The 576716-nt window shown below is 38.9% G+C and overlaps 5 protein-coding genes and 2 long non-coding RNA genes across 13 annotated transcripts in view; 2 read left to right on the forward strand and 5 right to left on the reverse strand.

Annotated features, from left to right (window-relative positions):
- SSBP2 (single stranded DNA binding protein 2) lies at positions 64599 to 373553 on the forward strand. Of its 4 annotated transcripts, none has more exons than XM_018050056.1 (17): positions 64599 to 64719; positions 153536 to 153608; positions 165025 to 165086; positions 171024 to 171108; positions 281418 to 281507; positions 302442 to 302501; positions 315135 to 315201; positions 315939 to 316009; positions 323402 to 323469; positions 328963 to 329011; positions 344904 to 344939; positions 346718 to 346772; positions 350161 to 350231; positions 353020 to 353098; positions 355529 to 355557; positions 361059 to 361157; positions 370181 to 370782. In XM_018050056.1, the coding sequence occupies exons 1-17, from the start codon at positions 64658 to 64660 to the stop codon at positions 370208 to 370210; spliced, it is 1086 nt and encodes a 361-aa protein (XP_017905545.1). In that variant the 5' UTR covers positions 64599 to 64657; the 3' UTR covers positions 370211 to 370782. The 4 variants fall into 4 exon arrangements, with proteins under 4 accessions (XP_017905545.1, XP_017905547.1, XP_017905546.1 ...); XM_018050055.1 differs by having other exon boundaries at positions 64658 to 64719; positions 323378 to 323469; positions 370181 to 373553; XM_018050058.1 differs by lacking the exon at positions 281418 to 281507 and having other exon boundaries at positions 64602 to 64719.
- Positions 410401 to 452984, forward strand: ACOT12 (acyl-CoA thioesterase 12). The gene is made up of 15 exons (XM_013965761.2): positions 410401 to 410648; positions 418379 to 418448; positions 422946 to 423006; positions 426218 to 426319; positions 429184 to 429319; positions 434645 to 434801; positions 436342 to 436461; positions 437408 to 437558; positions 438069 to 438124; positions 438404 to 438467; positions 439116 to 439199; positions 446641 to 446774; positions 448528 to 448656; positions 450593 to 450719; positions 450986 to 452984. Exons 1-15 carry the CDS (start codon positions 410516 to 410518, stop codon positions 451133 to 451135), a joined length of 1674 nt encoding a protein of 557 aa, XP_013821215.2. The 5' UTR covers positions 410401 to 410515; the 3' UTR covers positions 451136 to 452984.
- On the reverse strand, positions 428114 to 429354 carry LOC108636340. The gene is made up of 2 exons (XR_001918282.1): positions 429282 to 429354; positions 428114 to 428301 (listed from the first exon to the last, which is right to left on the reverse strand). It is a non-coding gene; the product is annotated as an uncharacterized LOC108636340 (long non-coding RNA).
- LOC102189670 lies at positions 441776 to 454470 on the reverse strand. 3 transcript variants are annotated; one of them, XR_001918280.1, is made up of 7 exons: positions 454105 to 454468; positions 453766 to 453915; positions 453367 to 453504; positions 450995 to 451080; positions 450603 to 450753; positions 445757 to 446344; positions 441776 to 442972 (listed from the first exon to the last, which is right to left on the reverse strand). It is a non-coding gene; the product is annotated as an uncharacterized LOC102189670 (long non-coding RNA). The 3 variants fall into 3 exon arrangements; XR_001918281.1 differs by having other exon boundaries at positions 454359 to 454417; XR_001918279.1 differs by having other exon boundaries at positions 453766 to 454470.
- Positions 461844 to 470638, reverse strand: ZCCHC9 (zinc finger CCHC-type containing 9). The gene is made up of 6 exons (XM_005683384.3): positions 470527 to 470638; positions 468385 to 468791; positions 466304 to 466454; positions 465902 to 465994; positions 463716 to 463784; positions 461844 to 462440 (listed from the first exon to the last, which is right to left on the reverse strand). The coding sequence occupies exons 2-6, from the start codon at positions 468766 to 468768 to the stop codon at positions 462322 to 462324; spliced, it is 816 nt and encodes a 271-aa protein (XP_005683441.2). The 5' UTR covers positions 468769 to 468791; positions 470527 to 470638; the 3' UTR covers positions 461844 to 462321.
- CKMT2 (creatine kinase, mitochondrial 2) lies at positions 489301 to 514692 on the reverse strand. Its single transcript, XM_018050059.1, has 10 exons — positions 514591 to 514692; positions 504146 to 504317; positions 502632 to 502830; positions 500705 to 500800; positions 500031 to 500252; positions 498343 to 498428; positions 497282 to 497405; positions 494492 to 494626; positions 492974 to 493099; positions 489301 to 489568 (listed from the first exon to the last, which is right to left on the reverse strand). The coding sequence occupies exons 2-10, from the start codon at positions 504295 to 504297 to the stop codon at positions 489449 to 489451; spliced, it is 1260 nt and encodes a 419-aa protein (XP_017905548.1). The 5' UTR covers positions 504298 to 504317; positions 514591 to 514692; the 3' UTR covers positions 489301 to 489448.
- RASGRF2 (Ras protein specific guanine nucleotide releasing factor 2) overlaps positions 517998 to 576716 on the reverse strand; it is a 253030-nt gene continuing 194311 nt past the window's right edge. For both annotated transcript variants that reach the window (XM_018050061.1, XM_018050060.1), the window contains exons 18-27: positions 569567 to 569673; positions 547951 to 548063; positions 539831 to 539891; positions 539409 to 539512; positions 536647 to 536731; positions 532783 to 532980; positions 527550 to 527629; positions 526178 to 526295; positions 525542 to 525610; positions 517998 to 522599 (exon numbers count right to left, since the gene is read on the reverse strand). In XM_018050061.1, the coding sequence (XP_017905550.1) occupies positions 522507 to 522599; positions 525542 to 525610; positions 526178 to 526295; positions 527550 to 527629; positions 532783 to 532980; positions 536647 to 536731; positions 539409 to 539512; positions 539831 to 539891; positions 547951 to 548063; positions 569567 to 569673 (1028 nt within the window). In that variant the 3' untranslated portion in view covers positions 517998 to 522506. The remainder of the gene's footprint in view (positions 522600 to 525541; positions 525611 to 526177; positions 526296 to 527549; positions 527630 to 532782; positions 532981 to 536646; positions 536732 to 539408; positions 539513 to 539830; positions 539892 to 547950; positions 548064 to 569566; positions 569674 to 576716) is intronic.

Below are 576716 nucleotides of genomic sequence, written 5' to 3' on the forward strand. Positions count from 1 at the left end.
TGTGATCACAAGTCAAGGAATGCCAGCAGAAGCTGTGATCCCAGTGATACTGATTTCAGACCAGGCATTCAGAACTGTAAGGGGATAAATTTCTATTTTTGAGTTCCCAAGTTTGTGGTGACTTGTTAGAGCAGCCATGGGAAACTACTACAGATTCCTGACTTTTAGATTAGAAAAGGAAAGATATACCCATCTGCATGCAGAGTTCCACCAAATAGCAAGGAGAGATGAGAAAGCCTTTTTAAGTGAACAATGAAAAAAATTGAGGAAAACAATAGAATGGGAAATACTAGAGATCTCTTCAAGAAAATTAGAGATACCAAGGGAATATTTCATGCAAAGATAGGCTTAATAAAGGACAGAAGTGGTATGGACCTAACAGAAGCAGAAGATATTAAGAAGAGATGGCAAGGTTTAGATTTCTATCTTGGGTTAACCTATGAATGAAATTTTCTTTCCCAATAGAGACACCTCGTGTCAAAAATGACTCAATTCCTTTAATTTTTTAAGCTTTTCAAGATAATTGTAGCTTCACATGCAGCAGTGAGTACATAGGGGAGCATCTGCCCTGATGCTAGTCCTGGCTCCTTATTTGCCTTCTCACATCCCACCGGAAAGCGTCTTACTTATTTCAGCCTCCTGAGGGTAAAACTCTAGGGTTCCACTTGGCTTTTGCTGGTGCGACTATCACCGGAGCCCCAGTTCTTTGGTGTTTCACTAGAATAGAGAAGTTATTGTCTACAAGTTTTCTTTCTTTCCTGGTGGCCCCTCTCCTTGCCCTTTTTCTAGAGAATGCAAACTTTTTTTGTGTGTATGTCTGTGTTTTCTTCACCTGTACTCATTTGGCATTTCCGGGTTGCAGACCTCTTCAGTTCTAAGTGTGAGATAGATGAGCCAAATGGCAACCCAGGGCATTAACCACTGCATCACTTCTCAGATCCTGAGGGCCCTGTTAAGCTCGCCTTTTCTCTCTGTCTTTCAGAGTCATCTTATGTTTATTTTATATATATAATGCCCGGGATTTTTTTTTCCCTGTATTTAGGAAATAAGAGAGGAATAAGGGAAAGTATGTCTGCTCCATCTTCCCAGAAGCGGAAATTTCTCAATGTTTTTAAGCATATACACAATCTATTTTATCTAGGGTTTTCTACCTACGGGAAGGGGCTTACCTGGTCAGCGGTAAGAATCTCCCTGCCAGTGCAGGAGACTTGAGTTTGATCCCTGGGTCAGGAAGATCCCCTGGAGAAGGAAATGGCATTCCACTCCAGTATCCTTGCCTGGGGAATCCTGTGGACAGACGGGCCTAGTGGGCTACAGTCCATAGGGTTGCAAAAGGGTTGTCCTCTACTTAATGACTAAACAACAACCACCACCACCTAGAAGAACGAAGGAATAGACTATTTGGAAAGCTCCAAAAAGCAGAGGAAGCTACTCTTCTTAAGGCTTCCAGTTCTAAAGTCATGCTGACCCTTTCTTAATCCTTAGATGCCTAGTTTCCTTATGCTTCACACATGTTTTTAGCTATTTCTTGTAAGCTCAGTTCCACTCTGAAGTCTTCGGTCTAGACAACATCTTATACTTTTTTTTCCTAACTGGTTAACCATTGAGGTATCTAATAATTGTTGATTGAATACATAGAAAGAATATCTACTACAGATCAAGCTGTATGGGAATCTTAGAGAAGTGTGCAGGAAAAAAAAAAAAACAAAAACTCACATGTTCTCAAAGGCCTTAAAGTTAGCACAGAATGAATTACCCTGGCATACCTTTTATGTCAAGTCCGCCAGCTTGATTGCATATGACAGAAATGAAAAGATTGCTCACTCTGTGGGATATAGAACCTAACTCCTCGTTTTAGCATATGGTATTCTGGACTCTTGTAAGTTTACTGGTGCTTGAGGGAGATGAAAGCTGGCAGATCCTATAGGGTCATTTGCTCACATATTTCTTTTCAGATTTTTTTTCTAGAAAAGGCTAAATAGTCTATGATATCTGGAATCGGCAACTTTTAAAAGTAAGCTCTTGGCCACACAGTGAGGCATGTAGGCTCACCCATACCTTAGTCCCATAGAGTACTTCTGAATAGGCCTGGGAAAACCAGGCCAAAGGAACCTATATACAAGCCTTGTATCTGTATCTTATCTTGCAGACTGAATTCTTTCAAGCAGTAACTGACGGCTGTCAGCAGTGGACAGAGGTGGTCAATGGGTGGGAAACCAGTATTACTCCCGAAATAATATAGCAGCCTCTTTCTGAATACCAGTACCCTATGGACATCTTTCTTACTCTGATTCTTTGAGGCTGAACTGTCTTATCTGCTTAGGCTTTAATGCAAATGGACAGAGGGACGAAATTATCTTTTCATCTGGAATGCAAGACAGTGCCAGGGCCAGGGACATTTTGTTCTAATTTCGACTCTCCCTGGACTTTTCTATAAAATGTTTAGCCTCCTTGCATCTTCTCATTGGGATGTCATAAAAATTACCTCTTCACTTGAATGTTGTAAATGAGACATAGATATCAGTAGAGATTTTTTTTTTGATGTGAGGTACACTCATGAGAAGAGTATTGTCCTTGGGTTTCTAAACTATAAAGTTTAATCTTCACTCCCCAGTGTCTGAGCCCTTGGTTGATTAATTCACATAAAATCTTCACACTTTCAATGGTTTTCTCCTTTTCATTCCCAATCCAAATCTCAAGGACAATATACAGAAATTAATTTTTGAGTTAGAATGGGAGAAGTTGTGTTAAATTCATTCAGAGAATTCATGTGGAGTTAAACGTATTATTTGCTGGCTCTACCATGCTTTTGCTAGCAGTTGTCCTTGCCATCTTTATTTCAATCCTTTAGTCTGCTTTTGCAGCAGCTATTTTCATTTAGATTTTCAAGTATTTTACAATAATGTTTAGCAGAAGCGGAACATGGCCAGTGTACAGAGGTAGTTTACCTAGTTTGATAAACATTGTTGAGTGGGTTGAATTTTCACCATTGATGCCTGAAATGTGGCGTTTCTACCTGACTGATGTTAAGGGACCTATTTGTTAAGGGACAGTAATTCATATAATTGACCTTTCTTTTTGAGAGCAGGACCTTTTGGAACTTCCCTGGCAGTCCAGTGGTTAAGACTGCACTTACAGTGCAAAGGGTGCAGCTTCAGTCCCTGGCTGGGAAACTAAGATCCCATATGCTGTGCAACCAAAAATTAAAGTAAATAAATAAGTTTAATAGCAAAATCTTTGGTTCCTCAGACTGAAGAGCACATTTAAAGTTGTGATGAATCTGAAAGACAATCTTCCCTTGTTTTTGTTTTGAAAGTTTGATTTACATCACTTCTCCTTTACGAAAGACCTATTTTAGTACCTGTTTTCATGAACCAAAAGAGAATTTTCATTTTTATTTAAAAAGGTAATTGCTTCTTTGCTTCACGTCATTCCAGCTTAGGAAAGCTTTCTTAGGAATGCTCTACTTTCACAAAGAGGAGAAACCTGTATGTAAAAACTTGGTAATTTTACATCCCTTCTCCCCAAATTCTGATCTTGATATTTTTTTGGATGAATTCTGACTTGTACATCTCTATGTACCCCCAGGGCATTATGAGGGAAAAATGAAAAGATGAGTATGAAAGTAATTTGGTATCTCTAAGGGTAGAGTCTGAGTGAACTCCGGGAGTTGGTGATGGACAGAGAGGCCTGGCATGCTGCGATTCATGGGGTCGCAGAGTCGGACACGACTGAGCGACTGAACTGAACTGAAGTGAAGGGTAGTTTCATGTTGTACTCTTAAACTCTCTGAAATTATTGTCATCACCATCACCACACCACCTTCCCCAGTGTCATGGTACTTTCAACTATTGCAAACTCATTTTCTTTCCTCTCTGATTCAGTCAGTTCAAAATTCTCTCGGAGTAATCTTTCTCTCCCATCACTCCAGTCTTCTTCAAACTTCTCCTCTGTCTTCCAGATTAAGCAACCTCACATCTTCTAAAAGATTCATTTTCTCCTGTAAGGTTCTTCCTTAACCATCAACAATCTCAGAAACACCCAGTGTCGGTCATGACTAATGACAGGAGCTAATCTCTCTCCCTGTCGTCTGTTGGCCTCTGCCTTTCATATCTTCCATTCTTCTCAGCATAAATGCCCTCTGTTTGAATTGAGAGTTCCTGAAGGGAACTGGCTTCCCTCATCTAATTTGTTATCGGTACCATCATTGCTATTTATGGGTGAAGCAGGTAGACATTAACACCATGTTCTTGTTCCAGAAAGATGGCACTGGGGACCAACCCTCCTAGGCTGGCCACTGGCGTTGTTTTCTGAGTTAAGGAGAATGGTAGTGAGCCATCACCCACACTTGCCTGGATCCGCTTGTCCCTAGGCATACAGTTGAGAAACAGGCATTGTAGTTTCTTCTGTCACCCCAGAATAGTGTTTTCCTGCAGCTTCTTTCTACAGCCCTTTCTGTACCTTGCAGCTTCTGGTGTGTCCAGGTACCCCATTTTCAGAAAGTGGCTGGTTCCAACTTTTGATGTCCGAATGTCAGTCTAACCAGTAGGTGCTTAAATAAAAGTGTCTGTTTTTTATAGAGTTGAAGCTTATTTAAATGTATCAGTTCAGAGAGTTTCCCACAAGACTTTTTGACTATCCCTTCTTTCTGTCCAAATTGTAGCTGCCATTTATTGCATAGTCTCTATGTACCAGGCTCTATGCCAGGTCCCATGTTCATATATATGTCCACACACACACACACACACATATAGATGTCTTACAATGACCTTGCTTTTTATACAAGCTCTATTTTATGGTAGAGGAAATTTGGCATTGAAGAAGTTAAGAAATTTGCCCTAGGAAGCAATACTAGCAAATGACAAAGCCCAGATTCACATCAAGGCTACCTTTTCCACCAAACCGCTGTGGGGGCCTTTCTCTCTACCCAAATTTAGTGCCCCATACTACAAAAAACTTCTCTCCTTTTCTCTAATTTTTTGACTCCTTAAGTTTTTGTTGTAAAGAAAAAAAAGACATTTGCCTAACTAAATTAATTTATGTTATGATATTGATGAGTCTTGTCCTTAAAAGAATTTGTCAGATTAAGATAATTATTAATTTGTGGAACATGTGGGAAAATGATCTTGGCTGGGTCCCTTTCTATTCTTTCTTACTTAGCTCAACTCACCAAAAAGCACTCTCACCAACACATGCATATATTCATGCATACAACACCCCCACCCACCCCACACCCACCCCACCCACCCCCACACCCACCCCACCCCCCTTGAAGACTAAAAGGTTGACAACTTGAAGCTTGCTTTGGGCTGACCCCATGTTTAACCAATTTAGCTAAGTGGCTCACTGCTGCTGCTGCTGCTGCTGCTAAGTCGCTTTAGTCGTGTCCGACTCTGTGCGACCCCATGGACGGCAGCCCACCAGGCTCCCCTGTCCCTGGGATTCTCCAGGCAAGAACACTGGAGTGGGGTGCCATTTCCTTCTCCAATGCATGAAACTGAAAAGTGAAAGTGAAGTCGCTCAGTCCTGTCCGACTCTTCGCGGACCCCATGGACTGCAGCCTACCAGGCTCCTCCGCCCATGGGATTTTCCAGGCAAGAGTACTGGAGTGGGGTGCCATTGCCTTCTCCGAGTGGCTCACTAAGTATTGACAAACTAAGATCTGAGCTCTGGCTTATATATGGGATTCAAGGTTTATTTTAGTATTAGTCTACTCAAAAAAGCTACTGGCCTTTCTAATTAGCCAGATAATATAAGACATTTTATGTTAAATACTTCAAGTATAACCACCAGAGAGAAATTATTTGAAAAGAGAATTGCCAAGGCACCTGACAGAGGAGGCACTACATCAATATATAGTCTTTTTCTGTCTCTGAATTTCTTTCTCTTTCTCTGAAGTCCTCTATTGAAAATTTTGAATCATTTTTGTTAACTCTATATAATTAAATATCTAATCATATCCCTAAGTCTCTTTGAAAAATGTTTTATTTTAGATTCTAGGAACACATAATTACAGGCTCACTTACATTAAAAAAACAAAAACCCTAAAACAATACAGAAATATAAAGAGTAGAAAAATAAAAATTCTTTATCATCTTCATGCCTGTGTCATTTCTTTCCCCCAAATAAATCAGTGTGTATAATTTGTTGTATAGATGTCTGGACCTTTTTCTATCATTTATGTACAGTTAATTTATGTGCATATGCATTTAAAAAAATTATTATGTGTCTGAGTTCATACTTACTATAATCTGAGGTTTACTTTGTTTCATGTACCAGGGATGCTTGCATGTTCTCAGTCCATTCCTTTAATCCCTTCAACCTCAGTTTCTCATTTTTACTATATGAAGCATAGGCTCACATTGGACTGGCTTTTGAAAATCAATTGCGCCCAGCTTTTTGCAACTCCTTTTTCAAATGTCAGGTTGGTAGCGTAAAGTTGGCCATGGTGGACATATTTATACATGAAAATTGGCAAATACTACAAGCCAAGGCTCCTCTAGGCCAGTAAGCTAACCCTAACCCCCTGACCTTCGCAGCGTGTCTTGCTGGAGCCCCTCCCTTTCACTTCTGGCACACCCTACATCATTACTCAAATTTAATTTTGGTTCTTCCCTTCCACTGCATCTCTCCCCCTTCCTCACCATCCTTCCTGAGAAAGAAGTAATCAGGGTGTACATTGGTCTATACAGGCAGTAGATTAAACTGGAAAATGGGGCTCAGTGTCCCATTAAACAATGTAAGTCACGTCCATGTGAGCATCTTGGACTGATTATCCTCCCGCATAGTTAAGCATTTACCACCACACCACTGCTTACATGGTAAGTTGTGAAGATTCAGTTAAATGAATTGTGCCTGGCACATAATAGGTGTTCAGTAATATGTTAATTCCTTTCCTTGTTTACATAAGGAAGCTTCAGTTCAGAATGGTTTAGTGAGTTGCTTCAGGTTGCACAGCTGGTTACTGGCAGAGCAGGAACCTGGGACCTCTGACTCACAGCAAGGTTAGTTTTCTGAGACAAGTGATTCTCAAAGTGTGGTCCGAGTAGTCCTGGGCAAGTCTTCCCTTTTTCAGTTACATATTCATATGCGGCTAGATATTCTTCATATATTTTAATTAAAACAGCATAGCAAGGTTAAATGCAGACAGGTATGAGAATCCTACCATATTCTATTAAGCCAGGCATTAAAGAGAAATGCAGAGATTTAAATGAGTGATACATATCTCACCAATTATTTTATTTTGAAAACCAGTTTTTTTTAATTAAAAATATATTATGCTAACATTTGTTTGCCTTATTATTTTGAATGAAACTCATAAATATATATTTAACTATCTCATCTTTATTTCTAATATGATGCATATATTTCTCTAAAGCATAGTATCTAGAGATATTACCAACATAAACATTACATTCTTAATTCTTAAGAGTATAAAAGAATCCTGAAACAAAAGAATCTGAGAACTGTATGTATATATGAAAGCATCTTGGCCTCTAATACTTTACAATGTTTCTGTGTGTCAAATAGGAAGAAGGAATTATAACCATGAGCAATCTTTAAATTCTTGAATAACTTAAAGTGTGCTAGAATAAAGCATTTTGAATCTGGGAATTTTTAAAGAGTGCCTGAGTTGAAAAGCAGTTGGATTAAAGTTGATGTGTTGAGGAAGGCTCACTCTGGCCTTAGCAGTTGTCATGGTTAATTTTACGGGTAAACTTGGCTAGATCAACAGGTGGCTGGGTCAAACATTCTGGATATTTCTGTGAGGGTGTAAATTGCTGGGTGAAATTTACATTTTTGTTTTTGGCCATGCTGTGCAGCAGGTGAGATCTTAGTTCCCCAACCAGGGGGGAAACCCATACCCATACCCCCTGCAGTGGAAGCCTAGAGTCTTAACCACTGAATTGCCAGGGAAGTCCTCCTGAAATTTACATTTAAATTGCTGGACATTGAGTAAAGCAGGTGGCCCTCCATAATGTGGGTGGGCTTCATCCAATTAGTTGAAGGCTTGTAGCTCAGATGGTAAAGCGTCTGCCTACAAGGCAGGAGACCCGGCTTCAATCCCTGGGTCGGGAAAATCCCCTGGAGAAGGAAATGGCAACCCACTCCAGTACTCTTGCCTGGAAAGTCCCATGGACACAGTCCACAGGGTCGCAAAGAGTCGGACACGACTGAGCAACTTCACTTCACTTCACTTAATGGAACAAAAGACTAACCTCCCTGAACAAGAAGGAATTCTGCCCACAGACAGCCTTCAACTGTAGCATCAGCTATTTTCTGGATCTCTAGCTTGTCGAACCACTCTACAGATTTTGGACTTGCCAGCTTTCATTATCCTGTGAAACAACTATTTAAAATAAATCTCAATTCACTATCTCCCTCCCACCCTCCTTCTTTGGATCTGTTTTTCCTCTGGAGAATCATGATCATCATAGCAGTAAAGTTGGGGGCAGACCTGGGGTGGGGGGTGTTTGAGGCCTTTTAGTTTCTATTAGGTGAGTAGTAGAAAATCACTGCAGACGGTGACTGCAGCCATGAAATTAAAACATGCTTGTTCCTTGGAAGAAAAGCTGTGACAAAGCTGTTGTTGTTCAGTCGCTCAGTCGTGTCTCTTTGTGACCCTATGGACTGCGGCACACCAGGCTTCTTTGTCCTTCACCATCTCCCAGAGTTTGCTCAAACTCATGTCCATTGAGTCAACTATGCCATCCAGCTATCTCATCCTCTGTCGTCCCCTTCTCCTACTGCCCTCAATCTTTCCCAGCATCAGAGTTTTTTTCAATAAGTCAGCTCTTCACATCAGGTGGCCAAAGTATTGAAGCTTCAGCTTCAGCATCTGTCCTTCCAATGAATATTCAGGGTTGATTTCCTTTAGGATTGACTGTTTTGATCCCCTTGCTGTTCAAAGGACTCTCAAGAGTCTTCTCCCTCACCATAATTTGGAAGCATCAATTCTTCAGTGCTCAGCCTTCTGTATGGTCCAACTCTCACATCTGTACATGACTGCCAGAAAAACCATAGCTTTAAGACTATATGGACCTTTATCAGTAAAGTAATGTCTTTGCTTTTTAATACACAGTCTAGGTTGGTCACAGCTTTTCTTCCAAGGAGCAAGTATCTTTTAATTTTATGGCTGCAGTCAAGAGCATATTAGGAAGCAAAGACATCACTTTTCTGACAAAGATCCATATATTGAAAGCTATGGTTTTTCCAGTAGTCATGTATGGATGTGAGACTTGGATCATAAAGAAAGCTGGGCACTGAAGAACTGATGTTTTTGAACTGTGATGCTGGTGAAGCCTGTTGAGAGTCCACTGGACTTCAAGCAGATCCAACCAGTCAATCCTAAAGTAATCAATTCTGAATACTCATTGGAAGGACTGATGCTGAAGCTGATGTACTTTGGCCACCTGATGAGAAGAGCTGACTCATTGGAAAAGACCCTGATGCTGGGAAAGATTGAGGTCAGGAGGATAAGAGTACAGCAGAGGATGAGGTGGTTAAATGGCATCACTGACTCAATGGTGCAAACTCCAGGAGACAGTGAAAGACAGAGGAGCCAAGAATGCTGTAGTCTTTGGGTTCGCAGAGTCAGACATGACTTAGTGACTGAACAACAGCAAGTGAGTAAGCTTCCATCCATGGAAGGTGGAGGCATCTTTCTCTACCTCATTTGCTTCAGGGCTAGGTCGGGTCTTTAGCTGAGGATGGCATGCTCTATGGGCAGGCCAGACTATAGGCCCTGTTCCCCTTTCTGTTCCTTACCTGCCATGCCACACTCAGGGGCTAAATTAAGATTCCTTCAGGCCCCTTGATTCTATTGGAAATTTCTTTAGGGGAAAAATATGTGTGTGTGTGTTTGTGTATATGTTTCCACAGAAACATTTCAGTGAGAAAAGGTTGGAGTGTCAATTATGTTACATGCTATCAGAATCTTCTGAGGGTAGTTGAGGATCGGGTTGTGAAAGGAGCATATGGGCAACCACATGTTCAGTGAGAAGATCAGGCTTTGAATGAGGGAGCAGGGCAGACAGACAGAGGGCTCAGGTCCAGACATTTCACCGCTCTCATGTTTGCTTAGGGTTGTCTGTGTCCATGCAGTTGTAATTCAGTATTTGTTTATCTTTAAAGCTGGGCATGTTGGAACTAGTTTCCTGGGGGATTCATCAGTTGAGGTATCTTAGACCTTTGGCCATGGGCCATAAAATGCACTTGACCTGAGTATGGTATAAATACCTTCCACTCCATTGATGTATTGATTTGTTTTCGTTTTGCTGTCTCTATGTACCATAGCATCCATATCACAGCCCAAGTTCCCAGAGGACTAGGGCTGGCTTAGAGAAACTCTCTCAGCAAATAAGTGCCCGAAGAGGGAAGACCTTCATGTTTATCCGTACCTAAAATGTGATAGGCATTTAAATGTTAAACTTATCTGATCTTCACCACCCTTAATAGATAAAGGAACTGAGCCTTGAATTAATTCTACATGTAGTGGGGAATGTTATTTTAAAAGCATTTTCTGCTGTCTTCCCCCATCTTGGTAAGTTAGGGGTTTATTGTTGGTCTCTTTGAAGCTCTAACTCCATCAAAACAATGCACTGAGATGGAGACTCACAGCCTAAGGAAGCAGGGTGGAACATGAGTGAGAGACGAAGGAAGTAAATGGGGAGGGGAGAATGGACATAAAACATCTTCAAACTGGAAAGTGAAAAATGCTGAGTAGTGTTGAATGTGCAATTTCCACCTTTTTTCCTACTTCTGAGTAGGAATAGGAGGTGGAAAATAAGTTGTCAGTATTTTTCAAACTTCTTTGATCACCACATACAATAAGCAATGCATCTAACATTGCAACCAGTAAACCCAGGAGTGTGTATACTCCACTCCCCACATACACATACGCACACACCCCCATCACATACACATCACACACATATAAAACAAGCTTCATGGAAAATACTTATACTCTGTTCTATTACTGTTTCAAAAACATATTTGTTGGACCTATAAATTGATTTCATGACCTATTAATGGTTGGCAATCTTAGAAAAACACAGAGCTATAGAAAACTTCTTTTTTGACCCACCTAAGTAATTTTCTCAAGATCAGGTAGTATAAAGAGATGGTTGGATGGCATCACTGACTCGATGGACATGAGTTTGAGCAAGTTCCAGGAGTTGGTAAAGGACAGGGAAGCCTGGTATGCTGCAGTCCATGGGGTTGCAAAGAGTCAGACACAACTGAGCGACTGAACTGAACTGATGTAGTTTAAATGGTGGATCTGGGGTTTACCCCACACTTATTATGCTGAGCATGAAGGAGCCCCAGGAAGGAGAAGCCCCACCCATCAATCAGAGGTACCCAAGATACAACCAGTCTTCATCTCTCAGACTTTCCCAGTTCATGTGGGATACACACTTTCTCCCCCTTTGTTTTCAACTACAAAATGTTTTTCCTAGACAACTTGTGGAACCACGGGGCTGCAGGCAAAAATCTGAAGAACTCTGGGGAATTATCAAAGAGAATAAAAGAAAAGGCCTTTTCCCCCACTGTAAGGAAACTTCCTATGCAGGTGTAGCTTGTTCAGGAGAAAACTACACCATAGTCATGCACCATGTTCAGGGTGGACAGAAGGTAAACAATCCTCTTCCCTCTGGGTCTGTTCTATTCTAATCGTTCCCCTGGCCAGGCCAGAGTCCATCAGGAGGAGGAGGATGAGCGCTCTGAGGCAGAGCCAAAGAGGGCCATTCTCCCTCTGCTGACTTGCCAGCGCCCCACTACCCACCCAGTCTGCTTTATCTCCTTGGTTCTTTCTTTCATATCTTTCCCCTCATCAGTTTTACTTTGGTGTTACTTAAAATATTGAAGGAAAAACAAAAAACCCAAAGCCTCTCTTTCCAAGCGGCAGGTTAGTGATAATTTTCCTTTGGAGCAAGACTGGTTGTCCAGGAATCTGGCTTCCTAAGCATCTCCTTTGATGGAGTTGAAGTCTTTTATCTTTAATACAAGCTCTCCTTTCCTTTTGGAGTGTTTCTAGAATGTGATGATCCCTTTGGGGAAGACCTAGAATAAAACTGGCCTGACATTCCCCTCATTCTTCCACTCGTTTGTCTGCTCCACTAGCTCTCTTTGATTCCTTCCATTCCTCCTGCTGGACCAGGGAAGGGGGTTGGCGGGATGAAGCTGTCAGCTCCTGATCACCCAGGCCTGGGGGACCTGGCCTCTGCCTCAGTTATTTCCTCTTTCAGGCTCTCAGCTCTAGTCACTCTAGTCACTTCTTGCCATTCTGGGAACAAAACCAATTCCTTCCTGCCTCTGAGCCATTACATAAACTATTTCTCTTCCTGTAAAGCTCTTTCCTTGATTTTTCCCGGAGTTCGTTCTGTCTCTTCCTTTGGGGCTCAGCTTAGAGACCATATTCATAGGGAGACTTTCTTCAGGCATATCCTTTAGAGTAGGTCCCCTTTGGTCTTTTCTATCTTGGCCCTTGGTTTCTCTCATGATACCAACCACAATTTGTTAATAGTTTACTCAACTGTCGTTGTTTCTGCTTCCTCTACCATAATGAAAGTGTCCAAAAGGCATCATCAATCCTACATAGTAGACAGTGTGCCCCATCCCCCTTGTACATTAAGAAATCTCATTTGTCTTATGATTAAGACACTGTTGGCAACCTTCAACAAAGTAAGTTCTTTGCCAGGCCCTTCTTGCTTCTCCCCACTAAAATTATTCATTCATTCATTCATTCATTCATTCATCCACTCATCCAGTCAACAGATAACGTATGGAGCATCCATGGAGTTATTTTGCCCTAGATACTGTGACACAGTGATGAACAAGGCAGTACCTGCTCACTTCACTCTGTATAACAGCAGGCAGGAGAGATCATTCTCAAGTGCATTTCTGTGCTAAAAATCGTCATTGGTTTCCAAATGCCCTCTGGATGAAATCTGAGCCCTTCAGTATGGAGAGCAGCATGTGCCCTCCATGACCTGGCCCCTCCTTCCTCCCCATATCTTTTGGTGCTCGACTCCTGCCCTAGGCTCTGTTGGGTAACTAACTACAGAAGGTCCTCTGGAGGGCAGGCAGGTAGCAACAACAAAAATCCCTTGGGTTTTCACACACACACACACACACACACACACACACACACACACACACACACACACAGCAGCAGCAGCCTGGAACAATCACAACCATGGCTTCTGGGTTCTCATAGAGAATCTCAGTAGGTGTATTTCTCTGCTGGTTGGTCAGACCGGTTTTGCCCCTACCTGCTGGGCTGTGGGCTTTTACTAATTGATATCTTAGCCCCAGTGCAGCAGGTCAGGGGTTGTGCTGGCCCTATGACTTGAGGATATATCTCCATAGAGAAGCCCTATTTTTCCAGGTTATGCTGTGGCTGGTAGTGTCAACAATGGCATGAACTGTGCCTGCTCAAGGATGTTAAATGTCTGACAAGTGCTACAAAAGAGGTTGTCAGGAGGTACAAAGCTAAGAGCTTCGTATCAAGGAGCTTTTCCTTGATACAAAGGCAGTACCTTGGGTTCCTACCTTATTAGAAGGGCCAGAAGGAGGGAATTGCAGTCTTCGCGATTTGTAAATATTTATTTCTCACTTTCAGGTTCATCTCTCTTCTGGATTGCTGCTATAGACCCTTATAAAACTTTCCCTTTTTCATTTTTGTGCTACTTAGGGCTTGTTTTTAGTTTTCTTCCCGTGGGGGAGTACCATGAACAAAAGGAATTTTTTTCAGTTTTTCTGGAAACTTTCAGTGGCTTGTCTTCTAAATGCTTTATGCTTCAGCTTCTTCATCTATAAAACTGAGAATTAGGAAAATTAATGAACCTTTGTCTCTTACAAAATGTCTTATAGGATAGGTGCTGTGCGAGTAATATGCTATGGAATGATAGCATTTTGTTAGTGTTTATGGTGATAAACATAATTTGAATTTTCCATTAATTGGAACTAATCCTTTTTACAAGGAAAAATCTTTCCAATTAAATCACTTGTGTGTGACCTTTGGGTGGCTGAACCCTTCTTTTGCTTTACTTCTAATAAAATGGGTTCCTACTCTATTTTGGGGCTTCCCTCATAGCTCAGTCGGTAAAGAATCTGCCTGCAATGCAGGAGACCTGGGTTTGATTCCTGGGTCAGGAAGATCCCCTGGAGAAGGAAATGGCAATTCACTCCAGTATTCTTGCCTGGAAAATCCCATGGACAGAGGAGACTGGCAGGCTACAGTTTATGGGGTCGCAAGAGTCAGACACGAATTAGCATCTAAACCACTCTAATTTTGGTAAATTCTTAATTTGCAGTTTCCTTTGGCCAGTTTCAGTGAAGAAGTCTCACCTTATATGTAGTCTCTCTAAACATTGTTATTTGTATTAGGAACTGTATTATACCTCTTCTGATTATTGAAAGTCACTTTACAGCTGAAGGTTAATAACAATGTTTATTCAAGGTAAGGCTACTATGTGCTTTAAGATTTTAAAGCAAAGGCAAATAAGCTTTCATTAAACTACTATTTTAATAGATCATATCTTATTTTTATCTTGGATTCATAATGTTCCTTCTCTTTAGGAATTAAAACTATTTTGAACACTACGAGCCCCAAATGGTAATGTACAAAGCTATTTATACTTTTAGTTTTGTCCTCAGTAAATGTCCGCCTGGTTCTAACACTGACTGATATTTTAATGCTATTTTCCCACTTATAATAAGCCTTTTAACCCTTGTATAATCTTTTCATTCCTTGAAAGGATTTCCAGCATTCCTAGATATGCCTTGTATCTAAATCTCAGTTGCTTCTAAACAGCATTCATCACTGAAGTCATATACGTGATATTATATAAGTGGGAATGTCACCTTGTCCCTAAGTGGTACCAATACAATTAGCAGCCACAGAGGGCCAGAGTATGGCCTCACCTCCTGCGATCTGTTTACTAACTTAGGGTTTGGGGATGTTTTGAATTTGAACCCATTTGGCTTTGGATCTAGACAATTCTTTGCAGTCAGAATCACCCTCGCTCATTTCTTCTGACTCAAGAAGACAAAAAGAACTCTAGATTATCCTTCCCCCATCCTAAACCGCAGGGTTCCAAATAAAGCAGGGAGAGGTGCTGTTCTGTGAAACCCTTTCTGCTCTGTAGATACCTTGCTGGTGGTGGTTTACTCTCCTAAGTTGTGTCCAACTCTTGTGACCCCATGGACTGTAGCCTGCCAGGCTCCATTGTTCATGGGATTTTCCAGGCAAGAATACTGGAGTGGGTTGCCATTTCCTTCTCCAGAGAAGAAGGATATCTTGCTGAATAGATTAAAACCCTGTGGGTGGGTTTCAAGATGACTCTTAAGATACAGAGTCTGTAAATGTCAATTAGAAAGTCTTAATTAAAAAAAAAAAAAAAAGCAACCTATCCTGTGAATCTCTGGGCCTGGTGCAAACTTGAACTGGGTCCTCCAGAATGTCTCTAAATTAATATGGCTGTTTAAACACCCTAAACGAAATCAGTCTTCATGCCTCAAATAATCTGCCTACAAATCTTTATGGCTGGAATGCTGTAGAATCAGGCAATGCTCTAAATGGCTCATAATCAGATAAAGTTCCTTGTCTCCTTGATGGATACTTTTGGAAATATGTGGGCCTGGGGTTAACTCATATGAAGTGTTTATCCTGATAGCTGACTTGTAAATGTCTAACATATTAGTATCTACTTTCTTTCCTCCACAGGGATTTGGAGTATGAGAAAGCTAGGGAAAATATGGCAGGAACATGACCAATAGATTCCAGGTCAGGCCATAGTATTCAACATCATTTTCCTCTTCAAGAGTAGCATCCTAGACCACACAACTCTTCTGCCTAAAGGGACCTCAATATCAAATCTGCTAGCTGACACCCCGCTGTGCTGCATTAGATGGGGGAGGAAGAACAGTACTGATTCTGAAACTGCCCCAGTGCAAAGTCTGAGTGATGATGATCAAAGTTCTTGCAAAAAAAAAAATCCTTAAGGATCATTGAAAAGTGGGAAATTTTGAGCAGTAAGCTATCTGAGAAGCAAAAAAATTGTGTAAATTGTTACAGTTGTCCACTAACAAAGCTTTCTGTGTAGTCCTGTCACCCTCAAGTCACTTATAAATACTGATGGTGTGAGCTAAACTGAAAGTTGCTCAGTCATGTCTGTCTCTTTGTGACCCCATGGACCATAGCCCGCTCCCTAGTTCCTCTGTCCATGGGATTTTCCAAGCAAGAATACTGGAGTGGGTTGCCATTCCCTTCTCCAGGGGATCTTCCCGACCCAGGCATGAAACCCAGGTCTACTGTATTGCAGGCAGATTCTTTACCATCTGAGCCCCCAGGGCTATAATCTATTTAAAACCAAAACAGTAGTCAGTCTTGTAAAATTTACTGAAGTTTTTAGTAAAGAAGATCAAGGAAGGTTTTACCCTGCACATGATACACTCTCATAAACCCTCTTTTTATTCAGCAGTGCGTCTCTGCCCAAGTCTCTCTGGCATGCCACTTAGACCCACACCACAGTAGACCTTCTTTTATTTTCTGCCCTTCCCCCCACTACAATGTATTACTGTGATGCAATACTCAGCCTTCCAAATCCCACCCCTCCTTCCTCAGTCTCTTAAAACTGCTTTATGCATAGCCATTTCAACAGACTTCTCCACTTTCTCCAAACTTGCCTAGTCACACGCAGGAAAATAAACTCTTTCAAAGTAACCTTGAGTTATGTATGTTTATGTGATAGGCTGGGATTGGTTTATCTCAAGATGTAACCAAGTGAGTAGGATAATTTTTGCAGAATCCTCTCTCTCAAGAAAGAAAGACAGATCTACGGACAATTCAGGGTTACTGGTACCTTCACATTATAGGCTCTTAGGAGCCCAGCTTCTTTAAAAGTGCAAAGAAAGATGCAGGAAGATGTATACTTTAAAAAAAACATGTGTAATAAGTGTTCCCCTTGTTGTCTTTGAGCTTCCGAATCACAAAACTTTTTACACAAAAGCATCATCAAAGTAGACCTAATGAAGATTTAATAGTGTAGATGGAAAGTTTTTAATCACACACCACAGAGGAAACAACTTAATAATGCCCCCATTTGTGCATTTTTCTTCAAAGTCCCTTTGTAGGTGAGCAGACTGTTGGAATCTTCTCTGACCCCTTCCTCCAAGAAGCCCTTGGTTTTGCACCTGCCTGCTCCCCTTTCCCTTATTAGGCACAAAGCCTGGACCCCAGCACAAGCCTTCCTCTCACACCACAGCAGGCTTATCAGAGTGTTCACAGCAGAGCGAGCCTCTTCCTACAAAGGAATTCTCACACCAGCAGGCAAGAAGATAGTGTTTTCTTCATTTGTTACCTCCTTCTATTATTTTAAAGGTAATATTTGTTGAGTTTCTTCATATGGATTCAGATTCATCTCTTTAATAGATAATTACTAAGACTTTTTATCCGCCAGGCAATGGACCAGAAGCTGGAGCTACAGCAATGAGCAAGACCCAGTACCTACCCTCAAAGAGCTTACTGTCTAGTAGGAAAGAAGGACTAGAAAACACACATTTCAACTCAAAAGTGCCAAGTGTGTATTAAGGGATGTATTGGTTGTTAGGGGAATATTTTCAAGAGTTACCCCACCCCTTCTTGAGAAAGGAAAGTCCAAGGAAGCTTTGCAGAGAAAGTGCTAGGGAGGAAGCGGAGGGTAGAGACAGCTTTCCAGTAAAGAAACAATGGGTCCAAGACCCAGAGGGGAGAAAGAACATAGTCCACCCCAGGCTGGGACAGGGCAGTGCGGTTGCAGGGTTGCAGCGTACAGTACAAGGAGTGAGGAGGGGAACAGAGGAAAAAGGTGAAGCTGGAGAATGAAGCGTGGCTGATCATATACAACTTGTCATGCCACACTGAGGAGTTTGTTTGGTCCTTTTGCCTGAAGTTAGTGGGAGAGAGTTTGAGCAGGCAGGCTGCATATTTCGATTTCAATTCTTTAGGGAAAAAAAAACCCATTGGATGAAATATAAGCCAAACCAAAGCATAGGTGTGATAACTGCTGTTTGAATTGTGTACAAAGTGCTGTGAGGGGCTGGGTAACTCCCATGGCTGACGTGGGCTCTAGAACAGGTGGTTGGGGCGGGGGAGGGGGGTGAGGAGACACTTCAGCAATGCAAATACCCCACCTCCTAAACATATTGGTTTTATTCCAATGTACATCCTTTAATTCTGGAGAACTTTGAAGACAGTATTGCTCAAATATCTTTAAGGTTATAGTCCCATTTATTATTTATCTGAAGCTCCTGGTGGCTTTTTTTGTCAGGGATATGAATCTGGAGGAATATTAGAGCCCGGATGATAATGTCCTTAAATAAATTATTATAAAATTTTCAACTTTGAGGAAAATCTCCAACTACAATAATAATGTTAGTAGTTGTAATCAAATTTTAGTGTTATTTCCTAAATAATCTACAAAATCCCCAAATCCTACAAAAATGTTGAAAAATGCATAATCATTTATTTCTTTTTTTTGAAAGACAATAGCGTCTCTTCTCTAATGACAGCAATATAACAAAAAAGTTTGAATCTAGTAAGAGATTTGAGCCTGTAGAAAGAGAAAATACTTTTGATAGATGTCAGATTTTAACTTGTCAACAAAAAACTATTAGAAATAAAAACTAAATAATGTTGAACACTTGCTATGTGCCAAATGTGACTTTTGCATTTAGTGATTTAATACTCAAAATAGTTCTATGAACTATATACTAGTAGTACCACCATCCCCATTTCACTAATCAGGAAGCAGAGGCTCAGAAAAGCCATGCAACTTGCCTAAAGCCATATAGTTATTAAGTAGGACAGCTGGGATTTGAACTGTCTGAGGTTATGTTTTCAGAGAAGGCAATGGCACCCCACTCCAGTACTCTTGCCTGCAAAATCCCATGGATGGAGAAGCCTGGTGGGCTGCAGTCCATGGGGTCGCTAAGAGTCGGACTCGACTGAGTGACTTCACTTTCACTTTTCACTTTCCTGCATTGGAGAAGGAAATGGCAACCCACTCCAGTGTTCTTGCCTGGAGAATCCTGGGTACGGGGGAGCCTGGTGGGCTGCCGCCTATGGGGTCGCACAGAGTCGGATACGACTGAAGTGATTTAGCAGTAACAGCAGCAGGTTATGTTTTATTTATTGTTCCCATAATCGCTCTTGTTAGAGATCTTGGGGTATCTTAGCTCCTCCTTTTGGGCTGGATATTGGATACCAGTTTGACAAAAGGCTAGAGTATAAACATGTATAAACAAAGACTAGTACAGAAAGCATAACTTGTATTTGATAATCCAATAATTCCTTCAGCAATTCAAGATTTTAATTTTAATGTTAACCTCTAGAGTCTTCCATCCTCTCAAGATCCCATCATCTTTATCAAAACCTGTGAGGTATGGCCCGAAATTATTTATCTTTCCTAGATTTATCATTCCATCCTATTGAATTATTTTCAATTCTCATCAACCTGTGGGCCATTACTAATTAAGCAGAACTGAATACTTCTCCCAACATGAATTGCTTTCAGTTGTTGGGAAGATAACTTCTCGTAATGCAAGGAGTATAGAGTGTGTGGTGAAAAGAGGCTCTTATTTTGCATTCTAGCCCTATCATTTACTAGCTGTTTATGCTTATAGAAATTAAACTTCCAGGAGCTCCTGTTTACTCATCTGTAAAATGGGGATCATTAGACCTACCTTGCAGTGTTCTTGAGGATTTGACTAGTTAACCTCTGCTGGTACCTGTCAAGCATTTGACAAGAGCAGCTTTATTTGTAGTGAAATCTACTTTCTCTAATGCTATACACGTTAAACTAATACAATAGGTTTCTCTTCTCTGGCAGAGTTTGTTCACAGATATTTCCTCTTTCATACATAGTATTCATATATTCATATGTATTCATATATTCATATGTAATACATTCATTGTATATATATTCATATATGAATATATGAAACCTTTCTGAATAAATGTCTGATTAAAAGAATGACTAGTGATTCTGGTCATGATGATTAGAGGGTAAGGTTTACTGGCTCCAACTGCCATCTATAAAATGTGTCTATCAGAATCAGATGCCCACTTGGCTCTATATCACGTTCAGAACTGGGTGGTTTTTTAGTAGGATGTCATTCGCTGGAATCCTGGCGGCCTCAGTCAGTTCACTGTTGGCTTGAACTCATGCCACAGACTTAACAGTGGTATCTGCCTATACAGCTCAGGAAACGGGTTGGTTTTTAGGCACAATGCCAACAGTCTGAATATAACACACATTTGAACTCAGACAAATGACAAGTTTATCCCCTTGTTTGTTGGTTTATGGGTTGATTGATTTTTACAACACAAGGCTTCTCTCAGGATCAGCCAGACCTCCCTCCCTGGCAATCTGGGGAACTAGTGAATATTCCCGCCCAGGCACAGTGGGACCCGGAAGACCTAAAAGACTTGGTGAGTCCCTCTCCTTTAGATATAGTTCACATTCCATAAAGTGAATAATTTCAAGGACACAATTTCATGGTTATTAGTATATTCTCAAGGTTGAACAACTATCATCCTAGACCTAGTGATTCTTACTTTTCCAAATACATATACCTGATGGAGAAATGAAATTTTTTCTTAATAGCTATTTACCTTTAAATAAGTTGCTGGTGCAAAAAAAAAAAAAAAGTCCAGAATTCTGTTTTCTGTGTTCTGCTCTTCAGGTCACTTTATTTTGCATATTAATATGAGTTCATTAACATGAATTACAAACATATTCCATTTTATTTAGATGTTTTTTCCACTTCCAGTGATGAAAGAAATGATTGTGAAATACATAGAGCCTGCATGTTTAATTCTTTTCGTCATGAGTATGCACAGCATATACCCAGAAAAATATCCTTCCAGAGTGTAACACTCAAGCTCTCCCCGATTCCATTACCTTCTAATATTGTCTTTTCTCGTCAGATAGAAGTACAGGTACTCATGTTGCTCCCTTATTTTAGTGATCTCACTCACATTTGGTAGAAACCGTTTTTTGCTTCTCTTATTAATCTTTTCACATTTAAAATTTTTTATTTTCAGTGTAGGCACTATGGCACTACCTTTTTCAAATGTAGATATTTGAAAGAATAGACAAAATATGCTGATGGTTTGCATATAAAAATAATACTATAGTCGAACCATATTCAAGTAGAATTGTTTTCTACTAGTAATAAAGGATGTATGTCAATAGTACGATCACAAATTTAGGGAAATATAAATATCCCAGGCCAGATGATTACCAGCCAGTTAATGCCACTGTAAACAGCACTGTGATGACACAACTAGCCCTTCTGTTATTGGATGATAATAAGTTGATTACTTTTTGAAGGAGGCATCAAGGATGAAAAAAGAGTCTAAAAGATTTCATATGACCAGCTACAGTTTCACACTCAGTTCCTTCAAATAGTGATGAAAATGGTGATGAAAAATGAAGGCCATGTGAATTTTAGTCCAGCCATTCTAGCAGCGCCGCTGCTGAAGACCAGGGAGATCAGTCTGATCCCCTACATAGCCAATAATGGCTCTCGCATTTCACTGTAAGTTGGACACTCGTTCTAGTGTTTCTTAAGCATCTTCTATGTATGGAACTTTGTGTTGGGGACTATTTGTTAAGGACCTTGTGATCCAGTAGAAGAGCCCAAGTACTTTCATACGACAAAGTTATAGTTACAAGGTCAAATTCCATTATAACTGAATTGACATAACATCCAAACTCTTATTTCTCTAGAATTTTATGGTAGTGAATATGCTTGAATAAGTAAGTTGCTGGCTCAGGCTGAGAATTTTTGATAATAGTGAAGTATTCATTATGGTGATATTTATTGTAAGGAGATCTGAACTGTAATATAATACAATTACAAGCATAAATATAATTATGAGTGTGTAAGTGCTGAGGGAATATAGGAGAGGAGATTAATTAGAGACAGGTGGTTCTAGGACTCCTCCAAGGGTTTCTGATTGATGCATGGGGAGATCCTGGTCCTCTCTAGACCTCTCTTTGCTCTCAAGGGACTCTCCTCCACTGAGGGCTTATGATGGAGAAGTTAGGGTCTTGGCATCTGCCCCCAAATCAGAAGGATCTTTTGGCTCCAGCTCTTAAAATCTCACCTTATTCCTTTAAAATAACTAACATTACTAGAAAATACTGTATTATCCATTAAAGAACTTACCTTGAGACCTCTGATGATGGAAGTTTTCCCAATTTTGAAAAATAGCTTTTCAAGATGAAGTCACATGCAGATGACTGGGGTCAAACCCCCAAACTCTGTTAAGGTGAGGTACGCTTAATGACGGACTCCATAAGCTATAAACATTATTGCGTCCTGATTTAGCCCTCACTGGGGCACCATGGTCACCCTCACCTGAAAGGTCATGCATGAGATCTTATATCCAGTAGATCATCTCCTTGTCCTCCCACACACCTACACATTTCACAGTCTTCTATAGTTGATGAGAGACTTTCCTAACACTGATCAATGGGTGAACCGCTGGATGTAAGATCTGTTTTACAGTAAGTTATTTGAATAGATACAAACATTTTGACCATCACTGACTACAGATACTTTAACAACTAACTCTGAAACAATGATAGCAGGAGGTTTTTGCTGCCTACTCTTAGCACTGTTTGCCTCAGGGAGTAACAATTAGATGTTCCTGCATGACCTTATCTAGACTGTCCTTGGTCTTGGGGTTATTTTAATGTATCAATACAACCATGAATAAGAAGCTGAAACAAAACTAGTCAAAACCCAAGAAAGGAGAATTTTGTGGAGCTTTAATTCCAGAAGCACTGTAATCAAATATATCATGCTGACCATCAACTGTCAGGAATATTGAGTCCCAACTTCGGCTTGGTGACGACTCACTCTGCAATCCCAGGTGAGTCCCTTAAACCCTCTGCTCCTCAGTTTCCCCACTTGTTTTCTCTCCCTTTAACATGTATGTGAAGATCTTGCCGAAGAAGACTTTTTTAAATGATCCATTTTCAAGCATCTGAGTGGGAAATCATTTCATAGGCTCAAAAAAAGAAACTTTTTAGGAAAGCAAACTTCAAGTTTGGGTTGACTGCACAGCAGTACCAAATTACAGTCTGTTACCATACAGGGTTAGGAATCAGCAGTTAAGCAGAAGTTAAGTTCCAAGAATCTACATTGTTAAAGTGCCAGCAAGCAAAAGGTAGTTTGTCATGTTTCTAAACCACTGGTAAGATGGGAGCAGGCTGAAGCAGGCAGCTAGGAAAACTGTAGGCAAGATGTAACAGAGCCCGGAGGTTAAAAAGAGGAGGTAAGGGTGAAGTGGGATCTCTGGCTCAACAAAGTGGTTAATTGTCATCACATGATTCATGTTTATTTCTTAAATCTTCACCCTGGATTGAGGTGGATAAGGGGCCTCTTTTTTAGCTACAGAGGACTATTAACAGCAAGTAAGGGGAAAGAAAGAAAAAGAAAAAAATGAATGAAAGAGAAGGATTGTGAGTATTTGCATTATCAAAAGTGATCAACAATCGATTCTTTCAAGGCTGCCAGAACCACATTTCACCATTATTTTCCAGCTCCAGCTACCAGCACAAACTCCCTATCCAAGGAGGCTCAGAGCAGCTATCCAGAGGACAGAGAAGGAAGCTGCTGGCTACAGCCGGCACACCTTCCGGACGCAGACAGCTAACAGGGCATCTCACCCTGAAGGTGTCTGTGTGATTACACAAAACCTTCACTTGGTCATTTTTTAGGTGTTTTAATAATGCTGATGCAAAATAAGAGTAAAATTACAGGTGCCAGTTCCCAGCGTAGAATGCTGATAAACAACTTACCATTTTGCAGTGGCTGGTCACATCTGGAGCCTTTTGGGATGCAAAAGTACTGGAAGGATTATTGCAAAACTTAAAGACACTTTTGCTGCCATTACTTTGTTTTTAACCTAAATTAGTGAGGGGTTTGGTGGGGGTTGGAGGGGGAGTGCTCTTTTAGAGAGTCATGATGCTCTTATATCATAAACTTATTTAAACACTAATCAGATAGCAAATGGAAAAGGGAGTTAGGTTTAGAGTAGTTGCTTGAAAACTTTTCTAAATTGACTTTAAATAGTCAGAGACTGGTAGAAAATCTATGGACTAGTGGATTATGATTTATTAATTTTGGTATGCTATCATATTTCCCAATTTAAATAACCTGTTTAAACTTGATTTGTCATTGTTGATACCTCTCCTTTGGATGTTGAATTAGCATTAAATGAATAAGAATAATAAGCATAAGAATAATAATATAAATAGAAGTGCTTTGTTCCTATTCTTTATGAAAGTATGGTTTTCCACAACCACAAAGAATATTAATGTCAGAATATAGTTAGAATATTAGGATATAGCTGATATTGTAACTCACATTTAATAAAGCTTTTATAATATCAATATTTTTCTATATTTTCTATCCACTTTCAGGTTATTTGGGCCTGGCACCAAGGCTAGACATAGATGGATGGAGAGAAGCTAGAGACAGTACCTTTAGAAAAGTATTTGGGATTCTTGCATGTTTTCTTGTCAGGTTACTTAAGGAATAATTATTCGCGTATGAAACTAATAGTGCATGGTCCTCTTGCTCTCTTTTTGTGCTCCTCCTTTGAAAACATGCAATTTAAATCTTAGACTGTCAACTGATCATAGTCACCGAAGTCTGGTTTCAGGATATTATTTGCTGTATCTATTACATGCAGAATCAGACCCTTTTATGAATGCATATGGTCTTCTACTATATTACATGGACTGACAGGGCTAGAGTGATCTGAGATGATTTGGTTAGACTCATCACCATCCCCTAGAAATTATTTCCTATGATATCATGTACTACATTTCTCACAGGACTTCCTTGTCAAGAATATTCCTCTCCTAAGCTAAATAATGACTTATGGGCTTAATAGATTTTATTGCTGAATATTGAAGCAGTGTGCCCAGTGGGTGAAGCTTTCTAGCTTTCTTCATGCAAATGAGCAGATATGCTTAACAAGTCAATCTTGGGTTTATGTGATGAACTAAACCACTCTGTTGGCTGGGTCCTGCTAGTACATGTAGACACATGCACACACTGTCTGGGACATGTATTAGCATCACATGTTACTACACGGAAAAGCTAATTTGTTGACCGAAATATGCATATCTGAATTAAAATCCCTTCTGCTTGAAGTCTGATTTTAAGCACTATGTGTTTTTTCTTTTTAAAAATAATGTAAGAAACTTTCTAGCTGACTGGACCAAGAAATCAAACAGAGCTTATTTGCCTTCTAATTTCCACACTCTGATTATTAATCTGGAGTTATATTATGTGGTTTGTTATTAAAAAAAAGTAGGAGTTACATGGTGAGTGAGGGGAAGGAGGAGACGAACATTTGTTGAGTAACTGATACTTACTCTTCCCATAAATTACCTAATTTATTCCTTACAACAGACGGAAAGGGAAATATTGTTACTCTTAATGTATAGATGAGGAAACTGAGGCTAAGAGAAGTTAAATAACTTAACCAAATTTATAGATCTCAGATTTAGAGGAGCCAGAACTTCCATCTGAGACTACCTTTTAAATTTATGCTATTTTTATTATCCTGTGGTGCCGTCTGTGAATTCTGAAGTTTCATTTAGGGAGGACTAAAAGGGACAGAATTCATTTGGAGGGTTACACCTCATATTGTTGAATTGCATTTTCAAATCTAGTTAGTAAATTTATGTGCTGCAAATTGAACCTGTTCTTGAATCTTCCATGTTGTAGTCTGCATTTTATAGCTGGAAAAACATACCTGGAAAGAGTTTCATCTTGGTAGCTACAAAGGACAATTGGAAACTTTTGCTTTTGGTACAATAAAATCTTCACATTTTTTGGTGTTCTTGGTAATGACCTTTCAATTGCAGTATTAATGTCTTAGCTAAAGTTCTACTCGATGCCAGGAAGAGAAAGCCACTCAAGGCGACTCTTTTGTGATGTTAAAATGGGCCATCTTCTGGTCATCCTAGGGGAAAAAAATCAATGTTCAGCCCATATGCTGGATTAAGAATGAGATCAGGTACTTCCTTTGTCACCCCTGTGAGCATGCAATTACTGTTTTTGCTTCTTTCTGTATATCTACTTCATTCTCCAGCATTCTCTGCCTATGCATCGGCATGCTCATGGCTGAAAATGGTCACCATAGATCTGTTTCTAATGATCCTGGATTGCCATCTAAGGACACTCTTGAGTCTCTTTAATTTTGAGGGATCTGATTCCTCACCACCATTTGTGTCCTTGATCAGGCGTCCACCAGTGTCACCAGGAAGGGAGGCACAAATGTGATTGCTATGCCTACCTCCTTAGGAAGGGTTAGCATATGGGCAATTGGGCAGTTTCTAGAGAAAATGGCCCTGAGTGAAGCAAGTATTACTAACACATCTCCAATCATAAATGAAAAGTATGTGAATATGACTTTATAGTTTGGGGAATGTTTTCATATAGTCTCCTTTGAGCTTGAATTATCTATTTCCACTTTACACCTAAGGAAGCTGTGGCCAACTGGCTGAATGATTTGGTGACGGTCATCTGACAAAGAAAATGGAGGACCCAAGACTAGATACCAAAGCCCCTTGGCCTTTCTACCATATATAGGCTGTCTCTTTGTCCACGGAACTGGACACAAGTTTTGGAAGAAGGTTGCTGTGGTGGTGAGTTTATATCTACAGTTTAATTCACAATTAGCACTCATGGATGAATTTGCTAATTTGAAACCACAGCCGTTTTTAGCTTCCTCTCATAATACCACATTTTAATGTTGTACCTAACAGTCAGTACTATACTCCCCTGGAAGCTTGTGAATACATTTTCTCATATTTATATGGTACAAACTCGTAGGAATTATGGATATCATGAAAAGAATAAGTTTAGAATAATAATAGATTATTTTGGGTTATTCAATAACTGTAGTTCAATTTTATACAAGTAATAGAATATGCCTTTGAAATGTCATGTGATGCTTTTGTGGAGTTGGAATTTTGGCTAAGGGTTTTGTGAAGCTGGAATTTTGGCTAAGGGAGGCACAGGTTCCCTAAAGGTGGGGGATGTCCTTAAAATGCATGGAAAAATGAGCCCTTAGTCAGATCTACACCCAGGCACATTTGTGCCAGTTTTTTTCAATGACTCCTGAGCCTCAAACCAAAAATCAAGGGGAAAAAATTAAATAAAAATGCTTGGAGTTATCCTGTTTGCCCACAGATAGTTTCCCTGTGCTAAATACTATTAATTTTTTCCAAAATCTAGAGCGATAACATTTTCAAGATGAAAGGATGTCAAGATATCTATCCTCAAAAACACACTAGTACTGTGGACAAATTGAAATGCATCAAAATATAAAATATTTCTTTATTTCATCCCTAATGAACATATCTTCTAGCAGTGGCCACCATGGCAAGAAATGAATGGCAACTTTTCATGCAAGAGCATTACAAATAAATTCCTGTAGGGCTTTCAATATCTGGAAAAGTCTCTAGAAATGGACCTTAAATGGTTACCCAGTTCACATTCAGATATCAAAGAATTCAGCAAAATAGAAACTGTTTAAATATTAAACATCAAATTTTCCTTCTTTCAAAGGACTAATAACTTAGCAATAAAAATTGTCTTTGAATCTTGCCATCACAAGGTCTCAGTCAGGCAGTGAATTTTGAATAAAAATTTTCAAGCAGGTCCTATTTAAGCAAAATTCACAGCTGAGCAAAGAGAAACGAATTAGTCGCCTGCCCCAAACTCACCTTGAACAGACAATAGTCCACCTCCTTTGCAGTCCAAGCTCCTCCTCTGTGGAGCTGCCTGCAAAGCGAAAGCACCCAGGATCGATGCTGTCAGGGAAATGCATCTGCTCAGAGGCAAGGCACTAATCAAGTTCTGCTGCAGCTGCCGACCTATCCCGCAACACTGTAAGAAGATGCAGCCATGAAAGAGGAGCTGAGGGTGGGAAAGGAATGAGAGGGAAGGGAAACAAGAAAGGAGGAATCCCTGAGCTTGAAAATACTGGGATACCCCAACAATAAAAATTCCTTTGTCCACAGTGATGAGGGAATATTTCGTTAAGATGTTCTCAAAGAGACTCACCCATGTAGAGTGAGAAGCTGAGGGTAAAATGACTTGCTGGGGCTGTTCCTGGGGAGGACTTGGAGCCCGAGTGTCAGTTCCCAGATGGCAGCCCTGTTGCTGGACCAAAGAAGGAAGGTAGAGCCCAGTCAAAGGTAACAGGTGTCTTAACCTGGGAGGGGGAGAACTTGGCAATGCAACATATTTTTTCTGTACTTGTGTTCCCCTGAAAAATATTGATTCTACTTTGTTCTCAAGAGAATACTCATAGAGAAGGAACCATGATGTCATAGAATCTTGAAGCTAAAAATAACCTAAGGGTTTCTAATCAAATTAGAGACAAGGCATGGGAGATTCAGGAAGATCCAAGAGCTTCCCCAAGGTCACATACAGATTAGGGGTAGAAAGCTAGAAAGAACCAGTCAATTTCTCTTCGATCTCAGGACAGTGCTTTTGGAGTTCCAGTAAATTTTCCACACTTCTGAAGCCCTATTAGCAATAGGGACACTTCACTTCAATAAGTAGGCTAAAATGAAACACTATGGGGGAGGTGTGTGTGTGTGTTAGTCCCTCAGTTGTGTCTGACTCTTTGTGACCCCATGGACTGTAGCCTGCCAGGGTCCTCTGTCCGTGGGATTCTCCAGGTAAGAATACTGGCTTGGGTTGCCATTCCCTCCTCCGGGGTGTCTTCCAGACCCAGGAATTGAACCTAGGTGTCCTGCATTGCAGGAAGATTCTTTATCTGAGCCACCAGGGAAACCCACTAAAACTGGCTTTTATAACTAATAACTTCCATAGGAAATATGACATCTACCAACCTATGAAATACATTGTGGTTCTGCAAATAATGAGGCAGATGTGTCCCAGTGGAAATCTGGGATAATTTTCCAGATATTGTCACCAACTGGATTAGTGTTATATAGCATGGATTGACATTTGAACTAGTAGATGTCTACAACAAAAACAAGGAATTTAGAGAATCTAAGTAGCATTGTAGACTGTGCTATTTCTTCCAAAGCACTCACTTTATTCCCCTTGATTAATGCATACAGAAATTATAGGCATTGTAAAGAATCAAGAAAGGAGTGATTTGTCTTGAGTAGTTTGCATTTTGAAAACCTCTCCTCTCGAAGGTTTTTAGGTAAGTGTCTCATGTTTTCATCTCCTAAAGAATGAGTGAATCACAGTAAAAGCAATCACCCCTTTTTTCTTTTAACACATGTCAAAGGTTTCATTTAATTTGTTACTTAAAAAAATAATCTTAGTAAAAAACTAAGATGTTACAGTGGATTCAAAGAAAATTCACAAAACCACACATAAGTGTGTGTGTGTGTGTGTGTGTGTGTGTGTGTGTGTGTGTGTGTGTATGCTCAGTCACTCAGTAGTGTCTGCCTCTATGACCCCATGGTCTGTAGCCTGCCAGGCTCCTCTGTCCATGGGATTTCCCAAGCAAGAATAATAGAGTGGGTTGCCGTTTCCTCCTCCAAGGGATCTTCCTGACCCAGGGATGGAACCCACGTCTCCTGCATTGGCAGGCCAATTTTTCACTACTGCACTACCTCAGAAACCCACCACACATAATGTGGTCAAATAATGTATGTTGAAGTAAATTTTAAAACAAATGCAAAAACAGGACAAATGGGCTAATAGCCACAGGTAAATATTGTAACTGATCACACTGCCAGATACACTATGGGCTTTTATCATCAAGAATTACATTTTTATTAATTTTCTAAAAGTCATACTTTGAAAGTGAAAGCTGCTCTGTCATGTCTGAGTCTCTGTGACCCCAGGGACTATACAGCCCATGGAATTCTCCAGGCCAGAATACTGGAGTGGGTAGTCTTTCCCTTCTCCAGGGGATCTTGCCAACCCAGGGATCAAACTCAGGTCTCCCGCATTGCGGGCAGATTCTTTACCAGCTGAGCCACAAGGGAAGCCCAAGAATACTGGCGTGGGTAGCCTAGCCCTTCTCCAGAAGGAAAAGGGAAGCCCAAATCATAGTTTACAGTAGCTCAAAGACAAAAAAAAGTGAGAGATTCCAGAGAATCAGATAACTGAGAAGGATATGTCAGATGCATATGACTTATTTTCAATTAAAGACACCCAGTAATCGTTTGGTCCATTAAATTTCTTTCATGACTTTACCTACAATTCACGTTTTATAGATTAAGAAATTTAGAGTGGTAATAGCCTAACCTGGATCCCTCGGCAATAGAGATTAAATGCCAATCAAGGTCTGCCTAATTCCAGGGACACTTCTCTTAAACTAAAGGGCTGTAGGTCTCAACTAGAGGTGAGGGTATGTCTCAAGGAATATTTGGTAATGCCTGGAGACAATTTTGGTAGCTAGAATTTGGCGGTGCTGGCTTCCAGTGAGTAGAAGCTATGGATGTTACTAAATATCATGCAATACATTGCACAGCCCTCTACAACAAAGAAACCATCTCTAGGAAAGTATCTACTATTAAAAGGTAATATTTCCTCTGTATATATGTAGGTTATAAGTGACTAAGCACCTACATGCCAAGGCCACTATTAAAAAGTAAAAAGCACTCTTTTCAGAGGATCATCTACTTAAGAATCCTCCACTAGTGTATAAATCATCAAAGAATTGAAAGGGCTAAGAGCAACAGGTAAAATTCAATGAGAACTTGTAGTAACTGGCACAGTACAAACACTGACTAATGTTCCTACAGGCACTGCTTAGTACAGAGGGTCATACCAGAGAAAGTATTCAATTGGCAATCCTCATTATGAAACTTACTTGCATTTGAAAAGAAAGGTAAATGACAAGTGTATGTTTCAGCATTTAATGCAGCATAAGTTAGATTCTATCATATACTTAAATGTTCTTTTAATATGTACTGTATGCTAGGTGCAATACTAGGTGCAAGAGATACATGAAGATAGAAGTTTATGAAGCAGTAGGGAAGATGAACATGCACAAAAAATTGTCATGCAGCACGATCATTCCAGGTTCCTAAGAGAAAGCAAGCAAGATTACAGAGGAGTAAAGGAAGGCAACTCAGAGAATACGCTGATCCTATATTAGGAGAACAGGAGTAGAGGAAGAGGGGAATCTGGGTAGACTGTTGTTGCTATTTAGCTGCTAAGTCATACCCAACTCTTTGCAACTCCATGGACTGCAGCACACCAGGCTTCCCTGTCCATTTTAGAGGCATGAACAGGGGAGGGAGTGTTGTGTTCTGAGAGCATAAATGAAAGGGTGGGAGGGGCAAGATGATTCATATAAGATGACAACAGACAGGTAGGTAGGGGTCTGACAAGGAAGAGCCTCCTAACTGAGATGTTTCCAGATTTTTGGCTATCATGAATAAAGCTGCTATGAATATGGCACAAGTCTTTTCTGAACACATTAAAAAATTTTTCTCTTGGATAAATGCTTATGAGTGGGACTGCTGGATCATAGAGTACATATACATTTAACTTTATAAGAAGTAATGCAAATTTTCAGAGAGATTGTCCCATTCCATCTACTATAGAAAGTGAAGTTGCTCAGTCGTGTCTGACTCTTTGTGACTCCATGGACTGCAGCCCACCAGGCTCCTCCGTCCATGGGGTTCTCCAGGCAAGAATACTGGAATGGGTTGCCATTTCCTTCTCCAGGAGATCTTCCCAACCCAGGGATCGAACCCAGGTCTCCCGCATTATAGGCAGACGCTTTAACCTCTGAGCCACCAGGGAAGCCCTCCATATACTATACTATATTCACCAGCAATTATGAGAATTCTTGCTACTTCACACCCTTGCCAGTATTGGATGTTATCAATCTTTTAGATTTTTAAGTCTTTTTAGTGGATGCATGGTGGCATATCAGTGATTTAATTGGCATTTCCCTGATGATTAATGAATTAAACATTTTAATATACTTATTGGCTATTTGTAAGTCATCCTTCATGGCATCTCCAAGTCTTTTGCCCATTTTTAAAGTATGCTTGTCTTTTAATCATTAAGTTACAGACATATTTTGTGTATTTTGGATGTAAGTGTTTTGCCTAATCTATGTGTTATGAATATTTTCTCCCACTCTGCAGACTGCTTACTTATTTTCTTAACAGTGTCTTTTGATAAGCAGAATGTTTTGACTTTGATAAAAGTCCAATTTATCAATATTCTCATTTATGATTAGGACTTTGTCTGGTCGAAAAAAATCATTGCCTACTCTTCATCATAAAAAATGTCTCCTAGTCCTTCTTAAATGATTTATAGTTTTAGTTTTTGTATTTAAGTCTATGGATACATCTGAAGCTAATGTTTTGTGTTTACACTTTTTTTTGCACAGACAGTTATCCAGTTCTCACAGAACCGATTACTGAATAAAACCATCCTTCCAACCCCATTGAATTTCTCTGTCCCCTTTGTTGAAAGTCTTTTTACCCTACAAATGAGCGTCTATTTCCAGACTTCTCAATTTTGTTTCATTGATTTATCTGCCTGCCTTTTTGTCAATACTACTTCATTTTGATTATTGCTTTATATTTTGAAATCAGGTAGATTAGAAAGTCTTCCAACTTTGTTCTTTTTCTTTTTTTCCCCCAAAAATTGCTTTTGCTATTCTAGTTGCTTTGTTTTTCCTCATGTATTATTGGAATCAGTTTCTACTAAAACACCTCTCAAGATTTTGATTTAGTTAGTGATGACTTTATACCACACTTTGGAGAGAATTGACTTTTTGACAATATTGAGTATATCAACCCATGGTCATGTTTATCTCTATTTAGGTGTTTTGGTTTTTTTTCTTCAAACCTCTCAGCAATACTGTATATTTTTTCAGCACAGAAATCTTGTAATTCTTTTATTATGAAATTATACCTAAATATTTACAAAGTTTTTAAATCTTATATTAAGTTTCATTTCTCAATCCTATTTGCTCTATTAAAAAATGAAAAATCCTCATAGTTTTCTCATTTTGGAAAATATGTAGAGAAGAAAGTATCAATTATAATATTACCATCTATAGATAATTATTATTAGCATCTTGGTGAATATTCAATATCTTGTTTATATGCATACCTACATATACATATTTTAAAAATATAAATGGGGACTCTGTCCTTTAAAAATTAACTAACACCAGTGTAACTCAAGAAGCATTAAAAGGGAACCTTGCACTGAACTGTCTTTCTAAAATCCCTATGTACTTTCATTGTTTGGAAATCAGAACACATTTCCCCCATATTCAAATGACAGGTTATCAATTCAGGCCCACAGAGAAAAACCCTACTTAACCCATAATGGTTTTTAGCCCTCTGACCTGTACCTTTTTCTAAACCTATTTCTTTAAGGGAGCATTGTCTCCACATATTTATTCCCTACATAAGCTTTGGATCTCTTAAAACCTTAAAGGAGAGAGACGCAAGATGGAGATGGTCCAATAGGATGTAGTAGCCTTATCACAAGGCTGGGGTCCTTCAGGGAGTCTATACCAGTGTTGACTCTGAGGTTCTTTTCTGTGAACTTCAGAAGTCAGGTGGGCTCTAGGGCTTGGATGGAAACTAGTTTTAGTCTTCAGTTCTATTCACCCATTTGAGAGTTGAGGCTGTCTGACTGTTGACTTTATAAAAGGTCATACAGTGGAAGTGAGAAATAGATTTAAGGGACTAGATCTGACAGAGTGCCTGAAGAACTATAGATGGAGGTTCATGACATTGTGCAGGAGACAGGGATCAAGATCATCAAGACCAAGGACAGGGATCAAGATGAAGACCAAGAAGAAGAAATGCAAAAAAGCAAAATGGCTGTCTGAGGAGGACTTACAAATAGTTGTGAAAAGAAGAGAAGCCAAAAAACAAAGGAGAAAAGGAAAGATAGATCCATTTGAAAGAGAGTTTGAAAGAATAGCCAGGAGAGATAAGAAAGCCTTGCTCAGTGATCAGTGAAAGAAATAGAGGAAAACAATAGAATGGGAAAGACTAGGGATCTCTTCAAGAAAATGAGAGATACTAAGGGAACATTTCATGCAAAGGTGGGCTCGATAAAGGACAGAAATGGTATGGACCTAACGGAAGCAGAAGATATTAAGAAGAGGTGGCAAGAATACACAGAAGAACTGTACAAAAAAGATCTTCACAACTGAGATAATCACGATGGTGTGATCACTCACCTAGAGCCAGACATCCTGGAATGTGAAGTCAAACGGGCCTTCGGAAGCATCAATATGGACAAAGCTAGTGGAGGTGATGGAATTGTAGTTGAGCTATTTCATATCCTAAAAGATGATGCTGTGAAAGTGCTGCACTCAATATGTCAGCAAATTTGGAAAACTCAGCAGTGGCCGCAGGACTGGAAGAGGTCAGTTTTCATTCCAATCCCAAAGAAAGGCAATGCCAAAGAATGCTCAAACTACCGCACAATTGCACTCATCTCACACGCTAGTTAAATAATGCTCAAAATTCTCCAAGCCAGGCTTCAACAATATGTGGACTATGAACTTCTAAATGTTCAAGCTAGATTTAGAAAAGGCAGAGGAACCAGAGATCAAAGTGACAACATCCGCTGGATCATCAAGAAAGCAAGAAAGTTCCAGAAAAACATCTATTTCTGCTTTATTGACTATGCCAAAGCCTTTGAGTGTGTGGATCACAACAAACTGTGGAAAATCCTGAAAGAGATGGGACTACCAGACCACCTGACCTGCCTTTTGAGAAACCTGTATGCAGGTCAGGAAGCAACAATTAGAACTGGACATAGAACAACAAACTGGTTCCAAATAGGAAAAGGAGTACATCAAGGCTGTATATTGTCATCCTCCTTATTTAACTTATATGCAGAGTACATCATGAGAAATGCTTGGCTGGAAGAAGCACAAGCTGGAATCAAGATTGCTGGGAGAAATATCAATAACTTCAGATATGCAGATGTTCAGTTCAGTTCAGTCACTCAGTGGTGTCCAACTCTTTGTGACCCCATGAACTGCAGCACGCCAGGCCTCCCTGTCCATCACCAACTCCCGGAGTCCACCCAAACCAATGTCCATTGAGTTGGTGATGCCATCCAACCATCTCATCCTCTATCATCCCCTTCTCCTCCTGCCCTCAATCCTTCCCAGCATCAAGGTCTTTTCAAATGAGTCAGCTCTTCGCATCAGGTGGCCAAAGTATTGGAGTTTCAGCTTCAACATCAGTCCTACCAATGAACACCCAGGACTGATCTCCTTGCAGCCCAAGGGACTCTCAAAAGTCTTCTCCAACACCACAGTTCAAAACATCAATTCTTCAGTGCTCAGCTTTCTTTATAGTCCAACTCTCACATCCATACATGACCACTGGAAAAACCATAGCCTTGACTAGACAGACCTTTGTTAACAAAGTAATGTCTCTGCTTTTAAATATTCTGTCTAGGTTGGTCATAACTTTCCTTCCAAGGAGTAAACGTCTTTTAATTTCATGGCTGTAGTCACCATCTGCAGTGATTTTGGAGCCCAGAAAAATAAAGTCAGCCAATGTTTCCCCATCTATTTGCCATGAAGTGAGGGGACCAGATGCATGATCTTAGTTTTCTGAATGTTGAGCTTTAAGCCAACTTTTTCACTCTCCTTTTCCACTTTTATCAAGAGGCTCTTTAGTTCTTCTTCACTTTCTGCCATAGGGTGGTGTCATATGCATATCTGAGGTTATTGATATTTCTCCCAGCATCTTGATTCCAGCTTGTGCTTCCTCCAACCCAGCATTTCTCATGATGTACTCTCTATATAAGTTAATGACACCACCATTATGGCAGAAAGTGAAGAACTAAAGAGCCTCTTGATGAAAGTGAAAGAGGAGAGTGAAAAAGTTGGCTTAAAGCTCAACATTCAGAAAATGAAGATCATGGCACCAGTCCCATCACTTCATGACAAATAGATGGGGAAACAGTGGAAACAGTGCCAGCTTTATTTTGGGGGGCTCCAAAATCACTGCAAATGTTGACTGCAGCCTTGAAATTAAAAGACACTTACTCCTTAGAAGGAAAGTTATGACCATTCTGGACACCATATTAAAAAGCAGAAACATTACTTTGCCAACAAAGGTCTATCTAGTCAAGGCAATGGTTTTTCCAGTAGTCATGTATGGGTGTGAGAGTTGGACTATAAGGAAAGCTGAGCGCAGAAGAATTGATGCTTTTGAACTGTGGTGTTGGAGAAGACTCTTGAGAGTCCCTTGGGCTGCAAGGAGATCCAACCAGTCTGTCCTAAAGGAGATCGGTCTGAAATATTCATTGGAAGGACTGATGTTGAAGCTGAAACTCCAATACTTTGGCCACCTGATGCAAAGAACTGACTCATTTGAAAAGACCCTGATGCTGGGAAAGATTGAAGGCGGGAGGAGAAGGGGATGACAGAGGATGAGATGGTTGGATGGCATCACCAACTCAATGGACATGAGTTTGAGTAAACTCCGGGAGTTGGTGATGGACAGGGAGGCCTGGCGTCCTGCAGTCCATGGGGTCACAAAGAGCTGGACACCACTGAGTGACTGAACTGAACTGAGTAGTAGCATCAGTTTACCTGTATTAACATTCATTAAAGCTGCATTACTACCTCAAAGAAATTCTACGAGGTTGAAATTCAGGAAATCCAATCTCATGGTCACCACGTTACCCAAGAAACATGGCCCACCAACGAAAAGGTCATCTCAAAATAATTTAAATATTTGCCTCTCTCGAACACTGTGGTGTCAATACATAATCCATGAAGTATTTGTTTTAATCTCCTTTTGCTTTCCTGTTGGCTTCATCCCCTGGAGGAGGGCATGGCAACTCAATCCAATGTTCTTGCCTGGAGAATTCCATGGACAGAGGAGCCTGGCAGGCTATAGTCTATGGGGTAGAAGAGAGTCAAATAACAGCTGAGCAACTCACACACTGGCTTCATCCTACAGTTTTTTGAGAATTTCCTTCTCTAAACCTCTAGATCATTTTTCCTAGCCATATCCCATGCACATTTTTTTTCTTCTCCTCCCATCCCCTTTCTCCTAATTCTGCATTCCCTAAGCTCAAAGAAGCACCCTCACAATGGCAGAACCCTTTCTGAGTAGATGGGGGTTTGAGGGGATAGGAAGGGGTTAAGGGAAATGCTAAGAAGGCCTCCACATATCGACTTCCATCACATCCCCTTAAGCTAAGTTTCCTAAGTCAGGAAGAACCGGTGTGGCTGGAAAGAGGCCAGTGAGTTCCTAGAGGCCAGGGAAAGATAAGACTGGATTTTAATTCTTACATGTAAAGATAGGAGATACATGAGAAGGTGCTCTAGCAGCAAGTCATTTTCAGGAACTTTTCTTCCTATTTCCTTTGACCCGCCAGACAAACTGTCAGACAAATTGGCTCAGTCCTGTGCTCAACAGGGACCCACATTTGGACATTCTGGGGAGCCGCAGGTCAGGAAAGAGCTGTTGGGCAGTGCAAAATAGGGAAGCTGGACCAGTGGCCATCCATGCTGTGTTGATTGGTCTGATACTTGTTTTTAGTTTCACTTTCTTTTAATTATAGTCTCTCCATATCTGACCTGAACAGCACCATTCTTCTGGTTTGTTAGTTCGTTTTAATGATAGCAGCATATTATCATTAGAGTGCCTTCTCAGGTCACAGTGTATTAGAGAGCAGATTGTTAATTAAATGGTAATGTTTTCTGAGTTTGGAAGTAATTCCTAAAGTTAATAGTTATTAGTTACCTTGAAATTTACAAAAAAAAATCATCTGTATATAAAATGAGTGCATAATTAGCAAGCTGCCCTCCAGGAAGCAGATCACATCACTTTCTGTCCAAAAGGAGCAGCTCTGCTGATGAGGCACTGACATAGTTAAGAGAAACCATGAATCACAAGGGGCCGGGAAAATGGTGCTGCCCGGCTCACACTCAGAAGCAGCATAATTTATGAAGCACTGAGGACAGTGGGAGGTAGGCTGTCAGAAATGCTAAGTTCTCTGCGGAATTATTACATTCCCGTTGAAAGATTGGATGTCATTGAAACGAGGTAATCTGGAGAAGCTTGGAGGTTCTGTGCAACTGGGAAAAGCGCAAAGACACTTGGAAAGGAAGCCAAATTTCTTCAGCCTTGTTCCCACTGGAAATCACACCCAAGGTCTTATGAAAACAGACTTTCTTTTCAAGCATCAGGAGGAAATACTTCAAGAAGGACACCCATGGTACATGCAAACTTCTGGATCCACCAGTCCCAGAGTGGTCAGAGCTATGCAGAGATTGCATTGATTCTGCCTTTAAGATCTATGTTTTCTTTATTCCTCGGCACACTTTTCAATTATTTAAGATCAGGTACTGTCCATGGGTTCAAGGGAAAGGCAGAATGTAAAAACCAACAGTATGTGTCGATGACTTCAGAAAACTTATTATCAGTTTATTACTTTTATTATTCCTTATGACAAACAGTCATTTCTAACATTTATTACTGGCTGCTCACTAAAGTGCTGAAGACAGTGCTGAGTCCTTTGTGCGGATCATTTTAGTTAATTCTGCTATTAGTAAAGCACCACCTTCAATTTAGAGATGGAGAAGGCTTAGAGAGGCCAAGCAACTTGCCCAAGATTACACAATTTATCACAATTTATTAGAGGTGGGGCCTTATATTCCAGTCATTTCCTTTAGCTATTATAAAGGTATCAAGTTTTAATCCAATAAAAAGATTAAAATGACTAAATCTACTTGACATTTTGGAAGGGAATATGATTCACCTTGAAGAAGAATGCTTTGAATTTTGGCATAGCAGACTGACTATTTCTTTTTGTCAAGTCATTTTTATACAACGCCTGTCTGGTCTATAATGACTCCATGGCATGTACTCCCTGAATATAGAAGAAATCAGTCTACTGTTAACCCCTCATTGGAATGTTTCCTCAACAAGTGAGAAATTCATTCAACTTTGGAAAGTGGTATCTGCAAACTCTTCCAAAACCACCTCATACTACTTTCAGATCCTTTTTTCTTCTACTTGTTCATACACTCAGCTTGTCCATTAGAGTTTGGATCATAGATTCCTTTTAATGTGCTGTATTATTTTCTGTCAAGCAGTCATTTATTTCCTTGCAGGTCCATTGCATTTACTATCCATCTCTATAAGGGTAGGTAGTCCTAGTTCTGAGGTATTTATGAGAAATTTTATAATGGTTTCTATGGCAACAGATGGTTAGCTTATTGCTTCAAGCCATTTAAAATGATAATCTGCCAAAACAAAGGTAAATAATTTTGTTTACTACCTGGCCATTGAAAGGTCTAGGGTAACTTGGTTGGCTCTTTGAAGTAACCTTTCACTCCTTACTTTTTGCATCAGGCAGCCACCTAGTCAGAAAATTGATTTCCAGAAACAGGAATGGCCACAGAGCAATTTTAGCTGAATCTTTGGGGTAAACAATGCCATTTCCTGAGTGCAAAGTGATTGGACTTCAAAATGAACCATCAAGCCCACAGGCAAGCTTAGTACAGCAAGCAGGCCTGGTTTCCAGGCTAGGAGTTAAGCTTTTCTCCTCTGATTCAAATATCAGAAATAAGCCTTTCCCATTTATGTGTGATACTAGAATAAATAGAGGTCCCTCACAAAGGAAGCCCTTTGATTCAGCACAGCTCAACAGATGGTGATGGGGACGTATTGTGGCATTCTGGAAAGAGAGCAGGCTTCAGGCCCACCAGAGCTGGATTCAAATCCTAGCCTTAGTTGTACTGCCTGAGAGAATGGTTTATCTGCCTCAAGGCTGTTTCTTTGCCTGGAAATTAAAGATATTGATATCTCCTTGGGCAGGGTGTTTTAAGGACTAGAAATAATACACATGTGATCTGAGCCCCCATGTTCCTATCCTGGAGAAGAAATAGCAACTAGGAGCAGTCAGAAGCAAATAATGTCCTTTACTTGGGTTTCTCAGAGCACAATGAAGGAGGTCCTGTTTGTCATCTATGATGGCATTCCCTAAAATAAACTCCCCACTCTCCTGCCCAGAGTCTAGCCTTCATAGGGCTATCCTTTCTTTTTCTCCCTCTTCCTCCCACCTCATTAGCTCTGTTTCTCTGGCTCCTAGTCTGTTAATTCAGTATCACAAGTGTCCTGGAATCAGGCAAAAGTCATTGATTCCTCTCAGAGTGCAGAGACTAGAAGCTGTGGGCAAAAGCCAGTATTCTCTTTAGAGAGCAGCAGGGACGTAGCTAGGGTTGTGAACACACACAATGAAGAGGTTTGCTCTGTCTCACACGTGTAGCGCTCACTTCAGTGCCTGAAATCTAGTAGGTGCTCAATAAAAAGATTCTCCGTTAAGGAATATCTACACTGTGCCAGATACTTATCTCTTGAATTTGAGGTTGAGAGTAAGACAAGATCCCTGCTTCAAGGAGTGCAGAGTATCGAAGTCATTATTGAATTCTGGTGACTGTTTCAGCAGCTACATCATCACTAAACCAATGAACATGCACTAGATTATTTCCATCAAGTATCCTAAGCTAGTAAAACATCTCCATGGTATAAATGACTAATTAATATATTGGTTGTATTCCAGAGAACTAATTTCAAAATGACCAGGCAACACTTCTGTTCTTTGTTAAACAACAAAATGAAACCCACCCAAAACAAGTTATTTAAAGTATAATTTTATCCTTAACAACAAATGCTGAATATCTGTGGGCTGTATGATAACTGGAGTACTATCAATGGACAAAAATTTTATCATGGCTTTTTATCAATTATGTCATCAATTCTTGGATTAGAATAATAAACAGATTATTTTATTCATTCCTTGCTGAATTCTTTCATCTTCTATAACTGTCACCCTATTCTAGCCTTAAATTAGCCATGGAGTCTAAAGTCAGCTACTTATTAACTGCATTTTGCAGCATATTCTTAACCTCTCAAAGTTTCACTGTTAACATCCGTTACATGGGGCTAATTTTGAGGGTGTCTACCTCTTGAGATCTGTTGTAAGGATTCAATGAAATAATGTATTTTTAGCATCTAAGGCAGTCAGGCACACTGTATCCAATACTAAACAAATAGTTGTTATTATTGTTGCCACTCTGGTCATGATTGTTTATTATTATTGTCATACCAGTGAATTATAGGATCTGGGCTATATGAGGTACAAACAGGAAATAGCTTCATTTTTAAATTTCATTGCCTTTAAACATGTTCTGTCTTATCTCCCTTTCCTGCCCCTGGGTGACACTTCGGACAGATTCTGTGTACTTTCCTGTTACTTTAGGATATTAGACAACAGTCTCATTTTCAAAATGTAAAAAGTCTCAGTTCAATTCAGTTGCTCAGTCATGTCCCACTCTTTGCGACCCCATGAATCGCAGCATGCCAGGCCTCCTTGTCCATCACCAACTCCCGGAGTTCACTCAGACTCACATCCGAGTCCGTGATGCCATCCAGCCATCTCATCCTCTGTCGTCCCCTTCTCCTCCTGCCCTCAATCCCTCCCAGCATCAGAGTCTTTTCCAATGAGTCAACTCTTTGCATGAGGTGGCCAAAGTACTGGAGTTTCAGCTTTAGCATCATTCCTTCCAAAGAAATCCCAGGGCTAATCTCCTTCAGAATGGACTAGCCCAATCTAAAGCAAAACTGTTGTTTGCCATCTAGTTTAAAGCTTCTTCCCTCCTCCCAGCTCAGGCCTGCCAGGGGGCCCACAGATCCGTGGAGGGGGCCTCACAGAGTCTGTTCCTTGGCTCTCTTTGCTTCTGTCACCCATGTGTGGCTCCTTCATGCTGGTGGGGGTGGAAGGGCTGGAGGCAACCAGAAGGGCTGGTAGCTGCTCCTCCTTGTACTTCTTCCTTGATTCTCTCATGACAGTTCTCTCAAATGGCTTCGGTCACAGTAACTGTCCAAAGCTGGCCCTTTACTTTAAGGAAAGTTTTCACGGGTGTTTCTGGGTTCTCATCCCTCCAGCCCTGTGCTGTCAAGAATGCCAAACTCTGCTGTCAGGAATGTCAGACACTGTTCTGGTCTCCCAAGAAAGTGATGCTTGGGCTCAGTATGCTGCCATGGACCCCAGCTACCTCCCATGCTATTTAGCTTATGCGAAATTTACCCCTCTTTCCCATCACATTTTAGAAGCCAGGCTCTCCCATGGCTAGTCTTTCTGCCCCTGTCCACCTCTAGGTGAGAAGCAGGCATCAGCCTCTCTTTCCCCCAGACTCCAGCAAATATGCAATTTGAGAAGAAAGACAAATGGTAGGCCTTTCCACTTCTACCCCAGATTCTTCCCACAATGATTCACTAACTTCTCTTATGTAGGAGAGGAGCATAATTGAATGGACACTCAAAGAACCAGTTAGCAAGTCTAGGCTGGATGAGTTTAGCAACTGTCTTTATAACATGTGGCTTCCCGCTGACCATTGTCCTTGGCCAGGGTGCTTTGGCAGAAACTCTGAGACAACAGGAAAGGTCCCATCTAGTATCCTGTTACATTTTTATTACGCCTGTACTTTTACAACTGTCTCCTAATTGGTTTTCCTGCCGCCTAGTGCCCACTGTTTCATTTCATCCCATACCTAACTGCTAGATTAATCTTTCTCAAAAGACATTGGTCTTGTCATGTTTTTCTTTATAGTCCATCACTGTGGCTTCTGCAGGTTGGCTACCATCCCAATAGCCCTTTCAAAGAGAAAAGAAAAAGCCCAGGATCCCCAAATTGAATGTAATCCCAGGAGAGTAAGCCAGCTAGGCCAGTAGCAGAGTTTCTGGGAGTCCCCAAAGCTCCTGTGACACTGGTTTGCTTCTAACTGCTTATTATGTCAAATAAACCCCCTAGGCTACAAACATAAACTCCACTAATTCAATGAGGTATTTACACTGTGATCAGTGACCCCTGAGGCACTAGAAAGAATGTTTTTAATATACAATTCCAGCTTCATCATTTTATCAAAATCCTCTAAATTTTGAGGAGTGACCCACTGGCTGAACATTACCGAATCATGTAGAGTTGATTTCTCCAAGAGCCACATGCTCTGTCTACACCAAAAAAGTGCCAAGTATTTTGGAATTTTGGAGCCCAGAGAAAATCTTATTCAATGTTTCTGTTTTACACGTGACAAAGTGGTGACTCAGAGAGACAGTGGCTTTGCCCAAAATCACCAGGCCATTTAAGCACAACCAGAATCGGTTAGCCAGGCCTCCTGAGCCCCAGAGTCAGGTCGGTTTCACCATCCCATGGGACAGCATGCCAGTTGGTTTCAGCTCTTTGTAAACCACTGTCCAATTAGTCCCTGCATTGTAGAAGGTCACCCACCTGTAATGGAAAGGGAATGTTCTTTCTAAAATTGGCATTAATGCCTTCTCTGATAGTGTGTAGGGAGAAGAAAATGATTACTATTAAAAAGAAATAAAATGAACATTGGACTCAGAATTTGTCTCTGAAGACGCTGATGGATCTTTTGGTAATGAAAAGGAAGGCCCAGGACACATCCCAGATGGAGAAGACTGAGACAAAACAAGCTGATTTGCTTTAAATAATAAAGTAAGGGGAATTTTCCATTTCTAGTGAGAATTGGGAGGACGAGGTTTTGAGAGGCTAAGCACTTGGAAAAGAGAGAATAAGGGGAAAGAAAGATACTTGGAGATGGGGAGAATGAGCAGACAAAGAGGGGGAAGTGGCTAAAAAGAAACTCCTGGTAGCCAAAACTTTAGAAGCAAAGGAGTTTGGTATTTGATTTTAAGTACTTTTCTATACTATACTGTACTATGATCACCCTTCATGATCCACAAATCTTCAGTAAAATTTCATTATACACAACAATGAGGGTCAGGGGTGCCTGGAACGAAGTGAAGTGGGGCGAGGAACAAAATCATGGAAGAGCCTGACTGCGAGGATGCTGTGGTGAGCAGAATAATAGCCCCCCAAAGTGTTCTAATCCCACCTGTGAGTGCGTTAATCAGCACGGCCAAAGAGAATTAAGGTTACTAATCAATAGATAAGGAGAGCCTCTAATGCTTGGGTCTACCCCTTTTTCTCTCAGCTTTATCCCTACTTCCTGCTCTTGGTTTGTTTGGCTACAGGAGTGTCTACAGTAACAGAATTTGAGGAATAACACAGAGGAAGGCAGGAAAAATCCCCAAGTTAGCTGCTCTCTTATTATATGTATCATTCTCGTGCCCCCAGGCCCATCGTCCTGGTCTCATCTCAGTGTTCCCAGGGATCATTCCCATCCTTGACTGTTCCATTCCTTATCCTTCAATGTCGGACTCTGCTCTGTGTCCCAACATCCATCACTGATTTTAGGCCCAGACTGATTTCACAGGAATCATCACCAGTATCTGCCTTAATTTCAGGGTAACACCCAATCTTAGAGCAGTAAAGATGCTCTTAACATTGCACATAGCAACTCAACATCTTTTCCTACAGCAGTAATTTTCAGAATGTGTTTTGGGGAGCTCTAGTTTTGGGTGTTAATATCTGTTACTCAATAAAAGGGTTTCAAAGTCAAAGAAGGTTGATGAATTCTCAATGGAACAATTTTAAGCAGTTTTCTTTCCTGCAGAACTTCTTAAAGCCTTTAATATGCAAATGTACATTATGAACTCTCTGAGTGGGATATGATATAATATGCAGGGTTTCCCAAACTTATATGACCTTGGAATTTATTCTTGAAACTTTCTTGAGAGAATATTCTTCTGTGAAAAGTATTTTGTCTAAAAGTAATATATTTAGCTTTTGTGGCTCAGGCATAGGTTCTTGTGAGTTGACACAGAGATAAAGGCATTGTTTTTCTGCTAGGACAGTACATTCTAGGTTCTACAATTACATTTTTGGAACCCAGTAGTTAATGAAGTGGAAAACTGTATGTAAGACCCTTCCAGCTAAGAACTAGGTGATTACCCAGGAAACAGAGTTGATGACCACATAGAAAGCACCTTGGATCATAAGTCAGAAAAGCTGGTATCTAGTCTCAGTTTTAGGCTGCAGTCCATAGGGTCGCTAAGAGTCAAATAGGACTGAGCGACTTCACTTTCACTTTTCAGTTTCATGCATTGGAGAAGGAAATGGCAACCCACTCCAGTGTTCTTGCCTGGAGAATCCCAGGTAGGAGACCGTCTATGGGGTCACACAGAGTCGGACACGACTGAAGTGACTTAGCAGCAGCAGCAGTCTCAATTTTACCACTGTTAGCGGGAGATTCCTGGGCAACCCTCAACATTTCATCCTCAGTTTCTGCAAAATAGAGTGTTTAATTGGTTATATGTCTTCCCTGGTGCCTCAGATGATAAAGAATCCACCTGTAATGCAGGAGACCAGGATTCGATCTCTGGACTGGGAAGATCCCCTGGAAGAGGGCATGGCAACCCACTCTGGTATCCTTGCCTGGAGAATCCCATGGACAGAGGAGCCTGGAAGGCTACAGACAGAGCATGACAGAGCAACTAACACTTAATGGTAATATTAAAAATAACACCTGCTTAAAATATTTCACAAGAATTTCAGGAGTTTCTAATGAGATGATGACATGAAATCACTTTAGAAACAATAAGGCTTTTCTTCATAATTGTATGTAAAAATACCATATTATTTCTTAATTAACTTGGTTTTATAATAGGAACAAGGATTCAAACCCATAGATAACCTTCAAACTTTATTTACTTATTTTTTTGCAAAACATTTAAACCCAAATTATTTTACCAAATACTGGTAATAAGGAATAACTCACAAATTACAATTTTAGTTTTCTCTTTACAGATGTTCTCTCTGGTGGAAGAACAGCGTAGTGGCCAAGACAAAGATGCAATCAAGAGAGCAGAGTGGAAGCTGGACATTTAATAAACTGGATAAGATAGGTCATTGTCACATCTGAACTTCCACTGGGGTCTGTTTGATTTGGAAACAGTGCCATTGGGGGCAAATTCCCTCCTCAGATTTTCAGGCAAGTTTGGATCCAGTTGTTAGCTGACAGTTAATATTCCCATTGTCAAAAGCTGAGATAATAACTCTGATTGAAAGGGAGAGGGAAAGTCACTCAGTCATGTCTGATGCTTTGCAACCCCATGGAATTCTCCAGGCCAGAATATTGAAGAGGGTAGCCTTTCTCCTCTCCAGGGGATGTTCCCAACCCAGGGATCGAACTCAGGTCTCCCACATTTGGAGGCGGATTCTTTACCAGCTGAGCCACAAAGGAAGCTCAAGAATATGGAGTGGGTAGCCTATCCTTCGGAGAAGGCAATGGCACCCCACTCCAGTACTCTTGCCTGGAAAATCCCATGGACAGCAGAGCCTGGTAGGCTGTAGTCCATGGGGTCACGAAGAGTCGGACATGACTGAGCGACTTCCCTTTCACTTTTCACTTTCCTGCATTGGAGAAGGAAATGGCAACCCACTCCAGTGTTCTTGCCTGGAGAATCCCAGGGACGGGGGAGCCTGGTGGGCTTCTGTCTATGGGCTCGCACAGAGTCAGACACGACTGACGCGACTTAGCACCACCAGCAGCAGCAGCCTATCCTTCTCCAGGGGATCTTCCTGACCTAGGAATGGAACTGAGGTCTCCTGCATTGCAGGCGGATTCTTTACCAATTGAGCTATGAGGGAAGCCCATAACTCTGGTTCACAAAGCCTAAAATGTCATCTGTGACACCAGACACCAGATCGGCAGAAAATATCAGTCACCACACTTCTCCATTGTCCATCTCATGTGATGGACATATGGGAACATGCCAGTGCACCATGGGCAACAGCAATGTGAATCTGTCTCTGCGCCCTTTCAGCTCCAGGATGGTAGTAATCTATTAAGCTATGACGCAGCATTCTGAATATTTACCCTTGTACAGTATTCAACTTCTTTGGTTTAGGAACTGACTTAGAAGAGGGGGACAGTAGGTAACCTGCTAAAAAGTATCACTTATCTGGTAGATTCTGGTATGTTGAGCTTGGGTAAGCAGTTGAATTTAATTCCTTGGTTTATTTGTTTGAAAATGGAACATTTACCAGAAGTGGATGTGTCATACTGACAAGAGTATTTTTAAAGAAATCTCCATTGTTTATTATTTTAATGGTAGAAGTCATGGATGATTCCAGGACGGTGAATTATACAGATAAGTATGGGTAAGGAAGGGCACTGCCTTATAGTCATATATGTATTTGAATTGAGTGGCTACTTAAAGAAGGGGGATTTCTCTGTGGTTATCACATATTAGCATCTAATTTAGAGACATTTTCTTTAGACAATTTGGTTGCTTTCTCTTGCCAGAAACTGTACTTTGAATATTCCTTTCTTTTGTTACTTTTATCATATGATGTGAAGACAGTAACATCTTATGAATAAGTATGGTTTACACAAGACTTTTTCCAAATTGTTTCATTTAATATATTATCATCTTTATTTGTTACCTGTCTTATTTAAACATGTCACACAAATTCAATAATCTTAATATATGGTGAACCACTTGTTTGCCATTTTACAGGCACAATTATTCTTGATTTTACCCAAAGTAATTCAGTGTTAAAAACAGTACCTGGTACCCCTTATTTCTCTGCTGTAGGTTCTACTTTGACTCTTAGCACACGGCACCCATTTTAGGCATTAGATTGACTTTTTCAACAGTGGTTTAATTAGCACATGTTGTTTGTTGCGGTTGAGAAAGGGGGTGTTAATAAAACAGAAACAAGATACAGAAGAGCTGAGGGAAACAGGTGATTTCATCTTTCAAAGATAACATTCTGTAGAAGGAAGCTTCTGGGTACTCATTAAGATCACAAGCTTCCATACATGCGTGGAAGGACGGGGAGCAAGAGGAATTTCAATGACTTTTTCATGAAATCTGACCCAGAGTTGAACAAAGAGAATTCTAAAACTTTTGCATATGCCATTTTTAGGAGGGGGTGGGGCAGACATCCATCTTTTCCACCTTTCTCTGGTATTGCTTGAACAAAAAGAATTATTGAAACTGGACTTGTTCAGGTTTTTATAAATCAAGATGTCAGCAAACACAAGCACTAGTCTAGTTACAACAAGAAACTGTAGTTTACAGAATGAAATGAACCCTGTTTTTTTTAAGCTCTACAAAGAACACATTGTTTATTCTTGTGTAAAAAAAAACATCATGTAAAGAAGCTTTCTGTCAGGTACTCTTATTTGTATTTAGTTGTTTCATAACTCAATTATACTGTTCCCCTCTGTCTAATAATTAGCATATGCATAATAACAAGCCTTGAAAACCTGTTCTTTTCCCCACTGTGTGTCAGTTAAATTTCCAAATTGTTCCAGAGAACAGTCTGTGCCTGAGTAGGTGAACCTCCCTGCTGGTCTGGCAGCTTGCCCCTGTGCAGGAGTTGAGGGTCAGCTCTTGGAGAAAGGCCCAGCCAGAGGCCTGAGCAGGGACTTCCTGCCATCTGGAACAGTCTGGAGCACCAGGAATGATGTCAACAAGAAGCACTCAAGTGTCTCCTCTCCAGCTTCCCCTCGGAAGACTGGTATGTCACCCAGTTCCTTGACTGGGGAAACTTCCCAGGCACTCCCAGGCATTTGAGCTCTGTATTTTTGTTGCCTTTCATGCTGAGGTTTTTGTGGCCACTTACCACCTGTGAACACCCTTTCTATATTTGAGGAATTCCCCACAGTCTGAGTCCTACTTCCCCATTTTATAAGCCCCAGTTGCACTTTCCCAGCTTCTCTTGTAGCAAGAGGCCAAATCTGGGACTCAGGCTCAATCAGTCCCACTTGCTGGAGGAGAGGTGCTTGGGGAAGAGAACAGTGAGAGAGGGGGTAGGTGCCTCACAGAATCCATTTTCTGGAAAAAGTGGCAGTGGAGGCTGAGGCTTTGGCTTTGGAGGAGGACACGCGGAAGTTCTAGCACGTGGTGTCCAGTGCTAATAGTTCACTGAGATGAAGGGCTTAGGCAGCATGGGTCTTCCTGTGGCAGTTGTGGTGGATGCAGTGCCTTAAACCACGATCCTCTTTGCAATAATGATACAAAAAAAAAAAAAAAAAACTAATGTAATTGTTCATTAGATACATACACTCTGAAAATCAAAGCATCAAAGTGTTTAACTTGATTTGTTGAAACTTTTAAAAGTTATTAAGATGATTACTTTTTAAAAATTTTTATTGAAATATAGTTGACTTACAGTGTAGTTTTAATTTCTGAATAGCAAAGTGGTTTGGTTATACATATATATGTGTTCATTTTTGTATTCTTTTCCATTATGGTTTAATCACAGGGTATTGAATATGGTTTCCTGTGCCCTACAGTAGGACCTTGTAGTTATCCATTCTCTATGTAATAGTTTACATCTGCCAATCCCCAATCCCAGTCCTTTCCTCCCCCACCCCCTTCCTCCTTGGCAACCACAGTCTCTTCTCCATGTCTGTGAGTCTGTTTCTGTTTCATAAATGTGTTCATTTGTGTCACATTTTAGATTCCACATATAAGTGACATCGTATAGTATTTTAGTATGATCATATCTAGGTCTGTCTATGTTGTGGCAAATGGTATGATTTCACACTTTTTATGGCTGAGTAATAGTCCATTGTATATATATGCTTCATCTTCTTTATCCATTCATAAGATATACTTTAAAGTGCATTATTTTATGTAGGTAATAATATAGCTTGTGATAAATAAATTTAAAGACCAAAGCGTTTGTGGGAAACTGTTGTGACATGATTACTCTTCAGATATTTTAGGGGTACCTGTAAGTTTATATTTACTTTGGATATTATCCTTTACCCATTTTTGAGCTAACTTTTCCCTCTTTCTCCACTCTCTTCCCACATCTATATTATTGCACTAATCTGATTTTGAGGGGTAAAAAGAAGTTCTTTGGTACATGCAAGGCATCTAGGTAGGAATGTAAAACTCCATTAGTTGGATTGGGGAAAAGGGTTACAATAAGACTATACTAAACCTATGTGAAAAAAGGAGCAGAACACCCAATCCAAATCAGTGAAAAATAATCTTTTGTTTGTTTGTTTGTTTTTATTTTTATTAATTTATTAATTTTTATTTTTACTTTATTTTGCTTTACAATACTGTATTGGTTTTGCCATACATTGACATGAATCAGCCACGGGTGCACATGAGTTCCCAATCCTGAACCCCCCTCCCGCCTCCCACCCCATATCATCTCTCTGGATCATCCCCGTGCACCAGCCCCAAGTATCCTGTATCCTGTATCGAACATGGACTGGCGATTCATTTCTTACATGATAGTATACATGTTTCAATGCCATTCTCCCAAATCATCCCACCCTCTATCTCTCCCACAGAGTCTAAAAGTCCGTTCTAGACATCTGTGTCTCTTTTGCTGTCTTGCATAGAGGGTTATCATTACCATCTGTCTAAATTCCGTATATATGAGTTAGTATGCTGTATTGGTGTTTTTCTTTCTGCTTTACTTCACTCTGTATAATCGGCTCCAGTTTCATCCATCTCATTAGAACTGATTTAAATGTATTCTTTTTAATGGTTGGGAATACTCCATTGTGTATATGTACCACAGCTTTCTTTTTTTTTTTTAATATAAGCAAGGTGAAAAGACAGCCTTCTGAATGGGAGAAAATAATAGCAAATGAAACAACTGACAAACAACTAATCTCAAAAATATACAAGCAACTTCTGCAGCTCAATTCCAGAAAAATAAACGACCCAATCAAAAAATGGGCCAAAGAACTAAATAGACATTTCTCCAAAGAAGACATACGGGTGGCTAACAAACACATGAAAAGATGCTCAACATCACTCATTATTAGAGAAATGCAAATCAAAACCACAATGAGGTACCACTTCACACCAGTCAGAATGGCTGCGATCCAAAAATCTACAAGCAATAAATGCTGGAGAGGGTGTGGAGAAAAGGGAACCCTCCTACACTGTTGGTGGGAATGCAAACTAGTACAGCCACTATGGAGAACAGTGTGGAGATTCCTTAAAAAATTGCAAATAGAACTACCTTATGACCCAGCAATCCCACTTCTGGGCATACACACGGAGGAAACCAGAATTGAAAGAGACACATGTACCCCAATGTTCATCGCAGCACTGTTTATAATAGCCAGGACACGGAAACAACCTAGATGTCCATCAGCAGATGAATGGATAAGAAAGCTGTGGTACATATACACAAGGGAGTACTACTCAGCCGTTAAAAAGAATTCATTTGAATCAGTTCTGATGAGATGGATGAAACTGGAGCCAATTATACAGAGTGAAGGAAGCCAGAAAGAAAAACACCAATACAGTATACTAACACATATATATGGAATTTAGGAAGATGGCAATGACGACCCTGTATGCAAGACAGGAAAAAAGACACAGATGTGTATACCGGACTTTTGGACTCAGAGGGAGAGGGAGAGGGTGGGATGATTTGCGAGAATGGGAATTCTAACATGTATACTGTCATGTAAGAATTGAATCGCCAGTCCATGTCTGACGTAGGGTGCAGCTTGCTTGGGGATGGTGCATGGGGATGACCCAGAGAGATGCTGTGGGGAGGGAGGTGGGAGGCGGGTTCATGTTTGGGAACGCATGTAAGAATTAAAGATTTTAAAATTTAAAAAAAATAAAAAAAAAAAAAAAAAAAGAATTCCATGGAAAAAATAATCTTTTTAAGTAAATGCTATTTTATTATTTTACAAATAATTTGCATAGTATGAGAAAAAATGGTATTAAGTGAATTTGTTTAAAAATTACAAGTCATTATTGGTGCATGATAGTGGACCACCCGTGATGTTATGGTGGTGGATCATGACCGCCCGTGACGTTATGGAAATAATAGCTGGTCCCAAAATTTGAAGGTATGCCTGGAGAATATTATAGGCCCTTTCTTTTCAGAGGAAAAAAAAAATCATCAGATGTTTTCTTAGACATAATGACATACTGTATTACTGTAACATTACAAATTTATGGAATCTTAATCAATGAGTTTTAGCCATAGTGATAAATTCTGAGGGATGAGGATTTATGAACTCGGTATATAGTACTAAGTTACAGAAATGACAGTTAAAGATCTTCACTATTTTCTGTGCCTTGCTCTGCCATGATATTGAAAAAGACTGATATTTTGAGCTTTGATGAGCCATTCTTTCTTTAATCATTCTATTGAGTTTTCAATTTCCCTGATTCCATAGTGTACCTCATTGCATGATTTCCACATGATAGTATACCTGTTATGAGTACTATCCAATTATCAGTGATTCAAGCAAAGAGAATTTAAATGTTTTGGAAGAGGCCCCTCAGATGAGACTGTAGCTGACTGGATGGAGAAAGGAAAACACAGTTTTTTCCTATGTTCCAAAATCCTCTACGTTACTTTCCTCTATTCCTTTGAGTTCTATGGAGCTTAATTGTTTGTGTGTTGTCTTATTTCTGTGATTTTCACCATACATGTGGAAAGAAAAGAACAATCAATACCTTTTAACTTCCTGCTTTTCTTCTAATTCCCACTGCTATTTTATTATTCATAACTGATTTTAAACTTAATTTTAAATTATTTTCTGAACACCATTTTGGTATTTCTATAATTCTGAATATAGCACTTCTAAGGGTAAGAGATCTAAGCATGCAACTGGAGTGGTGTGGATTTGGTTCTGCTGAAGCCAGGAAGGCAGTCTGGACACTCTGATGGATAATATTTGCTCCAGAGAACTCCACCAGACTGGTTGAAGCATGATCAGGCCTACACTGGGCTTGACTTCTTCATAGGAGAGTGGGTTTGCTTGCCTAGACTATGATAGCAGCTATGCAAATAAATATTTTGATTATTCATTTGGGAGAAGAGGATTATTTGATGACTCTCTTGAAGTATATGTAAGCTTATTATAAGGAGGAGGTAATTTTTTTCCCCACTGTTATTGCTGATTCAATGAGAGAAAGTACATTGTATCAATAGTTAAAAATAAGAAAGACTTTCCTCAGTGGAATTAAGGTATACTGTGGGGATTCCCGCTTTGCGGAGGTGACTCAATGACATCAAAATCCCTGTTTTCACCTTTGAATCTATGAAATTTGAAATGATGTCATTGCAGTGACCAACTGCCACCCAAGAAGAGGCTGTTGAATTGGGCATTACATTCTGCAGTCACTGCCATCAGGTAGAGTCAGAGGGTACCTGCTGTGAGTGTAGGACTGTCTTAGGCTTTGCTGAAGAACCACAGCATTATCCTTGTGCATGTATCTCACTGGGGAGACGACAGGAAAAGTTAAGTTCTAGTAAAAGGTAGCTTTTTCTTATACATGATACAGATTACAAGCACAGAGAATGGCTTTCAAAGGAATTAGGAACCAGAGTAAGTAAGGCCATTCAAGATACAGAGAACAGCATGTAAAGCGATGGAGTACTGACAGAGATGCCAGGTCGTTTTGTGTTGGTTTCAAACAATGTAGGGCATAGACAAGCTCTACTAAGGAATAAAACATTCATAAACATTTCACTAAGCACCAAGCCCTATGCAGACCCCTGTGCATTTGCTCATTCAGTCCTCATAATAACTCTAACATATGGTTAGAAGCATCATCTCAATTTGCTGTTGATAAAATGAAGGCATAGAGTGGTTAAGTGAGTTGCCTAAGATGACACAGCGAGCAATTGATGGAGCAGGGAATTCAAACTCAGGTTGTCAGAATTCAGCTACTGGGACTAAAATTTAATTCCAGAAACATTAGTTATCACTTCCTAAAGGCAAAGCACAAACTGAGGTAGGAATTGTAGAGTTTGAGAGTAGCAAAATGTCTTCAAAAGTATATTCTCCCTAATCAAGCTCAACATGTAGGTCTTCTATAAATGTCTGTGAATTCAAAGTCTATTTTCAAGGTGTATATACTCTGGTAGGGAAGACAGACATATATACATAACTACAATGCACAGAAGGCCACAGGTACTGATGGATCAGACTGGATAAATCTGAGGGGGAGAGAAAGTTATTCTATAAAAGGAATTGAGTTTTTGAGCAGGAGAGTGATGTGATGAAAACTTATTACTGAAAACTTAATCTGCTGACTTGTGCTCCTTGTTTCCTTATTGTCAGCAACATTAAGCCACTTGGAACTCCAAGCAAGTTAGATACATGGTATAGAAAAGAGGAGGAAATATTTCTCTCTCTCATGTCCTGCTCACCAAAATTCTGCTAAATTGGCTTAGATGCTGGAATAATAAATTGGAGTAAAAGCTGAAGCATAAAATCTGAAGACATGCTGATGCTTTTTGTTCAATCACTATTGTTCCTAAGAATATAAGGAGCCCCCCCACCCCTGCCTCCAGGCTATAAGGAACTAAAGAGCCTCTTGATGAAAGTGAAAGAGAGTGAAAAAGCTGGCTTAAAACTCAACATTCAAAAAACAAAGATCATGGCATCTGGTCCCATCACTTCATGGCAAATAGATGGGGAAACAATGGAAACAGTGGCAGACTTTCTTTTCTTGGGCTCCAAAATCACTGCAGATGGTGACTGCAGCCATGAAATTAAAAGACGCTTGCTCCCTGGAAGAAAAACTATAACCAACCTGTCATATTAAAAACCAGAGACCTTTTTTTTTTTTTTTTGCCGACATAGGTCTGTCTAGTCAAAGCTATGGTTTTTCCAGTAGTCATGTATGAATGTGAGAGTTGGATTATAAAGAAGGCTGAGCACTGAAGAACTGATGCTTTTGAACTGTGGTGTTGGAGAAGACTCTTGAGAGTCCCTTAGACTACAAGGAGATCCAACCAGTCCATCCTAAAGGAAATCAGTCTGAATATTCATTGGAAGGACTGATGCTGAAGCAGAAGCCCCAATACTTTGGCCACCTGATGCGAAGAACTGACTCATTGGAAAAGACCCTGTTGCTGGGAAGGATTGAGGGCAGAAGGAGAAGGCAACAACAGAAGGTGAAATGGTTGGATGGCATCACCAGATCAATGGACATGAGTTTGATTAAGCTCTGGGAGTTGGTGATGGACAGGGAAGCCTGGCATGCTGCAGTCCATGGGGTCACACAGTCGAACACGACTGAGTGACTGAACTGAACTGAGGATATATGTTCATTCATGTTTGGTCATTTTAGTTATCCATTCATGCAGTGGGTCTGTCATTCGATGACTACAGTTGACCCTTGAACAACATGGATATGAACGGTGTGGGTCTCCTCATACAGTACTACCTAATTCAAGGCTGGTTGAATTCATGGATGTGGATCCACAGATATGGAGGAGCCAAGTGTATGGAGGAACCAAGTATGTGGAGGTTATATGCAAATTTTTGACTGTCTGGAGGGCCAGTACCCCTAACACACCTATTGTTCAGGTTCAACTGTATTTGTTCATTGAGTGCCACTGGGTACCTGGTACTGTTGTAAGTCTTGGAACATAGCAGAGTCTAGTATAAGTACAGTAAGACAGCTGTCCTTATGGAGTATGCAAGCCAACAGGGTTATTTATACCATAAACCTTTAGATAGTGACATGTGACACTGAAGAAACCAAAACAGAGCAACAGGATGAAGAGTGAGAGGATGGAGGAGTAAGCACTTTAAAAAGGACTCTCAGTAAACCTCTCTGACATTCCTGCAGACGTGAGTAATGAAGAGCCAGCCATACAAAGATCAGAGGGAAGAGCATTCCAGGCAGAGGAAACAGCCAGGACAGAGGCCCTGAGGTTGGAAGTTAGAGGAAGAGGCAGCAAGATCCTGGGCTTTTGCTATTAGCCACATTCAGAACTTTGAAAAGCATATCTGAAATACTTCTTCATGTACTATGTCAATGAAATATTTTAACAATCAGCAATTCAGCGATTCTCATTATTAACATTGTTCTTAATAACCATTTAAAATACTCCATCTGAAAAAATGGATATTTAAAAAAATTGGGTACAAACTGACAAATAGCAGAAAAAGAAATAAAAATCATAGATAATGGGGGAATCCAAAATATGGATGAAAGGTTTCAGATCACCTTGAGCTTGAGAAGGAGGAGAGGTGGTAGTGAGGATTGGAAATTAAAGGCTGAAAATCATGTACTATTTATTAATTTAATAAATCTGTCTTGATGTCAATGTAATCGAATGCTGCCACAAAATAATGGTCTCCTGCTGCTACATAAATGTTGAGACCAAGCTCTGATGTTTATTTTCAAGACAGGAGACATTGATCCTTCACTAATAGAATATTACAAGTTTATTTCTATTATGCTAAGTAACTGAAGTTGATTTCATTGTTGGATTTGATGGATGTTGGTGCTGTCATAGTTCAGAATGGTCTGGGGCTAGGAGGCCAAGAGGATGAGTATTTTTTCTTACCTAATTAGGCATCCTTGGATTTCATTTTAATATAAGATCAATAAAAGAAAACTTTAGGGATAGCCTCTAAGATCTTTCTTCTGATGCCCCAGAGATTGAGACTATTTGGCACAAGATTATTCTGTCCTGAAACGAAAAGTCTCTAGAGCCAGACAGTGAGTGAGTTGGATGGGGGCCCCACCCAACTGGAAAGGCAACAGGAAAAGTGATGAGGGGAAAAGACAGCGACAACAATAGGAGGAGGAAGTGAAGCCAAAAAACAAGGGAAGAAGGAAAAGTAACAGTGAACTCCAACAATTCACCAGGAAAGGAAAACCACACAGGGGGGAAAAAAAAACCAGACCCAAAGGGAACTGCAATCGGCTGATTTAGATGCGGGGGACAAGTTTTTGACCATTTCCAGAGGTAGGGCACTTATTTACAGTGATCAATGAATGGATGTCAGTGGAATCCAGTGATTCAGGTTTCCCTTTTCCTAAGCAGAATGTGAGTTAAAATGAAGACCTTGGTTTTGGATTTCATCTTCCATAGATCATACAGCCACCTAGTTCTGGGAAATGTGGTTGATATTTCTCAGAGGAATGAACAAAGTGAAGATTGGAAATTAGACATGAACTGACCAATTTAGTCAGAGTAAGGAGAATACTCATCTCTTTTAAACATAAAAACATAGATTCATGCCACATCATTTTTCCTTTTAATAACCTACAGTGAGCCAAGGGATTTACTTTGCAACAGTCAAAATGGGAGGAAATGATGTATTTGATAAAAGACAAGGCTGTAATAAAGCAGGGTGTGGCTTGGTGTTTTTGATTTTACCTAATCAGGGGGTTAGCTGTAAGAACAGAATTCAGTGCTGCTTACCATGCTGAAGCAAGGTCCTGTAAGCCCTGCTCCAGTGGCCCCGCCTATATTTAATCCAACCTGAATTCATAGAGAAGCTTGCCCTTCTAGAATCACGGTGCATGAAAGAGTAAATGCTTTGAGGTAGAGCATTGCATGAGATATTCTATGTAAAGCACTTAGATAGTACCTGGCAAGAGCTTGATAAATATTAGCGTTGTTAATACATAAGAAGCCTGTAGTGTGGTCTGTGAGAACTGAAATTCTTGCATGGTGAACCATATAACATTGCCAAATCAACCATATTTGACTTGCAAATGTAGCAGTTTCACGTATTTCAATCTAATGTGTTCCCATGAAACTAGCCAATCGCTCACATTTTGTGCTTTTGTCAGGGGTTAAGGGGTGAAGAGAGGGAAGAGGGAAGAGAGGAAGAATGGGGAGAAGAAGGAATGGGAAGGTGGGAGTTTACATGGGAGAGCTTTTTGAAGCTCTTGAAGCTTTTTGAAGCTTTTTGAAGAACCTGCACTGACAAGAAGCTGAAGTGATGAAATATAGCCCTGTTCCCCGCAACCCCTCTCACAGCCCTTTAGTGAACTCGCCAGGTTTTTAGAAAATTCCTGAGACATGGATGTGTCCCCTCATTCCACAAATGATAAATGCTCCTTTAAAATAAAACACCCAAACCATAGAGTAGAACTGACAGCTCCTAAAAGGACATAGTGCCGAAGCGAAAACAAGCGAAGCAGCACAAGAACGCTTCAGTACGTGGGTAGCTCTTCCAGAGGAGCGGCAGAAAGCGCCCAGAGCCGGGTTCTTCCATGACCACCCTTCTCCACAGACTACCCACATCCATCACCAGAGTGACCTCTTCGACTGCCTTCCTCCTAGAAATGGGACCAGGCTGAAAAGCCAGGCAAACAGACACAGTGCTTGTGAAGCCTCTAATTTCCGGGCACCTTGGCACCAAATATTGTATTAAAGAAAAACATTCCAGTGGTCAGTATCCTTGGTCAAAACTCTCCTTAACAAAGCAACATAGCCCTAAGAAGTGTCCACAGGCCTGTGGACCCTGATAAAGTTTCTCCGCAAAGAACTAAAATCCCGTGAGTGTTACAGGGTAGGAGGCACACTCAGAGGAGCAGTAACAGACCGTAAGACAAAAATGTCTTCTTCCTTAAATTTCTTAACACTGGCCCTCCAGTCCAGACAGCGTGAGTCTGAGAAGTTGGGTGAGGCTAATGGGGGTTGCCTCGTAGTAGTCAATAGCTCAGCACCATGTGGCGGGGACCCGTCTCTCTTCTGCATCAAATATTTAGGTCCAGAGAAAAAGGCCTGAGGAGTTTTGAAAGATGCTAATGGGATTATAACATTATTTATCTGTTGAGGAATTTGGTTTGTACAGGTATAATGTAATGATGATGCTAGCAGACAGCAGTTACTACCACAGAGTACATGTAAATCTTCAGAACTTACTGCAATATATAGGATGGAGTCCAACTGCTGGCAAATACTTTTTGAATACCCCCAAAATAAAATATTAAAGTGTCCTCTATATCTCTGGGAGTATACATGACCCTGAAAAGATTGTTTATTCCTTATGACTGACTGTTGGCAATGACAATACTCAGCATTTATCTTAAGCAGATTTTTAACACTTACACCGTTTCAAGGTAAATAAAATACCATAGTGATATATTTGTCATCTTCCTTTTTTTTTGCCACACTTGGTCGAGGAGATCCAGTTATGTTGGAAAATTATGAAAAGCAAATGTAGTGCTATTTTTTTCTCCTATGTTTCCACTCCCAACAGAAGGAAATGACACTGCCTGAAATGTTGTATAGCTTCCCTCTTGAGACTGGGGCTTTTGTCAACTCCAAGAGTGCAAAGACATCACATTGGCACAACCTTAGTAGGTGAAAAATCATTGTGAAGATTTAGGAATGCACTAAAAAAATATAGTAATACTTTTGAATAAGGAACACTCTTTGGCACACTTCCTATTACATAACTTTCAACATTTAATGACAAAAATCCAGCCAGTGAACACTGCAACACTTGGAATTTGTTTTGCAAAATGTGCTAAAGTGTAAGAAATTGCCATACATGGTAGCCCTGTTTTTTTTTTTTTTTAATTTTATTCGTCTTTAGCTTATGCACAGTTCTTTGAATCAGAATTATTCCAAGTTCCTAAACTGCAAATTCTTGACAGTGTTAGAAAAACTAGGCACTCTAGAGAAGGAACTATTTAGAAGTGGTAGCTTTTCACATTGTCTCTCCTAAGTCATTGGTAAGTGTTTATATCTAAATTGGGATTTTAAAAATCTAGGGCAATAGGTTAAGAAAACAGTCTTGCCTCAGGTTAACTAATGTTAAACCAACAGCAGTGTGTCAAATGATGTTAATATGAGTCCCCATTTTACTTATTATTCTGGTATGAGAGACCATGTTGCATAGTATATTATAGTTGTAATGACTCCATTCATTCCATTACTTTGGTACATGGCATGTGAACAGTTTGTGAATATGAGCATGCTGGTCTCTTCTGCTTAGGAGTGAAGTTTCAAACAGTAGTCTGAGTGACAAACATCTCAGAGCTTGCTCACATTCCTCTGTGGAATAGTCACTTCGGAGAGAAAGAGGTGCGGCTTCGTGGTCTGGGAACAGGACTGTCAGCCAGGAACACAGAGTTCTCATCTTGGAACTAGTATTGTTTTCTCTATGGAGCAGATAATACTAATGAATTTTTCTTTGGACTCAGTTTACCAGGTTTAGAAAGCTGGTCGGGAAAATCTAATTAACTGGCATATATTCTGATAAGTGACTTCATATGAAAAGTGATATAAATGTAAGTAGGGAGATGTTATTTTCATAAACGAATGAGTTCTATAAAACAAACAATAGAACAGTTTTGTCCTTCAGAAAAATTATCCCCTCAACAAGAAAATCCATCTTTATGTATAAATAGTTTAAATTTTCTAAATAAATATTTTCTACAAGTGTTTTTCTTTTTTTAACATCCCAAGTATTTTATGTGATGGAAACAATTAAATTCATGATTAGCTTCCATTTAAACATAAAGTGATAGTCTCTTTGCTCTGTGTATTAATAGCAAAGGGAAATCTTTTCTAAAGTTCCATGCACTGTAAGAATACAGACATTATTAAACCTCAATGTTTTAGAGAAAAATTAGAATCTAAGAAATGTATAGTCAATCTAGAGCTTCAATAGGGTGGTATAATAAACTGCCTGTTTTAAAATGATAAAGACTTCCAAGAATAAGATACAGGTTCCAGAAAGAGAAAATTGTGCATATGTGCCCAAACTAAACCGGAAGGAAAAAGGACCTAATGATTGAATAACTCTGGTGTTCTATATCTGACAGAAAAAAGTTTTTTAAAACAATCAACCTCAAATGCAAATACTCCATTCTGATGGCTCAGCTGATCAGCATTCCCCTACTCTAAATCTAATCAGCCTTATAGGCGAGGTAAAAAACCTTCAAACTTCTTAAAAAAAAAAAAAATGAGATTCTTTACAGTAGGAATCTTTAAGTGTCCTAAGTCTTCACCCTTGTAAAAAATGAAAACAAACAAAACATGGGTCTTCAATTCTGTGTCTGGGATCTCAAATTTGGCTCTGAATATGTGTTTCAAATCTCATTAATTAGAATATCGGCCCCGTGAGATACAGTTGCTGATGCAAAAAACACTCTTTGTACTCAAAATAATTTGAACAAGGGCAAAGAAGCATTTTATTTATGTGTGTAAACATTAAGAGAAAAATAAAACAGAGATGATGGTTCAAGTAGCTGCTTAGATATTTTAAAGATAATTGATTTGATTACTTAAGCTGTCAGGTTATGAGATAGAGTAACAATCATGTTTTCACTTTGTGTATTTGTTGCATGATAACATTCTTGTAAAGGTAACTCTGACATTAAGTTGGCAAGTTCTGAACTAAGACCTTTTGGCATTTTATTATTTCCAGATACTAAGACCAAATTGCTTTGAATCCCATACCTCACTGTGCAGATCTAGAATTTATTTATTTTTTAAATATCAGAAAACATACCATTATTCAAAAGACTCTTCCTTGTAACAAATCTGGGTAAAGTCCAATCAAATGAATAACTTACAGCAATAAACAGCAAACAGTCCTTCTTGTTTTCTTTCTTCATTTTCCTTTCTCTGTAGGCAATAGCAAATTAAACCATGGCTATTTGTGGTCTTGCACTATAAGAACACAGGTAGTCATATATTTTCATCCTATTAACAAACCTATTAGCTCAATGGAGAAAAAGTAAAGTCCACTGTAAAGATGTCTTAGTGTCTTACATGGGGAGGGTCATCTGCTTTGTAGAGCCACAGCCTAAAAATCTTTCTCTGAAAGATGGTGCCCATTGGCTGTCTGTAAATGGGTACTGAAAGCAGCGTTCAACAGCCCTGGGGCTTACAAAAATATACAGACACCTGGGTCCATCCCCAAAGTTTCTGATTTTATTTAGTCTGGGCTGGGGTTCCAGATCTGGTATTTAAAAACAAATGAACAACAACAAGAAAAAAGTTCTAAGGCAATTCTAATGTGTCGTGACTGAGAATTAGAGAGGATCCCCAGACCAGTGCAAAGATAATATAGAACTTAGGTAATAGTACAAAGCCCACTCTTGGTTTTAAACAGAAACCTTACCTTATTCCAGGTGTGGGCAGCAGCTGACAGTTTTCTCCTTGACAGCATTCTCTAACCAGTATCTAATAGGGAATGTTCTATGGGTGATGGAGCCTGGGGATGCTAATAATTTTTTGAGTTAAAGCTAATGGAAGCAGATTAAACTGAACAGCAAATTACATAGCACCAAACTTGAAGGTAGAGTTTGTAAACAGTGACAGCCTGATAGACATTTGGGCATTTCGAACTTCGTTAAAAGAGGGAGGTTATTACTCCTTCTGTTAGGGGAAGCACACTGATTGAAACCGCCCACCCTGGCCAGGCACCATAGTAACTATTTGCATGAGTTGTTTTACGACATGAGGTCCTGGTAAGGAACACGGAACTAATAAGCCACTACCAACTGGAAGAGTTCAGGAAAGGTCAAAAGGAGACACCACATGTCCGACCACCTCCCAGAATCCTTCTCTCTGGCATCCATCTTGGCTGAATAAGGCGTGCACCACCAGGAAGGACTCCGAGTCAGAATGATTGGCTAAAGACAACCTGGAAACTAATCCTATCACCATAAAACCCGAGACTGTGAGCCACGTGGCAGAGCTGTTCTCCTGGGTTCCCTTACCCTACTGCTCTCCACCCTGGTGCCCTTTCCCAATAAAATCTCTTGCTTTGTCAGCACACATGTCTCCTCAGACAATTCATTTCTGAGTGTTAGACAAGAGCCCAGTTTCAGGCCCTGCAAGGGGTTGCCCCTTCCTACAGCACTTCCAAGTACCTCAGAGTCCAAGAATGTCCTGTCCCCACCACACAGGTTATTGTAAACAGAGAGGATAATTTTAAATAAGAAAAGGTAAATTACCTCTCAAAAATCAACTTAAGCCAATGTGACTTTTTTGACTTTATCTTCACTTCTATTGGCTGAATTTTTGTCCTTTCAATAAAAGCATGTTTATTTTTCTTGTATCCTTTTGTATTAGTCAATCCTCTTCTGTTAATTGTCATCTTTTGCTATCACATTCTACGGCTACTTAATTTAATCTTGGTTGTTATTCTTATTTTTCTTTTTACACTTTACCTTTTCCATTTTTTGTTTTTGTTTTCCTTAACATAGCAAGTCCCTTCTCTTCATTTTCCCCAGTGTTTGATTTATGTTTGGTTGCCAGCACCTTTTCTGATTCTTTCATTTTTACTAACTGCCCTTCCTTAACCTTCTGTTGATGTTATATTCCTATCACTTGCTGTCAATGCCCACACAAGCCCATTTCTTTCCATTCCATCTATCTCAGAATCTCCATATACATTTTTATGACCCTACTACTAAAAGTTTAAAGCTGCATGTGAGGAAAAGAAAGGTACCTTTCTCCATTTGAATGTTATTTCCTCTCCCCTCCCATAGCTGTTCCGGGTCTTTTTATCCTTTCTTGATGTTTTCCCCTATCTGACCCCCAGCTGCACCCCACTCCCCCTGTCACTCCCTATTTGATGCCCATCTCTTCTTTTTAAACGTGTTTGCACTCTGTCTCATTTTACATCCAAGGATCTCCACAAGATAAAGGATGGAGTTCAGTTGGGAGCCAGGTTGTGTGTGTTTTCAGAAACTTTTTTGCCTTTACTGAAATGGGATTGGGGCCTGGGATCCATGAATATTCTTGGGCAGCGTTTCAGCTCTGGCAAAAGCTTTGTACACCTTGGAGCACGGCTGGGGCCTATTCTGACGGACAAAGACAGGGATGTTTTTAAAAGCCTTCTACGGTCCTTTCCACTCCAAAGGTCAGGATGAGTTGGCATCAACGCCCCAGGCTAGAGAGGCAGGCCAGGTGGGGATACCCGGGACCCTTTTCTGCAGTAGGTCTGGCATGTCGCGGGGCTCTGATCTTAGGAGGACAAGGTGGGGGCCACTGAGGCCCCAGGAGTCACTTGGCCACCTTTTGGAGGCAGGCTCACCTCTAAAGAGAGGAGCCAGGCCCGAGGCCGAGTGCTCCCCCGCGCTGCAGGGCGCGGCCCCAGGAGCCAGGCGACGCCACCCCAGCGGCGCCAAGGGCCGCAGGCACAGTCCCTCCAAGGAGGGAAGGCGAGTCGCTCAGCCAGAAGGTCGAGGGAACAGTGCGCGTGTCCCCCGCCAGCCGGCCCTCTGGGAGCTGGGCGGGGGCGACACCGCAGGGAGTAGGGCCGAGGACTGCAGAGATCAATCCTGGGTACCGGCGCGGGGTCACAGACAGGAGAGGAGCGGGAGAAAGGGGCTGGTGGGGGAGGCTCCCCAGGGCGGCTGGGGCCGTAGATCTGCCTGTGTACTCGGCGGGCGCCCTGAAGTCTGGGGCCGCGGCCACTCCGGCTCCGCCGGCTCCTGCCAGAGACTCCAGGCCGCACTTTCCCCTCCTCCCGGCGCCTTCTCTCCAGTGAGGAGCCGAGCGCGGGCGGTGCGGGGGGAGGGGCGGCGGCAGAGGGAACAGCCAGTTGTTTAAAATCCTTCTAGAGCAGTTTCTAATTCCCCGCTTGCGCCGGGGTTCGGAGGGGGGAGGGAGGGAGAGGAGCGGGAGGAGGGAGGAGAGCGGAGAGGGAAGGAGGGAGGGAACCCGGGAGGGAGGGAAGGAGGGAGGAGACTGCCGCTTAGGCTGTAGCCGCCGCCGCGCGCTTCGGCAGGCCGGAGGGAGTCGAGGTGGGGGGAAGGCCTGTCAGTCTCGTGCGTTGCCTGGGCGAAGGGGGCGGAGCTTTGGCGTGGGGCGGCCAATAGTGGGGGTGGCTGCGTGGGTCGCCATGGGGACGGGGCTGTTCCCGGGGAGGCTGTGATGGGTTGACAGGTGCGTGACAGTGGGAGCTGCTCTCGGCACAAGCATGTACGGCAAAGGCAAGAGTAACAGCAGCGCCGTCCCGTCCGACAGCCAGGCCCGGGAGAAGTAAGTGTCTCCGCTTCTCACCCACCTCCGCCTTCTCACGCGCGCACACACACACACACGCACGCACTCGCACACTCTCTCTGAGACACCCAGACACACAGACACTCTCTGCCGGGGGAGAGCCGGGGGGTGGGCTGGCAGGGGGAGGGGTGCGCGAGGTGGGGGGCGTGCGGTGCTGGGAGCGGCTGTTTCCCAGGAGGGGCTCGCGCGGGGCTGGCGGCCGTGGGGTCTGGCGGGAGGGAGGGAGCGAGTGTGTCGGGGGGCGGCGGCGGTGCCGGTGGCGGGGATGGAAACTTGTTTGGGTGATTGAGGGAAATAACCCGCGGGTTCAACCTTCTCGCAAAGTAACTTTGGAGCTGGGGTCCGGGGCTGCGGGGAGCGGAGAGCCTCCGGGGGTAGAGGTTGGGCGAGAGGGGGCAGCTGCGTGGAGGAGGGCACGCGGAGGGAATGTGGGTGTTCGGTGGGGGCGGGCCGGGATCGGGGCGGGCTGCTCGAGGGGCGCCGCGGCGGGGGGCTCGGGCGCCGGGGCCGGTTGCGCCTGGCGAGGCGAAGGCAGCGGGGCCGGGCGCGCGGCGGGCGGAAGCCGGGCGTGGAGCGGCCGAGCGGGGCCCCGCTGGGCGCGGAGACGCGCGCGGGGCGCGGAGGGCGTGTGCGGGGCGTGGGCTGGGTGGGCGTCGGGGCTTTCCTGGTCCGGAGGAGGGACGCCGCGTTCGCAGCCCTGTGTGCCTCGCAAGCCTGGGGCAGGGGGCGTCAGGGGCGCCGCTGAAGTTTGGGAGTCAAAGGACGGAGTTCCCGGGGAGGAAAAGTGTGCTGGCGAGAAGCGGGAGCTGTTGGGGTAGGCTGGCGTTTCTGCCGCTCGCAGTCGACCCAACTCGGCGGCGGCGGCGGCGGCTGGAGAACTTTTTTTTTTTGGAGACTTGCAGCCTCCCAAACGTAGAGGGCCGTGGCGGTCCGGGCGGCGAGCGGGGGTCGCGGGGCGCAGAGGAGTGGCGGTGGGGGCCGCGGCCGCTGGCGCGTGGAGGGCTGTCTGCGGTGGGGAGGGGGCAGTGGTCCGAACCCGGACTTGCAGGAAGGGTCGAAGCGTGGAGACGGGGAGGAGTTGGTTGTTTGGTCGGTGTGGCGAGGAGATACAGGTGTTAACTCCGGTGGGAGCCCAGGGGAGGCTGGCGAGAAAAGAGCCCCTCCCGGTCTGGGATGCCACCGTCACGGCACGCTGCGAAGCAGGGTTGTTTGCTTCTATTCTTATGTGCTTGTAACGGTGATTTGGTTGTTACTAAAAATGAGAGCGCATAGTGACTGTGACCACTGAGGAAGAACCCCTCTTTTCTGTGCAGCAGTTCTTATGGTGATTCCCACTAACCACCTCCATTCTGAGGATGAGGCGTATCCCTGTCATTGGACACGCTCTGCCCTTCCGAGGACTTCAGACTGGAGAAAAGTCTGAGAGCATCTCTCAAAAGCTACTTTAGTCACCTTGCACAAGGAAATAGCTGAGTAAATAAAAACCCAATGTGCAGAAACTACCGGGTTTGCCTCCTAGTTTTAGGCAGTTAGTAGTCTTCTGAAAGTTTCTTGTGCCCTAGGGTTGGGAACATTTCCTAATCTTTGTGTTGGCAGCAATAACCGCAATTCCTATAGGATTTAGGGGCGGCCTTGGCGTATCAAAACAAACCAAAAAAAGATACTACCCCCTACACCTCCAAGGTATTTTCTGAGCTGTATTCAGGATCTTGTTGCTGTGACAAGGAGTATGTAAAAGATTTAGCATTATAGGTTGGTTAAGAGATAGCAAGTTACTGGAATTGAAGTTTTGAGATAGCGTAATTTGTGTGCGTTTATCATTTAGTGGCAATATATCTGAGAAAATAGAAACATTTAGGGAAGATGTTTTAATGATTACAGAGTATTTGGATTTCATATGTTTGGGAGTGAAGGAATTGAAATGTGTATTGAGGTATATCTTAAACGTATTTTCAGGGTGGTTGAATTTGAGAATCCAAATTTTGGGTTTTACTTGAACTTCCAGGGATGGCTGAATTTAATCTATGTTATGATAACTTTGGTAAAAAAATTTTTGAAAGCATCTAGCATAATAATGAGGAAGTTGAACCTGGTGTGTCTTAAGTCCTTTCTAGCTCTAATTCTGTGGTTATGTCATGAAAACAAATAATTGCCATTTTGCTGTCAAGTCTACCAAACTGAACACCAAGTAACATCTACACTTGTAAGCCAGGTGGTGAGAGTTCTGCTAGATGGTGCTATTTGATTTAAATAAATTTCTTCCATTCATTATAATTGGCAGCAGGAATCCTGGATTGCTTTGCCTTACGGACTAAATATAGGTAAAGAGGCCACTTTTGGAGAATTGACAATGACCATTCTGAGTTAACTGTTGTTGCATTAATTTCTAGGCGAATGTTGTTTGAATCTAAGACAAACATTGAGGTAGACTCTGTTTGATGCAATAAGTTTCATTTTGCTAGAAGAGTTGATCTGATTACTCATTTTTTGCCCTTTCTGTGTACTTGGGACTTTAATGGCCCTGTTCCACAATAACCTACTGACTTCTGAAGATAGGTGTCTTGAAGTTGTCTTTAAAATGGTATCACCAGATTAAAAAAAATTTTTTTTAAGGAGGCAGACCTCAAAAAGTGCCTGAATGAAGAATGTTCTTTTATATAGCAAATTAGAATTCTACTGACCTTAAAAGTCACAGAAATAATGTTTTTCAGTAATGAATATGTGAACATTTTACAATAAAAACACTCTGAAAAATGAGTCATCATTAAAAATAATGGCATGTACATAAAATAAAAATACTGGTTTTATAATCCATCAAGAAATACCATTTTCTTATAAGTTCATAGAGGAGAGCAGACAGGCCCTTATCTATATTATATCTTTGCTTTCTCTTTCATTAAGTCACTATATGGGATACTTCAAATTAATTTGTAGATTTTATGCAGGTTCTATATTTTCAGTATACACTTCTGAACATAAAAATGACTGGAGTCAGGTTAATTACTGATTTCATTGTTTTAAAAGCCAGACGGATCAAGTCTATACAGAAGTTTGGATTAGGTTTAATTATAGACAGGGTGATTGAAAACCGTTGGAGGGAGGAGGGATGTTTGCGTAGAAATATAAATTCTGATCCTGTTAGGTCATTTCCCCCTTTAGCAGGCTTTCTTTGTAACATTGTACTGCAGTCTCAATTGCAATTAAGTAACTATGCAATTGGATGGTTAATATCTGCCTTCCTCTAAAATGTAAGTTTCTTGAGGGCAAGAGATAATACTTCTATTTCTTCTCTGAGGTGTCCTTGACATTGAATAGTTGCAAATGTCAAAAGCACCAACTAAATACTGTTGAATAGATGAAGATGTTAGATTCAAGGGCATTTTTTCAATGTGAAAAAAAATTTTTCAGTGACCTTCAAAATAAGGACTTTGGAAGTTTGAATTCCATATTTTCTAGCTTAAAAATAACTGATAATAAAAGAGTAATCATTATTTAAATTGTCGTTCTGTCTGTAAGTCACTGTGTTCTGCACTTTATTTTTTCTAATTCTCCCATCAATTCTGCAAGATACTGATTTGTTTTTTCTCCATTAAAGAAATGAGAACTCTTGGCTAGTTGAGTAACTTTGCCCAGAGGTACACTACTAGCTGGGTTTCTAACAAAGATATCTCTGCTTAAAATCTGTAGTTGAAGATGAAAGATACATTTTTTTCACTATCCTAGTTTGCCTTCTTGATTTAGGGTAGATTGCTACAGATTTAGGGAACAGCTTTACATAATCAGATATAACAGACTTTAAATATTTGATCAGATATGTAGTCTTTACCACTGGTGCACCTTATGCTGATACCTCCATTTTGACAGATTGCAGACATGTGTGTGGTGTGGGGAAGACAAATTTTAGGAGGGAAAGTTGAAAGCCTAAAATAATGAAACATTCTTGTTTCTTGAGATTTTTTCCTTCTGGAACTTTTGTGTGATCATTTAAGTTTTAAAATTAGACATTGTAGTGAACAAGTTATATATGAAATGTTGCTGAATTTTAGACCACTGTGTATGCCACCACTGCCACAGAAAGAGTACCTAGCACCTGCAAATTGATGAGATACTACTTTTTGTTAAACTAATTTCATCTTTAAAATTATGTAATAGCACAGAAAGATGAATGTGTTATAAAACAACATTGAACAAAGATACTAAATAGTGACATTAAGTTAAACTTGTCAGAAATTATAGGAATCTGTACCTTTGACCCTGGTGCTCTGAGAAGTAACTTTGGTTTTTAAACTATGAAGACAACATAAACTCATTTTTAAGTGGTTAAAAATCTAATGATCATTTAAGTATGATTTCATATAGACTGCCATGATTATGCAGAAATAGACTTTAGTCAAATGAATTTTGGAAATTCGGAAAAAACAATAAGTACTACTCCATATGAGAGAGTTTGTAGATATTAGCATCAGCATGACCTCTTTTTTGTTATTAAATTTCCCCCCTAAAAATGGTAAACTTTTCTTCTTCCTTCCTTCCTTTTTTTCCTGAAGGAAATAAGGCAAGTGAAATAATACAGATCTTGTCAGAAACTTGATTGAGAAGCAGTTAATTCATTTAACACAATTCAAGATTTCTAAAACCAATGAAGGACTACCTTTATGGGGATTAAATTTTCTGTATGATATTCGATTGACTCTTCCCTTCTCAATCCCCAGGATGTTTCCTCCAGAATAACTTGTATCTGATATGTCAGCTCTGGGAGCCTTACTTATGATTGATCTCCTTTCCATTATTTAAGAAGTATCCAAAAAATGATTTTTTTTGAAGGAACAAATCTAAAGAAAAAAGTGTAAGATGTTGAGAGTTAACTTTTAGTATTGTTTATTTGAAGGTTTATTGCTCTTAGAAATAGTAATAATGTTGAAGTATTTTTTCAGAGCTGTGAAAGAGAAAAAAAATAGGTTTATTTCCACACCCTACAGCCAGTTTGCCATATAAATCCAATTTAGGGTGAAAAAAATTAAGTTTTAGTTACTTTGCAGTAGTGAACTAAATCCATCTTACATCTTCAGTTACTACCAGAAAATAGAATTATTTTGTTTTAAAATTGAAACATACGCTGTAGACAAGGATTGGAATACGGAGGTTGCTGTTTATTAGCACTCCACCCCAATAGTTTAGAATTAGAAGTAAAATTTGGGGAATTTAGAATGTTCTCCCTTCCATAGAGATCACAACTGTTACATTAATGTTGGGACATAGGGTTGAGGCTTAATGTACTAGACTTTAAAGACGGGAAACTACTAAGAATGTTTAATTTAAAATATATATTGAAGATAATTTTATTCTGTAATATGTGGGACTGCTCCCTACTATTGTGTGTACTTTATTGCTTTGACGTTGGTGTGGGAAGGATAGAATATATTTGTGTACTAGTGATGTATTGTTGGTTAGTAAGCCTCTTTAAACATGCTAAAATATTACTTTATTAATAACTTACTGCTAATCAAAGGAAGGCCTTAAAATAGCACTGGAGCAATAGAATAAGATATATTTTGAAATCTGAAAAGAGTTTGGAATTAAAAGTAAGTGGTTATATTTGGATTTTAAAATTTGCTTGTCAGATTTTATATATGTTTTACATATGTAACATCTATTAATGTAATTCATATATACAACTTAACGTGAGTTGGACTGTGAGTTATTTGACTATACTACCAAAACCCTGTGTATATGCTAAAGAGTGATCCGAAGGTGGTCTGCCAAGATTTATATCCTACTTGTTTTCAGTAGTACAGAAATAGTAGAGGCTATTCTTCCCTGAACTATATATCTTAGTCACTGTGTGAGATGTTGAAAAACGGGTAGAAAAACAGGTAGAAAAACCAGGGAAGAATAGTGTTTTTCCAGATAACTTTTAATAGCTGTACAAGTTGCTCAAATTTTTATTGGTCATAATGGGTAACTGGTAATTTTTGTCAGAGTGGGTTAGTAAAGATTTTTGAGAAGTAGTGCTAATAATGTTTTTGTAATATTGACAGAACCAGAAATTTATCTGAGCTCACAAGAGCCTGGGCATTTCCAGGCAGTGAAGGAATTAATATTTGTTCTTTGTTCCTCTTTAAAAGAGACACTTTGGTTGGTGTCACTTCTTTAGTAGTGACAAAACCATCTTCATATTTTACTTTAAGAATTTTGATTGTTCTGTTTCATGTAGGACCCATACACCTTTCCAATAGTAATGAGCCATCAACATTTTAGATCACAGTTCAGTGGGAGTGAGCTTAAACCAATGACCTGGAAATCTGTTTTTGATCTTCTATGTTAATTTTGCTTCATGGCATATCAAACAAGTAGTTGAGCACAGAAAAAAATTGTAGAAACTGATAACACTTTTTTTAAAAAAGAATTTTTTGTAATTGTGTATATAACACAGATTTAGTTACTAACATATTATACATTTGTAGTTAGTGTAATCTACTTCCCTGGTGGCTCATATGGTAAAGAATCTGCCGTGGTGCAGGAGACCTGGGTTCAATTCCTAGGTCAGGAAAATCCCCTGGAGATGGGAATGGCTACCCACTCCTATATTCTTATCTGGAGAATTTCATGGACAGAGGAGCCTGGCAAGCTGTAGTCAGTGGGGTTGCATAGAGTTGGACACAACTGAGCAACTAACACAACACAAGCCATCTCAAAATACTAATGAAATATTTGTGAAGATAAGAAGAGTAGATGAAAATTTTTATTTAGTTCTGTGTAAGTTAAGGGAGGAGTTGATGCCAAAAACAGAGTCTCACCTGAAATTAATATGATTATTTTTCTTTAGTGATCTGATATTTACCTTGATTAATCTTGTTTTTACCTACTTCAAACTTGAGGGAAAAAACCAAATCTTCTTTACTAATATAAAAAAGTAAAGAAAGTGAATGAGTAATCCTGTTAAAAATGATTTTATTTAAACAGGATTAAAATGATTTTTTTTTCTGTAAAATAACACAATCCCAAATACTACATAAAGAGTTTGTGGAGTTTTGTCATAGAAAGTTAAATGTTTAATAGCAACAGTAACAGCAGATGCTGTCGTTTGAGTATTTGTTTATATTTGCCACATTACTTGGGACTTTCCAGGTGGTACAGTGGTAGAGAATCTGGCTACCAAGTGTGAGTCGTGGGTTTGACCCCTGGATGGGGAAGATCCCCTGGAGAAGGAAATTGCCTGGAGCATTTCATGGACAGAAGAGCCTGGCAAGCTTCAGTCCACGGGATCCCAAAGAGTTGGACGTGACTTAGTGGCTGTGCACTTTAGTTGCATTGTCTCATTTAATCTCAAGAATCCGCTAGACTGTAGGTGCTGCTTTCTGTTAATGTTACAGGAGAAACGAGAGACTTAGGAGATTATTGTGTTTTGGGTAAGGAAAGAAAGTGAAAGTGAAGTCGCTCAGTCGTGTCTGACTCTTCGCGATCCTGTGGGCTGTAGCCCACCAGGCTCCTCCGTCCATGGGATTCTCCAGGCAAGAATACTGGAGTGGCATGCCATTTCCTTCTCCAGGGGATCTTCCCAACCCAGGGATTGAACCCAGTCTCCCGCATTGCAGGCAGACGCTTTAACCTCTGAGCCACCAGGGAAGCTTTTGGTGGCGGGTATCAAAACGAGAGATAGAAAATGGCTTAACTGGTCAGGGCTTAAGAAATTCTCATATAACAGGATGTCTAGAAGAGGTAGTTTCTGCGCTGATTTAGACTCAAGAACACCAAGAGATCAGCTTCTCTGCCATCTTCATTTTTTCCCTTCCATGAATGCAGTGTCCCTGCATCAGGTTCCTAGAGTCACTTCCTCATACAACCAAGTATAAACGTAGGAGAAGGGGTAAGGTTTTTCCTTTATGTCTCATTAATCTGAGAGAAAAGCTTCTTCTTAAGGTACTTAGCAGATGTCTTCTTATGCCTTATTGAAGAAACTATTAGGTTCCCTCCGCTAAACCAGTTACTGGGGACGGTAATGGGATAACCATAACTGACTGAAATTGGTCATCCGCCAGGCTGGGAACATTCCTCCCTTGTATCTGAACTACCTAAACACAACTGGAGGTCTTTGGCAAGGAAGATGTGTCTTGAAGATATGGAGAGAATGAAATGGGTCCTTGCCTTACGGAACTTACTTTCAAGTTTGAAAGAGAAGCACGTAATAATAAACAAGTAAATATTGGAACATCTTATGGAATAATCTGAATGAATCTTTTGGCTAACCCAATATATACAGTAGGCAATTTTAGATAGAAGTGCTAAAAAGGTAATAAGGTAGTGTAATTGTAATATAGAGAATGACTGGGAGGCTGCGTTAGATTGGGTGGTTCAGGGGAGACCTGAGTAAGTAGAGACCTGAGTAATACTGAGAGTCAGTAATAAGAAGATTTGGGGTTAGAGCATTTTAAACAGGCTAAACTACCATTGAGGTAACCTCTCAGCATCAGCATAATTGCTCAAGGATATATAAAATATGAGTCAAAATTGGGATAAGAAGCTATGCTTCCTAGAGTCTGGTTTTAGTTCTTATTGAGCAATTGGGTGGTGAGTTTAGTTTGTATGTCTTCCTAAATAATAAGGTTGCCTATCTTTTATCTTCTGAACCCCAGGGATATAGTTGTTCCTAATGAAGGAACATTTGGCTTTTATAATATTATTGATGGAAGAAATATTTAAGATTTATTGAACACTTAAGGCTGGTTGGTTTGAGAAAGGATGGTACAACTGGATAATTATTTCTCATCAGTTTCCTGTATTGGATAAGACCCCCTTACTGTGCTTCATAGCAACCTCTACTTTTCGTTTTTCGTGTTGTCACAAATTTACGGATCATTTGTGTGATGTTTTGTTTAATGTCTCATCTGGTTAGGTTGGAAGTTTCCTGATGAGAAAGAACCATGGGCATTGTCTTCACCACTGTAGTCTTACTGCTTAACACAGTGCTTGGAGTTCTGATTAGCTATTTGTGGAATTAATGGATCAAGGATGTAACTGGTTATAAATATATCACAACAGGATGTCACTATATTTAGCTCATTTTCTCCCCAATATTTCTAACATTTAGAATCAGGATTAGTATGTAGTTCCTAAAGAAGAGTCTTCTCTAATATAGGCGTTTAGTGCCTTCTGTGGCTTTCAGAACTACAGGAGATTACCCAGTTGTATCAGTGTGAAATACATGTACATTTTTAATAAGAATTTTTGATAGAATAGTCTTTTTGTGTTTCAGCAAATTAATAGTATAAATGGAATTATGCTTTAGAGTTTCAAGGCATTTTAATGTGCTTTATTTAAATCTCTCAATAATTCTATGAGTTAGGTGGTAATTCCCATTGACTGTAGAGCTTTGTACATGGAAATTGACCTACCCAACTGTGGTAATATAGGTAATACACGGCAGAGTTTAGTCATATTTAGATTTTTTTGGTTCCTAGGTCAGTGTTTGTTTCATTATACTACAGCTGCCTCTTTTAAAATAAGAGATTCATATATATTTTAAGAAAGCTTAAGTATGGATTTGATTGAATGGAGAATTGTGGACTAGAGATAGGTAAAAGTTTATGTCAGTACCTTAAGTGAATATATCAATACTTTAAGGGAAAAATATTGTTACAACGTGGGTTATACAGAATCCTATATAATTACTTAACTCCAAAAGTGCTACACCATAAGTAAAATCTGTTATTTATTTGAACTTCATATGCTTTTGTTATATAAATTGATTGGTTTGAGATTTGGAGGTAGTTTGGATTTCTAGTCTGTGAAGATTTATGCTAATTTAGGTTGACGAACTCTATTCTTTTGCCAGTTAGGTTCAATTTGGAGAGCTGAGTTAGTGTTTTTTTTCCTTCTGTGCCTCTCTCCAATAAGGGAGAGAACTTTTTTTGATATGGATTATTGATAGAATATTCTTTTCTTATTTTTCTGTTTATGGTTGTAAATACATATATATAAATATATATATAACATTTACCACTTTAACCATTTTTAGGTGTACATTTCATTTTTTCACAATGTTACGTGCTATTTGTCATTTATAATTGGATTAAAGTTATGTGATGATTACCCTCTATCAGTGCATTTAAGCAATAGCTATTTATTAGGAAGCTATTAAAGGTTTTTTAATAAGCATTTTTTCCCCTGGAATCAAACTGAGGGACTGATGATAATATTCTTTCTTTTAGACATGTTGTAATGAATAAAAAAACACCAGGCTTCCCTGGTGGCTCAGACGGTAAAGAATCCGACTGCAGTGTGGGAGACCTGAGTTCCATCCCTGGGTTGGGAAGATCCTCTGGAGAAGGGAATGGCAACCCACTCCAGTACTCTGGCCTGGAAAATTCCATGGACAGAGGAGCCTGGTGGGCTACAGTCCATGGGGTTACAAAGAGTCAGACACAACTGAGCTACTTTCACACAATGAAAAAATTTCAGTGAGGCTTTTTTTTTTTTTGCCATAAAATACTTTTACACAATATATGTATGTGTATGTATATAGTGGTTATTAAGCACATTCACATTGTTGTGCAGGATCATCACCAGCCCTCTCTAGAACTTTTTCATCTTCCGAAACTGAAACATTGTATAACTCCCCATTTCTCCTTCCCCCCAGCCCCTGGCAGTCACCCTTCTGCCACAATGATTTGACTCTTCTGGATACTTTGGTGGTGATTTAGTCACTAAGTTGTGTCCGACTCTGGTGGTTTAGTCGGCAGGTAGTGTCAGACTCTTGCAACCCCATGGACTGTAGCCTGCCAGGCTCCTCTGTCCATGGGATTTCCCAGGCAAGAATACTTGTGTATGTATGCGTGAAAGTCGCTCAGTCGTGGGATTTCCCAGGCAAGAATACTTTGTGTGTGTGTGTTTGTAAGTTGCTCAGTCGTGTCCGACTCTGTGACCCCATGGACTGTAGCGCCCCAGGCTCCTCTGTCCATGGGGATTCTCCAGGCAAGGATACTGGAGTGGGTTGCCATGCCCTCCTCCAGGGGATCTTTCCAACCCAGGGATTGAACCCAGGTCTCCCATGTTGCAGGCAGATTCCTTACCAACTGAGCCAAAGTATAATTATGCAATGTTTGTCTTTTTTTATCTGGCTTTTTTATTTGCTCACTTAATCCATTCACTAGCTTCATAAAGTTTATATAAAGCCCCATTTTACATAGGGGGAAACTGAGTCTCACTGAGGTTATATACTTTGTCCAAGGCCAGGTAGTAAATTGTATAGTATGAATTCAGACCCAGGTTTCTGATAGTAAATTGTATAGTATGAATTCAGACCCAGGTTTCTGAGTCCACTGCTGATTTTAAACATCTTGCTTCAGTGTGTTTTATTGCCTCATATGGGGAAAAAAAAATGGAAGTCACGAGGGTAGTGAGGGGGAGGGGATTGCTTGGATAGTTCTCTTTACACATATCCATTTTTACCTGGGGTTGGATGCATTGAAGAAGAAAGAGGTTAAGGAAGAAGGTTAAAGAAAACATTTTACGGCTGCTAAAAAGGTGGGCAGAATTATAGCTACCCAAAGTGGTCCCTCCACACATAGCTCCAAATTTGTTAGCTGGTATCTGAGATTTAACAATTTGGATACAATGCTTCTCAGAGAGGACGATGCCAATTAAGAGTTCAGATTATAATTTCAGGTAGAGCTGTTTCTCCATTCTTTCTGTATCTAGAGGCAAAGTAATCTGGAATGAATTACTTGACTTGGTAAATTTTAGAGACAGAAATAAATAGAATATGTAATGTGTAGAAAAAAATGCTTTCTCCTCTAATTATGAGTTTCCTTTCATTCTCTCTTCTACCCAACATATGGCCTGTTGGTTTCTTTTTTTTTGTTTTTGACTAGGGCATCTGGAAGGTTCCATGTGGTCTAGGAGCAATAGTTCAACCATATTGAGTCTATTACATAGTAATTTCTATAGTACTGACTATTGGAGAAAATAGAAACAATTCCTTTGTTTCACTTTTCACAGTGTCATGTGCTATTTGTCATTAAAATGGGATTAAAATTATGTGATTATTATACTCTATCAGTGCATTTAAGCAATAGCTGTTATTAGGAAGCTATTAAAGGTATTTCAATAAGCATTTTTTCCCCTCAAATTAAACTGAGGGACTGATACTGTTATTCTTTCATTTAGAAATATTGTAATGAAAAAAACTTCAGTGAGGATTTTTTGTTTTTACCATAAAATGCATACATTTACACAATATATATGTTTGTGTGTATATACTGGGAATAGTATTCAGGTAGAAGTTCATCTTGGGAAGTGACTTACTAATTCATTTTTAATTCAGATTGTTACTCAGTCAGTAAATTGGATTCAGGGCCAAAAAGATTACAGTATAGGCAAGTTTTTAACTAAAACTTTAAATGATGTTTCCATTTCTTGTCTTTGTGTTTTTTCCCCAACCAGCACCTTGGATTTTTGCTATGATAGGCTAAATAATGGCAACTCAAAGATGGCCACATCCTAACCCTTAGAACATGTGACTGTGTTACCTAGGAGATGAGCTTTGCAGATATGACTAAGTCAAGGATGTTGGATGAAGGATCTTGAGATGGGTTACTTCCTCCCTAGATGATCTGCATGAGCTCAGTGTAATCACGTGGGTCCTTGTAAGAGAGAGACTAGAGGTCAGGCAAGGCCATGTGGTGACAGAAGCAGAGAAGGGGATTGGGAATGCTGCCGGTTTTGAAGGGAAAGGGTAAGATCAGCGGCCAAGGAACGCAGTCATCCTTAACAAGCTAGACAAGGCAGAAAATGGATTCTAGACCCTTGAGAAGAAACAGAGCCCTGCCAGCACCTTGATTTTAGTACTTCTGATCTCCCATATAGAAGATAATAAATTTGTGTTGTTTCAAGCCATTAAATTTATAGGAATCTGTTACACACATTCTCTCTCTTAGTCGCTAAGTTGTGTCCGACTCTTGTGACCCCATGTACTGTAGCCCGCCAGGCTGCTCTGTCCATGGGATTCTCCAGGCAGGAATACTGGAATGGGTTGCCATTTCCTTCTCCAGGGGATCTTCCCAACCCAGGAATTGAACCAGGTCTCCTGCATTGCAGGCAGATTCTTTACTGACTGAGCTATGAGGGAAGCTAGCCATAGGAAACTAATATACAATTTTTGCACCCACAGAAGAATCTGCTGTGACCATATTAAGCTGGAAGTACCAAGCTATATCCAGGGTGAGGCACAGGCAGTTGTTTTTCTTTTGGTTTTGGATTGAGAAATAGTTAATATAAAATTTCAGTTTTTTGTTTTGTTTTCCAGTTTTTGAGATGTTGTTGACATACAGTATGGATAAGTTTAAGATGTGTATTGTGGTTATTGGATATATGTATATTAGTTTGGAGAAGGAAATGGCAACCCACTCCAGTGTTCTTGCCTGGAGAATCCCAGGGATGGGGGAGCCTGGTGGGCTGCCGTCTATGGGGTCGCACAGAGTCGGACACGACTGAAGTGACTTAGCAGCAGCAGCAGCAGTATATTAGTTAATGCCAAAAAATGATGTTGATGCTTTTCTGTAAGATGGGAAATCATTAACAAGTGAGTCCATGATACAGCAATCACTGTCTAAAGTGCTGCTAGTTAGTAATATTTCTGTATTTGTGTTAGATCCCCAGTAGGATAGCTCCCTTAAAAGAACATGTGAAGAGAGTTTATTGAAGGTATGTGCACGATTAAAACTCACTAGGGATGGATTAACACCCAGGGGTTAGGAACAAGAGACGCTTTTCCCCTCTCCAGTCTGAGGGGAAAAGAGAGAGAGCAGTTACCAGAATCCGGTGAACATTGTGGTCATTGTTGAAGGGCTCCCCTTCTGGAGGTGTGGTTTTATGATGGGGACCACAGCCACGTCAAGCCCACTGTCAACAGAGGCTGGGGGCCTGGCGGGGAGGGGCGCTTCTTTCTTCTCCTGCTCTCTGATTGGTCAGTGCCGCCTCTCTGTAGAGCTCAGCCTGGAGCCATCGGGTAAGGGAGCTGAGGTGATGAACTCGGTAGAGATCTGCCCTGTGTTCAGGTTCTGAATTTTTATAGATTTGAAGTAAGTCTTTCAGTTCTTCGTATACAATGCCCTGACAAAACAGAGCTCTTTAAAAAATTGGGTTTGGTCAAAATAGCACTTAAAATTAGTTTTTAGAACCTGTTTAAGGACTTTATGGGAATAAGCAGTGGCTCAGACGATAAAGCGTCTGTCTACAATGTGGGAGACCTGGGTTCAATCCCTGGGTCAGGAAGATTCCCTGGAGAAGGAAATGGCAACCCACTCCAGTACTCTTGCCTGGAAAATCCCATGGACGGAGGAGCTTGGTGTGGGCTACGTCCATGGGGTCACAAAGAGTCGGGCACGACTGAGCGTCTTCACTTTCACAACTTTATGATACTGTAAATTTGTATACTTTTTATGAGATAGGGATAATATTCCTTCTGCTTTCTGCTATCTCTAATGCCTTTATTCACTTAAATGCTCACTGTCTCCCATAGGTCAGTCTCTGTTGAGCCCTCTTCTGTCAGATCTGAATAACAGCAGTCTCTGCCCACTGGGACTCACTGTCAGGGGAGGCTCGCTACCAGTGCTCACCGCTCTGGGTAACACACACTGTCATGGCTCTGCAGAGTGTCTGTGGAAGTTCTGCAAAAGGACATTGCATCCAGCCAGAAGTTGCGGCACACCCAGGAGATATTTTCAAGAGGATGTTTATTAAATGAGAAATAAGCATTAGCCAAATTGGGAGAGGGGACAAATAAAAGAGTATTTTAGGGAGAGAGAGAAATATGTACAGAAACATGGAGGCATTACAGAATATGGTGAACTGCAGCAAGTTGCAGTTGTGGAATATGGGCTTAGTTGTTTCACAGCACGTGGGATCTTCCCAGACCAGGGACCCATGCGTCCTGCATTGGCAGGCAGATTCTTTACCACTGAGCCACCTGGATGTGCTGTTGAGGAATACTCTAAACAGAAACTGTTTCATTTGCTTAATTTTATTTTTTATGTAATTTGAATGGAGAAGGTGATGGCACCCCACTCCAGTACTCTTGCCTGGAAAATCCCATGAGTGGAGGAGTCTGGTAGGCAGTAGTCCATGGGGTCGCAAAGATTTGGACACGACTGAGCGACTTCACTTTCAGTTTTCACTTTCATGCATTGGAGAAGGAAATGACAACCCACTCCAGTGTTCTTGCCTGGAGAATCCCAGGGACGCGGGAGCCTGGTGGGCTGCCGTCTATGGGGTCGCACAGAGTCGGACACGACTGAAGCGACTTGGCAGCAGCAGCATGTAATTTGAAAGGTTACTTTTCATTTTAAGTTATTACTAAGCATTGGCTATATTCCCTGTGTTATACAATACATCCTTGTAGCCTTACACCCAGGAGTCTGTACCTCTCACTCCCCAGCCCCTATATGCCCTTCCCACATCCTCCCCACTGGCAATCACTAGTGCATTCTCTATATCCAACAGGAACTATTTCCAGAACAAAATTCAATGACAACTTGATCAGGGAAATGAGCAATTATATATATATATATATATATATATATTTTTTTTTTTTTTTAAATTTTACTTGTTTACTTTGGCTGTGCCGGGTCTTCATTGCTACATGGACTTTGTCTGGATGCAACAAGCGGGGCTCCTCTCTGATTGTGGTTCACAGGCTCCTCATTCCGGGGCTTCTCTTGCTGTGGAGTGTGGGCACTAGGTGCTTCGGTAGTTATGGGGGACATGCTCAGTTGTTGCAAGTGGGATCTTCCCAGACCAAGGATCAAACCTGTGTTTCCTGCATCGGCAGGCAGATTCTTTACCCCTGAGCCACTAGAGAAGCCCTAAGATAAGCAATTTTAAAGCAGAAAAGTTACATCATCTGAGGTACATTTTAGAATAATTATTCTGGAAGTAGTATGGAGGCTGGGATAAAGGGGGAGACGATATTGGGAAGCTATTGTAACAAATTAACTGCTGTAATAATACACCATATTCTACACTACTGGCAGTCCAATGGATGTCTTAAAATGTAGAATACATAGGACTTGGTAGCTTAAATGTGAAAAATGAGGGTTTCTAAGGCTGTAATTTTGTATAGAAATTTCAGTCAGACTTCAGGGGACTACAGGAGGAAGAGGAGATAGATTTATTAAGAAGGAAGATGATATGTTCAATTTGAGATGCCTTTCAGACCTAGAAATGGAGTGCTTTAGGGGGAATTTAGATATGTAGTTCTTGAGCTGGTTGGGCATTGAGGGGACAGATGTCTAGGCTAGAGATACGGAATTGAGAAAGTATGGGGAAAGAGCAGGAACATTTGTAAGCATAAGCTACCTGTGTTTCAAGCGGTGGGCCCGGCAACTTATTTATATTTTATTTCATTCTCTACAATGCTGTGAAGTAGGTGTTATCATCTCGTCATCTCCATTTTAATGATGCAGAAACTAAGGCTTTAATAGGATACGTGAGTTAGCTAAGTTACACGTGGCTGACCTGGAATCTAAACTTTTTCTCTTTATCAAAGTAAGACAGTCAGTCATACAGAAAAGCGTACGTATCGTAAGTGTATATAGCACGATGGATTTTTACTAAACACAGCAGTGTTAACCAAGCACCCATATCAAGACAAAGAACATTACCAGCACTCTGGAAGTTTGACGCATTGTACCCTCCTGCCCCAACCTGCCCCGCTCCCCGACTTTTCACACCATAGGTTCATTCTGCCTCTTTCACCCCTTATATATGGTCCACTTCTGTGTGTTGAAGCTGTAAGTTGGGTGGGAATGAAGTAATTTTGCATGGAAATGTCCAAGGAGAAAGTGGGAAGAGATCAAAGCTGGAACTTGAGGGACAATTTAAAGGATAGGTTGAAGAACAAGCTTTGAGATTGGAACTGAAAGAGCAGTAGAGGGTTATGAGGGGAAACTCCTAAGGAACTGGCATCACAGAAGTCAAGGAAGGGGACTTTTGAGAACAGAAGCATAAGATACTGTGATAGAGGATAGAGAAGAATGAGGAGGTTAGACAGGGTGAATATTTAGAATAAAAGATCCGCTGTGACCTTGTGGGGAGCAGCTTCATTGGAGTGGAGGTTGCTCATTTCCGTCCGACTCTTTGCGACCCCATGGACCGTATAGTTCGTGGGATTCTCTAGGCCAGAATACTGGAGTGGGTCACCTTTCCCTTCTCCAGGGGATCTTCCCAACTGAGTCTCCTGCATTACAGGCTAATTCTTTACCAGCTGAGCCACCAGGGAATACACCCAAGCAAACAGGCAGTGTTTTAATGGCTTGGGTGTGAGGCAAGAAGGGGCTTCCCTGGTGGCTCAGTGGTAAAGAATGCACGTGCCAACACAGGGCATGCAGGTTTGATCCCTGGGTCGGAAAGATCTCCTGGAGAAGGAAATAGCAACCCACTCCAGTAATTTTGTCTGGGAAATCCCATGGACAGAGAAGCCTGGTGAAAAGCTACAGTCCACGGGGTCACAAAAGAGTTGGACACGATGTCGCCACTAAACAACAATCAGGCAAGAAAGTAGAGACATTACATGTGGATAGCCTTCATTTGAGAAAGGAAGCTTAGAGAAGTCTGATAGAAGAGGATATTGATTTTCTAACTGGGTAATTTTGCATGGCGGGTGGGGGGAAGTATTATTTGGGAAACACTATTTGGTTTTATTATCTTATAAAGAAGTTTTATCAGTTGCTTTGAACTACTTTTTTTATTAAAAGATGACAAAACTAGATTTCTCTAGGGGATATGGAAGGGTAAGAAGAAAGTAGGTAAAGTGAGTGTAGTTTTAGTGGATGGGCTTAGAAAGTGAATTTTTAAAAATAATTTTTAGGATGCGGTGAGATTCTTTGATGGGGTTACATTGCTGCTGCTAAGTCGCTTCAGTCATGTCCGACTCTGTGCGACCCCATAGACGGCAGCCCACCAGGCTTCCCCGTCCCTGGGATTCCCCAGGGAAGAACACTGGAGTGGGTTGCCATTTCCTTCTCCAGTGCATGAAAGTGGAAAGTGAAAGTGAAGTCGCTCAGTCGTGTTCGACTCTTAGTGACCCCATGGACTGTAGCCCACCAGGCTCCTCTGTCCATGGGATTTTCCAGGCAAGAGTACTGGAGTGGGGTGCCATTGCCTTCTCTGACATTGCTAGCTTTTTTCAGCTGATTTTTAACAGCCTTTTTAAATCTTAGGAGATTGGCATGAAAGGAACATTTTCAAGTGATGCTTGGGAAATGACTGTGGAATAGTTTAAGAATTTAATAGCTGCCTGTAAGGCTACCGGTCAGTTCACTGTTAGCCTTAAAGCAAAAGTTTGATGGGAAAGTATTTTTTAAAATCTCTGGTTAGCATATTCTAACTCCTCCCTGTAGAGTATCTCTACATGGCCTTTCTGGATTCCCAAGTGGCTCAGTGGTAAAGAATCTGTCTGCCCAGCAAGAGGCAAAGGTTCTATCCATGAGTGGGGAAGATCCCCTAGAGAAGGAAATGACAACCCACTCCATTATTTTGGCCTGGGAAATCCCATGGACAGAGGAGCCTGGCAGGCTATGGTCCACAGGGGTCGCAAAGAATTGGACATGACTTAGTGACATTGCCTTTCTACTTTTAAAATTGGTAAAAGGGACAAATGAGAATACTTGAGTAAAACTCCTAAATAATTTTCAGTATTTAAGTAATATTCAATGTTAAAAATGCAGATAAGCATAATGAAGAAAATAAAAATAATCATATAACGTTCCTGATTTTTCTCTACATACATACATATAAAATTTTAATATTATCTAATAAGAAAAGCATCAAAGTTACTTAACTAAAACATACTCTTTTAAATAAGAGGGTACGTGTGTGTGTGTACGTGTGTACAGAGTTGCTTTATTCGTGTCCTACTCTGTGACCCTGTGGACTGTAGCCTGCCAGGCTCCTCTGTCGATGGGATTCTCCTGGCAAGAATACTGGAGTGGGTTGCTGTTTCCTTCTCCAGGGGATCTTCTCCACCCAGGGATTGAACCTGTGTTGCTGGCATCTAACCGCATTGACAAGTGGGTTCTTTACCACTAGCACCACCTGGGAAGCCCCATTTGTGGGCATTTATCATTTTCCAGCCCTCAGTAAATTCCTTCTTCAAAACCAGAAGGTTAAAATAAAGCTTTTAAAATTATTTACTGTATTCACTTACTGAATTCACTTATTCAAAGTTCTGCTCTGTGCCACGTATGTGCTAGACGATGGGGATACACCAAGGGGTAAGATACACCCTGCCAGAGAAGTTAGCAGGGCTTTTGGCATAGGGAGCAGGTTGTGCTTTGGAGAAGTGTAGAAGTGAGAGGGACTCTCATCCTTTCTAGAAACAGAAAGTTCAGCAGCGCTTTAGTTGTGTGTTTGAGGGGAGGGGTGATTTTTGAAAAGGTTGTGGAGGCTACAGAGATTAAAAAAAGCCTAGTTTTTTTCTTTCTTTTTACTAATTTTATTTCCTAAAAATCTTTTAATCTTGATTCTGGAGCATTATCTTCCTCCTATATTCCCCATAAAATTGAAGTGTTGAAAAGTCCAGTCCTTGTCCTATAGAATGACTCAAATTCACTTTGTTTGGTTGTTTCTTTAAGGTGTTTTCCTGTTCTCCATATCGCCTGTAAACTGAATGTTGGATTTAGAGAGTTGTATAGATTCTGAAAGCCATACTAAGTTCTGAATTCACCCTGAGGCTACTTGGGGTTCAAGCCAGGAAGTACCTTGGTTAGAATTTACTTTCTACCATCTTAAAAATGGGAAACAGGTCATCTGAGATGTTTAAAAAGAAATGTCCATTCAGTTTTACCCAGATGTAATACAAAAGCACAAATGGATTGATAAATGTGTTTTATTATTTGTAACAGGATCAGCTTAAGCACAGAGGAAAACAAATGGATATGTAAAAATGATATAAAGTACAGTTTGTTACTGGTGTTCTGTTTATGTATATTACTATTTCATGATAAAAATTGTAACATCTTTGCCTTGTCAGTAGAGAAGTTTACAAAATAGGTTGTTAATTACTGTTTGTAGAATAGTAACATCAATTATTTAGCTATTTAAGAGTATATTTGGATTTTTAAAATTTAGAGTATAAGAATTAGTTCTATATAACATCGTTAATAACATATTTGCCTTTTACATAAATCTTGTGACTGTTTCATTTGTGCTTTGAAATGTATTTAACATGTTTGTTATTTTTGGTTATATAGTTATAAAAGATACAACAAATTAAGGTTTGTCAGTGTATATTTAATATAATTGGAGATCCACATGAAATGAGTTAAAGTTTACAACCACTGCTGTTGTAAGCAAAATTCTTAAATACTTTCATTTGATCACTAATTTAGTATGCTTATATTCATTTAAAATCAACGGTGAGGAGCATGTATAAGTCAGTTTGATTTTTCTCTTGGGAACTTGAAGAAAGTGGCATTTATTTGAAAAATCTTCCAGTCAGGGCAATGGTCTTGATACCAGTTGTAAGACAACCCGTTACTGATTGGAGAGGCAGTGATGGTACTGGCTTAAGAGTGTAGCATACCACCTTTAAATGTCTTCCTTATAAATACTTCTTAAACATAGATAAATCTTTCTATTTAATAGATTCATGCGGCCCTTTCTAAGTCCATTTCCTGTGCTGGTTGGTTGTCTGAATGGTGTGTACTGGAAATTTGTTGAGGCGGTGGTTGTACTTCTCATCTGTTTGGCTTGTTCTCCTGGCAAGGCTAGGAACTTTAAGAATTGTATATGTGTTGTATTGATAGTAGCCTCCTGTCATTTAAAGTAGAGGGAAGGAGATATTTTTGTCAGACTGCAACCGGAAACCAAGATGAAAAATACCTTATAGTTGGTTTACCAGCCCTTTAAAATATAAAGTCTTGCTTAGAGATATCTTGCTATGTTTTCTGTTTTACCACATTTTTTTCTTACTGTTAATATGTAAATAATATAACAAATTAAACAATGACCTTTTTATCCATATATTTAAAAAATTGTAGAAGGCGGAGGATCAGATAACAGGTTGGTGTTACTTTTCCACATCACCTACCAATTCATTTAAGTGGCTTTAATTAAAATAAAGGATTTAACTCTCTATTCTAATCAGAAAATGTCATCCTTTTGGCCATTTACTTTGAATGAATAGGTATTTATGATACGACATGCACATTTCCCATAGTCTCGTTAGCTAATACATTTGCTTTTTTTCCTCCAGATAATTGCAAGACTCATGATGTTTATAATTTTTTGGACTTCCTTTACAGGGCAGAGAACAAGTTTTAAATGCGTAGAAATTCAGCTAGATGAAACAAGTACTGTTTAGTATTCAGGACTCTATGTAGACAAAAATAGCCAGGCTTATGGGAGATCTTTCAGTTTCCTAAATTATATTGCTATAGGCAAATACTGTCTAGTGTATGATGTTTGGTCAGATCAAGGTGAGTTATATAGAAAGAAAAAAGGAATCAGTAAAATCTAGGTTAATAATTTCTTACATTGCCTAATAGATATGATCTGTCAGCAAAGTTGGGGTATTGAAGGACAATTCTTGAGCCTGTTTAATTTTGAGTAATCCAATTTAGGTAGATTATAACAAATTCACATTATGTGTTACATATCACTTATCAGTGCAGATACTTCCGTTTGAAGTCTAATGAGCTTCCACCCGTGTGGCCGTAATGGCTGTCTCTGATCCTTCTCTTCCAGCTGTTGATGTGTGATGAGAATTCCTACAATCGTAATTTAGTGTGACTAAGGGAGACTCATTTTTCTGATGCTTGAAAGTCATGGGCACTCTCTCTATTTCTTCTGTTTATTACCATATGACTAATTCTCTTCTCTGGCTGACTTCCAAGTTATATTTTTCGTTCAGTGGAATCCTGAGATTATTGGGGCCTTCATATTTTTTTCTATTGACTGATAGCATTTGATCTTGCTGATTGACATTAAAAGAAGCTTAATAAGACCTTGATTATTGGGGGATTCTGGGCATATTTATTTTGTCTGACAAAGTCTACAGTTTTAACAATCAATTAAAATATTTCAGATATTTAAATCTTTTGAAATTATCCTAGTTGGAGAATTTTAAATTTAGAATTGCTTTCTCAGATCTCTTTCCTTCCAATGATGAATTATTCATTTAAAATGTATAAAGGTAGAAGTTGAATGTTTCTTGAGTGTGCTGTTTTTCTAATTGTTTAAAATGTTAAGGTACCGCTTAACCAGCAATGGATCAGGCTACTGAAATAGTGAAGTGGAGAGGGGGAATGATTGTGGATGTCTGGCTTTTTTTTTTTTTTTTAATGTTTATTAGAAAGAGCATAAGATACTTTATTGTAGTGATAGGTGCACCTATACAAAACTCAATTTCACCTGTAGTCAAGATTTCTTTCCTCTATGTGAAACACTCAAAGTAACCAAGCTACAAAAAGTTTCATATCACAGATAAAAGCTGCATTCAGACTGCTTGTTTTACGTATTTGCATATGTGATTTATTGTATCTGTAAAAAGGGAAGTTCTTATAAAAAGCAACAAAACAGGAAAAACAAGCAAATAGTCATTTCTTCTGGTAGATTATCATTCAGAACTTAGTTTAAAAAATTAAGTAGGAGGTTCTATTCAATCTTGGTGGAATTTTGATAGAATTTGATAGAAAGTTGAACATGTGAAAGCAAAACTGTTTAAAACATTTAAAATGTTATTTGCAAGATGTTTAGAGTAAATTTGCCGAGTGCATTGGCATTACTCTTATTGCATGTGTTGCAGTCTAGGCTGCAAATTATTATTATTTTCTTCCATAAAGACCAGTGGTTTTTAATATATGTTTAAAGAAAAACACCAATACAGTATACTAACACACATATATGGAGTTTAGAAAGATGGTAGCGATGACCCTATATGTGAGACAGCGTAAGAGACACATATGTATAGAACAGTCTTTTGGACTCTGGAAGAAGGCGAGGGTGGGATGATTTGAGAGAATAGCATTGAAACATGTATATTATCATATGTGAAACAGATCGCCAGTCCAGGTTCGATCCATGAGACAGGGTGCTCAGGGCTGGTGCACTGGGAGGACCCTGAGGGATGGGATGGGGAAGGAGGAGGGAGGGAGGTTCAGGATGGGGAACACATGTACACCCATGGCTGATTCATGTAAATGTATGGCAAAAACCACCACAATATTGTAAAGTAATTAGCCTTCAATTAAAATAAATAAAATAAAAAAATAAGTAACTCCAATCCTGCTAATGGACTTATAGCATTGATTGCTAAACTGGAGTAGGGGTATAAAACAATAAAGGTATTTCTTGGAGATGAAAAAATAAAAAAGTTCTCCAGCCTTGATACAGATTACCAAGAGCCACATTTTTGTCTTTTTTCTTTATGATTTTTATTTATAGAAAGTATGTTTTAAATTTTAATTATTATTTTATATCTTTCTTCAAATAAATGTTAATATTTACTTAAACAAATAAACTTCAGATTTTAATTTTTATACTTTTAAAGTGACCTGACATTTTATTTGATCTCTTTTTTTTCAGGGATAATAAATTTCTGATTTTTATATATCATATTGTATTTAAAAAATAAATAATTTATCCATACTATGGATCATGGATTACAACATTATTTTGGAAAAAAGAGAATGATAGTTTTCATATTTAGAAACTAAGATAGAAGATTTAGGGCAACAGTTGAAGAACCTGATGGTTTAACATCATATGACATTTCTGAAATCCATTTATATTATGTTTCTGATTGAGTAGGTTCTTCTACTTTTGATATAACATTTTAAGTATTACTATAAAGATTTTCTAATTTACAGAAGTGAATGATATCACAGACAACCTTGATTTGAGGTAAGACATTAAATCAAAAATCATCTTTTGAATCCAGTTTTAAGACCTTAAAATATGATGCTCCAACACATTGCAGTGTTAAAAAGGCAAAAGATTTTGTTTTCCTGACATAATTGAAATGAAGATAGAACTTTTCATTTCTCCATGTAAATTAATTTTATAATAAAAGTTCCAATTTGGGTTTTATCTTAGCACTTTCGCAAGTTATACAGAGCCAACAGGGAGAAGAGAAGCCCTGGGAATTAGCCCTCCCAAATAATCTACAAATAAATGGTTCTTTGTTCTTACGGAAAAAGAAAGGGAATCCTTTTAACTTGGATGACATCTCTCCTGTAGATATGTTGAAATCTGAAGTTGAAAAAAAATCATATTAATTGAACTCTATTTGGATAAAGTAATTGACTTTCTGTTTTTTAAGGTTCCTTACTGGAATGGTTACTGGAACACTTGAAATGGATAAGCACTTTTTGCCTGAAGCTTATTTAGGCAGCCAGGAAATCTTTCTCCCTTAGTTGGCATAAGCTAAGATACTTTTCCATAGGATATTGCCAAAGATACATTTGGCTTGGCAGTCACATGGATTTGTGATTACTTCTTGAGAGCAATAATTCTGCTCCGTGAAAATATTAGTTGTTAGTCTTTAAATCCCTGGTCATCTAAAAAAGGTAAAGCGTTTATATATTGTTTCTTAATCAACTATTAACATATTTGAACCAGCTAAGGAACAACCTAAGCAACACAGGATATTAAATTAGTGGTTTCATTCATTGTCTTGCAGTACCAACACGTGGACATTATCTTCTTTTGTGGACAAAGAATCTAAGACAAAAGTAATTCGAAACCTAAGGTCATACATTTTAGTGTTTATAGAATCCGTATTTGAACCTGTTGTTTTCCATTGAACATTTATTTTCAAATGATTTTCTGTTTTGCCAGATGAAAATTTCTGGAGATCTGTTGCACAGCAATGTGAATATACTTGACCCCACTGACCTTCACAGTTAAAACAGATTAAGATAGTAAATTTTATGTTATGTGGTTTTTACTACAGTAACAATACTATTAGAAATGATTTTGGGGGGGATTTGCTTATTAAATAGATTTTTTAGTGATGATAACAGGTAAGATGTTCATCATTTTGGTTCATTTCTTGTCTAAAATGAATCTGCTGAAATTTTACCACTTAGGAGGAACCTCAGTTTCTACTTAGATTTGGATTGAGCTATATAAAAAGTCTAGTTTTTTTTAATTAGCAGAAGGTTATATTCCTTGAAAAAATCAATGATGTAAAGTTAAATGATAGATATAAATCAGAATTATGTACCATCAGTTCAGTTCAGTTCAGTCGCTCAGTCATGTCCGACTCTTTGCGACCCCATGAATTGCAGCACGCCAGGCCTCCCTGTCTATCACCATCTCCCGGAGTTCTCTCAGACTCACGTCCATTGAGTCCGTGATGCCATCCAGCCATCTCATCCTCGGTCATCCCCTTCTCCTGCGCCCAGTCCCTCCCAGCATCAGAGTCTTTTCCAATGAGTCAGCTCTTCGCATGAGGTGGCCAAAGTACTGGAGCTTCAGCTTTAGCATCATTCCTTCCAGAATAAGTGTATTTCAGTGTATCACTCTATATGAGCAGTCTGCATTTCAATCGAGATAAAACTCAAGCCTGCAGATTTTTAGTTACAGATGTTTTTGACTATGTAAAATTTTTTTAAAAAATACAATGTCTTTTATAAAGAAAATAATTTATTTAAAAATTCTTTCAAAAATAATGTTTATTTTTAAAAACACAACATCTCTGGAAATTCCCTCATGGTCCAGTGGTTAGGACTCTGGACTTTTTACTGCTGAGGGCCCACAGTTAATCCCTGATCAGGAGCTGAGATCCTGCAAGCTGCACAGCATGGACAGAAAAAAAATAAAACCAACAACATCTCAATTAAAACAATAACCAACTACTGGAGAAAGATAGTGTTTTTCCTGTGTCTCTCACATGTCTGTGAGAAATTTTATTTTATGCAAATATATTTTGTTAAATTGTTACTTTTTATGTTGTCTTTTAGATTAAAAAGATTAATAATATGAGCAAATTGTTTAGAATTAGGTTTTTTAAATTATGAGATTTAGTTTTTTTCTCCATCAATATACAGTAAATATAGAGGATTGAGTAAATAATACTCCCCAGTTCATGGTGTAATATCATCTTTGGTTCATGTCAGGCCTCTCTATTGTTTAATTCACAATCATTTATTCTTTCACTCATTCATGGATGCCAATCTACTTGCATTCCCCATTTCTGCAACTCCCAGCCCAAAGGAAACCATCTATCTTAGATAAATTCAGGTCTTTCTATCTTACTGTATGTATAAATATATCTCTCTATAGATGTATATGTAGATATACACACACAAGAACAAATATAACCTAATTCAGTGATTTGTAAAAAGTAAATAAGTTTAACGTGTTGAAACCATTGAGAAATCTGAGAGTATGTTATTTACTTTTAACTCATTGACTTTTTAAACTCAATAAGTAATTAAAAGATAAACTTCATTTTCCATTAAGCACCAAATTTAGTTATTGTTTGCAATTGGTTGTAGCATTGCGTAGGGCCTCAAATGTAGTAGGGATTCAATAAATGTGTTTATTCCATTTGATGCCACAGTTACCAGTTTGTAAATTGGCTTGATCATTTGCAAAAGTTAATTCATTCTTGGGGCCCTTAATATTTCAATATGACTTGGACATCAGACAAGCAATCTGAATTTATTACAAAATCAGTAAAAGATGTATTGTTAGTTTACAATCTAATAGGTGACAATATTCCCCTCAATATTAGTGCTTTTGATTCACACTGTTGTGTGTGGTAAGTACATCAGGTTTATCTTTGTTTTAATAAAGGAGAGGTTGCAACTGAAGACATTAACTTGCATAGGTGACTTTGTTACCAAGTCACCCTCAGGACAAGGACTGGGATCCTTGGAGTTCTAGGCCAATGTTCTTAATAGTGTTGTTGTTGTTCAGACGCTAAGTCATGTCTGACTCCTTGTGACCCCGTGGACTGCAGCATGCCACACTCCTCTGTCCATTACTGTCTCCTGGAGTTTCTCAAATTCGTGTCCACTGAGTTGATTCCATCCAACTATCTCATCCTCTGTTGCCCCTTTCTCCTCTTGCCTCAGTCTTTCCCAGATCAGGGTCTTTTCCAATGAGTCAGCTCTTCACACCAGGTGGCCAAAATATTGGAGCTTCAGCATCAGTCCTTCCAATGAATATTTAGGGTGATTTCCTTTAGGATTGACTGGTTTGATCTCCTTGCAGTCCAGTGGACTCTCAAGAGTCTTCTCCAGCACCACAGTTAGAAAGCATCAATTCTTCAGTGCTCAGCTTTCTTCATGTATATCTTCTTAATTGTATATCCATGTTTTCTAACACTTCCAGAAAGAACTGAAGGAGGTAGTGTCATATTAAATGAGACCCCACTAGAGTAGCTCCAGTATTTATGTTTCTAGGTAGTGGAGTAACAAGAAATATTTTATTTTTTTTAGTTGCTATTCCTTTTATTAAAATTTAGAAAATCATTGCTCTGTATCGTTGCTGCTGCTCTTCTTTTGGGATACAGACTCTAGGTCAAATTTACTCCACAAAAGAATGAGAAAAAGAGTGGGTATCATAGTGTGGACATTTTAACAGTCTTAATGTTTCTGATCCATGAACATGGAATGTCTTTCCATTTATTGTGTTTTCAATCTTTTTTTCATCACTATATTTCAGTTTACAGATCTTTTACTTCATTAAATTTATTCCTAAATATTTTATTCTTCTGATGCTATTATAAATGGGATGTAAAAATGTTGCTGTTCATTATTAGTAGACAGAAGTGATTTTTGTATATTGATTTGGTATCCCGCAGCTTTGCTGAATTGAATGAGTAAATGTTGAATACATAATAAGTTATCAAGAGTCAATTTACATTCACTGTTCTCTGGGAAGAGTCTCAAAATATATACATTTGATGAATATTTCCATAAGAATGATTTTGTCTTGGTGTATACTATTAGTTGGGGTTACACAGCCATGATTTAAGGGATGTTGTACCAGATTTTGCATGTGATTTCTTTAATACCCACAGCAGTGTTGTGAAGACAGTAGTATGTCCCCACTTTATAGATGATGAAACAGACAGTTGTCACCTACTCATAGCTAGTTAGTAGTGAGATTTGAGCCTAAGTCTTTCTGTGGCTAAGTCAGCAAGACTCTGCTGCTTCCCCAATTAATTTCACTCTATTTTGCTGCTTGCTAAATGAATGCTTAAGTTGTCTGGAAAATGCACTTCTGATGAACACTTACCCTTCCCAATGATGCTGGATAAATGAGGTGTTACTGTAATAGGGGCTAATTGAGTGGCTCAGAGAATAAGTGCAAAAGACATTAAAGAAGGAAAAGGTGTGTGCTGACGTCATGAGGGAGACTTCTTGGAATATCTGTGGAACTTCGTTCAGTTAGTGCTGCACAATGTTCAGAATACTGGACCCTGTAGGACACACGGGAAGCGAGTAAGTACTGTCAAGGAGAGGAGGGGTATTTCAGTTTGGAGAAAGTGCTTAGAGGTGTTCTCTGTATCTTGAAAGAAATAAGGGCTAGTGTGACTGGAAGAGAGGATTTAGAATTTTTTTTTTTTAAGGATATTTTTGAAACAGTGGATGAAGGTAATTGGGGGCAGTATATAGTCTATAAAGAAGTTAATTCTTTTCTGAGGTTGCCAAGAACAATTGCACTGTGGCATGAAGTAGGACTTCAGGAAGTTGAATTTGGTAGCAATGTGTAGTTTTTATGTTAGAATAGTGCAGGAGAAGGCAATGGCACCCCACTCCAGTACTCTTGCCTGGAAAATCCCTTGGATAGAGGATCCTGGTGGGCTGCAGTCCATGGGGTTGCTAAGAGTCGGACACAACTGAGCGACTTCACTTTCACTTTTCACTTTCATGCATTAGAGAAGGAAATGGCAAGCCACTCCAGTGTTCTTGCCTGGAGAATCCCAGGGGCGGGGGAGCCTGGTAGGCTGCCGTGTATGGGGTCGCACAGAGTCGGACACGACTGAAGCGACTTAGCAGCAGCAGTGCAGCATTGGGAGCGCAGTGAGTAGGTGTGGCATTTCTGGCCCTGGGCTTGAATTTCACCTCTTCTGCTTGCTGGGTTATGAGCATGAAATGTTATTTCACTTCTTTCCTTCAGTTTCTTGTCTGTGAAATGGAAATTGAACAGTAGTACCTTTTGTTGAATTCTTGAGTCTGATTCAATGGGTCCAAGGTGTGGGTGGGAATACCCCTTCCCCAAGTTAGATCCTCTGATCCTAGAGAACTTTGTGTTTGCTTCACGTTCCCTTTCTTGACCTCAGGCAAAAAAAGTTGAATTGAACTCTTAAGATAATGGCACACTGTCAGCTTTGAGAAGTATGCCCTTCTTCTCTTATTTTATTTGAAACAACTCTCATATAGTCCCAATTTCGATTTCATTGTTTCCCTCCAAAGACATCCATGCTAATGTTTTTGAATATGTTCAGTCAGTTGAGTTCAGTTACTCAGTCCTGTCCAACTCTGCAGCCCCATGGACTACAGCATGCGGGGCTTCCCTGTCCATCACCAACTCCCAGAGCTTGCACAAACTCATGTCCATCAAGTCGGTGATGCCATCCAGCCATCTCATCCTCTGTTGTCCCCTTCTCCTCCTGCTTTCAGTATTTCCCAGCATCAGGGTCTTTTCCATTGAGTTACCTCTTTGCATCAGGTGCAAGGTATTGGAGCTTCAGCTTCAGCATCAGTCCTTCCAATGAATATTCAGGACTGATTTCCCTCAGGATTGACTGGTTTGATCTCCTTGCAGTCCAAGCGACTCTCAAGAGTCTTTTCCAACATCACAGTTCAAAAGCATTAGTTCTTTAGCACTTGGCTTATGGTCCAACTCTCACATCCATACATGACTACTGGAAAAACTAGAGCTTAGACTGGATGGACTTTTGTCGGCAAAGTAATCTGTCTGCTTTTTAATATGCTGTCTAGGGTAGTCATAGCTTTTCTTCCAAAGAGCAAGCATCTTTTAATTTCATAGCTGTAGTCACCATCTGCAGTGATTTTCAGTTCAGTTCAGTTGCTCAGTCGTGTCCAACTCTTTGCAACCCCATGAACTGCAGCATGCCAGGCCTCCCTGTCCATCACCAACTCCCGGAGTTTACCCAAACTAATGTCCATTGAGTCAGTGATGCCATCTAACCATCTCATCCTCTGTCATCCCCTTCTCCTCCTGCCCTCGATCTTTCCCAACATCAGGGTCTTTTCAAATGAGTCAGCTCTTCGCATCAGGTGGCCAAAATATTGGAGTTTCAGCTTCAACATCAGTCCTTCCAATGAACATCCAGGACTGATTTCCTTTAGGATGGACTGGTTGGATCTCCTTGCAGTCCAAGGGACTCTCAAGAGTCTTCTCCAACACCACAGTTCAAAAGCATCAATTCTTTGGCACTCAGCTTTCTTTAGGTCCAAGTCTCACATCCATACGTAACTACTGGAAAAACCATAGCCTTGACTAGACGGACCTTTGTTGACAAATGTCTCTGCTTTTTAATACGCTGTCTAGGTTGGTCATAACTTTCCTTCCAAGGAGTAAGCTTCTTTTAATTTCATGGCTGCAATCACCATCTGCAATGATTTTGGAGCCCCCAAAATAAAGTCAGCCACTGTTTCCCCATCTATTTCCTATGAAGTGATGGGACCAGATGCCATGCTCTTAGCTTTCTGAATGGTGAGCTTTAAGCCAACTTTTTCACTCTCCTCTTTCACTTTCATCAAGAGGTTCTTTAGTTCTTCACTTTCTGCCATAAGGGTGGTGTCATCTGCATATCTGAAGTTATTGATATTTCTCCTGGCAATCCTGATTCCAGCTTGTGCTTCTTCCAGCCGAGCATTTCTCATGATGTACTCTGCGTATAAGTTACATAAGCAGGGTGACAATATACAGCCCTGATAAGCTCCTTTACCAATTTGGAACTAGTGCATATTCCACGTCCAGTTCTAACTGTTGCTTCTTGACCTGCATACAGATTTCTCAGGAGACAGGTAAGGTGGTTTGGTATTTACATCTCTTTAAGAATTTTCCACAGTTTGTTGTGATCCACACAGTCAAAGGCTTTGGTATAGTCAATAAAGCAGAAATAGATGTTTTTCTGGAATTTTCTTGCTTTTTCTGTGATCCAACAGATGTTGGCAATTTGATCTCTGGTTCCTCTGCCTTTTCTAAATCCAGCTTGAACATCTGGAGATTCTTGGTTCACATCCTGTTGAAGCCTTACTTGGAGCATTTTGAGCATTACTTTGCTAGCGTGTGAGATGAGTGCAATTGTGCAGTAGTTTGAGCATTCTTTGGCATTGCCTTTCTTTGGGAAAGGAATGAAAACTGACCTTTTCCAGTCCTATGGCCACTGCTGAGTTTTCCAAATTTGCTGGCATATTGAGTGCAGCACTTTCACAGCATCATCTTTCAGGATTTGAAATAGCTCAGCTGAAATTCTATCACCTCCACTAGCTTTGTTCGTAGTGATGCTTCCTAAGGCCCACTTGACTTCACATTCCAGGATGTCTGGCTCTAGGTGAGTGATCACACCATCATAGTTATCTGGATCATGAAGATGTTTTTTGTACAGTTCTGTGTATTCTTGCCACCTCTTCTTAATATCTTCTGCTTCTGTTAGGTCCATACCATTTCTGTCCTTTATCGAGCACATCTTTGCATGAAATGTTCCCTTGGTATCTCTAATTTTCTTTAAGAGATCACTAGTCTTTCCCATTCTGTTGTTTTCTTCTATTTCTTTGCATTGATCACTAAGGAAGGCTTTCTTATCTCTCCTTGCTATTCTTTGGAATTCTGCATTCAGACGGGTATCTTTCCTTTTCTCCTTTGCCTTTCACTTCTCTTCTTTCCTCAGCTATTTGTAAGGCCTCCTCAGGAAACCATTTTGCCTGTTTGTATTTCTCTTTCTTGGGGATGTTCTCGATCCCTGCCTCCTATACAGTGTCATGAACCTCCGTCCATAGTTCTTCAGGCACTGTGTCTATCAGATCTAATCCCTTGAATCTATTTATCACTTCCACTGTATAATTGTAAGGGATCTGATTTAGGTCATGCCTGAATGGTCTAGTGGTTCACTCTACTTTCTTCAATTTAAGTCTGAATTTGGCAATAAGGAGTTCATGATCTGAGCCACAGTCAGCTCCCAGTCTTGTTTTTGCTGACTGTATAGAGCTTCTCCATCTTTGGCTGCAAAGAATACAATGAATCTGACTTTGGTATTGACCGTCTGGTGATGTCCACGTGTAGAATTGTCTGTTGTGTTGTTGGAAGAGGGTGTTTGCTATGACTGGTGTGTTCTCTTGGCAAAACTCTTGTTAACCTTTGCCCTGCTTCATTTTTTTTTTTTTTTTTTTGCTTTTCTTGTGTGTTTATTTTTTTTTATTTTTTTAATTAATTTTATTTATTTTTTTTATTTTTAAAATTTTAAAATCTTTAATTCTTACATGCGTTCCCAAACATGAACCCCCCTCCCACCTCCCTCCCCATGCCCTGCTTCATTTTGTACTCCAAGGCCAAACTTACCTGTTACTCTAGGTATCTCTTGACTTCCTACTTTTACTTTCCAGTCCCCTATGATGAAAATGACAGCTTTTTTTTTTTTTTTTTTTTGGTATTGGTTCTAGACAATCTTATAGGTCATCATAGAACCGTTCAACTTCAGCTTCTTTGGCATTAGTGATTAGGGGATAGACTTGGATTACTGTGGTACTGAATGGGTGCCTTGGACACGAACAGAGATCATTCTGTCATTTTTGAGATTGCACCCAAGTACTGATTTCAGACTCATCATTTCAGAGAAAAGATGACTTTTCTCTCATCTTCTCCTGCAAGAACTCCAAAATTGCAACTTGATGCTGAACAACCATTGACAGGAGAGTGTTTGATCCCACCAAGAAAAGTTACCCCATGGGCAAAGGAGAAGCCCCAACAAGATGGTTGGAGGGGTGAAAACGCATGTAGAATCAAACCGCATACCAGCCAGAGATGCTCGGATGGCTGAAACAAACCCTTATGTGCACCAGGACCCAGAGATCTCACAGAGATTGAGCCAGACCTGCTTTTGAGTTTTTTGAACATGTGTGTATCTTTTAAAAATATATTGGTGTTTTATGCACATGTATGTTTTTCATTTATATAAATGGTATTCTGCTGCAGTGGTGGTAGTTTTAGATCTTTTCACTCAACACTCTAACCATACCTTTTATGCAACTCTGATTTCCATTTTCATACATGTCTTTTTTTTAAATTTTATTTTTAATGTATTTAAACACATTTTGAGCATACCTTCTTTGTACAATTTTTAAAAGAATTAAAGTGGAATACCTTTTTTTTTTTTTTTACTTTTTATGCTGTATTGGAGTACAGTTGCTTAACACTGTTGTGTTAGTTTCAAGTGTACAGCAGAGTGACTCAGTTATACATTTATCTGTTCCTTTTCAAACTCTTTTCACATTTAGGTTATTGCATAATATTGAGCCTTGTCAGTTATCCATTTTAAATATAGCAGTGTGTAATGTACATGTCAGTCCCAAACTCCTAACTGTCCTTCCCCTCTCTCCTTCCCCTAACCATAAGTTCAGTTTTTCAGTCTGTGAATCTGTTTCTGTCTTGTAAATAAGTTCATTTTATCATTTTTTTAGATTCCGCATATAAGCTATATCATACCATATTTCTTTTCTGTGTCTGACTTCACCCGGTATGGTGATCTCTAGGTTCATCCATGTCTTCTTGAGGGCTTTTAGGAGAGCTCTGATGTTCCAGGGCAAGATCTGTTGATCTTGGAGTGTACACACTCATCATTTCACTGGGTACTGCCCGCTGGCTTTCCAGAGTGGCTTACCTCTGCAGTCTAGCCCACAGTGCACGAGGGCTCCCTCTCCCTCCGCTTCTGCTGACACTTGGTGTTCTCTCACATTGTATTTTTGTGGGTCTGATATTTGTAAAGTGGTATGCTGCTGCTGCTGCTAAGTCGCTTCAGTCATGTCTGACTCTGTGCAACCCCATAGATGGCAGCCCACCAGGCTCCCCCGTCCCTGGGATTCTCCAGGCAAGCACACTGGAGTGGGTTGCCATTTCCTTCTCCAATGCAGGAAAGTGAAACTGAAGTTGCTCAGTCGTCTCCGACTCTTTGTGACCCCATGGACTACAGCCTACCAGGCTTCTCCGTCTATGGGATTTTCCAGGCAAGAGTACTGGAGTAGGGTGCCATTGCCTTCTCCGGTAAAGTGGTGTATAGCATTACTTAAATTTTCCTTTCTGTAATTATTAGTGAGGTTGGTTATCTTTTCATGTACTTGTTATCCAATATCCTTAGAGTCTTCTGTTCTTGCTGTTTCTTCTGCCTAGAAAACTCTTTCTTACTTGCTTGGCTCACCCGCTTCATTCAGATCTCTGCTTAAATATCAAACCCTTGACCATCTTATCGAAAAGAGCACTCTTCATCACCCTGTGTCTTTGTTATGTTTTATCTTTCTTCCTAGTGTTTATCACAAGACATAACTATGTTAAATTTATTATTCATTTATTTGTTTATTTCTCCTGCTCAAGTTCCTTGAAGGCAGGTGTGTTTATCTGTGCTGTACACACCTATAATCCTAGCACTTAAAAAAGTAGGTACTCATAAATATGTGCTGAGTGAATAATGTCAATTTGCTATTTATATCATTTGCCCATTTCCCCTTCTCAGCAAGGATTCCTTGAATATTCTAGACACTAATACTTGTTGACTTTAGACACTGTAATATAATCCATTCCACTGTTTGCTTGTTGTCTGGGTTGGGAGAGTTCTCCAGAAGTTAAGAAAAATATTTGGAAATATTTTTAGATCTTGTGATTCTTAAGTCTGATCTAGAAGGATTAAATAGCTGACTTATTTTGTTTCTGTGACCAACCATCCCATCAAGTAGTAGTCTTAATATTTGTTGTGGTATCCATCCAGACTAGTAGCTCGAAGATTTTAGGTCTTCTACAATTGTGACTATTTTCTGAAGTTTCTGAAAATGGTATTAAGCTGGGTGGTTGATAAATATACTAGAGAATGTGGAACTGAACCTGTCTGTGTATCTGGGCTACTTTTTCTCACTTAGTTTTGTTTTAAAACCACTGTTCTACCCAATATTTTGTTTTGTGATGATTAGGTTAATTAGCAGGCATGCCTGTGACTGTGAAAACAGTATAGCAAAAAGAAACCCCCTGGTTACAGATGTTATTTGTGTGTGTTTTACACAGATCTAGTTTTACTTTTGCATGAAATAATCAAGCAGCATGTGTAACAAATAGTTCAACAGTGAAATGCATTAAAAAAAACGAGTGTAGAGATTTAAGTTTTTCCTATGGCTAAACATCTACTGGACTGAACTATGGTTATACCCAAATTGTAAATTCGAAGAGTGCATTACTGATGGCTTTGTAAAGTAGAGCAAAAATTTTGTTCAAAAGCTTAGCAACAGAGGAGAGGGGGAGATGCCTTGGTATTTATCTAGTCAGCTTTCTTGCCTTTTTTCTAGACGATGATAATCACTAGTGATGTCTTTGAAATCCTGAGGCATTATTTTTGTGTTCTTTTTGTTGAAATTTTATGCAACCATCTGAACAGTAGCTAACAGTTGAGCTTGTAAAGCTTAGTGTGTATGCTTTTATAGCACCTGAAGCTTACTGTTCTGAATGATTCTGACAGCAGTAGTGTGCCTTCTTCAGAAGTTATAACAAAGGCCAGCCATCATTTGGATGGGTTGTGTTACAGGTTTCAAATTGTGATGTGAAAAATAATCAACATGAGACTAAGGGAAGACCATTTGAAGTGACTGCTCTGATATATTTTCCACCAACACGTGGTTGTGGTGATACAAGGTGGAGATGGGCTTGATAGCGCTTCAAGGAGGGCTCTTACTTTAGGAAAACTCTTTAGCTAAGAACATGCCATGCGACCAGAGATTATGAAACAGCAGCCTAGATGAACTCTGAGCCCAGAAATACAATCTGGCTGTATTAATCATATTTTTTATTTTCTGTGTTTTATGATACCTTGATATCTTGGAACCTTGCTGATTGGGGTCAGATTGCCCCTCCCAGCACTAGTTGATTCCTAGAGATAGCTAGAATTCCTCAAGATAGCAGTCCTCTGGGAATGTGCCTTGCATTTACAAACCCACCAACCGAGAGCCCTTACTCAGCACCTTTATTGAGCTCTTTCAGGCTAACCTGCCATGCCTTGGCCCTAATAGCACCCAAGGGCCAGGTTGCAGCCAAACAGTCGTAGCCCCTGTGGCCTAGAGGCTGCTGAAATGATTCAGACTTGCCAATCCCGAGTGAAGTACCCTGCCCTACCTTGACTTTCCTGGGACAACCACAGTAGAGGCTTGTGCCCATGTCTTCCCCTTGTTCCTTCTGCCTCCTGCCCCATCTGGTGTTTCCCCTGTAGCCCTGTGTGGTGCAGCCTGCCCGCCTGCCCACTTGCCCTCTTGAGGAACTGAGAGTAATAAACTCTTCTTTGAAAGGCAGTTGTATCCATTCCTGTCATCTTACTAAACCTGATGAAAACCAGTTCTGCGTACCTTTTAAAACATGGGCCCAGCTCTCTTCTAGAGTCCCCTTAGCTGCTCTGGTCGAGCCTCAATTCAGTTTCATGATCAGGATGAGTAGAAAGATCCTGGGTGCTTGTGGTGTCCCCTCTGTTAGTGCGAGGAGTCTGTTCTTCACCTTTCCTCTCTGTCTCCCTTCATCGTGGACAATGAGAAGACATGTCTTTTGAGAAGTAATGAGCTCGGTTGGATGAGGGGGGTAATCTGTCCTTTGGGATGGGCCTTAGCTTTTCTGGGGGAGTTGGGGGATGTATGGACGAGAGAGGAGGAGCGTGGTGGCTGTAAGTCCTGGAGAAGGGAGCTGGGTAACCTCAGAGGGCAGCCACCAGCAGCTGTCACCGCTGCAGAAGGCAGAGGGCCAGATCTTCTATACTGCTGCTGCTCCTGACCTGAAGGCAGCCTGTGGGCTTCTGTAGCAGGAAGTTATCATCATACTCTGTTTGGAAACCTGTGGTGACCTCATCTGGATCCTAATGGATAAACATGGATGCCTCAGTGGGAACACTGTAGGAGTAAACATAACAAATGTTTACTGAAGAAAAGATGAATTATGTGATTCTGGCAAAAGTATCTTTCATGTTTTTTATTAGAAACGTAAGTGGAGGAAAAGTAGAGAAAAATCACAGATTTAGTGTTCACTAAATATCAATTGTATTTTAAGTGAGAGATTTATTTTAAGGGGTTATAGCAATTTCTAGATTAGAAATGGCCTTAGAAGTTTACGTTAGAGTTTCTGTGGCCCAAAGTGCTTTTGTGTGATAATGAAGCTCCAGTCTTATTTGTGATGCAACTAGTAGTGGCTGCGTATTAGGGAAGACCCTAATCAGTGCATTTTTTAGGTAGGTCCCCCTAAGGATTCAGTCTCATTGAATATTGACAGATTCTCTTTCCATGTGCAGCACTCCTGGGAATATGTGAAGTGCAAATTTTATATTCTTTCTTGCCACAGTTGTGTTAATAAATTTAACTAATGTAGAGCCTCAGTTCCGTGAAGCTGTGCAACCTTCAGCTTCCACCGACTTCGTGATTTCTGAAGTCTCACTTGCTTTCCTCTGAATGTAGAGACTATTTCCACTTGGGTTTCCTAGCAGAGCCTGAGCTCTGCTGATGGTGTGAGGCTGAATGGTAGTTACTGGATGACCTGGTGAGAGCTAGCCTACTTTACCTGCTTTCAAAGCTAATCCATGTCTGTTCCCTTTTCTTTTTTTTTTTCTCACTGCTATCTTTTATTTTTCTCAGTTTTTGTGTAGTTTTTCTTTGCTAGTCTGCCACTTTAGATCTGCTAGTCCTCTGACCTCTGTCTCTGTACATTACTTAAATTATTGCCACAATGAAAAACCCTGGTAGTTTCTTCCGCCATCTACTATTCTTACGTAAATTCCTAAAAAATATTTCTGTCTGATAATCTGTCACTATGAGCTTTCCTTGTCTCCTTTCCCTGCCTTTTTCAGAAGTGTAGTTTCTTCGTTATTTGATTAATGCCTGGGAAGGTGTGAAAAGTGTTATCAAAAAGAAAAACTTTAAAATAATGGAAAAGCCTACTTAACTTCCACAGGGTGGTACAAAAGAGTTCTCAGGGGCCTATAAGACTAGAATTCAATCTAGAATTCTCTGTGACTCATTTATGACTCAGAATAGGTACCAGGATGCTTTAGCTGTGTGTTGATGACTTTTTTAACGTGGCGAGACCACAACAACATATGCTCCAGGGATTGGTTCTGGTACCTTTTAGGTAGGTTTTGTGAATTATTTGGGTGTGGGTTTTAGATCTTATTATTGGAGAGCTAATATACTGGAAAATTCTTCCATTTAAGGATAAGAATAAAAAAGTTAAATAGAATCATGAAGTTTTGTTGGGGACAAAATAGTTGAACCAGTAAAATTGTATAAATAAGCAGGCAGAAAATATTGACATGTATAATAAGTTGAGTTCTGTGGGGAATGTAGATTTTCATGTATTATACTTGTTTTAAATAAGTTGGTGTTCAGCCGCTAAGTCATGTTCGACTCTTTGTGACCCCATGGACTGCAGCATGCCAGGCTTCCCTGTCCTTCACTATCTCCCGGAGTTTGCTCAAGTCCATTGAGTCAGTGATGCCGTGGGTGGTAAAGAAGAAATGGCAGTGTCATTCCATGGTTTAAATGTCATGTTTAAACCATTTGGTCCCAGAGGTTGGTGAATTGCTGTGACATGGGTTGGTAGGTCTGGGATTTGATTTCACTCTGCTTATAAGTGGCTTGTTACTGTTTCATGACTGCTGGTAGAAAAGACTCCTTGCCCCAGGTCCCTGGAGGTGATACAGTGTGGCACACTTGGGTGCTGTATATGTAGTGAGTTGCTGCTAAGGACCATGGATGGGGACTTTGCTGTCATAGTAACCAAGACTGCTCTTTATCCTGGAGGGTGATATTACCTCATCCCTCAAGGTTGCTCACTGCAGACATACTCCTGAGAAATGACTATGGTACAGAGTGGTCAGGATCTCGCATTTCTGGCGTTCCCAGCAAGACATATAGGGCTGTGAGAGATCCACTGAGAAGTGTCTCCAACAGGTTGTATTGAGTCAATAAGTACAATCTATTTTCTTAAGTTTTAGAATCACGAATATAGTATTTAAAGGATAATTAACTAAAGGACATTTTAAAATGGAAAATTCTTCTACTGAGAGTCAAACCATATATTTATTTAATTATGCAGAAGTTAGAAAAATTTATACCAAACTTTATATTACCGATGATATTAAGCAGTCATGCTGCAGATTTTTTGGGGGAGGGGCTTACTGTTTAACAAACTCAAGAAGTTCAAAGATTAAACAACATGTAGCACTTTTGTGCACTGAGGATAGAATGGAGGGGCAGACAGGTAAATTCTGTTATAGGGCAGTAAATGCTGTGATGCCTAGGATGCTGTGGAAACAAGAAGAAGGGCTCCCAGCTCTGCCTGGGATGAGGCAGTCAGGAAAAGCATATCTTTAAGTCAAGTCTTAAAAAAAAATGACAAAATGGGTAAGAAAGGATGATCATACAGGCAGAGGGATTAGAAAAGACAAAAGCACAAGATTAAGGGAGATTACTACATTCAGGGACTTGCCAGTAGTAGAAATATTGCACATGTGGGGAAAAGGTCATGGAAAAACCCTAAGCATGGGAGTGATAGTATCAAGTTTTTGTTTTTAGTTAAAAAAATCATTATGTTGACAATGAGGTTGGAAGACGGGTGAGGTTGATGTGAAGGTATGGAGATGCCTTATTAAGCTAGTGTGGTAAGTAAGGTAAGATTTGGTAAGGTTCTGAGCTTGAAAGCTTTTGACAAAATAGGTAGAGAAGAGGGGCCTGATTCAAGAAAGACTTGAGCAGAATTAACAGGGCACCATTAATGGGAAAATAAGCATGAGGAAAAGGTTGTTGAGGAGATACTATCTGACGGATGAGTTCAGGCCTGAGTATGTTGACTTTGAGGTGCTTATAGGGCATCTAGGTGGAGATTTTGGTTGATTATATGGATTTAGAATTTAGAGTTTTGAACAACAGAATATACATTTGGGGGTCACTTATTCATTCAACAAACGGCTTATTGTACAGTCACTGTTGTATCTGACTCTGAGAACCCATGGACTGCAGCACGCCAGGCTTCCCTGTCCTTCACCATCTCCCAGAATTTGCTCCAACTCAGTTCCATTGAGTCAGTGATGCCATCCAACAGACTCATCTGCCGTCGTCCCCTTCTTCTCCTGCCTTCAATCTTTCCCAGCATCAGGGGCTTTTCAGTGTGTCTGCTCTTTACATCAGGTGGCCAAAGTATTGGAGCTTCAGCTTCGGCATCAGGCCTTCCAATGAGTAGTCAGGGTTGATTTCCTTTAGGATTGACTGGTTTGATCTCCTTGCAGTCCAAAGGACTCTCAAGACTTTTCTCTAGCCCCATGATTAGAAAGCATCAGTTCTTGGGTGCTCAGCCTTCTTTATGGTTCAACTCTCACATCCGTACATGACCACTGGAAAAATAAATCTGACTGTACGTACCTTTGTCAGCAAGGTCATGCTATCTAAGTTTGTCATAACTTTTCTTCCAAGGAGCAAGCATCTTTTAATTTCATGGCTGCAGTCACCATCTGCAATAATTTTGGAGCCCAAGAAAATAAAGTCTGTTGTTTTTTCCATTTTTACCCTACCTATTTGCCATGAGGTGATGGGACCAGATGCCATGATCTTAGTTTTTTGAAAGTTGACTTTTAAGCCAGCTTTTTCACTGTCTTCTTTCACCTTCATCAAAAGGCTCTTTAGTTTCTCTTTACTTTCTGTCATTAGAGTGGTATCATTTGCATATCTGAGGTTATTTACATTTCTCCTGGCAATCTTGATTCCAGCTTGTGATTTATCCAGCCCAGCATGTCGCATGGTGTACTCTGCATATAAGTTAAATAAATGGGGTGACAAAATACAGCCTTTCCCAGTTTTGAACCAGTTTGTTGTTCCATGGTCTAGTTCTAACTGTTGCTTCTTGACCTGCCTACTGAAAGTTTTTCAGTGGCTATCTCCTGTTTATAAAGCACTATGGTAGGCCCTGAGGAACCAGCATTGCACAGAAGTTGCTCCTATGGAGTTTACATTTTCATGGGACACAGACTTTTAACAGAAAAAATACAAATTATTTTATTTAAGTGCTGCCTTAGGTTTCAGAGCTCCCGTGTTGCCCAACTGCAGGAGATATTGTTTACATAGAATAAAATGAGCAGCTTTAAGGTCTTGTTCAGAGTCAGTGGGGGTCAGCCAAGGTAGGAGCTGGGGAGATGTGGAGAGAATTGTTTCAGGCAGAGGAAACAGCATGTGCCAAGCCCTCCAGGCAAGAGACTTATTGGTAAATTCAAAGAACAGAAAGACTAGTGTGGTCAGACCATAGTGAAGCAGAGGGAGAGTAGTATGAAATGAAGCTGGAGAAATTGGCAGGGGCCTGATTATTCAGGACATCGTAGGCAGGAAAGCACTTTGGAGTTTATTCTGCTACAGTAAGCTATTGAAAACTTTCAAGGAGGGTGCTGTGAGATTAGATTTGTGTTTTTAAAAGGTTCTAATTGTTATGTTAGAGAATGTGTGAAAGCGAGGAGAAATAGAGTCTGGGAGATCAACTAGGATTCTAGGCTGGTGGGTAATGATGGTTTAGACTGGGTTGTAGTAGTGGAGATCGATGGAAATGGATACATTCAAGTTATTTTAAAAGTTGAATTAAGGAAACTGTGATTGTCATTTATCTTGGTATTGTGTTGTTAGTGAGTTATCCAGAGTGAGGAGAGGAAATGGAGGGTGAAATCCTGCAGGACACTAATGTTTACGGGGGAGACTGGGGAGAGGAGAGACCCAAGGGTCTAGAGAGAGGAAGGAAGTCAGGAAAGATACCACAATTCAAGTGATGGAAGTTTGAGAAAGGAGACCTTTGTTAACCATTTGTTTGCTGAAGAGTAAATAGGAAAATGGTTAAATATGTGATGCTGGAGGATAACGTGGAATAGTATAGGGTTTTAAAGGAGTATTTAAGGACATAAAAGTGTTAATGATATAATTTTAAAAATTAGGTACATTTGCATATCCTGCATGAACCCGCAATTTAGAAAAAGTCTACTTACCTAAGTGTGGAGAAGGAAATGGTAAACCACGCCAGTATTCTTTCCTGTAGAATCCCATAAACAGAGGAGCCTGGCAAGCTACAGTTCAGACATGACTGAGCACGCACACCACACTTCACGTGTGTGTTTGTGTAGCACAGTATTCAAAGGCAGTTGTTGTTCAGTCAAGAAGTCATGTCTGACTGTGCCACTCCATGGACTACTGGACGTCAGGCTTCCCTGTCCTTCACTATTTCCTGAAGTTTGCTCAGATTCATGCCCATTGAGTTGGTGATGCTATCTAACATCTCATCCCCTTGGTCCTCTTTTCTTTTTGTTTTCAATCTCTCCCAGCATCAGGGTCTTTTCTAATGAGTCAGCTCTTCACATCAGGCGGCCAAAGTATTGGAGCATGAGCTTTAGCATCAGTCCTTCCGATGAACATTCAGGGTTAGTTTCTTTTAGGATTGACTGGTTTGATCTCCTTGCAGTCCAAGGGACTCTCAAGAGTCTTCTCCAACACCACAATTTAAAAGCATCAGTTCTTTAGCACTCCGCCTTCTTTATGGTCCAACTCTCGCATCCATACATGACTACTGGCAAGACGATAGCTTTGACTCTATGGACCTTTGTCAGAAAGGTGATGTCTCTGCTTTTTAATATGCTGTCTAGATGTGTCAATAGCTTTCTTTCCGAGGAACAAGTGTCTTTTAATTTCATGGCTATAATTGCTGTCTGCAGTGATTTGGGAGCCCAAAGGCAGTACAGCAGTATGTTAATGATAGTTTTATTTGGATGGGAAGATTACTTTATTCTTAGTCTCTGCAGTTTTCATATTGTATGAACATGTATTAAAATTATGATTAGGAAAATTATTTTTATTTTGATCTAATAAAATTTTTATCAGTGTTTTATAAACGCAGTGTTTAATGAGTGCCAAATAGTTCTGTGAGGCTTGTAATGGCAGACTACATTGTCTGCCGTCACGCTATTCGCATATTCTCTTTCTGAGGGATAACTACCTTCAACAATTTTTAACTGATTCTTTTGCTACGTATTGTTCTGTCTCTAACAAACTTACATTGCTGTTACTTGATTTTTTTAGATGCTGTTTGACTTCCCACAGTTGAAGGTGAAAATTTTGTTCTCTTGCTTGTCTTCTTTGCACATCCGTATATACATTTCTTTCCTTCTCATCCTCCCAGGACAGTTATTCTAATTTTGGTTAGAACCTTATTATGATGATATAGATGCTCTTCATAGCTCTGTCATGTAGTAGTATTCTATGATTATTTTTTCTTTCTTATACATAGTTTTATTCCTGGAATACACTTATTTGTTAAAAGGTAGCGTCATTTTCTGTATACTTACCCTCAAATTTTACCCTATTGTATAATTATCCTCTTATTTTTATTAATTTTATTTTCTTGAAGATAATCTTTTAGTCTCTTTGGACTTGTTCTCATCTATACTGGGTATTCTTCTGGTCTTTTTCATAGTTTGTTATCCTAGACCCTTCCTTTCCCATCCTGTCCATCATCCTAGAGATTCCTTCTGCTTCTTTATTGTAATGGATCCCCTGTTACCTGATACTGTACTTTGTTGGGTCCTCCTCTGGCGGAGCACATTCTCCAGCAGCATCCTAAGTATTTGGTGGCTTCTTTTGATATAGGAAATCAGACCCAGTTCTGGGGAAGTTTTATTGAGTTAGTTCTTAATTTCCTTCCCTTAATCCCCTCATTAGAATACCTGTTTTCTTCAGATGCTATAAGAACTTGGATTGGTCTCCAATTATTTTAGCTTTTCTCTTCAGTTGTTTTCCACATCTTTCTCTTTGGTTTTATTTTATTGGGAGATTTCCTCAGTTTTATCTTCCATAAAGTTTTGTCTTTAATCATCTATAGATTAAACGTTTTTTCATCTTACAGGACCTCTTTCTCTTTTTTAGTATTGTCTTGTTCTTGTTTCATGGATGCTTGTTTTCTTTTGTTTCTTTGAAGATTATTAATGACAGTTTTAGGAAATTTTCTTCTCTTTGTTATCTGTTCCTTCCAAGTTATGATTTTTCATTTGCTTGCTTTGATCTCTGCGTTTCTTGCCTCAGGAGTCCTTAAATGTGTGGTGGCCTTTGGCTCATCTATTCAGTTAAAGAAAGAAGCCACTCAGTCATGTCCAACTCTTTGTGACCCCATGGATGGTAGCGTACCAGGCTTCTCCGTCCATGGGATTTTCCACCAGTGGGTTGCCATTTCCTTCTCCAGGAGATCTTCCCGACCCAGGGATAAGAGTTCTAAAAAGTTGACCAGTAGTTCTGTGTCTCTGGGTGAGGCTTGTAAATTTACAAATATCAGTTTTGTAATCTACTTTTCGGGGAAAATGGGCTGCGCTGTTCAGCTGGGGAATCTCTGATGTCCATATTTTTAAATGATTTATTTGAGGCTGCTTAGATCCCCCTGAGAAGACTCTTGATTACCTGGCTGGAAGGTATAAGCCTGTCTAGTGTTTTGGAAGCCAGGTTTAGGAAGCAGTACATAAACTTTGTTTAGTCCTCTCTTTCTTTTAGTGTTATGCGTCTGTTCTAAACTTGCCTTATTTCATTCAGTAATGATACAGCCATTTTTAAAAAGATCTCCTCCAGAAAAGAAACCTTTAGTCTTCTTCAGGGGTGGGGGAGGAGCATTAAGCTATCTGAAGTTTCGGAGAAATGGAGTGAGGAATTAGGAATATAACAGCTCTTCAGGCAGATATTTAACCAGTCCTCCTGTTTATAATCTTTTGTCTTTCGGGTGTTCTGTCATGCTTATTGAGTTGGTTTTACTTTCCATTTTTGTCTGTTAAGTATTCACATTTCTAGGTTCTGAAAAGACATTTACTGTAATTTTGTTATTGTTAACCTCATCTCCTAAATGCTTTGTCCTTGTGCATTTAAGCCTTAAAACAAAACAGCAAACCCCCAAAACCCTTTACTCTCATTTTGGTGGGAGAGTGTGCTTGTCAGTATAAGTTCAGTCTACCACTGTAAAGCATAAATCTTAATTTTTTAATTGATAGTACTGTCTCCCCCCCACCCCCTGCTTTTTAGAAAACCTGGTAAATATCCCTCTGTCTATTCACAAGTTCTGTCTCAGCTAAACTCTCATATGACTTATTCAGGTCATAATTTGGTATTTTGCATGTAGAGCTAGTGGTTAATGATAGCTACAATAGGTCATGTCTATGATATCAACAGTGATAATAAAAATAGCTTAAATAGCTTACAGTTGCATACTAAGCGCCAAGGACTGTCTAAGTTCTCCACTGAACGCATTTACACCCCACACCAACTTTTTGGAAAAGGTACTCTTATACCTCCCTTTTATAGATGAAGAAATTGAGGTATAGAAAGGTTATGTAATTTTGCCATAGTGCATCACAACTAACCTAAGAAGTGGCAGAGTAAGAATATGAATTTAGATAATCTGACTTCAGAACCCACACACCTGACGGTTGTGCTGTACTGCCTCCATATGCTGTTGTGATTATTATCTCTTTTGTTTGAGATAAAGATTTAAATTTTCTCCTATCAGGCAGAATGATCAATTTATTTGTTTGCCATAATTCATATATCTGTTTAGGCATCATTTATCACAAAGAGGCTATAGAAATAAAAATATTTTCCTTTTGATGATTTATCTGAAGATAAGTTGTTACTTAGATTTTTCTGGTATATGCTCAAAGGCTTTGGCTTCTCTGGTGGCTCAGACGGTAAAGAATCTGCCTGCGGTGTGGGAGACCTGGATTCTATCCCCAGGTTGGGAAGATCCCCTGGAGAAGGAAACAGCTACCCACTCAAGTATTCTTGCCTGGAGAATTCCACAGACAGAGGAGCCTGGCAGGCTACAGGACTGGGGTCGCCAGAGAGTCAGACATGACTGAGTGACTTTCACTTCACTTCACTTCAGAGGCTTTACTTTTTCCCTCATTATACAAATGGATATATTTCTGATGATCCTCCTTTATTGAACTTTCATTGATTCATACTTTCCAAAGACTACCTCTTGCTTCATTATACTTTTATTTAAACATATGGTGAATTTCTGGTAAAGGGCTGAGCTATAGGAAACTGTCTCCCTTTTCGGATTTCACAAAGTAATTATCTCAAAGGGGAATTATCCATATTTGAGAGTATTTGGAACAGATATTTCATTGAGAATTTATTGGACAGAATCAGTCAGTTGGCTGAGTTTAGTTGTTTAAAAACAGACTGGCTTTTTATTTCCTTTGTTTAAGTAGGCGCTGGAAGAAAGATGTTCTTAAAGATAAGCACCTAATTATTTAATTCCCTTCCTGCATCAAGTTGTGAATAAACAATTAACTTTGTAGAATTAAACTTTCTCTGTTTAGGCTTTTGCACCCTCTTAACTATTTCAGTTTATGCCTGAAAGAAAGAATAAAAGGTTTTATTTTTATAAGAGCATTAGATGTAGTCATATTCAAGTGTACATTCAAAAATATATCTCCTTGCCTTTGTTCTTTAGGATTTATTGTAATTTGTTAAAGATATTAAAAATAATTATTTATTTATATAAACAAATCCTAATCACATTTAATTTTTTTACCTGATTAACAGATTTCTATTCTAGTTTTCATGACTGTAATGTTCTTTCTTCCCTGAATATTTTTCCTTCTTTCTTATATTCAAACATGGCTCACTTATTTGTTTTTAGAATTCATCTATCACTATTCCAACTCACTCTGTGAGAGTGATGCTTGGAATTTCCTTAGTACTTATGTATTCATATTATATTTGAAACACTGTTTTGTTTCTATGGAAATGTGCTTTTTAGTTTCCTTTTGGTATTATTAAGCATGAGAGGTTATTTTCTAATTTAAGTCTTCAGTTCTGTTTCCATCTGTTAGCCTCTCATAATATACTTTGGCTTCTAGAAAATGACCAATTTCTAGAAATTCACAGAATTTCACAGAAATTTCTCAGGAATTTCACAGAAAATTTTGACTTAATTTCATAATTATGTAGGTATTTATCATGTAATTTAAAAGCTCATTGTCATCGTTTCAGTTCTGTTTGAGAGTAACACTAGCCAGTGCTAGTCTTGATCACGAAGTTTCTTGTTTGGGATTCATTTAGGAAGGAAAAATGATGTGTGATGTGAAACGCTGAAATTACAGTCAAACATTAGGAAGCACTGTGTTTGTGAAGAAGCTACATTTTTCTCCCAGAGTATCTACTAGACAATCTTCATTCATTCCCATCTCCATTATTTAATTTACCTTTTACATCCCATTATAGTTGGGCTGCTAGTTACCATTGTATCATACAACCTTTTCTACTCATGGCAGTTAGGATCAAAAGGGAGGTTTTTTTTTTTTTTTTTTTTTTTTTTACCCCCAACAAATCATTACTGAATTATTGTAGTAGAGTTGGAATTATTGTGCCAGAGTTCATTCTCATGAAATTTTTTTTCTCTTCTAATTAAATTAGCTAAATTTGAGGGTACTCTGTAAGAGCTGCCTGTTCAGTTGAGTATTTGGATTGACAGTGTAAAATTAAAAGCACAAATAAAAAGTATTGGTAAGAATTTTTATCTGCTTTTCTTCTGATGAATTTTTAAGTTTTTAAATTAAAATACTAAATTAAAGAGAACCTCTGCCTCCCAGACAGACTTACTCCTAACATATACAAAAGAATAATTCTCTAAGTGTTACACATCTGGCTATGGTGAGTTTTTAATGTTTCTTTTCATCTTACTATTTTTATAAGTTTTTTTTTTCTTTCTAAAAGAATAATGGTATATAAAGAAACTAAAATGGACATATTTTTAAATTTTCAGAAAGGTGAAAAATCTATCTTAAATTCTTAGAAACCACATATCATTTAGAAGTCTCTATTTTTTCTTTTTCCATTTATGATTTAATTCCTTAAGCTCTTGGAGATCAAATTGGACATAAATATGTCAAGTTTCTAGGGTTTCTCTTTTTCCTTTTTCACATTTTCATATGTCTGTATTTTGTATATCATGAGCTAGGTTAAGATTTGTTAATAATTGTGAGTTGTAATTCAGATATTATTAAGGGGAACTGTGCACACAGTGGTAGAGAAAATGAAGGAAACTATGTATTGGAGAGGTTATTTTCTTAATTGCTGTAGAAGAGAAAGCAGGAAAGAGGAAGGGGGTACAACTTAGAAAAGAAAGATCAGGAGAAAAAATTCAGAGAGACTTATTTGTATAGTTGAATATGTATTTGCTTCTGTTTCTATTTATTTAATTTACTTGTTCTCTGCTCATTGAATTTTAAACTTCCAGAAAATGGGGTCCATTGCTTCTGCTGCCTTTGCAACTCCCAGATCCTAGCAGTGTCAACTCAGTTATCCATCGAGAGATTATCTGCTTTGTGTTTTAGCCTTTGCAAATATAGCTTTCAAGTTCTTATTGACATAAGTAAACAAAGAGGGTGATAAAGACTTTTTGAGTCATTTCACTATTTCATGCTTACTTTTACACTCCTGTGTAGTTTGGCTCTTAGATCAGACTATTCATAGTCAACCTTTAACTTTGATTCAGAATGAATTCGTTGTCTTACTTTTTTTCCCCCTTAAAAAAAACAAAAGCAATTTACGGTAAAAGTGTTTTTCTAGTAGATTTAATTGTCTTTAAATTGACTTTTAGTCCCTGCCTCTCCCAGTTATCCTCCACCTAGGGGTAAAGATCAACCCAGAATACTGTTCTTTTGTATTAAGTTAAAAGACCATGCTTGGATCATTGGTACTCAGCTGACTCCTAAGGACCTGGGAGATCTTTAGCCATCAAAGACAGCTTTAATTGGGAAACACAGGCCACATATACAAAGTTGATAAGAAAGGTATTTTAGTAGAATTTTCAGTGTGGACTAGAACATTAATTTTCTGGTGTTCTCTTATGAAAATAAATATCCAGTTACCTAACTTCAACTATAATTCTCTTCCCCAGCAAAAGAGAATGATAAAATACAAGTGTAGCAAATTAAAGAAAAAAAAAACAACAATCAATCAACCGGCTTTTAAGGCTGCTCTAAAAAATATGAGGGATAAAGTTCTCTATCTCTAACATTAAGCAATGATTCACAGTTAAGAAAAAACATTGACTAGCTTTTCAATTAACTCATTAAAGTGTTGCTATATGTGCTATGTAAAACATTGTTAATTCCAGAAAATTAAGCCCTATTGTATTCAGTATACATACAAATAATTGTATCTGCTCTATTGTGCTATGTGCATAACTGTGTCATAGTTTATATGAATCTTTGTTTAATCACTTCCTATTTCCTTTGCTGTAGAGGGAGCGCCTCGAAATTAGTACTCATGTCTCTGAGCTCTGGTATCCAGTTCCTGGAATATAGCAGACATAGAACAAGATCAGAAAAATTAATCATTATATAGTTATGAATGTTTCTGGGTGGTTTTTGTTTATTTGTTTTTTAGTGGGGATTGCTATTGTAAAAATTAATAGATAAGGAAATATTGACCATGATATGCTTTAATTTGCACTGTGTATTTAAATTCGTTTTTGATTAACATCTGAAGTCATTAGTGTCATACAGTCTGAGCCAGCAAACTGTAAAGATTCTACTTGCAATGCTGAAGGCCCAGGTTTGATCTCTGGGTCCGGAAAATCCCTGGAGGTGGGAATGGCTACCCATTCCAGTACTCTTGCCCTGGAAATCCCACGGACAGAGGAGCCTGGCGGGCTAAAGTCCATGGGATTGCCAAAAGTTGGACACGACTGAGTGGCTAGTACTTTAATTTTGTTTCTGAGGTAAAAAATGTAGGGATCATATATACCTTTTTTGTACCTTTGCTTTTTTTCTTGAGTGAATTTTAAATGCTGGGAAATAACATTTTCTGTTTAATACTTTGTACTTTTTAAGAACTATCATACATGTTATTAAGCCTTATCTTCACAACAGCCTAAAAGAGGTTTAGGTAAGGAACTGAAGCAGAGATTTATGCCAGAAGTAACCAGTTTGAAACCTAGGATTTAGGACTTTTAAATTTCTAGCTTATTGCTATTTTACATTTACCTTACAGATACCTTTGTATTGGTTTGATAACGCTGCTGGAACAAAGTGTCATACAGTGAGTGGCTTAAACAACAGAAATTTCTGGTCTCACAGTTCAAGAGGCTAAAAGTCCAAAATCATACTGTTGGCAGGATTAGTTTCTTCTGGGGGCTATGAGGGAGTAGCCTGGCCAAACCTCTTTCCATCCTCTCCCTGTGGTTCTTTACATCATCTTCCCTCTAAGCAGGTCTTTCTCCAAATTTCTTCTTTTTATGAGGACACCAGTCATATTGGATTAGGGGCCCACCCTATTCCACTATGACCTCATCCTAACAAATTGCATCTATAATACCCATGTTTCCAAATAAGGTCACATTGAGGTACTGGGGGCTAGTATTCTAACAAATCTCTTTTGGGTGGGGACTGTTTAACCAATAACACTTAAACCTTTTAGTAAAAGAAGCCTAACTGGAGGTCAGGACTCTTTTTTTTTTTTTTTTTTTTTTTCTTCCCCAGTAGCTTAAGCTTAATAGAAACTCATTAGATCTTCACTACACTGTTAACTCTCAGATGAAATTAATTTAATGCCAATGGAAGGCACTTTTGACAGAACTCTCCCTGTTCTGGTTCTTAGAGCTATAAAGTTATCTAATGAGTAGTTTGTGGAAATACCCCTATATATAATTTTATTTCCCTGGTATTTTCTTATGTTAGAATACACAAAGTTAACTGAGAACCAAGCACTTCTCTTGGGGCAAATCTCTAAAGTAAATCTATCTGTCACTTCATGCTCCAGCTGTTCTCTTTGCATCTAAATGGCCCTACTTCCCTGGAGGACTTAGGCAGATGATAGAAGAGTCTCTGAAGGAAATCAGGTTAATCAGACTATCAAGCAGCTAGTTTTTGGTTTTTTTTAATTATTCCATAAATAAATGGTGAGAAGACTTCTTGAACAGTAAGATTTAGAGGGAGACAAGTAGCTCGTTAGTGTTATTTAGATAAAACCCCAATTAACTAAACCTGGTAACCGACCTGTTTAGTTTGTTAACACCCTCAGCCCTACCATCACCACTGTATCATGCTTTAAAGGGAAGAAGTAACACTGCTCTGGGCCACTAGACATTTTACTGGATTGCCTTCATCTTACATGTATCATCATCATCACTCTTAGGATTGCCAGTGATTAATATTGAAGAAAATTTTGAGGCAGTGCAAAGTTTTTGGTTACACACAGGTTGGCTTTTTGTGCTTATTAAAGCTGCAAAGTAAACAAGTATCTGTTAGCACAATTTCTTTATTTTAACTTAGGCTAAACCAAAAAAATGCTAGATTAGATCTACGCACTTGAGTTCTTGCCCTGATTCAGTTCCCAACTGACTGAATAACCTTGGGCAAGTTACTTCACCTTTCTCGACTTCCTTTCATATTTGCAAAATGAGAGATCTGCACATTCAGATGTGAAACTTTATTATTCTGTGAAGTAATTTGTGTACTTATTTATTTAAGGTTTACTACAGGATGTAAAGAAGGGTAAGAAATGTTCCTTGTCTTCAGAGAGGTTACAGTATAGATAGATAGAAAACTATGATACATGAAAGGCTAATGGCAGTATAAAGTAATAATATAAGCTGAAACATAATAGGTGTTATGAGTGATAATAGATCATAAGTACTGTGATTTCTGAGATGGGTAAGATAGATACCGGTAGGATGGAAACATTGAAAATAACTGCACAGGATTAGGGGTTGAACTAATTTCAGGAAGCTATGTTGACCTTGCATAAGTGAAAGGAAAAGCACAGAGCTTATTGCTGTTGCTTAGTTGCCCAGTCACGTCCGACTCTTGTCCCCTTGGACTATAGCACGCCAGGCCTTCCTGTCCCTCACTATCATCCAGAGTTTGCCCAGGTTCATGTCCATTGCATCAGTGATGCCATCCAGCCATCTTATCTTCTGACGCTGTTTTCTCCTTCTGCCTTCAATCTTTCCCAGCATCAGGATCTTTTCCAATGAGTTGACTGTTGACATGAGGTGACCAAAATATTGGAGCTTCAGCATTAGTCCTTCCGATGAATTTTCAGGGTAGATTTACTGGTTTGATCTCCTTGCTGTCCAGGGGACTCTCAAGAGTCTTCTCCAGAACCACAGTTCGAAGGCATCTGTTCTCCGGTGCTATGCCTTCTTCACGGTCTAGCTCTCGCAACCATACATGACTATGATGTTTAGGTTAATCATAGCTTTCCTGCCGAGAGATCGTCTAGTTTCATGGCTGCATTCACCATCTGCAGTGATTTTTAGAGCCTAAAAAGAGGAAATCTTTCACTACTTCCACCTTTTCCCCTTCTATTACAAATCCTAAAAGATGATGCTGTGAAAGTGCTGCATTCAGTATACCAGCAAATTTGGAAAACTCACCAGTGGCCACAGGACTGGAAAACGTGTTTTCACGTCAGTCCCAAAGAAAGGCAATGCCAAAGAATGCTCAAACTACTGTACAGTTGCACTCATCTCACACACTGGCAAAGTAATGCTCAAACTTCTCCAAGCGAGACTTCAACAGTACATGAACTGTGAACTTTCAGACGTTCAAGCTGCATTTAGAAAAGGCAGAGGAACCAGAGATCAAATTTCCAACATCCCGTTGGATCATCGAAAGAGCAAGAGAGTTCCAGAAAAGCATCTACTTCTGCTTTATTGACTATACCAAATCGTTTGACTGTGTGGATCACAATAAACTGTGGAAAACTCTGAAAGAGATGGGAATACCTTACCTGTCTCCTGAGAAATCTGTATGCAGGTCAAGAACAACAGTTAAAACTGGACATGGAGGAACAAACCAGTTCCAAATAGGGAAAGGAGTACGTCAAGGCTGTATATTGTCACCCTGCTTATTTAACTTATATGCAGAATACACCATGCGAGATGCTGGGCTGGATGAATCCCAAGCTGGAATCAAGATTGCCAGGAGAAATGTAATAACCTCAGATAAGCAGATGATACCACCGTTATGGCAGAAAGTGAAGAACTAGAGAGCCTCTTGATGAAAGTGAAAGAGGAGAGTGAAAAAGTTGGCTTAAAGCTCAACATTCAGAAAACTAAGATCATGGCATCTGGTCACATCACTCCATGGCAAATAGATGGGGAAACAATGGAAACAGTGAGAGACTTTATTTTTCTGGGCTCCAAAATCACTGCAGACGGTGACTGCAGCCACGGAATTAAAAGACACTTACTCCTTGGAAGAAAAGCTATGACCAACCTAGACAGAATATTAAAAAGCAGAGACATTACTTTGTCAACAAAGGTCCGTCTAGTCAAGGCTATGGTTTTTCCAGTGGTCATGTATGGATGTGAGAGTTGGACTGTAAAGAAAGCTGAGCGCCGAAGAATTGATGCTTTTGAATTGTGGTGTTGGAGAAGACTCTTGAGAGTCCCTTGGACTGCAAGGAGATTAAACCAGTCAATCCTAAAATAAATCAGTCCTGAATATTCATTGGAAGGATTGATGCTGAAGCTCCAATACTTTGGCCACCTGCTGTGAAGGACTGACTCATTGGAAAAGACCCTGATGCTGGGAGAGATTGAAGGTGGGAGGAGAAGGGGATGACAGAGGATGAGATGGTTGGATGGCATCACCAACTTAATGGACATGAGTTTGAGTAAGCTCCAGGAGTTGGTGATGAACAGGGAGGCCTGGAATGTTGCAGTCCATGGGGTCACAAAGAGTCAGACACTGAGCGACTGAACTGAACTGATAGGGTTGGATGCCATGATCTTTTACTTTTTTTTTAATATTCAATTTAAGCTGGCTTTTTCACTCTCCACCTTCACCCTCATCAATAGGTTCTTTAGTTTCTCTTTGCTTTCTGGCATTAGAGTGGTATCATCTGCATATCTCAGGTTGTTGATATTCCTCCCGCCAATCTTGATTCTAGCTTGTAACTTATCCAGCCTGGAATTTCTCATGATGTGCTCAGAGTATAAGTTAATTAAACATCGAGACAGTAAATAGCCAGTCCTTTCTCAATCCTGAACCGTTCAGTTGTTCCATACAGGGTTCTAACTGTTGCTTCTTGACCCACATAGAGGTTTCTCAGGAGACAGTTAAGATGGTCTGGTATTCCCATCTCTTTAAGAGTTTTCCACACTTGTTATGATCCACACAGTCAAAAGGCTTTAGCATAGTCGATGAAACAGAGGTTGATGTTTTTCTGGAATTCCCTTGCTTTCTCTGTGATGCGATGAATGTTGGCAATTTGATCTCTGGTTCCTCTGCCATTTCTAAACTCAACTTGGATGTCTAGAGGTTCTTGGTTCATGTAATGGGGAAGCCTGGCATGCAAGATTTTAAAGCATGATCTTACTAGCATCAGAGATGAATGCAATTGTCCAGTGGTTTGAACATCTTTAGTACTGCCCTTCTTGGGAATTGGGATGAGGATTGACCTTTTCCAGTCCTGTGTCCACTGCTGGGTCTTCTAGATTTGTTGACATGTTGACTGCAGTACTTCGATAGCATCATCTTTTAAAGTTTTAAATAACTTTACTGGAATTCCATTGCATCCACTAGCTTTATTGACAGCAGTGCTTCCTAAGGCCCACTTGACTTCACACTCCAGAATGTCTGGCTTTGGGCAACTGACCACACCATCGTGGTTATCTGGTTCATTAAGGTCTTTTTTGTACAGTTCTGTGTATTCTTTCCATCTCTTCTTGATGTCTTCTGCCCCTTCGCCATGACAAGGCAGTGAAATGTGAAAGGGAACGGTCAGAGGAGTACCCAGCAAAGCTGTAGAGACAGGAGCCATGAGTAGTCTTTGTTTAAATTAAGGAAGGTTGCTTATAAAGTACAGCACATACTAATCATGGGTGTATTTGGTTGCCTACTTGTCCAGATTGGAATGTCCTACCACTTTTTAAAAATTTTATTTTTAATTGGAGGATAATTGCTTTAAAATATTGTGATGGTTTCTGCCTTACAACAGTGTGACTCAGCCATAAGTATATGTGTTCCCTCCCTCTTGAACCTCCCTCCCACCCCCAGTCCATCCCATCCCGCTAGGTCATCACAGAACACCTGGCTGCTGGTGTTATACGGCAACTTCTCACATGGTAATATATACGTCTCAATGCTATTTTCTCAGTTCGTCACACCCTCTCCTTCCCCTGCTGTGTCCAGAAATCTGTCCTCTACATCTGCATCTTGGTTCCTTAAGTTTTACTTGATAAAAAGTATTTATGGTCAAATAATCTAAAGATTTTTCTGGTAGTTTTTCAGTATAAAAGTCAGGAATAAAATGAGAGAACTGAAAGAAGGCTTGGCTTAGAAGAATTCAGGGCAAACATTCTAAGTAATTGGTATTACACAGTGGTTGATTCAGTTCAGTGGCTCAATTGTGTCCAACTCTTTGCGACCCCACGGACTGCAGCACGCCAGGCCTCCCTGTTCATCACCAACTCCTGGAGTTTACTCAAACCCATGTCCATTGAGTCGGTGATGCCTCCAACCATCTTATCCTCTGTCGTCCCCTTCTCCTCCCATCTTCAATCTTTCCCAGCATCAGGGTCTTTTCAAATGAGTCAGTCCTTCACAGCAGGTGGCCAAAGTATTGGAGCTTCAGCTTCAGCATCAGTCCTTCCAATGAGTATTCAGGACTGATCTCCTTTAGGACTGACTAGTTTGATCTCCTTGCAGTCCAAGGGATTCTCAAGAGTCTTCTCCAACACCACAGTTCAAGACCATCAGTTCTTCTGTGCTCAGCTTTCTTTATGGTCCTCTCGCATCCATACATGACTACTGGAAAAACCATAGCTTTGACTCAGTGGACCTTTGTCAGTTGATTAGTTGAATCTAATTAAGATACATTTAACTGTCTTAGTGTGTTTATGGCTTTTAAAACCTAAAGTAGATATGTAAGCACATTTAAAATTTTTGCTTAGAAAATCAGTTGATTATTTTAACTTTAGTTGTTTCTGGAAAATTGTGTAACATAAATATTTATGTTATACTTGTGACATTTAGTATTTTAAAGCACTTTTGTGAAGTAGATCTTTTTTTTACTTTGCCACTTATAATTTCTTTAGGAACATCAGTTATTGTTATCTTTTCTTTTAATAGATTCTTCAGGAATTTTAACATATTAACTCTCTTTTAAAAGCACCATTGTTTTATGTGGAGATTAGTAAGAAAATAATAGAAAGTGTGTTAAACATATTTCCAAATTTCTTTATCTCCCAGAGCACCAAGCACAGAAATGTTTACATTTTTATATATTCTGTGTTATTTGTTGGATGACTGGTGGAATGGGTGTGTAAATGGATGAGTGGATAAATTGATATATTTAAATTTGTTTTATATACATATGTGTATGAATATACACTTTTTCCATATAGATATATACATATTTGCTGCTACATATACATATTTGTTTTATATGTAATAGATAATATATATCTACATATAAAATATTTTGTTCTGAGTAATTTGGATGAGAGTTTTTCAAGGTGTGTACCATTGAAAATGTTCTTTAAGAAAAGGTCTCTATAGCCAAATAGACTTAGAAATGTGGCATATTATGTTTGTGTCAAGAAATTGAGATTAGCACATTAAAGGTTCTAAGTGGTCCAGCAATAAAGAACCTTACTCAAGTTTAGCCCAACATTTCCAAAATTGTGTGTGTCTGTTTATGTGTATGTATTTATGCATGCAAAATTTGGAAAACAGTGGGTTTATAATATAATGTAAGTGACAGAACTAACCAGATGCTGATGTGGCAGGGAAATGGGAGCTGGTGATGGGATTTCTAAAGACTGGTAGGTAACTGAGAGCATATGTAAGCTTACAGTTTTTATAGAAGTTAGTGAATAGGATAGTGAAAACCTGCCACACCCTTCACAAATTCTAATCATGCCATCATTAATTATATGCCACAGTGCGAGGACTGAGAAAGGAGAACAAAAGAGTACCAGGTGACTAAGGAGAATCACCAGCCCGCCACCTCATTGCTTAGGTAGGACAAATACCAGTGCTGCTTTGTGACCACAATGATCATGTGACCACTTAACAGGGCTTGGATAGCCTGGCTTTTTGCCTGCCTTAGGTATTCACTCAGCACCTCAGCTTCCAGGTTTCTGCTCACGTGTCGAAGAAACTAAAGCAACAGGAAAGCTCCATTTGCATTTATTCTGATATTTTAGGTAGTAGATATTTTCAGCTCTATCTCAGTGCATTTATTATACATGAAAATAGAATAAATATAATAAGGAAACAAAATGTAGAATTTGCCTGTGGGTACAAGGGAAACCTTAGCACTCAATTCTGGATCTGTAAATTTTTTTAAAAAGTGTTTAAAATAAGCTGAAAGGTAATCTGAAGTAAGCTGACTTTATTAAACTCCTTTTTGAGGAGAAAGCATTAATAAGCATTAATAAATCCAGTGTTTTCTATTACAAGGAAAATAAACATGAAGACTTAGGCTCAATGCTTAATAATGAAGTGAGAGAAGAATTGAATTTAAATAACAGAGTTTTAAAGTAATTTATTTTGACTTTTTTCCCCTGGAAATATGTGTTGCATTTCCCTCTGGGCCTCTTCAAATAATGTGATCTGCTTCTCTCATCCGACAGAATCACTAAATGAATGCTGAATTTTGTGTGTCCATCTGATGGACAAATGCAGATAATGGTGGAGGATGCTAGTGCTTTGGGAGTCCTCCTGGGCTGAAAACACTGCATATGTCTTCTGAAGTCATGACTGTGCATGTGTTTTGTCATGGCTTAATATCTTCAAAATAATTTGTGTTCTCAAAGCTCACGTTTAAATCTAATTTTGAAACTTCTATTAAGTTATTTAATTAATTTTTAAAAAGCTATGTAAACACTGAAGGTTCTTATAATTTAATGGGCAAACTGCTTTACCATTTAATCCTTAATTAAATATTGAACCATTTTAATAAAGTAGCCACCACACGAAGAATACAGAATAAGATATGTGGGGAGAAAAAGGAGGGGGAAAGACAAAGATCCCTCATTAAAATGACCAGTTTGTCTTTTGTAGTAAACAGTGGAGACTGTGTATAAATATCTGCTCTTATTCCTAGCTACTGGAGCTTGAGAATGTTAAGGTTTAGACGTAGCATGAGAAGTCACATTTCTTACACTGTCCAGTAGTTCAATTGAGATTTTAATGGCAGCTTGGAGTGGGTCACAGATCTCTTAGCAGGCTAAAGGCTATGAAGATATTATGTAGCTGTTTAAGGGTACATAATGGAAAGAGGCAAAAACTAGTTCTGATCTACCTTCCTATATTGTTGCTGTTCAGTTGCTACATCATATTGGACTCTTTGCAACCCTATGGACTATAGCACACCAGGCTACCCTTCTTTCACCCTCTCCCAGAGTTTGCTTAAACTCATGTCCATTGAGTCAGTGATGCCATCCAACCATCTCATCCTCTACTGCCCACTTCTCTTCCTGCCCTCAATCGTGCCTGGCATCAGGGTCTTTTCTAATGAGTCAGCTCTTAGTATCACGTGGCCAAAGTGTTGAAACATCAGCTTCAACATTAGTCCTTCCAATGAATATTCAGGATTGATTTCCTTTAGGGTTGACTGGTTTGATATCCTTGCAGTCCAAGGGACTCTCCAGAATCTTCTCTAGCACTACAATTCAAAAACATCCATTCTTCAGTGCTCAGCCTGCTTTATGGTCCACCTTGTACATCTGTATATAACTACTGGAAAAACCATAGCTTTGACTATAAGGATCTTTGGTGGCTAAGTGATGTCTCTGCTTTTTAATACACTGTCTAGGTTTGTCATAGTTTTTTTTCCAAGGAGCAAGCATCTTTTAATTTCACAGCTAAAGTCACTATCCACAGTGATTTTGAAATCCAAGAAAATAAAACCTGTTACAGTTTCCATTTTTCCCCATCTGTTTGCCATGAAGTCATGGGACCGAATGCCATGATCTTTTGGAATGTTTTTTGAATGTTGAGTTTTCAGCCACCTTTTTCACTCTCCTCTTTCACTTTCATCACGAGGCTTTTTAGTTCCTCTTCACTTTCTAACATAAGGGTGGTGTCATCTGCATATCTGAGGTTATTGATATTTCTCCCGGCAATCTGGATTCCAGCTTGTGCTGCATCCAGTCCTGCATTTCACATGATGTACTCTGCATTTAAGTTAAATAAGTAGGGTGACAATATACAGCTTTCCCTTATTCCTTTGCCAATTTTGAACACTGTTGTTGTTCCATGTCTGGTTCTAACTGTTGGCTTCTTGACCTGCATACAGGTTTCCCAGGAGGCAGGTAATGTGGTCTGGTATTCCCATCTCTTTGAGAATTTTCCAGTTTGTTGTGATCCACACAGTCAAAAGTAAAACAATAAAAGTAGTGACACCGTTTGAATTGGCGTTGGGTTGTGTGACATATGGGTTCTCCCTACTGGGTTGGAGCACTGGCAGAGAATTCATTCTCAAATGTCTGGATAAAAGAGTAAATTGATAAGTTTGGTTGAAAAATAGCATTCCTGCATTTGTTCAGAACTTACTGGCATTGCGTTTCATATACTTTGTATCTTCAGAATCTTGTTTTGGGGCATCCGCTACTTTCCTTCCATTGCTTTGTATAAAAGCCCTGTGTATGAGTGACACTGAGTAGTAGGAAGAATCTATATTTTTTGTCCCTTCTAAATACTACAGAGTCTTTTTTCTATGAAAAAATAAATTTGACATTTATTTACTTCAAGGTTTGACTTACTAGTCTCATGTATCTTTGTTTGTAATCATCCTTATTAATGATGCAGTTAAACTTAAGTTTTAATCCTCTGTGAAAGCATCAATTACTATGTAAATTGGCATTCTAAGAAAAAGGGGTTCAGAGGTAAGGTGGGTTTATGGAATGGTACATACTGTGTATAAAGGCTCTGAGTTGCTAAGGAAGTAATCATTTTAGTCCAGGGTTTCTTTGGAGGCTAGTGATAGAATAAAATGATGAGAATATCTGTTGCATTACTGGTTTTGTATTTTGCTGGGCTTGTTTTGATAGGACTAAAATAAAAGACCTTATGAGATTAACCTAATCTCACAGTTCTTTTCATTTGAGACATCTTTAGTGGAATCATTTAGCAGAGTGTTTGACACTTAGATGCTTAATAAAGAAAAGAATTTGTTCAGATTGATCGAGGATGGACAGTGAAATACAAAGACTTGAGGATTAGATGGGCCTAGGAAAAGGCAATGGCAACCCACTCCAGTATTCTTGCCTGGAGAATCCCCATGGACAGAGGAGCCTGGCGGGCTACAGTCCACAGGGTCACAAAGAGTCAAACACGACTGAGCGATTAAGCACATTATCCCTCTGGCTTTTTCTGGCTTCACAGTTGGAGTTAGGAGGTGGAGGATGGAGAGACTCAGGACCTGGGAGACCCAGGATATGAGCTTTAGGAATCCTGGAATCCTGAACCTAGCTACCCCAGGTACTGTAATAGGGTTTCATTTAGGACTTCTTTTTCTTTTCTTTTATACTCATGATAGTCTGTCTTTACAGGGTCTCAGCTGAAGTTGCTGCTGGATTGGAGCTAATCAGGCCAATTGAATTTATGACCATACTATTCTTCTGTTTCACTTTAGAAATCTTGAAGTCTTACACAACTTGGAGGATTACATTTCTGGCTGTTAAAGTCCTGCTTGAAGGAAAAAGGATTTTAGTACTTTCATAATGTGGTCAAGTTCATCTGTTTATCAGTATGTTCTGACTGTTTACCGTAATAATAATAGCTACTGTTTTAACTATAACATGCTAGGCATTGGGCTAGACACTTTACATAGCTGATCTCTAACTGTCACAACCACCCCAAATGGTAATTTATTGGGCAGTTCAATTTTGCAGGCAAGATAGGATCTCTGAGAGATTTATGTTTGTTTTGTTGTAGTTCTCCTCATATGATAGTCTGTAATTTATCTTTTAAAACTTGTTTTTAAAGCCTTCAGTTAGGATTCGGTATAATATTGGAGAGTAACAATAGGGGAAAAGTCCACTTATTTCTCGTCTTTTAAAACTCATGCTTATTTTTACTCATTTACATATTTTTATTTTTTTATGCATCCATCATACTAATAATTTTTGGCTTCCTTTTTTGTATCTTGTTTAGAAATAACCCAGTGGAACAGAAAGATGCTTGCTAAGACCAAGGACTTAATCTGTTTCCTTCATCTCCACTTTTCCCCCCACTGCTTTTCATTCCTGTGAGTTAGGCATAGGCAGGGCATGGCAGTTATTGCAGAGATCAGGATTATTGAGGGAGGGTAAAGGATGTGATGCTAAGATAATCACTTTAACTCCCTGTCCTGCTGCCATCTTGGGCAAAGTGGCACCAGAGAGCTGCCTGGAAGTTCTTAATGATTTTTTCAGTGGATTTTTTTTTTCTCTTCATGATGTGGGAATTGAAGAATGGCTACCCAGAGTAGATGCAATGAGCATTTAGTAATTATGACCAACACTCTACCTTACATTACACCTAGCAGTTATTGGTTCAGACTGTTGCGGTATTTTTCCTGTTTTGATCTTGAATCTTTCTCAGTCTCAAACTAATACTTTACAATGTTTGATGAATAAGGACTTTGTAACTAACAAAAAGTTATATTAGTTTAGTTAAACTAGTGAATACCAATGTCATTCAGAGTACTTGTTAAATCAGAATTCTTTTGCTCAGTAAGCTTAAATTATGCACTTCTTTTGCTTTATTAGGGGCTTCCCTCATAGCTCAGTTGGTAAATAATCTGCCTGCAATGCAGAAGACCCCGGTTCAATTCCTGGGTCGGGAAGATCTGGTGGGAAGGGATAGGCTACCCACTCCAGTATTCTTGGGCTTCCCTTGTGGCTCAGCCTGCAATGCAGGAGACCTTGGGAAGATCCCCTGAAGAAGGGAAAGGCTACCCATTCCATTATTCTGGTCTGGAGAATTCCATGGACTGTATAGTCCATGGGGTTGCAAACAGTCGGACACAACTGAGAGACTTTCACTTTTGCTTTATTTCTTAAACTTACTCCTGACAGACTAAAATTGTAAAAATTTGTTGGACTCTACTGTCAACCATTGGCTAATTCGTTTTTTTTTTTTCAAGTTGCACAGTGGAGATTGGTGTTTATTATTTTATCTGAACTTGGCGAAAGCATGCACAGTTGAAATAAATGCCTTTTCTCTTTCCACTCCTCTTGCTATCCATCAATCCTTCCTTACTGTTGAAAATGAGTTATTTGTTTATAGGGTAATTCTTGGTGTGTACTGTCTTACCTTTTTATTTTGAGCTGTTTTGTGCCATTTATAAAAAATAAACTAGTATAAATTAAGAATTGTGGAAATAGGTAGAACATTAGACAAAGGTGTTTATTAAATACCTGTAGTATAGATGGCATCATGTAGTATATTAGGCCACCTGTTTTACCATTTACATATGAAGTGGAATAATTAAGTTTAATATACTAAAAACTTTTAAAATTAATTTTGATGATATGCTTTTTAGGTTGGTATTTTATATGTAAAATATTTTACTTGCTGTATATTTTCTTTGTAGTTCATTCATATTCTGTGTTAGTCATAGTTGAGTATTTTATTAAAAAAATTTTATTGGTGTATAATTGATTTGCAATGTTGGGTTAGTTTCAGATATACATCAAAGTGAACTTGTTATACAAGTACATGTATACACTCTTTTTAAGATTCTTTTCCCATATAGACCATTACAGAGTACTGAGTAGAGTTCCCTGTGCTATACTCTAGGTCGTTATTAGTTATCTGTTTTATATATAGTAGTATGTGTATGTCAAACCCTGTCTTAAAATTTATACACCCTGTTTTCCCCCTGGTAACCACAAGTTTATTTCCTACATCTGTAACTTTTCAGTTTTATAGATAAGTTAGTTCATTTGTAGCCTTTGTTAGATTCTGCATATAAGTGATATCATGATATTTGTCTTTGTATGACTTACTTTAGTCTATTTTAAATAGTCACATAAATTTCTCAATATCATTTTTAGCCTTTGAGGAGATAGTGTCTTGAGAAAGAAATTGAATATAAGAATTAATTAGGATATAAAACACCTGTAAAGGATTTATTTTTCAAAAGGATGTATAGATGAGATCTTAGATAAATTTTTTTAGAAAATTTTACTTGAGGGGCAGATAATTTTGTCTTTATTTTTATAATGTCAGTGTTTTTTCATTTGACACATTTATCATCTTACTGTATCTTTTGGGTGTGTGAGTAATTATTAGTGGATTTAAGGGATTTATACTTAATGGAATGTAATATTTTAATTCAGTGTTTTGCCTTGCCTATTTTAAGAACTGACTTTTTTTCTTAAGCGATTTTAGTCATCTCCAGAACATTAGACTAGAACTGGAACCTCAGGTCTTGCTTCACTTTATTCTTCAAAATTTTCTACTAAATAGTTAAAGAAACAGTAATATTAAAAATGTTAAAGCTAGTGATCATAGTTGTTAACTATTACATTTACCTTTTTGTGCTTTAGTCCTGAATCAATTGTTTCATTTCAAATGATATTAATCTAATTAAAACAGAAGATCAGGCAAGTGATATTAATGAAGCATTCTATGTAAATAAATGCCAGGTTGTAAATTCCAATAAAAGCTGTCATAGACTGTTGTCATAAAAACATACCTCAGAGTATAACTATTTTAATGAATGAAAGAAGAAGTGGAACCAAACCCAGCCAATCTGGATAATTCAGTCTGAGAGAGTTTTCAACTGTGACTAGTCTTTTTTTCTTCTGCTTCTTAGCTTTATGTAGAAAAATGTTCTCAGTCCTCCATTTAATTTTTCTGGCCAGTTAAAATCGAATGTCAACTTGCAGTGTTACCAGTTAATGATGACTTAATGTCTCATTTTTCAACTGTACAGACCTAATTTTTGATAGCTTGTTCTGGATAGGTAAGATTTTGGGTATGAATAAATTAAGGTTATTCAAAAATGAAATCCCCGCTCATCTCAGGTAACCTGAAAGATTAAAGAGGACTCCTTTCTTCTCTCAAATGCGCTGTGAAAATGAAAGAAAGTGAAGTCGCTCACTCGTGTCCGACTCTTTGGGACCCCATGGACTGCAGCCTACCAGGCTCCTCTGTCCGTGGGATTTTCCAGGCAAGAGTATTGGAGTGGGTTGCCATTTCCTTCTCCAGAGGATCTTCCCAACCCAAGGATCAAACCTGGGTCTCCCACATTGTAGGCAGACGTTTTACCATCTGAGCCACCAGGGAAATGCACTGTAGTCTTCCTTAACTAATCATGGACACAAGTTCATCATGGAACAGTACTCTTGTGGATGTTGGGTTTCTTCCTGTCCTCAGTCTCCTCCCACCATTTTTCCCCCCAGATAGTTGTTGAGAGATTAAAGTGTATCAGATGCTGGGTGCAAGATAAAATGCTGAACAAGACAGTCAAGGCTCTTGCTCTTCAGCAGCTTAGTTTTATCTCCTCATACTTTTAATTTCTTACTCTAGGATAATATGAAAGAATAACTCTACGTGCTGTCACCAGTGTTTAGGTAGGTTGTCTTTCAAAAGGTGGTATGTATATTGTCTTGTTTGATACAAGGGAACATATCCCCAAAGAGGAAGTATTATAAATTGTAATTATATTCCCAAATGGTACCCATAATATAGCTGAATTCCAGAACTAACAATATTATGGTCTCATCTTTGGGGATATAGATTCCAGCTGTAACTTTAAAATTCAGAGACTGTATTTTGCTTTCCAGAAATTTTAATAACTGAAGAATGTTCTTTCCTTCCCCACCCCCAATTTCCGTATGCCTTAAACAGCAGCGGTGTTTCCATTTTTTCCCCCACCCACTGGCAGTCAGAGATTTCTTCACCAACTGTGGTAGTGATGATGGCAATAGGAGAATGAGTGTCCCCTGCAGCTGTGACAGGAAGGAGGTATGGGCTTTGGGCAGTTAGGGGGATGGGTGAAGTAGTTATGCAGGGGGCCAGATGTATGAAAGATCATTCAGGAGGTAGAGAAGCTTTTGCACCTAGAAGAGGAAGAATGGGAGTTCAGGGTAGATGGAGTAGTAATGGGATGGATTCAAGATGGTGTTAAAGGGGAGTAGAGTAATGTAAGTTGGATGAGTAGAACAGGAAACTGGAGGGGAATATTTAATAATAGTTGCCCAAAAGGGAACTGGAATCTTGGCAGGCAGCCTGCCCAAGGACTTGAATTTCTCAGATGTGGCAGATTTACAGAATTAATATTTGCAAGTCAGGTTCTGCCTGTGTGCTGTTTCTTTTTATTGACACTTCCTTTTTTCTGTAATATCATTAAGAAATATTTACTTTCAAGCCAGTTTTTTTTTAAAACATTTTTATTTATTTATTGATTTTGGCCTTGCTAAATGGTGTGAGGAATCCTAGCTCCCCACCCGGAGATCAAACCTGTGCCCCATGCAATGGAAGCGTGGGTTCTTTTTTTTTCTTTCTGCAATCCCATCTTCCCTCTATTTATTAGTTAAAACTTATAGTAGTTTTTAAATTTTTTAATTTTATTTTTAATCATCCATAGGTATACCTATGTCCCTTCCCTCTTAAACCTCCCTCCCCATCCCACCTCTCTAGGCTGTCACAGAACATTGGCTTTGGTTTCCCTGCATCATACGGCAAAGTGCCACTGGCTGTCTGTTTTACATATGGTAATGTATGTGTTTCAGTACTACACTCTTAAGTCATCCCATCCTCTCCCTCCCTCACTGTGACCCTAAGTTTGTTCCTTATGTCTGTATCTCCTTTGCTACCCTGCAAATAGCATCATCAGTACCATCTTTCTAGATTGCGTGTATATGCATTAATATATGATACTGTCTTTCTCTTTCTGACTTACTTCACTCTTGATAGTAGGCTCTAGGATCATCCACCTTATTAGAACTGATGCATTTTTTATAGCTGAGTAATACTTCAATGTGTATATGTACCACAGTTTCTTTATCCATTCATCTGTCGATGGAAATCTAGATTGGGAAGTGTGGACTCTTAACCACTGGACCACTAGGGAAGTCCTTCATTATGAAATATTTAAATGGCCATAGATCACATGGATCAGTTTAAAACCATTTTTTAAAAAATTATTCATTTATTTTAATTGGAGGCTAATTACAATATTGTGGTGGTTTTTGCCATACATTTACATGAATCAGCCATGGGTGTACATGTGTTCCCCATCCTGAACCTCCCTCCCACCTCCCTCCCCACCCCATCTCTCAGGGTCCTCCCAGTGCACCAGCCCTGAGCACCCTGCCTCATGCATCAAACCTGGACTGGCGATCTCTTTCACATATGATAATATACATGTTTCAATGCTGTTATCTCAAATCATCCCACCCCTCGCCTTCTCCCACAGAGTCCAAAAGTCTATTCTTTACATCTGTGTCTCTTTCGGTGTCTTGCATATAGGGTCATTGTAACCGTCTTTCTAAATTCCATATATATGCATTAATATACTGTACTGGTGTTTTTCTTTCTGACTTATTTCGCTCTGTATAATAGGCTCCAGTTTCATCCACCTCATTAGAACTGATTCAAATGCATTCTTTTTAATAGCTAAGTAATATTCCATTGTGTATATGTACCACAGCCTTCTTATCCATTCGTCTGCTGATGGACATCTTGGTTGCTTCCATGTCCTGGCTATTGTAAACAGTGCTACGATGAACACTGGGGTACATGTGTCTCTTTCAATTCTGGTTTCCTCAGGGTGTATGCCCAGTAGTGGGATTGCTGGGTCATATGGCAGTTCTATTTCTAGTTTTTTAAGGAATCTCCACACTGTTCTCCATAGTGGCTGTACTAGTTTACATTCCCTCCAACAGTGTAAGAGGGTTCCCTTTTCTCCACACCCTCTCCAGCATTTATTGTCTGTAGACTTTTGGATAGCAGTCATTCTGACTGGCGTGAGATGGTACCTCGTTGTGGTTTTTATTTGCGTTTCTCTTATAATGAGTGAAGTTGAGCATTTTTTCATGTGTTTGTTAGCCATCTTTATGTCTTCTTTGGAGAAATGTCTGTTTTAGTTCTTTGGCCCATTTTTTTTATTAGGTTGCTTATATTTCTGGAATTGAGCTGCAGGAGTTGCTTGTATATTTTTGAGATTAATTCTTTGTCAGTTGCTTCATTTGCTATTATTTTCTCCCATTCTGAAGGCTGTCTTTTCACCTTGCTTATAGTTCCCTTTGTTGTACAAAAGTTCTTAAGTTTAATTATGTCCCATTTGTTTATTTTTGCTTTTATTTCCATTACTCCGGGAGGTGGGTCATGGAAGATCCTGCTGTGATTTATGTCAGAGAGTGTTTTGCCTATGTTTTCCTCTAGGAGTTGTATAGTTTCCAGTCTTACATTTAGATCTTTAATTTATTTTGAGTTTATTTTTGTGAATGGTGTTAGAAAGTGTTCTAGTTTCATTCTTTTACAAGTGGTTGACCAGTTTCCCCAGCACCACTTGTTAAAGAGATTGTCTTTTCTCCATTGTATATTCTTGCCTCCTTTGTCAAAGATAAGGTGTCCATAGGTGCGTGGATTTATCTCTGGGCTATCTATTTTGTTTGATTGATCTATGTTTCTGTTTTTGGGCCAGTACCATACTGTCTTGATGACTGTGGCTTTGTAGTATAGCCTGAAGTCAAGCAGGTTGATTCCTCCAGTTCCATTCTTCTTTCTCAAGATTGCTTTGGCTATTCAAGGTTTTTTGTATTTCCATACAAATTGTGAAATTATTTGTTATAGTTCTCTGAAAAATACCATTGGTAGCTTGATAGGGATTGCTTTGAATCTATAGATTGCTTTGGGTAGTATACTCTTTTCACTATATTGATTCTTCCAATCCATGAGCACGGTGTATTTCTCCATCTGTTAGTGTCCTCTTTGATTTCTTTCACCAGTGTTTTATAGTTTTCTATATATAGGTCTTTTGTTTCTTTAAGGCTTCCCTGATGGCTTAGAAGTTAAAGTGTCTGCCTGCAATGCGGGAGACCTGGGTTCTATCCCTGGGTCAGGAAGATCCCCTGGAGACGGAAATGGCAACCCACTCCAGTATTCTTGCCTGGAGAATCCAATGGACAGAGGAGCCTGGTGGGCTACAGTCCACAGGGTTGCAAACAGTTGAACACGACTTAGTGACTTCACTTTGTTTCTTTAGGTAGATTTATTCTGAAGTATTTAATTCTTTTCGTTGCAATGCTGAATCAAATTGTTTCCTTAATTTCTCTGTTTTCTCATTGTTAGTGTATAGGAATGCAAGGTATTTCTGTGTGTTAATTTTATATCCTTCAACTTTACTATATTCATTGATTAGCTCTAGTAGTTTTTTGATGGAGTCTTTAGGATTTTCTATGTAGAGGATCATGTCATGTGCAGATAGTGAGAGTTTTACGTCTTCTTTTCCAATCTGGATTCCTTTTATTTCTTTTTCTTCTCTGATTGCTGTGGCTAAAACTTCCAAAACTATGTTGAATAGTAATGGTAAGAGTGGGCATCCTTGTCTTGTTCCTGACTTTAGGGGAAATGCTTTCAATTTTTCACCATTGAGGATAATGTTAAAACCACTATTTTTATGCATTTGAAAGTCTTTATTAAAATCATCTTTAAGTTACCTAATCTTTGTGATCGTTTCAAGATAAATATTATATCATTTAGCATAAATAAGAACTTAAATCCATTAAAAGAAGAGAGCACTGTTACAGTCACGTTAAGGGAGAAGTTTCTAGTAATAATAATCTAGTTAGCTTACATTAACCATATGTTTTTCATGTTGCCTAATTTTTACATTAAAGTCCTCAGCATATTCATCATAATTTAAAAGATTCTTGGTCTGATAATTCCAAAACTCTTGCCATATCAAACTCTGGTTCCAGTGTTTGTTCAATCTTTTTGAACTGTGTTTTTGTCGTTTTGGGTACCTTGTAACTTTTTGTTGAAAGTTGGACATGATGTCCTGGGTAAAAGGAGGTGTAGTAACGCAGGCCTTTAGCTATACAGTGGAGAGGTGGGGTGTGTATTCCACGGTCCTAGGACTGGGTCTTAGTCTTTGGTGACCCTGTGTTCCCGGACCGTGAATTTCACCAGTGCTTCTCAGTTTTTTGTTTTGTTTGTTTCTTGTTTTCATTTTTTACTTTCTTAGGTGGGACAGGATGTATGTTATGTTGTGTATGTTACTTACTCCAGTAGGTTAGGCTCCGATGGAAACCCAACAGTTTGGGCTGTAAACTGGTTTCTCTTGAGGGCAGACCTTTTTAAGAACAGAATGCTCTAGTGCATTTCAGGAGAAAGCAATGGCCGCCTATGGGGTCGCGGAGAGTCGGACACGACTGAAGTGACTTAGCAGCAGCAGCAGCAGCAGCAGCAGCGCATTTCACGTGGAGCTGAGCCGTGAAGAAAGCTGAGCATCAAAGAATCGAAGCTTTTGTACTGTGGTGTTGGAGTAGACTCTTGAGAGTTCCTTGGACTGCAGGGAGATCAAACCAGTCAATCCTAAAGGAAATCAGTCCTGAATATTCATTGGAAGTGCTAATGTTGAAGCTGAAGCTCCAATACTTTGGCCACCTGATGCAAAGAACTGACTCACTGGGAAAGACTGTGATGCTGGGGAAGATTGAAGTCAGGAGGAGAAGGGGACGACAGAGGATAAGATGGTTGGATGGCATCACCAACTCGATGGTCATGAGTCTGAGCAAGCTCTGGGAGTTGGTGATGGACCCTGTGCTGCAGTCCACAGGGTCACAAAGAGTTGGATGCGACTGAATGACTGAACTGAACTGAAGTGCGTTTCAGAATGGTTTTTTTCCCCAACCCCTAGCTAGAAGCATGAGGAGACTTTTCTCTCACATTCACTGTAAGAACCAAGTGGGCTCTTGGAGATAAAATTCATGATTGTATCGAGGCCCTCCATGACTGGTTTCCCCTGAAGATTTTCTCTCTCAAACTTGTGTATACAGAGTCTCTAGCACTTTGCCAATTATCAGGTTTTCTTACTCAGGCACTGGTTTCTGGGGAGATTCCTTTTGCAGGGGTTTCCTCTGTGGTTGGTTGTATTCTCTGTATCTGCCTACCTGCCTCTCCAGTGTTGAGGGCAGTGGTTTGCTCAGTGACCTCACCTCTCTTACAGATCTAAGGTTTGTTGATTTTGCAGTTTGTTCAGCTTTTAACTGTATGATGAAGCCATTGCCAAATCTGGGCAAGCTGTGTTTGCCATGTTTAGGTATCTGGCCCTTATCCTATTGGTATGAGGGTCTACTGATGACCAAGGAAGCAACTCTAAGAGATTGATTTTTTTTTTTAATGATCTTTTGATTTCGCAATGGAGAGAAGCGAGGATAAGAGAAAGGAAGACTAGTTCAAATACTATCACAGTAATCTGGGAAAGTGACAGTGAGGACATTCCCAGAGAAGATAGATATGAGCCATAGACTCTAGACTCTAGAATACTTAGTGACTGAATTTGTATCAGGCAAGAGTAAGGAATTGAGGATGACTACCAGGTTTTTGGTTTGGACAACTAAATGGACATGTGTTATTAACTAGAGGAGGAACAGAGAGGACTGTGGCATTTAAGTTGCCTGGGGGATGTTCGGGTGGTTGTGCCCAGAATACATTTGAATTAATTGAGCTGGAACTTTTAGCAGCTCTGAGTTAGAGATAGAGGTTTGGTGGTGTCAACATGGACTGTTTTCTGTTGACTGGCATAGTAGGTCTCAGGAAAATGTGTAGAATTGAGAACAGGACCATGAAGTAACCTTGGGGAATGCCAACATTTTAGGGATAGAAAGGAGAAGATAAGATATGGAAGAGAATGAATAAAGAGTGATTTGATGTTTTAAGTCTGAGGGAGTTGTCACGAGAGTTACCAAATATACTAACAGGATAAGCTAAGACAAGGAATAACCAGTGACCACATTTGATTGCATAGCAAGAGCAGTTCAGGTAGAGTTGTGTGGAAATCATACAGTGGGAAGGGTGGAGAATAAGCCTGACTTACTCAGCACGTGTACTTAGGAATTGGTTAGGTTGCATATAATTGGAAACCCTAAAAAAGATTAAGGTTTATTTCCTTTTAAGTAAAAGAAGTCTGAAGGTTGAGAATCCACGACTGAAATGGCAGTTCCATGAAGCTGTCATGGGTCTATATCTCTTCTGTCTTTTTATTCTAGTGTTTTAGTAAGCTTGGGCTGCTATAATAAAGTACTGTAGGCAGAGTGTCTTACGAAGAACACTAGAGGCTAGAAGTCCCAAGATCAAAGTGCCATCATGGTGTGTTTGGAGGGAGGTGCTTTTCCTTGTTGTAGACTTCCTCTTGTGTCCTTCTATGGTGGAAAGTTAGCTAGCTCCCTAGTCTCTGCCTGTCAGGTACTAATCCCATTATGAATACTACTCTCATGACCTAATTACGTCTCAAAGGCTCCACCTCTCAATACCATCACACTGGAATTAGAGTTTTAACAAATCAAATTAGAGTTTTAACCAAAATCAATTTTGGGAGGACACAAACATTCAGTTCATTGTATTTGACATTCCTAAAGTGGTCTTATGGGCCAAGAGGCAGGCTGGAACTCTAGCAGTCATACCAGCCTTATAGGCTGAATGTAGGATACGGGAATGTAGAACAACACCCCTTTGTGTAAGTCTTCCAACTTAAATCTCCATCTCCTTGGCTGAACTTGAGGCAGGTGAATACACCCAAATTCAAGGGAAATAGGGGAATATTACCTTTTAGCTGGGGCTTCCCTGGTGGCTCAGATGGCAAATAATCCGCCTGCAATGCAGGAGACCTGGGTTTGATCCCTGGGTCAGGAAGATCCCCTGGAGAAGGGAATGGCAACCCATTCCAGTATTCTGCCCTGGAGAATTCCATAGACAGAGGAGCCTGGCGGGCTACCGTCCATGAGGTCTCAAAGAGTCGGACACGACTGAGCGACTCACATACACTTTTTAGCTGAGGCGTAATATTGAGACAGACTGGGACCTGCAACCCTTTGCTGTGAGTGCTCCAACACTTGCACCTGGACAAACCTCTCCTAAAACAGCAAAATACAAAGAACTATTTAACTAAAAACAACTGCATGCATAAATAGTTGGGTCAAATTTTGGACCAAAAGATACAGAAGACCAAAAAACTCATCTGTCACCTCTGAAGAACCAGAAGCAATAGAGTGCTGAGCATGCCCCCTGCACTCACCATCACCAGAGGGTTGGGCAAAACACCCAAGTCACCCCTCCACCCAATGCCTGGACACACCCCTACCCTCACCCCATAAAAAGGACAAGCTCGTCCCCACTCAGGGAGCACGTGTGCAAGGGAACCAGTTACTTGTTCATGCTCCCTCCTGCTGCAGCAGGGGCCCCAGTAAAGCCTTGCCTGAATTTATCTGGCCTCTGGTCAGTTTCTGTTGATTGGGGAAGGCCAAGAACCCTGGTTGGTATCAATATGTCAAGCTAAAAATTGGGTTTCTTACTGCTCAGAGGAGAGACTTCCAAGCAACTTAAGAGTCTCTGCTCTAGAAGAGGTTAAACGAGCGTGTGCGCGCAGGTGTGTGCATGTTTGAGGGAGGTGAATAAAAGCTTACTTAAAGCTCTGTAAATTTGGTTTCTCTGTTCTTTTGGAGCTTCCGTGGTGTTTCTCCTGGACATTACTGTGGTTAATCGTAAGGGAACTATTAAAAATAGATAGACTGTGCACCTGACACTGTTTAGGTCTATAAACCTTTCTGCTTTTAAACATTTAATTTTGCAGATATTTAGGGCTGTCACTTACGGAAGGCAGACCTTTGCTAAAATATTTTCCTTCCATTCTATAAATTATATTTTGGTATGCCAAGGAAACACTGAAATGACATAGTAATCTGGTTTAGTATCATGAACCTATTATAAAATATTTTCTATTTAACTGGCTTTGTAATTGTCAACATTAGTGTAATTTATCCTCTTCAACTGTTTTGGAATAAAATATATGGTTTCTAATTATAGGGTAGATTAGGTTAAAAGGATTAAACTAATGTAGAATGTAGCAAATCTCTGCTAACATCTGGGAGAATTTGGAAAGAGTAAATATGTTTAGAAATCACATATTCTTTTAGATAGGAATTTTATTATGATATGCCTCTTTCCACTTATTGATTGGAACTCTGCATGCTCTGATTTTACCCGTCAAACCAACTTACATGGAGTCAGTTGACTAATCTTTAACTCGTATGGCTAGGTTTTCCCCATAAATATAGATAGATAGCATGCTTTTATCTTCCACTTTTGGTTTGGAAACCTTGGGACATAGAGCCATATGATCTGTAGGAACCACGCAGACTTAGGCTGTGGAGAAACAGTTAATCTGCTTCATGTTTGAGCAGAGGAGCAGCATGCGGGAGTGGTGGTTGTACAAGCAGTTGCTTAGGTCGAGTTGGACAGGTAAACGTGCTACTTTTCCATCTTTTACTTGGTCCACAGGGCGCTATTTCCTGTGCAGTATAATTTCTTCACGAAAGGTATTGACTTAGGCTGTTTTGCAGTATTTTTCTAAATATAGCAGACTAAGCTTTGGGTCATATATCCTCATCTCAACCCTTTTACCATATAGTTCTGTTGATATGGAAGCCCCTCAGTTGCTCTGAGCCATATTTTAGTGATACTGGGATTAGGTAATCTTGTACTGAGTGGTATTTTAAAGTTCCTCTGATCCAAACTTCTGTTTAATGAATAAAGCCCGTGCAGTATCCCCAGCTTCAACCCATACTGTGCCTTTACTTTTTCAGAGATTGGGCTCTCATGTTTTCCAACCCCAAAATGATTCTTTTCCCAGCCTATAAGATTTTTGGATAGCTCTAATGGTTACAGAAAAGGTCTTTGGGATATTGAGTTGCAGTTTGCCTTCTTATCACTTTAACCCATTGGTTTTAGTTCCACCCTCTTTAGCCATGTGAAATAAGACCAATCCCTCTAATAGCTGACAACCTATTAAGGGTTTGAGCTTTCCCTTTCTTCAGGTTATGCATCACTGATACTTCCAGTCATTGCTCACAACTTGTCTTTTTTTTTTTTCCCCTTGTCCTTCTAGGACTTATTATCTTTCCTTTTCTAGTTCTATACTCCATTAATGCATTTAAGGTAAAATTAGCTCTTTTGGCAAGGGTAGTCAAGTACACTATTAATTCATGTTAAACTTGCAGTCAACTAAAACCTGTCTTTTAATTTGGGCTATTTTATATTTGTCAGTCCTACAAGATTTTTGTCAATACAAGAGTTTTGATTCAAGTGCAGAGTTGTACATTTAATTTTGTTAACTTATCAGATTTAGTGCAGTGTTTCAGAGTACCTGTTCTTTTCAGATACTATGATTATGCTATGATTGTTTATCTAAGATCCGGGAGTTAGTTTGATTATTTGTATATTTACTTAAGGAAGTCACAGTCTCTTAGCTTACTCTTCATTGATTTAGGCATCCATGGATGCTAAATGCTTCTTTGTGGAACTGACTGGAAATTGAATATCTGGAGATTAATTTAGTAGAGGTTCCTGTATTTAATCCTATTATCTTCCCCTGTCTTTCTCTTTTATCTATTGATTATTTTAGCTTCTTATGTAGAGATACATTTTAAACATTTATTTTAGATATAAATGTAACTGGAGAATCAGAATATCTTTATTTAAATGTATAGATATGTAGGAAAATATATATATCTTTGATATATATCCCTTTCTGATACTTAAAAATGTGGGCTTCTGCTTACATTTTGGGGTAAAAAATAAGCTTTTGTATTTTAAAATTAAAATCTAAATTTTAATTAGGAAATGTCGTCAGTTCAGTTCAGTCGCTCAGTCGTGTGTTCAATTCTTTGTGACCCTATGGACTGCAGCACATTCATCCATAGGAAATACCATAAGGAATCCCTTTTAGATGAACATTTTTCTGAATTACAAATGTACATAGAAAAGCTTATTTTTTTAAAAGTTGAAAAAACGATAACTGCGGAGGAATTCTTAATAAAATAACTGCTATAAACTGCTAGTAAATAATTGAATATTTACTTTCATATGTGAACACATTTTATAAGCTGTAAAATACTATAAGTTCCTATTATTACTCCATCATGTTTTATATAATAGAGTAAAATCTTAATATTGCATAGTGATAGTAGAAATCTGTCTCAGTCATATTTTGTGAAACCATTCTTATTGCTTTAAGGTATATAGAGAATTTTATTTTGGCCACAGTGTTGTATATAATTTAGGTAATTCTTTCAGGCTATTATCCTTTGGTTAAACATCCTCTTTTCTTCCTGCTTATCCCATTTCCCTTAATACCTAGCTTAAGTACTATTTCCTCTGTCAGCTAAAGCCCTTTTGTCAAGAGTCTCTTACAATGGTCTCTTCCTATTCTGAATTCTTGATGTTTTGTTGCCTGTGTGCCAGTCATATGCCACTTTGTGTTTACTGATCTTATTTTTAATTATATGTTTCTTCCCATTAACAAGTCTGAAAATTCCTGGAAGACAAAATGTATATCTTCTGTGTTTTTTCCCTTTGGTTTAAGAGTTAGAATAATGGTAAGAGCTTACTAACTGTTGATGGTGATGAGTATTAAGTGTTCATAAAATTTCTCGTTTCAAAATAATTTTTGTTTCTAATGTTAGATTTTAGAATTATCTTTATGCTACTAACTTGTAAAAATTTTTTCTTAGTGTAAAGATTCATTCTTTGACCATATTGCTACACATTCTGCTGTGGTGGGTCCTAAATTATTATTTCCTTGGTTCTCAGTACTTTACACAAGATAGATGTTTGCATAAGAGTTGTCTAATAAAGAGATAAATAACTAGAATGAAAGATTAAATGCCTAAATGCCTAAATATTTCTGACTAATGCTAGGAAATGAATTAACTCATAGGGAAAAACCCTGTGGTCTTAATTATTTTATATGGAACTTAAAAAAAAATAGCTCCAACTAATGATAAAAAATCAATTATCATATATTTATATCTTCTGAAAATCAGAGAGAAAAATTATCCCGTTATCTTTCCTGAGTTGGATTTTCCTTTGAATACCTGCCCATTTCCTTCTGTGGTGTTCTGGGTCCTGTGTCTATGGGTTTATTCTTCTGAAGCATTTCTTTCCAGTTCTGCATGTGCCCTAAGAAGTACAGATCAGGGACATTGCTGGAATTTGTTAAGAGAAATATTCTTCCAGAATTCCTCTAGGGAAAGTGGAAAATGAATTATAAACACTGGCCTCAATGAATGGTGCATATTAATGCGGATACTTGAAATATGGCAATAACAAGGTAGGTCCAACTAAAGACATCACCAAATATGTTATAGCTTGGACTGTGAAGAAAGCTGAGTGCCGAAGAATTGATGCTTTTGAACTGTGGTGTTGGAGAAGACTTTTGAGAGTCCCTTGGACTGCAAAGAGATGCAACCAGTCCATTCTGAAGGAGATCAGCCCTGGGATTTCTTTGGAAGGAATGATGCTAAAGCTGAAGCTCCAATACTTTGGCAACTTCATGGGAAGAGTTGACTCATTGGAAAAGACTCTGATGCTGGGAGGGATTGGGGGCAGGAGGAGAAGGGGACGACAGAGAATGAGATGGCTGGATGGCGTCACCGACTCGATGGATGTGAGTCTGAGTGAACTCCAGGACTTGGTGATGGACAGGGAGGCCTGGCGTGCTGCGATTCATGGGGCTGCAAAGAGTCGGATATGACTGAGCGACTGAGCTGAACTGATGACTGTATGGATTTGACTGGGGTTAAGGAAATTAGAAGAAGGTGAAACATAAAAAGGTGCAAGAAATAATAGGGAATGTAAAGTGAGTGCTAAAGAAAAGCAGATACAAAGCAGAATAGATCTAAATGCCAAAATAGTATGTGCAAAGATTAGAAAAGGAAATTAACAGGAAGACTTTTAAAAAATAAGAATGTCACATTACGTTCTCCTCATTTCTATTCATGGACTCCTAAAAGTGAAAGTGAAAGTCCCCTTAGAAGTCCTCATCACATGGAAACATGAGGGTAGAGAAGTAAGCTGTAGTGACTTCAGTCCACATCAGGGAGCCTCAGTCTTTTCGTGAGGAGACTATTTGCATGAAGCAGGGAATAGAAAGATATTGAAGGATTTACAGTTCCCCAGACCTGTGGTGGATCCAAGTTACTAATACCCTATCAGAATGTAGTGTTCACATCTGTGATCCCAAGTTTGAACAGCTTCAGAAGAAAAGGTAGATCCTGAACTACAGATCTTAGACCTGGTTCTGTGATGTGGGTTGCAACCATCTGGCATGTGACCTGTGGGACACCAGGGAAATGATCTTTAATGATAAGAAAGTGCTACCTATACATATAGCTTCTGCTATGTGCACTGTTTAAAAAACAGAAATAAGAGATTTTTTAAATTTAGTTTTTATTTTATATTGGAGTACAGTTGATTTACAATGTTGTGTGAGTTTCAAGGGAATGGTAAAGTGATTCAGTTATATGGTACATATACACATATCCATTCTTTTTCAGGTGCTTTTCCCATGTAAATTATTACATAGTATCAAGTAGAGTTTCCTGAGTTATACAGTAGGTCCTTGTTGATTACTTTTATATATAGTAGTGTATATTTTAGTATCAAGCTTCTAATTTATCCCTACCTGCCATGTTTCCCTTTTTGTAACCACAAGTTTGTTTTTAAAGTCTGTGAGTCTGTTTCTGTTTTGTAAATAAGTAGGAGAGAGAGAGAGATTTAAATGATGCAGCTTAATTTCCAATCAGCTCCAGTACTTTGGCCGCCTGATTTGAAGAGCTGGCTCATTGGAAAAGACCCTGACACCTGGAAAGATTGAGGGCAGGAAGAGAAGGAGGCAACAGAGGATGACATGGTTAGATGGCATCACCAACTCAAAGGACATGAGTTTGAGCAAACTCTAGGAGATAGTTAAGGACAGGGAAGCCTGGCATGTCACAGTCCATGGGGTCACAAACAGTCGGACACAACTTAGTGACTGAACAACTTATTTTTAGTTTTACGATAAACTTTTGCATGAGATAAAAAAAAAATGGTAAAGCCAGGAAGAAATTCTGAGTAGGTTATTTTCAGTGCTTAGTAGTAAGAGGAATAACATTAGACTGCTTTTAAATGTTTTCCACTCATCTTAATTTCTTGGGATATGTAATTTATTTAGAAAGAAGTTATTTTCTTGGCTATTAACATGATTAGAATAAACTTATTGTTCATTTGTACTTGAGGAAAATGTTACACATAGATAATAATTTAAAATAAGCTTGGGGAGGGAAACATGAGCTCATGACTAAGTTTTAGAATCATTTTTTCTTGATTATAGAAAATTTGGGAAGTACAGATCAATAGAGAGAAGGTTTAGTATCTTCAATATCTTTATGTATATGAGGTATCTGTTTCTCTCAAACTGATATTGAGAATTAAAAAAATAGACTTTTTAAGTGTATTTAAAACAAAGGATGGATATTAATATTTTGTGTGATTGCATAGACACTGGTTTTGACATGCTAAACCTGTTTTTTCACTTCACTGTTAATGATGAAGAACTTTACAAAGACAATGTTAGAAACAGATTTCTAATTTTTCACACCTCCTTAGCACCAGGTTGTAAGCTCTGTTGAAAATTTGATCAGGCTGATCTAGTTTCATTGCTAAACTACTTAAAATCCCATGAGCAGTCTCTCAGAGGCTGCCAAATGCTCCTTGCTACTTGTTAGCTAGCTGTGATCCAGCTAACTCTTGGCATATTATCACTTAGGAGACAAATTCGGATACCGATATGTGTCATTAGTCAACACTGGAATTATACAGTGCATCAGGAATAAGAGAATTCTGTTTTCTAGATCCAACATGACTTTTTAAAGAAACTTACATTGGAATATATTTGAAACTAACAAACATTTTAGATCAGGTATATAAAAAGTGATTCAGTTACATGTGTACATTGTCTATTATTTTTCAAATTCTTTTCCCAATTAGTTGTTACATAATATTGAGCAAAGTTCCCTGCACTATACAGTGAGTCCTTGTTGGTTATTCATTTTAAATATAGCAGTGGGTAGGAATCTAGCAGAGAAGGCAATGGCACCCCACTCCAGTAGTCTTGCCTGGAAAATCCCATGGATGGAGGAGCTGGGTGGGCTGCAGTCCACGGGATCGCAAAGAGTTGTACACGACTGAGCAACTTGACTTTCGCTTTTCACTTTCCTGCATTGGAGAAGGAAATGGTAACCCACTCCAGTGTTCTTGCCTGGAGAATCCCAGGGACAGGGGAGCCTGGTGGGCTGCCGTCTATGGAGTTGCACAGAGTCGGACATGACTGAAGCGACTTAGCAGCAGCAGCAGCAGGAATCTAGATCCAACATGACTTTTTATAGTCCGTTAGGAGAACTTGGGCTTCCCAGGTGGTGCTAGTGGTAAAGAACCCAGCTGCCAATGCAGGAGACATAAGAGATGTGGGTTTGATCCTTGGGTTGGGAAGATTAACTGGAGGAGGGTGTGGCCGTCTACTCCAGTATTCTTGCCTGGAGAATCTCATGGACAGAGAAGCCTGGTGGGCTACAGTCAGTGGGGTCACAAAGAGTCGAACATGACTAAAGTGACCTAGCATGCATGCACAGGAGAACTTAATTCTGTTCTAAATTCCCTGTCTGAGGCCTCTCTGGTTAATGACATGCAGATTTGACATGGTTACTGACAAAAGATGGGGAGTGCATTTTGGATGTCCAGTTTGCACCACATACTGCCCACCAGTGCTAAATGTAACAGCTAGACCGTTCTGTATAAAACAGCCCTCATCTAACTGTCTACAGTCATTTTATTGTTCATTTTCTGACCTTGATTTATTTCCTGTAAGGAAATAGGGAGGTTGTTGTCTTTTGAGGATTTGTTTCATTAAAAATAACAAAACAACAAATATCTACCACCCACAACTTGATGGACTAATTAGTTTCTTAAAAAAAATTATCCTTTGAATATAGGGATTAGGAATCAGTGTGAAGAAATTGTTTGGGTACCATTCATGTTGTTAAACTGTAGTATTTATTGAGAGGCCGAATCTTACGGATGGTAAGAGGGTGCTAATGCTGAAATAGCTAAGGAGATTCCTTGTGCTTCCGCTTGTATTGCTTTGATTAGAGGAAACCAGAAGGTTCTGTTAATGCCTTATGCCTGGTCTAAGAGAGTCATTCCTTCATTAAAAATTATTTTATTGGGCACTTACTTCTTTATGTCCTGGAGATACAGAGATAAACGAAACAAAATGTTTTATAGTAGTTAAATTTCAATAGAAATTAGAAACAGCTGTTTTTTGAAGTTATTCTCTTACCATGTCTTCCCTCTACCTTTGGGCAGACAGGTGAATTAACCAAAAGAATTTTATGAGTTTGGGATTTGTTACTCTGAAGGCTTTATGTTTACTTGTATCTTTTTTCTTCTTGCTAAGCATAAGATGGTGAAATACTAACAAAATCAGTTTCCATCACTGAAATTTGGGATGGATATCTGTTTTCTCATATTAAATGGTTACTTTCTCTTGAGGGCTTCCCAGGTGGTACCAGTGATAGAGACTCTGCCTGACAGTGCAGGAGATACAAGAGACACAGTTTCGATCCCTGGATTGGAAAGATCACCGGGGGAAGGAAATGACAACTCACTCCAGTATTTCTTGCCTGGAAAATTCCATGGACAGAAGAGCCTGATTGACTGCAGTTGCAAAGAGTTGGACATGACTGAGTGCGCACATGCGCACGTACACACTCACACACACACTTTATCTTGCTTTTCACCTTCAATGTTGTACATCTTTTTGGAATATTAAAAGAATCACATGCAAAAGACAGGTAGTAGATAGTAGACCTGCCTGTGAAAAGTAAATATAGGATATTGTGGCCGGGCTGACAGACATATGTGTTTATTGGTCATTGGACTTTTCATTGTATGAGCTCTTACCTAATAATGTTTATACATAGTTCATGACTGTCTGCCTCACAGGAATATTGTGGGGGCATGATTATATATTATCCAAGAGTGGTGCACATTCCCCAAACAAACATTTTATAAACATTAAATCATTATTATAACTAGCATGTATAACGTAAAGGAAACTTGTCATGAATCCTGCTCACCAGATTTTTAAAAATCTATGAATAAAACAGTCATATCCATCTTAACTATTTTGTAAATTCAGCTCAAACACATTAGGCCGTTTTTATTGACTGACTTTCGTGAAATAATAATTTTTTCTATAGAGATCTATCATACATAGACATTGACATACATACATATACGTGCATGTAGAGAGTGAGTGAGGAATTAGCTCTGTACTACAGGCACTATTCACCTTTTATTTATATGTAGCTTGGAAAACCTTTTTGTAGATTACCAATAGTCTTAAAAACTCTTTTTATACGTTAGTCAAAGTTCCTTATTTTCTACTGTTTCCTTCAGAGCAAGAGATTTAATCTCAAATTAGATAGCTGGGTTATAGAGTGGATTCTTTACCCCTTTTCCACACTGTAAAGTCCCTATCATAAGTGTAGTTGAGAATTTGCTGTTATCAAACTCTTAAATGACAGTGTCTGTTGTAGATGTGCTGTAAGTGAAATGCTTCATTGCCTTAGGTCTTTCCGATGATACATGGTGGCAACCATGCAATAGAGTTTATTTACATGAATAGTAAACCTTTGTTTCCTCGTTAGATTTGGCAATTTTCACAAGGTAAATTTGAAATAATTTTATTTGAGGGTATGGTTATGACATTTTTTTTCACATTTTAAAGTTCAAGAATTAAGCAGAGAGAAGTCTCTTCAGTGCTTTTTCAATGAATATATATAAATTCTGAATTATATTTTCAAACATGAAATTAATGCAAAATATTTTACTACAGATCCAGCCACTTTCCTATTATTTATTTTTATTTTTTTATTGTTCTACATGTTCTTTGGTTAAAAATTTTTATGTATTAAGCTTTTCTACATTTAGGAAAATTTCTTCAGGCTAGACTCTCAAGTAATGGTATTATATTATTGGATCAAAGTGTGTGAACTTTTTTAGCAAGTTGTTGATTTATACTTACTGCCAAATTGGTTTTGAAAACTGTACCAGTTTATTGCCATCAGTAGTATTTGAATATCCATTTTTTTAACATATTATTTAAGTGAGAATTTAAAGCCCATTGTTGCTTTAATATGTATTTGTTTGATTCCCAGTAAGGTTTAATGTTTTCCATGTTTCAAAATTAGTTGTGATGTTCCTTATTGCTTGTGCCCATTTTCTATGAAATTTAGAATTTTTATTTTCATATTATTAATAGTTATTTCTACATGTAAAGTTTAATCAAAAGTATCTAAATGTGTCACCCCTCTCTGCTCTCCGCCCCACCTCCCCCAAAAGTGAAAGTCGCTCAGCTGTATTTTGCGATTCTTTGCAACCACATGGACTGTATGAATTCTCTAGGCCAGAATACTGGATCTTCCCAACCCAGGGATCGAACCAGGTCTCCCTCATTGCAGGTGCAGTCTCTCCCAGTTGAGGCACAAGGGAAGCCCAAGAATATGGAGTGGGTAGCCTATCCCTTCTCCAGCGGATCTTCCTGACCCAGGAATGGAACCGGGGTCGCCTGCATTGCAGGTGGATTCTTTACCAACTGAGCTATCAGGGGAGCCCCAGAAAACCTGACCAAAATTAAATCAGACAACAAACTAGGGGAAAAATGTTTGCAGAAAACATCAGCAGTTTAATATTTTTATCTAGCCACATACCTTGGATCTTTATGCAGCATGAATGGCACAAAGTATGATCTTTTACTGGAGACCCGAAGCTAACATTATGATTATTAATTATTAACAATGATATGTATATAGTAATGACAGTGCTATTACAAGAGTTGTCCTCAGGCCTTCTGAAGGAGCCATGGGGGTGTTTGCTCCTAGTCTAATTAGACCATACTGGTTTTATGCTTTATTTATTGTTTCCGCCACATCCATATTAGTTGCTTATCATCTGTTTCTTCTTACAGTTATTGATGTTTTTACCAGTAGCTATAACTCAAATTTCCTTCTACTCTTTTTCTAAATGTAGTATGGTATATTTGTGTATATACATTCTTGCACTTTTAACAATGAATTATGAACATTTCTTCATTTCATTAAACATCTTCAAAAATGTATTTTCCCATTACCTGCATATATCACAATCTAATTATTTTTCTCATCAGATATTTAGGTTACCAGTGTTTCACCGCTACACTTTTGCCATAAACTTCATTATAAATTGCTTGGATTTCTGATTAATTCTTTAAAACAGTTTTTTAGAATAAAAATTACTAGGTCAGAGGTTACAAAATATTTATTATTTTAATTTTTTCCTATTTACTCCTTTATTTCTTTTAAAATAGGTAATAGAAGTACTGGGTAAATAATCAAACAGAAGAATGTTTATGCAGTTAAAAAAAAGTCTGCCTCTTATCCTAGGCTCCCACTCCCTAGGGATAAAAAATCCTACAATAAAAGATATTGTTTGGCTACATATGTTTTCACCAGAAGGGGAAGCTTGGGGAGTGACACTGTTGCTCCTGCGCCTGTATGTATGTGAACTCTGGCAGAATATACATGTGTATGTGTAGTACACATGGGAGTGTACTATATAAGCTGTTCTACATCCTATGTTTTTCACTTGTACATTTACACTTCCATATTTTATCGTTTAGGCACTGAATGCTTTAATGTTTGTAGAGTCTTTGCTACATTCATTGGTGAAATTTTAAAATATTGTTTATGGCTGGGAGGTTGAATATTTTTCCTTAGGATTATTTACTGGCCATAGGTAGCCATTCTTCTTACTTGGCCTTTACCATCCATCCTTGCTCATTATTTAAAAATTAAGATTTCTCATGTTCTGGCAGGTCATAGTATATGAGCAGAATGTATGAAGCATATTAGCTTTTTGTTGTCCTATGTGTCATATATCCATTTTTCTCAGTCCATTGTTACTTTTTAGTTTTATTTGGTTCCTTTTGAGGGATCATCAGAGTTTTAACATTTTTGTATTTTTTTCATTTTTATATATCTTTAATTCCCTTCTAATTATATATTTTGTGACTCATAAAAAAATCTACGTTTGTTAGAATTATGTACCAAATAAAATGTGATTGGAATTACCCCCTTTCCTTTTGTAAACAGTTTAAAAAATTAAACTGTAGACTGGTCCACCCCAACTTACTAGAGATTTTGAATCCATGAAACCTAGCTGAAATAGATTTCACTCCATCAGAACTGGAGATTGATAGAATTTGAATTGTGAAATTTTGTCAGTGCCTCTTCTGTTCTGCCTCCTGTTTCACCATGAGTGTATATGTGTGTAACTTGCAGACAGTGAACTGAGTGTGCATCACATTTGTAGCTGGTATGTAATTGGTGTTTTGAGGGCAGTGCCAAGTGGGCTCAGGCTTTAGCTGTTTTCAGTGTTCCTCCGTTTGTAACCTCTGTCTTTGCTCTTAATTTAAAAGTGTAGTGCCTACAGTAACCAGGGAGTAAAGCAGGTCTTGAGCTATTTCAGATTTGGGTCTCTCTAGAGTTGCTGGTCAAATGATTTTGTTAACTCAGTCATTGATATCTATTTGAAATTTAGAATGAAATGAAGAAAAAGATATATGATCCATGTGCCTTTGATGTACTTTTTCGTTAATCTGTGTTTCAAAAAAAAGTGTGTCTGCTTTCTGGAACCAAACTCTAGCTGCATGATTGCTAATTTTTTTTTTCTATGTAATTGAATTACATTATTTAAGCCACTGGGGCCTCCCTGGTGGCTCAGACAGTAAAGAGTCTGGCTACCACGTGGGAGACTTGGGTTCGATCCCTGGGTTGGGAAGATCCCCTGGAGTAGGTATCCCACTCCAGTATTCTTGCCTAGAGAATTCCATGGACAGAGGAGCCTGAAGGGCTGCAGTCCATGGGGTCACAAAGGGTCAGACATGACCGAGTGACTAACAACTTTCACTTGTTCATTTCATGAGCCATTAGATTAAATAGCCACTCTGTGCTTTTTCAAAAGTAGATAAATTTCTTAAGATCCTAAAAAGGAAAAGGCACATGTTAATATGACAGGGTACTCATTTAAAATATTTGTACATTCAGTATTTACCTTTAGATTTTCTTTGTTCAGTAGAAATTGAATCTGAATAAAATGTTTGGTGACCTCATGTCACTGGGTAAGGGACCAAGCTGTGATGCATGTGCACGGATGGACAGGTGTCACTCCCCACTCCCCTGGAAACATTTGTCTTCATACAAAATTAATTTATTCCAGGGCTTTTCCCTCAGAGCCAGCTGAAGGTTCTTATTTCTGGTGACCCTCATGCCTCTGTAGGAAGCTAATGGGAATCAACAGTATCTGTACCTGAAGGTAAAATAAATACTTCTGTCACTGTGGCGCTTAGTGGCCTTTCAGGAGAACCACTAAGCAGGGGAGCAGGGGAGGAGCGAAAGGAATGGCAAATGTGGGAGCGACCGTGGCATCGGTGACTTGGTAATATGTGGCAGAATTAGCTGCGACATAATTAGCTTGGCAATGTAATATGTGACATAATTAGCTGAAACTGTTGCAGTCATTGTTACTATTTGCTGTGCTCTCCAATCCTTTCAACAGCACTGCAAGGAAAGTATCTTTCCCATTTTGCAAATGAGGAAACTGACTCAGAAATTATGTTTCCTTGAAAGTGAGCACGGGTACTGTAAACAGATGGAGAAGGTGAATTTCACGCTGGACATGGTCAAGTTAAGAGAGAACTGCCTTGCTAGAAATTTCAAACTGATTTGGAGAAGCTGGTTTGTAGCTTGGTAGAGAGGATTGGACTAAAGAGATGGGTTTGGAAAATCCTATTCATAGAGGCGGGCTTCCCAGGTGGCACTAGTGGTAAAGAACCCACTTGCCAGTGCAGGAGGTGTGAAACACTCAGGTTTGATCCCTGGGTTGGGAAGATGCCCTGGAGGAGGGCATGGCAACCCACTCCAGGATTCCTGCCTAGAGAATCTCCATGGACAGAGGAGCCTGGCAGGCTATAGTCCATGGGGTTGCAGAGTTGGACACCATGACAGAAGCGAAATTCGGAGATTTGCTAGTGATGTATTTCAGTCACTGGCAGTGGAGTTGATTAACTGTTCACCTGGCTGATGCTCCCTGCCACTCTTTCCAGAGCACAGGTCCTGACTGCCTGGGAAGCATTCATTTTGTTCCAGGGAGGTGATAGAATGTTAGGATATGTTAGGCGGTGTTGTAGGTAGATTTTCTCAGCCCTGTCCTGTTTTATCATGCTGTTGGTAAAAATATGATGTGCTGTTACAGCTGAGATTTGAAGGATAGGAGGACAGGCACACACCTAGGAAGATGCTTCAGAATCTTTAGTTTTATAGTTTGAAACCCCTTCCTCTCTATCCCCACCAATACATCTTTCAGAATCACTGTCCTAGTCATTCAAAGAGGGGAGATTGTTGCTTTAAATTCTACTCATAAAGAGATACACTTTTTGTTACCTAATTAATTGGGAGAAACATATAAGAAATATATTATCTTCTTTAATATTACAAAGAAGAGATTCCAAGGACATGGCTTGCTCAACTTTAAGGAATGGTTTGTATTGCAAGGACACAGCTAAGCCGAGCCCTGGCCTTGACTGTTCCGCGGTCAGTTCTCTTGCCTCATCCCCATCCCTGGATCCGCCACCATGCCCCCGCTTCACTCAGTGCCTCTCAACTTACAGCTTCTCCACCTTGGTGGAACATCCTCACCACTGGGCCCTTGACTTGGACCCGGCTTTCTTTTCTAGCCTTCATGACTGGTTTGGCTCTAGGCCTAAGATTTTACAACCCACAGGAATAACCTGAGGCTCTAGGGCAACAGCAGGAGGGCCATGATGCACTGGCAGGCAATTTTGAGGCTTTGGTTTCTCCAGGCGAAATTCACGGATATTTTCTCGTTCAAGATGAAACCTGCCATCATTGTCAGGGCATCATGTGATAGGGTTGAAAGCAGTTACTAGAGGGACAGGGTATGTGGAATATGTGTGTGTGAAGAATGTGTGATAAGAATCACCAGTGGGGTTTATTTGTTTGAAACTACAGGAACATTTCAGCTCCCATATCCTATATGATGTATGTTGGGTATGAACCTTCCCCACGGAGCATCACACAGATATGTGACATGTGCCTCAGCTGTATTAGGGCAGAAGACGAGTTGAGAAGCACTGACCTAGGAAATGGCATTCAACTTGAAGAGAATAAATGTTTCTAAATTATATTCCTATGCTCACTGTCAACAACATGCTTTTCATCTATGAGTGACTTTAACATGTATCTATTCACAGTGCTTAGTAACTACAGAATGATTCTCATCTTAAGTGTCTGACAGTTTGGGAATGGAGAAATAATTAAATGGACAGAGCAATTATTATATACAGGCTTTCCCTTTTCATAGCAAGTACATGTTATGTTTTCATAAACATGAAGAAAATACTCATTTTTGCAAATGCCATCAGTCTTTAACAATCATAAATTCACTTGGCAAGATAAATGGTGTAGCTGCACAGAATTGTGGTTATTGTTACATTGTTTTGTTTACTGTAAACCTGGCTCAATATTGGTAAATACAGTGTAGCAGAAACTGAAGTGTTGTGAGCTATCTGGGCATTGGTCCAAGATATCATTAAAAATACTGCCTCAGACTAATTTGGGTTTATGAATAATATTTTGTTAACAGCTTAACTAAAATTGAGCCACATGGTCTAGCTTAAAATTCTGAATCCACTAGTTAATGAGAGTACTATAAGAGGATAGTGCATACTTAATATTCTATATTTGAGTGATGAATTTATATGTACTTTTGTGTTAACCTTTAAATTGTAAGTCCCCAAATGCCTAATATAATCTAGTATTTTTAAAGTTTACTTAATGATGTGATTTGCAGTTAATTTGAGTTTCTTATTAACTAAAATATTGTTGGTTTAACAAGAACATCTAAAGAATAAGGAGAAAGTGCTGAACAAATATTACAGTGGATGTTCAACATCCATTTTGGCATATGGATGTGTAAACAGCTGAAGTTTATAATAACATTCACTAAAAAGGTGGAAGGATATAGTGTTGTTTTAAAAGTCCAATTATTTATTATACTAATAATTATACCTTAACATAGGTTATGGGAATTATTAATGTTTGGTTTTAAATTGATAATTCATGTTAGACACAAAAGAGAATTTAGGGTATGATAAATTAGATGATACAAGACAATTTAGGTGTTTCTTGCCAAAAGATACAATGTATCTTATTCTTTTGTGTCCTATTTTAATTATTAAGTTCTTTCTGAACGTACGTGTATAAACTCCCATTGAAAAGATGTTGGAAGAGTTGATTTTCTGTCACTGTTAGTGTGAAAAATACTTTTGTAATGAAAAGGTGTATGCATTGTTTAAAGAATGAATTTTAAATATACCTCTTCTCAATAAATATTTTATTCTTTTCCCAGGTTAGCACTCTACGTATATGAGTATCTGCTCCATGTAGGAGCTCAGAAATCGGCCCAAACATTTTTATCAGAGGTATGTTATGTATATTTTCTGTATTGTATTTTGATATCCTATATAAGTGAGTGAAAAATAAAATGTAACAGTTATGTGAAAATAGTGAATGTTCAGTTATCCAAATGCGTAATGTAGTCTTTGCAGATTATTGGAAGCATTTGCAGTATCCCAAAATGCCACTTCCATGCAAATAACTTCCTACTCAACTTTCTAGCCATTTATCCCCCCTGAGGAATAGAAACTAATAGTACCCTCAGCAACAATAATCAAGAAAGCATATTTGCTTTAAGAAAAAAAGGCAAACACCATCATGTCTCTAGTTTTAGAAATATTTTATTTTGGCATTATTCACAGTTTTGGAAAATATGGTTTTTGTTTTTATTTTGTATAGATAATAGTGGGTTGATGACCAAACTTAAGTTAGAAAAGATTTTGATAATCTTGCTTCAAGTTCTTGTTTCTCTTTTTCTCCTTCACAATTTTTAAACCTTAAATTTTAGCTTTCATAGTGTTACCTTTTCTTCTTCAATGTATGTAATAATGAGGAAGAGGAGGACTTTACTGAGTTACATTATGTGTGAGCATATTATCTCTAGTTCTTCTAAGAAATTTGCCAGGCATCTGGTATTATTTCTGATTTACTGATAACAACTACAGGGCTCTATATAACTAGCTTGTGGTCACACAGCTTATTAAGTTATGGAGCTAGAATTCAAACCTTAGGTCCATGTTAATTCCCAAGCCCCTGTTTTTCCCTCTGTATCTGTGCTGTCCAGTAGGGTAGCCACTGGCTAACTATGGCTTTTTGAGCACTTGAAATATGGCTGATTGAATTGAAAAGTGCTATAAATATGAAGTTACACACTGGATTTTGAAGACTTGCTGTGAAAAAAAGAATACAAAATATCAATAATTTTAAAAATTTGGTCACATTGACAGGATAATATTTTGGATATATTAGGTGAAATAAAATTACTAGCATTATTTTTCTTTTTAAAAGTAGTTACTAGAAAATTTAAAAGTATATCCGTGGCTCTCATTTGTGGCCTATGATTACGTTTCTGTGGGACAGTGCTGATCAGAATTTTGTCGTCTCCAGTGATCTCATTAGTTTGCCTTCTACAAGGTCAGGGACATGACAGGCAACCCTTTGACCAAAGTCCCTGCCTGAGGTACAGCCTTCTTGAGATTCACTATCCCCCAACGAGCACACAAGTAAACAAACACATGTATCCCCCCAATCTAATTAAACTAATTAATTAGTGTACGTGAACCATTGGGGCCTATTTGCAAGTAAGAAAATTGAGAGGTATGCTCAGAACTTAAGTCAGTTGTTTTACCATAGAAGGAATATATGCAGTGTAATAAAAATGTGATTTCAAAGTATGTTTAAATCAAAACACGTCTATCCCTGATTAAATCATTAATTAGAAGACTTTCGTCTATCACCTTTCTGAGTCACAATCACTGTTTGATGTTACAAAGGAAGCAATGGAGATTGCAAACAGGATACTTTTAATAATTATATCCTTAATTACTGCCAATTTATATTTAAAAGAAACTAAAGTCAGTTATGGAGATTTTAAACTTTTGTTTTAATGCAGTTGAAAACTTGATGAAAGGAGTTACTGATCACTTTTCCTAGATAAAGAATTGTTTTGAATTGGCTCAACTTTCTGAATCTGTTTTTTCTTGCCAACATTCATAATCATTTCATCAAACAAAAGAAATGTTGCTAACTTATTTAAGGACATTCAGTTATTTGGATTCAAATAAGTTATGTAGATTGAGCGGATAACTAGATACTGCACTGATATGCTTTTGAACTCAATGGAAAATGGAAACTGTTTTTAGTGCTATTTGGTAAAAATAAAATTATAATTTCAGAAGAGATCTGCACATTTTTTAAACAAGTATTTACCATGATTTTAGTTTCTCCGGTTGCATTTGGAATACAAAACTGAGGGTTTCTCCATTATCAGTCTGGTTTGATTTCACAAGGGGAATCAGTTAAGCTGAAAATAAACTCCTGTCACCAGGAAGATATACAGTATTACTGGACTTTGGAGATGAGTGTATGTGATTCCCAGGATAGTTACATGAAAACCATTGAACATAAAGCAGTAGTATATATTTTTGTGGGTACATATTTATGAATGTGAAGTAAAGTAAAAGGTCTGAAAGAATATACATTCCAGAGTAGTTGTTTGTGGGAGTGCGGATGTTAAAGTATTCAAAAAGGAATTTTTATACTGCAATAAAAAATACTTGTAGGGTTTTAAAAAACAAATATATACAAACATACACACACACACAGATATTTGTATAGTTAAAATTATCTTGATTTTAAAATGAAAGTTTGGAGGTAGATTTGTAATAAGCCACTGCTGAGTACACCCTAGAGTTCTAGATACAGTCACCCCTCCATATCCACTGGGGATCGGTTCCGGGACCCCGCCCCCTTCCCCTGGGGATGCCAAAATCCAGATGATCAAGTCCTTATGTAAAACAGCACAGGGTTTGCATATGACCTACACTCATTTTTGCATGCATTTTAAATCATCTGTAGGTTATTTATAATACCTAATACAGTGCAAATCCTGTGTAATAGTTGTAAATACAATGTAAATGATATGTAAATAGTTGCCCATTGTGAGCAACTTCAAGTTTGACTTTTTGAAACTTTCTGGAACATTTTTTCCAAGTATTTTCTATCCGTGGTTGTTTGAATCTGTGGATGTGGAACCTGCAGATAGGGACCGTTGACTATAATTTCAGTTGGTGAAATTTCGATAGCTTGCTATATTGTCCTTCATGCTTTAAGTTTCCATCATACCAACTGCTTGTGTTTGTCTATACATACCAGAAGGCGTCTCTCACTGCCTAAAATCTCCTCCCCTTCTCTCCTTGACTAGCTCAGAGGTAGCTTTTTCTAGGAAAGCTTTCTCAGGGCTCCACCTCTCCGTGCTGATAGTGTATTCTTAACATGAAAGCCTTTGCATATTCTGCCAAGAAGCTTGGGCTTATCATCTCAACAAAAGGGAACTTTTATTCTTTTAAGTAAAAGAATAGAATCATTAGCTTTGTACTGTAGTGTCTGTGTGAATACCCATCCTCTTAAACTATGGACAGTGTAATCTTTTATAGCTTTATATCCTATGTAGCATTGCTTTCTCTCTCTTTACTTTCACTTGGATGGTCTGGAAAATTTAAGACTGCTTGTTGTAGAATGGGACTTCCCAGGTGGTGCTAGTGGTAAAGAACCCAGCTGCCAATGCAGGAGATGTAAGAGACGTGGGTTTGATTCCTGGGTGGAAAGATCCTCTGGAGGAGGGCATAGCAACCCACTTCAGTATTCTTGCCTGGAGAATCTCATGGACAGAGGACATTCAGCACGTTGTAGAATGACTTCCTGAGTCAATTGTGTAGTAAAGGACCATGTTACCTAAATTCTTACGCTATACTAGATTTTTACCTAATTCAGAACTGTTAAACAGGGAACTTAAAAAATGAGACTTACTTATTTGAATTGGATATTTGTGATAAAAAGGAAATGACTGAAGTGGCACCAGTTACTCAAGTATTCACTGTTCTCACTCTGGCTCAAGGTGAAGTAGAATGCTTCTACCAGTTTCGGCTTTCTCCCTTAGGATGAGTGAGGATATGGATGGCTATGACATTAGTGAGCCCTTGTCAGCCAGGATTTTCTGTGCTGGGCCACTTCTTTCATTTAGTGTGGGTTTGCCTTCTGGATGAAGTTGTGAGAAGGTCAAGTTGGAACTCCAGGCATCATCTGAGCAAGGAAGATGTGAATCTCAGCATCTAAGTTCTCACTTGGGCTTAGCCTTTCTGATAGTGCCCTTAGCTTAGCCTGTCAGAAATTGGATTGTTTTTGGTAGCTTTGGTTATCAGTCAAAATAGTAGGACATTCATTCAGTTCAGTTCAGTTCAGTTCAGTCGCTCAGTCTTGTCAGACTCTTTGCGACCCCATGAATTGCAGCATGCCAGGCCTCCTTGTCCATCACCCACTCCCAGAGTTCCCTCAGACTCACGTCCATCGAGTCAGTGATGCCATCCAGCCATCTCATCCTCTGTCGTCCCCTTCTCCTCCTGCCCACAATCCCTCCCAGTATCAGAGGCTTTTCCAATGAGTCAACTCTTTGCATGAGGTGGCCAAAGTACTGGAGTTTCAGCTTTAGCATCATTCCTTCCAAAGAAATCCCAGGGCTGATCTCCTTCAGAATGGACTGGTTGGATCTCCTTGCAGTCCAAGGGACTCTCAAGAGTCTTCTCCAACACCACAGTTCAAAAGCATCAATTCTTTGGCGCTCAGCCTTATTCACAGTCCAACTCTCACATCCATAGTCCAGCAGTTTTTTTCCTAGTTAAAAGAGGTAGCATTGAACTAACAATAGAAATTAAAACATTTGTCTAGCCAGGTTGTGTTGACCAGCTCACTGTTACCTCTGATTCATCATAGATTCCAAACCATGTCTAAATCCTAAATGTTACTTTGGACTCATTAAAAACTGTCTTTTTGCTGGATTATATTGTTTCATTTTAGATAAGATAGTTCCTATTTATTCCTGAAATTTTGCATGGCATTTGTGCCTCAGAATGAGGCAAATAAAATTAAAAGTGTTGCAGAGATCCAGATTTTCTCTTCTTAATAATTTTACCTTGTTTATACTATATTACTAACCCTTATTTGCCATAAATTAGCCAGTAAGGTAGCCAGAAATAGAAGCTTAAAGACATCTAGTGGGTGGCTTCTTCAGCTTTTGTTAGGAATGCTAAATTATTGAACTCCATAGACTCAAAAATTCTGTTCTGTTTATTTTTTCATCTATGTGAAGAGAGGAAATAATAGTAGTGACTTCCTTATGTTTCTTGAACTTTAACTTGGAGGCATCATAGTATAATGGGTCAGAGCAACGACTGTGGGGCCACACTGCTGGCTATGAATTGTGTTCTAAATCATATTTACTTATTCCATTTTCTCGATTATGAAAAAAAGATAATAATGAGTTAGTACCTATGAAATAACTTGAAAGACCTGGCATGTGGTAAGTGCTCAAAAGTGCTATTTTGAAAATTCTTTTCTATCTTGTGTAGTTTATTTCTTTAAAAATAAAACTGTAAAAGAGGATGAGATGGTTAGATAGCATCACCAACTCAGTGGGCATGAATCTGAGCAAACTCCAGGAGATACTGAAGGACAGGGGAGCCTGGTATGTTGTAGTCCATGGGGTTGCAAAGAGTCAGACACGACTTAGCAACTGAACAACAATAATATAAATATATAGCCTATGTGCCATATGTGCCATATAGCTCCAAGTGTCTATCACCTGGAGAGCCCACAACCCTCCTACTTCCTAGGGTTACCTTTTCTGCCAAAATGACTCCAACTCAAACCCTAATGTGACACATTGTCTCAGGTCCTCTTTCATATCTCTGGGGCTTACAAGGAGGGGGAGGTTGTTAATGTTTCACTTGCTGTAATTTCTTGCCCTCACTCAGTATTGCAGCACTGCTACTCTTCCTTACGGCTGATAGCTTTTCTTTGCCTCAGCTTTCCTGTTGCCTTCATAGCCTAAAGCCCCACTAATGCATTGCTCTTGGGTATGAAGGATTCTTACTGAAAGTTAGGGAAAAACTGAAGACTAGCAACAACATTGACTCGGATATTAGACACAACTATCCTTAAGTTCTTTGGTCTTCTTGCCATAGAGAATTTCTCACCAGCTATTGTCCTGAAGACTCCTTCTGCCTTTTGTCTTGTTGAGTCCTCACAACTTTGCCAATTGCTCCTTTTCTGAATACTCCCAGACCCCCAGAGTACTCCTTCCTGGAGACTATTAGCAGCCTTCTAAATCCTTGTTATTTAATTATGTAGAATATTAGCTATCTGTTCTTTACTTTCAAACCATTTCTAAGAGCCTCTGCCTTTCTGGGCCAGAAATATGAAGGACCCATGAAGGAGTTTTCCCGATTTCCCAAGAAAAAAATTTCCTTTATAAAGACTTCTGCATTCCTTCTAAAGCAGAACAGCACTATTCTCTAAAATTTTCCGTGATTATGGAAATGATCTCTAATCTCTGCTGTTTAGTAAATTCTCCACTAGTCACATGTGACAACGGAGCCCTTAAAAAGTAGCTAGAAAAATCGAAGAACATTCAATTAATTCTATGTAAAGAGCCACATGTGGTTAATGAGTACCACGTTGAATAGCACAGTTTTGAATTACATCTCCTTCAGAGGGCAGTCAGATTTTTCTTCCTATTGTACATCTGTTTGCTTTAATTTTTAAAATTCGAATGTAAAAGTTTTAACTTTTATTACATTTAGTGTATAGCTGCACCTATACTTCTATACATGGATGGTTTTAGAAAATTAGTGTAAACAGTAGATTATGTTTAACTTAGAAGCCTCAGAAATTTTTCTAGGAAGAAACATCTCCCCAACCCAGGGATTGACCCCAGGTCTCCTGAATTACAGGCAGATTCTTTACCATCTGAGCCACCAGGGAAGCCTATACATAGGTATTCAGATTCTTTTCTTAACATAGGAATTAGCTTTATTCTTTTATGATATTAAATTTTTAATATTGGTTTTCAAAAACTATGGAAGGATTTAGGAATACTCTGTAAAGTTTGGATTTCATGAGCTTCGGGTGTCCTGCTGTGCTGTTGGCGATGCTGGTGAAGTAGATCTATATTATCTGAGATGGTCCCACACTGACAAAGCTGCTGCTGCTAAGTCGCTTCATTTGTGTCCGACTCTGTGCGACCCCAGAGACGCAGCCAGCCAGGCTCCCCCATCCCTGGGATTCTCCAGGCAAGAACACTGGAGTGGGTTGCCATTTCCTTCTCCAATGCATGAAAGTGAAAAGAGAAAGTGAAGTCGCTCAGTTGAGTCCGACTCTTCGCAACCCCATAGACTGTAGCCCACCAGGCTCCTCCGTCCATGGCATTTCCCAGACAAGAGTACTGGAGTGGGGTGCCATTGAACCCTCCAAAAAAGGTGCTACCAGCATCCAGAATTGCCCCACCTCTACTTTGTTGCTGTTTCTGCAACAAGCAACCACTTTTCTTTTGGAGCCAGGGGCAGGCAGCTTCTCTTCTTCCTCCTGCCCTTTGATCTCCTAGTAGTATCTCCTGATAGAACTTAAGGGAAACTAGCTGGCTAGGAGACTAGGAAATGTAATTTTCAAAATCCAAGTACTGAGTGTAGAATGGAGGATATAGGACGGTGGGTGGGGCTGAGAGGTAATAGGTAAATAAATGACTCGTATACCTTGCCAGAGCAAATAATGCTGAAATAATAAGTATATCTGTATGTATGTGTGTGTGTATCACAGATTCTTTATTATACACACTTACTGTGCTTTGATTTTTGTTTTACTTGACTTTAATTGTTTTCTGTCAGTTTGCTAAACTTTATAAATATTCTCTTTTTGTGGTTGTAGCATTTTTCATTCTATGACCTGTGCCATAGTAGAGTTTACCAGTCCTCTTACTAATGGACATTTATATTGTTTCCAGTCTTTTGCAATTATAAATGATGTTTCATCAAAAATTGTTTTATATGTAACTTTTCACATGTGACCATATTAATAAATTCCTAGAAGAATTGCTGTATCAGAGAGTATGTTCATTGAAATTTATAATTTTCATTTATAAACCATATGGCATATCTTATTCTTGCCAGTATACTGTTCATTCATGATTCAGTGTTTGGCTCTGCATTTATGTAGAAATGCTGAAAACACTAGATCGTATTACAGAGACACTGCCTAATCACAGACAAGGCCCTTAGATGTAAAGTATGGTGGTAGGCATTGGCCTTGCAATTTACAAGGTTACAGGAGAATACAGCTTTTAGCTGGACTGGTGATGGAAGGAAGGGAGGTGGAGGATTTAAAGAGCAAAAGCCTAAGGACTAGGGAATACATACAGAGGCTGGGATAATACAAGAAGGAAAAATAGAAATTATTTGCATAGATACCATTTAAGCACCTAAACAAGCCTGAAGCCCATGAAACTCAGTGCAACAGAAAATGCCTCCTCTTAGATAGCAGAATTGTTTCTAAAGTGACTTTTGACATTTAGAGGTGTTTTCAGGCTATTCCTCAACCTCATCCATCGTTATGTTTGCTAAAAAAATTATATGTATGAATATGACTTCAAAATGAAAGTCCTTTACCTTTTTCCAGAGATAATAGTTATAAGTTTGGTGTCATTTTTTTTAGTATACATGCAACCAAGTTCATACATACATAATCACACATATGTTTAAACAGAAAAGGTTTTATACTGTATGTATTATTCTGTAGCCTTTCTTAATCTCATTTGAAAAACCAGTCTATCGTAGTGCTTTTTCCATATAGATTTATCTTATGCTCTTTAATGATTACACACTGTTCAGTAGTGTTTAAGTAGTAAATTTTATTTTGCATTCACTGTTGGTGAATGTTTCTCAGGCTGTTTCTAATTTTCATTGTTTGTAACAATGCCGCAGTACATGTGACAAAGTTTTCTGTAGATCAGGGTCTGTTTTCCTGAATATCACCTCATGCTTTCTCTAAATAAGTATTATCTGGAATAGTATTTGGGGCTTCCCAGGTGGCTCAGCGGTAAAGGATACACCTGCCAGTGTAGGAGACATGGGTTCGATCCCTGGGTTGGGAAGATCCCCTGGAGAAGAAAATGGCAACCCAACCACTATTCTTGCCTGGAAAATCCCATAGACAGAGGAGCCTGGTGGGTTACAGCCCATGGGGTCACAAAGAGTTGGACACGACTAAGCACGCATGTAGCAAGAATAGTAATTAGTTTGGAGGCAAAAGACTACCATTCACTATGGAAACATAATTCCTGTGTAGAACCATCTCCTTTTTGTAAATACATTGCACATTGGTTGTTGTTCAGTGAATAACTGACAGGATGACTTTTGTGTTAACTTAAATGTGTTTGACCAAAGTTTTAGCTGTTTCTTCCATAGACTTGTGATTTAAAGTGAGAAAGGTGAACTTCCCTCATGGTATAGAAAAGAGTATTTTGAGGATGAAAGAGATGATGTTTGTGAAACATTTTGTTTCTCTTAGGAGTAATAAGATGTCATACTGTTTAAAATATAAATACATTACCTTCAGACTTCCTCTTATAGAAGACCATATCAAATATAAATCATATAGGTGTTTTCCTAGAGTACCTTATCACCTGAAACATCTGATGACTGGCTGTGGAAGCTGTGAAAGTGCAAGAAAATGACTGCTTAGTAGGTGATGCTGTGCAGCAGGACTCTTGTTAGACCGTGAGGCTAATAACCTCTAGCACAGTCAGTCATTCAGACCTAGTCATGCTGCTTTGAGTCTTCATAAGTCACCTCACATTCTCCTTTTAAGTATTTCACAGTTGTATTAGGAAAAGTCAAGATGAGCTGAGATGAAACGTAAGGACTCTACTTTGAAAAACTTCCTGTTTATATGCTTAGGATAATTCCAGGGATTAGGAATATTAGTATGTCTGGGGCACATCTGTGAGGTGCGTCATTATGCCCTTTCAAAAAGACATCGACTTGGGAAAAGATGGTAAGAGAAAAGATTGGGAGAAAAGATGAGACACAGGTTTTTGACTAAATTATAACTTTAGCAGGCTGTCAGAGCTTTATTTCTCATAAGACTCATTGAGTACCATTTCTTATTTTTCATGAACCAAAAAAGAGAAAATATTGATCACCAGAAATTTTCAGATAAAAGGTAGCATAGATTAAAAAAAAATTCGAATGTTTCTACTTTGGAGAATTCAAGTTAGGGTCTGACTTCCATTTATATAACATTTCTGGTTCATTATTTATGTTTAGACTTTATAAATTTAAGTTGATTAACTCTTAGAGTTTCACTTTTTAGCTCTTAAAATGGCTATCACATACATAATTTTCTAATCTTCAGAGAATTTCTCTGGTTTTTGAGAGCAAATTGCTTTTTTACATCAGAGTTTTCATTGATTTATATTTTGTGTGCATAAGCACTGTAAAAATGCTGTCAGTTTCAGTGATTTTAATTATGCTTAAGTTTTACATCTCTTCCTTAAAAAGGGTTTTTTTTGTTTGTTTTAACATTGAGAATCACATTATGAGTTTTTATTTTAAAATATTTTTGTTTTTTTTTTATCCTGTTGAGATAACGTCTTCCATAGTAGGTGATGAAAAGAATTCTTTGAATCAGTCAGTATTTATAGTTGTTTGCCTCCTAGTAGTGGTAAGGGCCAATGGGCACATTTTACTGATTGGAATATTGTTAAATCATTTTTTAGTTATTTAATAAACTAAAAGCTATACTTATATATAAGGGTTGTTTGTTCTTGAAGCTGGATCACCTTAGCTAAAATTATAACTTCTTATAGTTTGTCTGTTCTCTTTATCCTCCTTCACTGCTTTATTTTCCTCCATAGCATTTGTCACCTTTTAGTATAAATGCAGTCTTTTTTGGAGGGGAGATGGGGCAAGGGCGTTTGTTTTTTATGGTCTGTTTTCCCTACTGAGCTTCTCTTTAATGGTGAAGAATCCACCTGCAATGCAGGAGATGTGGGTTCAGTCCCTGGGTCAGAAAGATCCTGTGGAGAAGCAAATGACCACCACTCCAGTATTCTTGCCTGGGAAATCCCATGGACAGAGGTGCTTGGCAGGCTAGTCCATGGGGTCGCAAAGAGTCAGACATGACTTAGCGACTAAACAACAGCAATCCTTCCTCTAAAATGTAATCTCCTTGAATGCAAAGATTTTCATCTTTTCTTCTTAATGCTATCCAGTGCTTAGAAAAGGTACTGTATAAATACACACTCAGCTTTGCAATTTTTAAATTTAATTTGTAAAAAGCATTTAATCAGAACTTTTAATTTTGAGAATATTGACCTTGTTTTAAATTTTTATTATAGTGAACTTCAATTCATCTGAAATATAAATAATTGGAAAGTCAATATCACCATCTTTTAAAATTCTTACATATGCCTTCTTAGTTCCATCCCCTCAAATCAGAAACTTATTCAAAAATTCAATCCTTGAAGTTTAATTTGGAGTCTGTACATACTAAGCCCAAGTACTTGCAAGTGTCTGGGTTAGTGGTGATAGCTGATTTCTATATTGGTATTAATAATTGTGATTTTCATGTGCCTTAGGATCCTGAAATAGCTTCTGAAATTCTGACACAGTGGGAAGCAAATTCAGGAAAATAATGGTGGCAATTTCTCTCCGACTATTCAGTCAGCAAATTATAATATAAAATGAGTATTTGTAAAACTTGGATAAAGAATAACATGAAAATGATTAAAATCCTATATATTATCTTGATATTTTAAGTGGGAAAATATTGCTTTGTCATATGTGTGGGGAAAGTATTATTAGGAGTGTTTAATATCTATTTTATTCATTTTAGATAAGATGGGAAAAGAACATCACATTGGGGGAGCCACCAGGATTCTTACATTCTTGGTGGTGGTAAGTATCTTTTATTCCATTTTCATTAGATTGATGATGCATTTCACTAGGCTTGCACGTACCTGTTTGTGGTTTCGTGCTTCTCATTTATACTTTTTCATTTTCTGCAATTATTTTCTGAAAGGTAGCACTTATAAAAATAAAAAAATAAAAACAAGCTCAAAACCAGCATTAAATATAGTTAACTTAAAGATACTGCTATTAAGTCAAGATGGAATTGTGACCAATTTGGACTCTCCAGCTGTAAGTATGAGTGTGTATTAGTCAACTCTGGTTACCATAAGAAGATACCATAGGCTGGGTGGCTTAAACAGCAGAAATTACCTTTCTCACAGTTCTGGAGGCCAGAAGTCCCGAGTTCAATCTGCCAAGCATGGTCTGTTTCTAATGAGAACTCTTCCTGGCTTGTAGGTAGTGGCCTTCTTACTGTGTCCTCACATGGATAGAGAGAGCGCACACATAACAGAATGAGAGAGACAGAGCAAGCACATGCTGACTGCCTGACTAGCTCTCTGACGGCTGTTTATGTAAGGGCACTAATTGCATCATGAGGGCCCCACCCTTGTGACTTGTGCTGGTGGTGGTGGTGAATTTTTAGAATAGTCTAAAAAAGTTTGAACTAGTTCTAGATAGATTCAGAGGTAGAACTGCCTAGGAATGTACACACAAATGGTCAGTCAGTATTAAAGGCTCAGTTGATAACAGAACTTATAAATTTTATTGTGGCACCAGAACAGCCAGTTTTGTGACTTTTTGCAGCAGCAATTATTAGTCTAGGTATTCAAATGGACAAGCTAAAGTTTTTCTTTTCTTTTTTTAAAAAAATTTCTTCATTTAGAAGCATTTCCTGTTCAGTATATTATAGACTCATCTTAGCATCATACTTAAAAGGAAAAAACAAAAATAAAAGTTCTCTTCTAGAGCTGTGAATGTGGTTTCCTGGTCTGTTACTTAATGCCATCATCTTTTTAATCTCTCTCCTGAAAACGTGCTTTACTAGAAGTCCCATGGTGAATGGAACCACACTTGGTCAGTTATGATTGTGGGTTTCCCTTGTTAGTCTCCCAATACGTATGGCAGGAACAGGTGCGGTCCTTTGGTTCAGAGTTGTTCCTGTATTTGGAATAACGGTTCATTGCAGTTAAGCACTATTGTTGTGCTTTTTCCTGGGGCTTAAGACTGACATCTTGTAACATAATGTTTTAAAAGTCAGTTTTTCATTTTACATAAGCTGTTTTTATGCTATCTAGATCTAGACTATAAATGCTTACCTGCTGAATGTAACTGAGGTTCCCCACTTAGCGACACCCTTATATTTTATATGTTTCCTATTATGTCTATAAAGTGACACAAGAAACCATGTTAGAGGTCTGTCCCTATTGGATTAGTGGGCTAACAAAATGAAGATTTTAAGTTTTTCATTATAGAGTTAATTCCATTTCTCGCACCCATTTCTCTTTTACTCCCTTCCTCATGAATCTAACCTATCCTCTTCCTGTAGATGGTTGATAATAAGTCACTGAATACTTTGGCTTTTTGCTCTATCAGACTTCAGTTTTTCGGTCGTTTTTATCAGTAGATGCAGCTCTTAAATCTGCTATGGCTCTTCCTTTTTCCGTGGCTCTTAGATTCAGAGGAGCTCTTTCTCTGTGGTTTTGGTATTTTTAGTAGTTTTTACTTAGTTATAGATATCAAAGAAATTGTAAATAAAGGGCACATAAATATTTTAGGCCATATTTATTTTCATTTAAGTCTAGCACATGCAAAAGGTACATTATTTTCAGTGTTTTTAATGTTCTTCCCTAAAACTACTAAATGTAGCTTTTGAGGTGCCTGCTTTATCGATATAAATGAGTGATTCTTAATGATTTTGAAGTTATGGGGTCCTCTGAGAACTGATGAAAAGCTAAGGATCCCCTCTTTCAGGACATTGCCCAGATCCTAAGCTTTTCTGATCATTGTGTGTAGCTAACCATGACTATGGGCCTTAAGTCCAGCAGGGTCCTAACTTTTTTTTCCCGTTGTTTCAAAGATCTCTTTTGTTTTTTTTTTTTGAAAATTAATGCTTAATTTTTTTTAGAGTAGTTTTCGGTCAGTTCATAACATAATTGAGGAGAAGGTAGAGATTTTCCATATAACTCCTGCTTGCACAATGTATAGCCTTCCCATAATCAACATTCCTCACCAGAGTGGTACCCTTGTTGTAACTGATGAACCTACATTAACACACTATAATCACACCAAGTCCATAATTTACATTACAGTTCATTTCTGGTGTTGTACATTCTGTGGCCTTAAGCAAATGTATAATGACGTGTATCCACAATTATAGTAATATACAGTGTAACAAGTAAGAACAGGGCCTGGGGTTGGGGCTCTGAGGAAGGTCAACATTTAAGTGTAAACAGATAAAGAGGAGCCTCAAAAGAAAATACCTAGAGAGGAAGGAGGGTAATCAGGGAAGAATAATATATGGAAACTAGAAAAGGTATTCAAAGGAGAGAGTGAATTCTGCAGCAGGTATAAGTTAAAAAAAAAAGTTTTCCTGAATTGGGAACTAAGGTTTTCTTAGATCTTCTTGGGGAGAACAGTTTCAGTGGAATAGTGAACATGAAATTTAGGGGACTGTTATGTTCCATTTTTCCAGCTCCAGGGTTATGAAGAATAGTTGAAGTATGTGGTGATATGTATAGTAGTTTCAGGATTAACAACATAGAATAGTACCTAGCATTTTTGTATTTTTATTTTTGGAATAGATTTCAGCATGTATATAGATGGAGGTAAAAAGAGTAGGGGAGATTGAAGATGCTGAAAGAGAATAAACGTGAACAAAAATGCAGAATAAAGTATGGCAGAAATGAGGGGCAGAGGCCTTGGAGAGGAGAGAAATTTCTCCCTTTAGTATGGCTTAGGGGAAAGTGTGTGATTTTACTTTCTGGAAATGTTTTTCTTGTTCCTAATATGATGTCCCTTGTGATTTCTTTTCTTCTTTCAGTTTGTATCATGCCCAGTACTGTTGTAATTTTTATGCCTCTCTCCTGTGCTCATTACGCTCACTGTGATCAAATCCATCTTGAAACCATGTTTCCTGTTAATATGCTTTAGTAAAAGTTCCCAGCTCTCTTCCATGAATTTCAGGGATACAAATGCCAAGGAACTTCTTTCCCCTGAAATTAATGTCTTTTTTAATTTGTATAATTTAAAAATATACACTTTTTAAAACTTCCTGTTTCAACTTTTGATGGAAGAAACTTTAAAATTTAATTTTATATATAAAAACCTTTTGGAATATCTTTGGGCTCATATATTTATATCCTGTAATTAAATATGTATAACATTGCAGAAAAAAATGAACCAATAACTAAGGTTATCATAAGAATCCAGTTTCTGTCGCCTGGCAGTGGAAAAGTCAAATTTTGCAGCATGCTAGCACTCTGATGGGGAGAAGGCAATGGCATCCCACTCCAGTACTCTTGCCTGGAAAATCCCATGGGTGGAGGAGCCTGGTAGGCTGCAGTCCACGGGGTCCGCGAAGAGTCGGGCAGGACTGAGCGACTTCGCTTTCACTTTTCAGTTTCATGCATTGGAGAAGGAAATGGCAATCCACTCCAGTGTTCTTGCCTGGAGAATCCCAGGGACAGGGGAGCCTGGTGGGCTGCCGTCCATGGGGTCGCACAGAGTCGGACACGACTGAAGTGACTCAGCAGCAGCAGCAGCAGCAGCAGGCAACAGTTAGGATAGAAAGAGGAGTAGAATCACAGTAAGAAGGGAATAAATAGTGTTAGCAAGAAAGAAAGTAAACAACAGAAGTGGTCAGACTGTATGGAAAACGTGAAATGTGTTGGAGAGTAGGGAAGGAATGTGGAATACAAAGGATGATTTAGTGGGAAGACATTGTAAACAACAACAACAACAACAACTTGGAATTTTCCACTAAATACAAAGGATTGGAAAGGAAATTGAGACAAATTTTACTTAGTTAATAAGAAAATTTTTTTTGGCCATAATAACTCTATGAGTCTTTCTAGAATATTTTTAATACCTGTATGCTGTTTTAAAAATAATTTAGGAACTTCCCTAGCAGTCCAGTGGTTAAGACTTCACCTTATCTCTATTATTGTAGAACAGTATATTTCTTCTTTGGGTAAATGTTTTTAAAAGGATATATTTCTTTACCTTTATTTAGGAAAATAATGTATATTTTTATATTTTTTATATATCTAATACTGTAGGATTATTAGAAACACTATATATAAAGTTATGCTACGTTAGTAATTTGTTTTATTATCCTTATTCTGGCTCTTATAAATTTTTGACCACTTACTAAATCCATAAAGAGGAACATTGTCATGATATTGCATATAATATTCTGTGATTAAATACAATTTAAAGGCAGCCATTATAAAATTTTAGTTTTAAGAACTTTGAAGTTCCTTAAGAACATGAAAATAAGTATAATTGCAATACATAATAATTCATAACACACCTGACCTAGGTGGAAAACTTTAAGCTGTATCCCTGTCTGTGTGTAATTATTATACTTTTTATCCCAAAAGGGATATAGGAAAGCCAAGCACAACTTTAAACTGCTTGCACTCTAGTTCAGGAATTGAAATTACTTGAATTAATTTGGTCTTTATTGTTTGCTTTGTATTTCTTACTTATTGTAGAAATTTAAAAGGAAATAAATGTCAGTACTTAATCTTTCATATATTTTGCCTCTTAAGAGTAATCTTATTTTGCTGAATTAATTGTTATAATGCCTAGAGAATGTTTTATCCTATCTCAGGAGAGAGATCCAGATGAAATGAGACTTCAAAGGTCAAAACAAAGAGACCAGTTTGATTTACCAAGCTTCATTGTGCCATTGTTAACTGTGCTCTCAGCCCAATGACCTGCCTTAACAATATGTATGCATTTTAAGTTTTTGTGCAAGCTAATTATAGTGTTAGTTATATTATTAATAATATGTTTACTGTAAGACCCTGTGCTTGTTTTATACAATTTAATTTTCTCAACAGCCCCATTTTATAGAGGAGAAAATTGTTTCTTGTTTAAACGAATTGAGCTAGTAGGTGGAAGGGCCAGCTTCTATCTCAGATATGTCCTATTCCTAAACTTATGCCATTAACCATTTGGCTTAGCATACTTTCCAATTCTCTAGAGAGGGAAATGTACGGTAAAAAAATATTTGTTGATCAGTAAAACTGCTTTTGTTTATCATTAGGACTTTCAGACATTTGCTTTCTTGATTTTAATCCCTTGTTCATGTTCATTGTTAATTTTATGAAACATGATTGTTAATTTTTATGTGTTTTGTAAGCAGTATAATTATTTTTCCCAGCCAGTTCTGTTTTGCTTTTATTGCTCTTGAATAGGAAGAAAAAAAAGAGAGTGTGATTTTTTTAATTTTCAAAATGACCAACCTATCTTCAAAGGAAAACCAGAGGATATTTTAATATATCCTTAAATATATTTTAAGAAAATATATTTATTTGGCAGGTGTGACCTAATGGTTAGGGTATTGGCCTGGGGTTGGACAATAAAATTATCTTTAAAAAGTGAGTTTCACTTTTAAAAATAAAGTTAATTTATTCTTATTGGTATTAAAAAATCTTTTATTCTTCATGGGAAAGTTGTGAAAAGTGTTATAATTATTTCAATCAAATGTTTAAGTCATTCTTAAGACAATTAAGAATGACAGTTTTAATTTTTTTATTGTCATTTTATAAAAATCTTAGCATTTCTGAATGATGGCTAGGTTATACCTATTACTACAATAAGAGCCTTCTCTGAATTTAAATCTTTCAAATAAATATTTGTCCTAAAGAAGAAAACACATATTGTGTAAGGAATATTTGCCTTCTGTTTTTGGAATTGTGCTCTCTCATTTGACATTATATGATTTTCTTAATGTTTCTATAATTACTTTTTTAGTGTATTTTGGGATCTCTACTGTGCAGCTCCAGAAAGACGGGAAACATGTGAACATTCAAGTGAAGCAAAAGCCTTCCATGATTACGTAAGTTTCTGTACGATTTTACTAAGCTATATTGTCAGTTTTGTTTTTAACCACTGTTCTTGAAAAATATATTGGACTATCCATTTTTTTCCTTTGGTACCTAAGGAATTACTATTTTTTTTCTTGGGAAATAGGCTTATCACTTTAAAAGTGAAACAAAAATGGATGTGTGAGTCTTGTTGAAGAAGCTTAGGGCAAGAGAATAGTCCTAACTTCAAGCTATTAGAGGTGTTTCTTACCTTTAAGTGTGCCTGATTTGTGTAATTGCCTATATATAAAAATTAAGTAGTAATTATTCCACAAAAAAGTCATCATAAGAATGTTATAAAAGTTCTTCTGCTGCATTTCCATTAAAAATATATAAAAGTATTACATTATTCTTTTTATAACTTTGAGTTACATTATTTTAAGGCTGTATTCAGTTCCATAAGTAAATTTATTGTGAATTAAAGGAAATACAAGATAAGAGAGCAAAAATATCTGGACATAAAATGAAAATATGGACTTTTTGTTAAGTTCTTCAGGGCAGTGGACTATCCGTGACTAGGTGATATATATTGTGTGTTTTTTTAAGAAGAATTATAAATGTGATTTTAGAGAATTGATGGCACAAGGAAGCAGAATTGTAAAAGAAAGGTGGAGGGCAGGGGGAGTAGGTTTTCTTTAGGGAAAAGTGGCATTTAATAATGGCAAGACTGTTTTGTTTTGTTTTTAAAATTTATTTGTTTGGCTGCAATGCACTGGGTCTCAGTGTCAGAACCATAGGACCCTCAATCTTCACTGTGGTATGTGGGATCCCTTAGTTACATCATGCTAAATCTCAGTTGTGGCAAGTGGGATCTAGTTCCCTGACCAGGGATCAAACCTGGGCCCACTGCAGTGGGAGCTCAGAATCTTAGCCTCTGGATCACCTGGGAAGTTTCAGTGAGACTGTGCTTCAGTGAGAGAGGGGCTAGGAAAACACTGTTTGCAGAACTGACCATAAGACCCGCAGACTGAGTTTGGGATGGAGGAAAACTAGTTTCCTTGGTTTAGAGGAAGTGGAATTAGGCCTGGAGCCTGAGGAAATATCGATTTTAAGTACCTGAAAATTTACCAGAGGAATGCATGTTTAGTTGGTGAAAGGGTGGCATCATTCTGTGTAAATACCCTTTAAAACCAGAACCAGGCCTCAAAAAGGAAAAGGAACTTCTTCTTCCAAAGGAAGTATTTCAGCCTTAGACTGGAGAGTGGAAATAGCCAGAATTTTAACCCCAAATATAGCACAAGGAAGAGTATGCAGACTTCAGTGAAAATCTTGGGCATCTGACAGGGACTGTGTAATACTTTAAACGTGTACTAAACTGATTAAAGTGAGACTGCTTGTGATTACTTCATCGGATATTGATTGTACTCATAAAGCTTGCTGTGTGCTAAACACTAGCTCTTGGGGACAAGGTGAGTAAAAGGGATGGTGCTGCATATAAAGAAAAAGCACAGAAAAGGCAGATAAGACAGGGCCCAGGACATGGCATTTATTTGAACAATCTGATTCTCCCTTTTCACCCTTGGGGTAATGGCTGTAAAGGAAAACAGAGACCCAACCATGAATAGTGTGAAGATTCTGGCTAGAGTAAGATACTCATCTCATCTGTCTCTTACGTCAGGAAAGACATGCCTAGATTTGGCCTGCCCTTAATGGGATAATTTTGACAACTAGATGGCGTTAGAGAGTACCAGTGTTCTGCTATAAATGACATACAGTATTTATGGATCTACATCTTAAGAAATCAATTATATAAGAATTTTTTCAAAATCCCATTATATAGAAAGATGCAACCGTCTATTCACCATGGAGATCTTAAAAGGAACACTGAACCAGTATCTCCTTCTTGGAAGCATTGGATAAGTCACCATTGTCATTGCCTTAGCCATTATCATTGTAATCATTTTGCATTCATAAGGCATTTTTCAGTATTTCAGAGAGTACTCACACTTGTTAACTTTAGAAGCCCACTTAAATATTTCAAGGTTTTTGAAAACAAGCAATGACCAGAGGTAGGAGTGAAATTAGAGTAGATTTTATAGGAAGAATAACTCTTCCTCATTTAATTTGGTCCTAAGAAAATGTAGTTTAGAAAAAATTCATTATTTGGATTTTGCAATTGGTTATCAGTTAGCACATGTTTTATCAAGTGTTTCATCAGTTCAGTTCAGTTTATTCGCTCAGTTGCTCAGTCATGTCCGACTCTTTGCGACCCCATGAACCACAGCACACCAGGCCTCCCTGTCCATCACCAACTCCCAGAGTTCACTCAGACCACGTCCATCGAGTCAGTGATGCCATCCAGCCATCTCCTCCTCTGTCGTCCCCTTCTCCTTCTGCCCCCAATCCCTCCCAGAATCAGAGTCTTTTCCAATGAGTCAACTCTTCACATGAGGTGGCCAAACTACTAGAGTTTCAGCTTTAGCATCATTCCTTCCAAAGAAATCCCAGGGCTGATCTCCTTCAGAATGGACTGGTTGGATCTCCTTGAAGTCCAAGGGACTCTCAAGAGTCTTCACTTTTATCTTAAACGTTAGTTTTAAGAGGTTTGATTTCTTAGATGGAATTTTTATTATGCCTTTTTAAGTCAATTTACTTTTAATGGTAATACATCTCTAATTAACGGTAATATATCTCTAAACTTTCTTTAAATGGAGGTTGCTGTAAAGGTAGAGTTTGGCTTATGTAATTTTATTTTGCAATTGGATTTTTAAGAATGTTTGTTTCCTGTAGCACACTTTTATGGTAATTTTTGTGAGTGGGATTTCATAAATTCTTAATAGTAGACAGTTTCTGAATGATCAACATGATTCATGTTTAAGGTGTAGATATGTTTGAAAGACTCGGGGAAGAAATAGGAAACAGGAACAAACAGATTTTGGTAAAATTCTTTCATGTTATATTGTTATATTAGAGTCCATTGGGAACCATTTTAGAATAGTGGTTAATATATATACCCACTGAATTTCAAGGTAGTTCTCAAAGAAACATTCTTAAAAATATTTTATTTATTAGCTGCATTTTTAGAATAAAAAAATACTTCCATGTGTAAATTCTGATACACTTAAAAAGTCCTGTTATTTTATAGTCTTCATTTATGTTTGAGATTGAATGGATAATGAAAGAATAAACTGCTTTTTAAAAAGAAATAGTAGAGGGATAATAAGGTAAATTATGAATAATCCTTTTAATTAAAAAATAGGTTAAAATGTTAAAAGTGTTAGCTTTTGACATTGGGGTTATGCATGATTTTTATCTATTTCTATATTTTATATTCAAGAAAGTTACTTTAAAGCAGATCAAATTTCACCTTACAGTGAGTTCTAATCTTCTAAAATTAGAAAATAAAAACCAGTAAATTTGAAGTGGTCGTATATTTTCATGTACCATGTTATATTCATAAACATATGTAGTACTTCCCATTGAAAACTTTTTTTTGGGTAAATACACATACTAAAAGAGAGATAGGTAAAGTGAATAGATGTTATTTTGAGCCATTCTATAATTTCCCATAACTTTTTTGATAATAATTATCCCAGCAACATTTTTTTGACTTTTGGTTTTTAACTTTTTTTGATTTGTTTTCTAACCATTGCCTGTTTAAGAATACAGATTTTTGTCATTGTATCATTTTATTTGTGAAATAATTATAGATGCAGTGTTAATTAATATCTTTTTCTTTAAAAAAACACCCTGTTCATACTTACTGTGAGAAAAAATAAAATAAGAAAGGAAGCATTTAAATGAGTAAAATTTTTATCTTCTTGCATTTATATTTTAAAATACATTATTTACAATCTGTATGGAGTACCAACTGTAAAATAAGTATATCTTTAGAAATCAGCAGTTAATAGTGTGTAGGAATGTACTTTTGGATGACAAAGCTATAAAAAACACAAGAAAATGACTACTGTACTTGTCAGGACAATGAGAGGTAGGAAGAGGTTCTGATTGAAATGGGGCTTGTGGCCTGGGCTTCTGAGATGGTGGTGGTTAACCATATGCTTGCTTTATAAAATTACATAGTGTCTCAAATTTATTTTGTATGGCTTCTTATACTTTTTATTTTAAAGTAACAAGATTTTACATCAGTTATAACTTTAGAAAAAGAATGAGCACTGTCATTTCTAATGTGTTTCCAGGCATTGTTATAGTTCATCCTTGAGAACTGATGGAGAAAATGTAGGGATGGTTTACACAGAAACCTGTGTTTCTACTCTTCTGTGACAGATTCTATGAACTGTGTCACCTATTGATTTATCTAGAGGGGAGTACACAATAAGATCAGAAATGTTGGAGGAAAATTTAGTAATTAAGAACTTATTTTGTAAGAAAAGAGAGATTTTAGGGTGATTGTTTTGGAGATATCTTGCTTGGCCTGTTAGCCTGTTATTTTTAACCTAAGTGAAAACCAAGTTTATCTAAATATAAAATTATTATTATATACATACAATATTATCGTTGAAAAGTAAACCATCATTTCAGGTGATTAGAAGTAATACCTGCTACCTTATAAAGTTTAGTGGACTAGCTTGCCTTTTCTCCCCATTAATATGTTTTTATTTCACTCTGAAATCTCAGGCAGTGCTTTCATGTGGAGCTAATTAATGTTTACTGAATTTTTTTTCCTGCCACAGTTTAACATAGAATTATTTTATTTAATAATTTGTTTCTGCTTTCATTTATTTCCAAAATATTTAGCAAAAATGTCAATGCATGCTACTAAACTTTTAACTAAAAACATACACAGTGATTATAATTTTAGTTCTTTGGCATGGATAGAAAATTCCTTAATTGTCCTAAAGCAAAGATAGAGCCAAAATATATTATTGCCTTAGTAATATGATGGTAATGAAATTGCATTATTACAATGAGCTCTTGAGAGCAGAGAAGATTAGACCCATTCTTTCCCTGGGTCTGTCAAATAATAGATGTTCAATAAATATCCACAGAATGAAGTAGTCTGTTAATTGCTAAACTGGAAATATTTTAAGTCATTCAACTGTTTAGGTAAAGTGATAGGCTTGAGTTATGATTGTTGATAAAATGTGGCTTTTTTTTTTTTATTCTTACCTAAGAGAGCGTTTGTAACATCTGAAAAGAATTATGTTACAGATTTGTAGAGATGAGGTAGTTTTTTTTAACGATATAAAAACACCTATTATGTACATAAAATAGTAGGAGAAGAATATTTTTGTATGTTAGAAAGATACTTGTGCAGAAACTACTGTAGAGAGTTAGGTGCATTCTTTGCCATGATCCTATAACATCCTCTGTCCATCTCCTGAATGTCCCTATATATTAGATTTTCATAATAGGATGTTTTCTCTAATATTTGTGAGCTTCCTCAGGGAATAGACTTTGTCTTATTTATCTTTTTCATTCTTTCTACCCAGCAGGGTGCCTGACAGGAGATGTTCAAATCATGTTTTGTGTTTATATAATGAATGACTAGAATATTATCTAATAAGTATTTATCACTTCTTATTTTAATATAACTGAATATGTAGTTGCAAGGAGGCCATTTAGTGCTACTTTTACTCACTTTGTATTTGGAAACAAATTGAGATAAAATGGCAGCTTGTAAAGAAATAAGTGAATCAAAGCAGGTAGCAGAGGCTTTTGGGAGGCATGGCTCTAGGGAATGTAGTGGTGAACAAAACAGATATAGTTCCCACACTCATGGCAAAAGAGACCTTCTCTCAAGAAGTTTGAATAATATATGTGGAGATAGCATTATACTGGTAGATTCATCAAAACTTACAGATATGTAAGAATATGGAGAGAAATAGATTAGAATATGGAGAATAAATAAACATAACTTTTGATATGTATTCAGTTTTGGCATATAGTAGACATAATTAGTAAATGCTCAGATGGATGAAAAGTCTCACATTGGACCATAATTCTCCTAAACACTGCATGTAAACTAGAGTTCTTGATAGACTAGGAACAAATAAAGTTATATTTTAAATCCATTAAGATAATTAAAACTGTCAAAACAGCGATTATATTTGTAGTTCTCTAGTATGAATAGATGATTCCTTAATTGTCCTAAAACAAAGATCGAGCCAAAATATACTTGTTGGTCAATACTGGTAGTTGTTCAGCTCAACGGGTAGGGACACACAAGTTCCACATCTGCAGAGACAGAAGGCTAACTGGACTGTGCCTTTTTTTTTTTTTTTTTAATGTCAAGGACTTGAGCATGGGCGGATTTGGTATCTGTTGGGATCTTGGAACCACTTCCCCACAGATACCATAGGACCACTGTAATGAGATTCATTTTTTGCTGTATTCTTTTTAAACGTTTTTAAAAACTTTTTATATTGTGTTGGAGTATAGCTGATTAACAAACAATGTTGTAATGGTTTCAGGTGAACAGGGAAGGGACACAGCCATACATATAGATGTATCCATTTTCTCTGAACTCCCCTCCCATCCAGGCTGCCACATAACATTGAGTAGAGTTCTGTGTGCAATATAGTAGGTCGTTGTTGGTTATCCATTTTAAATATAGCAGTGTGTGCATGTCCATCCCAAACTCCATAACTATCCCTGCCCGCTCCCCCCACCCAACCTCCCCCGGCAACCGTAAGTCCGTTCTCTTAAGTCTGTGAGTCTCTTTCTGTTTTGTAAGTTCAATTGTATCGTTTCTTTTTAGATTCCATATATAAAGGGTGTTGTATGATATTTCTCCTTCTCTGTCTGACTTAATTCACTCAGTAGCACACTCTCTAGGTCCATCCACGTTGCTGCAGATTTTTGCCTTATTCTTATCTGCCATACTATTTCTGCTCTTGTTTTCATTTCCTGTGGGATTAAGTTTAATTTCTCTTGCCAAATATAAGTGCTGTAAACCAGCTTATATTCTTTATAGCACAACATAAGTTGATTATTTTGTTCTGTTTTTGTGCAAGCTGTGTTGAAGAATTACGTTCATCACTTTACCTGTGAGGTGTATGAGTGTTATCAACTTGTCCTTGGGCATAGGATGGCTTCTGGGGGGCATCTAAGTACTGCTAAGAGCTATCAGATATTCTCCCTGTTACTTTTGATCCTGAGATTTCCTGTAGGGCAATATGTTACTTCAGCCATTCAGTGGTAAACATGCATAACAGGAGACAATCAGGGAAACTATAAACACATTGGGGAAGAATTCTACTTCACCTAATCTCTTAGAATAATTTACTGCATTATATAGAGATACAGGGTACTGGCGGCTCAGTTGGTAAAGAATCTTCCTGCAATGCAAGAGATGGAGGTTCAGTCCCTGAGTCGGGGAGATCCTATAGAGAAGGAAATGGCAGCTCACTCCGATATTCTTGCCTGGGAAATCCTATGGACAGAGGAGCCTGGCAGGCTATAGTTCATGGGGTCACAAGAGTCAGAGATGACTTAGCGACTAAACCAGCATATAGACATAAAATTCAAAAAGAGGTAAGTGAAGAAGTTAATATGGAAAAGAGGTAAAACAGCAGAGCAGATCTGACTTCGTAGTTTGTTTCACTATGAAAAATAACATATTGTTTCATCAAAGTATATTGTTTCATGGATTCATCTTTGGCCCTTTTCCTCCCACTAACGTGATTTTATTAAAGTCTAATTTCTGGTGAATGTGGAAAAATGAAGATGGAAAGGCCATAATTAACTGTTTTTGAGGCAGATGTTGCACTGCCTGTGATTATGTTGCCAATAGCATCATAACATAAATGACAGAATATGATACTTTTTCAAAAGTAGCATGTATATCAAACTTTCTATTAGAGATTTGAAACTTATAAATTTATTTTGGAGATTTTGAAAAACTGGCTGATTTTTAAACAATCCTAGGTATGTTTAAGGAATGGTAAGAAGAGCTGTTTGACCAGAGTAGAAAAATCAAACTCAAGATCAATGCTTCGCTAACAGATGGTAGCATTTTAAAACTGTAAGTCATCCTTTTCAGTGGTTTTGTGCTGAGTTCCCTGGACTTTGGGGTGCAGTGGAAGGACCTTTGAAGGTGCCTAGGAGCAAGAGTGAGAGAATCCTACCAGAAGGTGCTTGGCTTCCTCTGTGTTAACCAGAGTAGCTCAGTTTTCACCCATCCCTAGTTTCTTTTATTTTCCCTTTCTTACTAAATGGAACTCCAATTTAACTAGCTACTTATGCTATAAATGAATCTTCTTTTGTTTTTTTATTGGTATATAGTTGATTTCCAATGTTGTGTTCCTGCTGTATAGCAAAGTGAATCAGCTCTATGAATACATGTATCACTTTTTTTTTTTTTTTTTTAGAATATGTTTGGTACTTCAAAATTTTATTTTGTAAGTGTTTATCAATTATATATGCATCAAATTAATGAGTCAAATGTTAGTAATAATAAATCCTGTTGTGACTAAAAAGATATATTTACCTATTAACATAATTTATTTTTACATAAGAAGTTATATATGTATTTACTTTTCATATATATATAATTTTAATAGGAATTTTTAGTAAAGCATATGAAACAAAGCTTTCATTTTTAATGAAAACATTCAATCAAGCAATAATTTGCTAACATACCTTCTAAAGGATAAATAAAATTTTTTACTTTGAAATTTTTTCATATTTTAAGGCCCATCAAATATAAGGCCCAGTCTCACTTTATTTTTTTTTTATTTTTTATTTTTTTTTGTATTTGTGCTTTTATTTTATTTTATTTTTTTAAGATTTAAAATGGTTTTTTATATTTTTATTTTTTTTAATTTTAAAATCTTTAATTCTTACATGCGTTCCCAAACATGAACCCCCCTCCCACCTCGCTCCCCATTACATCTCTCTGGGTTAATATCCTTCCCATTCAGGTCACTGCAGAGCATTGAGTAGAGTTTCCTGCTCTATTCGGTGTTTTCTCATCACTTATCTATTTTTTTGCATAGTATCAATAGTGTATATATGTCCATCCCAGTCTCCTAATTCTTCCTCCTCTATCTCCTTTCCCCGCTTCGTGTACATGTTTGTTCTCTATGTCTGTGTCTCTATTTCTACTTTGCAAATAAGATCTATACCATTTTTCTAGATTCTAAATATATGTGTTAATGTGCAATATTGTTTTTCTCTTTCTGATTTACTCTGTAAGACAGTCTCTAGGTCCATCCACGTCTCTGCAAATGACCCAGTGTTGCTCCTTTTTTACGGTCAAGTAATGTTCCCCTGAATATATATACCGTTTGTTCTTTATCCATTCCTCTGTTGATGGGCATTTAGGTTGCTTCCATGTCTTGGGCCTCCCCAGCGGCTCAGTGGTAAAGAAACTGCCTGTAATGCAGGAGACACGGTTTTGATCCCTGGGTTGGGAAGATTCCCTGGAGGAGAACATGGCAACCCACTCCAGTATTCTTGCCTGGAGAATCCCATGGACAGAGGAGCCTAGTGGGCTACAGCCAATAGGGATGCAGAGTTGAACCTGACTGAGCATGTATGTCTTCCTGGCTATTGTAAATAGTCCTGCAGTGAACATTGAGGTACATATGTCCTTTTGAATTATGGTTTTTTCTTGGTATGTGCCCAGTAGTGGGATTGCTGGGTCATATGGTAGATCTTTTTTAGGTTTTTAAGAAACCTGCATACTGTTCTCCACAGTGGCTATATCAATTTACTTTCCCACCAACAGTATAAGAGGATTCCCTTTTCTCCACACCCTCTCTAGCATTTATGGTTTGTAGAGATTTTTGGTGATGGCCATTCTGACTAGTATGAGGTGATACTTCATTGTAGTTTTGATTTGCATTTCTATAATAATCTGGAGAAGGAAATGGCAACCCACTCCAGTATTCTTGCCTAGAAAATCCTATGGATAGAGGAGGCTGGGGGGCTATAGTCCATGGAGGTCTCAAGAGTCGGACAAGATTTAGCGACTAACCCCATGATAATTCACAATGTTGAACATCTTTTTGTGTGTTTGTTTGCCATCTGTATGTCTTCTTTGTATAAATGTCTGTTTAGGTATTCTGCCTACTTTTTGATTGGGTTGCTTGCTTTTTTAATATTGAGCTTTATGGGCTGATTGTATATTTTGGAGATTAATCCTTTGTCAGTTGCTTTGTTTGCAAATATTTTCTCCCATTCTGAGGCTTATCTTTTCACCTTTAAATGAATCTTCTTTTAATCTCCTTTTTAAATAAAAAACTTTAAAAAAAGGTTGAAAACTGCTTATTTGGCCTGACCTAGTTATTTTACTATTTATCTGTTTACAATACATAAAAACTTGGTACATACCCAGAGAAGACATCTTTCACTCAGTTATGTCTGAATCTTTGCGAACCCATAGACTGCAGCACATCAGGCTTTCCTGTCCATCACCATCTCCTGGAGCTTGGTCAAACTCAAGTCCATCAAGTTAGTGATGCCATCCAACCATCTCATACTCTGTCATCCCCTTCTCCTTCTGCCTTCAATCTTTTCCAGCATCAGGGTCTTTAGAGACATAAAGGATATGGTATACCATTGTTTAAAAATGGAGTGAGGTTTAGCTGGGAAAACTCAGGTTTTCCAAATTTTCACTGAGTACTTTTTCAACCTTTCTGGATGAAAGTTTTGTTCTGTCTGTACTCGAGTCATTTTTTTTAAAGCATATTCAGAAAATAGTAAATTCTATTTTAGGACAGTTAATCTGAGGGCATGTGTAAGAGGAGCTGAAAAAGGGAAAGGGCTAATGGCAAAGACTGTGAGGAGGCTGTCCTAGTAGTCTTGATGTCAGCTGAAAAGCCCTTGAATGAGGGTGGTGGCAAATGAAATGAAAAATTAAGAATGAAAATGAAGAATTAAAAAGTTGAGGTTATCTAGTTGTAAGCATTGAGGAAGAAAGAAATTTTAAAAATAATTTGTAAAATTATTTAAAAATAACATGACTAATTAACTGAGACTTGTGATACTGTTATCAGAAATCTGAAATTTGGAAGGAAGAAAGAAGGTTCAGTTATGAATGTGAGTTAAATTAACGAGGGAATAAGGGTAAAATAAGAATAGAGTCCTGGTGATAGAACTTTGGAAAGAAATACCTTTAGGGGGTGACAGAAAGGAAGAAGCTAGCATTAAGACAGAGGAAAAATACAATACAGTGAGAGGTGAACACTTATCACACTAGCCAGTCAGGCTTAGATGGCTTGAGTGGTGTGTACTTTAACCCAGTAAATTCCCAGATCTGTTCCCTGTTGCTGGATGTGTCCAATGTGAACTCTCTGTCCTAGAACAACTAATACAATGTGTTGGTGTTAATGTACTATCTTGAGTTCCTAAGATATTCAAAAGTTGTTTATGGTTTTTGAAGCAAGACTTGAGACTCCTACTATGTCAAATGCTTGGATGATTTTAATAGGCTACAATTTCATTTTAGAAAGCAGTCATGTATTGTCAAGGGGAGAAAGTAGATTCAAGTTTGGAGAAGAACTAAGTGGACTTAAATGACCTATGGCTTCTTCCAGAAGGTTTTTAAACTTAGATTAATAGTAGGGAAAGCCCAATGTATTAGCCTTCCTTCTTTGTTTGCAACTTTGCTTTAGTAAACATGTGTTGCCTTGCCTGTTAAATAAAGATCAGTAAAAATTCTCATACCTTAGGGAGGTAACCATACATGAAGACTGTAAAAGTCCGTTACATTCAATTTGGTGGTCTAGTGGCTTGTACTTAATTGGTACTCAGTATTTGATGAAAGAATATGCATTCTTCCGGCATGCTATTTCTTTTTTTAGTACTTCTTTTTTTGTTGGCTGTGCTGGATCTTTGTTGCCTTGCACAGGCTTTCTCTGGTTGTGCCAAGTGGAGGCTACTCTTGCTGCAGTGTGAGGACTCACTGCGGTGGCTTCTCTTGTTGGGGAGCGCGTTCTCTAGATGCGTGGGCTTCAGCAGTTGCAGTACACTGGCTCTAGAGCACAGGCTCAGTAGTTGTGGCCTATGGGCCTAGTTGCTCCACAGCGTGTGGAATCTTCCTGGATCAGGGATCAAACCCATGGCTCTTGCATTAGCAGGAGGACTCCTATCCACTGCACCACCAGGGAACTCCTAGCGTCTGTTTCTAAACTAAGTGTCCCAACCTCCGTGGAAGCTTTGTACTGCTGCTCATACGTGATCCATTTGATATTTCTTCTTTCTTTCCTTTGATAATTACCCTGTTTATCACCTTATCCCTCTTCCTGATCATCATCGTTTCTTTGTCAGCCTTAAGAGAGAGATGAAAAGAGAAAATGAAGAAAAATATTTCAGAGCTGAAATTATAATTTTTTACTATGGACAAAAGCTCAAATATATAAAAGGAATGGAGAAATGTCTTTAGATATCAAGAAATAACTCCTTTATTGCTTATAATAGTATATCTTAATTTAATGTGTATTAAAAATTATGGGCATAATTTCCATATGCATTTTTCATCAGCACGTAACCACATAACCAGACTAAGTTCCTCTTTGCTCTAACCTGCAATATCCCCATGAAGAAACATTGGAAACTTCTTTTAAGTTAAATCTGGAGACCTGTTCCATCACAGGCCACCTGCCTGCATATTCTTCTGTCTTTTCCAGACCTTGAGTATAACATTTGACTTTTTCTTCCCATTTTCCTTTGTCAATTTTTTTCTCCCACAATGCCTGCTCTCTTTCTTTATGTCTAGAATTTTGATTTTATTCACTACAGAGACATACAGGAAGTAACAAAACAGACACCGGGGAGTTTGCAGAGACTTTGGAATCCTAGCAAGATTTTGTTGGAAATATAAATGGAACTTACCTGGTTTTACCTCCAAGACCACATTCCTGATTATTTATTTATTTATTTAAGGAGTTGTTGGAAAAGTGGTGTGGGTAGGGGTATTTTAAATCTCTTATTTGGGAATTATTCTCTTCTCTTGACTGAATGAGAGCTCATTCTTCTTCAAGTTCAGAGCAGGGATTGAGCTGGCACCATTGCCTGGTTCTTTAGAACTTGTGGTATCCTTGGAAACCTCTCACTTTCCAAGAGGTCTCTGTGAAAGGGCAGAATAAATAAGGATGGTACTTTCCTAGCTGACCCTAAAAGGTTCTCCTCCTGGGTCTTCTGCTGCCTTTTAATGCTTAATTTTCCATCATCTTGTCTACTAGCTGGGATTTTCAGGCTAATACTACCTTTGAGAGTAACTAAGCTTTTGTGTTCTTAATGAATGTTTAGGCTTGCCAGTGAGATTTAACATGAGGCATTACTGTGAGGGAAGCTTTCTGCTTTTTGTTACTGTAGCTCCTTTCAGTTACTTTTATCCTATTTCTGTATTTTCCTGTCAAAGTTGTGCATCCAGTTGGATCATCTACAGAGTTCTTCTGTCTTATCTGAGAAATGTTCATTTCTAGAACAAAACTGATTGGTTCCCTTGCTCAGGGACCCACTTGCTCAGATCAGTTTTTTCAGATACTATCTGATAAACTCTCAGCCTCCTTTCTCAAATTTAAATTCTGTTGAACAGTGGTCAACTTTAACAGTTTCCATCAGAGGGAAAAGTAGGCTTTCATCTTATAATATCCTTGCTTCTGCCTTTGCAAGTGCTCCTGTCATTCAGGATAAAAGTCACATTCTGCCTGTTTAGTGAGGACTTTTCCTAATTACTGTGACCTTAGTAAATTGTCCACTTTATCAATTTAAAATAGGAGGTTGTCTTATTTTTTAAATTCCACATATAAGTGATATCATATAGTATTTGTCTTTCTCTGTCTGACTTATTTCACTTAATGCAGTACCCTCCAAGTCCATCTATATTGTTGCAGATGACACAATCTCATTCTTTTTTATGGCTGAGTTGTATACCGTAACTTTCATAATATTGTATATCAACTACATTAAAAGATAAAATATAAGATTGTATATCAGTGCTCTAACCAAGTTGCTTTTCACTTAGACAATGTGATTAAAATATTTTGCCTTTCTTCTTTTTTAAAACAATTTTCATAGTTAAAGTAATAGCAAGATTGAATAGAAACGAAAAAATTATCTCAGTAGTTTTTAAAAAAATAATACAAAAACCAGAAGGATTGTTTCCCCTTAGTTTAGCAAGTTTAAGAAATGATAATTATATACAGTTTTCTGTAATTTAAATGTATATGTAATTTTCATTGGCTGTTAGTATCTGTCAGGAACAAACAGCACCCCATGTTTTCCTTATTCGTATCAGAAGACTCAATTCAGTTCAGTTCAGTCACTTAGTCATGTCCGGCTCTTTGCAACCCCTTGGACTGCAGCACACCAGGCTTCCCTGTCCCATCACCAACTCCTGGAGCTTGTTCAAACTCATGTCCATAGAGTTGGTGATGCCATCCAACCATCTCATCCTCCATTGTCCACTTCTCCTCCTGCCCTCAATCTTTCCCAGCATGAGGGTCTTTTTCAGTGAGTCAGTTCTTCACATGAGGTGGTCAGAGTATTGGAGCTTCAGCTTCAGCATCAGTCCTTCCAATGAATATTCAGGACCAATTTCCTTTAGGATTGACTGGTTTGGTCTCCTTGCAGTCCAAGGGACTCGCAAGAGTCTTCTCCAACACCACAGTTCAGAAACATCAATTCTTAAGTGCTTAGCTTTCTTAAAGGTCCGACTCTCACATCCATAGCTTTCCATATAGGAAAAAACATAGCTTTGACTAGATGGACCTTTGTCAGCAAAGTAATGTCTCTGCTTTTTAATATGCTGTCTAGGTTGGTCATAGCTTTTCTTCCAAGGCACAAGTGTATTTTCATTTCATGGGTGCAGTTACCATCTGCAGAGATTTTTGGAGCCCTCCAAAATAAAGTCTGTCACTGTTTCCATTGTTTTCCTGTCTATTTGCCATGAAGTGATAGAACCAGATGCCATGATCTTAATTTTCTGAATGTTGAGTTTTAAGCCTTTTTTACTCTCCTCTTTCACTTTCATCAAAAGGCTCTTTAGTTCTTCCCTTTCTGCCATAAGGGTGGTGTCATCTGCTTATCTGAGGTTATTGATATTTCTCCTGGCAATCTTGATTCCAGCTGTGCTTCAGCCCAGCCCAGCATTTTGCATGATGTATTCTGCATATAAGTTAAATAAGCAGGGTGACAATATACAGCCTTGACGTACTCCTTTCCCGATTTGGATCCAGTCTGTTGTTCCATGTCCAGTTCTAACTGTTGCTTCTTGCCCTGCATACAGATTTCTCAGGAGGCAGGTCAGGTGGTCTGGTATTCCCATCTCTTGAAGAATTTTCCACAGTTTGCTTTGATCCACACAGTTCAAGGCTTTGGCATAGTCTAGACAAGCAGTAAAGGGAGATGCTTAGAGAACTAGGGTTGATTAATTTAGATTAAACAAAACTCTAGGGATTTTTTTGGTTCAACTGTGATTTCTATAAAACTTTACTTATTTTCACTAATAATGGGAGTTAATTAGAAATGTAAAAAATGAATAATAGATCTTGTCCATAAATATTTGTAGAGAAAAAAGAGTACGTGTTTTTTTTCCCCCCTTGAGTAAATATAAGTAGGTAGTTACTTAATTTGCTGTGTGGTGCTGCTCTCCCCGTCTCTCTTTTGGAGAGAGTCAATGAATTGAATCAGAGTTAAATTCAGGATGGTAAACAGTAATTCAGTTTAGACTTTTATTTCTGTACATTTTATTTAAAAAGAGGTTTTCTTTTTTAATGAATCATGCTGAGGATCAACTTTTAAAATAAAGAGTAAGAAATATAAAATTCTACTTAATAAAATAAAATTTCTATGATTCAGCTCTATATAATGAACCAGAAAGGAAGAATGAGAAATAAGACCTTAATATTTAGGAAAGTTCTGAAAATCAGAGATTAATTTATATATTGGACACGTGATCTAATGAAAACAAAAGCTCTTCAATTTAAATATATAGTTAAACATTGTTCAGATTTATTAAAAAATAATTTAAATTATCGTCTCATGAGTTCTTGGTATCTCTTTACTTCATTTTAAGTGGAGGAAAAAATTCTCTTTAATCAAACTGGTCCAAAATATTAAAAGTAAATTTATATCATATTGAAATCTTGAAGGAATTGCCATGAGATTTCTCAAATAATATTTTCATTTTCAATGGAAAATAACATGTATCTTATAACACTTTACATGGTCAATGGTGTTATTTAAAAAATCTGATCATCAGTGCCTATCTGTATGAAATATTTAAATTTTAAATCAGTTAAGGTTTATTTAGTTTTGTCTTATAATCAAAGCATTTAATTTTAAGGCCTTTGTTGCCATTTTAGCTGGGGTTGAAAGCATGTTGTGACCTCATTGAGCTTAGCCTGCTTACTAAAGATATAAGCAAGATTTTGCAAGCTGATTTACCATGTTTTTTTTCTGATAGACATTTAGAGTTTAATTTTAATTGTTTGGATCTTTACAGCTGAGGTCCAGGTATCTTAGAGTCTGAACACATAGCCGTTTCTGCTACTCACAGCCCAAGGTCCTGAATTGCAGAACACACAAGCATTAATAATAAATAAAAAGTGTTATTTATTTATTTATTGGCTACTGAGTTTGGTTTGTTATACAGCAGTAGATAAATGAAGTGAAAGTGTTAGTCAGTTGTGTCCATCTCTTTGCAACCCCATGGACTGTAGCTTGACAGGCTCCTCTGTCCATGGGATTTCCCAGGCAAGAATACTAGAGTAGGTTGCCATTCCCTTCTCCAGGGGATCTTCTCAACCCAGGAATGGAACAGCAGTAGATAATCAGAATGTAATTTGATATGTTCTGATACAGAATGCGCTGTAACAAAAGCTGAAAAGTACATGGGAGCAGCCAGTGGGTGAAACCTGGAAGGGACTCATGGTGATGGCTGGTGAGGACTTGAAAGAGAGTTATGACAATGGTATTTGAAGCTGGAAATAAGACCTTTATTGTCTAGTGGCAGAAAGTTAAGCAAAACTGTCACCCAGGGTATCATGGAAAATAGGAAATGTACTTAGTGAACTGATAGATCTGGCAAAGGAGATTTCCAGGCAGAATGTCTAAGTGTTGTCAACTGTTTCTTTTAGCTATATCTCATGAGATATGGATGGAGGAAAATGAACTAAAACAGGAATTCTTGTTTTCAACAATTTTGAGGAAATATAAAGGATTCAGGACAGTTTTCCAGCCTGCAAAGGGTTCTCAAAGTAAGAAGGGACCTCGAAACAAAGATCACATCCAGAATGAAGTTAGGGAAATGTGGTCTCAAGGCAAAAATGAAACTAAGGTGCAACTATAATATCTTTACAATCTCAGAAAGGTTTGAGGTAGTCCTCATGGACTCTTTCAGGCACAGAAAAAGCACCCCACCCCCAGAATCTTTGAGGGCTTGCCTCCTAGTTCCTGTCTGTTAAACAGAAAGGCTTCTAAGAATCCATGGGCTTTGTCCTACAGCAGCCTCACAGAGAGCCCAAGGTTGAGAAGGACTTACTTCAAAGCGATCTATGTCATGGCTTTTGCTTGAATTAATGGATTAATAAATTGATTCAAAAGAAGCCTATAAAATTTTTAAAATATTTATTTATATGAGCCTAGACTTGGAATGGTGGCTCAGATGGTCAAGCGTCTGTCTACAATGCAGGAGACCGAGGTTCGATCCCTGGATCCGGAAGATCCCCTGGAGAAGGAAATGGCAATCGACTCCAGTACTATTGCCTGGAAAATCCCATGGACAGAGGAGCCTGGGATCACAAAGAGTAGGACACGACTGAGCGACTTCACTTTCACTTTCAGACTTGGAATGAAGCAACACGAAATGAAGAGACTTTTAGGTCCCTGCAGGCAGGAAGAAAGCTGAGAGAAGTTTTACAAACACAGGCTTCTTTTTTAAGGAAGAGGAAATGTGACTCAAATGGTAGAATCAAGAGAGCAGAACCCAGAACACAGAGAAATACTCCCACTGAATAGGACCTGGGTCTCATGAAGGTACTGGTTACATGGACCCTGCTGGATATTCGAATTATTATAGACCAGTGACATTTACATGCCTCCTAGACTCTACTTCCTCTCCTACCTTTTTGAATGGAGATCTGTTGTGATTATCCTGGCCTGGAAAGCTGGGTATTTTGGATGTGTAGGAGGTAAAGAACTAGTCTCTTCAGTCCACAGGTCTTTGTATTGAGAAGAATTATACTCAAGATGCAGTACTCAGGAACACCATTTGAATCTTGACCTGATTTAGGTGATTAGATCCTGAATTTTGAACTATTGCTATAATTATGAAGAGATATCTGAGGATTGTGGGGAAGGGAGTGAGTGAGTCTTGTGTTGGAATGTGAATTGTGAAAATTGGGTGGATTGTGCCAGATTGAGCTTTTAAAACTTTTAAGATAATTATAGACTCACATGCACTTGTAAGAAACACAAATACATTTGTATTATTATACATTCCATATACCCTTAGTTTCCCCTGATGGTAACATCTTGCAAAATGCTAGTACAATAACTAGATTTGATATTCAGCAGAATACCTGTAACCAGTCAGTACCTTGATCAGGACCTAGTCCCTCACTGGAACTACTCTGTGTCCTCTAGTCTTTGGATTCCAACATCTTGATAGAATCCACCAATCTAATTCAGATTTCCCCAGTTTTACTTGTACTCGTGTGTGTGTGTGTGTATGTGTGTGTGTGTGTGTTCAGGGTCTTGAAGAGTTGGACTTAGCAGCTGCAGCAGTGTGTGTGTATCTTAGTTTTGTGTGAGTTTTATCATTTATAGGTCCCTGTATCCACCACCAGAGTCAAGGTACCCAACCAGGATTCCTCCTGTTGCTCTTGTCTAGCCACACCTCCCTCCCCAGTCTGTTTCTGATCCTGCCAGATGGATTTGTTTCAGCATTAGCTCATGTTACACATGCAGATAGCCTTTGAAAAATGAATATATATTAGATATCAGTTCAGTTCAGTTCAGTTCAGTTGCTCAGTCGTGTTCGACTCTTTGCCACCCCATGAATTGCAGCACGCCAGGCCTCCGTGTCCATCACCGACTCCCAGAGTTCACTCAGACTCACGTCCATCAAGTCAGTGATGCCATCCAGCCATCTCATCCTCTGTCGTCCCCTTCTCCTCCTGCCCCCAATCCCTCCCAGCATTAGAGTCTTTTCCAATGAGTCAACTCTTTGCATGAGGTGACTAAAGTACTGGAGTTTCAGCTTTAGCATCATTCCTTCCAAAGAAATCTCAGGGCTGATCTCCTTCAGAATGGACTGGTTGGATCTCCTTGCAGTCCAAGGGACTCTCAAGAATCTTCTCCAACACCACAGTTCAAAAGCATCAATTCTTCGGTGCTCAACCTTCTTCACAGGATCATCTTATTAAATTGGATCTATGAAAATTATCCACAGAGGCCTCAATTTAGAAATATATAAGGCTGATTTTTCCAAGTTCAGAATTTGTCTGTTAATGAAATACCTATTATATCAATAAAGATTACTTGCACTTCCTGTTTTTCACTGCTATCCAGAGATGGCTTAAAACAGTGATATAAGTGCTTCATTTGCATGCGGTCGGTTGTATAGATAGATTGGACAACAGTGTAAGGACTTTGCTTTTTTATTTAAAAAAATGTATACCCTACATAGTGATATTTTTATTCTCTATTGTTCAGTGTATTCAGTCAAAGGTAACCGCGTATGAAGAGTTATAAAGAAAGCATTCCTGAAGGAAAGAATTGCCTTTCTGTGCTACATTAATGTCTATTCTACTGTACTGTTTTGTTGCTATGGTAAGAAATGCAGGCAAAGTAAGTTGTAAGGCATTTAGTGTTGTCCTTTAAATTTTTTTGATTATCAAATTATTTGTTTTTTTCCCTCCTCTTTTTCCTGTCTCATGTAGTCAGCTCTTCCTTACAGTTTTTTTCTATGATTATTTATAACAGTGCCACAAGTATTATGAAACATTGGTGTGAATTTTATTTTTTAATTAAGATATCTGCAGGATCTTTAACTTTGTAGAGCTTTAGTGTATGATATGCATTATGTGTGACCCAAAGATAGAAATTTCTAAAATTATTATTATTTGTGATTTATCTTATTTTTAGCATCTAATCTACATCTTTTATTTTTAAAAAGGCAGTTAGACCATCTCAAACCACGCTTTTATTTTACTCCTTCTTTAATTAAAATTTCATTTATTGACCCTGCCAGACAAAAGTCTAGGTCTTCAAGGGGTAGAAATAAAACAAGAGTCCCAGCCCTTAAGGAGCTTCTACTAGAAGAAACTCGTTGACAGATGATTATAATAAAATGAGCTCTGACGGAAAAATGAACCCAGAATTCTTAGCTGGAGAATCCCACGGACAGAGAAGTCTGGTGGGCTGTGGTCCATGGGGGACTGAAGTGACTTAGCACACCCACGCTTTAAACGTAGCCTTCACAAGTGAGAGGCTTCCAGGAGGAGGAGGAGGTTGGAGTTCGTTAGGCTTCTCTGTGAGTGCAGGAAAATTGAGGTCCTAACCCTGCCTGTATCCCCACGACCTCTCTTCTAATTGCCAGAGTAGAGTGAGCCCTCCGTAGGTATTTGATGACTGTTGAAAAGCAGAGATGTCGAACTGCATTTTGACAGGGAACTTTGGAATGAGTTGAGTGAAAAATTGGCTGAAGGAAGGTTGTTCTAGACAGAGGGAGGAACATGTGCACAGACTTTTGTCCTTGGTAAAACTCCTTTCCTGAGGCAGGCGTTCTCGGACTTCATTCCCCCCACGTCCCTGCCCGCTTCTTCCTGTCTGCCCCTCTCCGTCTCCCTCCTCCCTGCCTCGCTGCCCCACTTCCCCCGCACCCCCGCCCCCACCTCCCCTCCGCCCCTCCCTTCTCTTCCTCTCTCCCCCTATGGAATCAGTAGACGGTGACCACTGCCTGTTGTTTCTAAGCACACAGCTGTGAGGGTCTCTCTGGCTTCTCCCAGAAGTTAGATAACAAAATACATAATAGCTTCAAAGTCCCTGTGCAAAGGCCTTCTGGTTTAGAAAAATGTGCTTGTTTTTGTTCAGGTTTTTTTTTTTTTTTTTAAGAATAAGGTAAAAAATAGAAGCTTGTCCTTTTCAGTCCTATAGCAAGTAAAAATGATGTGATTGGACTCACCAATGAACTTTTTACCTAATGATGTATGAGACCTGTGATTATCTAGCATCATTAGCCTACAACTTGGGGCCTGGGAAAAGAAAAGAGATGTGGCATTCTTCATTTTTCCCCTCCCTCCAGAGAATTGTCCTACTGGGGAGGCTAAATTTCAGGTATCAGGTTTCAAGTACTCTCTTTATTATACATTCCCAAATGCCAACCCTGCTGTAAGGTTCTGAACTTTTTAAGACTGTTACTTTCCTCAGAAGAAGAAGAGCATGTTACTGCTTAGTATCACATACGTCTGAAGAATAAAGGCGGAGCCCAATTTCTTTGCATTTTTGATGGGACAGGGGTAATGATTTTAGTTATTAAGAATCAAGGTAGGGTTTGGACCAGAAGGGAGCCTCTCAAATTTTGATAAATCATAAACCAGTACAGAAGTAAAACTAAGTATGCAATCTTCAGAGATATCTTGTTGCTTGATATGGCTAGAACAAAAGGTATGAGGGGGAATGCTGAGAAATGAGACTGGATCGGTAGAAAGGGACCCGATCAGAGAGAATTTTGAAGACCAACTTAAGAAGTTATGATTTTCTCTGAGGGCACATTGCAGCTGATGGGAATTTTTACTTTACAGAGGGAAAAACATTGATCAGATTTGTGTTTTTTAAAAAAGTCCACTCAGGTATCAATATGGAGGAAACAAAGGTCAAGGTAGGGATGTGTATGTAGCTCTCTATTCTACTTCCTGTGTCTATGTAACTGTATCATCCCCCAAAATAATGGTGTAAAGCAGTTATGGGTCCTTCGTTGAAGAATTTAGAAAGGGCGTATAGTAGGCATAGCTTGTCTGTGCCCCATGACATTTGATGCTTCTGTCAAAATTACTGTTCCATTGTCTTGTGTATGCTAAGTTATGATGAGATGTTTATTGTAATTCCAATCCTTGTTCCTCCAGTCCTTGTTCCAATCCATGTAATATGTCTTTTTATTTCTAGATGCCTTCAAGATTTTCTCGTTATCAGGGATTTAAATGTGTTGTGTCTATGTAGGATTTTTATCCTCCTGATATTTTCTGGGCAGGTTGGATCTATGTTTTGTTGTCTTTTATCAGTTTTGAAAAATTCTCGTTTATTGTATTTTCAAGTATTTTTTCCATCCTTGCCTTTTCTCTTCTCGTAGATAAGTTAAACTGATATTGTCCCATAGCTCTTAAATCATCTGTTCCCTTTTTTATTTCTTCTTTCCTTGTGTTTCAGTTTGAATACTTTTTATTGACTTACCTTCATATTCACTGCTGCTTTTTTCACTGTGTTGAGTTTACTGATGAATTTGTCAAAGGCAATCCTCATCTCTGTTACTAGGGTTTTTATTTCTAGCATATTTATTTGATTGTCTTACCTAATTTCCATATTTTTTCTGTTGAAATTTTCCATTCATTCATGCTTGTGGTCCATCTTTGCCACTAGAACCTCTGACACATTAATTGTAGATGTTTAAAATTTTCTGCCCGATGATTCTAATGACGTTATATCAATATTTATTTCTAGCTCTTTGTTGATGGAAAGTGTATCTTTTTTATTGTTTTTTTTTGTATATCTTTTTTTTTTTTTGGTTGAAAGCTAAACATCTTGTATAGGGCAATAGAGGCTAAGGTAAATTTTATTCATGTTGCAAAATGACAGATCTCTTCTTTTTGTAGTCCTTTCAAGTATGGGGAGAGCAGTTAGGTTAATCTAGTCAGGGACTGAGCTGGATTTGGATTTGGATTTTGCTTTGGTGTCAGTCTAGCACAGACTTCAAATTTCTCTAGCATTACTTTGTGTTCAGGATGAAGGCTGATTTGCTTAGGAGTTTTATTCAGTATCTGGTCTGCCTTTAGCTCTTAAGTCCCCTGTTTGTTTCTGAGCTTTGAAGAGGGTTTTACTATCTGGCACCTCCTCTAGACATTGGCCGCGTTGCTTGTTACTAGATGCTCACCAGCCTGGTAGTATTGGACAGAGGATGGCAGTCTCTGTTGCTCTGATTCAGCCTGTTAGGCAGGGGTTGTTTCCCTGGGTCTCAAGCGTTTCACACTGTGAGCAGTCCTGTTCTGTCCCAGTGGTAGAGGATTGCTAGTAGTCTTGGTTCAGAATTTTTTTCTACCCCTTCTCCACAGTGGAGAGTTTTTTCCCCTGTTCTTTTCCTTCATCTCTAATGGGTTTTCGCCTGTGCCCTGAAGGCCATAGGTTTTTGTTGTTTCTTAGGGGAAAAGTGAAAGTGAAGTTGCTCAGTCATGTCCAACTCTTTGGGACCCCATGGACTGTAGTCTACTAGGCTCCTCCGTCCGCAGGATTTTCGAGGCAAGAATGCTGGAGTGGGTTGCCATTTCCTCCTCCAGGGGATCTTCCCAACCCAGGGATCGAACCCAGGTCTCCTGCATTGAGCCATCAGGGAGGTTACCTTTCTTAGGGGAGAGGGGACTAGATGGAGCTTGGCGCTTCACCCTCTTCTCCAGCCCCACAATAGCTGCTTTTCTTCTCCTCCAGGTCTGCTCCAGGAGGGAGTCTCTCCAGTCTCTTGCTTTCTCTTAGTTTTTCTTGTGAGCACCTTGTGAGGTATGTGGAGAAGAGTCTGTGACTAGATGAGCTTTGCTGTGACCTTTCTGGATCTCAGGGATTCTGCATTCTCATGCTAGTTCACACCCAGCCTTTAGCAATTTAGAGATTTTAGCTGGGTCCTTTTCAGTTTGCATTCCCTCTGGTCTCCGCTTCAGGTTATCTGGGGTCCATAGCATGTTTCTCCTCAGAGATATCTGTCTGTATTTAGACGAGCTCTCTGATGGGTTCAAGGAAATTGACAGTTTTGTAGATTAACTGCCTTTTTAATTGTAAGGTTGGAAATGATGCTGTTCCCAGCTTTCTACATCTTATGTGGGAAACATAATATATAGTTAGGTATTATATAATCATGTTGTTCATCTATGTTGCTTATGCTCCTGGGTTACACATTTGAGCTGAAAGGTATGCAGTTCCTACTTTGATTTTCTCTCTGATAAATTCATTTAAAATTTCTGGCTAGAGCCTGATAGTTCTTTTCAACTGTTTCCTGTTCACCCTAAATACATCTCTAAGGCAAATTCTGAGAGACGCATTTTGAAATATATTGGCGGGGGAAGGAAATCCCAGTTTTAAGCATTAGAAAAATATGGGTCCTATGTAGGTCTTCTTTTAGAATCATTTCATCTAGAATCAATCAGTCATTTAGCTGAATATCCTTTTTTTCATTTTTAAAAGAGTATTTTAATACCTTTGTTCCTCTTACAGAGTGTTGTAAGACTCAACTGAAATGTTGTGTATAAACGGTCTCTGAAAAATGTAAAACTCTATACAAACTGTGATTTTATTATTACCCTTCCCTATATACTCTTCACCCATGAGTGCATTTATTTTTACCAAGATCAAGTGGACCAGCTATAGTCTATCTGACTTCCTTTTTTGGATTTATTTAAAGAACTTTTAATCATTGGTTTAAAGATTCTTGGTAAGGGCTTGAATTGTTTTTTGATTTATCTCACTTCTCATGCTCTGCTTCATAGACTTCCCTGTTTTTCTTTTGTGGTCAAAATTTGCTTATCTCAAAATATGCCCCTTTACCTTTAAAGATCTTTTTGTTTTGTTTTGTTTACTTTATTAGTTGCCCATGTAACAGTTGGTTGCTCCTATTTGATATTTTTGAAGTTCTGGTTTTTTGATATGTGACCTTCCATTTCGTATTTGTTCCTAACATATTGTTGGAAAGTTTTTAGGCATCTTGTCAATAAGTATTAAAAAAAAAAAAAGATTTTCTCTGAAAAGGCTATCTCATGTATCCATAGTTTTTTGAAAATTTGGTGACCCCATACTGTTTTATGAGAAAGTTGAGCTTGATAAACAAGTTTTAACTAAGTACTCATCCACATGTGCTTCAGATGTCGATGGTTGCTCTTCACTGCATTTAGCAGTGGAGACATTCTGCACCAACATGGCAGCAAGGACATAATGACTGGACTGATCGTCTCCATATACCACCTCTTCCTTCTTTATAGAAATGTTATATTCCAAGTTTCCTCCCTTTCCCCTCTTTACTCTGGACCCGTTTCCCAAGTCACATCTCAGTTTATTCTGTTTCAAGCAGTATTTTTTCCCCTCTTATGTGTATATTGACATCTTATTGAACTTTTCTCCTCTTCTAAACATGGTTTCATTATTATTAATCTTCCTCTTTTGCTCATTCCTTTATATATAGAGAACCTCAAACAACCCTAATCAGAAATGAGAAGACTCAGAATACTGTTACTAGTTTATTTGTATTAAGGATTAAATATTCATACATTTAGTGGAAATGAGATGAAAACATAGTAACAGCCTGTATTGGGTTACTGTACTAAGACCACTTGAAAATTCAGTGATTTTCTAGAAGGATTCACAGAGCCCAGTGTATAGGCATATTCACTGCTATGAGTAATTCCAAAGGATATAGGGGATTCCCTGGTGGTTCAGTGGTGAAGAAGCCACCTGCCAGTTCAGGAGATATGGGTTTGATCCCTGTTCCAGGAAGATCTCGCCTGGCATGGAGTGACTAAGCCTTTGCCCCACCGTTGTTGAGCCTCTGCTCTGGAGCCCGCAAGCCGCAGCTACTGAGCCTTGACACCACAACTACTGAAGCTCGTGTGCCCTAGAACCTCTTCTCTGCAACAGAGAAGCCACCACAAGGAGAACCTGGTGCCCCACAGGTAGAGAAAAGTTAGAGTAGCCCCCACTTGCTGCTGCTAGAGAAAAGCCCACAGGTAGCAAAAGACACCAGCACGTGTGCAAAATCACTTCAGTGTGGCCAACTCTTTGCAACCCAGTGGGCCACAGCCTGCCAGCCTCCTCTGTCTGTGGGACTCTCCAGGCAAGAATACTGGAGTGGGTTGTCATGGGAGTGGGTTGTCATGCCCTCCTCCAGGGGATCTTCCCAACCTAGGGATCGAACCCACGTCTCTTATGTCTCCTGCATTGGCAGGCAGGTTCTTTATCAGCAGCACCACCTCCCCTTCCTTATTCATTGCAGCATTATTTGCAATAGCCAAGATATGGAAGCAATCTAAGTGTCCCTTCACAGGTGAATGGATAAAGATGTGGTATAGGTATACAGTGTACTAGTACTCAGCCATAAAAAAGAGTTACATCTTGCCATTCGAGACATCAGTGGACCTAGAGGGTATCGTACTAAGTGAAATAAGTAAGACAGAGAAAGACAAATATTGTATGATTTCACATATATGTAGAATCTAAAAACCAAAACAAATTAGAAACAATTATAGATACAGAGACGAAACAGGTGGTTACTAGAGGGGAAAAAAGGGTGGGGAGGTAAGAAAGAGATGAGACAGATGATCATTTTGAAATGTATAGAAATATGAAATCGCTGTGATGACCAACCTAGATAGCATATTGGAAAGCAGAGACATTACTTTGCCAATAAAGGTCCGTCTAGTCAAGGCTATGGTTTTTCCAGTGGTCATGTATGGATGTGAGAGTTGGACTGTGAAGAAGGCTGAGCACCGAAGAATTGATGCTTTTGAACTGTAGTGTTGGAGAAGACTCCTGAGAGTCCCTTGGACTGCAAGGAGATCCAGCCAGTCCATCCTAAAGGAGATCAGTCCTGGGATTTCTTTGGAAGGAATGATGCTGAAGCTGAAACTCCAGTACTTTGGCCACCTCATGCGAAGAGTTGACTCACTGGAAAAGACCCTGATGCTGGGAGGGATTGGGGGCCGGAGGAAAAGGGGGACAACAGAGGATGAGATGGCTGGATGGCATCACTGACTCGATGGACGCGAGTCTGAGTGAACTCCGGGAGTTGGTGATAGACAGGGAGGCCTGGTGTGCTGCGATTCATGTGTCCCACAAAGAGTGGGACACAACTGAGCAACTGAACCGAACTGAACTGATGTTGTGTAAGAGAAACTAATATATTGTTGTAGTTAAAAAAATACCTCATAGAAAAAGAGATCAGATTTGTGGTTCCCAGAGGTAAGGGGTAGGGAAGGAGGAATTGGATGTAGGTGGTCAAAAGGTACAAACTTCCAGTTATAAAGATAAATAAGTACTGGGGATGTAATGTGCACCATGATAAATATAATTACTACAGCTCTATGTTACAAATGACGTCCTAAGAATACTCATCCCAGGAAAAACTCTTCTATTTCTTTAATTTTGTTTCCGTATGAGATGGTGGATATTCACTATTGTGACGATTTCATGAGGTATGTAAGTTAAATCATTATGCTGTACACCTTAAACTTAGACAGTGTTCTATGTCAATTATGTCTCTATAAAACTGGAAGAAAATAAATGTAAAACCTCCACCAGGGAAGCTTCTGTGGGACCCAGTGCCTGAGGTTTTTACTGGGGGCTGTTCATGCAGGCGCACTCTCTTAGAAGGAAAACAAGTGTTCAGTAGAGACCATGTTGCTTGTACAAAGAATTTAGACATAGTGAGCTTCTGTTTTGTGAGTGGTAAGAACCCTCCCCAATCAAAGTTTCCAGAAGACATCTAGAGACCAGCCTTGCATGCAGACCTCTCTAAGGGTAGCAACTCAAGCCTGCATTGTTGTCTTTTTTTTTTTCTCCTTTGGCACACTGCTTTTAGACTTTGAAGATCCTTCCAAAAAGTATCCAAAAAGCTCCATTAAGGTCAATACAGACCTTAATTTTGCTAATTGAGCAAATGCTAGCTTTTGTTATAGGCTGTTTAATATCATGAAAACAATTTTCTGTTGGCTTTTCTCCGCAAATAGCATTTGTGCTGTGAATTTAAAAGGCTTTTATGAAACACCCAGAAATTTTATAGCACGTTTTCTCACATAAAACTTCGTTGCAAGTTTCAAACAACTGATTTGCAAATGAAATTTAGAAGATCTAGATTTAGGATTTTCTTACATGCAGAGAAGAGAGAAATAGAGAATGGTTTCCTTGGGGAAGCCTTTTAAGAGGAAACTGGTATTGAACTGAAGATAAGGAGTGTAAATAGAGGAGGAAAAAAAAGACAAAGCATATGCTAGGGAAACAGAGAGGCATGACTAAGGGAAAACTGAAGATAGGGTCGGCGAGGGGGGAAAGAAAGTTGTGTATTTTTGCTCTGAAGCAAATGTAAACTCAGACACTTTTTGTATCAGTGCTGTTGACCATATATTTTCTGCTTTTGAGGACTCTAAGACTTTCTAGGAAGACTTACTTTCCTTATTTAATAGTTTATATGAGATACAAGTATTACATATTTGTCTCGTGTTGTTTCCTAATTGGAAACTACTTAACTCACAGGGTTGTTTTGAAGATTAAATATGATGATATATGTCAAAAAGCTGTGTGAAAGTATTTATGGCCATCATTAAAAATTATAACTGTTTCATTAGGTATGCTGAACATATAATTTTTATTTTGTATGGAATTCCTGCACAGCAAAGCTGTGTATCCTCCTCAGTTTGCTCTTACCTGGTCTCCTGCTGCCTCACTGAATATTTATACCAGAAGGTTCTCTTGCTGCTAAATGTTATAGTTCTCCTGCTTTAAGCATTTATATGTACTGGTTTGGGTTTTTCTGATTCTTCATATCATAGTAGGTTCCCTACTTGGCCTTTGTTTCCTGTGTTTTTCCTCTGGCATAGTACTCAATTATTTGGAAAGCAACTTTTATAAGAATGAATCTTCTGTGCTTTGTTCCCCTGCAGTATTTTTTAAGGTTAAAATAGAATTTTAAAGGGTTGTCTAGTCCAGGATAGTAAAGCTATATCATAAAAGTTCTTTCTTTGTACTAATAAGAAGTAGAGAATGTTTCATGAGAGCCTATTGCCTAACCTGAAGCTGCCTTGCATGTTATAATTATGTATGAATATTTGTCTTAATGTGAAAAGTTAATTCTTTCAAATATAAGATACACTGTAAGAACTAATAGAAATTCAGCTAACTAATCATTGTCTACTAATACAACAAAACTCTTGGCAAACCTCTAGATGGGACTTAAACATTTTAAACCAAATATTTGAATATGTCATGTATCACTAAAAGCACCACCTAGCTATTAATGAATAGCTCAGTAATTGGCTGATTTATTCTCTTTTCTCCAGATTTATTACGTGTATAGTAACATTTGCAGTGTTAATTAAATAGCACATACCAGTGTTATATTGACTAACTATAATTCTCCTGTTTCAAACTAGTTTTTGAGCATGGAGACTACCATGATATAGTTATTATATTAAAAAATTGAAGAATAGCAAATATGTTCAGCATCTGGTGTGTTATCTCTAGTTCAGTGGAGAACTGCATTTGGTGAAGCTGGATTTGAAATAAGAGCTAGAAAACAACTTTGGGTGGAAATTTTAGAATGACTTAGGAATTTATGTCAGGCAAATATCGGAAAAAATTCCATGTTCTTTTTGAAAGCCAAGAAGCTGTTCTTTATTAGTAGTTTTTGTATCTGTCATCAGTAATCTAATGTATTCTAAAACTAGTTGGACAGTGATGGTGGCCTAGTTGCTAAGTCATGTGTGACTCTTGTGACCCCATGGACTATATAGCCCACCAGGCTCCTCTGACCGTGGGATTTTCCAGGCAAGAATACTGGAGTGGGTTGCATTTCCTTCTCCAGGGGAATCTTCCAGACCCAGGAATCAAACCTGGGTCTCCTGCATTGCAGGTGGATTCCTGCATTGCAGGCATATTCTTTACTGACTGAGCTATAAGAAGCCCCATGGGAAACCACATTTCTGATTGGAAATGTATAAAAATATCTCCTTTATAAAATGCAAGAGAAACATACATGTGATAGTACCAGTTATTTGTTTGATGTACTTTTCTGAATAGTTCCTCTGTTGCTTACTTATATTTCAGAATATATGTTCAAAGAGGAGAGTAGTCTCTCTGATCATATGTGTTTACTATCAAATTTCAATAATCATTATAAAATTTTTTTCACTTAGGTTCTTCACATGTCTTCTGTAAATGAGAAATGTATATTATAAAGGAACTCATATGGTATAATAAAAGTTTAATACAAAAATTGAGTACATATATACTAGGTTCAATATAAGCTGTTTCAGAAGAATGTTTTCTTTTTGTGAATTTGTGAAATTACATATTGAACTAATAGGTTTTTAATGATTAAAGTGGATTAAAACGTCTCATCTGTGGTATCATAAATTTTTCAATTTCCTTAAAATAAAACTTAATTTTGTTACCTGTTTGATTTTCAGTATTTTTAGAAAGTTTATAAAGGGAAAAATAATAGCAGCTCTAGACCTCAACCCCCAACAAAGAAAGCTACTTTCGTCTCAAGAAGATGGATTTTCTTAGACAAAACAACAGAGCTTTAACCTAATACTTAAACAAACTGAACTTAAATTCCAAGGGATAAGCTATTTACTTTGAGACTCAGTTTAAGAAGCCCTTTGAAAAACTGAGGAAAATCAAAGGCCTTAGCTGAGAAAGAACTTGATTGCTGCCGATAAAGACATTTCTATATTTTTAACCAAGTAAGCTCTAGATTTCTGAATTAAGTTTTATTTAGAATTTATAGCTAGTACACAGTTGAATTAAGTTATTTTGTTTCTGGAACAATTATATGACCTACTGCTGTTTTGTACTGGGCTTCCCAGGTGGTTCAGTGGTAAAGAATCTGCCTGTCAGTGCAGGAGATGCAAGACACTCCAGGCCGATCCCTGGATCAGGAAGATCCCCTGGAGCAGGAAATGGCAACCCACTCCAGTACTCTTGCCTGGAAATGCCATGGACCGAGGAGCCTGGAAGGCTACAGTCCATGGGATCTCAAAGAGTGAAACACGACCCAGCACAGCACAGCACTTCTGATTTTGGACTGTGTATTTTGCACGTATCCTTCTTAAAAGGAGTCAATCAAATAGAAAACATTGAGGAGACAGGGCACGTAGACTTCATTATGAGAACAAGACTGTTCTTCTTAGCATTTTTAAAATATAAAATACAATTTATCTCCTGTACTTATACTTCAAAAAATCATTGTACTATGTTCAATTTTAGGCAATAAGTAGCTATAAGTGATAGATTCTCCCAGTAGAAACATTTTCCTTTATCTTCTATGGGGAGAAGTCATAATTTTTCTCCCTACTGTTTTTAAAAGGCTGAAATTGAATTTTTCAGCTTAGTAGAGTTGCTCTTATTTTTACTGGATATCTTTTCTTGGCTCTGAGGTTTCCTTTAACATGGTACTGCCTCTGCAAAGATTATATGGTATAAAGTAACAGATTTTTAGAGCTAAAAGTGAATTTTCGGCTCATCTAGTCATACACTTTCATTTTACGTTTAAACCCAGTGTCAGCTCAAGCCTCCTATCCATCCATTGGCCTCTTTAGTACTGCTACATATCTTCAGGGATTATATGCTCATGGTTATTTCCAGCTTCAAATTTCTGACCTGTGGGTACTCTTGATCTCACTTGCAGTATACCTCACCACTAATTCTTTTCTCTCTGTTTCTTACAGACCTAGGCAATAAATGTTATGTTTGAATTGAAATCAGTGGGTGCTTATCCGGTACCAGATCATTAACATTTCTACTAAACCAGGTTGATGGACTATATATTTGACCTATAAAATCTGTACTTTTACTTAACTTTCTCCTGGGTTGCTTGCTCCTCTGGATAGAAAGCAGACTGTTTTGTTTACCTGGTCTATAGTTTTTTCTTTCATTTTTTAGATCTGAGATCTTAAATGGTCTTAAGACCTTCATTATAAACATAACTATATTCATTACCTTTAACCATTTATGCCTTAAAATAATGGAGGAATCAGAAGCTGAGTACAATATAATCAGCATTTGGTGTTAACATATGGTGTCATTGGGTGTCCTTGTCTTCTATTCAGGAAATTTTTTTTTTTTTCCCTCAGCTACATGTGAGATTTTTTTAATCACCTGCACATAAGTTTTTTTTTAGTTAACATGTTTTGCCTCGTAAATACCTTGACATTGGACAGATGTATACTTGATGTATTGTATTAGACCTGAGATGATATTAAGATACCTATATTATTGTTTAATATCTGTAGTAAAATGTCAGTCTCTTCCATCCAGGACCTACCAGGGATACGCAGTAATTCTAATACATACTACACAGAAACAACAATAAAATATGGAGATATGAACATAGAATTGGGAGATTAGACACAGTGATGTTCTTTTCCCAACCAAAAAATTAAGGTTTATAATCTGAAATTGAAACTGACACAGAAAACCAGTATGGATTTTGATTCTGCATTGGCTGTCTTTTGGTTGAGTTGTCATTTATCTGTCTTCCCTGCAAGCCTTGCTCAGTAGGTACTAAGTAAATATTCATGAGCTTGAGTAGAGTTTGGAATTAACACGGCTGATGGTCTTCACTGCCCACCTGAGCAGTGCCAAGAGTGTGACCTAACATAAGTTCTTCACTCTTGAGGATTTATCACTGACTCCATTTCTTAGCCTACTAATGCAACCTCTTTTTTTCCCTCAAAGAAGTAAATTCTGTCTAATTGCTATTCAATTAGGCAGATTTCTGTGGAAAAAAAATTCTAACAGTAGTAAATCATTGCTATAGTTTTGCGCTTTAGTATCTTGTATTGTAGAGACCATAATTTAATAGAACAGTTTTTGTTCTATAGAAAAACCTCTTTGTCCAACCTTGTATCACTCACCCTCTCCCTACACTTCAAATTGTCAAAGTGCATATCAAGGGGTACTAATTTTTTGTTTGTTTTACAAAACTTTTTTGTATGGTCTATGAAATAAGAAGCTTTCTTAATTCGTTAAATGTTATTTATAGAACATTAGCCTCTTAACTGAGGGGCTAGAGGGCAAGCAAATAAACTGAAAATTGAGTTGAGTCACTGCCAAATTAAGATCAGAAATTAAGATTCAGCATCTCTTAAATTTAAAAATGATATTTACTGGTAACTTCTTATGAATACATCTATTGTGCAAAAAATGTCTTTTTGTAATGCATTCCTGTGAATTTAATGACCATATGTTTTAATTAATTTGCAAACCATTGCTGGCAGTTGGTTAGGACGGGAACTGGCAAAACTATTCACCAGGTAGTATCTGGGGGCTGTTTGACAGCTTCCTTTCCTGTTGTGAAAGCCTTTATCTGATTACATAATGGGTGTGTGTGTTTGTGCACATGGATTGAGAGGCCAGGTGCCGTTTTTACCGTCAGCTACTTGAAACTATATGGTAGAAACTGTATCATTTAAAACCAGTATATTTCCACTCTGATTTCTCCAATGGATGATGACAGGGCAGCTAAAATTAAAAACATAATGAAGTAACTATTCTTTAAACCGTCCTTAACAAGGTCTGTATACTTTAATCTCTTTTTTCCTCTGTCAATCCCCTTCTTGTACCTTAACACTCAGAACTACTACTTTGTCAGTTTTTCTCTTTTGTCCTCATATTTCGTTTCATCATCCTTATTAACATGACTTCCCCAGTCCCTCTCAAGCTTTAGTTTTACTTCACCAGTTGGTCCATTGGACATTTATACTTAGACATTGTTATCCCACTTTATATAAAGTGTTTTTAAAATACTTAAATCCACTCGACCCCAGCTAAACCTAAAAAACAGGAAACTTTTTGAAAAAGCAATTAGAGACTTATTATCCCCTTCTAACTTCCATAATTCTGTTTCTGATACCATTTTTCTCTATTTTTCCATGATTTGAAACTTAGTTTGACCTTTCCCTCTCTTTACTAACATCCTGCAAATTATCTTTTGTTTTTGGCTACATTTCCTTCTACCAGACTAATACATAGTTACTAAATACTGATTTTCTCAAGTAATTCTTCTACTCAAAAAGTTTAATAATTTCTTAGTACTTTCAAGAAGAAATCCAGATGTCTTTATCTGGCATTCAGTTTCATGATGATCTGGTTCTATTCTCTATGTTCATGATTAATTTTCTACTTCAGCCAATTCTGCCTATTTTCAGTTCAGTTCAGTCGCTCAGTCATGACCAACTCTTTGCAACCCCATAAATCACAGCACGCCAGGCCTGCCTGTCCATCACCAACTCCTGGAGTTCACTCAAACTCACATCCATTGAGTCGGTGATGCCATCCAGCCATCTCATCCTGTGTTGTCCCCTTCTCCTCCTGCCCCCAATCCTTCCCGGCATCAGAGTCTTTTCCAATGAGTCAACTCTTCGCATGAGGTGGCCAAAGTATTGGAGATTCAGCTTCAGCATCAGTCCTTCCAATGAACACCCAGGACTGATCTCCTTTAGGATGGACTGGTTGGATCTCCTTGCAGTCCAAGGAACTCTCAAGAGTCTTCTCCAACACCACAGTTCAAAAGCATCAATTCTTCGGCACTCAGTTTTCTTCTCAGTCCAACTCTCATATCCATACATGACTACTGGAAAAACCATAGCTTTGACTAGACGGACCTTTGTTGGCAAAATAATATCTCTGCTTTTCAATATGCCTATTTTACTCCCCTGTGAATATACATTAAAGCTGTGCTCAAATCTATTACTTTTGAAACCAGTGCAGCCCTTTCTCAGTCATGAGACTTTGGAACTATCTCCCTGAGGTTTTCTAATGGTTGAACTCTTTATTCACCTGTTAAATGTAATTCATCCTTTGCGATCCTACTCTAGATATGATTTTCTTCATAAATCCTTTCTTGGTCCATTCAGTATCTGTACTTTTTACCCTTTATTTCCTCATATATAGCAATGGCTATTAACAAAAACAAATTTTAATTATTGGTATAATTTGGTACCACTGTATATTGATGTAAACTTTCAGTGCCCAGCACAATCCCCATATATTTATACAAACATTGAATAAATATGGAATGATTAATCATTTTGCTATACTTACTTTGAGTGGAAGACAATGTAGTATAATCAGAGAGCAAGCCGTGTCTTTGGAGTCAGATGGATAAATCTAGATTTTTATTCATGCTTTGCTATTTAAATGCCATGTGATCATGGACCATAAGCAGTATGTTAATGAACCTCAGCCAGGCTCATTTCCTGATCTTTAAAATGAAAAGTAAACTTTAATTCAAGTATAAAACGTATACATCAGTTCAGTTGCTCAGTCATGTCTGACTCTTCGCAACCCCATGAACCGCTGCACGCCAGGCCTCCCGGTCCATCACCAACTCCCGGAGTTCACTCAAACTCACGTCCATCGAGTCAGCAATGCCATCCAGCCATCTCCTCCTCTATTGTTCCCTTCTCCTCCTGCCCCCAATCCCTCCCAACATCAGAGTCTTTTCCAATGAGTCAACTCTTTGCATGAGGTGGCCAAAGTACTGGAGTTTCAGCTTCAGCATCATTCCCTCCAAAGAAATCTCAGGGCTGATCTCCTTCAGAATGGACTGGTTGGATCTCCTTGCAGTCCAAGGGACTCTCAAGAGTCTTCTCCCAACACCACAGTTCAAAAGCATCAATTCTTCTGTGCTCAGATTTCTTCACAAACATATACATACATGTGTATAAACATGTATTTTTAAATTTCATTCAGACTGTCTCTTATTTACTTTGTGCTGATACATTGGTTTTGTAAAATTTTGTTTTGAAAATTTTATTTTGTATTGGTATACAGCCAATTAACAATGTTGTGATAGTTTCAGGTGGACCCCAGAGGGACTCAGCCATACATATAGACGTATCCACTCTCCCCCAAACTCCCCTCCCGTCCAGGGTGCCGCATAGCATTGAGCAGAGTTCCATGTGCCATATAGGAGGTCCTTGTTGGTTATTCATTTCAAATATAGCAGTGTGTACATGTCCATCCCAAACTCCCTTACTATCCCTTCCCCTTAACCTTCCTCCCAGCAACCATGAATTTGTTTTTCAAGTCCCTGAGTCTGTTTTGTAAATAAGTTCACGTCTGATACATGGGTCTTTTAGAAGATTATTTTTACATTTTAGGATTGGGAACACATTTATTGTGCCAAAGTTGATGGACTGACCCCATTTTTCATTAAGATACATGCATAGAGGATTCTGACATGACAGAGAGGCAATATCAGAGAAGGTTGTTGTCACTGCCTTACGGTCTTATGCCTTGCCAAAAAGTGGTGGCAAGAAGTTCATTGCAGATCAGTGTGTTGTTCCCTGACTGCCCCTTTGTATTGTTTTCTTCCTGCCCAGACTGGGTGTGGAAAAAGTATAAGTTAGCTATTTTTTAAGATATTATGGTAATAAGTAGTTTTAAATAAATTTTTTTCTGACACATTTTAGAGTATTTCCTGGAGTGTTCTCAAGTATCAGTGCCTTTAATCACTAGGGTTCATTTTATTTTGTTTGTTAATACAGGATAGTTGCATATCTATGTAACTATGACAAGTTACATAGCTAATTTTTAAATAGATTATATTTCCTTATGAAGTATATCCTTTGTTATATTAAAATTTCTCCTCAATTTTTCAAAGCTGAAGTGTTACCCAGACCAAGTTGCAGTAACAGTAAGTCATGATCATGTTGATTTTGTATTATCACAATCATTGATGACTTTAGAAGATAGTCACTCTCGAATGGCTATTCATGAACATGTATAAATTGGAAGTTTTTTCCAAAGAGAATTTCATTTTATGTCTGTTTCTTTCCAGTTAGGGTCTGTGAACAGATTTTGAAACCACTCAGAATTTAATTTATAAATATACTTACCCAGTTGTGAATCAATGGATTTGTGAATATTCTTATAAAGGCTGATTTTATTTATAATTAAAATTTCATCTGCATTAGGAGAAACACCAGTGATGTTTCTAAATGAATTAGGAGTAATGTAATGTCATCTCATATTCTTTCAATTCTGTGAAATAACATTTCCTTCTGGTGGAATTTGGGTTTATGTTATATATACTTTTGGTTAAAACATTGTTCTTAAGTTTGTTCATAAGTAATAAATTCCAGATTTAAGATAAATGGAATTACTTATATAAATGAGTATTAGCCTGGAAAAGGACCAGACAGGAAAGCATCATTCCTTTTGATTTTTATTGCATTATGACAAATATGTTATTGGCAAGTTGGCAAGAGCTTCTAACATTGCCTGTTGTAAGTAATATATTAACCTTTGAAAGGAAGTATGCTTTCTAATGTCATATTGCAAAAGAGCAGTATAAACTGATTAATAGTATATTAATAAAATATGTGTTTTGTAAAATGCTTTTTAGTATTTCATATAACCATTTAGATTCTTGGGCTTCCCAGGTGGCTCAGTGGTTAGGAATCTGCCTGCCAATACAGGAGACATGGATTCTAACCCTGAGTCAGGAAGATTCTCTGGAGGAGGAAATGGCAACCCACTCCTATGTTCTTTTTTTTTAATTGGAGGCTAATTACTTCACAATATTGTAGTGGTTTTGCCATACATTGACATGAATCAGCCACGGGTGTACATGTGTTCTTGCATGAGAAATCCCATGGACAGAGGAGCCTGGCGGACTGCAGACCGTGGGGTCACAGGGTTGGACACGACTGAGTGACTGAGGACATTTAGATTCTTGAATTTTAGTTTGTGCACTTCAAAAAGAAAAAAGTGTTAAAAGAGAAAGAGACTGTGAGTAAGGGATTAGGGTGTGTTAGTATTTTCCTGACTTATGGAATAGCATGCACTGCGTCTGAAGAGCTACTGCCTAAGAATAGTTACTAGTCTAGAAAAAAGAGTAACGAAGAGATCTGTACTTAGTAGATGTTTGCAAGGAAAGAGTGGTTATAGCCACAGGTTTTTCTCACTTTTCGTTTTTCACTTTTGCTAATAGTTTTCTTCTTTTTTGGCTGCACCGTGTGGTTTATGGGATCTTAGTTTTCCCCACCAGTGATTGAACCTGGGCCCTTGGCAGTGAGACCAGAGTCCTAACCACTGGACCACAAGGGAATTCCTCAGTCTATTTTTTATGATTTGTTTTATTTATGTAACTTACTTTTGTAAATTTCTAAGTTATTTTAGTAATTTACTTTTTATAATCTTTTTCATTATTAAATTTTCTTCTCTTTTTTCATTTTCTTCTCTTTGCCCTGTTTATATTCCTTCCTACTCATCTTTCTTTCCCTCTCATTGCTTTCCAGTCTTTCAACACTTTATTTTTGTCCCTTTTCTTTCTTTTCATTACATTGTATACATTTTTTAAAAATCTAGAAATAATTTAAATTCAATCATATAACATCTCTTTTGAAGTAAAATTTATCTTCTAATTAAGGTAATACATCAGTGTGGTCTTTGTAATGCTACTCTTGATTCTTTCCAAGTTCAAAAATTCTTTGGGATTTTGGAGTGGCCAAGAGAAAACAATGAGAACAGAGTACTTTTAGTAGAATTATGTCAGCATGCAACCTTAAGGCTCTGTAACGCAAACATCCTCTGATTCTTGTTTGGAAGTAGTTGCCAATGTGGTATCTTCGACCTGTTATTTAGTCTGTATGTGTGTAATTGCTAATTAAAGGAAAGCTTGACTCTAAGGGAGTAATTACAGAATTATGAGTGCTCTTAATATGTTTTTGAAAAGTTTGGAAGTATGCTCCTGGTGCACCTACCTGGATTTAAGTCCTATTTGAAACATTTATAAACTGTTTCATCTTGGGCAAGTTTACTTAATTCCTCTTTCTATATATTTTTTGCTCCAGTTAAACAGGGCTAAAATGTGTCTAATAGAGGTGTAAGAAGGATTCATTTAACATTTTACAGTGGTATATAGTAAGCACTTAATAATGATAGCTGCTACTCCTACTTTTGCTATAACATATTTCTGCTACCATTTTTAAAGTAAATATTTAGATTGCATCTTGAAAGTTAATCTCAACATGAAGCAAAAGAGGTGGAAAAAAGGATGTAATGATTTATATAGGGTTACAATTAAATTTTTTGGCTTAAGTTATGTGGAAATTGGAAATTTTATGTGGGAAAAATACAAATATGTTTCATTGAAGACATGATTTTGCTTTCCTTGTAATTTTGTTCTTATGCTTTTCTAATTCTCTTTGTACTACATAGGATATTTTAAGTTTATTTCCCTCAGTCCTTATTATTATCTGTAAGCTAGTCCATGGTGGCCACTGTTTAAGTATGATTTCAAAGCAACCTTAAAGTGAGTATAATAGTGTTTATATTAATACAAGATTCTTCTTCCTTTTTTTTTTTTTAATTTTTGCTGGGAAAACTGGTCAACCACTTGTAAAAGAATGAAACTAGATCACTTCCTAACACCATACACAAAAATAAACTCAAAATGGATTAAAGATCTAAATGTAAGACCAGAAACTATAAAACTCCTAGAGGAGAACATAGGCAAAACACTCTCCGACATAAATCACAGCAGGATCCTCTATGATCCACCTCCCAGAATACTGGAAATAAAAGCAAAAATAAACGGGATCTAATTAAAATTAAAAGCTTCTGCACAACAAAGGAAACTATAAGCAAGGTGAAAAGACAGCCTTCTGAATGGGAGAAAATAATAGCAAATGAAGCAACTGACAAACAACTAATCTCAAAAATATACAAGCAACTTATTCAGCTCAAGTCCAGAAAAATAAATTACCCAATCAAAAAATGGGCCAAAGAACTAAATGGACATTTCTCCAAAGAAGACATACGGATGGCTAACAAACACATGAAAAGATGCTCAACATCACTCGTTATCGGAGAAATGCAAAAATTATTCTTCTTTTGAAGAAATTATATTGTATTTCCTCCACAAATTTTTTATAACTTTTTAATTTTTAAATAACTTAAGTAATCTTCAAATGTTGGGAAATTTTTCACTTGGAGGAATATAAATATATCATAATTGATATCATAAACATTAAAAAAAACTTACAATAAAAAATGAAAAGTTTTCTTAAAGCCAGTGAGTTAATGAAAATATTCAGCCTTAAGCAACACAAGAAAGGAGCGCAGATTAGTTTAGCATGATAGTCTAACACTGGGAAGCTGAATACCCTGCTAATTAATATAGCACCAATAGAAGAGGGATGTTTCTCCTTACTCAGCAGAGACAAGTATTTCTCCTGCACAAATGCCAAGAGTCAGAGACAGACAAAAGATGAGAGAACCTCCAAACCTACAGTAAAAGCAGAAAGAAGTAATATATGACAAAGTGGCTTCATATAAGTGGAAAAGTTTAAGGTGAGGAGTTCCTAAGGTCATTGTGCATCTAGACATCTAGACTCCAGTCAACCCATAGTTCCTGACTTAAGAAGGGAATTACACAAAACCGGGCCTAGGACTTTGCCTCTGTGCCTTACAGATTTTCTTTTTCCAGTCTAGTGACTAAAGTTTTGTGATTGGTGGTCAGTGACAAGTAATTCTGTACACACATCACCCACAGAGTTGTCTTTAATTCCTCGCAGTTAATTCTGAGAAAATTAAACCTTATTTAAAAGACCATCTTCTGGTGTTCATTAGAAACACATGAATTGATGTGGACCCAGATTCTCAGACATACTACAGTTTAAGTTAGAACTCTGGTTAATATCCTGCATTAATTATCCATAGCACATCAAATTTGTCATCAAATGCCAACTAAACTGAAGAGTAGTGAAGAATTTCAGCATATTTTTATAAGATATAGCTCTCTGATCAATAAAATTATTGCATTTAGGAAACTATTTGAGAGAAGTAGTATATAGTACTTTGGCCACCTCATACGAAGAGTTGACTCATTGGAAAAGACTCTGATGCTGGGGGTAGTTCGGGGCAGGAGGAGAAGGGGATGACAGAGGATGAGATAACTGGATGGCATCAACGACTCGATGGATGCGAGTCTGAGTGAACTCTGGGAGTTGGTGACGGACAGGGAGGCCTGGCATGCTATGATTCATGGGGTCACAAAGAGTCGGACACGACTGAGCGACTGAACTGAACTGAACCGAGTATATTTAAGCTGCCGTGGGCTGGTTTGAAAGAAAACAAGAAGCTGTCATTACAAAAATACAGAAATAAGTAAAACTTCCTTGAATTAAGTTCCAAGGGAACAAGCAAAGTTAGTAATTAAATGTTTAGTCAGATTATAGCTGACTTGTTTAATTCTAGGTCACATTTATGCAGTACCACATATAATTGTGATTTGTACTAATATATATTTTATATTTACATGCAAAAGTCATATTAGCCTTATATAATCAATGCACATAGCATATTTACATGTCTTTTATAGTAACATGTCATAGCTTTATATTATAAGGGAGTTTAATGGTATTGGTTTTAGTTTTTCCTCTTACTGTGTTATTGACATTTATCTTAAAGGCTAGGGATAAGAACATATGCCCTAATTATAGCTTTCTGTGTGAATATACAAATCAGTTTGTGATTGATTTCCTAGTTCTAAAGTAGTTAGGATTCATGATCAGTGACTGAAGTTAAGAGCTCCCCAGTAATATAGAAGTATATTTTTCACTCATAAATATCTTGGCTGTTATGATGGGCCCACAATTATCAGAGAATTAGGCTTCTCTTTTCTTGTTGCTATGCCACCTTCAACACACAGTTTCCATTGAGTGGTTCAGTTATACTCAAATCCAGTCAGCTAAAAAGAGGAAAGAAGGGAAAGAAGAGAGCACATCCCTCACTTTGAAAGGAATGACCTCAAAGTTGTACACGTCACTTATACTCAAGTCATGCTGATCGAAACTTAGTCGTACACCATATGAAGCTTCAAAAGAAAATGTGATCTTTAGCTACATGAATATGTGTCCAATTGAAAATATTCTATAGTTTTGTAAGAAAAGAGATTTTTTTGGCAGGGGCAGGGTGTGGGGGAGACTCAAAATCCGAGAAACAAGAATTACCTTTTTAATGGAAAATACAGTTGCCTTTATAATGATTGTACAAAAAAAATTACAGAAAAATATGCTGGCATTTTATTAATAGCTTTTCTTTCTTTACTCTTATGGTAATATTAGTTATGTTGTTCAGAAATTGGAAACTTATAATTAAACTATCTGGAAAGGCCTAGTGTTCATGTTGGAGAAGGCAGTGGCATCCCACTCCAGTACTCTTGCCTGGAAAATCCCATGGACGGAGGAGCCTGGAAGGCTGCAGTCCATGGGGTGACTGAGGGTCGGACACTACTGAGCAACTTCACTTTCACTTTTCACTTTCATGCATTGGAGAAGGAAATGGCAAGCCACTCCAGTGTTCTGGCCTGGAGAATCCCAGGGACAGGGGAGCCTGGTGGGCTGCCATCTATGGGGTCGCACAGAGTTGGACACGACTGAAGTGACTTAGCAGTGTTCATGTAAGTTTTGTATGCTTACATGATAGAAGGATATAAATATATAATAAAGCTTTGCTTACTTATATCTGGTTAAGGATATAAATACATAAAAATTAAAATAGATTTTAGGTAATGTTTGGTAAAATTTCCATTTCTCTGTGTTAAGAAAAACGTGTAGAAATATGAAATGTCTTGCCAAAGTTAGATATCTAGCTTGTGGTAGAGGCAACCATAAGCCCAGAGGCTTCTCTTGGTTGATAAAGAGCACAGACTCTGGAGCCTAGGTTTCAATCCTCTCTCTTTATTATCTGTGTGATCTTGATACTTGAACTCTCTGTGTTTCACTTTCTCTGTTAATAAAAAAGGGATAATTATGGTACTTATCTCTAATTCTGGTTATGAGGATTGAACGAGTTAAAAGGCATAAGATGCTTAGTGCCTAACATAGTTCCATATGTGTTATATACTGGTTAATATTTCAGCAAGTTAAGCTCAGATAATTCACTTGAGTATAAAATTAGTCCAGAGTAAATAACGCGTTTGAATTTTTAAGCTTTAAGGAGACACAGGCCATGTGACTTGGAATTGGAGACTCTCAATGATAATATGAACTAAATTCTCCACAAATTGTCTGTGTGATCTTAAAATGGGCGTACTGTAATTTCTTTGGAGAGATTTAAAAATAAATCTCAGTTTCTTCTTGTTTTACATACAGGGAATTCAACTAGAACATTTTTACCATCTCAGATCTGAGGTTAAGCTATGTAGTATATGCACTGAATTGACAAGAATGTAAGAAATAGAATTCTTGAACAAATTTCCCTTTTACTGATTGCTGTCTGATCACTTTAGAATGCTGTCACAGACTCCAGCAATTATTTATTTTTAAATTTTGTTAAGCAGCTTTTGTGATAATGACTCCTGTATTTTTTAAATTATAGTTGATATACAGTATTAGTTTCAGGTGTACAGCACAGTGATTCAGTTATACATATGTATATGAGGTTATATATATATTTTAGACTATTTTCCCTTATAGGTGATTACAAAATATTGAATATAGTTCCCTGTGTTGTACACTAGGTCCTTATTGGCTATCTATTTTATATATAGTAGTGAGTGTATATATGTTAATTAGCAATTATATATTTGCTTCAAAGTGTACTTTGCCTGCTATTACATCAGCTTTCTTTTGGCTGATAGCTGCCACTATATCTTTTTTCTGTCTTTCTTTTTACTTTCAAAGTTTCTACATCCTTATATTTAAGACTTGTGACCTGTTACTGACATGTAGTGGATTTAAAAAAAAAATCTAATAAGACAATCTTTTGTTTTTAATCACAGTGTTTATTCTGTATACATTTAGTATACTTATGACACATGGGAGTTTTAATCTATCATTTAAAAATTTTTATTCTCTCTGTTTTGTTACTTTTTTTGGTTTCATTTTGGTCTGATTATTTTTTTTTTCAATTTTCAAATTGAAGGATAATTGCTTTACAGAATTTTGTTGTTTTCTGTCAAACCTCAACATGAATCAGCCATAGGTATACATATATCCCCTCCCTTTTGAACCTCCCTCCCATCTCCCTCACCATCCCACTCCTCTAGGTTGATACAGAGCCCCTGTTTGAGTTTCCTGAGCCATACACCAAATTCCCATTGGCTATCTATTTTACATAAGGTAATGTAAGTTTCCATGTTACTCTTTCTATACATCTCATCCTCTCCTTCCATCTTCCCATGTCCGTAAGTCATTCTCTATGTCTGTTTCTCCATTGCTGCCCTGTAAATAAATTATTCAGTACCATTTTGCTAGATTCTGTATATGTGCATTAGAATATGGTATTTGTCTTTCTCTTTCTCCCTAACTTCACTTTGTATAATAGGTTCTAGGTTCATCCAACTTATTAGAACTGACTCAAATGTGTTCCTTTTTATGGCTATGTAATATTCCATTTATTTATAGACCACAACTTCTTTATCCATTCATCTGTCAATGGACAGCTAGGTTGCTTCCATGTTCTAGCTATTGTAAATAGTGCTGCAGTGAACAATGGAATACGTGTGTCTCTTTCAATTTTGGTTTCCTCAGGGTATATGCCTAGGAGTGGGATTGCTGGGTCATATGGTGGTCTTATCCCTAGATTTTTAAGGAATCTCCATATTGTCTTCCATAGTGGCTGTATTATTAATTTACATTCCCACCAACAGTACAAGAGTGTTACCTTTTCACCACACCCTCTCTAGCATGTATTGTTTGTAGACTTTTTGATGAGGGTCATTCTGACCAGTGTGAGGTGATATCTCATTGTAGTTTTGATTTGAATTTCTCTGATAATGAGCAGTGTTGAGCATCTTTTCATGTGTTTGTTAGCCATCTGTATGTCGTCTTTGGAGAAATGTCTTTTTAGGTCTTTTCCTCACTTTTTTGATTGGGTTGTTTGTTTTTCTGACATTGAGTTGTATGAGCTGCTTGTATATTTTGGAGGTTAATCCTTTGTCAGTTGTTTCATTTGCTATTATTTTTTCCTTTTCTGAGGTTTGTCTTTTCAGCTTGCTTATAGTTTCCTTTGCCGTGCAAAAGCTTTTAAGTTTGATCAAGTCCCACTTGTTTACTTTTGTTTTTATTTCCATCACCCTAGGAGGTGAGTCATAGAGGCTCTTGCTTTGATTTATGTCATCCAGTGTTCTGCCTATGTTTTCCTCTGAGAGTTTTATAGTTTCTGGTCTTACATTTAGGTGTTTAATCCGTTTTGAGTTTATCTTTGTGTATGGTGTTAGGAAGTGTTCTAATTTCATTCTCTTACATATTAAGTTCAGTTCAGTCGCTCAGTCATGTCCGACTCTTTGCGACCCCATGAATCGCAGCACGCCAGGCCTCCCTGCCCATCATCATCTCCTGGAGTTCACTCAGACTCACGTCCATCGAGTCCGTGATGCCATCCAGCCACCCCATCCTCGGTCGTCCCCTTCTCCTACTGCCCCCAATCCCTCCAAGCATCAGAGTCTTTTCCAATGAGTCAACTCTTCGCATGAGGTGGCCAAAGTACTGGAGTTTCAGCTTCAGCATCATTCCCTCCAAAGAAATCCCAGGGCTGATCTCCTTCAGAATGGACTGGTTGAATCTGCTTGCAGTCCAAGGGACTCTCAAGAGCCTTCTCCAACACCACAGTTCAAAAGCATCAATTCTTCAGCGCTCAGCCTTCTTCACAGTCCAACTCTCACATCCATACATGACCACTGGAAAAACCATAGCCTTGACTAGACGGACCTTAGTCGGCAAAGTAATGTCTCTGCTTTTGAATATGCTATCTAGGTTGGTCATAACTTTTCTTCCCAGGAGTAAGCGTCTTTTAATTTCATGGCTGCAATCACCATCTGCAGTGATTTTGGAGCCCAGAAAAATAAAGTCTGACACTGTTTCCACTGTTTCCCCATCTATTTCCCATGAAGTGATGGGACCAGATGCCATGATCTTCGTTTTCTGAATGTTGAGCTTTAAGCCAGCTTTTTCGCTCTCCTCTTTCACTTTCATCAAGAGGCTTTTTAGCTCCTCTTCACTTTCTGCCATAAGGGTGGTGTCATCTGCATATCTGAGGTTATTGATATTTCTCCTGGCAATCTTGATTCCAGCTTGTGTTTCTTCCAGTCCAGCATTTCTCATGATGTACTCTGCATAGAAGTTAAATAAGCAGGGTGACAATATACAGCCTTGACATACTCCTTTTCCTATTTGGAACCAGTCTGTTGTACCATGTCCAGTTCTAACTGTTGCTTCCTGACCTGCATACAGATTTCTCAAGAGGCAGGTTAGGTGGTCTGGTATTCCCATCTCTTTCAGAATTTTCCACAGTTTATTGTGATCCAAGGCTTTGGCATAGTCAATAAAGCAGAAATAGATGTTTTTCTGGAAGTCTCTTGCTTTTTCGATGATCCAGCGGATGTTGGCAATTTGATCTCTGGTTCCTCTGCCTTTTCTAAAACCAGCTTGAACATCAGGAAGTTCACGGTTCACATATTGCTGAAGCCTGGCTTGGAGAATTTTGAGCATTACTTTACTAGCATGTGAGATGAGTGCAATTTACATGTAGCTGTCCAGTTTTCCTAGCACCATTTATTCAAGAGTCTGTCTTTGCCCCATTGTATATTCTTGCCTCCTTTGTCAAAAATAAATGCACCTATACCTATAGGTGCATGGGTCTATTTCTGGGCTTTCTAGCTTGTTCCATTGGTCTATATTTCTGTTTTTGTGCCAGTACCATACTGTGTTGATGACTGTAGCTTTGTAGTATAATCTAAAGTCAGGAAGGTTGATTCTTCCAGCTCCATTCTTCTTTCTCAAAACTGCTTTGGCTATTCTGGGTCTTTTGTGTTTCCATATGAATTGTGAAATTTTTTGTTCTAGTTCTGTGAAAAATGACATTGGTGATTTGATAGGGATCACATTGAATCTGTAGATTGCCTTTGGTAGTATAGTCATTTTCACAATATTTGTTCTTCCTACCCAGGAATATGAAATATCTCTCCATCTGTTTATGTCATCTTTGATTTCTTTCATCAGTGTCTTAAAATTTTCTGTGTACAGTTCTTTTGTCTCCTTAGGTAAGTTTATTCCTAGATATTCTTTTTGTTGCAATGGTGAATGGTATTGATTCCTTAATTTCTCTTTCAGATTTTTCATTGTTAGTATATAGAAATGCAAGTGATTTCTGGGTATTGATTTTGTATCCTGCAACTTTGCTAAATTCACTGACTAGTTCTAGGAATTTTCTGATATTATCTTTAGGGTTTTCTATGTACAGTATCATGTCATCTGTAAACAGTGAGAACTTTACTTCTTTTCCAATCTGGATTCCTTTTATTTCTTTTTCTTCTCTGATTGCTGTAGCTAGGACTTCCACAACTATGTTGAATAGTGGTAAAAATGGACACCCTTGTCTTGTTCCTGATCTTAGGGGGAATGCTTTCAGTTTTTCACCATTGAGAATAATGTTTGCTATAAGCTTATCATATATGGCCTTTACTATGTTGAGGTAGGTTTCTTCTGTGCTCATTTTTTGAAGAATTTTAATCATAAATGGGTGCTGAATTTTGTCAAATTATTTTTCTGCATCTATTGAGATTATCATATGGTTTTTATCTTTCAATATGTTAGTATGGTATATCACATTGATTGATTTGTATATATTGAAGAATCTTTGCTTTTCTGGAATAAACCCAAGTTGATCATGATGTATGAGCTTTTTGATATTTGCTGAATTCTGTTTGCTAAAATTTTGTTGCGGATTTTTGCATCTGTGTTCATCAGTGATACTGGCCTGTAGCTTTCTTTTAGTCTTGAATATTCATTGGAAGGACTAATGCTGAAGCTGAAGCTCCAATACTTTGGCCACCTGATGGGAAGAACCAACTCATTGGAAAAGACCCTGATGCTGGGAAAGATTTAAAACGGGAGGAGAAGGGGATGACAGAGGATGAGATGGTTGGATGGCATCACCAATGCAATGGACATGAGTTTGAGTAGTTCTAAGGTTGGTGATGGACAGGGAGGCCTGGTGTGCTACAGTCCATGGGGTCACAGAGAGTCGGACACTACTGTGCAACTGAACTGAACTGAACTTGTCTGGTTTGGGTATCAGGGTGATGGTTCCCTCATAGAATGAGTTTGATAATGTTCCTCTGCAATTTTTTGAAAGAGTTTTAGAAGGATAGGCATTAGCTCTTCTCTCAGGGTTTAATAGAATTCTCCTGTGAAGCCATCTGGTCCTGGGGTTTTGTTTTTTGGGAGATTTTTTTAATCACAGCTTCCATTTCAGTGCTTGTAATTGGATTGTTCATGTTTTCTACTTCTTCCTGGTTCAGTTTGGAAGATTGAACTTTTCTAAGAATCTGTCCATTTCTTCTAGGTTATCCATTTTATTGCCATATAGTTGTTCATAATAGTCTCTTAAAATCCTTTGTATTTCTGCATTGTCCGTTGTAATCTCTCCTTTTTTATTTCTAGTTTTATTTCTAGTTTTTATTTCTAGTTCTTGGTTTGATTTTTCTCTCTTTTTTTCTTGATGAGTCTGGCTAAAGGTTTGTCAATTTTGTTTACCTTCTCAAAGAACCAGCTTTTAGTTTTATTGATCTTTACTATTTTTTTTCATTTATTTCTACTCGGATCTTTATGCTTTCCTTCTATTAATTTTGGGGTCTTCTTTGTTCTTTGTTTTCCAGCTGTTATAGCTGTAAAGCTAGGCTGTATATTCAATGTTTTGCTTGTTTCTTGAGGTAGGATTGTATTGCTATAAACTTCCTCTTAGAACTGCTTTTGCTGCATCTTGTAGGTTTTGAGTTGTTGTGTTTTCATGGTCATTTCTTTCTCATAATTTTTTGATTTCCCTTTTGATTTCTTCAGTAACCTGTTGGTTATTTAGAAATGTGTCATTTAATCTCCACGTTTTGTATTTCTTACAGTTTTTTTCTTATAATTGATGTCTAGTCTCATAGCATTATGGTTGGAGAAGACGTTTGATAGGATTTCAATTTTCTTAAATTTACTGAGGTTTGATTTGTGACCCAAGATGTAGTCTGTCCTGGAGAATGTTCCATGTGCACTTGAGGTGTATTCTTCTGAATTTGGATGGAATGTCCTGAAGATAGCAATGAGATCCATCTCATCTAATGTATCATATAAGACTTGTGTTTCCTTATTAATTTTCCATTTATCCTGTATGGGACTCTTTGTGCCTCTTGGACTTGATTAACTATTTCCTTTTTCATGTTGGGGAAATTTTCAACTATAATCTCTTCAAAAATTTTCTCATACCCTTTCTTTTTTCTTTTTCTCCTGGGACTCCTATAATTAGAATGTTGGTGAATTGGATATTGTCCCTGAGGTCTCTGAGACTGCCCTCCTTTCCTTTCATTCTTTTCACTTTATGCTGCTCTTCAGAAGGTATTTCCACCATTTTATCTTCCAGCTCACTGATTCGTTCTTCTGCTTCAGATATTCTGCTACTGATTCCTTCTAGAAATTTTTTAATTTTAGTAATTGTGTTTATCTCTGCATGTTTATTCTTTTATTCTTTTAGGACTTTGTTAATTGATTCTTACATTTTCTCCATTTTGTTTTCAAGGGTTTTGATCATCTTAACTATTATTCTGAATTCTTTTTCAGGTAGTTTGCCTATTTCCTCTTCATTTATTTGGACTTCTGTGTTTCTTCATTTGTGTAGTATTTCTCTGCCTTTTCATTTTTTTTTTCAACTTATTGTGTTTGAGGTCTCCTTTTCCCAGGCTTCAAGGTTGAATTCTTTCTACCTTTTGGTTTCTTCCCTTCTAAGGTTAGTCCAGTGGTTTGTGTAAGCTTCACATGGGGTGAGATTTGTGCTGAGTTTTTGTTTGTTTGTTTTTCCTCTGAGCGGCAAGGCTGAGTGAGGTGGTCATCCTGTCTGCTGATGATTGGGTTTGTATTTTTGTTTTGTTTGTTGTTTAGATGAGGCGTCCTGCACAGGGTGCTACTAGTGGTTGGGTGATACTGGGTCTTGTTTTCAAGTGGTTTCCTTTGTGTGCATTCTCACTATTTGATACCCCCTAGGGTTAGTTCTCTGGTGATACAGGGTCTTGGAGTCAGTGCTCCCACTCCAAACGCTCAGGGCTTGATCTCTGGTGAGGAATGAAGATCCCACACACGGTTTGTTATGGCATTAAGTGAGATTAAAACAAATATCTAAAAACAAGAAACCACAGATGAACCCGAGACAAATGGCGGTTACAAAATCAGGCAAATAATAATTAAAATAATGGAATATACACATTTACATATACACCCATGAGCAAAGTCAAAAGAGTCCAACAAAAATAAAGTACAGTAGATTAACCCAATGAACAAAGGGAATGAAAAATTTATTTACCAGTTAAGAACCAAACTAACTAAAGCACAAACTAGAAAACAAAACTAAAGCAAGGTGCCAAGTGGGGAATAAAGCAGTGAAAACAAAACTAACAAATATGTTGAGAGGAAAGGAAAGAAAGGCAAAAAGGAAAGAACAGATATACACAGTTAAATGGAGGTAGATGAAGAAGACTTATATTTAAAGATAAACTGCAAGGGGAAAAGACCAGTGGGAAAAGCAAACAAAGGAATACATGTAGAAAAAATAATAATAGGTTAAAAAAATAAAATTAAAAAAGGAGAAAAGAGAAAAAAGAAAACTCCCCAGAACTGCAAAAACACAACATAGAGGCAGAGGTTTATAACAACAATAAAAAATGTGACTGAGATAAAAAGCAAAAAAAAAAAAAAAAAAAAAAGCTCATAAACTTAATTAGATTTCCTACTGGCAATATAATCGAGGGGGGAGGGGTAAAAGGAAAAGAAAGAAAACAATCCAAAAGGATCTATAGAACAAGTCAAAACATAAGAAAAATAAATGCTTTTATTGAGTCACTGCTGTCAGAGTCCTTTCCCTGCCTGGTAGTCACGTCCACCTCACCTCCCTAGGATGCCCGGCAATGCGGTGCTATCTCTGGACTTGCTGTGGGGGCAGCTCAGATTCTCATCTGGTCCTACTCCTGTATATTCTTGCCTCTGGTGTCCACAGCTATCAGAACTAGTACTTTTTGTTTTGTGGGAGTTCTCAATGACTTTTTATATATTCCGTAGACATACAGTCTGCGTAGTTGATTGTGTGGATTTAATCTGCAGCTTGTACAGCTGATGGGAAGGTTTTGGGTCCTCTCCCTTAGCCACACTGCCCCTGGGTTTCAATTGTGGTTTTATTTCCACCTCTGCATGTGGGCTGTCCACTGGGGTTTGCTCCTGAGGCTTCCCTGGAGGACTTGGGTTTGCCTGTGAGGGCCAGGTGTGGAGGTGGTGCAGCTGCTTGGGTCTAAGGGGTTCTGGCAGCACCAGCTACTCAGGGGAGTTGGCAGCTAGGGAAGCAGGAAATAAAGTGCTCTGCAAGGGTATGGCAACCAGTACTGGCCAATATGCACCAGTGCCTGGAGAAACCCCCCTGACAGAGAAGCCTGGCAGGCCACAGTCCACAGGGTCACAAAGAATTGGACAGAACCGAAACGACCCTACGTGCATAGACGCAAGGCTTTTTTTTTTCGCCTGTGGCAGCTCAGGGCTGAGCCTAAAGGTGGTGCAGCTACTTGGCTTGCGGGGACCCTGGCAGTGCCACGTTTACAGGGACACTGGACTGCCTCCGTGGCAGGAGTTATGGCCCTACCAGAGTCTTCTTTCGAGCTTCTTGTAGCTGGCAATCAGAAGGCCTCTTTGACCAGTCTTTCTCTGTAGCTCCTCCAATTCAGCCACATAGAGGGGCCCCCCTGGCTGGGGTCCTAGTCTATGGATCGGTGCGTCAGGTCCTTAAAGAGGCACCCTGGGTGCGGGCCTACTCTGTAGTTTTCATGCTTTATTTCATTTAATCTTTACAGTACATACTATGAAGTAAGTACTATTATTGTACCTTTTACCACAGATTAGGAAACAGGTTTAAATAGTCAAGATGCACAGTTAATGATAAAATTAATTTTTGAACCTGAGGCTGTTGAACTCTGGAAACCTGTCTTATCTAGTCAGTGCTGTATATAATAAAGTACAGTTGACAACTGATAAATACATGATAATACTGAGTCTATGATTTATAATTTTGGGTGGATCTGTGTTTATGACTAGGGATTCTAGTCTTTTTATTTTGAAGTTTTATATAACCTTAAGTCTCTATATGTATCTCACTTCTACATTAGCATAGAATTCTCAAACTGTCTCAGTTCATAGAGTCCTTAGTACCTTAGTATTCTTCCTGGGGCCCCTTAACACAAACAATCTTAACAGTGTTGTTTATTAAGTAAATAAGTATCTGTGATCTAAGAGTTTAATAGCCATTTAAAAATATATATAAATTTATAGCAAAAAGATATTTTCATTTTAAAATAATCACAGTTATTTTCAGGGTCTGAGCACCTGTTGGGCACTGCACAACCTCTCAAATCTTGAAATCAGACACCACATGATTCATTTTCCTTTTCACATTAATTTTCACATCATCTAATATCAAAACTGCACTAGTGTGAGCTAGTAGTTCACACAACACTCAACATTTGTGAATACTCCTGTGTTTCTCTTAAATATTGAAGATATCCCATGGTCCATGTTTGTGGATTGTGGCATTAGCATGTTTTTATCTTTAGAGTTGCAAATTTGAAAGAGCCCCTTAGCTCCCAGGTCCTCTGGTCTCTCAGGGGTGTGCCTTCCCATTCCAGATGAGAATCCAAGCATTACAGGTATTGATACGGTATTTGATTCTAAATACGATTTTGTAAAGGTGATGAAATGTTCAGTTCAGTTCAGTCACTCAGTTGTGTCCAACTCTTTGCGACCCCATGAATTGCAGCACACCATGCCTCCCTGTCCACCACCAACTCCTGGAGTTTTCCCAGACTCACACCCATCGAGTCGGTGATGCCATCCAGCCATCTCATCCTGTGTTGTCCCCTTCTCCTCCTGCCCCCAGTCCCTCCTAGCATCAGAGTCTTTCCCAATGAGTCAACTCTTCACATGAGGTGGCCAAAGTACTGGAGTTTCACCTTCTGCATTAGTCCTTCCAATGAACACCCAGGACTGATGTCCTTTAGGATGGACTGGTTGGATCTCCTTGCCGTCCAAGGGACTCTTAAGAGTCTTCTCCAACACCACAGTTCAAAAGCATCAATTCTTCAGTGCTCAGCTTTCTTCACAGTCCAACTCTCGTATCCATAACATGACTACTGGAAAAACCATAGCCTTAACTAGATGGACCTTGGTTGGCAAAGAAATGTCTCTGCTTTTGAATATGCTATCTAGATTGGTCATAACTTTCCTTCAAGGAGTAAGCATCTTTTAATTTCATGGCTGCAGTCACCATCTGCAGTGATTTTGGAGCCCCCCCAAAATAAAGTCTGACGCTGTTTCCACTGTTTCCCCATCTACTTCCCATAAAGTGATGGGACCAAATGCCATGATCTTCATTTTCTGAATGTTGAGCTTTAAGCCAACTTTTTCACTGTCCTCTTTCACTTTCATCAAGAGGCTTTTTAGTTCCTCTTCACTTTCTGCCAAAAGGGTGGTGTCAGGACATTTCAAATACTTTTGAAGAGGATCTTTTGGTAACCTTAATAATAGCCTCCAGTGCCTTTGTTTACATCTGTCTGGGGATGATGAGCCAAGGAGTCTCTTTGGCTACTCAGACAACCAGTTACATGTACATCAGGTAGAAGTCTATGAAGCACAACAATGTACTTTTCCCAAAACTTTAATAATTAGATGATTGAGCTTTTGTGGTACCATGGATTTGTTGGGAAGCAGGGGAAAGAGACTGTCACTGCAGCCATTTCCTTCATTCCCTGTCCCTGAGGACCTACGTCTGGGCTGCCAAGTTGTAGATGTGACAGGGATGGTAGCAGTGTACATGTTGAAATCATACCCTGAAAACCAGTTATGTGACATAGTCTATGGGGATGGTATTGTCTTGTTAGTAGAGATCAGGCAAGTTACAAAAGGAAAAGTGCCAAAGTCAAGTACTTTGGATGAACCACTCTATGTGAAATGAAGGCTTTCTTATATGATCTCTGAAATTCCTCTTCAGTGCCAGAATATATTGATTCTATTGTTTACCTAAAACTATAGTCTTTTCACCAGGAAGCCCTTCCTTTTCTGCTAGAATTTATTTGAAAATTTGTAAATCTAATGTAAATAAGCTACCTTCTTAATGACAACTTAAATCACCCCTCAAGATTTCCCCATGGAGCCATAATGTTTACTGACATGTTTTCCTGGATGTGGTCTTTAATTGGGAAGCACATCTTATAAGAGAATTATAGCCTCCAAATGGGATAATTCCTGTGGTTTAAAAGTTGCCACAAAGGAATTCACTGGCATGAGAAACTAAAACAGATTTATTCCTCAACACTTGTCCCTGAGGCTCTAAAAATGTTACTATAAACGCAGAACATTCCTAGAGCTACCCCAGATTTATTTTCAGATTAATTGGTTATTTGATATTTTCCTGGAATCCCATGAATTCATATTCTTTGTAAAGTATATATGTACTAGGCCATCAAGTTGGTGAGAGAAGTAGAATGCCCTTTTCATTTTCATTACATATCTGGTGTGATACTATATGTAGAGACTTGTAGATGATTTTTCCAAATGGATGATTTGCTTTTTCTTTGAATCTTTTAAATTAAAAATATTTACTAATTTTTAAAATTTAATGTTAACTGATTAATTTCACTGAAGTAGAAGAGTTAGAAAGGGAAGAAAAGTATAAAATTTTTAATTAGATGGATTTCCATGACTACTTTGAAACTGAGCTCACATTTTTTTTCCTAAGGCATTTTTCATTTGTAGTATCAAAAGAATTTAGGTCTCTTTTGGCTTGTTAGAAATCTAATAGGAAAAGACCACTGGAAGAATTAGGAAACATCCTGCCTGTAGGACTTCCTGACAAATAATATTATTAAATATTTTAGTTTATTTTATTTACTCTTGGAAACTTTATTCTAATAACTAAAAAAGAAAACAAGTCTTTCATATACATAATTGAACTTATATAGTTCAATTTTTACAAAATATATAATCCAACACTAGCTAATTACATAAATATAACAAAGTTTATATTTAAGTTAAAAAATAAAGTATTAATTTAGAGTTATGACTAGAAAGCAGCTCACTAGGGAAAATGTATGTGAGGGGTTTTGATAAGTTAAATATTGTACTCCAGTAGTATAAGAAGGAATTGTTCCACATTTGTTTGTTTCTGTTTTTACTTCTTCCTGCACGCAACCTTTTGAGAAGAATGTGACTAGCCTAGATGCTATTAGAGGGCTACAAAATGTGTCTTTGCCTCCTGCACTCCCACCCCCAAAGTCTCGCTAAAGCTATCCCCCTAAAAACATTCAAGGAAGAAACAAATCAACAAAGAAACAAAAAAACAAATCTTTTAAAACCTACAAGTCAGTAGGTCAAAGTTTGATTTGTGGCAAAAACTAAGTAAGTGCTATCACTACTATCTTTGGCATAATTGGACAGCTATTAGGGAGACAAAAGTGGTATCATATAAAAGCTAATTAGAAACTCTGTTTTCCCCACAGAAGAAACTTTGAGACAAGTTCTCTATCCTGCCCTAGGAACTTTGGTGTAGCCACTGTCTAGGATAATGTCATAAAATAATGAATTAAAGGGACTCCAGTTATTTGCAGTGAAGAAGAGGGGAAAAGAACAGTTGTTAGTGGTCTTCAAAAATCCTTTAGGGCTATCATGTAAAATGGCAGTAATTACAAAGGGCAGAAGTTTCAAAGAGATACAGTTTGGCTTATCACAAGGAATTACCTAATGGTCACATCTGTGCATGGAAGTACTCAGTATAGGTTACAGTGGGAAACGATGGATTTCATTTGGAGGAAGTAGAGAGGCAATAACCTCAGATTAATTCTGACTTTAAGATTCTGTCTGAGATCTTCCTTGGGTAATGTTAGCATTGAGCTGCTTTAATGGTTGACAAGGTAATATTTTTTCAAAACTATTCTGTTATAATTTACCCTTATATTTTCTGTGGGTTAACCTTCAGGGACGTGGCATAACTTGTGAAGAGTGTTCAGTTCCAGGCTTCTCTGCTTTCTCAGCCAGGTGCCTCTGAACAGTGAGCAATATGCAAACCCAGAACTACCATATGCAGCATCTCTGATTTGGTGGTTGGTGTTCTGAGGGCATTTCTCTGTAGACTCATTTCAGTGTACTGTGATCTTTTTATATTTCTCTAATTGCTTGTCAGAGGTTGGGGTAATTGAAAAACTAAACATACTAAGTACTATTGCTCAAAGACTTGTTTCCACTCAATGAAGTTAGTTATCAAAAGTTCTGTAATTTGCTTTATTTCAGATAACTGGAAGATTTAATTTTCAAGATCTCCGATACTATTCAGATACTGGTCAGCCAGAAAATATTAATTGATCTACCATGTTTGATTATAATATTTGTAACACCAGTATAGTATTACTATTAGAGGGAACTTAACCTCTCTTCTATATATATTTGGGGAATTATGGGTATATGAATATATATATATATTTGAGATCTGTAGCTTCATTGAGTAAAATTGATGCAAAATTCATATTTATTATATGCAACTTGAAGAGTTTGGGCATGTGCATACATCTGTAATGCCATCACCAACACCAAGGTGTTAAACGTATCTTTCGCCTTCGAAAGTTTGTTTGTGTCCCTTTGTGGTAAGAACACTTAACTTGATATCTGCTTACTCTCAACAAATTAAAGCATAATACTATATCAGTAATTGTAGGCTCTGTGTATAGCAAATCTCTAGAACTTACTCATCTTGTATGCCAGTAACTTTATAGAATAACTTCCTGTCTTCTCTCCCTTCATCACCTGGCACCTGTTACTCTATTTTCTACTTCTGTAAGCTTGGCTATTTTAGATTTCTCATATAGTTGGAATTATGCAGTATTGGTCCTTCTGTGACTGACTTCACTTAGTGCAACGTCCTCCAGCTCCGTCTGTTTTGTCACAAATAGGTGGTTCTACTTCTCTTTAAGGCTGATTAGGAAATTCCCTGTTGGTCCAGTGGCTATTCTGTGTTATTTTTTGTGTATCTATGGAACTTTCTGCCTTATGGATTTTTCAGTTCACTTATTCTATACTTTGGCTTCAGAATTTCTGTGGTTTTTTAAACAGCTTCTCTCTTTGTTTATATTCTCATTCTGTTCATGTTTTGTTTTTCTGACTTCATCTAGTTATCTGTGTTTTCCTGTGTCTCACTGAACTTCTTTAAGGTGACTGTTTGGGGGACTTCCTTGGTGGTCTAGTGGTTAAGACACATCACACTTCCATTGCAGGGGACATAGGTTTGATCCCTGATCAGGAAGCCAAGATCCTTTGTGTCATGGAGCACAGCCCCCAAAAAAAGATGATTTTTTTTTTTTGGTCAGGCCATTCATGGATCTCCGTTACTTTGGAGTATGTTGATTCTGTTCCTTTGGCAGTGCGTTTTTCCCTGATTTTTTGAATGAACATGTCTTGCAAAGTTTGCATTTGTTGTGTGTATATTTGGAGAAACTTCTTCCAGGCTTTATGGATTAGCACTGGCCAAAAAAAGGCTTTCACTCGTCAGCCCCACTAGAAGTTCTGAGAATGTCTCAGATCATTTTATGGATGTGCATATCCTATTCCCTTCCCTCCCTCCTGGGGGAGAATTCTCAGTAAATGTTCTTCCAATCCCACAGAGCTATTGGTAGCCACCTTTTCCCCAGGGCAGTGCCCTGAGATGCCACTGGGATGTTAGGTGCATATTCCACTACTCTGCCCTTTCTCTCCTTCCCACAGAGGAAGTCTCAGGATCGTGTGCCTTCTTCCAGTCCCACAGAGCCAAGTAGCCACCCCAGCTGCTGGGAGCCTCCCCCAGGCTACTCAGATCCTAGCTGGCTGCTGCGGTCCTCTTCTGTTGCTGGCGCCCATGCCCACGGCTGCCCTCCACACCAGCCACTGCTGAGTGGCCCCTGCCATCCCTCCTTGTTCTCAGCTTTCCCGGGGCATTCAGACTGTGGTGGAATGTTAGTGCTCTGGGTGAGGTGAAACAGGAGCGTTTCTCTGGGGCAGCACCCTGAGGGTCTTGGGACATAGGATTCCCCCTCGCCCTCTCCTATGTGAATAGAAATCACACACTGAAGGGATTTTTTTCCGTGCTGAATTGGGAGTCAGGGGAGACACAAGTACAGTGAGATCACCCTTCTTTACCATGTCACTGTAGTTTTTGATTTTGTACTCTTTTAGGGTGTGGCATCTTCTTTGCTGGCTTCTGGGGTTCTCAAGGTTTTCTGGTCTACATGGGGTTGTTAAATCAGTGTCGCTGTGTGGGGATGAGGACTGGCCCTTCCTGTCCCCACACCCTGCTGACATCACTCTGTGTATTATGTTTTAAATGTTGGAAGCTTATGAAAGCTCCAAAGTTAGGTATCTAGCCTCTGAAAAGATATTTACCCTGTCTTGTTCCTCTTCTGGACAAGTAATGTAGCATTTAAATGGAAGACTTTGTTGTTAATATATTGCCCGTTTATAGGCTGTCCTTTTTTATCAAGGTTTTGAACATTTTTAAGTCATTTTAGTGTTATCTTAAAGTAATATTTGAAATTAGCTTAGACTCAACAGTGATAAAATTGAAATTATATCTGAAGTTTCAGACTTCAGGTTTTTCTAAACCGCTTTACACTGCCATGATTATTACCATAACAAGCTTTAATTTGGTGTCACTTTGAATTTAGGCCATGATGTCAAACTGTGCTAAAAGAAATTCTCTAGTGGCCAGAACTATTCAGTAACAGCTGTTGCTCTACCTGTGAGAGGATTTTAAAAAACCCTGGCAGCAAAAAGCTGTCTGATATGCCTTTTAAATTATTACTGTATTAGTTGCTGCTTATATATGTAGAGGTTAACTTTAGTTGTGGATATTTTGTGAGGATACTACTGATTTAATTCTGTGGAACAAAGTAGATTTGGTGTGACTGTACCAGCAGTGGAAGTTCTCACACTGGAGAGCAATCAGATGTTAAGAGAAAGTCATCAGTCTAATTGTGTATTTTATTTTGTTTTGTAACATTGTGGAGTAATGGAGGATTACTTCTAGGATGTAAATGTATCTCCTGTGCAATATTTTTTAAAGATTTTAACTAAAAGTAGTTATCCCCCCATTCCCCCATCTACCTTTGTTAAACTGCTTTCACTAAACAAAGGATGGCTAAATTTAGTGGTTGGAATAAGACGCAGGATACAGAGAGAGAGTATGAGGGAATTGGGGGATGAAAAAGCTGTTTCTATCTTGATTAACGTGATGTTTACACTGTGCTTTTGTCAGAACTCACTGAAGTTTACACCAGAAAAGAGTGAATTTTACCATATACAATTTAAAAAGAAAAATGAAGGGACTTCCCTGGAGGTCCAAGAGCTAAGACTTCACTTTCTAATGCAGAGGGTGTGGGTTCAATCCTTGGTCGGGGAGCTAAGCTCCCACATGCCTTGTGGCCAAAAAAAACAAAACATAAACTGGAAGCAATATTATAACAAATTCAATAAGGACTTTAAAAATCGTTCGCATCAGAAAAATCTTTCAAAAAAATGAAAAATACAGCAATCCTGTCTTTCTTTGGAAAATTTACTCAGTACTTTTAAAGATGCTAAGTGCATTTTGGTGCCCTTTCCCTTTCTTTTATTCTAAGACCTAGGTTAGTAGCACGTGTTTAGAATTCTCAGCCATCCTCTCTAATTCAGAAGAGCCTCAGAAAACTTTCATATTTGGGCAAGATTTTGGTAGATCTTTCCTCTCTTCCTCTTTCTTTCTTTGCTCTTATATTTTTCTGTGTATCTTTGTTTATGATATTTTCACACATATGTTTACATTTCTAACGTAGACTCTTCTACAAGCTAGATTTTGTAAGACCATTCATGCAGGATTTATACCCAGCTTCAAATAATGGCTTGTTATTTAGAGAGGAAAAAAAATTGTCCCCTGTGTACAAAGGGAAATTTTTTAATGGTTGTGTAAGCATATACATTCTAATGACTGTTTTTGTATGTAGACAGCTGTATTGTTTTCTGTCTTCCCTTTGAATGACAACACACATTTTCAGAATAAACTATGGGACAGAATAAAATTGTCTTACTCTCATAAGGACTCAGTTTACAATCTGAGCCTTTTGTACACACTGCATTAATATTATAAAAAGCTATTTAGCACTTGTTTATCAGAGTCTAGATTAGTAAACCGAATGAAGATATATTACTCATAGCCTGTTTTTAACAAATATAGTCCCAAATTTTATCTTTGTATTTTTTTTAGTTACTGTATACATGTATCCAGGAATTTTCATTTTTATTATGGTTCTCTGGGAGCCTGATATTTTCTCCTGTGAATTTTTACTGCTAAATGATAGATGACATGGAAGTACAATTCTTAGTTGAGTATTTTTTAAGAATGAAAGCTAAGAAATATGAACATACCTTTTTTTAGCCAGCTTAAGAAAGCTGAGTATATAGGCTGGAAACTTTTCTCTGAATGTGTGAGATGCTACAAATTTAAGAGTTACTAGCATAAATTTCCTTGATCATTTTACCAAGATATGCAATGAAATGAATATTTATTTCATTCATCAAATCCTTATAATGTGCCTACTCTGAGGTAAGCAGTTATTATAGGTACTGAAGACTCCACAGTGAGGGATATGTACCCCATGGACTGATAGCCTGCAGGCTCCTCTGTCCTTGAAATTTTCCAGGCAAGAATACTTTAGGGGTTGCCATTTCCTACTCTAAGGGATCTTCCTGATCCAGGGACCAGACCCACATCTCCTGCATTGGCAGGTATATTTTTCCTAATGAGTTTATTATGGTCTATGAAGAGACAAAACTCAAATTATAATATGACTTGATAAATCTATAATAGAAGTATGTGTACAATGCTGTGGAACCACAGACGTATAAAATGGAAAAACAATTTTTACAATACTCAAAAACTACATCTGTGTTATTTATATATTTTGGCACTTCAGAAAATCCTTGTGAGACTTTTCAAAAATTATCTTTTGATCCTAAAAATTCCAGGTCATTGTGCTTATGTTTTTGTGATGTGAGGATATGAGTGTATTACCAGTATTAGAAATTACTTACGCTATGCTCTATGTATGTAAGAATTTTTTTTTAAGAGTTGCTATCACAGGATGATAACCAACAGACATTACTTCTGGTAACATGACTGTCTAAATTTTTTAAAAATTGGTGAATTTCAGATACTGTGCCACGTTACTGGACTGTTTGAAAAAAACAGCCCCAACTTTTAAATTTTGAAGTACATAACTAAAAGAAACTAAAGGCAGTAATAAGCAGCTCTTATTATATGGTAAAGAATCATCAAGCATTGCGAATGGAAAGGGATATTGAGAGGAGTAGATGCACAAGAAAGCTGTACATAATATTGTATCATTTGCACAGTTGACTTTGATTGGAAGTAGGTTGTGAGAATCATAGGAATTGATTCTTTTCAGGTGCTTTGAAATTTTAACTAGACAGGGAACACAAAAGTGTATGTATGTTTCTTTGGCAGCAACTGGAGAGATGTTTCTAGCACCGATTTCAATGATAGGGATATGCGTGTGGAAAGAGACTGGAAGAGGAACTCTAAATAAGAGAGCAGAACTGTTTCAAGCACCAGAGCATCCCTTTGAATACAGTTAATGAACCAAGTAGAAATATTTCAACCAAATTGAAATATTATTTCACCACTTACAAGATGCACTTTTTTCTACATTGTAATGTTCCTGTAATTGGGATACAGTTTACAGTTGTTAGTTGCACACCCATTGTTGACATCATAGTTGTCCTTGTAAGAGTCTTGTAAGGTGATGTTTACCATCATGAGGAGGAGCAGGAAACCAGGAGAGAGCTTTTGAATACCAAAGCTTGTAAATGACAGGCTCGTTCTTTAGTCCAGTTTTCTCTTGATTTCTCATAACTCATAGCCTTATTTTACATAAAACTTTGATATTCTAAGATGCTGATTACAAGTCTATCTGTCTTTTGCTGGAGAATCCGTCACTGTCTGTCTGTATGAGTAACTTGGTCTTGAGAGAGTCTGGGTGGAGTAAGCTGCTTTGGCTCAGATGCTTCCTTTGGACCAATAAGCTGTGCATAGTCCTTAGGGATGACAATCTCAGGAAAAAAAAAAATTCTGAAAATGGTTAGGTTGGGTACCAAGGCAGCTCTAAGTTCTAGCTTCTTTCTCTCTCTCATTACCCAGCCATTTTACGCAGGCCCTCTCCTGGCAAATGTGTTCTCTACACACACACCCCCACGCCCACAAATATGTTCTCTCTACACACCCCACACACCCTGCTTTTGCATGTATACAATCATTCACACACTACTTGTCTTTGTGTATTGGCTCTTCCTGCTGCTGCTGCTGAACCAGTTTTCTCTTAGGTCTGAAAATACTATTCAGTCTGACTAGCTAAACAAATTATCATCACTTTTTATAAGCAGAGCTCTTCAAACCTGTCTGCCTCACAGATCACTGATTAGCCTCAACGCTGGCCGCCCCTGAGATGCTAACTACTCATTGATAATGATAGATCAACAGCGCATCACCAGTTGGGGTTGTGGCAATATAAATGAGAGGGAAGCTGGTGGGACTAATTCATGTGGGTTTTCTTAATAAGAACACTGTTCTTTTAAAAAGAAGTTACTTTATGTTCTCAAATCTAGAACTTCGGCTAAAACTTGGGTTTTGAGAAGAGAACAAGGAAAGAAAAGAAGGGAGGGACTCATTGAATATATAGAAGCCAGCAAGGAGCTTGGCGTTTTTCTGTTACTTCTTGTGTAATCAACTAAGGTAATTTGATTGACATTCCTAATTTAAGTAAGTTGCATAAAAGAAATTTAAAGTTAGGCCTGTTTGTCTGTCCTGACAGCCCATGAGTTTTTCCCTAAGACGACACAGCGTGTTACTTTTGTCCGTTGATGATGTTTTTTACTAAGTGTGCTTGCTTTCAGTAGGTATGTGTTCAATACAAGAAATGAGGTGGTCTTGAAAACAGAGAACATGCATGCCCTATTTTTGCATGTTACCTGTATATGCAGTAGTTTCCCGATTTTCTATTATTTTAAATGCTATTTTTACCTACTAAATGGTAGAATATTGCCTTATAGTAGTAAAATCTTGAACAGTATCCAGGACTAGTTGACATTTGGGAAGATCATGTTTTTCAACCTATAGTCATGATCGAATAACTTAGAACTGAGTATTTCTCATTGTCTGATTATGGTGTTTTTCCTGCCCACTCTTTATATTACTGTGTAATTATGCCACCACCACTAGAGTGGAGATACAGAGCAATTCCATCACCTAAGAAAATTATCCCTTAGCCCTTTGTAGTTAACCCATTCCCAGCCACTGATGACTACTGATCTGTTTTCTGTCCCTTTAGTTTTGTCCTTTTAGAATGTCATAAAGATGGAATCACACATTTTGTAGCCTTTTGAATCTGGCTTCAATCACTTAGGTAATATATTTGAGCTTATTCCATAATGTTGCATGTTATTAGTAGTAGTTTGGGCTTCCCTGTTGCAAATAAAGAACCTGCCTGCCAGTGCAGGAAATATGGGTTCGATCCCTGGGCTGGCATGATCCCCTGGAGTAGGAAATGGTAACCCACTTCAGTGTTCTTGCCTGAAAATCCCACAGACAGAGGTGCCTGGTAGGCTACAGTCAATGGGGTTGCAAAGAGTTAGACATGACTGAGTGACTAAGCAACAACACCACACTAGGAGTTTGCCCTTCATCTTGATGAGTAGTATTCCATTGTATGAATATACCTCAGCTTGTTTATTCACTCTTCGATTGAGAGACGTTTGAGTTGTTCCAGTTTGAAGCAGTTATGAATTAAGCCAATATAAACAGGGGATTATGGTAATTTTTTTTCTTTATTTGGATACATACCTAGGAATGGGATTGTTGTGTTGTATGGTGCTGTGTTTGACTTTATAAGAAAATACCAACTGTTTTCCAAAGTGTCTGTGCTTTCCTTTCCCCGAACCAGTGCATGAGAGTTCTAGTTGCTTTGTGGTTTCACTGGTACTTGTTATCCTCAGGTTTTGTGGAGGTTTTTGTTCCTGTTTTTAGTCATTCTAGTTGGTATGTACTGGCTTCTAACTGTTGGGTTTTTTGCATGTTACTGTTGAATAATGAGACTGATTACCTTTCCATGTGCTTGGTAAGGTGTCAAGATCTTTTACTCATTTTTAAAACCGGGTTGTTACTCTTAAGTTTTGAGAGTTCTTTATATATTCAGGATACAAAAATTTTTATCAGGAATGTCCTTTGAATATATTTTCTCCCTCCTGTGGCTTGTCTTTTAATTTTCTTAATAGTGTTCTTCAAAGAACAGAGAAGTTCTTACTTTTGATGAAGTCCAATTTATCAATTTTTACTTTGATGAAGTCCAATTTATCAATTTTCACTTTGGTGATATGTTAAGCAATCCTTGTCTAGATCAAGATTCTACAGATTTTTTTTCCCCCCTATGTTTTCTCTAAGAAGTTTTAGTTTCAAGTTTTTCTTTCTGTGGCCCATTGTGACCCATTTCTATTTTTATGTATGGTCCACAATTTGGACTCTTAGTTTTTGTTGTATCAGTATCCAGTTATTCCTGCCTCATTTGTTGAAAAGACTCTTCTTTCTCCATTGAATTGTATTTGCATCTTGGACTTCCCTGGTGGCTCAGACAGTAAAGTGTCTGCCTGCAATGTGGGAGACCTAGGTTCTACCCCTGGGTTGGGAAGATCTCCTGGAGCAGGAAATGGCAACCCACTCCAGTATTCTTGCCTGAAAAATCCCATGGGTGGAGGAACCTGGTAGGCTACAGTCCATGGGGTCACGAAGAGTCGGACACAACTGAGCGACTTCACTTTCAAAATCACCGGCACCTGTGGATCCACTGTTCTTTCTCCATGGCCTTGTTATCTTGTTTGCTATTCTCTGTATAAGTCTTGAAATAAGATAGTGTGAGACTTGCAGTTTTGTTCTTCATTTTCAAACGTTTTTGGCTATCCTGGTTCTTTTTTCATTTCTAAATAAATTTTGAAGTCAGCTTTTGATTTCTACAAAGCAATCCTTTTGGGATATTGATTGGAACGATCTATAAACTGTTGAGTTTATAGATTGAGGAAAGGGAAATAATAACAATGTTGAGCCTTCCCATTCTTGACCACTGCACATACCTTGATCTAAGTCTTAAATTTATTTTATTAGTGAATTGTAGCTTTTTAATAGCAATTTTTTTATGATTTTTATGGTATAAGTTCTGCTTTTAGAATCTTAATATATAATCATTTATATCCTATATATTATATAGGATATATCCTATATTATATATTATATAGGATATATCCTATATATTATATCCTATATATTGATTTTCTACCTTGTTAAACTACTAAATTTTAGTTTTAGTACCTGTTTTATGTTTCTTTTGGAGTTTATATATAAACAGTAATATCTCAGATTTTCCAAAAAAGTATGTTTTAATTCATGAGATCCTTAGGACATGATGTGGTTGTTCTTACATACAATATCATATGATTAGATGATTCTAATGACTTTTTTCCCTTTTCTCCTTGGTTGTTTTAGTGTCAGGTATTTGGTGTATAGACCAATCTAATCAATTATCTCTTATAAAATGCCATATCCTTATATACTTAAGATACTCATTTACATGAAAAATGACATATAGGAAAGTGAATTTTTCTTTGAGTCCTCTCTGTTAATGTGGTTTGAAAGACTGTATCTCACTTGCTATGGACCACTAAGATAAATAAAATACATAAAATCCTGACCCAAGGATTGAACCTGCATCTCCTGCATTGGCAGGTGGATGCTTTACCACTGAGTCACCAGGGAAGCCTGAACTAGAAGTTATTAATTATTTTTTTAGGGTTAACAGGTAAAAAAGCACAGACTGACTATTGTTTTTTCACATACTGCATTGCCATCATTTACTGCCATGAATAAGAAGCAAGATTTTTGAAGATACCTATCTCACTTGCTATGGACCACTAAGATAAATAAAATACATTCTTGCTAGAATTGTACTTCTTTTTTGCACTGCTTAGTCATCATTGTTATATAAGTAAAAAAAGGTCTAAGCATTTTAGTCATGTTCAAGACTGCCTTCATATTTCATGTGATTTTTAAAAAAAAGGAGTTGTGACATTGCTTTAGTGAGTTCTCAAGACTCTAAAAATGAATCTTTAATTTGAGCAGATTATGATGAATGAGAGGCATTTACAGTGTACAATTGCTATCTAGATGCAATTCTACTCTGTAGTGCTTTATTGATTTCTTTCTTTCTGCTGCAACTCAGGATTTCTTCTCAGTAACATAGGGGCATTGGAAACAAAATGCAGTTCTTTCCCCTCAATCTAAAAATTTTCTTATATTTAGAATTAATAGAAGAATTTTATCTAATAATTTAGTTCGCCTGTTTTTGACAATATTTGTTTGTGGATGTATTTCCTAAGGCTGCTGTTTTGGACTAGAAGTTTGTTGTTTAGTCACTAAGTAAGTTGTGTCCAGTCTTTTGTGACCCCGTGGACTGTAGCCTGCCAGGCTCCTCTGTCCATGAGATTTCCCAGGCAAGAGTACTGGAGTGGGTTGCAGTTTCCTCCTCCAGGGGATCCTCCCTACCCAAGGATTGAGCCTGCATCTCCTGCATTGGCAGGTGGGTTCTTTACCACTGAGTCACCAGGGAAGCCTGGACTAGAAGTTATTAACTAGAACTATTTTTTTAGGGTTTACAGGTAAAAAAGCACAGACTGACTATTGTTTTTTCACATACTGCATTGCCATCATTTACTGCCATGAATAAGAAGCAAGATTTTTAAAGATACCTATAGCCACCTTTTAGAGATAATACTCATCGTTGTTTTCTAGGTTTTAAGAGACTGTGGACAATATTTTACTTCCTTTTTCTATTCTCAGTCTCTTAATTTTCCAGTGTCATAGGAGGTTTCTAATGTAAATCAGAAAAGAAACATTCTTGAAGAAGGTTTATTGGGTGATTATATTACTTGGTGTGATGTTTTACTCTAGCGCTTTTAGACATGTATTTTATTAAAGTAGGTGAGAAAACTAATTTCTGAAAACATTAAATGTAGACAAAGATCTCTGGGAATTGGAGAAATCCTTTTGATCAGAAGACAGTGCTGAAGTCTGGAAGTGAGACAGTAGTCTTTAACCAAAAAATCCTATATCAATTTGTAATGGTTCTTAAAAGTTCTGTAATTTCTAAAACACATTCTTCTACTTTCAAGAGTGTTACCTATTGTAATACCTAATGAGAACAGAACTTATTTATAAAACATAGCTTTATTGTCAAGTCTGTTATAATGTATCTCTATAAAATCTAAGTATGCTGTTCTTGTCTGATGGAGTGTGAAGAGAGTAAGGGGTATCAGAGACCAGGGGTGGGAAAATATGTACTATGGTAGTTTTCTATTCATATCTAGCTAGAATTATCTGCTGTTATGCCATAGTACCTGCTTCCCCTACAAGTCAAAGTTCTGGCTGGCTTTTACATTTTTCTGCAGCCCTTTAACAGTAAAGAGTGTACACTCATATCTATGTTCTGATCTAAACAGCAGGACAGTGAACTATAAAGGTTCTCTGACTATTGTCTAGGGATAATGTTTAAATCCAAATATAATTTATTCACACTCTTAAAATTTAAACACAACATTTTTTAAAAATTGGAAATAACATAAGAATCTAGTAGCAACATGACTCCCATTTCTAAATAGGAAGTTATTATATAATTAATCATGGCACATAGTAAAGGACTCACTTGATACACTACTGAATTCTGTTATTCAGTATATTTTTTTTAAAGTTTATAGGAAGAGCAGTCTTTTTCAGTCACTGATTGTGGGACTTACATATGTTAAAACCACAAAATAATAATTGAAAGACAGATCTACACAACTGAATGAACAAAATCAGAAATTGTAAGTATGTGAATAAATACACAAAATGTTGTTATAATTCATATCTCACTTGAAGATAAATGACTTGAGAAAAAATGTAGCATGTGGTTTATAACATATGCACATGACAGTGCACAACAGTGACGCAAAGGGTGGAAGGAGAGAAATGCAGCATACTGTTACAGGGTTCTTTATGCTGTACATAAAGTGCTGGCATATGCATGAAGTGGTATCATAAGTATAGCTCAGATGGTAAAGAGTGCCTGCAAGGCGGGAGACTTCTGTCCCTGGGTCAGGAAGACCTGCTGGAGAAGATAATGGCAACCCACTCCAGTATTCTTGCCTGGGAAATTCCATGGACAGAGGAGCCTGTTGGGCTACAATCCATGGGGCTGCAAAGAGTCAGACATGACCAAGCGATGAACACACTACACTACTACATACTATATAAATATGAATATTATAAACCCTAGAGCAATCACTAAAATAAACAGTTATAGGTAATAACTCATCAAATGAGATTAAAAAGGAATCACTAAAAAACATTCATTTAATCCAAAAGAGGGTAAAGCAGAGGAAAAGGGGAGTAAAGAGTAGATATGAAAAACAGAAGACAGCAAGATGATAGATTTAAACTTAACCATGTCAAAAGTCACATTAAATAGAAACTAAACATCCCATTTGAAAAGCAGAGATTTCCAGAATGGATGAAAAAACAAGATCCAACTATGCTGCCCCAAAGAAACCAACATTAAATATAAAGAAACAAATACATTAAAAATGAAAAGAGTGGAGAATACTAAACGAGGTTGGAGTGGCTATATTAATGTTAGAAAAAGATTTCAAAGCAAAGAAATATAACCAAGGATATAGACATCATTTCATCTGATAAAGGGGTCAAATAAATTTTGTGATATACACACACACAATGGATTATTATCTACCCTTTGAAAAGGAGATCCACCATTTGCAACAACATGGATGAACTTGGAGGACATTATGCTAAGTGAAGCCAGACACCAAATGGAAAAGAAAAAACTGCATGATCTCACTTGTTTGTAAAATCTAACAAAGTCATATACATGAAATAAAAAAGTAGAACAGTGGTTAATAGGGGTGGGAAAGATGGCGACCAGGTTTATAGATGGCAGGTTTATAGATGCTCTCTTCATACATGCACAGAAAGGTAACTATGTTAATTAGCTTGATTGTAGTCATTGTGTATTTCATCATGTATATCAAATCGCCATGTTGTATACCTTAAATGGATGCAATTCTTAGTTTTAAAACATTTTTAAATAGTTAAGGGGTCAGTTCATCCAAAGGATATTGTAATCATAAACATTTATGCACCTATTTACAGAGCTTCAAAATACTGGAAGCAAGAACTAATAGAACTATAAAAATAAAATAGAGGAATCTTCACACCATTCAAAACGGCCATCCTCGAAGTCTACAAACAATAAATGTTGGAGAGGGTGTGGATAAAAGAGAACCCTCCTACAGTGTTGATGGGAATGTAAACTGGTACAGCCACTATGGAAAACAGTAATATGATTCTACAATCCCACCCCTGGGCATATATCTAGAGAAACCATACTTTGAAAAATACATGCACCCTTGTGTTCATAGCAGCACTATTAGAAGAGCCAAGACACAGAAGCAACCTAAATGTCCAGCAAGAGATGAACAGATAAAGAAGATGTGGTATGTATATACAGTGGAATATTAGCCATAAAAAAGAATGAAATGCCATTTGTAGTGTTATGGATGGAGCTAGAGATTATCATGGTAAATGAAGTAAATCAGAAAAAGAAAGACAAATATCGTATGATATCACTTATATGTGGATTCTAAAAAATGATACAAATGAACTTATTTACAGAATAGAAACAGACTCACAGACTTAGAAAACAAATTTATGTTTAACTAATGGGCAAGTGGAGACGAGTGGGATAAATTAGGAATTGGGGATTAAAATATACACTCTACTGTTTTTAAAATAGATAATCAATAAAGACCTACATATAGCATGGAAAACTCTACTCAATACCCTAATAACATACGTGGGATAAAATCTGAAAAAGAACAGATGCGTGTATAGGTAAAACTAAGTCACTTTGCTGTACAGCTGAAACTAGCACAACATTGTAAATCACCTATACTGGAATATAAGATAAAAATTAAAAATTACATTAAAAAAGAAAGAAATCCATAAGTTGTTATCGGCGATACCTTTCTATCAATAATTGATAGAAAAAAATTGGATAGAAAATTAGTAAGAATATAAAATATGGGAACAACACTAACTTGGCCTAATGGACCTTTATTAAACACTTTACCCATAACGGCAGAATATGTTCTTTTCAAAAACATGTTAAATATTTACCAAGTTAAGCAGTATTCTTAGCTAGAATCCTTTTACTACTTAAATCTCATAAATGTAAAAGGATTCTAGTCATACAAATATGCTTTCTAACCAAGTGAAATTAATTTAGAAACCAGTAACAGGAAATCATGAACTTCAGATGTTCAAGCTGGTTTTAGAAAAGGCAGAGGAACCAGAGATCAAATTGCCAACATCCACTGGATCATGGAAAAAGCAAGAGAGTTCCAGAAAAACATCTATTTCTGCTTTATTGACTATGCCAAAGCCTTTGACTGTGTGGATCACAATCAACTGTGGAAAATTCTGAAAGAGATGGGAATATCAGACCACCTGACCTGCCTCTTGAAAAACCTGTATGCAGGTCAGGAAGCAACAGTTAGAACTGGATGTGGAACAACAGACTGGTTCCAAATAGGAAAAGGAGTACGTCAAGGCTGTATATTGTCACCCTGTTTATTTAACTTATATGCAGAATACATCATGAGAAACACTGGGCGGAAGAAGCACAAGCTGGAATCAAGATTGCCGGGAGAAATATCAATAACCTCAGATATGCAGATGACACCACCGATATGGCAGAAAGTGAAAAGGAACTAAAAAGCCTCTTGATGAAAGTGAAAGAGGAGAGTGAAAAAGTTGGCTTAAAGCTCAGCATTCAGAAAATGAAGATCATGGCATTTGGTCCCATCACTTCATGGGAAATAGATGGGGAAACAGTAGAAACAGTGTCAGACTTTATTTTGGGGGGCTCCAAAATCACTGGAGATGGTGATTGCAGCCATGAAATTGAAAGACGCTTACTCCTTGGAAGAAAAGTTATGACCAACCTAGATAACATATTAAAAAGCAGAGACATTACTTTGCCAACAAAGGTCCATCTAGTCAAGGCTATAGTTTTTCCAGTAGTCATGTATGGATGTGAGAGTTGGACTGTGAAGAAAGCTGAGCGCTGAAGCATTGATGCTTTTGAACTGTGGTGTTGGAGAAGACTCTTTGAGAGTCCCTTGGACTGCAAGGAGATCCAACAGTCCATTCTAAAGGAGATCAGTCCCGGGTGTTCATTGGAAGGAATGATGCTGAAGCTGAAGCCCCAGTACTTTGGCCACCTCATGTGAAGAGTTGACTCCTTGGAAAAGACTGATGCTGGGAGGGTTTGGGGGCAGGAGGAGAAGGGGATGACAGAGGATGAGATGGCTGGATGGCATCACTGACTCGATGGACATGAGTTTGAGTGAACTCCAGGAGTTGGTGATGGACCGGGAGGCCTGGTGTGCTGCAATTCATGGGGTCACAAAGAGTTGGACACGACTGAGCAACTGAACTGAACAGGAAAATATTTGGAAAATTCCCAAATGCTTGGAAGTTTTTAATTATATGAAAATGAAAAGCGACTTAAAAATTTGTGGATTGCCATTAAACCAATACTTGCAGTAATATCATCTGTTTATTTAGAAAAGAAGAAAGGCGTTGAATTAGTGACCTTGTTTTCAACCTCAAGCACGTAGGGGAAGAAAAGAGAAAATAAAACCGAAGACAGACAGAAAACAAATAATAATGATCAGAGTGGAAATTAACAAGATAAACAAAAATAGAGAAAACCAGTAAAACCAAAAGTTGATTCCTTGAGAAAATGAACAAAATGAATAAATCTGTAGCTAACTGGTCAGAAAATAAGACACAGAAACCAGTATCAAGACTGAGAGAGATGGCATCATTACCGATTCTATATGTATTAAGATAATAACAACTGTGTACCAATAAATTCTGAAACTTAGATAAAATGGACAAATTCCTTGAAAGACACAGTTACCAAAGCCAACTCAAGAAGAAATTGATAATCTGAATAGCTGTTAAAGAAACTGAATTTATATGTAAACACATTTCCACAAAACAAAATCCATATTCTAACAGATTTATCCAGAAGTCTATCAAACATTTTCAGGAAGAAATCATGCCAACTCTACATGAACTCTTCTAGAAAAGTAAAGAGAGAACACTCCCCAACTCATTCAGTGAGGCCAGCATTATCCTGCCACCAAAATGAGACAAAGGCTCATCAGAAGACTAAAGACTGGTATCCCATGTGAATATAGATGCAAAAGATTCTTGACAAATTTAAGTAAACAGAGTCCAACAATATATAAAGAGGACGTATACTGTAAGCAAGTGGAGTTTGTTGTAGGAATATAAGGTTGGTTTAACACTTGAAAATCAGTCAAGGCAATGTGTCGTCTAGTAAATACAGAAAAAGCATTTGACAAAATCCAGCATTCATTTTTTTATAACCCACAGCAAACTGGGAATAAAAAGTAACTTCCTTAATTTCGTGGTAAAATACTCAATGTTACCCTCTACCATCAACAATAAAGCAAGGGTATCTGTCCCCTTTTACTACTTAAGTTCAACACCATACTGAAGGTTCTAGCCAGGAACTAGACTGGCTGGAAAAAAGGACTCAGGCAAGAAAAAAGAAAAAAAACGGCAAACAGAAAGGAACAGGTAAAATTGTCTTTATTTGCAGAAGAGGTGATCAGCTATGTAGAAAACTGCAGTAGATGGTGAGTGGGTGGTATGACACAAAGCTGAAGAGGTAAATAGGCCATAAATACTTTTAAAATCTGTTTACAGTATGGAGTGCCAGAGTTTCAGAAGGGCAGTGCATAACCACTAAACTTTTTTCAGCATTGATGAGATTTGCAGTTAGTATATTTTGATTGCATTGTATAACTGTATTGAAGAGGGCCTTAATACTCAAGGTAGAGACTCAGGTAAAGTCTATAGAAATAATATAGATGAAAGTTGATAGTTTCCTCAACTGCAGGAGGGAAGGAGAGATGTGAACAGATTTGATATTAGTACCTATTAAGAGTTGGAAGTGACAGGATCTTTACTGAATGTGGAAGATGGGGTAGGAGTTGGAAAGATGGAATGAGCTTTAAACATGTGTAGCTTGACTTGAGATAGCCAAGTGGTGATGTACTAGAGCCAGTTTATACTAGTGTCTGGATTGAGAGAGAAGTCTTGATGGTTGATAATAGGCTAGAAGACACAGAATGGTAATTGAAGTCATGGGAATGAGAGAAATTGCCTAGGGAGAAGATGTCAGTAGAAAGGTAAGCTTAGGAGAGCAACCAACTTATAAAGAGAGAAATATGAAAGTGAAATTAGGAAGGATGAATCAAAGAGGTAAGAAGAGAAGCATAGAAAGTCTGTTATGCAAAGAGACATTTTCAGAAAGGAGAGAGAGGTTCATAGTGTCAAACGCTGCCAAGAGGTCTGTGATAACTAACATTTATGTAGAGGTTGTTAGTTATTAGACCTCTCAGCAGCTCAGCTGGTAAAAAATATGCCTGCAATGCAGGAGACCTGGGTTTCAGTCTCTAGGTTGGGAAGATCCCCTGGAGAAGGGAAAGGCTAGCTACTCCAGTATTCTGGCCTGGAGAATTCCATGGACTGTATAGTCCATGGAGTTGCTGAGTTGGACACGACTGAGTGAATTTCACTTTTCATATATAGGACACTGTGGACTAAGCTCTCTTGGAAACAGTTTTGCAATGCTGTATTAACTTTTATCACAATTCTTTGAACTGGGCATTAACATTCCCAGTTTTCCAGATGAGGTAAGTGAGGTACAGAGAGGCTAAGTAACTTCCCCACGAAAACTCTTGGCTAATAGAATCAAGATTTGAGCTCAGATAACTTGACTATGCAATTTATGCTTTTGACCAGCAAGATAAGTAGTGAAAATGACAGATGTATTTAAAAATAAGGGTTTCATTGACAACTTTAGTCAGTTTTTATGAATCAAATGGGAGCAAAAACCTTTGCAGTGGATTGAGGAATAAATGAGAAAAATGAGAAAAGGGAAGTGTAGACAATTCTTTCCTGAAACTGGGGTGTGAAAAGGGAGAGTAGAGCCATAGGCAAGTACTGTTTTGAGATTTAGGAAAGGCCAGACCTTCTAAGATAAGCAAATCTTAGATTAAATGCTGATGAGAGGAAACACGTAAAGAAGGGAGGATTGGAGAGAAAACAGAAGGAAGGAAGGGAAAGAGGGAGACAAGAGAATAAAGAGTTTTTGGACACAGCAATAGGGAATAAGAGTCACAGTGAATATAAATGAATTGAGGGACCTTAGGAGGAGAGAGACCCTTTTATTGTCACATTGGGGAAGGAGGAAAGCATGGATGTGGATGCATATAAGCTTGTAAGTTTCCTGCTGTTCCAACTCCTTCGATCTCAATTTCTCTCTCACTCATAGATTTGAAACAGGGATGAAAATTCTGTGTCACCAAGTTGCTAACTTGGACTTCTGTTGGCTAAAGAGGAGAAGGAAGAGCATCCTTCCACTTTGCTGTTGAAATACAGGTTTCTAAGACACAGAATGAGCTGGGGAAGTCTTTCTGGTACTGTTCTGGCATGGATGATTTTCAACCACTTTTGAAGAATTCACACTTACAGTTACCAAAGGAAATGAACATACCCCTTGGTGGTATGTGCTGGGATAAATCTGCATTTATAGAAAATGTTGAGTGTAAACATAATCTGTAAAATATTCAGCTATGCGTGATAGAGATTGTGATATGCAATATTTCTTTTTAAGCAGTCGTCTAAAATATGGGGTCAGCAAACTACAGCCCTCTGCCTGTTTTTAAAATAAAATTTTGCTGGAAACATTGCTGAGACATAACCACATCCATTCTTGGTATATGTCTGCGGCAGCTTTTGCACTACCATACCAGGGTTAAATGGTTGTAGTAGAGACTCTATAACCTACAAAGCCTAAAATATTTGCTATTTAGCTCTTTTCAGGACAAGTTTGCTGACTTTTGTCTACAAGGCAGTAAGGACTTGGAAACATTTTTTGAGAAATTAAGATACTAAAAATGTGAACGGAATTAGAAAATTGGAAGCTATTTAGTATATATTGCCAAATGGAAATATCACTTTACAAATCTATATAGATTACACCTTAATCTCATTTTTATTTTTTAAAATTTATATAAAAATATTATAGTTTCTGAATCGTAAGATTACAGTTGATTTTTATTTTCTTACTGGCTCTCATGTGTTTTCTGATTTTTCTACAGTGAACATGTATTAACTGTACCACTAATAAAATCATCTATTGGTAGAATAGGATGAGACAAAGGAGCCAAAATGAATTAATTAGGAAGAATAGAGTGTGTGTCAGGGTTAAACAAAGATGAGACTCCTGGAAGATGGGTGAAGAAAATGCTTCTTGTTGGTTACCAAACTGTTGGAGAAATTTTTAGATGACATCTCTAATAAACACTTTCAGGTCCCTCAATTCCTTAGATTTGACCAGCCTCTGATATGAGCACTACCCTATAATATAGTTTCCCACAAAAAAGAGAGAAAATAGAAGTTTCTAAGTTATAAATTACGTTTAGACGTTTTCACTCATTTACAGAGATTCAGAATTTTAAGTCTGATTTATGAAGATGTTTTTAATTTTTGTGACCTGTAGATAATGGTTTATATTAATGGTTTATATTTAATTTGAAAAATTAAATTATTTAGCTGTGAATAAAACCTATAATATATTTGAGGGCTTGTTTTGTAGGCAATCACAATTGTGCTTTAAAAAAAAAGTGAACAGCTTTTATTTGGGCAAAACTAAGTCAGAAATTACAGAAAGTAATTTTTTCAATGAAGTATTGTTATTAACCAGATGAGATGTTAAGTAATTTTATTGTGATATTCCATTCAACATCTGCACTGTAGTGCTACCCATATGCTCGCTATAAAGTTCAGTGGATTTTGACAAACATTAAATTGACTTCAGGGTCTGCACTATGCTAGGAGTCATCGAAATAGAACCCAATTTTTACCAAATCTCATCTCTTAAGTCATATATTTTTTATTGAATGTATCACTCTGAATGGTATTTATTATGTCTATAGTGACCAAATCATTTGTTTAGGGCAATCTCAAGATTGAAGCTTAGACTATAAACTGCTGACTTGCAGATAAACTGTCATGCAAAACAAACATAAAACCAAGCAAAAAATAACCTCCAGAATGTTTGTTCTCTTTGTCCTTTAAAATGAGTAAAATGAGTCAATAGGCTGATGGTTAACTATAATTAAAATGTAACTTGTAAGAGGAATTTTTAAATAACCTTGTTAAGAAAAAAAAAATAATGAATGAGCTTTAGAACCAGAATACATGTGGTTACAGATGGATTTTTATATAAAGTGTAAAATTTAAGCCCATGTGTCAAATATGAAACTAATTATATAAAATTAAATATATTCAGTAATATGTTTATAATTAAACACATGACATATATGTCTGTGTATTTATATGTGTAAGTAATACCCCATCTATTCTACTATTATGACAATGAATAAAACAATAATTTTGAATGAAGGTTTTAGTAAGGATTATATTTTTAAAAAATTTGCTGTTACTAAAATGCAGTATATTATGGGATGACCTTAAAGGGAAGTGGTAGAAGTCTTGCTGTTTGTTATTTAACACAGCACTGAAGAAATCCACACAATTGTTGGAAGCAAATTACACTGTTCATAGATGTGCAAGGTGTTCTAATAGATCTTATCCATATCTGACATTTATTATTCAGGTTGATTTTAAACATAATGTAGACCAAAATCTGTTTTGTTGCTTATGTAAGCACCCTTTCTCTCTCTTTTTTTTTTTTAAATTAATGTGCTTCTCATTTATTCAGGAAGTCTCTAAAGGCATTTGAGGAGGGTAAACTTATTAGCTTCCTTCCTGAGTAATGCAATTTTTATTTCTTATCAAAATTGTGGTCTCAGCCAAAAACCAGCGTTGGATGGAAAGAAGGAAGAATGGGAGAGAGAGGAAAGGATGGAGGGAGGAAGGGATAGCAAGAAAAGAGGAAAAAAGGAAAATAAGAGTTAGCTATACATATAATTCATTTGTATAAAAATTAATTATAAATTGTTCTGCCAGAACAAGATCCTGTCATTGTCTCATTTCTACTCCCTGCTGCCATAATGATATCATTTTATTCATATATAAATAAATGAAACAATATGTATATTTTTGATGATGTAGTTACTGAATTTCTGAGTAATTGAAACATAAAGGAAAGTTGTTCTGGTTATACTTTTAAAACTTTTTTATATGACTACTGGAAAATAGCTATCTCAGAGCTTTCCAAGTTAACTTCGGTAATGCTGTGTGTTAATGTCGTGAGTAAGAAAAATATCCTGTACAAATCTAGGATATGGCTAGTAGGGTAGTAAATGGAAACGTTCAGTGGCAGTGTATCAAAATCTTGTGGAAAGAGAGTTTAGGCAATTGAAACTACATATTTGACATAACTATTTTTATATTAAAAGCTAGAGAAGGTAAAATCTAACAGTTTTAGCTGACAGGTATATAGAAAAGGTGGAGTGAAAAGGTCTGTTAGAGTGATGGATTTTAAAGGCTGGAGAACCCTGCTCTGAGGTATTAAAGTGACGGTTTCAAAATCATTCTTAGAGTTTTGAATGGTATCTAGTTGAGTAGTCTTTCCAAACTAGTATATTGCTACAAGTATTAGGTTGCATGCCACTCTTCATTTGTCAGAGATCAAGTGTCTAGTTCATTTTCATGACCTGCCTTTCAAGTTTTCTTTTACATGAAGTGAGGAAAAAGTAAAACCAGTATTTTGGAGGGTTTTACCCTTCACCCTTCTAAAATAAATCCTCTTTCTGAAAGATTCTCATATTTTTAGAATTAATCTCTTAGCTTTTGTGACATATGAAAATCTGAAAGTTGTCTTCAGTTCAGTCAGTCGTGTCTGACTCTTTGTGACCCCAGGGAATGCAGCACGCCAGGCCTCCCTGTCCATCACCAACTCCCAGAGCCTACTCAAACTCATGTCCATTGAGTCAGTGATGCCATCCAGCCATCTCATCCTCTGTTGTCCCCTTCTCCTCCTGCCTTCAATCTTTCCCAGCATTAGGGTCTTTTCAAATGAGTCAGCCCTTCACATCAGGTGGCCAAAGTATTGGAGTTTCAGCTTCAGCATCAGTCCTTCCAATGACTATTCAGGACTGATCTCCTTTAGGATGGACTGGCTGGATCTCCTGCAGTCCAAGGGACTCTCAAGAGTCTTCTCCAACACCACAGTTCAAAAGCATCAATTCTTGGGCACTCAGCTTTCTTCACAGTCCAACTCTCACATCCATACATGACCACTGGAAAAACCATAGCCTTGACTAGATGGACCTTTGTTTGCAAAGTAATGTCTCTGCTTTTGAATATGCTCTCTAGGTTGGTCATAACTTTTCTTCCAAGGAAAAGTTGTCTTAGAGAAAATAAAATATAAAAGGTATTTAGGAAGATGAGGGTAGTGAGTGTAGGAATATGTGTTATGTGCACATTCTATCATGGCTCTGTTGTACCTTATAATACATTTGTGAGCAAAGTCAATTCAGGATTGCTGTTAATCAAATGAGAGAGTTTAAGTGACTCACCCAAGACCACACAGAAATTGTGATAGGGCTGGATGACCACTGGCCTGGAGTGAGAATTCCAACTTTCTCAGCAGAGCTGAGAATCAGCAGTAATGCAGTCTCATCATTACCAGTCCTCCATGAACTCCTGCTGTGCTCCCAGTCCTCGTCCTGGCAGTTTGTATCTCCGTCAGAAGCTGTGACCTATTTTTAATGTTGCCTTTTCAAGGGAAGAGATAGTATTGCATGCTATGTTACATACATCCGTGTGCAAAATAGATGAAAAATTTATGAATTGTGAGTCTATTTTGCACATGCAAGCTCTTTATAATTACTAAATGTCTATCACCATTCAAGTCATAAATTAACTAAGAAATTAAACTCTTCCAAACAGTGCTTATTCTACCATCTCCTCCCTACAAGCACACCTTTATGTTATTTTCTGTAATTTTGTTTTACTTGTCTTGAGTGTGTAAAATCTCTGGTTTCTTCATATAGTTTCTGACTATAATTAAATCTATGGTTTATTCCATTTCTTAAATATGGATATTTATTTTAAATATATACTTTGTGAAACCAATTCAGCCATGTGATGAGGGCTAAACATACTTTATAGACTGTTGTTTGCTTATGTATCACTCAATACAAGAATTAACACATGTATTCACACATTCAGCTAACGTTATTAGCTTCATACTGGCCAAGCAGGAGACACTGGCTCAATCCCCGAGTTGGGAAGATCCCCTGGAGAAGGAAATGGCAACTCGTTCCAGTATTCTTACCTGGAAAATCCCATGGACTGAGGAATCTGGTGGGCTTTGGTCCATGGCATTACAAAAGAGTTGAACACAACTTAGCGACTAAATAGTAACATGAAACAAGATAAATCTGTAAACAATTTTTTCTAATCCCAAATGAATGCAACTGGAAAATGGATGAAAGCAATCACAAATATTTACAGTTTATATTTGTTTAAAAATACATATCTATGGTAGATGGTTAGTAAAATGTGAGTTGACATACTTATACCTTCTCATATTTAATTAGTTGTTTTCTTAAAATGGCTATCCAGGTGGCTCAGTGGTAGAAAGTCCACCCTCCAATGCGGGAGACACGGGTTTGATCTTTGGGTTGAGAAGATCTCCTGGAGAATGAAATGGCAACCCACTCCAGTAAAATGGCCTGCTCCAAGTTCTTTGAAGTTCTCTGAAACTTAACAACTACCATATAAAGCATAATCACTTTAGAAATATTTAATAGTTATCAACATTTTAATAGTCTTAGCCATTTTTTAAGAGTGCACATGATATAAAAAGGAAAATGACATAAAAATAAATATAAATTCTTATTATTCTAAATTTAATAGAGTATACATTTTTAAATTCTAGAAAACTTAATTTTTTATATGGTTTTCAGTACTGAAATATAATTACTGAATCCTGTAATTGACAAGTGACCATCAAAAAAATTCCAGTAAGATTTGAGTGCTTTACTGGAAGAAATTCTGTTATATTCCTTTATGGAAAAGGATACTTTTACTAAGTAGTAGAGTACAAGTAGATAATTGTCTTAGAGTCTCATTTGTTATTCAAGCTTTCCCATTTCAAGAGACTGATTCTAGAATTCCAGAATTTTATAGGTTAACTCAGAATAAAACAAGAATTTGCATTTCTGAAAGTTTTAAAATTATGAGTATAATAAAACTGCAAAAGTGGATAAAGAAGATGCTTCACTTGACATACTATTAATTAGAAAACCTGGTGCTTATGCATGTGTTAAATATCTTCTGAATATAGAATCATCAAATTTATTATTATGAAACAGTTACATATACTTAAGAAAAATAAGGTCTTGTTTACCTAATTGCTGAAACCAAATGTGTTTGAAGATGTAATGAGATAATACAGAACAGAAAAATCTTAGAGGCTAGTTAATTAGCTGTTTTTATAGTAAAAAGAAATTGATTCTTAGTTAATTATAAAAACATGAGCTTTCTTTTTTGTATGATTACTCTTCTTACAGTAAAATATGATGCCTGTATTTTGGAAACTCAGAATAAGTCCTTATCCATGATCATGAAATATAAATAAAAAGCCATATCCTGAAATTATATATACACATTTAAGTCGAGTTTGTTGATCATGTGAGATATATATAAAGAATCAAATTGTCCCTTTCAGCTCAGTTAAGAACTAAGGGTTAGTTTGAAGATTTAAATCATTTGTACAAATTCAGAATAAAGGTTAAGTAATGGATCAATGTGATATTTTTATCCTTCTTTTAAAATCTTTAAACTGTTGCTTTTCATTTTCTCATTAATAAAACTTCTTTGTTAAAACAAATTGGGATAATTTAATATGTTGTTTTTATAACACTATTTATTTAACACCTAGCTATTAAGTCTAAGGTGCTGAATCAGATTTCATTAGATAATGAGAGTATAAGACATTATTGTGGTCTCCATGGAATTTGCAATATAGAGTCAAGACCCAAACATAAAAAGTTAAAAAAAATTAATGTTAGACTTCAAAGATTAAAATATCATCAAAAGTATAGTTATGCTTTCCAAATTCTAGAAAGTAGATTTGGAGTATAAAATATAGGTAACTACTAATTAATGTTCAAGTATAGCAACAAAGGCTAAACATTAATTTGCATTGAAGTTCAGTTAGTACATCAACAAGCAGGAGTAAATATATCAGATATTCTTTCATATCTTTGAGCTGTGAAACTGCACATGTGGAGATTGGAAGGAAGGATATGGGGAAGTATAACATAGAAAGGAAGGGGACCTGGTATCCTCTCAAGAGAAGACCGCTGTCTCAGAAAAGTAGGCACAGAAAAAGAGGATGAATATACCAAATCCTAGTGACCTTAAGATTATGACTTCTTATGGTACTTTACAAAATCAAAATGCCATACTGAAGTAAGTGTTCAGTAAAATCACTATCATAATAATCTCTAATTGTGTGTTCTTTTAGTAGATCTTGCAACAGATACTGTCAAACCCCATTTGTATATAGGATAATGACGTAGGCATTGTTCTTCTTTCCAAGGGGCCTACAGCTCTAGCTTGGTGGAGCAGATGCATGTACAAAACAAGAATGGGATATAGGATATATGTAGGAAGGTAGTAGAAAATAGGCCTGGAAACCCAGTTCAGAACAGGGAGGGTCATATCATAGCTTAAAAAACAGAATTAATTTAGATAAATGGAAATAGATTCATGGAAGACATTTGGATATATCAGTGATATGTTTAGAGCAGAGATGTTTGACAGCATGATCTGACATTATCAGAGGAAATGAGGGATTGATTAGTGAAGAGAGAGAAAGACAGAAAGATAGATCAAATGCTATTTTATTTCAATGGTTCAGTTAAGATGAAAAACAAAGTTATGGGTTATAGGACAAACAATGTTATAGGTTAAAAGGACAAAGATGATTTTGAAAAATATGGAAATTTAAGATCTTTAAGCCTTGAAGCCAAATAGTGACTCAGCAGTTAGAAGTTTATTTTGATAACTTTAAAAATATATGGTATACCTTGCTTATCAAGCATCTAGGTTAGTCTTTCTCATATGAAAATGAATATAATGCTATTTAAGTATGTATTAAATCTCTGCTTTTAAAACTACCTCCTAATATTAAACATTTTAAAACATTTCAGAGCTTGCATGAGGAAGAGAAGGGAAGGACAGTTTTTACTCATTTCCCTTTAATTCATACAGATGTCATTGAAGAACACTATTTGGGCAGAAGTAATGTACATTAGATCCATAGTTAAAACATTTTCTCAGAACTGTAAGCCTGGTATAGTACTAACTGAACATATATTTCTTGATAGGCCTTATTTATTTCTTTGGTCAAGATTTGCCCCTTACTAAAAGCCGAAAGTATGAGTGATGATTAGTATTAGTCGAGCTGAGAATGCCAATCAATCATTATTCCAGTAAATTATAAGAGAATTCTTTGTGAGTGATTTTTGAGAAAATGTATATATTCAGACTCTACAGAATGTATTGTGACATTTAAAATTTTACATTTATAAGATTGGCATGGTGTTGCTGCTGCTGCTGCTGCTAAGTCTCTTCAGTCGTGTCCGACTCTGTGCAACCACATAGACGGCAGCCCACCAGGCTCCTCCGTCCCTGGGATTCTCCAGACAAGAATACTGGAGTGGGTTGCCATTTCCTTCTCTAATGCATGAAAGTGAAAAGTGAAAGTGAAGTCGCTCAGTCGTATCCAACTCTTTGTGAGCCCGTGGACTGCAGCCTACCAGGCTCCTCCATCCTTGGGAGTTTCTAAGCAAGAGTACTGGAGTGAGTTGCCATTTGCATGGTGTTAGGAGGCAAATTTCTTTTGTAAAGTCATTTTTTATAAAAATAATTAAATTATACATCTGCTGGTTTTTCTATTCTTCAGTAGCCTGTTCGATAGTTACCATGGAGCCATAATATTTTACTAAATTTAGTCAAGAGAGTAAATGTAAATGACACTTGTTCTAAGAAAATTAAGGTCTTTGTAACAAAGACCAGCAGTTTTATCTTGGAACATATATGAAGAATTCTGCTAATAAAAAGTTTTATCCCTTAGACTTCAAAGACCTGTTACTATAAATGTAACAAGCCTAAAAAGTACTAAAGCTCTTGAAAGTTAAGGTTTAAAACACTGAGAAAGTGTTCACACATCTTGTGGTAGTAGACATTTTCAAATTTCACCTAAAAATTGACTTCTATATCAATATAATAACTCAAACTGTATAGCAGTTTGGCTTAAAGACTTGATTGGTTGAGGAATATAATAATCTCCTGGATCGGAAGAATCAATATAGTGAAAATGAGTATACTACCTAAAGCAATCTATAGATTCAGTGCAATCCCTATCAAGCTATCAATGGTGTTTTTCACAAAGCTAGAACAAATAATTTCACAGTTTGTATGGAAATACAAAAAACCTCGAACAGCCAAAGCAATCTTGAGAAAGAAGAATGGGACTGGAGGAATCAACCTGCCTGACTGCAGGCTCTACTACAAAGCCACAGTCATCAAGACAGTATGGTACTGGCACAAAGACAGAAATATAGATCAATGGAACAAAATAGCCCAGAGATAAATCCACGCACCTGTGGACACCTTATCTTTGACAAAGGAGGCAAGAATATGTGATGGAGAAAAGACAATCTCTTTAACAAGTGGTGCTGGGAAAACTGGTCAACTACTTGTAAAAGAATGAAACGAACACTTTCTAACATCATACACAAAAATAAATTCAAAATGGATTAAAGATCTAACTGTAAGACCAGAAACTACAAAACTCCTAGAGGAAAACATAGGCAAAACACTCTCCGACATAAATCACAGCAGGATCTTTTATGACTCGCCTCCCAGAATATTGGAAATAAAGGCAAAAATAAACAAATGGGACATAATTAAAATTAAAAGCTTTTGCACAACAAAGGAAACTATAAGCAAGGTGAAAAGACAGCCTTCAGAATGGGAGAAAATAATAGCAAATGAAGCAACTGATAATCTCAAAAATATACAAGCAACTCCTGCAGCTCAGTTCCAGAAAAATAAATGACCCAATCAAAAAATGAGCCAAAGAACTAAATAGACATTTCTCCAAAGAAGACATACAGATGGCTAACAAACACATGAAAAGATGCTCAACATCACTCATTATAAGAGAAATGCAAATCAAAACCACAGTGAGGCACCATTTCATGCCAGTCAGAATGGCTGCTCTCCAAAAGTCTACACACATTAAATGCTGGAGAGAGGGTGTGGAGAAAAGGGAACCCTCTTACACTGTTGATGGGAATGCAAACTAGTATAGCCACTATGGAGAACAGTGTGGAGATTCCTTAAAAAACTGGAAATACAACTTCCATATGACCCAGCAACCCCACTGCTGGGCATACACACTGAGACACGTGTACCCCAATGTTCATCGCAGGAAGCAACCTAGATGTCCATCAGCAGACAAATGGATAAGAAAGCTGTGGTACATATACACAATGCAATATTACTCAGCCATTAAAAAGAATGCATTTGAATCAGTTCTAATGAGGTGGATGAAACTGGAGCCTATTATATAGAGTGAAGTAAGCCAGAAAGAAAAACACCAATACAGTATACTAATGCATATATATGTAATTTAGAAAGATAGTAATGATAACCCTGTATGCGAGACAGCAAAAGAGACACAGATGTATAGGACAGTCTTTTGGACTCTGTGGGAGAAGGCAAGGGTGGATTGGTTTGGGAGAATGGCATTGAAACATGTATATTATCATATGTGAACCGAATTGCCAGTCCAGGTTCGATGCATGATACAGGGTGCTCGGGGCTGGTGTACTGGGATGACCCGGAGGGCTGGGATGGGGAGGGAGGTGGGAGGGGGTTCAGGATGGGGAACACATGTACACCTGTGGCAGATTCATGTCAGTGTATGGCAAAACCAATACAATAGTGTAAAGTAATTAGCCTCCAATTAAATAAAATTTAAAAATATATCATTATACAGGATAGGTTAGTGATGATGAATACAAGCTTTGAAATCAGAACTGAATTTAAAGTGATTTTGGTACATAGTTTGTACCAAACTGAATTTGGACAAACTGAATAACATATTTGTGCCATAGCTTCTTATCTGTAAAGTGGGAAACATAATCCTATTCATGGCTAGCATAATGATTAAGTGAGATCATGTGATTAAATGAGATCATATAAAGCACTTGGTACATGCAAGGCCTAACAACCAGTATGTGCTCAATAAATGGTAGCCATCGTGCTTGTTTTTAATAAGATCAGCTGGGTTTATACTTAAGCATTCTCTTTAAAAACTATTAAAGGCAAAAGGAAAGTAAGTGAATTTCGTTTGTCTACCAAGAATGGAATGGACTTTAGATTCTAGGAGCATAGGTTCTTTGCCATAGCATGTCATAGCATGATGAAGAAATTAAAAATAAAATGCTCTGTTTTCTTACAGATCAGTTTTTCTCTTCCTGTCTCTTCTGAAACACTTTTTGTGGTGTCACATTAAAGATTTTGCATTAACACCATTTTCCCTCTTAGTTTGGTGTATGTTGCTGTTTTGCATTATACAAGAATTACTCTAACGTTTGTACCAGCTGCCCTGCTGTGCCCCTGAAAACACAAAACGTGTTTTATTCATTGTTATATTTCCCAGAGTACATCACAACTAATACACACTCAACAAGTATCATAAATGAATCCCCTGAACCTCAGTTATTTCGTATACTATGCCTGAGAGAGCTACTTGTTTCTTTATCAACTTAATCGGAATAAACTATGTGGTTATGTTTTCAGACTTCATTCACAAACCTAATTCTTTCTATGACTATCATTATTATTATTACTACTACTAATTACTTCTGTTACTACTCCTTGAAATATTTTTATACTTTAGTCAAGTGGTTATAGAACGATTGTAAATTTCAGTGCATTGTAGTAAAAATTTGTTTCTTTCTTAAGTGTGGCTAGGATTGCCAGATAAAATAAAGGATGCCCAGGCAGAGTGACATTAGCGTAATGGTAGCATAAGGCAACCCTCATTTTTGTGCCCCCAACTTCAATAACAAAAGTCTGACATCCATCCATTAACTCAGTGGCATCATCAACTTGATGGACATGAGTTTGAGCAAACTCTGGGAGATGGTGAAGGACAGGGAAGCCTGTCATGTCCATCGGGTCACACAAAGTTGGATGCGACTAAACATTAACAGAAACAACTCTGTGGAATTGTGGAATCCAGCAACCTCGCCAACCAGTGCATGGGGTAATAGGTAATCGATTTGGGTACCAGCTGTGGAACATACAGGAGACTGTGAACCAATTCTGGACACTCTCGGCTGCAGTCTTGGAGCACCTGCAGAACAGAGATGAGAGAGCCTTTGTGAAAGTCCAGATTTCCAAAACCCTGTTAGAGACGGGAGAGCAAAAAGAGTGGCTGCATTGAAGTGGGTGAGAGGAATAGCTCCTCTCTGCCAGCATCATTCCTCCTCCAAGGAGGTGCAGTTTAGGGCTACACCAGACAGGTGGTAGCTGTGTGGAGTACTGCCAGAGAGACACATTCCTCTCTCACAACATCCAGAGCATTAAAGAGGGAGCTTCCTGGCTAGGGGAGGAAGCAGAATAGGAGAGCAGCGTAACGCTCTGCATTAGCTGGATAAACCTGCTGACTGTGCCCTGGACTCCATTAGAATGTTCACCCACCAGCCAAAGGGAAAACTTCACCCGTGGATACCCTCAACTGACCGGTGGACATCCCCAGTGTGTGCTGCGAAACCCACACCTCTCCCTATTCTGTCGCTGGCTCCCTGGGTGGCCCCCAGGGCTGCTGTGAGAGCAAGCTCTGGTAAGCAAGGAGCTCACTCAGACAGTAGACCAGGCTCTGTGGGCAATGGAGAAATAATAAACTTGAGCTGAGGTGCCACCTTCAGAAAAACAGAGGGCTATTATCATCTGGCCTGGTACACTATAGAATCTGAAGCAGACCAGCTTAAGAATTCAACCACCGGAGGGAGCAAGAAGCGTGGAGCATTTGTGTCCATAGGTCAAAGAATACCTTGGAATCTCTATCAGGACTGATACAAGGTATTTTTACTCTAAAGAGAGTTAATAAAAATTGGAGAAGGTGACTGCTATTTTAAATGCAAACAACAGTGGAAAACTTCAAGGAACATGAAAAATCAAAATCATGACATCACCAAAAGATCCCAGTAATCTTCTAATAAGCAAGTCCAAAGACATGGATATTTGCAATTCACCTAATAAAGAATTTCAAAATGGCAGTTTTAGGAAAAACTCAGTGAACCATTCTTCTTATCAAACAGACTGTCTTTTCAGGTGTGCATTTTCAACATAAACTTGGCCATGTATATTCCTGGCAGTACCACTCTTTGCTCTTTAGTTCACAGCTTCCTTTTTATAGCAATTGTTTCAAATATCTCCTTTCCAAATGTTCTCAGTTTCAGCTTCTCTCAGTAACAGCTGATAACTTCATGTCCTTTTTGACAGACGACCAAGACCATCTGGAATGAACTTCATGATATACTGCTTTCACCTTGATTAATATTTATTTTCTGTACCAATAGATGATTATAATCTTGTCCTTGCTTTCTGTTTCAGAAGAAAGGTCCTTCTTCCCTTTCTAAACTATGCTCTCAATTTCATTTCTTTGTCTCTTAGAAGTCCTGCTTTCAATTTATCATTTTCTTATATGCTTTCCCTATCTAAATAAAACCTCCATTTGACTGTCTTATTCCTTTTAACTACCTTATGATTTCTGTAGTGTCTTTCTTAGCTAAGATTTTAAGATCCATAGCTACTACCTGTATTTCCTAGCAACTTTGTTTTCACACCTTATGCTATAGCTTTCACACTAAACCTCACTGTAATTATATTTCTTTGCCTTGTTAATTCTTATTTACTTCAAGAGTAAGCTCCAGAATAATAATTTACAAGAAGCCTTCTTTAAACTCCCCAGATGAACTCTTCATGAATTTCTTTCTTTTTAGTGTGTATAGTTCCCACTTTATAGTACATTTGTTCCTTTAGAGCTGTAATCATATCTTATTTGTATTTACAGTGGTTAATATATAAGCTCATAATTAGTTTTTTTAACTGACCTGAAAGTCAGCATCTTTTCCTTTCCTAAAACTTCTTGATCAGTGTGTCATTCAGCATTTTTAATATTCCAAATGATTACCTCTTCTGCCTTCTAAACCTTTCTTGTTTATTCCCTCCAGATTCTGTTTTTCAGAGCCTGTATTTGCCAATGTTTGCTCGGCACCATAAAATTACCACTGTATGTATTAACATAGCTTTCAGTGAGCATGTCTTTTAACATTTTCTGTGCTCTTGGGCACAGGAGATTTAGTGATTTAAATAGGTAGCCCTCCTCTCCTGAAAACTTCATTGACTCAAATGAGAGAAGAACATTCAAATAATCATAAGTTATATGTTATACTATGCCAGGTAATCAACTTTATCCCATATGACATGAGGTACCTTCATTCATTCATTTTCAAGTTTTCATGTGAAGATTTGATATGAGCACATATGTGCTTATAAAAAGGTAATTATTGGCAGCATTAAATGTGGGCCTGAGAGAAACAGGAAAAAAATGGGCTGTTGTAACAATCTTTCATAAAACACAAGGGAGGACTTGATTTTGACAATGGCCGTGGGACAAGGATGGGAAAACAAGATATTTATCTAACTTTCATCTTTCATCCATGTTTCAGTTGTGTATTTTCCCCTTGGACTCTCAAATACCTCTATATGTATATCAACTCAAACTAGAAACAAATAACAATAGAAACAATAGCTAATATTTAATGATCCTTATATGCCAGCAAATTTGGAAAATTCAGCATTTGGACTGGAAAAGGTCAGTTTTCATTCCAATCCCAAAGAAAGGCAATGCCAAAGAATGCTCAAACTACCGCACAATTGCACTCATCTCACATGCTAGTAAAGTAATGCTCAAAATTCTCCAAGCCAGGCTTCAGCAATACGTCAACCGTGAACTTCCTGATGTTCAAGCTGGTTTTAGAAAAGGCAGAGGAACCAGAGGTCAAATTGGCAACATCCGCTGGATCATGGAAAAAGCAAGAGAGTTCCCGAAAAACATCTATTTCTGCTTTATTGACTATGCCAAAGCCTTTGACTGTGTGGATCACAAGAAACTGTGGAAAACTCTGAAAGAGATGGGAATACCAGACCACCTGACCTGCCACTTGAGAAACCTGTATGCAGGTCAGGAAGCAACAGTTAGAACTGGACATGGAACAACAGACTGGTTCCAAATAGGAAAAGGAGGACGTCAAGGCTGTGTATTGTCACCCTGCTTATTTAACTTATATGCAGAGTACATCATGAGAAATGCTGGACTGGAAGAAGCACAAGCTGGAATCAAGATTGCCGGGAGGAATATCAGTAACCTCAGATATACAGATGACACCACCTTTATGGCAGAAAGTGAAGAGGAGCTAAAAAGCCTCTTGATGAAAGTGAAAGAGGAGAGTGAAAAAGTTGCCTTAAAGCTCAATCAACATTCAGAAAACTAAGATCATGGCATCCGGCCCCATCACCTCATGGCGAATAGATGGGGAAACAGTGGAAACAGTGGCTGACTTTATTTTTCTGGGCTCCAAAATCACTGCAGATGGTGACTGCAGCCATGAAATTAAAAGATGCTTACTCCTTGGAAGGAAAGTTATGATCAACCTAGATAGCATATTCAAAAGCAGAGACATTACTTTGCCAACAAAGGTCTGTCTAGTCAAGGCTATGGTTTTTCCAGTGGTCATGTATGGATGTGAGAGTTGGACTGTAAAGAAATCAGAGCACCGAAGAATTGATGCGTTTAAACTGTGGTGTTGGAGAAGACTCTTGAGAGTTCCTTGGACTGCAAGGAGATCCAACCAGTCCATCTTAAAGGAGATCAGTCCTGGGTGTTATGTGGAAGGACTGATGTTGGAGCTGAAACTCCAATACTTCGGCCACCTGATGTGAAGGGCTGACTCATTTGAAAAGACTCTGATGCTGGAAAAGATTGAGGGCAGGAGGAGAAGGGGACAACAGAGGATGAGATGGTTGGATGGCATCACCAACTCTGGATATGGGTTTGGGTGGACCCCAGGAGTTAGTGATGGACAGGGAGGCCTGGCATGCTGCAGTTCATGGGGTCGCAAAGAGTTGGACACGACTGAGCGACTGAACTGAACTGAATGATCCTTTACTTTATGTCAGTTATTCTAATTGCTTTATTTGAATTCACTCATTATTTATCCAACAACTTTACGTGATAGATACGTTTATTATGCACATTTTCTGAAGGAGGAACCACTGCACTGAGAGTTTCAGCAGCTGACCAGTATCACACAAGATCCCTGTTCTTCTGGTTTTTTGTTTGTTTGTTTTTAAGCACAGTACTATACTGTTTGAACCCTGGAGGAGGGCATGGCAGTCCACTCCAGTATTCTTGCCTGGAGAAGGGCATGGCAGTCCACTCCAGTATTCTTGCCTGGAGAATCCCATGGACAGAGGAGCCTGGCAGGGGTGGCAAACAGTCGGACACGACTGAAGTGACTTAGCAGCAGCAGCATACTGTCTGAAACCTGCACTGTTTCTCTCCTGCCTTCTCTTCTGTGTCCATTCCTTTGTATCACCATGTCTGCCATCCATTTTTTCCAGCTGAAAACCTGGATCTTTTAAAATGCTGGTGTCTGCTTTCATTTTTTACTCGTTTTTCTTTCCTCTTTTTACTGCCAGAAAAATGTCACTATCATCATGTTACTGAGTTGCTTCATATCTTTGAGACATATAATATCTATCAACTCACTCAATCAAATACACTGTGGTATAGTTCTCAGCATTCTTGATATATTTTCCAGAATTCCCAGCAACTGGTCCTATCTCATGTATACAACTCTTTCTTCCCCTGATGACCAGGCAAGGAAATTTCCTGTCTTCTATAGTTCCTTTGTATTTCATTGCTTTCTTAGTGTTTTTGTTTTTATTCTGGTCTGAATTTTTATTTATTTTTATTCCTTTCTATAAGGAATACCCTTCAAGATTCAGCTTAACCATGATTATCTTTTTTTTTAATTTTTTTTAAATTTTTTATTTTTTTAAATTTTAAAATCTTTAATTCTTACATGCATTCCCAAACATGAACCCCCCTCCCACCTCCCTCCCCATAACATCTGGAGAATGACATTCTAACATGTATACTATCATGTAAGAATTGAATCGCCAGTCTATGTCTGATGCAGGATACAGCATGATTATCTTCTGTGAAGTTAATCCCAATGTTTGGTTGTTTTTGTCTTAATGTAGTTTCCTGTAGCACTTATAATAAGCTGTTTTCTGAATTACCTGTGCCTTTGGTGAGGTGATCCCTGGGTTGGGAAGATCCCCTGGAGAAGGGAAAGGCTACCCACTCCAGTATTCTGGTCTGGAGAATTCCATGGACTGTATAGTCCATGGCGTTGCAAAGAGTCAGACATGACTGAGTGACTTTCACTTTCACTTTGGTGAGGCACTGGTCTCCTGGGTATTGCAGAAAGGACGGAGACTTCTCTGGGATCGCTTATCAGAGCTGCATCAGGGGGTTAGTGTGTGTGGGATAGGTTGCCATGCCTCAACTTGGGCATGAATACCCATGGTTTCTCACGAAGAACGTGAGATGGTTTCATACAAAGAACGTGTAATATTTTTGACAAGGCAGTAAAATACACTACAGTTTATAATAACTTTTCCCCCAGTCTGAATGCTGTTTGTTTCCTTCTGAGATCTTTTTAACTTTCCACTTCAGTGCAGTTTTGGGGGCTAGAATACACACAGTATAGTTGGTTTCACCCCATAGCTGTGTTTTTACCATTATGTATCATACTTGATTATATGCAGTATCTTACACAATCAGATAATCATTCTTTCTTTTCTACAATAAACTTAAGAATAGAATCTTACATCCTGTTCCACTCAACTACATCTGGCAAGTGTCAAGTCTAAAATAGAAACATAATAAATATGTTTGTAAATTTCAAATGGGGGCTCCCTATATTACTGTACCGTGATAAATCTAAAACAGCTAATGTTTCTATAGCTCTTCTCATCAGCTGCTGCTGCTAAGTCGCTTCAGTCGTGCCCGACTCTGTGCGACCCTGTAGACGGCAGCCCACTAGGCTCCTCTGTCTCTGGGATTCTCCAGGCAAGAATACTGGAGTGGGTTGCCATTTCTCATCAGCTAATGTGTTCATTTAAGCTGTGAACTTTCTCTAAGTACTGTTTTAGCTATCCAAGTTTTAAAATGTAGGACTTTTGTAGTTCTGATCTATATAGTTTTCCATTGTGGTTGTACATATTTAGAAATATATTTTCAGTTTCTAAAAGTATATAATTCTGGATAATTTTTAAAAATTTTAATTTTATTGCTTTGTGTTCAAAGAATATAATCCATATTATATATATTCTTGGCTTTTCTGTGCCTCTTTGTGGCCTAGTTTGTGATCAGTTTTTTATGAATATTCTAAGTGAAAAAAAGTGTACATTTTCTGTTTGTGGGTTCAGGGTCTTAGAAGTGTCCATTAAATCAAGCTTGTTAATGGTGGTCAAATCTAAATTTTAATTTGTTTGAATATATCAGTTCCTGAGAAGACTCAGTCTCTCACTGTGATGATGGATTTGTAATTTTGTTACCCGATTTGTTTTGCTATGTGTATTTTAAAGATGTACTGCTAGATGCATTAGGATCTATATAATTTGCTTGTAAATCATTCCTTTTATCCTTAAGACCCTCTTTATCTACTGATGCTTTTTGCCTTAAATTTTATTTTTAGACAAAATATCTAGTTTTATCTAGTTGAGTAATCACCAATAGTGATTTCACAAAGAAATAAATGGCTATTTTATGTATCCATTTTCAAAATGGTGTTTAAAGTGGAGTTAACTTAATGGTTATATGTGATTGGCAACCATATATTAGAACTTGATCCTGAAAATGAATTATGTGGTCATCTTACAGTAGTCAAATTACTATTCAGATGAAATGATACTAAAAATAAGTTGACATTTCCCATGTAATGGCACCACTGATTCATGTTCATCACCTGCAGTGAATGCTAACATGAAGATTGTATAATTTATTTCACTTTAGTGTCCTTTAAAACTGTCCAAGCCTATTTAGAAAATAGCAAAACATGTACCAGCCACATTGACTTCTGTCAACTTGTCTTCCAGGAACTTGATATGCTTGCTTGACATAAAATAACATGGGCTAGTTTAGATTTAAGATATTAATTCTGTAAGTGACATAATACTTATTTTAGCCAGAACAAAACATGCTATCATAATAGCATGGATTCTGTTCAGCTATTTTTTTACTGACCACACACCAGGCATGACTAAACGCTGTGTAAACAAAAAGAGGAAAACACCTTTGACCTTTTAGGGCTAAGTATTTTCAAACTGAACAGAGAAAATCTCAATGCAACATGGTTGGTACTACAAGAGAATTTATGCAAGAGTTACATAAACCATAAATTCTTATTCATCATTTGTTAATAAAGGTATATATCGTTATAAGTACATACTTAAGGTAGCAATCAATTGTTTTCTCTATAAGAAAATGGAAAAGAAGGACTTAAATGAAAAGAAGTGTGTTTAAAATTCAGTATCAATAAGATTGTTAAAGTAGGTAGGATGTATGGAATTTCCTCTCTGGAAATATTCTGTAAGAGCCCAGTTATTAGTAAATAAACATTCTCGTTGCATGTCTTACATGTTCTAAACTGAGCTGGTGCTTCCCCCCCTCTCGTCACACGCTGCCTCCAAACCTGGTGCACATCAAGTGCTGCCCATCCCACTGCATCCTCACACTGCTTATGCCAGATATCTGGGTCATCAGTGACATGTCCTTCTTCCTTACTCCCATTTTGTTGGTCTTCACCAGTCTTGGCAATTCTTAAATTTTGAAACATTTTGAATCTATTCACATTTCTTCTCCACTGCTGGCCAAAGACCTCAGCCCACCACAGTGCTACTTCAGAAGGAATCTTCTCTTGCTCCCTCTGTTTCATTTTCTCAAGGGAGCGATCAGAGTTACCTATGTAAAACAATCAATCTGATGATCATATGTGTCTATCAAAACCCTTTGTCAGCTTCTTATTGGCCTTATGATAAAGTTAAATTCATCTCTCATACCACACTTTGGAATCACTTATTGAGCCACGCTGACCTTCCTTACTATTTCTTATACTCTGCCACTCTCTTGCCCATGCTAGGGCCTTTACTTTTCAATTCTTTTAGTTTGTAATAATTTAACTCTGTTGCCTCATTTTGCCCCTTTATCACCAACACTTTCTTCAGTTATCTGCTTAAATTTTACTTCTAGGGGACAGTCTGTAATCCTCTAAAGTACATCTCCTTTTTTTTTTTTTCTAGCATTTATCACTTTGGCAAATAAATATATAACTGTTTACCTCTCTAAATCATAAGCTCCTGGGAACAGGAATAGGTCTACTCATGGTGGTGGTTTAGTCACTAAGTCGTGTCTGACTCTTGCAACCCCGTGGACTGTAGCCTGCCAGACTCCTCTATCCATGGGATTCTCCAGGCAAGTATACAGGAGTGGGTGGCCATTTGCTTCTCCAGAGGATCTTCCCAACCCAGGAATCAAACCCAGGTCTCCTGCACTGCAGGCAGATTCTTTACCAACTGAGCTATAAGGGAAGCCCAAGGTCTACTTGATATAGTATCAAACATGTAGTGGGCACAGATATTTATTGGATAGAAAATGCACTAAGAAGTGAAAATTATGAGGACAAAAAATTGGTTCAAAAAAATAAGTAAACCTGAAGGATCTCAATCATGTCATCACTTTCAAATTTTCAAATTTTTGCAATTGAATTCAAAGCCTTTTTATGTGGAAAGACTGTCATATGAAAATTTTTTTAGAATCAAAATTTTACCCATATTAACCATTATTTACAAAACACTGGATCAAATGAATTTTGCCTCCTTCCAGTTAATAAAAGCAAATTAACTGTTTAAGGATAAATATTCCTTATCTTGGGAATATCCAAAAGAATGTGTCTGAAGGCAGATAGTTTCCTAGAAGGAATTACAGATGGTTTGAGGGGTGTTGGCATACTCTAGAGCCCACTACCACTGTGTAATATAAGATTTTGTGCATTTGTTTGTTATTGTTGTTAAAAAGTCACACTAGTTCTTCGTGTTGAACATATACTTAACTATCCTTCTCTAAATATTTTAAATAACTCAATGCCATACATATTTTATATCAGTGACCATCAGTGATTACTATTACTACTATTACGTTGCAGTTGAAGGTTAGAGAAAAAGAATGGTAGGTCAAGTTTGGCCAAAATTTTATCCTAATCACTGCCTCATGAGATTTACTTTCTTTAAAGCAGATCTTTAGCATGATTTTCTTTACCTTTCTCTGATCTAATAGAGAGTTACAGTTATTTACTGAATTTCTCATTTTTAGTCTATTTTTATAGGCATTATTTTTCAGATCTTTGATAAGGCATTTTTTATATTATCTCTACACCAAAACATTACACAGATATAAAAGCTCCCTTTGCAGGTATCCCTTAATTTGTATATTTATATGTATTAACACATGATAACATTTTGTTTTGTCTGTGGCAGCAATTAAATTCCTCCAAACCTAGTGGCAGAATTAGTTTAAGCCAAGTTAGACTTTATGTTAGTAAACAAAGATTTGGAAAACTGGTTCAGTGACTTAGCCTCTGTTTGTAGTTTGGAGGCCATAGAAACAAATATTTTCATTTATTATCATTATTTTTATTTTGTGACTTTTATAATCCATCTGTTATACTACTTTTAACAAAACAGTAATTACCATCTTTTAAAAGTAAACAATAGTATTTCTGTTCAAGTTACTTTCAAGTTCTCTTTTTATTCATTATAACTTTTGGAGACATGAGATAAATGTTGAAGCTCAGAAATTAACCTTTGCATAGATATCATCCCAAAATATAGTGAAATAATATAAATTTTTTCACACCTATTAAAATTTCTTCTTAAGCATATTTGGAAGACACCCCGCGTCTTGATGAAAGTGAAAGAGGAGAGTGAAAAAGTTGGCTTAAAGCTCAACATTCAGAAAATGAAGATCATGGCATCTGGTCCCATCACTTCATGGGAAATAGATGGGGAAACAGTAGAAACAGTGTCAGACTTTATTTTTTTGGGCTCCAAAATCACTGCAGATGGTGATTGCAGCCGTGAAATTAAAAGACACTTACTCCTTGAAAGAAAAGTTATGACCAACCTAGATAGTATATTCAAAAGCAGAGACATTACTTTGCCGACTAAGGTCCGCCTAGTCAAGGCTACGGTTTTTCCTGTGGTCATGTATGGATGTGGAGAGTTGGACTGTGAAGAAGGCTGAGCACCGAAGAATTGATGCGTTTGAACTGTGGTGTTGGAGAAGACTCTTGAGAGTCCCTTGGACTGCAGGGAGATCCAACCAGTCCATTCTGAAGGAGATGAGCCCTGGGATTTCTTTGGAAGGAATGATGCTAAAGCTGAAACTCCAGTACTTTGGCCACCTCACGCGAAGAGTTGACTCATTGGAAAAAGACTCTGATGCTGGGGAAGATTAGGGGCAGGAGGAGAAGGGGACAACCGAGGATGAGATGGCTGGATGGCATCACGGACTCGATGGACGTGAGTCTGAGTGAACTCCGGGAGATGGTGATGGACAGGGAGGCCTGGCGTGCTGCGATTCATGGGGTCGCAAAGAGTCGGACACGACTGAGCGACTGAAATGAACTGAACTGAACTGAAGCATATTTGAACTATTTGTTCTGTATAAAATTTAAGAACTTTAAAAAATTTGTCATATTAGATATACATTGTTTCAGGTCCATGCTAATAATGCTTTAAAGGAAAAAACTCAAAAATACTGACTTTAAATTTCTTCCTACAAAAGCTGTAAATTACAAAAGAGAAAGATATTTCACAGAAGTTGTGCCTTTTACATAAACATTTTAACTGACTCTTATGGGATATGACTTCTTAAAAGATGAGTATAGGGTGGTTATCTTCCTCCTGGAAAAATTAAATGCACAGAGATGACAGTGATTCTTGCTATTGATACGGAGCTATACTTCCATGACTGTAATTTGTTCTGTGACAAAGTTTGAAAAAAAAAAAAGAACTTCTTAAATAGATATTCTGCAGTCATGCAGTCAGAATAAGTGTGCCTTGGATTCTAAGACAAGCTACTGTAAGATGAGAGAGGAAGCAATTGAGAGAGGGTATATAGCAGATCACTGAGAGGGAGTAGCTCTGCCATGGTGATCTTAGAGACTCATAGCAGGAAACAGAGGTATGTACAAATGGTCATCCTTAGGATGCTAGAGAATGAGTAATGGGAATGTTCAGCAGGTGGGAAAAGCTGTGCATGGAGAGGGGGAAGGGGATGGCAAGAAACAAGGAGTACATGTCTAAACAAGTTAACTCTTGGTGCCAAGGAAATCCAACTGCAAAGACTGATGACTCAGCCATGGCAATAGAAGTCCAGTGGCAGAACATACTTTCTCATAATGAATATGAGGAACGAACTCAATATAATGTTTTCTTATTGTCTCTAAGGCATTGAGATGCTAGTTAGATGGGACCTGGTACTGAAAGCTCGGCAAATCAAAGTAAGGAAAGGGCTTTTTCCTGGTATAAGGATGGAAGCTGGATCCTAGTTTCTTTGAATCAGTGTACAGGGTCAGGGACCACTAGCAAAGTTGATGTGATGGTGAATCCTAAATGATGGTTTCAGGTGTCTTTGTATTTTCCTGTCAGTGGAACTAGCTTCGCTGGAGTCTCAGTAGGATTGGGGATTCTTCAATTAATAGTTAAGGAGCTATGTCTCTGTGGCTAAGAAGGTGGAGTTAAGAGTCCTGGCAGGTGATTATAACCGGAGAAAAGACGCTTCCTGTGCCGTTCTTCTCACTGTGCTTCCTGACTCTTAACTGTGGAAGAGAAAAGCCTGAGATATGATTCAAAGCCACTAAAAGATTTGTGAGACCAAGAATACCACAAAACTAAACGTTGTTCAGTTGGGAGATTGGAAAGACAATTCATTTAATAAAAATTATAGTATTTGCAAATAAGCACTATGCATCAGAGCAAATCCAATAACCTCTAAGAACCCAGAGAGTTCCCTCATTTCTAGGTGCCTCATGGAAAATGTTTTTAAAAGTGAAATAGTAATTTTGGAGGAAGGGTATTATTAGTTTTCTATTTATGACTTAACAAATTGCCACAGATTTAGCAGCTTTCAAGTTTATTATCTCGCAGTTCTCTAGGTCAGAAGTCAGGGTTGACTGGTCTGTTTCGGTCTCACAGGCTGAATCAAGGTCTGGGCCTGCTGGAGGCAGGCTCTGAGAAGAATCAACTTTCACACTTATGTAGGTTGTTGGTAAAATTCAGTTCCTTGTGGTTGTAGGAGTCAGCCAGAGACTGCTTTCAGGTTCTAGAAACCACAATGTTCACAGGCTCCAAGGATTACCCATGGGTATTTTAGGGGAGCTAGTCTGTCTACCATAGAGGAAAGCAATTTTTTGCCAAGGGATGACTTTGATTGTCCAATTTCTCTTACCATAAGAATAGTTAAAATACCTAGACCCCAAACTGGTAGAAACCTAGGGATTTTTATACTGAATCAATAGTGTAGAAAAAAGACAAAGGCTTCCAGCTTTGAAGTCAAAAAGGAAAAAGTAGGGCAACGATCAGAATCAATAACGGTTAAAAACCTAACACTTTTTCCTTGCTTTTCCTTTAAACTATGGTATTTTGAAATACCGCTTAAGGTTATTTTAGTAAGTGTTTGACTAAAATGTCCCCATTTTGTTTCAGTTTTAAACAGAAAATTTTATATGCTATTTGAGTTTTCATCACAACTCATAATTTCAAGCAGTATCATCATACTAGGTTCAAAATTCTTTGTGATCAAAATGAATCTGTGCAACTTAGATCAGCTCCAGGCACATAGTAGGTACCTAATATTTGGGTTGCATGTACGGATGCAAAGATATCACCTGGAACTAAATTGTCTCAAAGCAGATTCTTTATGTCCACTCTTTTTCTTTTTTTTCCTTTATAAAGTTACTGAAAATATGGAAGTAGAGAATAGTTCATGTGGTGGTGCAGTTCAAGTAGAGTTCCCTCAATTTATCTTGGGAAGTACAGTCTTACCACATGTTTAAGCTGAATTATTTTACATTACTGTAGCCTAACTTCATTAGCTTATTTCAGGTTTTCATATTTTTTCTACATGTTATTTTGAAAATTTCAAACATAAAAGGAGAGTTTAGAAATAATACAGTGAATACTCAATACCCCTCGCCCAACTAAATCTCCCAATTTTTCAGCCATTTTTCTTATAATCTACCTTCTCTGATTAAAGTTGAATAGAGAATTTAAGGAAGCTGATTTCTGAACTATGAAATATGATGGTTTCTGCTATTTTGAAAATTAACAACTAAATCAAAGTCTGGCTGCTAAAGTATTCTTTAGGAATGAAATCATCACTGTGTTTATCAGAGTCCTTTTGCATTTCTCTTGCACTTAAAACATATTTTAGCATCACTCACTGCTTCCTTCTATTGCCTATCATATTTCCCATGCTTCTTGCCTTTCGTGTGAAAAAGGTAGCATTTTGTAGAAATTACCAGCCAAATCAAAGCACTTTTTTTCTTCCACATGGCAAACATTGGCTGTAATGTTTAGATCAATTCTTTTACATTCTGTGTTTCTGAGTACTCAGGAACTAGTTTTGATTTTGTTTTTAATGTTATTTCTGGGTCTTGCCTTCTTTTGGAAGCCTAAAGGGTTTGAGTATTATACCTGGGATAATTAAGTTTTGTGAAAACTACCTATAAAATATTTTTAAAACGAATCGTCAGTGATACTGGTTCTCTAGACTCTTTAGGGGGGACTGAGTGGAGTGGACTAGGGTAGAAAGCACGTGACACTACAAATGAAAGTGAAGACAGAGCAAACTAATGCCTGGCAATAATGAAAGTGATTTTTAGATTGTTTCTGGGATCTAACTTTCCGAAACAGAAAAACTGGTTCATCACAGTCTGACAATTAAGTGTTTCACATGTTATTGAAATAAGAGGTCCTTTTTAAATTAGAAATGTCTGCATTTTATTTAAACTTAAAATTAGGGATTAGGTTTGTCTTAGGTTATTAATAGCATTTGGTCTTGTTTTTATAGCTATTGACAAAACTGGCAGTGTGTATTTTTAACCTATAGTAATTTTTATTTATATTACAAACAGAAACATGAAATTTCAGAAAGTGTGTGAACAGTTTATCAGTTATAACATTCTAACACTTAATTTTTAGTATCTACTGTCTTTGATAGATAATCGTTTACCATTTTCATAATTATAATCATACACCCAATTCTGTATTTGGAATGTTTTAAATAGCACTGCATCATAAATAAGACCTTCCCTGATGGCTCAAATGGTAAAGAATCAGGAGACCCAGTTTGATCTCCGGGCCAGGAAGATTCCCTGGAGAAGGAAATGGCAACCCACTCCAGTACTCTTACCTGGAGAATTCCATGGACAGAGGAGCCTGGTGGGCTACAGTCCATGGGTCTCAAAGAATCGGACACGACTGAGTGACTAACACTTCCTTTTTCATATCATAAATAAACTCCTTTTTCCCAAATAATTCCATTTGTAACTATGATTTTTGATGGTTGAAACATGTTCTGTCACTTATTTGTACTGCAATTTATAGACGTATTATATTATTATTTGACTATTCCTTACTATAAATATATGACAGTGAACAGTTTAATGCACACTGTTTTTCTCATACTTCAAAATTTATACTGGATAGTATCTGAAAGGAAAGATCACTTAATCAACATTTATTACTTTTTATAGCACATGGTGGTATGCATGCGAAGTGCTTTCTACAAGTGTGCTGGCCAGTTTTCCATGCCACTATTGTTGTTCAGTTGCTAAGTCATGTCCGAATCTTTTGTGACCCCATGAACTGTTGCCCATCAGGCTTCTCTGTCCATGGGATTTCCCAGACAAGAATACTGGAGTGGATTGTCATTTCCTCCTCCAGGGATCTTCCTGACCCAGGGATCAAACCCACATCTCCTGCTTTGGCAGGCAGATTCTTTATCACTGAGCCATCAGGGAAGCCCTTCCATGGCACTATTAACTTGTTAAAATCCTGTCCTAGCAAGATTCCTAAGCATATTTCCAAAGTTATCAAAAATATCATAACTATATACTTAGATGCTAAAAACATTTGCAAGGTTTGCCAGGTCTTTCCTTTACATCTATTAACTGAAAAAAATTTCCCCTCAACTTTTGTAATTAGAAAAAAATAACCCAGATACAATCATTGAAAAGGTTCACATCTCACTAGACAAGAAATTTAGAGATCAATACCTATGGAATTGAAACACTGGTAGTTATAAATATCAAGAAAACATCCATCATAACTTTAGAAGAGAAAAACAGTTTACATCCCAAGGAACAAAAATCAGATGGCATCAGACTTCTCAGCAACATTAATACCAGACAACAGTGGTACAGTGATATCTGTAGTTTTGATGTGAGTTAAAAAAGACATTTGCACATATAAGGATTTGGAAAATGGTATTCATACATCCTCTAGCCAACTAAGAAATGTATGCAAATTGCAACTCATATGAGGAGCACAGTTATGTTATTTTAAGCTGAAAGGGAAAAAACTAGACAAAATTGGAGGTTTTTTTAATGCTGAAAGTATAAAACTGATTATAAAACTGAATGTAGAGGTAATAATTATTACTGAAAGAAGAGGTGAGTAAGACAAAAATTTATACCTAAAACTCTAGGTGTTTATAATAAGGGTTAAGAAATAGAGAGGGTGATATAGAATAAGAGAAAGCCACCTTCATTTTTCATAAAGAAAGGTAAACAGTATTGTTTGTATTAACGTTAATACCTTTAAAGCTTAAGATGGAGTAAAGTTTCTTCTTTCTAGCTTTAAAGGACATCTCATTAGATGCATATTAGAGGCCTTTTCTGCTGACAAGTGGAACAGTTAAACAAAATACAGCGTAAAGTTTTAAAATAAATGGATGGGAGGTGATTTGATATATGAGCACACAAAAAGCTGACCTTGAAATATTAATTTTAGGACAAATAGATTCAAGGCAGTGATTATTAAACATGAAAAAGAAAAGTTAAATGGACAAGCAGCAGTTGTAGGGTATTATATATATATTTGAAAGAGCAAGATGACAAAAATTAGGGACAATATAAAGGTATTTGGCAAATGGATAAAAATGTAGACCAAGAAAACATATTTTATTAAGTATTTGGAATATTATGAAAATTGATCCTTGATTAGGCCATATAAAAATTATTCAAAAGTTCCTAAATACAGAAGTTGTGTATCTTGTGTGCATGCTAAGTCACTTCAGTCATGTCTGACTCAGTGTGACCCTATGGACTGCAGCTCACCAGGGTCGTCTGTCCATGGGGATTCTCCAGGCGGGAATACTGGAGAGGGTTGCCATGCCCTCCTCCAGGGATCTTCCTGACTCAGGGACGGAACCTGCGTCTCTTATATCTCTTGCATTAGCAGGCAGGTTCTTTACCACTGGCACCACCTGGGGAGCTCATGGTATGTCTTATCTGGGCACAATTGGGAAACTAGAAACTAAAAATGAAAATAAAACCTCCATCCATTTGTAAATTAAAGTATATCTTTGGTTACATGTACAAAGTTTGATATTAGTGTTCTCGTTTTTTTCTAAATCATCTAATCAGTATAATTTTGGTTTCCAGTTATATCCAGTAACTCTTTGGAAAATTAAAATTGTATTTATTGGATGATCTAGGGAAAAAGCCATGAATACCACCATCAGAGCTTGCAGATGCAATCAAGGATAAATTCAGAGCCAAATTTACAGTTTCATATTATTTATCTTTTTAAAAAAGAAAATATTTACCAATTTATTAAAAAGTTTGAAAATAAAACCTTTTTTAAACAAAGGAAAGTAGAAAAAAATTTTAAAGAATAAAATATATTAAATAGGAAAAAAAGGTGAATTAATAGAACAATTCCTGGCAAAGATAATGATGACAATGATGACACTAATTCAATTTAGGAGAAAGCAAGTCAGCCTCTGTTAAGGACCAACGGTTCAGGAAGGCAGGCCAGAGCAGGTAGGCAGGCTGTGCTCCCGAGTCATCCAGAGACTAAGGCTAGCGAGTCCTCCGCCATTGTTCAGGTCATTGGTCTTATAGGCATGACAGAAATTGGATCTGCAATTAAAAGTAGGTAGGAGAAGGCAATGGCAACCCACTCCAGTACTCTTGCCTGGAGAATCCCAGGGATGGCGGAGCCTGGTAGGAGGCCGTCTATGGGGTCGCACAGAGTCAGACACGACTGAAGCGACTTAGCAGCAGCAGCAGCTGCAGGAGGAGGCATCCAGAAAATGATGTGTACCCCTCTGCTCACATTAGTAAGAGCTTAATTCTTGGTGAGAGCAACGGATACTGAGCAGCATCACGTAGCTGGGTTGTGGTCCCTGGCTGCTGTTCTCTGGACAGATGGTGGTGGTCTACCTGCAGGCTCTCACAGCTGCTACAGAGGACCTTTGTAAAACATGTGAGAGTGTTGTGTATATGAATAAACAAAAAGTCCCAAAGAAATGAAGTTTTCTGGGAAAAGGATAAATGAACAGAATTGAAGTAAATAAGGTAAAAATTATAAAAAATAATAAGGACCATAATTACTTCCAAAATTGCCTTTGTATTCAGGCAGTTTTATCACTGCATATTTTTTAACTTCACAAAGTAGATAAACACCACATTATGTAAATTTCTTCAGAGCATTGCAAAAGAGTTTGCCATCCACTCCATTTTAAGGAAGCAGAATAATCCTAATGCTTAAATTTGAAAATATAATCTAGCAAGGAATTTTCTAAACCTGTCTCATTTAGAAAATAGATATGAAAATCCTAAATAAAATATTTTAGCTAATAAAATTATTAGCCTATTAAAAGGATCATCCATAATGATCAAGCATAGCTTATCTCAAATACAATGATGATTTAAGAAAACTGTCAGTATATAGTACTTATATCACGCTTCCCAAAAGAAAAACTAAATAATACCAATCAAATATGAAAAGGCAATGTGTCTCTTATTATTCCTGATCTTTGAAAATTGTTTAAAAAATACTAGGCATAGAAATATTTCTTAGTATGGTAAAGAACATGTCTTCAACCAATAGCCAAAGTATTTAACTGTGCTCTGCATTAAAATTATGAAGACAGAACAACTACTACAGAGCCATGCTTAACCATGGTTTTGATTTCTGCAATTTTTGTTTTTCACAGACAACTAGGATCTGAAAAAAATTAAAGATTCAGAAATAAGCAGTTCATAAGTTTTAAAATGTACACTATTGTGAGTAGTGGGATGAAGTCTCACCCTGTCTTGCATCATCCTGCCTAGGACATGAATCATCCCTTTGTCCAGCTTAACCCACCCATTGATCAGTCAGCAGCTGTCTGGGTTATCATATCCACTCTCATGGTATCACAGAGCTTGTGTTCATGCGACCCTTACTTTGCTTATTAATAGTCCAAAGCACAACAGTAGTGATGTGGGCAATTCAGATACACCAGAAGAAGTTGGAAAAGGCTTCCTTTAAGTGAAAAGTTGAAAGTTCTAGACTTAATAAGGAAAGAAAAGCAATCGTATGCTGAGGTTGCTAAGATCTTTGCTAAGAACAAATCTTCTATGAAATTGTGACAAAGGAAAAAAGACATCTCAGCTGGTTTTCACACCTCAGACTGCAAACGTTATGGCCACAGAGCATGATGAGCACTTGGTTAACGTAGAAAAGGCATAATAACACTTGTGGCTGGGAGACATGAACAAGACTTCAGCGAGAGATCCTCTGAACCAGGTGATATCAAGCCATTTTCTGCCAGTAAGGGATGGTTACACAGATGCAGGAATAGGTTTAGATCAAATAATATAAAAATTACGAAAGAGCTGCATCTGTTGATGAAAAAGCCACTGCCGGAAGTGAGGAAGGAAAGGAGAGAGACCACATTCATAGAACTTTCATCACAGTATCTTGTTATAATCATATTATTTTTAGTTATTGTTCATCTCTTACTGTGCCTAATTTATAAATTAAACTTTATCATAATTATTTATGTATAGGAAAAAACATATACAGGGTTCAGTACTATCTGCAGTTTCAGGCATCCAGTGAAGGTCTTGGAATCTATTCCCCATAGATAAGGGAGTCTACTGAATCAACATTTTAAATGTTTCTCAAAACAACACTTGTATCTGCCTTAAAAATAGCACAAATGTCTTAAGAGTAAATACCAATAATTTTCTGCCAGGTCTCTTCCTACTCATTTCTTCCTGTTGCCAATAAGTGTATCACTATTTTAGTTTCTGTTATTACCTTCACAATTTTACATATACTTTAAAGATCGTTTTCCTTTTCTACCAAACGTAGATTTTATGTCTTGATTCCCAGTGTATTCCTAGGCAGGTGGTTCTATACCAACCTTAGTAACTAAAACTGTTAGTTACTTAATGTGTATTTTATAATCGACTGCATCCTAGTTTTAATTTTAAGCAAAATTTTATTTTATGCCTGTTGTTTTGAAACTTTCTTACAAAAGTATATACAACTTTTTTTTTTTTTCTACCGGAGGCTACTAGTGATAATAACTAAGGTTAAAATAAGAACTCTTCTAGCTTTTATTTTAGATTGTTAAAAAAAGGAACATATAAAATAACAGCATACCTCGCTGTTCTTTACATTCAGAAATAGGGAATTAGAGAATGAAAATAGTATTAAAATTCAGTTATGTAATAGCATTGAAGAGAAAATGGGAAATGGTGCTAGACACATATACAAGGGAAAAGTTAATAACATGAGGAAGGAGCATAGGTTGACTTGTGCCTTGTTACAAGACAGAAAGATATGAAAACACAAAGTCAAAGAAAGGAGACTTAAATGTATAGCAACATGAAGACTCATTTTGTGGTGACTCTTTAAAGTTCATTGTAATATTTTCCCTGGGAAAGCAAATAATTGTTCCATAATTTATTTCATTTGAAAATATCAAATTTAATATATTGTATTTATAAAAAGTAAGTAAAGATAGTGATTTAGGAAAATATTTTTTAAATTAAAATTTTTACTTTCAAAAAAAGCATTGAAATTCAAGTCACGTGGCAAAGTTAATTTAAGAGCAGTTAGAAAATACAAATCTGAAAGTATATATTAAAATCATATAAATTAAACCAGTAAAAAGAAAAATGTTTTTAATGGTGATTAATATTTTTACATTTGCTCCAAAAATATTCACTTAATTAGAAGAAATATTTTAAAACCATATTATTTATATGTCTTTCTTTTTCACAGGAGAGAGAACATAAAAAGTCAACCCTAAATAATTGTGGATATATTATATATAAAGGATTTTCCATGGTATTCTAATGGGAATTCACACAAATCCAGTGAAGCTAATGCTTTGTAGTAGCTCTTAGTATAATTAAATTATTTGTTCTCCTTTTGTAATTCAGTCACAACCCACACCCGCCCCCCCCCCCAGAATAAGAATACTTTATGAGTTAGAACCAACAAAATTTTTTGGATCCTCCAGTCATAAGATAAATTTGTCTCATGAGTTGGAAGTAAACTTGAAACAAGTCTCAGAAATTCAGCCATTAAACCCAAGAAATGTGGTATTTCACCCTTCTACATAAAGCTTTAATCCCTAAAACCTGATTGTTCCGTGACTTACAGTTTCAAAGCATGTTTTAATATTATTTATATTGCTACTGTATATAAATGAGCAATTAGGTAGTTTGAAAAATACACTGTTTTCCAGTGCTTAGAGTAACATTTAATGTGTCTTTTTAGTGTTTATTATCAGACTAGTATTTGTTATTGATTACCGTGGTGTACCAAATGGTCCTCTAAGCTTGAGTCCACACAGTACAACAAAGGAGCAATTATCCCTTGTCAGTAAATCCCAGAAGAATGGATGGATAATTCAGCTCACAACTGTGATCCACAAAGGGAAGTGTGGACTGAAATGCTCTACACTAGTGCTTTGTACTGGGTAAATAAACTTGATAATTACTAGTATTCCGTTCACTTCGATTTATGTCCTTAGGCCAAGTCTAGAAGTTGCTATTACACCAGAAAACTAAAGCATCATGCTCTATACTAGAATGTGGCTACAAAACTATTTTCAAGACCTGTTGTTATGGCCACATTATGATTATTATGAAAGAAAAATTTTCTAATAATTCTCATGACACTGTGAAGGAACAGGTGCAAAATATAAGTATGGAAGACATCTTTAAAATGTAGGAAGGTGATCTCAACTACAGCATATTTAAATCAGTCACCATAATTTGATCCATTTGTTTGGTTGATTCATTCATTTCTGACTATTCTATTTAAAATTATAATTCCTACCCTCTTAACTGGGAACTCTCTTATTTCTTGTTTGTTTTTTTTTTTTTCTCCATAGCACTAATTGTGTTTTTCCCCCCTCACTAGAATGTTAATTCCAAAAAGGCAAGGATTTTTTTTCTCTATTGCATCAGCTATTATGTTGTAGAGCTTGATAAGAGTGTCTTGGCAAGATATATTTTGAGTGGATTTATTAAATAATTTTGAAGTCATAAAATTAAAATTAAAAAGGTATTTCAGATTTAACTTGCTTAAATCTTCATCTATATCATTTGTTTCATTTTTAAATAATAGCTGAAAAAAACCCTTACAAAACATATACAGTGAAGAAGAACTTTGAATAAAAAACTAGTAGATTTTATACCTTTTAACAATGTGATCCGCCCCCCTGACCCCCGGAAAAGAGGAAAAAAAAGGAGCCAATGACAACCTAACATCTTTACTTGTTAAGTTTTAGTTTCGATACAAACAAATATTTTTCCCTTTAGATAGGCAAAAGCTTTTTTAATATACTTACAGTCCTATGCTATGCTCAGTCATGTCCAGTTCTTTGCAACACCGTAGACTGTGGCCCACCAGATTACTCTGTCCATGGGATTTCCCAGGCAAAAATACTGGAGTGGGTTGCCATTTCCTCCTCCAGGGGATCTTCCCAACCCAGGGATCGAACCTGTGTCTCCTGCGGCTCCTGCGTTGGCAGGCAGATTCTGTATACCACTGAGCCACCTAAGCCCCAGTATACTTGCTAAAGAATTATAAGAGAAATAGCATATTTGTACAGCACTAAGCAGTTGCAGCAATTCACTAAATTCTGTTTTTTTCTTGTAAACCTGCTCAACGTAGTAGCGTACGTTTCTGTAAAAGCAAAGGTGAGTGTGGTTTACAAACTTGTCTCTTTTAAGTAAGTTTTTTCTTACAGGAAAAGGTTACTGTTCTACAATTAATTAGAACAATAGTGACACCCTCTGTCTAACTTTTAGTGCTAAGAGCAACTTCCCCATTATAGTAATTGACTGTCAAAAGATGTAGATCAAATCTTTCTTCCTAGATCTGCCTGTAACCATATATATTTAACTAAAAGAAGATAAATGTTTGGTAAAGTTTTCTCTTACTCTAATATTATATATGAAAATTTATACAAGTTTAGTTAAAATGAGAAAGCAATTTGCCTTTAATTTTTTTAAAAAACATGAGTGTTGATATAAAATGCAAATTACAACAATATGTGACAAATGGTAGGTATTGATATACACTGAATGAAATTGCATGTTTTTGTTTAAAATGGGATAGATTGATGTTTAATCTTAATATCTAAGAAATACTATTTCTCCTTTAATACTTACGTGTTTTATCAGAAGTTTAGAATTTTGGCGTTCACAGGGAAACACTTTAGATAACCAAGTTTAAATCTAGGTTTCCTCAGGAAAGACCAAAATCATTGGCCTTGATTGATAATAACTTCCAGTACTATAGAATAAACATACTTTAGTATCTTATCAGTTTATATACTGGGAAATATATGCTACAAATATACTGAGATATTACATCTTCTCATGGAATATTAATGCATGAATGAATAAACTGATGGGAGAAAAGTATAACAAATACAGTAGATCTTGGATTTGAGTTACTTTCATAACAGAACTGTTGGGTTCATACTGATCTGTCTTTTACATATTTCTGATCCCTTCTTGACTGTTCTTAGGATTTGTAATGTATCTAAACAGACTGAGGGATGAAATCCATGGTTGTAAAATAGTTGTATGTATTACTGCTCTATGTAAGAATTAAATCTAAAACCTTGACTCAATTACGAAGAGCCTATCCCAAAGTTTTTCATGTTACTATTTCATGAAGCTGTAGGATTCCATGAAATAATTTGCAAGTAAAGTAGACTTTGAATTTTTCAATCTGATTTTTTAATAATCTGTTTACATGAGACTAATCTGTGCAAATCTAATTCCTTTCTCTTATTCAGTCTCCTAATTACTTTTTCATCCTCACCACCCTATTTTTGCTATTTTGGCTACCAATTATAGCATTTATATTAGAAAGTGAATAAAGTGAGTGTTGCCACCTAAAGACAGAGAATTAATCTAAACAGAGCTCCTTTTTCCATCTCATACAACCATCATTTTCAAACTTGTTACTTATTTACCTATTGGTTGTTGATGTTGCCATTTCATAAGTCTTTGCCTTAAAATAAAGCATTTATTTAAATTTCTATCATTTTATCATATTAATTGCCTTTTATATATCACTCAAATATAGCATCTTATTATAGTTTGTAACTTTAAAAAGTTTTAAAGAGATCTGTTTAAACCAAATAACTTAGTCATATACCAAAGTAACTACTATATCTTAGTTTACCTCTGGAGTGGGAAAAATTACCAATATTTGTTCCCAGGAATGAAAAACTTCCCTTCCTACAGTCTGTTATCATCAGTCTTTGGTTTTGTGCCTTCTCTGTAATGATCTAGGTTTGTTTCTCCTTTATTCTTTGCAGAGTGCTGCAGCAGCTCCCAGTCCAGTGCTAGGAAACATTCCCCCAGGAGATGGCATGCCAGTAGGCCCTGTACCACCAGGGTTCTTTCAGGTACTCAGAGCAACTCTGACTAGGACTGTTAAGGCATAGGAACTCCTGTTCAATTTTATTGAAAGACACAAAGGAGAATGAGGCTATTGTAATCCTTAAAGTAAACATAATACTGTGCAGCCAACTCTTGATTATTCAGAGACCTGTTTTAGTATGTAGATTAGCCCTTCCTTCCAAGGTTTTATTTGTTGTCCAATTTTGATTCGTGTATTTATTTTGCCATTCACTGTTCAAGTAAGAAAGGTAGCTTAAGTGCAAATTAGCCCATTAAGCTAATGTGGTGAAGATTTGGTGGAAGAAAAGGCTAATGAATGAGGTTTTAGAATAATACATGGATTTTAACTATGTAAGCCATCCATATCTCCATAGACCAAAGATAATCAAGATTTGGCTGAACTTTCACGCTATGGCTAAATCATAACCTATTCATTTATCAAAATTATAGGCTACAACAAAATATTTTTGTTATAGAATCATTTTTGTGGCTTTTAAACTGAGATTTTTATCAATATCATTATATAACATAAAATCAGATTTTAAAATGCATATGTTAGTATTTTAAATTTGCAATAAGCACATTTATTTTAGCAAAAGATGATAATGATTTTTTAAATTGCATTACTTTAATGGCATCCACATTTAAATCTGACAGTTTTCTAACCCAAACCAACATAGATTCTGAAGTTTAACTACACAGTTAATTTTATAACACTCTTTGAGAAAATTAGGAAGAAGTTAGGAGTTAGAGCTGCAATTGGAAGGCAGTATGGGAATTAATGTAATAGGCAATATTGTTAAGGAATTACTTCGGGTACTTACAAACTATTTTGTCACTTTAGTGTTTTGTATTTTCAAGATTCTTGAAAATCATTTGTTGATACATACCATCATTACAGAGTAGATCAATGTACTTATAAATGTGAAAATAGAAAAATAAGTAATTTTCCACAGTACAGCAATTGAATTAAAAAGTCATAATTAGAACTGAGTACTAACTCTGAAATGTAAAGTCCTTCAGGATATGCTTATTTGTCTGGCTACTCTATATTGATATTCAAAGTCTTAGAGCTCACATTCTGTACTGAAGCACCTTAAAATATAGGAACATATAATTAATCACTATTTAAGATAATAAAACCTAACACTTAGTAACTACTTACTGTATGCCATGTTTTTGTTCTAAATGTTTCACATATATAAACTCCTAATCTTCACAATAACCTAAGAGTAAAGTAAGTCTTATCATCATTCTTATTGCGCAAATAAAAAAACCAAGGCATGATAAGCAGTTTGTACAAAGTCAGAAAGTCACAGGACTGGGATTCAAAGCAAGGCTTTCTGAACTTCTGCCCTTGACTTTACTGTTTAAAGTTCACTTGTGTGTGTGTGTGTTAGTTGCTCAGTCGTGTCCTTCTCTGGAACCCTGTGGACCGTAGCCTATCTGTCCATGGGATTTCCCAGGCAAGAATACTGGAGTGGGTTGCCATTCCCTTGTCCAGGGTATCTTCCCAACCCAGGGATCAAACTTGGGCCTCCTGAATTGCAGGCAGATTCTTTACCTTCTGAGCCAATGCTCATAGTTGATCATTATTCATAAAATATTTCTAGCTCATTTTATGTGCTTTCCTCATGCTAAGGATAGATTGGAGTTAGGGAATAAATCAGAAGAGTTTACCTACTTACAAGAGCTAGTAGAAGCACTTAAAAAAGAAAAAGAGGATGAGTTGGGAAAGAAGCCAAATTCTTCCTAGGGTCAAGCAAAGATGTATAAACCTATACATTTTCATTTTCACATTTTGTAAAATGAGCCATTCTTCCCTTACCTGCCTTGTGCCTAAGTCTTGGTAAGAGCAGTTGAAACAAAATTAATTTTTGTTTTAATCCAATTAGATAAACATTTGACTCCCAGTAGATGTCAGGCACTGTGGCAGGCATCTAAACATGAATGTGTTTATATGTACCTTCCTAAAGCTCACTGTCTAACCAGTGAGTCATTATTTAAAATAAATAACTGTAATATAGCAAGATATATGCTGAAACAGAGTAAAGTTCTGTGTTGACCTAGAGACGAGAACTATTAAGTCTGCCTGAACTAGAGCTAAAGGTGGTTTTGAAAAAGTTTTCCAAGAAAACAGTCAGAGGAACAATACTCTAGAAAGTGGGAAAAATGTAAGCAAAAGCATGGAAGCGTCAGAATTACCTATGCAGAGGTGTTCAGCGAAATATGAATGGACAATAGAGGAGGGAGGCAGGCAAGAATTCCTGGAAATGAAATTGGAAGATAAACTCTAGCATCTTGAAAAGGGCCTTGTGTGCCGTGTAAAGAACTTGAGTCTTTATTCACTAGGCTTGTAGGGGCTGTTGGACATCTTTAAGAAGGGCAGTGACCAGAATTCAAACTATAGGGCAGATTTACGCTTTGTTAAGCACCTATGATATAGTTGTATACAAAATCCCTGCCCTCAAAAACGTACACTGTGGTGAATGAGAAAGAGAAAAGGCAATTCAAATTTAGAAAGAAATGGCTATATTAAATGAGTAGTGTGTGTTTAAGCAAATCAGAAGGCCACCAAACTCAATCGTGGGAGAACCATTGTCAGAAAAATATTGCCAAAACAGTAAATAAATCCAAGTTGGCATCTAAAGATGATTAGGCAAAGGAAGCAGGGAGAGATGAAAAGAACATTCCAGGAAGAAGGGAAAAAAAATTCTGAAAACCCAGACAAGAAAGCAGAGACCAAATAATTCCAAAAAACTGGAGCTTAATTATTAGCTAAAGAGAGAATGACTAGCAGTGAGGCTCCAAAGGAACCTTGAGGGGCCTTATAGGTTAGTTAAGAGTTTGAGCTTGATCTTAAAGGCAGTGATAAGCTATTGAAGGGTTTTAAGCTAGAAGGATGCCTGTTGCTATTTGCATTTTTTTGAAAAATCACTCCAGTTATAGGATGCAGCGAGTATTGCAGAGGGACAGTTTTGACAGTAGGGAGACTATTTAGGAGGGCTGTTACAGTAATCCACATGAGATTTGATGATAGGGACCACAGAATTTGAGGTGAGACCTCCAATTAAAAATAGCCCATAGACCAATGAGCATAAAGGTTTGAAGGCCAAGACAGTGATCTAGACTACAGATAAAAGTTGCAGGATTGTCACCATATCAAGGACCTGAATCCACAGGTGTAGGCTGACTGTTCAGGGGGGAAGTGCAGAATGAGAGAGTATAGGGATGTATACTTGAACTCCCAGAACAACAACACTCAAAAGAAGAGTGAAGACAACAGAACCCACGAGAGAGGCTATTGCAGGGGGCCAGCTGGACGGCTGTGACAGTAGCTCAAGAAAGAGGCTCTGTGGACCTGTTAATATTTAGGAGCAACAGCAGCGGACTGGGGAGAAGCAGCAACACACAGTTATGTTCACTAGGCATTAGTTGATTGAACAAGTTGGACTTGGAGAAATCGAAGATGATTCTGAGGTTTCTACTTTAGACCCTTGGAAAACTTTCATGTCTTTATCTAGTTAGGAAAGATAGGAGGTACAAAAAGTTTTAAATATGCTTGAGCATGATAAACGTCATCCCTTTTTATCCAGGGAGACCATTCCAGCTAATCCTTTAAATACTCATTTTCCTTATTCAGGAGGCTTAAGTATGTTCAGTCTCCCTAGAAATCCCTCTCTAAAATACTGGGAAAGTCAAGTCATCAAACATTTTTTTAAAAGCAGCAGTATGTTGTCTTTGGTACATATCATGATGGGCTCGGGGTCTGTTTCCTAAATATCAGTATCACTTTCCTGTCCTTCAGCATGATTCTGGCCACAATGCCTGTTGTTAATGGAGAGTAGCTGCCTTCTGTAAGTAGACATGTCATCAAGACAATGATAATTCAAGGCCACATACCAGTTTTTAGTCCAGCTCCATAGAGATAGTGACGTCCTAGAATTACGCAGAGAATGAAAATAGTTTTGAATCCCCATTCTTAGTGAGGAAGTGCAAAGCTTATTTGGGAACAGTTGGAGTGGTACTAGACCAGGAAAGGATTGAGCCTAATAGAATTTAATGAATAAATGGAAGTAAAGAAAGGCGACACTTTATGCATTGAATTAAAGCATAAAGCTTCGCCATCTTCAATTCTGAGCTTCACTCAATATGTGATCATACCATAAGAAGTACTTTTGTGACCCAATGGACTGTAGTCTGCCAGATTCCTCTGTCCATCGGATTTCCCAGGCAAGAATACTGGAGTGGATTGCCATTTCCTGCTCTAAGGGATCTTCCCAACTGAGGGATCCAACCCGCATCTCCTGCTTGGCAGGCAAATTCTTTACCACTGAGCCACCCGGGAAGCTCCCCTTTTCCATTATAACTATAGACAAATACATTACCAAATGAAATTATTATAAACTCTTAATCTGTGAATTCATAACAACAGCGTGAAGAATCAGTTCATTTCATTTGCTCAGTAGTGTCCGACTTTGCAACCCCATGGACTACAGCACACCAGGCTTCCCTGTCCATCACTAACTCCTGGAGCTTACTCAAAACTCATGTCCATTGAGTCGGTGATGCCATCCAACCATCTCATCCTCTGTCATCCCCTTCTCCTCCCGCTTTCACAGTCTTTCCCAGCATCAGGGTCTTTTCCAATGAATCAGTTCTTTGCATCAGGTGGCCAAAGTATTGGAGTTTCAGCTTCAGCATCAGTGCTTCCAGTGAACACCCAGGACTGATTTCCTTTAGGATGGACTGGTTGGATCTCCTTGAAGTCCAAGGGACTCTCAAGAGTCTTCTCCAATACCACAGTTCAAAAGCATCAATTCTTTGGTGCTCAGCTTTCTTTATGGTCCAACTCTCACATCCATACATGACTACTGGAAAAACCATAGTCTTGACTAGATGGACCTTTGTCAGCACTGTAATATCTCTGCTTTTTAATATGCTGTCTAGGCTGTTCCTAGCTTTTCTTCTAAGGAGCAAGCGTCTTTTAATTTCATGACTGCAGTCACCATCTGCAGTGATTTTAGAGCCCAAGAATACAGTTAACTTAGACTCCAATATAAATATGGTCAATTCCCTATACATTTAATAAGTCCATCCTGGAAGACAGACTCTAGATTAGCATCTGTTAGTGACAGATAATCAACATGGTTTAGACTTAAACCCTTAAACTGTCATTTTTTATTGAAATGGAAGTGCTTGTATTATTGAGTATGAGCTCAATCAAGTAAAATCAAGGGGTATAGCTGAACATACAAACAAAGGTGTTAGTTTAGTAAAATGAAGCCATTTGAAGTAAGGCACATTCATTTACTTGGAGTCTTTTTTCAAAGGAGTAATTTGTATAAGAAATACTATAAATTCTCAGAGCGACCTACCACAGAAAGGGTGAATAACTTTAGAATAACTTTCTTAAGATGAGGAGTCTAGTTACTAGGGTCAGAGGGAAGATAGTGTAAGTGGCCATTTGGCAGTTTTGGTGGAAGAAAATACAGTATTGTGGCATGGTATGAATACACATAACAGGCCCTTTGAACTAAATCTGGACTATGGCTCTCTTGTCCCAGTGCCAGAGTATTATTCACAGGTTTCACTGTATGCTAAGAAATTTGAATCATGGATTAAAAGCTTCAGTCTGCTATATATTCATTCTCGTAGCATTTGTACTAAAAATCAGGTAAAATTTGATTCTGTAGTTTTATCAAATAGGCAGCATTAATCCTTGAACCAATTAGATTTTCTTCACATTTGTATATAATAAAATAGTTTAGTTAAATGCATTTATAAACAAAGTTCTCATTCATGTTTTTTTTAAAATAGACTGTTAACTCTGTCACCTTAAGAAGTGTTATAATTTTCTAGATTTGAGCAATAAGAAATCTTTTCTTGTGAATTTATTATAACTTATACTTATTTAACTTACTTGTACTTATTTAAATTCATTTATTTATAAACATAACTTTTTACAGTTATTTAAACATATTTATTATAACATACTAATTAAAGCATTTCTGATTTCAACCAAAAAAAAAAAAATCTGGGGAGTGAAAAATACTTTATTTCCTCCTTTCTGCCCTTACCACAAGAAAACTTTTAAGAAAACCACATCTTGTTTGTATCACTTCAAGTACATCTAAAACTTTCATATGAAAACACAGTGTAACCTTTTAATAGGTTTAATGTAGGTATCTTTGAGTGTACAACTAATGTGGGATATACTTGTAAATATCTAATTCTGAGTTCTGTGTCACCTTTTGTTCATTTTTACCGTGTACCATATTGTGCTTTAATTTTCATCTTGATCCATTTGCTATCTTCTTAGTCACTGGACCTGTAATCTTTACTGAAAACTGTTGAAAACTAATAATATATTGATGATGGATTATAAATGTAAAGCTTTGTTTGACATGAATAAGATTGTATGTACTTGTTTAAGATAAAGTATACCAAGTAATTTAGTTTCAGACTGTGGTGGCCATCCGTATTTTAAAATCCAAATTGATCAAAACTCTCATATGGTAGAAAATGTGTTGCAGCACGTTTGTAAGTCACAATCTGTTTACAGGCAGAGTGTCAGCAATGGTAAAGCGGCTTTGCCATCTAGTGGTGGTTTGCCAGTGTCTCTACTTGTTTGGGTATATTTTCCGAAGGTTCTATTTTTATCAAGACTGCACAGTTGCAAGCTGACCGAATGCTTTGACATAATAATAACGTAATAAGAAGTACAAACAAATAGAAATAAATCTCCCCTTTTCTCCATGGTACTGTTATTGGCTAGAAAAAGCTCAGTATAAATGACATTTATAAAGCACCAAAGACAAAAACAAAACTCAGGGTAATAATGATTTCTTAATATTTTAAAGGAAAAAGAGTCAAAAAGGAGAAAAACAGTTAATCTAACACTGCAACTGAAAAGGACAAACAGGAAGAAATATTTTTACAACATTAAATGTTTCTGGAGGTATATATTTATTTGACTTATTTCTGGACATAACAAGTGAAAGTTGCTCAGTTGTGTCCAACTTTTTGCAACCTTGTGAACTATATAGTCCCTGGAATTCTCCAAGCCAGAATGCTGGAGTGGGTAACCTTTTCCTTCTCCAGGGGATCTTCCCAGCCCAGGGATCAAACCCAGGTCTCCCTCATTGCAGGTGGATTCTTTACCAGCTGAGCCACAAAGGAAGCCCAAGAATACTGGAGTGGGTAGCCTATCCCTTCTCCAGAGGATCTTCCCGACCCAGGAATCAAACCAGGGTCTCCTGCATTGCAGGCAGATTCTTTACCAACTGAGCTATCAGGGAACCTTCATAACTAAGCATACTCCTCTGCTCTGCTCCTCATATTCAGACTTTCATAATACAACTGTTTTATTATCAGAGGACTTGTTTTACCCTATTATTTAATATATAGTTAGTGTCTATGCCTTACTTACACATATTCTTAAATAGTTCCCTTCTGTTATTAAGCTTTCAATTGTCTTCTCTCCCAATGGTTTGCCTTTCTTCTTATCCCTTCTGATTATGTCTGTTTCAGAAGTTAGTCTTAGGAAATACTCTAAACCAAGAGAAACTCTTTTTTCCTTCTCTCCAGAAGTTGTAGATATCATCTTTGACCTCAGGTAACAAACCAAAAGATTAGGAAGTGTATCATTTCTTAATTTGAATGATTACTGAATATCGCAAGTTGAATTGACTTACTGAACTATAACTTTTAACATTATCAGTGTATTTAATATATAGTCTAAAATTCAGTCATTAAGTATAGTATTTCTCAGAATTAAATACACCAGGATATGGAGAGTAGAGGTGGAGAAGGTTATTTACCAAAGTTCAAGAAATAAAGCTGAAGTTTCATTTTCTTAGAAATGTAGTTTTGACTCTTTAAAGAACAAGGATTCTAAATACCAAGAACAGAACAAATCTTTCTCTACTATAAAGATAAAAGCAGCCTAAAAAAAATAAAGGTGCCTGACAGCTGCTGGCTTTGATAATGCTTTCCTACGGTTGTGGTAGTAAGTCTTTCCAGCCTCAGCTCTTAGAACAAATTAAAACTTCTCAGCATGAGTAACTTAAGTTAAAAAAAAAAAATTAGTTCCAAACTAAAGACCCTACATTTTTACTAGATGGACAACAAGCAAAGAGGGGAGTACCAGGGGTTCAGAGTGTTTACTTGGGTTTTTCAGTTAGAACAGAATGAAATACTTTGTTAGAAAGCTTACTTTTTTGTTTATTTGCCAAAATGAGTTATTTATGAAAAAGTTAACCTGGCTATCCTAGACCAGTGTCTTACTACTGAAAATTCTTCCCAGAATACGTCCATTTTTATTATAGGTCCCTGGGAAACAAAAAATGTATAGCAAATATCCAAAGACAATTTACAACAGAATCTTAGTATTTTGTTTAATGTTTGTTATAGAAACAAAAACAAAAATGGTCACCATTCTTTGGGGAATTAAAGATCAAGAAATGAATTATTAAATGTAAGGTGAAAGTCGCTCAGTCATGTCCAACTCTTTGCAACCCTATGGAATTCTCTAGGCCAGAGTACTAGAGTGGGTAGCCTTTCCCTTCTCAGGGGATCATCCCAACCCAGGGATTGAACCCAGGTCTCCCACATTGCAGGTGGGTTCTTTACCAGCTGAGCCACAAGGGAAGCCCATCAAATATAAATCAAATATTAAATATATTGCAAGTTCCCTATATAGGTGGGATAGATTTGGCCTAAGTATACATTAGAATACCTTCAGCTTTTTGAAAAAATAGCATATCGGACTTCCCTGGCAGTCCAGTGGTTAAGACTCCATGCTCCCACTGTAGGGGGCACAGATTCCATTCCAGATGGGGAACTAACATGCTGCGTTGTGTGACCAAAAAAAAAAAAAAATCACCCTAAAAAAGCTAAAATAACTTATCACTAGATGATATTGTTCTGAAATAATGTGTCTTCTGTCTATATCAGAAGTCAACGAACGTTTTCTATAAAATGCCCAGTAGTAAGTATTTAAGGAGTTGAAGGCTCGGAAGTGACACTACTCAACTCTGTTGTGGTGTAAAGGCAGTCACAGACACTGTGTAGGCTGAAGAGCGCTGCTACAGTGAAGGACAGGGAAGCCTGGTGTGCTGCGGCCCGTGTGGTAGCAGAGCCGTCCATGACCTAGTGACTGAACAGCAGTAGCTGCAATCAAACCTTACTTACAAAAACAAGCCGTGGACCACATTTAGCCTGTGAGCTATAAGTGGCCCATTCCAGTTCTTTATGAATATGAACATGACAGCCTGTGAGAAATCTAAAGGGTTAGGGCTAAGAACAGTGTTTCTCCAAGCATGTTCTGAGTGACACTGGCAAAGAGTCCTGGGGGTCACCTGCCTCCTAGTATATCAGAATTCTTGGTGGTGGGGCCATGGTGCTGGAAATCCTTTGGTTTTTGTTCTTTTTTTTTTTTTTTTAAATTAGTGAGTCTTACAAGCTAAAATTGAGAACAACTGGGTAAGACAGCTGATGACATTCAGCATCAAATATTGACTGCCCCCCCCTTACCCATGTTAGAGTTACTGCAGTAATAAACAAGCTAAATAGAAACCCTTGCTCACACTCAACTTAGAGTCCACTATGAGAGACAGTCAGTAAACAAGATAAATATTTAAAAATATAAGACATGTTGGATTGTGATAAAGACTAGAGAGAAAAATGAATCAGAAAAGAACTGACAATGTAGAGGAAGTTCTGGATGGATTGGCCACAGAAGGTCTCAACAAGAAGATGCTATTTGAGTGAAGACCTGAAGAAAGTCAGGGAACAAGAATCCGGTGTCTGAAGGAGTGTTGTAGACTTAGGGAGCAGCCAGTGTAAAGTCCCTGAGTTCAGCACATGACTGGCCTTATCCAGGGACAGCTAAAATGCCTGAGTAACTATAGTAGAGTGTCAGTGGGGAAGACAGATACACAAAATCGGAGGCAGTAGACAGCCACATCAAGTAGAACTTTGTAGGTCATTTGGGGTTTTGCTGAGTGGAGGGTTTTAGCAGGGTCTTCTTGGCTGCTATGCTGAGATTTGTCTATTGGAGGGAATGGTGGAAGCAGAGAGGCCAGTTTGGATATCATGACAAAATTTTAACAAGAGGTTATTATGGCTCAAAGGTGGTAAGCATGGTGAGAAGTGATTGGATTTTAGATATATTTTGGAGTTAGAGCCAACAGATCTTGGCAACGGTCTGGATATGTGTTGTGAGAGGAAAAGACAAATGAAGGGTGACTGCAAGGTTCTTGACCTGTTCAGCTGGAAGAACGGAGCTGACATTTACTCATGTAAGTAAAACTGCAAGAGGAAGTATGAGAGGAATATCGGAAGCTTAAGTTTGAACTTGTTAAGATTAAGGTGACTATTAGATATTCAAGAGATGTCAAGTAGAGAGCAAAGGTATCAGATCTGGAGTTTTATGCCTGAGGCTTGGGCTCGAGACATTTGGGAGTTATTAGCATATGGATAATATTGAAAGCTGTGAGCCTGGATGACATCACCAGGGTAATGAGTAGAGAGAGACGAGAAGCATCCCAAGGCTCTGATATGAAGAAGGCAAGAAGATGAGTAAGCAGGAAGAAAAATGGGAAGGAGGCGCACATGAGTTAGGAAGAAAATCAGGCGCTGTGGGAGCCTGGAAGCCAAGAAGAAAAATGTTTCAGGGAAATAAGGAATGATCAGCTGTGTCAAATGTTTCCGATGGTTCAAATTAGTTGAGGGCTCACACCTGACGGTTGGACCTAATGAGGTGGTCACTGGAGACCATGATAAGGCCAGTTTCAGTGGAGTGATGGGGGTGACAGTCACATAAAAGTGGATTCAGTATGTGGCAGGAAGAGAGAAATTGGAGGCAACGAGTGTGTCAAACTCTTTCAAAGAGTTTTGCTCTAAAGGGAAAGTAAGAGATGAAGCGGTAACTGGAGGGGGAATTGGGGGAGGTCAAAGAAATGCTGCTGCGAATGAGTGTTGGCTATGATAAACTGTCCATCCCTGCCGAGGGACAAAGAAAACAGCTCTGCTGGCACCTGTGAGCAGAGAGTATTGGCTGTTGCCAGATACTATCTATTATACCCAACTATCAGATATAATCTTGAGTTTAAAGACACAGTGCTAGGGAATAGAGTAATCAGATATTCTTTGTACACAGAAGGATGCTTATCAAGAAAGTAAAACAGAATTACTTACTAAAGATACCTTCAACTGTGACTACTGCTGGTTCTCTGTCATTTCTATATTCTATAAATAATCTGACATTACAAATAACTTTGACATCAATAATATTTTCTCCACTCAAATTTGTCTTCTCAGTTTTATTCTGTACATGTATTCTGTATCTGCTTAGCACACGTGGTTCAAAATGCATCCGTTAAATTGAAGAGGTCACTTCACTTGGTTCAATTTGAATTCTCCCATCTTGCTTATTTTCGTAATGTTTGGCATTAGTCAAATTAGCAAGCTCTAGTTTCAAAACAGACATTTTTGAGCATTAATAATTTCTGTAAAAATCTGTTCAGTAGAAAAGAGTATTCTATATAGTTTGGACATAAGTAATTTTAAATAGACTTCATGTTTGCAGGTAAGTAACCAAGCAAATATGAAGCATAACATTTCATTTCTAAAGAAAGTGTGTGTGTGTGTGTATATATATATATCTGCCGCTTGTATCAGAGACCAAGCCCATAGGCAGGTTTCTATAGCAGATGTTATTACTGCTTGTGAATTCGAAAAGACTGCTGCTTAATCAGTAGAAACTTCCGTAGCATATCAAGATATCAGAAGGATAAGAACAACGTAACTTTTTTTTTTAAAACCTAATGGTATGTTTAGGTAAATTAAAGTGTCTATCTCCAACACTGTCATCTGGAACTTTAGATGGAAGCATGAATATAAAATAGGGAAAATGCTGGGGAAGAGGGAAATACTTTTGCATCCTTCAATGAAAAATTAAGAGTAATTTTGAAAACTTATTATTTTGGCATCTTTTTTGAGTCAGCCTAATCCTTTAGCCTGAATTATAAATCTTACATATTTATTTTCATACCCATGGTGATTTTTTTTTAAACTATATAATGTGGGTTGATCTGTCCTTGTGACTTGAGTCAGTGATAGGAGGCAGCACAGAGCCAAATTCAGCTTATATAGGACTCCAGCTACTTGTCCCACAGACACCAAAAAAAAGTGTCTTTGTGTATTTATGAATATAAATTGATCTAAAACAGTTTATTAATGTTTTTACAGATTGTATTCAAACTTCTGTTAGTTGATTAGACCAGAAGGCAGCTTGGAGGAAGCTTGGTCATTCATAATCGACAAGTCCATTGCCAAAACCAGTATCTAATATATGGTAATGAAAGCTTGAGAAATTGTCTCATCTTTTTGAAAGGCCCATAATAGAAGTGAGCAATTTGGATGCTTAGACTAAATCTATATCCAAAGAATCAATCTGCTAATAACTCTGTGCTGAATTGGATTAGTCTTGCCCAAAAAACATCTTACTTTACAGTTATTTTATGTGCGTTGTGTTGTTGATGATAGAATATCTAAGATGTATGGAAAATAAACTACATATTTATGCTTATTAGCAGAATATGCCAGCACAAGCATGTCATTTTGTGAGCTAAATTAGTTTAATACTAGTTGGAATTAAGATGTGTTAATCAAGAGTGTCTTATCCACTGGGGTGTCAGTAATGTCTGATGGAGATTTTCATGAAAAACAGAAAAGGAACTGAACAAATTAAGATATATGAATTGTAAAGTAACTTTGAAGAAATTCAGTTGATGTATAATTTATGCTTCATTACTTTTCCCAGAAAAATCATGAAGCATCTCATGGAATTATAAAAATGTGAACAGTTTTACTATATGTGCGATGGCAGAAACAAATGTACAAGTCACAACACTGATGCTTTTTTTCAAAATAGTATTCTCAGTATTGTTTATTATTGATAGCATATGCTTTCAACTCATCACAATTAAGGAAAAAGATTTACTTCTCAGTGAAATATCAAATAGCAAAATAGAGAATAGAAATCTATATAGGAGAATCATATAGAGAGAACTGAACTAAACTGAAAAAATGGACACAGAATGAATAAAAACGGTAATGTTTAAATTTTGAGACAATGTTTATGCTTGGGATAAAAATCTCATAATGAACATATTTTTATTACCTTTATAGGACTATAGTTATAACCTTCTATATTTATCAATTAAAAAAATTGTGTTCAAGACATTTTTTCTGTTGAAAGATTCTAGAATAATTTTTATGTCACAGACTTTTATATTATTTCTGTGTGTCTGCCTAAAACAGTACATAAAAAATATTGGAAGATTAATCTATCTCAAGTCATATCTGCACAGGACCAAGTAAGGTAGATATTTGATCTTTATGTAATTAATATAGTTACTGAAAATAACGCATATTTTCTTATTTATCACTTTGTACCTTGTGTTTTTGCCTAAATATTGCTGAAAGCAAATTACTTTTTAGCAAATAACTGTTTTTCTTACACATTTTTGCACCAAAAATGGTTATGTGCCAAAGACAATATGATGTTAAGAAAGGAGAATGTTTAATACTTTTACACAGTGCCCAGCCTCTTCTTAATGCAAAGAAAATATGTAAGCTAAAACATTTTTTCTAAGACCTGAGGCTTATAGCTCTTTGAATCTATTTAAGTCCAGAAAGAATGGAGTCTCATGTGTACATGCAGCACTCTAATAGACAGACACCCCCACTGAAATGCCCCACTATATGCAATTGGTGGCATTTCTCATAGCTGGCCTCTGCTTCAGAGAAAAAAATTAGTAAGTCGTCATACCTTTTTTTCCTCCAAATCATAAATAGATTAACCTGACATCCTTCTATACCAAAAAGTGGTTACTAAATACTGGCACTCTGTAAAACTGCTTAAGAATCACTATTTTCAACCCTGAAACCCCAGAAACAGGAGAGAGTTTAAGACCTTCTCAGTCATCTTAGAAAGTGAAGTGTCTTGACTCTTTGCGACCCCATGGGCTATAGCCCACCAGGCTCCTCTGTCCATGGGATTTTCCAGCCAAGAGTACTGAAGTGGTTTGCCATTTCCTTCTCCAGAGGATCTCCACAACCCAGGGATAGAACCCAGGTCTCCCACATTGTAGGCAGACACTTTTACTGTCTGAGTCACCAGGGAAGTCATCTTAATCAGAAATTATCTTATATGTTGTTAATGTGGATATTGTCATTATAACTAGATAAGGTCTTGGGGTCTCCAACACTTTGTTCCTTACCTACTTTTATTAGGTCCTCTAAAAGATATGATTTATCCTACATAAACAAGCTGAATTTTCCCCTCTATACATATAAGCATTTTCTCATTAGACAACCAAATATAATGTGCCAATACTGTTCCTTACCCTTTGCAATATCAATTGATGCCACTTATTTTTAACAAGACACATAAATTGGCCAGATGAGATTTTATACAAGAGAACCAAACTTTATTACACCTTCGCTGGTTTTTACAGTCTTTCATCAGTGTTGTTCACTCAGTCAGTGAGCCAGCTATGGAAGCAACCAAGTATTTATTGAATGTGACTCTGCAAATTCTCTCTTATAATGTGCTAACTGCTTCCTTCCCTTCTTCCTGAACCTCATTATAAGTTATCACATTATAATGAACAGTTTCATTATAATGATAGTACTTTTCTCCTAACCTGTCTTCTCTTCTCTTCCTGTATTCGACTTAAAAATAATAAATGAACTGAAGATAACATGTATTATCAAAGAAAGTGAAAATCATTCAGTTGTGTTGAACTCTTTGTGACCAATGGAATTCTCCAGGGTGGAACACTGGAAGGGGTAGCCTATCCCTTCTCCAGGGGATCTTCCTGACCCAGGAACCCAACTGAGGTCTCCTGAATTGCAGGCAGATTCTTTACCAACTGAGCTATCAGGGAAGCCGTATATTATCAAAACTCTACCAAAAATGTTCAAGGAGAGATAGAGCTTACTAGATTTATTTTATATTTCTGTTGTTGAATTTCATCTGTTAAATCAAGAACGCATGCTAATTACTACTTTATGTGCAACTTGTTTACTTGAAATACCATTGTCCTTTCAGCTTTTCAAAGTTGAATGGGAGCAAAGATAAAGAATTCTGCATTAAATGAAGGGTTGCAAGGTTGCTGAGGGGCCTAGGAGGAAGTGCCTTGTCAGGCAGTTTATTTATGGTCAGTTGGTCATAAGAATGTAGTCTGTGTACCTGCCTTTATTCTGCAATACAAAGGTATTACTGTAGTAGGATGTTATATAGCTCTAAGAAAACTAAAGTGGCAGTTAAGAAATTTGACCTTTGGTTTGCTTTTACATAGAATGAGGAGGTTGACCTAGTTAAGTCTAAAAACTCTTTGCTGTAAAATGTGTCAAAAAGGTGTACTGAAATAAAATTCTTTAAATCAGATTTTATTATAATCATACAATTACAGAACTTATAAACCTTCATTTGAGTAGTTTTGTGAAGTCATTTTTTAAGTGTGTATTTTATAGATTATTTCCTAAGTTCATATTTTCTTAAACTTTGCAGTTGTGTATTTGTCATTTAAAAATACTATATTTTCAAAAATAGAAGCAAATTTCAGTTTTATCCTCAAAAAAGTTCAGTATTTTAAATTGTATAACATACCTCTGACTTACAAATTTTCAGAGTTGTAAAGTGTCCTAAATGTTAGATTTGTTTATACTAAAGAACTTAGTAGTATTCTCTTCATCATTGATTTGTTCTAAATTGTGCTCCTAAAATAAAATGTAGTATATAGAAAATGCTTAAGATGGTATTTTAAAGAAGCTTTTAGCTTTTTCAGTGATTTTTAAATTTTCTTTATTATCAATTTGCTCTTAAAGATCAAGAGTTTCAAAAGCCATGTTGAAATATTTAAAATAAGGTGATTTGTACATTGCTACATCAATTTTAAGGATTCTTAGAAATACCGGTTTTATTTCATGGATTGATTACCTTGACATTAAGGTACTTGCTCTGATCTTTGTTTTGTGCTCTTCTTCTGAAGTGGGTTCCCTTCATATCAAGGCACATATTCCCCTGCAGTGTGCTCAGTCCTCTATGAGAACAGTGTGAACAACGTGCTCAGAAAACAGAGGGAAAGGAGCCTGTCAGTTCAGTTCCGTCGCTCAGTCTATGGACCTCCCTTAAAGAGGGGTGGCACCTAAACCAGCCTCTGGAGGGTTAGTAGAAATTGACTCAGCAGAGAAAGGAGAGAACAGAGTTATCTCAAAAAATATTCTGCTGTTGATTATTAATCATATTTATGCTTTATATATATATATATATATATGAAAAGAAGTTAGGGCTTAAAATGGTTCTCACCACCTATAATTTCAGGATGGGTAAATTATTTGGAAAATATTTCCATGAGGGCGGAATGGGTTCCAAGTTTTCAGAGAAGGAAAGAAGAGAAAGAGCCAGTTCCTTCTAAATCTTAGAGAACTGAGATAAAGCACTAATGGCTTATGAAGATCAAATAATAGGGAGACTATGACTTTCTACTAGCAGCAATGGAAAAGCATAAAGGAAAATCTCTTTTAGGAAAGCAGAAGTTTAATATTTCATGAATAATTCTTGATATAGTGGAAAATAATAATCCTTTAAGATGGAATGACATGCATTCTGAAATAAATTATGATTCTAAGTGGTATGATCTTTTCTCTAAAAGACTACTTGGAGGAAATGAGCTGGACACTTGGTTTATATTTCTATTAGTTTTTTTTATTTTTCTTTCATTTAGTCATCAAATAATTTATTGATTTTTCTGGCTTTGTATATATTTTTATTGCTTCCACTTTGGCTTATCCCATTCATTCTGAGTAAATCGCTGAAACGTAGAAATGAGAATTTATGCCTGTAAATGTTTTCCATATGTCAGGGTACTGACTGTGCTACTCAGTTTGTCTTATAAAGAACCTTAGGAAGCCCTACTTTGGAAAGCCTTTTTAAAAGCAGAGCCTTGAATTTCAGTCATTCATAGTGCTACATGTTCTGTCAAGTAGGGATGATGTCATATGACTTCTGAGGGAAGGCACCAGATTGAAATGTTATTTTCTCTTGGTTTTCATTGATATTTGCCATTTGGTGAAGAGAACAGTCTGTTTCTTCCAGATTAGTGGACTGTAGAAAATAGTTTTTCCATAAAATTGTTTCTCCTGTTAATTTTAGGACTGTGAACTTTGAAAAATCCCAAGCAGAAGGCAATGATCTTTATCGGGTTTGTTCACTGATATGTCCAGCCACTGAGAACAGTGGCTTTGTGGGTGTTAAGTAAACATTTGGTAAATGAACAAATCTCTAGTATACCTTTTAATCAATAAGCATAGCTTTTTTACTCTCTCTGTTGACCTTTGATCTGAACAAAGAGCATCATTGTTGGAGTATATTTTTTTCTTCAACTAGGTTTTTCTTTTTCTCTGGAAAGCATGGGAACAAACTTCTCTAGCTCCTTGATAAAGATAGTTTGTGCCTTAGGAACATACATGGATATCCCATCCCAGTCCCATCCGCACGCTTCAAATATTTATAGCTGTAGTATGCTAACCTTTACACTTAGGGGTAATGTTGGAAATAATTAACACAGAATCATGGGACTTTTAAAATTATTATTTTAAAATTATTTCCCAAGAGACGTTTGAGATCATCTAGTATAACTCTCATTTTAGATTGAGAAAGCTAAAGCCCTGAAAGGTTTTTAATTTAGGGTCCCTCTGCTAATTAGTGGACATACAAAAACTAGAATCCAGGCTCCGTTTGACTCCCAGTCATATGTTTTTTCTGCACGCATTATAACTGTTTAGCCCATTTTTTCAGGGGAAGGCTTTTTCCGCTTAAAATATTGATTCATCCTCCTGACATTTTCAGGCAAATGTTTTGATGTCCCAACTATGAAAAAGAATTCCCCAAATATAAAAAGTAAGCACACTCTCATAGCTAAGGGCTCCTTTGAGGAATCTGTTCTTTGCAAGTTATCAGCAGAGTGAGTACTGACAGGTCTATCAAAAGATGTAGAGGCTTCCCAGGTGGTGCTAATATTAAAGAACCCGCCTGCCAACACAGGAGATGTAAGAGATTCGAGTTCAGTCCCTGGGTCAGGAAGATCCCTTGGTAGAGGGCATGGCTACTTGCTCCAGTATTCTTGCCTGGAGAATCCCATGGACAGAGGAACCTGGCAGGTTACAGTCCATAGGGTTGCAAAGAGTCAGACACAACTGAAGCAACTTAGCACACACACACATACTATCGATAGGTCATCTCTTATATTAGCATTTTACCATAAAGTAAATATCTTGAATTATATTTGAAAGCAAATTGAGTTCTGAATAGTGAAACACAAATATAGCAGAATGTTCTGTTTCTAATACTAAACTCTTGGTTCAGTTACTGTGTCTGCACTTCAACAAGCAGCTGAGGACCTCAGTGGTTAACTCAATAACTTAAGAATCAATCTGAATAGTAAGGGCTACAGTGCTAATTTAGTATTAAAATGCTTTACCCAAAGAAAAATCCTTACCCATTTTTTATATTTTAAGGAAAAGTAGTACACTGTTATCTAAGTTAACTAGCTTTTTGTTATTTTTTGCTTTAATTGCATAGCAATAGATTGAAAATTATAAGTGGGTTTCAATTTTGTTTTTTACCACGCCCCCCAAAGAAAAAAGTGAACTTCTTGGAGGAGGGCATTCAAGGGGAAGTAAATTTAAAAGAGACCCTCTCTCCCAATCTTATTGAGGGGCCTTCAGTTTCACAACCACATGCACTGCCCCTCTGTCTCAGTAGTGTCTCAGTGGGGCCTCATGTTCAGATAGGAGAGTACAACAGTCCTGTTAGAACACACTTACTCACAATGCCGCTGATTAGAGAAAAGCTTCCCTTTTTAAATAGTCCACTTATATTAATACTGTAACATTATTTTACATTCAGAGGAAAATACAATCTCAGATTCTCTGTCCCAAACAAGGTGCATTTCAATGTCTACCAGGATTTAGTAGCGTTAACAATTTCTACCTTGTGTTCCACTTTGAAGTGATTTTATTATAGACAGGAATTATTAGTGACCTATTTTTATTTCTCCATGTCTCAAACACTAAATTGATATTGTATTTTGGCTTAGTGACTATGTCATAAAACACTTTATGAAAGAAAGCCAACCATTCCAAAATCAGTGACACCACACTTAATTATTAAATTGTTTAAATGAGTCCAGGACAGTTTCATAAATGAAATTAGGTGATCAGGAAAGTAGCAGAGGGAGTGTGAATACTGAGATGAGCTTCTAGTTGACAGTATAGTTAACTAATTAATTCAGTTTAGAGCAGCACTTCAGAATCGGTAGAGTCAACTTTGATCAAATGTGTAAAAACTAAACATTTTTTAAATGTTTAAACTGGAAAATCCATATAAGTTTTATCAGCTGAAGTTGACCATATTACCTGAATAATCCACTGTTTCTATTCAAAACGATCTCCTAAGACTACATTAACATATGAGAACACAGTGAGCAAAAAAGCCAAATTGCTGAATTCTAAAGTTCTTATTGATGTGTCCGAGTCTCCAAAAGAGAAAGTCTATACCACATAAATTTGTTATAATTTTATCTTTCAGATGCTGCTTGTAAAATAACCCTAGAAAATATGTGTAGCCATGAACTGCAGGTCTAGTTTCTAAAAATATTTGTAGAAAGTATAAAAATGGAATTTAGAATTATGTGAACTACTATAGAATTGGATGTACAAGTCTTCAGTGAATTCATTCTTAATATTTTAATATTCGACCCTTCAAAGTTGATAATTTGCTTACATTACATGTAATTATGTATTATAATCAAACAATTATATTTATAAAAATGGAATTTTGAATAATTTTTTTAATTTGTGCTCAAATCTGTGTCAAAAATATTCTTCCACTCAACATTGAACAATCATCAAAATGATACTTCTAGCATATTTTTCAGATAGTTTTGGGACTATCAGAGTCAGCACATCTTAGCAGCCTCTGAGTCATCTAACAAAATAGTCAACTTGTATTTTAATATAAGGACATTTTTCTGTTAATAAAAGTACACACCTCATAACATATACACACTACTATTCATAAATAAACAACAAGGACTTGCTGTATAGCACAGGGACTATATTCAATATCTTATAATAGCCTATAATGAAAAATAATCTAAATAAGTATATATGTTTGCATATATATGTATGTGTATCATTGAATCACTTTACATCTGAAACTAATACATTATAAATTAACTATACTTTGATAAAAACTTTATTAAAAATGTACACACCTCATAGTCTGCTAGGCTCAAAATATGCAAAGAAATTTCAACTTTAAAATTTATAATCAATTTTGAATTACAACAAACTCTTAATGAAAGAAAGCTGAAGGTGTTCTAACTACAAATGTCCCTTGGGAAAGAAATGTCTTTACCATTTTAAACAGAACAACAAAATAAAAGATGAAGAAATTTGGCAACTTTAAAATTATTAGAGGAAAACAAAAACCAAATTGGGTAATTTGGTCCAAAGAATATACTCAGAATCCAACTTGTATAATGATGTAGCCAGTAATCCTCTTCCTGAAGTCGTTACTAAAATTCAGTTGCCTAAATTTCTTAATCTTACTTTTGCCAATTGTATAGCATTATCTTAATAATTCACATTTTTTTAAAATTTGGCAGTTTTTCCAGATATTTTACAAACTAAAAAAAATAGGACAGTAATTTTTCTCAAAAGCATTTATTCTACTGAAATTAGCCACAGAAGTAAACTTGACTTATGTTTTGTATAATTCTAAAATTCTTCAAAGCAGTTTATTTTCAGATCTGTATTTTACATTTGTTTCATTTTATTTATTTGTTTTGCTTCAATAGCCTTTTATGTCACCTCGATACCCTGGAGGTCCAAGGCCCCCGTTGAGGATACCTAACCAGGTAAGATTGTATGTGTGCTACTGAAGTTTGATGTTTTGTTGTTTTTGTTTTTTCTAAAGAGTCAATAAAGATCTTGACAGTGTCACATATATTTCTTTCTTATAAAAATGCTAAATTATCCTTCATCTCATTTTATGGGACTTCTAGTGGTGTATAATGTACATCAACGGTTGGCCCATAGTTTGGTTGACTTTTTGTAAATAAAATTGTACTGGAACGCTGCATTCTTTCATTCATGCATTGTCTGTGGCTTCTTTTACACTGCAATAGGAGATTTGAGTCATGATGGAGCCCGTAGGTGGCCTACAACCCTAAAATATTTATTATCTAAATATTTACAGGAAAAAATTGGCTGACCCTTGGAGTCTACCATATACTTTGATCCAAACCTTCAAAATATGTATGATTTTGGTAAATGCAGATTACACTGTAAAGGATGGCAGTGAAATTTTCTATGAACATACTTAAGTTTATTTTTATATTATACAGTTACAATGTCATGGCTGTAACATATCAATTTAGCCCAACTATAGTCACGTATCTGGCATATAATTAGCTTCTTCTAGAAGGGTTAGATCAGTAGTTAACAGTAGATTGTCCAACTATTTTTACCTACAAGAGTTCTGAGATTTCATAGATTTTTGTCCTCAAATAGTTTATCAATTACATAAATATCTATTTGCTAAAGAGAATAAAGCACAGTTTTTACTTGCAGGTATGTTATAGTTTTAAGTTTAGACTAAAGACAGCATGTGTGCATGTGTGTGTATAAGAGTAAATTAAGTGCTTAACTGTTTGGAATATTTACTTTAAGATAATTGTTTTGTCAGTTTCACATGTTTTTATCATCATTTACCCAGATCTGAAGCCTGTTATCACAATAAATTTTTTCTTTCCTAAAAAATTTCTGCTTGCTTCCTGACCAAAAAAATGAAACTAGAAAATTGTGTTTCTTTGATAGCACATTTGATAAAAACGGAGTTTTGCTTCCCCTCTCCTCTTACTGAAATTAGTGTCCTTGAGGTGTCCTAACATGCAACTGGGCGTGCCAACACCCACAGTCATCCCCAGGGGAGACCTTTACGCAGGCAGCACTGCTGGATCATCCCACTGCTGCAGTGCTCATGTCCTCACGGTAGCAGCTGGAGGAGTTTTCTCCTTCAGACCGAATCTGCATTCAGTACATAGGGCCAGGGGAACATGGCAGGAAATAGGAAAAAGAAGTACACGGATGCCAAGCGTTTCAACATATGGGGATTTTATTTTCTATGTGGGTGAACCTGTGTATATTGACAGTCAGATCTGCTTATAGGCGCCTGAGTCTTTTAAATTTCCTTTTTAAGGACAAAAAGTTTTATCTTTCACTGCAGTTTTCATGCTGTTTCAGACATCCCATCCATAGATATATCCATAGATATAAGAGCTGTGTAAGCCTGGCGTGCTGTAGTTCATGGGTCGCAAAGCCAGACATGGCTTAGCCACTAAATAGCAAGAATCTACATTAAGGAAATGTGAATTTCCTTATGTATGTGAGAATTTTCTGACTCCATTATTCCATATGAATTATGAAAATATCTTGGAATTACTGTAATTGCATCCATTTGACACTGTTGAAATGCCTGCTACATATAAGATACTAAGCTAAGTTCCACATCCAAAGAAACTGACAAAATGAAAGACTTTTGGAAAGAGGAGTGGATTGGCGGTAGAAATGTGGAATTCTAAATCTAGGCTGTTTGAAATGTTTTTGAAGAACTAATATATAATGCCTTTGGATTTTTAAAAGAGGCAATTTAAAAGTTAAAGGTAATAAAGAGTTACAGTATGGGTTCTTTTTTGTCAATGATTTTGAACAGTCTTTACCTAAGTATATTTTAAAACAATTGTACTCTTTTGAGTGGCCCTTTTTTGTCCTCCTCCCCATGTATAGTTAAGCTTTATTAATCCAAACATCTTTCAAATTTATAATAATTTAATTTTATACTATTGCTTTTAAAGAACTTGGAGCAAACTGTTAAACTTTTCCTAAAACAACATTTATACTGTTAACTAATAGCACAACATTTTCAAACAACAGAACATTTCTTCAATTTCATTATGTAGTCATTACAGTAGAATTGGCAATGCTATTTTTGGCGATTAATTGGAATGATGTCTATTAAAACAAATGTTAAATTTTTAAATTTAGTCTATTTAAAATTATCAAAACTTTATTTTATTGGTAGATTGTATCTAAGAAAATAAAAAGTAAACTATTAACTTCTTCAGTGGTGTTGACTAGTCATTTGAATATGCAAAAGACTTGCCTTTAATAAAGAGCTTCTCCAGAATTTACAATTAATTATTTCAGAGGCAGTTTTCATGATTCTGGACTAAATACACAATGGCTTATACTGTTTATATATTTATAGGACTGAGTATTTGAAACATGGTATAATATCACTATGGCCAAAAATGCAGGAAGGGGTAATAGTGTCTAAAATGATGAAAGGAAAGGTAAAATTACAAAAATCTGCAAGGTTGCAAAGAATAAATACCTATGGGAAAACACCTGAAACAGAAATTACACTGGAATTGGTTCAACTGTCAGAATAGGTCGGTGGTGTTGAAGCATCTGTAACCTGGAAGTCTTTATCCTTCTCATAGATAAAATGTTTAATCTGAAAAATTCAGTGTTCATTCAACACTGCTATGAAACCAAGACAGCCAGAAGTACAGAGACTGTTAGTGAGTGGCACCAAGAATAAGTTATTGATTTATTGACATTATAGAATTAGAATTTCTCACCATTCCTGAAACTCTGTTAACAGGTATATTGGCTCACAAGTGAATATTATTGTTGACTTTCTATTTGTTGTTATTAAGCATCCTCATCATTAGTGTTATTTTCTGTCAAAGTGAAGATCTTTTATAAAGCAAAGAATGTGTCCCAAAATTTGTGACTAGTTAAGTCTCAATGGAATACATTTGACATGTTGACAAATATGAGAATATAATATTAACCCACAAAATGTATATTTTTCCTGATATTATGGGTTTAAAGAATCTAGTGATCATACCCTTTTGATGCATAAAACCATCATCTCGTCATCCTGGGATTGATCAAAATGTTTTTAAAAAGTAAAGATTTGACTTACCAAAAGACAAACAACTAGTGACTAAAGAGTTAAATGTGGGTAAAGAGTCATTTTGGAAAGACAACTTGACTTTGATAAAGATTTTTATAGGATTAGTGATAATAGCAGATAGACTTGTCAATTGTTCTAATATTTCAAAATAAACAAGAAGAAAAATAAACTTTTGAAGAAAATGATTTCCAGTGATAAAACATGGTATTACCAATGAAATTTAGAATCAGAGTATTAAACTAGAATCACTTGAAGAACTTCAAGCTCACAATTGAAAATAATGTTGTTTAATCATACATTTTCACCCCTCCTAATTTACTTCTTTATAACTTTTGATAGTGCTGGCCACTTCTTGAAACTCCCCTTATGCACTCCGGAATAAATGGTCCCAGTCCACTTGCTCATTTTTTAGCTATTCAGTTTTTTCCTTTCTTATCTCGTTGGTATTTTAAGAAAATTATCTTTGTTTTTGACCTTTTTTCTTCTCAATTCTTGAAATCTAGTCCATTCTTATGACTTTGTCACTGATGATTCCTAAAACTGTCCAATAAAAAATTTCTTTTATTCCTTTGGGAAGTATTTATTACTCTGAATTAACAGGCACAGATAGCTTCCAGTCTCTGAACTTACAGATTATTGGGGATACAGAGCAGATGGATGACAAACCATGAGCATATTAAAGTGACGCATGAGGATCTATAAAAGTACATAAGAAGCCCTTACTTCCCCTGCATGCTAAGATATTCAGGGAGGCACGGAGGAGTCATATGAAAGTGGTAGATAATGGTATTAAAGATAATTAAGATAACGAAAGCCAGGCATCTCACTGTTGGAGATGCCTGACTGGTACATATAAAAGGAGGAGGAAGGCTAAATATAATCCTCAGTACTGAGTACATGAGTTGAAAAAAAAAACTTAAAGAGGTTTGGAATAACAAAGTTAGAATGTCATTGTGTCAGTGGCAAGAAATTAGCCTGGAAAGGTAAACAGGAAATAGATCATTTAATCAGAAATCAATAAATAGACATTGAGTGTGCTTGTGAACAAAAAAAAATCAAAGGATTACAAAATTACTGCATCCCAATATAACAGTTAAGGAAATAGTTCTGATCTGGATATAGAAATTCTTTAATAGCACATTTTCTTTGAAATATTTAAAGTTTTAAACAAATTAAAATATTTTTGGTTTTAAGTTAAATTAGTGGACATTCATAGAAATTCTTGCCAGGATCATGTCAGGTTTAATCCTTGTCAGGATTATGTGTATATATGTATAAATACATTTTTCATAGGGTCAGTATATTTAAATCATTTATAGCTTGGTCCAGGTCTAAATGCTACTCAGATGACTATTTGAAACTTACAATTCAGCATGTAACCAGTATTACACCTCTTCATAAAATAAACCACATTTGTTAATCTCCACCTTTTTTCAGTTCTAGTTCTCTTTCCACTCAGCAAATTGTTTGAATTGGAGTATTATTTTTCTAAATAGTTTCTTAGGGAAAATATGACTATTCAAAATAATATCAGTTGGCCCCTTGACATTTTTAGTTCTGCTTCTATTATAATCCCCAGTGAGTAAAATAATCTGTAGAAATAATTTACATTTAAGAAGAGAAATTAGTTATTTTTGTATCCTTAATAAATTGATTTGGGGGAAGGGCATTAAACTTCTCAGGGATAAATAGGACAATTTTTGGCTAGATTTATGTTTCCAACAATAGCTCTTTTGTTTGCCACAAAATTGGGCAAAGTGGAATCATTTTAAAACTAAGAAATTATACAGAGTGTACAGACCTATAAAGTTCACAAAATGTAAAATAGAAGTCTTATGAGGACACTTCTGATGGAGGTGCTAGGTACTCATTGATGTGAACTGTGCTCGAGGTTGCCATTTTTCTGCCAAGACCTGGCCCCAACGCCTCAAGCCAAACAGCCAGCAGAATGGGAACACAGCCCCACCCATCAGCAGACAGGTTGCCTAAAGTCATCCGGAGCCAACAGCCACCTCTAATGACCTCTAAACATAGTCCTTGAGACAGCCCTGCCCACCAGAGGAGTAGGACCCAGTTCCACCCACCACTGGGCAGGCAACCATCCTTCCTTCCAGGAAGCCTGCACAGCCTTTAACCGCCTATCCACCAGAGGGCAGACAACCAAAAGCAAGAGGCACTATAATCCTGCGGCCAGGGGGACCACAAACACACAAGTTAGACCAAATGAGATGGCAAAGAGATATGTTCCAGATGAAGGACCAAGGTAAAACCCCAGAAGAACAACTAAGGGAAGTGAAGATAGGCTATCAACCCAAAAGAGAATTCAGAGAAATGATGGTAAAGGCAATCCAGGATCTCAGAAAAAGAATGGGGCACAAATCGAGAAGATACAAGAAATTTTTAGCAAAGAACTAAAAAAATTTAAAGAACAGAGATAAACAGTAGAAAAAATGAAATGAAAAATACACTAGAAGGAATGAGTCACAGTATAAATGAGGCTGAAGAACATTCACATGAGCTAGAAGACAGAATGGTGGAAATAACTGCTGCAGAACAAAGAATGAGAGGAAATGAGGGCAGTCTGAGAGACAGACCTCTGGGACAACAGAAAAATACACCAACACATTCATATTTTAGGGGTCTCAGAGGAGAATAGAAAGAGAAGGGGCCTGAGAAAATATTTGAAGATACAGTAGCTGAGAACTTCCCTAACATGAAAAGGGAAACAGTCACCAAAGTCCAGGATGTGTAGAGAATCCCATACAGGGTAAATCCAAGGAGAAACACAGTGAAACACAAACTGAAAAAAATTGCAAAGAAAAAACATTAAAAGTAACAAGGGAAAAGCAACCCATAACATACAGGGGAACTCCCATTAAGGTTATCAGCTGATTTTTCAATAGAAACTCTGCAGGTCATAAGGGAATGGCATGATATATTTAGAGTAATGAAAGGGAGAAATCAACCAAGACTACTCTATCCAGCAAGAGTCTCACTTAGATTAGATGGAAAAAGCAAAAACTTTACAGACAAGCAAAAGTTAAGAGCACTACCAAATCAGCTTTAGAACAAATGCTAAAAGAACTTTCTCTAGGTAGAAAAGGCCACAACTAGATACAAGAAAATTACAAATGGGAAAGTTCACTGGTAAAAGCAGACATACAGTAAAGGTGGGAAATCATCCACACAAAGAAGATACCAAATCCAGCCATCATAAGAAGAAAGTAAAAATGCAGGATATTGGAAATGCATTTGAAATTAAGAGACTAGCAACTTAAAACAGTCTTGTGTATACATGAACTGCTATATCAAATCCTCATGGTAACCACAAATCAAAAATCTACAATAGATATACCCACAAAAAAAAAAAAGGAATCTAAACACAACACTAAAGACAATCACGCAACTACCAGAGAAAAGAACGAAAGACAAAGAGAAGGGGAAAAAGACCTACAAAAACAATCCCAAACCAATTGGCAGAATGACCATAAGGACCTATATATCAGTATTACTTTAACTGTAAATGGATTAAATGCTCCACCCAAAAGACATAGACTAACTAAATGGTGACAAAAATAAGACCCATATATATGCTGTCTACAAGAGACCCGCTTTAGATCGAGGGACACATAAAGACTGAAAGTGAGGAGATGGAAAAAGATTTCTCATGCAAATGGAAATTTTTTTTAAAAAGCTGGAATAGTAATGCTCGTATGAGACAAAATAGACTTTAAAATAAAAACTGTTATAAGAAGGATACTGCAAATGATCAAGGGATCAATCCAAGAAGATAATAACAATTGTAAACATATATGCACCCAACATAGTAGCACTTCAATATATATAAGGCAAATACAGTTATAGAAAGAGCAACTGACAGTAACACAGTAAAAGTGGGGGACTTTCACATCCAACGTACATCAATAGACAGATCATCCAAACAGAAAATCATTAAGGAAACACAGGTCTTAAACAACATATTAGACCAGATGAACTTAAATTGATATTTATAGAGCATGCCATCCAAAAGCAGCAGAATACACATTCTTCTTAAATGCACATAGAATATTCTCAGGATAGATCACATACTGGACCATGAAGCAAGCCTCGATAAGTTTAAGAAAACTAAAATTATATCGATCATCTTTCCTGACCACAATGAAATAAGAGTACAAATCTACAAACAAAAATTGTAAAAAAAAAAAAAACCCACACACACGGAAGCTGAACAGTGTGCTACTAAACAATCAGTAGATGACTGAAACAATCAAAGAGGAAATCAAAAAAATTCCCTCGAGGCAAATGAAAATACAACAATCCAAAACCTATGGGACACAGCAAAAGCAGTTCTAAGAGAAAATTATAGCAATGCAGTCTTACTACAAGAAACAAGAAAAATTTCAAATAAACGACCTAACCTTATACCTAAAGCAACTAGAAAAAGGACAAACAAAACCCAAAGTTAGAGAAAAGAAACCATAAACTCAGAACAGAAAAGAATGAGATAGAGACAAAGAAATAGTACAAAATATCGATGAAACTAAAAGCTGCTTCTGTGAGAAGATAAAATTGATTAAGCTTTAGCCAGACTCATCAAGAAAAAAAGGGAGAGGGCTCACATCAATAAAAGGAGAAATGAAAAATTTACAATGAATACAGAAATATGAAGGATCATAAGAGACAAACAACATTATGCCAATAAACTGGGCAACCTAGAAGAAGCAGACAAATTCTTAGGTACAATCTTGCAAAACCAAATTAGGAAGAAATAGAAAATATGAATAGAACAGTCACAAGCACTGATATCGAAACTTTGGTTTAAGAACCCAAAGCCAACAAAGAACCCCAGACCAGATAGCTTCACAGGTGAATCCTATCAAACATTTAGAGAAGAGTTAACACCTATCCTTTTGAAACTGTTTCAAAAAATTACAGAGATCTGAACACTCCCAAGCTCATTCTTTGAAGCCACCCTCAAACATGGTACCAAGACGATACAAAGATACTACAAAGTGACAAGCCAATGTCATTGATAAACATAGACACAAAATCCTAAGCTAAACGCTAGCACATCAAATCCAACAATACATTAAAAGGATCATACACCAAAATCGAGTGGGATTTATCCCAGGGATACAAGGTTTTTTCCAATATCTGCAAATCAATCAGTGAGATAACCACATTAACAAATTGAATAAAAGCCATATGATAATCTCAGTAGATGCAGAAAAAGCATCTGACAAAATCTATTAGCAGTTTATAATTAAAAAAAAAAAAAAACCTCTTCAGAAAGTCAGCATAGAGGGAACATACCTAAACAGGGTAAAGCCATATATGAAAAACACACACACAGCATCATACTTAACAGTGAAAAACTGAAAGCATTTCATCTCAAGATCAGGAACAATACAAGGATGTCCACTGTCACTACTTTTATTCAACATAGGTTTGGAAGTCCTAGCCATGCAGTCAGAGAAGAAAATAAAAAGAATCCAAATTGGAAAAGAAGTAAAACTGCCACTGTAGAGGAAATGATACTGTACATAGAAAATCCTGGCGATACTATCAGAAAACTACTAGAGCTCAATGAATTTGGTAAAGTTGCAGACTACAAAATTAATACACAGAAATATCGCATTTCTATACACTAACAAGAAAAGATCAGAAAAAGAAGTTTAGGAAGTAGTGCCATTTACCATCACATCAAAAAGAATAAAACACCTAGAAACAAGCCTATCTAAGGAAGCAAACTGTATTCTAAAAACTTAAGACGCTAATGAAAGAAATGGAAGATGACACAAACAGATGGAAAAATATACCAATGTTCTTGGATTGAAAGAATAATGTCAAAATGACTATACTGCCCAAGGAAATCTTCAGATTCAATGTAGTCCCTATCAAATTATCAATGGCAGTTTTTATAGATCTAGAACAAAAAATCTTAAAATTTGACTGGAAATATGGAAAAATGAAAGACCCTAAATAGCCAAAGCAATTTTGAAAAAGAAAATGGAGCTGAAGGAAGGAATCAGGCTCCTTGACTTCAGACTGTACTATAAAGCTACAGTACAGTGCCATAAACAGAAATACATTTGGATCATGGAGAAAGCAAAGGAGTTCCAGAAAAACATCTGCTTCTGCTCAATTGACTGTACTAAAGCCATTGGCTATGCTAAAGCCATTGACTGTGTGGATCACAACAAACTATGGAAAATTCTTAAAGAGATGGAAATACCAGACAACCTTATCTGTCTCCTGAGAAACCTGTGTGCAAGTCAAGAAACAAAGTTAGGACCAAACATGGATCAACTGACTGGTTCCAAACTAGGAAAAAGAGAACAACCAACCTGTATATTGTCACCCTGCTTATTTTACTTATATACAGAGTACATCATGTGAAATGTTGGCTGGATGACTCACAAGCTGGAATCAAGATTGCCAGGAAAAATATCAGCAACCTCAGAAATGCAGATAATAACTCTCTAATGGTAGAAAGTGATGAGGAACTAAAGAGTCTCTTGGTGAGGGTGAAAGAGGATAGTGAAAAAGCTGGCTTAAAATTCAACATTCAAAAAACTAAGATCATGCCATCTGGTCTCATCACTTCATGGCAAAAAGAAGAGGGGCAGAATGGAAGCAGTAACAGATTTTATTTTATTGGGCTTCAAAATCACTGCTGATGGTGACTGCAACCATGAAATTAAAAGACGCTTGCTCCTTGGAAAGAAAGCTATGACAAACCTAGATAGCATATTAAAAAGCAGACACAACACTTCGACGACAAATGTCCAAATAGTCAAAGCTATGGTTTTCCATTAGTCATGTATGGATGTGAGAGTTGGACCATAAAGAAAGTGAAGTGAAAGTCACTCAGTCGTGTCCAACTGTTTGTGATCCCTTGGGACTATACAGTTCATGGAATTCTCCAGGCCAGAATACTGGAGTGGGTACCCATTCCCTTCTCTAGGGGAGCTTCCCAACCCATGCATCAAGCCTAGGTCTCCACACTGCAGGCAGATTCTTTACCAGCCGAGCCACCAGGGAAGCCCAGGAATACTGGAGTGGGGTAGCCTATCCTTTCTCCAGCAGATCTTCCTGACCCAGGAATCGAACTGGGGATCCCTGCATTACAGGCAGATTCTTTACTACCTGAGCTATCAAGAATTGGTGCTTTAAAATTGTGGTGCTAAAGAAGACTCATGAGTCCCTTGGACTGCAAGGCAGTAAAACCAGTCAATATTAAAGGAAATTAACCCTAAATAGTCACTGGAAGGACTGATGCTAAAGCTCCAATATTTTGGCCACTTGATGCAAAGAGCTGACTCATTGGAAAAGACCCTGATGCTCAGAAAGATTGAAGACGAAAGGAGAAGGGGGCAGCAGAGAATGAAATGGTTAGATAGTATCATCAACTCAATGGACATGAATTTGAGCAAACTCTGGGAGACAGTGGAGGACAGGGAAGCCTGGAGTGTTGCAGTCCTTTGGATCACAAGAGTCAGACACAACTTAGCAACTGAACAACAACAAATAGATCAATGGATGGAGAAGAGCATCTTCAGTAAGAGGTTCTGGGAAAATTGAACAGCTACATATAAAAGAATGAAATTAGAGCATTCTCTAACACCATGCACAAAAATAAATTCAAAAAGGATTAAAGACCTAAATGTAAAACCAGATACTATATAAAACTCTTAGAGGAAAACAAAGTCAGAACATTTTTACATAAATCACAGCAATATCTCTTTGGCTCCACCCCCTAGAGTAATGAAAATAAAAACAAAAATAAATGGGATCTAGTTAAACCTAAAAGTTATTGTACAGCAAAGGAAACCATAGACAAAACAGAAAGACAATTTACAGAATGAGGAAAAATATTTGCAAATGATGCAACCAACAAGGGATATCTCCAGATGTCTACAAACAGCTCATGCAGCTTAAGATAAAGAAACAATAAAAATTAGATCTAAATAGACGTTTCTCCAAAGAAAACATACAGATGGCCACAAAGCACATGAACATATGCTCCACATTACCATTTATTAGAGAAATGTAAATCAAAAATAGGTATCACCTCACATCTGTCAGAATGACCATCATCAAAGTCTACAAACAATAAATGCTGGAATGGGTGTGGAGAGAAGGGGACCCGCCTACATTGTTGATGGGAATATAAATTCATACAGTCACTATGGAGAACAGTATGCATGTTCCTTAAATGTCTAAAATAGAGCTACCATGTGATATAGCAATCCCGCTCAGGGACATGTAACTGGAGAAAACTATAATTTGAAAAGATCGTGCACCCAGTGTTCATTGCAGTACTACTTAAGAGTAGCTAACTCCTTGGAAGGAAGGTTATGACCAACCTAGTTAGCATATTCAAAAGCAGAGACATTACTTTGCCGACAAAGGTCTGTCTAGTCAAGGCTGTGGTTTTTCCAGTGGTTATGTATGGTTGTGAGAGTTGGACTGTGAAGAAAGCTGAGTGCCGAAGAATTGATGCTTTTGAACTGTGGTGTTGGAGAAGACTCTTGAGAGTCCCTTGGACTGCAAGGAGATCCAACCAGTCCATTCTGAAGATCAGCCCTGGGATTTCTTTGGAAGGAATGATGCCGAAGCTGAAATTCCAGTACTTTGGCCACCTCATGCGAAGAGTTGACTCATTGGAAAAGACTCTGATGCTGGGAAGGATTGGGGGCAGGAGAAGAAGGGGACGACAGAGGATGAGATGACTGGATGACATCACTGACTTGATGGACGTGAGTCTGAGTGAACTCCGGGAGTTGGTGATAGACAGGGAGGCCTGGCGTGCTGTGATCCATGAGGTCGCAAAGAGTTGGACACGACCGTGCGACTGAACTGAACTGAACTCAAGACATGGAAGCAACCTTAATGTCCACTGAGAGAGGAGTGGATAAAGAAGATGTGGTCCATATATACAATGGAATATTACTCAGCCATGAAAATAATGCCATTTGCAGCAACATGGGTGGACCTAGAGATTATCATACTAAGTGAAGTAAAAGAAAGACAATTACCATTTTATATCACTTATGTGAAATCTAAAAACAGTGATACAAATGAATTTATTTACAAAGAGAAACAGACTCCCAGACTTCAAATGTATGGTGCCCAAAAGGGAAAGGTGTGGGGGAGAGAGAAATTAGGAGGTTGGAATTAATATATACAGACTAGTATACACAGACAGATAATCAACAAGGACCTACTGTATAGCACAGGGAACTCTACTCAATACTCTGTAATAACCTATAATAGAAAAGAATTTGAAAAGGAAGATACAGTGTATGTTCAATATAAATCAATCACTATACTGTACACCCAAAACTAACACATTATTGTAAATCAAATATAATCCAATATAAAAAAATACAACTTGAAAAAAATCTTGTGAAATACTCAAATGCATTCTATAATTGTTAAAAGTTCTTATTTTATAAATAGTTACAATACTTACTGCTTTTTATTTTACTAAATATGCTAGGCACTTGGAGGTGTCCCAGGAAGTCAGCCATTACTTCCCAGTGGAATGGACCCAACTCGACAACAAGGTGACTACTTTAAAGTAAAAGATAAATTGATGTACGGAATCTCAAAGGAAACCCTGTATTTATTAGGGAAGGTATTATTTGTATAGATCTTTCATAATTATATCAATTGCATTTTTAATTGGTAACATGGCCAAGTCCTTATATTTTTTGCTAACTTAATTATTTGTGATAGCACAGTGATAACACAAGGAACAGAATAATTAAATATCCAAAATGTGTTTTAACGCTTAACTCCTAAAACTTTTTATATAACTTCTAGCAAGTGAGAATCAAAGTGACTATATCACTTGTAATTTTCTCTGCCTTTTTCAGATAGAGAGGTTTGTCCACCAAAAAGATAAGCAGGAGGAAAGATGATGCTAAGCAGCAAGTGACTTACTTGATAGTTTAACAAACCCAGTAATTGGGTCCTTCCATTGACCTGTTTAGGTACCACAAACATGTATGGCTCTGTTCACTGTTCTAAAAGAAGGGGAGCAAATGTTATGACAGATGTATTATAATTCAACACAGAAGAGGAAGATTTCACTTTCAAGACAGTAATGGAGAGTGGGGGCAGGGGCAGCCCTGTGGTAAGAGGTAGAAGACTGGCTGTGGAAGCCAAGTAGAGGTGATGTCAATAATTCAGTCCCTTAGTAAATAGGATGTAACACGAGGCAGAAAGGAGGCTATAGCTTCTGATTTAGCACCCATGCTCATTACATTGCTAATATTGTCACACTTTTTTCTCTTTTAAGGTCATCCAAATATGGGTGGTCCAATGCAGAGAATGACTCCTCCAAGAGGAATGGTGCCCTTAGGACCACAGGTAAATAATAAGTGCAGGAAGCCAGAGGCTGAGTTTTTTGCCTTCATCTTACACAAACTATATTATTTGCTGGTTTCTATTATGTATGTGTGTGTATATATATGTATATATATATATGACTTAATATGGCATAGTTTTTAAGCTCTTGAGGATATGTTGTCTATGACATGTCCAAATAGATGTAACATCAAGCCATATTTCAACAGATGCTACCCCATTTGCCCTTGGTACATTCTAGAAAATACATTGTGTAGAAATACATTATAGTAATTATTACTAAAAAAGATAACTGTTACCCTTTTGTATATTGAGGAAATATGAAAAATTTTAGTAATTACTATAAAGGATAACTAAGATAATTTAAAACCTAATTGAATTAAATAGAACAAGTGGCATAAAATATATTTCTGTAAGTCTTTTAAAGAATGCCACTGACCATTATTTAGTACCATATTTCCAGTATGAAAACAATAGAAAACCATTTAGAAATAAATATTTAAATGGGTCTTGCTGAAAAAGTATAATACAATAGTATACACTAGATGTTATTAGCCTACTTCTCTATCACAGTTTCCCAGGAGGATACACCAAGATTGAACCTGTTCAGCTGTTGATGGCTTTTTTTTAGTATGCTACTCCAGGCTGTCACTTATTTTAGCTAAAACCTCTCTTTGTCTCTCTTGGGAAAACTGCCTGAGGTAGAAATTAATTTTGCAATGTTATATTTCAAAGAAACGAATCCAGAATTCAGAATTGTAGATTTCTCCCTCATAGGTCAGAGGTCAGTGTATCATACCACTGGTTAAAAGGATTATTTACTTTTCTTATTCTCTCCAAGAACAGTCTATATAAGTGATGGTTTTAGGAATTTGTTTCATGTATCTACTTTAAAAATGTTATGTATTTTGTTGTGTGCCCAGAAAAGATTTTTAAGGCTCTAACCACATTTACCCAGGTAAATGTGGCTTATATCTAAGAGTTCCTAATCAACATGTAGTAATACACAGTTGACCCTTGAAAATGTCGGAGTTAGGGGCACCAAACCACTGCACAGTTGAAAACCTATGTATAATTTTTGACTCCCTAAAACTTAACAGCCTACTGTTAACCTGAGATCTTACTGATAACATAAACAATTAACACATATTGTATAAATATATTATATGTATGATATACTGTGTCCTTACAATAAAGTAATATAGAGAAAAGGGAATGTTATTAAGGAAATTATAAGAAAATAAAATTACAGTACAGCACTATATTTATCAATACCATAAGTTTACATCATCTAGTTTATAAGATGAATTATCTGTCAGTATCTATGTCAATATTGTTTTAAAATATGTAGATACCTGCTTACAAGATTTGTCTAATATATATATATAGTCTTAAATGATATGAAACACTGTAGATATTACATATATTTAAAACACTAGATGTCAAAAATGAAAAGAAAAGGTGAATATATTCCTATTTATTTACAGGTATAACAGTTCATGCATTGATAATGAAGAAGCAGCACTATGATAGTTTCATGGTAACCTAGTGTAATAATCAACACTTGCTTCATCATAGCCTAGCCTATACACTAATGAATGAATCATTATAACATTTTCATGGCATCTAGTATTATAGGCATATTCAGAATGCAGTATTTAAATATTGTTAATTTTTTTTTAACTGCTTACATGTGATGATAGGCTGATAACTTGGTTTCTCTAATTAAGGGGAAGAGAGAGAGAAGCATATACTACAGAGTAATGTAGGTCTTCGAAAGCAAAATTTTAAAACAGTAAGAAAACTATGACATTCATTTTATATTAAATATCACTCTCCTTATGCCTGAGTCTAGACTTATGTCTACATATAGTTTATGCATTCATGACATACCTTTTTCTTAATTTTCTTGTTCTTTCTAGACTATGCATTTCATCTGCAAGTTTTTACGAACTGTTGCAAATCCACAAAAATGTTCCAATAATATATTTACTGAAAGAAATCCACTTGTAAATGGACTGGCACAGTTCAATCCCATGTTGTTCAAGGATCAACTACATAAATTGTATTGGAACATGAAGCACAAATTTTTCAGAGATACCTATTATGTAAATATTTGTGAGATCATCAAAATAAAAAAAAATATTTAGGCTCATTTCTTTCCTATATATTTTCTTAAGATCTTATAAAACTCTAATCTAGATATTTAAATTATTTTTTACTATTTCTGCTCATGTTAGGGATGGTGATTTATGGGACCAACCATCATTAATCTGTTAATGGCAATTAGAATTTATAAGATCTGTAGAATAGTTCACTGGCTGAATATACTTTTCAGTTCAGTTGCTAAGTTGTGTCTGACTCTTTGCGACCCCATGAACCACAGCATGCCAGGCCTCCCTGTCCATCACCAACTCCCGGAGCCTACCCAAACTCGTGTCCATCGAGTCGGTGATGCCATCCAACCATCTCATCCTCTGTCGTCCCCTTCTTCTCCTGCCCTCAATCTTTCCCAGCATCAGGGTCTTTTCAAATGAGTCAGCTCTTCACATGAGATGGCCAAAGTATTGGAGTTTCAGCTTCAACATCAGTCCTTCCAATGAACACCCAGGACTGGTCTCCTTTAGGATGGACTGGTTGGATCTCCTTACAGTCCAAGGGACTCTCAAGAGTCTTCTCCATCACCACAGTTCAAAAGCATCAATTCTTTGGTGCTCAGCTTTCTTCACAGTCCAACTCTCACATCCATACATGACCACTGGAAAAACCATAGCTTTGACTAGACAGATCTTTGTTGGCAAAGTAATGTCTCTGCTTTTTAATATACTGTCTAGGTTGGTCATAACTTTTCTTCCAGGGAGTAAGTGTCTTTTAATTTCATGGCTGCAGTCACCATCTGCAGTGATTTTGGAGCCCAGAAAAATAAAGTCAGCCACTGTTTCCACTGTGTCCCCATCTATTTCCCATGAAGTGACTGGACCGGATGCATAGTCTTTAATAAACTACGCCAACCAGTTTTAAAGCTATATACAACTTGAAGAATTTTTTTTTCTCAAAAGATTTTCATAATAGATACATTTTGAATATATGTCAAAAGTTGATGTCTGTAATTTAGTTATTCTTCATTCAGGTCACTTACTTTTTGGCTAGCTGCTCTTTGAGTTTTTGTCATTCCAGACCAATATTTTCAACACTTTTAGAGTCTGATTTGAGTAAGTTTTTCACTATTTGAAAGATATACTGATGTTTACCTAAGCTATTGAACATAGGAATACTTAGATCTCATTTGAAAATGCAGAGGTAAAAAAGCATTTATTTTTTAAAATGTTGAGCCAAAAATTTATGTCTTTTGTGTTATGAGTAAATTACAACAGAAAGTAAGAAAACATTTCTGGGGAATAATCTCTTACTGAAGAGTTTTACTCAGTTTATCATATAAGCATGAATTCTTTCTTTGCATTTTCAAACCCAAAGAGAGTAGTTTATTTCTTCCATTTGGATTAATATCCCTGCTATCTATTTCTTTATAATTTGGGGGAAGTAAAGTGTTCTGGTATGAATTTACCTTAGAATCCAGAAATGCTTGCAACAGCTTATGTAACACTGTATTTAAGTATAAAAGGTTAAATGAAATTGTTTATACATACCATGTACTTAAATGAAAACAGGAATCATATTCATATGAGTGATACAGTAGGTTAAACGTGAAGAAAAATCACTTGAATTGAGGGATTCTTATGAGATATTTACTTATAACACCTGGTATATGTAATATATGGATTATAAACTGTGAGATCTGTAATAAAAAGTTAGCTGTGTTTCTTAAAAGAGAAAAAAAAGACTCTCATGACATATTTAATAATACAGATACTACCCAAGAACAGGATGCTTCTGCTTTTTTATAGCTGAATTATAGAAGCATCTCTGGAATATTGTTTCTAGTTTTATGCACAAACAAAATACATATCTCCTTTGTATCACGGATATTATTTCCAGGTTTTTCAGCTTAATACCAATGTGGTGAAGAGGGACAATAGTTATCTATTGAAATAATTGAATTCCTAAAAGAAATATTATATAATCTGATTCTTAATGCAGCTGGAGGCAAAATGCACACCTAGAATATAGTAAATATATGATTAAAACCTACTGCATGGAGGAAGAAATAAAACTTTGCTCCAAATCCTGGTATATTTCTACCACCCCTTAATTTATTTTAAATCAAAGTTCAGTGGTAATACATGATTTTTGGACTGATACCAGTATCATTTCAATAGAAAAGCAGAATTACTTATTCAGTCAAGAAAAATGTCTTCCCTAATATCAGACTTGAAGTCATTTTTCTGTGTGGCTCTTATAATAATGCATTGTTAGCTTGTCTGTGTTCTTAGGCTCAGCAGATACATATGATTAACAGAAAACTTCAAGACTCTCCAACTAGTTCTAGTTCCTTTAGAAATCTGGAGGAAAAGTGAGTTATATGCAAATAGGAACGTATCATGACTTCCAAGTCAAATACTTATGGTGAAGAAATGATAAGATGTTAAGAGGAAGCAAACTAATTCTGTATTTTCGCATCTAAGATAGGAAGTGGAATTTAGTTCAGTATAGTAACTTTCTAGAAATTTAACTGCCCAATCACAGAAACACTCTTTGTAAACTTTCCAGGCAGAGTCTGAACAGTCCTTTGTCAGGACCATTGCATTGGGAGAGAGATTAAACCAGATGGAATTGTATAGCTGCCATCAGCTTCAAAATTCAGTGATTCCAAATGAGCTCTTCCCATTCTGCCTTTGTTACACATTAGAAAGCCTGTTATTCTTTCTTATCTTCTTGTTTTCTGTTTGCTTCAGATTATTTGCAAAATAATTTCTTATGGATAATTTCTTATGGATATCCTGTAACACTTATGAACTGTGATACATGAGCATTGGACCTACACAGATAAGTAGAACAGATTCTACCTTCAGGTACTTATTGTTTAGCATGAGATGCAGATACATAAAGAAAAACTATTAAACAGTAGGAAAAAAGTCAAAAAAATAAATACGCATTCTCTGGCAGGGAGTCACTACGTTAAAAGCATGTAATTTTGTTAGGATTGAGGGCCCAAGGGAAACTGAGAAGACTCATTTGAGTTGGTCTCTTATCAACAGTGTAAGAGTTAGCAACTACAGTTTTTGAGCACCAGGTATCTTTCCTTTAATGCATCAAGCACTGTAATAGATGTTTTGTATGATTTCATTTTTCCTCCAATAAGCTTGTAAGAGAGATGATATTATCACTTTGTAGATAGGAAAGTTAAGGTTGAATGGATCATTGGGCGAATCTGACCAGTTAACACACATATAGAAAGGGGAGCAGAGGAAATGGGGTAGGGGAAACAGATTTCCAAACCACTATCTATGTCCAGAGCTATGAGCAAAGTAAATGTATCCCTTGATAAAATAAAACACAGACCTTTCAGGATCAAAAATGGGGGCAGTTTGTTTTATCAAGAATTTCTGTTATAGTCTATCATGTAAATTTTGTTCCCAGACTCGAATTTTCTTCTCAGAGACTCCCTGCTAATACTGCTGCTGCCATCCCTGTGTATGATCCAGAGGTTAAGAGAAATAGCTCTCTGCTATGGATAGATACCGTTCTCCTATTCCATAGCACCTCATTTGAGACATTTAAATATGATTTCTTAATAATGAGAACAACATGTAACTAGGTAGGTTTATTTACAAACTGGCTTACTCCCTGGAGTTAACAGACCTCCTCTCATTGAATATTTCCTTGTCATCTTAGCATCTACTACACAGAAGGCCATAGCAGATGAGTTATCATGAGTGTAAAAATCCACTGCATGTTTCTAAACCACAAGAAATTCAGAAATCTGGAGGGTAGAGGTGGGGGTAAGGGAAGAAAGTAAATATGATAGGAAATGAGGGCAGCTAAGCCTGGTCTGTGAATAACATCATGGGGCCATGCTGAAGGATAGACTTCATTTGATAGACAGTGTGGGTCATCGTGGCTTTTAAGCGGCATACAGAGGACTGAGTTTAAGAAGCACAGTTCTGGAGGCAGTATGGAGGATAGACTGGGAGGGGGAGAGGCTTAGTCAGAGAGACCAACTAAGAGAGTACAGTAGTGTCAGTAAATGACAAAGATGAGTGATACAAAGGGAGCAGTATTTCAAGAGCTATTTCACAGGTAGAATCAATAGACCTTGGTAACTCGGATACGGAAATTGAAATAAAAGGGAGAATCATCAAGGAGCTCCCAGAGGTTCTTAGCCTAGACTACTGTATAGAAGGTGATGCCACAGAACTGACTGAGGAAGGCAAAATAAAGAACGCAGCTGCGAGAAGATAAAATGGAGGTGACTTTTAGGTATGTTGAGTGTGAAATGGTATCCAGATAGAAACAACCAATATGAAGTCCAACATGTGAGTTGTCTAAGAGCTTAGGGGAGACATCATGACAAAGTAGATTTGAGATTCCTAACATAGGAATAATTGTTGAACTAGTGGTAGTGGATAAGTTTACCCATAAATGCGTATTTCTTTATAAGGATGCTGTGGCTAGAACTTGGAGAAAAAAAAAATGTTTAAAGAGTTGGCCGAATAAAAGTAATCAGCAAAGGAAGCTAAAGAATGGTCAGAAAAGTTGAGGAACAGTAATGTCAGAAAGCCAAGCGTGAAGTATACTAGTTGATAGTTCAAAATATATTAATATGATCAGATTAAAATTAATCTTTTGGCCCTTATGGAAATTAATCTGATATATACATTAAATGTTTTTATTTTTTGAATGCACATAACATTCAAATATTGACAGAAGTCTGTCGAGTCATAACTCACACGTGCATATTTTAAGTATACTTTAGTGTTCGTATATTTTTGTGGATTTGTATACTAGTACATTTCTTTCTGGAATATATTATTTTGCAGACAGAAGTTTGCATTCAATTTGCTTATATTAGATTCACCTGTTTGTTTTTAGACTACATAATTGTTCTGATTCTGACAATTTCAAACATGTTGACTTAGTCTTTTCTTTAAAAACAGAGTTTGGGGTTTATGAAATGTCTTGCTTGAAAAAGTTCACTGTTGTACAGATATCAAGAAATTAAGATAATTGAATATTACAATTGTAACTATACCTTAATCATTTAACATGCTCTAATGATCATACATATTCACGTAGTTTTTAAAAGACACAAACCAATGTAACTGCTAAATAGAAGCAAAAGTACAAGAGTGGACCCTTCAGAGAATCAATTGCACAGGCCTTATCCAACCAGGAGTTATGTAGGGAAATCATTAACCTGCTCTCCTTTCTTTCCCCCCTCCTCTTTGGTTTTGTTTTTTTGTTTTGTGGTAGTCTGACCCTTGGTTATCATTACAGAACTATGGAGGTGCAATGAGACCCCCACTGAATGCTTTAGGTGGCCCTGGAATGCCTGGAATGAACATGTAAGCAAAATGCTATATTGTCCTGTAAAGTGTTCTATTATCTGTCTTCTAAAGTCACACCAATTTGTAACACAATTTAAGCTAAATTTCTTTGTAATGTAAAATGAAACGACAGTATAAATGAACTAAACGTGAACTGTAGTGTTTGCTTCGTTTTCACAACATATTCTCTGTTTTTCTGCCTTCCTTTGCAACCTTTAAGTTTTTTTCCATTTCAAAGCCAACTTCTAGCCTGATTTTCATGTTCTATTTATCATAAAAATGAATCTCTTGTAAATAAGCTCATAGTATTCATGCAGTCCATACAAAAATATGAAGAGATGACACTAGGACCATGACTTAACTCTCCAGAAGTAGACAATTGAATAGTGTTCCTTGTAACAGATATAGCATGATTCCTATGAGTTTTAAACTTTTAGAAATATATATACCTATATATGTCCTTCCTAAAGATATATGTATATTTGCTTTGTTGGGACCACTGTTAACCCAGGAAGAAGTTTCTAGTAGTTTCTTCTTTATTAAAGAACTTTCCATAGTATAATTTCTTTTGAAAATTCAAGATATACTTAGATAGGGAGTAAACTAATAGACTTTTTTTGTTTTTGTTTTTTACTATAAAGGCCTTTCAAAACCAAAGAGAGCAGTTGCTTCTGTCAGTCAATAGAATCCAATTTGTTAAGGAGTTTTAATTTCTTTTTCATTATCTTACTTGCCCTCAAAGTTCCATATACACCCAGAACTTTAAAATGGCCTTCATTAATTCATTAGAAGATCAGTTCAATGATGTAGCCTAAATAAAATTTATCAGAAATAATGAAAGAGCTCTGTATATGGCTTGGGTAGTCTCATCTATTTCCATATTCCCCATTAGTCCATGTTTTGGTTCCTTATCTATCAAACTAAATGACTCTGCCATCATTTAATGGCATTGAAAATATACTGAGGTAAGCTTTGTTTGACGTCCATAGGGATTTGTTTAAGTTTCTGGAACCATTTTCATGGAAAGCAGTTTTGCCTAAAATAGAAAATAGGTTAATAGGTGGATACCAACCAGGCTCAAAACTGACAGAACAAGGGGGGAAAAAGTAGGTCAAATTTTCCTATCCCATCTTTTTACTTTTAAAGTAAAAATGGATAGACATGAAGTCTTTTCTTAAATTCTTCAAAGGTTTAGCCTTATTAATGATTGCTATGAAAAGGAGTGATATTTTGTGCTTATATCAAAAGTTGAAACTCTCAATAATAGGATTTAGATATATATAAAATTTACCTACCTAAGATTCTGACTTTAAAATGAAATAGCTTTTAAAGGATAATTTGAATTCTATGTATATATGTTAAGGAGTATACATTTTGAATGCTGTGATCAACCCAGAATTCTCATTAAATATTAAGGATGTATCTAATATCATTTGGTATATTACCCATCATGATAATTAGTGATGTGGTCGACTTTAGATCAACTTGGTTTGGCTAGTATAAGAAAAGTCATTTTCATGTGACCACTAGAAATCCGATAACTGCTTAAAATTGTCTAATTTCTTTCTCACATACATTTAAACAGATACTCATGGGTATATTTAATTCCATAGACTATGAAGACTAAAAGTATGGCTGAAAATTTCAAATGATTATTTCTCTTAGTGTTTGGGTTTCTCATGTTAATATATCTAGATATTTTAACATATTTTTTAATTACATATTATGTTACTGTTTGTATAATTTCTGGCTTTTAAAGAAATTTTAGCTTTATAGATTCACACTCCATTAATTACTATTGACTGTTACTTGGGGTCATATAATTTTAAGTTTTCTATAAATTAGGATTCCTTTAAGGACAATGACATCATAAATATTTCCCTCTAACAGAGAAAGTTCTGAAATATGGACGATCCAACCAGACAGACTCATTGTTTTATTGATTTTGGCCCCAATAAAGCAAAAGTGAGTTTAAAGAGACATAAATAAACCATATTATTGTCTCCACTGTACTCAATAAATTTTATTGAAATTCACTCCATAATTTATCATTAAAAAATTAAATCTTACTGTGTAATGGCAAGTATTTCTAACTGAAATTGTGACTTTCTTTATGTCATTTTTTTTACTTGTTGGATAAATTAAAAATTAAAGGAAAGAGCGTTAGAATTAGTGTTACTTAGGCTAGGGCTTCTCTGCTGGCTCAGTGGTAAAGAAGCCTCCTGCCAGTGCAGAAGATGCAGGTTCAGTCCCTGGGTCAAGAAGATCCCCTGGAGAAGGAAATAACAACCCACTCCAGTATTCTTCCCTGGGAAATCCCAAGGACAGAGCAGTCAGGCGGGCTACGGTCTGGGGGGTGGCAAAAGAGCTGGGCATGACTTAGCAACTGAACAACAGGCACCACCTTGGGCTACATTTTTTAATAGTCTAGATATTTGTGTTGGGATCAGGAGGGATCTACCAGAGGATCATATCTGGATGAGGTTTCTTTAGTTTGTCACTTTTCAATATTTGATACCAAAATATAATGATAGTAAAAAATACCCAGCCCTGGTCATGAAAGTAAATAAATACCATATTCTAACTGAAGCTTCTCTCTTACTGAAACCAAACCATTTGGAACAAAATTTTGATTATTTTGTTGTTAAAAAAACATATTGGTCATCTCCAAAGAAAATGGTTATTTTGGTACGATTTTTATATTTCCATGCTCTAAACTCAGGGTAAATATGTAGTGTCATCTAAAATTAAAATAAGAGCCTATTTTTAGTGTTTCTATAACTAGTAGTATATATTTAGAATTAAAATTCAATATCAATTTCAGTAACAAAGTAGAATTTACAAACTGTAACCGCAATGTAAATGTTTTCAAATGTATCATAGATTTTTAAAAGAAAACTGTATTTTTAAATAAAGTACACTTTTACAATTTAAAAAGAATGTAAGATTCAGCATTTTAAAACATTTCTAATTCAACTTTGTGTCCCTTGGAATTTTATAGGAAATAAAAGGACAAATAATTTCAAAGGATCTAGACCCTTTAGGTTCTAGATCATACCCTATAGAATTATAAGGTTTACATAATTATTATCTTGAAATAAAATGACTGAATTATAGAAGAAAAGATATTTTTTCTCTTTGGTAGTCATGGTTGCCTTCATTTCATCATATCCATACACCCTACCAAAAATTACAGACTTTTTTTTGAGAGCTTAAAAAGATGAGTTTATTTGGGAATAGCAGAGGAATTGTAATTTGGGACAAGCAAATTGTAGCAAGCTGCAACTATGTCCATCAGGTTTGAGGTCTAGGTAGTATTTATGAGTAGCAAATGTAAAGAGAGGAGAGTTCCTTAGAATCAGTTAAAATAAAACACAAAGGAAGACCAGCCTTGAAAACTTCCTAAGTAAACAACATTCTTTCAAGCTTCATTTTTCTCTTTTTAAATGAGATTAACTGATTCTACTTCAAACTATACTTATGTAGAAATTTACATTCAAAATAATGCCTACATTATAGTTTGTAAATTACTCTGTTGATAATACTGATGGCCCTCAAAAGTAGAGAAAACTTACTGCACTTAAGAAGTTGTTCTAATAGAATTACTCACTACTATAACCCTCATTTTATTTAATAGTATTTGCAAAACTTAAAATATTTTCTAACACAGTGGTCATGATAGGGGAAATTTAGCTTATCCAAATGAATTAATACTTAACCCATTACAGTAAAATGCAGTTTATTATGAAATACATGGTGAGCTGAGACATTAGTATTTGTCAAACAGTTGAAATACTTAAAAGGTATTTTATGGTTCTTAGAATAAATTTAGCTTAATCATTTAATTTTTATTTAAGTGTTTAATTATTTTAATATTTAGTTTAATATATTAACATTAAGCAAATTTTAAGTAAAAATTATTTTATATTTAATATATCTTATTCACACAGGCCTTGTTTAAACATAATACTTCAGAATTATGAGATTATCTGCATATCATTGCAAACAACGTTTGGCCATGATTTGGATATATATAATATATTGTTATGTTGTTGTATGATAAATATTTCCTAATTTCTCCACTGTGTTTTATTTAACATCAAGCAAGTCAAATATTTCACTTGATCAACATATATCCTATGCTTAACCTCAGTTTCTGCCCAAGACATTGAATCCTCTATGTAAAATCACCTTTCTAAAGTGCTCCAGTAACTAATTGTAAAGTCATCATCATTATCTTAGAGAGGAATTATTTCCAGAAACAATACATGTGTCCCTCACCTTCTGGCTGTGCATAATATTTTGACTAATATTTTTACTCTGGCATCTTATTTCCCCCTCTATTCCTCAAACAGAATTGGGTAAAATTGTACTTGGGCACCCTAATGGAGCCTAAGGACACAATTTCTCATGCCCTTCCCTGCTGTTTGCATTCCTTGGGAATCCCAAAATACTACTCAAAACAGTTCTAAATATTCCAACCAAACATGGGTAATACAGCTAACTTGGACAACTTCTAACATTTAGAATTTTAGGTTTAAGGTCCCTAGAGTAAGAATCAGGGGACTTTATTTTTTTTTTTAATTAAAAAGCTCAGTGTTTTCACTGATATTAGAGGGAAAGGGAATTTTGAGTGACCCTAATTACAGAGGATGTGCTAACAGTAGTCTCCTTTTCATCAGGCAGTATTTATTCAGGTGCAGTTAATACTAAAAGCATATGGACAGGAGAACTTTTTAACTTAACTAGGCATTAATTTTGTCTTAAAATCATTGTGTCTTTTAAGCTATAGAATAGGGAGCATGCTTCTCCACCCTAACATGAAGCAAGGTATTGACATACATTGGCATAGATTACCTCCTGTTTTTTTCCCCCCAAGATTTACTCTGACCACTGTCTTGAACTACAATTATGAAAACAAGAAATGTGATCCTCTTGTTTAATAATAACTAAATTGTCAGCACTGAAAGATAGATTGACATATAGATGTATAAAGTAATGTGATACTCTACGCAAATTTTTTGAAGAGGAGGGAACTTTTATATACATTTATTTGTAGCTTAATACAAGCAATAATTTTATATATAATAGTATTTTACAATTTCATTTTGAATGATACACAGAGGGCTTATATTGATGTCACAATTATAGTTTGTATTTATCTCATAATTAGTGATTTTTACTCCAAAAGCAGAATCTTACAATGATTCAATATATTTATATATATTTAGTGCTATAGGTGATTACCACTTTTAGTGGTTATTATAATAACTGAACCTAAAACTAGGCTTAGTAAAAGTAGTTTGATTTGGAAAGAAAGCTGTTTGGGGAATGATAAGGCTTTTGGATTTCAGTAATTAAAAAAGCTGTGAGAATATAAAGAGTAATTGCAGTGCTGAACTAGAACAGCATGGTAACTGAATTATAAATGTTAGTATTTTATGATGTTGTTGCTTATTGTGAAACATTCAGAGCATGAGTTAAAATTTCGTTTATCATATTGTCTTGTAGGGGCCCAGGTGGTGGTAGACCTTGGCCAAACCCAACAAATGCCAATTCAGTGAGTATATATATATTTTTTCACTTTCTTTGTGCTTTGTAACATTTAACAACAAAAATCTGTTCCTTTTCAAAGCCCCACAATTGGTTATATTAACCTTTTTTAAGTAATAATTCAAAAGTATTTTTATATATTCTTAGAAAAATATGTATGATCTTTGAAATTATGTGATTTGTTTCACTTCAAGATGTAAGGTAAAGATGCATTCTATGTAGATTAACGGACATTCAAAAATAGAGGAATAACGTGATTTATTGCAAAAAGAATACTGCAGTAGCCTACATTTATCATAAAATCTATCATATAATGAATTCACCTTCTAAAATAACTATAATAATCACTAAATTGCCAAATAAAACCAATTGTTACCAGGTATTATGATTCTATTTGCTGTTCTTGTTGTACCTAGGCTTGCTCTCTTGCTGCTCCAGGAAGCAAGTATACCTTTGCCTGTGTCTGTGGACTAAACTGCCGTCCTTACGCTTGTACCTGTGGTATCTATGTATCTGGCATCATGGGAATTTTCCTTACACATTTTGTGGCTGTGATTTGACTGCATAAATACATTTCTTAATAATGTCACAAATATAGGCACAGGTTAAAATTTAAGCTTTCAGTCTTAAAAATAATACTTTAAATTTACTGACCCAGAAAATAGCTTTCTTGACTTTTAAAACCTTGGGTTCAATATGTGAGAGAGTTCTGCTCTGTGCATCTGTGTGGTATGTGCACTGCACAAAGATGCCTGAGTCAGTCAGTAGGAGACTGAAAGATAGCTGGTTTCCAGTCGTGAAGTCTGTGGAGTATTTACCCAGAAGGGTTGCCTTTTGCTTATATGCAGAGGTACCTACATTGACTAGCAGTGGCCTTAATTCTCAGCAAACATGAAACTGATCCAATGTTTAACATTAATTTAAATTTCAAGAAAATTTGATGTGAAGTGTGGATGGTATGGACTTCCCATGTAGCTCAGCCGGTAAAGAATCCACCTGCAATGCAGGAGACTCCAGTTCGATTCCTGCGTGTGCAAGATCTGCTGGAGAAGGGATAGGCTACCCACCCCAGTATCCTTGGGTTTCCCTGGTGGATGGTGTAGACAGAATCATCCTGAATCTATTGCTATTCTAAAGTAGAAATCACTTACTTCTCAATTAAGTAACTGTCATATTTTCAGAGAAAATGTTAATCTGTATTACTTGCCTATCTCTTAGATTCAATAGCTATGATGTTTGATAATTAAATAAAATTGCTTGTGGTGGAGAGAATGATGATGTTGCTTCTGTTTGGGTCTTCAGTGCACTGTTTTAGCAGATCTTGTAAGATACTCTTTTACCTGGTTATGTTATATATGACTGTCTTCACTCCAGTTTTTTCATTTGCATATATGCTTTTGAATACTTCACATTTCTGTTTCCTTTTTGCTCTATGTGCCTTTCAAACTTTAAGACTTCCCTTTAAAATGGCATCTAACTAGCAGCTCAGATGCTTTCTTTGAACTTCCCATTAAAATATACCCAAAGGTGCAGGAAAACGATTTTTTAATAACGGTAGGAATTCTGCCAGTCTTACTGTTGTCAGAATCTGGAACATATTCCTATTATCTGCACATCTGGTGAAACAGGATTAAAAAGCACAGTCGATGACCCACCTCCACTAGTAAGCTTTCCTACCTAAAAGCAAAAAGACCTCTCTCCTTCTTCAGTGCCTGCTTAGCCAGCCATCCCTACACTGCCTACACTGCAGGGTGGGAGTGAGCTCACACCCACCACTGCCCACCTCCCCCAGCACCTCCTTCTGTACTCGTAACTGGAGACCCTATCCTCTAAAAGCCACCGAGGAAGGACTGATAACTGAAGATGGTACATTGTACCTAGCATCATCCGAGTAAAGAGTATTAGATAGAGGCAGAGATGAGGAAAGAGTTGTTCTTTCTTTTGATTTTTAAAGTACAGTGAGCCCCTGACATATGAACCTTCAAGTTTCAAACTTTCAAAGATATGAACATGTGTTCACGTGTCCAATCATGTAAGTTAGTTCACATGTCTGGTGTATATTGTCACCTGCTTGCATCCTCCACAAACAGTTGTGCTTTTGTGTACTTTACAGTGCTGTGTAGAGTACAGCCATATAGTATCTTTATTTCAATTCCAGGATGTCTAGAAGCTGGCATAAAAGCAGCGGTGATATAGGTGGTACTGTTAGGAAGGGCCAGCTGTTGTACTATACTACTGTACTTTTCAAGGTACGATAGTGTAAGATTAAAAATGTTTATTTTGTGGGTTTTTTTAATGTATTATTTGTATGAAAAGTATTACAAACCTCTTACAGGACAATACTATATAGCCAGTTATGTGAGTTTGGGTACCTAGGCTAACTTTATTGGACTTACAACAAATTGGACTTGCAAATGCACTCATGGAACAGAACTCATTCATATTTAGGGGACTTACAATACCAAAAACACTCCTCAGGATTTCACAGAGCCAGGCAGTGTGGATAGAAGAATTCACCATATCAGGTCAGCAGCTCTGCCTTATTTTAGATCCTGAGAAACACTAGAAGTTAAGAGAAGGAGCTGTGCATATTAAACCACTGTCCAACAGCCACTCCAAAGTGGGCATTGGGCTAGCACACATGTAGGCCCATAATCAAGTTGAAAGCAATCCCTGCTAATGTGATTAATGTATACCACATATGTGTATTCCTACCCTCAAAGAATTTGATGGGATAGGGAAAAGTTGTGAGAACACCTATCGTTTTCTCTTCACAAAGAGAAAGGAATCATCATCCTGAGCACTGAAAGGAAAAACATTCCTCCGAAATATGGTTGTTTATGAGAAGAAAAAATCATAGGCAACTGATGACTTTCTAGCAAAAACATAAGGCTTACATGAAACAAAGCAAAAGTATTCAAGAGGGATTTTTTTTCCCCTGCATACCATTGATTATACTGTAGTGACGATTTACCTGTGTTATTTTGAATTCCAAGTTCTTTGGACTTTTTGTATTTAAAATAAATAGTTTGTTTTGTATTTAAAACAAATAGTTTTCATTTTGTGTCAGTACAGTATGCCCAGGGCTCCTCAGGGTAGCCTGCTAAAGGTTGGTTGCTTTGTTTCTGCTGTTTCCAAATATGTTTTATATACTTTTTTTTTTCTTTTAAGAACTTTGTTTCCTAAAAACAAAGAGACTATCTTTCACAGTAGAAGGATCAACACTTTAAAATTAATATTGATGTAATCTGTTTTCTGATCTGCACACCTTATTTTGATTTCACCAGTTGTCCCTACAATGTCTTTTGCAACAATAGAAAATCCCCATTCACTTCTTACATTCATTTGTCAAGTCCCTTTGTCTCCTTTAACCTGGAACAGTTCCTTTGTCTTTTTTAACCCTGGAGTTTTGTTGACCACAAGCCAGTTATTTTGTGCAGTCTCCCATAATTTGGTCTTGGTGGATGTTTCCTCACAATTAGATTCAGGTTATATATATTTGTCAGGAATCCCCAGAAATAATTTTGTGTTTTTCTCAGTGCATCATTTCAGGAGGTGTGTGATGGTAATTGTCTATTATTTGTGTTACTTTTATTGACTTCAGTCACTTAGTTAAGGTGGTGCTTGTTGTGTTTCTCCACTGTTAAATTATTGTTTTTCCCTTTGTAATTCTCTGCTTGTGAGACGTACTTTGACACTGCCATAAAGATCATACATTAATCTGCTGCTTTTTGTATCCATTGATAATTCTCTCCTGAATTATTTCAATATGTTGGTTGCCAAATGGCTATTTTCTAATTCTGTCTTTCCTTCTCTACTTATTACTTGACTCTTTCCTAGATGAGTTTTTCTTTCTTCTCCAGTCATTCATGTATATCTGATGTACTTGTGGATTCTACTCTGTCCAAAGGGTTTTGTTTTTAAATAAAATCATGTCAGATTTGTCCAGTTAGAACCCCTTCAAGTTGGGTCATTTGTCCTTTTGACATATCCCTGTTACACTTTGAGCATTTTGAAGCTCATATTTTCCCAGCCTTAACCCTGATAACAGCCATTTATATAAGGGTCCTTGGTTCCTTTTAGTGGAGAGTAGTATTTAGAAGCCATTGGTGTGACCTAGCTTCTAGCCATCTTAACCAACAGATATATATATATACACACACACATACACATATAGCCACACATATCTATCTATCTGTATCTATCCATATTAAAACCAGAAGCACACGCTACAGCTCTCTTTACAATTAGCCGAGACATGGAAGCAACCTAAGTGTCCATAATGAATAAAGACGATGTGCTGTGTATAAATGGTATATTCAGTTCAGTTCAGTCACTCAGTCATGTCTGACTCTTTTATGACCCCATGGACTGCAGCACGCCAGGTCTCCCTGTCCATCACCAACTCCCAGAGTTTACCCAAACTCATGTCCATTGAGTCAGTGACGCCATCCAACCATCTCATCCCCTGTACTTCCCTCCTCCTCCTGCCCTCAGTCTTTCACAATGGTATATTACTCAGCCATAAAAAAAAAGAATGAAATAATGCCATTTGTGGCAACATGAATGGATCTAGAGATTATCATGCTAAATCAGACAAATCAAAATATCATATGATGTCATCCATATGTGGAATCTGATTTTTTAAATGATACAAATCAACTTATTTCCAAAATAGAAACAGATTCCCAGATATCAAAAACAAACATGATTCCCAAAGTGGGAGAATGTGGAAGGGATGGATAAATCAAGAGCTTGAGAATAACATACACATGCTACTATATACAAAATAGATAATCAAGGACCTACTATATACCAAGAAAACTCTACTCAGTATTCTGTGATAACTTATATGAGAGAAGAATCTGTAAAAGAATGAATATATGTGTATGTATAACTGAATCACTTTGCGGTACCCTTGAAACTAACACTACTGTACATCAGCTAAAATCCAACAAACTGTAAAAGCAACGTCCATGAGTGCACACTGGTGCTTCAACTGTGATTCAACACAACAGAGTTCATTCTAGACTTTCTGTTTTCCATGTTGATTATTCACTTCTCTGAAAGTAAGAAGTCTGCCTACCATTATCCACAATAAATGTATTTATCTGTGTAATCTGTATCTTTACATAGTTTTGTCATATATGTTTCGAACAAAAATCTTTTGGCACCCCTTTACATGGCAGCAGGAGAAACATTTTTAAAAACAAATTTATGAGACTTACCTGGTGGCACAGTGGATAAGAATCTGCCAGCCAACTCAGGGGACATGGGTTCAGTCCCTGGTCCAGAAAGATTCCATATACCGAGGAGCAACCAAACCCCTGCACCAACTGCTGATCCTGAAACTAGAACCTGCGAGCCACAACTTCTGAGCCCCTGTGCTACGATCGCTAAACCCCAGCCCCCAGAGTCTGTGTCCTCCTCAACAAGACAAATCACCACAGTGAGAAGTCCACACTCCACAATGAAGAGTAGCCCCCGCTCACCAAAGCTAGGGAAAGCTTGCACTCAGCAGCAAAGACTCAGTGCAGCCAAAACTAAATAAAATTATTTTTTTAATTTATATTTTAATTCATATAAGAATATGATTTTTACTTTTAACTCATTATGCTGAGTATAACAGTATTGGCCTCTAATTCTTACTTGGAAACTTACAAGTCTGCCAACCTTTTTATTTTTTATGTTTTTCACAAAGAACTGTACATTTGAGCTGAACTGTAAAACAGGTTTTAATCATAAAGCAGAAAGCACTTTTATCAAAAATACCTGAATTAGCTTTGTCAGGAGATACTTTTGATTATATGTACCAGCCTAACTAGGCTCATACTGAAAAAGACTACTACTGGGTCATGTATCTGAAAAGTCCAGATATAAGTTTGCTGGGGGACACATTTGGCTCCAGGGGTTCAAAAAACACCATCAGGACCCTGTCCCTATTCATCGCTTACCCTTGTTCCACGAGTCTGGCAAGAAGGCTGTGTGAAGCTCCACATTTGTATCCTCACAGCTCCCTGTTAAGCACTAAAGAGCACAACTCTCTTCAGTTAAACACAGGTACTGGAAGTAACTAACTGAAGTAGATTTGCTTAGCTTGGATACATAAGCTTATTCATGAACCAGTTATGACCCGGGGGTACAATGCTGTATCCACCAGGCCTGGGTCACGCACTCAACCCCCTAAGCCCCACATGAACCACATGGAAAAATAAGGGAGGTATGGTTCAAAGAAAATGCAAGGAACAATTGGCAGAAGAGGGGCTGAGCAGAAACAACAGATGATCAGTACAGCATTGTATTCATCAACTCACTGACTTGACAGGAGACAGAGAAAACTCCTATGAGGAAAAATGAGGCTCTACCAGAGTGATTAAGCCTAAGAGAAATACAAATATCTTACTCCAGATAGGAGCTTTGCCCTATTAAAAATAAGATGCTCATTTTTTTTAAAGAGCACTGAAAAATAAAAGAACACTTTCAGCTTTACAGTGACACAGAGAATGTTCCCCTCCCTGGTTTCTAGTGAACAGAATTTCAATGCATATAAGGCAGTTTTGAATTTCGCAGTTGATGAAAACTCCCTAGCTAAAATGTTAAGCTACTTAGCAAATCATTTTTTTTTTTAATGAAGCCAGAGAGAACCTCTAGGTATTCTGCTGTTCATCTACCATGGCACCAGTCATAAATATTTCAGGATTTTTGGATTGTCATCACATCTCTTGAATTTTCTGTCTAGTTTAACCAGACAAACATATGGCCTTAATTTTTATTATCTGTCAAGTAAGAGATTTGTGTAGTTCTATGATTCTGATCTTCTAGCTCTCTGGTCTTATCTTCTACATCTGCATTTTCATCTTAATGGACATTTTGTATAGTATATGGGGGAGGGGTGGAGGGAAAAGATAAATTATGTTGGGGAAATTCTGGTGACTGGAGGTGGAGAAAAGCCTGGACAAAAGTAAAGAGAAGAGGGATTTTAGGAAATGTGTGAGGAAAAAGTATTAGATTCTTAGTGGCTGGAACATAGCTTTGGAAGGCAGAGAAGACATCAAAGCTAGAAAAAGAGAGAGGGAGCATGATGTGTTCAGGGCTTTGAATGCTGAAAAATCTGGAATTATCATCTGCGTGGAACAGAGTTTTGTTTTAGGATGATAGTATATAAAATGGATATACAGAGAAACAATATTAAAAGAGTAGAGTAACAGGCCTGACAAAATGTCAGAGTCTGAGGTAGAGCAGTGGAGCAAGGATGGAGGAGATAAAATGTCACACATGTAATCAAAAATAACTGGTGATTGTTGGATTTGAGGATAAAGAAATGAAGTTGAAGGTGATTTCAGGTCTTTGAGACTAGTTTCCAGGGAAAGATATACACAATTGAATGCAGATTCCAAGGAATAGCAAAGACAGATAAGACCTTCTTCAATGAACAGCACAAAGAAATTGAGAGAAACAATAGAATGGGAAAGATTAGAGCTCTCATGGAAAGAGATTGGGAAAAACTGGAGATGTCAAGAGAACATTTCAAACAAGGCTGGGCCCAATAAAGGACAGAACAGTAGGGACCTAACAGAAGCAAAAGAAAATTAAGAAGAGGTGGCAAGAATGCACAAAACTATACAAAAAAGGTCTTAATGACCCAGATAATTATGATGGTGTGGTCCCTCACCTAGAGCCAGATGTCCTGAAGTGTGAAGTGGGCCTTAGGAAGCATGACTACAAATAAAGTTAATGGAGATGACAGAATTCAGCTGACCTATTTCAAATCCTAAAAGATGATGCTGTTAAAGTGCTGCACTCAGTATGTCAGCAAATTTAGAAAACTCAGCAGTGGCCACAGCACTGAAAAAGGTCAGTTTTCATCCCATTCCCGAAGAAGGGCAATGCCAAAGAATATTCAAGCTACCATACAATTGCAGTCATTTCACATGCTATTAACGTTATGCTCAAAATCCTTCAAGCTAGGCTTCAACAGTACATAAACCAAGAGCTTCCATATGTGCAAGCTGGCATTAGAAAAGGCAGAGGAACCAGAAATCAAGTTGCCAACATTCGTTGGATCATGGAGAGAGCAAGGGAATTCCAGAAGAACATTAGTTCTGCTTCATTGACTATTCTGAAGTCTTTGATTGTGTGGTTCACAACAAACTGTGGAAAATTCTTAAAGAGATGGGAATACCAGACCACCTTACACCTGTGTCCTGAGAAACCTTGTATGCAGATCAAGAAGCAACAGTTAGAACTGTACATGGAACTATGGACTGATTAAAAATTGGGAAAAGAGTACAACCAAGATGTATATTGTCACCCTGCTTATTTAACTTATATGCAAGGTACATCCTGCCAAATGCCAGGCTGAATGAATCACAAGCTGGAATCAAGATTGCCAGGAGAAACACCAACAACCTCAGATATGCAGATAATACCACTAATTGCAGGAAGCAATGAGGAACTAAAGAGTCTCTTGATGAGGGTGAAAGAAGAGAATGAAAAAGCTGGCTTAAAACTCAACTTTCAAAAAACTAAGATCAAGGCATTCAGTCTCATCATTTCATGGCAAATAGAAGGTGGGAAAGTGGAAACAGTGACAGATTTTATTTTCTTGGGCTCCCAAATCACTGCAGACAGTGACTGCAGCATGAAATTAAAAGACTCTTGCTCCTTGGAAGAAAAGCTATGACAAACCTAGACAGCATGTTTAAAAGCAGAGACATCACTTTGCCAACAAAGGCCCATAAAAGCAAAGCTATAAAAAGTTTTTCCAGTAGCCGTGTACGGATGTGAGAGTTGGACCGTAAAAAAGGCTGAGCACCAAAGAATTAATACTTTTGAATTGCGGTGTTGGAGAAGACTTTTGAGAGTCCTTTGGACTTCAAGGAGATCAAACCAGTCAATCCTAATGGAAATCAACCCTGAGTATTCATTGGAAGGACTGATGCTGAAGCTGAAGTTCCAGTATTCTGGTCAACTGATGCAAAGAGCTGACTCACTGGAAAAGGCCTTGGTCCTGGGAAAGATTGAAGGCAAAAGGAGAAGGGGGTAGCAGACGATGAGATGGTGAGAGAGCATCACCAACTCAATGGACATGAATTTGAGCAGACTCTGGAAGATAGTGGAGGACAGAGGAACCTGGCATGCTGCAGTCCATGGGTTCACAAAGAGTTGGACATGATGCAGCAGCCCAACAACGTCACCAAGGAGGATGGGAGTAACACAGAGTGAAATAAGGACATAGGGGGAAATGCAGGCTTAGAGGGTAGGCTGTGAGCTTTGTTTTTGGAATGTTAAATTTCAAGAATTTGTAAAGCACCACCTCTGATTCTTCTACAGTGCCTAATGTGTGTTTCTGTAATTGTGCTTAACGCATTATGTTATAGTAAATCTATAAAGTTCAACCTCTGCTGAGTACCCACTGATATGTGACCAGCAGTTTTTTATTTTCCCTTAGTCACATGCCCTTCCTACATTCCTTGTCCTTGGCCTCTTTTCTATCAGCTAAACTTGTCTCTTATTTTATGGGGGAAAAAAAAACACATTAGACTCACATTTCTTCAAATTCTACACTTCAGTATTATCAGACCTTTAATCATATTTCTTTCCTCTTCAGTTCAGTTCAGTCACTCAGTCGTGTCCGACTCTTTGCGACCCCATGAATCGCAGCACCCCAGGCCTCTTTGTCCATCACCATCTCCCGGAGTTCACTCAGACTCACGTCCATTGAGTCCATGATGCCATCCAGCCATCTCATCCTCGGTCGTCCCCTTCTCCTCCTGCCCCCAAACCCTCCCAGCATCAGAGTCTTTTCCAATGAGTCAACTCTTCGCATGAGGTGGCCAAAGTACTGGAGTTTCAGCTTCAGCATCATTCCCTCCAAAGAAATCCCAGGGCTGATCTCCTTCAGATGGACTGGTTGGATCTGCTTGCAGTCCAAGGAACTCTCAAGAGTCTTCTCCAGTACCACAGTTCAAAAGCATCAATTCTTCGGCACTCAGTCTTCTTCACAGGTCAACTCACATCCATACATGACTACTGGAAAACCATAGCCTTGACTAGACGGACCTTAGTTGGCAAAGTAATGTCTCTGCTTTTGAATATGCTATCTAGGTTGGTCATAACTTTTCCTCCAAGGAGTAAGCATCTTTTAATTTCATGGCTGCAGTCACCATCTGCAGTGATTTTGGAGCCCCCAAAAATTAAGTCTGACACTGTTTCCACTGTTTCCCCATCTATTTCCCATGAAGTGATGGGACCGGATGCCATGATCTTTGTTTTCTGAATGTTGAACTTTAAGCCAACTTTTCGCTCTCCTCTTTCACTTTCATCAAGAGGCTTTTTAGCTCCTCTTCACTTTCTGCCATAAGGGTGGTGTCATCTGCATATCTGAGGTTATTGATATTTCTCCTGGCAATCTTGATTCCAGCCTGTGTTTCTTCCAGTCCAGCGTTTCTCATGATGTACTCTGCATAGAAGTTAAATAAGCAGGGTGACAATATACAGCCTTGACCTCCTCCTTTTCCTATTTGGAACCAGTCTGTTGTTCCATGTCCAGTTCTAACTGTTGCTTCCTGACCTGCATACAGATTTCTCAAGAGGCAGGTCAGGTGGTCTGGTATTCCCATCTCTTTCAGAATTTTCCACAGTTTCTTGTGATCCACACAGTCCAAGGCTTTGGCATAGTCAATAAAGCAGAAATAGATGTTTTTCTGGAAGTCTCTTGCTTTTTCGATGATCCAGCAGGTGTTGGCAATTTGATCTCTGGTTCCTCTGCCTTTTCTAAAACCAGCTTGAACATCAGGGAATTCACGGTTCACATATTGCTGAAGCCTGGCTGGGAGAATTTTGAGCATTACTTTACTAGCATGTGAGATGAGTGCAATTGTGCAGTAGTTTGAGCATTCTTTTGCATTGCCGTTCTTTGGAATTGGAATGAAAACTGACCTTTTCCAGTCCTGTGGCCACTGCTGAGTTTTCCAAATTTGCTGGCATATTGAGTGCAGCACTTTCACAGCATCATCTTTCAGGATTTGAAACAGCTCAACTGGAATTCCATCACCTCCACTAGCTTTGTTCGTAGTGATGCTTTCTAAGGCCCACTTGACTTCACATTCCAAGATGTGTGGCTCTAGATTAGTGATCACATCATCATGATTATCTGGGTCGTGAAGATCTTTTTTGTACAGTTCTTCCGTGTGTTCTTGCCACCTCTTCTTAATATCTTCTGCTTCTGTTAGGTCCAATGGTATGGATCTTTCCTCTTAGTAATGTTCTTCTCAATGCTAGCCATTTGGTCTGGTCTCTTTATCCCACCTCTTAATGTTTCTACATATCTTGCTCTTTCATTTTGTAAAGGAGTCTTCATCTATCCCTCTCCATTGGCTGGAACTTTCCCTAACAGTGTGCCAATTAACAAATCCCAGGACAACCTTAGAACCCCCAGTCTTTCTCTCTTCTAGAGTTGGAAGGGATATCTGAGAGAAGACTTCTCTCAACCCTTCCTCGGTGTCAAACCACAGTCCTGTGTCTCCCACACTACCACCACCATTCTGCTGGGCAGTGAATTCCTTGATACTCTTCCTTTTCATTCCTGGGCAGCAGGGCAATGCCAGGAATATAGCAGGTGATGGGCAAAGATTGATTAAACTTCTCAACCGTTCCAGTTCCTGTGAAAAGTACTTGAAGGTTACTAGTGATATTCCACTGAGCAAAACTAAGGACTTATTTTCTGTCATCATACCTGAACTTTGAAATATTCAGCACCTTGGTTTTGTTTTAAACGTCTGTTAATTTCTTTTCTTCATTTAAGTAACATTTTCTTCCGTATTTGTACTAGCATATTCCTTTATATTTATTTATTTATTTATTATTATTTATTCTTGGGCGTGTCACAGAGAAGTTGAAAGACAAGCCCCGTAAGGCTCAAAGTAAGCCCAGTTTAGGCATTTCCTAGCCAGCCTGCTCCCACTTCTTGCTTCTTAAAAATCTACCTTGACATTTTATAGACTGTTTTCTCCAGGTTTTCCTCCAGTCACATTATCTACCCTTTTTTTAAAGTTAATTAATTTTTTAATTAAAGGATACTTTACAGAATTTTGTTTTTTGTCAAACCTCAACATGAATCAGCCATGGGTATACATATATCCCCTCCCTTTTGAACATCCCTCCCATCTCCCTCCCCTCTAGGTTGATACAGAGCCCCTGTTTAGGTTTCCTGAGCCATACAGCAAATTCCCATTGGCTATCTATTTTACATATGGTAATGTAAGTTTCCATGTTACTCTCTCCATACATCTCACCCTCTCCTCCCCTCTCCCCATGTCCATAAGTCTGTTCTCTATGTCTCTTTCTCCATTTCTGCCCTGCAAATAAATTCTTTGGTACCATCTTTCTAGATTCCATGTATATGCGTTAGTATACCATTATCTACCCTTTTTTAATTGGTAATGTTCTTTAATTCCAATTTTGGGCCTTTTTTCAGTTTAACATTTTCAACTAACACTAAACATAATCAAATCCTATATTAAGTATTGTGCATGGTGCACAATGGGGATTTATTTAATTGGAACTTTATCTCTAGTCCTGAACTCCAATGAGTTCTTAACCACTATTTCTAAATATCTGTTGATCAGTTCTAACTCAGTGTCTACTAGAGCTTTCAAGTACAACATCAGGCATTCCCCAAACCTGTCCCTTGCTTCCTACCTCCCTATATATGAATTAGTAGCACCGTCATCCACCCAGTCAGCATGTTGGAAACCTTGGAATTTCCTTAACTTCTCACCCAGTTTGTCCCCAAGCCCTGCAGAGTACATTTGCGAAGTCTGTCAAATTCCCTTATCCCTACTTATCTTAATCAGCATTGCCTAGAACACTTTTTATCATCTCTTGCCTAGACTTTTTGCAGTTTCTCCTAACTTGTATTCATGCTCCATGATGCCTGTAGAGTTATCTTACTAAAATACGTAAATTTGAACATGTCTCTCAAAACCTGCTGTTTCCAACAGCATAACTTTAGTCTGACCATGTAGCCTCATCATTTATCACAATTGTCTATAAGTCCCACACTGCAACAACTATAAAATTACATACCATGTCCCTAATAAACTGTGTAGTACTTTCACATTTGTTTATTAAATGCTGACCTTTCTCTTTGTCCTTGTAATGGACCCCCACTCTCTCTCTTATTCCCAGTTTCCCAGCTCAAATACATCTTCTGATCTTCTGTACCCACATAGTACCGCTTCTATCATATTTGGTTCTCAGACTAGGCTGACAGACACTGCTTTATTTGTAAGAGTTCAGATTCCATAGTGCTAGGGATAAGAGCCCAAATGCTCCTTTTCTCTGAATGAGGGCAAGGACTTCGAGATAGAAAACAGTGAGTACAAGGTTTGAGAGGGCAAAAATGGGAAGAAATTGAACTGGAGGGGGAACAACCTTTTTAAAGTATTTTTAAATGTTTATTATATTTAATGGTGTTTGAAGAAACCATGAAGAGGGAGAAGTTGGTACTTAGGAGAATGGGATGTTCAAGAGGGGCTAACTTTGGAAATAAAGATTTCTTTTCCCCCTACCTGAGATGAATGGATGAAAATTTAAATCTATAAACAATGAAGTGTTTAGTTGAAGATGAAGGCATAGCAAGAATTTGATGGCTTTAATGTATGACCAAAGGACAAAGTACTAACTCAGGATAGTCAAACCACTGATAAGAGCCAGTTCACAAAAGTCAGTTGTTAAAAATTCAGGAACTTTGTCAGCCAATTGTTAAAATCATTGGTAGCTTGAAATCTGCCTTATAGGAATATTTACACAGCATGAATTGGCATATACTACAGATTGGGAGTTTGTCCCTCAAGTTTACTGGCACACCTCTAGAATACTTTGGGGCTTCCATAACAGCTGAGCCAAAATGCTTCCAGATGTTAGTGAAACCTAGGTTGAAGCTGGAGAACATGATCATGCGTTGGACCTCGTCAACCCTGTTTTGTGTTCCTTGCCAGGCACTCTCTACCATAAAACAGAAAAGTTGGCTAGAGGATGATCAGAGAGTTGGGAATTAACAAAGTAGACTTCAGGATAATGAATTTAAGATATTAGAGAAAGAAAATGCTGGAATTGTGATGGGATAAGACTCTGGTTGGAATATAGAATGTTGTTTGTGAGTATCATGAAGAACAAGAAAGATGTCAGTCAGGAAAGTTGTTTAGATCTTAGATCCCTGTGCAAAAACTTTTAGGATGTAGTCATGCTCATATATGGAAAAACTGGGCTTGGGGGAGGGGCACGGGGAGGGTATTTCTGTAAAGTAAAGGCAGTGAGTGTGTTCCTAACATCTAAAGAGTGGGTTTTTGGTCACTAAGTCATGTCTGACTCTCGTGACTCCATGGACTGTAGCCCGCCAGTCTCCCATGGACACGTGGAATTCAAGGCAAGAGTATTGGAGTTGTTAGATCATATCTTGAAGTTGCTTAAGGATGACAGTAGGCAATAGAGACAGAAAGAACATGAGCCTGGTGTTTAAGTTATAAGGAGATGAAAACTGGAGCCTGCAGATAAGTTGGTGATTTGGAGACAGCAGGTACATGTATTTAAAATAATTAGCAGGGGATGGATGATTGATCATGAACTGCAAAAGACCCGAGAGAGCAAAGCTGTATTCATTCACCCAGTCGAGTAAATGTACAGTGCCATAGCGATCCTGATACTCACAGACATAATCATCACCACTAACGATACTGGGCACTCCAGTAACGGCCGTGTGCAGTGCTGAGTTACACATTAAGTGGCCCAAGCAGAGGCTCAGACGCCTGTGGTCTGGGCTTAAAGCCAAGCAAGGACGCCAAACAATGAGGAGACAGTTTTCAAATAACTGAATATTAAAATCATTAGAAAAAGTATAGCTTTGTTGTCTTTCTGCTTTATGATTTCATATTATTTTTGTGTTTAATTAGAAAGAAGGTATTGATGTAGAGGGAGCATTTAGGTACAGTCACTATAATCTTTTCGCCATTCTTAAGGTCCTATTTTAGCCCTGGCTGTCTTACTCCAAGAAGATAGTAATTTACTGGCTTTTTTCAGAATAAGGCAAAAATATCTCTTCTGGATGTGCAGACGATAAAAGATGTAAGCTAGTGAGCTTGTGTGAAAAAAAGAATATTTGGATCAACTTCTCTATTAATATCCACACTTACGGAGTTATTTTTAAATATATGTTTCCCAGTTTTCATTTCTTAAATTTTCATAGCAATGTCATATTAATACCTTCTGATCTCTAGAAAAGAGCTTGGTTAAGAGGGAATATGTTCCCCATATTTGATCCCCACAGATTAGTAGTCCTCGAAGACTTAAATTAACAACATATTTTGCATTCATTATATTGTTTTATAGAAGGTAGTTAGAAAGGAAAAGGGGAAACAGTGAGGTTTATATATCAAGTATTGACCCATACTGCATGAACATAATAGCCTGAAAACTGTCTCTCAAAAAGTAATCTATCCCAGATGCACATAAATTAGAAATTTCATCTGTAAAGTCTGCTAATTTGAAAAATTCTGATTTCTGGTTTTTAGCTGCACAAATATATATCTTTCTAATAATAGAATAAGTGTCACTAGTATCAAGCAGTGAGTATAACTGCCCTGAAAGCAATATAACTTGAAATTGTAATTCTGTCTAAATTCTTCTTGACTAATATCCTTTCCCTTTAATAAATTCAAGATAGTTCTGCATTTTATTCAGTTTTCTAGTACTCATATATAAATGCCTTTATCCTTTATTATCCTTTGTGATCAATTTTAAAATTTGATAAAAGTTAGAAAATAGATTCATTTTAGGTCAGTCTCCTTACTGCCACATAAATCAGAATATGTCTATTTTTTGTCCTGTTCATGTTCCAGATACCATACTCCTCAGCATCTCCTGGGAATTATGTAGTAAGTACATTTGGGTTTGTTTGCTCATAAGAATTGATGTGATGTTTTATTTGGGCAATGAAATAGTTGTCCAGATGTTAAGAAGAGCCCCTGTGTATTGGCCAAGAAGTGAACATCTGATTTGTATTGAGTTGTTTCGTCTGCCAACCTCAGTACATATGTTGATGTTCATTAGTGAAACAGTTATCAATCTGGCCAAAATTGCCCTGAGTACTGTGTTTTACTTCAGCATGTGTTTCTGTAAGCCAGTACAATACCCTGTCCAATCATGAAGAAGCACCCCCAGTTCCACAATGGTATGCTTGAATTTATAGTTCTTCATAATCTACACCCCCGCAGCACCCCATTGCCCTACACAGAGTCTAAGAAGACATTAAACTTTCTCCCAATCACAAAGAGAATCCGATAGCAGAATAATGACTAATAATTTGGGAGAGAGGTGTTAATTTTCACTGTTAGAAATCGAGAGCACTTATCATTTTGTACATGTTAAAAATTTCCAGTGATTTATATTTGTCAAATCAGTGGGGTTTACATGATGTCTTGAACTTACAAATGACCTTTTAACCATCATCACATTAGAATCCATGCTGTGTCTAAAGGCCATCACAGAAGATAGTTTGTTATACTGTTTAGCAGAGAAGCAGGAATAAATGGTAAAACAGAAAATCTTTCCCAAGGAAATATTCATAGGCGGTGGTTAACCAGAGTAGGAAAAAAGAGTACTTTGGAAGATCAATATCAATTGATCAGTTTTACTTTCCATGGAGGCAGTGTTCTATGAGCACAGTGGAAAATACACACGGTTTTGGGCCTGGGAACTTAGTGCTCAGAATTCCCTTAAGCTGCACAAACTAAGAAAGTAACTTTTTTCATGTTCCCCATGAAGCCAAAATGAAAGTTTAACAGTTTGGGTACAACCTATTTTTTCTTAAAGTCAATTAAAAATATACTTCATATATAGCTTTATGAAATTATAAATTTGACATATTTAAAAGTAAATTTAAGCTGTTTAGTAAATAGCAATACATGTATTATTTGGAATAATTAGTGGACTGTGTCTGTGTACTCAGAATGAAACAAAAATCTAGCTGTTTAAAAGTTAATTTGACCATGTCCCTCTGAAAATTCTAAAACCCATTGCCTGAATTATCCATTTTGGTTGTGTGAAATAACTGAATTAACTTTAGAGTCACCTAACATCCCTTTCAAATTGACTGTACCTACAGCCTTAGGAGCCCTCAAATGTGAGTCAACATTGCCTCTAATTGATGTGATGGCTGAAGGTACAGTGCATCAGAGATGTTGTAGTTGAGACTGACAGAAGAAATAGATCAATATATTTTTAAAGCATATGAATATCTTTTGGTTTTCAATTGCCTATAAAAACCAATGATACAAAATACAAGAAAATTACAGTAAACTAAATCATAAATACAAATACACATGAATTATTTCTATTTTATGGATTTGTAAAGGCCCTCTTAAATCGTTTCTCCTTAACCTCATTATACCTGATGTGATTAAGTCATGAATTATAAATCAGTGTTATAGGCTCACTGTTTTGAGAAACTTGTCAAACAACCTCAGTATATATAAGCTAAATCATATTTTGTATAACAGTGAAATGATTGTGCATTCAAAGAAAGTAAATTATGGAGAAAATATATTGCCTCTGCTGTTTTCAAATTGGATTGTTATAAAGTCTAACTTCTGTTTTTCCTTTTACTGTTAAATGCAATGCCTTATTTTCACTGACATTTTGTGTACTTATTTAGGGTCCTCCTGGAGGTGGAGGGCCACCAGGAACACCCATCATGCCTAGTCCAGCAGGTACTGTAATTGAATGAGCCACATGGGTATTTCTCAGAGTAAAATAATAGAGTACAGAAACTGTTATGAGGGAAAGTCAGTAGTATCCTTTATCTCACTGGTGGTTTCATAAGTTGAGTAGAGGTAGCAAGTAGGAGGAAATAGTGCTCTTCAGTAACTATTTTCCAATTACTTTAAGCATTTAGAACACTTCTGTTGTGTAGGTAACAGATTTACAGAATGAAAATTGTGTTGATCTGTATGAATTGCCCAATAATTTTATCTGACTAGATATTTGCTTGAAACTGTGGAAAAGATCCAAATCCCACAGCTTGAGAAAATTTCTGCACAAGTAACATATGAAATACATGGACCCATTAGGTTTAATACAGCAAATCAGACTCACTGTATCTAGCACCTAAAACAGATGTGGATGTGCTATCAATTATCATTTATCCTACACGTCTATAGGTATTTATTGGTTAGCTAATCCACTATGTAATGGGGGAAGTTTTTTCATCTTTTAAACTAAAATACTTCAGTATTCCTGGAATCATGTCATATGATTATTTTCAGTGCCTCTCTCCTTTGAGACTTAAATACAAACTAGTGGATGTATTGTGTCTTGAGGCCTCTAGTGATGTTAATAGTACAGCCCTCTTAGTGCCTGGCAGCATGTAGCAGAGCCATGAACAAGTTCACACCATTGACTGCATAATCCTATGACTAGAAACGATTTGAGGTATAGCCCAAGAATCATGTACAGTGATGCTCATCTGATATAGCCAGCAGAGGACGAGAAACAACTTTCATGCCTAATCCAATTTTAGTGATATTTTTAAATTTTTATGTTTTATGGACTAAAACTTTAGCCATTAAGATTACTGTCAAAGAACTTTTAATGACACAGAGAAATAAATGTTCATGATTTAATACAATGTGATCACAATATTATTTTTAAATATATTACACTGAAATCTAAAAAGTAGATAAGAAATAGACTATCAGTTTTAACTTCTGGGTGATGTGTGGGAAATTTTTATAATTAGAAAATAATTTTTATTATGTTGCCCTCAAATTCATATCTTATTAATTTGTTGAAATCTAAGATATATAGAAGTTTGAAACTGAGTATCATTAATCATACCAATAAGTATTTTTAAGTTTTGAAACCTTAATTTAGAAAAAGCAGGAATTTGATTGGTTCAGAATTTTACTTTGCTTCACTAACTCTTTGGAATGAATCATAAATATTTCATAGATCTCTGTCCTCAGAACATCTTCAGTGAAGTGAAACAGAATTCATTGAAGATAGAATTATATGAATTGAACATCTTGCCCACGTTTGCATTCCTTTTGGTGAAGTTAAGGCTTTATTATGAAGGTAGCATACGATTAACAAATATTTCACTTGCAGTACTCAAAGAAAACTTTTGGAGTGACACTAAACTTTGCAGGCGATAAGTAATCTGATCAATTCTTCCTTTCAAGCCAAAAATTGCCACCAGTATTGCTGGCTTTTCTGCATGCTCTTTTATGTACTCATTCTTTATCAGTCAGTCCTCTAATATGAAGCCAGTATGCCCCAGCCTCCAAAAAATAGGTGCCAGAATATCTATTGTATATTTTTTTTGTCTATAAATCAGACATTTTCTAAAAAATACCAAACTTATTCCCTTAATGTTTTTTCATTTTCAGATGAAATTCCTTTGATTAGTCTTAAAAGCAATGAATTTTCTTTCTGCATATTTTAAAATATACAGCCCATTTTCCTTTCAAATTAATTACTAAAATTAGTAAGACTAATAAAGGTGAAAAGCCATTAAGTTTTCCTATGTTTAAGAAACAAACCCAGCTTTTCTGAAAGATAAGTTTTTATGGGATAGCGTTTATGCCATGAGTTGAATCTAAGTTAGCAGGTATTCATTGTCTATAGTATACAATATGAGTAAGACATGGCCCGTTTCCTCCTCTCAGAGAACTTATAACCTAGTTTGAAGCCAGAGGGAAGAATAAGACAAAATATTAACTATAACGCAAAGCATAATTCAGTGGTGGAGGAGCACTCACACACTTTTAAGTATCAGGGGAAGTAAAACTTCTTGGAAGAGGTATCATCGGCAGTAGGCCTTGAAGAGTGAGAATGTCATCTCAGTAAGTGGAGATTGGGTAGCGAAGACGCTGGAGGAAAAAGAACAAAAATAAGGTGATGGAAAAGGATGCACATATGCAGGAAAGAAAAAGTAGCCTGAGTTGACAAGTGTATAGTACACATAAAAATGTAAAAATACTTCAAGCCACAAAAGTAGATTAGGAGCTTACTTAGTATAAACAGAGGTCAGCCAGATGTGGGCACTTCAACTTTCTTAATAATATGATGTGTTAATCTAGATGTAAAAAATAATATTTAGGATTATGGATCACTGTTTATAAACAAAGGTTAAATGGCATCTTACTCTAAAATAATAAATTAATGTTTAATAATGACAGAATAAGAGGAAAAGTAATTGCCCATTTCTCACTCTACGATTATTGCCATAAGGAAGCAAATGATTTTTATCTTCTGCCTTAAATCAGTGTAAAACAACTTTTTCAAAGTAGAGGCCTACAATATTTTATTTAAGAGAATTATATAATTGTGGGAAAATAGAAAAACATTTTATAACTATTAGTTTCTAAACATAAAATATTAAGCCTTTCACTCTAGTCTATACATTAGAAACACCTATACTCAGACTAAATGAGGACTAGTAATAGACATGAAATGTAAAATGTTATGTGTATTTATATGGATATACATTACAGTTATTTTTATTATAATGAATCAAAAGTAAAATGACTGAAAAAAATTTTATTGGAAGTTGTACTAGTGAAAGCTGGCTTTTACTTCAAACAAGAGAATTTTCATTCCAGTTGTATTGTCTTTTTCTAATCTCTTTCTTTGGGAAGTAAGCCAGGATATTCCATCATCCTGCCTAAATATATTTTTTAAATTGGTATATTAAGAAACCTTAATAAATAACTAAAAATTTACTAAATCTGAATTTTAAGAGATTTTTGTTATAGGTATTCATATAAATTGCTTAGAGAAGTCAAAAGGTTTTCATATTTTTAAAGAAGGAAAAATTTACTATAATTTTTTAGACTTTTAAAGTGACATTCCTTTTGACCTGAACTATTCAAGTGATTATTCCTAATATATTAAGTAAATATTCCTAATTTATGACCTCAGAATGATAATTTCTGGGTCAGAAAGTGGCTTACTTGTTTCTGAACGTCAATAATGATTATTTCAAGTGGTACAGCTATTAATATACATAGGTGTCCAGATCATCTTTGATTATTATTTTGTGATGACTTGGGTGTAAATTATAATGAAAGATATTAATTCAATAATATTTTGTTTCAGATTCAACCAACTCTGGAGACAACATGTATACTTTAATGAATGCAGTACCTCCAGGACCTAACAGGCCTAATGTAACTATACCTTTTTTTAAAATTTTTGGAATGTATTTGAAGACTCAAGTCTCTAAGTACATTTCTTTTCGTTGATACTGGCTTTGTATTTTATTATCCAGGACCTTACTGGATATCAAAATATCGGACTCTTATGTTCTGGGTTGGAAAAAAACATTATCTATAACATACATAACAAGAGATTTAATATTAGTATAATGTAAATGTAAAATGGAACTTAATTATAAAATGTTGGTATGTGGCCTTATTTCATCTCAAATATCTAATAATTTATATCGACTGTTTGAAGGTGACAGGTACTGTGTAATCGTTTATGATCACCTCGTTTTGCACATCATTAACATATTCAGGTGGTTGTGTTTTTTTCCTAATAAGCTCAAAACTAAATTAGGAAGTTGAATATGCTTGTTTTTCTTTAAATTTTTGAAATCTGGAGTTTAAATATAGAACTGAAGCAGTTCTACAGAAAGAATTTGGGCATTTTTAATAAGGCATATGGTTGTGATTTTTCTACAAACACTTACAGAAAAATGGTATTGGTCTATGAAACCTACATGTTAACAAAATATATTTATAACAATACAGTTTATATATATATATATATATATATATGACTAAAAGGTAGCTCAAAGAAAAATCAAAACATGTATAAAGAATTCCCCAAAGTATACCAAAAACTGGGGATGAAATATTATAATTGAGCTTCCTATCAGTGAGGCCAACAAAGGGAAACTTGAAGTCGTCGGTGGGGTATGGCACTGAAATGTGGCTAGACCAAACTGAGGTGTTCTGCAAGTATGAAACACACCCTGGATTTTGAGGACTTATGCGAAAAAATATCTCATTAAAATTTTGTATTGACTATTTTTAAATGATAATTTTGATTACATAACTAAATAAAACTATTAAAATTAACCTGTTTCTTTTTACTTTTTAAAGATGGCTGCTACTAAATCCAAATTTATTTACGTACTTCACACTTGAACTTTACATATTTTACTTCTATTAAGCAGCACTACCTTCAATTACCAGTTCCCTTTATATAATCAAATAAATTCTTTTTCAGGGAAAAAAACAGTTTCCTGTCAGTAATGTCTAAAAGGTGTTTTCACAGAGATTTTTAAAACATTGAATACAATCATGAACAATGTTCATTTCAGAAATGCAGCACAAATATAGAAAAGCACTTCATACTGCAATTTCATATCTTAAAACTTGATATTTGAAAGGAAAGGAATAAGGGAGGAAAGCAAGAGCATATGGTACTGAAGACATTTCTGCAGGCAGCTGAACTGATATCACCCAAGTGTGTTCCATTCTGGTCCTCTCACTTGTTACGAAGAGATTCAAAAGAAGTAGACGATGAGCATGTCATTCTTTCAAATATCATTTGTTTGAGCCATGGGTAGTAAAAGCCAATGCCTGTTGAGGGCTCGGACTGCAGTGTTCTGTGCTTGAAGTATCATACCTACAGTCAGTGTTGCTTAAAGCACAGTGATGGCCAGATAAAGGGACCAAACCAAGGAGGAGCTCAGGCTATGAGCCTCACTGCCACCAGTGTCTCAGCCCAGATCTAAACTATGCTTTGGGGTGGGGTGGGGAAAGGCTGAAAAACAACAGTAAGTTCAAAGTTAATTTCTCTGACCTCTCTTTAGAAGCATACATATTCCAAGTAGTCACTGGAAAATAAAAAACAATCCATACTTTTAGGCAACAGAATTGGCATCACCCTGGGAAGATATATAAGCATGTGATATGGGTAAGCATGGTGATGGAAAGCCATGTTATTTCCACACAGAGTCAGTGATATACAGCATGTCTGCTGAGGCAGCTTTTCCCCGTAAAGCCTCCTTGATGAGTAACCATCACCACCCCATCTATAGGCACACATACATACAACATTTATAGACATACATACACCACACACATACATGCATTCAATATGGAAGAAAGTATTTGGGCATGAGAAATTTTAAGAACAAGTGTTTTCAGTATCTTAACTGTACATATAAGGTGATTGTAGATAGCCTGTCTTCAAAGTGAGTCTGAGCTTCCTCCGAGGTATTCCAGGGAGTTGAGGCAAAGACTGAGCGGCAGGCCATGGACTTTCCCACCACCTAGTCTACTACAGCACATCTGTTCACACGTGTTGAACTAGACTCCTAATGTAAGGTTTCACTTGAAAATAAAGTAACACTACTTTGAAAGAATGTTAAATATCACTGCTTTTGAATGCCTAATTGTCATTAAACTGACGTGGTTGGGATTGCCAAGACAACTTAGGTGTATTCAGCTATCCCCAAGGCACTAAATATACTTAACCTGCAAAATGACATTATTTATTATGTCCATTTGAACAATGAGAGATTGTCTGCTACAAAAAATGTATAATGTTCAGTTGTTCTTGTTAATAAGCCAGTACTTTTAACAGCTTCTTAAGAATTACCTCTGGTTTATAATAGCAAAATTTATCAACAGCATTGGAGAGAGTACTTCTCATTTGCACTGAAATATATGTGCTTTCTGGTTAAGGATATCTTAAGGAAATTTTGGATATGGATAAGGATTAGCTTGAAGATCCAGAACATAGAAGATGAAATAAGGGAAATAGCAGTGCAGATAGAGATTCTAGAAAGCTGGGGGGGAAATCTAGGAAAATAATCTCTATAACTTGTAAATGAAAATAAGTTGTAGGAGTATCTTACAGTGTTGAAGATAGATATTGTGACATTGAGATAAACAACTGTTTTCAATATGATCACAGTCATTTTTTCCATTTTTTAAATAGTTTCCAATGGGCCCTGGGTCAGATGGCCCTATGGGTGGATTAGGAGGAATGGAGTCACATCACATGAATGGCTCTTTAGGTAAGGATATTAAATCTGATGTTCAGAAATGAATTCAAAGCAAAACCTTAATTTGACATAATATCATGATTTACAAAGTTCTTCTGTGTATAGGAGCTCATTTTGAAATGCTTCAGCTTTTACCTACAACTGATAGTTTAATCCATAGTATATTTGCTATGATGGCTGGAGAACAGTTGAAAACTCAGATGTGTGAGAACTGTTCTATCCGAGCTCATATTCACAGGTATTTCCTTTAACCTATCGAAATCTGAGTGCTTATGATAAAAAGAGATGCTGCAGCTTTGGGCACCTGGAGGACTGTGAAGTCCTCCCAATGGGCCTCTGATATCTCCCAAGGTCTATAGACATAGTCTCAGAGGAACTTTGGTTCTCTGCAAAAATTTCTTAATTTTATTTCTCCTTTTTAATGTTTGTCTCTTCTTAAAAAGTAAAACCAGTTACCATATTGTGGATAAACTGATTCTCTTAAGAAAAAACACTGCCCATACTGTCTGTGTTCATAATAAAGCTGATTTCAAGTAGTACAAATAATGGTTGAAAACATACTTCATAAATGATGTTTCCTTACCAAATGAAGCCAGCTAGCTGCAAGGTGAGCAAAAAGTTCACAACAGTTAGAAACAGAAACAAGTGGTAAAAAATTGATGTGGTCACACAGCACACTGTATATGTAGGCAGGCCAAACGCAAAAATAAAATAAAGGAAAAATGTTTATTTTATATCTGTATGTTTATCATCATCATATATCGTAAACTATTTTAAAAGTTGACAGTGGGGTTGGAAGTTTGTGCTAATTTTTTTCCTCTGAAAAAGAACCATCTTTTACTTAAGTTGGAGAAACCATGCCCATGAGTAACTCAGGTTTACACAGATTTCACAACCCCACCCTAGGTCCCCTTATGGCTCAGCTGGTAAAGAATCCGCCTGCAGTATGGGAGACCTGGGTTTGATCCCTGGGTTGGGAAGACCCCCTGGAGAAGGGAAAAGCTACCTACTCCAGTATTCTACCCTGGAGAATCCCTATAGTCCATGGGGTTTCAAAGAGTCAGACATGACTGAACACCTTTAACTTTCACCCTAGGTCAGGAAATACCATCCTCTTATATTCTGAAAAGCTATGTAACTTCAGTAATCAAGAAATTACACTTTGATAGACTTTTTACTTTTAAGGATATATGCTTATTTTTCTAGATTTCAAAATATTAATTTGTACAGTCCCATTACAGTGTTTATTAGTCATGTGTGACTGATTTTAAATTAAACACAAAATTCAATTCCTCCGTTGCACTGCTACATATCAAGTGCATATAGTCACATTTGCTGATGGCTGTCATAACAGACAGCACAAAGAAACATTTCCAGCATCACACAAAATTCTACTGGACAGCACCATTCTAGAGTTTTACCTTCTAATTTATTGCAAAATGATTTACTTTCCAGTCTTTTAACTGTAATATCATTCGTAAAAAGATAGCATTTGGTCATAGAGGATTCTCAGTTATATTACTCACTGGAATAGAATTTTCAGAATATTTTCACATTTACTTGTTATCTATCATGAATATTACTATATATTTTACATAGTTATATATATATATTTAGTATTTAACAGCTTATTATGCTTGTTTATAACTTAATCATGTTAATAGGCTCTCATTTTATGACTGTCTATTAAATGCTGTGCTATTAAAATATAATGTTTTTATACCAGGATAATTATGTAAATAGTTGAAAATAAAGCTTAAAATTGTGGCAAGGATTTGATTATTTTTGTTACCTAAGTTGTGATTCCATTTCTTAGGTAAGAAAATAAATTAGTATTGATGGTCCATTTTTCCTAAGAATTAAAATAAAACAACATTATATTTTGAAGACATTTTAACTTTTGACGGATTGCCACACATATTGATTGCTGCCAAAATTTTAATAGTAAAAATACTTCAATTTGGGTTATTATAGTAAAATGTGGTTCAGAATATTGTCAGGTCATGTTGCAAGTGCCCATTCTACATTTTATCAGATTTATAGAAGCATCAGTTCAGAAAAGAGATTTCTCTCTTGCTATCTAGTAAACATATACACATATGTGTATTAGTATACACATGTTAAAATTTTGAATTGAGTAGGATATGTATGTCTGCTATTTTGCTTTCAGGAATTTATGATAGCAATAGTTTTTTTTTTATACAAAAAAAGTAGATGATTGGGAAGTAGTTACAATTTTTCTTTGAATTAGCCATCAGATGATACTTATTCACCACATAGTATAGAGAAAAGTCATTTTTTGAGATTCAAAAATCCAGGAGACATGCATTGGAAAATACATACAGTGTACTTGATTATTGCATTTGTTTATATTAAAGGAGTATTTAATTTATAAATAGAATATTTACCTAATAAAGGCTTTTTTTCTCTATTTTGTTTTAGGCTCAGGAGATATGGACAGTATTTCCAAGGTGAGTATTGTATCTTCTGTGATTTTAATCTGAACTCTTATTAAGATTATGAGAGTAACATTATGAATTTTGTTCTTGAATAAGAGCTTGAAAGTAGAAGGCGAGATACAATTAAGTAAAAGTTTAAAATATTAATGCACATAATCTGTGGGAAAGGGTAAAATGAGTCTTTTAAGAAGGTTTCAAAGCATGCTAAGATTCATTTACAGGATGTGATATACATGATTAACTGATACCCAGGAAATAACAATCAGTTTAATCACATTATGCTGCTGCACATTTGTAAAGCAAACTGACATCGTGTAGATAATCTTGAAAATGTAAAGGAGTCTAGAGCAATATGAAAGAGGTAAATTTGAAAAAGTGATTATTATATGCAATAAGTATTACATTTATACATCTCATTTGTCATTCAAACCCTTATCAGGCAATGCTGATGTCCTTAATCATTATTACAGTTCCATAAAATAGAGTAAGAAAGTAATTAGAGGGAAGTTATCTTAACAGAAGTTGGAAAGTTACCCTTCTAATAGCACATGTCCATGATTTTCCTCTGTCAATCATCTGAGTATCTAAAATTAATCCTTTGCTAAGATGCCTTATATTTTTTGAAGAAGAATACCTAAATAGTTTTTAGGTCATGATGAATTTTAAAATAGTTCTCTGTGGGTCAAATATATATTTAGAATGGCTGATAAGAACTAATTATTAACTACCACTAGAGTGACTCTCTCAGAAGTCTGCTTTTTGCCAATAAATACAGAAATTCATTAAAGGATGCCTTCATTTTTAATTCCACTTTGAATTTATATTCATGTATAATAAAGTAAAATTCCTGATGCCAAGAAAAGTAAAATGAAGTTGAGCTATGGATATTGCCAAATTAAGACTTCAAACTGAAAAAGAGAGAAAGAAGTTTAATTGGCACCCTGACATTATATCTGCATCACTTGGGTGCTTGGCCCGAGAAGTTTGACCTGCAGTTTGGATGTCTGTGTTTAGGAACCACTGGGAAGCTCTTTTTCTTTTCTAAAAATAGATAAATATATACAATGGGCACTATCTTACCTCTGTGGGAAATTATATTAGGTAAGCCTTCAAAAATCTTGTTTTCAAAATAAGATTCATTGTATAATTCCATTAGAGACTTCTTTCTCAGAAGCACCTTTACAAACCAGATGACCATGATTATATTGGCTATCTTAGGTATCTGACAATTGATGTTGGCTGAATTGTGCTTTGTGGTCACAGTAAAATGTCTGAAGTTAAATTTGAGAAGCATATTCTAATATCTAAAGATAATTTATTTTACACAAAGGTGGAAACATCCAGTTTGCTTAAGGCTATCTTCCTAAAGTTTCCACTAACATAACCTTGTATACTACATAGATGTAAACAAAATTTTGCATGGGGAAGTACTTTGCAATTATAAAGCACTTTAAAAACTGTTAAAGGCCATAGTGAGAAATGAAATACCATCTTCTAATCTACCTTCCGATCAGATCTGTTGCCACACCATCTATGCTTATTTTTCCATTCCTATTCCCGGAAACAGGTTTTTCCATCACACTGTGTCTACTGCTAGTAACATTCTCTTGCCTAAGGATGTACTGTTTATTCTTGAAGCATTAATTGACCGCCCACTGTGTACTTTTGTGTACTGAATACTGCCTTGTGCGCTGTGGGAAAATACAAAAGACTTCTTTAAATACAAACATAATCTTTGCCCTCAAGTGGTTCATATACGTAGGCAGGAATTCCTTCATTCAGTAAACATGAATGTGCTAAGGCATTAATCTGGACTATAAAAATCCAAAGTTAAACAAGATATAGTCTCTGCCCCCAAAAAGCTTAGTATAACTAAGGAGACCAAACAACTACCATAAGGAAAAACTTTTACAAAGGGAAGTTCAAATACATTTCAGTTGACCTAAGAATTATGCCCAAGTAATAAACTTGCCACTCAACAGTGTACTAGAAATAACTAGTTGCATCCATCTTCAAATGGACTCCTAAGCATCTCATTTCTGCAGCACCTCACTGCTCATTCCAGGTTGTGGGCTCTAACCAGGCTGTCAGGGTGATGGCACCACGATTGTCTGTCCCATCTCCACTACACTAATGGTCACTTTATCTCTAATCAGCAGCATCAAACGTACCGTACACGCCCCTCCCAATTTTTTCTTCCCTACTTCTTTCCACTCACTGCTTAATTTTTCAGTCTTTCACACTGAGTTATGCAAGGTGTCACTAACTTCATTTTCCCTATCTTCCTCCTTTCCAACACATGTCCAGCTATCTCAAGAAGCTCTCCTCTCTTTTCTCTTATTTCCTGGGCTCTTTCCTTTTCATTCTATTCTTTTTCTAGTTATTCTTTGTGAATGGGAAGATGATATTATTTTTTAATAAACACTACTGCTTATTTTTGTTCACAATCCTTCTTGAGCCTCCAGTTGCATCTTCCTAATTCTCCAATTTAACCTGTATTTTTTCTTTTTTTAATTTAATTTTTAATTAGAGGATAATTACTTTACAATACAGTAATGATTTCTGCCATACATCAACATGAATCAGCCACAGGTATACACATGTCACCTCCCTCCTACCTTCCTCCCTATGCCACCCTTCTAGGTTGTCAAGCATCAGTGTTACATTTTTAAATTTCCTATTTTAAAAAGTTGTTTGACCAACATAACCATTTCTGTGCACTACAGTCTTGTCTCGTGGATGAAATCTACTGGAGATACTACACAAAAACAGAGCTGCAGTTACATGCAACGTATAGACACTTCATTGCCACCCACCGTCGTAACCTGCTCTGGGCTGGTGTTTGGAACCATAACCTGCTCCCTCACCCCAACCTACAATGCCAGTATCAGTATTGTCTTTCCCTATATCCTCATCATGTCATCCAGGGACCATCAACAGCACTGTGATGGTTTCCTTAAGTCTCCCCATTGAGCAACTTCTGTTGTTTTCACAACATTTTACAGAATTTACCTCATTTTTTTTTTAATGTCCTATATCATTTCACAATGTTCAGATACACCCAGTGACCTAGATAGGAACAAGTTTCAGAGATCTGATACTTAGTTTAGTTATGTATAAGGCTGTGTGTATAACTTTCCTTCCAATGTTCTTACCTACACCACTACTTGCTCATAAAACAGCTTAACACTGAGTCACCATGCTATGAAAAGACTGCAGGAAAAGCACCACCATGAAGTATTTTATAAGTATTTAAATATTAATGTACTGTTACTTTTAAACTTCAAATATTTTAATTGACACTTTGAATCAGGAATCAATATGAATGTAGCCAGACTTTCAGAGTTGTAAATTGAGAAATGTTACCACTTATATGTAGAATCTTAAAAAAAGGTACAAGTGAACTTACCTACAAAACAGAAATAGAGTTACAGATGTAGAAAAGAAGCTTATGGGGTAAGCTGGGGAGGGATAAATTGAGAGATTGGGATTGACATACACACAGTACTCTGTATAAATAAATAACTAATATGGACCTGCCGTGTAGTACAGGGCACTCTACTCAGTACTGTGTAATGGCCTGTATGAGAAGAGAATCTTAGAAAAAAAGAATGGATATACGTATTTGTATAACTTACTCACTTGGTGATACACCTGAAACACAACATTGCGAATCAACTATACTCCAGTTTAAAAAAAAATGTTTAAATATGAAATGAAAAATTTTTTAAAGGAATGATACATGGCAGAAGTGCAACAGAGTCTGGGAGCACCCCAGCTTAGTCAGAGATGCTGTTCCTCTCAGGGTATCTTGCAGGCTTCTGACTAGGGGTCTGAATATTACGCAAGGATGGAGAGGGCTTATTTCATCACTTTTTTGAGTACGTCCAAGTACACAGCTCAAATACGGTTATAGAGCTATGTTAGATTCTTTTTTACTCCAAGATTACAGTTTCTCCATGAAATGACAAATCTGTCTGGACCAAAAAGACTGCTAGACTTGGGGTAAATCTTACAGTATTTTTAAAAATAAATTTTCCCTTTTTTTGAACTAAGTCAATATTATCATTCCTTATTTTAAAACAGTTGATTAATAATTTATTTTAGTGAGTTGTAGCTTAAGTAATTGCATCTCAATTTTACTTAATTTTTCCAGGAAATCAAGTTATCCCTATACATTTCAAAGTTCAGTTATTTTATACTTAGGAAATTCACACTTTCATAGGAAAAACAATTGTCAAAAAAATAGAACCCTCTTTATGCCATTAGGCAGTGGTTCCTGGGCCCTTGGGGTTCACTGGCTGATGGAGCTCCTATGGACTTCAGAGAATCCGTCTTCTCAGATCCTCCCTCTGAGGTGCAGAGCACGGCAAGACACGAGCTGTATTTCCACCAGCTCATCTACCTGTCTCTGCTTTACACTGTAACCGTATTTTTTAAAAGCCTATATTCTTCTGGGAATAACTCATTCATGAAATTTTCATTTTTATGACATAAGTCAGAATCCTCAGAAATTTTCTTTAAAAAAATTTTTTAAAAAACTTATTCAGAAACAGAATATAAATGGCAGTGACTCAGGAAAAGACTCCAAAGCCTGGCTTCCATTTGAAATACCAAGTAAGAGTTTTCACCCTCACCATTTATTTTTGCAAGAATCCCTCGGTCATAGCCGCAGCTCTGTGTGCTGCTGGCCACTCTGCATTCCCCATCGAGGTGGAGTGTCAGATGACCTCACGTGGCTGAAACCACACAGTAATAATGGGACCAGAAAATTTAAATAGAGCATAAAGCAATATACTGCTAACTTAGTGTTTGACTGGATAGCTCCTATCAACCATTTTATCCTAAGAGTTTTGAATACATCTACTCAAACAAATGGTTGGAAAAGATTCGAGATCACTCCACACAGGAGCCTCCTTTCCCTCTACAAGTACATACTGAATTCTCAAGTTCTAGGGTATTTATTCCTCTTGTTCTTAACTATCGTTAACTATTTTCCTTTCTTTCCTTATGGTTCATATAAAAGTAATGGCTAAAATCATGTTACTTATGTAAAACACATGTAGAATTAAAGGGAAATGTTTATGAAAATAGTGACCTTTCGAGTCTGCTTAGTAAAATCACCCAGGGAAGGCATCGTTCCATCCTTTCTAATCAATGGGTAGCCCGCTCTGTTCATCATGGGCCGCCTGGAAATGTTTCTTAAAATCTCCAGAGTCCTAGGAACTCCATAAACTGAAGGTGAGATTTTGAATAAATATTGATTCTGAGATTAACATGAAGAGTTATGGGGAGTCATTTGGGGTTTCTGTTTTTTAATTTTCATTTGGGAAAGTATATAGGTCTTGTCAAGGTACAAAGGATGAGCTGGGATCCATGGTAGAAGTCTGAGGTAGCAATTATGTCTACTTTGTTCTTAGAGATGATGCTATAGATTCCATGTTTGAAACAATACAGTGTAAAAGGGAAATTAAAATCTTAAAAATGCTTTGTTTTCTAAATCTCGTTTACAGAATTCTCCCAATAATATGAGCCTGAGTAATCAGCCGGGCACTCCAAGGGATGATGGTGAAATGGGGGGAAATTTCTTAAATCCTTTTCAGAGTGAGAGTGTAAGTATTCCCTTGACTACATTATTATATCCAGATTTTATTTCTGAAGCTCTTCTTTAGAATAAATGCATGAAGCCATTATTATGACTATTTAGAGTTCAATAGGTTGATCTTTTAAGAGAAAACAATGTGGAATTTCTTTGAAAACATAAAAAAATGTACTTTCAACTCTGATTATACGTACATGGTTACAAAAATGAAAATTCTAAGAACAATTTTTCTACAGAAATCATGCATTGTGAAGGAACCTGCTAGAAACAGGTTGCACATTTGATCACCTTCCTCAGTCTCCACGTGACTGAAGCGTCCTGGGTCACCCTTTGAGGCTCCGAAACTTGTCTCTAAGATGCCTGTACTTCACACTCTAGACTTTCCTGCCTGGTGTGTTAACGTGTTGTTTACATTTAACCTGAACTAGATACATCATTTTTTGTGAGACTATAGTTTTAAACAAAGGCAGCGTTCATGTCTACATAAAAATAGACAGCAGCAACTGCTGCTGCTGCTGCTAAGTCACGTCAGTCATGTCCAACTCTGTGCGACCCCACAGTCGGCAGCCCACCAGGCTCCCCCGTCCCTGGGATTCTCCAGGCAAGAACACTGGAGTGGGTTGCCATTTCCTTCTCCAGTGCATGAAAGTGAAAAGTGAAGGTGAAATCGCTCACTCGTGCCCGACTCCTAGCGACCTCATGGACTCCAGCCTACCAGGCTCCTCCGTCCATGGGATTTTCCAGGCAAGAGTGCTGGAGTGGGGTGCCATTGCCTACTCCAGACAGCAGCAGGGAAGCAATAAAATTCATTCCTTCATTTAACAGTTACTGAGCACTCGCCAAAGCAATATGCTAGGCACTGGAGAGACCAAAAGGGCAACATGGCATCTTTCTCAAGGAATGATCACACTAGACAATAGTTAATTAGCTGTTTTTTTCACACTAGAAATACCTGTAGAATTTTTAAAAATACAATTTCCCAGAAGCGTCCCTAGACCCAGTGACTCAGGATATCCGGGAGTGGGGCCCAGCATACTTCCAGGTGAAAAAGCTTCCTCAGTGGTGCTGATCCATGTTCTCTGCTAAGAATGCCTGAACTGGAATGAAGAACTTCAGAACCCAGGCTGGTTTCATGTCCAGAGGGTCAGTGCCTCCAGTACACGTGCTGCCATTATTAAAATTATGGAGGATCTACCAAACTATAAGCAGAATCAGAAGAGAAACCCTTCTGATTTTACCTTCATTTTGCCCTAATTCAGCCTTTACCAGAGATCAGAATTTGAAGCAGTAGCTTGTAGCACGCCTAACTTTAACCCAGAATGGCCACATCCCCAAATGGAACCCAAGATGTGGATTCTTCTACTTCTTGGTATTGACTTAGCACCTCTACCTGGGACAAGACTTCCTGTAATTTGACACTTGACTTCTGTTAAAACTAGACATAAGATTACACTGATTTTTAGTTTGGCTTTTATTTGCATGCTATATACGATTAGTGGGGACAAGAAAGGTATACATAAAAATTTATATTTAAAAAAATCAAAGGATTAGCCCATCAGTGATGAGGAAACAGAAAAATGTGAGAAACTTTGTAGTTTGTCATAACGCTTAGGGTTATGGGATTTTGTTTTTTTGGATCCTGGTTCTCTAGTTTGCTTCAAGACTATGGACAAATTAATTTTAGTTACTATTCTCTTTGTCTAATTAGAGACATTAATTTCATTTTATGTTAATTCTTCCAGTAACAAAATTTTATAATTCAGTGAGGTAAATGATAATTAATTCAGTTCAATTAGACATGTGTTGAGCCTGTAGTATGCAGAGCACTAGGTTAAGGACAAAGTATTCTGAAATAAACATAACACATTCCTAACCTCAAAGAATGCAAATCTGATGGGGAAAATGTGTTCACACAACTAATTAAACCAAGTGTCAGATTAACAGGTACTGTTAATAGATAGAAACCATGTGTTTAAAGAGCACTGAGGAAATTTATTAGCTTTGTATTGGACAAGAAAACTTCTTTAAAGAGATCCCATGTGACATTAGAGGCTGGGACGAGAGGAACTCTCCCCACTCTTCCTTCCCAGACTCCTTGTTGGTGACAGCTTGTTCGTCGGGGAGGGGCCAGCTTCATAGTGGGCATCAGAGAGCTTTTCGTGGTGATCAGAAAAACAGAGAAGGGGAGTTGAAAATCTACTTTGTGTAAACACCAGCCTCGCCCTCTGGCCCCAGGTGGACTATGCGCACACCAAACAGCGCATCCCTTTGGGACTGTGTGCACAGCGTAGAGAGCAGCTGAGCAGGGCCTCCCCCTCCCCTGGCTCGGCCTTGCTACCCTTGAAGCCAGGAAGGAGGTAAAATGCCAAGCTGCTATGCAGAGTTACAAAAAACAAAAAGCTCCAGCCTGTCTCCCCTCCCCTCTCTCGTCCCCACTAGAAAAGTCCCCCAAAGAGAACTACTTGGATGGGGGTGGAAAACCTGCCTCTGCCTGGAGTGTAGCGCAGCCCTGGAAGCAGGTCCACACTGGCCACCGGCCATCCCCGCCCCCCCACCTTATGAGGGGGTCTCCACTATGAATGACGCCCTTGATATGGATTCTTCTGCTGCATTTTTGTTTGCACTTTAAAAGATCAAGAAACAGAGCAGAGAGGAGGAAGACAAAAGAAATTCATTGCAAATTGTAGTAGTATGTAGACATATGTAGACAAATGTAGTAAGGCCTTAAAGCTGTAAATAGACTAGGTATCTCTCCTGAGTTAGCTTTACTATCATCAAGGAAAAGCAGAACTGCTTAATGAATTCAAAAAGAAAACATTTCCCGTGACTAAACATGCAATCAGATTCTAGTGTTTAATGCACATAAAGTCTGTAAAGCCAAAATTTTTGAGCAGTCTGCCTTTTGAGCATTTGTCACTCTTTATTTTGAAGTTTAACCACAGAAGACGCCTGGGAAGGAAGCAAACATCTATTAACTGATTGTTACAGACACTGTCCCAGTTATTTCATACATGCTGCTTAATATAATCCATATACAGACGGAAATGTCCACCCAAAGGCAGAAACCTTGAAGTGCCAACATACTTTATGTAGAAAAATGTGAACCAAAAAAATAGAGCCACTATTCAGACTCTTTGGGGCGGGGGGAAATCATAAACAAGCCTTTATTTCAAAAAACAAAGATGCCCCCTAGTGTTCAAACTCTAGGAAATGTTTGGTTTTGAAAACAATACAAAAAGGTTTAATTCAAAATAGTGCTTCGTGCCTCTCAGGAGAAAGCAGTTTTGTTTCTTGAATTAATTTAGCATAATACTTCACCATAGCATTGAACTATAATCAGCTGAGCAAACATGCTGTCAAAATCATGTTGCCAAATAGGAATTATCAACAAGGCAGTAGATCATTTCTTACTACGCTTACTGCCTTTTGTCATTTTCTGCTATTGCAAAGAAATCACATATGCCCCCATGTATTTTTTTTTTTAACATAGCCACATACACACTAGATTTATTTCACTTTAGTTCAGCTCAGGTACCTGTAATATTATCTCTTATTTAATAAGAAAAGAAAATATCTAGATGCTTAGAAATAAACATAGGATCTGAAGTGTTCTTAAAGTGTGTGAACAGAAATGCACACACATTGGTTGAAGATTTAATGGATACTTCCGATGAAGTCCACGGTACCTGAAGTGGGTATAATAAATTCTCTGGTTCATGCTACACATGCTAAACCAAACACTGACGCAGTCAACAGTTTTGTAAGGCCAAACTGTTCCCATCTGACGGAGGGGAACCTGATGTCACAGCCCCCCGCGTAAACACGGGAATATTCCATGGCGCACTGACGCAGTGGCAGGACAGAAGCGTTGCAGTGTGGCCTCAGGACAGTGTGCCATGAGTATTTCATGTCTCTAAGCACGATACCCCGTTTAACACCTACTCTCTCTTTACTTCTGGAAAAAAATGTCAGCTGTTTCTCTTCTGCTTGAATAGCAATCAATAGCAAAATTCCTCTTTGCTTGCACATTCTGTGAGTTTTCCTAGAAAATTTGTAATTTCCCTCAATCTCACTTAGTTGAAGCAGTTTCAATAAAAGCAATAGCAGATAAGTGGTTCACAGCCTTAGCAGTGCAAATAGCCCGTCATTTATATAGACACAATCTATTTTACTATTTATTAGTTTATATTATTTTGTAACTGTATATTATTTTATAACTATATATTATTTAGTAACTATTTTACTAGTTACACACAATCTATTTCACTATTCCAAATATATTCAGGGCCTCATTTTACCGTTACTTGTACTTTCAAATTTTAAATTTTATTAGATGCTTGCTAATTTTTCTGAGTCGTGTTGCTTAGAGATGATGCTTCCATCCTTTGTGACTAAATCTGGCCCTGACTTTCTCGGTGTACCCTATTTTTCCACTCAGCTTCCTCCCTGAATAAACCTAACTCTCTTTAACTTCCCAATGAATCTGTAACAGATTCTCATTTCACTGTAAGATTTGCTTAAGACATTTGAAATAATCCAGATTAAAAATCTTAACAATTGCTAGTGTTAAGAAATAGGACCAACCAATACAGATGCTTGGTAGCAGGGCATGTCCACGTGTATTTGTTTGGATGTGTGCATGCTTTTAAACAGTGCATAATTAGAATGAGTGCTGTAATGGATTCTTAACAATACTACCTAATGTTACTTGACATATGAATGAACTGGAATAATCCTTATGAAAAAAGGATTCAGGGATTTTAAAAATCCGGTTATTCAGGATGTGCATTAAATGAGATGGTCTGTAGAATTAATTATGACTTACCCAGAAAATTTTTCCAACATACCCTTTGAAGTCCTTTCAGAAAAGCTTTAAAGGCTTTTACTGTTTTTAGATTGGCACAATATACCCATTAAAGTCTTTGTCTTTAAAATAATGATTGATGATTTTGCTGTGTTGTTTTAAAATTAAATCCAGGTAAAATTTTCAGGTCCTAAATTAGACTAGCTACATCTTAAGGGCTTAGTAGCCATGTGTGGCTAATGGATGCTGTGCTGGACAGCACAGAATAGAACATATCCATCATCACAGAAGGTTCTGTGTGCAACATGACTGATTCACCGATTCTTACTATAAATAACAGTAGCCATAGAAAGCATCCCTGATCTGGGAAGATCCCCTGGAAAAGGAAATGGCAACCCACTCCAATATTCTTGCCTGGGAAATCCATGGACAGAGGACCTTGGTGGGCTACAGCCCATGCGGGTCATGAAGAGTCGGACACAACTTAGTGACTGAACAACATCAAATTTCCTGTGCCCATTTTGCCATATTCTAATGTTTTCTACTTTTACTAAAACATTGGTATCCATTTGTCTTCTTGTTTAGTCTTGCTCCTAAATGTCAAATACCAAAATATAATCGTTTGTCAAAGTCTGTGGATAGTTTGTGGCAGCATGCTGCCGTTCCTTGTCGTGGAGATTTGCATGGTTTCTCCTGATGAGTTGGAGGTAGATGCCCTCCCAGCACAGGGTCAGGGTGGGCTCCACTTCACAGATCCCTGTCTATGATTGTTTGGGGTTTGGGGCTTTATTTAGCTTTGCTTTTTGCTGCCACTGTCAAGCTTAAAGGGGAAGACATTGTCTATCAAATCAAATTCCCTTTGTCTTTTCTAGCAGTCTCCCCTTTTATCAACCTACTCACTGTACTCCAACATGGAAAGTCAGTAACATGTCTAATTTAGCTTTTCTAGACTGAATGGAAATTTGAGGCTATTAAATGATTAACAGGTAGATTTTTTCTTGATTGGACCTGTGTTTAAAGGATTAACAATCCTCCTCAGGCTCTGGTGACCCGTTTTCAGGCCTAGTCATCTACTTTTACTCAAGATCAATGTGGGGTTTGGGGTTTAAGCCATAGATCAAACTGATGCCTTTCAGTCCAGACTTCTGCCAGCTGAACCACTGTCGCCCTGCACTCTTCCCTGGGAAATCTTGCTTTCTCCATATTAACACATCCATCCATATCTAGTCCACACCTTATACCTCATTTCTGATTCCTACACCACCTTAGCTCATCTGGAGTTCACATCATCTGTTCTCTCTGCTCCCTTTTCAAAAGGTTCATGCCTTTCTTCTCAGGATCATCATTGTTCCTGGTTAAGCCCTTGCAGAATGGACCAAACCCTCTCACTTTATCTGCCTCTTTCCATGAGGCACAATCATTAGTACCACATTAAAAGGAATTCCCTTTTGCCTTGGTCCTCAGTTCAGTTCAGTCTCTCAGTCATGTCTGACTTTTTGTGACCTGTGAACTGCAGCACGCCAGACCTCCCTGTCCATCACTAACTCCTGGAGTTTACCCAAACTCATGTCCATTGAGTTGGTGATGCCATCCAACCATCTTATCCTTTGTTGTCCCCTTCTCCCGCCTTCAATCTTTCCCAGTGTCAGGGTCTTTTCAAATGAGTCAGTTCTTCACATCAGGTAGCCAAAGTATTGGAGTTTCAGCTTCAGCATCAGTCTTTCCAACGAATATTCAGGACTGATCTCCATTAGGATGGACTGGTTGGATCTCCTTGCAGTCCAAGGGACTCTCGAGAGTCTTCTCCAACACCACAGTTCAAAAGCATCAACTGATGTACTGGAGAAGGGAATGGCAAACCACTTCAGTATTTTTTGCCTTGAGAACCCCATGAACAGTATGAAAAGGCCCTGGTCCTCAGTTTTTTATAAAACATGTCAAGTATTTAAGACCTCATATTTACATCTAATCTGGAAACCCCCTTCATCCAGAGAACATTCCATTTGTAGCAGATGCTTCTCCCATGACAGATGATCTAGAATGTGTTGTCCAAGACAGAGGCCACCAGCTGCATTTAAACAAGTTCAAGTTAAATCAAGTTAAAATTTTAGTTCCTAGCCACGTTTCATGTGCTCAAGTTGCCACATGTGGCTAGTGGCCTTCGTGCTGGACACCACAGGTTGTGGAACATGGCCACCACTGAAGTAAGTTCTGTTGGGCAGTGCTACTCTAGAACTCTTCCATCACAGTCTATTCCTCAAGAGTATGAGGGCACATGGAAGCCCTGTTTACAGGAGCCCAGACATTTAGCAACCTACATGCTCATCGACAGAGGAATGGAGAAAAGATGTGGTGCCTGTATACAATGGAATATTACTCAGCCATCAAGAAGAATGAAATAATGCCATTTGCAGCAACGTGGAGGGACCTAGAGATTTTCATGCTGAATGAAATCAGACAGAGAAGGAGAAATATCATATGGCATCTCTTATATGTCAAGTCTAAAAAGAAATGATACAAATGAACTTACTTACAAAACAGAAAGAGCCTTGCAGACTTAGAGAACAAACACGGTTGCCGAGGGTGAAGCATGGAGGAAGGGATAGTTGGGGAGTTTAGGATGGACATGTGCACACTGCTATATTTAGTTTTTTTTAATCTGTGTGTTTTATTGAAGTATAGTTGACAGACAGTGTTTCAGGTACACAGCAAGGTGATTCAGGTAAACATACACACGTATCATTTTTCAGATTGTTTTGCCTTATAAGTTATTACAAAATATCGACTACAGTTCTCTGTGCTATAGAGTAAACCTTTGTTGCTTGTTGCATATCTATTATTTTTCAACTAGAAATCTAGCATCTGTTCATACTAAGTCAAACAAATGGAATCCAAATGTCAAATTTTTTAATTAGGCAAAAATTCATGTTTTCTAAAATATATATTATACATACTATTTACATATATATATACACAAAAGCTTTTCTACTATACTTGATAGACTTGAGAAAGAACAAACAAAAGTGATAGAGAAATTGGAAAACAAACTAAATGAAATTGGAAGCACTGAATATGAAATAGAAAAAGTGAAACACACTAGATAAACATAAAAGATCATATAGTCCAGGTGTTTTTAAACATGGCTGCTCATTAGAAACACATCTGGAGTTGTGGAGAAGAAGTAATACCTGGGCCTTATTTCAAGTAGATAACCAACGAGGACCTACATCATAGCACATGAAACTCTACTCACTGTTATGTGGCAGCCGGAGAGGAGGGGAGTTTCGGGGAGAATGGATACGTGTGTGTATGGCTGAGTCCCCTCACTGTCCCCCTGAAACTATCACAACACTTAACCAGCTATACCCCAATACAAAACAAAAAGCTTTAGAAAAGCTTTTTAGGAGGGTATATTGGCATCATTATCAAAATAACTGCTCTATTTATCGTTTATAAGACTATATTTCCAAATTTCTGAAAGCCTCACCTATACCAGTGGTCAGCCTCAAACAGACAAGTAGCACGTGGTGCAGAGCCCCTACTTCCACCCAGAAATGCTTGTGGATTGAGATTGGAGTCAGAGTTTCAGGGAAGTTTATATGCTGAAGTATAAATCAGACTCTAAGTATTGATATTTTTTCAGTGCTCTAGTGAGGATTTCTTATGGCCAGCTAGAAGTTCAATTATTAATCCAGCATTTACTGAGCACATTTCTGTGTTTCCAATAAATACATAGTTTTAAGGGGTTTATATTCAAACCTCCCAAAACCCCTTTAAGATTAACACTATCATTAAGCAGAATTAACAGGTGAGAAAACAAGCACTGAGAGGCTAGTAGCCTCCCATCTTAACCAAGCTAGCAGAAAAACGAAGACTAGCCTGCCCCCATACTTATTTCATATGATTCGACCTTGGGCTAGATTTTTGTCCTAGTTGTTCCAAGGGCCCATAAAACCTGAATCTGGCTAGAAGAAAAAAAGCTAAGGGACCAGGTACCTATCAGCCCCTTACGCTCAGAGAGAGGACAGGACTGGTTGCTTTCCAGAGGAAATACTTAACATTTCAGGACAGTCAATTCTATATAATTTACTCTTTTCCTGCTTTCTAAATTTTTATGGTGTATTAAAAGCTTGTTCATAAAAAGCATTAAAATTCACAGTTACTGTTGTTTACCAAGGGGGATGTCAGTGGCCTGTAGAATTGTTAAAATATGGATTCTTCTCTCCTAGTACTCCCCTAGCATGACAATGAGTGTGTGATCCATTACCAAGTCTCCTCATGGAAACCACAGTGAGTCAGCCCTTCACAGAACTACTACGGAAGAAAATTATTCATCACAGTGTACAGTTAAACAAAGGAATCTCAGTCACACCAAACCAACCTTTTTATTTCCTGCTCTCTCCCCTATTTTGTGAAGAAAGCGGGTCCAAACGTGATTCGAACAACTGTACGGAGCGGCGCATTAGAATTGCCCTCAACTGAACTGCAAATGATTATCTGTGTATGTATATGTGTGGGAAAGAGAATGTATTGTATGTGTGTATGTTACATGGACACACACACATACATACATTGACCCACAGGACATTGTAAAATAACTATCACATGACATCTTACGTAGAAATGAGTAGGGACTTTTATTCCATCCTTTTTTTCACGTTTACATTTTAATTATTAAAAGTTGCTCCTGCCCCTCCCTGAACTATTTTGTGCTGTGTATATCACTGCTTTATATAAGTTATTTTTTAAGGTGAACTCAGATGTTATGGTTTTGTAAATGTCTGCAATCATGGATAGGAATAAAATCGCTTATTTGAGAGCTTTCATTAAATCGCGTGTGATGCAAGTTATCCTGTGAATGACAACGTGTACTAAGAAAAGAAGTGTGTCTTCATCTTTATGTCAAATCAAACAATTTCTCAGTAACCTTCAGTGAGTATTTTTGTACTTTTTATGTAGGAAAAAAACTTCAAATCAACAGAAGCTTAGCTGGGGCCTAACACAGTATATTTCTGCAGTAACTGCTCTAGGTGGAATTCTTGATTTGGCTTAGATGATACAGAAAATCAGTAATTAGCCGCAGTTGCTTAGACCATAGCAATAAAGTGCCAGGGGTCATCATATTTTTAGCAACACATTTTCTCTTTAACACGAGAAAGCCCAGACATAGTAACTATTAGCTTGAATTAGTCACTTGTCACCAGGAATGCTAGAGCTGTTTTTTAATAAGATACTAATGTGAAATGGTGCCTCATTTTTATTCAGACTTCTTGTGAACATTTTCACACAGACACTGCAAAGAGATACATTCAAATGATTGAGGCTTTTAGCACAAAGGAGAAGGAAAATTTTAATCACACCCCAGGGGTTCTGGAGTGCCGCTTGTCTACCCAAGTATCATACTAGTGGCAGAATTGACTGTGTCCCTACTCACTGGCAGCAAAGCAGGTGCTGTGTTCCCAGGATATAGGACTTTTATTAGAGGGAAATTATTGTAGTCATTGACATCAGTCATATATTCTACTTCGTATAACTGTTCAGAAAACATTAGAAAAATTTAAACAAAACACTTCCCTTATGAAAACACATCGCTCTGTGGCCCTTTTCAGATCTTTTGTGTTTCCTGTGTTCCATCATACATGTAAACACCAAAGTTATAATGGAAAAGTGTGAAGACCAACTTTAGACTCTGAAAGCTAAGATGCTGATCCTTCCTGTTAAAATTGTAAACAACTATATATCCAAACTCAAGAGATTTTGAAAAGCATTGTTTAATATCAGGTAAGGGGCATCCATCTTTCTTGAGGCAAATGGTCTCTAAAGTGACACTTTGGCATTATATTTACTCATCATTGATCCTAGATGACTTACTTCTCTCAAATCCACAAGGATTTATTCCTTCTGAAAATAAAGGTTTTTGCCTGTGCATGACAGGGATGCTAGGCAGAACTGTTAAAAGGGGAAAAGGAAGTTGAATTAAAATTTATGTTCCAGATTTAAACTAATCAAACTAGTTGCCATTAATCACACATTGTGCAGAGGCTAGGACTGCACACTGGAGAACAGCTTCAAGCTTTCAAGCTGCAGACAAGCTTTCATGAAAAATTCAGACCACAAGGTCTTTAACTCAAGCCAGGGTAGCCTGAAGATGACACCTTGTACAGACACGTGAATTTTCCAAGGATAATTTTAATTTTCACTTTATGATAGTTGTGTGAACACTGACCGTCTTGTGATAAGCTTAATCTTATAATGCTAGAATTTTGAAAATTTTGTTGACTCTCTTCTCCATTGTTACTGATCTTGAATTTCTTTTATTTGCCTTCTAAGAAGGTATTGTTTCTTATTATCAAAGAATCATGAGCATGATTTTACTTGCTCTCATTTTGGGGGTAATATTAGAATGTGGATGGCAATATGGGTCCCATTATTTCTAGCCTATTTGGTTTAAAAAAATAAAAGTAAAAACCAAGGTATAGCAATCAATTCAGCTTAAGTATTTCTTTTTCTCTTGGAACCCAGATTAAAAATAGCTAGTCTTTTAAGTTCCTGACAGTTGAAAATTTGAAGACGCTGTATTCAAGAAAACTAGAAAATAAGGATACTTAATTCTAACATCAAATAATTTTCTCATCTACCAAATGGAAAACAGTATATCTGTATATTAATTTTGTTTAGGAGTTGAATCATTTAAACCTTATCCTTTTCTCTTTTCACCTCATGCATTTGTGTTGGTCTTTATGTATACTACCCTTTCCTGAGTTACTTTTAACATTTCATCTCACAGTAATATTAGCAATTCTTGCCTACATTGAACATATAAAATATACATGTGTAATATAAAAATAAATAGGTGAAAACATTAATTCTTATCACTCTGCTTTGCGTTCTGCCTAACTCACCATAGTTGAAAATATATGACAAGTTATCTCTAAGGTATGTATGTCTTTAATCAGCTGTCTTTCTTATAGCAAAATTGCATATGGGAACAGAGTCTGGAGGTACCACTGATCTGGTAACAACCCACAGCTTTGATGGGTGAATGTTAGTGCTTCTTCCCAAGTGTTCCAGTTTGGACTCAGTTTCTGATGAACAGGAATTACATAGCTAAGAATGTGAGATTAAGATTTCTCTATGGCCAGAAAATTAATAAATCTGCTCTGTGAGTCATGGAAAGTGCCTACAACAATCATCTCTCTCCAGGAATAAAATAGCAAAAATGTCCATGTCTTTTTTTATGATTCTCTAAGCATTCTGAACTCTGTTGCATTTCATAGGCTCATTCAGTTAACAGTATTCCTGTGGTTTGAAAGAGCAAATGAAAATAAAGGAGTTCAGTTTGGAAAATGCAGAAGCCCTACATCTGTCCATACCTTTTTCCTATCATTTCATTTTGAGAATATCATTTCACCCAGGCACTTAGTACTGAGCCCTTGGCAAAAAGTTTTCCACAGTCCTTAATGCCATGAAGTCTTCATTGGCCTTTTTCTTCATGCCTCCCTCCCAATCTCGCATCCTCCAGTAGAAATAAAAAGTGAACATTTTTACCCACCCTTAGGGTTTTCTTCATACAGTATACAGTTTTCCCAGGGGAAAAAAAAATCACAGTTTCCACTTTTAGATTGTCACCATTAATTGTGTCAGTGAACCATACCTTGAGAAATACTGGAAAGGTGAACCACTATCAACACACTTCCATTTGGCATATTAAACGGGTGTGTGTGTGTGTGTACATGTGTGTTGGGAGGAGCAATGTGAAGTTTGCTCACAAAACACTTCCATTATGACTTGGATTGGGTAACTATTAATTCCTCCCTTTGATTGTGTTTTATCTCAATGGTAAAAATTAGCTGATTTGAGTCATTTGGGATGGACAGAGTAATGCAAATATAAGCAGACGGCCCCGCCTGCTTCACACCCTGTACTAGCTTGTCCACGATAGGCTTTCTTACGAAGGCAGTGCATCTAAAGGTAAGAGTGTAAGGGCCCACCTAAATCCTTGGTCACTTCACTGCCATGAATTGTGCGATGATTACAGTCTTTCGATGTAGACGTGTTTAGAAGAAATTGAATTCACATTCATCCATTTCACCACAAGTGTCGACTTTACCCATGGACTGTAATTCAGATTGAAAGGAAGGACCTACAGATGAAAACACCTGAGACCTCTTTAATTACTTTTCTGAACTTTGTGTTAAAGAGAAATGCTCAATTGAGTAAGTCTCCCAAGGAGTATTTCCTCTAAGTTCCCCATTTTAACTTAGTGTAATGGTCTTCCTGAATAGAAGAAAAATAATTTCTATAAGTAGTTTAATGTAAATACTTTTGCTGTCTACAACCTTAACTATGTAGACAAATATATAGATACTATAAAGTTTCAAGTGGAATTAAGTCTTTTCATGTATAGAATTACAGTTTATCTTCCACCACCTCCCCTTGTGGATTTACTGTCTTCAGGACTGGACTCACTTCGACTATCTCAGTCATTGAAATGTAATATTTTCCTGGAAATATTTGGCATTTCCATTTTTTAAGTGAGATGTGCAATTAGCATGACAAAGGCAAGTATTAATATTCCTAGAAAAAATATTTATTCCCAGAACTTATTTGCAGTTAACATCAAAATTTTATCCCACTTTCTCTTTTGTGTGTGCCAAATGACCTCAGTATATTGCCCAGAAAATGAAATTTGGATTCTCCATAGTGTTCTCAGAACATAAGACAATGTGTTATTATCTAAATTACCATCATGTCCTGACAGGTAAATGCAATTAATCATCTACTTATTAGAAAACAATTCAAATAACCTTTCCAGTTTACATAATTTGAAAGTAAATCCGCTTTAACCTTAGCAACACCTTAGAAATGCTTTTAATATAAACAACAGGTTCAAATATGTATGTGACTTTCTGTTGTATTTCAGAATAATTATCCATGCATTGAAACAATTAAAAAAACTTCACAGAAATTATATGTTATAATGAATAAAGAACATGGTGTTGTTTCAAACATGAATGGACAAGTCTTTACAAAGCAGATTCTTTTATAGCCATCAGCTTATTGTATTGTTTAACTGTGATTTTAAGAATTTAAGATGTTTTCTTACTACATGTATTTAAATGTTACTTATAATGTCTTCCTGGAAAAACAATTATTTGTAAGGTTTTTATAAATGCACAATTAATGTATAAATATAGTTGGAATCTGGGATGACTGTTCGTAATCTACTATTTTTCATTCTACCACGGCCACCAGCTACCTGATACGTTTTGTAAATTTAGCATCTTCTGTGTGTGTGCACGCACATGCATGCGCACGTGCATTATTACATTTTCAAATGGATTTATCTCTGTTTTTGTAAAAATATCTGAGCTATTCATGTAGTGGGAAAGGTTGCCATAAAGATGTACATAAATATCCATTCATTTCACACATTTTCACATTTAATGTTAAAATGCAGTATTTCATTTACAGTTTCTACCTTTTCATTGCTAGACTAACTTTATTACTTATTGAAAAAGTAAAGGAAATTGTTCATATAAAACTAGCACAAATGCTTTCTGAATGATAAGAATTGTAACTAATGTGGACATCTGTGTCTCTAATTGAATTAGATGTTCTGCTTTATGCAAAACCAGCAGTTGTGTATCAAAGAATTTATTTATATGCATTTAAATAGGTTATGATGAGTGTCTAGCTTTTTATAGTCAGATAACTAAACTTTGACTACCAAAAAGTAGTAATATTATTAGCAAAATTAATGGATAAAAGTTCAGTGTTTTATTCCAAGTAGGATTACACATAATGCAGAAGTCTGACGTTATTATGCACATAATTCATGTAACATTATGCTTCTTCTCAAGTACATTCATCTTTCTAATGAATTACACAGATTGTCGCCTCAGTTCACCATAAGCATTTATTTACCCACATGAAAATTCTGAAGTAGGTTCTGTGCACAGCTCTATAGATAAGAATATAGAAGGAGGATGGTCTATAATTGAGGTTAAAAATAATTCATCCTAGGTATCAGTGGAAATATATAAATTATTTCTTCAATAAATTCTTAAATACTGTTTCTGTAGTATTTAAGAGGATTTAATGTTAATGATTTCTAGCATTATGGTTTTGATCCAAATGGGGTCTTCTAGTTCAGTGATGCCACACATTTGTACATAGTGTTTAGAGTGGAAAAAACTGTAAATCCTATTGGTCAGACACCTTACTGAGCTAAAGGTTACCTCAAGTAACTTATTAAATGACAGTTTTAGCAAGATGTCTGGATTTCTGGCAGATGGAAAGTAGGTAGCAAGGCAAGAGAAGAGTCCCTGAATTTAAAACAGCTAGCATCCTATAACAAAGAACTTTTTCAGAAGGCATTATTTAAACTATTTCTGATTGTATGGAAGTGGCTGTTAATGGCAATAGCATCATGTAGGTTCAGAACAAGAGTAACATAGATAAACAAAAGTCAGTAGAATTGGTTTAATTTCTCCTCGGCTCCTTCTGGTGAGTGAGATAACAGTGAAAGAGTAGGAAAGGAAGGGTGACACCCGGCCCCACACAGTAAGACTCATGGAGTGTTCCCATAGCTCAGTGTATCCCTCAAGGTAAAATAAACCCTGTATATCTAGAAAGGCATAAAAGTTAAGAAGAAATTATACAAGTTTTATTCCCTGCAAAAACTGTCTGATGAAAAATATGGTAGTGCTTTTTAGAAAGCCCTCAAGTCAATAGACATTACACCTACAAGTGTTATCTGTCTCATTCAGTTTGCAAAGTTTCCCTTGAAGTCTGTGGGGCTCAGCTTGGCTACAGTTGCATTTCTCTTTGCCTTTCTCAAATTTTCCTCACGTGATTTTAATCTTTGCATCTTACAGCACATAATTCTTGATGGTAATAGGAAGGAAGCTCTTGATATCTACTCATGTCACATGGAAAACTTTGCTTTTAAGTGTGCTCACAATATAATCTTGGTTATCACATATTAAATACAAAAATTTGAATACAATTTGTAAAAGAATTCAGTGTTTCTTGTTTTTGTAAATATTGTTTCAGGGAAAGAAATAGTTTAAGAATTGAAAATCAAAAGTATTCTCTTGACAGTCTTGTTGGTGCTCACTGTTTCATCATCAAGTTAGTTATTCACTTATGACTGAAGGGATGTTACACATATTTAAGTCTCAAAATTGTTTTAATAGAACACATGTATAAATCATTGAAAGTAATATTCATTTTAATTTTGAGAACTCAGCGTGGTATGTCAACAAGCAGTTACTAGCCAAATGTCATATGTTTAATTGATCTTTGAGAAGTATTACCTAGGTACAATTTTTTGTTCAGTTGAAAAACCTCCAGAGAACTGAATTTATAGCCACTGAAAAAGACAATACAGTGAACACGTAACAAAGATAATAAGCCATGTATGAAAGTGTCACATGGAAATAGAGCGCCAGCAATTGCAAGAGACACATCTCACCGTAGAAGTTCTCAAACTAATACCCAATTCAAAATTGAAATGCTCAGTATAAAAGTTAATAAGAAATTGATTGATCCCAATAACCAAATCAAAACCAACACAGGATCCATATCTAGTTTGACCATAGGTGGATTAATAAGACCACTATCAGTATTTCTAAGAGAATTATCTCCACAAAAATCAAACCACAACCAAATTCTCAATATTGAGACATCAGTGTTTAAAATTCAATCCACTTAAGCAAAAATTCCTTTTGAAATAGGCAACACAGTCTTCTCAGTTTCTTCCCCAAAAGGAGTAATGCTGAAAGATTTCCGGTTGTAAAACTACATGGTCCAGTGAAGCTCAATTTAGAATGTAAAGCATTTGAAGTTCAAATCTACAGAATGTGTATGCTACAAGTATCTCTAAAATGAACCTTATAAATCATCTCAGAGGGGAGATGATCTGGGGTGAGTAGAAGTCCGGCAAACTGTCACTGGTTACTTCTCATGACTTAAAACCTTGTTGAATCAGGCATCCACTACTGTATTTTCAAGTTTTAGAAGGATTGGCATAGTGTTTCCGTGTACAAGTTACTGAACTGTGCATCTGCAAAAATGAATAACTAATAGCAACCTTTTTCCCTTCACACATCCAGAAACAATTTTGTTGTCTTGCTCTGGCAGTCAGCACTTGGGAAAACATGAAATGTAGATTGCAAAAGTGTCTGTTCCAGATTACTTCAACCTTCATTTGAAGCCTGTTTAAAATAAAATATCTTTCTGGTTCACTTGGCAGTATTATTTCTCAAGTTTGCCGTGACATGAGTTCTTGCACTGGGTCTCAAAAATTGAGGTCCCCACTTGTGCTCTAAAGAGGCACTGGAAAGGTACAATCCTATCTTGCTGAAGAGGAGTTTTGGAGCAGACAGATAATTCAGTCACATCTATTTTCCATTTGAGTTGCACAAATAGATGTTCTCATTCCTAATAAGTAGGAAATTGGCATTTACCAAAATCACTTAACTGCCACAGAAACTTCAGAAGTAAATGCGTACAGTTAATCCCTAACCTATTGTGGTGGATTTCCTCCCACTAAAGACAAAAATTTATGCTATAGGTTTTATATTACAGATGGCTTTGTGGTGGATGTTGATTCTGCTTGCCAAAAATAAGCATTATGACTCCAACTGTTTTCAGATAGAAATGCCAACAATTAAAACACTTCAAATCTATTTCTGGCATAAAAACACATACACAAAAGAAAGGACTCAACCAAAAGAACTGTGAAAAATACCTAAGTAATTTGGGACTTGGAGAGAGTCCCAAATATATGTGCTAACAGTAATTTATTAACATATTTCAACTTTCAAACTCTATGTGGGTAAATGTTATTTTACAAATAGAATTTCTATTTTGCCATTTGATTAAAAGTTGAAAATCAACATAAATATTCAGAATGTGTTTAGAGTTCAAGACATTTCTTAGTTACTTGGCCATGAGTTTTTGTTTTCTGTGATTATGTTAAAAGAATATATTGAAAAAATTTGGACTTAATTATAAGAAATCAGAGGTCTGAGAGATTCAGATCTAGATGGCAGAGTATGAGGATGTGAAGCTCACCTCCCCTGATGAACACACCAAAGATACATCTACATGTGGGACAGTTTTCACTGCAAACTGGCGGAAGAAATCCTGTTCAACCAAGGCTCTAAGAAAGATACACAGGTAATCAGGTAGGAAGAGAAGGAAAGCAATATCATTGAAACCTGTGTCACTGGGCAGGGACTCAGAGGAAAAAGGGGAATATGTGGGGAAGCGGGGAACCTACTCGGGAGTGAATGGTTGGAGCCACAGATTGGGCCCTTCAGTGCTGGGGTCCTACTTGGAGGAGACAAGTCCCCTCAGCCAGCTGGAGGACTGCTAGGACTAACAGAAGAGCCACGGAGAGCCTGGACTCTCCTGGTAAGGAGCGCACACTCACTGCCTTGTCCCAGAGGCAGGGTAGAGAGAGCTTCGCTCTGGCGACTGCTGGGTTTCCTGCAGCCACCTAGCTGCACTGGCCCCCTCACATCCCTCCCCAGCGCATCACAGGATCTGGAGGAGCCATGACCAGGGGATAGACGTAACCCGGCCCTTGGCTGGAGCCTGGGTGGGAGGGCAGTGCCCGTTGTTAGTGATCACACAAGCGGCACATCAGAAGGCACCCAGATCTCTGATGGTGGCCACTCCACCACCGCTCATCCCCCAGTACATGCCAAGAGTCAACATGGGCCCTGCTCGTCCTCTGGAGCAATTCTACACAGGGAAGGGGCAGTGATTGGCGGTGAGGGACAAAGGGGACTTACATGCAGGCTGCATCTAAGTAGAGTGAAGGTAGCAACTGGATGCCTGTAAAGGCAGCACACAGGAGGTGACTCAGGCCTCTGCCGGCAGAGGACATGTGCCGAGAACCTGCAGGCCCCACCGGCCTCAGCACTCCCCCACCGGCCTCAGCACTCCCCCACCGGCCTCAGCACTCCCCCGGCAGAGGACATGTGCCGAGAACCTGCAGGCCCCACCGGCCTCAGCACTCCCCCACCGGCCTCAGCACTCCCCCACCGGCCTCAGCACTCCCCCACCGGCCTCAGCACTCCCCCACCGGCCTCAGCACTCCCCCACCGGCCTCAGCACTCCCCCACCGGCCTCAGCACTCCCCCACCGGCCTCAGCACTCCCCCAGCCTGGGGCAAGGGTCACAATGAGGGGAACGGGAACGGAGCCAGCTCAGACCCAGCTCTGGGACGTCTGACAGCCCCCAGGGCCTCAGGGCAGTGACAGCCACCGAGCAAAGGGGAAGTCACACCCAGCACCGCTCCAGCCACTCCATCTCTAGCCCCACCACCCACTGAGCTGATAGCTACCGCAGACCCTGAAGAAAGAGGTGACTTAATCCCTGTCTAATCTAGCTCATCCACCAAAGGTACTGGGCACACCCGTTCTTATGCTCCCACATAAGAACACCCCTTCAAGACCACAGTAGCTACCTTTCACCTAAACTTGGAGAGGCAGAGAAATTAAGCAAAAATCCAGAGGAACTACTCTCAGTTGAAACAGAGCAAGAGAAACCCCCTCAAAACAATGAAACAGAAATAAACAATTTACCAACTAAAGAACACAAAGCATCAGTAATATTTGAGTAATAGTAACTGAGTTAGAGAAAAGAATTGATGCACACAGTAAACACTTTAACAAAGTACTAGAAAATAAATACTCGATCAGCAATGAAGAATTCAACAGCTGAGATAAACACACTAGAAGAAATGAGCAGCAGATTGACACAGAACGCATAAGTGACCTGGAAATAGAACAGTGGAAATCACCCAACCAGAATATCTTGGGAAAAAAAAATTTTTTTTTTAAGTGAAAACAAGAGCTCTCTGGTATAACATTAAGCATACTGACATTCACATTGTAAGGGTCCCAGAGAAGAGAGGAAAAGGAATCAAAAATGTATTTGAGGAAATTATGACTAAGAAATTCCCCCAAATCAAGAAGGAAACAGATATCCGGGTACAGGAATCACAGAGGGTCCCAAAAAAGATGAACTCGGACCCATATCAAGATATAACAGAATCAAAATAGCAAAAGAGACAAAGTTCTAATGGCAGCAAGAGAGAAAACAAGAGTTGTATACAAGGGAATCCCCACAAGGCTATCTGCTGGTTTGTGGGCCAGAAGGGAGTGGCATGATACATTCAAAGTTCTGAAAAAGAAAAACGTATCCTAGGTTACTAAACCCAGCAAGATTATCATTTACAATAGAATGAGAGATGATGAACTTCTCAGATAAGGAAAGACTAAAAGAGTTGATCAACACTAAATCTACCCTAAAAGAAAAGTCACAGGATCTTATCTAACATGAAAAGAGGCAAGTATCTATGGGAAAAGGAAATTTCCTTGAGGAAAGGCAAATGTACTATAAGGACTGAGGATCAACCACTTAACCACGAATATTAAAGGACAAAAAAAGAATAAAATCAACTACAACTAAATAAAACTTAAAGCAAAGGAAACCACTGACAAAAAAAGTCAGCTTATCAATGGGGAGAAATTATTTGCAAATGTGACTTAACAAGTAAATTCCAAAATATATGAACAGCTCATACAATTCAACATTGAAACAACCCAACTTAAAATTGGGCAGAAGACCTGAATTGACGTTTTTTTCCTGAAGAAGACATAGAGATGGCCAACAGGCACATGAGAAGATGCTCAACATCGCCAATCAGAGGCATGTAAATAAATTGAAAGGATGATGAGATGGAACCTCACACCTGTCAGAATACTTACCATCAAAAAATCTACAATAATATTGGCAAGGATGTGGAGAAAAGGAAACTCTCATACACTGTTGGTGGGAATGTAGATAGTACAGTCACTGTGGGAAATTGTATGGATGTTTCTCAAACTAAAATAAAACTACCATATTATATAGCAGTTCTACTCCTGGTATATATCCAGAAAAGATGAAAAAACTAATTTGAAAAGATACACGCACCCTAGTGTTCATAGCAGCACTACTTCCAGTAGCCATGATATGGACGCAACACAAGGAAGTGCGCGTCAAGAGACGAATGGAAAAAGGAGATAGAATATACATACGATGTTGTGCTGTTGTTGAGTCACTAAATCATTTCAATGGACTGTAGCCAGCCAGGCTCCTTTGTCCATGCGAGTTCCCAAGCAAAAATATTAGAGTGGATTGCCATTTCCTCCTCCAGAGGATCTTCCCGACCCAGAGACTGAGCCTCTGGCAGGCAGATTCCTCACCACTGAGTGGCCTGGGAAGCCACCACAATGTTGCATTATTGAAACGTAAAAATGAATGAAATTCTGTCAATTGTCATGATGGAGATGAACCCACAGAATATTATGCTTAGTGAAATGTTAAGACAGAGAAAGACAAATAGTACATGATATCACTGATATACTGAATCTAAAAAATACTACTAATGAATGTACATAGCAAGACAGAAATACAGAGAGAGAAAATAAACTAGTGATTCCCAGTAGGATGGGAAAAGGAGCATGTTAGGGGACATAGGATCAAGAGATACAAACTACTATGTCTAAAATAGATAAGCAAGAAGGATGTGTTGTACAGCACAGGGAAACACAGCCATTATCTTGCAATAACTTTTAATGGAGCATAATCTGTAAAAGTACTGGGTCACTATGTGGGACATCTGAAACTAATATAATATTTTAATCAAGTATATTTCAGTAAGAAGAAATTAGAGATCTAAAAGAACTGGGTTTTTAAGATGTTTGTATATAGAACTGTTTCAACTGGAAAGCATAATCTGCACATTTCTAAGAAGCACACAGAATTAGATTAGTTTCCTATTAGTTAAACTTTACCATCCTGAGACATTTAGCCAGCATACAGAGATGAGAAGCTGGCTGTGTGAAGTTTACTTTGACCTTTACATTCCAGCAGAGATGAGACCAGAGGAGTCTTGCTGCAAACAACAAAGAAATGTATGTGCAAAGTTGGCTCCTCTGTCTTCCTATGAGATAATTCCATCCATTTATGCAACCTGAGCACACTCCTTTTCCTGCAGTTAGAACTTGACAGATTCTGCCTTCATTACAAAAACACTTATTTTTCAAGTCACGTTTAAGGCAAAGAGGATGAATTAAGATAAGGGTATGAGGGTTTCCCTGGTGGCTCAGTGGTAAAGAATCTGCCTGCCAATGCAAGACACATGGGTTCGACCCCTGGTCCAGGAAGATTCCACATGCTAAGGAGCAACTAAGCCTGAGAGCTGCCACTGTTGAGCCCACGTGCAACAACCACTGAAGCCCGAGTACCCAGAGCCCGTGCTCTGTAATGAGAGACACCACCACAGTACAAGGCCTTACACAGCATCTAGGGAGTAGGCCCACTCACTGAAACTAGACAAAAGCCCGCCCAGCAGCCAAGACTCAGCAGACCCTAAAACAAAACAAATAAAATGATTTTTAAAAGATAGGGTTATGAGAGTGGAAACTTCAAGAAGGGGACTTTTAAAAAATCTATTTTCCCTTCATGATAGAAGAATACATAGAAAGGAACAGGTCAATGAAGAAATTAGTTATCCAAGCAAAGAGCCTCTTGATGAAGAGGAGAATGAAAAGGCTGGCTTAAAACTCAACATTCAGAAAACTAAGATCGTGGTATCTGGTCCCATCACTTCATGGCAAACAGATGGGGAAACAATGGCAGACTTTATTTTCTTGGGCTCCAAAATCACTGCAGATGGTGACTGCAGTCATGAATTTAAAAGACACTTGCTCCTTGGAAGAAAAGCTATTGACAAACCTAGACAGCATATTAAAAAGCAGAGACATTACTTTGCCGACAAAGGTCCATCTAGTCAAAGCTATGGTTTTTTCCAGTAGTCATATATGGATATGAGAGTTGGACAATAAAGAAAGCTGAGCACTGAATAATTGATGCGTTTGAAGTGTGGTGTTGGAGAAGACTCTGGAGAGTCCCTTGGACTGCAAGGAGATCCAACCTGTCCATCCTAAAGGAAATCAGTCCTAAATATTCATTGGAAGGACTGATGCTGAAGCTCCAATACTCTAGCCACCTGATGCAAAGAACTGACTCATTGGAAATGATCCTGATGCTGGGAAAGACTGAAGGCAGGGGAAGAAGGGGACGACAGAGTATGAGATGGTTGGATACCATCACCAATTCAATGGACATGAGTTTGAGCAAGCTCTGGGAGTTGGTGATGGACTGGGAAGCCTAGCGTGCTAGAGTTCATGGGGTTGCAGAGTTGGAACCAACTGAGCAACTGAACTGAAACATGCATTATCATGATCAAATGAAATCTAACTTGTTTAATCAGAAATTCCTACAACTTTTGTAAGTAGAATTACATAAAATCATGTCTATATGTCTTTCTCTCTCATTTGGGAGTTCTGTTATCTCTAGTACCGACAATTAGTCCTTGTAATTAAGGTATACGTAGAATTATTTTAAAAAATGTAACTTCATAAATAGTTATTAGTATAAAAAGGATTAATGTGGTTCTGGAAACAACTACTTTATTCCTTAAGGAATAACTCTGGCACTGGTAAAAGATTCCAATCTTTTCTGAAACATTATTAAGACAAAAAAAGACTCCAGGAAAACATAATTAACTAAAAGCCAAGCTGATACAAATCTTACACTACTGTGGCAAGTAATAACGGCACCTCACAATCACTGCAATCTTTCCTATAATGAATGATTACAATTTGATTAAAGAATTCCATTTCTTCATTAAGCAATCTTTCAAGATGTTTTGCTTTGGGGCTAACTACTCTCCTCGCCTCTACCACAAGACCCATTGTTTGCATTCAAGCCCATTATTTACATTCAGTTAACAGTAATCTTCCTTGACCTCTTCCTACTTGTATCCCTCCCCATGGGTCCCTCCAGTCCTGTTACAGGAGCAATGTTAATAAACACACACCACCGAATCGGCAACAGGTGGTTCCTTAGTCAGTATAGCACACACTAGCAGCCTACACAGAATGAAGCCCCACTGCCTGCCTCCCTTGTACCAGTCCCCCAGTCTCCGTCAGTTCCCACAGAGACCCACAAAACTTTTAGCTGTTTTACATTTTACCCCCAACTTCTTTAGTTTGCATTGTGTCCATTTGGTGTTTGTTTTTCAAGGTGTTTTCCCCCTTTTATTTCACATTAGGTAAACCCTGAGTTCACTCTGGGTTTTTTATTCCACATCTTGTAGCACTGAGACAAATATCTACTAATATCTTATATATCAGCTTTGATTGAATATTGTAAGTGTTTAGTTTTCTTCCCAATGTTTTCAAACAATGAGGGCGAGGAGGGGGAGGGTGAGAGTATGCCCTTTCCTCTTTCATTTTTGATTGTCTACATGGATGAAATGTGAACTCCTTGGTTTATAACAAGCCACCCCCACCCCTTCAACCAACAGTTCCTCAGTGTGGTTTATAGCAAACATATTTAGGCTCCTAAGACTTCTAAAATCTATAAATAATTTAAATATTATAGATGCATGCTCATTTCATCTATGAATTTCTGCAAACCCAATTCATTAAAACATAACAATTCAGTGTTTGTCATCTAAACACAGTCAATTATTTCAGTATCTGATGTGAGGGAATGGGGAGACTGTTGCTGGTAAGGCAATCATATCCAGCTAAAACTAATTAGTCACTGGGCATTCAAAATTAAAATAGCATACATTTCTTTATGGTCCAACTCTCACATCCATACATGACTACTGGAGAGTGGGACTGTAAGAAAGGCTGAACACCAAAGAATTGATGCTTTTGAACTGTGGTGCTTGAGAAGACCCTTGAGAGTCCCTTGGACTGCAAGGAGATCCAAAGAGTCAATCCTAAAGGAAATCAACCCTGAATATTCATTGGAAGGACTGATGCTGAAGCTCCAATAATTTGACCACCTGATGCAAAGAGCCGAGTCATTGAAAAGGACCCTGATGCTGGGAAAGATTGAAGGCAGGAAGAGAAGGGGACGACAGAGGATGAGATGGTTGGATGGCATCACCGACTCAATGGACATGAATCTGAATAAATTCTGGGAGACAGTGGCAGACAGAGGAGCCTGGCACGCTGCAGTCCATGAGGTCGCAAAGAGCTGAACACGACTTAGCAACTAAACAATAAATTTCTTAAGGAAACTAATTAAATCATAGTCCAACATATTACTGAAACCTGAGTATTTGATGATTGCTCCACAACAATCAGGCTTCCCGGGTGGTGCTTGTGGTAACAAACCTGCCTGCCAGGAGACATAAGAGACGCAGGTTTGATCCCTGGGTCAGGAAGATTCCCCTGGAAGAGGGCATGGCAACCCATTCCAGTATTCTTGCCTGGAGAATCCCATGGACAGAGGGAGCCGAGCAGTCCATAGGGTCGTGCAGAGTCAGACACGACTGAAGCAACTTGGCACACACGCACAATAATTAATTGGTTACATCCCTGAGATGAGACTTCCTCCTCCATCAAAAGGCAAGTAAAACTACGAAGTGAATATGCTGATTAAAATGCTGTGACTTTACTCAGTGTCCCAAAGGACTCACATGCCTACTCAAAGGCTAAGATTAAAGGGGGAGATGTAGGTGGGATGGAGGTGTGTGTAGACCACACCTCTGGCCAGGTTGGTGGACACGACAGCTGTGGAGCAGAGCAAGGACACACCCCTCCCCAGGGCATGCTGCTTCTCCATCAGTCTGAATGGCACAGGGAAGCTTAAAGGTCTCCAGAAATCACAGCACCAGTCTATTCCCAGTGAGTGAACAGCAACAAAGCGCAGCAGAATTATTCAAGGCTACATGTTTTGTTTTAAAGCATTTGAGGTATGACTGACGTGTAAAGAGCTCTGCATATTTTGTATGTACACATCACCAAGCTTGGGGATAAGCTGCACCCCTGAGACCATCAGGAGCATAGACATGTCCATCACCTCCCAAGTTTTCTCTCACCCAGTTTGTTCTGTACGTGTGTGCGAAGAATACAGTATTATTAGCTCTAGGCGCTGTGCTGAGTAATGTGCTTGCTCCATGGCTCAGTCATGTCCGACTCTTTGCGACCCTATGGACTGTAGCCCAGCAGGCTCCCTTGTCCATGGAATTTCCCAGGCAAGAGTACTGGAGTGGGTTGCCATTTCCTCCTCCAGGGTATCATCCCAACCCAGGGATCAAACCTGGGTCTCCTGTGTCTCCTGGATTGCAAGCGGATTCTTTACCTGCTCAGTTATCAGGGAAGCATGCTGAATACTGTCTCCAGAAATTATTACATAATTCAAACTTTCTCTGGCTTCCCTGGTGGCTCAGATGGTAAAGCATCTACTTGCAGTGCAGGAGACCTGGGTTCAATCCCTGGGTTGGAAGATCTCCTGGAGAAGGAAATGGCAATCCACTCCAGTACCCTTGCCTGGAAAATCCCACAGACAGACGAGGCTGGTAGTCTACAGTCCATGGGGTCGCAAAGAGTCAGACACGACTGAGCAACTTCACTTTCAAACTTTTCTACCCTTTGAATATGATCTCCTCATTTCCTCCAACTCCTGCAAATACCTTTCTACTGTTTCTAGATTGACGATTTGATGATTTTTAGACTCCACATGCAATATTCATCTTTGTGTCTAGCTGCTTTTAGTTAACATAATGTTCCCCAGGCTCATCCACATTGTTGGAAATGACAGGATTCCCTTGTTTAAGGCTGAATAACATAATTGTACATATACACTGCATTTTCTTTATTCATTCATAAGTGAGCATTGACATTGTTTCCATGTCTTGAATATTGTGAATAATGCTGTGGTGAACACAAGAAGGCAGGGTTCCCTTCAAGATCCTATTTCAGTTCCTTTGAATATATATCCATGAGAGGAATAGCTGGACTCTATATGGTGTTCTATTTTTAATTTTTTGAGGAGACTACTCTTTTTAATCGTGGCTGAAAAATTTACATCCCAACTCAGAGAATACAAGGGTTCCCTTTCCTCAATACTTATCAACACATTTTTTAAATAAGCAGCATCCTAACAGGTATGAGATACTTCATTGTAGTTTTGATTTGCATTCTTAATTAGTGATGTTGAGCATCTTTTCAGATACATGTTGGCCATTTCTAAGTGTCCTTTGGAAATATATTTATTAAAGTCCTTTGTTTTTTGATATTGAGTTATAGGAATTCTATTTTGGCTTTTAAGCACTTAATAGACATGGTTTAAAAATACTTTTTCCATTCCATAGGTTGCTTTTTTTTAATGCTTGCTTTTTCTATTCTTTTTTTTAAAATTGGAGTATAGTTGCTTTACAATGTTGTGTTAATTTCTGCTGTACAGCAAAATGAATCAGCCATGTGTATACATATATCCCCTCCCTCTTGAACCTCCTCTCACCTCCCCCAAGCCCATCCCTCTAGGTCACCTCAGAGCACCTAGCTGAGCTCTCTGCTCTATACAGCAGGTTCCCACTAGCTAGCTATTTTACACATAGTAGTGTATATACCCTTGGAGAAGAAAATGGCAACCCACTCCAGTATTCTTGCTGGGAAACCCCATGAACAGAAGAGCCTGGCAGTCCATGGGGTCACAAAGAGTTGGACATGACTTAGTGACTAAACAGCAGCAGTGTACATACATCACGTCCTTTTTCCCGCCCCCTTCCCTCCCCCCATCCCACATGCCCATTCCCTATGTCTGTGTCTCTATTCCTACCCTAATAGGTTCATCTGTATCATTTTTTCTAGATTCTACATATATGCATTAAAAATTCAAAAAGACACATGCACCCCAATATTCACCGAATCACTATTTACAATAGCCAGAACACAGAAGCAACCTAAATGTCCACTGACAGAGGAATCGGTAAAGAAGATGTGGTATGTATATACAGTGGAATATTACTCGGCCACGGAAAGGTACAAAATCTGGAGTCATTTGTAGTGATGTGGATGAACCTAGAGCCTGTCATACAGAGTGCAGTCAGTCAGAAAGAGAAAAACAAGTATTGTTGCTGTTTCTTTCTGCTGAATATTTCCTTTGCTGTGCAGAAGTCTTTGTCTGATTATTTTGCTTTTGCTGTCATATCCAGAAAGTCATTGCCAAAAATCAGTGTCAAGGAAATTTTCCTCTTTTTCTTCTAAGAGTGTTAAAGTTTTAGGTTTTACATTTAAGTGAAATAAAACGTAAATATTTGACTCATCCTAAAAAGGAAGATAGAGATGTATTCCTAATAAAGAATATGCATAAACTCTAGCCAAGAAAAAAAAAAAAACCTTCAGATATTAACTTTCAAAGTTCTGTTACTTTTGCTTATGAAGATATTTTGGTTCTTTTTAAAATGAATAAAGACCTGATTAGATACAGTGACCATAATACTAGCAGACAGAAACTGGGGGTTACAATCTTGCTGTCATGATATGACTAACAGGTTGTTGTTGCTGAGCCTCAGTTTGTTCAGACTTAAACTAGGAGGATGGATTTGAAAAACCTGTACATACTATAAACTTCCAGAAAGTATCAATAGCAATGATAAAATTACCTCATCTTAAAGCCATTGTATTTTGAGAATACTAAGCAGAATACTATATCTAACACTGCTAATGTCAAGGTGGGATCTTATAAATAGCTAGAAAATTATATTGAGGTAGAGAAACAGTCTGCTAATAAAAGCAAATTTGGAAAACTGATTTTTCTGATAGTTCACCACCACTTATTATTTCACTTTCCTATGTTAACAACCAATTTTCTTATGTTACCATTGAAAAGCCAGAGAAATTCCCTAATAATAGCGATTTTCTCCATCTAAAACTAACTAAAATGTTAATTTCCTAAAGAAAAAAGCAACTAGGAAGGGATGAGTCAGAAGAGACATGATTAAATGTGTCCCCTGCCCAATGCATTAACCCATTTACAAATTTAACGGAATTTTTAAATGTACCTACATCTCCATAGGACTGACTTTTGTTCCCTTTACTACATTCTGAACTTTCACTACATCCAAGATCTAAAACTCTAACCTGGCGAGTTGCTAATCATATTTCAAGAGGTTAAAAGATGCTTGCTCCTTGGAAGAAAAGTTATGACTAACCTAGACAGCATATTAAAAAGCAGAGACATTACTTTGCCAACACAAGCCCGTCTAGTCAAATCTACATTTGATCCAGTAGTCATGTATGGATGTGAGAATTGGACCATAAAGAAAGCTGAACGCCAAACAATTGATGCTTTCGAACTGTGGTCTTGGAGAAGACTCTTGAGAGTCTCTTGGCCTGCAAGGAGATCCAACCAGTCCATCCTAAAGGAAATCAGTCCTGAATGTTCACTGGAAGGACTGATGTTGAAGCTGAAACTCCAATACTTTGGCCACCTGATGCAAAGGACTGACTCGTTGGAAAAGACCCTGATGATGGGAAAGATTGAAGGCAGGAGGAGAAGGGGATGATAGAGGATGAGATGGTTGGATGGCATCACCGACTCAATGGACATGAGTTTGGGTAAACTCCGGGAGTTGGTGATGGACAGGGAGGCCTGGCGTGCTGCAGTCCATGGGGTCACAGAGTCAGACATGACTGAGCGACTGTACTGAACTGATTAAAGGATAATGAAGTGTATTTATGAAGTTAACTTGTTCTTATCGAGTTTTCTGCTATTCTTTTTCATTCATTTGAAGAGAACTCTAAATGTCCACTTGAATGAAGGAAGCTACCATAATTACACAGTCGTGTAGTAATGAGACTTTGGTACCTGATATATTTAGAAGACAAACAGATGAAGAAAGATGTCACAGGAAAGTAAATTTAATGAAGAAGTCTCAATCAAAAATGCCCCAAATCTAACAAACCAGGTGATGGTTAACATCAGATGTGACAGAACCCGATTTATTTTTGAGGTAAGGAAAGAGAAGAGGTGGCAGTTGCCAGATCATCCAGGAGATTTTGGAAATAAATCACTTTTGTCATTTAATAAAATCTGTTCATTAGGCTATGACTTGTGGACTTGGTTGTGCGATCAATTTGTTTGAAATTAGACTATAATTAATTTGAAGCACTCTGCACAGATTCAAATGTACATATACCTTGTTTTTATACTCGAATTCACAGTTCACATAGTTTTGTGTTTTACTTTGACTGTTTTTAGAATTATGCTAGAGTTTATATATGTAGTTTGGAAACAAATCTTTATATTGGAGTTTATCAATAGACACTTCTTAAAAGTCAAGATTTTTTGTTTCACCATAAAATGTACATATACATTTACCTGTTTCAATAGTGCTTGTGTCTTACAGTTTGGGATATGTTTTAGAATAAGATTTATTTTACAAAAAATTATATTAAAATTATAAATTTTGTTATATAAAATTATATAATTATATGTTATATAAAATCATGTAATTTTGTTATGCAAAATCATTAAAATTATATAATTATATGTTACATAAAAATTATAGAATATTAAAATTATATAATTTGTGTTATATAAAATAATTACAGGATTATATTAAAACATTACAATTATATTTTTTAAATTCAGTACTGAATTTCTGAAGAAACTAAGAATTAAGAAGCAACATTGAGATTATGTATGAATGCTATTATGACAATATTATAAAGGATAAAGTAGTATGAAATATCGAGAAGCTTGTTAATCTCAAGCATTAAGGTGATTCTGAAGTCAGCCAGCCTAGGTTCAACATCTCTTTCCACAACTTCACACTGTGTGTGACTTTGGACAAGATAACTAACTTTGCTCATTTCCTCAAATATAAAATAAGAATTCTTAGTATTATCTTATACTAATCCATGCAAGTCTTTGTGACAATTACATGAAATGATGCATATACATTATTTTGCATGCTGTCTGGCACAAGCAACAATAAAGTACTAAAAGTAAGGCTAATGATTCTCTTTTATAATTACAAAATATTGAAAGGAAAAATTATTTTACATTGATTCTATTATATGAAAAAATATTTAAGGTTTACCAAAAAAATCCCAAATTACATATGCATATTTATTTTAAAACCAACTGGTAAATTTCCTTTTTTCAAATGAAAAAAAAAAAGATTTTGCTTTGTTTCAGGCTATGAAGTGCATCAGTTGACTGAGATCTTAGAACTTCAAGTATGCCTTCATTAAAAATCTCATGTAAAAGACTAAATTTTTATTCTATATAGATTTAGCTTTTTAAAAACTTACCTAGTGAAATTAAAGCTTTTCATGTTAAGATCAGTTATAGAAAAACATTAGAAACAGCAAAGATAGTTTTTATTACTTTGCTATTTGAGAAAGAACAGCAAGGTAGCTGATATAAAAATTCTATTAAGTGATGTTTTATAGGTTATATTCTGAATTCAAGTGAGATTTGGCCTGATCACAATTTTACATTTATATTCTGTACATTAATGACCGAGGTGTGGTAGAAAGTCCAGAAGAATGAAAAATTTTTATATTTGTTGCACTGTAGACGTTAGCAAGACTGTGGGCCAGAGTACTTGAGGAAGTGTTGAAGTTTAGAAAATGGTTCTTCTTAATCCTCTAATATCAAGAATTCTAGTTAGCTAATATGTTCAGTGTTTGCATTATTGCCTCCTACTCTTATTGTGGGTCTCAGCATGAAAGTCACCTCTCCAGAGAGCTCTTCCTCTACCCCTGTAGCTAAAGTTGCCCATCCCTGCCCCATTTCATGATTTTTCTGCATAGTACTTATCTCTATGATAAATTATCTTACTTATAATTTATCTCTGGCCTTCTCCCACTAAACTGTGAGTTTGATGAGTGGAGGAAACCTGACTGCCTTGCTCACTGCTGTGCCCAGAACAGCATCAGACACACGAATGAATGGAAACAATGAACATGAATCACTAAACTAGGTTTGCAGCCTCATCCCTGTTCTGTTGTTGGGGGTGGTGGGGGTTAAAAGCGGATAAAACTTCACATAATTAGAGTCCTATCATTGTTTCCCAGACTTCTCTTATGATGTGGAACGCTGAGGTGACAATGCCCTTACATTAAAAAGGGTCCCTGCCCTGATCCTGCACTTTATTTAAAAGGGTCCAGGTATCACAAGCACTCTCACCCAAATTTTTATCAAACTATGCAGGTCAAGAAGCAGCAGTTAGAACTAGACATGGAACAAGAGACGATCCAAATCGGGAAAGGAGTACGTCAAGGTTGTATATTATCATCCTGCTTATTCAACTTATATGCAGAGTATATCATGCAAAATGCTGGGCTGGATGAAGCACAAGCTGGAATCAAGATTGCCGGGAGTAATATCAATAACCTCAGATATGCAGATGACACCACCCTTATGGCAGAAAGTGAAGAGGAACTAAAAAGCCTCTTGATGAAAGTGAAAGAGGAGAGTGGAAAAGTTGGCTTAAAGCTCAACATTCAGAAAACGAAGATCATGGCATCCAGTCCCATCACTTCAAGGGAAATAGATGGGGAAACAATGGGAACAGTGGCAGCCTTTATTTTGGGGGGCTCCAAAATCATTGTAGATGATGACTGCAGCCATAAAAATTAAAAGATCTTGGTCCTTGGAAGAAAAGCTATGACAAACCTAGATGGCATATTAAAAAGTAGAGATATTACTTTGCCAACAAATTTCCGTCTGGTCAAAGCTATGGTTTTCCAATAGTCATGTACAGTTGTGAGAGTTGAACCATAAAGAAGGCTGAGTGCCGAAGGACTGATGCCTTCAAACTGTGGTGTTGGAGAAGACTCTTGAGGGTCCCTTGGACTGCAAGGAGATCCAACCAATCCATCCTAAAGGAAATCAGTCCTGAATATTCATTGGAAGGACTGATGCTGAAGCTGAAACTCCAATACTTTGGCCACCTGATGGGAAGGACTGACTCCTTGGAAAAGACTCTGATGATGGGAAAGATTGAAAGCAGGAGGAGAAGGGGATGACAAAAGGATGAGATGGTTGGATGGCATCACCAACTCAATGAACATGAGTCTGAGTAAACTCTGGGAGTTGGTGACGGACAGGGAAGCCTGGCGTGCTGCAGTCCATGGGGTTGCAAAGAGTCGGACGTGACTGAGCAACTGCACTGAACTGATGCATGCGAGACTCTTGAGGTCTGGCTCTCAACTGACGTGGACCATTCCTAACCTGGAGATCCACTCTAATGAGCAACACTGTCCAGGTCTCGGGGAAATGCCTTTCCACTCTGCTTGCCCTACAACCTCAAAAGCTGTCTGAATTTAATAAAGCTTTGTGATTTTTCAGTCAGAAATGAACTTTAGAGTGTGGGAGGATATCACTGAGAGAATTTCAGGGAAAAATTTCAGGTGAGAAGAGAAACTAATTCACCTGACAACCTTACTGTAAGATGGTTAACATCAAGGTATTTCCTAGGAGTGTTTTGTTTTCTTCATTTTCCAGTTTCCTGACTCGGGAGATACTTGGGAATTAGGGACGTTGTGAGCCACAGTATCATGCAGTGGCTATGTACTCCCCACAGTATGAAACAGTTACTCATCCAAACCTCACCAGCCCAGGGACATGTATAATAATAAATTCAGTTGTGTTTTGTATTTTGCCAACTTTCTGCTTTGTCATCATAAATGTGTATTTTAAGATGAGAGGATAGAGCATATTTTATTTCACAATTTGCTCACTTGAGTTATAATTTTTAAATATTTAGACATATGGTGTGTGGGCCTGCATTTGGACTCTTACTCCAAAATGTACAATTTTTAGAAACAGGCTTGCAATGAAGGCATAGGAAACAGTTCTTTTTCTCCCTATCTGGGCTGTAAGTCATAGTTGGGTAAAAGGAAAGGTTTCCTTATATCTGGAAGAAATTACAATCATCCTCATCAGATAATTCAATCCTATCTTAATTCTTGTTCTGCTTGAATCTAGTTCTGGAAACTCTTACCCAGTTCAGTTTTATGATCTTAAAGTTATCAGAAAACTCTGCTTGTCAAAGTTACTCTATTTGGACATACCAGATTTCCAGGAATTTTACATCATTTCTAGAAGCAACATAATACTTATTTGACATGCTTCCCATGCCCAGAAGATCCCCCAGAAAAGGCAATGGCAGCCCACTCCAGTATTCTTGCCTGGAGAACCCCATGGACAGAGGAGGCTGGTGAGCTACAGTCCATGGGGTCCAAGAGTTGGACACGACTTAGCAACTAAACCCCAACCACCCATGTAATTTAACACGTGTGCGTGTGTGAAGGTCCAGCCCTCTTAGCTAATCAAAGACCTGATGTGAGAGAAAAAAATTGGCAGGACACAAAATCTGTTTTCTCAAGGCAGATCACTGAAAAGGCAAATAAAATCCCCTGCTTACAGTTTTTCATCAAGAATAGACTGAGAATCCAAAAACTCATGTGAGCCAATAGAGAATTCTGTAGTACATTATTACAAAGAAACTCACGTATTTTGTCTCAAAGTTCGCTAAGCCACACAGATCCTCTGATAATTGATCACACTAGCATAGGAAGCAGACACAGAATATGGCAGGAAAACATGGAGGTTGACTCTGGATGTTTCTCTTAGAAAAATTCCTCTGCTTCTCTTACCATCTTTTACCAAAAACACACATGCTACCTCTCATACACAGTCATTTTGTTTCATTCTTACTATTTCTAGTAGTTTTATACAAGTCAGTTTTTGGCTACCGCAGTCTGTATTTTTAGAAGTCTCTTTTACTCACTTTTATATTCATTGCTTTCCTGCACATTCTCTTAATCAGGCTTTGTCATCACCTGGATCCTAAATCTGCGGCATCTTTTGTCCTAGCTTTGCAAAATGTGATGCTAAGGTCTCCAACTTATTATCCTGCTCTTCCATCTTGTCTTCCCTAAGTTAGCAGAGCAGTGGACAACCATTTGTCACTTCATCTTTTGATTCATCCTCATAGTAAGTTTATTCAATGTGACATGTACATGTTCACAAATAGATCACAGTTCCTCTACAAAAAGGAGCAAAATTCTAATGATGTCAACTACCAAAAAGGTATGGGAAACCATTTAAACCATAATTTTTGCTAAGAAGCTCACCTAAAAATTTCTACCTACTTATATTCATCTAATTCATTTGCTCTTATATCATACCTAGTTTTAACAGTATATTAAATTTAGTTTACCCAAAACAGCTACATTACAGTCAATAATGATAATTCTGAAGCACACCCACTCCAATCAAACCAACAGACCTAAACCAGCTTTTACCTATCAAATATTAATACTATCCCAAACCATGAGAACCTGGAAACACCTGGGCTGGTTTCTGAGCATATACTTAATTTAGAGAGTTCTTTGCCTTTAATTGACAGAGCTTTTTACAAATAAATTTTAGCAATACCATCCAGAGGTTTAAAAAATTACAATGTATCTATTATATGCATACATAGATATATATATAGATGAATAGACTTTTTTTTTAAAGTTAGCCTCTTTTCAGGTAAAAACTGAAAAGAATAGTTGAATCACCATGACCATCTCAACTGGACTAAGTTAAAGTTACAAGCTCTGATGGCAAAAGTGTTCTACTAAAGAATTTTATTTGCATACAAAGAGGATCCTTTCAGGGGCTTCCTGCCGACTCAGTGGTAAAGAACCTGCCTGCCAACACAGAAGACTTGGGTTCAACCCTGGTTTGGGAAGGTCCCCCGGAGAAGGAAACGGCTATCCACGCCAGTATTTTTGCTTGGGAATCCCATGGACAGAGGTGGACTACAGTCCCATGGGGTCGCAAAGAGTTGGACACAACTTAGCACGCATGTAAGGATCCTTTTAGAGCTATTTTTGGAGTCTTTAAGTGTCTGCAAACCAATTGAAAAGTGCACTCCATTGTCTCCAAGAGATTTAACATCCTCTCTTTTTGCTTTGAAGGTGGATTTATCTAAAACAAATGTTCCCCAGAATGGCCATTACAATTCCAAATGATTCAAAAGTTCATATATATATATTTTATATATATATATATATATATATATATATATATATATTTCCCCCCTCCACACCCCAGAAAGGCACAAGAGCTTGACCCAAACACCAGGGGAAACTATCTTGGTTTGGATTCCCTAAAATATCTTCCAGGGATTTGTGTCTGACTCTGCAACCCCATGGACTGTAGTCTACCACCCTCTTCCCTCCATGGGATTCTCCAGGCAAGAATACTGGAGTGGGTTGCCATTTCCTTCTCCAGGGGATCTTCCCGACCCAGGGATCAAATCTGGGTCTCCCGCTTTCCAGGCAGACGCTTTAACCTCTGAGCCACCAGGGAAGCCCCAAAATTAACTTTAACTTTGCAAAAATCTCAGAGTGTTAAAAATGACTTCTTAAACTGGTAACTGTGAGGAGCCTTGTTTCCCAACAGTTCTTCCCAAATACACAGAATCACATGTTATCCCTCCTTTTGAAAGGATGAGTGGGTTGACCAAGAAACTTCAACAGAACATGAACAGAACAGAAAAGCAAACAGCAGTGGAACAGTGTGAATGATCAAGTTGGAAAGCGTGATACACAGAGTGAAGCTCAGACTTACCAGGGACTCTGCGGTTGGTGGGAAGACAGAGGCAGAAAGGGCTCATGTGAGGCAGCAGCCAGTTTGCCCACTGGCCTTGAGGTTGCAGGGTTAGTCTTCTTTGAGCCCCACTTCAGGCACGATTAAATATCCTTGGCCAAGGCCATATCATAATAAAACCAATAGTCAGCAACTAATAAAAATTATTGCCCACATTCTGAACAATGGTTTGCAAACTGAGAGCACCCAAATGAGAGCATGGAAAAAGAAACATATGCGCTTACAAACAGCTTATATAGTGAGAAGGCAACGTCGTCACAGTAATTGGTAATTAAGCTAAACTAATGACTAAATTTGTTTTGCCTGCTCAGGGAATCATCAAGACTGGTCTCCATTTTATTTCAATTGCAACACAGGTTGTATAGCATAAGCCAGATTCCCTGGGGAACAGACTCCGAGCAAAGTACGCTCTCTGTTTTAAGAGGTGGTCATGTGCATGCGTGCTAATTTGCTTCGGTCGTGTCCAACTCTGTGTGACGCTATAGACGGCAGCCTGCCAGGCTCCTCTGTCCATGTGATTCTCCAGACAAGGATGCTAGAGTGGGTTGCCATGCCCTCCTCCAGGGGCTCTGCCTGACTCGAGAATGGAACCCACATCTCTTACATAGACCTGCACTGGTGGGTGGGTTCTCGCCCACTAGCGCCACCTGAGAGGCCTAGGAGATGGTCACAAGCCAATCCAAACTGAAAGGGAGTGGACACAGACCCCATCTTTCAATGGGATGAGTGTCAAGAAATTGCAAGCAAGTTTCTAAACTGCCACAATCTTTAGCAGGTTGCAGGCTGTCTTTGTAGCTGCCCCCATGGAGATGATGAGACTTTCCAGGAGCAAAAAATGATCCATAGAAACATAGGCAACCTCTGGTCACAGAAAGATTTCCCCCTATAACAGTAGGAAAGATGTAAATTATTCCAACGTCCTTGCACAATTCCTTTACCTCTAATCTTAGTCTAAAACAAAGTGCATCCAAGGACTTTCTAATTCCAAAAAGCCTTGAGATGATGAAAACTGCTGGAGAGTCTGGGACCAGATTATCTGTGGACTTCATTGTTTAGTTGCTCAGTCGTGTCTGACTCTTTTGCAACCCCGTGGACTGTAGCCCGCCAGGCTCTTCTGGCCATAGGATTTCCCAGGCAAGACTACTGGAGTGGGTTGCCATTTCCTTCTCCAGGGGGTCTTCCCGACCCAAGGAACAAATCCACCTCTCCTGCATCGGCAGGCAAATTTTTTTAACATTGAATCACCTGGGAAGATCACGTGTAGGTTATTGTCCAATTCAGCTGGAGAAACTAAAACTCTTGGCCACTAGATTGATTTGATCTCCCACAGGATTCTTTTCCTAATAAAAATCTGTCCACAGGTTGTATAGCATAAGCCAGATTCCCTGGGGAACAGACTCCGAGCAAAGGTTTGCATGTTCAAAGTTTACTGGGGAGTGTTTTTCCCACGCAGTACCTGTAAGGGATTGTGTGTTTTCTATTGTTCCTGTCAAAAAACAAACAAACAAAATAACACAAACAAGGCTTAACTCAGCACAATGTATCATTTAATAGTTTCAGAGATCAAAATCCAAAATCAGTCAGCAGGGCTGCCTTCCTTCTGAAGTTCTGAAGGAGAATCTGTTTTCTTGACTTTCTCAACTCCTAGAGGCTACCTCCATTCTTTGACTTGTGGCCCCTTTCTCCATCTTCAAAACCAGCAGCATAGCATCTTCTCTCTTCTCTGATATCCTGATTCTCTCTTAGAAGGACCCTTGTCCACCAAGGTTAATCTCTCCATCACCACATCTCTAACTTAATTACACCTGCAAATTCCTTTTGCCGTGTAAGGCAACACATTTATGAGTTCTGGGAAGTAGGGTTAGACACCTGGGGGAAGCCATTCATTATTCTGTCTACCCCAGAAAGGAAGGAAGCAGACTGGGCAGATGGAGCTGAACTCTGATGTAAGTACAACAGAGACCTCAGCCAATCACAGAGAGATTCTAAACCAGGCATGCTCTTCAGAGATGTCCCAGACTGAGGCAAGAGGCCAGGTCCTTATACTCGGCAAGTAAGCCAGTCAGAGAAAATGACCCTCTTTTGGGGAGGGAACATATATCCTGGCAGTTCCCGTCCACAAAGGGCAATATCTGGAAAGGTGCCCAGGTGTCATCCAAGAATGGGGACACTCTTGGTAACTTGGAGAATGAATGTTTGGGTCCTGCAGGGGGTATTGTGTGCTGCACACCACAAAATTCACTGAAATCCACCCCTTGCCTGCTCAGATCTGCTTGCTTTGTACAGTAAGTCTGATGACCTTGGAATAGCTGCTCCAAGTTTCTAGCTGGTCTCTTTTCCTGGAGAAAACTTACAAGAGAAAATTTATGAGACAAACTGTACCCCCTACTGTAGCTGGTTTCAGTTTGTGATGATGCTAATAATCACCCTCCTCAATTACCCATTCTAGATTACCCTTGGGTACACCTCTAAGGGCTTAGGTGGTTTACCTGGTGAGTGAACAATATCCTCATTCCTGAAGAGCTTGTTTATCCTGGTCGTCATGCCCTTCAAAGGACATAGCTGCTGAAAGATCTATTTATCACCAAAACCAGGCAAGGAAGAACCAAGAGATGCTCCCCAAATCACTGCATGCCAAATGGATTTTTGCCTTCCCCCAAATTCCAGCCTGCTCCTGGAGTTTTAGATCAGTTTCCCCTGCCAGGATGGTGACATCTTTCCTTCCTGCTGGTCTCTTGGCACAAGGAGACTGGAGTGACTAGAACGCTTGCTGGACTCCCCCAGCACAAGTGTCCCTCTTTGGGAACCAGGAGATATACGCTCACAAATCCCCGAGCTGTGAGTTGCAAGGACTAGAATCATACATTTCCCAAGTAGAACAAGTGGCAGTGGCTGGGTCCACCCCTGCTGCCACACCCTGTTTCCCAGGCCCCTGGGTTCCATCAGGAAAGCATACATGACCTGCAATGATCTCCTTACTCCACTTCTTGCACTTTGCCCCCTGCAGTCTATTCTCAGCAGAATGTCTAGAATGATCCTTTTGAAATGCAATGCAAATCTTATCTTTCCTCTGCTCAAAACTCCCCAATTCCCCACTTCACTCAGATTAAAAGCAAAAGTCCTTACAATGGCTTTGAAGGCCCTGCACAACCTGTCTCACCCTTCATCACCTTTGTGATATCATCTCAGGACTCTCCTGCCCAATCCGCTCCACACAGCCTCTGCCCTGCTCCTCAGACATGCCAGGTACACTCGTAGCTAAGGGCCTTGGCGTTGCTGTTCCCTCATCCAGAACACTGCCGGGTTAGTTGGAACAACCTAGGGAATGCCACAGTGACAAGCAACTCTCACATTTCAGGGTTACAGCAGCAGAGTCTCTGGGTTAGCTGCTGGCTCTGGCCCATGATGTCCCGATCCATATGCATCCTCAGGGGCCTCTTCTATGTGGATTTCACTGTCTGAAGAGAAAGGAACATGACAAGTCACGCCCTGACTCTTAACACCCTTCACCCATTGCTACTTACGTCTCACTGGTCAAATCAGTTCATACTCCAGGAGATCAGAGATGCAGTCCCACCACGTGAACAGAAGGAGGACAGGGACATTAGGGAGCACTCCTAGAGACAACCTGCTCCCCCAGAGAGGCCTCATGGCTCTTCAGTCACTTCCTTCTGACCTTTGCTCAACTGTCAGGGTCTCAGGGAAGCCTTTCCTGATCACTCTGTGTAAAGTTGCAACCATGCCCACCTACCTCTTCCCCTCTCCTGTTTTTTCTCCAAAGCATCTCACACACACAAACACAAACACACCCATTTATCAGCATCTGCCTCCCCTTACCAGAATGTAAGCTCTAGCAGGGATAAGCTCTCAACATTTGCTGAGGGACCCACTTGGCTACCTACTCCCATTCATATTAGGATTTTGAAAGATTAATTGAGTATGTCTTTTGCCTCCAAACTTCTACTGACCTAATTCAAGTGACAAGAATAAAAAAGTATGGAAATGATGGCCTATGTTTATGTCCCTTAGATACTCCAGGCTACACATGTGATTCTACAGAGGAAAGAATATGCAAGACAGTTGTAATTCCAACAGGTAGGAAATACATTTTTTCCAAGATTTATTAAAATGTTTGTCTTCACTAGTTCCAGTCTGTAAACCAAGACTTTTCTGACCTATGAATTACTGTTTTCTAACAGAAATTTAATTCTCTCTTCTGTTTTCTCTGCATGTGATAAAATCAGGAGAAAAAGATCCTAAATGAAAAATCCAAGAGATGTCAGTATCTACATTATGGGACATTGTTTTCTTTTCAAATGCCAAATGATAAGTATTAGGATATTGTTTAATACATTAAAATAACATGGCAAATGGCAAAGATTGCAGTACCTTGAATGAGTGACTCAAGAGGCAGAGTTACTTAGGTATTCAGATTTCAATTACTGATTAGATGGACAACTTGATTACTGATTGCTGCTAAGTCACTTGAGTCATGTCTGACTCTGTGCGAACCCATAGACGGCAGCCCATCAGGCTCCCCGACCCTGGGATTCTCCAGGCCAAGAATACTGGAGTGGGTTGCCATTTCCTTCTCCAATGTATGAAAATGAAAAGTGAAAATGAAGTCGCTCACTCGTGCCCGACTCTTAGCGACCCCTTGGACTGCAGCCCACCAGGCTCCTCCATCCATGGGATTTTCCAGGCAAGAGTACAGAGTGGGGTGCCATTGCCTTCTCCGGATTACTGATTAGGTTGGACCATAAAGAAAGCTGAGTGCTAAAGAATTGATGCTTTTGAACTGTGGTGTTGGAGAAGACTCTTGCGAGTCCCTTGGACTTCAAGGAGATCCAACCAGTCAATCCTAAAGGAAATCATCCCTGAATATTCATTGGAAGGACTGATGCTGAAGCTGAAACTCCAATACTTTGGCCACCTGATGCAAAGAACTGACTCAGTGAAAAATACCCTGATGCTGGGAAAGATTGAAGGCAGGAGAAGGGGATGACAGAGGATGAGATGGTTGGATGGCATCACTGACTCGATGGACATGAGTTTGAGCAGGCTCCAGGAGTTGGTGATGGACAGGGAAACCTGGAGAGCTTCAGTCCATGGGGTCGCAGAGTCAGACATGACTGAGCAACTAAACCGAACTAGGTGGACAATGCAGGGTAAATTTCCGACCTTAGTCTCCTCATTTAAAAATTGGAATAATTAGAGTGGCTGTCCTAGACAGACTCTCTTGTGAATTAATTAGTAACTAAAGCCCCCCAGGATAATGTGGCATTATATCAGGTCAGGTTACTTTTCCAGTGTCCCGTGGGGACAGGAACTGACCTGGATCTCTTTGATGCTGCTGTGTATGCCCCATAGCACCTAGGCAGGGCTCAGGCCGGGGAGACCTGGTGGGACCAAGAAGTTGCCTGATATAAAGACACACTGTTGACTGTGGAGGCTTTGTATCTCTAGCCCAGTCAGCTGGATGGCTGAAAAACATTTCAAAACTGCTGTAAGAAAAAAACTATTTCCAATGTGTGCTACCTTGGTTTTATTAGGATGCTACAAAGCATTATAATCAAACATTGTTATAAAAGCATATCACCTATTTGAGAAAAATGACTTTAAAATGTTGTTATGGAGTTGTGTCACTCACCTGATATGAGCTAAAAATGAGCAGTATGGATGTCACTCAGAGACTGGAAAAATAGAAATGAATATTTCCATAGCAAATAAAAGAAAAGTAAAAAACTACCAGCAATTGTGTAAGAACAATGGGGAGTGGGTATGTATTGGTTAGAAATCTTTTGGTTACACATGACAGATACCCAGACTCAAACATGTTTTTTGTTTGTTTGTTTTGTCCTAAGCAACAACAAAAAAAAAAAGTAGGGGAGAAGAGGCCATAGAAAAGACTTATCTGGTCATGTAACTGAAAATTCCAAAGTATGTTGACTTCAGGTGAGGCTTGATCCAGCTGCTTATCAACACTATCAAGAACTTGCCTTTCCCTATGTCTTCCCGATGCCTGACTGCCTTTGTACAAGTCACTGATAATTCTAAAAATTCATCTAGCTTCCATTCTCCATTCCAAATCGTAGATCATTTCTTTGGGGGGAATAACTTCTCCCCTAGTGTGTTTAATCTTCATGAGAAAGTAATTCCAGGTACCTGTCTCAATCTCTACTGAAATCAAGAGAAAAAGATTTTGCCCCTCCTGTGCTCTTCTCTTCCCCAGTCCTAGGGCCATGAGAAGACATATGAATTAAGCTGTCAGATAAATGCTCTCTCCTGAGACTTTAAAGCTTAACCAAGGTCCGCAAGGAAGGAAGCAGCAGAGGCAGGGCCATAACAGAACCTTCTTAATAAGCATTTGCCATATGTCCCAACCTTGCAGCAGTCTTTGCACCTGCCTACTGTCAAGCCTGGTTCAACATATTTAGCCAATTCTGGGAGCCCCGAGACCCAGGCAGGGCTCAGGCCAGGGCTCATTCTCCTTTGCTCAGGATGCGTAGGTCCTGCTGCTTGCTTGACAGAGCAATGAAGACTTTCTGGGGATGGCCACGTGGAAGAGAGCCTCCCCTCTCGATGTCCCCATGCGCTGTGTACAGTATCTTATGCTGCGCCTTTTTTCACACCACATTACTGATTTAAATACCAGACAGAGTTCCTTGAGAACGGGGGCCTTACCTATGCTTAGCCCAGTGTCTGGTCAATATAATACATTTAAAACAATATGTTTAATGAAATAGCTGATGCATGAACCTCCTTAGAGAGAAAAGACATGCTGGTATTAAACAATTCTAAATTTTAAGGCAGTATATTATTAAGCACAAATCATAAAGGCTCTATACAAAGTGGGGAACTGCCATACAAAATAATTTCAGGCTGTTTTATAAGAGGTTATTACATAGTCTTTGAGGATCTATGTACCTGTCAGGACAAATCTTGTTTCATCCTTGAAATTTAATCTGGAGCTTTTTCTCAGCAGGTGGATAACTCTCTGCTGCTGCTACTGCTAAGTCGCTTCAGTTGTGTCTGACTCTGTGTGACCCCATAGATGGCAGCCCACCAGGCTCCCCCATCCCTGGGATTCTCTAGGCAAGAATACTGGAGTGGGTTGCCATTTCCTTCTCCATTGCATGAAAGTGGAAAGTGAAAATGAAAGTGAAGTCGCTCAGTCGTGTCCGACTCTTAGCGACCCCGTAGACTGCAGCCTACCAGGCTCCTCCAACCATGGGATTTTCGAGGCAAGAGTACTGGAGTGGGGTGCCGTTGCCTTCTCCAGGATATCTCTCTAATAGGGGATAAATATCCATTTTACCACCAGGAAATGCCTCTGATGCTTAGGTACAGACCTCCTCCTAAATGAAATAGGTAGGTTTTAGCCTTCCAGCATTGCTTCAGCCACCAAGCCCTGGCTGATGATTCCTCGTGGTTAACGATGTGTTTGGACCTGCAGGGTGAGCTCTGAGCTCAGTGGGGGTCGGCCCCTGCCCTCTCCCACGGGCCCATGGGGAGCCACTCTAGTGAGTATGACACGGGCATATCTTTAGGGAGGACCATCCTTCAACCCACTATGGACAGATAAGCACACACACTTCATAGCTCCGTCCACAGTAAGGGCCTAGGAGCAGCGACACTTGGACAGCAACAAGCACATCTTTGCATGGTACTTCCACTGTTCTGAAGGTCTGTGATTGTTTAGAAACACAAATCAGGAGTGACCTTCAATTTTGGTCAATTGCAGGATATAATCTGAGGAGCTGCCCACAGCCATCAGCTAGTTTCCATACATGTTTATCACTGTTTCATACTTCTTAGAATGAATTACACTTTTGTAGCACTTTCGCATGTTATTTATTAAGCAATAAACTCTATAAAGTTGGAGACTAAATCTATTTCATTCATCATTCATTTATCCAATGCCCCAAACAGTCCCTGGGACACAATAGGCACTCAATAAATATGTACTGATTGAATGAATGAATGAGCGAATGAAGGTAGCTTGGACTAGAAGAAGCATGGCCTTTGAAGTTAGACAGATCTAGGTAAACTGTCCTCTCTCATTTCCAACTGATCCAACCTGTCAGTCCTGAAGGAAATCAGTCCTGAATATTCACTGAAAGGACTGGTGCTGAAGCTGAAACTCCAATACTTTGACCACCTGATGTGAAGAACTGACTCATTGGAAAAGACCCTGCTGCTGGGAAAGATTGAAGGTGGGAGGTTCTGGGGACGACAGAGGATGAGATGGGTGTATGGCATCACTGACTCAATGGACATGAGTTTGAGTAAGCTCCGGGAGTTGGTGATGGACAGGGAAGGCTGGTGTGCTGCAGTCCATAGGGTCACAAAGGGTTGGACATGACTGAGTGATTGAACTGAACTGGACCCCACTGGTCACTTTCTCAGCCTAGTTGAGACAGCAGCAAGACTATTGGGTTTGAATCCTGGCTTTACTATTTCCTAGTTGTGTAATTTTGGGCAAGTTGCTTCAGTTTCCTCATCTACAAAATGGTAATTATTAATATAATAACACCCATTATATAATAATAATATAATATATATTAATAATAGTATAATACTTCACTGGGCTGTATAGCGTGTTATGAGGGGCTCAGATGGCTTCACTGCAGAATTCTAACAGATGTTTGAACAAGAATTTCTTCTAGAATACAGAGGGAACACTTCCCAGTTCATTTTATGAACCTGACACCAAAACCAAAGACAGTAAAGAAAAGAGAACAGACTAATTTCTCTCAAAATTGTAAATGTAAAAATCCTTAACAGAATATTAGCAAAGAGAATTCAGCAACATGTAAAAAGAATTAAACCCCATGACCAAGTGGGGCTATTCCAGAGATACAAAGCTGACTCCATATTGGAAAGCAGACCCTGGAGGCCAGCAAATTGTCAAGCAGTGGCAGTGGTATCCAGGAGCCTCTGCTGAGCAGGTCCTGGGAAGAAGGTGTGTGTGTGTGTGTACTCAGTGGTGAGTGGTGTCCAACTCTTTGTGACTCTCTGGACTGTAGCCTGCTAGGCTCCTCTGTCCATGGAATCTTCCAAGTAATACTAGAGTAGGTTGCCATTTCCTACTCCAGGGGATCTTCCAGACCCAGGGATTGAACCTGTGTCTCTTGCCTCTCCTGTACTAGCTGGCGGATTCTTTACTCCTGCACCTCCCGAAGGTGAGGCCAAGCAAACCCTGCGAAGTAAAAAAACTGGACTTAATACACATGGCTTAATACATATGTTCAAAAAATAAAGTGCTGCACTCCACACATCAGGTGACACCTGGCTTGTACACCTAATGCTTCCTTGTTTGAGAGCTTCGGACACAGAAGGCATGGGAACAAACAGAAGGAAGGCTGGCCTGAGGCTTCAGATGCTAAATGGGACAATCCAATTTCCTAAGGTCAATGTGACCCAAAAAGAGGGTCCAGGAGCAAAGACGACGCTCCAGGCAATAAGCTGGCCCTTGAAATATATGGAAACCAATTCTGAATTTTTTTTGTTTAGAAACTTCATATTTACACTTTGAACCACATCCCTATAAATTTGAATTTGAAAACATTGATCCGGCACCTTTCCTAAACTATACCAAAGGTGGAGATAGAGACTGCTAGCTAATAAAGTTCATCTCTGTATGAAATATGTTGTTACCAGACCCTCTGCCTGGGGTTCATCTCATAAGAAGAAAAAGTTCCCAGCTGCCCCTGGGAAGTCTCTGAACATCAGTTCAGGACAGAAAGCAGCCCCTTGGCACTCCACATCCCAGCTTCAGTACACGCTGAGAGCCTCCTCCCTCCCTCCGGAGGCACAGCTCTCAGCGAAGAGCTGCTCTCGCCCTGAAATCAGAAGTGCTGAGGAGTTCAGCTGGGAAGCAGCCCTCAGCAGTGAAGGGTGGGAATTGGAGGATAAAAATCCCAGCTCCCACTTCTCTGGGAGGAATAACTCAGGCAGGTTCTTCACAAAGGTTAATACGCTTACAACTCCCTTGGGAATTGAAATAATAAGCAGCTTCTGACTCAGAGGTTAAAGCGTCTGCCTCTAATATGGAAGACTGGAGTTTGATCCCTGGGTTGGGAAAATTCCCTGGAGAAGGAAATGGTAACTCACTCCAGTATTCTTGCCTGGAGAATCCCATGGACGGAGAAGCCTGGTAGGCTACAGTCCTCGGGGCCGCAAAGAGTCGGACACGACTGAGCGACTTCACCTTCACCTTCCGACTTGGCAAGCTGGGAGTGGGGCGATTCTGCATTTCTAACAGAATCCCAGGTGATGATGATGATGATGGTCTGGGAACCACACTTTGACTCTCCTACAAAGTGCCTTCTGCAGTTTTCTCCCAAATAAACTGCTTGCTCTCAAATTTCTGATGGAGGGTTCGCTTTGGGGGGAAGTACTTTTTTTTCCCTTTGCTTATATTTCATGTTCCTTGTTTTCAGTTTTCTCAGAGCCTGACTGTTAACTTTGCAATGTGACCCAGGGTAAATACCTCATTTCCTCACGTCCAGGATGAGGGGGTCTGACTACCTCGTTTCCCTTCCACTCCAACATCCTAAGATGTTCTTATTATTCTAGTGATTATCATATTCTGTCTACTCTTCCTGAACAGCTCCCCTGCTCTTGTGCATGACCTTCTAAAATCAAGCTGGCTTCAGAGCCAGCTCATCTTCAAAAGATGTCTCTAAACAGAAATGGAAAAATGGAAGCCTTTTCTTCAAACATAATAGCAGAAATCTTTGACAGATAAAGGCTATAGCAAATGTTCACACACGCGGATGCTATTAAAAAAAACGTAAGAACAGTAGTTTCAGGCAGAGGCTATGAAACTGAAAATTGGTGCAAAACCAACAAAAGCTAAGAAACCATAATCAAGACATCTAATTAGGAGATAATACATATAACAAAGCACAATGGTAACTTTGTGTACTTTGCTTCTTTAGTCATAAATTCCTAGACATACATATACAGACACATGCTGTCCTTTTCCAGATAATCATTTTGGAAAGTAAAGTATACATATAAAGCAAGTACATACATATTATTATGTTAGTCACTGTTTTTTACCCCAAACAATAAAACCCAGCCTAAACACATGTTTTATTTCCAATAACTTAATAAATTTTCTAAAATAGTAATAAATGAAATTTGCACATGTAACTGTTAGGCATTGCTGTGTAACAATCCCCCAATCACAGTGACAGACAAAAATAAATAGTCAAATCCCATTCAGCATGTCTGCTGCGTGGCTCAGCTTCAGGCTGCAAGTCTGCAGGTCAGCTGGAATGGCTCTGCAATACGTGAATGCAGCCCGGCACCCAGATGCTCGTGGGGCAGTGGCTCAGGCACAGCATCTTCTCACTGCAGAGGTCAGATGTCCCTAAAAATAAGGGCTAGGTTCAAACTGGTACACCGTTACCTCCTCACATTCTATAAAATGCAAGTCACATGGCCAAGCCACACACCAGTAAGTGCCTCCCGTGGAGTAATCAGTAGAGTGAGTATTTGCTGAATAATAATCCAAGCTGCCAAGATGCTATTAAGAACTCTAGAGGCACTTTCTAATGAGGAATGACAAAAGTGATAAAACTAATAACACTGTTATTTGAAAATCAACTTATAGGGGGACCATCCTGGAAGCATAAGTTTTACTTTGCTAAAAAATAGTCATTTTATAGAAGTCAAACTTCCTACTTACCCAACTGAATGCATCCAATTCTTAAGCTCATATGGGACAGAAACCTACCCACAGAGGATCCTGAAAAGCTATCATGTCCATGATTCCTTAATTCCTCTCTTATGTTAAAAGCGCTTTTAAAAAACAAGCAAAATTACCAGAATCTCCATTCAGATGCTCCAAGCTGGGGCTTAGCAGGCCATCTGCAAAGGGATGAAAAGCAGCACTGATTTGTTGGAGTCGATTAGACTTTGTGGTAAGTCAGGAGCCCTGAGTTCAAGTCAGGTGCTCAACAACCTTAACTGCTCCTTTACATCAGCTGCCTGCCTGACACACCCCTCTAGGCACCCATTTCCTCACCCATGCATGCCCTCCCAGATGCAGCCAGTCCTCCTAATATGGCGTCTGTGGCTCTATAATATGTTGTAGGTTTTCTGGTGTCACTGTTTCCTTAATGGGGAGTGCCCTGCAGAATCACTGATTTCAGCTCTGGAAAGCTTATGTGTGCTAAAAGTTGACAATGAGAAATCTTATTTAATATTCTAGATTCTGTCTCGCATCAAGAAGAAAATTCTCTTGGGATCTGTTGAGCTCATTTGCAATGCAGCAACAGTTTATTCTCTACATTAAAATCAAAAGGTTGCCTTCCCTTATTGGGTGACTCTGATATGCCAGCAAAAATCAGCCCCTCTTTCTGTGTTTGGCTGTGGGTGTAATTTCATAACAAAATGATGAATAATAGAGTGGCTTTTTTTGAGCCATTATATTATTCTAAGAACCAGAAGGTGGATTTTGAACTAGGGATGGGAGGAGTGATTGCCCACCCTACCTGGCAGTGTACAGCAGAAAAAAAGAAAGAAAAGTCAAATACTTTAAAAATCAACTTCCAAAGCGAAAGGTCTACCTTTCTCTGGAGAAAATGTAACTAATTAATTATTAACTCCCCATCACTTGTCAAGTTCTTCAGGCAGACAGTAACCTCACTAGTTTACTTGGCAAACACCCATGTCCCCTTAGCCCCTGAGTTTTGTACTTCATCTCACTAATTCTCTGCACAGTCCTCTGAGGTAAGTGCTATTTCCCCTTTACAGGTGAGAAACCCGAGCTGGTTCCAGCTTTGCCAACCTCGGTCGCCCCGGATTCAGTGAAGAGTTCCATTTCACTCTCCTCGCGACATTCCTGGCCCCTTAAATCTCACCTCCTGGTGCGCCAGGGCGCGGGATGCGGGCTCGGGACAGCGGCTCAGTGCCCTTTGGAGCTGGGGCGGGCCCGGCCGGTGGCCAGGCGGCGCCCAGGCCCGGTCGCTTCGCACTCCTGACGAGCCATGGAGCTGGAGCGGCCGGCGCCCGCGGAGGTGCGCATGAGCCAGGCCATCCAGCCTGCGCACGCCAACGCCCGGGGCGAGCTGAGCGCTGCACAGCTGCTCAAGTGGATCGACACCACAGCCTGCCTGGCGGGTAGGAGTGCTGGAAGGCGGGTGTAAGACCAGGGAGACCCGGGGTGCCGGGGATCCGGAATGGGGGGAGCCCTGCTTGAGGGGCCCAGTGTGTGTTGGGTAGGCGAGTGCCCGGGATGGCGGAGAGTGCCCGGGAAGCGGGCTGGGATGTGGAGATGCAGGAACGCTGGTGTCAGTAAGGCAGAGATCAGGATGTCAAAAGATCTGAGGCAGTGGGGTGCGGGTCTGCGCCACCCCAGGACCCGCAATGGGAAAGAAGGGAGAAGGAAGGAGAGGAGGGTATTTACAGAGTTTTAAGCCTTGTGCAGCTGGGAAATAATGATTGAGATTGTTTATCCAGTACTGGGAAAGTCCTGGACCAGTGATTCTTAAACCTCTTAAGTCTTTTATCCCATTAAATAAGCGAGGCCCCAAGAGAACTTTCATGTGGGTTCTTTTTTCATATGCATATTTACCATATGTGAAAATTTTAAAAATAACTTTTGAAAATAACAAAAATCCATTACATATTTTTATTGTAAAATAACTATTTTCAACAAGAACATAAATGTACTTAGAGAAGCGGTGTTGGCTTACATTTCTGCAGATCTCTTTAATGCCTAGTTCAATACATCACCCATCTCCCATATCTGCTTCTGAATTAAGTCTGTTGCCTTCCACGCCCTCGTGTATTCTCCACGAAGGACCTTTGCACCTGCTGTTCTTTTTGCCTTTGCACTCTTCTCTTGGCCCTTCCTTGCATTCCGTCTCCACTAAACCTCATTTCTGCAGAGCAGTCTATCCTAACCACCTGCTGTACACGTCACCCTTTCATCACTTTGGTCACAACACCCTTTCCAAATTCCTTCACACCACTTAACACAATCTGCAATTACTTTGTGTATTAGTATGTTCACCTTTGATTTCCTGACTGGCCAATTAGCATGTAAACTAAAGCAAGTTTTCTAATGCTTAGTAAGCACCAAACAAAAACCTCCTGATTATATGGATGGGTAACTGAATGGATGTGTCCAGAACCTGCAATCTTATTTAGGAAGCCAGGCTTTGCATACAACACTTAATAGACCCAGCAAATGTACATTTTAAGTAAACTATGTTAGGATAAAATATTAGAGCTGGAAGGAGCTTAAGATCACGTATTCCAGGATTCTTATTTTACAGAGGACAAAAGTAAAGCTCAGCTAATTACAATCCCTGCTTTCCTCAATGAGTGTTCATACAATTTCTAATCCCCTGTGTGTTAACCACCCACAAAATTCAGTCATATCCGATGCCAGTCTGTTTGATTTCTGTTTATTGATAGGAATGTTTGGCTTCTGTCTTAACAGTTTTAATCAGGATTTGAGGTTGGTTATAATAGCATAATAATGGCGACATGAATACAAATGTAATTCACATGGAGGAGAAACCAGTATAGAAATTATGGAGGTTGCTAATAATAACGATGCCTATTTCCATGGCAACCGAATTCATCATGTGAATATTGAAGTGACTTTTAAAGTTATCGCACTCAGTGCTTCTGTCCTATAATGAGGGAACAATTGCCCTCTTGCAATTTTCATAAAAATTTCTATGCTTTTACATCTTTGGAAACTCAGACCACAACAGGAGTCAACTGATAACCAATTACTGTGGACCTTAATAGTTATATTATTAATAATACAATATTGAAGCAACCTTTATGATAAAGTTGGTTTAAACCTTTATGATAAAGTTGGACCTATATAGTCCATGGAATTCTCCAGGCCAGAATACTGGAGTGGGTAGCCTTTCCCTTCCCCAGGGGCTCTTCCCAACCCAGGGATTGAACCCAGGTCTCTCATATTGCAGGTGGATTCTTTACCAGCTGAGTCACAAGGGAAGCCCAAGAATACTGGAGTGGGTAGCCTATCCCTTCTCCAGTACATCTTCCTGACTCAGGAATCGAACCAGGGTCTCCTATATTGCAATTGGATTCTTTACCAACTGACCTATAGCCAAGGTGTAACTGAATATTTGGCAGAGAAATGCTCCATCATGGCATTATATTTAATACAATAGGAGTAATAATAATTAAAAAAACTTTTTTTCTGGCATTTTTCCAACCAGAGTTCCTAGTGACCCACACTTCTGTATAGACACATTACTATGACAAATAATGATCACAACTGTGGCCCCAAAGTACTTGCATGACACCCAGGCACTGCTAGATTCCCAAATGCCTTCTCAATACTTACAGGAAGATTAAATACATTCACTATCATGTTGCCATTAGACCTCATTTCTGTCCATGGCCCCATTATTCTTCTCGTATCTTAATCCTAGAGGCTTGAAGCCATCTATGAGTCATTCTCCACCCTCCATATTTTAAAATATCTCAGTCTCACATTTCCTTCTCTATTTCATTTATGTATCTTTTCCAGGGTTCACTCCTTCAGGAGTGGCACCCAAATATTCACTGATGCATGCCAAAAATCTAGGCATCAACCATCCTTGATTCTGTACCTTGCTTCTCCCTCCATATCTCTAATCTATGAACCAAGTCTTATCAACGTTCCTTTGAAGCAATCTCTCAAACCCAAGCATCTTGCTTGCCTCCACTGCCACCACCTAGTGCAGGAGAAACATCATCTTTCATGTGGACTTCAGCAGTGGTTTCCAAACTGGTCTTCTCCATTCATTCTGGTCTCCTCTCCGCACTGCATCTAAAGAACTTTATGAAGGTGCTTATCTGATCATGTCACTTGTTCTGTTCATCTTGTCCCACTGTCTTCCTTACCAAAGGCTATAAAAGTTCCTCTTCTAACATGGTAAGTATCTCCTATTAGAAAAATATCTCGCACAGATAACAACTATAATCTCTGGAACAAACACTGAATAAAAGCCACGTAAGGGAACTGAAAAGCAAACAAAAGTAGGCTTAAAACATTTGGGAATCAACTCTCAGAGGAACAGAAAGGTGCTAAGAAGCTTTGTCTTTTTTTGTTTGCTTTGTTTTTAATAATTTTAAGATCTTCTTTCCTTAGAAAGAATCTAATATTCTCCCAGCTTAATTTCTGTGGGAAACCCATAGACATGCTGATTTGAAGAGCCAGAGGATTTGAGGGAAATACAGCTACTGGAATATGAGGAGGAAAATTCAAGACAAGAGAGAGCCAGAGAGGCAGAGCCCTAAAATATATTTATAATCTTTGCTCAGCTCTATGGTGAACCTTGAGTCATGTATGTACAGGCAGACTCCAGACTTCCTTCCTGGAGGCCAAAGAATTAAAAGAGCCGATCCCACCTCTAGGGAGACAGAGTTTTATACTGTGAGTTTGATTAAATTATCCAATTTTAAAAAAAAGCACAATACTTTTCAGAGGATCATATAAGAACCCACAATTTCTATAACATATCACTCATAATAACTAGGCTACAATCTAAAACTACTTGATATTCAAAGAAACGGGAAAGCATGACCCATTCTTAAGAGAAGAGACAGTCGGTAGAGACCAATCCCTAGAAGACTTAATGCTGGAATTAAGCTTCAAGGATTTTTTTTTAAACCGCGTGTCATAACTCTGGGGCTTCCCTGGTGGCTCAGACAGTAAAGCGTCTGCCTGCAACACAGGAGACCCGGGTCATAACTCTGCTCAAGAATACAGTGAAAAATATGATCATAACAAAAGACACAGTAAATCTCAGCACAGAAATACAAACTATAAAAACAATAACTCAATGGAAATTCCAGAACTGAAAATTATAGTATTTTAAATTAAAAACTCACTAGATAGGATTAAACAAAGAATGGAGGTGACTGAGTAAAGTTATTAAACATAAAGATGGATCAATAGAAGTTATCCAGTCTGAAGAACAGAGGGAAAATGAATTTAAAAAATAAAATGTCTGGGATTTATGAAAAAAATCAAATGCATAAAATGCCTTTTATAATTGAAGTCCTATAGACAAGAGAAGGCATGGGAAAAAAACAAATATTTGAAGAAATAATAGATGAAAATTTCCCAAATATGGTAAAAGACATACATACACAGATTCAAAAAGATCATAGGACACCAAGCAAAATCAATACAAAGAAAGTCACATTTATGGACATCATGATCAAATTATGGTGAAGAGAAAATTTTGAAAGTAGAGAAAAACACTTTATGATATATAGGAAAACAAGGATTAGAATTAGCCACTGACCTCATTAGAATTAGGGCTTTCCTCAAGGCTCAGGTGGTAAAGAATCTGCCTGCAATGCATGAGAACCAGGTTCAATCCCTGGGTTGGGACGATCCTCTGGAGAAGGATATGGCTACCCACTCCAGTATTCTTGCCTGGAGAATTCCATGGAAAGAGGAGCCTGGTGGGCTACAGTCCAAGGGGTCACAAAATCAGACACGACCAAGCACCTAACACTTCCACTTTTATTAAGAGTTAGCCACTAGCCCCGTCTGGAGGCCCGAAGATGCTGAAACAATATCTTTAATACTAATTATTATAAAAATTGTCAGCCAAGAGCTTCAAGGCCCTGTTGGTTTATCCTCAGCCTTCTCTTACCTACTCATGTTGCTGCTTTTTTCATTTTTTCCACAAAAGCCTTCATCAGGACCTTTGTAACCACAGTTCCTTCTGCCCAGCAAGCCCTCCCTTCTCTGTGCCCTTCTCCACAACACACATCTGTTTCTACTCCTTCTGATCATCTTTCAGATCTCACTTCAAGCATCCTCTCCACATGGACACCTTCCTTGACATCCCACCCAGGTGTGGTTCCTCAGTTACAGACCCTCAAAATATCCATGTTTTCTTCAGCTCATCTAACTTATTTTGTTATTATGTACTCGTTTAATTAATGTCTGGCTTCTCCACTAGACTCCATGAGAATAAGGACAGTGGCTGTTTTACATTTCCAGGATCTTACATAGAGGTTGGCACAGTAAAGGTTGTTGTTGTTCAGTCACTAACTCATATCCAACTCTTTGTGACCCAATGGACCGCAGCACACCAGGACTCCCTGTTCTTCACCATCTCCCTGAGTTTGCTCAAACTCATCTCCATTGGTTCAATGATGCCATCCAATCATCTCATCCTCTGTTGTCCTCGTCTCTTGCCCTCAATCTTTCCCAGCATCAGGGTCTTTTGCAAACAGTCGGCTCTTCTCATCAGGTGGCTGAAGTACTGGAGCTTCAGCTTCAGCATCAGTCTTTCCAATGAATATTCAGGGTTGATTTCCTTTAGGATTGACTGGTTTGATCTCCTTGCTGTCCAAGGGACTCTCAAACACCTTCTCCAGCACCACAATTCGAAAGTATCAACTCTTTGGCATTCAGCTTTCCTTATGGTCCAACTCACATCCATACATGACTACTGGAAAAACCATAGCTTTGACTATATGGACCTTTGTTGGCAGTGATGTCTCTGCTTTTTAACATGCTGTCTAGGTTTGTCATACCTTTTCTTCCAAGGAGCGTTTTTTAATTTTGTGGCTATAGTCACCGTCTGCAGTGATTTTGGAGCCCAAGAATTTAATCAATATTAGTTAAAAGAAGGAGTGAAGAAGTCACCATCGTTTTGATCAATCATCATTCCTGGATTACATCCACTTAGCTACTACTATTCCTCAGCTTCTCTCAGTTTTCCCGGGAAATCAGAACTAGCTTTTGGGGTCCTCCACTTTTACCGGCATACTGCATGAAGGACAATTAAAACCAAGAACCAGAACAGATTGGTCCTGTCAAATTCATATCTGCCACACTTACAAAGAAAAATGATCACACATAAAATTTGTGGCCCTATGTTGGTTCCCCATTTTAATTTTTCATTTTTAATTTAATGGCCCTTGAAAGTCTATAATATAGACCATGGCAATTGAGTCCCTAAAGCCCATATTCAGCCAAGAACTTCTCTAGGGAACATTCCTTGGTTGGCCTTTTTTCTCAGAGTTCCTATTGCTTCTCCAGTCAGAATGACTATTTAGAACAATGTATTTGATCTTTCTAAGCCAAAATTGCCTCATTTGTAAAATGGAACTATTAACAGTATCAACCTCATGTAATTAATATGCATACTTAGCTCAGTGCCAGACCAATAATAAATGATAATTATTATTATGATTATGGTTCTTTGTGATCCCTAATGCAACCTGGTATAGTGCTACATATACACAGAAGACACCCAATATATACAATAAAAAGTTAGTCTTTTTTTGCACTTCAGTCATCATTTAAATCACTCAAAATTTGGTAACTCGTGTTGGTTACCAAATTGTTTGGCTACAGTGTTACACTTTATCGACAAGAGTAGTTTAATAAACATATCATTCCCTCATGTCAGGTAACCAAAATGAATTTAGTCAACATTTTACAGCATATATTTGTAAGAGTCCCAATCATTCTCCAGGAAAAGGGCATTGACTATGGCTAGGTCTCTGTCACTGAGTAGACTCATTAAAAGATAGGACTGATTCAGCTCAAAGTGTCTGAAAAGCAATGGGAATTTAACAAATATTTGATATACTGAATTACAGTGAGCCCACCTTGCGCATTTCTAGAGACTAATATTTTTATGTGTCCTTTCTCTAACTGAACTTCAGACCTGGGAAGCCCATTCTCCCCTCTCCATCACTCACATACACAGTTCTGCTATGGTTAGTTTTCTAGTAACTCAGTTTAGGTCATGTGCATATTTGGAAGAATAGCTACTTCCAGTGAGTAAAACCAGAATGTCCCATTTTCTACAGAATTAGATCATAGGGAGGAATGTTTCACATACTTGCTCTCTGGAGTACTTTATCATATCTCTTTACCTGGGACTGTCAATGTATATTACAATTAAAATAATCCTCTATACACAGAGAATTCAGATTCGGTATAATTCACTATCTCTTTCTTTTTCATAATATGGCACTTAGGAGTGAAGTCTGCAAAATTAAAATGGAGTTAAAATTTCTTTCAAAAGCTAATGCAGTCAGTCTGTTTAGGTTTTAATTGTTCCTCAAAATGAAATTCTGGAAAAAACACATGTCAAAATTTTTCCCAAAGAGGACAAATTCTGATACTTTTACATAAAGTAAAACCAACCATTAAAAAAAAAAACCTCAACGAATTAAATAATGCAGACAGGGGCCATGGAAATAACTGGAGCTCCTTCCTAACCTCTCACCCTACTCAACGCTTTCCTCCTCCAGCACAATTAATGCAAGCGAATTTCATATGGATTTAGTAGTAATAAGTAAATAATGATTAAATACTTACTACATGCCCATCTCTATTTCTCTGACGCCGAGACAAGTTTCTATCTGATTTGGGATATGACCTTGAAGTCTTCCATACTGTTCAGTGCTTACACTGGTTAAGTGGTTTAAATATATTCAGCTACTGGTTACGTGGGACAATAGATACAGCTCTGATGCATTGTTTTTTTAAAGAAGGGTAGTACTTGACAAAATAGTTGAAGTTGACACCAATTTATTGAAGTTACTATTCAAGTAGCTAGATATGCAGGGTATTGGTGTTGAATTTCAAATCAAAGAGAGTGTAAGGTAAAACTTTGGAGGAAGTACAGTAATTTTCATGCAGTAGAAAAATAACTTTTCAAGCAAAGGAACTGTTATCAATCCAGTTCATTCAGAAGTGTGGGTACAGTGGTCCTGTACTGAATAGAGGGGTGAGTTATTAGAATAAACCCACTTCTTTTGTTCCTCTTCCTGCATGCTGAAGTATTGAAACATAACTAATCCAGCTTTTTTTTTTAACCTATTTTTTGAAGCTGAAAAACATGCTGGCGTTTCCTGTGTCACAGCCTCAGTGGATGACATACAATTTGAAGCGACAGCTAGGTAAGTGGCATTGCTTTATCATGCCTTTCCCCTGGGCTTATTAGTTCATTTATAACATGTATTTGTGGCACCTAAGCTTACTCATTTGCAGTCAGGGATCCAATTTGTTAATAACTAATATTTGAGCCAATGTAAATCAGTAGATAATAATAATTTCAGGACCTACTTTTAGTAAATACTCAGTGTAAAATTTATAGCCCTGATTTATTAAGAAATAGCTCTCAGTATTAAATGCCTTTTGGTATAAGGCATTACAGGATTTCTAAAAGCTGATTCTTAAATGGCTCTTTCCTTCACTAGGAATAATTAATGATAATAAGTATCTCTATAATGGTGAATTTCATCATTAGGTTGTTGGGTAAATATTAATTATTCTCAGTAGGGATGTTAAATTATGAAAAACATTTTATATGTGGGAATGTGTATGTTTTACCATTTCTTATTGTAGAAAACTTCAAGATATACAAATCTTTCAACCATATACAAAAGAAGAGAGAATAGTACCATGTATCCCCAAGGACCCAACACCTAACTACGAAAGTAATCAATTCATGGATGATATTGTTTCATCAATACCCCTCCATAATCCCCCATACACCTGGTCTATTTTTAAGCAAATCCTATAATCATCTCTGAATATTTCATATATATTTCTAAAAAAACATGGGCTCTTTTAGAAAACATAACAACATAGACACAATACCATTAACAAAAACTATCATTCCCAATAGTCTTAAAAAGTGTTTGTTTTTTAATTTAAGCAATTGTCTGTTGAATCAAGAACCAATATGGCTGATATGACCTTTAACATAAAATTTTCCTTTTCTTCTTTTCTCTTGCAATTTATTTTTTAAAGAAATCTGGTCTTTTGTCCTATACAGTTTACTACACTTTGTATCTGCTCACTGTCTCCCTGTTTAACATGTTCACTGATACAGGGTTGGTCATTATTTCTATACCTTTCTGGTGGCAGGATTAGGAATTATGTTTTTTAAGAGGTCATATTAGTAATTCTAATGAACTAGGGTCATATAGTTTTATTTATTTGATTTTATGTTTGTATCTCTTTTTCTTTCTGAATATCTTGATCCTAAAAGACATAAACATAACTTACAAAAAAAGAAAAGGGAGAGAGAAGATTGTCTGCTGCTAGTCTAGGACTCCTCCCAAGGACCATGGCGTAGTTGCCACCAGTTTTCAAACCCTAGGGAGTCTGTCCACTGAGATGCCCAGTTCACCTCTCCAATCTTCAGCTTACATTTATCTATCTGGCACTTATCCATTTATATGCAAACAAAATTAAGTTAAATAAAACCACCATAAAAAATTATACCATCAAAGCTAATCTGAAAGAAATTTTTGGTAGGCATTAGAATCGTAGATATAGAGAGACCTTTAGAACTCAATGCAGTCATCTTTGTACTGATAAGAACCCGAGGCCTAAGCCCCATAGCCAGCCAAAGGTCAGAGGGCACTTACAGCCTGGATCTTCTTACACTCTATCCAGTGCTTTCCCCAACCCGCTTCTTCTATCTTTGTGATCAGCAGCCTTTATTGAACATCTCCTGACACTTGTTCTCATAGTCTGCTGCAGTGTCTGAAAGAGCCTTTGACAGATACAGATATAGATGAAGATCTGTAGATACAGATGAAGGCCTGCTGACTCAGTGCAGACACTATGTGATTTTTTTCCCTCAAGCAGAAAAAGCTGACATGTGTCTTTATCTCAACAAAATTACAGATTACTGAAAATGCAAACTTATTTGAGAACACACTGAAGCACCATTATTAAGCTTAGGAAAGCCAACAGTATGTTACAATAAAATACCTATTATATACTTTCCAATCCTAAATTCTATAACTTAGACTTAACAAGTAATCTCAGCATCGAATTGTAGTTTGCTGTTTGTACTATGTTGTGTTTGTGCTATCAGAAAGGACTTGTGGCCACTAAAACACATGGGACCCACACCATTAAAAAATAAGAAAATTGAAAGCTACCTATAGAAAGCCATATAATTCGGTTAAAAGCCATATTAGATATTTTTAACTCACAAATATATATTGCATATAGTACTGGTCTAGGCTCAAGAGAATACGTGAATGATTATGACAAAATTCTGGAGTGTGGCAGCCATTCAGTCTGGTAAGAAAGTCAGACAAATACATAGTCATCAGAATAGAGGATGCATGCCTACGGTGAGATATAAGTCCTGGGAGGTACATGTTGACTAGAGAATCAATGAGTGTTTCATGATGGAGGTAGTATTTAATATGGGCTTAAATGAGGTATAGATTTTCACTAGTGAATAGTGAAAGGATGTCACAAGATGAGGCACATGGAAGAGCCTGAGCACTGAGTTGGGAAGAAGTGGGTGTGCCTAGGAAAGGCCAGTGTGCTAAGATGATGCCCTAGCAGGAGTGTGGGGCTGGGTAACAGAAAGCCTTGAACGCCATGCTACAAAACTGATTTTACTTAGTTGGGATTTTAGCCATGCCATTTATTTGACAATTCAGTGTCAGAAGTTTAGTTTGGTGGAGAACCAAGTCCTACAAATTTCTCCTGCTGTTAAAGGCAGGGCAGAGATCACAAGAGATGAAAAAGATGCAAGATGGCAAGATACTTCCCCCTCTCAATGTCTGACAGGGAGAGAGGCAGAAGATTTCAGTAGCATATAAGTACAAAGTACTACAGCAGCTTTGAAGAGGGACTCACCCTGTACCTTGTGCTATTACTGAAAACCTTTGTTAGAAACTTTACTAGAGCTAGGAAGTCAAGGAGGAACAAATTTAAGGAAGTTGGTTTGGGTTTTCACATGGTAAATGTAGGGGTTAAATAAGGTAATGTGTGTTTAGGTAGCTAACACTCAGCCTAGTAGAGCCTCCATAATTATTGGTTGAATCTGCTGAAAGAAGTTTGAAAATATGGCTCTGAGTTTTAAGAATGAGGTTCAGGCTAAAGATGAAGATTTGAGAATCATCTCTGTAAAGATGATAGGATCGTGGAGGATAACAAGTCTTCAGGAAGAGGGTAAAATGAGAAAAAAAACCCATAAATTTGGGGGATGACTATACCTAAGGGATGGATTAAGAAAGGGAAATCAGTGAAGAAAACTGAGAATGAAGAGAGAAAAGTATTTTGGAAGCCAAAGGAAGAGAAGGTTTCCTGAAAAGTTGACTGATGCTATTAAATGAAAGGAGACCTTGGATTCAGCTATTAGGAACTGACTTTGGTGAGATCAAGAGTAAGATGTGGAAGCAGCACCTAGATTTGAGTGACTGAGAGTGAATGAGGGATGAAACCTCCAAACTTTTAAACCTGGCAAAACCCTAATCTTTGAAGACCCATCTCAGATGTTACCTCTTCTATGACTTCTTCCCCGACTTTCTGAATTAGTCACTTCTGGGTGCTTTTGTAATACCTGATTTTTTTCTTCTTTTTGAAAAATTTCATAGCATTACACTTCATCTATATCCTCGTGTCCCAAGTAAAGACCAGTCTCCTTGATGTCAGCAACCTTGTCTTATTAATCACTGTATCCTGAGGTCTTAGCTTAGTGCCAGGACTAGTTGGAACTCAGTTAAATGTTATGAGCTGGAAAAAGAAAAAGATTATAGGAAGCTTGAATATGGAGGGGAAGAGAAAAGAATCTTGAGATAGAATAAACTTGAGAGTTAAGATTTTTAGAAAGGAAAAGCCTTGAACATTTTCATAGACTGATAAGGAGTTGAGGAAGGGGCAGAGACTGAGGCTACAAGAGTAAAGAGCTGCCTAAACCAGGCCATGGGTGGAGGACGAAAGGTTAAGAGTGGGATGGGATCAAGGGCACAGGTAAAGAAAGGGGTCTGGAAGAGATCTAACTTTCTTCCTCTGAAAGAAAAGATTGAGAAGAACAGTGAGAATGCAGTTCACCTCTGAAGTAAGGGAGAAAAACTGAGGAGGCTTGAATTGGATAGACCCTTAGGTGAGTGAGGGGCCTAAACACAAAAGCTTTGAAACAACTTGTGGTTATATGATCAGAGTTCCAGAAACAATGTGGAGTGAATGAATCATCTGGCAACAATGAGTGCTCCTATAAACCTAGTGAAGCTATTCCATTTGTTTGCTTGCTTGCTTGCTTGCTTGTATGTCTATCCATTTATTTGTTAACCAACATTTAAAAATATCAATTGCATAGGTTTGCATGTGTTTGTTGTAACTTCTCTTTAGGAAACTGCTGTGGTACAAGGTGTAGATTTGGAAATCATTTTGCACATCATCTTAGAAAGGCCCTTTTCTGTTAAGAGGTTAGTCAGCTGACACATGTATGGTTTACAAAGATCTGCATCTGTTTTTGCTGCTGTCTTATTATGTTATCATTAGTTTGCATTTTTCATGCATGAGCATTATCAACATGGTAAGATGGAACTGTTCGATGGCACACATATTAAGTGAATCTTCAAGTCTGAAATGAGATGTGCTAGAATTACTGAGGTGTTTTTTTTTTTTTCCACTAGCGTTGGACAAGTTATAACCATCAAAGCAAAAGTTAGCAGAGCATTCAGCACAAGCATGGAGGTAAGAGGCTCCCTTTTCTTACTACTGCCTGTTGGTGCTCATCTCTTTATTGTTTACAGAGGGCAGAGGAGGAAGCCTGGAATAACTTAGAGTTTATGAGATTCTGAATTTCAGAAGGCCCTTGAATCTGTAGTCAGGCTCACAGATAAATAAGGAGACTATGTTTCCCTGCTACTAAAATTAAATGTGATGCAATGAACGGTTTTTACACAGAAAGTAAACATACAAGGGAGAAGGGCACCCTTGGTTCTCTGCCAGGTATGGCTTTTATTTCTTAATTATTCTGACTCTATTAATATTCTAACTCTACTTTTTCTCCATCTCCTCACCCCTGATGAAAACCAGCCCCACAATTAACTAGTTTTTGAAAGGCAGAGTAATTGGAGCAAGAAGGGAAGCTTAGACTTTTCTTCTTCATCTACTTAGTTTTCTTTACTATAGTTATGAATACAAAATTCTCAGAAATACAAAAGTCTCAATACAGGTTAAAATAGCAGGAAAGGATTTCCTGGATCCCATATTGCAACTTGTAGGATGGTTAGTAGCAGTCCCTTTGCTCTCTGGGCACAAATGACATGTATTTGTACCTGAGGGCTCCCATGACAAAGTTTCACAGATTAGGTGCCTTAAGTGACAGAAACTGATTGCCTCCCTGTTCTGCAGGCTGGCAGCCTAAATCAGACTGTTAGTAGTGTAGGTTCCTTTCAAGGGCTACGGGAGAGAACCTGCCCCCATCCTCTCTCCTGACCCCAGTGGTTTGCCAGTGACCTGCTCCACCCCGATCTCAGCCTCCGTCTGAACATGGTGTTTTCCCTGTGTTGCTGTGTCCACATTTTCCCTTTCAGAACGACATCAGTCATATGGGCTTAGAGGTCCATCCTACTCCAGAAGGACCTTGTCTTAAATAATTACACCCCATTTTCAAATAAGGTCACATTCTGAGGTACCAGATTTGGTGGGAGACACAAATTAACCCATAACAGAACTGTTTTGGTAATAACCATACCTATGGTGATGGCTTTACCCTAATTTAGTCCTCACTTTCCCCTAGTATCTATGTAAACAAGGCACTAAAAACTTGAAGAAATCAGAAAGGTTATATAAACTTGTGGATAAAATGAGCTGTGTCAGAGACAGTATAACAGTGCTTCTGGATTCTGATTCTCAACTATAGGGCTCTTGATCTCTGCACACAGTAGCTTCTGGGCCTGGCCTTTCTCCTGAGAGACAGTATTCTCCCTCTATTCAGCCCATGCACAGATGAAAGTCCCCTTTCTTTTCTCCTGTCCTTTTCCCTGAGACCAGCCGGAATTTCCAAAGGAAGTTTGACTAAAAGCTAAGAAAGGAACAGAAAAGAGGAAAAAAAAAAAAAAACACCCAGTGAGTGGAAAGCATAGATTTCTGATCTGAAGAAAAATAAATACTAGCCCCATTTAGGGCTAATGTAGTCCGTCTACAAAGTTGTGGTCCTATGTGGTCTCTATGAATGTGTTTTTTATTTAGTGAGGTCTGGCTGGAGGGAACACCAGATTCCCAGGGCTGTGTGAACTCTTGGAATTTTTACAAGAGCTCAATTTACAATCGTTTCTTCCTCAGAAACTGTTCTTTTCTGGCTTTGTGAAATTTCACCGTACACAGGCTCAGACTGGTATCAACCCAAACACTGAACAGGGACAATATGCACATACCTGAGATTCTTTCCTTTTGTAGCTCCTTCCTTTGTGGGACAATCTCAGCTGCCTTGATCTTGATTTCTGGGTTTTCATTTCAGTGTTTCCCATTTCCCCTCCTTGGTCATAGTCTGGGAACTGCCTACAGAATGAGAGCCCAGGCAAGTGCTCCCCTCATTAATCTTCCCTTTCCAAGGAGATCCAGCTCTGCATTGCCTGCTGTCCTGTGTGTGAAAACAGTTGCTTCCTATACTTGGTCCAATTTTCCAGTTGTTTTCATACAATGTAGTTCCAAACTGACCTACTACGTCATGACAAAAAGTGAAATTCTAGCTGGCATATGTTTTTGAGACATTTGGGCATTAACTATTCAAATAGAAGACAAGGTTCAAAACTTGCTTTAACTCTCCAAAACTGTTGCTTTGTTTTCACTGTTAGTTGTCTATTTTCCATTTGCTTATTTCTCTGAAAGTAGAAAGTTATGTGGGTGAGAGTTGGGATTTGAGAATGGATGGTTTAAATCTGGTTAATCACCATCCGGTTAACTTACATTTACCATGCAAATACTAATTTGGTTTCATAAGTTAAGTGAGTCACTGACTGACGTTTATTTCTGTACATGATGTACTTGGTGAAGATGAAGAAATAGATACTATCATTGATAACAGAGTGCTGAACTAAGATGGGCGAGGTTGCCCACTGTTTCAAGAAGATAGTATTATTTCTCTGGGCTATGTTCCCAAGTTTACCTATACTTCTGCTGAGTGTGATCATGATAAGGACCTAAGCTTCAGAGTTCTTCATATGGGAAATCCAGTCCACTGTGCTATCACCATAGAGTGTCTTAGCCAATTCTCACTAATCCTAAAAAAGAAAACTCCTGAAAGAGGAAACAAAGCTGCAAATAACATGACTATAAATAACATTCTATTCATGTCAACTTGGTTATAAAACTGAGACTAAAGATTAAAAATAGTTGTGGTACACCTTTCTGATGGGCTATAAGGCATTTGTTAATATCTTATTTTCAAAAGTACATTTAGTAATAATAGAATTTGAAAATGTTTAATAAATGCCCCAAAGTTGTAAGATATAATATAAAACTGTAAATACAGTATGATAGTCTTTTGTATGTATGTGTATACAGATAAATATACATACACATCTATATACATATAGACACATTTCATATATATGTATAACACTGGAAAAAAATTTATATAAAGTTAGTAATTATTAATTTGGGTGATGGGATTAGTGATATTTACTCTTGATCGTCAGATTCCATTTTTATCATTTATTTTTATACTTAACAAAATTTTCCATGGTAAATATACATTTTTCTATAATCAGAGAAGAGATTTTTTTTTTTCAATTTAATAGAAAATCACAGAGAGGACGATACTGACTAAAAGTAAATTAAAATAAGGGTTTTATTCAAAAAACAAAACACTGGTGAAGTGCATAAATGAATTTTGAATTCCGCACTGTCATCTGTTGTCTGGATAACTGAAAATTTTTTATTTTTCTTTCCACTGTAGATCAGCATCAAGGTTACAGTAGAGGACATGCTCACTGGCACTGAGAAACTTGTTAGTGTGGCTTTCTCTACCTTTGTAGCCAAACCAGTTGGAAAAGAAAAGGTAAATTTCTGTCTGAAAAGTATCTAGCATATAATTCAGGGACTCATTAACAGAATTACCAGCATCAAAATTGTTACAGGTAAGGGACATTTCTTTCTTACCAGGAATACACTTTCCCAAGATTTGTTATTCACCAATACTTACTGTAACTGTCACCAATACTTATGTAATGATACCACAGTATTAACTACCTTAGAAAAAATGAGAGATGTAGCCAGTTTGTGAAAGAGGGAAAAAACATTGTGTTTTAAGTGGTCTGAAGGTCATATCAGTTTCCCCAAAATATTGCTTACTGGTTTGGTTCTTTTGTGGTTATATAACTCAAAACTGAGTTAAAATATTTTTTAAAGCAAGAAGCATTTTAGCTACCAATTGTGCATTATGGTCCAATCACTTTTTCAAACCTAAAGGAATAATGTCAAAGTTGCTGAGTTACTGAAGTTTGAAAATAAGCTGCAGGGCATAGGGTGTAAAAACACTCTTAATAGAAATATGTTGGCCTGATGTGGGTATTCCAGTGGGCTTGCCTGGTGTTGGCCCAGAGCAGCTTATCCTTTGTCTACTGCAGACTATAATTTCTTGGATTTTCTTTTTAGAGCCAGGATACCTAGGGGAGGATCCACACTTAGTACAAGCATTTTAAAATGTAATAATTTAATTTAGAACTCAAATCTTTCCCTTGAAGGATCACTTTAGAAGTGGGCACAGTGGCTTCTCCTGGCTCCACAAGTACTGTTCACTCTGCAAAAGTCTTCCTCACATGGAAGAGCCAGCTGGGACAAAGTTTTCCCTGTACCCAAAAGAAGCTACTGCTACTGCTAAGTCACTTCAGTCGTGTCCGACTCTGTGCAACCCCATAGACGGCAGCCCAGCAGGCTCCACCATCCCTGGGATTCTCCAGGCAAGAACACTGGAGTGGGTTGTCATTTCCTTCTCCAACCCAAAAGACGCAGTCACCAGCAACTCCTCACTTGGGCCAGGAGGCACACAGATGGGCCAGGGCCTAGTTAGGCCATGGTGGTGCCTGGGTGGCAGGTGTCTCTGCAGTTTTGTATGCTGGGATACTTCTTCCACTCTCTGTCTGATATAAAATAGACCACAAAGCAAATCCCCATGGGGCCCCCTGGGGGGCATTGTTTTTTCAAACTGAAGTTCATATCACTTATTGTATTATAAAAATGCAGCTTTCTGGGCTGTATCTCAGACCTATTGAATTAGAATCACTAGTATAGGAGTTTGGAATTTGTACTTTGACAAAGCATCCTAGGGATCCTATGTTCACTAAAATCATTGAGACACTGAGACAGGTCTTCTCAAACATTCTGTTTTCCCTGGATTCCCTCTGAATCTCCAAACTTTTGTGAATAAGAGAATATAGGGGTGGTTGCAGAGTTCTCATATCTGAGAGCAAGTGACAGAAAGGAATCCACCTCCCCAAATCATTCCTTCACATGGAGGAGAAAACGAAACCCATCATTTCCCACCTCCAGCTTCAGGGACTCATGGAATAAGAATAGAATAGCCACACTTCAGTCTAGTCTCTGCTGAGCCTAAAGATCTGTTTTCCAACAGTGCTTCTGAGAAAGCAAGTGCCCTAAGTGCTGTCGTAATTGGTTAGCTCAGATAACCTTTATTGTAAAGCACCTGTATTTTCTAGTTGGTAAATTCTTACTCAGTAGCACACCATTAAGAGAGCCATGAAACATCAGTGGTTCGACCTGACAGGGCTACCTGGGTCTCTGTCCAAAGTGAGTTCATTCCAGGATGAGATGGGCAATGATTACTTCAGTCTAGTTCAACAATGACACAGGCCAGATCATAGAATGCTTCCCAAGACTCCACAGGGTATGCTCGTGCAAGGCCTTACTGAAGCTAAAGGAAAGGGCACAGCAGGAGAAAGAAAGCACAGCAGACATCCGAGAGGTTTGAGACTTCCAGCCAAAGCTCTTAGGGATCTCTTCAGCACACAAAATGTACTTCATCTGCAGATTGGAAAGCCGAAACATTAGTTTACCAGGTGGTCTTCTGCACCCCACTGGTCACACAACTAAAATAATGCTATGTAATTAGTTAAACCAGTATAAGCTACTAGTCATTACATTCCTAAACAAGTTGGATGAGGTCATCCAGGGGAGTTTGACTTTAACCATGTATTAGAAATCGCTAGCTATTTCATCGTTATCTTGGTCAAGGGTCAGCCTTTACGTGGCCTGTAAATAAGCATGGAGCTCTCCCAGTCCAGCTGTAAGGTGACTCACACACAGGAGAGCACTCAGGCATTTCTGGAAGAACTTGAGCCCTTTCTTCTGTTGCATCACATTTCCAGGTTTCTGGAGGTCAGCTGGAGCTTTAGTCTGATATACTGATTCTTTCAGTTTGCTTATTAGATAATGTTCCCAACATGTGATGAAATTTCCAAACAGGGAACATCATGACAGCTTTCTCTAGAATATCTTTCTTCTCTCCCTCTGATATCTTAATTTTTCAAAAGGTAGAAAACATTTCTTGATAAGAATTTAGTGGCGTCAAAGTCCCTCTCATTCATTAATTTGAAGACTATTTTATTTTGTAATTCTGTTGAAAATTTTTTAAATCAGGGAAAATTAATATTTGGAAAACTTTTTAAAGGCACATATTATATGAACAAATTATGAAGCCTACATTGGTTTTTTTAGTTTAAAAATATTTTAAGAAAAAAATTAAGACAAAATAAAATGTATACATCCATTATATGTATATTAAAAAAATGCTCTATTTACTTTGAGTTAGAAAATAATGTGGCATATTATTTGTTTTTGCAAAGTTCATGTTGTGCTTTTATAATTTAACAAGGCAATGAAAGATAAATGTTTTTCTTTTTCTAGATTCAATTAAAACCAGTCACACTTCTAACTGAGCAAGATCAAGTGGAACACAATCTGGCTTCTGAGAGAAGGAAAGTTCGATTACAACATGAAGATACCTTTAAAAACTTGATGAAGGAAGGTGGCAAGTTTGATGGTTAGTAAATCTATTTACAGGAACTTTAATTATATGATTGTGATCATATTCTGGAAGAGGTTCCATGTGCACTTGAAAAGAATGTGCATTCTGCCGCTGTCCTGATCCTTTCTGGTAGTGAGACAGAAAACCAAAGACAGAACAACCTCAATTCAGGTCAAAGTTCCTGACCGAAAAAATGTGGGATAAATGCAACATTGTCCAAGAGGAGTGACAAAATACTTATAAACATCCAAAGTACAAGAACTGAAATTGACCTCCAGATGAGTATGTCCCAGTTGGAAACCTGTAGAAAGGATGAGGTTTGTTTACTGTCCTTAACATGGGTGCACAGCCAAAGCTCTGAGCCTAGACTGGTCTCTAGTCTAAACCTGGGAGTGCCCCATTTCCCCAGTGATTGGCAATTACCTCCAAATCTGCATACTTCTGCACCAAAGTCCCCTATACTCAATACATTCCTGCATACATTTCCTAGATGATCCTTACACACATGAGACCTGCCCTAGTACACAGCTCTATGCACCCCAGTGTATGCCATGTATGTCTTCATAGGAATCAAGTAAATTTTTCTTTAGTTATCCATCAGAAAAGGAGTTGTGCTGGGGTCCAGCCCCCGCAGGATCCAGGGGAACCTGAAGGAAAAACGGCGTCGGCGATTGATTTAGAGAGAGATAAGGAAAGAATATTGTAGATAAGAAAATAGAAGAGAGACAGAGGCTGATATTCCTTGGTTTATATAGAAAGCTGATAAAACTTTGAGACAAGAAGTTTGCCCTGTTCACGGAGGCCACAGGTGCCTTCCTGGTCTCCTGAGGGACTGAAGACGCGGAACGTCTTCCCGTTCAGGTCTTAGAAACCCGGGCAGATAAGTGAACGCAGGGAGCCTCTATGCTCCAAGAGATCAGCCTGAAAAAGAAAGTAAGAGAGAAAAAAAAGAGAAAAAAGAAAAACACGGGGTGACCAAGCTTCTTCAAGCGAGGCCCATTGTTTTTATTTTCAAAAGGGTCTTTTATACCTTTACTTGTACATAGAGGGAAATGAAAGATGCAAAGTCATACAGAGTCAGCCCAAACATTACATCTGTTTTGTCTTTATCAAAACTGGGATTTCTTCTGCAAACCTTTCCCATAAACAATGTTGTGTACATTATCTTTTGGCCTTGGAGGCCTGTGAACATTTTATGACCCTCTTTTGATAGAGGCTTCTCAACTAGAAAACTTATTTTCCCTTGAAATGTTTTTTCTTATATTTCTAATCTATGTCAGCCTCAAAAAGTATTAAATAAGTTACGTTTCTCACAGAGTAAAGGTGCAGTGAGTTACAAGAAAGAACCAATTAGCTCAAAAGTCTGATGTGGTTAATTTCAAGGCTACACTTGTTTTTCTTACTTTCCAACTATGTTAACTAATGCACTCCCAGGTGCAGAGTGGATAAGAGATATGGGAACTTAGCAACAAGCATTGGCCCAATAATGAAATCCTACATTAACACTACTCTAATAATTTTTAACTCTTTGAAAGGCTCTATGTTTTAGGCTTTTTGTGCCTCTCACAGTTGGGAGGCTGTAAATAATCACATGTGTAGCTGCAAGAGTCTGGATATATCTGCCAAGCAAGCTAAATTGCTAACAGAGGGGTTTTGATTGGAAATATTCCTATCATGTCCAGGAGACTTATTAGCTATAGTCCTAAGTTAATTTTCTCCAGAGAAAGGTGATCAGGGATAGCCCCCTGTTAATGTCAGAGGAGTTGGTGAAAGTCATGAAGTAGTAAAACAGACAGATTCTGGTTTTGGGGGTAGATGCTCGAGAAAGCCTAGGGAGCCCGTTGAGTTCTGAAGCCTTGCTTAACAGTTCTCTTCCACATGACCTTGTCATGGGTGGGATCTCCCGTGGCGGCCCCTGGCAGAGTTGCGTTATATCTGAGTCTTTACAAAGTCTCTCACAGTATAAGGTCTTTTCTTATTTTTTTAATTTTATCTTGGTAACACAATATTCAAACAATTACACACCTTTCCTTTTTTTTAAATTTAGCTATATATTGTACAGATAATTTATATTAATTTATTTTGAACCAAAAAAGTACCATTTGAGTAAGAGAAATTAACCTTAAAAAAATCTCAATCAGTACTAGTTTGGGATGTTTATAAAAAATTATCTAGCAAAATCAGTACTTAAAAAAGACAGAAGTTGGAAGGATTTAAGAATTTAAGATTTTATATGCTTTTTAAGGATTACTTTAGGAAGCAATCCAATTCTGATTACAGCAATATGGTGGACTCGCAGTCTGAAAAAAATCTAAAATTTCTGGATAAAATATTTACAAACACATCTCAGCAGGCAGAAAACTAAGAAAGAGGCTTCAAGTCCACAAATGATCAGAAACACAAATGCAGCAGTGTAAGGAGACACAAGAGCTGGCATTTGCTGAGGGGGACCCTGTAGGTGGTAGACCCTGCGCAGTGTTTTAAGGCGCCTGCCCTAGCTCAGGAGGCACAGTCAAGTGGGAAGGTGGATCAGGGAACCAGACCTGGAGCTGAAACCCCTCCAAAATGATACCCTCAGTGGGTCAACTGGAAAAACCATGCCTCTGAGAGCTCTGGTCGGCATGCTTCCCGCTTAACCCTATGTGGAATGGAAAAAACACTTGTTTCTCTTTGAGGATTCAATCACAACTGCATTCGCAAGCATATTTGATGTCAGAATTCACATAATTTGTTTGGCTTGAAACAGACCAAGTAAAACCTAGTGTGAATTCATACTGTGTTAAGTACCCACAGGTGATCTGCAGCCACAAATGCAAATCCTCTGTGCAGACATGACTTTAAGCCCAGTCCTCAAGAACTCCCACAGATAGAGATCCAAGGAATGTGAGCTCTTAGACAAGAATCATTAAGACAAAAGTAAGTCACCTGAATTCAGAAAAGCACCAGACAACAGAATGAAGCCTGCAATGAAAACTAAAGAAACAGAATTTACCACATAAAGAATCTGAAGTAAAAGGTTAATATATTTTAAGAAATAAAAGAGTATCAAAAGTATTATGTAGGAACAAGAAAATGACCTAGAACATTAGATGAAGAAGCAAAAACCATTTCTATACAAAAAGAATATAAAATAATTAAAGTTTAAAACATTAATGAAACAGCATCTAAGACAGTAAACTGGAAAGTAAATCCAGGAGTTACCTAGAATGCAGATGGATAAACAAGGAAATGGAAACTATACAAGAGATTAGGAGACAGAGAGAATAGAGAAGTCTAACAAGCATCTAATCAAAGTTCCAAGAAGAGAGGAGAAAAAGAATGGGAGAGAAGTAACATTTGAAGCAAACAACATAGATATTTTATTAAGAGGTAACATGAAAGTTTAACATGCATTTGAAAAGATTTTGGACCTCATTATTAATCAGGGAAATGCAAACTATAACCACCATGAGACCCTATATCACACCCACACACACATCTGGAAAAACCGAAGAGTCCACAATACTAATCAAGTGAAAATGAGGGGCTGGGGAAACTACTGTAAAAAACAGAAGTAGGAATCAGTAAAATCATTTTGTTACCTAAAATATCCTGTTGATAGTAAGGACTGTGAACATGGAATAAATCAGCAAAGTTAAGTTTATTCATCCACCCATCCATTCATTCATTCAATAAATACTGACTGAGCATCTACATTCTGGAATTCTATTAGGATTTTAAAAACTCAGTCCTTACCCAAAGGAGCTCAGGATCTAGGGGGTCAGATAATCAAAGATCACACAAATAAACATAAAATTGTGACTGTGAAAGAAAGGTACAAGTAGGAGCTAATAACAGTGGAGTCAGCTGTGGAGGTCAGAGAAGGCTTTCCCGAGGAGGTGGTAACTGAGATGGGCCAAAACAGAAGAGAAAGTAAATGGAAGAAGGTGGTGGTGGGCAGCGGGACTGCTACTTACAGAGAGAGACCATGTACAAATGCCCTGATGCTGAAGATGGCATTTTAGTTATAGGAGCTGAAAAATGCTGGAGTGGCTGGAAGGGAGGGGGAGAGAGATTATGAGAAGATGTGATGGGGGAAGAAGGGTTGCTACTGGCATTCAGACTAGCTGGGGCTGGAGAGGTAGGCACAGGCCAGAGAAGAAAGGAAGGGCTTGGGGGTCATAAACATGATTCAGGCTTTTCCAACAGGCCAGGGGAAGTCACTGTATGTTTTTAAGGAGGGGACTGAAATGATCAGTGAAATGCAGGAGGAAAAAGTAAAAGAAAAAGACAGTTAATTAAAAATATAAAATTTACATTAGGAAATGAAATGTAACCACACTTCTCTGCTGACTTATATGTAAATGTGCCAAGAAGGGCTCCATTCCCAGTTACCAGCAACAGCTGGGCATATCTATGCTCTCACACTGCCAGCTCAGCTCTGCCTCCGAGAGTACAACCAGCATTGTACCCCTGATCTGTAATTCCTCCCCCAGCTCCTCAACAACAGCACGTGAGATTTAAGCCTAGCTGGTGATTCACTTGATGATGCAGGAAGTATAACTGAATACATTTTACTGCTTTGCAGCCAAAGTAAATGATTTCTCCATTGTTGAGAGGAAAAACCAATGTGTCAGTGAATGAAGCAGATATGATTCAAAAGAAGCAGAAAGACACCAAGAAGAACAACGTATTGTGTCTTTTCTGTTTGTGACTGCTTTCATTACCAAGCAGTCACCAGGGGAGGCCATATTCCCATTCTGAAGTTTATAGTGCAGCAAACTGTTCCAAATTCTCAGTGTCCATGGCCCCTAAAGCTCAAATCCCTTTCTTTTCATTAACTTTATTAACATACCATAAATGGCCCATATTTAAAGTTATACTTGATAGGTGCTGAGACATGCATACTCCTATGAAATCATCACCACAATCAAGACAATAACATATCCGTCAATCCCCAAATTTCTTTCTGCCCTAACCTGCTGTAATCTGCCCCTTCTCCACCTGAAGCAACTCAAATTTAAACTTACTTGTTCTTTTGATCAAAATTCTGGTTGACTTATAAAACAGGTTGGAATACAATCTCTAAAACGTCCTTTCTGATCTGTTGTCTTACCCAATTCACTGTTAAATAAAACCTATTCATTTCCTTGGGAGTTTTAAGTCTTGGGTAATAATATTTAATTTTTAATTAAGTATTATTATTTAATTAATAATATTTAATTTTAATTATTATTATTTAATATTTAATTTTTAGAAAATTAAAAATAATTTTTCTAAAAATCTCATGAATTGAAGGAAAGGTTATAGCCTCAGGTTCTACATTTAACTTTACCAGTTTTGTTTATGTCTACCTTTCAGATCCCATTTGTGATGAAGAGGAAGGAACTGTTTCCACAAGGGGCACCTCTGTTCAAAGCATTGAACTTGTCCTCCCACCCCATGCAAACCATCATGGAAATACATTTGGTGGCCAGATTATGGCTTGGATGGAGGCGGTGGCTACTATTTCTGCAAGGTTCTTGGTTTTAGCCTTTGGTTTGTGATCTTGAGGCTAGTTGGGAGAAGGCAGAAGGGTCTGAGACTGGCTACCGGGTGAGTCAAGGGAACAAGTAGAGAACAATGTTGCCTTTTATCAAACTGAGAAAATGATCAGTCATTTTCCTGTTTACCTGAGAATTATTCTGTCCTTTCCTGAGGGTTAAAGTTTAAATTCTTGGTCCAAAAATAAAAATGAAATGACAGTTCTCACAGTTATTCTGAATTATGACTGTTGATCTTGCAACTCTTATAAAGTTAGTTATGACAAAGTAGGTGGAAACAGAAATAGAAGATAGCCATTATTACACTTAAAAACAGTCAAGATACAAACTTTTTAAAAGGTGGTTCACAATTAGGTCTGACCTCTGGAGGTGCTGGTTAGAATCATTACAGCCAAAGGATTAATTGAAAAATATGATGAGAAAGAGGGAAGAACTTGGAAAAGTACTTTTAAATGCTGCTCAGTTTCAAAAAGGGTAATTTCATTCTTAACGGAGCCATGTAGGTAACTGGGCAGTTTTAAAGAACACTGTAGTCTCTGAAAATGCATTTGAACAGGATCTGCCCTTCTGACAATTTTTGTAACCACTGAAAATTGTTAAGGTTTTATTTTCCCAAAATTAAAAGAATTTTACTTATTAATATATCTATAGTTATGACTATAATTAGAAACCTGTGGTTATCCTAAAATTGCACACAAATATAAGAGCTTGTTTTTAAAACGACATTGTCATTCTTAATGACAATAAAGCATTGAAGCTTGTTCTACTATAAAGGCTTACAATGTAATTAACTATGGCAAATCTGTTCACTTATCGTTGGCAGAATTCTTTAGAGTAACTGAATGACCACAGTGGGAATCTAAAATGTAGACAATTATAGTAACTTTCTGAGATCAAATTTTCTTTATAGATTTTCAAAACTTCGCACACCAAAAAACTGTAAAATGTGTACCTTGCAGCCTTTCAGGCTTTGTGCAGCAATGCAGGTAACTTTTTTTGTGGGGAAGAAAAATTGGTCTTTGACATGTGGGTGAATTTAGGTAACAGTGAAGCCAAGGAACTCATGTGAATGGCATCAGCTGAAAGTTCTCCTCACTGTTTCCCAGGCCAACCTGAGAGTCACAGCTTCCTGTGAGTGTAGTCATGAGCTGTCAGGAGGAATAAAACTCTGAAATCAGAACAAAAGACAGTTGTTTGGTTTTTGGAGATACTTCCATAGGGCACAAAACAAGAACAGGACTGTCACCACAAGGACAGAAGCACCAGCATCTTGGGAAAGCCACCCACAGACTGGGACATTGTATCTCCTAAAATATTTGCAGATAATGTCACAGGACCACTCTCGACACACACAATCCAGTTATTTATTACCCTCTTGGGCTGAAAGAGATGTTCATTAGAAAGCACCCCGAACACAGGTCTGTTGCATCCATTAAGCAAAGCAATAGCTCCTGAAAACATTTTGGAGAATGATCACTTTCTTCTCTTTCTCTCTCCTTCCCTTTGTTTCACCAGCCGCCTGTGTCGAGCACATCCTGTTCTGAAGTCCGTAGACATGTTTAAGTTCAGGGGACCATCTACAGTTGGAGACCGTCTTGTCTTCAATGCCATTGTCAACAACACATTTCAGACCTGGTAAAGCATGTCTGGTGCTCTTAGATTGCTATAAAATGAAATCAAACTCGCACATAAGCAATGTTCTTGTTTTATCTCAACCTGGAGGTGAGTATAGGGAATACTTTAAAATGACCACATTCCTTCTAATTTTTTTGAAAGTTCATGTTCAAAATCTATAGACATACATATTTATCCTCTGTTCCACTGAGGCCTCCTTACACCAAGTGATGATAAGTTGGTTTTTGTCTCATAATAAGGTCGGGAGTTGGTGATGGACAGGGAGGCCTGGCGTGCTGTGATTCATGGGGTCGCAAAGAGTCGGACATGACTGAGCGACTGAACTGAACTGAAGGTTGACTATATTTCCCACTTGATCCAGGATGGTCTTGGTTTGTGTGTATCATAATCATTAATTCTTCCTTTCACTCTCAAAAGGGTCCCATATGGTCAACAATTCATAATGGACCTGTCATTTATTACCATGAAGTCCAAAACACTTCTCAGTTATTTTTATTATTCTTGACGCACAAAGAAAAGATTTAACTTGGTATTTTTTTCTTTTTAAATGTAAAAAAGAACATCTGTATTTCCTATTCACCTTCAGTGTTTGATGCTTTTAAATTATAGAACTATCGTTTTAGGAGAGAAAACTTGACTTTGGCATAATTTAACACCCCACCCCCCATGGCCAAAATTTATTCATGAATGTATATAAGGTCCCACTGGCCTTTTTTAATACTTGAAAGTGGGAAAGTAAAGCAGACATGCTCCCAGGAGCTTGTATATAAGATCAATCGACTTGATGAAATGGATGTTAACCGCTGCATAGATTAGCAGACAACAAAGAAACAACAACACAGGGTCCTCCTTCTCTTCCTTGCCTGGAGGAGCTGGTGGGGTGGTGGGCGGGGGAGGCCTAGCATGCTCAGGCTCTCTGCCCACTACCCTTCTTGCCCTTCTGCAGTGTTGAAGTTGGAGTGCGCGTGGAGGCCTTTGACTGCCAGGAGTGGTCTGAGGGCCGGGGCCGTCACATCAACAGTGCTTTTCTCATTTATAATGCTGTCGATGATAAGGAAGAACTGATCACATTTCCCAAAATCAAACCCATGTCAAAGGTCAGTTATTAGCACATGCAGTTCGGTAATCAGACCACTTATTCTGGAGGAAGCTGTGGTACAGAGCTCCACCCAGAATCTTTTCCTGCACTGCCAACAACCTGTACGTCCATTCCCCTTTGCTTTTCTTTTTTGCCTCACAAAGTAAAGTGATCCTTTTCCTCTCTTTCCAAATCACTCCGGTCTTTAAACAATGAAGGCCCTGAAGACCCCACATCTATTCAGCCACATGCTGCTGTTGGAAGCATATGTCTTCCATGTCTCATTTCTGACTCTCTTTTCCCACTTTATATCCAGTTCTCTACTTTATATCCAGCTGCTCTACATTCATCAGAATTAAGTCTTGTGGAATAAGCGGCCTTACTGCCAACTCTGACCTGAAGATAGTTCATGTAGAGACTCCTTGTCCCAGTTAGCCTTTTCAACTGACTTAGGAGAGACAGACTTAAGGATCGTAGCACAGAAATATTAAGAATGTATTGATTTTACTTTTTTTTTTTTAAATTTAAGGATGATTTTCGACGGTATCGTGGAGCTCTCGCACGCAAGAGAATTCGCCTAGGCAGGTAAGGGACTCAGGTGTAAGATTTTATGGACTCTTATCTGACAAATTACATAGCAAAGAGCCTTCTCTGGGTCTCTATTCCCACATAATATAAAAAGAGAAGGTTTGATATTTTTTGACTGTGGATGCTACTGTGATGAAAATTGTTCTTCCTGATTGTTCCGCCAGTAAAGGCAACTTTTTGTAACTGCTGATTTCACTTCAACAAAGTGTCACAGTTATTGCTATGTGCTAGATACAGGGAAGAAAACCATTATTTAATATTTTCATTTTTTTCCAGAAAATATGTCATTTCCCACAAAGAAGAAGTTCCACTTTGCATATACTGGGATATTGGCAACCAGGTGACAATTTTATGATCTAAAGTTCTTCATGTAAAAATTGCTTTATTACAAAAACGGGAACCCCCTCATTTAACTGACTCATGTTGTGCCTACACAGGTTAGATACAGAGGTGAATTATAGCAACCTGTCATCTCAAAATGAAACAAAACCAATCTATGAGTAACTAGTCATCAGCCAGCTGCTTCACTGCCTTGTTTGAATTATCTACACAGTTACAGACTCCGGTTGATCTGCATCAAATGCATTCAAGCAACATAGGACATTGAGATCTAGTGTCTCAACATGATCTGTGCTGAATGACACGCCTTCTCAACAAAAAAGTATTAGTCACTTTAACGTTCTGACCATGAAATGTAAAGGGAAATCTAAATTTACTTATTATACATTGATTACTAGTCACACTGAAGGGTATTTTTGTCTTTACTTAGGATATCAATTAAAATGATACTAATTTCCTAAGCATATAGGACTCACTGACTTATCTGAATTCTGAATTAAGAGTCTGAGACAGAAATTATGTTCCTATAACTTAGTTCTAACTTCAACATCATCACTTTGGCTCTAACAGTATCCATTTTCTAAGCAGAAAATATTTGATCACATATCTGTACGCTGAACCCACAGCTTTTCAATTATTTATACTTTAGGTATCCTTGAGTAATGGCAATGTGGAGGCTCTCAAAAGCCTGGCAGCCAGAAGTGGATGGGAGGTTACCAGTGCTATGGAAAAGGTAGGAGGCATTCAGGTATACATACAGCTCACTGCCCATCATGAATGAAAGTTTTCATGGTAGAGGTTGTTCTACTACTTCTAATGCTGCTTTCAAGAAGGTAAAAAATGGAGATCAAGATGGCAGAGTACGAGGACACCGAGTCACCCTATGAACACATCAAAAATACATCTATACGTGGAGCAATTCACAACACTGAAAACAAACTGGAGAGTGGCAGGAAGATTCTTATACAACAACTATGGCTATAAAGAAAGATCCACAGAGTCAGGTAGGAAGAGAAATAACACCATCAGGTCAAGACCTGCATCCCTAGGAGAGGACACCCCAGCCCTGAGGTCTCACCCCGATAGAAGGAGTACCCTTAGCTGGTTTTAAAACCAGTGGGACTAACAGAAGGGCTGTATAAGAAACCTAAACTCTACTCTGAAAGGAATCAATGCTTCCTTATTCCTGGGAACAAGGAAAAGGACGCAGACTGAAACTCCCAGGGCTCTGTTCCACTGCAGTTCTCAACTAAGGCAAATAAAAGTTCAGGACTGGAATAGGTAATTCTATCAAACATACAAAAAAGAAGTAATACCTAGCATTCCCAAAATAAATTGAAGGGAACACTCCCAAATTCATTCTATAAGGTTATTGTTACCCTGACGCCAAAATCAGACAAAGACACTCAAAAAAAGAGAAAATTACAGGCCAGTATTTCTGATTAATATAAATGCAGAAATCCTCAACAAAATATTAGCAAGCTTAATTCAAAAATATAAAGAAAAGGGATCATACATCAGGATTAAATAGGATTTATTCCAGGGATACAAAAATGGTTTAATATTTACAAATGAGTCGATGTGATATACCACATTAACAACAGGAAGGATAAAAATAATATGATCATCTCAATAAATGCATCAAAAGCATCTGACAAAATTCAACATCCATTCATGATAATAACTCTCATCCAAATTGGTATTATATTTCAATATAATAAAGATCATATATGACAAAATTAAAGCTAATATCATACTCAATAATAAAAAGGTAAAAGCTTTTCCTCTAAAATCAGGAATAAGACACCCTTTATTTAATTCTAGCCACAGCAATCAGACAAGAAAAAGAAATAAAAAACATTCAAATTAGAAGGGAAGAAGTAAAACTACCTCTTGTTTCAGACAACATGATACTATTACATAAAGAAAACCCTAAGGTCTCCAACAAAGTAACTATTGGAACTAATAAGTGAATTCAGGAAAAGTTGCAGTATACAAGACTAATATACAGAAATCTGTTTCTTTGCTGTACACAAATAATGAACTATAAGAATGAAAAATCATGAAAACAACACATTAAAGTCACATAACAACAAAAAAAAATACCTAGAAATAAACTTAATTAAACAGGTGAAAAACATAGTCTCTGAAAAATATAAAACACTGAAAGAAATAAAGATATAAAGAAATAGAAAAATACAGTGTTCATGGATTGGAAGAATTAATATTGTTAAAATGACCATACTATCAAAATAATCTACAGATTTAATACAAACTCTACCCAAATACCCATGACATTTTTCAAAGAACTAGAACGAATAATCCTAAAATTTGTATGGAACTGCAAAAGACCCCAAATAGCCAAATCAATCCTGAGAAAAAAAAGAACAAAGTTGGAGATATCATACACCCTGCTTTCAGAATACATTACAAAGCTACAGTAATCAAAACAGTATTGTACTGGCACAAAAACAGACAATTAAGCTTAAAAATTAAGCTAATTAAGCTTAAAAATTTTTGCACAGCAAGAGAAATCATCAACAAAATGAAAAAACAACCTGCTGAATGGAAGAAAATATTTGCAAATGATATAAACTATATGGGGTTAACCTCCAAAATACATAAACAGCTCATATATAAGAAATATAAGAAAACCAAACAACCCAATTAAAAAATTGGCAAAGACATGAATAGATATTTTTCCAAAGACATACAGATGGCTAACAGGCACATAAATAGATGCTCAACAATCCTAATCATCAGAGACATATACAAATCAAAACCACAATGAGTTATCACTTTACACCTGTCAGAATGCCTATCATCAAAAAGACCACAAATAAATATTGGTGAAGATGCAGAGAAAAGGGAATCCTGTTACACTGTTTGTGGAAATGTAGACTGGTACAACCACTATGGAAAACAGTATAGCAGTTCCTCGGAAAACTGAAACTACTGCAGAACAACCATATGATTCAGCAGTTCTACTACTGGGTATGTAGTACACAAATATACACTTATAGATATACTCATATATAGTCACATATACGGGAGTATAATCTGTGAAAGTATTAAATCACTGTTATATACCTGAAACTAACAGAATATTATAAATGAACTATATTTCAATGTTTTAAAAGGTAAAAAAGTCTTCGGGGAAAATTTTTTAACAGTCAAGTATCTTTCCAGCTCTGTCTCTGTTCCCCACCTGGGCTGATCTAGAAAGTGAAAAGTGAAGTCGCTCAGTCGTGTCCGACTCTTTGCGACCCGTGGACTGTAGCCCACCAAGCTCCTCTGTCCATGGGATTCTCCAGGCAAGAATACTGGAGTGGGTTGCCATTTCCTTCTCCAGGGTATCTTCCTGACCCAGAGATCGAACCCAGGCCTCCCACATTGCAGGGAGACGCTTTAACCTTAAGGGCCTTCAAATCACCCTACACATTCCTACCTCCAAGCTTAGTTCTCATATTCGATTTCTTTCTCCTTCTCTTCTCTATCTACCCCAGTCCTACCTGATCTTTAAGACCTGGGACAAACGCTTCTCCATAAAGCCAATCATCTCCTACTGAAGGAAATGATCACTTTAGGAACTCCTTTAACAATTACTTTTTTATGATTAACTTGTCAATTAATTATGTATTATCTCATGACACTTACTCCATAGCCACACTGAATTGGTATTTGTCTTACATAGTAATTTTACAAATGGGTCTTTTCCCTTAACTAGATTACAATCCTCTTAAGAAAGCAGCCTTGTCTTGACTTTTTTTTATCTCAGCACCTTTTACAATGCTTTTGCATGTCATCAAATTTAAATAAATGTATATCATTTGAATTTCATCTACTTTCAGAGGTATATCAGGTGACCCTTTGAAGCTGATGCCCACACTAAACATATTATAAGCTCTTTAAGGACCATTTTGTTCATCACTATAGTCGCAGAACATAGCACTAGCTAGCATTCAGGAGATGCTCAATAACGCCGACACTTTGTCTACGCTCACGTTTCAGTGCATACCGTTTTTCATAATCATTGAAACAGTAGCCTCTAAAACAGGATTACCACATGTTCTGGTTTTCCTGGGACAGTCCTGGTTGCCCCATCATAATTATTAACCATGCCCAAGTCTTCCAGTTTGAATAAATTACATGGCCACTCACCCTGAAATAGAAACAAATTCAGATACTACTTCCTTGTTTTCAACTGTGACTTTGACCTCCTCCGCACATTTTAGCTTTGGTTTGTTTGCTTTTGCTATGTCTTGGTGCTCACTTCTGAATCCTTTCAGAGTCTTCCTTATTTTCTTTGGATCCAGTTAGGTTTCCATCTATGCTTGGTTCAGTGATGCAAACAGGTTTAACATAACAAAGTTACTTGCTTCCATTTACCCTTTATAAAAGGTGCCTCAAGACCTTGTTTTCTTTTATTAACACTAAATCTGCTTCTTGCATCATTGCTGGCATCTGAGCACTCACTGAGCAGCTTAGTAAAAGACAAACTCATGTCTGGAATGAAGGATGAGAACATACTTAGTGAAGTCATATAAATTAAAATTTCAATTCTTTTGGAGTTTGGACCAAAACCCAACAACCTAAACAAGTAAATGTGCATTTACAAGTGTCTAAGAAGAGCCATCAATAATTAATTCTTAACTTTCTGTACAGTTACTTACTAGAGAACACTGTATAACAAAAGAAACATTCTTATGTTATCTCTGTTGAATTTGAAGCCCTCCTTTTTTTCAGATTATATTTGTGATAAAAATAGAATTTTTTTCTTTTTTGGGTTATCCTCTTCTCTCCCACTTTTTAAAGCTTTTATGCTTTTAACTATCTTAACCCATCATGTTTTTAATTTCAAAATATAGCTTATTTTTTCTGTCACTTTATAGCTGAAAAAATTTTCACAACTATTAAGAATTATACTTATTTTGGGCTTTAAAAATCTATACTTATTTTGATATAAATTTTGATAGATGGCAAAAGTCAAAAATTTCTGGTATTCGTAATGAAAATTGGGCAGTACTTACTGTTTTAATCCATATTTCATTTTCAAGGTATAGTGTTGGAATTAATAATAGCACTAATACAAGGAGCAAAAGATGAGCCCTCATCTTAAAGGAGCTTATATTAATAGTCTACCTAGAAAATATCTTAAAAGTACTTAGACTATCTTGAAAGCACCACACATACACATACCATAGCTGAAGGATCATTTTAAGGTAGTTTATAAACAAGAGTGAGATTTAGTATTTCAACTACAAAGCTCAGCTCTTAGGCAATTCAAAGTCCGGGAAGATAGTTGTTTAAAGACAACTTTGGAGAGGAGTTGATTCTTTCCTCCTTGAAGACAGTGTAAGAATAAATTGCTGGAAGTGTAAAAGAGGCTTTTTAGGCAGTGAGTAGCTTGAGCCACATCTTGGTGGAAATTAGCATGGGTGAGAGATTGGCCTGATAGGAGTAGCTTTTTATTTAGGCAGTAGCTGAGAGAGGACAGGAAGCCAGAATGGCAAGAACCCTTGACACAGGACAAAACCCACAGGAAACAGACCAGAGGAGATCTATTCTCATTGAAGCTGGGGAATGACTGGCTCCAGACCTGCACCTGACCACGTCCCCTCCCCTTAGTCAATGGGTAATCGACCTTCAAGAACTCTACCCTCTCCCCATACCTCTGTAAAAACCAGTTTTGTCCTCCTTCCCACAATATAGTCTCAATAACGTCTGTCAACAGATAGTATAAAACTCTTAAACTGAGCTATTTCCGCTTGTGCTATAAGATCTAAACTCATTAAACAGAATCTTATTAGAATGAAAAAATATATCATTAATAAAAAGTTACCAAGCTCCAGCAGGTTTTGAACCTACTTTAAGCTTCATTTCATAGAATAAAATTTCATAGAATTGAAATTCATTCTCAAATGATAAAACATTTGAGATGATAAATGGAATGTAACCTGTATTCTTCTAAGCATGAAAGGGAACTCGTTTTCTTGGAGAGTTGGTCTTGGAGAATTTTTTCACTAGGCAAAAGTTAGCTTTCCTAAAATAGTAGAATTTCAAGCGAACCAACACCAACAGCTGCCTTTCCTTGTCTGCATCAATGTCATTGTCTCTGACAGCAGAATGTTAAGGACTTTCTGCTACTTTTACCTTTGGGGAAAGGATCAAAATGCCATCCATTCACCTAATAGTGTAGTTGACACTGGCTAAGTCCAGTGAGCTCTGTAAGGGCAGAATTTAATGATGGCTACTTAGTGTGAAGTTTGTTATGTCTCCAGGACAGGAAGCAGCAGCATGTGTCTCCAACCTGGGGAGCAGCTTCCTGGAGAAGTGCTGTGATGGTTTTCTCAGGCTGCCAAAACAGAGTGTACCAGAGTGGGTGTCTCATGGTTATGGGAGCTAGAAGTCTGTGATCAAGGTGTCGGTCATGCTGGTTCCTTCTGCAGGGAGTGACCAAGATCTATTGCAGGTCTCTCCCCTAGCTTACAGCGCTCTGCTGCAGTCTTCAGCATTCCTTGGATAGTCGATGTATCACTTGACCTCTGTCTTCATCTTCATATGGGATTATCCCAGTGTGTGTGTACATGTATTTGCCCACACTGCCCCTTTATATAAGGGCACCAGTCATATTGGACTAGGGGCCCACACTCTTGCAGTAGAACCTCATTTAACTTATTACACCTGCAATGACCCTATTTCCAAATAAGGTCACATTCTGGGCTACTGGGGGTTAAGACTTTAACATATGAATGGAAGGGTGGGACACAATTCAACCCTTAAAAAGGACTCAGCCCACTGTTACATCCCACTCTACCCTGGTTTCACCAAGGTTGACTGTGGTTGCCCCAAGGCCAGAATCTGACTGAGGTGGTGGAATTCACTCTGGCCACCTGCTCTTTCTCCTCTGAGACTGCAGAGCCCCAACAAGCTGTTTAAGAGCCACAGGGACACCAGGATCAATGAACCTCCTGCTACTTCTGCAGCATAGGGGGCAAGAGTAGGTAGGTCTAGGCTGGGCCGAGTCTCAGCCTTCGACTTAGGGCTACATTCATGGTTCTCTTTCTGTCTGATAAGTGCCCACAACCTACATCATGCCCTCCTTTGCAGGCTCACTTTATTTTATTTATTTATTTATTTATTTATTAATTTTTTGTAACACAATTTTTTTTTTTTTTTTAAATCTTTAATTCTTACATGCGTTCCCAAACATGAACCCCCCTCCCACCAGGCTTGGTGCCGAGGTCAACTGGCGAAGTAAAATGGCATAAGCAAATAGCTAGTTCTTACCTTTCTAAGCTGCTTTTAGTCAGTTTCTCATTTCTTCATTCTCTTCTTAAAAGATATTTATGTTTAAATAAAGGTTTTCTCCCTCACAGCCTTTTTCCATCTGCTTGATTCCTGCAGTGAAGTCCTAACCCTATGTTTGTTTGTCATCTCATTGCTTGTTGCCATGTGAATGATTATAAGATGGCAAATTTCAACACTATCTTCAAAGCATCCTGAAAGAGATGGAGTAAATGGGCAGGCTAGAAATGTGCTCTTAGCTGAACATATATCTCTGATTATTGATGAAAACACAGTAGAAGCAAAGTTCAGAGTAACAGTAAGCACTAGACACTCAGGAACTGATCTTGTGACCCTTGTGATTCACCAAAAAAAACAATGCTTTGTGCTGAAGGAACAATATGGTTCAGCAGTCCTGTTGAGACGTTGAGTTGGATCTAGAGGTGTTGGCTTACTTCCTGGATCCCCTCAGCCCACATGAAGGCACACCTGACATCCTGGGAATGTTAGGCTGCAGCCTTGGCTCCAGGGTCTTATGGGGAAAGGAAGCGCTGACTTGCCTAGCAGTCTGGTGATATTTTTTTGTCGTTCCTGGATAGAGGCAAGGAAATATCACAAAGAGATAAAGCTCTTTATTTTTCATGAGAAAAACTACTGCACAATAATCAAATAACCTACCCTCAAGTAGCATAATGTGTAGATGACACAGGAGAATAGCATCCTGGTCTGAGTTCTAGACATCCAAATATTGACAGTGAAGTTTCCATTATTGGCTTCATGATTAGCCAGGTGCCAAGATGCTTTAGTTTGTGCAATCCTGCTGTGGTCTTAATGTAAAAATATCAATTTTCCTTTTGTAATTTATTTTTTTGGTTATTTTATTTTAGATAAAAATATACACTCTGGAAGAGCATGATATTTTATCTGTTTGGGTTGAAAAGCATGTGAAAAGACCAGCATACTTGGCTTATCATCTCTTGTCCAACTTTACCAAGCGACCTTTGTGGGACCCCCACATCACGTAAGAATAAATTTAAAATACTTCCTTATTCAACCTTGAGGTCATGTAAAAAATGACCCCTACACTGCAGTCTATCTCCATCGCCCCATGTACGACCCATTGTTTTAACTGAAGAGTATTTGCTATAGCACAGTATCAGCAGCTGTTGGAGAGGCACAAAAATTATTCTGATCATCTAGTTTTCATCTTTATTGACTTGACATGCCTTTCCCACATCTATTGTAATCCTACCGGTAACTCTTCCAGGTTGATATTATTCCCATTTAACAGGAGAGAGGACCCGAGACTTGCCAAGATTACACAGGCAGTAAAGCAATGGGACCTCATTTGGAACCCAGGTCTGTCAGGCTCTAAATTTCCACACTCTTGTACTTTAAGACATAGTCTCATTACTCCTGAGAAAGTGATTATCAAATTGTACTTTCCACTCTTGATCTTTACTTGGTAGCCCTTCTTTTTCTGTGAAGCAGCACTCCCTGGTGAGAAGCTGGGAGAAGCAGCTGTGTGAGTAGACTCCTTCCTGCCCTCCCTGTCTGATCAGGGCCCACTGATGTCAGCCTACATCTCTTCTGTTACTTCCTGTCTCCCACATCCCTAGTCCAACCATCTCCTCTCCCTCCTTTCCTGGAATGCACAGCTGTGCACCTGGTCAACTCTTCTGTCAGGGTGACACTCCCTTCTCCAAGGAGTTCCAGCTCCTGGGTTTCAGGGCTCAGGCCTTAGGGACACCTTGCTTTAAGGAAAACTGGCAAGATGGGCTTCCTATTATATTCAGCATTATTAATACCATTTACTTCCTAACTTGGATGAGGTAGAATTTCATCTCTTAAGTGTCTAAATCTCACTATGATTAACAGCCCATAACAGACAATTTAATACCACTAAAGTGAAACAACTCTAGGCTCATGTGTTATATTTACATAAATATCAGAAGGATGCATCTTGGTTAATGTTATTGTTAGTAAACACTTCATGAGAAGTGTTTTCTTCACAATTTTCTTGCATCAGTATCTATAGATATAAGTACAAAGCTTTCAGCAAGAATAATGCCTAACCTTTGCTGCTCTTTTCAAATGTTTCTCTCTACTATTTTCTACATCACCTGACATTCCAAGTGAATGAATAGAGAGGAATGAATGAATGAATTCCAATTCCATTAACTTTGTTTCCACATCTATCTGATTCAAGTACTGTGCTAGGTATTTTCATTTGATCCTAAGCCCACAGGTATTATTATCTGCATATTACCTATACAACACACCATAGGTATTATTATCTACATTTTATGGATTGAAAAAAAAGTGACTTGCCTAACACAACACAGCTACTCTGGGACTCAAAGGCAAGTTGTTTGACTCCAAGCTTAGTGCTCTTTCCCAGTATACCATATTCCTTTACCTCAGAGTCCACAAAGGATTGTCCATAAAGTTTGCTAGTCTTTAAAGTATTACTTGATCCTAGAGAAAAATAATTTTCTGGAAAAAAGAGAAGTGCCTTTCTCTCCACTGTTGAAGGCAGTGACCTTAAGAGTCAGATGGCCAGCATTCTATCACAGGCAGAATTATTCCTCCTGGCCAAACAGCTCTAAACATAGACTTTAAGAAATGATGCTGGCTTTGTGGAGTTGGTTATGTGAACAGAAGGGTGAATACAGACACCAATAATGAAGTTATGCAAACAAACAAAACAAAGGCATGCCTTATTCCACCAGGTAGAAAAGTGTAGACTTTCTGTCACTGTTCTGTTTACCTAGGTCCTGCGAAGTCATAGACTATGTAAGTGAAGATGATCAGATATATTATATCACTTGTCCTGTGGTGAATAATGACAAACCCAAAGACTTGGTAGTACTTGTTTCACGAAGAAGGCCACTCAAAGATGGGTGAGTATTTGTAACTCAAGTGTTATAGCAAGGTCTTATAGTATAAAGTAGAAAGAAAAAGTTGATATGAAAATAAGGAAGTCAATGGAATAAGCATTTCTGGTCTTGAATGATGTTCATATAAATTTTTTCTAGATGAGGCTTTACTTATCATTTAAAAAAAACTATTAAGTGCCAGCCATGTGCAAAGCATCATGTAAGACTCCTAAAGCAGTTTCCTTTCCTTTTATTCTATGCACATGTAAAACTGATATTTACCCAATCTTTGAAGCATTCTATTACTGTTAAAAATGCAATGAGAGCCAAATAAAACACTGCTGCTGCTACTGCTAAGTTGCTTCAGTCGTGTCCGACTCTGTGCGACCCCAGAGACGGCAGGCCACCAGGCTCCCCCATCCCTGGGATTCTCCAGGCAAGAATACTGGAGTGGGTTGCCATTTCCTTCTCCAATGCATGAAAGTGAAAAGTAAAAGTGAAGTCGCTCAGTCGAGTCCGACTCTTCGCGACCCCATGGACTGCAGCCTACCAGGCTCCTCCATCCATGGGATTTTCCAGGCAAGAGTACTGAAGTGGGTTGCCATTGCCTTCTCCAAATAAAACACTAGGAGTTGGTTTTGGTTCAGAATTTACAAAGGCTTTACTTTGTGCACACCCAAAATGGCTAGCTTTCAATCAGTGTGTCTGTTCAAGGCTTCTCCATGGGAACTGGACTTCTCAGAGAATAGGTTCTAAGGAAAAGGGTCCCAAGAGTAAGTGTTCAGAGGGATAAGAAATGGAAGCTGCCAGGGTGGTTATGATTTACCTCTAGAACTGGTCAGCATTATTTCTGATGTCAAAACGGGCCTATAGAAAAATCCCTCCCACATGGGATTAATGCACATAGACGTTCAGTGTATTATCATCTACTATGGCAAAAGATATTAGAAATAAATGGAAGCTTTATCTTATAAATTATAGTAGAACCATACTCAGAGAAGGCAATGGCACCCCACTCCAGTACTCCTGCCTGGAAAATCCCATGGATGGACGAGCCTGGTAGGCTGCAGTCCATGGGGTAGCTAAGAGTCGGACACGACTGAGCAACTTCGCTTTCACTTTTCACGTTCACACATTGGAGAAGGAAATGGCAACCCACTCCAGTGTTCTTGCCTGGAGAATCCCAGGGACGGGGGAGCCTGGTGGGCTGTCGTCTATGGGGTCGCACAGAGTCGGACACGACTGAAGTGACTTAGCAGCAGCAGCAGCAGAACCATACTATACCAGAATACTATACCAGCATTAAAAAGGATGAAGTAGTTATAGAGGTATTGATACAGGAAACACCTCTAAAGATTTATCACTACATGGAAAATCAAATTATAGACCAATATTTGTAAAATGATTATATTTATGTAAAAATCTGAATATGTCCATTCAGACCCTCCAGAGGGTGTGAATAAAATAGAGGGTCACAATAAAATGTTAATTTTATTGGTGGTCCTCTCTAGGATAGGAATATACTGTGGTTAAGGTAGACTGAAGGATGACTTCTGTTTTCTAATGTACAGGGTTCCTATTGTTTGAAGGTTCTTTAATACAATGGTATTTTTTTTTCCATTAAAAAAGTGGACGAGACTGAAATAACAACCCATTAGAGTATACACACACACAAGTTTGGAGTCTGACTACAGCTCTGCAGAGTCATGCAAAGCATACATAATTTTTAGCCAGAAAATATCTATGGCCCTTATTACTATTTCCTATACTTGAATGTAGCCATAGAGAATGTTTTTTATGCATGTCACTCATGTAAAACATCTGGGTCTTCATAGTTTAACTTCCACTATATAAACGAGTTGCATTAACTGTAGAAATTTACTTTTCTTCACCATTTACTGTTTCATTCACTGTTCTTCATTTCTCTCAAGAACTTAGAAAACGTCCTTTTATCTTTCAGTCACACTTACGTGGTGGCAGTGAGGTCGGTTATTCTGCCATCAGTCCCACCTTCTCCACAGTATGTCAGAAGCGAAATCGCATGTGCCGGATTTCTCATCCATGCTACTGGCAGCAGTTCATGTACCGTAAGTTCAATGAAACGTGCACACTAATTTTCTCCTACAGATGCAGAGAAACCATTTACCTGGATTTGTTAAATTAACTGTAATTCTGTAATGTGTGTCCACCCACACCCACCAGAGAATCCTCAGGTCATCCTTTCAGATCCATTTCCAAGGGACTGGGGTCATAGCCTCCCCTACACCAAAAAGATTGAGATGCTTGCTTGAAAAAGCTCCAATGAATAAGAAATTAAAATATTGTTTTGTTTCACTTTGTTTTCTTGAAACAGGTATCTTACCTTAACCAGATTTCTGCTAGCATCCTTCCTTACTTTGCTGGAAACCTTGGTGGCTGGTCAAAATCTATCGAAGACACAGCAGCCTCCTGTATACAGTTCATAGAGAGTGCTACTGATGATGGGCTGATAAGCATACTTTAAATTATCTGTCATTTTATTTCCCACTTCCAATTCCAAACTCTCTTAGTCCTGACACTTGACAAGTTTCTCGGCCACAAATAATTTCGTATCAGTCTAAGAAAAATGCAGTTGTGAAGAGGTTAAAAAACAAAATGCATCTCAAGTCAAATACCAGTGATTTGGGTTGAGATTAAAAGAGCTTTAAGACTCTGTTTTTAGATCATCTGTGGCTCTGCTACCTTCCAGGGGAACAGGCGATGGAAAATTTCTCATAATCAATATTGTGTGTTCTATAAAATGGAGAAAGTTTGGTTAAAACAATCAAAACATTTTTAGGCTAGAGGGGTGAAACATATTCTGTCTGAAATTTTATAAAATATTATAAAATCAGAAATGATACGTTGGCTAGGTGATGAATAGTATGGGGTTGTTCCATGTACAGCAGGTATCATTGTGTCAGAAGCACCTAACAAGATGTATTACATGTTTTAGAGCTTTAAATTAGGAAGACATTAAAACATAATGGAATCCAATCAATTTTAGTAATAGGAACTACTTTCCTGGTGTCATTTAACATATATCAAGGTAGCTCACCCATTTAGTATCTATTGCTATATACACTCACAAAGTACCTGCAAAATGTGATATTGTAGAGAAAGAATGACCTGAGCTCTTCTTTCATAATCATTACATTAGAACTTTATTCCTTAGACTTTACATTTATTATTTTACTCTGTGATTTGTCTTGACTCATAAGACAAACCAGCATACATCAAGTTAACCTCCTCTACGGGACAACTTCTAAAATTTGAAGGACTTCTCCATTAGAGTTTAGAGCACTTAAGAGATTAGATACATCTTGCTTTAGTTTGTCAAATCTTTACCTCTGTCCAGACCTGGTTGTAGTCATTTTTATTAATCTATGCCAACAGGTTTTCATTTATATGAATTTTGGATTATGTCCCAGTCTTATGAATTAACATTTAAATACAATAAGAAGAGTGGACAGGCAGATTTAAATGCTTATACATTACTTTCCAAAAGCAGATTTTTAAGAATATTTTTAGATTTTAAAAAAGGTTAGAAAATGAGCAGTAAAGAGGGTTACAGTACACTAAAGTTTCGTATGCTAAAATTTCAGCCCTCTTCTACAACTGAAATGCTTTTAACTTTTGTCTTTCGTACATCTCTGAATTTGTATTTTTTTTTTTGGAAACTTTTTTCTTAATGAAAGAATAGAGCAACTTTGGCTGGATTACTTTTAGATACAAAGATGTTGCCCACTCTAACTTATAACACAGGCACAGTCCATACCAGCACTGTCCCATATGGTAGCCACTAACCACATGAGACCATTTAAATTAATTAAATTTTAAAGTAAAATTTAAACATCAGCTACACTAGCCTCATTTTAATATTACTAGTCACATGACATTATCAGGTCATCATGGCCTAATCCGAACTGCTTACTTTCAGACTACTGGACTAAAGATTCTTTAAAAGGGCACGACACTGGAAAAGACAGCAATGCATTCAGGCTTTACCTAGGGGACTTCAAAAAGTTTAAAATCTATTGCCTGAAACCATGACACAACTGATTAAGGCATTCCTATTGTAAAATTCAACAACAGCACTTAGGTTTATATTTCCTTTTTTAATGGAAACTTGTTTGATTGCTCTTTCATGCATTCAATAAATATTAAGAATCTACTCTGTATGAGACACTTTTAGGCACTGTGGATTTACCAAGTAACAGAAGGGTACTGATCACATCATAATAAAGTAAATAAATACTATAAGCTATTTGGTAGCTCAGATGATAAAGAATCTGCCTGAAATGCAGGAGACCTGGGTTTGATCCCTGGACTGGGAAGAAGCCCTGGAGAAGGGAATGGCAACCCACTCCAGTATTCTTGCCTGGAGAATTCCATGGACAAAGGAGCCTGATGGTCCATGGGATCACAAAGAGTCAGACATGACTGAGCAACTAACACTTTCACTTTACTTTTCAAGAGGTAAGTGTTAAATGGAAAAATAAAGCCGGGTAAATGATGTGCATGCTGGGGAGGTGTTGGAGATGCCTGTTCATATTTTAAACACGGTGGTCACCTGCCAGCAGCAGTAGGAAAATGCTTCTACAGCTTCTGGCCTCCCTTCCGTGCTTGTGGCTCAGTGCAGAGGCCGGGGTTCCCCAGCCCCACTGAGTGTGTCCTTTGCAGGTGGGGGTGCAGAGCCTCCCCCACCCTCCTTACCTCTGCCACCCTCACTCCAGCTGGGCCAGGGCTGGAGGGGCCTGCTGAGGGCTTCCAGGAGTTGCCCTCACACCTGGGAATGCAGGAATGTGGACTGGGGTCAGATGTCTGAAGCTTCCCATCTGCTCCTTAGGGCCACTGCAAGTTAAAGATGTAATATTTAATAACATTTTTCTGGCCATGAGACAGGACTTTTAAACAACAAGGAGGTGTGTGGGGGGTGGGTGTTTCACATTGAAAGATAGTAAAATATTCTGTATAATGAATACAGAAATATATACATCCAGGATTTGGGCTTTGGTTATTGATGGCCTGATACATTGTTTAGGAATAATAAAGAAAACATTAAGAAAAAAATAAAAATCTAAAAAAAAATAGGGTGGTCAGAGTAGGCTCTACCTCGAGACATTTGAGTGAAGACCTAGAGGCAGAGAGGGACTGAACCATGAGGATTTCTGGATGTAGCACGTTTCCTGTAGAATGGCCCATGCAAAGTCTGTGAGATGGGAATGTTTCTGGCGTATTCCAGGGAAAGCAGCTCTGGAGAGGCTGGAATAGAATGAAAGGTAATCAAAAACAGATGACTTGAGTACAGTCTTCCTCGGCTTTCTTTGGTGCCCTGGCTTTAAGCAAACATGATTGATCCAAGGGTAAGCAGTGAAGCTGGTTCATCAGCAGCCATCCTCAAGCCCCTGGAGACTAAGGACAGAGGGAACATAAAAATGTAGTCAGGCTCACTTTCTCCTTTGGAGTGCTAAAATATCCTCCAGGAACACTTGAGATTCATGCCTTTCTTGATGGTAAGGGTTTTCAAGTGCTTCTAACAGGACTGAAAGCTTTTTGATTAAGAAAGGAAACTCTTTCCTATTAATTCTTCCTGGTTTTAATGCAATGAAGTTTCTGATCTATATTCAGTTTTTCTATCATATTTTTAAAGAATTCTAGAGGAAAAAAATGTGAAAACTGATCTGTATACTTTAGAATATATCTACCCTTATATGCAAATACCACTGCTGCTGCTGCTGCTAAGTCGCTTCAGTTGTGTCCCACTCTTCCACACCCCATGGACTGCAGCCTACCAGGCTCCTCCATCCATGGGATTTTCCAGGCAAGAGTACCGGAGTGGGGTGCCATTGCCTTCTCCAGCAAATACCACTAGGAAATAATGAATAATTTTAATAAAAATCTAAAGAAATCCAGTGTATTCTTATATATACCCACCATGTGGTTTTACTCGTATTTTTTATTGCACATTTCAAACCTTGGAAATTTTTATTGATCTATTTGTAGAAGCAGTTTTGAAAATATGTGTTGAAAATGTATGTTAAGGAATAACTTTAATGGTTTGGAATAAATTATTAAAATGTAAACTATGAAGTTTGCTCATGATTCATTTTACCCATTTGAAAGTAGTGTAACTACTGGATCAGACAATTCACCATGGGCTCAGAGGGGTCCTGCATGTTCTCGCTCGGTGTGCCAAACTGCAAGACTTATCTACTGGCAATATGCTAGTCCCACAGGCAATTCAGTAGGTCGTGGTGACCACAGCCTGACTTCAGTGTAATGGCTCCCTCTCAAGGTGCAGAAGACTGGCTAGTGTGCTGTGTGCTACAATTTTTGCCACTTGCTCAGAGTGCTGGCCCTGTGTTCATCAGCTGTGACACAAACCCACCATGTCCACAGCATCCAGCTGGGCCCATCATGTCACCCTGGGGGCTAAGGGAAAATGGAAGCAACACAAATAAGTTAATACTCATGATATGCTGTTTGCTGTGTCATGAGTAATAATGTCCTTTGTCCCTGAACCAGGATTCTCATGCCTTCTACTGACATCCATGAAACTGTAACAGACTAGATTAATAATCTCAGACCCTTCATAATTATTGAGAGTAACCCACCTCCAAAAGTCACAAAAGAAAAAGTGAAAGTTGTTCAGTTGTGTCTGACTCTTTGCCACCCCATGGACTACACAGCCCATGGAAGTCTCCAGGCTAGAATACTGTAGTGGGTTGCCTTTCCCTTCTCCAGGGGATCTTCCCAACCGAGGGACAGAACCCAGGTCTCCCATATTGCAGGTGGATTCTTTACCAGCTAAGCCACAAGGGAAGCCCAAAAGTCAGAAAAATATTACAAAATGCCTCTCTCATTGTACACTTCCAAGTATATAAAGTACCATATAAAAATTGTACATTTGATGTCATCTTTTCCTTCCTCATTTTGTGACATTTTTAGGGACACTTGAAAACAGGTTTAAAATTAATATTTCTATCATTCCCACAGCTCATTATCCCTCTCCATGTCCCCCTTCTTTCCTTATCTGGCTTAGGGCCCGTGGTTATCATTAATGTCACTCCCTGTGCCTTCTGCTTTCATTTGGCTTGTCTGGCAAATTCAAAACTGTGGCTGAATTAAAGTATTTGTAAAACCTCAACCCTGCACTGAGCACCTGAAAACTGTGGACTGGTCTCACTTGAGATTTATGAGCACAAATTTCAAAAGGGCTCTGATAACCCGACTGCGTTTGCTATATGCTTGCTGTTTCACACTGCCCTCCCTTCCTTCAAGGTTTTCATGTGTCTTACTCCTTCACAGTTAATCAACTTTAGAAAATACTTCACTGAGTATAATACAAACTCTTAGCCAGGAGCCATCTCATTTCCCCTTCTATGCACCTTCCATTCTTTGCCATCCCTCCTATCATAATAAATTAAAAATCTCTACCCCCATTCAATCCTAAAGGAAATCAATCCTGAATATTCACTGGACAGACTGATGCTGAAGCTAAAGCTCCAATATTTCGGCCACCTGATGGTCACCTAACTCACTGGAAAAGACTCTGATGTTGGGCAAAATTGAAGGCAGGAGAAGGGGACGACAGAGGATGAGATGGTTGGATGGCATCACCAACTCAATGAACATGAGGTTGAACAAACTCTGGAAGATGAAGGACAGGGAAGCCTGGCATGCTGCAGTCCATGGGGTCACAAAGAGTCAGACATGACTTAGCAACTGAACAACAACCACCACCCCTAGCAAAGAACTATTTCTCTAACCTTCTCCAAGGCTTCACTCCTTCAATTCTCTTTTTTCTCTATTTCAGAAGTCTTTCCTGGATTATTATCATAATCATTATTATCTCTTAAAGCAAAACAACACTTCATCTGATCCTATTTCCTAAAGGCCACCCATCTTTACTCCAATTAGCTATAAACGTGGTCTTCACACCCTTGTTTCATTCAATGAATTGTACTTCTCCCTCCACTACTCCACAGACCTCTCTCATTGCCACAATTAACGGCATCAACAAAACTGACTAGCTCCTTCTTTTTGCAACATCTTCCCCTCTTGGCTTCCATGATGTCGCTCTTAGATTTCCTCCTCCATCACTGGTCACACTTTTAAAGCCTCCCCTTGTGGTTCTTCCTCCTCCACCAGACCTCTAAATACTAGACCACCCAGGGCTCCATCTTGGTCTCTTCTCTATTCCTCATTGAGTCCACCCAGTCACTGGGTCTTAAAAGATATCTACTTGCCAATAGCTCCCAAATCTATGTCGCAAGCCCTAAACTCTCCTGAACTCCACATCTGTGTATCTAACTACTTAGTTGACATTTCCACTAAGATAACAGTCATCTCAAAATCAATGCTTCCAAAACAGATCCCTTAATTCTGCCACCTTTCCCTTCATAAATCCTTCCTTCAGGAAATCTTATCAACTCTATGTAAGAATATAATCAGAACCTGATTCCTTCTAATCAACTCTATAACCCTAATTCAAAACATCGTCTTCTATCATCTGAAATATAACCTGTTTCTATTCCTACTCCTCCCTTCACTCTCAACTCAGCAATCAGATCGTGTCACATTTCTTCTCAAACCTGTGAAAAATTTTGCATAGCACAGAGTAAAAGCCAAAGATTTATAACAGTCTGGGGTATGATGTGGTATAGTCAATTACTTTTCAAAAACATTCACTCCCTTGCCACCATCCCCAGCTCTGCCAACGGAGTGCACTATTCCCCTTCTTCATCAACAGACATGATGCAATCAAAGGCTTGAAGATGTTCTTGCAAGTGAACCTGCCCTCTTACATCTTTGTCATGAGAAAAACAGGTCAGGACTAGTCTGCTGGTCCCAGGAAAAGGAAGAGAGATACAAGCAATAGCGCTGCTTCATCTGAGCCTACTTTAGATCAGTTCAGTTCAGTCACTCAGTTGTCTGACTCTTTGCGACCCCACGAATCGCAGCACACCAGGCCTCCCTGTCCATCACCATCTCCCGGAGTTCACTCAGACTTGACATCCATCGAGTCCGTGATGCTATCCAGCCATCTCATCCTCTATCGTCCCCTTCTCCTGCTGCCCCCAATCCCTCCCAGCATCAGAGTCTTTTCCAATCAGTCAACTATTCACATGAGGTGGCCAAAGTACTGGAGTTTCAGCTTCAGCATCATTCCTTCCAAAGAACACCCAGGGCTGATCTCCTTTAGAATGGACTGGTTGGATCTCCTCGCAGTCCAAGGGATTCTCAACAGTCTTCTCCAACACCACAGTTCAAAAGCATCAATTCTTTGGCGTTCAGCTTTCTTCACAGTCCAACTCTCACATCCATACATGACCACTGGAAAAACCATAGCCTGGACTAGATGGACCTTTGTCGGCAAAGTAATGTCTCGGCTTTTCAATATGCTGTCTAGGTTGGTCATAACTTTCCTTCCAAGGAGTGTCTTTTAATTTCATGGCTGCAATCACCATCTGCAGTGATTTTGGAGCCCAAAAAATAAAAGTCAGCCACTGTTTCCCCATATATTTCCCATGAAGTGATGGGACCGGATGCCATGATCTTCGTTTTCTGAATGTTGAGTTTTAAGCCAACTTTTTCACTCTCCTCTTTCACTTTCATCAAGAGGCTTTTTAGTTCCTCTTCATTTTCTGCCATAAGGGTGGTGTCTCCTGCATATCTGAGGTTATTGATATTCCTCCCGGCAATCTTGATTCCAGCTTGTGCTTCTTCCAGTCCAGTGTTTCTCATGATGTACTCTGCATAGAAGTTAAACAAGCAAGGTGACAATATACAGCCCTGACATACTCCTTTTCCTATTTGGAACCAGTCTGTTGTTCCATGTCCAGTTCTAACTGTTGTTTCCTGACCTGCATATAGGTTTCTCAAGAGGCAGGTCAGGTGGTCTGGTATTCCCATCTCTTTCAGAATTTTCCACAGTTTATTGTGATCCACACAGTCAAAGGCTTTGGCATAGTCAATAAAGCAGAAATAGATGTTTTTCTGGAACTCTCTTGCTTTTTCCATGATCCAGTGGATGTTGGCAATTTGATCTCTGGTTCCTCTGCCTTTTCTAAAACCATTTTGAACATCTCGAAGTTTAGATCAGCTGACCTCAAACCAGGCTTCTTATGGATATAAGCAAGCCCCACTGATATTAGCAGAGCTATCCAGATAAGCCCAGCCTAGAAATTAAAAGACACTTATTCCTTGGAAGGAAAGTTATGACCAACCTAGACAGCATATAAAAAGCAGAGACATTACTTTGCCAACAAAGGTCCCTCTAGTCAAGGCTATGGTTTTTCCTGTGGTCATGTATGGATGTAAGAGTTGGACTATAAAGAAAGCTGAGCGCAGAAGAATTGATGCTTTTGAACTATGGTGTTGGAGAAGACTCTTGCGAGTCCCTTGGACTGTGAGGAGATCCAACCAGTCCATCCTGAAGCAGATCAGTCCTAGGTGTTCATTGGAAGGACTGATTTTGAAGCTGAAAACTCCAATACTTTGATCACCAGTGTGAAGAGCTGACTCATTTGAAAAGACCCTGATGCTGAGAAAGATTGAGGGCAGGAGAAGGGGACAACAGAGGACAAGATGGTTGGATGGCATCACCGGCTCGATGGACATGGGTTTGGGTGGACTCCGGGAGTTGGTGATGGACAGGGAAAAGAGTCGGACACGACTAAGCAACTGAACTGACCTGAGATCTGACTCACAGGCATGAGCTAAATAAAGTTACCATATGCTTCTGATTTGTGGTGGTTGTGTAGCAGAAACTGGCAGTCTGTAAGATGTGAGCCCTGTTAACTGTCTGATCTTTACTACCTTATTCCCAACTCTTCCAACCACACTGGCCTCTTTGCTATTTTTCAACTACACCGAGCAGGCTCCTTCCTCAGTATCATTGCCCTTACTTAATATCTCACATCAAAATATCCAAGGCTTCTAATACTTCCCTGTATACCTATGTACCAATGGAATATTACGGATGAACTTTGAAAACATTATGCTAAGTGAAGGAAGTCAGTCAAAAAGATCACATCTTCTTTCTGACCCTCAAATATGGCAAGCTCACAGCTTTGACTATCTTCTGTCCCTAAGTATTCTTTTTCCTTATCTTCATAAAAGATTCCCTCTTGCCATCCAGATGTCAGCTTAAAAGTCTTCCCCTCAGAGGCCTTCCCTTGATTTTCCAGTCTAAAGTAGCTATCCAGTCACGTGTCATCTCTCCGTGAAGTCTAAATCTGTCACATTCATTTAATTCATTCGTTCCTTCAACAAGGGTGAATGCTTTGTATGCACCAAGCACCTCTGAGTATAATGAGTAAGACTCAAAATTCCTGCCCTCATGTGACCTTTAATCCAGTGGAGAGGGGACAAATAGTGTTAGGCAGGGACTTAAATTATGGAGAAAATTTAGAGTAAGAGAATGAAAAGTTATTGGGATGAGGAAAAAGCTATTTCCTATAAGGTTAGTCAAAAGGCTCTTTACTATGCAGACTGCCAAGTAGAGGCCTTAAGAAAGTCAGAGAGGATCAAATCTGGGGTGCGGTGAGGGAATGTCAAGAAAAGAATAACTTGAGATTCGAGCCTGTAGGCTAGGGATATGATTGTACTAAATAAAATGGAGACAAGAAAGGAAATTTGTTCATTTTTCCCCTCAACGGAAGTGATTCAGTTTAAAGCTACTGTGAGTTTGGGGTGTTAGTGCAGCATTAAGAATGTCCAGCAGGCAGGTGAGCACACAGAACTGAAACCAGGATCTCAGGACTGGACGTAGACTCAGGAGTCAGTCCTAGAGAAGTGAGAGATGAGCTCGTAAAATGACATTTCCAAAGGACTAGAAGGAAGAAGAGTGCTAACGACTAAGTCTTAGGGAATTCAACAAAATATTTATAAAATGTTATAAATATTGACATTCTGATATTATTTTTACTGATAGTTCTGATATGTATTTTTTGTGCCTAAGTCTGCCTTCCATTCTTCAGCCTCAGCAGAATGCATGTGGCCTTATCTGTCTTATTCACTGCCACAATCTCAAGTGCCTGAAAGAGTACATGTGTGCCTTCCTCGTTCAGCATTTATCGTTAAGAAAATAACCAACAGTGAGCAACCTGCAATCTCTCAGGACATCAGAATTTCCACCTCTGGTGAGTTCCTTTAACAAAGCGTCCACATACTTTTCCAGCCTTACATGGGACACCTGAAATGTATTTCTAGTTTCACTGTAAATAGATCCTTAAAATGGAAACAAAGTAACCACAAGGAAAACAAAAACGGACTTCTCTGCATTGAAGGTTATATAAAAAACATCAGACTTAGCTTGCAGCTGATGGGTTTTTCACTTTCCAGAGCCTTTTGCTCCAGATAGGATAGGTGAGATAAACCTGGGTGTGTCCAGGCTGAAGGACTAGGACAGCACTCCTATCCTTCTCCAGCTGCGTGGCTTGTGCTATTCCTTTAAAATGACACTCACTTCCTTAAGCTCTGGTATGCTGAGCCAAATTGGGTTATGTTTTCCTCTGTTGCTGAAAAAAAAAGAACAGCTCTTATTAAGATTAGAAATATTGAGATGTACAGACATTAAAACAGAAAAGTGTTCCTTTTCTTATTTGGTAAATATTTTGCTTTTGAAAACATCAGTAACTAATCACAGCTGTTTCCTTTTGTTACAAATGCATCCAATCAGGTAAAATTCCAAATGAAACACACAATCCAACGAAGTCATTCCATTATACAGTACAATGGGAGCCTTAAGCCTTGTGAAATATATGTATTAAGTATGCATGTATTCATCAAATCAAACAAAGAAGCTAATGGGTCTCTGATTAGTGTTCTAACTCTATTATGATGATGCCTGAATCTCACCCTGACTCATCTAAAACATGTGAACAAAATGCTATTAAGTTTAATAGACAGTCTGTTACACACCATCATCATTCTGGTTAAATATCCCAAACTGAATTTTGGCTGGAATCTCTCTCTTGAAAACCAGGGGCAAAGAAAGAGCTGCTATTAAGCTGAGGCACTCTTCTATTTTAACCTCAATAATTTGTAAATCTTTATGCCAAAACTAAAAAAATATTAATCAAAATTAATCTCATTTAGGATTCATAAAAGATCATGTTTCCAAAGAGATTGTTACATGGATATTACCAAGGCTCATTCAATCCAAAATTAGGTATTCATAAAACTAGGTAAATAGCAAATGAATTTTTATTTAATATTTTAAAAATACATTTCCTGGCAATTATAAATAAATTTCTAACATAATGATAAACTGATACTTTGAACCAACAATAGGGCCACAAATTCACTTCCAAATGCAAAGAAGTTACCCTATGTTTAGGGATAGTTCATATTAATGCATAATTTTGTTTTTAAGAAAAAAATGATTGTTACAATCAGGTATATAATCACTTAGTTACACCTAAGTTCTATTGGTCAAAAATATATTCTTTTAGAAAATCCATTTTAAACATCTTACACTTTTTTTCAGTGATCTTCTCCAAACAATGGGAGAAGTGCCCCTTGATGGACAGAACTCAGGAACTGGTTTGATTACATCTAAATTATACCGATATCTATAATACAGGCCTCCAAGGGACAGTCTAGCTCCAACTTGTGAAGCAGGCCCAGTTCAGAATGTTGGACAAACAACAGTACTAATCATCAAAAATTAACAACTTTAGGTATCTTTGTTTTGGGTTTCTGTGGTTTAGGCACATCCAAAATTTCTTCATAGTCTCCACTCATTCCCTTTGCCCAGCGACCAACTGTGACCATTCGATCTGTAAAGACACAGAAAACTCAAAATGTAAGAAAGACAGTGATCAAATACACCCACCTAGATTGACTGGTACTGGTTTAGCAAAGGAACTAGTTTTGACATGAATAATCACAAAGAGAGAACAGTCCATCACTAAAGCAAAGTGAGTAATTCTGTAACTGATTATAACCCTTGATTTCAGAGTACACGGGCAATTTGTCATCCCAATTAGGAAAATGCAGCAACTGCTTTGCAACGCACAAGTTGATGAGAAAGCTCTTTCATTCTTTCCCAGAGTTCATCATTATAGAGTCAATGAATTCCAAGAGACTGTAAACAGCAAGACTTATGAAGCCATCCGTTTTAAATGCACAAGATTCCACCTGTGAAATTATACAACATCTGCTTGTCAGTCTTGTCATTTGGGAAGTGGCAATCCTCCCAGGAGGGAGAATTCAAATTCCACTTCTCATTTCAATCTCAGTGCCTACAATGTAGTAAAGACTATCTTCTTCTAGACAAGACTCTAAACAAGAACTCTTGGTTTTCAAATTCAAATGCTAGGGGTAGGAAGTAAGAATGGGCAGACTTATTTGTATAGTACTATGACCATTTGATATAGAAAGAAATGTACTTTTTCTCCAAGAAGCACTACTGGGCTACCCTACTGTCTTGCCTCCTTTCACACAGATTGTCACCATTCTAATCTAGGCAAACTAATGTAACAATGGTCTCCACATACCCCAATATCTGTCTTAGGTCTGTTGAACATTTATGAAGTTTTAGATGACCAAGTAACAAATATGACAGTATTTGTTAGGAAAAAAATATAAACTGTCCAGATACTATGTGGATTACACAATTTAAATATTTCTGGAAGTTTTTGCAAACAACTTGGAATCCTTCTGACTTCAGAACATACATGAGGATTCTCAATCATAACAATACTGTAACTTATTCTATTCATTTTCTTAGTAAATTAATATTTTTCTTTAAGTAACATAATTGACTGTTATTATTAAACACATAAGTTAGCAAATATAAATATTTATGAATAAGATGCTTTATAAAATCAGGGTCCTCTGGGGCTTACTGATCATTTTTTTCCCCACCTGAGAACAGCTGCTAATGCTTACTTAGTACTGCTGATAAAGAAATGATGAAGTCATCACTGTAACAGGAAACCAGACAGCCTTAAAACCAGTTGTACCTCAGGGAGTTGTTAATTACAAAATTCAACAAAAACACAGAGGAATATTCAATCTCACCCCTTCTAAAGGAGGCCCAGAGATCTCACCTGAGTTCTGACTTTCGGGACAATCTTTCTTCATATGTTCCACAGAGCCACAAAGTCTGCAGCCACCACCTATAAAAAGAACAAAGTCACTGAAAACCTCTGATACTTACATAGGGCATGTAATCTCTCAAAGCACTTTCATAGCTTGTTTGGTCCTCATAACCTTGCTGGCTGCAAAGGTAGCTGAAGCCAGGAACGACTTATTCCTACTAGTAAGTCTATTCTCCATTCCTTTTAACCTCATAGAGCACTAAACTGTAACCCACCATTTCTTGCCCCTGACCTTCAAACGAGATGTGGGAAAGAGAAGTGAGATATGATGAAAGGTACTTGTTCTCTGGAGTGTCCAGGAGCCACTGCATGGAAGCCTGGGTCTTAACCACAGTTAGAAAGGCATGGGCTCGTGAACTCTGAAAAATCTGTGTGCAGATGCATTTTTTGAGAAGAATGCCCACAGTTTTTAATCAGATTCTTTAGTGACCAATGCCCCCTCCCCCTAAAAAAGGATACAAACCTCTGCCCCGCTGTATAGGTCAGATAGGCATGAGTAATCACAAAAGGAATGAAGTTAACTTTTCTATCAGTGCCTTTATCTGCCAGGCATCCTAACTCTAGTAAAAATGCCTATTTGCCTACTTTAAGCAACATTCCAGGACTGTGAATTACAACACAGTCCTAAAATGAGTTTTTTCTAAAATGAGTCTTTCACTGAACAGTCAAACACTAATGCTTAATGGTCAAGCATTATCATGATCATGCTCATAATATTAAATGACTTACTCAGAAAAATGACCCTAACAGGGTATAAACTTGGATGGACTCACGCTTTTCTGTGACTTACTCCCTTTGCCACACTTTTTATATCTAGTCATTTTGGTTCACCATACAAAGGCATCTTTGCTCACTAGTCATATTATATGGCCTGTTTATTAAGTTCAAAACTGAAAGACACTTCTGAGTATCTTTCAGGTCCAAGACCCTTTACTGCTGTAGATGCCACAGTGAAACAGAGGATGCACTTTAATAATTAATCCTCATAACTCTTTAAGGTAAAATATCATAATTCATCAAATCTAAGACACCACTGGTTATATCATTATTTTACATTCCTTTCTGGGGAAAAAAAACTGCCTATTATGTAACACGCACCAATAGTAAGATACACTGAGTTCAGATATATTAAAATGTGAAAAAAAAACATGCATCTTAGAATCAATGAAATAAAATTTTCTCATCTCCATTTCACAGGTGAGGAAACTGAGATGAGAAAAGTTAAATAACTTGGCCAAAGACCCACAGTGAGTGAGTGGTAGTGCTGAGACTATAACTAGTGTTAACTCCAAAGCTATGCTTTTTCACTGGACTTCTGCAAGGGAACCCAGGACATGACACTAGAAGTGTCTAGAACCTAATGGTACCAGCATCACATTAATAAATGACTCACATTAACAGATGCCAACCTCCTCCTTAAAGCTTTAAACATTACAGACTTTATTGTGGGCACCTTAAGACATTAGCTGAGCCAAAGGTAAGAATGTTACATGGTCCATGCCAAACAATAAACTAAGGAAAACATTCAGAAAAAAAAATCCAGAATAGTGAGTACAAACCCTTCTACCCAAAATATTACGCTATACTGAGATTAAATTCACCACACTATTTTTTAAATCTTATATTAGTTTGAGAAATAATCTTTTTGCTTGTTAGGTTTAAAAGTAGCTATTTATAACACGTTCTCACAAATGATACTGAAGTAAGTACAAATAGTTTGAAATATAGAGGTCAGCTTTTTCTGATTTGATGTATCAACTTATATTACACAAAGTCTAGTCCATAGAATGTGTGCTCAGTTGCTCAGTTGTGTCTGACTCTTTGAGACCCTGTGGACTGTAGCCTGCCAGGCTCCTCTGTTCATGGGGATTCTCCACGCAAGAATACTGGAGTGGGTTGTAATTTCCTTCTCCAGGGGATCTTCCCAGCCCAAGGATCGAACCCCGTTTCCCACGTCTCCTTACTGCAGGCGGATTTACCTCTAAGCCACCATAGGATAATGCTTTATACAAATAACGAAATTGTAGAGATTTTGCCACTTATTCAGGAATTTAAAAACTGTTTAAGTGTAAATTAAATCACAACTGCATGATAACTCATCACCATTCTCAACATACAAGAGTAACAGTACTCACCATCAGCATAGAGTCCTTTGGGATTATCAGGACAAGATCTGGACAGATGCCCCATTTCCCCACAAACAAAACATTTTGCAAAAGGAAATTCACCTGTAATGATCAACAGTTCTTGTTTAGTTATGTACATGTATGGATGTGAGTGTATATATATCAACATAGATACAGATACCTATCTATATCTATATATATAGTGTAATTCATATTACTTTAAAACACTCTGAGAAGAAAACATATTGTTGTTACATAATTTAAAGTTTAATCACATTTGATTTCAAACTATTAAGTGGCACACTCATAACAAACCCTGTCAACAATGAAAAAACCAGTTGGTTACTTACTGGCCAGTGTGCTCATTAACCAAATGAAAAAAATTGATAGGAAAAAACAACAACAACATACCAAGAGCTGGGTCTACTTTAGCCTTGCACTTGGTTATTTCGTGCTCTGTGGATCCACACCTGTAACATATTCCAGTGCCCATTTCTTGATTCTCAAGGGCAGCAGGGCAATCTGCAATCCCATGGCCAGGTTGTCTACAATGGAAACATACCTGAGAAAACAAAAAGTGAGTTTCCACACTGCAACACTACAGTGGCTTCATTAATTCTAGGCATCAAAAAAACAATCCCATTTTAAAGTTGTCTAGTTCTGTTTTTTGAACTCTCAGTATTTCATCTGTAGAAAAAAGTGTTTCTCACACCCACTTAAACCGTAAGAAACGTCATTTTCATCAAAGGGTTTCAGTGCCTTTGAAAACCCTCAATTCATAAATCTATCAGTCTAGGAGACAAAGTTATAAATCTTTGCAGGAGGTAATTGCTTAAAAGAATTAAGCAAATATGGACTCATTACATTTCATTTCATTAATGGAGATGTCTGTATCTTAAACTGAGTTTTCTGGAGGAGACAGGCAATGAGCATAAAAATTATCACTCAAAATTAATACCTTCACTTTTTAAAGTTCACATCATAGAATGAATTTGGGTCAAGTGATTCCATTTAAGTTGTGATTCAAATCATAAGATACATTTCATACCCAAAATTATACTTTATAATTTTTATATCTTTTATACATATTCCTTAATATTTATAAACAAGTTTCATCTTAAAACATATGCACATTTTAAAGGTATAATTCTAAGATTAATTATTTGCTTCCAGCATAACACTGAGCAATGGTTTCATTGCTTTACATACTACCTAGCAATTTGGAGGATATTTTTTGCTGCAATGAATAAGTGTATCAGTCATAATCAAAGATGGTAGATATTTAAGACATTTTATTTAAACTGGAAAAAGTTTTTGGATAAAATAGTTCATTTTTTAATTAACAATTAAGAACCGATGCTTAGTCTGAGCTACTAAGAAAAGTTAAAAAATGAATTGAAAGGTCTCAACAAGCCTTATGGTATTAAAGCATATACTTTGCTATAAAGAATTCCTTTTCTATTTTGAAAAACAATGTATTTCCCCTTAATTAAAAACATAAATTTTCCCTTCAAGTCATAATACTAAACTTTTTCCAAAAGTATGCAATTCATCATACCACCTATGTCAAAGAAATTATCTTTAAATTTTTTAAAAAATTTATTTGGTTGCGCTGGGTCTTAACCACAGCTGTCGAGATCTTCGATTTCCTTGCAGCCTGTAGAATCTTTAGTTGGGGCATGTAGGATGCAGTTCCCTGACCAGGGATCAAACCTTGAACCTGGGGCTCCCTGCAATGATGCATGGAGTCTTAACCACTGGACCACCAGAAAAGTCTTAAAATTATCTTAAAATTATCTTCATGTTAAATTAACTTGACTTTAAAATATTTTAAAATAACTCTACAATTTAAACAAGACTATCATGATCAAAATAGAAATGATTCTCTTTTCTATCCAATTTATTCGTAAGGAATATTTTATCAGTATTAGCTTATAAAAGAATCTTACAGAAGACACTCCAAATATGATACTGCATAAAAATAACCCTGCAAATAGAAACCACATTTATGGAAGCTGCAACATTTCAAGTCTACACTGTTGCAAACAATGTTCTACATTTAGTAAGTCTATTAAAAATTAAAAATGTAAAATAGCAACAAATCTTGATTCTTATGTATTACCCTGCTAGAAGAATCTCTCCCTAGAGAAGGGAAAGAATTATACCAGTATTTCATTTCCTGTGCCTGAAACAGCTTAAAATCTAGTCTTGGGAATGCAGAAATTAAAAAAAAAAAAATTCACACTCATGTTTTCTACCCCAAAAATGGAGATAATGCCACCATCTTTGTATGTTGTGATAATTCATCAGTACATCAAGTGTGTAGCATATAAGAGCATATAAACAAAAATCCTAGAGTTACTACTATCCCTCAAAAAGATGCCATCTAAGTCCAGCATACAGCCACAATCACACTCTGCTAAAATATGTATATGAGCGTATGAATAAGTTTCCAACCATACAACATAATGTGATAGAAGGGATAATCTTACCATTGCATTTTTCTTTGCTGCTTGTCTTTTTAATCGTCTTCCTTCCCGACGATTGTCTTTCTTTAAAGCAACTTCAATTTCTTCCCTTACTTTCTGACTGTCTGTTGCTATCACCTCATCATTGTGAAGCATCTGTGAGTTTTGTCTTAAATATTCCATGAATCCATTCACATCTTCATTTAAATACTCCTTTTTCTTTTTATTCTTTTTGTGTTTTGCTTGGGGGGCATCATTTTTAAGGGACAGCCTGTTGGCTTCAAGTTGTTTACTCTTTGGAAGATTCTGGCTTTGTCCCTCAGAGGACCCCTTCTTCATATCCTCCCATGATGTGGCAGGAAAGGGTCGTTTGTTCTGTGTGGTAGTGACTCGTGCCCACCTGGTCATAGCTTCATCAGAGGGGTATCAATCTTTAAGACAAGCATGGCCAGTTTGTCATCATTTCAAAGCAAAAAATGAAACTAAAGATATATGCTGTATCACTATATCAAGGATACCCATATGTTGAGTGTTAATTATTAGAAGACTTCAACTTAAAAACTTAGAGATCTATATATTTAATTCTATAATATGCTGCATAGACATACCTGCAATGTAAATCTAGCCCTTGCCAGAGAAGCTACCACTCATTTAAAAAAAAAAAAGCAACAATTAAAAAAAAACACCACATATAAATACTTGCTTCAAACTGGACAACAATTCAGCAAAAAAAAAAAAAAAAAATTATTTCCAAAATGAAATTACATGGTAATAGTAAATTAAGTTACTTTTCCCAAATTTTGCAGTTTTCTTAGTTTATTTGCCTATCTCCAAGTCCCAGGTCTACTTTCTTCCAATCTTTTTGCACCATCTGCCATTTCATCACAAACAGTTTATACAGCAAATTAGTTAAGTATACACAAATCCTGTCCTGAAGCATGAAGTTGTCATTACAACTCCTTCCGGAAGATTGATAAGCAAAATATATTCGTTTAGTGTCACGTGATAATACCGAGTCTACCTCTTGTTTTTTTTTAATTTTATTTTAATTAGAGGATAATTACTTTACAATGTTGTGACGGTTTTTGCCATACATCAAAATGAATGGGCCATAGGTATACATATGTCCCTTCCCTCTTGAACCCCATTCCCACCCCCGCCCTCCCCTCTAGGTTGTCACAGAGTACCCGCTTTGGGTTCCCTGCTTCATACAGCAAGGTTTCACTGGTTATTTATTTTACATACGGCAAAGTATATGTTTAAATGCTATTCTCTCAAATCATCCCACCACCTTTTTCCGCTACTGTGTCCAAAAGTCTGTTCCTTGCGTCTGTGTCTCCTGTAATCAGAGTATAAGCTACTTCCAACCCAGCTGTTTCACATCGTTTCCGACTATAGCACGCTGCCTTCTAGGGCAGCATCCCCTGCACTGCTGCTGCTGCTAAGTCGCTTCAGTCGTGTCCGACCCTGTGCGACCCCATAGACAGCAGCCCACCAGGCTCCCCCGTCCCTGGGATTCTCCAGGCAAGAACACTGGAGTGGGTTGCCATTTCCTTCTCCAATGCTTGAAAGTGAAAAGTGAACGCGAAGTCTCTCAGTCATGTCCGACTCTTAGCGACCCCATGAACTGCGGCCCACCAGGCTCCTCCATCCATGGGATTTTCCAGGCAAGAGTACTGGAGTGGGGTGCCACTGCCTTCTCCCCTGCACTAACCAGTGTTAAAACCTCAGCTTCGGCCACAACATCCCTTCAACACAAGCGGTGGGGAGGAGCCAATAAACAGGCGTGGGACTCTGCACGCCACTTTACACCACGCGCGCACACTCGTCGCCGCAGATCCTGCGGCTGTCACAGTGGGGAATGGGGTCGTTCAAGGGGAGATGGATGATCCTTCTCCTGAGAACAAAGAACTGGGGGAGCTCTGAGTATCCAGCCGGTCGCGTCCATTCCGCCCGACCGGCCCCAGTGAGGCTGGACGCGCCGGCCCAAGCGGCTACCCCACTACAGCTGAGACGGATCCCCGCGCTCCGCCTGGGCCCGGCGCGAAGCGCGGTGCTTCAGCCTCACCTGGCGCTGGGGGCCCCCGGGGACCTAGCCGCCAGTTCCTGCGCCCTCCCGCCAAGCCCCAGGGAACGGGCCTTACTCCCCAACACGCAGCTTCTTACCAGGAAAGAATCCTCCAGAGCAGCGGAGTTAAGCAGGCCAGAAAAACCCGTCCCCCTGCAGCGGAGGCGGCGACACCCGGGACCGGAAGCACGTCGTCCCTGCAATGCGTCACTTCCGGTGAGCAATTGGCTCACTAGGAGAGGTGTCCCTGTCCGGCGGTGTAACCTCAGCTCTGGGAAAGGTGGCTAATTAGTAAATGTGGAGCGCGCAGTATTTGAAGGGCACGCGCTGGGCGCCGGGGACGCAAAGATGAAGAGTGTACGATCTGTGCTGTGCAGAACGCAAGGCATGAAGTGGGGAGACGAATGAGAGGATCCTTGGCGATGGGAGAGGCCCAAAAGCCTTCCCTAAGAAATGCTCTTTGTACTGGACTTCATCGTAAAATTAGGCAAACATTTCTTGGAGTCGGTGGCTGGAGGGACTTACGTTTTCCTTTGTTGTTGTTCAGTCGCTTAGTCGTGTCTGACTCTTTGCTACCCCGTGTACTACAGCACGCCAGGCGTCCCTGTCATTCGCTATCTCCGGGAGTTTGCTCAAACTCATGACCACTGAGTAGGTGATGCCATCCAACCATCTCATCCTCTGTCGTCCCTTTCTCCTCCTGCCTTCAGTCTTTCCCAGCATCAGGGTCTTTTCCAGTGAGTCAGCTCCTGGCATCAGGTGGCCAGTGTATTGGAGCTTCAGCTTTAGCACTAGTCCTTCCAGTGAATATTCAGGGTTGATTCCCTTTAGGATTGAGTGGCTTGAGCTCCTTGCTGTCCAAGGGACACTCATGAGGCTTCTCCAACACAACAGTACAAAAGCATCAGTTCTTCAGTGCTCAGCCTTTTTTATTGTCCAGTTCTCAGATAAGTACATGACTACTGGAAAAATAATAGCTTTGATTATACAGACCTTTGTAGGCAAAGTATTGTCTCTGCTTGTTAATATGCTGTCTAGGTTTGTCATAAGTTTTCTTCCAAGGAGCAAACGTCTTGTCATTTCATGGCTTCAGTCACCATCTGCAGTGATTTTGGAGCCCAAGAAAATAAAATGTCACTGTTTCCATTGTTTCTCCATCAATTTGCCATGAAGTGATGGAACCCAACCAGTCCATTCTGAAGGAGATCAGCCCTGGGATTTCTTTGGAAGGAATGATGCTAAAGCTGAAACTCCAGTACTTTGGCCACCTCATGCGATGAGTTGACTCATTGGAAAATACTCTGATGCTGGGAGGGATTGGGGGCAGAAGGAGAAGGGGACGATAGAGGATGAGATGGCTGGATGGCATCACGGACTCGATGGACGTGAGTCTGAGTGAACTGTGGTAGTTGGTGGTGGACAGGGAGGCCTGGCGTGCTGATTCATGGGATCGCAAAGAGTCGGACACGACTGAGCGGCTGAACTGAACTGATGGGACCAGATGCTGTGATCTTCATTTTTTGAATGTTGAATTTTAAGCCAGCTTTTTCACTCTCCTGCTTCACCTTCATCAAGAGGCTCTTTAATTACTCTTTGCTTTCTGCCATAAGAGTGGTATCATCTGCATGTCTGAGATTATTAATATTTCTCCTGGCAATCTTGATTCCAGCTTGTGCTTCATCTAGCCAGGTATCTTGGATGAGGTACTCTGCATATAAATTAAATAAGCAGGGTGATACAGAAGTACATGACCTTTGGCATGTCTGGCCTCTCCCACACCTTGAGTATTCCCAGCCTCCAGGAGTGGGCGCTTGGCAGCCATGTTTATATCGTGTGACTAACTCTTCACAGCTGCTTGGGCCAGGACCAGGCACCTGTGATCAAAAGAGGACCAATCTGAGACTTGTGCCTGAAATCAGGACATGCAGTTGCAGGACATTCCGTTTTCCTAAGCAGCAGTAAAATAAAGCTCTTAGCACGGTGGGAATGGATCATTGTAATAGAGATATAAAGGACATTTGAGGCCCTATTAGGTGGAGGTGGCTCAGAGTAAGGAAGCTCCCTGCAGTGCAGGAGACCTGGGTTCCATCCCTGGTTTGGGAATATCCCCTGGAGAAAGGGATGGCTACCCACTCCAGTTTTCTTGCCTGGAGAATTCCATGGACAGAGGAGCCTGGTGGCCACAGTTCATGGGGTTGAAAGGAGTTGGACATGACAGAGTGACTAACTTTCACTTTTTACTGGGTGGAGGTGGTGCCCCATAGTCCTAAACAATGCTATTTAAGCATTCGATTGAAATACCACCATGTAGAGTCAAAGAAGGTCTGTCTTCAAGAGAGAAACCTTAGTCTCCTGAGCAACTATCTCCACAACCCCCTTCCCTTCCCTGCTAAAAAACAAATGGCTACCACCAGTGTTTGTACTTGGTGGGAAAATTGGCAATCTGCTCAGCTCACCAGGACAACAGAGCCCATCCCCATCATCACACTCAATCCATTTCACCTCTTAAACTCTTAAATAGCTATTCTTTTTATCACTGCTGTTACCTCCTTTGTTCTAGCTTTCATCATGAATCAGTGGCAGCTGATCTGGGCATCTGTTCTGGCTCCACTCCCTCAAATCCATTTTCCATGCTTTAGCAAAGCAAACTTTTGAAATGTAAATCAGATGGTTGCTCTCCTGCTTTAAACCTTCTGTATTTTCCCACTGTTCTTAAGATGAAATCCAAACTTATTAAGGAGATGCTTCCCTGATAGCTCAGTTGGTGAAGAATCCACCTGCAATGCAGGAGATCCCGGTTTGATTCCTGGGTCGGGAAGATCCCCTGGAGATAGGATAGGCTACCCATCCCATATTCTTGGGCTTCCTATGTGGCTCAGCTGATAAAGAATCCACCTGCAATGCGGGAGACCTGGGTTTGATCCTTGGGTTGGGAAGATCCCCTGGAGGAGGAAACATCTTACCCACTCCAGTATTCTGGCCTGGAGAATTCCATGAACTGTATAGTCCATGGGATTGCAAAGAGCCAAACACGACTGAGCGACTTTCACTTCACTTCAAAGAGATGTTAAGTTCCTGCCTCCTTCTCTAGCCTCACAAGTTCCCTCTCTTCTTTGAGCTCTATGACAGGAGTCTCACATGCACCTTGTTATCTCCAAGTCTTTATATATATTCTGTTCTCTTTGTATGGTACTCCTCCTCTTATTCTTCCAATTAATTTCCATTCACCCTTCAAGACTTTTAATGTTTTATTCTCAACTAAGCCATCCAAGGGCTTTCCAGGTGGCACTAGTGATAAAGAACCCCCCTGCCAGTGCAGGAAACATAATTCCCTGGGTCAGGAAGATCCCTGGGTTGGGACAATTCCTTGGAGGAGGGCGTGGCAACCCTTTCCAGTATTCTTGCATGGCAAAACCCATGGAAGAGGAGCCTGGGAGGATACAGTCCACTGGATCGAAAAGAGTCATACATGACTGAAGTGACTGAGCACGCATGCAAGGCTTCCAAAGCCCCCGTCTCCAACCTAGATCAATTCCTAATACATACTCACAGCAGTCTGTATATACTTCCTTATGGTGCTTTTCAAATTTGTAATTCATACTGAATTGTGTAATAAGTTGTTTGCTGTATCCCCTTTGCCTGGTAGATAGTTGATGCTCAGTATGGTTTGTTAACCAAATTAAGACTAAGTATTTTGCAATGCTTGGTAAAGTAAGCTAGAAAATTTCCTCTATTTTAAGAGGAAAGATTAAAGTCGATGCTACAGGAATATTGGAATTTGATATGGTAAATATCACAAATATCCTAAGTCTTATGGGAGTAAAAGTTAAAAAAAAATTTTTTTTTAATTCCTCCAGCTCTGGAAGAGAAGAAACCTCCTAAAAGATGAAAGCATTCATGCTTAGTTGCTCAGCCTTGTCTGAGTCTTTGTGACCCCATGGCCTGTCACCAGCCTCCTCTGACCATGGGACTCTCCAGGCAAGAATACTGGAGTGGGTAGCCATTCCCTTCTCCAAGGACTCTTCCCAACATAAAGGTCAAATCCAGGTCTCCTGCATTGCAGGCATATTCTTTACTGTCTGAGCCACCAGGGAAGCCTGGTGAGAGTGCTGTTCACACCATCATTTTCTTAACTACCTGTCTTCAGGCTCTGAATGCCAACCTGCCATGCCTGTGTGCTTAGTCATGTCTGACTCTTTGCAACCCCGTGGACTGCAGCCCGCCAGGCTCCTCTGTCCATGGGACTCTCCAGGCAAGAGTACTGGAGCAGGTTGCCATTTCCTTCTCTGGGGGATCTTCCTGACCCAGGAATTGAACCCGTGTCTCCTTCACTGCAGGGAGATTCTTTACCTGCTGAGCCATCAGGAAATGTCAACCTAAAACCTGACATTTCATAAAGAGGTTTTCTTTTGTAGACACCAGGTTCTTGCATATAGTATATACCACTAGAGGGTGCATTCAACTAAAACTCGTCTTTAGTATTGTACTGAATTTTAATCTGTAGAAGGTTGTATATTCCTGGAAGTGAAGGAAAATAATCTCAATTTGTTTTTGTGGAAATGCATCAAATAGAAATTAGAAATTGAGTAAGTCAGCCACAGATATCCTTTCAGATTCAGAAGAGAGTATTAGTATTAATAGTAGCTAACTTCTACTGAACATTTTACAGGTACCTAGAACTGTGTTTAATGCTTTACATTCATCACCTGATTAATCCATCCAGTATCCTGAGAGGTAGAAAATATTATGCTCTCCATTTTACAATGAAAAACAAGTTCAGAGAACTAAAGTAACTTATCCAAGGTCACATATTTGGTAAGAAGAGTCAGTATTTAAATATCAAGATCTCAATTCAAAGGTGTGAGCTCCATTAGTATGTTGAAATATTAATACTACAGAGGATTGTTTGCTGGCTTGAACCCTTAATGTGGGTTAAAACAGACTTTACTCACCCTTGCCATGTGAGACTTTTTTTTTTTAATGTGTTCACTTTTACAGTTCAAGAGATTTTTTTAATTAAAATTTTTCATTCAGCTATCATTAATATACTGTTTAAATATGTTATTTTCAAAACAATATGATCCAAAGGGTAAATGTTAAGTGAGAAACTGAAGTTCTGGTTATGAATTACTGAAGTACCTCATTTTTAGAAAATTGTGATATATATAGTGCATACAGAAAAGGTTATAAAACATATGAAGTAATTATAAAACACATGTTCATATAAACACTGCCAAATTTAAGAAGCAGACAATTGCCAGATATTGTTTGAAATCATATTAATGTAAATATTTTTGCAGAGGCAGTACCTTTTAATGTTTCAAACAAAAATTGTTTATTATGATATTAATATAAGCTTTCTATAAACCATCTCTCATCCTGGTAATAAATTCTGGACAAAATGTATAAAACAACTACCTGAGGATTCTGAAGAGTAAATAAAAGCAGACATTTGTGGAGGGGAGTAGAAATCTGAAGAAGCAATTAGCACATGATTGTGTGTCCCTTTGTGTGTTTGTGTCTTTGCCATAAGAGAGGGCCAGTCACAAAGTACATGAGCAGCTAAAACTGCAGTAGAAACCCTACCATCACTTTCTGGCAAGAAGAACCAGGGGAAAGAAGCATGCAAGAGCCACTCCTGGAGAACAAGGAGAGAAAAATCTGAAGAAAGAGTGCTCTTGAAGCTCTCTTTGTATGTGTATGTATTTTGTATTGGGTTGTCCAAAAAGTTCATTCATTCTTATGGAAAACCTGAACAAACTTTATGGCCAACCCACTATATGTGTATGAATCCCTTACAAGTCTCAGGCTGGTCCCTGAACCCACAGGCACAGGACAAACTTAAGAGGCTAAAAGAATGAACTGAAATTTGAGTTTTGACTGGCAGAAACTGAGGCAAAGCCTGTAACATAGTCCAAACACATTAACTGCCCACTTAAAATATTTTTTCCTAAGGAATAAAACAGAGCTCAGAATATATATATATAATCGCATCCATAATGTCCAAGATAAAATCCAGAATGTAAATTTAGCACTGGTTTAGCGCTACTTTGAATTCTGATCTTCCCTAATTTGCCTGCTACTATTTTTCAGAGTCCTCAAATAGCTGATGTCTGCATTGTGTTTTACAGCTGCATTCAAGGGGAGACAGGGGAGAGTGTACTCATTCCATCTTACCTGGAATTGGAACAACTACAATTAGAATTTTAAATCTTCATTCTTGCCTGGATTCTCTCAGAATAAGAAGTCTTGTCAGCCTGAGTAAAGTCACCTGTAGGTGCTTTAGGGCTGGGAGTGTCCAAGGACCACACAGGATAAGCCACCCCTCAAGCTGAGTCTCACAGTAGCATGAGCAGCTATTTAGCTGTAGAGTAATTTGGAATGAAGGTTAGAGCATCTAAAAAGAAGGGCTGGGATCAGACTTTACTAAGTTAAAGGATTTTTTTTTTTAAATGCCAAATCAAAGTGTTTATCCTTTAGAGCTTAAACAATGACGACCTTCACATAGTCTTTTAGATTATACAGTAGATCCCATAAAATAGGTCAAGCAAAGAGGGTTGGACGTAGAAAAATGTTTTAATATCTTATGCAGTGCTCAGGAGACTCTGGACAATGTCCAGTTCAGTTCAGTCTCTCAGTCATGTCCAACTCTTTGCGACCCCATGAACTCCCTGTCCATCACCAACTCCCAGAGTTTACTCAAACTCATGTCCATTGAGTCGGTGATTCCATCCAATCATCTCATCTTCTGTCATCCCTTTCTCTGCCTGTCTTCAATTTTTCCCAGCATCAGGGTCTTCTCCAGTGAATCAGCTCTTGGCATCAAGTGGCCAAAGTACTGGAGCTTCAGCTTTAGCACCAGTCCTTCCAATGAATATTCAGGGTTGGTTACCTTTAGGATTGACTGGTTTGAGCTCCTGATGTCCAAGGGACTCTCAAGAGTCTTCTCCAGCACTGGACAATATACTTACTGACAAATATACATACAGAATATATACTATACTAAACAGAAATACAGCACAGGAGAGGAAAAAAAATAATGATTCTGTTGATAATAAAAAAAATGAGATCCAGACCAGTGACATTCTAACAGACTCCTTCTTAAAATTCTGTCATGATTTTTTAAGCTGCTTTAAGGCTCTTACAAGAAAAGATGCAAAAGGGAAGGAGAAAAGGAAAGATAAGCCCATTTGAATGCAGAGCTCCAAAGAATAGCAAGGAGAGATAAGAAAGCCTCAGTGATCAGTGCAAAGAAATAGAGGAAAACAATAGACTGGTAAAGACTAGAGATCTCTTCAAGACAATTAGATATACAAAGGGAACATTTCATGCAAAGATGGGCTCGATAAAGGACAGAAATGGTATGGACCTAACAGAAGCAGAAGATATTAAGAAGAGGTAGCAAGAAAACACAGAAGAACTATACAAAAAAGATCTTCACAACCCAGATAACCATAATGGTGTGATCACTCACCTAGAGTCAGACATCGTGCAATGCAAAGTCAAGTGGGTCTTAGGAAGCATCACATGAACAAAACTAGTGGAGGTGATGGAATTCCAGTTGAGTTATTTCAAATCCTAAAAGATGATGCTGTGAAAGTGCTGCACTCAATATGCCAGCAAATTTGGAAAACTCTGCAGTGGCCACAGGACTGGAAAAGGTCACTTTTCATTCCAATGCCAAAGAATGTTCAAACTACCGCACAACTGCACTCATCTCAGTTGAGTTCAGTTCAGTTCAGTTCAGTTGCTCAGTCGTGTCCGACTCTTTGCGACCCCATGAATTGCAGCACGCCAGACCTCCCTGTCCATCACCAACTCCCGGAGTTCACTCAGACTCACATCCATCAAGTCAGTGATGCTATCCAGCCATCTCAACCTCTGTCATCCCCTTCTCCTCCTGTCCCCAATCCCTCCCAGCATCAGAGTCTTTTTCAGTGAGTCAGCTTTTCACATGAGGTGGCCAAAGTACTGGAGTTTCAGCACTAATCTCACAAATAGCAAAGTAATGCTCAAAATTCTCCAAGCCAGGCTTCTACAGTACATGAACCATGAATTTCCAGATGTTCAGGTGGATTTAGAAAAGGCAGAGGAACCAGAGATCACACTGCCAACATCCACTGGATCATCGAAAAGGCAAGAGAGTTCCAGAAGAACCTCTACTTCAGCTTTATTGACTATGCCAAAGCCTTGGACTGTGTGGATCACAACAAACTGTGGAAAATTCTTAAAGAGATGGGAATACCAGACCACTTGACCTGCCTCCTGAGAAATCTGTGTGCAGGTCAACAAGCAACAGGTAGAACTGTATGTGGAACAATAGACTGGTTCCAAATTGGGAAAGGAGTACATCAAGGCTGTACATTGTCACCCTGCTTATTTAACTTCTATGCAGAGTACATCATGAGAAACGCTCGGCTGGATGAAGCACAAGCTGGACTCAAGATTGCTGGGAGAAATATCAATAACCTCAGATATGCAGATGACACCACCCTATGGCAGAAAGTGAAGAAGAACTAAAGAGCCTCTTGATGAAAGTGAAAGAGGAGAGTGAAAAAGTTGGCTTAAAACTCAACATTCAGAAAACTAAGATCATGGCATCCGGTCCCATCACTTCATGGCAAATAGAAGGGGAAACAATGTAAACAGTGAGAAAGTTTATTTTCTGGGCTCCAAAATCACTGCAGATGGTGTCTACAGCCATGATATTAAAAGATGCTTGCTCCTTGGAAGAAAAGCTATGACCAACCTAGATAGCATATTAACAAGCAGAGACATTACTTTGACAACAAACATCTGTCTAGTCAAAGCTGTGGTTTTTCCAGTAGTCATGTGTGGATGTGAGAGTTGGACTATAAAGAAAGCTGAGTGCCAAGAATTGATGCTTTTGAACTGTGGTGTTGGAGAAGACTCTTGAGAGTCCCTTGGACTACAAGAGATCCAACCAGTCCATCCTAAAGGAAATCAGTCTTGAATATTCATTGGAAGGACTGATGCTGAAGCTGAAACTCCAATACTTTGGCCACCTGATCCAAAGAACTGACTATTTGAAAAGACCCTGATGCTGGGAAATATTGAAGGCAGGAGGAGAAGGGGAAGACAGAGGATGAGATGGCTGGATGGCATCTCAGACTCTATGGACATGAGTTGAGTAAGCCTTGGGAATTGGTGATGGACAAGGACATGCTTGATGACAGCCTGGTGTGCTGCAGTCCTTGGGGACACAAAGAGTCAGACATGACTGAGCAACTGAACTAAACTGACTGAAGGCCCTTATAGTAAGGCCAATGGGTAACAGAACTGAGTTCCTTTTTTCTTCATTAATTATTATTTTACAACTACTCTTTAATGAACAAAGTGAAGTCGCTCAGTTGTGTCCAACTCTTTGCAACCCCATGGACACCAGGCTCCTCTGTCCATGGGATTTTCTAGGCAAGAGTACTGGAGTGGGTTGCCGTTTGCATTACCTTTAATATTATTACTAAAAAGCTTTTTGGGGGGCTCCAAAATCACTGCAGATGGTGACTGCAGCCATGAAATTAAAAGATGCTTACTCCTTGGCAGAAAAGTTATGATCAACCTAGATAGCACATTCAAAAGCAGAGACATTACTTTGCCGACTAAGGTCCATCTAGTCAAGGCTATGGTTTTTCCTGTGGTCATGTATGGATGTGAGAGTTGGACTGTGAAGAAAGCTGAGCGCTGAAGAATTGATGCTTTTGAACTGTGGTGTTGGAGAAGACTCTTGAGAGTCCCTTGGACTGCAAGGAGATCCAACCAGTCCATTCTGAAGGAGATCAACCCTGGGATTTCTTTGGAAGGAATGATGCTAAAGCTGAAACTCCAGTACTTTGGCTACCTCATGCGAAGAGTTGACTCATTGGAAAAGACTTTGATGCTGGGAGGGATTGGGGGCAGGAGGAGAAGGGGACGACAGAGGATGAGATGGCTGGATGGCATCACTGACTGGATGGACATGAATCTGAGTGAACCCCAGGAGTTGGTGATGGACAGGGAGGCCTGGCGCGCTGCGATTCATGGGGTCACAAAGAGTCGGACACGACTGAGCAACTGAACTGAACTGAAAAAGCTTTTTTTAATCCATGGAAGTTTTGAGACAAGCCCATGAGAATTTCCAATTATATATAGATTCATAGAAATATTTACCTTTAAAAATCTTGTTTTACCGGTCAGAGAAGTTAAGTGATTTCCATAGAACACCCTGCTGGTGACACAGTTTTATTACCTGACATGCACATGGAGATGGCCCTATATTTTTAGTTTTTTCATTTGATTGTTGGTTTTCTCACTAAATAACAAAATTACAAGCAGGACTTGAAGTGCCTAACAGCAGAAACCCATTAGTGGAAGTTGCTTGAGATTGCTAAGCAATAAGGAAGAGAAATAATATGAAGTGTATGTTCTTTCCTGAAAAAGCTTGAATCTTTTTCGTACTCTTTGTTTAAACATGAAAAAAGAGTGGCACTAGAAACTAATCACAAAAATGATGTGGTCTTCTGATGCTCTTCTCACCCTCTTCTTGTGTGTCTCTCAAGCTTGAGTTCCTAATCAAGCATTTTAGTGGTTAGAGTGTCAAGTGCTTCAAATGAATACTTAAACCTAAATTATAAGTAAGTGGTAAGATTTATAAGCTCTTCTCTCTGAAGTACTTCCTCCCCTTCTCCTAAAGCCTGAGGAAATGCTACCAGGTACGGCCGTACGGTCTAAGGGAACAGTGGTAGTTCCCTCAGTAGTTACAAAGGGAATTCTATAAATGGATAGTTAGGAAGAAACATTTTTTGATATCTGTGTGTGTGTGTGTGTGTGCTGTGCTCATTTGTGTTCAACTCTGCAAGCCCATGGACTGTAGCCTGCCAGGTTCCTCTGTCCATGGGATTTCCCAGGCAAGAATACTGGAGTGGGTTGCCATTTCCTTCTCCAGGGGATCTTCCTGACCCAGGGATCAAACCCGTGTCTCTTGCATCGCCTGCTCTGGCAGACAGATTCATTACCACTGTGCCACCTGGGAAGCCTTTTTTATATCTACTGTTTGCCAATACCTTGGTAAAGACTAGATATATAAAAATGACAGCCCTCGGCTTTAAGCAGCCAGCAACCTATCAGGGTAAGACATGAAGACCTGTAAATCACTAGCAAGGTGATAAGTGAGTGAATTACACTGGGAGTACAGACTACAGATAAGGTCATTTTTCCTGGGAGATTTTTGGAAACTCTCACCATAGAGTGTGTTGCAGACAACTGGAAAGAGGGATTAGGGAAGTGATGGGGAGGAGTCGATAAGAAAGAAAAAACCTACCCATCTTCTTCAATAAGCTGAAATGCTTTGTGTAAATAAGGCATGATCACATACACACACACACATATGCACAGACTTAAGCTAATACTTGATACAGGACCAAAGTGAACACCATAAAATGACCGAAATATTTAGAACAGATTTAGTAACTACTATAAGTAATCTACCTATAAATCAGCGAGTAAAAAATAATTAATTTAAGAGGACCACATAGTTGGGAAATAGTCCTCCAAAAAGTATGGCATGGCAAATAAACAATCATGGGAAAAGAGGTTCCATAAATATTGTAAGAAACATATATGGGCCAGGAAAATGTACCATCTTATTTATACTTATTCTGGAAGATGTGAGTATATGATGGTGAGTATATGATGTGAGTATATGATGAAGATGCATTGGGCGCTGCCTATATTCCCAGAGGAATCTGTAACCTAGTGGAGGAGATAGGAAGGTATGCCAACAGTACCCCAAGGAGTAGATGAAAGAGGGCAAATGTGGAACTGTACCAGGTGTGCCCAAGGCAGCGCAATATGGAAATTATTAGCCAGTTTTCAAATGGAAATTGGCCATAGCGTGTATGTTGCTTTAGATATTTAAAAAGTGTCTTGGAGTAGGAGAGCAAACCAACAAAGGGATTTCTTTCAAGATCTGATCCAAATGTACAGTCATGGGGTTCAGGGAAGGTTGCCCCAAGATGTTCCACTCTGGCCTGCTGATTATTTTCAGCTAAAAACAGGCAAGCCCCAGAAGACTTGAGAAGATTTTCTGAACATTCCTGATAGTGTCCAAAAGAATTTAAGATAGGCAGCCTGTCCCGGGAAGGAGGAGTTATCACCATAAATAACAACTATCGTAAGTATGCTGTATACACTAGCAGTGTGTCCTATGACAATCACTTAACTTCCCTGACCTGTAAAACAAGAGAGTTAGACAGGAAGAAACCTAGCAAGGCCCATTTGATCAAAGTCCTGTGTCCCCTGTCTTTGGATGGCCCAGCAAACATTTGTATACCCAACATTAAGTCTCTTTATCATCCTGCAAATTATCTTACTTCCCTTTGAAGTCCCTGACCCCTACCTACTTCTCCTTAGTCCAGAATAACCGTGTTACCCCATCTTGCCTTGCCATCTTTGGAGTTTTTCATATTTATGAGGATTTTCCCATGCATATGCAATACATTTGATTTTCTCCTATTAATCTGCCCACATCCGCCTTTAATTAGCAGTGTAAACAGAGAAGAACAAAGAGTGTTTCTATTCATCACCCGGTTCTGCAAGGATTAAGCTGTAATCTGCTGCAATCACTGACCAACTCTGTACTCTGAGAGGAAATGAAGCTGATAACAGGATGATGCACTCTGTGCCTCAGACAGAGGGAAATAAGATGATAACAGGACGCTCTATGCTCTGGACAAGTAGGCCCCATGGAGAGTTAGATGTACATCTCAAGTCTTGCATCTCCACATACATAGAAATACACTAAAACCATTAACTTGTGATACCTGTTCTTTGTGACTAGCATTACTCTTTTACCAACATATATGCTTGACAGATTCCTTCTCCAAAAATCATGTATCAATATCTGGACTGATTTCTTCCCAGATGTCTTTGGAGCAATTCTTCAGAGCTACGGAGAGGCTGTCTCAGGCTGTAGTTCTCAGTAAAAATCCCTGGATAAAACAAATATATAACTCTTACTTTGTGCGTTTTTAAGTTGACACCAGCCAAAAGAACTAAGAGGGAAGGAGAGCAAAATTGCTCTTCCACTCACCAGTCTTCAACCTATAGGTGTTTCTGCTTTTCCTGTACTGGGTATTTGTTTTAAAATTATATTTAGGATAGTGGCGATGACTACACAGCAGTGTAAATGTGCTTAGTTCCACTGAACTGTACACTTCACAGTGGTAAATTTTATGTATTTTTATCACAATTTGAAAAAAACAGAAAAACTGCTGTTTGACCTTTTTATGAGTAGTATTTTCATCTTGATTCTCTTGAAGTTTACTTTTTTACGTCTTTATTTACTACTTAAGAAGCTGTTCTTAAATGTAGGAAGCAAGTTGTTAGCCATGTATAATTTTCCTTTCTAATCATAAAGTCAGCCATCAACTTAAATTTAGAAAGTTCTGTGTGGAGCACAAAGCATTTTTGAAATAAATATAGCCATTATTAGTAAGCATCTTATGCTTGAAAACTTTCCAAATAGTCATGAATATTCATAATATATAATACTAATGCTCATACACAGTAATACTCATTGACATCTGGGGGAAACTAAGATACAAAAACTAATATTTTAAGACAGCTTAACTAACATTAAATTTGTCAAAACTGTATCCAGGCTTTAAAACATCTGTTCCCTCTCCTTCACTCAGAGACATGATCCTCCTATAGTTGCCTAATATTTCATATTTGCCAGGCAAACATTAAAATAAGCATTGATACTCGGCAAACATTCATCTTTCCTTCTCAGTTTCAAATTCTGCTGAATCTCATAGTAAAGTCCTATTTGGAGGTGGTGGAACTCCCCCTACCCAACATGATGAATACATTTCTAGAAAAGATTAAAAAAACAGGGGCCTCATTGGCTTATAAAAGTGCTAGCAGCATAAAACAGGGGAAAATGCCATCTCAGTAGTATAATAAGAAAATTTGGAATCTGAGAGAGAACAATTATTTAGTTTCTATTACAAAAAATAAAACAGGATAGCAAAAGACAGATAAATCAACCTCTGTTTTCATTAAGCCAAACCCATAGGCCATTTAAGTTAAGGTTGAAGAGATGTGCCAAGGAATATGTTGAACACGATGTATTAAACCTTAAACCTTCAAGAGCCAAAACTTTTTACCTGCCTAGCAGAGAGATGTGATTGCACTGTCAACCAAATTGTTGTCATGTGAGTAAAATGCATTAAAGACTTTAAAACCAAGGCTCTTTTACTCATTAAAGTCTTCTAGTGCTTCATTAATTTTAATAGTATAATCTAGTTCTGATTGAAGTGCACCTGAATGCAGTTAGTGCCTCATCAGTTCTGATGAGCTCCAAGTAATTCAAGCCAGGTCTGCAGAGTGATCACAAATTATGTGTCTCTGTTTACATCTACTCTAGGCCTGTTTGCCCATCAGCAGCACAGCTTTTACATTCCAGGAGCCGAGGGGCTTCTTTTCTGATCTCTCTTACAGTAGAGATTTTTATTTTCAGAGCTGCCTTTATACTAAAAACTGAGTTTTGTGTAAACAACAACAAAAAAGATTTTGTGGAGATGCCAAAATATAACATTTCTTCTCCAAATCTTCAGACTGAATACAGATATAGAATATAGATATGAGTCAAATGCATTTTTGAAAAGTTGGGAGTCTGATGTCTATGTTAAAAAGTAAATGAATCAGTTCTGCATTTTCACCGTAACTCTGTTTCAAAAAATTCTTTTTAGAAAAATCTCTTCTTGGGACTTCCCTGGCAGTTCAGTGGTTAAGACTCCATACTCTCAATGTAGGGGATAGGGGTTCTTTGGTTTTGTCTCAGATCCCAGGCAGGTCTTTTGGTTTTCCAGACGGCTAACCTCCTTTATGTGCAGATTTTTCTAGTTTAATTCTCAGAGGGCAGTTTTATTTACTTTCTCTTTTTTTGAGGGTTTTGAGGCTCCCTCTGATATGTTGTATTCCTCAATAAAATTTTAAATCCTTGTATAGCTCCCTACACATGAGAAAAAGAGTATTTCTACCATAGAGAGATTGTAATTATTTCATTTCTAGCTTGATTATTAGATTAAATACAGTAGATACTGCATAATTTGTACCAAAATTTTCCTCCATTAAAATTACTAGCAACTATATATCCTCTCACATTAAAAAAATTAGCCTTGCTTTAATGTCAAATTTTCTAATTTTTTGGCCATGTAGCATACAAGCTTCTTAGTTCTCTGACCAGGGATCAACCCCATGCCCTCTGCAGTGGAAGCACTGAGTCTTAACCACTGGATCACGAGGGAAGGCCCTAAATGTCAAATTATTAAAAGTTGTTATGAAACATTTTTGGCATTCAAAAAGGAATAAAAGACTTTTTATGTCTGGGGACCAGCAGGTGAGAAGAGTCACCATTGTGAAAGGGGTAACCACCAAAAACCACAGAAGTCAGAAGACAGTGGAACAAACTATTTAGAGGTGAAGGAAGGGGGTAAAAGTAGAGAATCTAATGTTTATCGAGTCAGGTAATTAGGTCTGTGTCTTCAAGAATATGAATTTCATCCCATTAATGTGTTGTGAGATCAATTTAGAGTACTACAATCAGCATTTTTTTTTAACTGAAAGAGAATAATACAGAATAGAAAAATATCAGCGTGCATCTCACATAGTAAGGGTAAGTATTATTACCTGAAACTTTTATTTGGGTTTTACATACATACACATACACACTATCTTACTCATATATGAAAAATATCAATAATATAATGGATTCTAAGGTAAAAATATATTTCTTCCTAGAGGTTCCAGTGAAAGAAAAAAAATGTAAGTCCCTGTTTATTATTTAATCATCATAAAAACTTTGTAAGGCAAATTATCTTCATTTACAAATGAAACCAAGACTCTATTGAGTTAGATAATTTGCCCTTGGTCAAACAGCTATCGCGGCTGAGGCTGAATTCAAGGCAAATCATTTGACCTCAAAACAACTTCTTCCAGATGCTTTCACAACATGCTCTTTTAAACCTTGGGCCTGAAGAAGAATAGCCATTTCTGCATAAGCAGACATATTGTGGCAGCACACAAGTCAAAAATAAGGACCCAAAGAAGAGAGCCAGAATGGTTTCCCAGGCATCAAAGCCTTCTCCAGCTGCATTCTGCAGCATATACAAGGAACATCATAAATTTTAAAAGCTCCGTGACACAAAACCACACTCTGTTCACATCATTGCTTGATGAATATTGATTAAAGGAGACTTAGTAAACGGAAAGTATTTGCATGATCTGACACCTTCAGCTGAAAGATATGGCATTCAATTAGAATTTTAATTAATAGTTGTCTTTTTATCTTTTTCAATTGACTCATCTTTTACATAAAATCTCTTATTTTCACTGTAACACTGCCAATGTGCTTCTTTCTTGAATAGCAAAAGAGACCACAACTTCTGCAAAGAGGATCATATCACTCAAACAGTTGGCAATATTTGAGGAGAAAGGATATTCTTGTATCCAATTTAAGTGCTATTACATGCTCTGAAAACTGTCTGAAGAGCTGTCAGAGGAGGATATTTGATGAATATGGAAGATGTCAACAAAAACTGAGGTGCTAGATTGAATATTTACGAATCCATTGTAGACTCTGTTTAAATGACTGCCTTTAGTTATGAATATCCTGCTCTGAAAGAGTCAAGTCACATGTAAGTACATTCCTAGTAATACAATAAAGGGTATTGACCCACAAATCAAGAGTTTCAAATGTAAACAAGACAATTTAAACCTTAAGAAGTCTATGGTCACGCCAATATTAAATGCAAACTTTAGTGTGGTTATTGATGAGTAGAACTAAAGATGAGCAATGAATTAGGTAAAAATGCAACAAAAAAAGGAGAGATGTTAGCTTACTCAGTTAATTCTTGTTAATAACGTTGCTTTGCATGTCATAGATGACAAGGCTTGCTTTCTTTTTAATATATAGCATATAATTTTATACCATTGCTTATTTTTTAGTTCTTCTATGAAAAAACAAAAACAAAAAAAATTGGTATATACTTCTATCTAATCTCTTCAAGCTCATTTATGCTTATGTTCTTCAGATGTATGAACTGGCCTTCATTTACCACTTATCTCATCAGACCTTTCAGAGAAGCGATCATCAGATCTGCTGGTTTGTTTGCCCTACAGAATGGTTTTAAGGTATATTCAGAGATAGATTATTATCATAATAATGATTTCTTTTTCATTATTTAACAAGCAAACTTTTACATGGTACTTAAAATGTGTTGAGCACTCCTAAGAGAACTTTACAAATATTTTGTCCTCCCAACGACCCTAGGAATGATTTCTTTTTCATTATTTAACAAGCAAACTTTTACATGGTACTTAAAATGTGTTGAGCACTCCTAAGTGAACTTTACAAATATTTTGTCCTCCCAACGACCCTAGGAAAGAAGCATCATCGTTCTCATTTTACACAGAAGAACTTGAAGAACTTAGAGACTAAGTCAATTATTTAACGCCATATAATGGAAGAGTTGGGACTTGTATTCAAGAAACATGCTGTAGAGTCAACATGCTCAGCCATGATGCCAGTCCTCTCAGCCCTCCATCCCTCGTCCCCAGCATGCCAGTCACTGTCGAGGTTATGCTCCCTCTTATGTCTACGGGCACTGGTGGGTAGAATGGCCCTTCACCCCCATCCCATTCGGAGGATGTTCAGGGGAATATCACAATATCCTGAACTATACTGGGTGTGCCTTCCTCTTCTAAATTTCGACCACATATCAGTCTGTCTCTCAAAAGTTAGTATGGTGCCTTTTAGCATCAGCACAAGTGGATTATTTTTACACTTTATAAAAAGGAGGGACAACAATGCTTATATTATAGCAATGACGTATCTTCACTGTAGCATCTACAGTACTCACAAAATGCAGAATGTGATCTCATTCCTGTTATTCAAGGTATTTTTCTATTCATGTGGAGCAGTTTTAGAGTTATAGAGTTAGTTGCTCCCACCTCTTCTATTGTGCTCTTCAGGTTACAGACATCACAGGATGGATGGGAAAGAATAACAAGATTCGAGAGATAAGTATCTGCATGCTGATGGAAGAATTCAGCTACCGAATTATACTAAATATGTTTTCAGTATTTGAGACATCAGATTTTGGATCGCTTTTGAGAGACCAAATGTACAAACAGACAATGGCCAGACTATCTATGCAAACAGAACTCTGACTCACAATCTTTGCAGCAACCAATTCAAGAAGCCAGACTGCAGTCTCTGAAGCCATCAGCTTTGAGACTGGGCTTGGTCAGTGATTCCCAGTTCCCCTCATTTTTGCCCCTGCTTCCAATTCAGGACCAGCCAGAGAAAGCCAAATAATACTTTCCAAACCACTTACTTAGGATATCCCGCTTCTAGTTAGTCTGCCTCCAATGTCCCCAGGCCTACCACTCAGAGCACATCTGAGCACACCCTTCTTTTTCACCAGAAAGCTTTCCTATGCCTGCCTTTGAGTTTTTGCCAAATTTAAGTAGGCAAAGGTGGCTGACTCCCTTGCTACAGCAAGCGCTGCATAAATAGCCTCTATTTGTCCTCATCAATATAGTCTTTATTTCAAGAGAAATGAATCTCCTCTCACTCTACTTACCAGAAAACTGATTACATTAGTTCCTCATTTTCCAATGGTGTCTGTAGGGACTTGCTGAAAGTTTAGCATCTAGATGGTTGGAGGTTTTTTAGATTTGTGCGAAGCGGTCTTACAAATATGAGATTTATCATTGTCCTAAAATATTTTTACTGCCTGCCACTTGTAATTGGATGTGTTTACCCATCTTAATAGCATCAAAAAAAAAAAAAATCAGGAAAACACACCAAAGATAATAAGGAGAGTTTTATTGTAAAGATAGACAGGACCTATAATTTTTATATTTTTCCAAGTCTACAAAAACTCTCAGAGTAGAAATTTCTTTATGTCTGTCATACCAGCAGACAGATTATTTATAAATCAGGGAAAGGAAAGTTCACTTCCTGCCAAACTGAGGTAGAGGAGGTGGCACCTTAATATCCTGGCCTCTCTCCAGCTTCTTCTCACAATCCACCAGGTAATTGACTCCATCGATGACTATCTGAACAAGCTCGACCTTTGACAATGAAAGAGATGAAAGATTAATTTGTACAGAAGACACAGCAAGGCTTTGATCAAAAGGAACAACACTGGGACACATTAGAACTTCCCCTGTTAGATGGACTGTATAACAATTTCTTCTCATTGTTTCCCTAAAGTTTTGTGGGAAGAGAGGTATCTGATAGCTAGCAGGGATATTACAGGGTTACTCTCGATCTTTCTGTCATTAAGATAAGGTTACTACTTTGCTTGTGAGAACTTTTTAAAATATATGAAAACCATTAGTTTGCATTTCAGACACTTCTTCTCCATCAATCTCTGCTAAAAAATGACAGGAACAGGAACGTCACTCAGTCGTGTCCGACTCTTTGCGACCCCATGGACTGTAGCCAACCAGGTTCCTCTGTCCATGGGATTTTCCAGGCAATAGTACTGGAGTGGATTGCCATTTCCTTCTCCAGCGGATCTTCCTGACCCAGAGATCGAACCCGGGTCTCCCACATTGTAGACAGATGCTTTACCGTCTGAGCCACGAGGGAAGTCCAATCAATCTCTGCTAAAAAATGACAGTTTGTCTTAAAGTATATCTACACAGTGACACCCTCATGATATTCTCTGACCCAGATCTAAATTCTGACTTGCCACTAAGCTACCTGAGCACTAAACATGCTATAGTTCAGATATTATCATTTACACAGTGAACGGCTTTCTGAACAATATTTCAACTCAAATGTTTGGCAATTAAAGAATGTTTGCACTGTACCAGGCTAGTTTGTTACTTAAGGAAACTATGTGAATTACATTAAGATATACTTTTTTAAAAATCCTTGCTTAAACTAAGTTAGAATTTTCATTTACAAATAACTGGTTTTCTTAAACTAGAGTACATTTACCTATGATTTTTCCTCTGGGAATCAGCTCTCAAACAAATTTCTTACACTGCTCCTAAAAAAACCCAACTAAGGTAGTAAGTAATTACTATTTAGTTTCAGACATCACTAAAATACATTATATAACTCAAGAATGCCCAGCAATAATGGAGGAGATGGTTAAGTGTTTCAGCTGAACATATTTTAGGCATGATGGAGTCTAGTGTCCTCCCCACTTCTTTTCATGCAGAGGGAAATGGAAGCTCTAAGAAAGGGTTGGGTCAAAAAATTAGTCATTACTAATAAAAAAAACAACACTTATTTTTTCTACTTATCCAACTGACCCATTCCATTGTTGATGAGGATGTGGTGAGGGGTCATTCACTGCCAGTGGAACTCTCTTGGTATAAATCTTCTGGTAGGAAACTTGGTCATAAGTAAGGGACTCTCATATTTAACCCAAGAATCCCCTTTCTAGAAATATATCCTAACTAAACAATCATAGTTGTGATCAGAGTTATACATAGAGATGGTCAAACATAATATCAAATAATAAGGGAGACATTAAATAGATATGTTTTGAAGACTATTTAATACTGTAGAAAAATGCTCATGTTGAAAATTACATTGGGGGAAAGCTGTTTTATAGCCAACATATGTAATAATACTAAATTTAGTAAAAACTTTTTTTGAATAATTGTAAGAATGGAAGGCAATTTAGAATAATGTTCACAATGGTTAACAGGGTTGTTAGGTTAAATAAGTGGATTAAAAAAAAACACTTTTGGGAATATTTCTAGTTCCTATAAAAGATCACTTACTAAATCATAGGTGTTTTTTAATGATGACCACCTAGCTTTCCAGTAATTAAAATTAAGTTTTAATATTAGAGGCAAACAGGGCTAGGGCCTAGATTTTCTTTATTATTCACTGCTGCTGCTGCTGCTACTAAGTCGCTTCAGTCATGTCCGACTCTGTGTGACCCCAGAGACGGCAGCCCACCAGGCTCCCCCATCCCTGGGATTCTCCAGGCAAGAACACTGGAGTGGGTTGCCATTTCCTTCTCCAATGCATGAAAGTGAAAAGTGAAAGTGAAGTCGTTCAGTAGTGTTCGACTCCTAGCGACCCCATGGACTACAGCCTACCAGGCTCCTCCATCCATGAGATTTTCCAGACAAGAGTACTGGAGTGGGGTGCCATTGCCTTCTCCATTATTATTCACTACATCATACGTTATTTAGCTAATTTCAGAAGGTGTGGTATTTATAGCTGCTTCTTCCTCAAGTACTTTACCAGAGCTGATAGCATGCAGGCTGATTTCATCATTTTGTTTTCTCCCTTCCTTCCCTCAGTTTGCTCGTAGGAATACCAACTAGCAATGAAATACACAAAAGATGGCAAGAAAGAAGAAAGAGCACCAATGATCCATGGGTTTAACAACCAGCCACTGAGTTATTGAGTTGTATATTGTTGTTGAGTTGTTAAGTCACGTTCGACTCTTTGCAACCCCACAGGCTGCAGCACACCAGGCTTCCCTGCCCCTCACTATCTTCCAGAGTTTGCTTAAACTTATGTCCATTGAGTCAGTGATGCCACTGAGTTGCATAAGAGCCTTTTAATCAATGATGGGCACAGTATGTTCAGGGCTTCCCAGGTGGCACTAGTGGTAAAGAACCCGCCTGCCAGTGAAGGAGATGGAAGAGATGTGGGTTCTATCCCTGGGTCAGGAAGATCCTCTGGAGAAGGAAATGGCAACCCACTCCAGTATTCTTGCCTGGAGAATCCCATGGACAGAGAAGACTGTGGGTCACAAAGAGTTGGACACGACTGGAGTGACTTGGCAAGCACACACAATATGTCCAATGAGATAAACTGGGAGGAATCACTGAGATCGGGATTTACTTAGGATTCTGCTGCATGTTCATCAGGTGTGCTCTTTGTGCTTTTTCTCACGCGTCACTCCAGGCCTACCTATAGTTTATGAATCTCATTCATCCTTTATAGTCACAGAATCCTAAGGGCCATCTGCTGAGCACAATCTTACACATATCTGGTGCATACCTTATTTGCCATCTTGAGCCCTAAATACAAAATTTTACAAACTATCAAGTAGCTAAAAATGCCCAAGAGAAGATGATAGCGTGTGACCTTAAGGAAATTCAGAATCAAGAGATAAATCCACTATTTCACTCCACTCAGAGAGAGTGCACGTGTTCTCTGACTTCACAGGGATAAGACTGCTGTCCTTTAACGAAACAGAGCTCCCACCACTCACGATTGCTGGAACAGCTCTGGGGGCAGGCTGGTGACAGCAGTCCCACTGTGAGTTCCTTCGCTTGTCTATACATTCTCAGATCCCACGGTTCTTACCTTTATGCAGTGCTTTCCCATGGAGGACAAGCGCTACAGAATGAAATGCTAACATGAGCCAGGCCTCAATGGGCCTAGAGGAGGTCTTGAATTTTGTGAATAAGGAAGGGCTGTTGAGGTTACTTGTTGTCCTCTTAGGCTGATTTTGTTAGCTCATTTTTGGAAAGTGAGAGAAACGTTACCTCCGATCGGCCAATTCGATCTATGTTGGAAATGTCATACACGTCTGCTACCGCTGCAGTGTCCACACCACCGGTGCCCCGCTTCTGGAGTCTCAGGTTCTCCAGAATCTTAGAAAACCGTGGATCCTGGGACGAAGGAGAATACTTGGTGTCATAAGAGGCAAAACTGATTCATCATCCTTGGCACATGTAGAAAAGATGCAAAATGAGAAGTAATAACAGTTCATATTTAGTAGGCAGATATTTGGGCTTCCCAGGTGGCTCAATGGGTAAATAATCCTCCTGGACTGCAGGAGATGCGGGTTTGATCCCTGGGTCGACACAATCCCCTGGAGGAGAGCATGGCAACCCACACCAGTATTCTTGCCTGGAGAATCCAAACGACAAGAGGAGCCCGGCAGGCTACAGTCTACAGGGTTTCAGAGTAAGACATGACTGAAGCAACCTAGCACGTATGCACAAACACAAACATATACTTACTATGTATCAGGGCCCTGTGCTGGAACTTTTAAAACTTATAATAATCCCATGAAGAAGGTATTATTTTTACCCCCTATTTCACAGATGAGGAAACTAAGCCTCAGAGAAATTAACTTGCCTAAAAGTAGAACATAGCTAGAAGGTAGCAGAGCTGTTATTAACTTCTACACCCCTATTTTGGTATCTAGATATCCGTTGGTGAGTTTATTGTTCATCTTTATAACAGCTGTTATTGATATAATTAAAATCAAGACGTTAAGTCACATCAAATAATTTTCTTAGAATTAGAATTTTGAATAGTCTTATCATGCTTTGGGAGGGGGCAAAATCACATTTTCTAAACTTGTTTTAAAGTATTTGATTCACTTGGTGTGCTATGACAGAGAAACCCCCAGGTGCCCATCAGAATCCATTTTCCTATCTTAACAGGTGAGCTGAGGAAGTAACCACTGTCTAGGTTCTTGCTAACGAACAAGCAGAAGTGACAAGTGCCACTGGCAGGCCTAGACCTTAGATCTTCACGCGGACACACTGGCGTGCTCTCTCGCCTTCCCACAAACTGAACACGAGGTCTGACTTTGACCACGCCTTAAGGCAGTGGTGCTGTAAGTGTAGTTCCCTGACCAATAGCATCGGCATCACCTAGAGACTTGTGAGAAATGCAAATTCTATATTCTGGGTTTTCACAACCCTCCAGGTGATTCTGCTGCAGGTTCAAGCCTGAGAACCTCTGAGCTAGAAGAGAGAAGGAGATGGAAGGCCGGCCAGGCAGCAGAGAAGCCAGTCTGTCCATCTCTCCTTGTGATATGACGGAGGATTTAAACTTTCTAAAGTCACATCCCATTCTTACAGCCCCTTAACCTCTTATCCTATGGACACAAATGTTGTCTCAAGCAAACAACCTTTTCTTGTCATTTTCTTTCATCGGTCAGAAAGTGAAGGTTAAGGAATGCACTGGGACATTTCCCCTCCACAAAGCAGCCCCAGGTGAGCTCATCCTGGTGGAACCCAACAGGACCACAGGCTACGTGACAGTACCTTGCTGAGCTTTGGGATCCTGACGTGGACACCAGCTCGCAATCCCGTGCCGAGGTTCGAAGGGCAGGTCAGAATGTACCCCAGGCGCTCATTCCACATGAACTCCCAGCCTCGCTCTTGGATTAAGCGTTCCACCTACAACAGGGAGCAAATGATGAAGTTCTCAGAGAGCCATTCACCCAGCACGCCCCCAGCACCAGGGAGAGGTGTGTGTACTGTAAGTTTGCCGTGAATAAAACTAAGGTAAATTATAGTACTACTTCTATATTTGGAAAGGAAAAAGTAAAACTGCAGTTCTTTTTTTGAAGTTATTTCTAATCCTTTTATTTTAACGATTTTATTTATGTTTTCATGGGTCTTCATTGCTGCAAGGGCTTCTCTCCAGTTGTGCTAAGTGGGGGCCATGCTCTAGTTGCGGCATGTGGCCTTCTCATTGCAGCAGCTTCTCTTGTGGCAGAGCACAGGCTCTAGGGCACTTGGGCTTCCACAGTTGCATGTGGGCTCACTACTTGCAGCTCCCAGGCTCTGGGGCACTGGCTCAATAGTTGTGGCACATGGGCTTTGTTGCCCCTCGGCATGTGGGATCTTCCCGGATCAGGGATCAAACTCATGTCTCCTGCACTGGCAGACGGATTCTTTACCACTGAGCTGCCAGGGAAGCCCAATCTTTTTTTATTGAATGAAAGATTCTTTAAATTCTATCATGCTTTACAATTTTCAAAAGTTTCACACATGTGATTTCATATATTCTCAGAATAACCTTTTTTTCCTCCTACCTTTCTATTACCCCTCCCCCATCTGCTCTCCCCGCTGGTAACCACTAGTTTGTTCCCTATAGCAGTAAGTCTTCTTTTTTTGTTTTATTCATTAGTTAGTTGTACTTTTTAGATTCCATATATAAGTGAGATCATAACAGTATTTGTCTTTCTCTGTCTGATATTTCACTTAGTATAATGCCATCCAAGTCTGTCCATGTTGCTGCAAATGGTAACATTTCAATCCTTTATTCTATAGCACTTCACTAATAGAAAATTAAACCTCTTCTATCACCATATCAAAATGCTCCAATTAAATCAGATGAACCATGTAAAGCACTGAACACAGTACCTAGGACATCAGTTCAGTTCATTCGCTCAGTCATTTCCGACTCTTTGCGACCCCATGAATCACAGCACGCCAGGCATCCCTGTCCATCACCAACTCCTGGAGTTCACTCAAACTCACGTTCATCAAGTCAGTGATACCATCCAGCCATCTCACCCTCTGTCATCCCCTTCTCCTCCTGCCCCCAATCCCTCCCAGCATCAGAGTCTTTTCCAATGAGTCAACTCTTCCCATGAGGTGGCCTAAGTATTAGAGTTTCAGCTTTAGCATCAGTCCTTCCAACGAACACCCAGGACTGATCGCCTTTAGAATGGACTGGTTGGATCTCCTTGCAGTCTAAGGGACTCTCAAGAGTCTTCTCCAACACCACAGTTCAAAAGCATCAATTCTTCAGCGCTCAGCTTTCTTCACAGTCCAACTCTCACATCCATACATGACCACTGGAAAAACCACAGCCTTGACTAGACGGACCTTTGTTGGCAAAGTAATATCTCTGCTTTTGAATATGCTATCTAGGTTGGTCATAACTTTTCTTCCAAGGAGTAAGCCTCTTTTAATTTCATGGCTGCAATCACCATCTGCAGTGATTTTGGAGCCCCAGAAAATAAAGTCTGACACTGTTTCCACTGTTTCCCCATCTATTTCCCATGAAGTCATGGGACCAGATGCCATGGTCTTAGTTTTCTGAATGTTGAGCTTTAAGCCAACTTTTTCACTCTCCTCTTTCACTTTCATCAAGAGGCTTTTTAGTTCCTCTTCACTTTCTGCCATAAGGGTGGTATCATCTGCATATCTGAGGTTATTGATATTTCTCCCGGCAATCTTGATTCCAGCTTGTGCTTCTTCCAGCCCAGCATTTCTCATGATGTCCTCTGCATATAAGTTAAATAAGCAGGGTACCAATATACAGCCTTGGCGTACTCCTTTTCCTATTTGGAACCAGTCTGTTGTTCCATGTCCAGTTCTAACTGTTGCTTCCTGACCTGCATATAGGTTTATTAAACAATAAATGTCAGTTGCTATTATTTTTTCATATGAGCATTGTAGGAGAACATAGTAATTCTCAGCAAGTAAGGCTGTGATCATGTTGTTTTTGTTGTTTAATCACTAAGTCATGTCCGACTCTTTGCAATTCCGTGGACTGCAGCACTCCAGGCTTCCCTGTCCTTCACTATCTCCTGGAGCTTGCTCAAACTCATATTCTTTGTGTCGATGATGCCATCCATCCATCTCATTTTCTGTCACCCCCTTCTCCTCCTGCCCTCAATCATTCCCAGCATCAGGGTCTTTTCCAATGAGTTGGCGCTTTGCATCAGGTAGTTAAAGTACTGGAACTTCAGCTTCAGCATCAGTCCTTCCAATGACTGTTCAGGGTTGATTTCCTTTAGGATCTCCTGGTTACATATGAACATAGATGCATTCTATACTGTTTCTATGCTTAGAACAGCCAAGAGCTCTGTTAAAGTAATCAGAAAATAGCTAATGATCCACAGACTTCTCTAAACCATCCTGCATTGGGGCAAGAAGCATGGGAGCTTGCTGGAAGCCGCACCCCAAAAGAGTGCCACAGTCCCTAAAAAAAAAATTAGCCCTGTCTTAGAAGTCACCACAGTACTTTTTCTCAAGAATGAAAAATACAGAGATTTTATTTTAGTGAATATTCAGAGTTCTCTGACGACATCTTACCTCTTTAAGTCCACGACAGAATCGCTCAAATACTCTTTTCATATTGCCTCCTTTCTCCATAGAGATTACTCTGGTGTGGTCTTCCTCATTAATCCAGATGAGAAATGTCTTGTCATGATTATGCCTAATGAAGTGAGAAATACGGTGTTGAGTGTTAATTACATTTGTTTCAACACATGAAAATTCCTATTACCTCTGTAGCTTGATTGCTTCATTTCACCTTACTCATTGCCTTAGATGGTCCTAATTTCTTCACTGTGCCCGTACAAGTACTGCAAAATAATGTTACCCTGACAGAATGAAGAGTAACACCAACTCCAACCGTCCTGTCATGTTTTTGCCAAACAAGAACATAATCTCTCTCATTCCTCAGACTAGGATGACAATAATTCAGCCAGGATAACTTTCAGCTTTGTTGCTAACAAGAGTGTTCTGTCTCCTAATAGATTCAACCAAAATCATATGGCACTTAATAAAAGATTTTACCTGCAGCTCAACACTTTTGGGATACAGATTTCACATATGTTTGCTGTATAGATCCTGCCTATGCACCCGCACTGAACAGCTGCTCCCCAACACTTTGATCTGGGCTCCTTCTGGTAGTGCCGTAATAACTACCAAGGAACAAGAATCAAAGTTGCCTGAGGACTGTTGGCCGAGATAAAATATGTGTACACTCATAGCCACTCTTCCTCATAGGATTTTGCTTAAATGCTCAACATTTGTTTTTCTTTTTCTGCTTTTCTGTTTTAATGGCATGAAACAGAGATTCTCTAAAGTCAAATAATATGAAGCTTTTTCTTACAATTTTTTTCATGCATAATTCATGCAAACCAGCTAGCATTCCTGCACATCTTGGAAACATTACTATACTTATATATTAAACACATACACACACACACCAATTTCTAAGTATTCTATCTTCTCCATTTCTAAGCACTCTATCTTCTCAAGCCAGGCATGCTGTCAAGAGCAGGTCACAGCAACTCCAGGTTAGGACAAACAGTGATCTGAAGGAGGACACCGCACACACTGCCACTGTGAAAATGCTCAGTCCATACCAGATTCCCCGGGCGTCTGGCCAGTCACGGGCCATCCCAGCACAAGTTAGTAAAGGGGATACTGGCTTATCAAATAGAAAGTGGTCCTGCAGGCCAAAAGGGACAAAGCAAAAAGACGGCACTAATGAGATCAGACACGACGGCAAGTGCCAGGTGGTCAATTTCCAACTCACTAATAATGGCTGAGGTCTCTCAGGCAGTGCTTCTCAGTGTTGGCTGCTCACTATAATAATCAGAGGGCTTCAAAAATTCTAATGCCCAGTTCCCATCTCTCAGAGATTCTTGTTATTGGCTGTGGCCTGGACATTGGTATTTTCTAGTGTACAGCTAAGGTTGAAAACCACTGGCTTAACCCAGATGGTAATCCTTAATGGAGTGCCCCGTGCAATGGCATAGTGGGCAGTGAGCAACGGGGTGCTGTCCTAAGAAGTGTTCTACATAGTTGCATTCTCCATGTTTCTAATGTTGTAGGTTTACTTATTTTATTATCCTTTTCATTACAAACTACTCGAGATGTAAAATAATGATCTGTAAATAAAAATAGTCACCATTTATCTAATGCTCACTCGGTGCCAGGCTCTATGCTATATACTTTTATTTCCTTTAATCTTCGCAACAACATTCTGAAGTAAATGCAATCATTCTATGTGATAGGAAAAGAAAACTGAGGCTCAGATAAAACAACCTATCATACAGCTAGGAAATGGCAAAATCTAGATGCAAACCTAGACCTGTCTGACTCCCAAGTACGCCTCTAACTACAATATACCACCAGTGTCCAGGGACTGGCATTTTTCTTGCTTGTGTGGACACAGTAAGAATATGAATGTGGATACCATATATTCCAATATGATCACACTGAAGTCAGAAATCAAGAGGACATGGGAAGGGGAGTCCTTCTATAGTCTCTAAGTGGAAGAGCTGGGACAGGCTTAGGGACTATTATTGCCCAGGAAACAGCGTGGCCTTTAAGCTGGAAACCAGAAGCAGCTACTTGAGGCCGAGGAGGAGTTGTTCTGTAACAGGGCAAATGGAGAGAACCAAGAGACTGAGGCCTCTAGAGGCCTCTAGACCATCAGTTGGCCCGTCTCGTTTGGAAATGGGGCATCTTTTCTGGTACTGCATCTTCTGAAATGACAGAAAATGTGTTTTTCCTTTTCCTTGGAGTTTAAAGTTACTTGTGAAAATGCTAGGCCAAAAAAAGGGACTTGGGTTTGTCTCCCCTAATGTGAGACCAAAGCCATGGAGAGCCTGGGGAGGCAGCAGGAATCTCAGAGGCGGGCTCTGGTGTGAGGCAGGTTTGGGGTCAGGCCTTCAACCTGGATGATTCCCCTTCCAGATGTTCTGGGCTTTCTGAATTTGAGTGTGGCCATGGGGACACAGGCAGGATTTTCCAAGCCCAATTGTTCCGATTTATCAGCAAGCCAGGGGATCCTCCATCCACTCCCACCCACCAATCCCAGCCCACCCTATGGTTTCCTCTGCAGACTGCATTCAGAGACCATCTCCACTTTTGACCTAAACTTTTAAGGCCTGCTCTTTCTGCCTTAGACTGACCGGGTTGAAACCCCAGCAAGCTCCCAACCAGGGGCGGGTCCTGGGCTCCAGGGAGGCCACACAGCGGCCACTCAGGGCCCTCTCGGCATCGCCCCGCCCCTGGAAGCCGGGGTGGTTCAGGGGCCACTCACATCGATGAGCCGCTGCTGGTCCTGCTCCGTCATCTCGGACAGCTTGTAGTAGCGCCCGGCCAGGTCCCCCTTGAGGCCCTCCAGTGCCGTGATGGCCACGTTCTCCACCTCCCTCCGCTCGGCCCGGCTGCAGGCGGGCGGCAGGCTCAGCCCGCGGATGCTGCGGCCTGTGCGGACCCGAGACGACAGCACGTAGCGCTCGTCGAACTGCCCCTGGGTGATCTGCCGAGCAGAGCGCGGGGTCACTGCGGGGCTGTGGCCACAGTGGCCTCCACCCCGCCGACCAGGGGACCCCCGGGCACAGAGCACGTGTGCACGCTGGAGTCATCCTGCTACTCTGGGGGCAGGGGTCTTAGAAGTCAATGGAGGAGCTACTTCACAGGGCGCCCTCTGCAGTCCTTTACCCCGGCTAGATTTGGGGTGAAAAAAGGAATTGTTTCAGGAAAGGCTGGAGGTTTTCAGTGACCACCACTAACCTGGTGGTAGGAGGCAAGGAAAACTGACTTTGGCTATTTCCTGACAGTCTCAGTGGCCCTCCAGGGAGCATGGCGTGGGAAGGCCGTCACAGAGCTTTCAAGGGCAGCTGGACCCAGGGACCCTTCTCTCTCCTGCTCCTAGTCTTGGGTTCTGGAGTGCCAGCTTCATGGGAGGGTACAGAGGTGGCTGGAGCCTACCTTGGATGCATCCAAATCCGTGGGGTGCTTCATCACCCTGGGGTCATAGCCATTGTGCCTCAGCTTGATGACAGGGTCAAAAAGGTCGGCAAACACCTGCAGGAGGGAAAAGGCTCTTGTTTCCTTTGGAAAGGACCAAGGAGGTTCATCTACTTTAATTGGTTCATCATTTGCTCCTTTTTATCTTAAGCGCCAAGCCAAAGGTGATGCCCTCCTTCTCTGAAATTCTCAGTGCAACCATGCAGGAAATAGGTGTGAGACTGGATTGATGGCTAATCATAATAGTAGTAGTAGCACTTGTTGTTCAGCCACTAAGCCGTGTTTGACTCTTTGGAACCCACGGGCTGTTTCCTGCCAGGCTCTCCTGTCCATAGGGATTTCCAGCAAGAATACTGAGTGGGTTGCCATGATCTCTTCTGGGGGATCTTCCCAGATCAGGGATCGAACCTATGTCCCTTGCACTGGCAGGTGGATTCTTTACCACTGAGCCACCCAGGTAGTCCAATAGTAGTAGTAGGCAAATGCCAGAGGAAACCTCTGTGAGGCACACTGCCCCTTGGGTGAGGGCAGAGATACAGATCTCTGTCATGGTAATCTCTTCCCTAGTGATTCTGCCAAGTTTGCTACTATCAGATGAAGCAAGAAAATTTTGTGTTCAAGAATTTGAAGGATAAAGTAAGCTGCTAGATCAGAAGCTAAGCAGTTTTGTGGTCAAAACTGGTTCTAGAGTTTAAGTAACACAGTACATTTGTAGAAAAGTAGCTGCATAGAAAGAAAAGTGCACAGCAGCAGTTAAGGCGAAGCAGGGACCCCTTACCCTTTGAGGACCTTTCTGCCCAAACTAACTCGAGCAGAATCTACTTTTTAAAAAACCATAAATTTCTGGGAACATCCTTTAGGTAAAATAAGGATAAGAGAAGTCAAACAGAGCAGCCTGCAGCCTCTGGGAGCTGTGGGACATCCAGGAGTCAGCGCCAGTCTGGGACTCTGGGAGCTCAGAGCTGGGCTGCTGCTCTTGAGTCAGCTGCCCATCTAGCCTATTCAAGACAGCCCCCTCACCCCCCTTGACGGCTGCCTTCCCAAGGAACCGCCTTCCGCTCCCTGCAACAGAAGGTACAAAGGAGGCAGACCTGAGGGAGATGGGCTGGAGGTATTTACCATGACATAGAAGTTGCACTAGTGGCTGAGCTCCAGAACAGGGGACCATCCTGGGCTTCTGCCCCTAGAATGAGGATGCGGATCACGGGATTTCTTCAGGAGACTTGGTGTGTGCGTGCTAAGTCTCTTCAATCACGTCTGACTCTTTGTGACCCCATGGACTGTAGCCCGCCAGGCTCCTCTGTCCAGGGGATTCTCCAGGCAAGAATATTGGAGTGGGTTGCCATAGCCTCCTCCAGGGGACCTTCCTGATCCAGGGATCTAACCCCTGTCTCCTTCGTCTCCAGTACTGGCAGACAGGTTCTTTACCACTAGCGCCACGTGGGAAACCCCAAGAGACTTAACGATTCACTAAGACTACAGTGGACTGTGTCATCAGTAATTCCCAAACTGAACACCCATGGAACCATCCTCTCCCCTCAATAAAATTCAGCCACAGACATATCACCTCCTAAAGCCTCACTGGTGAATACACATCACCAATACAATGAAACAACAAAAAAATTAAAAGATTTTCTTTTTTCTGTACCAGTTCACCCCCTTGACAAGCTCAGAGAACTGAGTCATGCAACTCATTCCTCTATGGGGAAGATACTAGAGCAGTCGCAAAGGAAGCCTTGTGCCTGGGAAGAATAGACCTCGTTGTTCCAGAAAGCACTGCAGGTGTTCTGCTGAAGTTGGCTCCCCTTTCTGAGAATGCAGCCCCACAGAGGGAACCCAAAGCACCCACCCAACACACACACTGTGGAACCGGCGACTGCGAGTTTACCTCATAGGACTCCTCGTCGCCAGCCACCATGCCCACGGTCTTTATGAAGGGGTGGCCAGGGTTGTCCACTCCGGTCTGGATACACTGGTCCAGGGTATAGCCGTTGGGCGTCACCTTGTTGCGGAGCTTGGCATAGATGGCCGGCGTGAGGCACTCGGCCATGCAGTTGTTGTGTTTGCGCAGGTCAGGGTAGTCTGCGCTGTTCGCGGGGGAGAGAGTTCAGCGAGCAGCCCCGGCGGGCACGGGGCCTACACAAGAGCTTTGCTTCTGACCAGGCTCTCTCCAGCCAGAGGGCAGAGGGAAACTGGCTAGGTCGTGATTCAAGAAAGCCAGAGTTTAAAAACATACGTCCCTGAACTGCCAAAGAAATGGACCTAGCCCCGCCTAAAGAGGTTTATGATGCTGGCTGTGGGAGCCCATAGACTGTAACCTATGTTTATACAAAGAGGAAATAGAATGAAGATAATTAAGAAAGAAACTAAAACCATATGCAGGCTTTTTTTTTTTTTAAACCCATAAGTTTTGGTAAATTATAACAGTTACTTTTTGACCCCTTAGGTCTGTGATAGAGAAGCTAAAATCCCTGCAGGCGTAACTGCATAGAAATTCATTTATTTATCTCTCCTCTATGATGCAAACTCTACGGCTATCTGCTATGCTGAGCTCAGTGCTTGCCTATAGACACAGGCATTCAGTGAATATCTGTTAAACTAATACATAGGAAAAAATCAAATGGAGGTGCAATCTTACCCTGGGATATGCACCGACTGAAGAATAGGGAATTCAGGACCACCACAAGCATTCTTACCTCAGGAATTCCTGAGGTACCTGGCAGGTGCCAGCAATTTCCTCAGAGATCCTGATTCCCACAAAAGCCAAGTAAGTATTTCTGAGAAACACCTCAGGTTTTCCTCAGGTCTTCGTGCACACCTGCCTATATGGAATCCCTTCAAGTCAGCGCTCCAACTCTACCCAGCGTGAGACCTCTCGGCCAGGGTAAGGTCCCCAGGGCGGAGAAGACACTCGGTCTCCATGTCACTTCTCTGATTCCCCTGCAAGTCCCTTTAAAGCTGGTACTTCACATCCCTGCTATCACATCACATTTTCCAGAAGGCAGTGCAGCACGTGTGAGGCACAGGCCTGGAATCAAGGACCCTAGATTCATATCTGCTATACCAGCTGCGTGAACTCAGGCACTACTTACTTTTCCGAAGCCTCCGTTTCATCAGAGAGATGTTAGGAAGGATAAAACACTCTGTTTAAAGTTCTCATCACACCTAGCCACGTTCAACAAAGGTTCGGTCTTGTAATTACCGTTCCACTAGACCTCACGCTCTGGGCAGGGATGATGGCACTACACTTCCTTGAGTTCACCACAGGTCACTGCACATCACAAGTCAAACTGATTTACTCATCCTCAGAGACCAAAAGAGGGGCCCTTGCTGACAGTTTCAGCAGGGGAAAGCGTATTTCTGGCTGGCATTTGGCATCATTTTAAAGCCAAGAGGACTTACCTTGGTGGGAATAGTCTGTGTTGCTCCCGGGCCGCAGCACACACATTCTGCTTATTCAGCAGGTACCCCGTGGTCAGGGCACCAGTGCCCAAGGTAGCAAATAACAGAGAGGCATTGCGGCCAGTCAGCAACTTTGAGAAGGTACTGGCCATCCTTCCTCTTGGATGAGTGTCTGGAAAGCAGAGAAGCTGAGGATTATTTTATACATATATATTTAAAAGAATTTTTTGGCTGTGTTATATTGCTTGCAGGATCTTAGTTCCCTGACCAGGGATCAAACCTGGGCCTCCACAGTGAAAGCACCAAATCTTAACCATTGGGCCTCCAGGGAACTCCTGAGAAGCTAAAGACCAGACAGCCTCACAGGATGGCCCTGAACCATAGTATAGAGATCAACAGGGGAGAGAAAAAACTACAGGAGACTTAGCCTCTGTTTTGTTTCATTTTTTTCTTTCTCCCTCTTTTCCCCACCCTCCTCACACTGCTTGGAAAAATCTGGTTAGTTTTAGATGTAGAGAATGTCAAACTGCTTGAAGTCCATGTCATTTTCTCCACCAATATAATATCAAGGGAAAAAATGGAGGCTTTCCACATCTGGCAGCTTGACAGACCATGTGCTCTTTGGGCTCTGCAGCTACACAACTAGACTCTGAACAGAGTGGCATGCTGGGCTTATGAGAGGTAGAGGAAGCTGTCACCGAACCAGGCTCTTTTTGCCCAACACACAGGAATCCAAAGTGCTGAGACACTAAGGTTTGCAGCAACCCTTAGGAGGGTTTATTCACAAGGCAGCCACGGAAGAAGACGGGAGAAAAAACTCACAAATTTACCTCCTGGAAGGTAAAGGGTGTGGAGTATTTGTGGGATAACAAAGAAGCATGGTGCTCTGAAGCATAGAGTGCGTGGGGAGTGCGCAGAAAGGTGATTGGGAAAAGGTGCGGTAATTGTCATTTAGCACAGGTATAATTAGGCTACCTCTGTAGGGTCTGAGGGTGGAGTTTCCAGCCCTGCGCTGTCAAAAGGTCATTGAGCTTGGACACTCATGCATGCCCAGTTGTGAGGTCAGTGGTCCTTACAGTCTTAACCAGCTCAGCTCGAACTAGACACAGCTGAGTCCATGTTCCTGGAAAATAACTTGGGCAAACACCTTATTGTTTAGGCCAGAAAGTACCTGGCGGACACACAAGCCTTAAATCGACCTTGACTGGTGAAGGCAGCTGCTGCTGCTACTAAGTCGCTTCAGTCGTGTCCAACTCTGTGCAACCCCCTAGACAGCAGCCCACCACGCTCCGCCGTCCCTGGGATTCTCCAGGCAAGAACAATGGAGTGGGTTGCCATTTCCTATTGGTGAAGGCAGGTGAAATCAATTTCACTAATCATTATGAACAGTTTCAAAGTCTCTGAGGACCACTCTCCTACTTCACTCACCCCAAGTAGTTGGTGCCAGAGCTCAGGGTAACAAGCTAGGAGATTTGGGTTATCCTGAGTGTGGATGTCCATTTGCACACGAAGAGCAGGCTATCAGCAGGGAAAGGGCAAGCTGAGTCTAAGACTCTCCAGCTGAACTAGGACCCTTGAGAGGGGCTAAAGTGGTCCAAGATCAGGAGTTCTCCCAGCAAAAGCAAACAAATGCTCTCTGAGGAAGGTATTTTCAGTTGAGGCCCTACTTCCTATGGATGAAGATCAAGCCATAACAAGCTCTCAAAGATCACTAAGCACACAAGGAGGTACTCTGAATGGGAATCAACAGAATAAAGGGCCACAGATTTAGACCTCCAATGACTGGAATTCAGTCCAATGACTGAAGATACTGTAATTTTCAGACAAGAATGTAGATTATCTCTATATAAAATGTTTAAAGAAATGATGAACAAGCAAGGGATCACAGTGATGAGCAATCAACAGGAAACTACTAAGAATGATCAACCTGATCTGAAAGAGAACCAGAATGAACTATGGATAGTAATACAGCTGAAGACAGAATAAATGAATTGGAAGATATATCATACAAATTATCCAGAATGTTGTGCAGGAAAATAAGAAAATGGAAAATATGAGACATAAGAGATATAAGGATAGAATGACAAGATCAAAGACACACCTAATGGAGACCTCAGAAGGGAGAATAGAGAAAACAGAGAAGCCATATTTGAAGAGAAATGACTGAGACTTTTCCAGGACTGATGAAAAACAAAAATCCACGATTCAAGAGGTATGACATAAACCAAGCAAAATTAAAATAATCCACACATACCTGAACAATAGTTAACTGCAGATTACCAGCAACAAAGATATCCAAAGAAGTTAAAGAGAAAAGACAGTTCATCTATAAACAAAAAACATCAGCTGATTTTTCAACAGTGAATAATGGAAGACAGAGAAACAGTGTCTTTAAGGGGCTAGGAGATTTATCAACCAGACTTGGGAATATAGTCAAAGTATCTTTCAAATCTGACAATGAAAAAGACAATTTAAGGTAAAGAGCAGATCAGTAACAAAGGAACTAGTAAAATATATGCTTTAGAAAGTAGGAAATAGACAACAGATGGACAGGCGGAGATGCAGATAGAGAACATGTATAAATCAAGATAAATACATAATGTCATCAGGGATGAAAATCAGATTTCCTGTCTTCCATCCCCCAGAGATCAGCATGGATTAATTCACAGCATCATCCAGGATGGGGGAGCTATTTACCATGGGTTGATGAGTGGAAAACAATACAGCAGGCAATTCTTAGTACCCTGTCATTATATTGGTCTCTGTGATGCCCAAACGCAGGGTGGAATTTTTTCCCCTAGTGTTTAGATTATCAGGACCCTGGTACAGGATTCTCCAAGCATCAGTGCATTGGATGGCTGCAAGGAGGCTCTTGAGAGTATGGTTACAAGATGAAAACCTAGGCTACCCTGAAGACAATACACTCTCTAATAGGGTGAGGTCAGCATGGCTTTACACACAATTCTAACAGTAGCCTTCTGCAGTTCACTTTCTTACCTGACTGTATTTTGGGAACTGGGATCGGTTCCCAGTTCCTAGATATTCTTCCGTGATCGCCACCTAGAAGTCTTTACTTAATACCTTTTTGAGCAGCTCTTGGGAGAAATTTGAACATCTCACCTAAAGCATCAAAGTCCTTGAAAAAAAATTAGGGAGTTATTTTCCTATGTTAGCCCAGGAAATCAAATTATCAGGCAGCCTTTCCCTTGTGCCATGTCTAAAAAGAATCCCCTCAATCCTAAAGACAACAGGAATTACTTTAGTAATCAGCAGGCAAAATAAATGGGCCATTTCTTGGAGTTGTTCCAGGGACTTGTAATGACCCAACATTCATCTGAACACATGTACTTCTTTGCTCCCTACTAGACTTTGGGCTGTTGGCCATCTCCTTCCAAGGGTAGGTCAGTGTTCCCCAAGGAACAACACCCATTCTTCCTGGCTTTTGTACACAGCAGATTACATCTTTGAAATCTGTTGTATCTGCTTCCACACCCTCCAATCTGCTTCCTAAGCAGAATGGCAATACTTTTCTTCTCTGATTTAACCATAGAACCCTCCAAAGTAAGGGAAGCAATGTCCAAGCTCTTTCCAGATTATATATGGGCCAAGACATACTCCCTAAGTAAACAAGAAGTGCATTTGTTTCTGAGTTTAGCTCAGATAGTTGATTTTTATTTTTCTTTCCTTAGTTGGCTTTAGCACTGATATGTGTTCACATCAGCGTGTTTGAGGAGATAAATCCAAAGAGGCAGAGTCAGGAGGAAGAGGAGGGGGTGGTGTCCACATGTAAGTCCACTGGTGGTCTTTAAAGGTCTTCTCCCTGTGAAGGTGATCTGCGGGTGGGTGTCTGATTTAAAATACTAATGTTTAAAATGTTATCATATCCATATTTTAGTTTCTGTGTGTGCATGCTCAGTCAATAAGTTGTGTCTGACTCTTTGCAACTCCATTGAATGTAGCCCATCAGATTCCTCTGTCCATGGAATTTTCCAGACAAGAATATTGGTGTGGCTGCCATTTCCTCCTCCAGGGTATCTTCCCAACCCAGGGATCAAATCCGCTTCTCCCGTATCTCCTGCATCGGCAGGTGACCTTTACCACTGAGCCACCTAATCAGCTATCCTCTAATATAAAATAAAAAGTTTAAAAATAAAGATGAGGGAACTCAAAAACAGAGAAGTTAACTGACAGCCAACGCTCAGTTAAGGGAAATCACATGTACTGAGTTTAAATGAAAATCCTGTTTTTACTTATAAGGTTTAGTAACAATATTATAGTATGTTTGGATGGAGTCAACCTCTCCTCTCCAAGGAATGGAGCTGCCAGACAGTTCTTGCTGCCTCTGATTCCTCATGGTCTCTCAGGGATCCTGGATGGTTCTTCTCAATCAGGGTTTCCACCAAAGGCTTGACAGAAGATAATTATGGGGCCAAATTGCCATCCAGCCACACAGGCATCATTTTGGGCAGCTCTGAAGGGCAGTGCAATCAGAGGGTGGGCCCTCAGGGCTTTGGCCACCCTCCAGGAACACCACTGACCACAGACTTCAAGAGGTCATCAGGCAGTAGGTCATGGCCACCGTGAATGATACTAACTTGCCTCATGGAGGGAGGAGTCACAGGAGGCAGCAATGGACGGAGAGGCAAGACTTGGTGATGAAAGGGTAAGGACAGGCATCTTTCTACTTATTTGTTTGGTAAATGTTAATATTTAGATATCTAGTATGTGGCAGCTTTTACAGAGCTCATAGTCTTAGGGGAAAATTCTCAGGTAGCACTTGCTACATGCAGGGGCACATGGTTCCATTAGCTTTATGGTTATTCCCCCATTAAATCCTCACAACAGAGGACGTTCTTATTATCCCCATGTTATAGATAAGCAAATGGAGGTGAAGAAAGGTAAAATCACTTGTCCAAAAGCACACAGTGTGTGAGTGGCAATGTGGGGATTCAGGACGAGTGGTCTGTTTTCACAGTCCTTGCTCTTAACCAGCACCCGACCTGGGCAACTACAAGTCATAGCGTCTGTGTTCTTCCAGGGGAACCAGAGCCCTGTGGGAGCCCCGGGAGGAACTGGAACTGGCTCAGTTCATTCAGCTATACTGTTTCAGGGAGCTGGTCTGGTCTTAATCAGTCTGAGCTATTGTTCACCTCCAGCTGCTCTCGGACTGGCACCAGGACACAAGCTACCAAAGATGAGAGCAGCCACGATGCCCTGACACCACACACCCGTGTGCATAAACAGATGACCACGGAGGCCGGCTACATCGCCTCTCTCTGGCCAGCTGCCTTCCAGCCATCCTCCAGGTGGGAGGACTGCCACTGCACTCAGCCCACACCACATTGAATCTACTTTGGAATACAGCAGAAAGAAAAGAGCGAGAAGGGCTGGCTAGAGCCCCTGTTCTATGCCTTGGTATAGGATCTTCCGGATGAGGACACAGACTCCTTGACTCATCCAAATCTGGCTCTGGAGAGAATCTATAGAAGATAATTCCCTGAAATGTGGAGAGTTGAAGTCCAGTGGGACTGAGTCTGCCCAGGATGTATAGTGGCTGCCTGTCCCCAAAGGCCCAGAGAAAAGCCAGGACTGAGAACAACCTTGATGGATTCCAGATTCCAGAACATTTGCAGCTACTAGCAACAAATCTGAATGAGGCCTGGCACTTATGAAGGGCTGAATATATGCACACATCTGTAACTATCACTTTGCTTCACTTGAGAGGTCACCTCTAGGTGCTGCCCTCAGAATGTTTGAGAACATTTGGGGTGGGTTGCCATTCCCTCCTCCAGGTGGATCTTCCCAACTCAGGGATTGAACCCCAGTCTCCTGCATTGCAGGCAGAGTCTTTACCATCCGAAAAACCAGGGAAGCCCCACAGAAGGAGAGAGGCACAACGATATTTAGTGAAGCACTATGTGTAGTGGCATAAAAACCTAGAAGAACCTGTCTATCAGAGGAAGAAGGATGGTATGAAACGTGATAAAAAGAGACAATGGAATATTCCATGGCTATTAAAGAATCAGTTAAAAGTGCCTCCACTTTACCTAGATGCATGTCTATGCTCTATTCTTAGGTTAAAAGAGAAAAAAAAAATCTCAAAGTAATGAATATGAATGGCTCCAATTTTATAACAATGATGTATCTATGTATGTATTTGCATATATTAGTATGAACATAAAGAAAAGTATTAAAGGTTACTCATCAAACTGCAAAAAGCATTAATTCAGAGCCACAGACTTGAAGTAGGCAGATTATCTTCTCTTAATAGAATTCTGTATTATTGCATCACTTGTAAAAACCAGCATAGATTGCCTTTATGATCAAAAATTAAATTTAAAACTAAAAGAAAAGTCAGCTGTGAAGTGTGTTAAAAAGTCACATTTTCAGACCCCATCTTTTGAACGAGTAGCAAGAATGGCACTGTCAACATGTCTATTATGTAAGCAGGCAATTCTCAGGCCCTGCTGGGTCTACGGAGCCTGCAAGTTGCCTACCCGAGCTTCAGCAACCCCCTCTATATAACAGACTCCTCCTTTATATACGATGAGACCCCTCCCCAAGCTGCTGTGAGGACTAAGTGACAGGCTACAGTAGGCGCTGAGTAAATGCGAGTCTCTCCCCTCTAGTGACCTAAAGGCTAGGGACAGTTATTACTCTCTTCCCACAACCACCACTGGTTTTCCTAGCCAGCACTGGTCTGCCCCTTCTCTGAATGTTTGTTGACTTCAGTTTTACCATTCACAGTGTTTCATCTAATTGCTTTATTCTATAATCTCTCTGAGGACAAGCCTTGATTCCAGATGGAGCTCATTGTGTATGTTCAGATCCACGGATCATCCTTTGAAAACCAATGTCAGGGTTCACAACATCGATTTCCTCAGTTGGGTTCCCAAGTTCTTCTTCCAGACTCTGACCCTTTACCCAGACCTTTCCTTCCACCTGGAACGTCCTTTCAATCTCTGCGTGGCCACACCTTACTGTCTTTTTTTCTTTTTAACTACCATTTACCAAACTCCCACCATGAGCCATGCATCATGCAAGAGGCCCATACAAATATTGTCCTCAGTCTTTAAAACAATCCTGGCAAGTAGGCATTATTTTGCAGATGGAGAAAACAAAGAGAGGTTACGGGACCAACACTTGATAAGGCTGGGATTTGAAACAGGCTTGTCTCTGGCCTGGATCCAGGCTCCTTGCAAACCGCAGCACCTCACAGGCAGCCCTGCACTGATCAGCAACTGGAGAGAAACCACCTCTGTGGTTCAGAACCTGGGAGCCACAGATCACTTCACTCAGGCCTCCAAGACGGTAGAAATGCACTTACCACAGAAGCTTCTAGACATAGGATTGTCACCTGAGAGCATGTGACTCCCCCAGTGTCCCAGAATATTATAAGCCTGTCCTCTCTCCTGTCCTCAGGCTTCTGCTGAAGTAGCTGAGATGCCAGGTGCCACTTCACCCACCCCACTCTGACGCCAGGTGCCCAAAGTGCCTGCCAGGCATGCCGGGGATGCTGGGCCAGCCTGCCTTTCTCCAAGGAGACAGGGCATGGGGTTTTCTTCTCTCTCCTCCTCTCTCCTCCCCTCTCTCCTACAGAAGTAGGGACTGCAGGGACGAGGAGAGAGGCCGTCTCCAGCTCGCACCCCACAGAGGTCACCCGCCTCAGTTTCCCTAACTTGGAACACTTCATGACTCCTGAGTTGATTTTTACCATCAGGGCTACACTCTGGCCAAACTGCTGGGCTGCAAGCCAGTGAGATTTCTAAATGGGTACAAGATCACAGCCAAAAATCAATGGTGCTGTGGTTATATTCTTGCCCTCTCCACTAAAAAAACAAGAGCCACGACATTAAGCTCTTCTGTCATCATGCCCAAGAGCCCCCCACGTCTGTCTCAGGCAGGCGTACTGGGAGTCTGGGTCTGGTTTTTTCTGGTTCTGTCACATCCTAGGCTATGGATGGAACCCAGGCTTGAGTTCTGTTACTGCCTCAGTTCTGACCTCCTGGTTGTCCTGAGTAACTGGAGGGAGACGCCATGGGTGCCATTCTGCTGACTCAGAGTTATTTCTGGTCCAGCTGTACAGGGCGCCTGCGTTTCGAGCTCCTTGGAGGGCAGTGGAAGGCCAGGGGTCGGACCACGTGTCAGCCTTCCCTCCAGAGAGAATGACCCCAAAACAGAGGGCGTCCTTGAAGCTGGACTAGCGCCACAGAACACTCTGAACAAATTCTCCTGATGTCACTCATGGCCAGCAGAGAGTGGCTGACCCTTCCCAGCTCTAAGGGAGCAAAGGGTTCAAGTTACTCTTCCACCCCCGGATGTACTGGCACCCTAAGAGGCATGCTTGGGCATCTCCATTCTATTTAACAAGTAGAAAGTCATAAGCAGAGAAATCTATGGTCCTTCCCTGTAAAATAGAGGCCTTTCCTAGGCCTCCTGTTGATGAAGACATACAACCATCACAAGCTCAACTCTCAAGGGTAAGTTGCTTTCAAGAAAATAGGAAGCTAGGAACCATCTAGTTCTTTGAAATGCTGTACAGGAATGGAAGCCTTCTTCCCTGCCCAAGGGAAGGAGGCCTGTGGCTTCCCAGGCAGCAGTGGGTGTGACCTCCAGCGGTCACCTTCAGATGGGCTCCCTGTGGGATTCCTGGCTCAGTGAGCAGGGACTCCCAGAATGCTGACGCAAGGTCCATGTGGGCCCCTCTGGGAAGGCAAATGGCTCCTGTTCTAGGCTGTGGCAAAGATGGAGTCCCAGAGCCTCTGAGCCAGGGGCAAAGTCTGTCTCAGAACCAGTCCTCCTCCTGCCTTGGAACATGCAGGACGCTCCATTCCTTCTCCTGTCCCCCTACCCCAAGTTTCCCGGACCTTCCTCAGCCTCCCCTTTAGGAAAACTGACCTGGCCCCTGGTCCATGCTGTAAGGGTAGATTTGCTCAGGAAGCTGGCAGAGTTTGTGGGTGCATACGGTGCTCGTGCCCTTTGCTGGAACAGTGCCTTAACCCACAGAAGGTTTGAGGGAGGCAGCTGGAAAAGGTGCCCACAAAAGTAGAAGAGGAAGGGGAGGGCTCACACAGCCTAATAACCCCCAGAGCCAGCTTGGGAGGCTCAGGAAGCCCCTTGCCAAGTTCTGCTGGCGGCTGTGTTCTTCTATCTGAGCACAGGGGGAACTGACCAAGGACACAACCTCTGACACAGAGGCAGTGGGATGGCTGCAGACAGGAAACTCGGCACTTCTGGAAACAACACACCGGGTGAACGCACGAAGCCGGCCATGAGGCCACTGCCTGCCACCTCTCCTGATTCCACCTGACCCTGTGGGGCAGGGTGTCTCAGAGTCAGGGCAACGCTTAAGGGAAGGTCTCGGGGCAGCGGGGCAGCGCTGAGCAGCGCCAGAGGGCTTTGCCTCATTCTGGTGAATGTCACTCTCCACACCCAGCAGAGATGTCACCTACCCAAGGGACAAAAACAGGGCTGACAGTAACCCAACCAAGCAAGCAAACAACAGTCCTTTGCCGGAGATGAAACACATGTAGGCCAACTCTGTAGCATTTTTTACCTCCAGTGGAGGGGTTGGGGTGGTGCAAATAGTTACTTGGGTTTTAATTACTTATTTATTTTATTTAATTGTTTTAATTACTTTAAGTTATTTTAACTATTCTGTTTAAATTTTATTTTATTTAAATGATTTTAAATAAAATTTAAAATATTAAAAAATTTTAATTGCTTTACTTAAATATTTAAATTATTTAATTATTTTAGAGTAAGAGTAAACGCACTCAGTCGTGTTCAACTCTTTGCGACCCCATGGGCTGCAGCCTACCAGGCCTCTCCCTCCATGGGACTCTCATTTTAAATGTTATTTAATTATTAATTTATTAATGGGGTAGAGATTTTAAAAATAGTTCTCTAGCAATAATATTAACTAGTTTAAATCAGGTCTAGCTCCGGGGCCAATCTGTAATTAGCTCCTTTCCAGGGCTTCAAGGTGTCCTTTTTTCAGTTAGTTTTTCGCAAGTCACTGGTCTGCATCTCTTCTGATGCTGCTGAGGAAGCCATCCCTCAAACTAATGAGCTTCTACAGATTACAAGGGAAAGAAAGTTGAAAGTTAACAGTCCCCAACTCTGTGGCATTTAGTTTTTCCATCAAGAAAAAGTCCTGATTCACTATCAAACACAGGCACCGCAAGCAGGGTGCTGACAGGGTGCCAGCGCCCCGCGTGCAACTGGCCCACGGAATGGTCACCTGCGCCTGCGTGCGGAGCGGCTCAATCAAGGACAGACCCGCTGCCGGCTCTTCTCAAGAGTTACCACGAATTCCTCACACAGGAGCATCGCCCAGACCCCGGCCCACAGCCCTGGGTCCACCGCTCACAAGGCCCCTACCCTGGCTCTAGCAATGACCCCAGTTTTGGAGGAATAAAGCCGGGTTTCACAGCCACACTGACCTTGGAGCCGAAGCCGCCTGCGTCCCGCGCTCGCGAACAGCCAAAGACTGTAAGGTGGGGGCTGGGCCGGCCTTGAAAGGGCTCCTGAGAGGGGCGGGGCGGGGCCGGAGGGGCGGGGCGGGGCCGGCTTTGAAAGCGATTCTGGGAGGGGCGGGGCTGGGAAGGCGGAGCGGGGCCTGGAATGGGGGGCAGAGTGGGCCTTGAAAGGGCTCCTGGGCGGGGCGGGGCCGGGAGGGCGGGGCGGGGCCGGGAGGGCGGGGCGGGGCCCGCCTCGGCCAATCCCGATCAGATCTAAGGACACACTTGCTCCCCAGCCTTGTCCTTGTAGCACCGGACTCTGATTCTTCCGCCGGTGGCAGGGGGTGGTCTCTTTCCTCTTTCTAGCGCCTGTCTTTTCTCTGAAATGTTTCCCTGCTCCAAGTCCTGTCCTGTAGGCTGTCTGTCCCAGGGCTCTGCGAGGGCTTCCTGGGCCCGCAGCCCGCTAACTGGCTGCCCAGACCTGCAGGCTCCTGCGTTGGGAGTGGGAGGGCCGCGGGAAAACTGCTGCACCTATTTGGGAATTTGTTCCTATCTTCCCTCAGGAGCCCATCCCTGGGTCCCTGGTTAGCTGTGGAGAATGGTCCCTTCTCTCCGGGACCCTCCACTTTCCCCTCCAAGCTGAGAAAGACATCTAAAGCTCCCTCAGTTTCTAATCACGTTCTGAACCAGAAACCAGGGCATCTCCTTCCAACTAGTTATCTGGAGGCTGGATTCAGGGGCAATCACCCTTCTCTTCTAGATCGGGTCGTCTGAAGTAGATTACTAGACCATACACTTTGTATCCACCACAGCTTAATTTACTACCAGAAGGTCCTGCAGGCCATCAACCTGCTTAAAAATAGCCCTCCTTGGAACATCCACTGAAAACCGGAAAGGTTGACTGTAAATAGCATTGACCCACCAGGACTTTGGAGCACAGCCTGCATTTCAGAGGGAGCTGCCCAGGCCTCTGGTGATGGTCACGTACCCAGCTTCTATGTCCAGGTACACATCACCAGCTGATTCCTTTCCCTTCCTTGTCAGGACCCAAGCCATGCGAGGAGGGGATGATGGAGCAGGGCAAGGAGCCCAGGAATAACCTCCCACCTAGAGTGGTTCTCTTTCAGAGCCTCCACCTCTTTTAAATATGACCCAAAGCAAAAACAAATATTTTACCTTTGCATGGGGGTACTGACTGGGAGAGTGCCTCAGAGGGCCTCCTGGGGCTGGAAGGGTTCTTGATTTAGGGGTGGTTGTATGAGTGTACACACGCGTAAAAATTCCTCAAGCTGTACACTTAAGATTCAAGCACTTTACTGTGTATTGGTCTCAGTTAACATATATGCTATCATTATAAACTAGCGTACAAGTGACACTTACCCTTTTTGCACATGATATGATATACTCAGATATTTTCTAGGTTCTCCATTATCTCATTGGACATTTGCAGTTTGGGACCCACCAAGCTGGTTGCATGATCCTGTAAAGCATTAGAGCTCCCAGTCTGCACATTTTGTCCTACCAGACCATAGTCCCTCCTGCTCCCCTGGCAGAACAGGCAGCAAGTTAGAGGTCTGTGGGGCTGACCAAACTGTTTCATGGCAGATCAGGCACCAGGTGAAATAAATCCAGTGAGCCTGCAATAGCCCAGATCCCAGATGCGGAGAATGGTGAGGCTTTTGAAGAGCATGGAGACACAGAATTTAAACGATGGTGGTTATGATGAGAAACTGCTCTTTTTTTTTTTTTTTTTCCAGTTCCTTATTAGTAGACATTTACCTCCACCTCCCCACCCCATGGGCTTCCAAGGTGGCTCAGCAGTACAGAAACCACCTCCAATACGGAAGACACAGGAGACATGGGTTCAATCCCTATGTTGGGAAGATCCCCTGGAGGAGGGTGTGGCAACCCACTCCAGTATTCTTGCCTGGAGAATCCCATGGACAGAGGAGCCTGATGGGCTGCAGTCCACGGGGTCACAAAGAGTCGGGCACAACTGAAGCAGCTTAGCATGCATGCATGTACCCACCCCATGCCTTACCTCAACTCCTCATCTTTTACAGTGTAATTTTACGTTAGTAAGGTCAGAAGAGAAGTTAGGCTATTTTTGAGAAAAAATATGTGGCACCCTTTTTTTTGAGGGCCTAGTTATGATAAAGGTGGGGTGATGAAGTGACCACCTCCATAGATGACTCAACAGAAATCCCAGATTTCTGAAAATTCTTCAAATTATGTTCTCTGTCATAGGCCACATACTCCCTTCTCATCTTCACCAATTCCCTTCAAAGTTCAGGGGCTCTTTCCATATCTGGTGGCCAGGTGTTCACATTACTAGTTCATGTCATAGGGATGGGAACAGAAGTGAAGCATGTAAGTGCCCTATCACTTGTTATAAAGGAAATCTCCTGTTGTGGGCTTATTCTCTTTTCTGTTCCTTAATCTGGCTAGAGCCTGGATGTATTAATAACAGGACCAAGATTTGACCAGCAGGCAAGGTCAACACCATGAGGAACGGCCAAGTAACAAAATGAAAGGAACCTGGGTTCTCAAATCCCTACCAGGCTGATCGCTCATTTCAGAAGTGGAAAAGGAAGCCAGTGAGACAGAAGGGACCCACATTCTCCCTTTTCTGTTTTCTCTTGGACTCAACAGCAGCATGTTTCCTTCAGCTCTAAACATTAGCTTCATCTACTGGACAAAAGTGAAGTATTTTCATATATATTATTCCATGGAGCCACTGCAGTAATTCTAGGGGCAGATATGAGGCTTTCATTTTAGATGAGGAACACAGCCTCAGACCTCCACCTCTAACTTTAGTAGCTCTTCTCTCCACAGCCTGTTCATGAGCTGCCATTGGGCAAACAGAGCTGATTGGAGAGTAATGAGTTCTGTGTGCCTGGAGGTAATCAAACCCGGGCTGGTGATGGCATGGGAAAGCTGTAAACCCTGGAAAGACAGTGGGGCTAGAAGACCTTTAATGTCATCTTTGCACGCATACTCAGTTCTGTCCGACTCTTTGAGACCTCATGGACTTTGGCCCACTGTCCAAGCTTTAGCCCAAGCTCGTCTGTCCATGGAATTTTTCAAGCAAGAATCCTGGAGTCAGTTGCCATTTCCTCCTCCAGGGGATCTTCCCGACGCAGGGATCGAAGCTGTGTCTCTTGAGTCTCCTCCATGGGCAGGCAGATTCTTCACCATTAGTGCCACCTAAGAAGCCCGAGGTCCTTCAAATTCTCTGATATTTTAGTACCTGCAACATGGTTTCTTCTAAACCTTTTCCTCCCTGAACTTTAGAAGTAAAAGAATATCTGAAGGAGCCCACAGCTATGAAGAAGACAATATAGAAAAATGCTGAAACAATCAAATGAAGAGACTAAGGAGATTTTGGAGAATTTGAGAAAGGCAAAGTTTAATTTGCGTACAGGCATAACCCACACCTCGCCTGGCAAGTGTTAGGCCACAGCACAAACCCCTCTGTCGGAGTCACAGATGTCAGCAGATGTGCGAAGTAACTGGACACGAACAATACAGTTCTCCAAGTAATACATGGGTTTGTCCATCACACACACAAATGACAAACAAATACACTTAAATCCTCTGCACAAGAGAGATGAGGATGGTAATCAAATTACCTCACATTTGGACAGCACTTTACAGTCGGATCCACTTTGTCCTCATGACAGTCCTGTGAGGTAGGCAGCACAGGCATCACTATTAACTCCATTTCACAGATGAGGAAACCGAGGATCAGAGAGGTTTCGGCACTGGCCTAAGGTTTCCCAGCTTTAGCTGGGTAGATCTGAGTCTAGGGCTACGATGCCTAGTCCAGTGCTCTTTCACAACTGCCTTTCCAGAGAAAAATTAATGGTGGTGTAACAAGACAGTGGTTCAACATCATTTAGTAGAACTATTATTTTTCTTGAGCAAATGCAATCAAGTACAAACAAATCAACCCTGATGTTAACATCATGTGGAATATGGTAGCCAAGATGAATAATTTTCTGATCTTTCATGTATTTATACCTACAACAAGATGGTTGTTTTCTACTTTAGTTCCTCCCTGCCTTAATTTTAAGTCACTAACAGATACCAAGAAAAGACACTTTGATTAGATTTCATTGATTCAAGTCTTATTACCAGGATTCACATAGTGGTATCAGTAATCAAGTCATTATTTAAAGCTACAATCTGTTGTCTTTCTGAAGTGAAAATGAATCTTATTCACTTTTTCCTTCTGGCTGTGGACATTAGCATAGCTCTATTGTTTAGCCATAAATATTATCTTTTATACCATTTCAATAGCAGGAAAAAAAAAAAAAAAACTTCACAGGCTGGTTTTAAAAAAATCTTATGGTTTAAAATGAAGGGAAAGTTTGTTTCCCCAGCCCCCTTCCAGGGGGAATAAGATCAACCTTTGAAAAGAAAAGCTAAATGAAATCCTTTATTTTAAAATAAAACTTAATTCTATTGGGAACAACCCCCCTATTGGATTACTCTTTTTAGTTAAGAATTTGAAAACGGTCCAATCATTGCTGACCCAAGGTCCTGTCTGTTACAACACTGTGAGAAAAAAAGAGGTGTGGGTCCATTATCACATAATCTAAACTGGAACGTCATGGATTTTTCTCTGCCAAGTTACTCAACATCTGTACTGAAACTTAACAAACAGTAATAGGGACTTGGTATGAGAGTCAGTTGAAAATACTGCAACAGTAGGTAGGTTTGAATTTCCCTCTTTAAATTCCTTCAAAGAAACACTAAGGAAAATTGACAACATTCTACTTCATGCCTGAATCAGTCTCTTATTAAGTCCCTTAAATAAGAGACTTGTCCTTGTAGCAAAACTGGATGTCTGAGTTAATCACCAAAGGCATCCTCTAAAATCCCCAAGATAATTTCATTGACTGTAAAAAATGTGAGTATTCATCTGAAAGCATGAAATTGGATTTTACTTCTGATTTTCTAGGTTAATTTTGCAAGAATACAAGTGTTCCCTATTTGGCTGTTAGAGGCTGACCTCCCATCTACTCATAGAAATGGGTCTCGTGTAATAGAATACAAGCAGATCCAGCCAGGAGCGCTCATTCCAACCGTCACACAGAGCTTGCAAGGCAGAAGAGGATGGGCGCTTTAAAGAATCAAAAGGAAACCACAAATTGCTCTTGGGGCTTTTAAATGTGACCAAATTGAGCTTTTTAAAAATGCGCTTTCCTCTCCCAGCTGGCCCAGAAATGGTGCAGGTCATCAAAAGCAACTCCCTTGGAGGTGGAAAGGCTTCAGACTCTAGGAAGCAGGAGAGGTGTGTAACTAGCAAAAAAAAAAAAAAAAAAATTAAAGGTCAGCAGAGACGACGGACAGTGCCCACAGTTTACCGCCAGGGGGCGCTCTTCCAACATTCTGCAGGAAATAGGCCTGCCGGCTTTGTCGCTAGCTGAGGAAAACCTGTATGCCAAAAGGGAAAGAGCATTTGGAAATTCCTCTAGTTTCTATTTTTCTCTAATAAGAATGGCTGCAGTGCCTCTGGAACCACTGGGTCAGATAATTAAGGGTCCAAACTTCCAGGGACAGTGCCCACAGAACCACACCCTCCCTTCTGGAAGACTCTGGAGACTCTAGGGCCAGAGTCTGATATATCAACATTTTCATGTATTGTTCTGCCTGAAACTGCTGTGTGGTCTTTTCACTGATCTGTCCTGGTTTTAGTTCACTTTCAAAACTGTGTCTTTGCACCAAGAAAGTTAACCTTTACTTTCTTATTCTTTTGCAAGACTTTGAGGTGCTTGGTGCAACTGACATATATTAGTTCAAACTTTGTTTCTGAACACTGAGGAATAAATGATAAGTTTTGCATTGTTAGGATCCAAAGAACTCATGCTTCTTATCATGCACCAAGATGCATCAACTTTTTATTTGAAACTAAAGAGAAAAAACAAGCAACTTTAAAAAAAAAAAAAGAAAAAAAATTAAGCATCCATAAGTCACCCTCCTTGAGTTAGTGCTATCCTGTTAGCTAATATGAGCTATTGAAAATATTTTTGGAATGATCTTCAAATATAATAAATATTTTCTTTTACTTACTTGATATTTCACTATATAGTTATGTACAGAAATGGCCCTTACCATGCAGGAAAAATGTACATTCTCACCTCTGTGGGACATTATCAATTCCACTGGGTCTTATGAGCCAGCAAGTTGAATTTATTAGTCAGCTGTCAGCTCTAACAACATAATTAAAGTGCAAAGAGAGAAAGCAGCCAAACAGATCAATTTTTTTCCAATGTCAGCATTAATATGCTTCATGCCTCTAAGAAATAATGCCAGATGCAATAGGCTCAGGTAACAATAACTATATCTTTTCTCTTCTTTGAAAGCAGAGGTCTCCCTGAGAAGAGAAGAGGGAGGTAAACATGAGAACATGAGCTAGCCCTATTTCTTTAACAGCTAACAATCCTGGGGAAATCACAGTCGCTTTCCCAGCCTAGGGTAGGAGGACGAACCCCTGCATTAGGTTTTCTGACACAAGAGCTCATGAGTGCTTGGGCCCATTTCCCATATACTTAACAATATTCTCACTCAGAAATGTCTTAAAATTTAAAAACAAAGATGACTGGAGAAGAACTGTCTACTAATAGCACATGGAAGGGTGGGTTTTAGAAAGAAAATCCCACTAAATCAGGGGTCCCCAGACTCCAAGGTCTAATGCCTGATGATCTTTGGTGGGGCCGATGTAATAACAAGAGAAATAGAGCGCACAATAAATGTAATGCACGTAATCATTCTGAAACCAACTCCCCTCCGCCCGCCCCAGACTGTGGAAAAATTGTCTTCCATGAAACCGGTCCCTGGTGCCAAAACGGTTGGGGCCCACTGCGCTAGACAACTTGAAAAAAATACAAGTAATGTTCATAGTGAGCCTAAACACGGTCTGTGTAAATCAGAACAGATTCCCACCTAACCAAGGGGGTGGGGGGAATGAAAACAAGCACAGCAAGGCGCAGAGATGGTTTTTAAGTATATCTTTTCACTTAGCACTGAAACCCACTCTTCCCCTCAGTGGCCTTCTGTTGTATTCCACAGTTCTGTTCGTGAGGCGCATGGGCATCTTTTCACAAAGCCTGCACCCGCCTCTCCAATGGCATCGACTTCCTGAACTGCACAGCCTCAGGAAGAAGTCCCCCACGTGGCTGGACTCTCTGGGGGCACAGCGATTGAGTTTGAAATTCTGGAAATGTTACATACAAATCCATTTGACTTTCGACATGTCTTTCCTGTCCTGTTGCCTAAAGACTGAAAGAGCAGTTTCAGAACATGCCATTCCTCCAATATAAATATTTACGATGCACTGAGGACCATGCTCATGCTGAGGACTGAGATTGCTTATGTGTCGGCCCATCCCTACAGAGACAGCCTCGGCTCTGGAAGCCTGTAACAAAGGAAATGTAAGAGAAGCAGTTAAATCCTAGGAGAAAACTGGGAGGTGGTCCAGGCCAGTTAAGTGCCAGTGAAACATCATAAGCCTTTTCCACGGACCTTTGTCCCTGAGTTCTTAGCAGAACACGGGCCGAATTTGAAATTCCCCTTGTTACTTGCTCCATTCAAACGGCTGCCAGCACCTCCCAGTTTGTACTCCCTCATGCAAATGTGCCCTCAGCTTTACCAAACACCACTCTCTTCAGCTTCCCACCCAAGTCTGAAGCATCTGTCCTTGATCCCAACCAGCTGGGCTTCCCTGGCTGGAGACAGAATTCTGGTTTGGCTCCGGCATCTTTGGGGAACAGAGGAGACGGGCTTTGCCTCCATCCCCCTGCCCTCTCAGCACTGCGGGAGGCATGGCATGCACAGTTCTGTCCGCTCTGCTTTCCATGAACATTCCACGGACGCGGGGCAAGGTCGGATCGTCAAGCAGGGAGCCGAGGTTCAATTTTTAGTGACAGCTCATACAGCGTATCTTCGTCTATGATGAGGGCCTTGTCAAGCAAGTACTGAGTGACCTGGAGAAGAAAGGGATATCCCTGCTTTGAGTTCCTTCACAACACCAGATGTACATTTTCTGAATGGAGCCTGACACAGTTCAACATTTGCTCCCAAGCACTGAAATACTTTATGTAACAAAAAAACATTAGGAATATATTCTGACTGTATATATAAAAAAAAAATCTCTGTTCCCCTCTTAACTCCCTACCCTAGGCACTGCCCTCAAGAAGCACCACTGTTATCAGTTGGCTTGTATTCTCCCAGATATTTTTCAGTATCTTTCCAGACATGACCAGGTACTTACAGAAACCATTTTTCCTCTAATACGTGGTATCACAAGGGTATGTTTTATTTGGCTTTCATCAGGCTAGAGGTTGTGGAGGGCTCATGTCATGCAAAAAGCTCTCACTGCTGTGCTGTATTACGAGTGTGACATATCAGAGTTTATTTAATGATCTCACACTGACGGGTTGCCATCAACATTTCACTACGACACAAAGTTACACTGAAGTCCCTGTTAGCATACTCCCTAGTCCTCACACGTGAATGGTTCCACACCAGAAATGAAATGAAAGGACACGGAAATAAACAGGTTAGAACAGGGGTTAGCTCCATAAAAATATCTCTTTATTTTTACTGAGATATAGCAGATATAAGTAAAATTAAATACTTTGATTAGTTTTGACAAAAGTAAATACCCATGTAACTTATATATCTGGAGAAGGAAATAGCAACCCACTCCAGTATTTTTCCTTGGGAAATCCCATGGATGGAGGAACCTGGAGGGCTATAGTCCACGAGGTTGCAAAGAGTTGGACACGACTTAGTGAATAAACAATAACAATCAAGCTACATATGTAGCATGCTAGAGAATAATTTCATCACCCAGAAAGTTCCCTCATGCAGCTTCCCCATCAACCTACTGCCAGAAGCAATCGCTGCTCTGATTTCTATCGCCATGTGTTAGTTCTGTCTGCTCTAGAACTTCATGTAAGTGGATCACACAGTAGGTACTCTTGAGTCTGATTTCTTTTACTCTGCGTAATGTGCTGAGATTCATCTGTGTTGTGGTGTGTCTCACTGGTTGCCATCTTCTACTACTGAGTAGTGGGTCCACTGTATAGATACACCACAATTTGTTTATCCATTCATCTATTTATGGACACCTGGGCTGTTTCCAATTTTTGGCTATTATTAAGAAATGCTATAAACATTTTATGTGAGACTTTTTGTGAGCATGTTTTCACTTCCCCCTTGGATAAATACCTGGGTCATAAGGTATTTAAGTTAAATATGCATATTTAACATTTTCAGAAACCTCCAAAGGATGCACTTTTCCAAAGAGGTTGTACCATGTTACTCTCACCAGCAATGGATAAGCATTCTGGTTACTTGGTATATTAATTTTTACAACTGTTGTGCCTATAGTACATGAGAGTATCTGTTATCCCATATCCTAACCAATGTTTGCTGTTAACAATATTTTAAAAATTTGTCTATCTGATAGCTGATAATGATGCTTTGTAATTTGTATTTTTCTTATTAATGAAGTTGAGCATTCTCCAAATATGTATTGGACATTTTTCTTTCTTCTTCTGTGAATCACCTGTTTATAGCTTTGTCAATATTGTGTTGTTTATGATTTTTCTTGTAGATTTATAGAAATACTTTTTTTAATTTATAGGAATAATTTTATTCTGTATCTTTGTTTTTTATGTTACAAACATTGTCTCCCAGTCTACTGCTTGTACTCTGACTTTTTAGACAATTGCCCTTTGTCAAATAGAAGTTTTAGATTTTGATGCAGCAAACTTTATCAATCTCATCTTCTATAGCTTTCGCATTCTGTGTTTAAGAAAGTCTTTCAAATCCAAAGATCATGAATATTTTGTCCTATATTATTTCATTAAAATGACATAATGTTTCTTTTTATAATAAGGTAGTGAATTCATCTGGAATTTATTTTTTGAATAGTATAAGATGGAGAACCAAAATCCCTATTTCACTGACACAATGATCATTTTTTTTCTGTCACTTTCTTTAAATGTCTCCTTTACCCCATATTAAATTTTCACATAGACAAAATCTGCATCTGGACTTTACCCTACTCCACTGAGTTTGTGTTCCTCTGCCAAGATAGTCTTCTATCCACTGCAGTGTTAGTGTCTGTATCTAGTAGGGAAGACTCCCCCTTACTCCTTATTTTTCAAAAAGTTCTTATCATTTTTTTTTTGCCTATCAAAACTTTCTTATGAGTTTCATAATAAGTATGTCAAGTTCCATGAAATAAGAGGGATGATGAACTGTGTGTTAAATGGAAATCTTCTCTCTTACCATTTCAATTTTTCTGTAAAGCTAAAATGATTCTAAAAAATAAAATCTATTACAAAATGAAAAAAAGGAAAGGAAGAAAAGGAAGAAAGAAAAAGGTTATAAACATCAGTTATTGTTGGGATGGAGAGAAGAAGGGGATAAAGACATGAGATGAATCTTGAAAGATGAGTAGGGACCACTCATAATGCAAGATTTCTAGGATATATCAAAATTTTTTTCTTTCCTTAGCCTAAGAGCAAAGATAAGCCAATAAAATATTTTACGCAAGGGGCAAATAACTCCCACTGTGTATTTCAGAGAGTCCTATTTGGCTATAAATTTGTAGAATGGATTTGCATTCAGTATACCAGGTACCAGATATTGGTAGCTTAGACCAGGAGTGGTAGTGGTGGTGTGGACAGCTTCACAAGAAATACTGTATATAAAATAGAATTTGATCATGAATTGATATTCTTTTTGCTCTCCTTCTTGTTTTTCTTAATCAGAGTTACCAAAGGTTTGTCTGTCTTTTTGGTCTTTTCTTTGAGTTAGCTTTTGGTATTATTGGTCTACTCTACTGCTGTTTCCAATTAACTAACTTCCACTTTTTTCTTCTTTACGTTCCCTGACAACCATGCAAGATTACCTTTGGCTGATGATCGATTCGATAGGAGGTCTGCTGGAACTGGCGTATCTCTCTGATGATGTGTGATATCTGATGGAGGAACAACAGAAGCAAAGCATGGGCATTGCCCTGGGTTGCAGCAGTGTTCTGGGAGCCTGTCCCAGAGCAGTTAGTCCCTTACTCCATCCAATGAGGTATCTGCACCCCAGCTCCATCATGACCTAGCCCTAGGGCTTTTTTGCCTTCTATGAGCCACAGGAAACCCTAACAGCAAGAAGATACTGAATTCCCAATCAGGGAAACAGCTGGCACGGGGCATCCTCAGGTGGCAAGCATGGGGCGCTAGTGTCCATGGGCTCCTCGCTTCTACGTGCTCCGAACCCAGCTGTCCAACAAGAAGCCTTCAGCATCTGTTTGTCACTGTTCAGTCTCAGAAAGTCATCCCTGGCGCTTTATTCCCCACCCTCTTTGTCTAGACTGCCAGCTGAAAGAGGACTGCGAAAATCTCCTGAATCAGCCAACATCAGGTATCAGACCTAGTGTCGGCTAAAAAGGTCAAGATGAAAAAGCCAGTGGTCACTCTTCCATGACATCGCCCCTTCTCTATAAGCCACTGAGGTCACCGAGACAGGCTGCTTACATGAAACTCGAACCCACCATTCTCATCTTGGAGAAATTGACGAGGCCTTCCTCAGTAAAGTTTGGTGTTCCTTCTTCAATAAACGCCAGGTCTGTCAGGTACATCCCCAGATAAGGAACAGCAGGGGGGTTACAGCTGAAAGACCAAGAGGCACTGTTCAGAAGCTCATTCACACAGGTGTCCACCCACCTCCCCCATTTCAACAGGAAGTAGCTCTGCGCTCCCCGCCTGAAAAATAAATGTCTGTTAATTCCACATTCAGAAACATGCTCATGATATGCAGAGGTTTAATTATGTCTTACAATAGAGCATGATACAAACTTACAGCTCAAACAACAGGATGTCTTAGAGACAAATACAAAACATTTGCTAATGGGGCTTGCTTGTGGCATTCGCCTGCAGTGCTTGTCAAATGGCCACACCGTTAGAGATGCACCTCATTAAAGTGCAAACGTTCAACCTTGAAGAAGTGGGTGGAAAAATCAATGTGATTAGAGCTTGTAAAACTTGTTTTCTGTTTTAGTTAGTATTTAAATGTTTTAGAAGGTAGAGACTTAATATCACACCTGCGCACTAAAGTGCGACCTTCTTTGTTTGGCAGGTGCATTCTCAGAGTCTAGAGGTTGAGAATACGGCCTTTTAATCCAGGGGGAACTGAGTTTGAGTCCCCACTTGCCTACTTCCTAAGTGGTGCTGGGCAAACTCTCTGAACTGCAGTTTCCTTGTCTGTAAAATGGAGACAATGAAACTTTTATCTCTAGTTTTCCATGAGGCTTAAATAAAACACATCAAGCACTTAGGATAGAGTCTATCATTTATTCAATCTTCAGTAAATAGTTCTTATACTATCGTTGTTACTTTAAGTCTTTATTTCAGTCATGGCATCACAGGACAAAATTTTCCAGAGTAAGTGAAGTCCATGTGGCAGGTCATAAGAAAACAAATTGCAGGAGGATATACTCTGTTCTCCCTCCCTCTCTCTGTGTGTCTGAAGAACAAGAAAATGATCCAGCAATAAAAAGCCAAAATAAAAAACAAAAGCAATAGGGACTGGAATATTCAAATAAAGAATCGCAGGAAATCACTGTATTTAGATTAGGAAATACCAAATAAAGAAACTTTTTATAGTAAAATATAGTAGGATTTACTGTGGTGACATTTTCTTCTTATTTGGAATGCTCTGCACACCATGAATATATCCATAAGACACTTACTATATGCGTGGTATTCCAAATGCAAAGAAAAATCAGAAAAACACCTGATGATGGAAGCTGTGTCCCATTTGATTTTCTTTTCAAAGAAAAGTATGAGGTAGGCCATTATTTGTATACTATAAAAATTATATAAATATACTTCTGAATTATGAATAATTTAACAAAATAGACATACTTTTTAAGGGTTTCTCTGAGGTTTTTAAATCTTCCTTCAGACGAAACAGTCTTCTGAAGCTTGTCCATTAGAGCTTTTGTCTAGAAGGAAACAAATAACTTAGTATGTCATGAAAATACCCCTATGGTTTGATAAGGTGGTGAGTTACTGAAAGTTGCTCAGTTCTCTTCTACAGCGGCAGGTACGATGACGTGATATGATTTTCAAAGTAAGGAGATGTACTTAAATTTCATTTGTTAAAAAAGAACATGTGACAATACTAACTCATTTTTTATATACATTTAAAAGAGAGAAAATGCATAGAAAAGAAAAATCGTAATGCACAGGAAACACAGGAACTTAAAGACCTGAAAAGAACATACCAAATAGGGGTCTTAAAGAGAGGTCCTGTGTCAGGGGATTATCATGATGAATCTTTCTGACTGTTAATTTCTAAGTCATCCAAGCACATATTATACTGCTTGGCTGCGGACTGGTCAATACCCTCTAGTCCAAATCCTTTGTGTTCATCTTCATCAATTTATTAGAAAATAATAATTAATATTTACCAAGAAATAAAGTTGCTGATGACCTTGGTCTAGAGTTTCTTCTAGAGTAATGGAGAATGGTAGGGTAACCCTTGGAGATAAAGACTCACTCCCGGTATTACCCACATCCAGGCAGCTTGGCTGGGAGAAGCATTTGGAATGAAGCTGATGGTGAGGCTCCTCAGACAACTCTGTCTCAGTCTAGAGAGGAGTTTCAAGGCACCATGAGAGCTTCCAGTGTGACTCCAAGGGCTACCTTCCCATCCTGGTTCCCGAGGGCTCTGGGAAAAGACAGCCAGCATGGCTTGAACAGGGGTGGAGGGTGGCGGGGGTTGGGCAGGCCTTCTGCCTGGTCCCTGGCTGACCTTCCCTCAAAGAAGCTGCAGAAATAACTGTTCTACAGCCACAGAGCAAATTTGGTGGGCCTCAAAGAACACATTCTACCGGGCCTTTTGGATGTCTCCCAGACTAAACTCAGTTCTGCAGAAAAGACAGCTACACAGCTGGTGATATTAACAAAAGTGTCCGAAGCAGGGCATTTCTGCAATAAGGCCCTGCTTATGGCAGGTCTGAAGCACTGGGTCCTCGAGGATAGCCCATTATTCACAAGAAAGCTGCTTTGTGTGATCTATATATGTGACTGAAACGGTACATTCTATTTAATGTCTCTACAGGTAATATCGGAGAAGGCGATGGCACCCCACTCCAGTACTCTTCCTGGAAAATCCCATGGATGAAGGAGCCTGGTAGGCTGCAGTAATATTCTAATTTTTAAAAATAATTTCAACACTAGCCTTATCATCTCTATTCCATAGTCAGTTCAGTTATTCCTAACCTTGCATCCTGCCAAAGACATGAAGATTGCTTAAGTTAACCACAGTGAAGGCCTAAAGAAGATTTAACAAGGCGCCAACTTCAGAGGGAAAAAGAAACAGAATGCGGAAAAGAATAGGCAGAGGAGTGACCTGCTGACCCTGATGAAGTGTGGCATGTATGACAAGGGAATAGGCTCTTTGCATCCAGTGCCCAATGGCTGAGGCAACTGCTGCCTTCAGTTCAGTTCAGTTCAGTTCAGTCACTCAGTCGTGTCCAACTCTTTGTGACCCCATGAATCGCAGCACACCAGGCCTCCCTGTCCATCACCAACTCCCGGAGTTCACTCAGATTCACGTCCATCGAGTCAGTGATGCCATCCAGCCATCTCATCCTCGGTTGTCCCCTTCTCCTCCTGCCCCCAATCCCTCCCAGCATCAGAGTCTTTTCCAATGAGTCAACTCTTCACATGAGGTGACCCAGCCATGACAAAGGCATCAATGTCCAGGTTTTGGATTCTGATATAGCTATTTGAAGTCTATTTTAAAAATAGTATTCCAATACCCATTTATCATAAAATCTCTCAAAAACTAGGAAGAGAGGGTAGCTTCCTCAACTTTATAAAAAAGCAATTACAAAAAACATATAGTTAACGTTGTCCTTAATGGTGAAAAACTGAAAGCTTTCACCCTAAGGTTGAGAACAGGAAAGAATGTTCTTTCTTACTATCATATTCAACATAGCATTGGAAAGTCTAGCCAGAGCAAGAAGGCAAGAAAAGGAAATAAAAGGCATATAAATTGGAATTAAACAACTGACATAACTGCCTATATAGAAAATCCCATGGAATCTATAGAAAAGTCCCAAGGACTAACAGTGAGTTCAGCAACATTATAGATATAAGAACAGAGGAAAATAAATTACATTTGTATATACTCAGGTCAGTTCAGTTCAGTCGCTCAGTCGTGTCCGACTCTTTGTGACCCCATGAATCACAGCACACCAGGCCTCCCTGTCCATCACCAACTCTCGGAGTTCACTCAGAGTCGCGTCCATCAAGTCAGTGATGCCATCCAGCCATCTCATCCTCCGTCGTCCCCTTTTCCTCCTGCCCCCAATCCCTCCCAGCATCAAAATCTTTTCCAACGAGTCAACTCTTCGCATGAGGTGGCCAAAGTACTGTAGTTTCAGCCTTAGTATCATTCCTTCCAAAGAAATCCCAGGGTTGATCTCCTTCAGAATGGACTGGTTGGATCTCCTTGCAGTCCAAGGGACTTTCAAGAGTCTTCTCCAATGGAAACCCAAGTTAAAACCACAATTACATTTAAAATATCTCCAATGAAAATGAAATATTTAGGCATAAATCTAATGAAACATATACGGGACTTATATGTTGAAGATTTTAAAATGTTGATTTAAGAATTCAAAGAAAATCTAAAGAGTAGTAAGAAATACTGTGTTTATGGAATGGAAGAGTCAATATAGTAAAATGTCAATTCTCCTCAAATTGACCGATTTAATGGAAGGACTGATGAAAAGAACCTAATTAAAAACTGACCTGAAGACATGAACGGACATTTTGCTGAAGATGCAAACAAGCACGTGAAAAGATGTTTACCATTATTAGCTGTTAGGAAATGCAAATTAAAACAATGATGAAATATCAAAATGGCTAACATTAAAAATAGTGACACCACCAAGTGCTGACAAGAATGTAGAGAAACTGGTTCATTCATACCTTCTTGAGAGGAAGGTAAAATGGTACAACCTCTCTAGAAAAGGGTCTGGCAGTTTCTTGAGAAACTTAATGCACAATTACCGTATGATCTAGCGACTGCACCCTATGGCATTTATCCTAGAGAAATGAAACATTATAGTCACACAAAACCTATACATGAATATTCACAGAAGCTTCATTTGTAATAGCTAAAACTAAAAACAACCCAGATGTTCTTCAAGGGGTGAAAGGTTAAACCAAATAAGGAACTAAGTACTGATATGTGTAACAACTTGAACAGATCACAAAGGAGTTACACTGAAAAAAAAAAGGCAATCTCAAAACGTCATATACTATATGATTCATTTATATAACATTTTTGAAATGACAAAATTATAGAGATGGAAAACAGATCTGTGGTTGCCAGAAGTTAGGGAGCGAGAGGGAGGAAGGTGGCTGTGGCTATAAAAGGGTGACAGGAGGTATCCTGGTGATAGAACTGTTCAATCTCTTGACTGTAGTGAGTCTACCCCTGTAATAAAGGTACATAAAACTTAACACACACATGTACACACACACGCGAGTACAGGTGGAACAGATGAAGTCTGAATAAGGCTGGTGGATGGTACCAATGGTTAATTTTGTACTTGTGATACTGTCTGTAGTTACACAAGATGTAACCACTGGGGGACACTGGTGGAGGGTGGAGGGGATTTCTACCATTTCTTACAATTGCATATGAACCTACAAAGATCTCAACATTAAATTTTTTTTAAAGTTTTTATAAATGCTGTGGATATTATTTGCAAGGCTTTTTTCATAGAAGCGTCCGCTAGTTCTAGGGGCCCAATTTGGGATTCTCAAAGCACTCCATTTTTACTAAGGAATGGTGGGGAAGAGAATAAAAGATTTGGCTTAGGCTTGGTTTCTTGCTACACAGGGAGGAATTTAAAAGGCTTGGAGAGAGAAAAGAAGATAGAATAGAGTAAGAAGTAAGTGTCTCTAAGAGGGGCTTGAACTCTCAGGAGCAACAGAAACCAGATAGTTTTGAGGAAATGTCACAGAACATATGCTCTTCTTCCTGCCTGAAACCCTGGAGGTGGGCACCCTGCAGATGCCCCTCACCAATTCTAGGCGACCACAATGAGGCGAGCATAGTGGTCTGTGGAAGAAGGATATGCAGAGAGGCCCTGGCAAGACACTCCTAGCCTCTGGTACCCACAGAACACAGAGGGGCCTAGAAAATTCCCCCAACACCCTTTGAGAGGGTCAAACGAGTTATTTATTAATAGTAAAGAAGAGTTAGCCTGCCCTTCAGGGATCAGCAAGGGGAAGGGCAGCCTGTAGTAGAGGTGATACACACCCCATCTCAGAGAATCAGCAGTGCCAGTGAGAGCGGAGGTGAGATCAGCCAAGCTCCCTGGGTACAGTAACCAGGCCATGTTCCTGAGGGGGTAGGCTTGCCATCTGAACACCAGGCATAGGCAATTCACCGTGGCTTGTACCCAACAGGAAACCAGTGGGGGCACACAGCCTCCCATGAGCCCAGAGAAGCCCTCCCCAACACCCAACATCCACAGACACCATGGCAAAGACCAGGAGGAAAATGGTGATGTCACTTGAATCTTCAAGTTATCTGAATGAAAGCAAAAAGCATGAACAAGCTGAGTCCAATTAAAAGAAAATTAAGAAAGTTATATCCCTTCACATCCATGTCATTATGCAACAACTTGACTACAAGAATGACAGATAAAAAGGTGAACACAGAGGCCCTCAGTCCCTGGTCTTTGGCCCTAAGGTACTTGTACCGTTACTTTGAGGGACAAAGACTGGATGCAGAGACATCACTGTGCTCACCCGGAGTCAATGTGCCCTCCCTAAATAATTCAGTGAACAGCTCCTAACTGTCAACCACGGTGTCTGAAGATGTCCCCAAATATGTTATAATGAATATTTTGGTTTGTGTTTTTCCCCCTAAATTAACCATTTGGAAACACACATGAGAGGTATCAATTAAGTGGTAAGAACACAGTAATCACCCATGTTGGCACCTTTCTTTGCCAACGGAGCGGCTCATGTCAGCTAATTATTTCTTAATCAGTAATATTTATCTTGGCTCTGGTCTCCCAGACTCTCCTCCTCTCGGCAGCGGGAGGTGTTGCCTGCTGGCGCTCACCTGCTTGGACACCTTGGCCCAGGTCTTCTTCAGCCGGTAGATGGCACTTCTGTTTAAGGCTGAGGTGATCTCCAGCACGCCGTTGTAGTTGTGCAGGCACCGGCAGATGTCCGCCACCGCCACCCACTTCTCGATTGTGTTTGCTCGGGAGGTGACATCCGCGTAATTCATGATCTGGGAGGCCACCAGGTTACTCATCTGAGACAACGGAAAAGCCAAGAGAGGCCAGCTAAGAGCCAAAGCCGTTCATGCAGGCACAATACCTGAATCACCTACAGAAACGTCGGGAAAGTGAGTGTCAAGGGATGCGAGATCATGGTCCGTCTTTTTTTCTGAGTGGCTTAACGGAGTCTTATTCAATGAAATGTATTAATGTATGAGAGCTTATTAATGTATATTTTCCTCAGGAGGAGGTACAACAGAATTTGCCCTGAGTGAACTGACAAGTACCTATTTGCAATTTCTCCTTTGGGACATGGTCCGTTGTAGATATCAACCAGATTCTGAAGAGACTAAAGTCTGTAATAATAACATTATTAACAATAATCATGCTCGTTCTGAGAGTGAAGAAAGGAGTTGTTTGGGATCATCTTGATAGGGGAAGAGGTGATTTTGTTAATCAGTAATTTTGATGAAGTCATTTCCAAAAATTACTGAAAGAAAGGCATAGGATGAGCTATTCCCCTGAGGAATGGCAGCCTTTGCAGATCAGAGGTTTCACTTCTTGGGGCCTCTCCCCATGTTCCCTGGGTCCCAACAATGTGGGGATAGTCACCCTAGAAAGCCTCAGCCATCACAGAGAAAGAAAACACATTTCCCTCCAATCAAATCAAATTCTAACCTACCAACTCTCAAACCAGAAACGCTTTGTGCAGGGGAAGAGAACATTTTCACCTTCTTGCTGATTTTTTTTTTCCCACCAGCAGTGAAAGGGACCTACGGTTTCAAAGCTAAGTGCTATAACTCTATTAGTTAAGTGCAAGTCGCTCAGTTGTGTCTGACTCTTTGCGACCCCATGGACACAAGTCCATGGAATTCTCCAGCCCAGAATACTGGAGTGGGTAGCCTTTCCCTTCTCCAGAGGATTTTCCCACCCCAGGGATCGAACCCAGGTCTCCCGCATTGCAGGTAGATTCTTTACCAGCTGAGCCACAAGGGAAGCCCAAGAAAGCCTGTCCCTTCTCCAGTGGATCTTCCCAACCCAGGAATCAAACCAGGGTCTCCTGCATTGCAGGTGGATTCTTTACCAACTGAGCAATTAGGGAATCACCTATAAGTTAAAGCTAAGAGAAAAAAGAGGCAGCTTAAGAAGCTTAAGACTTAGAAAATGGAAAGGAAAAGGATAGAATAAGATTGATAACTAACGATCCATAATCTCCTATCCATACACTAAATCTGATGAGTATACCCGTTCTTTGATAATTCCATAGGTATTTTAGGTCATGGGCTTCCCAGGTGGCTCAGTGAAATTAAAAAAAAAAATATCCATCTGCCAAAGGAGAAGATGCAGGTTCAATCCTGGGTTGGGAGAATCCCCTGGAGAGGGGAATGGCACCCCACTCCAGTACTCTTGCCTGAGAGATCCCATGGACAGAGGAGCCTGGTGGGCTACAGTCCTTGGGGTTGCAGAGTCAGAGACAGGGCCTCCACAGGCGCATATTCATTAGATAAATTATTCTTTTAGGTTGTGGGAACAGGAAAAACAAATAAATCAGTCTCTTTGACCTTAGGGTGGTGAGCCTGGTTAGGCCTATAGGTGGGAAGGTGAGCGGAAGTCAGACAGAATCAAGTAAATATCACACAGTGAGATGCAAAGCTAAGGGTGGGGGTGCGGGGCGCCTGAGAATTGGAGGCAGCGCAGGGCAGATGCTGGCTTCTGGCAACAGGTCACGCCCGCCCTGAACCCTGAAGGAGTGGGAGGAGCCGCGGCCTCCCAGCCAAGCATCTGCGAACTGACAGGGAGGGAAGGTGTGGCAGCGTGGGGGGCTGGCCGGACAGCTGTGTGAGGAGCTGGGGCGGGGGGAGGGACCGCGAGAGACAAGCACAGGCGGGCGGGCTCCTGCACGCCAGGCTGAGAGGCTGCAGCCGTAGCAAGAAGACAAGAGGAAAGGCCACGGACAAAATGTCATCAGACAGGATTATAATTCGATGGGCCTTAGAGAGAAATTATTTCTGTGACACTGTGTAAAGAAAGGGTTGGGTGGCAGCGAGATGGTGTGGGGGTGGGGACTGGTGAGTTAGGAGCTCATGGAGAAGAGAATGAAAGGCCAAATCAAGGTTATGGCCATGGGAAAGGAGGGGAAAGAAGGGTCTGAGACATGAGTAGACTCAGGGCTCACTGGTATCCTGAGGGGTGAGCAGGGTGGGGAAGACCCGAAGGCTGAGTGAGTGAGCGGCTGGCAGGGCCATTACCCATGACCAAGAACAGAGAATAAGATGAAAAGGCAGGCTTGGCAGGTCTGGGAAGGGCTGGTGATGAGTTCCACCTGCAATCTGGACACAGCGGCCAATCAAGAGGCTTCAAGTAGAGACTTGTGGGTCTGGAGCCTGGGACCCACAATCTGGGACCCACAGTCTGAACCTCTGATTTGAGAGGCATTACATCCCAAGTGTATGTACAACACAGACAACAACAACAACAAAAAAGGCTTATGGTCCACAGCAGGGCCTCTGTTTCTCCGAGAGTGATCCAAACGGGTCATGTGTCCTATCCTTTAGGAAGGAGCTGCATTGATGCTTATTATGTGATAACATCTAATATGCATGTACCCTCAGAAAACAGAAAAACTGTACTGAGAATTTGCACTGTTTTGCATTTTGATTCTGAATCATTTACTAATTTACCTACAGGGTCCCTGGCAGTCTTTTTTTTTTTTTTTAATTACCATTATCCCTTTTACTATAGTGTAGTAGAATTGAAACGGTAGCCTTCCCTTTGCCTGCATAGGCCTGGATACTCCAGCATCTGTGGTTCTTCCACAGGACTAAGACCATTAGAATAGCACCAACAGGTAGTTGGAAGGTATAAAAGCAACTCCATCTTACTGCCGCGGAAGAGTAGAGGAGACGAACCGACAGCTGGTTATCACTGCACACAGCCTCAGAAGCGCTGTAATTATGCTCAAAGAGGTCCCTTCCCACCCTGGAATGTACTGGGACTGAATGTTCAGTAATAATGAAGAAGAGCTGTACCAAAACAGCCTTACTATCACCAGCACCACCAGGGGCCTGTGACAAAGTACAGTCAGAATTAGTTGATCTACGACCATGAAGTAATGATGACCATCATAAAAATAATAGCAACAACCTATGCTTGAGAGCCCCTTGGGCTGCAAAGAGATGAAACCAGTCAATCCTAAAGGAAATCAATCCTAAATATTCATTGGAAAGACTGATGCTGAAGCTGAAGCTCCAGTACTTTGGCCACTTGATGTAAAGAGCTGATTCATCAGAAAGGACCCTGATGCTGGGAAAGATTGAGGGCAGGAAGAGAAGAGGGTGAGTGAGGAGGTGATGGCTGGATGGCATCGCTGACTCAGTGGACATGAATTTGAGCAAATTCTGGGAGATAGTGGAGGATAGAGGAGCCTAGAGGGGTATAGTTCATGAGGTCACGAAGAGCTGGGCACAACTCAGCAACTGAACAACAATACCTATGCATCACTAAGCATGCATGGGATGTGTGTACCATCAAAGTGAACCTCTTAGCACTGAAAGGTAACTGGAAGTTATCACATCACTGTGAACTCATAGAAGAGATTTAAGCTTATTTTTTAACATTCCATCAGAGAAGGAGTCTGAAGACCCTGTTACTCATCTTCCTATAACACTCCCGCCCAAGGTTTCATTGTTATGGTTACTCACATCGTTGAAGTGTTGGCTGGTTTTCATAATGTAAGGTGTTCTTTCATTTTTATCCAGCTTCATCCACCCCTGCCCAAGAAATTCTCTGAAAGTTCAAAGCAAAACACAAAATCAATTAAGTTTTTTAAGGGTATCTATGGTCCTGAATAACTATTATGAATATTATATAAATTAAACTTGACACTGCTCAACTGCTGCTGCTTTATCTCGAATGAATTTTAGCCCAATTCTACTGTTTCACCACTGGATGCCAAAAAGAGATTTTTCGGTTTTCAGCTTTCTCTTCTAAATGTTTGGAGGGAGTGAGTGATAGTCACTCAGTCGTGTTCAACTCTTTGCGACTTCATGGACTGTAGCCCGCCAGGCTCCTCTGTCCATGGGATTCTCCAGGCAAGAATACTGGAGTGGGTTGCCATTTCCTTCTCCAGGGGATAAATGTTTGGAACTGGGTCCCTATTAGGATCATAATAAAGGCTTTCCCAAAATTGGAAAACAATGACAAGAGGAATAAAGAAGTTAAGTACTAACTCAGAAACCAAGACCATTTCCCCTGGATCAGCTTAAAAAATCTTAAGGCTTAGCAGAAGGCTCAAAAAATTCATCACTACCAAAAATATTAATCAGCAACAGCATGTTTTCCTCCACTTTGTTCTGATATTCTCCAGGAGAATGTCAATTCCACAGGCAGGGACTTTCCTTTGCTCTCCCCAGAGCCCAGAACAGTACACGTGGTAAGGGCTAAAAGAACAAACACTAGTGTTAGCACTTTGCAGCCTGGTCATTTGAGGAAGGCAGTTATGGCCGGGGGAGCTCAGCCTGGTGGAAAGTCTGTCTTCTAAATAACATTCCTGCTCCTTCATTTCACTCATGAGCAGATCATCGGATCACAGCAAGCAAGGGACAATCAAGCTAGAGCATACTGGAATTATTTTGTCAAGGCACTACCAAAAATAACTTAAAATGAAATTACTCTGACACATTCTCAGTCCAGAAATGTTGACTGAGTTCCTGGGCAAGGACCTTTGTCCCGTGATGTGGATGGTACTACTGTTCCCATCCTGCGAGGCCGTTGTATACAAGATGTGCTAACTCCATGGAGAAAAATAACTGGTACGTGTTCACAGTGGCACAGAGGGGACAAGGAGGAGAGGTGAGACGCGTCCCAGGAAGAGACCACAACACCCTCAACCACAAGGGTCCAGGCTTTGCTCTTTCTCCTCCTCCATAGAGGTCATGCCCCCTCCCTCCTGAATCCTCATTACACAGGAGGGTGGTCAGGAGGAAGGCGAAGAGGCTCCTAACTCAAGTCATCAAATAGTTAACGGGTTCATTTGTTCGGCCATGGGGCCACATTCCTTTTTTAAATGGCAGATGCGATATATTTAACTTTTTTTTTTATTGGGGTATAGTTGCTTCATGATGTTGTTAGTTTCTGCTGTACAATGTAAGTGAATATGTATATTCAGCTATATGTATACATACAAGCCCGCCCTCCAGGACCCCCTCCCCACCCACCCAGCCCTCTAGGTCATCACAGAGCACTGAACTGAGCTCCCGGTGCTATAGCGCACGTTCCCCTAGTTCTCTGTTACACACATGGCAGAACATGTCAATCCCAATCTCCCAACTCATCCCCCTCCCCTCTGGGTCCACGTCTGTTCTCTGCACCTGCGTCTCTATCTCTCCCCTCCAAATAAGTTCATCTGTACCATTTTTCTAGATTCCACATATATGCATTAATATATGATATCTGTCTTTCTCTTCCTGACTTACTCCAGCCTGTCATGGATAGGTCTACAAGTGCTGAAAGAGGAGGTGAGGATTAAGACAAACGCATAACAGAAAAGTCTGCAGGAGCATGCCTAGCCCTGCTATTTATGCCGCTCTGACCGAGCTGTAGCTCTGATCCCCCATCCTGCTACGCCAGAGCTTCCATCATCACGGGTGCCCTCTTCTCTACATACGACACGGACCACACTTAGACCTCTTGCTTGGCCCCTCCCTTGCCTTCCACTTAGCTATGATTTCACAGAGGATTTGGGCCAACAGTTGTTATTTGTCCAAACAGAGGCTTTGTGTGTGGACCTGCTGGAGGCGGGCGGCTGAAAGAGCCACCATCCTCTATACATGAGGCAATGATGCTTGTTATGTGACAGCGTCCACTCGGCACATACACACTCCACACGCGCTCTGTGCCAAGCACTGTCCTGGGAATCTACCTTGCTGTGGAGTTTCCACGGTCAGCAGTACTTGAAGATTTATGGATGTGGCTGAAGAACTGCCGTGGAATTTACAGCATGGACCCAACATCCGTGTTTCTCAAAGTATAGTCCTGGACCACACAGAATTACCTGGAATTCTCATTGAAAATAAAGTTTCTTGGGCCTCAGACCTACCAGAATCAGAATCTCTGAGGGAGGCACCTAGGAATATACATTTTTTAACAAGTCTCTCGAATGATTTTAGGCAGTGAAGTCTGAGAACCACCGTTACAGCTGCATGAAAGTTTCTATGACATTCGGATGCGAGTGGTCGGAGAAACTCACACTCTCTGTTTAACTGCAGTGCATACAGCAACGTAAGAGTGACCATCTTGAGAGTCTCCAATATTTCTGTATCGGTATTTTCAACATAAACTGGAACCCAAAGACATTCACATGGGTCCAAACCATCATAAGATGAAAAGCCACAGCTCTGGGCACACACATGGGGTTGTGGCGGGGTGGGGGTGGGGGGCGCTGCGGCCGTGGGTGCACACTCACTCGTAGGGAATGCTTCTGAAAACGACGTGGTCCAGGAGGGTTATCTGCTCAGCCAGCTCCATGGCCGACAAGGTCTCGAAGCACTCGGCCTTCGGACAGTCCGTCTGCAAGAGATGAGGGCAGGGAATGACACACACCTAGAAGCCAGGTGCCCATCAGCTCACTGCAGTTGCTGGAGTACAAAGTCCACCCCAGATTCCAGCTCTGAAGAAAATGGTGGAGAGCTCAGAGATATCAGGCAGCATTAACATCACGGATCATGATGTTAAACGCTGAGCCAAATCTGGTCCCTTGCACACAGTTTCAGGGATAGAACATATAGTCCAGACCCCAGTTACCAGCTGTGGGGACAGTGCCTGCCTTTGCGAGGTTAAATCTCACACATAATTAATTGTGCAGGATAAGACTATGGCTCAACTTACCAGCTGAATTATATCCTCTAGTTTTAGGTGGATGTCATCTTGATCATCTTGTGAAAGGGCCCTAAAAAAAGTCAAAATATCCTCTATGAAAAGAACATAGACAGGCCAGGAATGAAACGACAAAAATGCAGTTCAGTTTCCCCCAGGGTGGAAAGTCAGAGGGTTTGGGTCTACGAGACTGTGGGGACTTGAGTTGAAGACATGGGGTCCAGAAAACAGGAAAATGCACTTGTTAAAGGCAGAAGAAGATCATCAAGAGTGCTAACTTATAAGAAGGAGTCAACCCGTTGTACACAAAAGTGTTGTGTTAGTCACTCAGTCGTGTTCGACTATGGGACCCCATAGATGGCGCCAGGCTCCTCTGTCCGTGAAATTCTCCAGGCTAGAATACTGGAGTGGGTAGCCATTCCCTTCTCCAGAGGATCTTCCCAATCCAGGGAATGAATCCAGGTCTCTTGTACTAAAGGCAGATTCTTTACCACCCGAGCCATGAGGGAAGCCCAAGGTTGTAAGCAAAACACCCACCGTGAGAGCGAAGCAGCGGGTGACCTGGCGCTTTGCCTTACTGCGAGAATCTGTGCCAGGAATCCGGGCGCCCTGCACCGCTGGCAGTCAGGGTTTCTAACAGGCTGAGTGCTCCGTCCGCACTCCTTCAGCCCCTGCCCTGGCCCCCCGCCCCCCTGCACCGCTGGTGCTTAGGCAGAAGAGGCAGAGCTGCCCCCTCCCCAGGCACAGGCAGACCAGAAGCTCAGGAGAGTTTCCAAGTATCAAGAGTTTGAACAATACCAGGCAGAGACCAGCAGGTAAACTCTTCCCTGTTGCTTCCCAGTTGGGCTTTCCCAAGACACATTTGGTCTTGTATCCATCCCCAAACTCGGTGTTATTCAGCTGTCAGCCAATATATTGATTAGCGACAAATGAATTAAAAGAATTCCTAAGTTAAGGCAGGTGCTGGTTTCAGAGTGAGAGTGACACTTCATGTCCGACAGGAGTTCAGAGTCCAGGGTTATATAATCCTGATTATATACCAGAGATCCTGATTATCTAACTTTTATCTGGGCCAAACATTTTAGGTGTCCTAAAATGAAGGCACAATCCTGTCTTAAAAGTATTAAAAAAATTTAAACACTGCCCAACTGTGTAGCCTGTCTGTTGGAGGATGCTAGTTTTAAAAAGCAACAATGATATGATATTCTGTTGTGTTCTGAATGGATTAAAACAAAACTATCACCTTAAAAATACAAAATCAACTGAGGTGGGTGACTGTATGCCCATTACGTGCTAGGAACCTGCTAACCATCTGACACACACTCTCTCCTGTATCATAAAAAATCACTTTAAATAAAGCTTTATTATATCCATTCTATAGATGAGGAAACAAAAGCTTAATGAAATGGACTAACTGGCTCAGGGTTTGGTCCAGTTTGCTTCCCTGTTGCTCTTGCTTGTCATGAGCAGGCTTATGAAAGGCACTGCTTCCAGAGTCCAGCATAGAACACACACCAAAAGAGGTCAGTTCCCTTTCCTCTATCTCCCTTCTCTCTAACAAAAGCTCTAGGCTGTTTACCAGGGAGCAGAATCCTTCTAGCTCATAGGAGTGGCAATCCTCTTGTCTGCAATTAGCCATATCATTTGTGAGAAGAAAAAGTCACCATATGCTAAGGGGCAGATAAGGTGAGGAAAAAATAAGTAAACACAACTCCTTTTCCAAAGACTGTTACATCACACTTAAGGGTTAGACACGGGGGAAAGTGGCTCTTTCCCAAAGTGCACGTCATTCTTTCTACTGTAGCCTAGGTTCCTGGAGAGAGATCAGTGGCCATATAACTATGTGTCGCTGTGGAAAAGATCTTTTTTATGAGGTTGGGCAATATTCTTTACTTGGAAAGAAATGGTCCAGAAGTTATTTCACTTCTTTCAAATGTTCCTTTCTTCAGTGATCTTACCCTAATGTTCCAAGCTAGGTCTGGTCCCATTAGGTTACCTAATATTTCTCTCTTCAAAAGAATCTCTGCTCTATAGATCAAAATAAATGCTATCTCTTTCGAAAAGGCCCCTTAGAACAAAAGCTCTTAACCCTAGAGTATCACTAAATGATCTCTAAGGGTCCATAAACCTTTTTGAAATGACATACAAATGTGTGCATATATTCATGCATTTCTTTTTGGGGGGAGGATATGGCTTCCATTATATTCTTTTGGGGAATCTGTGATCCCCAACAAGATTAAAGATAACCATAGAAATGTATACTCTGCCATAAAATGGCATGTGATGTTGCCGTTTTACAAAAGATTTTCGTGTTATCATTAAGGAACCAGCCCCAGAATTTGATGCCCACCCATGAATCCATCAGTGATGGCAAGTTTTGAATTCTTAAGGTAGATGAAGAAATAGCTCAAAACAATATGGAGATGTGTTTAATAAGTGAGGATGATCCAGCTGTCAAAAAACACTTTACACCAAAATTAGAAGTGACTATAAAGTAAAAAACTTAATGGATGATTATCCTTGAAGACATTCTCAAGACAGGAGGTGAACAGACTCTAGTAAGAGAGGTAGCCCCTGACAACCATTTGGAATAGGGGCAAGATGTCATTTTGGTGTAAAAGTTCTAATGGGTCTGAACAAAATAAATGCTATACATAAACACCCACATGTAAAATATCTTGCTCTGAAACATGTAAACCTCCACATGTGAGTACCTTAGCTTGATGTAGAAGTTGCACAGTAACACAATCTCCTGAATTCCTTTGATTCTGGTAAACTGATTCAATGAAACCAAGGGAAACATTTATCCTGGCCTGTTCATTTGAATATCTGGTTTACTGCATGAAACAATTTGAATAAAGTAGCTCTTCTTCAAAAAAGTCTAATGCTGCTAGAGTCTGTGTGAGGTCTGTGGGTCCCCTTGTCGTGACTGAACCCATTCAAGAAGTCAGTCATTGTTTCTTTTCATTCAGTGGCACGTTAGTCGTCTACAAAAACACTACACTACATAGATTCAGAAGCCAGCTAGTCAGACAACATTGGAGGAGTATGAAAGTTTTCAGTAGAGGTTTTTATTCACAGTCAGGGCCATACACTACTGATGCCAATCAAGCTTCTTCATCATTAAGTAACCCCCATGACACTGTGTGAGGTGGGGATGGTTCGTCACAGAACCATCTGTATTACTGTATTCTGTGTTTAAATACATGTGTCATGACTCACTGTTATATGACTTGAATGCATCTAAATCTTTAATATCAGGACTTTTTTTTTTTTTAACCTCTCCCAATCCAAACTTATATTCACTGGGAGGTATGTTCAGAAAAGTTCCTGTCAGATGTGAAGGCCTCCCTAACTCTGTCCAGTTCCAATAGAGAATGGATTTGCTTAGTCTTCTGACTGCTTTGGAGTTTGACGAGTACTCTGGGATCCTGGGTTTCTGTCTATCATGCAGTACGATCATTTTAATATTTTTGCACCTATAATGCAATACCATAAAAAAAGAACTTAAGAGGAAGTGGGATTATGCTAGTTCTACAGCTAGAAAATTTCCCCTTCACATGTAGAAATCATGTAGTCTTAAAAACAGAGTCAAGAGCAACCGGCCTCTGCCCTCAAACTGTTCCACACCCTCTGGGCTGCTTGCTTGCTGCTGTGACTGGATGCCTGGGTCCATGGCCTGGCCTGCCTCAGATTGCTCCTCCCCACCTTGTGAATGGTTTAATCTCATGTTGCCCCTGGGACCTACCAGACCATCTCTTCCTTCCCATGCTTTCTCAGGCATGACTTTCCTTCCTGCCAGGCTCCCTTGGGTCATTGCTACCCACGCTCTGACACATTTTTTAAAGGCAGCTATCCATAAATGCATGGAAATGTTTACTACTAAATTCTCTTGGTTTCAGCTGAAAGTAATTCCCTATTTATTTTTAAATTAAGAAATGAACTAACAGGAAAATCATCACAATTTTCAGAGTTGTTAAATAATCCTTTTGCTTTCTGTTTCTTTCTCCTATACCCCACACTTTTTTTTAATAAAGAGATTTCATGAACGATAACATTCCTTCAGTTGATGGTTCTATCTAGGTCTTACTTCCTACTGTGCTTTCTAATCATTCTGATATGATTTTTAAAAACATAAATTTCACACACATAAGTATTTGATATGGAAAATTATCAAAAACCCTAAAAATGAATCTATGATTTAGTCCTATAATCACAATCTCATGTGCTGGGGCTGCTGCTGCTGCTGCTAAGTCACTTCAGTCATGTCTGACTCTGTGCGACCCCAGAGACGGCAGCCCACCAGGCTCCCCCGTCCCTGGGATTCTCCAGGCAAGAACACTGGAGTGGGTTGCCATTTCCCTCTCCAATGCATGAAAGTGAAAAGTGAAAGTGAAGTCACTCAGTCATGTCCGACTCCTACTGACCCCATGGACTGCTGCCTACCAGGCTCCTCCGCCCATGCTGGGGCAGGGACCCTCAAATATGATGCAAGTGGAATGAATTACTTGGCAGGAGAAATTCAGTCAAATACCAGTTGTTTTCTTGGAGCAGGGTTTACTGCACAAATCTATTCACTAGCTTGTTGGGAAGATAAGCTAGTGCCCCAGAGCTCAGTTGACCCAAACTAGGACTCAGGATCTGGCTGTTGGCCCAGCTGATGGGCTGGTGACTGACCAGTATCTGTATCTGTTGACTTCAGTTGATACGTCCCTATGTTAAGGGCTAAATCAAGGCTTTTGTTTTGGCTTCATGAGAAGAAAAGTGGTCAGAAGTGGGAGAATGGACCAGGGAGTGTAACATCTATTCCCTGCTAGGCTCCATGAGTGACTTTTGAATTCTTACAGTGAAAGATGAAGAACTAGGAAAGATGTGGGAAGAGCTGTTTTCACAAAAGACAGAGACTCTGGGTTGAGGCAGGCTGCTCCAGGGCCCAGGGGGCACAGGGACGGGGCAGGCGGCGTCTTTCTCAGCTTTTCAATAGGGAAATGGTGACGTCGCAAGACTGCAGGCAGCATCCCCACAGAAACTGTGGTGGTGCTGGAAGGCGTCTCCCTCAAATGGCCTGGGAGCCGTGAGCTTGAACAAAGGTGCTGAGGCAGAAAAATCACTGGGTTCGTTCCTGAGCACATTTCTTGGGACTTTCAGAATACCTGGAAAGACTCTACAAGAAACTAGAATTCTGCGTGGGCAGCTAGGGGGCACCCCATTGGTGGAATTGCTTTTTTATGGTTTTTTTTTTAACTTGTTTTTTCTTTTACAAAATAGCAGTAAGTAGGTTATGACTGTGGAGGTTGCTTTGGTAAGAACTTTGAGATATAATTCAGATACCAAACAATCCACCGATTTAAAGTATATATTTAATGATTTTTAAATTACATTCACTTGTTGATTTATTTACTATTATAAAATATTAAATTAGTTTTTAATTGAAGTATAGTTGATCTATAATATCATGTTAGTTTCAGGTATACTACAGTATAAGGATTTAATACTTTTTCAGATTATATTCTATTATAGGTTTTCAAAATTATTATGATGTCTTTTCTATAGACAAGATAATGAAGCCCAAAGCAAATTGAGTTTGACTAAAGATCTAGCCTGGTTTCACTTGGGCTGTAGAGCCCTGATAGCAGAAACTATTTTTCCTAAGAGCTACTGTCTGTGCTTTCTAATAATAACAATGCCTGTAGCAATAACGTGAGTGCTAAATATGTTTCAGGTATAACCTCTTTACACATATTACATCATGTGATTTTCACAACAAGGTAGGTATTTAGAGCCCCACTTTATAAATGAGAAAAATTAGGTTAGGATTGACGAAGAAACTCGACAGTTATTAGTGGTTGAACCAAGATTTAAACCTGTGACCCCCTGCAAAAGCTAGACTCAGATGGCTAGATGTTACAATCCCAGGCTGCACCATCTACTAAAATTTCCATTCGTTATCGGTTTTACACCTCTAATTCTTAGGTCACTTATGCAGGACAAAAAAATTGTACATCTTAAGCCTGATGACTAATAAAGACCTAGGATGGTAAATAAGGTTCGTCTGAAGTAGAAGTGCCAGTCAGCTGAGTTCTGGGCTTACCTGCGGGCACAGGCAGAGTGTGCTCAGGATTGATCAGTGATGCCTGGCATGCGGGCTATGAGGGGACGAGCGACACGAAGGCCTCAAATTGCCCAGTCCTGACAGCCTTTCCAGTCTGATCACCTCCATTTTCCTGCCAGCTATTTGGTCAAATGTCACTAGGGGTCCACACTTCCAGAACCTAGTTCTCAATCATCCATGCTTTAAATACAAAGAGCATAGTCAACAGTTTATACAAAGAGAAGAAGAATAGCAGTCAGTCACAGACATAACCACTCATCCACCGACACCAGGCTTTATCTGAAGATGTATTTAGAATTTTAAAATCTGAAGATAGCATAGTAACAGAGTCTCAAAGTTTACTGAGACGTTTTCATAGAATGGAAAAATTGAAGACCCTTAACGGTTTCCTCAGCTCAGTTCAGTCACTCAGTCATGTCCAACTCTTTGCGACCCCATGGACGGCAGCACGCCTAGGGCTGCCCTAAACAAGTACAACAAACAAAGTGACTGGAAACAACAGAAATTCATTGCCTTAGTGTGCTAGAGGCTCGAAGTCCAAACACAAGGTGTCGGCAGAGCCATGCTCCCTCTGAAACCTGCGGAGGAATCCCTCCTTGCAGGGGTCCCCAACCTCTGGAATCTAATGCTTGATGACCTGGGGTGCAGGTGATGTAATAATAATAGCAATAAAGTGCACAATAAATGTAATACCCTTGAATCATCCTGAAACCATCCCCACCCCACCCTCAGTCTGTGGAAAAACTGTCTTCACAAAAACCAGTCTCTGGTAGCAAAAAGGTTGGGGACTGCAGCTTCCGTGCTTTCCCAGCTTTTGGAAGTTTTTTAGCAATCGTTGGCACTCTGGCTGCAGCCGCATTACTCCAAGCTCTGCTCCGTCTCCACACTCCTTCTTTCTTTTGGAGAGGTTTCCAAAAGCACGATGGATTCAGTTAAACTGGATTCTCCTCTACACACAAGCATTCAGGATAATGAAGAAACAATAGAGCCAAGCACAGAAGAAAGGAAGGGTTCTTTTCATTGCAGATGAGGCGCCAGGCTTCCTACCCCACGCAGGGACAGACACATAGCCACAAGTGCGGTGGAAACTGTAACTGAAGTGTCCGCACAGAGACACTAATGGCTGCCCTTTTCACGTAGAATGGACTGGAAAAAACTCACTCATCAGTTCAAGGAGGCACGAGAAAGTTGTTACCTGCCTGGCCGCTGGGTGTAATGAGACACAAGCAGCCTCTAGCGCGAAACCCAAAGTTTAAGACTGTCACACAGAAGTGCAGGGTCTGAATTCATACAACCTACAGGATGTGGAAATGTCCACCTAAGAAGCCAGTGGTAGGGACTTCCCTTGTGGTCCAGTGATTAAGAATCCAGCTTCCAACACAGGAGATGCAGGTTGGATCCTTGGTCGGCAACTAGGATCGCACGTGCCTCTGGGCAACTAAGCCTGGGCGACGTAACTACTGAGCCCACGCTTCACAACTAGAGAGCATGTGTGCTGCAATGAATATCCCTGAGTGCTGCAACTAAGACGCGCTGCAGTCACATAAAAAATAAGTAATATTAAAAACGGAGACACTGATGGTAAAATTGGTTCGGGACCAGTGAAATAAGCTGAAGAAAATGTATAGCTGCGCTATGGTGGCACAGCCACTAGGCAGCTATACAAGACTCCCATAGAAATGCTACCAACCACCGCCCCCCATAACTGTGAGCTTGTGATAAATGGAACCCACACAAGGGAAAAGCACCTCTGCAACACCTGCCGGACCCTCAGGAGACCATCCTCCAGGCTTTTGGTTCTACAGTAAACTACTGTCCACCACACAGACAGGAGCGATGGTACTGCTCACAGGTTATGTCGCCCAGACTAAAGCCTTCCCAAGGAAGCTTTACCAGTGAGGACAGAATTGTGCACTTCAGAAGTCGAATACACATCTTTCTGGTCTGATAGGATCCTATTATCTGTGAACAAAGCACAAATCAACCAGGGTAATTACCAGGTACCTGCAAGTGCTTTTACCTTAGGATATTCGCTGTGGCTTTCCGTTCTTGGGGAAGAAGATCTGGGTCTCGTAAAACTTCTTCTAGCAAATTTAAGACGTTCATCTTTAGTTCATTGTTGAGTTCAAAGTCCTAAAAAATGAAGTGGATTTTTAAGATTTTAGTTCTGAAGGGTTTAGCTCCATGACACATTATACCATTCCTCGTAACAAATTCTCTAGAAGCTAGGTATGGAAACGAGACGCTTCCCCCTCCTGAGATCCTGACTTAATTGGTTTGGGGTGGGGCCCTGCTGACAGGTTTCCTGGGCTGTACTATGCTCAGTCCTGTCCAACTCTTTGCGATCCCATGGACTGCAGCCCGTCAGGCTCCCCTGTCCATGGGATTCTCCAGGCAAGAATACTGGACTGGTTTGCTATTTCCTTTTCCAGGGGATCTTTCCCACCCAGGGATTGAACTTGGGTCTCCTGCATTGCAGGCAGATTCTTTACTGTCTGAGCCACCAGGGAAGCCCTGAGAGGTAGGCATTCCTCAAAGGGATGTGTGGTTCCCTTATCCTGGAGCACTGCCTTCTCCCCAGGCTTATTTCTGTTCATCTTGCAGCATGAGGAGGTGATGTACTTTATCCTAGGAGCCTTCCTGAGTTGACCCAAAGCCACGGAGAGCTTGTTCTCAGTGTTCCCATGACGCACTCTATCATAACTCAATGTACCATAAGGGCTGATTTAATTGTCTGTTTTCCCATTGGTCCATGAGTCAGTAGCTGGGGCACAGCAATAGCTTTAAAAAAGAAAAAGCTTTTTCAAAGTATAAATTCTGCAATTAATTTCAATACAAGTATGCTAAAGAATAAATGATACACACCCATGAGGCTGTGTCAAACAAACATAGGAGTGATAATGAAAGGGTACCCACATGGCAAAGGTGAGTAGGATCACATGCACACCAAAATGAATGAGAGGAGTAAGTAATAACCAGCTGAATCAAAACAACTTGCAAGCCCCTACTAATGCCCACAAACACATAAATAGATACATACATGAAGAAGGCAGAAGAGAATTATTCTTTACAGTGGACTTCCAATAAATATAAAGGAATATGAGTTAGAAAATCACCTTTTTTGACCAAAGCAGTGGGAACTTATCAGGTAAGGATCATGAATAGATGCCACAGTTTACAGGGAAACAGAATTAATAGTGTCAGGGTACCCTCTCCCCTGCAACACCACCATTAGAAATGATTAAATACAAAGGGAGAATCTGACAGATGTCACCTGAACCCAGTGATCAGTTACTGTCACAGGAATGGAGCAAACCAACATCATGGGTCCACAGATGTAATGTTCTGTGAAGAATCATCATTTAGTATTTTTGCCCCAAATGCATAATATCACACTTGCATTGTGAGGAAGATGCAGGAACAGGCTTGCATGTTCCAAAAATACTAATGTCATCAAAGACAAAGAAACTAAGAAATTGTTCCAGTTTAAAGGACACCAAAAGCACCACACATAATGCAAGAGGTGAGCCTGGATTAGATCCAGGATCGAGGGGGAAATGCTACACAGGGCATTACTGCAACAACTTAGAATTATGTACCAGTCGAGAGCATCCTATCCATGTTAAATTGTCCTGAATTTGATCATTTTGCTGGGGCTATTTCAGAGCAGGTCCCTGGGGGAGAGGGGAGGAGCGAGAGAAAATGTGAGAAAGGAAGGGGGAGAGATACACATGTGGTAACCATCTGAACCATTAGTGACTCCAGATGTGTGGCCACAGCTTTTATTTTATTCCAGCATTTTCTCTTGATTTGAAAATTTTAAAAAGTTAAAAATTAATAAAAAGGTCAAGTTGTCATTTTTTCACACTCTTTTATTATATGTATTCTTGTAAAACATGGACAGCATACTGGGAGCATCCCGGGATCCTCAGGTACTCAGAGATAAATTGAACGCTGCCACACCTTGCTTTCAGATCTGACTCCGACAGACTGTCTGCGCAGCATACGGTTTACTTTCCCTACTACACAAAGTTACTCATTATGAGTACATTTTCACTTTAGAGAAAGTAATTTCGAAGCACTACATTCTGACTTCTTTTAAATGATTAGAGAAAATATTGCTCATTGCAATGGATCCAATAAAAAAGCATACTTTTACTATACTAAGTTCCTTCAGTAGTGTCTGACTCTTTGCAACCCTGTGGGCTGTAGCCCACCAGGCTTCTCTGTCCATGGGATTCTCCAGGCAAGAACCCTGGAGTGGGTTGCCATGCCCTCCTCCAGGGATCTTCTTGGCCCAGGGATTGAACTGGCATCTCTTACGTATCCTGCATCGGCAGACGTACACTAACACCACTAACACCACCTGGGAAGCCCATATTTAGTAAATTGGGGGCATAAAGTCCATAATTTCACAAATTATAGACAATACAAAAGTCTAATTTAACCTGAATTGAATATTTGTCAACCTCAGTTTGGTGAAAAACAGTGTCATTAATTTTTCTCAGTATTTCCCTTTCACTGTTTGACAATCACTTCTTCAGAAGCAGGAGCCACTAGGGTCCAAGCAACACCTTCAGATGATATGTTTTCCTAAAATTTCACCTACTTTTTGCCCAACAACTTCTTGACTACTGATTTTAATTTTTAAATGTATGCAAGGAGAAGAGAGTAATATCTGTTGCTGTTTTTGTCCTTTGTCCTCCTCTTCCCACCATTTCAAATGTAATGGGAGTGACGTTTGTCAACAGCCAATGATCTCACCTACTCCCGTCTTCATGCACTACCAAAGGATTTCTCAGCCATCCAGCATCTTTGCTTAATGAATGTTTGATACTTATTATTGTGATGACTGAGTCCTGGAGCTATGTTGAATCTCTCAATGATGCAAATAACATGATTATCATAAATGAATTAGTGTGAAGGACATCAAGCCGGTGTTTGGACCTCGCTGGGGGCTAATTAGTGGCTTAATCAACAAGCATTCTCCAGTGCCTACTGTGCCCCATTCTGGGCTCAACAGTGGGAACACTTCTGAGACCCCAGGAAAGCAAGTTGTGTGAAAGGTCTTGTTAAGGAAAACAGAATGTAATCTGATTATTCTGAGCTCTAGGAAGACTAGCCTAAGAGAGACCTTTGCAAACTTGGTGAAATCTGCCTAGATACTATCTGAAGTGAGAGGAATGGTTACGGGTGAATTCTCATTTTGCTCATGTAGCTAATATAAAGCAGGTTAGCTAATGATGGCTAAATACAAAACATAAGAACTTTCACTCAGAATTTTCCTTTACACTTGAACAGGCTTTTATCATGTTCAAAGTGACCTCCTGTCTATGATTTCAGCCCTTCCTCAGCCGACCCAGGGGCAGGCAAGGCGGGAACCATAAACCCGGTTCACACCGGGCCACTGAGGCTGATGGGATGTGATCACATGGGGTGAAATGAGGCCCTTAAGGACATGGCCGCGTGGGGACAGCACAGATCTTCCATCTTATTTCCACCTGTGCTTCTCAAACTGTCCAGTGCCCACGAATCACCACAGATTCTGGCGCAGAAGGTCTGGAATGGGGACTCAGATTCTACTTTTCTAAGGACCTCCTGGGTTTTGCTGCTCACACTCTGAGTTGCAAGACTTGGCCACTTAAAAAATATCATGCAAAAAGCAGCTCCTCAAAACCTTAGAGAAAAAAATCAGAATCTTCTGATGTACAAGTTAGAATGTAAATTTTTCTTTTTTTACCAGAGCATGTAAAATGCAGAATTGGCCATTCAAAAATCCCTGTTAAAAACACTACCTACTACTCAAAAGAAGTCTGGGGACTTCCCTGGTGGTCCAGTGGCCAAGACTTTGCACTCCCAATGCAGGGGGCCTGGGTTCAATCCCTGGTCAGGGAGCTAGATTCCACATAGTGAAGATCCAGCACGTGCAACTAAGGCCTAACACAAATAAATATTAAAAAAAAAAAAAAAGAAAAGAAATCTGAAACATATAAGGCACATGCAGTAAACAGGAGGTAGATTATTTAAACAGGAAGTAGGTAATGGACAGTAAGTTTGCTTAACAACCTTTTCGTAATTTATCTAGAATCTCATTTTTGGCTACATTTCTCCAGGACCTGAGATGGGAAACCAGAACACTGGGGGTGTTGGAGGGACACTGGGCTCCTTCTCAAAGGCAGCAATAATGACGCCCACAAGGTGGCGCTCCTGGGCCGCCTGGCTCCTCAGGAGTCTGCAGCGCCTTTCCCAGACCCGCAGGCGGGTGTCGACCGAGCCAGGCCTAAGCCTGGGAGCTTTCAGGGAAGATGAGCAAACAGCGCGGCACCCAAGAGGACCTGCAGTCATTGCAACAACTGCTTACTTAGGTTAGTGTTCTTTTTCCAAATCACGAGGCAGGGTTGAGGAGCCTGAAGGCTGGAAAACAGAAACCAGTCTGCTTTCAACGGCGAAGAGCCCAGAAAATGTGAGACTTTTGAACACTTCAGTCTTTAAAAAGGAGACTACAGCTCTTGTTCTTTCAACAGGCACTGAGCATCTTAGCATCTAGGGCTTTAGGGAAGACAGACAGCCAACAGAAGTGGGCGCACGGAGCAGATATTAACCAATAAAATCCAGGGAGAGGGGCTTAACAAGGGGCATCTAAAAGCAGGTGCCCACTGAGTCTTAGGAGAGGGGCAGCGTCTGGAAGTGTGGGTCTGGGAGCCCCCTGGAGCTTAAGCAGAATGTCAAAGAGGGGAGTGTAACACACAACACATGCTTAGGAACAAAAAGTTACCAACAGATGATGCTAGAATCCTCCTGGTAAGCTATTAGGACTTAGGGACATTTTACCGAAACCTTACAGACTCAACTCAAACACACTAAGCATTCCTGGGAGAGCCAATACCTTCTGCAGGTTACTGAGCAACTCCTGAGGTAATTATCGCAACCAAGACTTAAGAGTTTGCCACAGGCTAGATGATATTTTAATCACTCTATTATCCGCTTCAACCCTCAACAGCAACAAGTTACAATCATTATTCCCATGTCATGTATGAGGGAGCTGAAGTACTAAGTATCTTGTCCCAAGTCACACAGGCGGCAAGTGGCAGACCCAGGACTCAAACACAGGTAATGCTGGCTAAAACCTGAGTTTTTAACTGCTATACTCTTCAAAGAAGCAGTTATCAGTGAAGGTGTCTTGGCCTGAAAGACACATCTCAACAGCATTACCATGCTGATCCCGAACTACCTTCCATCTGCAGTGACAATGATTTGAGACATGGATCTTGAGACTCAGGTTTGTATGAGTAAGACTAAATCATAGAAGAGAAAAATCAGTTTCTCTGGCACTTTACAACTAACCCCTGTTGATAGTTTAGGCATTTTGGAAATGACATTCATTCTTGCAGGAGAATAGGGTAATAATTATAATATACCACATATGGCCAAGGGAACTCTAGGACACTGGGAAAGTCTGATTCAATAAGCACAGTTTGGGAGTAAAGAGAATTATGAGAGTAATTTTCTCATTGTAATCAATACAGTGTATTCTTAACAGTGGCCAGAGTTTTTAAAAAGAAAGTGGAAATGCTGCAGAGTGGAGTAAAATCACATAGATAGTTTTAATGGATGGAAGGGCTCATAAAGAAGGGGCCTTGGGTGTGCTAGGCTCAAAAATAAGAGCCTAAAGTTTGACTTCACGATTTTCACTGCAAAGCTATTGTTTCCTGTTGTCTTTGACTACAGAAGATGATTTTTTTTTTCACTTGAAATTGTGATGTAGATTTAGGTTAGATCCAGGCCATTGTGTCAAACGGGAAACTGAGCCAAAGATGCTGACTGATCTTCCCAAATCTGTGCAAATCACCCTGGAGTCTAGGGTGAACGCCATGAGTGCTAGTGAACCAAAGATAATAAGCCTGTCAACCCCTGCGGATTTCAGCCCTTCTGAGGGGAACCTTTATTTAGAACTTCAGTATTGCCACCCAGTCCTAGGGAAGACTGTGCTGGATAAGGGACCCTGCATGGTACCTCGGTTGTCTACTCGCCACCACCCTTGTCTGCCTGCCTTCTCACCACCTCTGGGCAACCATGACTCTGAATTGGGGTTTCTCGCTGGAAAAGTGAAAGGTATAGAGTTTTCTAGCATTTCTCATCACAAAACTGCAAGAATATTTTAACCACCTCTTTGTTCACACTACAAAAAGAACAGCCTAGTTGAAATTTTAAAGAAAGGGCATTAAGTGTGGAAGAGAACCCTACAAAAATATCATAGTAACACTAAACTCTTTATAGTACCTGTTCAACACTTACTAGGTATTAATTACTCATAAGGTTGAGAATCTTCAAAGAGGAGCAGAATATATAAGAAATGTATGCCTGACCATCATGTAGGAGTTTATGAACCAGGAAAAGGTAGTAAATTCCAGTTATCATTAACCCCCAGATTTGGTAAGCATGCGTGCGCCTGGTGGGCCCTCAAATATTTGTTGGATGAATGGATAAATGTTCTTGGGAGCGTTCTTAACTTTGAGACAAGTGATAATGAGCTACCTAATTCTTCTTAAACTGGCAGTTTGGGAAATTAGTTTAGCAGATGTGAAGTGGGAGGCTACGAGGAGAAGGCACAATGCGAAATGTGGAAGATATGTTAGAACAAAAATAACCGGGGAGAGGCAAATGGCGATGAATGACACCAGCTCAGCGCAAAGGAAAAAGCTATGCAGAAAATCATTTATTCCATCATTTTTTAACAAATGACTCTGCATGGGAATGACTTGCTAAAATGCAGCCTCTAGACCTGAACAGCTGTGCTTAGAAGAATTTTAAATACTGCCCTACAACCTTGAAATCTGATAGCTCCTGAGCTTACATGTCTAAGTTTCAAGAGAGAATCAGCCAGTTTAAAGGCATTTCTCAGGAAAAAAAGAGAATTTTTCCACATGCTGTGTTTTCCGTTGGTTTCTAGATAGGTGTGAACTGATATGGAATTGTCTCTTTCAAGAAAATGGCAAGGATCAGAGGGAGAAAGAAAAGTGTGGAAGAGCCTGGTTTTAATCCAGATTTTGTAACTTTCTTAATTAAAGAAGGCCACATGCCAGGAAAATTTAACTTGAATAAAAACCTTACCAAAATGCTAGGATGTATTCTCTAAGCTATGCTATGTCCTCCCTTCCCGGATTCTTGAGAGGGGAAAAGACTGATAAAGAAAGCTGGTAAAAAAAAAAAAAAAAAGAAAGCTGGTAAGTTTTCCCCACAGAGAAGACAGACTCAGAATCATAGGAATCTGGTAGAATTAGAACCTTCAATGTCCCTCCAGAGAGAAACTTTACCCGAGCAGATGAGACGATATAGGTGGGTGACTCTGGGGAGCAGAGCTGGGAGGAAAGAAACACAAAGCAAAAGTCAGCAGGTGAGACAACATCTTGGACCCGAATGAACCGTCTGATGCACCAGTGTTAAGCGGGCTCCTCCAAGTCCTAAGGTGACTGAAAGTAACAGAGGTCACTGGTCCTGAGGACTTGATGGCACACCATGGTCTCCAGAAATACTTCCAATGACCCAAGAGCATGTGGAATGCAAACTGGGAAAAAGGAGGATCCCCACAGCACCTTTAATCAGAAAACTCTTATAGCAGAGATAAGAACCTATCAAAGTACATACAATCCCTTGTGTGCTTCTCTGAATTTTCTCTGTCGATGCAATCCATCCGCAAAAGGTTAAAGAATCCCACTAGTTCTACAGGGAAAACTACATTTCTGTCTCGGCAACTAATGGAAACTGAAAAGAAGTTCCATTTAAGACATCTTCTTTAACTCTTAATTCTATTTCACACTGACTTAAATAAATCCTGATGAAAATGTCTTGCCAAGCATTGTTAAAAGACAAGCATGGAAAGCTTAAGGAGAGTTTAAAGGATAACAATATGGAGGCATAAAAGATAAGAAAAAACTCTGGTAAGCAGTTCAAGAAACAAGAATCTTGTTTGCCTGGACCACAGAAAGAGTTAAGATCTATCCTCAAGCTTAAAAGAAAAAAAGAGAGAACCCATATCTATCAGCTAATAGTTTCTTATATATTTTCTAGAGCAGTCTGACAAATAATTCCTTTCTGTAGAAGAACCCCATACAGATCATTTGGTCAAGTTTACAGATTTACAGCAAATGCACACGGGAATCCAGACTAGAATTCAGGTTTCTGGATTTTGTTCCTCATGTGAGTCTTTTTTGACCCAGAAACTAAAGTGAAATGCAATGCCCAAGGCAGTCTATTCTGAGGGGAGGAGAGGACAATGTCAATAACCACCACAACAAAATTCAGCAGGATCAAACACCCACTGATGAAAATAAGTACCAGCCTACAGGTTCAGGAAATCAGAAGGAGCGAAAAGGACGCTGCTATCCTAATTAAATTAGATACAGCTTTCTCTATTGGGCTGCCTTTATGGGAAGTCTTGGGCTTCCTTGGTGGCTCAGCAGTAGAGAATCTGCCTGCCAGGGCAGGAGACACGGGTTCAATCCCTGGGTCAGGAAGATACCCTGGAGAAAGAAATGGCAATCCATTCGCGTATTCTTTCCTGAAAACTCCCATGGACAGAGGAGCCTGACGGGCTACAGTCCATGGGGTCTCAAAGAGTCAGACAGGATTGAGCAACTAAACAACAGCAGCAAATGGCCAAGTCTGGGCTTGTCCTGGTTTGCACCTGGTGGATGTTTGCGATTTCTTAGCTTCGACATTTAGAGGCCAACGGTGGTAGTGTGGACAGCTAGAAGCAAATTGGGACCAATTAATAAGGATGAGACTAACATAAAAACTATGTCCATGGATTATCTTTCTATTTGGTGGTTTTTATAAAAGCATTTGCAAGGTTGAGGTAATACACACTAATTTATCATTAAAAATAAATATTTCAGAGACTTCCCTTGTGGTCCAGTGTTTCAGAATCCACCTTCCAATGCAGGGGACGTGGGTTCTATCCCTCATTGGAACATTAAGATCCTACATGCTGCAGCGCATGTGCGGGCTTGCCAAAGCCTGCAATTACTGAACCTGACTGCCGCAACTAAGACCTAGTGCAGCCAAAATAAATAAATATTTTTAAATATTTCATAGCTTCCAGCATCTCACAATGTGACTGAATTCTCTCTTCTTATTCCCGGCAGCCCCATCAGAACCCACAGGCAGGGGAAGGCCTAGGAGCCTCCCTGTACTACCTGAGTGATGAGGCCACATCCTAATCCACCTGGGATACTGGTGGGATGTCTGGGGTCCTGAGGCCTTGAAAACAGCAGGGGTTTTTCTCGTCTGTGACCTTGGACAGCACCCCCAACTCCTGCCCTGGCAGTGCCTGGGGGAGACTGGTACGGGAGACGGCTAATCACTGTTTAAATGCAGGAGGCACAGCAGTAGCTGCTGGAAGGGGGCAGGACTCTGCCCAACCTTTAGCAAGCACAAATCCTTTGTCTAAGGGACACAGAGTCTAGGCCAAAGTCTCAGAGAAGACTAAGAAATAGAGAACGGAAGTGTTGTCAGTGCTAACATATGACATGCTCACTGTCTGAGGTCACAAGCGGCTTTTTCCTATCCGTTTGGAGTGCTCTGCGTCCTGAGTGTTAGCTGGCGAGATGCAGGGGCCGTGAGATGGGTGGTTGAGAACCTGAGCTGGGCAGCCAGCAGCCCAGGTGTGAAACCTGGTTCTGCCACTGGCCACCTGCAACATCTCAGGCAAATTATTAATATTTCGTCCCCAGGCTTCAATTTCACCATCTGTGAAACAGAGACTATACCTTCCCTCCCGCAAAAGGCTGGAGTGAGGAGTGAATGAGTGAGTATTTGAAAACCACTTAGAACGGCACCTGACATTAATACAGTATTGTTAAAGAACCCTTTGAACACTCTGGGAGCCTGTCACTCAGAATGCATCGTCAGAGAGCAGACTGCCTTCTGGGGGTGGCAGGGGTGGGGAGGTTAGGTTTTCAAGTCGCCCACGAAAGACCGAGTGTCCCACTCCGTAACTAAGACCATCTCAAACCTCAGGTTGGCACAGAGATCATTCCCCTGGAATCCCAGAGCTCCTTCTCCCAGGTCAGTGTCAGGGACACATCTCCCCAGGAAGTGGACGCTGGGAACTCACATTCAGCTGTGGTGAGGATGTGGGAGAGGGACATTTGTAAGGTCCTGGTCACCTTTAGGAGAATAAGGTCAGGAAGCACCCAAGTGTGGCAGAGAGTACTGTGGTCCAGGGAGGGACTCTTTCTCCTGAGAAAGCTCCAAGATCAGGCATCCCTACTCTGAAGGCTGTCTCATGAGTGGAAAGAAAATCCACGACTCAGGAGCAGAGTCTGGGTGGCCCGTATAGCCAGGGAGAGTCTCCCAGGCAGACTGGTAGGAGCAGTATAGACAAGGACGGGGTGGACCCAAGGACAGGACAGGGCTGGACGCAGGCTGAGAGCCATCAGTCCAGGCAGCAGGAGCGGGTTCTCTCTTATCCATCTCATTCTTCCACCCACGACAAAAGTCTGCCACGTGCTTGTCCTGGCCAACCTCCATTTCAGATTTGGAGCACAGAATAAATCTGAACTTAGTGCTTTAAGTTGACACTGGACTTTATGTTTCCCTAAGCGAGGCTAAAAATTTTTAAAATTTAAAGGGGTCTCCTGGGGCTTCCCCAGCAGTTCAGCAGTAAAGAATCCACCTGCAATGCAGGAGAGGTGGGTTTGATCCCTGGGTCGGGAAGATCCCCTGGAGAAGGAAATGGCAACCCACTCCAGTATTCTTGCCTGGAGAATCCCATGGATGGAGGAGCCTGGTGGGCTTCAGTCCATGGGAATCACAAAAGAGCTGGATATTTCTCAGCAACTAAGCAACAACAATAAAGAAATAATAACCTAATAAATACAGTGCGTGCATGCTCAGCTGTGTCTGACTCTCTGCTGCCCCATGGACTGTAGCCAACCAGGCCCCTCTGCCATGGAACTTTCCAGGCAAGAATATTGGTGTGGGTTGCCATTTCTTTCTCCAGGGGATCATCCCAGCCCAGGGATCGAACCCATGTCTTCTGCATCTCCTGTATTGGCAGGTGTACTGGAAGCCCCAGTAAACACAATATATGTCCATAAAATCCAGTTTTAAAAGGGCTCTCTGTCACCTGTCAAAATAAGAAAAAGAAGGGATGAACTGATAAGCTCTCATTTTAGGACATCCTGATCCCTGAGGTCTTTGAACACACTAAGTACAGGCCGCCACAGCGGCACCTACTTTTCTGCCTCAATTAGTCAACAGGGCATGTTTCCACTGTACCGCTGGCCTGGGGTCGCAGGTCCAAAGCCCAAACATAAGGGTGTTCGTTGTCCTTCCTTACTGAGAAAAAGCCATCATCTTCTCTGTGTGATTTATAACTGTAATACCAATGTTCCATAAAGATTTTGCTTTTGCTTCAGTAAACCCAGTCTGGGTATTTCCTTCTTCAGCAGGCTCACTGGGGCCCTGGAGGAGACCACCTACCCAGGTTCCTGCTTCAGAAGAACAGGGCCCTGCAGGGCAGTGGAAGGACAGGACATCAGAGCTGGGTCTACTTACTGCTGAACTCTTGAGTGGCCTGTTACACTGTAGCCACTAATCACACGTGGCCAGAGCCTACTGTTCTGGATACCACGGACATAGAACCTTTCCATCACTATAGAAAATTCCCTGGGCAGTACTGATTGAATCTCCCTGAGACCTAATGGCTTCACTGGTCAAATAGGGGTAGTGGCATTTTGTCCGAAGGCCTGGATTCAGCCCAGATTCCACCTTCACAGGGCTCTCCCAAGAACAGCCGTACACAAAGTTCTGAGCATCCATCTAGAATGGTTACTCTAACAGGAATTGTTGTTCAGTCACTCAGTCATGTCCAACTATTTGCAACCCCATGGACTGCAGCAGACCATGCTCCTCTGTCCTCCACTATCTCCCAGAGTTTGTTCAAATGCATGTCCATTGAGTTGGTGATGCATTCCAACCATCTCATCCTCTGTCATCCCCTTTTCCTCCTGCCCTCAATCTTTCCCACCATCAGGGGCTTTTCCAATGAGTTGACTCTTCGCATAAGGTGGCCAGAGTACTGGAGCTTCAGCTTCAGCATCAGTCCTTCCAATGAATATTCCGGGTTGATTTCCTTTAGGACTAACTGGTTTGATCTCCTTGCAGTCCAAGGGACTCTCAAGAGTCTTCTCCAGCACCACCATTTGAAAGCATCAGTTCTTCAGTGCTCAGGCTTCTTTAGGGTCCAACTCTCACATCTGTATATGCTACTGGAAAAACCATAGTTTTGACTATATGGCCCTTTGTCGGCAAAGTGATATCTTTGCTTTTTAATATGTGGTCTAGGTTTGTCATAGCTTTCCTTCCAAGCAGCAAGCATCTTCTAATTTCATGGCTGCAGTCACCATGCATAGTGATTTTGGAGCTCAAGAAAATAAAAGCTGTCACTGCTTCTAGTTTTTCCCCTTCTATTTACCATGAAGTGATGGGACCACATGTCACTATCTTAGTTTTTTAATGTTGAGTTACAATGAAACACTACTCAGCCATAAAAAAATGAAATAATGCCATCTGCAGCAACATGGATGCACCTAGAGATTATCCTACTAAGTGAAGTAAGTCAGAAAAAGAAAGACAAATACCATTGGTATCACTTATCTATGAATCTAAAATATGACACAAATGAACCTGTCCACAAAACAGAAACAGACTCACAAACATAGAGGATAGATTTGTGGTTGCCAAAGGGAGGGGAGGCGTGAGAGGGATGGACTGGGAGTTTGGGGTTAGCAGATGCAAATTATTATATACAGACTGGAACAACAACAAAACAACAAGGTTCTACTGTACAGCACAGGGAACTACATTCAGTATCCTGCGATAAACTGTTAACATTAATACAATGGAAAAGAATACATATATGGAATAAATGGAATGCATATATATATGTATATATATATAACAACAAGGTTCTACTGTACAGCACAGGGAACTACATTCAGTATCTTGTGATAAACTGTTAATATTAATACAATGGAAAAGAATATAAAATGGAATGCATATATATATACACACACACACATATATATATAACTGAATCACTTTGCTGTATGGCAGAAATTAACACAATATTTTAAATCAAGTATATTCAATGAAAAATTACATAAACATGTTATACAAAAGAACAACCTGGGGTAAATGAATGTAATTGGCAAATAAAGGGTTTTATTCTGAATGTATACAAAGTACACAAAATCAATAAGAACAACGCTAAAACTAAGGAAAAAAAAAGAAAAACTGAGCAATGCCCAGGAAGTGGGACATTGACTGGAAGGGGCCTGTTGCCAGAAATATTCCATTTCTTAATCAGGGTGGGAGATGCACAGGTGTGTACGTGGGTAAAACGTCACTGAGTTCTACCCATGTTCAATGCCCTTCATATGAAGTATATAATATCTCAACACAATGTAAAAAAGCATTTAAACCAAGGTATTCTTCATCAGCAGCTAAAATGCTTTGTCCATCATACAATGAATGTAAGAGGACAGAAGTGAGTTAGAAACATAGTAAGTGAGTTATCTTGATAAATTCCGTGAAACTTGCTCTGTCAAGGTGACCTACACTTCCTGTACCATGAACAATAATGAAATAATTGGGCAGCAGTACTGTTTCTCAGTGACCTCATTAGATTGCTCTACAGGCCATCCTTCCACACCTTTTAGGATGGGCACCAGAGTTTCCAGAAGCTTCAGTTATAAAAACAATCTCTTCAGTCAAAATGTCCAATCCAATACATGAACTGAAGTTCCATTTCTGTCCAGAATACACCAGTTCCCTCCTGGCCCTGCCTGGCTGGCCTCGAGCCTGGGACTCCACATGGGAGGCCCCTTCTCTCTCCCTACTTCCTCTCTGCTTTCTTGCTATCACTTCTGACTTTCCAGGGGAAGAAGGTTTAGCCTGGCATACTGCGGCAGGTGGAGCCTGGCCCTGGTTCCCTCTGGACGTGGCAGATGAGACAGTGCCAAGCTCCTCCTTTCGCGGCACTTGTGGGGTTTCTGGAGACCTCTCTGCCTGAGACTTAAGGCCCGCTACCCGACTCAGGCTCACGCTCACATCTACCCCAGTGTCGGGCACACTCTGGTACTCAGTTCTTATTAGTGAATGAGTGAAGGAGGTGAGAAAACAGAAAAGGGAGTAGCAGTGTTCCCTCCACAAACTCTTTTGGGAAGATTTTAACATAATTAGGTCATTTTTGTCTGACCTAACACTTTTAAAACATGTAGGCTAATTCCCTTTAGCTTACAATTAAGAAAATAAATGATTGTTTCATTCTCAGGTACTTCTTGTTCCTATGGTGCCCACAGTCTGATGAAGTGAGCTGCAACCTGTGGACACAGCTGCAGGCTCTTTTCTCAGTGCTATTCCATGGTTTGTAATAACACACAAACAAGTGGACAGAGTATTTTTTCAGAATTAGTTGATCAATAAGACAACTCAGGAAAATCAAAATTGCTGTAAATTGTACATACGAGACCTTCCATAGATACTAGAACACAGATCTGAGTTGTTTATAGCCAGCCTCAAAGTCCCTCCTCAACCTGGCTATGCACAGAGGGCACAGGCAGAAACACTAATTCGAAAAGATACATGCACCCCAGTGTCCACGGCAGCACTATTCACGATTGCCAAGACATGGAAGCAACCTACAGCAACAGATGAATGGATACAGAAGGCGTGGTGTATATTATACGGACAATGGAATACTACTCAGCCGTTAAAAAGAACGAAATTTTGCCATCTGCGGCAAAATGGATGGACTTGGAGGGTATTATGTTAAATGAAATACAGACAGAGAAAGACAAATACTGTATGATATCACTTACATGTGGAATCTAAAAAATGCAACAAGCTAGTAATACAACCCTAGATCTACAACACAGTGGAATAGACTCACAGATATAGAGAACAAACTGTTAGTTAGCAGTGGGGAGAGGGAAGGAGGGAGGGGCAATATAGGAGCGAGAGGTTAAGAGGTGCAAACTATTATGTATAAAATATGCTACAAAGATATATTGTACAACGTGGGGAATATAGCCAATATTTTATGATAACCTTAGAGTTTAACGTTTAAAAATTATGAATCACTCTATTGTACACCTGTAAGTTATAAAATATTGTACATCAACTATACTTTAATTTAAACAATTTTTTTAAAGCTCTGCAGTCCAGGAATCTGCAGATACCTTGTAATCAGGAATTGTGAGAAGGACGCATAAGGCTGCCCAGCATGACACTCCCAAGGAGGGTGTGGACACCCAGTTGAAAACACTTTCTCTACTCAGACTTTTTACACACATAGCCTTGATTTCCATTAGTGGTTGTAGTCTCTGCCTTGGCTGACTTGGGAAACTTGAAGGCTAGAAAATGACTTTCTGGAGAGAATGAACAACAGCAACATTAAAGTGTAAACTCAACAGCTATCCCTGGGCAATTACCATGTAGTCAGCATTGCAGAGCCAGTGAAAGGAGATACAAAGATGAATGAGGCATGGCACCCTGTGTGGAGGGAGCTTCCAGGCTGGCTGGAGGGAGAGGAAATGCACATCTCTCCTGCTCTTAGCTGGAAGGGCCTGTACCTATGTTGTACCTTACGTCCTTCATGTTTCTTAATTCAACATCACCTTTAATTCTCTCTACAGTCTTAGGTAAGGGAAAACATGGATAGTTGTTCTCCTTTTTAGAAGAAGAAATTAGCCTCCCTAGAGAGTCTGAGTAACCAGTTCAGGGCCCCAGAGAAGATAAATGGCAGAGCTGGAAGAACACAGCCCCGCTCCAACTCTAGGCTGCTGATCCATAGACAGGTGCATATATGAGAAACTCAGCTCGCCTTGTGGCTTCACTTTCAACACGGAAGGAGAAAAATCAGTGAAAAAGCATGACAAGATGAGGAGAAGTTAGGGGAGAGTACATTCACAGGAGAGAAATTTAAAAATCAGGAAAAAAATGAAACATTTTAGCCTTACCAAATACTAAAGAAAAGGCTAGGAGAGGAAGTGGCACCCTAGCACTACATTTAAGGGGATAGGGAGAGCTGAAGGTGACATCCTAGGAAGTTTCTATTTCTCTGGAGACCCATACCCGTTATTCTGCAGTTCTTTCTTTATTTCTCCTGAAATAAGTTCAGGATAGTATCTGCCAACATGAGTTAGCTTTGATGAGAACTGGGAAATAAATGCATGATCTCTAATACTTTATAGAAGACTCAATTTTCTAGATTATTTGTAGACAAATTTGCATCTTGCTGTTTCACTGTGGTTGTTTTCTACAAATTGCAATGGTGCCCCCTATTTAGTCTACCATGTGAGGAAAAATGCAATTATGAGCATGCTGTGCTGCTTTTTGAAATGCATTCAACTCCTTACTAATTTTCTTACAAAGCTACTACTTCAAAACAGTCAAGTTGTCACAATAACGCTGCATTCTTCCTTAAATGGGCTCAACTGGTACTGAATGAATCAGGTAAGAAAAACAATCTCTTGTCCAAGCCCTTCATTTGTGATGTGAACACCAGAGACAACAAAGATGACGGTGGGATTTCTCTGGCGGGACTCCCCACTTCACTTCAGTGATTAAGAATTTGCCTTGCAATGCAGGGGACATGGGTTCAATTCCTAGTCAGGGAAGCTAATGTCCCACATGACGTGGAGCAAATAAGCCCGTGGGCCGCAACTAGAGAGAGCCTGTTCATCACAATGGAAGATATATCACGTGATGCAACGAAGATCACGTGTGCCACAACTAAGACCTGACGCAGCCAAATTAATTAATTAATTTTAAAAACCCTCAAATATGCGGGTTAATTGACAGAGTTAGATTAGAGCTCAAGTTTTCTGACCAGTAGTCTCAAGTCCTATTACCTCTGTGAGAGTAAATACCTTTAAATAAACCTGGATAGTCAAGGCTATGGTTTTTCCAGTGGTCACGTATGGATGTGAGAGTTGGACTGTGAAGAAAGCTGAGCGCTGATGAATTGATGCTTTGCTTTTGAACTGTGGTGTTGGAGAAGACTCTTGAGAGTCCCTTGGACTGCAAGGAGATCCAACCAGTCCATCCTAAAGGAGATCAGTCCTGGGTGTTCATTGGAAGGACTGATGCTGAAGCTGAAACTCCAATACTTTGGCCACCTCATGCGAAGAGTTGACTCATTGGAAAAGACCCTGATGCTGAGAGGGACTGGGGGCAGGAGGAGAAGGGGACGACAGAGGATGAGATGGCTGGATGAGATCACCGACTTGATGGACATGAGTTTGAGTAAACTCCAGGAGTTGGTGATGGACAGGGAGGCCTGGTGTGCTGCGATTCATGGGGTCGCAAAGAGTCGGACACAACTGAGCGACTGAACTGAACTGAACTGAAACCTGAATAAAGGCTTGGAGCTGTCAATCCTTCTTCAAGCACCATGGTGGTCACCTTGCTTGGGGGTCTATCAAGTCGGGGGCCATGCACCCACCTCCTCTAACTCAGCTGGCTCAGGTGGTACTGCAGTGGTGACAGGAGGTGGTGGGCACACAATGTGGCCTCCAGGACCATGAGCTGAAACCAGGTCTGTCTGGCTTCTATTGGAACTGTTTACCAACCCATTATCAAGAGCCTGCCTTGACCTCTCTTCATAACAACCCATTAATTGATTCTACTCTCCATTAAGTGGTCATGACTGAATGCTTTAAAAAGCTCTGGTCTGTGCAGTGATCGCATAGGAAATAGAATGACTTTGGGGAAAGAATGTACTTTAATTTTAATCACATTTTAATTAAAATGTCATTAAAATTGAGTTTAATGACATTTTAATTGTAATTCCAGTTGGATAAATAGAGAGTTTTGTTTAAAATCCATTACCATATGAAACTCTTAAACAGTGCTTTAAGTTCTTATCATGCTCTTCAAAATTCAGAAAAGAGAATTATAATGAAAGTACTTACTTTCTCAAAATATTAAAATAACAACTTCTCTTGTAGCTTGAAGTGTTGTGACCAACTTATAATTAAAACTTAAAGTCTAAGCTTAGGATCCAGGCCATGAGGTGTAATTAAAAGCACTCTGGCTTTAGAAATGGATAGGCCTGGGCTCAAGTCCCACCAAAAGCAAGTCAGTAAAGCGAAGAAGGGAGACCTGGACACTGAAGCCAGCAAAAAAAATGTCCTAAAGCTGTTTTCCAATAAGCAGAAATGCTACTGAAACGCCTGCACCTCATGCGCTGACTGGGAGATGGTGATGGAGAACTCACTTGAATGAGGAAGGTGACAGGCTGTGCACATGATGAAGTTATACCAGGGTAATCCGACACCAACCACACATCACGACAATCTACTCACATGAGCAGGCAAAGTAAGAAAAGACAAGTGAGTGAGTGGTAAGAACTGCCTTTGGCACATCAGGGTCTAAATTTTCTACAGTAATCCTGACAGGAGAAAAGACTGGATACCCGAGCAGCTGTACTGTCCACACATGTATAGATGTGCCACTTTGGTGTAGAGAGGGTCTGGGATGCTAAAATTGATTGCAAAGTGCTTTCCCATGTATAAGCACATCTGAAGTGACAGGCTGCAAAGTATTTGAACTGTCCAAATAAAAGCTAAAACCTAGGGTGCTTTTTGTTGCACACAGAAGATTTTATTTCCAAGATGACAGCTTCATTTTAGTCCATTTCACCCACACTTGGAAGGGGAAAAGGGTTTCCTAGGAAATTAACCGAGCACCATTTCTTATCCTGCCTTTGCTTTTCTAATTAAGGATTCAGGTTTGTGGCTGCCTTTCCAGCCAAGTTCACTCCAAACTGGCAGACTCAACTCTCTGGGACTAGGACTTGAGCTCTGGAGTTCAACAGTTCTTGGTTCAAGTCCAGGTTCTACCACTTAGAAGTGCTGTGACTTTTGGTACTTCATGTCTGGGATTCAACTGTAAGATACAGACAATAAAATAAAACAGCAAGTTCAAGTTGACCTGTGGAGTAGGTGTCCAGTACAGTTTCGTACCCTCTCCTTTCCATTTACAAAATCTTCCTCCCAGGATTCAGCTGCACCACATGAAACTTTGCACCTGCTGCATTTAGTCATCTGTGTGGCTACCCATCTCTCTAGGCCTCCCTGTTGGCTCAGTGGTAAAGAATCTGCCTGCCAATGCAGCAGACGTGGCTTCAGTCCCTGAGTCAGGAAGATGCCCTGGGGAAAGAAAAAGGCAATCCACTCCAGTATTCTTGCCTGGAGAATCTCATGAACAGAGGAGCCTGATGGGCTGCAGTCCATGGGGTCACAGGAGTCGGGCAAGACTCAGTGACTAAACAACAACATTTATTTATCAATCATCTCCTTCTCTCTATCTAGGGTGCTTTTGGATTAGAACTAAAGGCCATTTGGACACAATCTGAATTAAGAGACTCTTGCTTTCATATCAATCCATTTTCTATTTCAGTAGCTAATGGCTTGGTGCTATTCAGCCTGATATTGCCTGTATGCACACATGTATACCTAAATGTACAATGTAGCTGTTAAATCAGATGATAACACTTTACTATAAATCTCTTAATTATAAGTGATGGATTTAGTACACCAATCTCTTCCTACCTATGAACTGTCTTTACCAAAAGTAAAATAACCCCAGTCTACTGTAATTTGAATTGAGGTACTTTTCTAGCTACTGTAAGTATTATATGTGAATTGTGAGGGACCCTTGTTTGAGATCATTAGAGGAAGAGGGTGCTGGGAATTGATAAAAGGGATAAAAGGAAACTGAGGCTAACAGGGAGGTGGGGGAGTTTTTGAGGGAAGACGTGGAGGAGAGGAAGGAGCTGGGACCAGGGAAACCTGGGCTGTGACCGGTGCTGTGACTGCAAGTCTTGGCATGAACTTGCAGGGCCGAAGCTCTGACTGGAGAAGAGAACCACACAGCATCTGCTCAACTTTGTCTATCAAAACTACTCCGCATCTCCAAGCCACTGTCAGACCCAGGAATCAGAAGCCAAGACTCTGGGTCGAAAATCAGAAATGACAGGATGGACGGTCAGGTGGCAGAGAAACATCATTATCATGTTTTATCTGCAGTGAAGCAAAAGGGATTCAAAGCAGCTCACTGAGATTGTGGAAAAGAGAGACTAGACATTTCCAACGAGCTAAGGATGGTTCTCTGAATTTGAGTCATATAGGATCCATTGTTATTTATCTAAGATGTACAAGATGAAGTGCTTACAGCCTTTATTGATGTGCTGTACTTGTTTTTATTTTAATTACTGTTTAGGAGCTGTCATGGGTCAGCTAGTGGTGAGGTCCACATCCCACTTGTTCCAATTAGTGAACTGTCCTGCCACAGGGTTTTCAGGAGCCTGGCCCTCGCGAGACTCTCTCTGATGAACAGTCATTACCAAGGACCAGGCAGTAGAACCTCAGTAGGACGGCCTCTGAAAATATAATGAAGTGAAACATGGGAATTCCTTGCATTTTTTCCCTCTACTCACTAGCTAACTTGCACTTTGTATGTTTCCCATGTGCTGATCTGAGCCATGAAGGGCCCCCTTCTCTCTCCACAACTCCCTTGCAGGGTGCTAGCCAGCCTGTGTCAGGAAGGCCCACCACTTATTTGACAGTGGAGACACTGTTTGGCACAATTCATGCCCTGAGTCAATGAGGCAAAGGGGGCCCTTGCTTTATTTTGTGAAATGGTGAAATGGATACAAAGTCTATAAACTTGCACTGAATATGCACAAATAGAAAACAAGCAAGTGTCCTGTCAGCGTGATGCAATTTAAAAACAGAATACAGTAGACTCTTGGGAAACAGATTCGAACTGTGTGGGTCCACTTGTATGCAGACTGTTTTCAATTGTAAGCACTACCACACTGCACAGTCTGAGGTTGGTTGAATCCGTGGATGTGGAGGAACCACATACATCACAGGACCACAGGTACAGAGGGCCAGATGTAAGCTATACACAAGTGTTCCACTGCACAGAGGGCTGGCGCGCCTAACCACCACATTGCTCAAGAGTTGGGACTTCCCTGGGGGTCCGGTGGCTAAAACTTCACACTCCAAGTGTAGGGGGCCCAGGTTCAGTCCCTGGTCCGGGAACAGGATCCCACATGCCTCAACTAAGAGTCAACTGTACTCGAAACAAAACATAAAAGGAGGTGAAGGCAAAAGTGTCTTCTGAATCAGGCTGAGGAAACACCCCCGTGTCTGGTACCAGAATGCTGCTTGCTTTCAGGGACACCTGCTGTTTACCTCCATGAGGTGCCACCCCAACTGACCCACCTCCACTCATAGAGAGGGCCCTGTGAACAGTGCTCCCAGGTGGCAGAGGACAGCTGGCACCCACAGTGGGTGCTGTTCTGCAGAGATGAGAGAAGGGGTAGTCCTGCTCCACCTCCTGTGTCCTGCCCTTGGAAGAACTGGACCACTGGATGCTGGTGGTACACATTTGCTTGCTTTGACCTGTAGGCCCACCTTTGAGTTTTTTCCCTTCAGCATGCTCTATTTCCAAGGTTTCAAACTCTACTTGAAAGCATCAGGAGGTGCTGTTAATGATTTTTAAAGCTGGTGTTTAAAAAAAATCCTTGAAAGTAATTACCGAGGCTACTGAATTACCTGTGCGTGCTTTGAGACCCAGTGACGGAGAACGTTCAGTACTCGATTGGTGGCTGTCCTACGTATAATAAACTCTTTGTCGCATGTTCTCTCGGAGTTGTTAAATCCTTGGGAGGAAAAGAAACACACATGTTGTAGTTAAAGCCAATCCCTGGGGACCTGGAAAAGGTCACTTATTTTGGGACACTGCTTAATGCCACTCACAAATGACACGTCTTGGCAGAGGAGTAAGTGGCTTCAGCTGGTCGTGGATTCTGCTTACTTACCTGTGATGCCCTCAGAGGCCACCACATAGTTACAGGTACAATTAAATGAATAATGTGCACATATTTATTAACAGTCACTGATTAAAGGTACAGATGGTCTAGTGACATTTCCACTTATGCCTGTCCTGTTGTATAACATAAAGCCAAGAAGGAGTTTTAACAAAGTATTTGAGCTAACATTGTTTATACTTTTTCTCCAGAGTCATGTAACCACAGATATTTTCAATATTTGTAGATGGATAAGCTCATACCTTGGCTCACAGATGATATAAATACTTTGTTGTGCACTCACATATTGAGAAGCAGAAGGAGCTTCCCAGGTGACGCTAGTGGTAAAGAATCTACCTGCCAACATATGAGGACGTAAGAAACTTGGGTTCAATCCCTGAGTCAGGAAAATCCCTTGGAGGAGGGCATGGCAACCCACTCCAGTATTCTTGCCTGGAGAATCCCATGGACAAAGGAGCCTGGCGGGCTACAGTCTATAGGGTTGTGCAGAGTTGGACACGACTGAAGCAACTTAGCACACAAGCACCTAAGAACATGAACTCCACAGCCAGACTGGGTTGAAATCCCTGTCCTCCTACGGTGTAAGTTACAGCTCCTCTCTGGTGATCAGCTTCCTCATGTCCTGAACGGAATAAGTGTATCAACTGCAGAGACTTTTTGGAGATTAAGTTAGTTAAGCATTTAGAGTGGCACTTGGGAAAACAGTGAGAGTGCAATAAATGTTAGCTATTATTACAACTCAATCTTGGGTCAGAGTCTTCATCTCTGTGCCAGCCTATGTTTCTATCTTGGCCACCTCTTCACTATCAAGAAACTATTTTAATATTTTCTACTTATTCTCTATTTTAAAAGATTTTGCTTTCCAATTATAACCAAGTGACTTGTTTCCTTTAAAAATGAATTCAAGGGGACTTCCCTGGTGGTTCCAGTGGTTAAGAATCTGCGTTTCTACTGCAGTGGGCCTGAGTTTGATTCCTGGTCAGGGAACCGGGATCCAACATGCCGTGTGGTATGGCCAAAAAAGTAAAGAAATAAATAACTGCCATTATTTTTTTAAAAAATATATTCAAATCTCACATAACTTCATTGGGAAAGTTCTTAAAAACTGTCCACATTCACATCCTACTCCTAGCTTCTTACCCCTTCTTACCACCAAAACAGCCCCCACTAAACTACCAATAACCTCTACGTTTCTATAACGTATTCAATGGACATGAACTTAGGCAACCTCCAGGAGATGGTGAGGGACAGGGAGGCCTGGCATGCTGCAGTCCATGGAGTCAAAAAGAGTCAGACACGACTTGGCAACTGAACAACAACTTATCATCTCTCCATAGGAAATCTCATTTAATGATCACCTATGAAGATTACTCTCATAATTACATCCTTAGTTTTCTTCTCTGGACTCTGGATCCATGAATCCAAATGCCTCCTAGATTTTTCAAAAACCTCAAACTCAATACATGCAAAAGGAAACCCCCTGGCCTTTCCATCAAACCTTATTCTCTTCTGGTGTTCCCCATCTCACTAAAGGACCACCACCAGCCATCCAGTTATGTAAGCCTGGAACTTTGGAATAGTTCTTGGCCCGCCTCTCTGCTTCTCCTCGATAGTTTTACCTGCTAAATAAATCTCAGATCTGTCCATGTCTTTGTACTTACAAAGCCAAACTGGCACTGAGCTCTACCAATTCTTATCTAGTCTACTGACAACAGCCTCCTAACTAGCCTCATTGTCATTCCTGCCTCCTCAAATTTGTTCTCTTTTCTGAAATCAGAACGATCTTCCAAAGGGCAAATTAGATGTGCCATTCCCCTGTTTAAAGCCCTTAATGACACAAAACTCCTTAACACAGCCTTCAACATCTTCCATGGTTCGGCTCTTAGCTCCCTTTCAGCCTTTTCTGAGACCTTATTCTTTTCACAATCTCCTCTTCCAATTAACCACCCTTCTTTCAGTCCCTCATCCTCACCCCAAGGTCTCTGTATATACTGCTCCGTATCTGGCACAATTATCACTTTGCTTTTCACTCAGTGAAAGCCACTCTTAGTTACTTCACGTCCCCCAGAAAGCCTTTAAGGGCCTGAACCAGGTAGCTCCCTCATTGCACATCTCACAACAACATGCACATTTATTTCCGGACACTGGCCATATTTGCAATTTTACACATTTTATCTATATGATTTTCTGGTCAGTATTTGTGTCCTCCATGAAGACAGGGTCCAGGTAAGTTTTTGCTGAGTGTGAGCACATACGTGGCATGTAGCAGAAACTAGACACAATATATGTTTGCTGAATAAATGAATGCAAGCTTGTATAGTAGGAAATCAGTAATTACTGAATGTGCTGTAAAGGTAAGGGTGATTGAATGAAAGACTGAATGAACAGTCCTCAGAACCTACAGATGAGTTAGACCAAAAAGGGCATACACTTCTAAAAGGCAGAGGTCTTTTCCCCACACTCCTCTTTGGATGTGGACAGGTGTCTTCCACCCACTAGAAGACACTGTCAGAGGATGCTGATGTGCTCTTGGTAAAATAGATATTGAAAAAAAAAAACTTTTTGATGTTAAAATCTTAGAAATTCTGGGGAAAATATAATATATTTTAAAATGCATAGCTCAGTTCTCAAGAAGATAAGGAGTTTTCCAGAGTCAAACACAGAGAGACTTGAAAAAAAGAACTAAGTCTCTGAACTACTGCTCTGAGAGGAGAGTAGGTTACCAGCCTTGGTAACAGGAGATGTGGATTGTGAATCCACGTGACTCAAGAGAAGCCCCAGGGCCTTCAGGAAGTGTGGGTGCTGGAATTCTCATCAGACCACCCCCTCTGCCCGAGAGGGAGGACTCAGAAAAGAAATTCTCCAGCCTGCACAAGGAGGTAGTTAAGAAACTTGACTATTTTAGCCTGGATCTCAGGGGAGTGAACTCCCCCCTGCCGAGAACAGATAACCGCAGGCCCACCTCATGTGGGTTTGAAGCCCAGAATGAACCATTACCGGGGGGGCCATGGCCAGCGATAACTCTGGCGCCCTGACAAAAGCATACACAAAACCTCTCCGGAGAGACATGAGCTTACCCTCAGCCTGTACTGGATGACCAACAAGAAAGACCCGTAGGAAAAACTCATAGTCCCAAAGCACAAAACAAATAAGCCATCCACCATAAACAAGGGTCCCTAGACACAGGGATCAGGAACTCCCCACCTCATCCCACCCCTCCACCACCACCCAAAATTTCAAATATCCCAAAGTAGGATGCTTAAGACTAAAGATATAAAAGTGTGAACTAAAAACATGTGAAAAGAATTTAAAATATTTTAAGTTTTATAAGATCATAAAATGTCTTCAAATTAACAGAATTATTCTTTCAATTATTGCTGAAAAATAGACAAGTTGAAATTTAAAACATGGATTTGTTAGTCACTCAGTCGTGTCCGACTCTTTGCCACCCTATGGACTATAGCCCGCCAGGCTTCTCTGTCCATGGAATTCTTCAGGCAAGAATACAGGAATGGGTAGCCATTCCCTTCTCCAGGGGATTCTTCCCGACCCAGGGATCAAACCTGGGTCTCCTGCACTGCGGGTGGATTCTTTACCTGTCTGAACTACAAGGGAAGCCCAAAACATGGATAGAAAAATATAAATAAACACGAGCTAGACCCAGTTAAACACAGAAAGGAGCAAACTGTAAAGAGATCTGAAAATTTGCAACCTCATGGGTAGTAGCCCACCAGGTTCATCTGCCCATGGAATTTTTAGGCAAAGAATATTGGAGTGGGTTAGCCATTTCCTCCTCCAGGGAGTCTTCCCAACCCAGGAATCGAACCTGTATCTCCTGCATTGCAGGCGGATTCTTTACCTGCTAAGCCATCAGGAAAGCCCTAACCAGCTGCAATACAAAGAGCTAAAGAGGTAGAAAACAGGAAAAAGGGGAGATAGGTGCTCTGATCAGGAGCATGAACCCATGTGCAAAATTACATCAAGATCCCATGTATCAGCTTAGCACATAACAGTCCCGTTAAGGCAATTTCAGTTCATGAGTAAGCTGTAACTCCACTAATAAAACTTGACCTTCAGGATTTACTAAAGATATCCCCTCAGAGAGATGGTTTATATATCTGGTGTCGGGAATTTCTAAATTGGCAGTTTGAACAGAATTGATAAGAGTACTTCTAAGATCAAAGATGTCCATCTGTTGATCAAGCAATGAAAGGCCCGTTTTTCACAGACTTTAAAGCTCTTTGATCAGAGCAACCATTTTTTGCAACTTGCCAGACTTCCTCCTTATTGTAAGCCACCGTACAAGCTGGGGGCTGCTTGAGCAATGTGTATTTCCAAATTGAAACATGAACCACACAGCCAATTGGTGGCGACACCCATGTAGAAGCCAATCTGTCCTACAGTCATGGATCCACCCCCGGGGGGTTAAGCCACTTTTTGTAAAACCAAACAGAAACTCTTTGTGGAGTTTTACAAATCTTTCCCTTGTCAAGTGTGACAGCCCAACCAAACTCTACAGATGCCAGGAGGTTTTATTTTACTAACATCACACATGTGAAATACTGCCACCACGAGATTCCTGTCTTTCCAATTCACGCTTGGGCTGTTTTTTAGTTGTAGGCACTGGTCAGATGGGCTAATTTGGGCAACAAAAGTCGTCTAGAAAAGTGGTAAGAAGCAAATCACTGCGTATGTGAAGTTAAGAATGAGATTCACCTTTATGGTCCTTCCCCCAGACACCTCGTAAGTCATTCTGTCCCTTACAGCCGGTGGTACATGTGACATCTCTCTCATTAAACTATACATTCCCTGGTGAAGGGATTTTATCTCAAGCATCTTTGTAGGCCCTTCAGTTTTGCACACAGGCACTCCGCAGTTATTTTTCTTAACAAAAACTGCATCCCTCCCAATGAAAACTATCAGAAAGTGTCTACAGATCCTATGTATCTGAATTAAGGGCATTTTCCCACCATATTACTATGATGACTATGGATATGAAATCTATCACAAGCAGGCAGACAGAAAAAGTGGTGAGGAGGGATGCAAGGACATTTTAAAATATAGGAAAGCAGGAAAACTTTCATTTTTTTTCTTCAAATGATGTGATAGTTAACTTCACTGCCTACTTTGTAAGAGGCAAGTAAAGTAACAGTGAGATGGAAGTAAGATGACATGTAGGTGGATTATGGGCTTCTTCAGTTAGAGCTACCCTGACGTTGCCTGAGGGAAATTGACAAAAAACAACAACAAGGAATTCTTGAACATGGTGAGGTATTTTAACCTGGAAAGTAGATCATCAAGAAGTGGACTGTGGTGCTGTTGTGAAGACCAACAGAGCATCTTTGGGCCATCCTCTGATGTGGTGTGGAATGTCAATCAGGAAGCCCCAAACAGCACAGAGAGAGTGTTGATGTCAGTGGTCCATGGGGATGGGGTGCCTGGGAGTGAAAGTAAATGCTAACTATTGTTTATTTTAACCACACTTCTAGAAACTGTTTCTTATTGTGTTTTTATCCCCAGTACCTGGCACTGTAGGTCTTAATAAACTTAGGTTTATTGAATGAATGCATTGAGATCACTTTAATGATTACATCGGTGGGGGAATTAAGAAAAATGCCACAACAGTGGAGAATAATTTCTCACGTTATACAAATGAGACTCAATCTCTCATTTGTTATCCATGCACTTTACTTTATCCAGTAAATATCTTTCTTTAAAAATTGTATGTAATATAAAATCATATAATTGGTTTGTACATTTCTACGTACTTGGCTTACAACTGTATTCCTACTTTTTGGTTGTTGGCATAGAAAGATCATCCATATTTATTGCTGCCTTATGCCAGGCACTGTGCTAGCAGCTTTACAAGTTGTCTGTACTTTAGCCCTTGTAATAATAACAATTGCCATTTATTGCATGTCCACCAAGTAACAAGTATCAGGCCGTAAGTACTATGTGTGTGAAAGTCACTCAGTCACGTCCAACTCTTTGCGACCCCATTGCCTACACAATCCATGGAATTCTCCAGGCCAGAATACTGGAATGGGTAGCCTCTTCTCCAGGGGATCTTCCCGACCCAGAGATCAAACCCAAGTCTCCCACATAGTAGGAGGATTCTTTACCAGCTGAGCCACAAGGGAAGCCCTATAAGAAATGTGGTCAACAAGAATTCTTCAGCAACAATAGCAACTGAGTAGAGTAAATGCTGCTTTTCCCACTTACAGACAAAGAAACAGGAATTCAGAGAGGTTAAGAAACTTGGCAAAGGTCACAGAGTTAATAAGTGCAGGGGCTTCCCTGGTGGTCGGTCCACCTCGAAATGCAGAGGATGCCAGTTTGATCCCCGGTCTGGGAAGACCCCACAAGTTGTGGAGCCAATAAGCCCACTGGCCCAACTACTAAGCCTGACCTCTGGAGCCTGTGAGCTGTATCTAGTGAAGCCTGCATGTCCTGGAGCCTATGTCCTGCAACAAGAAAAATCACTGCAAGGAGAGGCCCGCACACCAAAACTAGAGAGCGCCCGTGCACAGCAACGAAGATGCAGAGCAGCCAAAAATACAGAAATAAAAAAACAACAAAATAAGCGGCCGATCCAGGACTTGAGCCCAGGTCTGTCCATTTCCAAAGCCAGAGTGTTTTTAACTGCACCTCATAGCCTGCATCCAAAGTTCAGACTTTAAATTTTATTTACAAGTTGGTAAATACTATGAAAGCTCCAAGATAAGAAGCCTTTTGAAAGTTTTGGAAAAATAAGTGCTTTCCTTTTAATTCTTTCTAAATTTTGAAGAGCTATAAGAACATAGCACCATTATATAGTTTTATTATGATAATGGATTTTAAACAAAAACTTTTATCTAATCAGAATTTAATTTTTC

The sequence above is a fragment of the Capra hircus genome, chromosome 7 (assembly GCF_001704415.2).
Source record: "Capra hircus breed San Clemente chromosome 7, ASM170441v1, whole genome shotgun sequence".
Lineage (NCBI taxonomy): Eukaryota > Metazoa > Chordata > Mammalia > Artiodactyla > Bovidae > Capra > Capra hircus.

Bases quoted from the DNA above. Each gene is read 5' to 3' on its own strand.
- SSBP2 (XM_018050055.1), top strand. From the start codon at position 64,658: ATGTACGGCAAAGGCAAGAGTAACAGCAGCGCCGTCCCGTCCGACAGC. The intron at 323,470-328,962 runs GTAAGCAAAATG...ATTGTCTTGTAG, and splicing joins GGAATGCCTGGAATGAACAT to GGGCCCAGGTGGTGGTAGAC. The intron at 344,940-346,717 runs GTAAGTACATTT...GTACTTATTTAG, and splicing joins CATCTCCTGGGAATTATGTA to GGTCCTCCTGGAGGTGGAGG.
- ACOT12 (XM_013965761.2), top strand. From the start codon at position 410,516: ATGGAGCTGGAGCGGCCGGCGCCCGCGGAGGTGCGCATGAGCCAGGCC. The intron at 418,449-422,945 runs GTAAGTGGCATT...TTTTTCCACTAG, and splicing joins CAATTTGAAGCGACAGCTAG to CGTTGGACAAGTTATAACCA. The intron at 436,462-437,407 runs GTAAAGCATGTC...GCCCTTCTGCAG, and splicing joins AACAACACATTTCAGACCTG to TGTTGAAGTTGGAGTGCGCG.
- ZCCHC9 (XM_005683384.3), bottom strand. From the start codon at position 468,768: ATGACCAGGTGGGCACGAGTCACTACCACACAGAACAAACGACCCTTT. The intron at 466,455-468,384 runs GTAAGATTATCC...TTGTTTTCTCAG, and splicing joins CAGCAAAGAAAAATGCAATG to GTATGTTTCCATTGTAGACA. The intron at 462,441-463,715 runs GTGAGATCTCTG...GTGTCTTTACAG, and splicing joins TCCCGAAAGTCAGAACTCAG to ATCGAATGGTCACAGTTGGT.
- CKMT2 (XM_018050059.1), bottom strand. From the start codon at position 504,297: ATGGCCAGTACCTTCTCAAAGTTGCTGACTGGCCGCAATGCCTCTCTG. The intron at 502,831-504,145 runs GTAAGTCCTCTT...CCCCGCGAACAG, and splicing joins CACAGACTATTCCCACCAAG to CGCAGACTACCCTGACCTGC. The intron at 498,429-500,030 runs GTGAGTGGCCCC...TTTGGCCTGCAG, and splicing joins ACCAGCAGCGGCTCATCGAT to GACCACTTTCTATTTGATAA.